This window comes from Eptesicus fuscus, chromosome 14, assembly GCF_027574615.1.
Source record: "Eptesicus fuscus isolate TK198812 chromosome 14, DD_ASM_mEF_20220401, whole genome shotgun sequence".
Lineage (NCBI taxonomy): Eukaryota > Metazoa > Chordata > Mammalia > Chiroptera > Vespertilionidae > Eptesicus > Eptesicus fuscus.
This window is the reverse complement of record NC_072486.1, coordinates 38624377-39153631: the sequence shown is the minus strand read 5'-3', so window position 1 is coordinate 39153631 and position 529255 is coordinate 38624377. Positions and strand designations below refer to the sequence as shown.

Here is a 529255-nt window from a genome sequence, read left to right as displayed (position 1 = left end):
GTGGGAGTTTGGCCTCTTCGGGTGGATGGGAGTTTGGCCTCTTCGGGTGGATGGGAGTTTGGTCTCTTCGGGTGGATGGGAGTTTGGCCTCTTCAGGGGGATGGGAGTTTGGCCTCTTCCTCTTCGGGGTGGATGGGAGTTTGGCCTCTTCAGGGGGAAGGGAGTTTGGCCTCTTCCTCTTCGGGGTGGGTGGGAGTTTGGCCTCTTCGGGTGGATGGGAGTTTGGCCTCTTCCTCTTCGGGGTGGGTGGGAGTTTGGCCTCTTCGGGTGGATGGGAGTTTGGCCTCTTCAGGTGGATGGGAGTTTGGTCTCTTCGGGTGGATGGGAGTTTGGCCTCTTCAGGAGGATGGGAGTTTGGTCTCTTCGGGTGGATGGGAGTTTGGCCTCTTCCTCTTCGGGGTGGGTGGGAGTTTGGCCTCTTCGGGTGGATGGGAGTTTGGCCTCTTCCTCTTCGGGGTGGGTGGGAGTTTGGCCTCTTCGGGTGGATGGGAGTTTGGCCTCTTCAGGTGGATGGGAGTTTGGCCTCTTCGGGTGGATGGGAGTTTGGCCTCTTCAGGTGGATGGGAGTTTGGTCTCTTCGGGTGGATGGGAGTTTGGCCTCTTCAGGGGGATGGGAGTTTGGCCTCTTCCTCTTCGGGGTGGGTGGGAGTTTGGCCTCTTCGGGTGGATGGGAGTTTGGCCTCTTCAGGGGGATGGGAGTTTGGTCTCTTCGGGTGGATGGGAGTTTGGCCTCTTCAGGGGGATGGGAGTTTGGTCTCTTCGGGTGGATGGGAGTTTGGCCTCTTCGGGTGGATGGGAGTTTGGCCTCTTCAGGTGGATGGGAGTTTGGTCTCTTCGGGTGGATGGGAGTTTGGCCTCTTCAGGGGGATGGGAGTTTGGTCTCTTCGGGTGGATGGGAGTTTGGCCTCTTCAGGGGGATGGGAGTTTGGTCTCTTCGGGTGGATGGGAGTTTGGCCTCTTCAGGGGGATGGGAGTTTGGTCTCTTCGGGTGGATGGGAGTTTGGCCTCTTCAGGGGGATGGGAGTTTGGTCTCTTCGGGTGGATGGGAGTTTGGCCTCTTCAGGGGGATGGGAGTTTGGTCTCTTCAGGTGGGTGGGAGTTTGGCCTCTTCAGGGGGATGGGAGTTTGGTCTCTTCGGGTGGATGGGAGTTTGGCCTCTTCAGGTGGATGGGAGTTTGGTCTCTTCGGGTGGATGGGAGTTTGGCCTCTTCAGGGGGATGGGAGTTTGGTCTCTTCGGGTGGATGGGAGTTTGGCCTCTTCAGGGGGATGGGAGTTTGGTCTCTTCGGGTGGATGGGAGTTTGGTCTCTTCGGGTGGATGGGAGTTTGGCCTCTTCGGGTGGATGGGAGTTTGGCCTCTTCAGGTGGATGGGAGTTTGGCCTCTTCAGGTGGATGGGAGTTTGGCCTCTTCAGGGGGATGGGAGTTTGGCCTCTTCCTCTTCGGGGTGGATGGGAGTTTGGTCTCTTCGGGTGGATGGGAGTTTGGCCTCTTCGGGTGGATGGGAGTTTGGCCTCTTCGGGTGGATGGGAGTTTGGTCTCTTCGGGTGGATGGGAGTTTGGTCTCTTCGGGGTGGATGGGAGTTTGGTCTCTTCGGGTGGATGGGAGTTTGGCCTCTTCGGGGTGGATGGGAGTTTGGCCTCTTCAGGGGGATGGGAGTTTGGCCTCTTCAGGGGGATGGGAGTTTGGCCTCTTCCTCTTCGGGGTGGGTGGGAGTTTGGCCTCTTCAGGTGGATGGGAGTTTGGCCTCTTCCTCTTCGGGGTGGGTGGGAGTTTGGCCTCTTCAGGGGGATGGGAGTTTGGCCTCTTCAGGGGGATGGGAGTTTGGTCTCTTCGGGTGGATGGGAGTTTGGCCTCTTCAGGGGGATGGGAGTTTGGTCTCTTCGGGTGGATGGGAGTTTGGCCTCTTCAGGGGGATGGGAGTTTGGTCTCTTCGGGTGGATGGGAGTTTGGCCTCTTCAGGGGGATGGGAGTTTGGTCTCTTCGGGTGGATGGGAGTTTGGCCTCTTCAGGGGGATTGGAGTTTGGTCTCTTCGGGTGGATGGGAGTTTGGCCTCTTCAGGGGGATGGGAGTTTGGTCTCTTCGGGTGGATGGGAGTTTGGCCTCTTCAGGGGGATGGGAGTTTGGTCTCTTCGGGTGGATGGGAGTTTGGCCTCTTCAGCTGGATGGGAGTTTGGTCTCTTCGGGTGGATGGGAGTTTGGCCTCTTCAGGGGGATGGGAGTTTGGTCTCTTCGGGTGGATGGGAGTTTGGACTCTTCAGGGGGATGGGAGTTTGGTCTCTTCGGGTGGATGGGAGTTTGGCCTCTTCAGGGGGATGGGAGTTTGGTCTCTTCGGGTGGATGGGAGTTTGGCCTCTTCGGGTGGATGGGAGTTTGGCCTCTTCAGGTGGATGGGAGTTTGGCCTCTTCAGGTGGATGGGAGTTTGGCCTCTTCAGGGGGATGGGAGTTTGGCCTCTTCCTCTTCGGGGTTGGTGGGAGTGTGGTCTCTTCGGGTGGATGGGAGTTTGGCCTCTTCAGGGGGATGGGAGTTTGGTCTCTTCGGGGTGGATGGGAGTTTGGCCTCTTCGGGTGGATGGGAGTTTGGTCTCTTCAGGTGGATGGGAGTTTGGTCTCTTCAGGTGGATGGGAGTTTGGCCTCTTCGGGTGGATGGGAGTTTGGTCTCTTCGGGTGGATGGGAGTTTGGCTTCTTCGGGTGGATGGGAGTTTGGTCTCTTCTGGTGGATGGGAGTTTGGTCTCTTCGGGGTGGATGGGAGTTTGGTCTCTTCGGGTGGATGGGAGTTTGGCCTCTTCGGGTGGATGGGAGTTTGGTCTCTTCGGGTGGATGGGAGTTTGGTCTCTTCGGGGTGGATGGGAGTTTGGTCTCTTCGGGTGGATGGGAGTTTGGCCTCTTCGGGGTGGATGGGAGTTTGGCCTCTTCAGGGGGATGGGAGTTTGGCCTCTTCCTCTTCGGGGTGGGTGGGAGTTTGGCCTCTTCAGGTGGATGGGAGTTTGGCCTCTTCAGGGGGATGGGAGTTTGGCCTCTTCCTCTTCGGGGTGGGTGGGAGTTTGGCCTCTTCAGGGGGATGGGAGTTTGGCCTCTTCAGGGGGATGGGAGTTTGGCCTCTTCCTCTTCGGGGTGGGTGGGAGTTTGGCCTCTTCGGGTGGATGGGAGTTTGGTCTCTTTAGGTGGATGGGAGTTTGGTCTCTTCGGGTGGATGGGAGTTTGGCCTCTTCAGGGGGATGGGAGTTTGGTCTGTTCGGGTGGATGGGAGTTTGGCCTTTCAGGGGGATGGGAGTTTGGTCTGTTCGGGTGGATGGGAGTTTGGCCTCTTCGGGTGGATGGGAGTTTGGCCTCTTCAGGGGGATGGGAGTTTGGTCTCTTCGGGGTGGGTGGGAGTTTGGTCTCTTCGGGGTGGGTGGGAGTTTGGTCTCTTCGGGGTGGATGGGAGTTTGGTCTCATTTGGTGGATGGGAGTTTGGCCTCTTCGGGTGGATGGGAGTTTGGTCTCTTCGGGTGGATGGGAGTTTGGTCTCTTCGGGGTGGATGGGAGTTTGGTCTCTTCGGGTGGATGGGAGTTTGGCCTCTTCGGGGTGGATGGGAGTTTGGTCTCTTCGGGGGAATGGGAGTTTGGTCTCTTCGGGTGGATGGGAGTTTGGCCTCTTCGGGTGGATGGGAGTTTGGCCTCTTCAGGGGGATGGGAGTTTGGCCTCTTCCTCTTCGGGGTGGATGGGAGTTTGGTCTCTTCGGGTGGATGGGAGTTTGGCCTCTTCGGGTGGATGGGAGTTTGGCCTCTTCGGGTGGATGGGAGTTTGGTCTCTTCGGGTGGATGGGAGTTTGGTCTCTTCGGGGTGGATGGGAGTTTGGTCTCTTCGGGTGGATGGGAGTTTGGCCTCTTTGGGGTGGATGGGAGTTTGGCCTCTTCAGGGGGATGGGAATTTGGCCTCTTCAGGGGGATGGGAGTTTGGCCTCTTCCTCTTCGGGGTGGGTGGGAGTTTGGCCTCTTCAGGTGGATGGGAGTTTGGCCTCTTCAGGTGGATGGGAGTTTGGCCTCTTCAGGGGGATGGGAGTTTGGCCTCTTCCTCTTCGGGGTGGGTGGGAGTTTGGCCTCTTCAGGGGGATGGGAGTTTGGCCTCTTCAGGGGGATGGGAGTTTGGCCTCTTCCTCTTCGGGGTGGGTGGGAGTTTGGCCTCTTCGGGTGGATGGGAGTTTGGCCTCTTCAGGTGGATGGGAGTTTGGTCTCTTCGGGTGGATGGGAGTTTGGCCTCTTCAGGGGGATGGGAGTTTGGTCTCTTCGGGTGGATGGGAGTTCGGCCTCTTCAGGGGGATGGGAGTTTGGTCTCTTCGGGGTGGATGGGAGTTTGGCCTCTTCGGGTGGATGGGAGTTTGGCCTCTTCAGGTGGATGGGAGTTTGGTCTCTTCAGGTGGGTGGGAGTTTGGTCTCTTCGGGGTGGATGGGAGTTTGGTCTCTTCGGGGTGGATGGGAGTTTGGTCTCTTCGGGTGGATGGGAGTTTGGCCTCTTCGGGTGGATGGGAGTTTGGTCTCTTCGGGTGGATGGGAGTTTGGTCTCTTCGGGGTGGATGGGAGTTTGGTCTCTTCGGGGGAATGGGAGTTTGGTCTCTTCGGGAGGATGGGAGTTTGGCCTCTTCGGGTGGATGGGAGTTTTGCCTCTTCAGGGGGATGGGAGTTTGGCCTCTTCCTCTTCGGGGTGGATGGGAGTTTGGTCTCTTCGGGTGGATGGGAGTTTGGCCTCTTCGGGTGGATGGGAGTTTGGCCTCTTCAGGTGGATGGGAGTTTGGCCTCTTTAGGTGGATGGGAGTTTGGCCTCTTCGGGTGGATGGGAGTTTGGTCTCTTCAGGTGGATGGGAGTTTGGTCTCTTCGGGTGGATGGGAGTTTGGCCTCTTCAGGGGGATGGGAGTTTGGCCTCTTCCTCTTCGGGGTGGGTGGGAGTTTGGCCTCTTCGGGTGGATGGGAGTTTGGCCTCTTCAGGGGGATGGGAGTTTGGTCTCTTCGGGTGGATGGGAGTTTGGTCTCTTCGGGTGGATGGGAGTTTGGCCTCTTCAGGGGTATGGGAGTTTGGTCTCTTCGGGTGGATGGGAGTTTGGCCTCTTCAGGGGGATGGGAGTTTGGTCTCTTCGGGTGGATGGGAGTTTGGCCTCTTCAGGGGGATGGGAGTTTGGTCTCTTCGGGTGGATGGGAGTTTGGCCTCTTCAGGGGATGGGAGTTTGGTCTCTTCGGGTGGGTGGGAGTTTGGCCTCTTCAGGGGGATGGGAGTTTGGTCTCTTCGGGTGGGTGGGAGTTTGGCCTCTTCATGGGGATGGGAGTTTGGTCTCTTCGGGTGGATGGGAGTTTGGCCTCTTCAGGTGGATGGGAGTTTGGTCTCTTCGGGTGGATGGGAGTTTGGCCTCTTCAGGGGGATGGGAGTTTGGTCTCTTCGGGTGGATGGGAGTTTGGCCTCTTCAGGGGGATGGGAGTTTGGTCTCTTCGGGTGGATGGGAGTTTGGCCTCTTCGGGTGGATGGGAGTTTGGCCTCTTCAGGTGGATGGGAGTTTGGCCTCTTCAGGTGGATGGGAGTTTGGCCTCTTCAGGGGGATGGGAGTTTGGCCTCTTCCTCTTCGGGGTGGGTGGGAGTTTGGTCTCTTCGGGGGGATGGGAGTTTGGCCTCTTCAGGGGGATGGGAGTTTGGTCTCTTCGGGGTGGATGGGAGTTTGGCCTCTTCGGGTGGATGGGAGTTTGGTCTCTTCAGGTGGATGGGAGTTTGGTCTCTTCGGGGTGGATGGGAGTTTGGTCTCTTCGGGTGGATGGGAGTTTGGTCTCTTCGGGTGGATGGGAGTTTGGCCTCTTCAGGGGGATGGGAGTTTGGTCTCTTCGGGGTGGATGGGAGTTTGGCCTCTTCGGGTGGATGGGAGTTTGGCCTCTTCAGGTGGATGGGAGTTTGGTCTCTTCGGGGTGGATGGGAGTTTGGTCTCTTCGGGTGGATGGGAGTTTGGCCTCTTCGGGTGGATGGGAGTTTGGTCTCTTCTGGTGGATGGGAGTTTGGTCTCTTCGGGGTGGATGGGAGTTTGGTCTCTTCGGGTGGATGGGAGTTTGGCCTCTTCGGGTGGATGGGAGTTTGGTCTCTTCGGGTGGATGGGAGTTTGGTCTCTTCGGGGTGGATGGGAGTTTGGTCTCTTCGGGTGGATGGGAGTTTGGCCTCTTCGGGGTGGATGGGAGTTTGGCCTCTTCAGGGGGATGGGAGTTTGGCCTCTTCCTCTTCGGGGAGGGTGGGAGTTTGGTCTCTTCAGGTGGATGGGAGTTTGGTCTCTTCGGGGTGGATGGGAGTTTGGTCTCTTCGGGTGGATGGGAGTTTGGCCTCTTCAGGTGGATGGGAGTTTGGTCTCTTCGGGTGGATGGGAGTTTGGTCTCTTCGGGGTGGGTGGGAGTTTGGTCTCTTCGGGGTGGATGGGAGTTTGGCCTCTTCGGGGTGGATGGGAGTTTGGTCTCTCGGGTGGAGGGGAGTTTGGCCTCTTCGGGTGGATGGGAGTTTGGTCTCTTCGGGTGGATGGGAGTTTGGTCTCTTCGGGGTGGATGGGAGTTTGGTCTCTTCGGGTGGATGGGAGTTTGGCCTCTTCGGGGTGGATGGGAGTTTGGTCTCTTCGGGGGAATGGGAGTTTGGTCTCTTCGGGTGGATGGGAGTTTGGCCTCTTCGGGTGGATGGGAGTTTGGCCTCTTCAGGGGGATGGGAGTTTGGCCTCTTCCTCTTCGGGGTGGATGGGAGTTTGGTCTCTTCGGGTGGATGGGAGTTTGGCCTCTTCGGGTGGATGGGAGTTTGGCCTCTTCGGGTGGATGGGAGTTTGGTCTCTTCGGGTGGATGGGAGTTTGGTCTCTTCGGGGTGGATGGGAGTTTGGTCTCTTCGGGTGGATGGGAGTTTGGCCTCTTCGGGGTGGATGGGAGTTTGGCCTCTTCAGGGGGATGGGAGTTTGGCCTCTTCAGGGGGATGGGAGTTTGGCCTCTTCCTCTTCGGGGTGGGTGGGAGTTTGGCCTCTTCAGGTGGATGGGAGTTTGGCCTCTTCAGGGGGATGGGAGTTTGGCCTCTTCCTCTTCGGGGTGGGTGGGAGTTTGGCCTCTTCAGGGGGATGGGAGTTTGGCCTCTTCAGGGGGATGGGAGTTTGGCCTCTTCCTCTTCGGGGTGGGTGGGAGTTTGGCCTCTTCGGGTGGATGGGAGTTTGGCCTCTTCAGGTGGATGGGAGTTTGGTCTCTTCGGGTGGATGGGAGTTTGGTCTCTTCGGGTGGATGGGAGTTTGGTCTCTTCGGGGTGGATGGGAGTTTGGTCTCTTCGGGTGGATGGGAGTTTGGCCTCTTCGGGGTGGATGGGAGTTTGGCCTCTTCAGGGGGATGGGAGTTTGGCCTCTTCAGGGGGATGGGAGTTTGGCCTCTTCCTCTTCGGGGTGGGTGGGAGTTTGGCCTCTTCAGGTGGATGGGAGTTTGGCCTCTTCAGGGGGATGGGAGTTTGGCCTCTTCCTCTTCGGGGTGGGTGGGAGTTTGGCCTCTTCAGGGGGATGGGAGTTTGGCCTCTTCAGGGGGATGGGAGTTTGGCCTCTTCCTCTTCGGGGTGGGTGGGAGTTTGGCCTCTTCGGGTGGATGGGAGTTTGGCCTCTTCAGGTGGATGGGAGTTTGGTCTCTTCGGGTGGATGGGAGTTTGGCCTCTTCAGGGGGATGGGAGTTTGGTCTCTTCGGGTGGATGGGAGTTTGGCCTCTTCAGGGGGATGGGAGTTTGGTCTCTTCGGGGTGGATGGGAGTTTGGCCTCTTCGGGTGGATGGGAGTTTGGTCTCTTCAGGTGGGTGGGAGTTTGGTCTCTTCGGGTGGATGGGAGTTTGGCCTCTTCGGGTGGATGGGAGTTTGGTCTCTTCGTGTGGATGGGAGTTTGGCCTCTTCAGGTGGATGGGAGTTTGGTCTCTTCAGGTGGGTGGGAGTTTGGTCTCTTCGGGGTGGATGGGAGTTTGGTCTCTTCGGGGTGGATGGGAGTTTGGTCTCTTCGGGTGGATGGGAGTTTGGCCTCTTCGGGTGGATGGGAGTTTGGTCTCTTCGGGTGGATGGGAGTTTGGTCTCTTCGGGGTGGATGGGAGTTTGGTCTCTTCGGGTGGATGGGAGTTTGGCCTCTTCGGGGTGGATGGGAGTTTGTTCTCTTCGGGGGAATGGGAGTTTGGTCTCTTCGGGTGGATGGGAGTTTGGCCTATTCGGGTGGATGGGAGTTTTGCCTCTTCAGGGGGATGGGAGTTTGGCCTCTTCCTCTTCGGGGTGGATGGGAGTTTGGTCTCTTCGGGTGGATGGGAGTTTGGCCTCTTCGGGTGGATGGGAGTTTGGCCTCTTCAGGTGGATGGGAGTTTGCTCTCTTCGGGTGGATGGGAGTTTGGCCTCTTCAGGGGGATGGGAGTTTGGTCTCTTCGGGTGGATGGGAGTTTGGCCTCTTCAGGGGGATGGGAGTTTGGTCTCTTCGGGTGGATGGGAGTTTGGCCTCTTCAGGGGGATGGGAGTTTGGTCTCTTCGGGTGGATGGGAGTTTGGCCTCTTCAGGGGGATGGGAGTTTGGTCTCTTCGGGTGGATGGGAGTTTGGTCTCTTCGGGTGGATGGGAGTTTGGTCTCTTCGGGGTGGATGGGAGTTTGGTCTCTTCGGGTGGATGGGAGTTTGGCCTCTTCGGGGTGGATGGGAGTTTGGTCTCTTCGGGGGAATGGGAGTTTGGCCTCTTCGGGTGGATGGGAGTGTGGCCTCTTCAGGGGGATGGGAGTTTGGTCTCTTCGGGGTGGGTGGGAGTTTGGCCTCTTCGGGGTGGATGGGAGTTTGGTCTCTTCGGGGTGGGTGGGAGTTTGGCCTCTTCGGGGTGGATGGGAGTTTGGTCTCTTCGGGGTGGGTGGGAGTTTGGTCTCTTCGGGGTGGGTGGGAGTTTGGCCTCTTCGGGGTGGGTGGGAGTTTGGTCTCTTCGGGTGGATGGGAGTTTGGCCTCTTCGGGGTGGGTGGGAGTTTGGTCTCTTCGGGGGAATGGGAGTTTGGTCTCTTCGGGTGGATGGGAGTTTGGCCTCTTCGGGGGGATGGGAGTGTGGCCTCTTCAGGGGGATGGGAGTTTGGCCTCTTCCTCTTCGGGGTGGATGGGAGTTTGGTCTCTTCGGGGTGGATGGGAGTTTGGCCTCTTCAGGTGGATGGGAGTTTTGCCTCTTCGTAGTCGGTGGGAGTTTGGCCTCTTCGGGGTGGGTGGGAGTTTGGGGTGGATGGGAGTTTGGTCTCTTCGGGTGGATGGGAGTTTGGCCTCTTCGGGGTGGGTGGGAGTTTGGTCTCTTCGGGGTGGATGGGAGTTTGGCCTCTTCGGGGTGGGTGGGAGTTTGGCCTCTTCGGGGTGGATGGGAGTTTGGTCTCTTCGGGGTGGGTGGGAGTTTGGTCTCTTCGGGTGGATGGGAGTTTGGCCTCTTCGGGGTGGGTGGGAGTTTGGCCTCTTCAGGTGGATGGGAGTTTGGCCTCTTCAGGTGGATGGGAGTTTGGCCTCTTCGGGGTGGATGGGAGTTTGGCCTCTTCGGGGTGGGTGGGAGTTTGGTCTCTTCAGGTGGATGGGAGTTTGGCCTCTTCGGGGTGGATGGGAGTTTGGCCTCTTCAGGTGGATGGGAGTTTGGCCTCTTCAGGGGGATGGGAGTTTGGCCTCTTCGGGGTGGGTGGGAGTTTGGTCTCTTCGGGGTGGGTGGGAGTTTGGCCTCTTCAGGGGGATGGGAGTGTGGCCTCTTCAGGTGGATGGGAGTTTGGCCTCTTCCTCTTCGGGGTGGGTGGGAGTTTGGTCTCTTCGGGGTGGGTGGGAGTTTGGTCTCTTCGGGGTGGGTGGGAGTTTGGTCTCTTCGGGGTGGGTGGGAGTTTGGCCTCTTCAGGGGGATGGGAGTTTGGCCTCTTCGGGGTGGATGGGAGTTTGGCCTCTTCAGGGGGATGGGAGTTTGGCCTCTTCGGGGTGGATGGGAGTTTGTCCTCTTCGGGGTGGATGGGAGTTTGGTCTCTTCGGGGTGGGTGGGAGTGTGGCCTCTTCGGGGTGGGTGGGAGTTTGGCCTCCTCAGGCAGATGGGAGAGGTTTTCTGGAGGAAATGCCCCTCCAGCTGAGAAAGGAGGAGCAGCATAATAGACAGTGATGCTGGCAGAGGGCATAGCAAAGGCTGTTGGGAGGGAGAGGGTACAGGAGGATAAGGCTCCCATGGAGCCAGTGCACGCAGCCGGAAGTGAGGCTCACAGGACCTGCTTTCCATACAACATGGATCATTGCACGCTAGAGTGGGTGCTGGGAGGCCAGTGAGGTAACCAGTATCCATGGAAGACTGATCCGTCCCTGAGAGGCTAATTTTAACCTGTGACATCAAAAGGATTGTCTCAGAGGCGTCCTCCACCCCAGCTTGTGTGGGCACTGCTCTTTTCCTGTCTTTATTTCCCTTTTCATCCATATTTTCTCCCTTAGTCACTGGTGCTGGGTGTAATAGATGGAATGCATTAAGGAAAAAATAAATGGACAAAAGCTTAGTTATTATGCCATCAGTCTGCTTGTGAGAATGTTAAACTTGGGAGAAGCACCATCTGCAAAGAACAGATGTTACTGACAGTGACACGTTGAGTACAATATCTCTTCTGTTCCTTAAATCACAAGATAGTGTATTTTCTGGTGAATTTTGAAATTAGTTTCTTGAAATGTAACATGTTAAAAGTGCTCCTCTAAGTCAAAGGATGGGGCGTAGGCTCTGTTTTCTTTATGTTGTGTGCTGGGTAAGAACAGGCATTCCAGGTCGCCTGCCTGGTTTGAATCTGCTTTTGTTTACCTCACAGGGCTGTTGGGAGAATTAAATAGTTTAATACATATTAAAGCACTTAGTTCAGAAGCCGGCACATAGTAAGTGCACATTGTTTCCAAGTGAGCACATATGATAGTCATTTTTATGGAGGAATGAACAGCATTTAGGAGTCAGTGCTTATCTCCAGATGCTGGGACGGATGGTGATTTTATCTCTTTCTTTATACCTCATTGTATTTTGCTAAGTTTCTAAAGTAGACATTCATTATTCTATAATATAAAATTTTCTTTTTAATTGTCTTTTTAAAACTGAGATTACTACCAAAGGCCGGTAGAAGAATTAGAAAAACAATTCTCCAGATGCCTCACCAGGTAGAAAGGGTGACCAAGCCCAGCGACTTGCTGGGTGTGGGCCCAGGGACAATGTTGATAAAACAGTACCAGCTATGCCTGCTCCTTACTTTTTAGCTCCCAAATATAGTCAATAACCAACTGACAGCTGTGTTTAAGAATTCAAAATATTACAACACTAACCTACCATCTAAACTGAAACTCCGTCTTCAGTGAACCATTAATGCTAAGAGCAGCTAACGTCTCCAGCTCTTGAATATATAAACACTTCAGATTAATTCAAAGCCCCATAGAAGGAAGCACTCTCCTGCAACCCCAGGGTACTGTAATCTTGATATTTTCAGGCTTCATTCTAATTCAGAAGGTCAAAAGGTCAAAGGCTGACCCTGCTTTTACACACCTCAGTGTGATCCTCACTTAAAGCCTTCGGTGGGACAGTTTTACTATCCGGATATGTCTACCAATACAAACAGGCAGGAGGAATGGACAGCATTTGGGAGTGAGAGCTGATAACTGGATTGGAATAGACATTTGGAGAACAGGTGCTGTTCACTAGCAAGACGATGAGACCTCAGTTCTTGTCTTCTGGAAGGAAAGATTTCAATCGAGACAAAGCGCAGCGAAGCAAGCAAGAATTTATTGGCCGCAGCAAAAACACACTTAGGACAGCGAAACAAGGGCGGGCATAGAAGCAACAGGAAAGCCTAGGTGCTTTGGCTTACCGGGAGGTCAGGGAAAAGGGGACCTTGGAGACAGGTTCAGGGGGTTAGCATGGGATCAGCTGCCATTGCCCACTGTTCCTTGGTTGCAAGTCTCATGGGGTCCCTTAGAGTTTCGGAGCTACATGCCTGTGGGGGAAGGAGAAGGGGAAAGGAATGACACAGGCAGGCCCCTCTCGGGGAGAGTGGGCTGGGTGCTTTGTGTTGAGGGTCTTTATCGCTATCTTTTTATTTTTATTTTATTTTATTGATTTTTTACAGAGAGGAAGGGAGAGGGATAGAGAGCTAGAAACATCAATGAAAGAGAAACATCGATCAGCTGCCTCCTGCACACTCCCTACTGGGGATGTGCCCGCAACCAAGGTACATGCCCTTGACCGGAATCGAACCTGGGACCCTTCAGTCCGCAGGCCGACGCTCTATCCATTGAGCCACACCGGTTTCGGCTCTTTATCTCTATCTTGCAGGTGGAAATCTTAGGGGAGGTCTCAGGAGAGGGTCACCATGTATCAAAATGAGATTTGTTCGCTTAACTTCATCTGTCCTTGGGGTGGTTGGCAAGTGGCACTAATTGAATTTCTCTGTCTCCCCCAGTCAGGTGATTAAGCTATTTATCTTCTGGTTGGGGAGGAGAAGTGCCAACTATTTATTCTTAAGTGTCCCTGATTCAGGGAAGATAGGTTTTACTAGAGGCCTGCAAACTGCTGTTTAACTATCTGCTCATTTTCCCTATTCCACTTGCGCTGGCTACTGGCCTGTCTCACTGGGAGAAAGGTGCAGTCCAGGAGGCAGGACATGCTTTCTGAGTCCAGTGATAGAAGATCTCGCTTCAAGTACCTGGAACATCCTAACTGGTGAGGGACAAGCCCTGGAAGTCCAGAACAGGTGGCACGTAGAAATCCAAGCAGTAGACTGAGGGAGGCTGTTAGCCTGTGGTAAGATCGCATTACTGGACTGGCTTCAAGAGCAGGAGTGTTGTCCTTGGTTCTCCTTATGGAAGGACTGTGGGGGTTGGGAGGTTTGACAAGAGGGTCCCAAAAAGAGACCTTGGTACTGGACACTCTTTCAATGGGGTGAGGGGAGAACATGGGGAGGAAAGTTGAGCAATTCCCTTAGTCATACAGCTGACCCACCTTCATTCTGTGATCTGGACCTTGGTTTTGTATCCTATGAATTATCATTGCTGGCTGTGGCCTTCAGCTGCTCTCTCTGAAGCAATGTTAATACTATAATCAGAATGAGAACATTGAAAGCATGCTTATCAAGTCATAAATGACAGAAAGATGGAGGGACAGAAATTTCTGAATGACTGACTGGACTATTTAACCAAACGCTAAGTGCTTGCTAGGGCCGAATACCTGGACTAAACCCTGCCCAGGCAGCACTTTCTGATGTTACCGTATTCTAACCTTTGTCTAAACCAGATCATTACCCCCAGCTGCGACACATCTCCTATAGTTCAAACTCCCCAGTGGTTTTCTAGTGCCACTTGCTGAATGATCTGGCCCCTGCTGCCTCTCCAATTTTACCTTCTGGTTTCTTCCCCTTACTCTCAATAGTTCCACCACCCTGGCCTTCTTTCTGTTCCAGGACACCTACCTCTGTCCTGTACCCAGGCCTTTGCTAGAATGCTCTGGAATGTGCTGGAATGCTCTTGCAGAGATTTTGACAAAAGTAACTCCTTCTCAACACTCAAGTCTCAACTTCAATTTTATGTTTTTCAGAGGTCTGCCCTGTCAACTCTAATTCTTGCCCCCAGCCCAGTATCTCTCAGTCTCATTACATTGTTTTTTATGTTACAGTACTTATCGCTAAATTAATTTTCCTTGACTTACTTATTGTATTTCTTTCACATTGTAATGAGTGCTCCCTGTGGGCAGGCACTTAGTGTATATCACTAGCAGCTATAACAACATCTGGCACATAGTTGGTGACTAATTCATATCTATTGAATGAATGAACACATTTTTTGTCAAGTGACCCCCTTGTGTTGGCCACAGCTGAGTGGACTAGGAATTGTTATTCTAGACAAAATCATCTGTTAGGCTAGTCATGGCAGAGCAGTCGCCTGGGAGTGATCTGCATGAGAAATCTGCCCAACAGTGTGCTCAGATCCCATTGGATTCGCATTAAGGACATTTTGCATCCCAGATATAGCAGGAAGGCAGTAGAAATAATCAGCAGCAGAAGAGGCAATAGAAGCAAAGTTAATAGAAAAGCAGATAGAGAAGGAAACAAAGGCACATTTGGGGTCTCAAAACTGGTGGAGGCACTAGCATTTGGATTACCAAAGATGTTTTGGGCCAAGAGAGCTACTGCTGTATTCTAAATGATAAACATTGTCCAGTCTTCTATGAGGCTTTTCCCCCCTATATCTTTCAGTAAAAGCCTATCACCTTAGTCATGTTTTTGTCACATAAAAGGATGTGACAGAGACCAAATCAGAACCTACTAGTAAAATGCCCTCAATAGGCTGGGGTTATTGCATAGGTATAAGCTCTCCATTTATGTTCAAAGAAGCAACTTACAGCCGAAACCGGTTTGACTCAGTGGATAGAGCGTCAGCCTGTGGACTCAAGGGTCCCAGGTTCGATTCCGGTCAGGGGCATGTGCCTTGGTTGCGGGCACATCCCCAGTGGGGGGTGTGCAAGAGGCAGCTGATCGACGTTTCTCTCTCATCGATGTTTCTAACTCTCTATCCCTCTCTCTTCCTCTCTGTAAAAAAATCAATAAAATATATTAAAAACAAAACAAAACAAAAAAACAAGCAACTTACAAATATGCGATTAGTGGAAGATATGACTAAACAGCAACCAAGTTAAGTGTAAATTAATAATGGATGACTGAAAAAAGTAATTTCATCTTAGGTAACAAATTTCTTGATTGACTGAGAGAGAGAGAGAGAGAGAGAGAGAGAGAGAGAGAGAGAGATTTGTTGTCCCACTCATTTATGTATTCACTGGTTGATTCTTGCATGTGCCCTGACTGGGGATTGAACCTGCAACCTTGATGTATTGGAACCATGCTCTAACCAACTGAGCTACCTGGCTGGGGCCACTTAGGCAACTCTTATAAAACTACAGTGTTCTACCCTGAAGGAGAGATCTTCCCTCTCCATTCTACACCTCCAACTCTACACTTGGTGAGAAATTTTATAGGAGCCCTCAGGCTGAATCTATCTGAATCCACCACTGGAATCCAGGTGGCATAGGTGTGTCTGGCCGGTTGATGGACAAATGAGCCTCTCAGGATAGAATAGAACCAAAAGGGAGAGTCAGGTGGCTAATCTTGGCCTGGTTACAAAGCCTTAAGTGTTGAAGGAAGAACTGGTCTGGGCATAAGTTTTGTTTGTTTGAAATTTTCTCCTGATTCAGGCGATCTCTCCCCCTCAAATTAATAACTGATTTCTGTGGAAAGGAGATGGGAGTAAAATAATTAAACAGTAGTCTCACTAAACCTCTTCAAAACTTTGGGAGTTTTGGGGTCTAAGGAACACATCTTTGGTACTTGTGGAAGATCATCAGCCACATGGGAGTAGGAGCATTCTTCCCACTGTGTCATGGAACTGTGACCTTTGTTGGGCTCGGGTGCATCAGTTTGGTGCCCATAGTGAGCGGCCTCTGGCACAAGCAGCAGAGCTGGTGACAGCAGAGTGAGCGGCACCGGGAAGGGCAGCTCAGAGAAATAACCGGAATACATCCCAAGGGAGGCTGGAGTTGTGATCGGTGAGTGATATATCTTGAAATATGAAAAAGGGTCTGGAAACAGTGACAAATGAGTAATAATTTAAAAAAAATTTAGCTTGGGAAAGAGACATGGAGGAATCTGATAGATGTCTTTCACTGTTTGGGAGCAACTGGGAAATGGGGGGAAAAAAGGAACATTCTTTGTAAAGTAAGTGCCTACTCTTCATCTCTTCAAAATAATGCCAAATGCTTCCATATTTCATTTCATTCTCTCAAAAGAAACATCTCATTGGATTTCCACAGTTGTCATTTCTTCCATTTTTACAAATGAAAAAAACTAAGGCTTGGAGAATTTAAAGAATGTACCTGAGGTAACGTAGCCAATTGTTGGTTGAGCCCGGACCATGCCATAAATCCAGCGGCATGCTGGCAAACGTTTAACCACCAGCTCTCTAGGGGAAAAGAAGCCCTCCTCTGTGGTGTCTGCTGACTCCTGTGGTGTCAAACTCCCATCAAGTTGGACTTCAAGCTACCAACAAACATCATCAAACACAGGGTTGGGAAGAGATGCACACAAATACTCTTCCAAGCCACATGAGACAACCCAGTATACCACCTTACTTACTCCCAAGTCAAGTTTCTTCCCAGGATCACATTTAGTCTCCATGGCACAGAGGATGCAATAGCTAATGACTAGAAACTTAAAAAATAAAATAGGCTGTCCTGAGGTGGTTGGTTCCCAACCCTAAGTCAGAGACAGCCAGGTATGAGGTTATAAGAGGGGATTCATACATCAGTTGACAGTTGTCAGGGTTTCCATGCTTTGCTGTCTAGCAGAGTCATCTGCAAAATTTGTTTAACATGCAAATTAGGGGAACCATAGCACAGAAGTTAAAAGTGCAGACTCTGAAGCCAGGCAGCTTATGTTAAAATCTGGCTCAATCTCTGATTGGCTGGGTGACCGTGGGCAAGTTCCTTAACCTCTATGTGCCTTAGTTTCATCACTGATAGTTGGTGATGATAATAACAACATTTACCTCACAAGGTAACGTAGCCAATTGTTGGGAAGAGATGCACACAAATACTCTTCCTGTTGAGCAGGTAAAATGAGTAAATGTAATGTGCTCAGAACAGTGCCTAGAGCATAGTAAATACTATATAAGTATTTGTTATTATTACTGAGTCTTCTCCTGGGTGAAGCCCATCTGTCTGTTAAACATACTTTTCAGTGATTTTTATGCAATCACCTGGAAAACCACTGAAGTCTGGTTCTTGCTCTTTGGGAGTTGAGTATCTTCTTAGAGGAACCAAGACCAACCCAAGAGTAAATCTCAGGCTGTCCTTGCAAATCTGGGACATTCTGTAAACCCTAAGTTCACTATAATTACATTGAAAATCACACACATTCTTATCTTTCCATAGAAGACCGAGGTTACAGGATACTGTATAAATCTTCTTGTCATTTTAAAAAGGAATAAGTAAAACCTAATAATCAAAATTTCATATTACTAATGGTACAGAACATGACAGAGGTTGTAGGTTAATCTGAATTTCTACAAAACATTGTAATTTCCACTAATGTACATTGACATATATATGATAGACCTATATTTCATGTTTGGCCTGGATCCATGTAGAGAGTCCTTAGGGCTATAGCTTTGCTCTCTCTAAGTTTAAGAATTGAAACAGAGAATAGTTTGTTTTATAAGAGGGTTAGCTATTAGTCCTTGATGCTGGGGAAACTCTGAGCACAGTAATACACAGCTTTACCCACCTAGCGGTAAATATATGTTACCTAATGGGATGCTTACTATAAATTGTGAAAATTTTGATTCTGGAAATAAGGATTACATTTCCCTCCACAAGCTATTGTTAATTGCTGAGTGGTATTTCTTAAGCAATATAATGTCACATTAGCATTATAAAAAGCAAGTAAGAAGCTCATCTCATTATTGAATCTCTCCATCTAGCAGACATGGGATTGAGGCTTACCTCTGCATCTCACTAGCCTTGCGCCCTCAGGAAAGTTAATTAGCTTCTCTAAATCTCAGCTTCCTCCTCTATAAAAAGGGGATAATAATGCTTAGTGCCCGAGTTTGTTATGGGAATTGTAAAGCATTTAGCATAGTGTCTGATACATGGAAAATGTACAATAAGTGGTACCTTAAAAAAGTAAGCTGAATCTCAAATGTAAAATTCTAAACTGATATAAGTATCTATATACACTGAGTGGCTAGATTATTATGCGTTCAGAGATCATAATAATCTGGCCACTCAGTGTATATAAAGAGCCAGGTTCATAACATCCAAAACGACCGAAGGCACGACCAAACGCCAGGCTGTGTGTGCAGCAGGCGAGCAGGCTGAACTGCTGACCTCTTGGAGAGAGAGAGAGGAGGGGCTGATCAGCAGTGGCAGTGACTCCTGGCGAGGCCCAGAGAGAGAAGCAGGGTGATCAGACCCTGCCAGAAGCCAAGCCTCTCTCTCTCTCCCAGAGGTCAGCAGTTCAGCCCGCTCTCCAGCAGCCTGGGGCAGCTGCTGATCAGCCTCGCCTCTATGATCAGGCCTGGAGATAGGCCCAGAGATGCTGACTGGCATATAAACTAACCAATCAGAACCAAATCTGGATGAACTGCGAGGAGCCAATGGCTGCCTAGTAGGTGGAGCTTTTGACCGGCATAGAAACCGACCAATCAGAACCTACTCTGGGTGAACTGTGAAGGCAGAACCTAAGGTGGGGCTGAGGAGGGGTTTTAAGGGCAACAGCTGTTTGGTGCAAGGTCTAAGAAAGTGATTCAATTTTTTAATGACCGGTTTGGCAGTATAGTGCATATGGCTGGCTATTAGTCCAGATATAGGGATTATGTGTTTTTGTCTGCCGAGAGCTTCTCCTCCTGCTGAAAAAGGCCCCACCCCCATTTAAGCAATCCTATCCTACATAATCTATCTATACTAATAAAAGGGTAATATGCTAATTAGACTGGGTCAACGCCATCTTCCAGACATCTGATTTCCTTCTGGACAAAGCCATGGTGGTGGGGGGCTGGGCAGAGGCAGTTAGGGGTGATTAGGCTGGCAGGGGAGGGCAGTTGGGGGCAAGATCAGGTAGGCAGGGGAGGGTAGTTGGGGGCAACCAGGCAGGCAGTGGAGGGCAGTTGAGGGTGAGATTAGGCCTGCAAGGGAGGGCAGCTGGGGGCAAGATCAGGCCAGCAGGGGGGCAAGGTAGGGGCAATCAGGCTGGCAGGGGGGCAAAGTAGGAGCGATCAGGCCAGCAGGCAGAGGGGTTAGAGGTGATCAGGCAGGCAGGCAAGTGGTTAGAAGCCAGTTGTACTGGATTGAGAGAAGAATGTCTCAGATTGGAGAGGGTGCAGGCTGGGCTGAGGAACCCCCCTCCGTGCATGAATTTTGTGCACCAGGCCTCTAGTATAGTATAAAACAGCAAAGGAACACACAGAGATGACTACATCATAAAAATTATGCATGATCAAAGACACACTGTAAATTAACATCAGTCTATATATTGTAAAAGTGTGATTTAGCAGGTTTTCTAGTGTGGAAATGATAGCCGCATTTCCACTTAAAGGAGGTTTCCTCAGTTGGTTTGTCCTTTGTATTTCGTATCAAGAAAATGGAAGATATATCTGGAGCACTCAAGGAGTGAGGGTGGGTGAGTAATTTTTATGTTTAAGAAGAAAAACTGAAGGGAGACAGTTTCATGAGTTGTTACTCAGAATGGTCTATGAGGACAGAGTTGTTAACTAGCTACCATAAAATCCTCAAGTTATAGCCTCTGCCTAGAGGCATGCAAGGATGCAGGGCTGACAAATTGTGTGTGGCTGCCTGCCATCCGCCTCAGTTAAGAGCTTCTAATCAGCAGATTACTGTGCAAGATAGCTCATACTGTTAACTCCACTTAGAAACTGACTTTGAAGCAAGGTCAAGAGAGATGCTAAATTGCATGTACAATAAGTATCTGTAGATAGCCTTGAATTAAATTATCACACAAACTGCCTCAACTTTTTCTCCAGCACTCTGGACATCTTGCTGAAACATGAATTTCCTGTCTTCTTGTACTTCACTTCCACCCCTTCCCATTCCCAACTCCTCCCCCACAACCTCAACTAGGTTCTCAGAGTTCAGGGATTAATTATTCATCTGTTTATTCAGTCTATAAACATAATATGAGTGTCTGCTATGGGTGCCAAACACAGAAGTAGGTGCTAGAGATATAAACACGAATCTGACAGAATATTGCTTATGAGTAGCCCACATTCGGATTTTGGGAAACAGAAATGGAAAAGAATATTCAACTATAATTTGATACTGCTTTAGTTCTCCGAAAGCACCAAGGCAGAGATGACCTCTCTGCTTTGGGAAGATGAGAGAGCTTCTCAGTCTGTGATTTGTGGTTTGAGTGTTGAGGATGAGTCTGAGTGCTCAGGCGAGGAAGGCAGGGAAGAAATTTACAAGCTAGAAGAAACAAGCTCCATGTGCTTGTGGTTAAAGTTACTGATGTATCAGTAGACTCCGTGGTGGGGAGGGAGGCTGGCTAGATAGGCTGGAGAGAGACTGTGATAGCAGTAACATGTGAATGTGAAATTGAAAGGTAAAATATGTTTTGCAACAGCTCAGAATTTTAGAATTGGAAGGGCTCTTAGTGATCATGTAGATCAACTTCAGAGGCTTAGGGCAGTTAATGACTTGTTCATGACAGGACCAGAAGCAATCTCTGTCAACACTAGGGCTTCTGCTCCTTCCTCAGAAGCCTCCAATCGCTACTGCTAATACCAACCAGGAAAACTGGTCCTATAACTCCTGAAAATTTGGTCTCTCAGAGCTCAGCCTAGAAGTCTAGTATGGAGTCTAGATCTACAGTCCTGTGTCCATTCATTAATGTTATGCTAACTTGACAAACACACACACACACACACACACACACACACACACACACACACACACATATACTTACATATATATCCTATATAATAAAAATCTAATACGCAAATCAACTGAACGGTGGAACAACCGGTTGCTATGATGTGCACTGACCACCAGAGGGCAGATGCTCAATGCAGGAGCTGCCCCCTGGTGGTCAGTGCGCTCCCACAGGGGGAGCACCGCTCAGCCAGAAGCTGGGCTCGCCAGCAGGCTCACAGCTAGCAGCACAGTGGTCCTGGCGGCAGCCTCTCCTGCCTCCGCAGCAGCGCTAAGGAGCAGCCAGCCGAGTGGTAAGGAGCAGCAAGCGGCAGGCAGTAAGGAGTGAGGGCTCCCGGACTGAGAGAGGGCGCAGGATGGGCTGAGGGACTCCCCCATCCCTCCCCCCCAGTGCACGATTTTGTGCACCGGGCCTCTAGTACATATATATTGTCATCAGACTTCAAAGACTGCTGAAAGGAGAGTTTATTTGTTCTCTATTGTTTCTGTAACAAATTACCATAAACTTGGTTGGTTAATACAACACATATTTGCTTTCTTACAGTTCTGGAGGCCTTAAGCCGAAATCAGTTTTACTGGGCTTAAGTCAAGGTGTGGGCAGGATTGGTTCCTTCTACAGGCTCCAGGGGAGAATCCATTCCTTGCCAGTTCTAGCTTCTAGACGTGGTCTGCATTCCTTGGCTGTGGTTGCATCACTTCAATCTCTGCTTGCTGTTACCATATTGCCTTTTTTCTTTGACTTCCTTGCCTCCCTCTTATAAGGACTATTGTGATTACAATTAGAGCCCACTTGGATAATCCAGACTAATCTCTCACCTCAAGGTCCTGATTTAATCATATCTGCAAAGTCTCTTTTGCCATATAAGGTAACATTTATAGATTCTGGGGCTTAGCAGATAGATATCTTAGGGGGAAGGAAGATTCTTCAGTTTACCACAGAGAGCAGTATTCTTTGTCCCCAAATTGGAAGCATGTAGACGACACATACTTGTTTGTAGCTGAGGACATGGGAATTCAAGGGTAGATGGGAAGGGTTAGGAGAAGTAATCCTCCTTAGTTACTCGGTCTATGGAGAAACAGATACTTGAGAATATTCAAGGTGGAATAGATATTAACAATGGCAGATTCATCTTAATCCCTCCACTTTTGAAGTTCTCCCCTGCATTTTTGCAGCTATTAGTCCACATGGAAAATACTAAGTCTAAGAAGTTAGAATTCCAGCTCAGCTGGTGTGGCTCAGTAGTTGAATGTCGAGCTATGAACCAGAAGGTCATGATTCGATTCCAGGTTAGGGCAGGTACCCAGATTGGCGGTTCGATCCCCAGTTGGGGGACATGTGGAAGACAAATAATCAATGTTTCTCTCTCTCTCACCCCTCTTTCTCTCTCTCTAAGCATGTCCCCACCAGACTTGAAACCAGAGCAGCAGCAGGCAGTGGCAGCTCATCCCAGGCTAACTCTCTGAATCTGTCTGTAAGTAAGGCCCCCTTTTATTTTACTTCTAGTGAGCTAACAACAGCTCCACCTTGTCTCACTTCTGTCACTGTGACTTTTACTTCTGAGTTCACTCAGCCCTGCGTGGCTCACTTCTTTCCTATAACGTTTCTAAGAATCCAAAGCAGCCCCTCCTAGGCTCTCCTGTTTCTTCTTCTACCTTAAGCTCTTTCTTTGTTTCACGGTTTCCAGCTTTAAATTTTTTTTATTAAGGTATTATATGTGTACATATCTTACCATTGCCCCCCCCCACCCCACTCCCATACATGCCCTCACCCCCCCGAGTTTTGCGTCCATTGGTTATGTTTATATGCATGCATACAAGTCCTTTGATTGATCTCTAATATGGTTTCCAGCTTTAATAAACATACTCTCAAAATCACCTGGACTCTTGTGAGATCTTTCCTGCACAAAGTCAAGAACCCACACACTACCAGCCAGCTCGAGGCAGACCTGCTCTGGGCCCAGTCCCCAGTCCAGTAACATAATCAGCACCCTCGCTTCACATATTTTCCCCTCAAAACTTTTATTTTATTTTTTTCCTTTATTGATTGAGGTATTACATATGTGTCCTTATCCCCTCATTGCCCCCCACCCCCCTTCCCCTCAAAACTTTTTCGTAGAGCCTCCAAATGTTACAGCTGCAAGTAGCCATAGACACTCAGTGTCATTTGGAGGATAGGTATGGGGGAACTAGGAGGTGAAAAGGGTATTTCCCAAGGTCAAAGAGAACCTAGTAGAGAATGATAGGGCACAGAGTACAATTTAACTTCCCAAGATTCTTCCTTTTGCTATATGAAGTTATCTAAAGATTCTTAATGGTCAGAAAAACAACATTTGATTAAATAGGAGGTGAACACAGTATTTAAGTGACTTCCACAGATGCTGCTATAAATACGAATTGAAAGTCCTCTAGTAACAAATCATGTAGTCCTTTAGACCTCTGTCCCTTTAGGCCTGGAGCTAGGAGAACAGTACTGATTACAGAACTCACTTTAAAGATGAGACCTACTATGCTAAAACTGTTTTAACTATGGTTCTCCAGAAGGAGCTTAAGTAGCACCTAATGTTTTGTGAAGTATGAAAATAATCTTATTTAATTCTAATCTCCAAAAACAGTTACATTGGCCACCAGTCACTTTTAAGGAATTGTGTAAATTTGCACCTTTTTTTTTTTATAGCATTAACTAACATTTAAAAATTAAATAACTTGAAAATAGTTACCATTATCTGCTGAGTTCCTGACTTCCTAGAGGGTGCATAAAAGGGAAGGACAAATAAAACCCAATTCAGCAGGTCAGGATCTAAAATTAAACCATGAGTAAAATGCAGAGGGTGCAATGTTCATTTCGTTCTGTACTGTGAAGCAGGGAAAGCTAGACGTTTTGTCTGGAGTGATATAAATTATTATATGGAACAGCTTCTTTTCATTGTTTAGGGGGAAAAAACAGTCGTTAAACTTTAGAAGTTAGGTTGAGTAGAGATTCCAACATAATCCATTAAGTTTATGTATTTCAGGAGTTAAGTATAAACATTACTATTTAATACAGCTTCAGTTATAGTCTCAATGTGGTGTTAAAAACTACTCTTTCCTCCTAGACTTTCCTGGTATGCAGAGATGTGCTTATCTAAAGCACCTGCTCTTGATGAAGAACGCCCTATGAACATCTGTCTCTTCAGAATATCCGTGAGTATGATGTGTAAAGAAAATAGTTCTTGCCCTGGCCGGTGTAGTTCAGTTGGTTCAGCACTGTCCGGTGCACCAAAAGGTTGCTGGTTCAATTGCTGGTCAGGGCACATGCCCAGGTTGCAGGTTTGATCCCCAGTCGCAGTTCATGTGGGAGGCGACCGATGGATGTTTCTCTCTCCTTCCCTTCCTCTCTCTCTCTAAAAATCAATAAAAACATTAAAAAAAGTTATTTTGTGAACATTTCAAATTGTTTCTTCAGCATCATAAGCAAATGCAATATATGGCCATAGACAGTATCCTAGTTAAAAAACAAACAAAAACCAAAAAAATAAAAAAACCCAACTCATAGATATAAAAGATATTCGTGTGACAATCATAGAATCTTGAATGTGTACTGAACATTAAATGATATCAGGAAATTGTTTTCATAGGTGTGATAATATTGTGATTCTGAAGCAAATGTCCTTACTCTTAGGAGAGGAAGGCTGAAGTATTTAGAGGTGAAGTATTTTGATGCCTGTAACTTATTCAAACGGTATACAAAAAGACATATTTATTTTCTGTATTTTTGACAATTTACATTAATAAAAAAATTGTGGTGAGGGCAACAAAGGGCATCTTCTTAAAGTTCCTTAGCCAAGTAACATCATACCCTTTGGGTTTGTAGCGCTGTTTTGTTTCGATCGCTGTTGCACCGCAGGTACCACTGAGCGAGAGCAGTCTCTGCTCCAGGCAGGCGCCAGCAGTTCCTAATCACACTTAAGTCCCCGGGATTCAGCAGCAACTGCTCGCTAGCCTGAGGGCGAGAGGCTCACACCAAGCACAGTCTTTTTTATATTTCTACAGCCTAACACACACGTGCACTTTCAAAATGCAAATTAGTTTGCTTGGCCTTTTCATAGCAGTCATATCTGCATTTGGGGACCTGTATTCCTTTTCTTTTTGCCAATTAGACCCGAGCCCCGGACAGAGGGCATTTCTTTCTTCCTCTTTTTTTTTCTTTTTCTCTTTTTAAAATTTAAATTAACATGTTATTCAGAGGGTATTTCTTTCTGGCCAGTGGCCACACTCTGGATGACTTTACAGAGGACTCTTTCTGCCCAGCCATCCATTGTTGAATTCTATTTCGGTTTGTTTGTACTTAAGTTACTTCTTGAAACAGCTCATCTCATCCTGCAGTTTGAGAAAGAAAATCCTGCGAGAAACTCAGAATCATAACTTTATGCTCTTATCATTATCCTGACTTTTTATAAAAAAAGTGAGTATCATTTTAAAGGTTAAGGAGCACACTGACAAGGCCGTGCTGCCGTTCCTATGCAATACCTACTGCAAACTTCACAGCCCCGGCCAGTTTCTTCGCTCCCCGGCTCGCGGCACCCCGGGTTCAGTCTGCCGCTCCCCAGCGCCCGTGCGCGGTGACTGCGCAGGCGGTGCGGGCCAGCACCATCTCCCCTGGTGTGAGCAATGACGGCAGGTGCCCAGGAGGGTATTCCTGGGGATGAGCGTTAGCTTCGGGTTTAGGGCTGGGGAACCATTCATTGCGGACTTAGGGCTCCCGCAGAGCGCGCCCGGGGCGCAGGCGGGGTCGGGAGTGGGCCAAGCGCACGCCCGAGGCGCCTCCTTACCCAAGATGGCCTCGGCGTGGGGGGCCGCGGGGGCCGCCATCTTGGTAAAGGCCGAACTGCGGCCAGCGGCCGGCGGACGCTGGCAGGGCTCCCAGGTCTGAAGGTCACAATGAGTGAGTGAGTGATCGGGCCACGTGGAGCGAACCCAGCTGGGGCCCATGCCCCGCGCGGCCCGGGGGCGCCGCGGGCCCGGCCAAGGCTCGCTCCCAGGATGGTGAGGCGGCGGGCGCTGAGGCGCTGCCTGCAGCTGCTGGCGCCCTCGCAGGAGCCGTCGCGACGGAGCCGGGGGCGGAGGCACCCGAGCACCTGCCGCCACGGCCACTCCCGCGGCGCGGGGGCGCTGTGGCTCCGGGCGGAGGAGCAGCCGAGGCAGCGGAGCCGGCGCGCGCGTCCTGCGGTCCCTCCCGGCGCCCGGTGAGCCCGCGACTGCGCCCCCGGCCGCTCGGCGCCGCGCCCTCCCCGCGGGGTCTCGCGCGTGGCGGCCGCCTTCCGCGCGCGGCTCCCTTGCGCCGCCCCGCCGCTCTCTCAGCCTCCGGGTGGGACCCCGGCCTGGGGCGCGGGCGGGCGGGCGGGCGGGGGGCGGGACTCGGCCCCGAGCCCTGCCTCCTAGCGGAGATGCCGCACTGGTGAGCGCCGGGCTTCGCTGGCATTTCCGCACCTCGGCGACGTGCGCCTGGAGCTGCCTGGGTGAAGAGCCACATTGATGACTATTTTCTCCCCTGGGAGAGACACCGTCCCTGGGAGGTGATCCCATCTTCTCTGCAAATCATAGGGTTGCATCCTCAACGGACCGAATACTCGTGGGCGAACCGTCTTGTGGTTGTATGTAAATGAATGGGTTTCTCGGAGCTGCTTTAATTCTGCTTCATCTGTAGCATTTATCTTCTAAAAAAATCCATTCCAACAGGTTTCTCCCCTTTTATCTTGAAAGTTAACCGAGGGATGGGAATGAAGAGCCCAAGGATGGAGCGAGGTGGGGCGGGGTGGGGGGAGCCGGCGCCGGCTGGAGCTGTGTGCACCGCGGCTGCTGGTGAGTTGTATTGGGCATTTTGGCAGGCTTTTCAGAGCAGGTGTTCGGGTGGGTGCCCCCCACCCCCACCCCCACCCCTTGCATAGAGCTCGCTGGGGTTCTGGTCCTTGAGATAAATTCGCTTCCCACAGGCTCCGGAGTCTGATGCATCAACACCTCAGTTGAACCTGGGAAATAGGCATCAAGGGAATGAGGAAAGTTACGCTTTAGAACCCCATTTAGTTCTTGGACTTGGCTTGACTGCAGGTTCTGTGTATGTTATCATAGGGCTCACCTGGCTTACGATAGCTTAACGTGAAGTGTTTTGCTATTGGATTAACTGATTCATTTATTGAGAAAGGTATTCCTGACATAATAGCTCTCTGGAAAGTAAGAATAATTTCTATTTTTGTTAAAAATGGATATCTAGCAGTTCCATTTCCGTTTGCAGTCGCATTGGTTTTGATTTCGCCTCAGACACCGACGTCTTTTAGAAGTTATGTAATCTTTAAAAAAAGAAAAGATTACCTATATCCCACAGTAGTCTGATTTTGTTGCAAGAAAATATTAGGTCTATTCGAGAAAATACAGGGCAAGTGTACTTGTTTAAAATAAGAATTTAAGAGAGAGATTGACTGCAGTTTAAACTGTTTTAAACAAATTAAAATATAGTCACAGTTTTCAAAGATTTTATTTCCATTACATTTGCAGGCATTCCTGCTGCAGGAATTTTGGTAAGTCTCCAAGAGACAAAAATATTTAGTGTATTTCTCATATCCTTATTTTCACTGACATTTCCAAATTATATTGTATAGATACTGTACTGCACAATTTAATTTTAAAATTGGTCCAGATATAAATGTGTGAAGGATATTTTAATATAAGCATTCCATCAAAGGGTTTAGGTCGTGCTTTATTTGACACAGTCATCCTCCTGCTTGAAAAGGGTATTTTTGTTGCCTTAGGCATTTGTGAGTTTAGGAAACTGAGGGGATTTTTAAGAACATTTTTTTCTGTGTTTGGAAAAGTACTATTTGCATTTAATTTTGTTGTTTCATTCTGCTTTTTCTTTGTGGTGGTAGATAGCTGTGGATAATGGTGTGTGTGTGTTTTCCATTTCATTTCACTCTTTTTAGGTCGATTAGAATAGATGGCTGTAGCTGGAGGGCTGTGTTGATCTCGCATTTTAGATGGAAATGCATACAAGTAAAAAGTGTTTTCATTGAAGTGTTGGGGAAATGAACTTGCACTTGCACCTAGTTAATGGTTAACAAGCCTTTGTCCTGAAGGGATGTAAGGGTCTATATAAACTTGGCATTAAAAGAATCACCTATGTGATTTCCAGCATGAGGTTCAAGTAATACACCATTCTAACTGCTGTAATCCTAAAGCATCCTACCTATCTATAATTTATAGTGCTTTGCATGACTTCTCTTTTTAATTTAAGAACTATTGTGTATTATAAGTATTTTATTAAAAGTTTTTGTGACATATATGTACTCATATATCCTCAGGGAATAGTTTTGTTATATCAGAGATATAGTCTTTTGCCAATTCAGCTGGTTAAGTGAGGTATTATAACTTTATAATTTACAGTTCTTTCATGTATTTTTAACTGTATTTATTTTTAGTTTTGATTTTATAAACATACAGTATGTGAGATTGTTGACCCCATTCCACAGATGAAGAAAACAGGAAACTGAGGGCCTGGGAGATTTCAGTATTTTATTCAAGGTCCCTTAGCACAGCAGTCCTGGCCTTTGACAGAATATACTGTATACACTTCTTAGAAAGGGGTACTAGTGTAGCCAAGATAGCGTGGTATGGATCAGCAGCCTTGGTCTGCAGTGGTCAGTACCATTGGTGATGGAGGCACAGTACCATGGGTTATGCTGGCATAGAGATGGATGAGCATAAATTCAAAATCATGATTGAAAAGCAACTCAGTATGTACCTGCTCCTTAGAATAATCCATCTTTTCCCTTGAAGGCAGCAATTTTTTGTTTATCTAATTTGGAGTCTTTCCCAGATTAAGGAAAACTAACATATTGTACAATAAATACCTTTAGACATCTTTTTATAATCTCTTTTAGTGATAGGAATAAAGTTGTCAAAATAAAGAAACACCAAGCTTCGTCATTGGCCCTCCTTAAACTATGGATTTGTTTGTTTTTCTTACAAGACCCAATTAGTTGTTTTTCTTACAACTACACAACAGCAATAATTCGTTATGAAACTTGTTTTCTGAATTTTGAAAGTCCTCCAAACTCCAAAGATGTTTGTCCTCTTTTTAAGTTACTGTGATCATTTCTTTGGCTTGTTTAGAGAGTTCATGAAAACAAATACTATATATATTAAGAATATTGTGCAATTTTATAGTTGAAGTACCTAATGACAGCTTAAAGAATTTGTAGATTCAATGTCCTTTTAAAAAAAAATATATATATATTTATTGATTGATTGATTTCAGAGAGGAAGGGAGAAGGAGAGAGAGGTAGAAACATCAATGATGAGAGAGAATCATGGATGGGCTGCCTCCTGCATGCCCCCAACTGGGGATGGAGCCCGAAACCCCGGCATGTGCCCTGACCGGGAATAGAGCCGTGACCTACTGGTTCATAGGTCAACGCTCAACCACTGAGCCACGCCGGCAGGACTCAAAGTCATTTTTTTTAAACTTGAGGCCAGTTTATCTGTTTAGGATATAAACTAAGTAAAATACCTCACATGAGGAGAAATGTGTCGTTTATCTTTCCATGCTGACCATATGCTCCTTTGGTTCTAAGTGCTTGTAAGTATACTTAAGATGAGAACATGGCTAATGAACAGTCCAGGCTCCATCGCCAGCCAGAACTGGACCCCTGGAACGGTGTAGCTTTGACTTGATTTCATCTGTGAAGGGGTCACACCGTCATGGAATGTTCAAGTTGGAAAGGACCTTTGAGAGTATGTGCCAGTCCAAGCTCTTTAAACTTACAGATTTCCTGTTTCTACTTGTACGAGAGTTTTTAACCTGTCATGATGTCACAAAACTGAAACATCAAAACTGGACTTTTCCACCATTTCACAGAGATGAGATACTTTAAAATTCTTGGATGAAATTTGATTCTTTTCTCATTCTTTCCTTCTATGGTGTCTCAATTTTATATGTAGATGAAATACCCAGTGTGTGTAAATGTGTGTGTGCTGTTTGGAGGCCCCCCCCCCCCCCCTTTTTTTAAACTGGCTGCGCATACTAAATATCATCACAATGAAGGATTTGACAAATTTAAAAAAAATTGTTTTATTTTTAATTTTATTGTTATTGTTGAAGTATTACAGATGTCCCCCCTCCCCCCATTGCCACCCTCCTCCCCTCTTCTCCCCATCCCAGGCCTTCACCACACTATTGGAACTGGACAAACTTTTGATATTCTCAGCAACATTCTGAGATATTGAGAATATCTATAAGTATGATTATATAGAGCTGTATAATTTATAGAGAATATCTATAAGTATGATTATATAGAGCTGTTAAGTATGATTATATAGAGCTGTATAATTTCTTTTTGCTAGCTGCTCAGATATCTTAAAATCATACTTTATAATATGCTCATCTCCAATTTTGAATACACTGCCCACATTTTCATACGTTTTGTTGAAGACATAACTATGCATTTATATGGTACCCTGAGGTCCAGGTTTTCCTGGGACTAAGGGGGTTCCCAGGATGCAGGACTCTCAGTGCTAAAACTGGGAAAGTCCTGGCCATACTAGATGTGTTGGTTCACCTACCTGAAGGTCTCACTTTGTGGGACTTGTTTAATAAGTTTTCCCTTTTGGGAGGACAAAATGCCAGGTGGTTATATGCTGGGTGAACGTAGACATCTTTTCAAGGCAGGGAAAATATCTTCAAAGCCCCATTTATTTTTTCTGTTTATTTGACTGAAATATAGAACTAACTTTTTAAAATCCTCACCTGAGGATATGTTCATGTTTCTAGAGAGAAGGAGTGGGGGGCGGGGGGAGAGAAACATTAATGTGAGAAACATGCATTGATTTGCCGCCTATATGTGCCACGATGAGGGATTGAACCGGCAACCTTTTGGTGTATGGGAGGACACTCCAACCAACAGAACCACACCGGCCAGGGCTAGAATTGATTTTTTCATTTGTTGTTGGTACTTTTCTATGTAACTAATTGAGAACAATTTACAATTAAATAGAATACAGCTTGTTCCCAAAAAAGTATACGCATTTTGAATGATTATAAAGTCAGTGTTTATTAAGTACAGTTCATTTTCAAAATTTAAAAGAATCTACAGAAATGAATAATTTTTTTATTTTTTTTTTGTCAATGCCTCTTTTCAAACTGATGACCATTCTGGTCCAGGCACTACTGATAACGTGAAGTAATGGGATCACAAACATCAAGAATCATTTCGTTCGGTATTTTTGTGCCCTCAATTTGTCGACTGTTGATGGTTTTGTACTGTAAACTTTATCTTTTATGTATCCCCATAAAAGTCTGGTGGCACTTTAGGATAAATTTTCTTTGTTCACAGCTTAGTCTGGCTTCACCCATTATTTCAAACCAGTTAAACCTGAAAAGGAGTGGACATTAAGTAAGTTATCAGCTTTTAAAGTGTATATACATTTTTGGGGACACCCTATAGTTATATCACCGCGGTCAATATGGCCATTTCTAGCTGGAAAGCTGGGAAGTGTCCTTTAGCTGGTGCAGAGCTACCCTAAGTAAAACAGGAGTTGTTACTAAGGAGAAAAGGGAAACTAGATTTTATGGTAGGCATCTTCCAGTCTTTACGACAGTGTCACCACTTTTACCAGCATAGAGTTCAACTAAAGTATTCCCCCCAATTTTTTTTTTTGATTTTTAAAAACATAAATCTTTATTGTTCAGATTATTACAGTTGTTCCCCTCCCCCCCCTCCATAGCTCCCCTCCACCCGATTCCCACCTCACCCTCTGCCCTTACCTCCCCCCCCCACTGTCTTCATCCATAGGTGTACAATTTTTGTCCAGTCTCTTCCCGCACCCCCACACCCTCTTCCCCCCGAGGATTGTCAGTCCACTCCCTTTCTATGCCCCTGATTCTATTATATTCACCAGTTCATTCTGTTCATCAGATTTTTTATTCACTTGATTTTTAGATTCACTTGTTGATAGATATGTATTTGTTGTTCATAATTTTTACCTTTACCTTTTTTTTCTTCTTCCTCTTCTTAAAGAATACCCTTCAGCATTTCATGTAATCCTGGTTTGGTGGTGATGAACTCCTTTAGCTTTTTCTTATCTGTGAAGCTCTTTATCTGCCCTTCAATTCTGAATGATAGCTTTGCTGGGTAGAGTAATCTTGGTTGTAGGTTCTTGCTATTCATCACTTTGAATATTTCTTGCCACTTCCATCTGGCCTGCATAGTTTCTGTTGAGAAATCAACTGACAATCGTACGGGTACTCCCTTGTAGGTAACTAACTGTTTTTCTCTTGCTGCTTTCAAGATTCTCTCTTTGTCTTTTGCTCTTCGCATTTTAATTATGATGTGTCTTGGTGTGGTCCTCTTTGGATTCCTTTTGTTTGGGGTTCTCTGTGCTTCCTGGACTTGTAAGTCTATTTCTTTTACCAGGTGGGGGAAGTTTTCTGTCATTATTTCTTCTACTAGGTTTTAAATATCTTGCTCTCTCTCTTCTTCTGGCACCCCCATAATTCTGATGTTGGTACGCTTGAAGCTGTCCCAGAGGCTTCTTACACTATCTTCATATTTTTGGATTCTTTTTTCTTTTTGCTTTTCCGGTTGCATGTTTTTTGCTTCTTTGTATTTCAAATCTTTGCCTTGATTCTTGTGATCCTCTAGTCTGCTGTTGGATCTCTGTATATTATTCTTTATTTCAGTCAGAGTATGCTTAATTTCTAGTTGGTCCTTTTTCATATCCTCGAGGGTCTCACTAAATTTATCGGCGGTTTCTAGAAAATTCTTGAAAAATCTTATAACTGTGGTTTTGAACTCTATATCCAGTAGTTTGCTTTCCTCCATTTCTTTCATATGTGACCTGTTTCTTTGTCTCCACATTTTGGCTGCTTCCCTGTGTTGATAGAGTGGCTTTGTGTGCTAGATGTCCTATAGGGCCCGATGGCTCAGCCTCCCCAGTTACCTGAGGTGGACACTCTTGGTGCACCCCTTTGTGGGCTGTGTGCACAGTCTTGTTGTAGTTAAGCCTTGCTTGTTGTTGGTATCACTGGGAGGAATTGACCTCCAGGCCAATTGGCTGTAAGGATCAGCTGTGTCTACGATGGGAGAACTTCTGTGCTGGAGACACTCTTATGAGGCCAGACTTACTTCAGTGGGGCTTTGGTGCTCACTGAGTCTGCCCCCAGAGTGTGTCCCTATGGATCTGAGGAGTTGTAATCTGGATGGTCCCACTCTGACCACTGGGTACACTGGCTCTTGTATCTCCAAGGAGGTGCTAATTTAGCCTCTGCCTGAGGCCACCCAGCAGGAGCTATGGAAAGATCTGCAGATTCCTCTTCTTTGTTTGGGGTTTGGAGGTGCCCAGATGAGGCCCAGCTGTGAAGCAGTGCAAACTGCTGTGGGGTGTTGGGCCTTCTTTTGGATGTTTTGGGTCTCTCTGACTCAGCTGCAGTTTGTTAGGTAATTTTAGATTTCAAAGGACCAGGCCATTCATATGTAAAAATCTCTGCGCACAGCTTGGGTGGGGCGGGGTCTCAGGGCAGAGCAGACAGCAATGGCTGACCGTCAGCCCTGCCCTAAGAGGCCCCAGGTCTCAGTGTCCCTTGGTAATCGCTGCAAGCACCTCTGAGGGAAAGCCACCCTCGAGTTCCGCCTGATGCCAGACAGTCCAGTTTCTCCCCGTATGAGTCTGAGTCCCCAGAGTCTCACCCGGAATTGGAGTTCAGAGCAGTCGGGAGCTTGTGTCTCCCTCCGGATTGAAAAAGACAGCCGTGTCCTCAGTTGCCAGCCCTTTCCATGCACGTGCCTCTGTACCTCTGCACTTACTTCCGCAGCTCCTCTGAGTCTCAGTGTGCTTTTCTCTTTCCTTCTAGTTGTAGAGTTTCCACTCAGCCAGCCTTCCTGTGGTTCTGGATGATGTTCGTTTTGTCTTTTAGTTGTAGTTTTGAAGTGGTTGTGCGAGGCAGCAATTTCAGGTGTTTACCTATGCCACCATCTTGGTTTCTCCCCCAAGATTTTTCAATTTTTATTTCTATAATTAGTAGAATTAGTGGGACTGTCCTTTGCTGAGTTTTGTCTCACTGCCCTTTGGTTACTTTTGCTTCTGTTATAATTCAATTCCCAAGAGAGCTTTTAAAAAACAATTACTTTATCCCAATAAAAAGTAATGAGTTTACATGGCTCCTATTTGTTATTTATTCACCCAATAAATATTTATTGAGTACTCCTCATGTACAGGCTGCTGTGGGTTATTATAGGCAATGTGAACCATCACTGATTGTGTTTCCTTTTTCCGGTTTGGCTTCCTGTGCACACAGAGTCAAATTTGTGACTCAGCCGGACTGTATACAAGTCTGTGACCTATAAAACGTTGTCCTTCGCAATGTAGTCTTCCCAATCCCGGACCTGTGAAACCATCTTTGGGTTATGCTGCCTCTGTAACTTGTAGCATGGGACAGGGAGGAGGAGTAGGTTTTATGATTGGCAGGTACCAGGCTGGCATACATTTGGGGTTACCAGGAAGTCCCTTTGCTCCTTCCTAAATGCCTGTCCTACCTTCGTGCCAATAACTAGTGATAGTTCTTAACCTTGCCTAGATAATCAGAGTCACCCACAGAACTTTTAAAAACTACTTGGGAGCTCCCACCTGACATTCTGATTTACATCCTCAGATGTAGTTTAAAAAACTCCACAGGTCCCCAATTTATAATGGTTCAGCTTATGATTTTTTTAACTTTACGTTGGTGCAAAAGCAATACACATTCAGTAAAAACTGTACTTCGAATTTTGAACTTTTCTCAGACTAGCAATATGTGGTAGGATGCTCTTTTTTGATACTGGGCAGCAAACATATCTCCCAGTCAGCCACCCAATCATGAGGGTAAACAACCGAGACTCTGCAGTGAACTGTGTTGTCAGCACTGTTGTTTGTTTAGTTCAGTGCCTCAAACATTCTTTAGGGCCAGTGTGCTTTCAGCTGTGTACATTAATGGTGAATACTCAACCAACCATTCTGTTTTTCACTTTCAGTACAGTATTCAATAAATTACATGAGATATTCAACACTTTATTATAAAATAGGCTTTGTGTTAGATGATTTTGCCCAACTGTAGAAAAATGTGTCTGAGCACGTTTAAGGTAGCCCAGGTTAAGCTATGATGTATTAAATAGGTGTATTAAATGCGTTTTTGACTTCTGATATTTTTAATCTACAATAGGGTTATCCTAATATATAAAAAGCCAGGGGCTGTCACGACCAAAACAACCAGACGCACGACCGAACAGCAGGCTGCATGGGGCAACAAGGCTGGCAGGGGGGTTACTGAGGGATGACCAAAGGACTGAACAGCAGGCTGCATGGGGCGACCAGGCCAGCAGGGGGGTTACTGAGGGATGACCAAAGGACTGAACAGCAGGCTGCATGGGGCGACCAGGCCAGCAGGGGGGTTACTGAGGGATGACCAAATGACTGAACAGTAGGCTGCATGGGGCCACCAGGCTGGCAAGGGGGCAGTTGGGGGAGACTAGGCCAGCGGGGGTAGGGGGGCAGTTGGGGGCGACCAGGCTGGTGGGGGGGGCAGTTGGGGACAACCAGGCCGGCAGAGGAAGCAGTTGGGGGCGACCAGGCCGGCAGGGGGGTTAGTGAGGGATGACCAAACAACTGAACAGCAGGCTGTGTGGGGCGACCAGGCCAGCAGGGGGGTTATTGAGGGACGACCAAATGACTGAACAGCAGGCTGTGTGGGGTGACCAGGCTGGCAGGGGGGTTATTGAGGGACGACCAAATGACTGAACAGCAGGCTGCATGGGGTGACCAGGCCGGCAGGGGGGTTAGTGAGGGAGAAGATTATTGTTTTCAGAACAAGCGACTGAACAGCAGACTGTGTGGGGCGACCAGGCCGACAGGGGGGAGCAGTTGGGGGCGACCTGGCCAGTAGGGGGGCAGTTGAGGGTGACCAGGCCAGCAGAGGGGGGCAGTTGGGGGCAAGCAGGGGGGCAGTTAGGGGTGACCAGGCCAGCAGAGGGGGGCAGTTGAGGGTGACCAGGCCAGTAGGGGGGAGGCACTAAGGGGCAACCAGGCCGGCAGAGGGGGGCAGTTGGCAGTGACCAGGATGGCAGGGGGACAGTAAGGGGCAACCAGGCCGGTGGGGGGGGGGAGTTGGTGGTGACCAGGCCAGCAGGGGGGCAGTTGGGGGTGACCAGGCTGGCAGGGGGGGCTGTTAGGGGCGATCAGGCAGGTAGGTGAGCAGTTAGGAGCCAGCAGTCCTGGATTGTGAGGGATGTCCGACTGCCAGTTTAGGCTTGATCCTTGGGATCGGGCCTAAACCGGCAGTCAGTCGGACATCCCCGAGGGGTCCTGGATTGGAGAGGATGCAGGCTGAGAAGCCCCCCACTCCCATTCATGAATTTCGTGCACCAGGCCTCTAGTTTGGACATAATCCTATTGTAAGTCCAGGAGCATCTGTAATTCTGATGTGCAGCCAGCATTGAGAATCACAGGTTTAAAGCTTTGCACCCAGCTGTCCTCCTCTAGGGAGGAGTCCCAGTTGGTCCGTATCAGTCATACTGGAGATCAGATCCTTCCTTGAAAATCTGTTTTGATGACTGAAAGGGAATTGGGAGAGTCAAGTCACTCGAGTAGGAGATGTGAAACACAAATGAGGAAACCTTTGGAGCAGCGGTCGCCAACCGTTGGCCCGTGGACCACTGGTGGCCCATGAGGTCCGAAAGGTTGGTGACCGCTGCTTTAGGGGACAGTTAGCTAGAACTGACCTTGCTTGCCTGTTTTGCCTGTTCCTGTTGTAGGGAATTTTTCCTTTGATGCAAAGAATCTTGGTAATGGGCTCAAGCTCTGGGGACAGTGCTGGTTGTAGATGTGGCTGCTGTTAGTATCCTGAGTTTGCACATTTTTGCTCTCCGTGGAGGCAGTAAGGGGAGAAGATTATTGTTTTCAGAACAGGACACTATCAAGCTTTATGAGGACCTCCTGGTGAATCCAGGGGAATTGGTGAGGCTGCAAGGACCTGTGGGGTTGTATAGGTTCCTGTGGGTTTCCTATTTGTTTTAAGAGTTGTGTGAGTTCCAGGAAGACCAGGGCTTCTCTTACTCAAATATAAGAACAAAAACACATTCCAGAGTTTATTCCATTTCAGTTTGTTCATGCTATTGCCCTTAAGGTAGAAATTTCAAAATGGAATATGCATCCCACTAACCTTACTAAACAGTGTTTAGAACATAATAGAACAGTGGCTTGCAGTCATTGAGGCTGTGTGTGTGCCACACACTGGGCTAAAGACTATGTACATTTTGTCCAATAACCCAGGAATAGGCACCAGACAAGGAAACAAAGACTTAAAAAGGATGACAGGGGTGCCAAGTTGAGAAGTACTTGTTTTCAAATGTTTTAAATCCTTTGTGCTTCTTTTCTTGGTAGTGAGATTTTAATTATATCCATTTTCGATGTGCTTTTATGATTTGCTACATCTTGGCATTCTCCCTCCCACTAGTTTTATTGAGAAATAATTGACATCACTGTATAAGTTTAAGACGGACAGCATGACGGTTTGATTTACATGTATGGTGAAATGATTACCACAGTATGTTCAGCTAACATTTATCTTATGGATATATTGGCATTGGCGAGAACGGCACCAAGTGTCTGACGGGTGGAGTCCGACCGGAACTGGGATCAGCAACGTTGGTACTTGAGTTCTGGCTAAAAAGGAATTTACAGCCAAGACTCAAACTATAGGAGAACACTTATTTAGAAAATCACCGAGGTAGAAGTAGTAATCTGTAGAAGAAATGGGCTTAGGAAACAAGTTATAGAGGCAAAGGAAGGGCCGTGGGAGCTTAGAAGTGAGGAAGACCAAGGCGAGGCGCTTTGGAAGACGGGGAGAGGGAGGCGGAGGGAAAGGCATGGGTGTGCTCCCAGGAGGGGGCAGGCTGGGTCCACACCTTAGGGCTTAAGGGTGGGGTTCTTCGGGGTGGTCCCAGAGGGGAGATCTCAATAGAACATTCAGCAGCTTTCCAGGTGTGTCCTTTCAGGGTCCTGATCTCCACCGATTGGTGCCAGGGCAGGGGGTCCTGAGGTCAGCCATGGCGTCACCTGTCTGTTTTTGCTGCTTTTCTGGGCCTGGAGCTGAAACGGAGGCCTAGATGTTATCTCTAGGAAGGAAAAGTCAATGGGTTGAAACCGAATGACTAGCAAATGACCAGCGATCTGAAGTCAGTGGCTCCAAACCACATGACTAGTGAAATGCTAGGGGAGGAAAGGTCACCCTGAGGATGTTGCTAGTCACCCAGGGCTTTCTGCCCTGGTGACCTTTAGTATCTAGCCCATGGTCCTTGCTCTGCTCGTGTCTGCCTACTAGATACAGTAAAAATAAAAGAGTTCCCAGGCTGGTGTGGCTCAGTGGGCTGCAGCATTATCCAGAAGGTTGCAGATTCAATCCCTGGTCAGTGTGTATGGGAGGCAACCTATCAATGTTTCTCTTTCTCTCCTCCTCCCTCTCTTTCTCTGTCCTTCTCTCTCTCTCTTCCCCTCCCTCCCTTCCCTCTAAACATGCCCTCAGGTGAGCATTAAAAAAAAAGTTTTAAAAAATAAAATAGAAAAAAACTTTCTTAGATACTCTCTTAACAAATTTCTTATTTATCATACAGCAGTGTTAACTATAGTCATCATGTTTTACATTATTACATCCCTACTTCTTATTTATCTTATAACTGGAAATTTGTACCTTTTATCCTCCAATTTCCCTCCCCCCTACTCCTTTTCTATGAGTGTGGGTTTTTTTAAAATTTCCACATATAAAGGAGATCATACAGTATTTGGCTTTCTCTGTCTGACTTATTTCATTTATCATAGTGCCTTCAGGTCCACTCATGTTATCACAAATGGTAGGATTTCTTCATTTTTTTATGGCTGAATAAATATTTCATTGTATGTACATGCCACAACTTCTTTATGCATTCATCCATCGAAGGACACTTAGGTGGTTTCCACGTCTTGGCTGTTGTAAATAATGCTGCCATGAACATGGGGGTGTGCAGGTATCTTTTCAAATTAAGGTGTGGTTTTTTGTTTGTTTCTTTGTTTTTAATCCTCACCAAAGATATTTTTCCCATTGATCTTTAGGGAGAGAGTGGAAGGGAGGGAGGAGAGGCAGAAAGAGAAAGAGAGAGACATCGAGGCATCCATGTGAAACAGACACAGAGACTGGTTGCCTTCCACGGGGACTGGGGATCAATGGAACCCAAGACCCTCTGGTCCAAAGGCTGAAGCTCTAATCACTGAGCAAAACCTGTTGGGGCTCAAATTAGTGTTTTTGTTTCCTTTGGTTATATTCTCAGAAGTAGAATTGCTGGATCGTATGGTAGTTCTATTTTTAATTTTTTGAGGATCCTCTCTACTGTTTTCGTAGTGGCTGCACCAATTTACATTCCCACCACAGTGTGCAAGGCTTCCCTTCTCTCCACATCCACACCAGGCTGAGTTATCCCTTGTATTTTGTTGATGGCCATTCCAACGTGTGAGATTATATCTCATTTGTGACTTTAATTTGCATTTCCCTAATGACTAGTGATTTTGAACATCTTATTAGCCTTTTGTATATCTTCTTTGAAGTGTCTACTCAGGTCCTTTGCCCATTTTTAATTGGGTTATTTGTTTTTTTGCTATTCAGTTGTGTGAGTTCTTTATTTAAAGTTTTTTTTAAAAAATTGTTTTTTTTAAAAAAAGAGAGAAAGGAGAGGGAGAGAGAAAAAACATCGATGTGAGAGCATTGATTGGCTGGCTCCTATAGAGCCCACAACCCTGGCATGTGCCCTGACCGGGAATGGAACTGGCAACCCCTCGGTGTCCCAACCAACTGAGCCACACTGGCGAGGGCATGAGTTCTTTATCTATTTTGGATATATCTGATAAGAGTAGTATCAGATATGTGGTTTACAATTACTTTTTCTCATTCCATAGGTTGTCTTATCACTTAGTTGATGGTTTTCTTTGCGGTACAGAAGCTTTTTAGTTTGATGGCAGTCCCACTTGTTTTATTTTTTATTTTGTTGTTTGTGCTTTAGGTGCCATAGGAAAAAAAAATTATTATCAAGACCCATGTCAAGGAACTTTACTCCTGTTTTCTTCTAGAAATTTTATGGTTTCAGCTCTTACATAAGTCTTTTAATCCATTTTGAGTGGCATAAGATATGGGTTTCAGTTCTTACATAAGTCTTTTAATCCATTTCCGTGAGTGGCAGAAGATATGGGTTCAGTTTCATTCTTTTACAAGTGAATATCCAACTGTTGCAGCACCATTTATTGAAAAGCTGTCTATTCCTCAAGTATTTCGTGGCTCCCTTGTCAAATATTAGTTGACTTCCTGGTATTCTTAATATATACTGAATTGAACTCAGAGATCTCAAAGTTTCTTCTCAAGATTCTGTTAGCTGACATTTTGGGGCTGTCTCAAGGCCTTCCCTCTGAACTGTTGTTACACTGTCAGGAGATGGGCTGCACAGGGTCAGGCCCCAGGGTTTTGCTTCCTTGTGAAAACCAACATTGTTGGTTTGTTTTTTGGCCATTTATCTTTTTCTCACAAAGGACTGGCAAGGCTGACATCCAGAGCCGAATAACGCCTGCCCTTCTGCCACATTCCTTCATAACTGAATCAGGGCTCAAGGAACCTCTCTAGTGACTTTCTTGCTTTCCATTACCTGCTCTGGTGATAGCAGGGCCTTTTAACTTGTTGGCCCAATTCATAAGGTTAGGAGCCTTTTCAGTGTCATTGACCTCTGTGGATCCCTTTAGTATTATGTAGTGACCTTCATTGTCTCTTGTTGTGGTCTTCATTTTGAAGTCTTTTGTCAGATACAAGTGTTGCTACCCCAACATTTTTTTCGTTTCCATTTGCTTGGAAAAATTTTTTTCCATCCCTTCACTTTCATTCTCTGTGAGTCTTTTGTTCTGAGGTGGGTCTCTTGTAGACAGTATATATATGAGTCATGTTTTCTTACCCATTGAGCTACCCTGTATCTTTTGATTGGAACATTTAAGCCACTTACATTTAACGTTATTATTGATAGATGCTTAATTTATTGCAATTTTTATTTTTTATGCCTGTCTTTCTCTCTCTCTCCCTATTTCTCCTTATTATCTAGTTAATAGCACCACACATCAAACCCACTCTTCCTCGTGTGGATATAAGAAATGTCCAAACCTGTAGAGAATTTTTATGAGTTTATTTGAGTCAAACTGACAATTGCCAGGAAGCAAAATCTTAACAGATTGAGAAAATGCTCAAGAGAATGGCAACAGTTTTGCAGCATATTTTAAAGTTTTGTTTTTAAAAATATATACCGTATTTTCCGGCGTATAAGATGACTGGGCGTACAGAAGATTTTCCTGGGTTAAAAAGTCGTCTTATATGCCGGAAAATACGGTATTTTTATTGATTTCAGAGAAGAAGCGAAAGAGAGAGAAACATCAATAATGAGAGAGAGTCATTGATCAGCTGCCTCCTGCACGTCCCCTACTGGGAATTGAGCTTCCAACCCAGCCATGTGCCCAGACTGGGAATCGAACCGTGACCTCCTGGTTCCTAGGTCAACACTCAACCATTGAGCCACACAGGCCGAGCTGCAGCTTATTCTATACTTTACAATCAAAGGAGGAGACCTAAGGGGGTATGTGAAATTCATTGGTGATAGATTAAGGAGGCAGAAGAAAGCAAAGTGGGGAAATCTCTGAGATTGGATCAAGAGTACAACAGACAGACAAAAACTTCTTTTACGTTGGTGGGGGTAGCATAGCTACTAGTAACATTTACAGCACGTAGAGATGGTATATGAGGAAAAGATAACAACGAGGGGCTCTGTGGTCTCCTGCTCTGGTGCTGTGGGTGTACCCTGAGGGGTCTGGAAAAAGGGGGTGACTTTGACATTCCAAGGGTATGTTATCTTAGATGCAGAAAGACAATGGATAGGCTTACTTACGGTAAAGATTGACCTTTGTCAAGGAAGCTACAGGCCTAGGATGTTGACTGCCAGCCATGACTCACTTTGTAGTTAGTAACCATGTGGCTACTTTCAGGTTCTGAGTTTGTAAGGCCCACCATGCCACTTCCCCTGAGCTTGTCAGGTTTAATAAGTATGTGATCCCTTTTTTGTCCACACTCATTTCTAGTTTTCCTGTCATTTAGGATGACTCTTGTGAGATTGTGGCTGTATCCACTACCGAGTGACCGGAAGGCTGATGTGACCCAGCCCTTGGGCAGGCTCCATACATCTCCCCAGCTGAGGCTTGCTTTGTCCCTGGAGTACCTTTTGCACACTCACCAAATGGACTTCCAGTACTTTTCCTCCAAAAGAACAAGTCCAGATGGTCACGGTTCATGTTTTTATGTCCTTCTCCTCCTTCCCAACATTTCACACTTAGTGCATAGTGTGAAATGGTGTGTCTGAATGCCAACGTTTTGTGTTGCTTGAACAACTTTCATAGTAATTCATAATCCTGTGAATATCTGTGTCCATACATTCCCTCCTCTCACCCCAAGGATATTTTAAACAATCATGTGCCAGGCTCTGTGATAGCAGTAGCGGCCCTGAGGAAATAGACCAAGGCCACTGTTCGGAGCAGAGGAAGTGAACGTGGGCTAGAAACACACCATCTTACTGAACTTTGCCCTCCTTCTGAGACCAAAGGGCTCTGGAGGTTTCCCCTTTTTGTTTGTTTTCCACCCAATTTTCCTTTAAAAAGATCGCTCCAGAAGAGTGGATTTTGTGTGTGTGATGGATGAGGGGGTATGTTAAGAGAGGATGGCTATTTTGATAAAGAGCCCTTTCCCCGCACCGCCCTCCCCGATTGATTTGGGGTGAGAACCTGAGTGGATGGGAGGTGAGAAAATGGGGATAGCATGAATAGACAACTTTGAAAAAGTCTATTGTTCAGGGAGAAAACAGAGCGCTGAAACCATTTCTCACTCTCATTTTACTCTCCAGGCTCCTGGAAACCTCTGTTATCTTACTCTCACTTTTATCACCCCCCGTAGCAACCTGGATCCCAGCATCATCTATTTCCTCTGCGTGTCAGTGAGCACTTCTGCTTGAATTCTTGCTTCCCCATGACCTCAAACCCCACTTCAGACGCTCTGGGTCGGAACCCACCTTCTCTGCCATACTCCAAATACTTGCTTTCCCCTCATTCTTTTCTTTGGTTAGTGGTGCTGCCACTTCTGATTCCTCCCACTTTTGTAACCCCCACCCCACCCCCACCTGCCTTACAAATTGCACAAAGTTTTGGACTATCCAGAGACTCTGAAGTCTCAGCGATTCGGCTTCGTTATTGCCTCTTGGGTTTATTCTGTTCTTTCTCTTCTCATTGTCACTGCCTCATCAGTGACTGCTGTCTACCTCTCAGAGCTTCAGTTAAAAACTGGGGATTACATTACCTACTTGAAATTTTGGTGGGAGCAGTAGTTTAAATGAAATGTGTAGACCATGTAGCATAGGGCTTCGCTATCAGTGATTGTTCTGCTTCCTACTCACTAATTTGTCTTCCTGGCTCCAGTTTTTATCTATACCCCTTTGTTTTTGTCCCGCTACTAGATTGTCTTCTGTAAACACACTCCTTTTTAAGCACCTTCAGTTTTTCTCCATGCCTACAGTGTGGCCAAACCTCCTTAATGTCTCAGTCCAGGCCCCCAATCCAGTCCCACTGTCTAATGATCCTTTACATCTTTACCATCTCGACTCTCACAAACCTTTCTTGCTTCTTATGTCCCGGGTGCATTAGACAAGTGGATGCTGTCTGAAAGCCCTATTTTGTGTTTTTTTGATTCCAAGTACCCTTTTCTCCTTTCTCCCTATCCTCTGATTGTTTAAAATAATGAGCCCAAAATTTATTGTATAGTTGGTAGAATTACAGGTGTGTTATATAGACAGTGTTTATTAAAATACATTTCATTTTGAAAGTTGAGCTGTCAGTTGTTAAAGTGTGTAGACATTTTTTGGAGGCACCCTGTATATGAATATATGTGTATATATGCAGACTTATGCACGCATCTCACAAACTGCTCTCCCATCTTTTAGACATATTACCTTGGGAATTACTTAGTCTCTAAACTTGTGTGTTTACCTCTGTTAAATGAAGTGGGGTTCAAATGGATGGTGGTCTTTGTTTCTGCCTTTTGGAAAGGCCTGGGCCTGAATTTAATAACCCGGGTGGAGCAATTCTATGAGAAGAATGGGCCTAACTCAGCCAGACCCTTTGTTTTCTAATAGAATTTAAAGAATTTAGATGAGTGGCCAGTTAGCTGGGAAAGGGGAAAAAAGAATTAACATTTGGTGAATGACAAGCACTTTATGTGTGTTATGTCATTTAATCATCTGAAACCCCTATGAGGTAAGTAGGGATTTAACAGGTGAGAAAATTGAGGGCTAGAAATGTTAAGTTATTTGCCCAAGATATAAAGCTCATTAGACTCTCTTAGCTTCTAGGTTCTCCCACAAACAGAGAAAGCTGAGCAGCAGCGAGTGCTTTTGTCAGCTCTGGTTTCTTTTCTGAACACTGATTATTCTCTAGACTGTAGACTATTTACTCCTAACAGTTTGGAAAAAAAAAAAGTTTGGTTCAGTGAAAGTTTTCATCCTAGGGTTTGTTCTTTCCCTTTCTCTCCTGGATAATATTTCTATTTAAACACTACTGAAGTCATAAAAATAATATTTGGCTTTCCGTTATTGTGCTTATTTCCTTAGGATTATAGTGTATTAAGTGTATGCATTGTATTCAAACTAGAAAGAAAGCAAATAATTTGTTTAGGAAATAGGAAAGAAATGAAATTCATGGCAGATGAATGCATATTCTTAGTACATTATTTATCATTTTGTGTTTGGAGTATATAGTTCAAAATCAAGGATTTCAGTGCCTTGCGTTAAGTGGTGGTGGTGGCAGCAGTAATAACAAGGTCAGCAGCAGCAGTTGTGATCATGTGCATACATGTGTGTTACATTTGTTGTATACACATTTCTAAGTATTTTACACATATTAGCTTTTCAAATCCTCTCAATAAACCCCACAAGTAGGAAGTGTTATTGTCTCCATTTTATACATGAGAGATCAGGAAATTTACCTAGGCTACGCATGGACTTTGCGGTTCTAAATCTGAATTAATTCAAATCTGTATTGTTCACCTCTTAACTACTTTATTAAAATGCCTCTGAATATGTTGTTTTTCTCCTCTCTTGTGATTTGGACTCATTGTGCTTTTCAGGGGGCATGGAAACAGATGATCTTCAAAATAAAAATGACTAGGCCTAGTGGGTCTTATGTAAATCACTTGAATTTCTGAGGTATCCTCAAGGAACTAAGGTATTCCTTACTAAGTTATTAACAATAATATTTTTAAAATTCAGGTATGAAAATATTACAGATTCATGAAGGTGCTTTAATTTATTCTACAAGATGTCATCGAAATGGAAAATTTCATGTTTAAATGCTGGCTGGTGGACTAGATTGTTTTTGATTACTGCTGATAAGGATTTTTAAAAGGTTTGGCAGGAATTGGTAAACATCTTTTCTATTTAGCATGCAGTAATACTGGATTCTAAACTTGCATTTTACAAGAAGAAAATGTGAGTTAATAGGGACATAATATTTTTATAAGTTTGAGGAAATTTTTATTGGCTAAGAAACACACTGTGTAATATGTTTTAATGCCTTTATATTAAACTCAGTATTTTTCCTCCTCTTTTTTAGTTCTCCAAAGGCCATGGATGAAAATGAAAGCAACCAGTCCCTGATGACAAGCAGCCAATATCCTAAAGAAGTAGTAAGAAAACGCCAGAATTCTGCACGGAATTCTGGAGGAAGTACTTCTGGGTTTTCCAGGAAAAGTTTCAAACTGGATTACAGACTAGAGGAAGATGTAACTAAATCAGAGAGAGGGAAGGATGGGAGATTTGTTAATCCTTGGCCAACATGGAAAAGTCTCTCTATCCCAAATATTCTCAGATGGCTGATAATGGAAAAAGATCACAGCAGCATTCCGAGTTCCAAAGAGGTAGCGTTTGGCCCTTTCGCGTGCTGTGTATTTACTCGCTATATACACACATATACATAACGTAACTTTGCGGTGAATTGTATTACGACACTCAAGTTCGTTAGGTGAGCCCCTTTTATGTGATAAAGCAGAGGGCAAGGTTCTGGGGAGATAAAGTAAATAAGATGCCCTCAAATCCATGGTTTAACAGGAGAGTACGTGTATGAATAACCAGCTTAGCACTGACCTAGTGGCAACTAGAGGTAGGAGCAGAGTACTTTAGAGGTACAAGAAAGGAAACAGTTCTCACTGGTGGGGCGGGAAATGGCTTCACGGAGGAAGTGATAGTTGACATGGGCCTAGAGAGATAAAAAGTATTTTGGCAGTGGTTTTCTAGGTGGCACGGAGAAGGTCACTAAGGTAAGAAAGTGCATGATGTGCTCCGGAAAGGAATAACCTGACCTGTGTCTGGAATATGTCTTATGAGGTTAGGGCGTGGCCCAAGAGCACTTGCTTTTCATCCTTGGATAAAGCTGCTAAAGCTATAAGAGAAATCCTCAGATAACCGTTTCCGATCTTTAAAATTGGCAATAAATGATTGGCCTTTGCATATGCTGGTTTTACTTCGACTAAAACTTACTAACATTTGGCATAAGGTTTATTAGCTGAATCAGATTATACTTTGGCAGGGGTGGGTGGCTCCCAGTTACAGTAGCACCTTTTTCTCTTTTCTCCTTTCTTAGATTCCTTTCCCTCTCCTATGTCCTATCTCCCCTGGCCACTCTTCCATCAGCCTCAGGCTTTATGAGGAGTTGAGAGAGAAAGAACTTGATGTTGGGAGTGGGGGATGGGTTGAAAAGAGTGGGGGCCCTGAAGGCCTGATCTGCAGTGGGGAGAGGCAGGAGGGGCAGTGGGTGGATGGATGGGTGTGGTGGTGGTAAATATTTTATCTGGGTATGTGTGTCTACTTTTCTTTAAAGGATATGGGATAAAAAACTGATATTGTCATTTTAATGCTAAGTAACATTCGCAGTATTAATCCTAGTAGACAGAATTGATTAACGGGAATATCTTACCAGCACTTTTTTAGAAATGAGTTAGGACATTAATAGATAAAACCTTGTTCTGTGTTTCAACTTTGAGGATGGGAGGAACAAGAAAAATCTTTTTCTGGAGAACCCCGTATGAAGAGAAATAAGAAGCATGGAGTTGAGCTGTGAAGAGAAGGGTTAGGGCAGGAGGCCAAGATGGGGTAGGCTGCATATTGGGGTAAATTTTTCCTGTTTTTGAGACACAGCTTGTAAACATACAGAAATAGCAGTGGTGTATTTAGTTTGATTTCATTTCAGAGAGGAAGGGAGTGACCCCATGAAGACAGATGGACATCCCTGCAGTCTAAAATTTGGAGACTCTAGAAACTGTATCGAATCTCTGAGAACTCGGCAGGACAGTGGTCCTTAGCCTTTATTTTTTTGGTGTGTGTGTGTGTGTGTTTAAGCTTTCCCAAACAATTTTATCTTTGGAGAACAGTTGAAAGATGTAAAATTAGGGATTAACAACAATCCTGCTCATGTGTTCTCTGAAGCAATTAAATTACTTTCTAGCTTCGTGGTCAGTTCACCCAAAGATTCTGGGGTGAAGGAAAAGTCTGAAATCACCCCTTTGATTTTCCTTGCTGCTCCAAGCACGCCAGTGCAGTGTTCTGTCCGGGGCTTTTCTTGTGGTCTCAGATGGCTGCCTCTTGGCACCTCCCTCCACAACACTGGCCTGTGGTGACACGGTGATGACAAAGCTGCGGCCTTTTACCAGAGATGGCTTTGCACAGGGCTGTTAGACCTTTGTCCATAATTCAAGGGAAGCTTTCTTCTCCCTTTTAGGTAAGAACATGTGAGAAAATGCCCAATTCCTTAACCTTTCCCCGGAAAGGAGACCGGAGGAGGGAGGAATAGCCTCTCCGGGTCTTCTCAGGTCATTCATCATTTCTCTCCTCACTAGCTCAGGTGTCCAGGCTCCCTCCCTTACGGTAATGAGAGGGAATATTTCTTCTCTCATTGACCCCGCCATATTACATTATGAGAGTAAGCCAAGAAGATCTCACATTCTCTGATTGGTATGGAAATATCCTGGCTATATTCCATGAACTGAGAACTGTACCCCATATAATTGATCCCCAATAGAAGACAAATTTAAGGTTTCCTAACATACCTAATCAGTCTCCTTGTCAGTTTCCACATGGTCCTCAGGGTGTCTTCGAATCTCACTCTTGCTTTCAAGCACATCAGCTCCACCAGAAAGCACCACTGTCATTTAGAAGTATTGCAGCTACTTAGCCAAGCAAGTGGCCGTTTCTGTAGTCTGAGTGCTTCTGGCTAGGACACCTAAGGCTCTTCTGGATACTGGCCCCTTTTGAAAATGTGATGAAAGCTGTGGATCCTCTTCTTAGAGAAATATACACATGCGCATAATCACATTGCCTTTTACTATAATTTTAGGGAGTTCCTGGACCCTTTCAAGCCAGTCCATTAACTCATTTACTCATTCATTCATTTAGTGAGTATGTATTGAGCCAGTGTTCAATAAGTAAAGAAATCTCTAGGTGCGAGAGGTAGAGCAGTGAACAAAGCAGAAACACACCCTTGGCTGCTTTGGACCTGAGGTTTAGTGCACGAGAGAGACAGTAAACGAGTGAGTAAATTCTGTGGAATATTAAAAATGATTAGATTCTGAGGAATAATAAAGCAGAGAAGGAAGGGTGATGGAGGTGGGAGTTACATTTAAAAATATATATATTTTTATTGATTTCAGAGAGGAAGGGAGAGGACTAGAGACATAGAAACATTAATGATGAGAGAGAATCATCGATTGGCTACCTCCTGCACACCCCACACTGGGGGTCGAGCCCGCATATGTCCCGACTGGGAATCGAACCGTGACCTCGCTCAACCACTGAGCCACGCCGGCCGGGCGAGTGTTACATACATTCTTTAATATAGTGTAAGTTTTTGTTTGTTTTTAAGTCAGAAGATTTTCTTTTTAAAGAAAATGTGAAAGTAGGTCTCAATCTGTACCACTTAAATATGCATCACGTAAAAGGAGAAAGAAGACACTTTTGCCCTATTCCAATTTATATTTTATTTCTTATCTCTTACCTATATTTTGTTCCAATAAAAGCCTAGAACCAGGTCAAATGCATGTTAACTTGTTATTTTCATAGATAACTGTAACTAATTCCATATTTAATCCCTTTAAATTGCCAAAATTTATTTTTACCAACTCCTAAATCTGATAGAGTCAGACATTTTCTGGAAAAACAAAACAAAACATATTAAGATCCATGTAAAGAACACCTGTTTCAGATTATTAGGTCAGTTTAGAATTTAATCACATCTCTGGGAGTTGTTTTTGTTAGGCATTGGGAGGCTAGAGTTTAATAAAACACAACTTCAAATTATTGTTTTTATAGAAACAGACTCTTAGATGCAGAGAACAAACTGATGGTTGCCAGATGGAAGGAGTGTGTGGGGACTGGGTGAAAAAGGTGAAGGGATTAAGGAGTACACATTGGTAGTTACAAAATAGTCACGGGTTTGTAAAGTGCAGCATGTAATCAGTCAGTAATATTGTATTATCTGTGTATGATGCCAGGTGGGTGCTTGAGTTTTCAGGGGGATTTTATGATATGTACCGGGTTATAATTACTATATATTATGCAATTCATATCATATTTATTTAGGTACATAAATATGAAAGTGTTTTGGAAGAAATATGATTGAAGTATAAAATAACTAATAGAACAAGTAAGTATAAATACAATGAAAAAGGGTCACTAGCAGAGCTGCACAATTTAGTAGCAGTCTCAGAGAATAGCATGTGTTTTTTTAACTTTGAAGATCAGATCTATTTGGAGAAGGAAGTCCCCATACCTCAAAAAATGGGACTCACATATCACGACATCTCCCAGGTATTAAGTCTACAGATTACAAATCATTTTCAAAGACAATATTTTTGTACAAATTTTACATGTTGAATGGGACATACATTTGTTTCTTTTTTTTTTTTTTTAAAATCAAAATATTTTATCAGAATATTTTTTCTATGAAATCTGTATACATATTTTTCATTTAGTTTTATTTATTTATTTTTAATATATTTTATTGATTTTTTTTACAGAGAGGAAGGGAGAGGGATAGAGATTAGAAACATCGATGAGAGAAACATTGATCAGCTGCCTCCTGCACACTCCCTACTGGGGATGTGCTCGCAACAAAGGTACATGCCCTTGACCGGAATCGAACCTGGGACCCTTTAGTCCGCAGGCCGACGCTCTATCCACTGAGCCAAACCGGTTAGGACATAGTTTTTTTTTTTATTGTTTAAAGTTTTACATATGTCTCCTTTTGTTTCTGTTTTAATAACATTTCTGTCCTGTTCCTGACATTGGCCTTTTCTGGGTCTTTAGAGCATTGTGCAGTACACAGGCGTGGCATTGTTCAGAGGCTGTCACTGCTGTGTGCGGTTGCAGGTGGCTCAGTGACTTGCCCGATTGTTATTGTCACCCGCAGTCAGGGAAAAAGGGACGGTTAGAGAATCTCAGAGAGGGCGGAGACAGGCACCTCCTGAGGTTCATGAGGCGCAGGAGGCTGTCCTTACCCGGTACTGCTACGGAAGTGAGCAGGGGACTGTCCGTCGGAGTGTGAGAGGCACAGAACTGAGGCTGCACAGCAGGGCCGGGTCGGAAAGTGGGACACCAGGGTTGGATTGCGGAAACCAGACTCCAGCCCAAGGTTTATCCAGTGTGGGACCTTGTTTCTATCACAGTCCCTCAAGGAGTTCCTTTTCTTATTTTGTCTATAAAGTTAGGATAAGACTGTGTAGGTCACTGTAATTGTTCTTTGTTCACCTGACACATGAAAGTTCTTTGAAAATATAATCTTTGGCTGTATGATATTGAAGAATAGGGTGCCCTTTGGGAAAATGAAACATACCAATTATTTTCTATTTATCCGATAGCATGTGTGAACAGGTTGCTTTTTTATTTTTATGAAGAGAATACGTACATGTATTCAGTTTTTTAAAAAGTTGTAGTACTGAAAGGCTTATTAGACAAATACTAGTCTCTTAACCAGTCCCTGCTACTCTGTCACTATCCCCAGAGGCAACACTGTCAATCCTTTCCTCCGGAGTTTGCCTTTATATTTCTTTTAATTTTGTTGTAGTAAGAACACTTGAGATCTAGCTTGAATTTTTAAGTGTCCCTTGTAGTCGACTATAGGTACAGTTCTGTACAGTCGTCTTTGGAGCTTCATTTTGCTTAACTGAGACTTCGTGCCCATTGATAGCAGCCCCACTTCCCTCTCCCTCCAGCCGCTGGCAACCATCACTCTGGTTCCGTGAATTTGACTATTTTTGATACCTCTAATATGTGGAAATGTGCAGCATTTTTCGTTCTGTGGTCCTTCACATTTTCTATTGTGCTTAACTCTCTCTCCTTCCCCATCTCTTTTCCATGGTTATACTTGAACTTGCCCTTTACTGTTTATATTGTTGTGACTATGCTATAACCACTGAACAACCACTGGTGTTGTTCAGTGGTTATAGCATTGGCCTGCACACTAAAGGGTCATGGGTTCGATTCCTGGTTAAGAGCACATCCCTGAGTTGCAGGTTCAATCCTGGCCCAGGTCGGGGCATGTGGGGGAGGCAGCCAATCGATGTGTCTCTCTCACATAGATGATTCTCTCTCTCTCTCTTCTCTCTCTCTCTCTCTCTCTCTCCCCCCTCCCTTCCACTCTAAAATAATCAATAGAAAATATTGAATGAGTGTTAACAACAACAATAGCAAATATATATATATATATATATATATATATATAAATATATATATATATATGTTGTTTTGAATATGTCAATATTTTTCAGTGATGAACTAACTGAATAGTGTACTATGGCCATGTATACTTTCCCCCCCTCGGTTTAATGATACTTCTTTTTTTTTCATCTGCCTAACTTTCTGACTGGTCATTTCCCTTCTTCTCAATACAGTTTTCTTTTTTTTTTTTTTAAACAGGAAAGTCGTTAATGTTTTTTTGTTTTTTTTTGTTGTTTTTTAAAAATATATTTTATTGATTTTTACAGAGAGGAAGGGAGAGGGATAGTTAGAAACATCGATGAGAGAGAAACATCGATCAGCTGCCTCCTGCACACCCCCTACTGGGGACGTGCCTGCAACCAAGGTACATGCCCTTGACCAGAATCGAACCTGGGACTCTTCACTCCGCAGGCCGACGCTCTATCCGCTGAGCCACACCGGTCAGGGCTCAATACAGTTTTCTTGAGGGAGCCCCTCAGGTGGTCTCTCAGCACTGGGCTATAATCTCAGGCTCCCTGCCAGCTTCGTTCTCGGGTCTCCCTTCACCATCATCTTGGCTCCGCAGCCTCTTCAGTGTTGGCTGTTTCCTGCATCCCACTTGTTCCTCTTTCTTGGATGTAGTCTCATTTTGGTGGAGAACATTCTTACTGAGAAAAAGGTACTTGGGAAGTCAGTTTGTGATACTTTGCTTGTCTGAAATGTCTTTATTTTTACTCTTTTTTTAAATCCTCACCTGAGTATATGTTGCTTTTTTTTTTTTTAATTGATTTGAGAAAGGGGGCGCGGGGCGGGCGGGGGGCGAGAGAGACAGAGAAAGACAGGGAAAAGCATCAATGTGAGAGAGAAACAATGATTGGTTACCCCAACAGGGGGTTGAATCCACAACCTAGGTATGTGTCCTGATTGTGAATCTAACCCGAAACCTTTTGGTGTACGGGATGACGCTCCAACCATCTGAGCCACGTGGCCAGGTTATTCTCAGTCCTAACTGATAGTGTGGGTATAGAAATTTAGTATGGAGACAGTTTTCTCTCAGAAATTGAAAGCGTTACCTCTGTGACCTTATTTTTAGTATTGCTGTGGAGAAACCTTTATTTCTGTAGAAACTTGAGAAAGATCATTTCTTTGGCATCAGTGTTCTGAAATTTTACCGTGATGTGTGGTTATTTATTCATTGTGCTTGATGCCCGGTGGGCCCTTTAGGTGTAAAAGTCTGTTTCCTTAACTTCTAGGAAATTTTCTTCTATATTTCTTTGAAAATTTCTTTCCATCTTTCCATTCAAAACCAACTACTAATTATTATATGGCTCTCCAGGATCAATCCTCTGTAGTTTTCTTTTTATTTCTCATGTATATCATCTTTTTTGTTGTTGTTTTATATCTGACAGATTTCCTCAAATTTTTATTAATTTCATTTTAAAATACTTTAGTATTTAACAGATTTTCATCAAATCTATCTCACTCATGCACACAAACACATACTCTTAAAATAATATCATCAAGAGTATGGATTTCATTGTTTTAAAGTTCATCATTTATGCCATGGAAAGAATTATGGCTTAATGAAAAGAGAGGTTCTGTAGTGTCAGGAACACCTTGATTCCACTCCTGATTGGACACTTGTTATTTGACCTTGATGAGTTTCTTAGTCAGTGGCCCCCCACCTGGCCTTGGTCTTGTTATCTGTAACATGCCAGTGACATCTGCTTCACATGGCTAGATGACATAATGCACCTCAAGCAACTGGCAAAGGTTAGTGGTTGAATGAATGTTAGGATTTTTCCCTTTCCCCAAGAAAAGTGAAATATTAACTGGTATACTGGTTAAATATGAGCCTAGGGATTTTCCCATTTGCAGCTTAAAAAAAGGAAGACCAGCAAGAAAAATCTCCATCCAGCAAAGAGAATGCCAAGTGAGTGCTTGGTTTTCTCAAATAAATAAGAATTTCCCAACCCCCATTATGCGTGCTTTTTCCAAGTCTGATGATTAAGTAAAAAAAATTATTTTTCTTTTTGGAATCTAATTGAGACTATTTCTTTGAGTCATATTTATGGGATAGTAGCTAGAGATCAACTTCTTTATAATAAGCTGCTCATTTGTGATGGTCTTAGCATGGAGAAAGGAACACGAGAAAAGTGTGGTTGCTTAATTCAGATGTCAGTACTTTGAATTTTTTAAAAAACAGCTTTGTTGAGATATAATTCACCTACTACAAAATTGACCTGCTTAAAGTGTACAATCAGTGGTTTCCAGTACACTCAGAGTTGTGCAGCCATTGCCACAATCTAATACATCTTCATTACCCTAAAAAGAAGCCCCATGTCCTTAGTCACCACCCTCCAGTTCCCCTGCCCTCTTCCAGCCCCTGGAAATTGCTAGTCTGTTTTCTGTCTGTATGGATTTGCCTATTTCTGATATTTCATAAAAATAAGGATCATAATATACTAGAGGCCCGGTGCATGAAAATTCATGCACTGGAGGGGGGGTCCCTCAGCCCGGCCTGCCCCCTCTCACAGTCCGGGAGCCCTCAGGGGCAGGAGGCGACCCAGTGATCAGGGGAAGGCGACGCCCCCATCACACCTCTGCTGCTGCCACTGCCGGCAGCGCAAGGCTTGGCTGGCCCTGGTTACCTGAGCCTTGGGCCAGCCCTAGGCAGCTGGGCAGCCGACATCCGAGGCTTTCTGTGCCGCGGGCCGGCCGGCCGGCCCTGGGTGGCTGGAGGTCCAGCCGCACCATGCGCCTGCCGCCCCCCCCCCCCCCCCCCGATTGGGCTGAAAGGACTGTGGGACTCCGGCAGCAAGCACAAGGAGCACCCTCAGGTGGGTCCAGCCGCACCATGTGCCTGCCACTCCCTCCCCGCCGGCGGGGCTGAGGGGACTGGGTGCCGCCATCTTTGTGATGGTGTGACGGTTAATTTGCACATTCCCTCTTTATTAGATAGGATGGCCTTTGTGACAGTTCTTTTAGGACCTTACCTGTTAATACTTTGTTTGGAGAACAAGTCGAGGCTGCCAGAGGTGCTCGATTCAGGTTTTGTTTCCATTCAAGAGTCTATGCATAATACCAGATACTAAACCTGAAATCATTTTTAAGCTCAGGAAAAAGAAAATGCAACAGTTTTCAGGGAATATTGTTATAGGTATTTTGATGTACTGTTTAAACATGATGCCACATAAACATATTTTAAAGTTTTATTAATATAATACAAGTTCCAAAGGGGGAAAAAATAAGAAAAAAACATATAATACAAGTTCTACATATTCAAAAAGTATAATTTGATGAGTTTTGACAATAAGTATATACCCATGAAATGATCACCACAATCAAGATAATGAACATATCCATCATTTCCAAAACTTCCTTGTGCCCTTATTCTCTCCCATCTGAGATAATATTTGGGAGTAGTATAATGGTAAGAGACAGTGTGTGTGAAAGCTAGCTGCTGGGTTACCTTGTATGAATATTGTGACTTCTCTAATTTTTGGTTTGCTCACCTGTAAATTGGAGATATTTAATGTATCTACGTCCAGTATTGTGGTTGGTATTAAACTAAAAATTTTTATGAAGCAATTAGTACAGTGTCCAGCACATAGTAAGCACTCCATAAATGGTAGCTATTGTTAATGTGATTTTATTTTGTGTTACACTAAATTACTTGATATACAAGATGGGGCAAAAGTACATTTATAGTTGTTCATATGAAAAATAATACAATAATTAATAAATAATACTACAACAATAAACTCAGTTTTGTGAACTCAAAACTGTAAACCTATTTTGCCCCACCCTGTATTAGATAATTCATCATCATTATTATGTGCCTAATATGAAACCTAACATATGGTAGGTACTCAATTTATATTCCTTGATTCTTTCTCAATTCTTTTTTTTTTTTTTTTTAAATATTGATTTTAGAGAGGAAGGGAGAGGGAGAGAGAGATAGAAACATCAGTGATGAGAGAGAATCATTGATCGGCTGCTTCCTGCATGCCCCCTACTGGGGATCGAATCCACAACCCGGAGCATGCCCTTGGCTGGAATTGTACCTGGGACCCTTCAGTCTGTAGGCTGATGCTCTATCCACTGAACCAAACCGGCTAGGGTTCTCCTTAATTCTTGATAAGTACACTATATGGCATTTATTATTATTCACTAACTCTGATTACTAACTTTGAGAACTGATTTGAAAAATTTACATTCATTCTATCATTCATCCAATTAATTTTGTTAACACACTAGAGGCCCAGTGCACAGAATTCGTGCGCGGGTACAGTCCCTAAGCCTGGCCTGCGGTCAGGGCCATCTTCCCCAGCTGCCTGCAGCTGGCCCCGCTCCCCGCTGCCACCCACCCCTGGTTCCCTGTTCACTATCGGGTGATCGGAGCTTGACGGACGGGGGAAGGGACCAAGAGGCTGGCTGTTCTCGCCCGCTCGCCGGCCCCACCCCCGCTGCGGGTGGCCATCGGGATCGTAGCCTGCCGGCCGGAAAAGTAACCAAGAAGTGGTCAGTACGCCTCATAGTGACTGGTCCAGTGGTTGTTCTGGTCATTCTGCCATTAGGGTCAATTTGGATATTACCCTTTTATTATATAGGATAGAGGCCTGGTGCATGGGTGGTGGCCAGCTGGCCTGCCCTGAAAGGGGCCCTGGATTGGAGTGGGGGGTCCCCGTTGGGGGTGGGGCCGGCCAGGGCTTGGAGCTACCCAGGGTTTGCAGGCCGGCTATGCCCCTGGCTTTGTCAGGAATGACGTGCGGAAGACGTTCAGTCTAATTAGCATATTACCCTTTTATTAGTGTAGATGTTGTATTTCATCACTGAATCAGGCACTGTGAGTGATTCTGAGTTGAATAGGACATAAGATACATCCTGTATACATTTAACCAGGGTATAAGACAGAATATTCATAGCTGATGCATGAGCTAAGTGGCATGAAGTTGAGAGGCAGGAGTGCTTGCTTCCAGCAGTGGACACCCAGGGACAGTCCCATGAAGGGTGTTCAGTTTGATTAAGGACTCATGGGCATGGAAGGGAAGACATTCAACCTGAGAAATGGGATCAATATTGTGCCGGGCTCTCCAGCTCAGTCTGGGAACAGAGAGCGGTCTCGGGGTAGTTGGAACACAGTGTAGAGTTGAATGAAATAGCTGGGAAAGGGGTTGGGGGAGTCCAAAGAGGCTTGCTGGGTGAGGAGGTGAGGCGTGTGCTGTCAAGCAGTAGAGAGCCAGTGAAGATTTATTCAGCAGGGGAGAGAGTTATACCATAAGTAGACAGCTTTTGAGGTGGCTGTTTATGGATTGAGTTGAAGGAAGACAGTTAAGCAATTAGGACTTTTAAGTGTTAGGCTGTTACTTAGGTAGGTTAGTTACTATGAGAACGGAAACAGGTACACGGTAAGAGATCCGTAGGGTTGGTGCCTGATTGGTTGTCAGGGGTGGGGCTTTCCTCTTCGGGAAATCTTGAGGAGTGCTTCCAGTGTGCCAGCCACCATAAGCCAGTCCCCACAGCCATGAAGTGTAGGTATAATTGTTATACCCCTTTTACTGATGAGGAAACCAAGACTCAGGGTGGCTAAGCGAAGTGTTTGCTGTCCTCCAGCTGTGCTGCTCCTCTTCTGTCCAGGTCCTTTTCCCAGTCAGACCCTCTCAGTGACTTCTCACTTTGCCCTCACCAGCTGCTTCTCCAGCTGCCCTCTCGTCTCTGCTCGTTGCTGTCTCCTTTGTTCAGGTCTTCATCACCCATGGCAGCTATTGTGACACAATCCAAGGTCATCGTTTTCACTCTGACAGTGTTTTCTCGAAACAGGAATTGGGTCACGTCTTTTTCTATTTTTAAGATGCTTTCTCTGCCCTAGCCAGTTTGACTCAGTGGATAGAGTGTCAGCCTGCGGACTGAAGGGTCCCAGGTTCGGTTCCGGTCAAGGGCACATGCCCGGGTTGCGGGCTCGACCCCCAGTGGGAAGCGTGCAGGAGGCAGCCAATCAGTGATCCTCTCTCATCATTGATGCTTCTATCTCTCTTCCATCTCCCTTCCTCTCTGAAATCAATAATAAAAAAAAAAAGATGCTTTCTCATTGTCTTTGGGTAGAGTATGGCATTCAGGGCTCTTACTGTATTCTGATCCTTTATGGATTTAATTTGTCCCCTTCCCCCAAAACGCCAGCTTCTGTTTGGCTCTGCCTTTGCTTAGGCACTTTCTCCACCTGAAACGCCCTTCCTCCTCTTCTCTGCAGCATGAACGTCTCATCATCCTTCAGGAACTCGCCCAGGTTACGGTGTCGGTAATACTGTGGCAACAGGGCTCTTCATTCCTTCCTGTTAGGCTGTATAGCATGTCTTGTAGTTAATTGTCCAGTGCCAGACCCTTTTCAAAATGGATTTGCAGCAGCTTATAACAATACATGTTGCAGTAAAAGCAGATGGATGAACATATAAGAGCAAGTGGACTATGAGGATAGGAAAATAAAGTCAAGAATAAAGTTAGGATAGAAATATGTTCCATCGCGGCCTGCACGATGCTGGAGGCAGCTTCAGCGTTTACTCTGAGCTTCCTCATCAAAGTGAAAAGGGAAGCAGGGACTCGGAGTTTTCCCAGCGACAGTCCAGTGCATAAAGCCAGTTGCTCCGGAGAAGAGCTTTCCCTGTCACTGAGAACTGAGGTGTTTCTGGGGTGAGTGGAAGGGAGGGGTGAAGTTGTTACACGAGGCCCTAAAACACAGCTGCTGCTTGGTCTAGCTTAACCCGATGACAAAATGCAGAATAACCAAAGGATTAACGTATCATATTCTGTTGTAGTTATTGTTTTACATCTGCTTCCTCCCCCCCCCTCCGAAATGATCATCTTCTCTCAGGCAGGGACCATGTTTTGCTTTGGTTTGATCAATGATAGAAAACCTTAGGAGAAAGATTGAGGAGAACGGTCTATGATTGTGATCCGCCCAGGAATCATCATCATGCTCTGATTTGAATTCTACTCAGAAAGTCAGATTCATGTCTCAGATCCAAGATCTGTAAATAAATGGTTGTAAGTTTTCTTTACTGTTTAGGGACTGACGTGTGTCTGAGGCGGTTTTCAAGCAGTAAATGCACTGGCCACCTGAAATGGCAGAAGTGACTGCAGCTGGGCCCGTCTGCCACTAGTACTTACGTAAGAGAGCCTTGAAAACATTTAGTACATTCAGCAGTGCTCCGTTTTAAATTTAATTTTTCCTTTGTTTACTGCATTTGGGGTTAAGAGTGTCTTACATTACTATATTGTCATGATTAGTGAGGCAGATCCAGAAAGAAGTATGGCTTTTCAAGAGCAAAGCAAAAACAGCAGATTTATTGAATGACTTCAGTTCTCCCCAAATAGCTCTTCTTTCTATTATTTATGTCAAATATGTCCTGTGATGACATAAGACCTTTTAATTTTTTTCTAAGGGCTGCTTTCCTTTTTTGTACACTTAGGAACTTGATAAGGAACTCCCTGTGCTTAAGCCATATTTTGTCAGTGACCCCGAAGCAGCTGGAGTGAGCGAAGCTGGCTTAAGAGTCACGTGGCTGGGACATGCCACGGTAATGGTGGAAATGGATGAGCTCACCTTTCTCACGGACCCCATGTTTAGCTCTCGTGCTTCACCCTCGCAGCACATGGGTCCAAAGCGTTTTCGGCACGCACCGTGCTCTGTCAGTGAGCTGCCCCACATAGACGCGGTCCTCATCAGTCACAACCACTACGACCACCTGGACTACAGTTCTGTCATCTCTCTGAATGAGCGATTTGGTAATGACTTGAGGTGGTTTGTGCCTTTGGGTCTCCTCGACTGGATGCAGAAATGTGGCTGTGAGAACGTGATCGAGCTGGACTGGTGGGAGGAGAATTGTGTCCCCGGACACGACAAGGTCACCTTTGTCTTTACGCCTTCCCAGCACTGGTGTAAAAGGACTCTACTGGATGACAACAAGGCTCTGTGGGGCAGCTGGTCTGTGTTGGGCCCTTGGAATCGTTTTTTTTTCGCAGGAGACACTGGTTATTGCCCTGCTTTTGAAGAGATAGGAAGAAGATTTGGACCTTTTGACCTTGCAGCTATTCCCATTGGAGCATATGCACCAAGGTACGTGTGCTTCCAAAAAAACAACATTCCGGCTATTGTTATACCAGAATAAGCTAACTGAACGTCAAAGTAAAGTAGTCATGATTTTGTGATACCATGTAATTTGTGATTTTATTGGTGGACTTTGTTATACGTTGGTTGGGGGTTAGTAGGTCAGATTCAGTTAAAATTTTTAAATAATCAGTTAAATTAGTTACATAATTATTCGAAACCAGAAATTATATTACCAACAAAAGAATTTCTGTACCTAGCCCAGAACTTACACACCATTTTGGCTGAAGTTAAACCCATCAGCCAGTATCAGACCTAACTCTTGTTCTTCCTGTCACTTGGAGGGTACTCTCCTTCTGTAACCACTCTTCGCTGCATGGAATGCACCCTCGCTCCAAAGCGTTTTGGAGCTCTCCTGTGTGTACCAGAGGAAATCCAGGAGTGGGCCCACAGCATGACTCGCTTGTTGGTCTCATTTCGGTCAGCACTGAATTCAGTCTGGTAATGACATTGTTGCATTGCTCGCCCCTTGCCTTCCAACCTACATACTCATCACCTGTCTTTGGAGTGGATAAAGGTCACACGAACTTTTGAGAACTAGGAGACCCACTGCCCGTGTTTTCCTTAATCCTGTCTATTTAAGGAAAAGAGAAGTTATTTCAAATAATTCAGTTAGATTGCAGTCAACTCCGGTTGATATGCACATGTTAAGAGAAAATAAAAACTAACAGTAACAAAGTCAACACTTAACACAGTGCATTGAGCAAACCTGATCATTGGTTTCCATCTGATTTTGTTTTACTTATTTAACTTTCTAAGTTCACTAAAACTGTCTTTATTAATGCTCATTTCTCCCATTTATGTTTCTTTCTAGTTTCTTCAAGTGGATAGATATTTTTACCTTATTTAAAAAATTTATTTTAAATTATTAATAGGCTTGAATTTCACTTTTCCACTTAATTCTTATTCTGAATTCTAATAAAACATCTCAAAACATCATCCAAGGCGTTTACAAATCAACTTCGTATGGTACTGATCTTTACTCAATATATGTCTTTAATATGTTAGAATATCTCATTTATAATTATGAAAATAAGTTTTCATATGTAGCAAAATGAAAACTTATATACAGGGTGTCCCAAAAAATGTATACACACTTAACAGCTAATAGCTCAATTGTTGTTTCTTTCTTTTCAGATTTAACCCTTTGGAATTAATAATTATTCAAAGTGTGTATACATTTTGGGGGGCCACCCTATACTAGTATATGCGACGATATAAATTCACTCATGTAATTCCCTCTTTCTGCTTGTATTGGAGCTGTCTCGTTACTGAGGTGGTAAAAGGCCAGGGGGGACATTATTTGCTCTAAGAAAAGTAAATTGTGGTAGCTTTTACTGTGTAATCACTGCTTAGTATTAACAGTTTTAGAAATTAGGTTATCTGTCAAAACTTTAGAGAACTCTATATATTTAAGGTGATTATACAAAAAATGACTTTCAGTAATAGGCTTGGGATGTCATCCTTACTTTGGGAATGTTTCTATCCAAGTCCGTTAGAAGTTTGAGTTTTTGTTTGACATCTGCACTGGAGTAAACCTTTATTTCAGATAGACATGAAGGTAGAAAGGAGTATGTTTCTTTGATTTGCAGTAGGAATTTTAAAAAATGGACGGAAGCACCAGTAACTGTTCTCATCTCGCCCTGCATCCTGAGTGTCAGGAGCTGTGGCAGAGCAGTGCCTCTCCTCTGCCGCTGAGAACAGTGTCTCTGTTTCTAGGGCTGGCAGCTCCTACAGTAACAACCTTCTGGCTGTAAGAGATGGATGAGCTGCTCCATGATGTGTTCCATAAAGTGTAGAAGCACCTGTGCTTGTCCCTGTCCATCCGACTTGACTGCAGCAGTAGTGGGCAGTAGCAGACCCAGGATATAAATAATGTGAAGACAATGTTTCTTTTCCTCTTCTAAACTAATGGCTAGGAAAGCAAAGGATTTGCCTGTAGATAGTACACTTTCCTTTTTATCAGAAATAATAATTCTTTCTCCTGAAAGTGTTCCCTGCCCTTTCCAAGGCATTAGGCAGCCTTTCAGTGTTCCTACGCTCTGATTATCCCCCCTCATGAACCCTGTCTTCTTGTCCAACCAAAACACCTCACTGTTCAGTTGTATGCTGTTTAAATAAAATCCTCAGGTAGTAATTGGGGTGTGTTTTTTGCTCCTGATCTTTAAATATTATACATAAATTTTTGTTGGCTTTTCAATTTAGCAAGTTTTTTTTCTGTTTAATTTTTTATTTTATTATTTAAATCTTTATTGTTGAAAGTATTACCTAAGTCCCCTTTTTAAAAATTTGTTTCAGCAAGTTCTTTTGCAAGTAGACTTTTAGTTTCTAATCCTTTCCCATTGTTTTGATTCATACCAGGATTGCGAACTATCTATCTACTTTTTAAAGTAACAGTAAGACATTTTCAGAATAAATCATCAATAAAATCAAAATACACATAGCACAAAATCTTACTCTTCAAAGGAGAGTTTTGCTTGAGACTTATCTATTGTATAGCAGTTTGTACATGAAACATTTTTGCTTCAGTTTTTCCTTAAGAAAAGTAGACTTAAAGGAGATGGTTTTGCCTACTGTGATTTTTTTTCCTGTGCAGAATCTTAAAGGTTGATTAGATGAAGCAGTCATTATATATTTCAAAGGATTGAATTAATTGCTGTGTTTCATCAGGTGGTTTATGAAATACCAGCATGTGGACCCAGAAGAAGCTGTAAGGATTCACATTGATGTTCAAACAAAGAAATCTGTGGCCATTCACTGGGGAACTTTTGCCTTAGCAAATGAGGTCAGTCTGTGATAAAAATAACTGGTGTGTTTGATCTATGATAAGATTCAGGCATTACCACTCCCTTTGGTGTGTTCAGAGATCAAACTAGAATCAGAACCTGTGTGATTCATAGTCATCACATGAAGTGGTAAATCATGAATTAGTAAAACAGTATTTATATAGTGAAAAAACCCTCATTGCATGCTGTTCTTTTGACTTATTTCTGTAATGAAGCGTGTGTTTATATAACAAAAAATGAGTGTAGTCTTGGGAAACAGAAAAATGAACCACCATGTCTTCTCTCTCTGGGAGCCTTTCGTTCTAGAAGAACATGTAAGACGTGTACATAATAACTCTGTTAAAACAGATGTTAAATGGGTAAGTGGCCTCAGAATCAGGGATAGTTATTGATTGGAGGGATCAGGGAGAGAGAGCTTCATGGAAGAGGTGACATTTGAACTTGGCTATGAGAAGGCATTTCAAGAGGAAAGGGCAGAGTGTAGGATCGGAAGCAGCACCTGGTGATAGTGAGGAATTCTGTTCAGCCAGCGTATGGATGTCATATGGAGGGCAATGGAGGAAGTAAGGCTGGACAACTTAGAACTTTTTAGAAATGTTAAACGATTCAGTGTCTGCTAGGTGCCAGGTGTTGGGAGAAATGGTACTTTTATTCATAGACTTATAGAAGACCTGATTTTTTAAAATTAACCCTTTGCACTCGCTTGCTTTTTTCTCGATTCCTTTATTCTAATGCTAACCGTGTCGAGTCACACTCGACATCGAGTGCAAAAGGTTAAAATTGATTTCAGAGAGGAAGAGAGGGAGAGCGAGATAGAAACATTAGTGATGAGAATCATCCATTGCATGCCCTACACTGGGGATCGAGCCTGAAACTGGGCATGTGCCTTGACTGGGAATCAAACCGTGACCTTCTGGCTCATAGGTAGATGCTCAACCACTGAGCCATGCAGGCTGGGTGAAGAACTGATTTTTTTGCTTAAGGTAGCAGAACCCTAGAACTTCGCTACTAGCCAGTTCTGGAATCAAGCAGGATAGAAAAAAGCTCTCTCACCTTCCCTGGATCCAGGACCTGCCCTAAGCAAAATTTAGAAATGGCTGGTTGGCTTCTACTTTGTTTTATGTGGCATCTTCCACATCCCAGGGCAGGAACCGTTTTCATGTTGTGTCAAGCACTCCCTTTCTCTCCTGTTTTTGGCCTGCCCTTTCCCTAGGTTACAGCTTGTTCCAAAATTACCTAATACACTGCCTGCCCACTGCCTATTCCCCCACTCAAAATTCCCGTATCGTGATGCAACAATCCTGAGCCACACTGTTGGGAGATGGAATGGAATGACCACAGGGATGGGGAGGATGAACGAGAATGTGTCTTTGTACCTGAAGAAAGGGAAGTTTGATATTGGTTTCCATTGGTACACCACTATATTTGGTGGCATTTCTTATTCCATATGTGTGTTCCATATAGATATATGCATATATATGGTCCACATGTAATATATGCCAGTGACTTAGAATTATTTTATTAAACCTGTGCAGAGGAATCTAGAATGACACCTAGATTTTTAACTTCAGTAATTGTTGTGCTCTTTACTGAGGAGTAGAAAACCCCAGTCTTCACGAGTTATTGTATTATTCAGCCTTCAAGAATTATTTCTGTTAAAAATCTAACTTCCATCTTTCTTAATGAAACATGTAATAAAAACTCACTTAGCAATTTGGAATTTGTTCACATTTTGACATTCCTTGCATAAACTTGACAACCATGAGTTTGTTAAATTATAAAATAGATAGCATTTTTGGGGAGGATGTTTTGCCTGATTTGTAAACACTTTAAAACGATTTGCATATAAGTAGATATATTAGCTGTTTACTATAATATAAGCAGATTAAGGACATTCTTAACTCGGCAACACTTTGAAATTATACATGTAACAACATCTAATTTATTTAGGAAATGAGTGAATTTCCTAGATGATGTATTTAAGCACTAAAACTTAAAACAACTCAGTTCTGGGGGAAACATATTTCAAGCATTACAAAACATGCTAACTTTTTAAATGACCAGGGTCTTTATCTTCTATTGGAGTAGATCATAAAACAGAACCCTTAAATGGGAATGTATGAGTCGTCTTGGGCGGTTCCTGGCCCTTATGGGCTTGAAGCTGGGAGATTCTGCTCCCACCACTTACTCTTATTCTCCTCGAATGGACTGTCTTGCTTTATACAGTTGGGCCCCAGGGCCGTGGGTATTTTTCTCTCTCTTGTAATTTTTAAGTTGGTAATTTTGTATGGGCCATGAATGATGTCATAAATATCCAAATGGCCCTTGGCAGAAAAGAGACTCCCCACCCCTCTTCTTCCAAGAATTGACCTGTGAAGAAACTCATATATTTTAGCATCAAAATCCATACCAAGTTACAGCTTACAACCAAAGTTATAACTTAGCAGTGAAATTAGTGTAGGATGATTGTGTAATTATATTGTTGGCTAAGACGTATAGGGAAAAGAATTGAACAAAACAAGGTTTTAAAAATATGTTTTTATTGATTTGAGAGAGAGAGGAAGGGAGAGGGATAGAGAAATAGAAACACTGATGAGAGAGAAACAATCAGCTGCCTTCTGCATGCCCTTACTGGGGAATGAGCCTGCAACCTGGGCAGGTGCCCTGACTGAGAATTGAACTGGTGATCTCTTGGTTCATGGGTCGACACTCAACCACTGAGCCATACTGATGGAGCTAAAACAAGTTGTTTTTTAGTGGGAAAGAATTTCATCATTTTGAAATCTCAAATGAAAATCCTTTTTCAAGGGCAATGCCTTGAAGGCGCTGATTTAAAGTTACATTTTATTGGTGATATGTTAAAACCTAAGTTATTCAGCACTTAGTGAAAAGGCATCCCTGACCCTCTAAACATAGCCATAAATCTGGAAGTGAGCAAGGGGGGAGAAAAAACCTGTGTGTCGTTAATAACTGTTTGCAAACCTGTGCATTTTTAAAAAACTGATTCTTAGAGAGAAGGGAGAAGGAGAGAGAGGAACCTCAATGTGAGAGTAAAACACCAATCAGCTGCCTCCTGCATGTCTCCTATCGGGGATTGAGCCCAAAACCTAGGCATGTGCCCTGATTGGGAATTGAACCTGTGGTCTCTTAGTTTATGGGATGATGCCCAACTAACCAAGTCACACCAGCCAGGGCCAAACCTGTGCATTTTAAGACAGAACACTTTCCTCATTTTTCTAGTACATCACCTGCTGTCCTTTCTTAGTCTCTGCTGCCAGTTCCTCGCTATGCTTCCTCTGAACAGTGAGTACCTTAGGACTCAGCCCAGGGACTTCCCTAGCTGGTTACTCCTGTGGGGATTTCATCAGTCTGATGGCTTTAAATCCACTTATCGACTGTCCCTCTGTAGCTCAGGTTTTTCCTGTAATCCACATTTATATTTCCAACTGCTTTCTTACCAATGGTACCAAAACCTAAGTCCAAAACCAAACTTTCTGAGCTTCTCTCAGATTTATTTCTCATACATCTCAGTAAATGGCAAATCCTCCTTCCAGTTGCTCAGGCCAAAACCTTGACTGCTCTTTCTCTCATATCTTCTCTCCACCCAGTTTTCCCCCACATGCAATCAGCTCACCTTTCCAATTATATTAGGACTTTGACCACTTCTCATCGCCTTCACTGCTACATGCTGTTCCTTACAGTCTGTTCTCAACACTGCAGAGGGCAGTGACCTTTACACACTGAATCAGACCATGACACTCCTCTGCCGAGTAGCTTCCCATCCTCCTCAGTCAGAGCCACAGCCCTCACAATCGCCCGCAAAGCCCTGTGCATTCTTTCCCAGCAGGTCTTTGTTCAAATATCGCCTTCTCAGAGAGAACTTGTTGGACTGCTGTATTTAAAATGAAACCTCCACATCCCACACTTGCCCACATTTTGTCCCCAGAATATATCAACCACTCAGATCAGGTACTGTTTTCCTATTTATTCATTTCTTCTCTGGCTCTGTATTGGACTGCAAGCCCCAGGGTGCTGCCAGGTCCCTTGGCCTGACTGCTGTGCGGTGCTCAAAGGATGCTCTGTGTGAAGGGTGGAGGCAGACCGCCCCCTGGTGATTAGATGAGACGTTTTGATTTTTTCCACATTTTACAAGCTTTTAAAATTGAAATAGGGGGAAATCCATTTGAAATAAAGGGGAAAAGTAGCAATTATACAATGTAAAGATTTAGACCAAAAGAGAAAAACTGGTGAGTTAATTTTTTAAAATATCTTTTTTTAAACATTTTTAATTGTTAATATCTTTTAAATCAGTAGATAGAATAACCCATACCCAGGTGGTTTCAGTTTATTTGGAAAACATTTGATAGGTTAAAACAGTGGTCGGAAAACTCATTAGTCAACAGAGCCAGATATCAACAGTACAACGATTGAAATTTCTTTTGAGAGCCAAATTTTTTAAACTTAAACTTCTTCTAACGCCACTTCTTCAAAATAGACTTGCCCAGGCCGTGGTATTTTGTGGAAGAGCCACACACTCAAGGGGCCAAAGAGCCACATGTGGCTCCTGAGCCACAGTTTGCCGACCATGGGGTTAAAACATTCTGCAGCAGTGTGCTGTCTTCACTTTTTTTTTTTTAGATTGAAAAGGTGAACACACAAAGGGACATTCCACCTGTCTTATTTCTGTCCCTCTTTCACCCTGTACACTACAGTATCAATATGTGGCTAGGGATTTGAGGATAACAACCCTTCTTCTGCCAGAAAGATTTCTCTAGCATTTGCTTACACACACAACACTCCTACAATGTAAATTTCTATATTAAAAGATATTGGTAATATTTAATTCTCTAATATTATCTTAGGCATTGATTCCGTTTAGATTGAAATTTCATGCAGTGAAATAGTGATCAGATTTCATACAATTAATGATATTCAGTCTAAGTTGGAACCAAATTTGACATACATGGCGTTTGGCTACATTGATAAGTATGATGTTTCCATTGACTTAACATTAATGACTCTGTTGTATTAGAAAATGTGATTAACTCATTTGCTAATGCTTCAATGAAAAGGGCATTATTTTAAGTAGAGTTGTTAGTCATTTTAGTTTGAATTCTTATTTGAAATATCCCCCAAATACATGTATGGTTAATCTTTTTGCACTTTTTCTTCTCTCTGTCCTTTGCCAGCATTACTTAGAGCCTCCAGTGAAACTGAATGAGGCTCTAGAAAGGTATGGACTTAAGAATGAAGACTTTTTTGTCTTGAAGCATGGGGAATCAAGATACCTCCATACCAATGAAGACAGCTTTGAATAAATAGGAGCACAGGAGCTTTAAGTGAAATAAATTTGATATAAATTTGAAAGACTACGAAATTCATGATTATGATTTTTTACATTTGGAAACTTCCTTTACATCTGCAAGTTTCTGTTTTATGTTTTATGTAATAACTTTACTAATACGATTGCCAGTTCACATAAACAAAGAGTTCAGGTATGGTTAAGTAATGAATTGGCTAAAACTGATTTTTTAAAAGACTCATTTTTGTTTGTTCTTAAGGGCCTTCTGCAAGGTTAGTCAAGCCTGTCTACATACCTAGATATGCTCACATAAACCTATTTCTTACATTCACACTAGAGTGATGATAAAATTGACTCTCACATGCTTATAGCACTTCTTACTCTGAGTAGCTTACATGCCAAATATTAAGTGATATATTTTTTAAGCATAAAAACCTAAAAGAAGTTAGGCTAAGTTACATTTGTAAAGACAATTTTTTAAAAAGAAAGGAACAGTATATTTCTATTGCATGCCTACAGTCCCTAAATCAAAAGCCCTGACAGAATAATGGTTATGAGAATGTGATTTATGAAATTTTCTATTTTTAATCTAAATGTCAGACCTGCTAAGTACAAATATAGCTGCAAGGAAATATTTTACAAAGATAAATGCAGATCTTAAGTGTTAATATACCATGCACTTTGAATTAAATTTTATTCTCTCTGTATACTCATATTTTTCTGGTTTCTTAGCTCTAACTCAATATATCAGTAAGATTTATATTTTATGTTTGACATTATTCAGATGTCATATTTTTATATTAAATGATTCCCTCAGCATGATTCTACTTTTAGTAAACCAGTGTAGAATACTAATATTATGTGTGTGTGTGTGTGTGAGAGAGAGAGAGAGAGGGGAATCAGCTGACCTGAGCCTCAGTCCTAAGGGCTCTGAAGTCACTTGATTACTCTGAACCATCTTAAGTGAGCCGATTAGATACATTTGGAGGTCCATTCTGTCTCATTCATAGTCTCGGTGAAATGAGCTTTATTAATAACAAATCATCAAAGTAGGTTTTTTACACCAAATGCTACCCAGGCGGTGCTGTAGCACACCTATATGCATGCTACAGTTAGCCACTTAATTTCACCAAGGATTTTTCTGTTACTGAAACAAGTCACCTATGCTCACTGTGCCTCAGTTTCCTCATGTGTAACAAGAGGAGAATTTTGAGCTACCTCCAAAAACTATGAATAAATAATTAAGTGATTTTTAAAAAATGCACTTTGAAAATATAAGGGAGAAAATGATTTTTTAGGATACCCTTACCTAATACATATAGGTAGAATTGAAAGATGAAAATAGGTTAATTTTTTTGATAATGTATTGTTCCGGTTACAGATTTCAGTATATATATCAGGACACTAAACACTGAGGATTGACAACTTTATCTCATTCATTTTGTAAAATTTGGAGAGCCAAAACCAAATGTAAATGATCTTAATCAAAATTTAGCATTTTTATCTACAAAGATGCAAATTGGTCAAAAGGAAATGTGTATGTAATGTTTGTGTATATACTGTATGTGAATGTATGTGATTTGGGGGCACTAAAGCACAAAAAATTTCCCCATAAAATGGACCTTCTGGAAAAAAACTGAATAAGCAAACTTTTTCACTTCAAAGGAGCATTTAGCAAGCAGCTGCAAATCAGGATGTTAGGTTTGTGGTAGATTAGTTTTGAGGTGTGTTACCCAAATACTAGCCAATGTTTTTGTGATCACCTTCCTTGTTGTTTCACGCTGAATGGAAAATTCATCTCTTACCTCTGCTCTATGAAACAAGCTAAGTACCTCTTGTTGATTTTTTCTTTGTCGAATGCCTTAACATTATTTTTGTATTCACATGTACCAACTGATGGTCTCTGAGCACTTTAAATTATGTGCTAGTTCCACTTAACTGGGCCTGCCTCATATTTCTAGGCTGCCTCACAAGCTTTAATTACCATTCACATTCTTTCTACTTTGATGTTTTATTACTCAGAAGTACATTAAGCTTCATCTCTCCTTATAGAATCTCACTGTTGAGTTAGTCCCATTTTATTTTTTACTTATATCTACATTTTGAAGGGTTTATCTGCAAAATGAAAAAAAAAATTGAAAAAGTATAAGACAAATATATCCTCTTCCCTTCATTCAGTCTAATGTACTTCATAATACTTTTTAATCTCCTTCCTCTAAGTCAATTTCATTTTCCTCTTTGATTAGCTGGCATCATTACCAATGTGAGACATTACTGAAGTTTCCCTTTTTCCTGTGGGAACTGAGGAACACTGACATTCCTCATTGCCTGAGAGATGGAACCACCAATTAGAAGTCTCACTTAATAGAAGCCAAGGTGTGCCACGATCTACAGAGATAAAGACCTGCTTGGGCATTTTCATTACGTAATTCTCTCTGGGTAGTTACAGTGACTCCCCCTCTTTCTCCAGCATTTTGACATTTCAGGGTCAATGCTCTGATTTCCAGGATATGTAATTATTTATTCAAACTAATAGAAGAAGAAAAGAGGCAGTTTCAGCACTCAATGCTGCTAAAGCACATTGAAACCAAAGCCCAGTTTTTAATGTGTGCATTCTGAATATTTATTTTCAGTAAATAACGAGGCAGGTTAAAAAATTATTATAAAGAAATGTATCTTTCAGGGAATTAATACTTATGTTTGCATCACTGATAAAGTATTATTCTTAGTCATCATATGCACATCACTACTGTAGCCACTTAGGAATTTACATGTTTTCATCTCAATATTGAATCCTTTTTCTACTGTAAAAATATTTTTTCCAAGTTTGAGTTCTGTACAGGATAACTGAAAACACATCTTTCTGTTTGAGGATTTTGACTTCCTGTGGAAATCCATGTATTTACCAATGGAATTTAAAGTACTATTAAAGCTTTGCCTTAAATACTTGAGTAGGAATGCTTCTGCTTGCATTTTTACTTACTTAATACTAAGCATGGTGGTGATGAACTTGAATATTATAAAACCTGACTGAATTTCAATATATCAATGATTTGTTATAGTAGGTTATGGAGCAAAAATATTATTAAAGATAATAGCTGAGAAATTTTCATATATTGTATGTAATTTTAGTCAAGTAAAATATGGATGAAAATTAATGAATAAAGTACTATCAATTAATAGGAGAAAACATAACCTTGTGAGTTACTTTTCCTTTTTATTTAAAAAATTATGATAAAATTAATGCCATAGTAAAAATTTCAAACAGTAGAACGTGAACATAGAAAAGTCATTTCCTCACTCCACAGTCCCATGCCCCGGAGTTTGAGTATCATTCTAGAAGTGGCTATCCATATATAAGCCTAAATATCTTTCATTTAAAAACATTCATATTTCATGGGTGTCTTTCCACATTAGCACATTCAGACCTACTTAGTTCTTTAAGACTAGATGATTGACTTAACCAATTGCCTATAGGTGGGCAGTTAGATGGATCCCAGTATTTTATAACAGCATCTTTACATGCTGGCACACTGAATGGGAGTGGGTGAGTAGTAGGAAACATTTCTGCGAAAAGTTTACCATTTTCATTGACTGGAATAGATTTTAATAATTAGAATAGACTTTTGACAGCAGTATGGCTAGGCTGGCAGGTGGACTCAAGAGCATAGGATCTCACTGCTACTAAAAGAAGGTCATTCCTACGGCAGTTCTGAACATAGAAAAGTCGATCACATACTAATGCTCTCTCAGGTGAGTAACTACTAATCACAGCAAACAGCAGAAGAGTAGCTTACATATAAAAAGGTCACTGTCACTTCATGTAGAAGAAATAATTAAAGTAGCTCAGCAAAGAGCAAAATAAAAGGAAATAAATGTTTCAGAATAAGCTGTTATATTTGTTTGGTATCAATAAAATGGTCCAAAATACATCAGAAGACCATGGCAAGTTCTAGCTGTGGAAATGATGAAATCTGACATTTACTGTTTAAATTCAGCAGCTGGAAGAATCCCTTTGTAAAGAAGATGAAGTTTACTTCCAGACTGCATTACTCTTTGGAAAGTATGACCTACCAGTTAGAATTTGGGTATTATTGTTACCTTTTCCTTCACGTCCGCATCATGATGATTAACTAATGCTCTCATTTTCTGGGCACATTCTTCTCCATATAACAGGAAAAACAATGAACCTTGAGTGAAAGTAGGCTGAATAGTTAAGTGGCCTTCCTTTTTGAGGCAGTTATTTATATTCTGAAATAGCGTAAGAGCTCGAAGAAGAATCTCCTTTGCCACGTGGCCATCATAAAGGGAAAGGAATGACGAATCCACCTGAAAAAGGAAACAAGTATTATTTTAACATATGAAAAAATTTTTCATATGTATTTTCACATTTTAAAACTGTTGAATACATTTAAAAAATCTTACCATTGAACATTATCCCTAAAATTGTATAATATAAATGCAAAATCTTATGTACCCCCACACTGTATACTAATGGAAAAAAGAGGTTTCATATTTTAGCTGAAAAAATACGATTTCCTTGGAATCCTAGAATATAATCATTTGGGAAAACACCCATTTCCTTTTTTAAGATCCATCATACAGTCTTCATGGGACCTCACCAATTCACCCGTCAAACATTTCCTGCACACATGCCTGCGGGGCACAGGATGAGCAGGTGAACAGAGCAAGGTCTCTTTCCACAGGAGCTGAGGTGGTTCTAACTGCACCACCTTGCTTCCTTCAGAATACTTATCTTTTAATTGTCTTGTTCTCCTGTTACATATTTTTGTCTCCTCCCTACATTGTAAGCTCCATGAGGACAAGCACCATGTCACCCTGTACTCACTTGGAGTATCGGCACTTGGCTCAGCATTGGGCGCGTACTGGGAACTCCTTTCATACTAGTGTTTCAGTGGATAAGAGATACATGTGAGCATAACCAAGTCAAGTGTAAAAGATGTGATGATATAAGTATATCCCAAATTGGGTGGAGACAGAAAAATTACTATTTATTTTTACTAGGGAGACCTTTTGAAAAACAAATTTTAAAAGTAAAATATGCTCCTTACAAAAATTTTGAGAAATTCATATAGGCAAAAAGAACCAAAGAGAAAACATAACACAATATTGCTCCTCAGAGATGATCCCTGTTAGCATTATAAAAGGGATAAATCCATCCAGATCTATCTGTCCAAATCTACACATTTGTATATTTACAAAACAAACGTAAGCTATTTACTTGGGCACCAAGTAGTCCTTCAGTCATGGCTGGATTTTCAGACAAATTCAACAGCAGTTTTAAAACTTGAACCTGAAATAAGAACAATATTGGTTTATTTGAGACTCAGATGGCATGAATTTTTCTCTCCCTGTCCTCGCCATGTCACATTTTAAAGCACGGCCTATGCTTCAAGGTCTGGTTCAAATTCTCTTACTCCATGGAGGCTCTCAATTCATCTTATGTAAAAGGGGTTGCTCCCTCCCTCCCCACACCCTCTCCTGCCCCCAACACTTGGCACAGGTCTCAGAGCACTTGTGTTATTTAAACCAAATTTTTCCAATTACCTTGTTAGGAAGATAGGGAGAAAATTGTGAAGACAATATTCACCCTCACCTACATGCATATCTAACACATGGTAGGTTTAACATGTGTTACATAAATTGTATTATGATTACTGTTAGGTGAAATATGATCTTTGGAACAAAAAGGAATCTTTCAAAGCTCAGTTTATTTCTATTTAAAGTATGAAAATTTAAAAACAATTTGGTTACCAAGACTAAATAAATAACAATATGGCCCTTTTCTTCTTAGTAGGTCACAATGAATCTTTGCATTTACTTTTTTAATGTGAAAAACGCTTTATAATCATTTAAATAGGCAGTGATAGAAATAATTAGCAAATAAATGTTAACTTATAGGCAAGTAGCTAAAGTATCAGTATTACTATCACTTATAACTGAAAACTTAGCAATAAAAAAATTAAAATAGAATTCCTACTTTAAAAACAAAGGTCAAGTAAAACTGTACTTTCTACAAGATACTTGAAATGACAAAGTGAGGAGCAGGGAGGGGGTTCTGAAGTCAGGAAACAGTGACAAATGTGCTCTCCACTAGACCCGAAAGGAACCGGATGTGTATTTTATAAAACTTGCTTTGATTACAAAGGCATTATGTGTTTACTAGAGAATATTAGCAAAGAAGATAGAAAAGCACAAAAAGGAAATTCACCCATATTCCCATGACCAGAAACGATCACTATTAAGTTTTGGTATTTTCTCCTTGGTCTTTATGTACCTACTAGAGGCCTGGTTCCTCGGCCTGGCCTGTGCCCTCTCACAATCCAGGACCCCTCAGGGGATGTCGGACTGCAGGTTTCGGCCAGATCCCCACAGGCCAGACGGAGGGACCCCACTGGTGCACAAATCCATGCACCAGGCCTCTAGTATGCATATAAGATCTTTGGTGAATCTCTTCCCTCCCTCCCCCTCTTCCCTTCCCTCTGAGATTCATAGTCTGTTCCATGTTTCCATGCCTGTGCATTGAGTGCCTGCCCCCTGGTGGTCAGTGCGTGTCATAGCTACCAGCTGAACAGTCAAACAGTCGCTTAGGCTTTTATATATATAGATATAGATCCTACATATTCACATATTCCTTTGAACATGTTGAACCTACAAATTTGTTAATTAAGGAGGAGAATATATGGCTTTGCTTAATTTTATTTTTTTAATCAACTATTAAAAATTATGCAGTAGAAAACTATGAAATATTGATATTAAACTTTCCTTTAAATTTTTAAAAATAAAATTAATAAATGATCATGATAGATTTCAAACAGTGCAGAAGAGAACAAGGTAAAAACAAAAGCCACCATCCTCTCTGCCTACTGCACTCCCACTGGAAACCACGGGTAAGTTTTTTCTATATGTGGAGATCATGTTTTCCAAACAGACATCCTTTGTAAAATTACAGCCTCTTAACCTTTTGCACTCGGATGTCAAGTGTGACTCGACACGGTTAGCATCGGTAGCAGCTCATATGTCGAATTGTATTGAATGTATCAATAATTTGAAATATAAAAAAAATCCAAAAAAATAAGTTTGTATGAAAAGAAACTCCAGTTTTTTATTCTACTGCCGCGCTTTGTAAAATCTGGGGTATTTAAAAAATTAAATCCCGAGTAGAATAAAGGAATCGAGAAAAAAGCAAGCGAGTGCAAAGGGTTAAAGTGAAAGAGCAAAGACGACTTCCGACCTTTTTCTTTAGTGCACTTCCTGGAGTCACTGTCAGGTCTGGGTGGCCCAACTGGCTACCAGCGACACTGACAGAAAGTGTCAGGAATAAACACTTGTCTCCAACTTCACTGAAGTTTTGATTAAGAAAACTGGGACAAGAGTTCTGAAATAGGGTGGCCCCAAAACTATGAAATAAGCCTGGATGAAGTCAACAGAATCTAAAAGGCCCTCTAGTTGTCAATGAGGGCAGATTTACAACCAGGAATAATAAATGCAGCAGCATACAGTATCCTGAACTAAAATTCCACATTGCTATGTTCTGTAGAAGACAGATGACACGGAAAACAGAAACAAACCACACCAAAGAACATATAGAGCATGTATTTCAGTTTGAAACCACATTAAGTCTCTGTCTCTTATCACATGTGCCATCTTGTAGGGGGCTCTGGGTAATTTCTTTTAAGCCATTAAGTTTTCTTTGCTCTCACTGGAGATGGAGCAGTTTATGTACATTAATCTTCCACTATTTGTATTTAGTTATGAATCAGTGTTATACCCAAAAGGTTATTATAGTACAGTGAGATCACTTATTAAAAATAAGATTTTAAAAAAGTCATTTTGGTGGTTACTAAGAATTTAAGATTTTAAAAAAGTCATTTTGGTGGTTACTAAAATGGATACAATTTCCCACTTACAAATGGATTACTATCCAAAAGTTAGTTTGCAAGTTGAAACTTTACTTTTTTTTTTTAAGGAGAAAAACAATGTTATAATTGGTGGTTAGATTTCCAGACAGACCAAAAAAGCCAATTTTCTATTCCAGAAATATTGTACTAAGCACAGTAATGGAAAAACAGAAATAGAACATACTATTGTGGTGTGTGTTACCTCTTTTTTTTTTTTTTAATAATCCTTACCCAAAGACATGTTTTATTGATTATTTAGAGAGAGAAACATGGATCGGTTGGTTGCCTCACATATGCGCTCTGACCAGGGGTTGAATCCGCAACCTAGGTATGTGCCCTGACCAGGAATCAAATCCACAGTCTTTTGGTGTATGGGACAATGCTCTAATCAAGTGAGCCACAGCAGCCAGGGCATGAGTCACCTTTTAAAAAGTCATAAAATATATTAAAACATAGACCAAGTCTGAGACAGATCTTTATAGCCTCAAGGTCAGACTAGCCTGGCTCTGAAAAATGTTCCTCTGGGGTTTTGGGTAAGGCAGCTGCACAGAGAGGCGGAGGGAAGATTTTTCCTACAGCTGCCAGGCCACGGGGGCGAGGGAAGGGAGTTTCTACAGGGCCCCAGGGGCTGGAAGTTACCTTGGTCTCCTGGAGAGAGAGAGATGGTGATGGATGCATGCATTTTGGAAATTGTCAATGGATGGAGCAATATTGTTAAAATATTACTAATATGATTATTACATTTAATTTTGAATGCCTTTAAAAGGATGATGATGAGGCTCTACTGTGATCACAATGTGATAACCTCAGAAATAACTGCAGTGACATTGAGTATTTGGAGTCTGGCTTCACATCCGGTTCTTGTAAAATGCTTGTGCATTTTGCCCAGCCGGTGAGGCTCCGTTGGCTGACCAATGTCCGTGCACCAGGAGGGTTTCAGGCTTGGTTCCAGGTCAGCGCACATACCTAAGCTTGATCCCCAGGAGGGGTAAGTAGGGAGGCAACCAATCAGAGTTTCTCTCGCACATCAATGTTTCACTCTCTTCCTTTTTCTATAAAGTCAGTGGAAATATCCTCAGGTGACAATTTAAAAACAATCAAACAAATAATAAAATGCTTGCGCATTTTTATGTCAACTGTGCCAGAGAACAGACACTAATACAGTAAAACACTGATGGATCAACCCAACAAATCAGAAACTCTGATTAATCTGCCTTCTGTTTTTATGCTATTTCTTGAAAAATGGCACTTGATAAGAATATTCACTAGTATGAGGGGTTACTCAAATAACTTTCATAGGGTGTGTCTTGAGATTCTACTTAATTCAGCTCAACCTATTGCTTCCTATGTCTACTTAACAGGTCAAAGTGAAGCACTGAAACATCCATTACTAAAACTTAAAAGTAGTATTAAAAAGACTTTTCAAGCAATAATGGCTGAATCAAAAATATGTTTTGTTAACTCCAAGGTAAGCAAAAATTCAATTAACGAGCACTATAACTCGAAGACGCCATTGGGGTGGAGGCGGGGGGAAGCTACCTACCTTCAGTAGAAGATAAACTGATGTGCAGAAAACCAAATAAATACCAATCTATTGATTAAGCAAAATATATTATTTTCACAAGTTAATTTTAAAATTCAATATTAGGGGATAAAAATAATTTACTTTCTTGGACCCATGTAAGGGTTTTTAATAAACTTTAACTTTCTCTTTTGAGGGACTTGAAAATTCAATTCCAATCTTATAAACTTAATGCGATAGCTCTTTGTACTTCAAGTAATCACCGTTTCCTTCGTACCTTGGTGGTTCCATTCCCTGAAAGCAACACTTGGAACAGGTCTGTAATGTAACTGGTAAACATATGCTGATGGTCATTGGTAACTGTCATGTTTGTTAGCAATCTCAGTCCCGCCAACTGCACAGGGGAGTTCAGGGGGCCAGAGAAGACATCCTCACAGACTTGATTGACGTATACCTGGAGGTGGGGGGGGGGGAAAAATGAGCATCTTAGAATCTCCAAAGTTTTTCTATTGAAGAGTAACTTTCTGCACAGTGAGTCAACTGCTCTGAGCACAACAGAATTAAGGAGGAACATGTGTGAAGTCTCTTTGTACCATGGTTAAGCACCTTCACAGTAGGGCCTAGGACAGTGGTCGGCAAACTCATTAGTCAACAGAGCCAAATATCAACAATACAACGATTGAAATTTCTTTTGAGAGCCAAATTTTTTAAACTTAAACTTCTTCTAACGCTACTTCTTCAAAATAGACTCACCCAGGCCGTGGTATTTTGTGGAAGAGCCACACTCAAGGGGCCAAAGAGCCGCATGTGGCTCGTGAGCCGCAGTTTGCCGACCACGGGTCTAGGAGGTACATTAAGAAGTAAAAAAGTAAAGAAGGTGGGGGGAGAGTAAAATAGAATTTTGCTTTATAGTTAGTCCTATCAAAATAAGCAAAACTATATATGGCCTAAGGTTCATATATGCCTAGGGGAACGTATATGAACTACTCCTCCATAACATTGTTAACCACCACTGGCAAAAAATAATGCAGTGCTGGCAGTACTCCTATTTCACACACAATAGAACTAAACCCAGTGTGATGGAAAGTTTTTTGAACTCTATTTTCTATGTCTGGCCATGGTCTTTCCACCTTGGAAAAATTATATCTCTCAGATAATTGGTATTCACCCAACTAAATCTGAACTCTACCAAACATTCTAACTGGTAACAAAAATTCCTAATATAAATGCTAAGATATTTAACATTTAAATAATACCCAGGTAGTATCCATGTTACCACAGAAACTAAAGCAATGGTAGTAAAGCAAAGAGAGATTAAATTTTTAATCTGGTTTCAAGATCTAAATGATGTTTACAAGTCAACTGGCTCTCTTGGGTCACAATTTCATCACACATCATTCCTTTAAAAAAAACACACCGCATTTCCTTAGCTCTTATGTCATATTTATGTAAGATAGTGATGTCTCTCAAAGCATTTCCTAAAATGTGTTGGGCATTTATATCCCTATGATCTCTGAACCTTTTGCCATTTCAGTTCTAGCAACGAGATTACCAAATGGGCAGCTCAGTTATTCCTGGACCTGTGCCCACCTTACCTCATTCCTTTCTCCTAGAATTCCCTCCTCCCCAACTCTACTTGTAGAAAACTTAGACTTTAAGAGCCAGGTTGTAATCTACCTTTTACAGAAACTTTGATGAGATCTCCCCTTTCTATGTACTCAACAACGTTTTTAGTTACATTTTTTCTTAAAGTACTTCATCATGTTCTGCCTTAATTACTTACATTATCTTTCCTTATAGCTTTCTTAAAAAAGATGTTAATCATGTTCATTTCTTAGCTCTGTACCACAGATCAGGAGCTCAATAAATGTTGAATTAACATAATTTCCTAATTTGTTGTATCTATCTTTTGATGTTATTTGACTCTGGCCTGGTTCCTTTACTACTTGGATTAAACTGAATCCCTAAATTCAAAAATTCATTGCACCTCTTACTGGCTGGTTTAGATCCCTCCCTCCTCTGCCTTATTCTACCCATTAAAAAATGGGCAGACATTATTCCAAAGGAGAGATACACATGGTCAATAAGTTCATGAAAAGATGTTCAACATCACTAATCATCAGGGAAATGCAAATCAAAACCACAATGAGATGTCCCCTCACACTTGTCAGAATGGCTATCATTAATAAATCAATAGCCCTGGCCAGTGGTTCCAAGGATAGAGCACTGTCTGTGCACAGAAGGGTCTCTGGTTTGATCCCCAGTCGGGTCGTATGTGTGAGGCAACCAATCGACATTTCTCTGTTTCCCTTTCCCTTCCTCTCTCTTTAGAATTGATGAAAAGGCATATTCTCAGGTGAGGATTAAAAATTTCTTTTTCTTTAAATCAACCAATTATCAATCAATCAACCAACAAACAAAAAAGTGGCAATAATGGAGAGAAACCATCCCTGTGCACTGGTGGTGGGAATGTAAACTGGTGCAGCCACTACAGAAAGAGTATGGAGGTTCCTCAAAAAATTAAAAATAGAACTACCATATGATCCAGCAGTTCCACTTCTGAGTGTTTATCTGAAGGAAATGAAATCACTATCGTGAAGAGAAAGCTATAACCCCATGCGCACTGGAGCATTAGTCACAATAACCAGGAATAGAAACAACCTAAGTGTCTGTTGACAAATAGATAAAGAAGATGTGATATATACAATGGAATATTATTCAGCCATTAAAGAGAAGGAAATACTGCCATTTGCCACATGGATGGAACCTGGGGACATTATATGAAGTGAAATAAATCAAACAGAGAAAGACAAATATTGAATGATCTCACTTATATACAGAATCTAAAAAAGCCTAACTCATAGATACAGAGTAGCAGGTGGTTGCCAGGGGCTGTGGGTGGGAGAAATGGGGAGATGTTGGTCAAAGGGTACAAACTTCTAGTTATAAGATGAATGAATTCTGGGGATCTAAGTACAGCAGGGTGACTATAGTTAGTAATACTGTAGTGCAAACAGTAGCCCGTGTATACTTGAAAGTTGCTAAAAGAATAGATTTTAGATGTTCTTACCACAGGAAAAAGAAGGTAACTATGTGAGATGATGGAGGTATTAGCTAACACTATGGTGGTCATCATTTTGCAATGTATATATGTATCCAATCATCACTCTCTACCCCTTAAACTCGCACAATGTTATATGTCAATTATATCTCAATAAAGCTGGGAAAAAAGGGTAATTCTTGGCCATAACATTATAAAGGCTAGTCTACTAAAATTTATTACTGACCTTTTTATTATTTTCGCTTTCATTTATAGATAACCTTACACATTTGTGATTTTAGATAGCTTACCTTTATCTTGATTTGATTTTCAACATTCACACTCAGGTTACTTAGTGCATTTAAAGCCTTCTCTTTAATACTGTGGTTGGGATCCTTGATTTTGCTTCCAACAATTGGAATACCACCCAATTCACGAATAATAACCTAAGGGGGGGAAAAACAGCACCATAAATTCAATATGTAGCCCCCTACATTGACTTCTTTGCATCTACAAACACAAATAAAAAATAAATGACTCTTTGGAAATATCTTTCCTATATATAACCCATAATTCCTATTTAAAAATTTTACCATCCATAATATAATAGGTAAAGAAAATCAATTGAAAATAAAAAACTAAGATGTAATTATTTAAACTATTGCATGGTGATATATAAAGATTTGCACAGTTACTATAATGATCTCAAAGCAATTTACAAACAAAATTATTTCAGTTTGAAATTAGTTATATCACTTCTCTATACAGGCAAATTTATAAAAATATGATTTAGAATACTAAAGCAGTGTTTTGTTAAAATATGTTCTTTGGAATACCAATCCCTCAAGATGTTAATGGATGTTCCATTTTAAAAAGGGGAGGTGTTATGGTTAAGCAAGTGTGAGAAACTCTGGGTATAATAAGAGTCATCATATTTCTTTGTTGTGATGCATTAATGTTCATGTGCATTGGGAGGCTCCAAGAGGGGCGTACTGAATATAGTACAGCTGAATTCTGAACAACACGGGTTTGAAATGCACGGGTCCACTTATACATGGAATTTTTTCAGTAAATTCTATAACTGTATTTTCTCTTCCTTATTATTAATATATATATAGGGCACAATGTCACAGGAAGGTCATGGTGTCCTGCCACCCGTGAGGAGTAAGCCCAAGTTGCTGTTGGATGTGTCATACACAGAGGAGCCATTCCTCAGGCACTCTGCTCTCTCCACATCCAATCTTCCTTATTATTTTAATGACATTTTCTCTACATTGCCTTATTCTAAGAATATAGTATACAATACATATAACAAAATATGTGTTAATTGACTGTTTATGTTATCAGTAAGGCTTTGGGCCAACAGTGGCTATTAGTAGTTAAGTCCTGGGGGTATCAAAAGTTATTTGCACATTTTCAACTGTACAGAGGTTGGTGCTCCTAACCCTCTTATTGTTCAAGAGTCGACTGTACTAGTATTTCTATGAACTGTACACAAAGAGGGCATTTCCCAGTGTGGAGGTGATGGGAGGGACACCTATTAACATCTTGCAGAACTGGAGTTCCACAGTTTGAAAAATGGTTCCCAAATTTTCAGAGGAAAATTAGCTTGGGAATTTCTCACAATCAATTGCAACACTATGATACTATGTGCCTTTGGCCCTGACGTTGAACTGTACAACTGCTTCAACTGTTACAAGAAACACAGGTTGAAAATGATTACTGTCATATTTACCCACAGCCCAATACCCTATTCTGTTGTTAAGGGTGGGCAAAGCATGGAGAGGAAAACAAACCTTCCCTCTGCAGTTCCAGGTTCAGGTTCTTCCCACAAAACTTGTGGTTACTGTTACTAGAAAACAGCACCCCCCCCCGCCCCCGCTCCCCACTGCTAAAGCAGATCAAGGCACTATAATCAACAATGAGGGGCACTAACTCTCATTACCCAAGAAAGTACTGATTTACCAGTGGCCATTGACCCACTTGATACAGTTTATTTCAGAGAGATATAAAACTAGAAGTAGCCCTGCGCACGAATCGGTGCGCGAGTAGCTCGCTGCCACTTGCCTCAGCTGGCCGCCCTGCCCACTGCCGCTCGTAGCTCTCCTGTAGCTCTCCGCTGCTTGTAGCTCACTGCCCTGCCTTCCTGCTGTACGATGTCCCTGACCAATTTGCATATTACCCTATTGTAAGTATAGATGGCATCAGAAATACCCCAATACAGGCATGCCAATAAATTAGTTATTCTCTGTTGTTTCTGATTGCCTGGCACCCCTCTTTCCCTGGGGGCAGACATGGCACCTCCTCTATCCCACACAGTCCCTGGTGGGACTGCTGGTCAGCTGTGTTCATACCCATCCCTGCAGTATGGCTGTAGGATGCTCCTGTGAGCCAGGCCTCGCTAATCATGGTTCATGGTGCCCTGACCCAGCAACTTGACCCTAGCACAGCAACTCCACCTTCTGACTATGAGCTATAGGGATGAAGGCTTCAGAGGCCAGTGGCTTTGTTTCCGTCCCTGTGAAGGAAACCACTTTGCAGCCAGAGACACAAAGACCAACACACAAAAAGAAGCAGGCGTAAGCAAAGACAGAAGAGAGAGAGAGAGAGAGAGAGCTCGGGTAACACTTTCCATAGCCTTGAACTGTGTTCACTTGTGCCTGAAACCAGTGCTATTCTTGGATGTCCAAGTTAAATGAGCTCAATATTTTCCCTTTCTGGTTAAAATAATTTAAGCTGGGTCCTGTCACTTGCAACTGAAAGAATGTGAGCAATACACAAATATTCTTTCTATTTCATTATAAATCTCTAGAGCTTTACAGTAAACCTTGCTACACTGGAGAAAACTGGATTGAAATAAAGTATAAAATTCAAATTAATTTTGCATTCATCACATGTTAACAAAGGGGCACTAGTTGAAAATAATAACAAAAAATGTTTCTACTCTTTCTTCATGGGGTCAGAGATGAAAGCATTCAAATTAAGCTCTTTAGTCTTATAAGCTGTTTACATTGCTTAGTGGTTGTTGGGAGTGATCCAGGGACAACCTGCACCAAAACCATCCTCATGAGAGTTTATTACAGTGTAAAGCATGCACTTAAATGTTAGATGCTGTCATTGTTCTACTGTTGAATTTTAAATAATTTAAAAGGCCATCCAACGTTATGTTAGATACACTTATTACAAATGTGATACCTGTGACCAACTTCATAGGGATCTAGAAACATATTAATAACCACCTCTCTTTAACCTGTGCTTTTCAGAAGTAAACAAACCTTATGCTATAGGTGTAAGTAGTCACATTATATAGGTGAGGGAATTGAGGCTTTAACTCCTCAGGGTCACCATTACTGCTGGTGTGTAAGAATGGGAGGAGCCTGTGTGTCGAGACGAGGGTACTTACCTGGTTAGCTGAAAAGGCTGCATTGTTACCCACAGTGACCAAAGCTCTTTCAATGATTGCAGGATCCTCAGTTAACTCAAGCAGATAAAGGAGTTTCTGAAGTTGTTCAGCATTTAGGACATCATCATATGAACCATTGGTTAAGTCTTCTGCATAAAAAGAAAACGAAATAAAGTTCACCTAAAATCAATAGGACATTAAAAAATTAAAACAGTAGTGAATGCTCTGATGCCAGGCATGGAGTTAAGCACTTTATGTGTTTTGTCTGATATAATCCTCAAGTAACCCTGGGAAGATACTAATGTAATCTACAGATGGTATTTTTTTTTAGTAAGACACTGCATGCAAATAATATATAACCCTAATGCCAACTGCATTTTCTGTTTCTTCAAAAAATCAGGTACACCCATCCAATGAAACATTTGCCTATAGGAATGTGATATGCATTAAGCAGACCTTTTCTGATCACAATTTTAAGAGCACCTCTGGCAGGAGAAAGTTACGGGAGGAACCCAATAGTGTTTCTGGTGTGGCTTTTTAAAAATATATATATTTTATTGCTTTTTTACAGAAAGGAAGGGAGAGGGATAGAGAATTAGAAACATTGATGAGAGAGAAACATCGATCACCTGCCTCCTACACACCTCCTACTGGAAATGTGCCCACAACCAAGGTACATGCCCTTGGCTGGAATTGAACCTGGGACCTTTCAGTCCATAGGCCGATGCTCTATCCACTGAGCCAAACCGGTTAGGGCTGGTGTGGCATTTTTGTTTGGTTTATATGAACAAGGCATTGCTGACTGGGAGGCTCCACAGCTGACCTGATCTGCTGTGGCGAAGACAAAGGAAAAGCTGTCATTCTGAGGAAATGCTAGAACAGTCAAATGTTGGATCTGCTCAGTGACTTTTAGAATTATAGCTTTTAACCTTAAAAAAAATCCTCTTTGCAGGAATAAAAAACCATTTTTATAACACTACTAGTGGCCTGGTGCACGGATTCATGCACATTGAAAGAAAATTAATTAGGAGAAATATTTTAATATCACTATTTGCCCTTTCTCTATAATAGAAGTGCCAGAGATGAAAGAAAATTAGTAAAATGTATGTGAAAATAATATATAGATTAATAAATAAACAATAACATGATGTAACAATAGAGATGGTATAGAAACATGATATAAAAATAATATTGATAAAAACAATGACTGATAAATTGATTAAACTTATTCTAATATCTCCCTGTATACCACTTTAAGAGTAAAAACACTTTCAGAGATCTTGACTAATTTTCCTTATGATGAAGTATTTACAACTTTAACGTCACATGCTCTTCGAACTTGAGAGAAAGCAACATATAACTGACCATGTCCAAAAATGGGTTCAGGTAGGAATATTCCTACTCTGTCTAGATTGGTGCCAGTGAGAGCTTTATATGTATTGCACATGCACGAGTCAATGCTTATTTTTAAATTGCCAGTGCATGTCATATGTACAGGTTGGCCGTATGTACAGTCACTTAGCCTTTTTTTTTTTTTTTTTTTAAATATATTCCATTGATTTTTTACAGAGAGGAAGGGAGAGGGACAGAGAGCTAGAAACGTCGATGATAGAGAAACATCGACCAGCTGCCTCCTGCACAACCCCCACCGGGGATGTGCCCGCAACCGATGTACATGCCCTTGACCGGAATCGAACCCGGGACCCTTCAGTCCGCAGGCCGACGCTCCATCCACTGAGCCAAACCGGTTTCGGCAAGCCTTTTATATATATAGACTAGAGGCCTGATGCACAAAAATTGGTGCAAGAGTAGGCCTTCCTTCCCCAGCTGCCGGCACTAGCTTCCCTCGGGCTGCCCGCAGGCACCTGGGTCCTGGGCCAGCTTCCCTCTGGCCCGGCTTCATCAGGAAGGACATCCGGAATGACGTCTGGTCTAATTAGCATATTACCCTTTTATTATTATAGATTACCCTATCTAGTAAAGAGGGAATATGCAAATTGACAGTCACACCGTCACAAAGATGGAGGCGCCCATAGTCACAAGATGGCGGTGCCCAGTCCCCTCAGCCCCGCCGGGGGGGTGGCAGGTGCGCAGTGCGACTGGACCCACCCTCAGTCCCCCAGGGCCAGCCCAAGGTGTGGGCAAGCCTCGGATGTTGGCTGCCCAGCTGCCTAGGGCCAGCCCGAGGCGCAGGCAAGCCTCGGATGTCGGCTGCCTAGCTGACGTCCAAGGTGCAGGTAAGCCTTGGATGGTGGCTGCCCAGACGCCCGGGGCTGCCCGAGGCTCAGGTAACCAGGGCCGGCAGAGGCTTGCGCTGCCAGCAGTGGCAGCAGCAGAGGAGTGATGTGGGTGTTGCCTTCCCCTGATCACCAGGTTGCCTCCCACCCCTGAGGGCTCCCAGACTGTGAGAGGGGGCAGGCTGGGCTGAGAGGACACGCTCCAGTGCATGAATTTTCATACACTGGGCCTCTAGTTGTGTTATAAACATAGAACAATTCCTTAAAAGTGAAACTAGGATTATAGGTCCACACTACACTATTGGAGGTGGGGGGAAGAGAAGGGTTATACAAAATAGGTACAATATTATGTAATATCTGTACTTTTTCTTTTTAAAAACATGTACCAAATTATTATAGGAGGTTATCTTTGGGTGTTGGGATTAAAAGTGACTTATTTTCAACCCTGTGCTAATGAGTATTTTCTGATTTTTTAAAAACAACAAACACGAGTTACTGCTGTAATTAAAATAATGAAGTAGCCATGGCTGGGTGGCCCAGTTCGTTGGAGCATCGACTTGTACACCAAAAGGTTGCAGGTTCGGTTCCCTGTCAGGGCACATACCTAATTAACAATACTCTATTATATACTTAAAATTGCTGAGAGAGTAAGTCTTAAAAGCTCTCACCCCAAGGAAAAAAAAACTAACTGTGTGGTGATGGGTGTCAATAAACTTATTGTGGTGATCATTTTGCAATATATACATATATCAAATTAATTTGATATATGTATATATTGATTTGATAAATACATATAAAGTCATACGCTAATTGTACCTCAATTAAAAAAATATCACCTTCTAAAAATTTAAGAATGATGCTGACAAAATGGGTATTTCTCAATGTTAGTCAAAGACAAAGGTGTAGCTTCAGGAAAAAGATACTGTGAGCAACTTATTTTGTAAGCTTCCTGACCTAAGGTAATGGTGATTTTGGGAAACGATAAAATTAAGTTTAAAAAGTAAGACTTTGGCACTAGCCAGTCTGGCTCAGTGGTCAGAGTGACCACCCATGGACTGCAGAATCGTGGGTTTGATTCTGGCCAAGGGTTCGATTCTGGGGGCATGTACCTTGGTTGCAGGCTCGATCTCCGCCCCAGTCTGGGCATGTTGGGGAGGCAACCAATCTATGTTTCTCTCTCCCCCTCTCTTCCACTTTCTCTAAAAATCAATGGAAAAGATATCCTCATATGAGGATTAACAAAACAAAACAATAGAAAAGTAAGACTGTCAGTCTTCATCAGTGTGAGAAGTAGGAGTCCAGGCCACTAGATCAATTACTTACTAGTATACAGAAACATCTCTGACACAAAGACAACATATTAGGCTTTGTACATAAGTATACTAGTAAATGCAAATCTTTAAAAAGATTTTTCCTTTGTGGAAAAGGGGAAAGAGACCTCCCCAACCACTCCCCTTTCTTACAGCATTTCCTTGAGCAAACTTGTAATTCCTTTCTGTCTCTTTGACATAAATATACATCTTTTTAAAAGATAAGCAAACCTCTTGCCACTTTACAATCCAATAAAATCTTTCTTAGGGGCTTTGGGATTATCTGTTTCACCCAAAGAGCTTGTATGCATATATGCATAACCCATGGACACAGACAATAGGTGGGTGAAGGCCTGGGATGGGGGTGGTGGGGTGGGCTAGAAGGGGTCAATGGGGGAAAAGGGGGACATATGTAATACTTTCAACAACAAAATTAAAATAAAAGAAAGAAAATGTAAACATCAAGGAACACCAGATGGAGCTGATCTTGCCTCTGAGTTCAGGCTTGGCATCTGGCTCCATGCTGCAACCACCTGCTTATCAAAAAGATACCGAGAAGTCTTATCTTCCCTCAGGAGAAAGGCTAACACAAAGAGCCACCCCAACTACCAGTGCACTTAGGATGAACCACAGGGAGGTGGGCTTCCCTGCACTTCCCTGGAGCAAATGCTGCGGTCAAGTCCTCCTGAGGACAAGTTGTTTATCTTGAGGACACACACGTCCTACGAAACAGGTTACATCTGGGTACACAAAGAGGCGAGAACTCTTTTGTCTTTGCAATCCTAGCAGCAGACTGCCTGTGATACGTGTGGCAATCTAGTGGAGTGCTTCCTCCATAATAAAGCTATTCAGTTCTTCATTTGTAGAGAGGAGTTTCTTGGTTGGCAGGTGATTTTCATGATTTCCCTAACAGCGGCCATTATCTGAAACACTCGGCAGATGGTTAGAATCCTGAATGCAGCCACCAGCTTCTGGACAGAAACCTAATCCTGTGCTTGCCCGCCCGCAGGCACCGGTTCCATTTTGAAAGAGCTGCAGGGACACCCGTCTCCAGCATCCCTCCCTCGGCTGCACACACATGGACCATGGAGACCAAGGTACCTCCCCTCTGGCAGGCTGGGCTGTGTCCAGGCAGAACTGCTCCCCCTCGGACGTCCTTTCTTCCAGGGTAACTGCACCAGCATTTCATCTGCAGCCCCAGGCCCCGCGGCACCCCGTCCACGGTGGGTCGGGGGAATCCCTTTGGTAACACAAAGGCCGGAAGCGAGCTTGAACGTGAGAAGGTTGCAACCAACGTGCGTTTGAGAAGCCGAATCCTCAGCTGTGACGCCGGACTCAGGCCCAGCGTCTGGCCATTTTTCACCCCAGGATTTCGAACAAAGAAGTGGAGGCAGGGAAGCGGCTCGGAACCGTACCCCAAACCAGTGGGCGACCCACCCTGTGCACCTGGGCCTCCCTCCCTCCCTCCCTCCGCGGCTGCTGTTTCCCCCGCGAGCACAGGGAAGCCATGGGCGCCTGCGGCATCTTCTTCAACGCCGACCCCCGGGGCAGCCCCGGCCCCCCTCCTCCCCATCCCCCGCCCCCCACCTGCCCGGTTCCCGGAGGCCTCACCTGCGGACCGGGAGGGGCGCAGCCGGAGCCCCTGGCCGCCTCGCCGCGGCCCCCGCGTCAGCCGGTAAATGCAGTAGCAGGCGCCGGCCCCGAGGAGCAGGCCGGCCGCCACCCAGCCCGCGTCCCGGGCGCCGCCCATGCTGCCGCTGGGGTCGGGGCGCAGCGCGGGGCCTGGCGCGGGGGGCTCGTGGGCGCCGGCGCTGGGGCCTGCGGAGCCAGCGGGTCGCCCAGCCGCCGGAGCTGCAGCCGAGCCGCCGGAGGAGAAAGGAAATGGGAGTCGGAGCCCCGCCTCTCGGAAACAGCCCTGCGGGAAGAGTGAAACCGCCCACTCCGGCCACGACACATCCCGGCGGCTCCCCCAAGACGGGGCGAGGGGCGGGTGGCGGAGGGCCGGTCTGCGTGGAGAACTGCCACACTGTGTGACCCGAGGGGGACGCAGGGGGACTGCCACGGCCCGGGATGGGCTCCCCAGGGCTTTCTCCCAGGCCCCGGCCGCCCGGCCCGAAGCCCGCCCCCCTCCCGCCTGCCCCCCCCCGGGTGGGGCGGCTTTGGTGCGCCCCGCCCACCCCGCCCTCGGCGCCCCGCCCACCCCGCCCCCCCGGCCGGCGGTTGCCAGGGCGACGCCGGGACGCGCTAGGCCCTGACCCCTGCTCGGCACCTGCCTGCCGCCCCAGGCGTGGAGAGGAGGCCGGGAGCGCAGTTTCAGGGGAGCCCCTGGCCATGGCCTCCCTCCGCAATGCCAGCCCCTGGCTGAGAAATTACTTCAAGGAGAACTATATCCCTCAGGTCTGCGAGGTACTGGAGCATCTGGGCGGCGGAGTTAGGAGGGGGAGGAATCGGAAGGGATTTCCCAGAGGAAGGCTAGGGGTTGGCGGGGGTGAGGGAGTGGAGAGGAGGAACGGAATGGAAGAGGAGGAAGTCAGCTTTGGTCAGGTCTGGGCTGAAGACAGAGATCTGAGAGAAGACAGAGGGGTGGTGATGGTGGTTGAAAGAGGGGAGTGGGTGACATCTCCCAGGGAGAAAGAGCACAGGGCCCCAGGACAGACACTCCAAACTCCGACTTCGAAGGTTTGGAGAAGAGCCTGAAGACAAGATCAGGAGTGAGAAAGAGGTACCTTAGAGACAAAGGAAGGGAACCAGGCGAGGGTGGCTTTATGGAGAGAGTGGGCAATAGTGTCACCTAAGGTAAGGACCTAGGTACGGCCCAAGGCCAGCCTGAGGTTTCAATGGAGCGAGAAAGGCAGAAGATAGATTGGGGTTAGCTAAGGAGAAAGCGGAAGGAGAGACCTTAGGAGGGAAAGTGGCCAGCTTTTTGTGAAGGGAAGGATCCCACCCCTAGTATTTTCTTAACCCGGTGGAAGGACTGCCCCCACTCCTCACCATCCTAACAGGAGGGGAGGACAGGATAGGAGTGGGCAGGTTTTGTAGGAAGTCAAGAAAGTTCTTCTCTGGTGGCTTTTTTTTTTTTAAACAAATATTTGGTGAGATACTTGCCAAGAATGTGTATGTTTGGGTAGGGATAAAGGGAACAGAGGTGAGTTATGGGGAGATGAGGCAGAGAGAAGTCTAGGGAAGGAAAGAGGAGGTGAGCAGTGTTGAGAGCCCGGCTGGGGTGGTGACTCTCCCAGGCAGTTGGGAGGGCAGTTTGGTACAGTTCGCCTCCCTTTCGGATGGTAATTTGGGAGTATTTAATAAAATGTTAAACACATCTGACCTTGACCAAGCATTTCCACTTCTAGGGACCCACTATGGAGCTATACCTGCATATAGGATTAGAAGGTTGTATAAGATATTCATCATAACATTTTTTAATAGTGAAAATAGTAAACAACCTAAATGTGAATACAGGAACAGGATATTATGTAGAATTCAGTATATCTGTACCTTTTGAGAAGAAAAGCTCCCCAAGACATATTAAATTTTAAAAAAGAAAATACAAGTTGCCCATCAAAGTGTCTACTGAAATCTAGCTACTTATCCGATTTCACATATGTATGTATGTATGTATAGCTGTGTATGTATACATACATGTGTATATGTATGTATAAATGTATAGGTATGTTTAAATGTATATATGTATCTATATTTAAGAATTATACATGCATAGAACATATGCCAAACTATTTACAGCAAATGTTTTGGGGGATGGTTTTAGAGGAGAACTCTAATTTTTCACTCTATATACATCTGTATTGTTTTAAATTTTGTGATGCATTTCATTTATGTTTTACCTTTATATAATTATGTTTGAAAAATATGTAGAGAGCATGTACTCACCTTCCCAATTGTGTGATTTTCTCCAGTAGCACTCAGTAAGCCACATGTAGGTACATAAATACAAGTGGACTTCATCTAGGATAGGAGTTTGCCAGGCATATAGAAGGGAAGGGCAACCATGAGGGCGCTAGGTTTTTGGAGTGCCTGAAGGGATGGGCCACAGACTCTAAGGACTAGGAAATGAGAATAAAACAAAATACTGATCTATTGATAGAAAGTGCAGGCTCCTAAGGGGTGAGTGAAGAGGGCGAGAGGGAGTAATCGAGTGAGGGAGCTGGAAAAGTAGGAGGTAGGCGTCAGAAAGTGGAATATTTGTATTAAGATTCAGGATACAGCCGTTCTGAGTGATGAGAGCCCAGGCTGGCCATGGAGCAGGCAGCAGAAGTGGATGTGAGCTGAGGGTCAGGGAGCATCAGGGGAGTGATAGCCGCTCTTCACCTTGCTCTCCTCTTGCTGTAACGTTACAAAGCTGCAGGAGGCTCCCCTGGTTCTTCCTCAGCGTGAGCACTTCCTCACCAGCCTACTGTATTGCTCTGCCCGTGGAGGAGGAGGCCCTCAGAAGTGCTCCCTCTTATTTAAGAGGATATTCTCTCGAGGAGTCCTTCACTCACCTCTGCTACCACATTACCAGCCAGTGCAAAGGAGCAGTCTCCTGGGGCCCCACATACCTATCTTAACCGGGTTACCGACTTCCCCTAAGAGGCTACCAGGATGAGTCCCATTGTGCCTCATATCCCTGTACATTTGTCCATTGGACCCAATTTGCCAGGCCTCACACGATTTCTAAAACCCATCTTCTGTAAGCTTTGGAATACCCAATCTTTTATCTAAGATTTCCCTGTATGTTGAACCTCTTCTAAACTTCATTCATCTATCTGTCCTAAATAAAACATGGTGTCTACTTAATGTATAATTCCCCTGCAAACCTCTTGAATAGAGGCTGATTAAAAAAAAAATCTGTTTAATTCACTGGACTTACTGAATCTGTTGATTAATATTTTTTTTATCAGTTTTAGAAAATTCTTGGTCATTTTCAACTACTTATTTTATCCAATTCTCTCTCTCTTCTTCTGGGACTCCAATAAAAAATATGTTAGATTTTTTTTTTTCTTTGTCCTACATGTCCCTTTTGCTCTGTTCCGTTTTCCCCATTCTTTTGCCCCTCTGTGTGCAGGTTTGGATATTTTTTACTCATTGTCTTCGAGCTTACTGAATCTGTTTTATGTTGTGTCCCGTCTACTGACACATACATCAAATGAGTTCTTCATTTCAGATAGAATGTTTTCCAGCTCTAGAATGTCCCTTTGGTTCTTTTTATACATTCCAATGAAAATTCTGCATCCTTTCATCCATTTGGTCTGTCATTTCCTGTTTTCTTTAACACGTTAACTCTTGTTCTTTTAAAATTGTTGTCAACGTAAATTTGAATTAAAATATTTATTAGAATTTAATTGTTAGAATAGAATAAATGTTCTTTATTTAAATCACTGGTTTGATTTCTGTCTCCTGACTGGACCTTGACTGATGCAGAAGACAGCTGGAAAGGGAAACAAGGGAGCTTTCTGGGGGTTTGGAAAATGACTATGAGGTGTGGGTGTATCCACTGTCAAAATTATGCAGCTAAGATCTGTGCATTTGAATTCATGTAAATTTTACCTAAAAAATGTAATTGAGAACAGGTAGGAAAATGGATGGATATAGAAATAATATAAGAATCAGAATGGTGATAATTGTCAAAACTGGGTGATGGTGTATAGGGGTTCATTGTTTATATACAGTATGTTTGATATTTTCCATAATAAAAAGTTAAAATAAAAGATAGCCATGTCTGGGTGTTTTTTTTCATAATGTATGTAGCTATGGAATTACAGGCTTGATTTGTCATTATAGCCATTTTCTGTGTTTGCTTGCTATATCAATTATCCATGGCTATGTAATTCAGCTGCAAAATTTACCAGTAGTGACTTAAAGAACAGGAATCATTTAGTTTGCCCAACAATCTGAAATTCTGGCAAGGTCTTTCAGGGAGAGCTTGTCTCTGCCCCATGTGGTACCATCTGGGCTGGATCAACAGGGGGTTAAAGATCCATTAAAAAAAAAAAAGAATAGTTTATTGATTTTGAGAGAGAGAGAAAGGGAGAAGAGCGAAACATCAAGTGAGAGAGTAACATCCATCAGCTGCCTCCTGCATGCCCCCTACCAGGGACCAGGCCTGCAACCCAGGTATGTGTCCTGGCCAGAATCAAACCAGCAACCTTTCGATTGACACCCAACTAACTGAGCCACACCAGCCAAGGCAAAGATCCATTTTTAAGATGTTTCACTCACATGCTTGGCAAGTTGGTGCTGGGTGTTGGCTGGGAGTTCAGCTAGGTCTGTGAACAAGTAGGCATGGTTCCTCCATAAGGGCCTCTCCGTGGGCTACTTGAACTTCCTCACAGTATGGTGGCTCAGTTTTAAGAGCAAGCATCCCCAGAGAGAACTATGTAGAAGTTCTATCACCATTTATGACCGAGGCTCAGAAGTTAATATAACATTATTTTCACCTTGATTCAAAAGGAGGGAACATTGCCCCTACTTTTTTTTTCATGTCATTCTTAAGAGATATATTTATTTGTGGGATTTGTATCACAAAGTGAGACTTGGTATTTTACATCATATTAGCTCAAATTTGTATGCTATAAATCGTCATAGATTGCAACCACACAGTATCATCATTTTAATTCTGGCACAGAGTCTCAAGATGGGCTAAGGTTGACTTGGCTATCTGTCAGCACTGTGCTGGTTTTCTTTCTTTTAAAATTGAATTTATTGGGGTACAGGTTTTAAGTGTACAACTAAAAAACAAAAACCATCATCTGCCTACGGTATCATGTGCCCATCATCATCCCAAGCAATTTCTTTCTGTCCCCATTTCCCCCGACTTTGCCCACCTCCACCTACCCCCACCCCCATTTCCCTCTGGCTATCACCACACTGTTGTCTGTGTCTATGTGCTATGTAAATATGTTTTTGTTAATTTTTGCTTAATCCCTTCACCTTCTTTCATCCAGTCCCCCAGTGTCCCTCCTCGTTAACAGCTGTCAATCTGTTCCATGCATCCATGCCTCTGTTTCTATGTTGTTGGTCAGTTTATTTTGTTCATTAGATTCCACATATAAGTGAGATCACATGGTATTTGTCTTTCTCTGTTTGACTTACTTCACTTAGCATAATAATCTCCAGGTCCATCCATGCTGTCACAAAAGGATTTCCTTTTTTTTTTTTTTTACAGCTGAGCAGTATTCCATTGTGTAAATGCACCACAGTTGTTTTTTTTCTCTAAATTTTTTATGTATATTTTTTGTTAATCCTCACCTGGCAATATTTTTCCCCCATTGATTTTTAGAAAGAATGGAAGGGAGGGAGGGAGGGAGGGAGGGAGGGAGGGAGGAAAGAGAGAGAGAGAGAGAGAGAGAGAGAGAGAGAGAGAAAGAGAGAGAGAAAGAGAGAGAGGAGAAACATCGATGTGAGAGAGACACATAGATTGGCTGCCTCCTGAACACGCTCCAACTGGAGGCCTCCAATGAAACCTGCAACCCAGGTACGTGCCCTTGAACCTGTGACACTTCACTGTTTGGGCCTATGGTCTATCCACTGAGCCCACCAGCCAGGGCACCACAGCTTTTTTATCCACTCATCTACCGATGGGCGTGTGGGCTGTTTCCAGATCTTGGCTATTGTAAATAATGCTGCAATGAACAGTGGATCACAACAGTATCACTCAGTAAGTGGGTCTGAGCCCTTCTATCTATAATGATCTCTCGTTTCTTCTTTCTTTTCTATGTTCTCCAGGAGCAGATATATACTGGACATTAACAAGTCACCTACACAACATCTACTTTCCCCTTCTCTCTTCCTAATATTCCTTACATTTTTGTTTTATAACCTACCCTTTCCCCTCATAGCTCATGTGCTTCAGGGAAACTGACTATTTGTATCTCTGGGGTTGGAGTCTGATTAACTTACACAACCAGTGCATTGAGTTTTCTAGGCCACAATGTTTGTGACCATGGCAGGTGGTGATGAGGATCATGGGATGGGCAAGATGTGACCTAAGCCAATTTAGGTCAGGTTGCTTGTTGTAATGTTGGGATAGAGATTTACCATCTCTGGATATTCATGGGGGAAACCTGTAGCCCTGGGAGCCATTGGCAATGATCCTGTGTCCACAAGGAGAGATGGTTTTAGGGTGAAGTGGATTTTGAGGAAGGCAGCATGGGGAAATGGAAAGAAATCAGGTTTCTAATGACATCAGTACGTCACTGGGTTAAACCTGCTACCACATGGGGTCTGGGCCCGAAGTGGATCTGCCTTGGGCTGGTCTGTAGTATGTGGGTTCTTGACTTCATGTAGGAAAGATTTCACCAACAAGTCCAGGTGATTTTGAGAGTACGCTTACTAAAGCTGGGGACAGTGACACAAAGGACAGGCTTACGGTAGAAGTAACAGAAGAGTCCAGGCAGGGCTACCCTGGCTCTCTAAAAATGTCATAGGAAAGAAGTGAGCCAAGGTGGGGCTGCTGTTAGCTCACTGGGAAGTCAGAGAAAAAGGGGGCTTTGGAGACAGGATCAGGGGGTAAATCCAAGATGAGCTGCCTGCTGCCCAATGTTCTCCTGGTTGCAAGTCTCATGGGGACTATTAATGTTTAGGAGAAAGAAAGCAGAGATATAAGACGTGAGCATGCTCTAGCGAGAGCACACCGTGGGTCCTTTTTCTTGAGACTTTTAAAAATCTTTTTTTGAATAGTGGGAATTCTAGGAAAGGTCTTAGGGGAAGGTCTTAACAGAATATTCATTAGCTTTCCAGACATGTTCTTCAATATGTTGATTCATCAAAATGTGAATATAGAGGGGTCAGAGTTTTTATCTGGTTAATTTTATTTTCAAAGAACATCATCTAAGAGGCACCAGGACCCAGGCCCTTCTGTCCCAGGACTGTCTGGAATGTGTAAAGCATTTGCTCCTTAGTGTCCTTAGTTAGGGAAAATAAAAACTTGTGATTCATTAGCTGGCTGTAAATTGCTCAAATTGTTTGGCCTCGTTTAATGATTTTTGTCTCAGTTTCTTCCCTTATTCCACATGTCAAGGAATTTCCCTAGCTTCTTACTATTCTGCCTCAAACCCAAGCTTGATCTTTTGAATTGGTAGTTGTAGGAGCCAATATATGTGGAGTTGAGGTTTATTACTTGGAACCTAAAGCATCTGAAGCAAGACAAGGGGATCATTTTTTACTATGAGATTGCCCAGCTTTGATTCTTGGCTTGCCAATTTCTAGTTGTGTGTTTTGAACAAGTTTCTCAATCTTTCTGCCTCAGTTTTCTTGTAGTAAGATTCCGGATGGATGAGAGACAAGCCTTTATTTTCTAGAGTGAGAGAAAGCAACTGTGAAAGGAAAAAATGGGAAAAGAAAATCACAAAATGTGTCCTCAGGAAAATCAATTTTAGGAATAAACAAGGACAGTACCGGAAGTAGAAAAGCATGGGAAAATGCTGGGAAATGCTGTTTCTCATCGTAGGTAGCCAGCTGTCTGGCTGGGTTGCAGGCCTGCTCTGGTCTCCCAGGGGCGAAAGCCCTTTTGCCTCTGTTTATATGGCTGAGGTCGCTGGACATCCTGTTTCCTTGATGGGCCTGGGCCGGCCTCTGTCACAGCTGGCACCTTCCTTAAAACCCTCTCTGGTTCAGCTTCCAGCTGAGCCTCTGTGCGGCTCACTGCATACAGTGCATACTGGTAGTTCTTTCTTTTTATTTTATTTTTTTTATTTTTTTTTAGCAGAATTCCAGGGATTTAAGGTAGAGGAGAGGCACGGGGAGGAAGAAAATTCCGCTTCTTCCATTTACACACCCATCTACACCCATCTTACAATATCCAAGAGCAACTCTGCTTTTAACTGTATTGTATTTGGGGATTCCCATGAGTTTCATTTTTTATTTTATTTTTATTGATTTCAGAGAGGAAGGGAGAGGGGAGAGAGATAAAACCAATGATGAGAGAGAATCATTGGTCGGCTGCCTCCTCTACGCCGTGACTTCCTGGTTCATAGGCCGATGCTCAATCAGTGAGCCACACCAGCCTGGTGACTTGCGGTTTTTAATTTTTTTTTTTTTTTCTGATTTAAAAAGTGAATTTCAAACCACTGTGATCAGTCATCCAGGCTCTGTCAGGACATAATTTCTTCCTTGATGGTTCATGTTTTCAGTGTTGCAGGAAGCTAGTCTTTTCCCTCATAGACCATCAGTATCTGGTATGGCTTTCCTACAACATGGATGTATTGTTTATACAAAAGATATAAACATAGAGATAGAGGATGGCCTTTTCTTTTTTAATCTTGGAGTTGAGTATTTTTGTAAACTTTAATTTTAGATTTGAAATAAATGAACTAAATGGTTAAATACTTGGGAATTTGAGCAATAAAATACTTTCTATGTGTTATTTTAAGATTTAGGAAAAATATATTTTAGAAATTCAGTGTTTGTTTGTTTTTTTGAAATGTCTGCCTGTAGACACTCAGCGCCTGCACCCGATAGAACTGTGGGAAAACTGAGGGTTACCTTCTGATTCCTCACTCTCACTGTGTTCATTTCTCTCTCAGAGCTCTAAGATACTCACCCCACCATTTTTATTCATAAAATAAAAATGAAACTCATGGGAATCCCAAAATACAATACAGATAAAAGCAGAGTTGCTCTTGGATATTGTAATTGGAATCACCTTCCTTGGAGATATTCCTTTCAAAAGACATTGAATTTTAAAAGATATAATTAATATAACAGCTCAAACAATGAAGCCCCGTTGGTAGAATTTCAGACAGTAGGTCATCAAAAATATTTAGAAATCTGTCTTCCTCTTTTTTTTACTGTGCAGAAATCAGCACACTGATTACAAACAAGGCCTGCCCCATAGGGACCCAAGATGGGCGAGACATTACGGTGTAGTGCTTACACAATGGTTAAGCAGCTATTCATGCAATTGTATCTGAGAGTAAAAAAGTAGCTCATCAAATTGTTGGCTCAGATTTTGGTTTAACATCTAGGGAAAAATAAAAGAGTTTGCAAAACTAGATCTGTCCAGCAGAGGGCATATTTAAATTACAAATCATGATTTTACACAAAGTTTTCTATTTTTAGAAATAAATACATTTTTTATTTTTATGATGTTATGCAGTTTTTATGCTCTATGTTTCTTTCATGATTACTTCTCCAATCTTTGTTTTAAAAATTTATTTATTTCTAAATCACGTAGACTCTATTATGGGTCTTTTCTTAAATTTAATTTATTTTATTTTTCTGTTAATCCTCATCTGCGGATATTTTTTCATTGATTTTTTAGAGAGAGTAGAAGGGAGAGGGAGATACACAGAGAGAGAGAAACATCCAGGTGAGAGAGACTCATCAACTGAGGTTGCCTCCCGCACTGGGGCTGAGGATGGAGCCTGCAACTGAGGTATGTGCCCTTGATTGGGAATTGAACCTGGGGCAAAGGCCGATGCTCTATTCACTGAGCCAAACCCATTAGGGCAGGTCTTTTTAGTTTCTTCTCTCCTCCCCCCCACCCCCCCACCTTAGGGACTAGTTGCTGCAAATATTTGCCAGATATGTAAGAATCAGGAATTACTGAATATATGAGCAAAGGACCACTAGCTAATGTAGGAGAGAAGGAACTGGTTATAGTAGCTAATTTTGCTGGACCTTGGGGCTAGAAGGTAGTCACTTCTCCTGAGGGCGGTATTTACTGAATTCTCTCAACCCAGCCAATCAAGTCATAGATGCAGTTCTAGAGGCAAACCTGCGGGGTATATGATTTATTATTTCTCCAGTAACAGTTCACTTATCTAGAGATTAGACAGCTGGTAACTGCCTCCCCTTTGGGTCAGGCGCAGTCCAGCTGCTATCAGACTCTGTTATCTTGTTCTCCTCACCCCACAGAGACTACAAACCCTCACCTGCCCAGTCTGCCTTAAAACCGGTTGGCCCCTTTCAATAATCTTCAGTATTCTTTCAGTTATAGAGTTTCTAAAATAAAAATCTGGTACCCTCTATTTAAATGTTGACAAGACACAGCAAGCCCTTTATTTTCAAATTTTTAACTTACTTCCATAGAAACAAATTAAGCTTTGCCCTAGAAAAACAGCATGCCGACTCCAACTTTTCCACAGATGAGGATTTCAAGCAGTTGTGAAATGTCACTTTGAACTTGTTTTGAGTGTTGGGGAGGGTGGGAAGATAGAAGGGACTTTGAATAAACCTGTTCCTAAGTAAAAGGATTTCTGTAACTGTGTGATTCTGACATTGAATTTCTAAATGCATCCTCACCTAAAAAAAGAAAAAACAAGGGGCAAACTATATGTTGATTATTCCACCACCTATTTAAAAGAATTTCCTGGGGTTGGGGGCGGGGTAGGGCTAGAAGGGGTTATGGGGGGGAAATGGGGACATATGTAATACTTTCAACAATAAAAGTTTAATGTTAATGGGAAAAAAAAAAAGAAGAATGTGTTTCTGGGTTTGCATATGAATAAAATATTTCCAGATAAATAGCATACAAAAAACCCCCTTGAACTTCTGGAGGGAGATACACATGCATACAACTTTGTGTGAGTACAGGGTAAGGGAGGAGCCCTGGGTTTGTAGTTTCAAAATCCCTGGCTCTGTGAATCACCGAGCCCTTCTTTGTCTCATCTATGAAGTCCAGAAGCAAGAATACAACCTCCAAAAGTCAAGGCCATGCTAGTTGGATCTTGGAAACAAACTGAACGGTGACTCTCTGAGGTACGGCGACCTGTGACCTTTGGCCTTGTGAATGATCTTGCTGGGGTTTGATCATGAGTGACCTGTTGGGTCTGAAGGAGGACCAGTCCCAGGTTCTGGCTTTTTCACAGTGTGGCTCTGCCTGCTCCTGTCTTACATTCATCCTTCACCCCAGTCAAATTGGTCTGAGCCCAAGGCTTTGCTCTTGCCAAGAGAAAGACCCGCCCTTCAAGCCCCCTGTCCTCTCCTTGCCAGTTGGAAGATTCTCCAACTGCTGAGGACCCCACAAGCATTTGGTAATCACTTTTATCTCTACTCTCACGGGGCAAGTATTTTCTGTATTGCTATTTAGGCCTTTAGCAGATTTCACTATGTTTATCTGAGTAGCTTCAAAGATAAGACTTGCTCTCTTAAGTGTTGTGTATCTACCCATAGTTCTGATAGACAGTTACTATCTTGTTATTTATATCTAAACTATCGTTCTATCAAGTTTTCTCTCCCAACCATTTCCTCCCAAATGCATTTGTCCTAATCTTTTCCATTAGAGTTGGTATAAAGTCCGTCTCTCTCTGTCTTCACATTGGCCTTTGAATGATACAAGGGAATGTTTTTAAATTTCTTTTCTCTTTGTCCAAGTCTTTTCCTCTAATGGTAGTGGTAATTAGTAGTGGAATGGTTAAAAATAATGATGATGGCTTGCTATCATTATTATCTATTGAGGACTTAGTTTGTGCTAGACACTCTTCAAAGTACTTTACATATATTAATTCATTCAATTCTCATTATAGTTATATGGAATGTGTACCTTCATTATCCCATATGTAGTTAAGGAAACAGAGGGACAGAGAAGTAACTTGTCAGAGGTTACACATTAGGAGATTGCAGATCCAGGATTCAAACCCAGTGGACTCTACCCACGGCATCATCTTGCTCCTTGAAAGATGGGTAGTAGTGGAAAGTAGACACAACTGTCCTGGATTAACCCACATTTGTCATCAGTACCTAGACAGCTTTCAGAATATTTGAAAAATATTGGGGACTGAGATTAGGGAGGCAGAGCCAAAAGAAAGTTGAGGATTGCACAATTGTTTTGTGAATTTACAAGCTTGATAAAGTCAATCTGGATAATTAAGTCATGGTCTTTTATTGTCCTTGATTGTGTAAGTTTTTACTAAGAAAATGGGCAATAATAAAGCCTTGATTAATATTTCTGAGAGTCGCCCTAGCTGTTTTGGCTCAGTGGATAGAGCATCGGCCTTCGGACTGAAAGGTCCCGGGTTCAATTTTGGTCAAGGGCACATGCCCAGGTTGTGGGCTCGATCCCCAGTGGAGGATGTGCAGGAGGCAGCCGATCAATGATCCTCTCTCATCATTAATGTTTCTCTCTCTCTCTCTCTCTCTCTCTCACTCTCTCTCTCTCTCACTTCAATAAAAATATATTAAAAATATTTCTGAGTGTCAAACATTCATCTTTTGGGAATTTTTGCATGTTTCACCTCGGCTTATGAAGACCAAGCTAATGGTTTTGTGATTTTTATTTTCCGTAAGCAGAAAAAAAGTTATTAAGTTACTAACTATATTTCTTATTGGCATGTAGCTAAGCACAGTTCACATAATCCTATCTAATAAAGAGGGAATATGCTAATTGACCATCACTTCGTCACAAAGATGGCTGCACCCACAGCTGAGGTCAAGTTCCCATAAGGAGCCTTAATGAACAATCAGCAGGGACCTGAGGCTATGCCCTCCCCCACCCCTGTGGGCCTTGACAGGGGACCTCAGGCCGCGTCCCCCACTGGCAGGGCTTGACAGGGGACCTCAGGCCATGCCTCCTGCCTTGGCACCAGACCAGGGGACCTGAGGCCACGCCCCCCACCCAGCGGGGCTTGATGGGGGACCTCAAGGTGCGCTTCCAGTCCTGGTTGTGGGCTAGGGGACCAAATCACTCCCCAGGTGATTCTGAGGTCCTCAAGGTGCCACAATAGGATGGAGGAGGGAGCGCGGAGCAGGGAGTACAGAAACTCAGTGCGAGGGGGACCCAGGCACACAAGTGCAAGAGGGCAGATGACCTTTCATCAGAGCTATTCAGGGGGCTGTCTGAAGTCTGGCCTCCATGTGATAGAAGACTTCATCCCTTTGGTAATAGAAGACTATTCAATATAGCTTGCAGCGGTGGTGAGAACCCCTGATCTCCTGTGCAAGTATATTCTCTAGGTTTGGGGGAGAAGTTAGTCTGCGAATGGCAAGGGCTCACTGTGAGCAGTGGTGGGGCTAGGTGAGGAGGCAGAGGGAGAGACATCCAGGTCTTACCATTTTGTCCATAATCTTAAGGGCTGATTTTAGCCTGTAGGCTGCACACTAAGAGGTTTCATGGAGCTAAGTGGGAAATGTGCAGGGTTCAGTCAGGATACACTACCCTTTTCTTTTTGGAGGAATACTGTGAGGACTTTTGGGAGCCTAAGGATCTGCTGACACTTATCCAGTGGAGGTGGGAAGAACTGTGCATGACTCAGGAAGTGAAATTATTTTGTTCATGAGAGAGAGAGGAGGAGTAAAAAAGCTAGCAAGAAGAGGCTATAGTTGGAAGAAGGGCCAAAGAAAGCCCCCCACCCCACCCCGCTGGAGACAGTAAAGGAAAAGCAAAGAGAATGTCTCAGGAGGATTACAGGTGATTTCCATGGGCAGTGTGCTGTAAACATTTTTCTCTGTCTCAAAAAATAATTTTGTATATCTCACCAAAGCTGCTGCTTTGGGAAGAACTTCAATAGGAAAATATTATGGCAGCAGCTTTCTTATGTGCTTTAAACATATCCTTAGATCCAGTAAGTCAACCATGCCACACGTTTTCAAATATATACTCCATAGCTCTGGCTGGTGTTGTTCAGTGGTTAGAGAGTCAGCCCAAGCACTCAGTCAAGGACACATACCTGGGTTGTAGGTTTGATCCCTGGCTTGGTCAGGGTGCATGCAGGAGGCAACCAGTCGATGTGTCTGTAGATGTTGTGAATGATAAAATACAAAAACATTTCAAAAAGACTTCTTGAATTCGCACATTTTAAAAAATATTTTGTTTTTCAATTATAGTTGACATATATTATATTAGTTTCAGGTATACCACCCCATGATTAGACATTTATATAACTTATGAAGTGATCATCCTGATAAATCTGGTATCCATCTGACACCATACATAGTTATTACAATACTGTTAACTGTATTGCCCATGCAGTTCTTTACCTTCTCATGTGGGCCCTTTAAGAGGAATGCCTGGGACTCCAGCAGGCCTCCTTTTCACTCAGCCACAATTCCCACTGGTTTTCACTGCCAGAAGGTACAGGGATTCTCTTCCCAGCACTGGAACTCTAGACTGGGGGAGCCTGGTGTGGGGCTGGGAGCCATCACTCCTCAGAGGGGACCTCTGCAGCTGAGATACCTTGCTCAGTTTTTAACCAACACACATTCCAGTCACTGCCCCTCCACCCTTCCTAACCAGTCTCCATGCGACTTTAAAAAAAATGTATTTACTAGTTTTGAGAGAGAGAGAGAGAGAGACAGACAGAAGACAGACATCAATTTTGTTGTTCCACTTCTTTATGCATTCATTGGTTGCTTCTTGTATGTAACCTAACCTGAGATCGAACTTGCAACCTTGGCGTATTGGGACGATGCTCTAACCAACTGAGCCACCTGGCCAGGGCCAGGCTGCGTCTTCTTTATCTCCTTAGTTATAGGATTTCTGTTCGGTTAGATTTCAGGCTGCTCTGAATGATGGTTGTTCTGTAGTTTAATTGTAATTTTGATGTCACTGTGGGAGTTTCCGACTATCGCATTTACCTGAGCCACCATCTTGACCAGACCCCACAGTAAATTTTGATGGTGGATTTTCTCAATCATTTTTGTGGTTGGCTCTGAGGAATTTTTTACTTTAAAAAGGACTTCCTCATACTTCAAAAGGGTGGAAACCACTGATCTGAAGAATCACAACGATGTCTTCAATTTGTCTATAAAGCACTCCTCACCTAATGAAAACACTGTGCAGGGACTCTATTGTGTCATTTATGATAGATTTTAAAAGAGAGTAAAGGTAAACTGCATTTTGGTCCGACTTTGCACAATATTAACGCTGAATGAATATGGAGGGGTATCTATAAAGCATGCATACTTACAACCGTCATATTACTTGACTTTGTAGTTGTCTGAGGGGTCTATCTGTTGCTCTGAGAACATGCAGATCCAGAAACACGGATTCCATTTCCTTTCCCCAGGTTCTGTTGTGTGGTCTGCTTATTACATGTCCTCAGGACCCGCTGAGGTTTTTAGAGGAAATGATCATCATTATAATGAAAAATGGCCTCGAAAGTCTTCTCTGGTGAGTCTTGCTTTGATTTGTGGTAGGGAGGCATTTTGAAGGTAAAATAAATGCTCATTGTAGAGTATCAAAAAGGGTCTTGCTAATGAATGCTTCCAATCTCAAGATTGTTAAAGAATCCCTCCACATGCGTTTAAGTCTGTAAGGACTTTGAAAGGAACCATTTGCCCACTGGTTCTCACCTTGAGAAATAGTGTTTTCATCAGTACTTTGTGCTCTAGGGCCGTTTATTTCAGGTTGGACACGAGGAAAGGGAGGCGTGCCATCCTGGGGAAGCCGCAAAATCTTGAGGGGGAGGTACTTTGAAAAAGCCCTCCTGGTGGTTCTGCTATGCTTCTCCCCAGGGACCTGTCTCTTCCTTCCCCTCCCATACACTCCATCTAAATAGCCAATGATTTAATTATGGAACTAACTACTATAAAATGAAATTAATTTTTGACTGTGTTTTATTATTAAAGGGATATGTGCATTGATCCATCAATGAAACCCAAAATTCGGAGATTATCTGAAACTTACTTGGAACAACTTTTTGGATTGGATGATCAGCTGGTAAGGATTAGTAATCAAGCATTCTAAAATATATTTTTTAAGTTTTGATAGAAATTTTCAAATACAATTTAGATTTTAAAAGTGGCGTGAGAGCAGACTGATTCTGCAATTGGGGGCACTCCCAAAAGTGATGGGGCAACACACACACACACACACACACACACACACACAGACACACACACACACGGAGACACATACACATACTCATAGTAACATCCCCTTCCCCCTCCGAATTTCCACGAAGCATTGAGACAGGCATTTCTTCTCCCTCTTTCTGATAAAACTTTTATATTAAATTTCCCCTTTACCACTTCTCTTTCCCCTCCTCTCTTGCATTTTTATAATGATAAAAAATAGTGTGGTGAAATGCTTTAAAGGAGGATATTTTCTTTCCTTCCTAATCTACTTCTTTCTGTATTCCACCCCCCTTCATTCTCCCTGCCATCTGCTCAGGAATTATGCTCATAAGGATATGGCCAACGAGATCTAAGTTAAAAGCCAGGCCAGTTGTTAATGAAAGGAACAACCAGCTCCAACAGCTGTTTTTGATCCTGTAAAGAGGGCAGGGAAGTAATTCAGGACACGGATGCTTTTAGAACAAAGACTGTGCATCTAAAAGAAGCTAAAATAGCAGAAGGCATGTGGGGAGAGAAATACTGACACAAACTCGATGTGTGCGGGACCACATGTGAGACCTCCAGATCCCAGGCTGATGTCTCAGTAAGCATAGGCAGGGCTGGGGAGTGGCTGGTGAAGTTGAGCATTGATAAGTGAAATGAAAGCCACAGTCAAGGTGGGTGGCAAGAGCCAGGAACAATCTGAAGCATCATTTAGAAGACTGGGTAGAGAGTAACACCAATCACTGATCCTAATCATTGGTCTGCAACAGAGGGACAGAAATGGAGGGGTGGGATATTTCTGCCAAGCCTGAGGTGATTCTGAGGCACCGACATACTGGGAAGAACCAATATGTCTGATTCTTATTGATCTGCATCATGGTGTGTGGTGTCTTAATGACTTGACTTTATCAAACACAGACCTCTGATCTACTGTGAGTGCAGACAACCGAAAACCAAGTTCCTGGAGATGCTCGGGGGCAACCTCAGGAGCTGAGGGGGAGACCCAGATGAGCCCCCATCCTCACCCCTTACCCACTAGAATAGTTCTGCTTTGAGTATAATGTCACTTGAAAAAAAGCTCGAGAACCATTGCTTATAAGATACTAAAAGTGTTAAAAATGACTGATCTCGAGGGGTAAACCTCATTGTCAGTATTTTGAAAGCAATCTTATAAAATGCAATTAGATTGTGTCCAATGTCTAGATAAAAACCTATAGAGAATTTTTAAATAACGCACAGAATTCCAACAGACACCAAAGCTACTTCGAACAAAGTTTTATTAAAAAGCAATTCTCAGAAGTGTTTCATGATGTTGAAAGCACAGAGGAAAAAATGTTGGAAGCTGATCCTGACTTAGAAAGGAGTATGACAGTTCACCAAGACATAGGAAAGATGCCCACTTCATATCCTAAGTTAGGAAAAATGGAAACTAGATGTGACTTTGCAAAATGTAAATCTCCAGATGCCTTGGATTGCTAGGTAGAAGGCTTACCCTAAGTTGGCTATAGATTAATTCATTTCTTCTTCACCCTCAGTGAAAATTGAAAAGTATTTTTTAAACAAAGAGATAAGACACTAATTTGCAATATTTTTAGTATTTTAAATTACATATAGTAAATATTAGCTTTCCTTTTTAATTTTCTCTTTTATACAGTAATAACTGCCAGTAATAGAATGTTTAATGTTTTGAAAAAACATTTTAAAGGCCACAATATTGGTTATTAATATTGCTTTGCATGCTTTCAGCAGGCAGTCATTTTTATGGTCTCACAATATACAACAAGGGCTGTCTGTATGTGCCTATTTATAAATATATATATTTGTTTCTGTTTATGAAAACAGAGAAGATTTACTACAGGAAACTGTAAGTCAAATAGTTATAGGAAAAGTAGGAAATGTTCTCATAACAGTAGATATATAGTTTAACTTTGTCCCAAGATGAAAGGATCAACCATTGTAAGAAGGAAACTAACTTCACAGACTTGATTCTCATTGCGTAGGAAATGACATCTCCAGATGGGCTTACTAATTATAAGGAGAAAAGGCATCTCTAACATTAAAAAATCTTTAACACAAAGCATAACACTAAAGTAGAGAGAATGCCATCATACAGCTTCACAATTATCAACATTTTGCCATTCTTGCTCATTATTTTCCCCTTACCCTTTTTTGCTGGAGCATTATAAAGCAAATCCGAAGAATTATATTATTTTACCAGTAAATACTTCAGTGTGCATCTCTTAACAGGAAATGAGATTTTTAGATTACGTACCACAGTGCCATTGTCTACCTAATTAAATTGGCAATCATTCCTGAATATAATCCAGTGCTGATTGTATTCTGATATATAAATTCTATATTCAGTCCATATTAGGGTGTCCCTAATTCTCAAAAGTGCCTTTTTACTTATCGCTCTAAGTCGAAATCCATACAGGGTCCACATATTGGGTTGGCTGTTATGCAGCTACAATCATTCGTTCTTATTTTTCCCCATGTCATTTATTGAATAAGGCAGATAATGTGTCATGTGAAATGTCCCACATTCTCATGGTTTCCTCCGGCGTCATTTCATTTGTTCTGTTTCTTGTATTTCCTGCAAGTTGTACTTAGACCTACACAATATTCACGTTCTTTCCCCCCTGTTTTTCCTCTTGGTGACAAGAAGGCTGCATTGGGGGTGTTGTGTTCTTCCTAATGCATCCCATCAGGAGGTAACCCTGGTCCGGCTGACCCACTTTTAATGAATCTTGATACTTACAAACATTAATATAATTCCTCATTTAGCTTTATTCTTCAATGTAATGTTTTTTATCCTTCAATGGAATATTTTTATTTCAAAATAATAATGCCACAAGGCCACTAACAATAAAACTACCTCAGTTTAAGAAAATTATGCAATTATTTTTGCCTTGAAGATGTATATTTCCTACCAGGTATTTTCAGTAAAAAATTAAATTTTTACCTAAATTAATTCTTTTTTTTTTTTTGGGTACTGAAGGTCACCTTTTCTTTTAATGATGTGTAACATTACATGGTGCAAAATCAAAACAATAAAATGCGGAGTATCCAGAGAAATATTGCTTGCATTTCTGCCTCTATCCTCCCCATTTCCTCCCTTTCTCTAGGTAACCAATTTTCTAAGTTTTTAGCTTATCTCCTTCCATTGCTTCTTTTTGAAAAATACTAGCAAATACATTGTATTCTCCGCCCCTCTGACTTCTTACATGTAAATAGCAGACAATAGCCTTCTGCTTCTTGCTTTTCTCACACATTAAAATGTTATCACATGGAGCATTGTGTAATGAAATCCTAAAGTCCAAATGAAAGATGTTGACTTAAAAGGTAAAAAAAAAAAAAAAAAAGGTCTTACTGATGTAACAAACATCGTTTAATTATGAAAGGAAACTGGGGTTTTAACCATTTGGGAGAGACAGACAGATCCCATGCCCCAAACAAGAATCAACTGGTTGATAACCACATCCACTCTTGCTGGTTTGTAAAAATATTCCTTTTTTTTGAGGTTGAGTAGATTATTATTTCCTGAGAAGGCATCAAAATAAGTATTACTGTAACCTAGAAGAAATAAAAATAAAGATGTGTAGAAATTATTAAGATATGAATTAGATTCATGTTGTTTGCTTTTAGGATAAATTTAAGTGTAAAGTAAGTAATAATAGTTAATGAATGATATGGCATTTATGTATGTTTATCTGCTGTGTATGGCATTTGAGAGTTCTAAATAACATTTTTGTAAGTTTTTAATTTACTTTAAATTGTTTCAGGGATTTTATTTAATAAAATTTGTTATAAACATTTACATGTTTAAGAAAATTTAGTTTTTCTAAGTTGTATTTATTTAAATCTGTTTATTAAATAGAGCACTAACATACTAATAGCAATGAGTGTTTCTCTCCATGCACAAAAGCCTGCTGGGCATTAAAGTCTCTTTAAAAAATTTGTAGAAGATCAAAAATTAAGAAACTTGCCTGGCCAGTGTGGCTCAATGGTTGAGCATCGACCCATGAACCAGATCACGGTTCAATTCCTGTTCAGGGCACATGCCCAGGTTGTGGGCTCGATCCCCAGTGGAGGGCATGCAGGAGGCAGCTGATCAATTATTCTCTCTCATCATTGATGTCTCTCTCTCTCTCTCTCTCTCTCTCCCTCTCCCTTGCTCTCCCTGAAATCAATAAAAACATATTTAAAAAAATTAAGAAATTATATGAAAGAAAATAAAATCTCACTAGTAAAGGCAAACATATAGTAAAGGTAGTAGACCAACCACTTATAAATCTAGCATGAAACAATTAAAATTACAAGAAGTACTTATTTATAGTTTTGACCTTTTCTTTTTCTCTTAATGAATTCCCTTTAACATTTCTTGTAATGCAGGTTTAGTGGTAATGAAAGACTTACATTTATTTTTCATTTTAGTCTTACCAGATTCCTCATATTATACTAGATACCTCAAATACTATAGAAGTAAACCTTTTCTATAGGTATTATTTAAATTATAGCCATTTTCTTATCCTATCTAATAAAAGAGTAATATGCAAATTGACCCACCTCTACTTCACCCACCAGCCACGCCCACCAGCCAATCAGGAGCAAGTATGCAAATTAACCCAACCAAGATGGCTGTGGCCACAGAGAGAGCAGGAGGGAGGCTTGGGTTTCCCCGGCGATGGAGGAAGCCAAGCTTTCTGCACACCCTGGCCAGCCCAGGCCTCCACTCCAGGCTACAAAGTTTCAATTATAGAAGGTAAATAAATCCCAACAAAAATGGTGGCAGCCACGGAGCTGGAGAGAGCAGGAGGCTAGGGTTGTCCCCAGCGATGGAGGAAGCCAAGCTTCTGCAGCCCTGGCCTGCCTTGGCCTCCACTTAAGGCTACAAAGTTTCAATTATAGAAGATATATAAGTCCCAACAGAAATGGCTGCCACCACAGAGCGAGCAGAAGGCTTGGCTCCGCTCCAGGCTACAAAGTTTCAATTGTAGAAGATAAATAAATTCCGGATACCAGGGCCTCCCCTTGGGTCACTGGGGGGCATGGCCAGCCTGCAAACCACCACAGGCCCCTCGCCCAGGCTGCCCAACACCCCAAGGGAACCCCCACCCTGATCCAGGACACCCTTCAGGGCAAACCAGCTGGCCCCCACCCATGCACCAGGCCTCTATCCCAGTGGTTGGCAAACTGTGGCTTGTGAGCCACATGCGGCTCTTTGGCCCCTTGAGTTTGTGGCTCACAAGCCGCAGTTTGCCAACCACTGCTCTAAGGTATCACCCAAATCATTGTCCTAAAGCAGTGGCCAGCAAACCGCGGCTCGTGAGCCACAAACTCAAGGGGCCAAAGAGCCACATGTGGCTTGTGAGCTGCAGTTTGCCGACCACTGCTCTATCCTATCTAATAAAAGAGTAATATGCAGATTGACCATCACTTCAACACACAAGATGGCTGCCCCAATGTGGTCAAAGATCCTGCCCCCATGTGGACACAAGATGGCCACCACAAGATGGCCAGCAGGGGAGGGCAATTGGGAGGGACTAGGCCTGCAAGGAATGGCAGTTGGGGGCGATCAAGCCTGCAGGGGAGGGCAGTTAGGGGTGACCAGGCCGGCAGAGGAGGGAAGTTGGGGGTGACTGGGCCTGCAGGGAAGGGCAGTTGTGGGGGACCCAGGCCTGCAGGGGAGGGCAGTTAGGGGTGACCAGGCCTAAACGGGCAGTCAGACATCCTTCGAGGGGTCCCAGATTGGAGAGGGTGCAGGCTGGGCTGAGGGACACACCCTCCCCCTGTGCACGAATTTCGTGCACTGGGCCTCTAGTATATAATAAATGTACAGTGTCTTACAAAGTTAAAAATTAATGGGACAAATTACTACTGACATTAAAGAGCCATAAATTCAGTGGTTGTAATTCATGATTTCTAATTGTATTTCATTATCTTTTCATTTATTACAAAGTTTCCTCTGGTTTCATCAGCCTGGGATACAAGTAGCATAGTGTTGATAGTAACATTCCAAACTTCACTTCCTCTTGTCTGTATCTTCAGGAGATTGGGTTCCTCTTAAAATTCCAACCAGTTGTTTCTGGAAATCCCAAAGCAGTCCCTCGTGAATTCAAGAATTCCCCATCAGTGTGTCTGTCCCGAACCCATGAAGCCACCTGAGGGTGGAGCCTTAGCTGCTGCTCTAGACTTCCTGGGAGCTTGGATGTGTGACCGAGGTGGCACTCCAGGCTCCTTCAACCACAAATCCTCAAGATGCCAAAATAGTGCCCCTTTCTCTGGGCTCTCTGCTCTGCTCAAACCATACCCAGTGATCGCTTTGACAAAGATACTTTTTTGAAGACTTCTAAGTCAAACTCGCACTTCAGGACTGAAGTCAAATTTGTTTATCTGTCAAAATAGTACCACTGTGTGGCAAGAACTTAAAACTTTCAATTCATTTTGCTACCAGCTGTGAAATGAAGTGCTTCTTGATAAAAATTTTAATTTAGTGGATTGTATTTCAAAATTTGTCACAATGTAAGGCTTTTTGTGATATTTTTATCACATTATTTAGAACTTTTAAAATTTAAAGTCATGTGATATTGATGGCTCTGTATTGTACGTGCTCTGCAGAAGTGGGGAAATACCTTTCCTTACTTGTGTTGCACAAATAGTGCCATGGGCCTCATGGGAACAGTTCTTTCAGATTTTTGTTTATAGTATCTTCTTCCTTAAGGCTCAGAACCCCAATCCAAGGGGCTAAGATGCCTTGTGGCTTCCCCCCCGCATCCTAGTCATTCTTTCAGATCATAGAAGAAAATTTCTTCATCTTGTCAAAACAAATTCAAAACAAAAATATCTAAATTGACTTCTAGACCTTTTCTTTAAAAATTAATTAGAAATGCTTAGATAACTGAATTCATCAGATTTAGGCTGGGACCATCCTTTCCTTGCCCCTAATATTCATTAAATGTTGAAAAATTCAGAAAAGGATAATAAAGAAAAAAAGGTGGTAAATTCCTTACATAAACTGAGTTGTCAATGCAAATATGTGTTCCTTGTTTAGATTCTAGTTTGAACATCCTATTTAATAAAGAGGGAATATGCTAATTGACCCTCATGCTATTGCAAAGATGGCGGCACCCACAGCCAATAAGGAGGGAAATATGCTAATTGACTGCCACGCCCTCAAAGATGGCGGCACCCACAGCCAATAAGGAGAGAATATGCTAATTGACTGCCATGCTCTCAAAGATGGCAGTGCCCACAGCCACAAGATGGCAGCGCCCAGTCCCCTCAGCCCTGCTGGGGTGGCAGGCACATGGCAAGGCCAGGCGCCTGCCTCTGGAGTCCCCCAGTCCTCTCAGCCCACCAGCCACTCAGGGCTGGCCCAAGGCACAGGCAAGCCTTGGATGGCGGCTGTCCAGCAGCCCAGGGCTACCTGAGGCTCAGGTAACCAGGGCCAGCCGAGGCTTGCACTGCCGGCAGTGGCAGCAGCAGAGGTGTGATGGGGCATTGCCTTCCCCTGATCACTGGGTCACCTCCCACCCCTGAGGGCTCCCGGACTGTGAGGGGGGCAGGCTGGGCTGAGGGACCCCCCGTCCAGTGCATGAATTTTCATGCACCAGGCCTCTAGTAAATGTATAAGACATTTTGGGAGAACCATTCCAAAGATTTGGACATGGAGTGGGTATTAGATGACATTAAACAATTATTAGTAACTAGAGGCCTGGTGCATGAAACTTCGTGCCCTCGGGGTTGTGAGGGTGGTCCCTCAGTCTGGCCTGCACTGTCTCACAGTCCAGGAGCCCTTGGGGGATGTTGGACTGCCTTGGAGGCGGGAGAGGCTCCTGTCAAGGCCGCTGCGCTCGCCAGCCGTGAGCCTGGCTTCTGGCTGAGTGGCACTCCCACTGACCACCAGGGGGCAGCTCCTGCGTTGAGCATCTGCCCCCTAGTGGTCAGTGTGCATCATCGCAACCGGTCATTCTGCCGTTCAGTCGATTTGCATATTAGCCTTTTATTATATAGGATCATCTAAGATAGAATACTAGAATTGTAGTTGTGAAGAAAATGTGTGTAGAGATAGATACTAAAAGACTTTAGGGATGAAATGTCATGATTTATATATTTTTATATACTTCAAAATAGAAAAAGCAAACGTAGGAGAATGTTGACAATGTTTTCAGGTGTTTATACTATTTTCTGTATTTTAAAAAATAAAACCCTTTTTAAGACCAAGTTGTAATTATGCTATGTCTAGTATCGTTTAAAAAAGAAATCATGTTGTATTTCACTTCTTTTTATTTTTCTTCCAGCTATAAAAAATGTTTCCTTGAAACTAAGGTGTTAAAAAAGAAAAGAAAAAAAAAAAAAAACTAGGGTGTTAAGTTGAATGTATTTTCATTGAATCATATTATTTCCTGTTGAAACTCAGCTTAATACAGTGGGCCTTCACATTTCCTGTCCCCAGTGTCCATGAGGGGTAAGACATCCTCATACTAGTAACAGTGATTCATCATAGTGGTCATTCCTAGAGAGGGTGGGAGTGAGGGAACCTTAAGGAAGGTGGGGGTGTGATCATGGGTACTTTAAAAAAAGTTTCATCGGTGATTCTAGTCAACCTCTGGAGAAGGGAACACAGGTCTAAAAGAAAAGACGACTGTCCAATTCTTACTAAATGCTGGAAAAGTTCTTTTACAACTAATTTATTACTTCAACATTGCCACCCTTTAACCTTAGAAACCATCTCCCATGGCAGAATTTTCTCTGGAGTTTCCAGACTCGAAAATAATCTTACAAAATAACTGGACTCTCAGAAATCGTACGGTGATACACCTTCCACCGCGTCGCCCTCTGTTCCGTTACAGCCAGCAGGTGCCTGTGTGCGGCAGCCCTTGTGGGAAGTGGGTGTGAGTGGTTTGTGAGGGCCCAGAAACGGCTCTCACTCTTAGGTCCTCTATACCAACACCAAGTTGCTCTTTTATTCAGCAACTTCTCCACATAGTTGTCCGAATCCTTTACCTTCCATTTGCAGTGGCCAGATGGCAGAGAACTGGCCTGCATCTAGGCAGCTGTCTAATTCAATCAATCTGTACTTATGTGTGGAGCTCCTACTCTGTGTAATGCACTGCCAGCTGGAATACAAACGTCAGGGAACATTTTCCGATCAGAAGCAATTAGCCAGTATACAACGGCTACGAAGAGTAGAAAGCATGGTACGGGAGTGTCAGTGGTGAAAACGAAGTTAAACCATGTGACCCAGTGTGCCTGCCTGTGACTGATGGTTCAACTGGCCAGAGGCACTGCTGAGCTGCAGTGGAGCTGATGCATGCCCAGCCCCAGGGACGGGCAGAGGGTGGGGGGGATAGGGTGGGGGTCGGGGGTGGGGTGGGGGAGAGGGGTCATGGTGGTGATCACAAACCTGGAGCTCCTGTTGCAGGCCAGTCCCTTGGAGTTGCTCTTTTAAAGCTATGCCTCCCTGTGGAGAAAACAAGAGGATGAGGAAAAATCATCTATTTTAATTCTATTAGTGTGTGTGTGTGTGTGTGTTTTAAACTGGGAGAACAATACATGTGAAATTAAAACAATAATTTAGGGAAAGAACTACTAAAAGGGAATATTACAACTACAAAGTCTTTCAACAATAGAAACAAAACAATACTTTTATGCTGCTTTAAAGTGTTGATCATTAGAAAAGTCAAGTTCAAGTGTTACTGGCTGAATTATAATTTTTCTTTTCAAAGTCATTATTACCATTATGACTATTCATTTGATTGTGTAATATATTTATATTTTATGAACTATGCCATTTATTGTAGATATTTATATAGCACTTTCCAGGTTGTATCTTCTAAAGAGAAGTTTAGGCTTAAGAAATTGAGGGATCAACAGCAGAGCTGAAAAATAGTAATGTAGATGAAATTGTCTTTGCTTCTGCCACCTCATTCCGTTTTTGGTTTTATCTTTCCTGCTATGATATCCCTAATACTCTTACTTTACTGATCTGGATTCCTCTCCCTACCTCATACCCCAAAATCAGAATTTAGCAGAATTTAGTAGATGACTTCAGTGGATTACATTCTCCCTCATCACAAGAGTAATTTGCAAGTCACTGATCATCAGAGAGATGCAAATTAAAACGACAATGAGGTATCACCTCACACTTGTCAAAATGGCTACTACCATCAGCAAGTGACAAGTGCCGTGAGGATGTGGAGAAAAGGGAACCCTGCTAGTGGGAATGCAGACTGGTGCGGCCATTATGGAAAACAGTATGGAGTTTCCTCAAAAAATTAAATATGGAATTGCTATTTGACCCAGTGATGCCACTTCTAGGAATATATCCTAAGAGACCCAAAAAATCAATCAGAAAGAATGTATGCACCCCTATGTTCATAGCAGCGCAATTTACAAATAGCTAAGATCTGGAAACAGCCCAAGTGCCCATCAGTAGATGAGTGGATAAAAAAGCTGTGGTACATTTACACCATGGAATACTAGACAGCAGTAAAAAAAGAAGGATCTCTTACCCTTTGAGACAGCATGGAGGGACCTGGAGAGTATCATGCTAAGTGAAATAAGTCAGTCAGAGAAAGACAAGTATCACATATCTCACTCATATGTGGAATCTAATGAAAAAAATAAACTGATGAACAAAATAGATCCAGAGATATAGAAGCATGGAACAGACTGAGGAATCTCAGAGGGAAGGTGGAGGTGGGTGGATGGGTGGGAAGAGATCAACCAAAGAACTTGTATGCATATATGCATAACCCATGGACACAGACAATAGGTTGTAAAGGCCTGGGGCAAGAAGGAGATGGGGGCGGGCTAGAAGGAGTCAATGGGGGAAAATGAGGACACATGTAATACTTTCAACAATAAAGATTTAATTTTAAGAAAAAGTAATTTGGCACTAGCTGGTTTGGCTCCATGCCTCAGTTTGGTACTGTGGACTGAAGGATCCCAGGTTTGATTCTGGTCAAGGGCACATGCCTGGGCTGTGGGCTCGATCCCCAGTGGAGAGCGTGCAGGAGGCAGCTGATCAGTGATTCTCTGCCATCAATGATGTTTCTCTCTCTTTCTCCAGCTCCCTTCCTCTCTGAAATCAATACAAACATATTTTAAAAAAAGAGTAATTTGTATATAATCCCTATCAAAAATGAGGATTTCCAAATGGCACTGAACATGAAGCAGACTATCAGGGGGCCCGAGGGTCTTCGTTGTATCCCTGAAATAAATTCATGAATAACATTTCTTTGTTGTATCTATTAACAAAGATTTATAGCAATGTGCAAAGGCGAAAAGAGGGTTGCCTTAGAGAAATAGAATTCAGAATTCTGGGAAGTTGGAATAGATGTGAACCAAACATCTCTACACCAAATAGATACGACCACATGTTTGTGTATTTGTATGATAAAGAGGGTGGCAATAACACCAGAGAAAACATACAGCATTAAGCACTTTACAGTAGCCATGTACATATAATAAATATGTCAATGTATTAAAGAATGGACAGGAGGTACAGATGATTTCAATAATCCTTAGCCTTACCCACATATTAATGTGTATTATTATGAATAGTTGCAAGTGATAAATTTGCATCTTTTTCAGTATTTCCTCAGTGTAGACTTTTAATATACATGGGTTTCTATTTCTGCTTGGGAATTGAGGAATTTCTGTATGCCTTTTTTTTAAAAAAAGAAAAATCTCATTTTATACTCCCGAGAAGGCAAAATCACCCAGTTTAATAGTGACAGAGTGACCAGCAGATTCACAGCTTTATAATCCTGACAATATAGCTGCTAATAATAATGCCATAGTGCTTACCTTAAATGCTTTAAAGTAAGTGCAATATAATGGGAAATTTCAAAGCTGTGACTTTATCTTTAAAAAAGTGGAAAGAGATCAACCAATGAACTTATATGCATCAATGCATAACCCGTTGACACAAAGGGGTGGTGAGGGCCTTGGGGTGGGGGTGGGAGCGGGTTGGAAGAGGTAAATGTGTGAAAAGGAGGACCTATGTAATACTTTCAAAAATAAAGTAAAAAATAAAAGGTAATAGGCATATACAATAAAATTCCAAAATATATAAATGGCAAATAGTTCTTCCAGTTGGTTCCTGTCTCCCTGCTGGGTTATGCTCCCCAGATGCAACCATTGGTCTCATTCTCCTGTGGACCTCCCAGAGGTGGCCTGCGTTTATTTCTAATGTTTGCTATTTATTTATTTACTTTAGATGACTCCAGACTTGATGATAAAAGCATGCACTTTTTACACTGGACATTTAGTAAAGAGCCACTTTAGGTACGAATGTGAGTTTTTATATGCTATTTATTCCTCTTGGTGTTCTTATTCTTGATAGTCTCCATATGGTGTGCTGATTTTATCTATAGTTATAGTTACTTAAAATATGTTCTTTATTTCTTCAAGGTATCACTTTGTCTTTTTTATCTAGAATAATAAAAGCATAATATGCTAATTAGACAGGACGTCCTTCTGGATGACCTTCCGGATGAAGCCGGGGCTGCGAGGGCCGAGGCAGAGGTGGCCGCTGTGGTGGCAGGGGCCTAGCCCCTTGTAAGAATTTCGTGCACCGGGCCTCTAGTTTTTAAGTAGAACTCCAAAATTGAAAATAGAGGTCCATAATTCTCTTATCTGGAACCCTTGGAGCCAGATGTGTTTTGGAATTTAGGTTCCTTTAAGAGAAAATTTAAAAAGGTAATCTCTGTATAGACCGTGTTTATTATGTAACATTTTAGTGGTATCTGGGGCAGCACATTGGAACAAAACATATTTGAATATATTAGTATTTCTACAGTCAGATAGATATATACTCTAATTATGTGAAAAGAAGGAAGACTTTGACCAGCCATGTGTCAGATGCAGAGAGATTTTGATGCAAAATTACCTTAGGCCAGGTCTAGTTTTGCCTCTATATAAGTTATGAAAAAAGCTTTTGAATTTAAGAATTTTCTGGGCTTCAGAAATATAGACAAGGAGAGTGCAAGCTCAAAGAAAATGCAAGGACTGCCTAGAAATAAAGCAATAAAAATAATTTATTTCTGTGCTGTGGTTTTTGAGGAGGTATTACTTTTTCTCCCTCTCAGTTTATTTAGTAATGTATTGCCATTAAAATATTATTTTATTTAGTAATGTATTGCCATTAAAATATTATTTTCTCTATTTTCTGCCTGTAGCAGTTGGAAAGACATAGCAATTCCTCAAATAAAGGAAGAAGACATTCTAGCTAAAAAAATGGAAATAGCAATTAAATATGACAATTTAAGACTTCAAAAATACACATTTTATCACTGGCACTCTTATGTGAAAAGTATAAAAGAACAACTTAAAGGTAAATCCTTACATGGTAGCAATTATTTTCTATATTCCTGTATTCGAAGAATAAAAAAAATAATAGTTAAGCATAATTTATACTAAGGAATTTATAATTATTATTACTTAAAAAATATATATTTTATTTTTTCCATCACCATTTATTCTCCCTGTACCCTCCTCTACCTCCTCCTACCCCGCCCCTCCACCCCAATCACCACACTGTTGTCCATGTCCACGAGTTATTTCTCTTTGTTTTTCTTTTTTGCTCAATCCCTCCACCCTGCAGCCCCCCAGAGCTGTCAGCCTGTTCTCTATCTAGGAGTCTGTCTTGATTGGTAATTTATTATTTTTATGTCTAGAGAATTGTCATGAAACACAAAGCCGATAATTTAAAGTATTTAATAAGATTAGACTCGGGCATATTGTAAATAAAATTCTGATGTATTTTTGTGATGTACACACAAATCTTATATAATAAAGAGGTAATATGCAAATTAACCCTCACATCCTCACAAGATGGCTGCCTATGACCAGCTCGGCAGGGGGGTTAGTGAGGGATGACCAAACGACTGAACAAGCAGGCTGCGTGGGGTGACCAGGCCGGCAGGGGGGTTAGTGAGGGACTACCAAATGACAGAACAGCAGGCTGCATGGGATGACCAGGCTTGTGGGGGTTGCACTTGGGGGTGACCAGGCCAGCAGGGGGGGCAGTAGGGGGCAACCAGGCTGGCAGGGGGGACAGTAAGAGGCAACCAGGCCAGTGGGGGGGGGCAGTTAGGGGCAACCAGACTGGCGGGGGGGGGCAGTTAGGAGTGACCAGGCAGGCAGGCAGGCAGGTGAGCGATTAGGAGCCAGCAGTCCAGGATTGTGAGAGGGATGTCCAACTGCCTGTTTAGGCCAGGCAGTCGGACATCCCCCGAGGGGTTCCGGATTGGAGAGGGTGAAGGCTGGGCTGAGGGGACCCCCCCACTCCCATGCATGAATTTCGTGCACAGGGCCTCTAGTATAAATATAAATAGGGACCTACTATGACCTTTCTTTACATAACAAAGAGCTGGTATATTACAGATAGGTTTCAAAATTGACTATTTTTTATAGAGAGCTCTGTATTCTTCATAGATATTGCATTTAATGGACACTTGAGGAAACCTAAAGAAAAATAATTTTCTTTTGCTTAAATCCTTTGATGGTTGTAATGAGTGGACAGTGCATGTATGTGATCTTAAGAGCAGGGATAGAGAACTATAGCCTCTTTTTAGGTTTTGTCCAGCTCTCCAGAGACTGCTTGTTTATGGCTGCTGCAAATCGCAAGAATCATTCCCTCTTGATGGCAGCTATCACAGTAGATCCTCTGAAGGTTTTAACACCAGGGGAATGGGCTCTAAAAAAGCCACTGCCCTCTGTGAGTGGTGTATTGACATTTTATTCACATCTATTACATCTTAATTTATATGGGAAAGGTGATATTTACAGTTTAATAAAGTCTCAGGAGTACTATATACTGCTGTAAAAAGTAATTAACTTCAGATGTAATTAAAACCAAACAAAAACTATTAGATACAACATTGATTCATATTATAAACATGATAGAATATTAAATATTTTTTTGGAAACAGTTTTAACTATATACAGTAATCTAATAAATTTTCTTTAGATATACTATGGCGGTTACAACAGATATTCCGCTATAACAAGTTAATAATAATGCTACATAAATGGAAAGATAGAGCAAGATATAAAAGTAAAAGGAGAGAAGAAGAGCTGGTATGGTATAGTAGAAACTTAAATTTTTTATAATCTAAATTTTGCTGTTATATTGATGTTGCCTTAGATAATAATGTTATGTGTGAAAAATACTAAAATCCTGACCATTATGTGCTTTTGATGTGGGTCTTTGTTCTTTTAACTTAATAATTTAAATTTCACTTCAGCTATCTAAAATATTTCCTAATAAATTCTGTTGTTTCATTTCAACTATAAACATCAAGAAAAATTTTTTTTAACTTTTTGTCTGAACTATTGGTAAAGATACTAAGAATTTTGTTTAAACATGTATTTAAATAGATATCTAACATGGAAGAGAAACTATTTGATATGATTATAACAGAGAAATAAATGATAAAAATGGAATAAATTAATTTTTTCTAGATAAGATTAGATTGCTACTTATACTTTTTCATCATTCAATTTAATAAATTATAATATTAAATTACTTTTAAATGGCTGAATTGCTAAGCTTAGATGATCATTCTTAACTGGACACCCATTAGCAACTAAGCAATTAAAATAGAGGACTCAAGCAAACTCCTCCAAATTTAAAAATATCTCTAGTTTGCTTAAGTTATTAATATATTATTATTTAATGTTTTAGAATATTCACAGTATTTCCTGGGGTTAGACAGAAACATGCTGGAAATGTTTGTAGTTACATTGTTTAGTAGGTAATGTTTTATTAATATTCTTTGAAATGAAAAGCAGAGAAAAAAAGAAAAGAAAAATAGGAAGGAATTAAACCTTCTGTTTTTGTGCTTGCCCCCGAGGAAGGCAGGATCAATGCCTCCCACCCCAAACTGGTTCAGATGTAGAGACTGATGATCCTGCACACTTACGGAGAGAGAGCATGAAAAGATTGAATACTCACATAACGGTGCTAGCATCTGTGGTGGGATGAGATGTCTGCAGCATAGTTCTTGCTCCCTAGAAGTTTATCACCTACTGGCATTGAATTAATTGCAGGATATCCTCTAGCATTTGCCGTTTGTGGACTACATTTTCAACCTTGCCAGTTAAAGAGTTACACCGTAGGTACCAATGTTTTAAGTATGCTCATTCAGTGTTTTCCACTACTTTGTGTCCTAAGATAGAGTTTGGACCCCAGGGCCCCTAGTCTGATCATTGCTTGTCTAACAGGGAAGTAGGTAACTGTACAAGACCAATCTGCCCCTGTCTACTCCCCTCAAACTGAACTTCCCTGAGAGCAGACAGTATTGTTCTCTTAAGCATCTCCATACACTGAGCACAATGTTTTGCACACAGTAGATATATATTACTATATAATAATGCCTATTATCCTATCTAATAAAGAGGTAATATGAAAATTGACTATCACTCCAACACACAAGATGGCTGCCCCCATGTGGTCAAAGATGGCTACCCTCATGGGGACACAAGATGGCCACCACAAGATGGCCAGCAGGGGAGGACAGTTTTGAGGGACAAGGCCTGCAAGGGAGGGCAGTTGGGGGGACCCAGGCCTGCAGGAGAAGGCAGTTTGGGGCGACCAGGCCTGCAGGGGAGGACAGCTAGGGGTTACCAGGCAGCAGGGGTGGGCAGTTAGGGGCAATCGGACCAGCAGGGGATCAGTTAGGCATGGATCAGACTGGCAGGGGAGTGGTTAGGGGTGATCAGGCAGGCAGGTAGGTGAGTGGTTGGGAGCCAGCAGTCCTCAAGGGATGTCCGACTGCCCATTTAGGCCCGATTCCACCTAAACGGGTAGTGGGATGTTTCACTACCCGTTTAGGTGGAATCGGGCCTAAATGGGCAGTCGGACATCCCTTGAGGGGTCCCAGATTGGAGAGGGTGCAGGCTGGGCTGAGTGACACTCCCCCAATGCACAAATTTCATGCACCCGGCCTCTACTATATAAAATAATAGTATTATCCTTAATGTAGATGTGGATTATAGTGTAGTTGATTCTGTGTCTAGATAAGACATTTTCTTTGAGCTGTGTGATTCCTTGCCCTCACAAGCATTCTGCATGCACCTAGGTGGAGTGAGGATGGCGGGTGAGTGCTGGGAGGAGAATAAGAAAACATTTCTGTGTGCTAGCTTTCCAACGCATGCTCTTACTTAGGCTCTGATATGTATATATATTAAAACAAAAGTGTGTGTATGTGTGTGTGAAGGGGTCAAACACTTACTTACCCTAAAGGCTTTTCTCTTTATTATCCAGTTTTCAGGACTGTTTGGAAAGTTAAAATTGGGACTTTCTGTAATGATAAGTCAGGCAAATCCCCAAATTCTTTATTTCTGACTCTCCTTTTTATTTCTGTGCTTCCTCCCTCCCCTTATGCCACAAATACAGGTCCTATTGTCATTAGAAACTTGACACTGTGGGCTTTAGCTTCCTTGTTTATAAAAGAGGATGTTGGGCCACATATTTTGGAAAAATTTTTTTTATTGATTTTAGAGAGAGAGAAAGGTAAAGGGAGAGATAGAAGCATAGATGAGAGAGAAACATCATTGATCCACTGCCTCCTGCACAGCCCCTACTGGGAGCAAGCCTGCAACCCAAGCATGTAGCCTGACCGGCAATAGAACCAGTAACCTTCTTGGTGCATGGGAGGATGCTCAACCACTGAACCACAAAGGCCGGCTGGACCACATTTTCAAGCTGGCTGTCTGTGCCAATGTTGTATGACAACTAATGGAAAAGACCTACAATTCTTTGGTGGTTCAGAGAATATTAAAAATGCTCTGGGTAATGATAATGTATGTATCTGCTGATGATAATGTTTAATAGGTCCTATCATTGTGTCAAGCTTTGTACTTTATATATATCATCTCATTTAACCCTTACAACAATTTCATGGAATTTCTAAATTGTTTTCATTGGCAGTTGTTAAAACATGAAATTCAATTGAGAAAATGGAGAAACAGGATTAAAAACAAAAGAGATGTTGAAGAAGATATCGTTTCTGTTGAAGAGAGTCAGTCTGAAGTCTCTTTTGTAGGTGAAATTACTGAATGTGACATTTCACTGTTACCAGAAAGAGTAATATTGCAGGTTTGTATGAATTTATGTCTTAACTAGTTATTTTCACAATGTTTGTTTAAAGAGTGGTTTTATGAACCTTACATGAATGATAGAAGCCATATTTTGAGGAAATATTTTTTTATAATTAGCTGTTGGCTATCTCATTTTATGGAGGCTATACATACATTTGGAAGCTATCAGATAACTATGACAATAAAAATGAAGAAATTAAAACTGTAGGAAATAAGAATGAAAGTAATGTTTTTCCTTTCTTCTTCAAACATATATTGTCATTTAAGGTGCAACAGATTTTAGATACATGGAAGTCAGCAGAGGAGGGAGCTGGGCGGCGGGGTGGTGGTGGTGGGGGGTGCATAACTGCCCACACCTCGTCTAACAGGCTTCCTCCAATCACGAGCCTTATTGTTACTGACATAGCTGATGCCACAATTGGAGGTGGAGGTGGAGAGTGTGCAGATGCAACAGGGATGGGAGCGTTCTGAGCCCATAAAGATATCAAAAAACATGATTGATTGTGGGGCTTAAAGAAATAAGGTCCTATTTGTTTTTTATAAACCAAAGTCCAGAGGAAGACAATGCAAGGCTGCCCCTCTACAATGTCAATAAAAAATGTAATTCTTCTATGTTTTTACCCCACAAACCTTAGCACCTTTTTGCTTATTGTCTCCTGGTTATAATATGGCTACTCCATTTTCAGCCTCATGTTCAGCTACCAGGTCAAAATAAGGGGAAAAGTCACAGTGGTAGAAAGCAAAAAGGTTGTCTATCTTTATTAGGAAAGTCTTCCCCAAGGCTCCACAGTCAAGACTTTCATTGATGTATTTTAGGCTGGAACTTTATCACCTGATCATGTCTAACTGCAAGATTGCTTGGCAGGAGGGTACTACGAGAGGGGTTGGATGAGTTAATCAACCAGTTGGCCTTGTTGCACCTGGATTGGAACTGCCAGTCATCAGCCAGTCTTTACTAGTAAAAGGGCATTCGTGCCCGGCTGGTGTGGTTCAGTGGTTGAGCATCGACCTATGAACCAGGAGGTCATGGTTTGATTCTTGGTCAGGGCACATGCCCAGGTTGCAGGCTCAATCTCCAGTGGGGGACGTGCAGGAGGCAGCCAATGGATGATACTCTTTCATCATTGATGTTTCTATTTCTCTCCCCCTCTCCCTTTCTCTCTGAAACTAATAAAAATATCTTAAAAAAATAAAAGGGCATTCCGCCTTGCCAGAAAAGATTTGTTGGTTGCAGTAAAAAAGCAAAAACAAAATAAACAACATCAGTAACAAAAAAATCCCACACACAACTGCAACAGATAAAAAGCAAGGAAGTATTTAAGAAGTCAGTACATAAAGGAACTTTGGTTTAATGCTCTTCCATCTCCCAATTCAAAGAGACCAAAAATGCCAACTAATAAAGATCGAAAACACTCAGAGTCAGCAAACCATCTCATAATTTGACCCAGGGTCTAACAGAGACTTGTACATAGAAACTTCAACAGTTATGACAGGCTATGAACTTGTATGTTTTCTCACAAAAGTTTTTTCAATTTGATAATATAGTGATTAAAAAACAGTCCGGACTCAGTTTCTCTGGAGCACTGGGTTCGTATCCTGCATCAGCCCTTTATTAGTAATATGACCTTGGGCAATTTCAGCCCTCTTAGCCCTTGCTTTTTTTTTTTTTTTTAAATATATTTTATTGACTTTTTACAGAGAGGAAGAGAGAGGGATAGAGAGTTAGAAACATCGATGAGAGAGAAACATCGATCAGCTGCCTCCTGCACATCCCCTACTGGGGATATGCCCGCAACCAAGGTACATGCCCTTGACCGGAATCGAACCTGGGACCCTTCAGTCCCCAGGCCGACGCTCTATCCACTGAGCCAAACCAGTTTCGGCAGCCCTTGCTTTTTAAAACATCCCCATCCTCATCTCCCTAACCAAACTCGAAACTTACGGGGAAGAGTTTACGTTGGAATAATTGAAGTTTTAGAATTCCTTTTGGAAAAACCCATTTCAGAATGTCAGAAACATATAGAATTATTGGGGATGTTGCTCGGGACAGTGAAAACCATGGCCGGTTTTTTCATTTCAAATGTTACTTTCTGATATTGTCACAGATGGGGACTAGGCCCGGAGTGGGTCTGCCCTGGGCCTGCCTGCTGTGTGTGGGTTCTTGCCTTCGTGCAGGAAAGATTTTGCAATACGAGTCCAGGTGATTCTGAGAGTATGTTTATTAAAGCTGGGGAAGGTCCTAGGGTAGAAGCAATAGGAGAGAGCCTAGGCGGTGCTCTGCTTTGGCTCCCTAGAAACATTACAGGAAAGAAGTGAGCCACACTGTTAGGTCACTGGAAACTCAGAGAAAAGGGGGGCTGTGGAGACAGGACCAGGGGGTCAGCCCAGGATGAGCTGCCACTGCCTGCTGCCCCCCTGGTTGCAAGTCTCGTGAGGATCTTTAGAGTTTAGAGGAGAGTAAAAATTTCATGCCCGACAGTTTCTAGAAGCTGGAAAAGGAAAAGAAATGGATTCTTTCTAGAGCTTCCAGAAGGAATGCAGCCCCGACATCTTGATTTTAGCCCACTGAGATCTGCTTCAGGCTTCTGACCTCCAGAACTGCAAGATCAATTTGTGTGTTTAGCTCCTAAATTTGTGGTAATTTGTTACAGCAGCGGTGAGAAAAACCGAATACAATAGGATATATTCTATATATTTCCATTTGTGACATTACTTGCCCAAACTGACATGTCGACTATGAAGTGCATTTAAAGCCTGGTTCATCTGACCCAAAAGTCTGTGCTCTTCTGTTCTGTTGCACAAGCTCTGCTCTTATTAAAGGATGACTCTGTGGCCTTTTCTCTTGGATGATTAAAAGAAAAAGGTCATGCCTGAGGTCAGGCATGGGTGTGCTCCAGAGAGAGCCTGCCCAGCATCATTTGTCTTGAGGATTTTTTCTCTCTCTTCTGGGGGCCAGAATCTTAGGGGAGGGTTTCAGCAGAACATTCATCAGCTTTCCAGGTGCATTTTAAATATGCTGTTGCATCAAAATGAGTGTATCGGGGAGTTTGGGATTATCCTCTGGTCAGCTTCACTGCTTTACTTTTATCTTGGGTCTGTCTATAATTGGTTTTTTTGGTATTTGTTCCCCTGACTTCATCCATCCTTGGGTTTAGCAGACACAAATGGCATGAATTGGGTCTCTGTTCTCTATTTCCCTGACCAGGGTGATTTAAGCTATTTAGTCTCTAGGCAGGGAGGAGAGGTATAAACCATTTGCTCTCAAGTGTCCTTGATTAGGGAAGCTAAGGCCTTGTGATTCACTAGCTGGCTGTAAACTGGTTAAATTGTTTGGCCTTAATTTTCTTGTTTCAGTTTTCTCATTCCACTTGCCCAGGAATTTTCCTAGCTTCTTATTATCCTGCTTCAATATCATGTCATGGGTTACGATCCAGCTTCCGGTCCCTTCTTCCAGCCTGGTTTCCCCCCTCCACTTCCATGTGTAATGATGTAGAGGCCCTTGGGGATAGAAGACTTGTAGAGTCTGCCAGAGTGCTCAAACAGGCGCTAGAAAAGACCCAGACTTTTGTGTTAAGTTTTTGCCTTTTTCAGGAGGGACAGCTGAGGATCTCAGAAATTAAATGACATCCCCAAAGTCACATAACCATAAAGCTGCAACCAGAACTTGGTTTCCTTACATCGTTGGCTAGAATTATAGCCTCTATATCATTTTGTTTTTCTTCTGGAGAATTCTAAGGAAATATTTCATATATATATATATATATATATATATATATACACACACACACACACACACACACACACATACATATATATTCATATACATACATATATATATTCATATACATATATACATATATATGTATATGAATATTTTGCCCTTGAGACAAAAACAATAATTAAAAAGCCATTATATATCTGTTTAATTTTACTACCCTTAAACAAATATGAGTAATTGTGTTTCTTTTTAAAATGACTAAATTTTGATATGACACTAAAGCACAGCATTATTTTTGGAGATATTCTTAAATTTTTCTCAATATAATAAATTGTTAATGTCCATTAAAAATGCATAGGTAGCTCAGCTGGTGTGGCTCAGCAGTTGAGTGTCAACCCATAAGCCAAGAAGTTGCTGGTTTGATTCCTGGTCAGGGCACATGCCTGTGTTGTGGGCTTGATTCATAGTGGGGGTGTTCAGGAGGCAGCCCATCTCTCTCTCTCTCTCTCTCTCTCTCTCTCTCTCTTCTCTCTCTCTCTCTCTCCTCCTCCTCCTTTCTCTCTGAAATAAATAAAAACATATTTTTAAAAAATGTATAGATAATAAAAGAGTGTATTTATAGAATAGTGTAAAACTAGAAATTAATGATTCTAATACTCATGTCTTGAATAGTTGACTTTGTTAAGCTTATTTATGCTATAGATTTGCAAAGTTAATTTTTAAATCAAAGTTTTAAAATGGCATTTAATGTGGTGATTTCTCTGGTCAACTGATTCTCAGGGAATTGAGAAACAAAGGTGTAAAAGCAGAAAAATAGAATGTGAGTTGGATCTAATTTTATTTAAAATTTTGGAAGTATTCATTTTGCAAATAAATGGAAATTTGTACATTTAGGTTGCCTGATGTTTTGAAGAAATAATTAAAAACAGCAATCTGGAATGGGATACAATTTGAACTTGGAAAACACATTTAAACTGTAGGCTTGCTTTTTGGTCCAGTTGCATCAACTCATGAAAACAAGTCAGGTTCTGTTTTATAATAATTTTTCTTAGTATCACTTAGTGATGAGGAAAGGCTGCTTAATTAGCAGATGGTAGGGCTCATACACTATCAGTCAAACTCAGAGCTCGTGGGAGGGTTGGCAAAGACCATTTTCCATAAAAATGCAAGTTTTGTTTTTTTTTTCGTATGTGTGTGTAATTTGGCAAGGAATACAGAGAAAAGCCTTATGTTGGTGAATTTGGAAAGTCTAAATAATGTTGTTAAGTAATGTAGGTGTCTTAAAATGTAAAATTGCTTGATTAGTTTAAAAATATAAGCAGCATCTTAGGGCTTTCATTTTAAACTACAACTTTTGTTTGTTTGTAAAAGATAGATAGCATGTGGACTTGCAAAAAGTTATAAAATCACCTTCGGATTTTATAGTGTTGATGACTCATCTTCCTTGGGAAAAAAAATTCAAAACCCTGGATAGCTATTAAAACTCAAACCATGTTGTAGGAGAAGAACCAGATGGTTCAGACCTTTTGGATTAAATTACTTAGAACCGCTAGACAAAAGAGCATTCTCAATGAGTTTTTGAATCCATGTTTTGATAACCTCAGGGGTCGGTCTGACCTCAATTCAACAAAGCAGAGAGCGGTTCCAGGTTCCACGGGTATGTACTGTGTGAGCTACAGATAGGGAAGGTTCCAAAACCACATTGCTCTATGAGGGAACTGTGTGTGTGTTGGCTTTGTCTGTGGAATGGGTGAAAAAGCAGATGAAGCAAAATATCTGAAAATTGCTTTAGTATCGGTTTATTTTTGGTAGAGGATTGCTCTGCCCATAGACCTTGCTTTCATCGTGTCAGTAATCAGGAATTCTATCTAAATTAAGTGGTTTATAAATGATCTCGCTGGAACATTTTAATGACATATAAATTGTACAAGATGCTACATTAATCTTAGCAAGAACCACCCTTGCGAAATGGTGCATCCATTTGTAGGATGAAAAACTGTATCCTAGAAAGAGGCACGTGGACATTAAGAGGGTGTCTGGGTGGCTGATTCTGTCACCAGCTGTGTGACTTCAGGCATGCTGCTTAATCTTTTTTTTTTTTTAATTTCTTTATTGATTAAGGTGTCACATATTGGTCCTCATCCCCCCATTCCCATCCCCACCCCTCCCCACGGATGCCCCCATCCCCCTATTGTCCTTAACCATTGGTTAGGCTCGTATGCATGCACACAAGTCCTTTGGTTGATCTCTCCCCACTACCCCCACCCTCCCCTACCCTCCCTCTGAGGCCCGACAGTCTGATCGATGCCTCCTTGTTTCTGGGTCTGTTCTTGTTCATCAGTCTATATTGTTCATCATTTCCCCTAGATGAGTGAGAGCATGTGTTACTAGAAATATACTTATAAGAACCGAACGTGAGACGAGCAATAATAGTTATGCTGACAGGCAAATGAATCAGTCTGTAGTAAGCTTCTTTCTGGACCAACAGTTCTTTTGAGACCCAATTTCAATGTCCACCAGTTCCTTATGTGTACATGTTAGCACTGACCCCTCAGCTCTGGATGGTGGACAAATGGTGGTAATGCAGGTCCGACTCCCTCTGGTTTGGTCTTGCCCAGATGCAGGGGCACGGCTTCACCCGGACTCAGGGGCGCGCGGCCTCACCTGGACCTGGGACCCAGCATCACCCAGGCCCCGGGGCACATGGCCTCACCCGGACCCAGGTGTGTGCGGCCTCAGCCGGTCCCGGGATCCAGCCTCACCTGGACCCAGGGGCGCGTGGCCTCTGCCGGACCCAGGACCCAGCCTCAGTGGATCCAGGGGCGCACGGCCTCACCCGGACCCGGGATCCAGCTTCACCTGGACCCAGGGGCGTGTGGCCTAACCCGGACCCGGGGCGCGTGGCCTCTCCTAGACCCAGGGGCGCACGGCCTCACCCAGACCCGGGATCCAGCTATACCTGGACCCAGGGGCGCACGGCCTCACCCGGACCTGGGAATGTTGCTTAATCTTGTTTCTAAACCATATGATTTGTAACGGGATAATGATAATATCTCTTGCATTTGCTATTGTGAGGATTAAATGAACTAATATATATGAAGCGCTTAGAACAATGCCCGGCATTTAGTAATTTCTCAGTAGAAATCACTATTGTTAGCATGTTGAATTAGATGACTGAATGATAAAGCCACTGGATGGGAAGTCATGAAGACTGGCTTTTGAATTTAGCCCTGCTGGTTTGCTGACTTCTCACAGGACATCTAACTTCTCTCAACCTCAGTTTAAAGACCTTGAAAATCCCTAGCAAAGAGAATGGACTTGTAGTTTCTTCTGTAAAATGAGAGGAGGGTGGGTTAGTTGGCCTCTATGATTACTTCTAGCTTTAAACATCTCTAAATCTTGGATGGAAACTAGTATCCCAGCAGAGGAAAATGTTAGAAGTGAATGAAAAAAATCCCAGAGGGCTTTGCTCCTATTCTTGTCCCTGCTTGTAACTCTTTTCCATCCCACCCTTTAGCTTGACTATGTCTTTCTCGTTCTTTACTGGTACATCTCAGCTTAAATGCCACCCATCAAAGTGACCTCTCTTAGCTACCCAACCTAAAATTAATACCTGCTATAATGCCTGGTTCTTTTCCTTCATAGCACTTCTCATTGTAAATAGCTATTGATTTTTAATAACACTTTTGTTTTTTTGTCTGCCCTCCTAAGTTATATGTTTTGAGATTTTAGGAATTATATTTGTTTTAATTACTTATTGATCCTTGGCATCTAAGAGATTGGCACAAGCAGGCACTCAATCAAGATTTTATTTAACCATTGTATTGGATGCCTATAATGTACAAAGCAATGTTTTAGGCATTGGGGAAATAGCAGTGGATTAGACAAATAGCCTTGTTCATATGTTAGTGTGAGAAATCAGATAGTAAATAAGTAAATAAACACACAAGAACATGTCATGCAGAATTAATGCTTTGAAGAAAATAAATCCGGTTAAAGGATGAACACCTTTACCAAAAGGAACAGCAAATACAAAGACAAAAAAAGCAAAAATAAGTGGTTCCTTGCTCAACAAAGAAATATTTTGTACTAATTAAACTTCTTGGCTATCCCACGGAAAATGTGCTTCTTATTTTTTCTTTTAATAAGATATTAATATGCTTAGTAAAAGTATTATGCAAATTAAAAGCAAACAAGTGGGACTAGATCAAACTAAAAAGTTTCTGCACAACAAAGGAAATCATAAAAAAATGAAGGGCTGCCGTAACCGGTTTGGCTCAGTGGATAGAGCATCGGCCTTCAGACTGAAAGGTCCCAGGTTTGATTCTGGTCAAGGGCATGTACCTGGGTTGCGGGCACATCCCCAGTGGGAGGTGTGCAGGAGGCAGCTGATTAATGTTTCTCTCCCATGAATGTTTCTGACTCTCTATCCCTCTCCCTTCCTCTCTGTAGAAAATCAATAAAATATATTTTAAAAAAATGAAGAGCTACCTACCAAATGGGATAAAATATTTTCAAATCATCCTACCTAATAAAATAGTAATATGCAAATTGACCACACTTTCGCTACGCCCAAGCCACACCCACCAGCCAAAGCCACACCCACTAGCCAATCAGGGCGAGTATGCAAATTACCCAACAAAGATGGCGGTTAATTTGCATACGCTGAGAGAGGGAGGAGTGAAGACTGAAGACACCTTAGAAGGAAGAGGGAGGAAAAGCGGAAAGCAAGGTGGCTGCCAGAGGGAAAGCCCGGGCGGGCGGGGCGGAGCAGGGTGGAACGGGGCGGAGCAGGGCGGGCGGCAGTGGCGAGCGGGTGCAGGCGCGGTGGCTGCAAAGGCGGCAGCAGCGGCAGCGCACGTGGCCGCAACAGCCGCTTGCAGAATTTTCCTGCAAATGGGCTACTAGTATATCTGATAAGGGGTTAATATCCAAAATATACAAAGAACTCTTACAACTCAATAGTAAAAAATCTATAACAAACCAACTTAAAAATGGGCAGAAGATCTCAATAGACATTTGTCCAAAGAAGACACACAGATCACCAACAGGCATATGAAAAGATGCTCAATACCAGTAATCAGCAGGGAAATGCAAATCAAAGCTACAATGAGATACCACCTCACACCTGTCGGAATGGATATCACCAAAAAGACAGCAAATAAGTGTTGGTGAGGATGTGAAAAAAGGGAGACCCTATGCATTATTGGTAAGAATGTAAATTGGTGTAGCCACTATGGAAAAAAGTATGGAAGTTCCTCAAAAAGTTAAAAATAGAACTATCATATGATGCAGCAATTCCACTTCTGGGTAGTCATCTGAAGGAAATTAAAACACTAACACAAAAAGATATATGCGCCCCGATGTCTACTGCAGCTACAATAGCCAAGATTTGGAAGCAACCTAAATGTCCACTGATGGATGAGATAAAGAGATGTGCTATATACACACAATGGAATATTATTCAGCCATATAAAGAATGAAATCTTGCCATTGGTGATAATATGAATGGATCTTGAGGGCATTATGTTAAATAAAATAAGTCAGACAGAGAAGGACAAATATTGTGTGATATAAACAAAAACAAAAACAAAAAACCCAACTCATAGATACACAGAGAACAGGTACGTAGTTGCTAGAGGCGGGGGTGGTTGAAATTGGTAAAGGGAGTCAAAAGTACAAACTTCTGGTTATAAAATAAATAAGTCATGGGGATGTCATATACAGCATGCTGACGATAGTTAATAATACCTTATTGTATATTGGAAAGTCGCTAAGAGAGTAGATCTTAAAAGTTCTCATCAAAAGAAAAAATACTTGCAACTATGTATGGCAATGGATGCTAACTAGACTTATTGTGGTGATCATTTTGCAATATATACAAAGATGGAATCACTATATTGTACACCATATTTAACTAATGTGATGTTAAATATCAATTATATCTCAATTTTAAAAAAGAGAGGTTGGATACAGAGGCAGTAAAGCACCGAACAGACTGTCAAATTACAGCAGGAAGGCTGGGGAGTGTTGGGGAGGGAGGGAAATAGATCAACCAAAGGACTTGTATGCATGCATATAAGCACAACCAATGGACACAAGACACTGGGAGGGGTGGGATGAGGGCATGCGACAGGGATAGGGGAGGCTGGAGGAAGGTCAATGGGGAAAAAAAGGAGATATATGTACTAATATATGTAATATTTTAAACAATAAAAAAAAAAAAAGGAGAGAGGTTGGGGTGTGCTAGACAGGGCTGTCAGGGAAGGCTTCTCTGCTGAATATTTGTTGAAAGAATTGAAAGAAAAATAAAGGCAAGAAAATGGAAGAAACATTCCAGGGCAGTTGAGCAGGTCAATTTGGCTAGAATGGGGAATTTATGTTGGGAGGACAAGATATAAAATTGGATGATGGGATGGGGCTAAATTGTTAAGGCTTTGAGTATCCACTCAGGAGTTGGGCTTCATCAAGTGGGCAGTGACATGATGGCTGACTTACAAAGATGTTTTCTTTACCCTTCACCTGTCTTCCCTCTCCTCGCCCTGCCTTGTTTGGGTTGGGGGAGGGGGGTGGAGAGGTTAGGTAAAGTCTGAAGGCAGAAGGAGTCTTTTCTAAGAAGGAGCACTTGATAACACCATGGGAATGAAAAGGAAGACTCGTGTGAGAACCAAAGCTGAATTCTGGAACCAGCAGTCTGTGGAGTGAAAGGGTGAAAGAAGAGGCCCATAGCATACATAGCATTAAGTCTGGGTGACTAGAGGGGTGGGAAACTCAGAACTAATAACGTCAGGAGCAGAGCCAGCTTCTTTATTGATCTTAAATGCATGACTCACACCACTCACCACTTACTCCTGACTCATGTGTCCTGTCTTGCCAAGTGTTTTTCTTTCCATACCATACAATGTTCCATGGAAATGGTTGGTTGAACCTCATTCAATTTAGCAGTTGACCATCTGTTCTAGATGGCTTGTGATCTGCATTGAAGCAATTTACCAATTAGCTCAAGAGTCTGTGTTTTATGTTCAGAAGACAACTCTCCTTTATCGCACTACAATATAAAATTAATTAGGAGAGCGCTGTTACCCCTACTCCTTCCCTGTGCCTTCCCTGGCCCCATCATCTCTAATTTCTTTCTTTCTATTGATTTATTCCCTCAGGTCTAGAAATGTATTCAACTCACCCTATTACTTTAAGACATTTCTCAACCCTCCTCCTCTCTTGAATTAATGCTCTATTTTTATCCCTATATGTGTTGTCAGACTTCTTGACTCTATCTCAAACTACTGAGACTCCCAGAAAATGCCTTAATCAGTCTCTACCTGAATGTTCCAAAGGCTCAAGCCAATCCATCGTTTCCAAAATAGAACTCATTTCCTCTCTCTCTCTCTCCCCTCTATCCTGCTACTAAATGAATAGCATTATCATCAACTTGACTGACCTACCTAGAAATAATCTTTGACTTTTTCCCTTTATCTTCCACTACATTTTTTTAAACTTGTAATTTCTCTTATTTTCTCTTCTACATTCCCTCTGGCACTCATTATCCATCAGTGACATTGTTATTAAAGCTAATTCATTGAGTCTTTCAACATCAACTCTTGACCTTGATTCATTTTTCATTTGCTTACCCAGAGCTATCTTTATCTTTCAAAAGTCACATTTATTCATGTCACTTTGCTCCCTAAAATCTTTCCTTCATCCCCATTGGCTTTAACATGCCCCATAGGGCCCCTTATGTTCTAATTCCTCACTACATCTCAGCTTCATTGTCTACCATTTCCCTTCAGGAATTCTTGGCTCTAGCCAGGCTGAGTTGCCTTTTATGCCTTAATGTAAGGCTCTGTCTCTAGCCATTATGCTCTCTCTATACAGGACCCCCTTTTCTCCTCTGACTGGCTCACTTATGCTTAGATGTTATTTTTTCCAGAAAGGCTACCTTTGATCGTCTATCCTCTCCCTTGGTCTTGGTTGTTACCCTCCCTGTGTTAGTTATCTCTGAAGCACTTTTTGTTGTCTGTTATAACTGTCTATTTTTTGTTTTTCTCTTAAACTATAAGTTCCTTGAAGACAGGGACAGTGTCTTACATGCTTTGAATTCATAATCCCTACATGCTCTCTAAATGTTGGATGAATGGCAAATTATTTTTTCCTTTTAGCCCCACCACTACAAACTTGGTCTAATTAAGGCCCCAGGAATTCCTTAATCATCAAATCCAATTGCCTATGCTCACCTCTCATCTTCCTTGTTCTTTCTGTAACATCTGACCATGATTCTTTCTTGAAATGCTCCTTTTTTTTTTTTGCTTCTATGGCATGACATTTCATGGTTATTTCCTTGGGGAATTATTTCCCTGTCCTCATGATAAGTTTCTCACTCTCCTCTCATTCCCAAGCTCTATGATATACCTCTGGATGTTGACCTTGGCCCTCTCCCTATTCTCTATGCTCTCATTAGATCTTGGCAAACACAGTCAAACTTTCAATCATCATTCTATGATGCTGGTATTAATGTGCAGGTACTTATACTAAAAATTTATCCATTGTTTATCTAAAATTCAAGTTGAATTAGGCATCCTGTATTGTATGCAGCAACCTGAATCCAGGTAGAATTGGAAAATGGTGTTGAGTTAGGACACTTCATATTTAAATTAGGATAATAATGGGAAAATAACAGGGTTATTATAAGAATTAAAATGAAATACCTAGCACAAAGGAAGTACACAATTAAGCATAAATCCCCTTTCTACTTCCTTCTTATTGATGGTACAGTGTTAAAATTTTTGAGTGTGTGGAAATCCAAGACGATAGCAGAGTAGGCAGAAGTTGTATTCACCTCCTCCCAGGTCCAAAGTGGAGTTACAACTAAATTATAGAACAAACAACCTTAATAACCAACTGAAGACCAGCTGAGCAGAAGTCTTATAACCAAGGATAAACAGAAGAAGCCACATTGAGACTGGTAGGGAAGGTGAAGATGTGAAAAGGGCTGGCCCCACACCAATGTCTGGCGGTTGAGAATCTGGAGGGATATCTCAGCTGCAAAGGTCCCCCCTGAGCAGTGTGGGTTCCCAACCTCATCCCGGGCTCCCCAGGTCAGAGCACTAGAGCCAGGAAGAGGAGCCCACATAACATCTGACCTTAAAAATAAGTGGAGATTCTGTCTGCCAGTGAGACAGCGATTCCACTTTGGGATACATATCTGAAGAAACCCAAAATACTAATTTGGAAGAATATATGCATCCCAATGTTCATTGTGGCATTATTTACAATAGCCAAGTTATGGAAGCAACCTAAGTGCCCATCAATAGACAAGTGAAGGAAAAAGTAGTGGTACATATATACAATTGAATATTACTTGGCCATAAAAAAGAATGAAATCTTACCATTTGTGACATTATGGATAGACCTAGAGGGTATTTTGCTAAGCAAAATAAATCAGTCAGAGGAAGGCAAATGCCATATGATTTCACTTATATATGGAATCTGAAGAACAATATAAACAAACAAACAAACAAAACAGAAACAAATTCATAGATACAGAGAACAGACAGATGCATGCCAGAGAGGAAGGGGCTTAGGGTATTGGGTAAAAATGGTGAAAGGATTACAAAATACAAATTGTTAGTTACAAAATAATCATGGGGAAGAAAGTACAGCATAGGGAATATATTAAAAAATATTGTGATTACTTTGCATGGTGCCAGGTGAGTACTGGAAATATCAGGGGGAACACTTTGTAAAGTATATGATTGTCTAACCACTGTGCTGTACACTTGAAACTAATACAAAATAATATTGAATATAAGCTATAATTGAAAAATAAAATTTAAAGTTCTTTTCAAAAAAATTTTTTTTGATTAAGTAGTTGTAACAAATAAAACATAGGCCCAAAGAATGAACAAACTCTTTGAGGGAGAGATTTTTAAAAATTTTGCTGGTGCCAAAGAGTGAGTCTTGGAAAATAACCATGATTTGAGGAAAGCAGAGTTGCCACTGGGGACCACAATGGTTAATTTTTATGTGTCAACTTGAATGGGCCATGGAGTGCCCAGATATTTGGTTAAACATTATTTTTGAGTGTCTTTATGATGATGTTTCTGGATGTGATTAACTTTTGAATTAGTAGACTGAGTAAGGCAGATGACCACCTTAATGGACAGGCATCATTCAGTCCACTGAAAAAGGCTGAGTAAGAAGGAATTCTCTCTATATCTGACTGCCTTTGAGCTGGGACATCTCATCATCTGCTGCCTTCTGATTCAGATGAGCCTGGAATTTATACCGTTGCCTTTTCCAGTTCTCAGGCCCTGGACTCACATTTGAACAATACAATTGGCTCTCCTGGGTCTCCAGCTGCAGAATTTGGACTTCTCAGCCTTTGTAATATGGGGAGCCAATTCTCCCATCCAAGTACTAACCAGGCCTGACCCTGCTTAGCTTCCGAGATCAGACGAGATCGGGCGCGTTCAGGGTGGTATGGCCGTAGACGGGAGCCAATTCTCTATAGTAAAAACACCCCAAAACCAAAAAGAACCCCAAACTATATATTACATATATATAGTAAATACATATAAATCTATAAATCTATGTCTGTATATCTCCTTTTGATTCTGTTTCTTTGGACTAATACAAGGACAAATGGAGGAAGAAGAGAACCAGAAATGGGTGATCTGGGAAACACCAGAATGGGTAATGTGGCATCTTAGAAGCTGGAAGAATGGAGGCTTTCCATTAAAAAAATACAGCCCTGGCTGGTTTGGCTAGGTAGATAGAGAGTTGGTCCTCAGACTAAAGGATCCTGGGTTTGATTCTGGTCGAGGACACATACCTCAGTTGCAGGCTTGATCCCAGACCCTGGTAGAGGTTCATGCAGGAGGCAACCAATCGATGTGTCTCTCTCACATCGATGTTTCTCTTCTCTCTCTCTCTCTGTCTCTCCCCCTCCCTTTCATTCTCTAAAATCAATGGAAAAATATCCTTGGGTGAAGATGAACAAAAACAATCAAACAAACACAAAACAATACAAATGCCAATACAAAAACTAGGTCTACAGTAAATGGTTAATGTCACTGTTTTCCTGGGGTTAAAAGAAGGCCCTAAAGAAGAGTTCTTAACTTTAGTTTCTAAAAGGATAATATTTGTTAAATTTGATTAATGGATATGTGTTTGTTATTAAATTCTTTCTCTAGATGCTTAAATGTTTTGTAATGTTTTACTTTGTTTTGATCAGGATTTCCCAAATCTATTTGACAACATAATCATTTTCTTTCTTACAAAATATTTTAAAATTGTTTAAATTCTAAGTAACACATAGAAAGATTGCTCTACATGTCACTGGAATTGGATGCTTGAATGCTTGATACATATGGAATTTATGTCTGAAACAGTATTTTGACCTTTAATGGCATTTGGAAACATACTACAAAGTTTTTTAGGATACTATATTATAGGTGGTATACACTGAGTGGCCAGATTATTATGACCACCTGATGTTTGTAGGCAAATTAGCTGTACGCTGTATTGTATGGGATATGGAAGCCAAAGGCCTGTTCAAACACCTTTGCTGTTTGCAGTTACCAAGATAAAATGTTTCCAATTCGCACAGGAACACAAGGATTGGACAGTCGAGCATTGGAAAAAAAGTCACGTGGTCCGATGAATCATGTTTCCAGTTGCATCATGCAGATGGCAGAGTGAGAATTTGGTGGAAACAGCATGAAAGCATGCACCCCACATGCATGAGTACAACCCTTCAAGCTGGTGGGGGCAGAGTTATGGTTTGGGGCATGTTTTCCTGGCATGATTTGGGCCCTTTAATTCGTCTGAATAGCACAACATACCTAAGTATCATTGCTGATCAAGTTCATCCTATCATGTTGATGGCGTATCCCAATGGAGATGGCTTCTTCCAACAAGACAATGTGCCATGCCACGGTGCTCGTATTGTGCAGGAGTGGTTTCAAGAACATGAGGGAGACTTTACCTTGCTTAGGTGGCCCCCACAATCACCAGATCTCAATCCAATTGAGCATTTGTGGGACGAAGTTAAAAGAGCCATCAGGCAGCTGGTTCCACAACCATCAGATCTCACAGAACTGGACAGTGCTATTCATCAGGCATGGTGTCAGATTCCTCGCATCACCTTTCAACATCTCGTGGAGTCAACGCCAAGATGAATCGCCGCAGTATTGAAGGCAAAAGGTGGCCCAACGAAGTACTGATGGGGTGGTCATGATAATCTGGCCACTCAGTGTATGTTTGCTTTGAGAATAAGTTTATTTTATTTTTAAAATTTTAATAATACATTTTATTTAACCCAATCTATCTAGATTATTATCATTTCTACATTTAACCAATACACAAAAATTGCCAATGAGATATTTTATATTCTTTATTTCACACTGTCTTTGACATCAAGTTTGTAATTTATGCTTTTACCACATTTTCAATTCTAACACTAAATATTCATTAGATATACTTAATCAGATACACAGATATATCAGATATACAAATATAAATACAGATTGAATTTAGATCTCATGTCACACCTGAAAAAGTATTCACATACCCAGGTTGCTCCATGTGTAATTAAATGTTTTCCAATAACCAAATCAAGCTTCAGATTTTAAATTAAAATTAAATTAAAATTTTGGTTCCTCAGTCATACCAGTCACATTTCAAGTGCTCAATAGCCACAGGAAGCTGGTAGCTGTTGTATCAGATAGTGAAGAACAAGTGTAAATTGGGAAAAGATAGAAGAAGAATACAGAGTGAAAAACTTGGACATTAATTGCTTTTTTTGCCTTAAAATTCTATATACATGAGAAAAAGCTCACATTAGGTAAATTTTAGAATATATATCATTGTAAGCATCAGAAATACCACATTAAAAATAAAATTAATGTCTATAGAATGCCCTACTTTAGCTAGGCAAAACAAGATAATTGCCAAGAATAGTCCAGGTATTGTATCAATATTTAAAACGTTGGTAGAACATGTAGGTTAGCCATGGACTCGGATTGTTCAGTTGTTAAGCGTTTTACTCTTGGGAATTCTATCCAAATGGGATGTGGTTAAAACTTTCCCTAACTGTTTGTAAGTGCAAGTGTTGTTATACTTTTTGACATGAGATGTTATATAAAAAGGAATGATTGGTTTAAACAAGGAACAGGAAACTTTTGACCGGTCAAGGTTTCATTTTGATTTTGGCTTCATTAAACAACTGAGGTTTACTTTTGAACACATTTAACCTTCAAGTATATGGGTGTTGGCAGAATTTTCATATGAATATTTCTTAGGAGGATTTGTCAGCAAAAGTGAAGGAAATCATGATCACTTGTCAAGTAGTTTATGATTGGAAAATGTCTAATAATTATGAGCATTTGGAAAAATGTTCAAAATGGTGTTTATATGCTGAGGACTGAATTTTATGCTGAAAGGTGTTTTATAAGTAAATAAACTCATTCTATTCTAGGCTGGAATAATCTATCATTCTAGAGTGGGGTAAAGTTTCTGTGGAAATTGTGTAGGGAAACAAATCCTAAATGTAGAAAACTAGAGTGTGAATCCCAGTTCTGCATAACTGTGTGTTATGGACCCAATGTTTGTGTCTACACCAAATTCATATGTTGAAACCCTAACCCTCAATGAGATGGCATTAGGAGGTGGGGTCTTTCGGAAATAGTTAGGATTAGATGAGGTCATAAGGGTGAAGCCCCCTTATGGGACTAGTGCCCTTAGAACAAGATGATGGCTAAGAATAGACAAAAGAGCTTCCTCTCTGCCTTGAGAGGAGACAGTAAGAAGGCAGCCATTTGCAAGCCAGGAAGAGAACCCTTACTAGAAGGAGTTCAAAGTTCATCTCTTCCAACAGGCTCCTCCACCCCGTCAGTATCCCCTCAGTAACACACTCGGTGCTCTATCATAGTCAGTGAACAGGAACCCTGCCCAGCCAGCCCACTCTATTTTAGCCTTTCCTTGATGCTTCTCCCTGTGTGGAGATCCTTCCCCATTTGCAAGACATGTGCTGATACCCCAATACCAATCTAACACCACAGGGAATTAAAGAATATATTTACTTCTCACCACAAACATTGTAAATTTGTTTCTTCTGGAACTTGTTTGTTTTAGAGAGCAGAGGGTTACAAGATCTTAAAATCATAGAGTCTTTATGTTAGAAGGGAGCAGCCTAGAGGTCTTTTCTTAGATAAAGCTGAAATCTGCTGATTTCCCCACTCAGAGATCCTAGTTCCATCACTTGAGGTCATATGAAAATGAAAATATCTGCTGTGCTCCTTGTGCTTCAGATTATTGTCAGCATTTCACAGTCTCCCCATCCTAAGAGCCACCCCTGGTCCCTCCCAGGAGTATCATTCATTTGCACCGGAGTCAGGAGGTGCAAGGAGTGGACAGGAGGCTCGACAAGTCTCAGACTCTAGGAAGACTCTTCTTGCAGCTGCCTCTATGTTCCTTAACTGGAATCCTATACTAGCAGGACTCATTCCAACAACTTAAAGGAGAGCAGGCTTCCTTGCACTTGTAATTCTTCTTCCTACTAGGGTGCAAGGTTCCTCTTCATCTTTTGTCCGCTTTGTTACATCCCTTCATTTCTTTTGTGACATGGGCTTTCAGTCCCCTTGCTCACCTCATTAGTTGTTCATGGACCCCTAGATGTTTTTCCTTTTTCCTTCCAAAGATTGAAATTCCCCCTGGCACCTAGCAGGTACTGATACACCTTGAATAAGAGCATCAAGTAGCCTCATACTTTATACTTATATTAGAGGCCTGGTGCACAAAAATTCATGCACTCGGGTGTGTGTGTGTGTGTGGGGGGGGGGGTGCCTCAGCCCGGCCTGACTCTCTTGCAGTCTGGGAGCCCTTAGGGGATGTCCAACAGAAGCAACCAGCAGGCTGATCAGGGGAGGTACAGTCGGCGAGCGACTGGCCCTGCCCCCTCCCTCCCCCCATTGCCCCTCAGCTGTTGCTGGTTGCCATGGGGGGCCCATCGCCATCCCCTCCTTCTGCCCACTGGCACGCACCTTGGCTGGCCTGGCGCCACTTGCTCGCCGGTCCCACCCCTCACCGACTGGTCCTTCTGCCATTTGGTTGATTTGCATATTATGCTTTTATTATATAGGATATAGTTTCACTGGCATATAGTTTTCTTAAAACTTCTTTTTTTTTCAGCATAAACAATGGACGCAAAACTCTGGGGGGTGAGGGCATGTATGGGTGTGGGGTGGGGGGGTAATGGTAAGATATGTACACATATAATACCTCAATAAAAAAAAAAAAGAAAAAAAAAAACTTCTTTTTTTTCTTCTGTGCTACATCTTTCCAGTTTGGGGGTTGGGATGTCTTGCCCATGAGAATAGCCATGCAGTGATTATCTATGAAATTGAATTAAAAATCCACACTCACCTGCCTGGTGTTTCCCCCAGGTTTCCATGTTGGCAACCGCCTGTGTTTCTTATGGAATTGTTTTCTAGTCTTTTCAAGTATAAATGCATTTAACATTTAAAAATTCTCAATATATATTACACTTACAATGGCCTGACTTCCTAGGAGAAAGTGAGGTTCATGGTAATTGCACTTAAATTCTTTACAAAGTTTATTCCACACTGAGATGGGGAACACTTGCCTTTAAAATATTTCTGGACATTATTCTATGGAATTAGTAAGGTATGATTGTCACCGAGTAGGTGCTTAACAATAAGTGTTAAATAAACTAGTAAATAAATAACTCCCCACATATTGGAAAAGGCATTATATGGCCTTTTTAAATAGCTCCTGTTTTCTCTACTATATAGACAAGAATGCAAGTATACCTTTCAGATTAAAGTCTGTCTCCACTCATGTAAGATTCTAGCATCTATATGATATGTAGGATCCAATTAGATAGAACTTTTAAAAAATTACAAGTAATATCCTGTTAGGATTTGTAGTTGAAAATAATTTAATCACGTTGATGTGGAAAAGTAAACCCTTTAAACTTAACACTAACAATTACACAATGGCAGTACAGTCAGGAGTCTAGTTTTAACCATTTGGTCATGAATCACAATAGTAATTTTAAGCTTTTAGGTATGGAGGAAGCCTTGAGAGATTATCTCATCATAGAGCCTCATTTTGCTGATGAAACAGACTCAGAGGAGTTAGGTCACTCAACTGGGTTGAATAATATCCTCCCCAAATTCATGTCTACTAGTAACCAGAACCTCAGAATGTGATTTTATTTGGAAATAGGATCTTTGCAGATGTAATTAGCTAAGATGGGGTCACCCTGGAAGAGGGTGGGTCCTAAGTCCAATGACCAGTGTTTTTATAAGAGGAAGGAGAGGGAGATTCAGACACACCTAGGAGGAAGAAGGCCACATGATGACAGAGGCAATGGTTGGAGCGAAGTAGCTACAAGCCAAGGAAAGCCAGCAACCACCAGAAGCCAGGAAGCAACAAGAGGACACTCTGCTGGTGCCTTCAGGAGGATGGCCCTGCCAGCGCTGTGATCTCACACTTCTAGACCTCAGAACTGCGAGAGAATGTGTTTCTGTTGTATTAAGCCACCCCGTTTGTGGTAATTTGTTACAGCAGCCTGAGGGAACTAAGTTAGTGACCTTCCGAGGAGCGGTGGTGATTCTGGAATAAAGGTTCAAGAAATAAAGGCTCGGCCCACCCAGAGCAGCTGTGCTCGTAGTTCTCCTGTCCACTTCGTGTGTTGGAGCTGACTAGGTCTTAGTGAGTTCTCTCACCATGCGCAGCCCTTAGGGCGTTGCTTCCTGCCTCCCTCTAAGGTGTTCTTAGGTAACACACACATTTTAGAATGTACATTTACCTTAATAAAGCCTAAAGTAAATGAATATCTATACTTTCTTCCTGAATAATTACCAGAATTTAAGACACTCTCTAGTTTTAGAACATTAGTATTATCTAGTGTTTTGTTCCATCTTTTTTTTTTTAATATATTTTTTCATTGATTTCAAAGAGGAAGGGGGAGGGAGAGAGATAGAAACATCAGTGATGAGAGAATCATTGATCAGCTGCCTCCTGCACGCCCCCTTCTGGGGATTAAGCCCACAACCCCTATCATGTGCCCTTGACCGGAATCGAATCCAGAACCCTTCAGTCCATAGGCCGGCGCTCTAGCCACTGAGCAAAACCAGCTAGGGCAAGTTATGATGCTTTAGATAAAATTCCTATCTTCAGATAAAGTTCCAGCACTTAAATCCCTGCTTCTGCAATATATGGATTACATTATCATTATTAATAGCAAAAAATGCTAAGTGGAAGAGTTACATCAAAATTCATATTTTTCAAAATTATATATTTCTTTTCTTTGTGTTTAGATTTTCTTCAACCTCAATTTATACGATGTGGTAATTTGTGGTCAAGTTTGTCACTCCTGGATGGCAATGACACAAAACAGCTCATTGTGGAATCATGTAAGTAGTCACTACCTGAAGCTGTGTTTTTACTGTCATGTGCTGCTTGACACATGGGGATATGTCCGAGAAATGTGGCGCTAGGTGATCTTGTCATTGTGTGAACATCCTCGAGTGCACTTACACAAACCTAGATGGTATAGGCTACTACACACCCAGGCTATATGGTATAACCTATTGCTCCTTGGCTACAAGCGTGTACAGCATGTTACTATACAAAACAACACGAGATTAAATCGAGCACAAGAGAAAATGATGCGATTAAAAGATGTGGCAAACACGAGATGTATGAGGCCGCTGCCTGGCATAACACAGCATCCTGTTTTACAGCGAACTTTTTGTGTATGTAAGTAGAAGGAGTACACACTAAAATAATGACTAATAGTATAATAAATACCTAAACCAGCAACATAGTCACTTATTATCAAGTATTATGTACTGTGTGCAATTGTATGTGCTTATACTTTTATATGACTGGCAGCACAGCTGGTCTGTTTACACCAGCATCACCATAAACACGTGAGCAATGTGTTACACCACGATGTGACGATGGCTACAATGTCACTAGGTGATAGGGATTTTTCAGCTCCATTATAATCTTACGCAACCACCTTCGTACGTGTGGTCCACCATTGGCTGAAATATCGTTATTCGGTGCATGGCCATATTTTAGTTCTCAAAAGAGAATGGACTGCTATAAGCCAAATGCAGTAGTGGCTACCTCCCTTCCTCTCCCCGCTATGTGGCCACCAAGAGTAGGTGCACTTATTTCTCTTTTGTGCAGGCACGAGCCTGAAAGATGAGAGAAAAAGGCAATGTTATTTTAAGAGGTACATTATTAGTTTTTTCCCAATTTGAATGGTAGGAATAAATTGACTATTATTTTTGGATTGATACAAAGTTCTGTTGTACCTGTTTAGACCTACCAGTGTGTAATTCAGGATGCCACAGAGATAAATGAAAACACTGCAAGTAAAGTTTTGAGTGTAGAGCCTGTAGGTAAAGAGCATGAAATAAATATCAGCTATATTATTCATTCAAAAATATAACAAAGCAGCCCTTAATATGGCGCAAAGGGAAAACAACTGAGCATGAAATAGGGCTAAAAGACACAACACGTACACAAAGCTTGTTTGCTATTCTCCGTGTGTTTGCATGCATACAGACACGCATTCACCCAGGCATTTTCTGATATGGACTTTCTAGGCCGGTACCTCAGTGCCCTTCTCATCGTACTATTTTTGTACTGTTCTTGTAACTTAGAACATGCCTGTGTTTCTCAGTCCAAAAAGACATTGGGGAGAGGTCTCAGCCAACAACAAAAATAAGCATGTATTATCCCCGATGACTTCTCTATTCTGTTTCATGGATGATGCTTTCATCTCAGCAACTATGATCATTGATGCCATCAATCAATTTTGCAGTGGCAACATTCCCTCTGTTGCCTAAAGTTCAATCAATAGCTGACTTTGCCACTGCATTTTGATTGCTGATGATTGGAGGACTAATGATATCTGTGCTTAGACTCGCCTATGAATAAACGGCCAGGGCCATTCTGCAGAAACTCTAAAACTTACACAAAGAAACTAAAAGGAGTTGACAACATGGCAAGGGCTCTAGTTTGATAAGTCATCTCAACATTTTTATATCCCATCAGAGCACCATTCCATTGCTTGGCTGTACTGTCGTGCTCTTATCTTGTGCAACAATGGCAAGAAGAAAATGAGCTTCTGTATTAGGTAACCCATAATGGCTAACAAATTGAATATTCCTGTCTTAAATTTATTTTTAGTTTAAGGCAGTTACTCTCAGACTTTAGCATGCATCAGGATCATCTGAAGGGATTGTTAAAACAAATTGCCCATGGCCACCCACAGAGTCTCAGCAGGTCTGGCGTGGGGCTTGACAATTTTCATTTTCAACAGGTTCCCGGATGCTGCTGATACTGTTGGTCCTAGAACTACACTCTGAGAATCAAAGTAAAATGGGGTTTAAAGTATGAAATCTCCCCCAGCCCATGTGGCTCAGTGTTTGAGCATCAACCTATGAACCAGGAGGTACCTTATGATTCTCTTCCTGCTCGGGACAGATGATCCCCAGTAGGGGGTGAGCAGGAGGCAGCCAATCAATGATTCTCTCTCATCATTGATGTTTCTATCTCTCTCTTCCTGTCTGAAATCAAAATATATATATTAATAAATCTCTTGCTTAGTGACAGATTGGGGTGTTACTTTTTTCCTTTGGAAAACCCTTAAAGAAGAAAAAAAATGAATTCAAATGGTCTGGAAGAGAAACAATGTGTACAATATTAAGATGAAGACAAATACTTCTGAAGCCTGGCAGAAAAAGCCAGCACTTCTGCTCAGAGACCTCACTGGGTAAAGATGGAGAATATATGAGCACATGGCCATGAGTAACAAAGCCAGGACAGGAAGTTAAGTTTCATCATGTTCAGAAAATTTCTCTTTCCACAATTCTATGTTGCCCTTCATCTTCAATTACTTTTTTGCCTTTGTGAATGCTCAAACGAGGCACAACTATAACAAGCATTTTAGCACTAAGAATTGCTTTGTTGAGAAGGCAAAAATTTGTATCTTCATAAACTTACCCTTTCAACTGAAAAATACTACTAATACTTTGATATCAATGTTATTGTTTATCAACTAGCCCTGGCCACTCAGAACTCACACAAACCTCTGTGCTCTTCAATTTTACGTACAATCAGCCAGGTCCATTCAGGTGATCCTTCCTTTTCTCTAGAATAACGTCCAAATTATGACTTATGAAAAGGTCATTATAACCGCACACTCTAAATTGTCTTTCCCATGGTCAAGGACTCAACATATAGTCTGTGCTCATAAAACAAAAGGCAGAAATATTTACCCAGATTGCATTGACATTGAAGTGGGGGAGGGCAGCCTTGGGGCTCACTTGAGATGATGGAGGTGTCCAGTCCACTCCCAGATAACTGATCTGGGTTGGGGTGGATGTGAGGCCGCCAACCCTCACAGCTGTTGACCTGGACTGGACATTTGGAATCTGTTTGTAATTAAACCTAGGAATGACCATGAAAAACAACAACAACAAAAGCCCCCCAAATGAGTGATGCTATAAAAAACATTTTAGTCCTTGATGCTTTAAAAATATTTAAAAATTTTACATGCCAAAGATCTTTTCATTTCTTGATATCTTCTGTTTATCCTTTTTAGATTGATTTTTCCTCAGTAAAAAATGTGGTCACGGATAAATATGTGCTGTATACTCTGCAAAGGTGGCGTCTCAACGTGCTGCGCCTGAATTTTCGTGGTTGTCCTCTCCGAGCAAAAACTTTGAGATCTGTCAGTAAGTATGTTAATTACAACTGTTTTGCTTTCTTGTATTTTAATTAAACAAATGTAAAGAAAAGTAAAAAGAAAATGGAAACTTCGGTTACAGTCTTAGGCCATAAGAATGCCAATTACAAGCATATAAAAAGCTTATAATGTAGTCAGCTCTTACTGGATTGTATACCCTGGGAGTTGATTCTTTCTCTATTCTAATTGATCACCTTTTCTGTGTATCTAGCATGTGTTTATGTATATATCATCAGTTTACCTCCTAAAATACAGTAGAAGAACATATTCTCATTTAAAAAATTCTAACAATATATAGTAAAAGCAGAATTTCCCTCAAACTCATACACTTACTGAAAGATACTCAATCTTATGTTTTCTGTTTTTAAAAATTATATTTACATATATGTGACTAAAAAGACAGTTAAAATTTTTAACATGAAAGAGGCTACATTAGTTTATATTTTCCTTTGTTTCTTAGAAATATTTTCATGCCAATACTTATAGGTCTACCAAATTATTTTTATTATCTTTTAATTTATTTTTATTGTTGAAAGTATTACAGAAGCCCCCTTTCCTGTTCTCCACCCCCAAACCACATTAACCCCCTTACACAATGGAATAATTACTCAGCCATAGAAAAGAATGAAATCTTACTATTTGTGACAACCTGGATGGACCTAGAGGATATTGTGCTAAGTGAAATAAGTCAGACAGAGAAAGACAAATGCCAGACAATTTCACTTATATGTGGAACCTAAAGAACAATATAAATGAACAAACAAAACAAAAACAGATTCATAGATACAGAGAACAGACTGATGGTTGCCAGAGGGGAGGGGGTTTGAGGGACTCAGTGAAAAAGGTGAAGGGATTAAGAAGTACAGATTGGTTATAACTGTATTTTACTTTCCAAAATAATTATTGGGAAGTAAAGCACAGCATAGGGAATATAGTCAATAATATATAATAATAAAAGCATAATATGCTAATTAGACCGTCGACCTTCTGGATGAAGCCGGAGCTGCAAGGGAAGCCCAGGTCCTGGGTGCTGGAGGGAAGCCAGTGCTTGCAGCTGGGGGAAGAAAGGCCTACTCTTGCATGAATTTCGTGCATTGGGCCTCTAGTCCTATTTAATAAAGAGGGAATATGCTAACTGACCCTCACACCATCACAAAGATGGCGGTGCCCACAGCCAATAAGGAGGAAATATGCTAATTGACTGCCCTGCCCTCAAAGATAGTGGCGCCCACAGCCAATAAGGAGGGAATATGCTAATTGACTGCCACTCCCGCAAAGATGGCAGCACCCACAGCCACAAGATGGAGGTGCCCAGTCCCCTCAGCCCCACTGGGGCAGCAGGCGTGCGGCAAGGCAGGCCCAGCCGCTCTATGCGCCTGCCTCTGGAGTCCCCCAGTCCCCTCAGCCCCCCAACCACCCATGGCTGCCCAGGGTTGCCCGAGGCTCAGGTAACCAGGGCCAGACGAGGCTTGTGCTGCCAGCAGTGGTGGCAGCAGAGGTGTGATGGGGGTGTCGCCTTCCCCTGATTGCTGGGTCGCCTCCCACCCCTGAGGGCTCCCGGACTGTGAGAAGTGGCAGGCCAGGCTGAGGGACCCCCCTTCCAGTGCATGAACTTTCATGCACCGAGACTCTAGTATTCTAATAACTATGCACTGTGCCACGTGGGTACTGGAAATATCAGGGGGAGCACTTTGTGAAGTTTATGACTGTCTGACCACTGTACTGTACACCTGAAACTAATACAAAATAATATTGGATTTCAACTATAATAAAAAAAATAATAAAGTGCACTCTGCAGCCCTGCACAGCAGAAAGGGCTTAGGTGGACCTGAATCCTGGCTCTGCCACCTGTCAGCACTGTGACTTTGTCCAAGTTACCTAAGCCTTGGGTTTCTCATTAGAAAAGGCAGGTAATATTACCTACCTCAGAGGACTCTCTTATGAATTAGAAATAGAATATGTGAAGCTCTTAATGTAGTGTCTGGCATCTAGCAGGTACTTAAGACATGCTCATTACTGTTTATCCTATCCCATTTCCTGCGTTTTGTGAATTTGTGCAAGTATCAAATGAGACCAGTTGATAAACATTTTAGGAGTATCTTGAGATGAGAAATAAAAATGTATTCAACTCCATGTGAGAAATCTGTATAAAAAGGAAAAAGTGGGACTTTTAGGGATATGTACATATTTCTCTCATTTTACTCTTTTTTCTAATAGTATAACTGACTATCGAAATGCAAACTGGCTTGGGGTGGGGGGGTGGCGGGGGGCTAGAAGAGGTCAATGGCAGGGGGGAAAGGAGAACACATGCAATACTTTCAACAATAACGATTTTTAAAAAATGCAAACTGATGGGGTCAGTTTCCAGGTATTGCCTCCTTTTTTTTTTTTTTTTTGGTGATTTGTTGCTCTCAGTGAGTTATTTTTAACCTGCAAACCCAAATGATAGGGCCTCTTAGGCACCAGCCCTCTCTCACTTCCTTTGATATAACTTTTTATTTTTTGTTTCTGCTTTATCCCAAATCCTGCCCTGAATCCTAATTTCATCCTTCGTTTTATGCTCCTTGAACTATCAGGTTAGTGGGAAGGGCTCAGCCCCTTCCCCCTTAACAGATGGCTTCCCAGTCTGAATGCTATTGAAACACCCATTCTGTCTTCATTTTCGCTGTATTGATACCTCTTCAGGGCTCATGACTCCCATCATCTACATCTCCTCCTCATTTTCTGACCAGCCTCCAGTATAATTCTCAGATCCTCTGCTGTTGCTTGTGGCAATTCTCCTTCAGGTCTAGCTTGACAGTTTTGCAAGAATCAAAGAAGAGTCGTTGAGAATTTGGAATGCACAAGAATCAGGAATGGAAATTTATTCAATGTATAAGCTGACTTGTTGAAAACAGGTGGGGGTGGGGACGGCGTTGAGGACGGAGGGAAGAGAAGGACATTTTATTATTACCAAGCATTTGTATCTTTTCATTTTGGTCGTGTTTAGGCATGTCCGTACAGCTATCAAAAGGCATGTAAAAATGAACATTTTAAAAATTATTTTTAAAAAGCAGTAAAAACATTTATACAGGACATTATGAAGTTGCAATGTCATTAGAAGCCATCTTCCGCAGGCTACCAGTTTGGAACCACCCCCAAAGGCTGTTCTGCAAATAGGCAGGCAAACAGGATGAGAGTACTCCCTTGATTACTCTAATAATAAAAATAAAGAAACCTTCCTTTAGTTGGATAACCCTGCATAAATAGGCAACACAGTTAATCAAAATGTAAACATGTGTGTGTTTGTTTTTTGACACCAGTATAGCAAATATATAACTAGTTGCAACTAGAAGAATTTCTAAATTATCCCACTATCGTGATTCTTACACTTTGCTTCTTGGCTGTGTGCTCCCTATGTATTTTTTCCCATTCATCCTCTTCTGTATCCTGGTCAAATGTTTCAGGGTATGCTGGTAATTTGTCTTTGGGACACTCTTCATAGTAACTCCGAACGTATTTCCCCACAAACCACCCCTTGTATTCTTCAGGCATTTTGCACTCCAGGCCATTATAGTGGACGTTGTAGTGGTGCTTTAGCCAGTAGTAGAGGTAGTGGATGTTGTAGTCACATCTCCAAGGGTTATCTCTGAGCCACAGGAGTTTCAAAAAATACAAGTCTTCTAATACTCCATAGTCAAAGTTTTGCAGACTGTTGTTTGATAAATCTAACTCTTCTAAATGTGTGAGTCCTAAAAAAGCAGCTAGAAACAGAAAACGTTTATTAAACCAGTGAGTAATTAATTGGGTTAAATGCAATCGTATGCTGTTTATAAGAACAAATACGTTAAAAACGAGAGACTTAATTTACCCTGTTGAAAAGAAAATGTTTTATCCCCTCCTTTTTTCTCAGAGCACATACTTCAGAAAACTTATAATTCTAAGTACTTTCTCCTCTCTTTGAAGTGTATACATATCCTTTAGAAAACTAAGGCCTTTTGTCACATTTATGAGTCAGAAATGTCTTTCTCAAGGACCTGGGAGCCCTCTCCTTGAAATGTAATCATGGAGAAAGATAGCACCCCGATCTCCCAGTTTCTGTGGGAGGGTAGAAGCCTTGCTCCAAGTTGGAAAACTACCTCTCATCATAAAGATAAAAGTTTGTTTTCCTCTTGATAAAGCCAATTCACTAACACAGTTGGTCACCTCAATCACCCGGTAAAGTTAGGATTGACTGTGTGTGACAAATGCTGCTGTCAAGTCCTCTTAACTCAAGGACTAGTTATCACTTATCCTGAAAACACGTATGCATTGGATTGTATCTGTTTGGCCATGTAAAATGTGAGAGTTTTTCTCTCTCTGCAATCTCTTAGCAGATTGCCTGTGATGTGCATCACCATCTGGTTTAATGCTTTTTTCTTTCTCTGCTATTTTTGTGGAGAGGATTTCTGTGTTGGGAGAACATTTTTGTGTGTGTTTTTTTCTCAATTGTTTATTTATTTTTAATCTTTATAAGTTGAAAGTATTACATATATCCCTTCCCCCCCCCCATTACCCCCCTCCAGGCTCCCCCTGCCCCCCTTCTGCCTCAGGCCCTCACCTCCCCATTGTCTGCATCCATAGGTTAGGCATAAATGCATACAAGGTCTTTGGTTGATTACCTCCCACCCACCCACTCTCCCCTGCCTTCCAATGAACAAAATAAACAGATGAACAGAGTGGATCCAGAGACGTGGAAGCATGAAACAGGGGCATTTTGGTTTTAATTGTATTTCCCTAACAGTACATGCATCTAAATGAGAAGTGCTAAAATATATTTTTACTCAAACAAAGCTTTCCCCTTGATTAAGCTAACTAGAACACAATATTTTATATGCTTAAAATCAGTTTTAAGTTAGCTTTCTAAAAGATGTATTTTGGGCTCACATGCATTTTTATGCTCACTGGAAAGATGCCACAAAACCGGCATGAATTAGGAAAATATTTCAAATATAAGATATAAATGCATGAAACATGAAATTGTGTCTGGTGATGATTTGAAAGCTCCCTGGGATATCAGTAAACTCTGAAAATGTAAAAAAAAACAAAAAAAAAAACAACTCCAGCCTTTTCCTGGGTTAGTGTGTGGGAATTATATTCCTTTAGATAGTCCTTAGAGTCTAAAAACAAAACAATTTTATCAACATTTTTTAAACATCTGGTTGTGTTTTGGCAAACTATGGTAGCTGTCAGCTTTGAATCATATGTATTTAATTCTGCTTGGGGGTGGATACTTACAACAAATATCAAAGACATAACACAAAATAAGACAACAAGAAGCTTTACTTTTTTTTTTAAAGTAAAGAAATCTAAACCTAGATTATCCCTATTTTAGTTGATGTGGACTGACCCTAAAATTTATAGTTCAATCCTAATTTCAAATATTTTGTTTCGATTTCAAACATTTTCTCATTGCTGTCTTAAAATACTCTTGTTACAGCATAAAGTGTTCTTATTTTGAATTTGGAAAACATGTCCTCATACTAATACCATCAAGCATTTTCATATCATTTTGTTCTCAGACAAAACCCATAATCCCCCCTCAAAAACAACTCTATTTTGGTGCAAAGCAAATAATTGGGGGTGTGGGTAGGGGAGAGCAGGAGGTAGAAAGGAGCAAAAGGTCAGCTCTTGTAATCTTTGTTCTGAAGATACTGCATTTTTTTTCTATTTGCTAACATTTGTGAGTCAATGATCTCAACAATTTACTTTTCTTAAAACAAGTCAGCCCTTCAGATTGAAAGCATGTGTAAACATTCCTAGATTTTATGTTGAAAGCACTACAGTTGTTACTTAAACCATCTGAATCCAGGCACGTTGAAAAGCTAGTTTTCATTTGTTTCTTAAGGGAGGTAAAACCCCTACTAGGGTGTCTTCTTTCCCCCTTTTTCTGCAATAATATCTGGAATTTCATGAGATTGTCATTCACACCTCCTAAAGACTGGCAGATCTTACTGCATTTGTGTATCTACCAGCATAAGTCGTTAAGTAAGCCTACTTTGGCAGGGTGTCATCTCAAAGGGCCCCAAAAATATAGAAGGACTTTTATTATAAAACTTCTTTAGGGCATTTTAAGTGCCGAGAGACTTTTTTGTTCCAGAAGATATAGTATACCAAGGAAAGTGGTTGGCATTTGGTAGGTGTTCAATACACGTTTGTTAACGTAGAACATACTTTCCTGGGACTGAATTGAACAAAGGAGAAAGAATACTACTGCTGCATTTTGCAGCTTGTGTGTCAGCAAGGAAAACACAGCGGGTAAACAACATTAAAGGCCTTCAGGAAAGGCGATCCCAGGGATGGAAAAGGAGTCCTCGAAATTACTAGTGTAAGAACTTCATAACTGATGAGGGGAAAAGACCCTTAGACGTACAACACACCCATTTTGTACTATTATCTATTTCTGTGTTGTCGTCTCTTATTTTTCTCCAGTTTTCTTTACATAACGTAGTTTTGTTATAATTAAAATATTGTTTGCCTTATTATTCACTACTTTAATTAATGTAACTTAAAGCCACTTTTACAGATAGCTCTAAAACTTGTTTGCATGGATACTTTTGTTGTTGTTGTGGTTAATCCTCACCCAAGGATATTTTTCCATTGATTTTTAGAGAGAGTGGAAGGGAAGGGGAGAGACAGAGAGAGAAACATCGATGTAAGAGACCCACATCAATGGGCTGCCTCCCACACTCGTCCCTACTAGGGCCGGGGATGGAGCCTTCAACCGAGGTGTGTGCCCTTGATGGGAATCAGTCCCAGGACCCTTCAGTTCACAGGCCACCACTCTATCCACTGAGCCAAACCGACTAGGGCTGTGTGGATACTTTTGATAGTTGGTTAGCCAAGACCAGAAGGAAATTAGACACCTGCCCAGGGACCTGGGACATGCCATGCTTGTCTTGAGGGTCTGTGGTTCTCCTGGAGCAAAAGAAGGTCCCCACCTCCAGGTCCTTCACCCTGTGGCCTGGCTGGACTGCACATGAGCATGATTATTACTTCATTTGGGAGGAGAGTTGTCTCTGGAGCAATCTTACTCACTGTGAAGTGAAAATTGCTTTGACCTCTCAATTTAAAGATACTCCCAAGTTTGCACTATCTGTACAGACTAGATATAAGTGTAGTGTATTGCTGTTCCCTTGAGAAATGTTTAAAAGTTATGGTTTCTTAATACTTTAAAACAATGTTATTAATACTAAAATATACCTGTGTAGTTCTAGGACATTCATTTTCTCCCATCCAAGTACTAACCAGGCCCGACCCTGCTTAGCTTCCAAGATCAGACGAGATCGGGCGTGTTCAGGGTGGTATGGCCGTAGACTAGGACATTCATTTTCAATTTTCGCTTCTATACTGTTAAAATCTTAATGTTCTATTAATGGCATTAAGTTGCCATTAAGAAAAGCAAAAAATTGTGCTCACAATGTTTATGACATTAACATTGCACTTTTAATAGTATTAATAACCATTTTTGATGGATAAGACTTTTCAAATTAAAATAGCACTGTAAGGGCATGTAGAATATTTATGTTACAAATCTAATATTGCAGCAATTCTCAGTTCTTTCTAAATCCATTGTGTAATTTACCACTCTTGTTTTTGCCAGAGGCTTGCTTAGAAAATGAAGAGATTTGAAAGATGGGAAGAACTGATCTTGATCTAGGATTAGATAAAATATGACTGGCTCTGGTTTGAGGACATTTTATCTTAATTTATGAACTTGGTGCTTAGCAGATTGTTTCAAATTTACTTTAAACAATTTTTTTTAAGTCCTACTTTAAACAAGTTGGAACTTAATGAATAGCAAAGAAAATGCCAAATCGGAATTTCCCTTTAAAAATCACATTTAGAATTTTACTAGCCATATATTCTTATTTTTTTGTATTCTATAAAACACTTTTATTTGAACTAATTAAATAACTGTTGCTTAGTAATATATAGTATTACATACATCATAAAACAACATTTTGGCAAATGTTTCTGAGTGCTAAGCAAGTTTTAATCTAATCTAACTAAACAAGTTCTAATTAAACAAATTCTAAACTAATCACATTTAATTTATTTTTTTATTATTTTATTTTTTTAATCACATTTAATTTAAAGTCAAACATTTTATTATTTAGTTTTTTAAAAACTAAATTGTATTTGCTATAAATGTTGCCATAGGGAGAAAAAATAGAGAACATCTGTCACCGGTTAAAAGGGCTCGTCTGTGGAACTTACCAGGATCGATGAATTCGATGCCATTGCTGCTAAGGTTTAATTTCTTTAGCTCATGAACATCTTCAAACTGCTTGGGCCGAAGTAGGTTGATTTTATTGTATGACAAGTCAAGTTTAACAATATCTGGAGGGATGTTGTTTGGAACTTTCTTCAACTCTGGAAACATTAATAATATTCAGGTTATCAAACCTCCTCTTGCTCCCTTTTGCTCTTACCATTCTTACACCTGTGTGATCGAAGCATCAGCTCTTACAGGGGAAAAGGATAGCTAAAGGCAAAGAACGCCCATAAGAACAAGCCTTAGCGTGTGCCAAATTCTACCGAAGCCCGGTGAGCCAAGTGCATGTCACTTAAGGAGCCACTCATTGCCGAGCTGTTCAGAGAAACTTCCTCAAGGCAGCGGTGAGAAATCAAGGGAACAAGAGGCAACACAGCTCAGTTGGCTCAGTCATCAGGGAGGCGGTGGGTTCACGCCTCCTGCCCTTAGAATCAGCTAGGAAGCTTTAAAAAAAAGGAAGCTAACATGAAATGAAGCATTTCAAACCTTCTATTTGTGTTTTCACTAGTAATTATTGCTTCTTTGATGCATCTTTATTTTATCCTTCTCCTCAGCCCCACAAATAAGCTCAGGTCTCTCCACACTAAAAAAATAAAATAAAAAGCTCTTGACCTTGGCGACCCTCAAGCTGTTATCTTATTTCTCCTTTCTTTGGATGCTAACATTCCAAGAGAGTCATCCTGACTCGTTGCCTGTGCGCCTCCTCTCACACTTACTCTCTGAATTCTTTGATTTAGTTTATGCTCCGTCACTCCGGGACTCTTCCCCGGGGACAGCAGTGCCTGGGCAATAGTACAGTAGGTACAACAGCACCACTGCTGCTGCTACCACAGGCACCGCCTCTGGAAGAGGAGGCCAGGTGAGAGGTGAATAGGAAACCAAGGCTCATCTAGTGTATCTCCTACTCTTTATGTCTGTCTGTAAACCATGCTTTTAAAAAATATATGCAGTGTGTTTATTTTATATTTTAGCATAATGCTTGCTCTTTCTCTTATCCCTTAGGAAAATATTCTGAAGAGATCTTATCCCAAATAAATAAAATCAGAAACAAAAGAGGTGAATTAAGTAGGGCAAGTAAAACCAGGTTAGTTTCTGTTCCCACAAAAGGAAACTAGAAGAAACAAGTAAAACGTCCAGATTCATTGATACTTGAGAAATAGCATGGCCTCAAAACTTCCTGAATAAGGAGAGATGCTTTGAACTGAGTAGAGTAAAATAAATTTATGAAAAGTGGTAGCCATTAATCCATAATGCCCCTTTTGGTACAGAATAATTTAGTTGTTGATAAATTCTCCCAAATATATGTAAAAAACCCTCTGTTATTTATGATTTCTTAACCCATAGTATAGTTACTTTAAAAAAGACTCAGGCTGGGAGAAACCAAGATGGCGGCATAGGTAAACACCTAAACTGCTGCCTCGCACAACAATTTCAAAACTACAACTAAAAGACAAAACAGACATCATCCAGAACCATAGGAAGGCTGGCTGAATGGAAATTCTACAACTAGAAGGAAAGAGAAAAGCACACTGAGACTCAGAGGAGCTGCAGGAGGCAGAGGTACTGAGACGCGTGCGCGGCTGGCAACTAAGTGCGTGGCTGGCTTTCTCAAGCGGGAGGGAGACAAAAACTCCCGACTGCTCTGAACTCCAGTTACGGGCGAGACTCTGGGGACCGAGACTCATACGGGATGAAACTGAACTGTCGGGAAAGAGAAAAGCATACTGAGACTCAGAGGAACTGCGGAAGGCAGAGGTACCGAGGTGCGCATGCGGAGAGGGTGGGCAACAGAGTACGCGGCTGCCTTTCTCAAGCAGGAGGGAGACAAAAGCTCCCGACTGCACTGAACTCCAGTTCTGGGCGAGACTCTGGGGACCCAGACTCATTCAGGGAGAAACTGGACTGTCTGGCAGTGAGTAGAACTTGAGGGTGGCTTTCTCTCAGAGGTGCTTGCAGCGATTACCACGGGACACTGAGATATGGGGGCCTATTAGGGCAGGGCTGACAGGAAACCAATGCTGTCTGCTCTGCCCTGAGACTCTGCCCCATCCAAGCTGAGCACAGAGGCTTTTGCAAGTCTTGTCTCACAAGGGTGTCTCCAGCACAGAAGTTCTCCCAGCGTAGGCACAGCTGATCCTCACAGCCAATTGGCCTGGAGGTCAATTCCTCCCAGTGATACCAACAACAAGCAAGGCTTAACTACAACAAGACTGTGCACACAGCCCACAAAGGGGTGCACCAAGAGTGTCCACCTCAGGTAACTGGGGAGGCTGAGCCACTGGGCCATATAGGACACCTAGCACACAAAGCCACTCTATCAACTCAGGGAAGCAGCCAAAATGTGGAGACAAAGAAACAGGTCACAAATGAAAGAAATGGAGGAAAGCAAACGATTGGATATAGAATTGAAAACCACAGTTATAACGTTTTTCAAGAATTTTCTAGAAAAGGCCAATAAATTTAGCGAGACCCTCGAGGATATGAAAAAGGACCAACTAGAAATTAAGCATACACTGACTGAAATAAAAAATATTATACAGAGATCTAACAGCAGACTAGAGGATCGCAAGAATCAAGTCAAAGATTTGAAATACAAAGAAGCAAAAAACACTCAACCTGAAAAGCAAAAAGAAAAAAGAATCCAAAAATATGAAGATAGTGTAAGGAGCCTCTGGGACAACTTCCAGCATACCAACATCTGAATTATGGGGGTGCCAGAAGAAGAGAAAGAGCAAGATACTGAAAACCTATTGGAAGAAATATTGACAGAAAACTTCCCCCACCTGGTGAAAGAAATAGACTTACAAGTCCAGGAAAGGAATGGAATCCAAACAAAAGGAATCCAAAGAGGACTACACCAAGACACATCATAATTAAAATGCCAAGAGCAAAAGACAAAGAGAGAATATTAAAAGCAGCAAGAGAAAAACAGTTAGTTACCTACAAGGGAGCACCCATATGACTGTCAGTGGATTTCTCAACAGAAACTATGCAGGCCAGATGGGAGTGGCAAGAAATATTCAAAGTGATGAATAGCAAGAACCTACAACCAAGATTACTCTACCCAGCAAAGCTATCATTCAGAATTGAAGGGCAGATAAAGAGCTTCACAGATAAGAAAAAGCTAAAGGAGTTCACCAACACCAAACCAGTATTATATGAAATGCTGAAAGGTATTCTTTAAGAAGAGGAAGAAGATGAAAAAGGTAAAGATAAAAATTATGAACAACAAATACATATCTATCAACAAGTGAATCTAAAAATCAAGTGAATAAAAAAATCTGATGAACAGAATAAACTGGTGAATATAATAGAATCAGGGGCATAGAAAGGGAGTGGACTGACAATTCTTGGGGGGAAAGGGGTGTGGAGGGTGCGGGAATAGACTGGACAAAAATCGTACACCTATGGACAAGGACAGTTGGGGAGTAAGGGCAGAAGGTGGGGTGGGAACTGGGTGGAGGGGAGCTATGGGGGGAAAAGAGGAACAATTGTAATAATCTGAACAATAAAGATTTATTAAATTAAAAAATATATAAACAATGCTTTTATGCTATAACAAGTAAACATACAAAAATATTAATTGTTGTCATTGAACTTCCACCAAGTTACTATTTTATTAATGGTATTTAATTTTATTTTGCAATAAATTTTCATTTAAGTGAAAAAAAAAAAGACTCAGGCTTATCCCTTCCTCCCCACCTCCCACTTTGTTGTTGTTAATCTTCACCTGAGGATATTTTTTTCTATTGCTTTTCAGAGAGAGTGGAAGAGGGAGGGAGGGGAAGGAAGAGAGAGAGAGAAAGAGAAACATCCATGTGAGGACACAGATGCACTGGTTCCCTTCCACCCCCACCCCACCTGGGGGGCAGAAACTGAACCCCAGCCCAGGTACCTGTCCTTGACTGGGAATCAAACCCATGACCCTTCAATGCACAGGGTCCAAGCTCAAACAACTGAGCACACCGGCCAGGGCTTTCTCCACCTTTAACAGCTCAGAATCCATGGTCTTTAATGGGATGATATTGGTAGTTCTTTCTCTAGTATCCTTTTTTTTCTGTTAAATTTGCTTTCTCTTCTTGATGGGATCTTAGTATCAATGTGCAGGAACTGTTCTAAGTTCTCTAGCAAGTATTAAATGAGAAGAACCCTACGAGCTAAGCAGCATTATTATAATTTTATTTTTTATTGTCTTTAAATATTTTTTATTGATTTTTTTTTTTAGAGAGAGAGAGAGAGAGAGAGAGGAAAGGGAGAGAGAGAGAGAGAGAGAGATAGAAACATCAATGAGAGAGAAACATCTATCGGCTGCCTCCTGTATGCACTCGACCAGTGATCAAACCTGCAACCTGGGCATATGCCCTGACTGGGAATTGAACTGGTGAACTTTTGGTGCATGGGATGACACTCAGCCAACTGAGCCACATCAGCCAGGGCATATTATCCTTTTATAGATGAAGAAACTCGCACAACTTGCCCACAGTCACATTCCTAGGAATTAAACATAAACATATTCACCCAGAATCTATGCTTCTAACCACTATGCTCTGCTGCCTATGCATGGCACCTTTCTGTTTCATTGATGTTGTTCCACCTGCTTAGAATCCTCAAGGTTGGCATGTAGGGTGAAATAGGGATAGGGGAGCAATTGGGGTCAGTCAATATATTGGGATGGCCATGAGACCTTTCTGGCTCTGTACATATTTAAAATAACATCTCCCTGCTTTCAAGTGGGTAATAATAATAATAATAATAATACCACCACTCCTTGCTTTTTCTCAACAGTAGTTATCAACTACCATAGTATATACATTTCAGTGATTTTTTTTCATTTCTCACCCCCTCCTCACAATGGAAGCTTCATGAGGAAGGCTTAGAACAATGCCTAATCCTATATAATAAACCCCTAATATGCAAATCAACTGAACAGCAGAATGACCGGAGGAATGACTGGTCGCTATGCTGTGCATTGACCATCAGGGGTCAGACACAGGAGCTGCAGGAGCTGCCCCCTGGTGGTCAGTGCACTCCCACAGGGGGAGCGCCACTCAGCCAGAAGCCGGGCTCACTAAGAGGCAGCAAACCCGGCTTCTGGAAGCTGGGCTCACGGCTGGTGAGCACAGCAGTGGTGGCAGGAGCCTCTCCCACCTCAACTGCAGGCGTGTGATAAGGGAGCGAGGGGTCCTGGACTGTGAGAGCCTTGGACTGTGAGAGGGATGTCTGACTGCTGGCTTAGGCTCTATCCCCGGGAGGATTGTGCCTAAGCTGGCAAGCAGATACCCCCCAAGGGGTCCCAGACTGCGAGAGGGTGTAGACTGGGCTGAGGAACTCCCCCCAGTGCACGAATTTCATGCACCAGATGTCTAGTATATCATAAATAAATAAGTGATATGTGGCAGACACCTTTTAAAATGGCACCTAATGATCCCCTTTACTGCTATTTATACCCTTGTGTAAAACCTTCCTCTTGAGTATGGGTTGAACCTAGTGATTTGCTTCTAACAATGCAGCAAATGTGATGGGATATCCCTTCCATAATTAGGTTATAAGAAATTGTGACTTTTGTTCTGCTAGCAGACTCTCTGTTGCTGGCTTTGATGATGCAAGTTGTTATGTTGGAGAGGCTCACATGGCAAGGAATTCAAGGTGGCCTCTGGCCAGTAGCTGGCAAGAAATCCAGGTCCTCAGTCCAACAGCTCTTAAGGAATCAAATTCTGCTAGCAGCCATATGAGCTTGGAAGGGAATCCTTTCCCAGTTCAGCCTTCAGATGAGATCATAGCCCTGAGCCCTGGTCAACACCTTGATTGCAACCCTGTGAGAGATTATGAAACAGAGGACGTAGCTGAACCATGTCTGGTTTCCTGGCCCACAGGAAACTGTGAGATAATCAAGTGTGTTGTTTTAAGCCTGGAAGTTTTGGGATAGTTAGGCAGCAATAGATAACTAGCCCTTGGTAAATAATAGGAGCTCATTAATGCTTGTTATGTTTAATGATTCAGGTTATATATTGAGGCCTCTTGTAATAAAAGTACTTTGAAAATTTGGAGTGATCTTATTTCTGTCCTCCAATAAGACATGGTTCCATTTGACCTAGAGCTGTATCTGTCAACATACTAAAAGGTGAAAGATTTTAAGAGTTAAACTTATTATAATGGTGCAACAGTGGGGTAATCCTGACCCTTTAGGATCAGCAAGACCCTAACTGGAGAGCTATGGTCTCTCTTGGGCACTACATGTAAACAAGGAGATGGAGATCCTGGTGATAATTGGAAACCACAGAGACAATTGAGAAGACATTAGAAATGATTTCTTGTGCTGTGTGCCCATCATGGTGTAATATACAGATCTTGTAACATAGAAATCCACACCTGAAACATGTATGTTCACGTTGACCAATGTCACCCCAATGAATGAGAAAAAAAATTCTTGGCATTTAGCATTTGGAATAGCTATTGAGAATGGCTATCACATCTTCTTAGAAGGTTTTTAAAAACAGAATAGAGCTTTAGTTTAAAATCTGGAATCCCACCTCTTCTCACTTCTTCCATTGCTACCACATTGGCCCATAGCACCATCACCTCTTATCTGGGTTATCCCAACAGTATCCTAAACCTAGGTGATCCTGTTAAAATGTTGTAAGTCAGATCATGTCAGTTTTGTCATCTTCCCAGATGACTTCCCACCCTCCAGGTGGCAGAATCCTGCAGTGGCTTTCCATCTCACTCTGAATAAAAGCCCAAGTCCTCACCAAGGCGCTATAAAGCCATTAAAGGCGGTAGGTCTTCCTTGACACCAGAGTCAGCATATCCTAGGTTCTGGACTTGTATCAAGACTTGCTTACTGAACCCACATCTGCTGGGCTGGATCTGAGACCACTGGAGGACAAGGGTTAACCACAAATAAATGGGTAGAAAAAAATGTTTATGAGAACACCCTGAAACCCCAGCTTAAGCAATGCGGCAGACCTGTGGATGCTGGAAAAGGAACATGAATTGCAGAAACAACCTTGGCGTTGTTAGCAGCAGCCCTGAGTAAAAAGAGGATCCATAAGTAATACCAGGAATTGCAAACCAAAGCCTTTACTAGTATGGCTTGGAAAATCATAGAAAAATTTTATTATATTGATGAATATAAACAGTTCTTTAGTTCTTTTACTTTAAACTTGAATGAGAATTGAAAATATTGGTGTAAAGCATGTTTGTTTTGATAAAGATGACATAAATACAAATTTCCCCAGGCCAGAGGTCAAATTTGACCAGTGTTCCATTTCTAGACCAGACACCACATGGTTAATTGTTGCCACCCGAAATCCTTCGTAAACCCTCAACAAATACCATATTTACTTGATTATCACCCCTGACAAGCCTTGCCTCTTCCCCAACCAAGTCTTGCTGATTTTGAGGAGGAAACTGGGAAGTTTTCTCCATGTAATTTCCCATTTAATAGTCTATCTTGGTTGCCAGCAATGTCAGAACTACTCTGAAGGCTTAGTAGTAGAGGGTAAAGAGACATAAATGGGCCTGTTTATTGCAAATAAAAAAATCTTAATTATTGTTCAAGCCAGTGGTGAAATTAACTTCAGAGGCTACTGGGAACAATTGGTGGGCATAATTCTCCCCAGTCCTAATCTTAGAGGTAAAATGAATCCTTAAAACTGGTAAATTATTCTGGTAAATGTGAAGCTAAAAGGCAGTTTTAAAACTGCTACTTTCATGTATTTTTGGCAAATCAATTTACCTCAATATGGCATAAACATGCCTTTCAACTAATCTTACATTTATTCTCTTTGAAAGACTAAGTTTTGTTGGCAAAGTGCCTGTCTCCCAGTGAATAAAGCTATTATTTATTTTTCTTACTGTCAGATGTTTAAGGCAAAAATAGTGATCTTTGAGGTCTATGTGGTCATATTGTGGTCAAACTGGCTCATATTACGGTACCCTGCACATACCATCTGACTCATCATCTGTCAGCGGGGAGAGGCACAGCTCCTGAGCTAGGGGATCTGGATTCGGGTCCTTGTGTGGCACCATGTCATTGGTACACTGCATAGAGCCTAAGGAGGAGGGTTCAAATTCTCATAAATGTTCCTGGGTTAACAGAAGTACCCAGAATATTGAAGAGAGAGACGACATTGCGTAGTGCTCCATGGCGTGGGAACTGCTTGGGGACTGCCTGTGTGGCCTTAGGAAGACAACGTAACTTCTCCACACCTCAGTTTCCGCATTTATAAAATGAGGATAACAGTATTTCTTTTAAGGTTGTGAGCAGTACATGAAGTAATGCATGAAGCCGCTGACTTAGGCACACCAAGCATTGAGGAGACAGCTCTGATTCATTATTAATGCCAGCTTCACTCTTGATGGCATGTTTCAGGCTTCTTCAGAGCCTGCATAGTGTCCGACATGTGGTGCAATCAAGACTATTACCACATCCTGGCAGGGAGCTCAAGATGAACATCGCAGGACAATTATTCCTAGCATTTGACATTTATTACCTATTTATAGAACGGGATACGGAAAATTACAGTGAATTATATTCAGATTGTCATACTTGAAGTCTAGACATGATTTTTAACTCCTATGTATTTTGATTTGTAAAGGTTACTTAAATTACTGCTTTACAAGCACAAAGAAAGCAGCTTAGTTATTATCATCCATCTGAAGCACATGCCCCGGGCCAGGCAGCACCAAAGGGCATTTAATAGACTTACAGACATCAACAATATACCAAAAAATTAAAAATAATCAATAGATTTATATTGATTATATTAAAAGACAAGACTACTATTCATTTTATCTAAATTTTTTCTACATTTTAAATCTAAAAAGTACAGCCTCTGATTTATGTATTCTTCAACACGTGGAGGAACTTGAGTTGTCTTTTAGTGCAATGACCTATGTTATATATGCTGTTTATGTCATTAAATTTTATTTATATTGTTTCCCAGTAAAATAGTATGTGTATTTTTAAAGCAGAGGGAATGAATTTATGAGCATATATGGAAGGTTGTATTTAGACAATAAGTGGAAGAAATAAAGCAATAAATATATATTTGTATTTTTGTAAGTTTATTTTTGCCAAGAGAAAGACAAAAATATCATGGAAAAAAGACAAGGCAGAAATAGGCTCATGGGAGAGGGAAAGGCCCAAGAATAGAAAAGCAGTAAAAAACAAATTTCCTAACAAGTTATCTCTTCTTAAATGACAGTGTAGTCTAGCTACAGAAGTCTTCAACTTTGTGTTGTTGGCATTTTTTTCTCAGACAGTTAATAAACTTAATCATACCTACTTACTCTCTACCACCTGATGCACCAAGTGCAAATTAACTTTATCTTGAAGATAGAACCTCAGCAATATCAAGAAATTTTTCTAACCCAAGTCTAGAATTAGTAGCTTTGAATTAGTTTTTATTTTATTTTATTAAAAATATTTTTATTGATTTCAGAGAGGAAGGGAGAGGGAGAGAGAGATAGAACATCAATGATGAGAGAGAATCATTGGCTGCTTCCTGCATGCCCCCCACTGGGGATCAAGCCTGAAACCTGGCATGTGCCCTAACCGGGAATTGGTGACCTCCTGGTTCATGTGTCAATGCTCAACGACTAAGCCACACTCACCTGGCTAGTTTTTAAATATATAGTTCAAGTTTTTAAGCACTACAAAGGAAACCCTAGTAAAACACACTCCTCAGAATGAAGCACTACTCACCGTAACAATATTTGGGAAATTCCACCCAATCTGGCCACAGAGGCACTACATATGCTGACTTTCTGGAATTCTCTAATGCTTCTGTTGTTAAGACAGCTGCTTGCCTGAATATAGTTAATGTTAGAAGACAGCAGGGTCAAGTAGACCAAGGTTCAAATTTTGGCTTTGCTGTTTACCTATGAGACCTCGCTTGGCCAAGTGACTTGACCTCCCTGAGGCTCATTTCCTCAACTGTAAACGGGTAGTCATGGTGTACAGGACCGAGTGTGGAATACCTGGAACATAGTAGGCTCTCAATGAGCACTCTCTTACATTCAGGGGACCCCAGAATGGCATCTCCCGGGTGACGATGCTGTCATGGCTCTGCTATAGCATCAAATCGTATACAATTCACAGGGTATCACAAGTAAGCAAACCTTTCCAAGCCACATGGCTGTGATGTGACCCAACCAGGTGCCACCTTCCAGAGTCCAACAGAGTGGGGCAAGGCTTGAGCACGACCTCGCTGAGAAATGAACAAACTTCCTGCTGGCTCAGGTTGCCTGTTTCTTCAATGTCAACAAATTCCTGGAGCCTATGGTTCCCTGGAGAGGAGCCAGAGTGTCTCTGTTCTGCGTCTTCCCGTTCAGTTCTTAAAGAAACAAAACCTCCCCCCAAGTAAGTGGAATGACACCATGCCCCACAAGGCCCTAATCCAATGACATGTGGCTTTAATGACTATTACAAATAAGTTATTAATCCATATGCATGAGTGAAACAGACACTGTCCTATGGCTTGTTAGCCTAGGGTAGATTAGCGGTTCCAAGACCACACTTTGAGCACGTCTTCACAAACATGTCGGCAGCGTTACTAAAACCTCCCTTCTGTTTTATTCCATGAATGTATCCTTAATGTGCAAACCCTGCACAGGACTAGCCTAAGATTGTGTGGGATAAAAAAACCCGGTAATGATTTTCAGGAAGCAGGTCATATTCTGGAAAGATTCCCTTAGTCTCATAGTTCTTTGATTAAATACTTTTAACTTAGTTTTTCCCGCCATATTTGTGTGTGTTTTACTTTGGGTAACCTGGGGCAATTAAGATACAGGATGTTAGCCAGTGCTTATTAACCCTTTGCACTCGCTCGCTTTTTTCTCGATTCCTTTATTTTAATGCTAACCGTGTCGAGTCACACTCGACATCCGAGTGCAAAAGGTTAAAACCTGAAGACCCAACTATGAGCGACACCATCGCCGCCTCCCCCCTGGCCTCCCTCTGACAGCGCTCTCGCCAGCCCTGCTCGGCACATGGTTCTCCCTGAGGTCACCATTTCCCCACACAGGCACACCACGTTCTGGCTTCACTTGGGGTAAGTCAGGTTATGTAAACAGCCTTCTGCACTTGCTTTCATGCCCGCTGGTTTTCCTACATCAATTAAATTACGTTAGATTTCAGATGAAAAGAATTCCTTACAGCCACAGCTCGCCAACAAGCGAACCAAAGTAGGACCCGAATTGCTGTCCCTCCCACCCTCCTGAAATGTCCCCTAAGTCACCAACCATCTTGAGTTTGGACTCCAGCACTGTCATCGGAGAAAGACTTCCGGGGGGAAGTTACACCAGAAGTTCCAAGGCATGGCTTGGTGCAGGAATGAGTTGTAAGATTCAAAGAACATTTGAAATTGCCCATGAGAAAGAAAGAGCAAGAAACGTGACACACTGGCCGGTGTTGGCTCCTCTGGTTGGAGCTTCATCCCTTGAACCAAAAAGGCGGCAGGTTCTGATTCCCCATCAGGACGCATACCCAGGTTGCAGGTTCAACCCCCAGTGGGGGTGTGTGTGGGAGGGAACCAAGTGATGTTCCTCTCTCACACTGGTATTTCTCTCTCTCTCTCTCTCTCTGTCTCTCTCTCTCTCCCCCTCCCTCCCTCCCCTCCTCTTTCTGAAATGAATGTAACGAAAAAGAAACGTACACACCTTTTCTTTTGCAGTCCAGTGTTTGTATGGGAAACACGTAGATGTGGCAAAGAGAAGAGTCCACCTCAGGCTTGATGACCGGGGGTCTCCCTGACACTTGGGGTTTCGGGTCCAGCGGTTCCTTTTCTTCTTCATTACACAACTCTTCTGATTTTATCTGCCGCAGCTTTTTATTTTTTAGTTCTTGTGGGCTTGCGCACTTGGCATAGTTCCCCAAATTTCGGTTCTTTGGGATCTGCAGCATTGAAACTAGCGTCTCGATGTCGCAGGTACAGTGCCAGGGGTTGTCGTAAAGGCGCAGGTAGCTCAGGAGAGGTGTGTAAATGAACACTTCTTCGGTCAAGACTTTGATCTGGTTATGCTGCAGTAGGAGAGTGGTGAGTTTGTTTAAACCAAAGAAAGCCTCGCTCTCAATTTTGGAGATCTCGTTCTGTTGCAGATCCAAGCTTTTCAGCTTTTTGAACTTGGAAAACATGCTGTTCTTTAATATGCGGATCTTGTTTCTTGCTAACAGCATGTGCAGCAAATCGTGAGGCCAGCCGGGCAGCACATAGACCAGTTTTCTTTCTTGGCAATCTAAGTATTTCTCATGAAGATACGTGTACACTTCGCAGGGGAGGCCCGGTGCGTAGCGTTTGACCGGGTTGGAGCCTCTCCGGCCCCCTCCCACCCGGCCAGGATTCGCTCGGCTTCTCACACCCCCAGGGTTTGCCTTGCGGAGCTCAGCGGCTTTACAAAAGAAAAGCAGGATTATGATGGTAACCACGCGCATCCTGACATCCAGCTGGCCCCAATTACTTGGTATGACAGATGGAACAATGAAAGTATTCCTTTGAAATCCAAGTTGGGATAATCTTAACTAATGCAGATCAGGAACAATGAGATCCAACTGAGGTATGGTAGAGTCCCTAGGTTGCAGGGAAAGAAAAAATTAGTTAAGGACATTGTAAGCACCGTTATTGACAGATAATTGCAGCTTTTTTTTTTTTTTTAAGCAAGACATTCCAGATAATCAAGGCATATGCCGAGCAGTGCTGTATAAAGGCTCTGCACCCTCCAATTGCCTTGTTTAGTGGCTAAATGTTGGAGCCCTGAGTGTGAATCAAGGCTCTCCTAGTTGCTAATCTGTGCAACCTGAGGCTAATTACTTCACCTCACCTTCTGCCTCTGTAAAATGGGACCGAAGATGCCTCTAGTGTTGTTGAGAGGATGAACCGGGCTCCTGTGTGTGACACACTTCACAGTGCCTGACCCAGGGGAAGCACTCCACAGCGTTAGGCTTAGCACTGTGAAAACCGAAACCTGTAGTTTATCAGCACATTGGATTCAAGAATTAAAGGGTTTCCCCCTTGCAGCCTAGAGATGTGCAAAAAAAAAAAAAAAAAAGAGGACTCAATGGCTGTCATCCTGAGCTCATTCTTTTCTTTCATTTACTGTCTCCCAATCGCCAGTCATGTTGCATGTGGACGCCAGAAATGCTCAGGGTAAACTGAACTGTCCTCGGCATCTCCTGGCTCAAGGTCACCTTTCTCAGCGATCTCGGCTCTGCTGTATTGGAGGTCACACCCCTTCCCACTCCTGGCTGCTCTCCACCTCTTTCTTGTTTTATTTTCCTCCAGAGCACTTATCACCATCTGTCAAAGCAGATATTTCTTTTGTTTATCATCGTCCGGCCCCCTCCCCCCGAAACAAGGATGTAAACTTCAGCAGGGCAGAGATTTTTGTCTCTTTTGTTCACTGTTGTATTTCTGGCACCTGTAGAGTTTCTCGCACGAAGCAGATTCTTGGCAAAAACTTGTTGAATGCATGAACTACTCTCAAGTTAACTATTCTATAAAAATCTTAATCTCATAAACTTAGTTATTATATTTGGGAGGCAATCTATTTTTTCCTTAGCCAGCAAGTATTATTGATGACTTCCAAGATCTGCACATATGAAAGAATTGTTTCCATTTTTATATGAAGGAATTGTTTCCATTTTTTTTTAAATCCTGAAAGTGGTTTTGGTTTGCATTTATTACTTAGGACATAGTCCATTCTTGGCAGATGAAGAAATGCTCAAAATGGATTTATAATTAATAACATTTCTGTTGTTATTACCGTGGGGCTATGTGGTTATGAATGGCAGATGTGTTTTCTAGTCATTGGCCGTGTGAATGCCAGGATCACTCCCTAGCCTAGAGTTTTCCTCCTCGACGGGTCTCCTCCACCTAGAATGCCTCCCCCTGCTTAGCCTCCTGGGAACTGTTTGTGTTCCTGCTCCTCACTGCTCCTCTTCTGTCTCAGATTTGGAGTTTTATTTCCTGTCAGTCTAAACCCAGAGTGTGGGCTGGGTGTCACTGTCCCCTCTAGCTCTGTGTGCATGTCTTGTCTTCCTTGCAAGACCATAAGCTGCACAGTTGCCTCTGGTCCCAGGGCTAATCAGGCACTTGGCCTTTCTAAGACTCCACTTCTCTAACTGTAATTCATTGTAAATTGCATGTCACTCTAACCTAAAAAAAAATCATAAATGTTTTAGTTAATTATTATACTTGCTGAATTATTTATGATATGCATGCTGGAGTATTGGGAGGAAAGTATGCTGATGTCTGCAACTTACATTAAAATGCATAAAACCTAAGATGGATTGAGGGCTAGAGAGATGGATGTACAAGTGGATATGTGGTAAAGCAAATGCAATAAGATGTAAATCGTAGCATTTGGTGGTGGGTATACTTATTGTATAATTCTTCAGTTCTCTCAATGTCTTTGTATGCTTGAAATTTTTCATAATAAAATGTTAAAAGGAAACAGAAAACAACAACAAAAAATGAACAAAAAGTCATGCCACAAAAAAGCAGGTTGGTTTTCTTCAGTGCTTTGAAGCCAAAAGCTCTAAATATATGCTGTTTTCCACAAAGTAGTATTTTTCTCTTTTCTGCTTCCTTCTGTAATCCTCAAACAATAATAAACATGTGTATATATTTTAATTTTAAAGCCAAAAGAAACCATTTTTCTGGGAAAAGAAACCAGTACTTAGAATAAGACTTGCCAAGGTTTTTGTGTTCTAATGAATACATCGCATTGAATGTAGGATGGAAAAACTTTAAGTTTAAACATTTGTAATATGTTGTTTAGTGACATGTCACTTGTTTAATTTAGGCCTCTGTAAAAATTTGCAAGAGCTGAATGTCTCTGACTGCTCAACACTCACGGTGCGTATAAGAAGCTTATTTTACTGTTGTTTGCATAGCTTTGGGCTTGCTCTGTTGGAGTGCTAATACCCAGAGGCGTTGCCAAAATATATGCCTGTGTGCTCATTTAGGATTAAACATGGAAAAAAGCAAACTATGTTAAACATTGGCAAGAAATGTTATCCTACTTACATAATGCTATTATTAACCCTGTAGATCTATGGCCAACGTTGGAGTCTTTGGAAAGTGGAAACAATTCAACAACTACACAAACATGAACTATATTTACATTTAAGGCCATGTGTATATGAGACAGAAAAATTGGGACCCCCAGAAACAATAGGCTCATTTTCATGGTCTCCACGCTGGCAGTGCCAAAGAAGATGGGAGTGAACATGTGAACCTAGCCACCTCTCTCCCGGTCCGTCTCCAGGCTCCCCTCTCCCTGCAGTCTGTCTCCCACCCTGTGAGCACACTGATCCTCTCTCTAAGAGGCAGATCTGACTATTTCATTTCCAGTTTCCATCATTTGTACACATATTCACCATTTACGTTATTGGATCAAGTCAAAGCTCTTTAAAATTACTGTACCTTGGAGACCCTCTGAGGTCTTGCCTCTGCCTCCCTTTCCAGCCTCACCTTGCTCCAGACCCTGCACACACATTGTTTCAGCGACCACAAGCTGCTTTGCTTTCTTTGCTGGCTCGCCAGGCTGCTTCTCACTGCTTCACCTTTGCTCAGGCTGTGCGCTTCGATTGGAATGCTCTGTCCCTCAGTCCCCAGGTGCTGCTTTCCTCCTTGGCAGGCTTAAAGGCTTCCTTTAGACCCCACCGCCTTTCCCAAGACACCACTGACTCCCAGGGAGGAGTTTGCTGCTGCTCCTCTGGGTTCCTGTCCTATGCAACCCTAATCACAGTGGTTCTGCCTCCTCCACTAGCCCAACAGGCCCAAAGGGCAGGAGATGTGTCTCATTTTTTGGGGGTAGTCATAGCACAGAGCACAGGCCTTGCATAGGAATACTCCATAATACACAGTGGGGCAGAAGTAGTTTAGAGCTGTGAGTATGTGAAGCATAGAGTTTATTCTTGTATTATTATTTATTAATTATATTACTTTCCACACAAACAACTGTAAACCTACTGTGGCTCCACCCTGAATACGTTTAATGAATGAAACTATATGGAGATTCTAGTAGGTGATGGACAAAATTGACTAGAACTTGAGCTTTCATCTTGGGTTGACATTGATATATGTCATAACTAACATTTCAAAAATAAATAAGATCAACCTAAAGAGAGGGAGAAGGAGAGGGAGAGGGAGAGGGAGAGGGAGAGGATAGAGGAAGAGGGAGAGGGAGAGGGAGAGGGAGAGGGAGAAGGAGAGGGAGAGGGAGAGTGAGAGGGAGAGGGAGAGGGAGAGGGAGAGGGAGAGGGAGAGGGAGAGAGCGCATGGACGAGAAGAGGACTTAGAATTGAACCATGGGGAATGTTTATTTTTAGGAGCAGACAGAGAAGAAACAGTGAAGGCTCTTAAGAAGGAATAGAAGAGAAGTAGGTTGAGAATAGAGAGGTATCACAAAAGGCAAGAGAGTGAAGTTTCAGAAGGAAGTTACCAAGTGAGCAGGGCCTCCTAGATTTGAAAACAGAGAGTGACTGGTGGCTTTTGCTAGAACAGTGTCCATGGAATAGTGGGGCAGAAATAGAATTGTAGTGAACTGAAAAGTGGACAAGAGGTGAGAAAATGAGCATTAGGTATAAACCTGTTGTTCCAGAAAAGGGACTAAGGGAGTGGCAGAAGAACAGAGAGGCAGGGAAACCTGTTTTAGGTTTATAGAAGCTGGAGGAGACTCACTTGAAGCAACAAATGGAGCAAGTTCCTGAGGCGACAGGAGGAACTAGAATGAGGGGCTTGATTGTGTGGTGCCCTCATTAAGCACCAGCTCCAGGATGGATCCACGCCCCTTGGCAGAGGGGAAGAGACGTCATGAATTGGCTCCTCCTTGCTGCCTCCCCAGTCTCATCATCATCATTCTTTCTGTTAACTTTCTATTCTACTTCATTCTTTCTGTTGGTATATTTTTACTTATCTTTATTGTTGAAAGTATTACAGATGTCCCCCCCGCATTGACCCCTTCTCGCCTGTAACTGACCCCTGCCCCAGGCCTTCACTACACTATTGTCTGTGTCCATAGGTTATGCATATATGCATACAAGTTCTTTGGTTGATCACCTCCCACCCAACACCACTCACCCCTGCCTTCCCTCTGAGCTTTCTGTGGATATTTTTAGTATCCACTATGTTAGCAATATATAGGGTGTCCCAAAATATGGATACATACACTTTGAATAATTATAAAGGCAGAGTTTATTAAAATAAATTTCATCTTAAAAATTGAGCTATCAGCTGTTAAAGTTTGTATACATTTTTCTGGAAAACCCTGTATTTATCTCTATTTATATAAAGACATATAGGGAATTTGTTATTTATTATTGGTGTTACAGGGATTTAAAAATGAATCAAGTTTTAGTTCTTGCCTTCAGGGACATTCAGTTCTGCACTTAACAGATCATAGTCTTTAAACTTGGCTTTCTAATAGGAAAGTCAAAACAATGCCACCTGCATTGAATTTGTGAACATCAAAATATGTTCCAATTTTGGAGTCTAATAATATACAGGGAGGACCATTTTATCCAGTTACATTTCATTATTGTTTTTCCCTTTGAGACAGAATGGGAGAACAAGTTTACATTTAAGGAGTTGAGTACCATTCATTCAAAAAGCTTTCATTTCTAAGGAGCTTGCCTTAAGAATATATTACCTTCAGAAATGTTTGAGTGCATTGTGGACAAATTCATAAGCCATTCTGCAATGCAGACACTCAAACAGTTCTTACATTTATGTGTTCTAACATTTGGGGTTTGAACTTAAACTTATTTTAAATATTGAGACTAGGATTCATTTGCGTTTTTTCCAAACAGAAAAATGCAGAGATGGTTTGCCTCCTCATATCACAGGGAAAAGCAGAGTCCTCTGATACATACAGCATACTCCATCTTCTTTTTCCTGGTCCCCAAATTTTCATCTTCTCTGTTGCTGCCTCCCTAACGGTGCATAAACCAGCTTTCTAACCTCCTCTTGCCCCAGTTGCATTGTTGCCAGAGTCTTCCAAAAGGTCCACAATCACTTTGATATTTGATTGGCATCATGAATATTTTTGAAGATAGATTTTGTTTGTATAAACTACAAACAATGCCACACAGTATGGTTGTTCTCTCATTGCTTCTGGGAAAACTATACTGTAATTTCCACATAACTCCAAATCCTACATTTTGGTGGTGGGGTGTCCAGAAAACTGCTGACAGCTCGAAAGCAGTGGCAAGAGTCTAATGCTTATGGAAAGCTCTGCCCTTGCATGCCTGTGGCGTTGGCACACAGAACCTTTCCTATAGCAGAACCACAGTTTTACAACCGGGGTCCTCTTTAAAGTGTGGTTTGCTGCCCCTGTAAATCAACCAGTTCCTGTCCCATGTGATAGAAGCCCAACCTGCAGGATTTTATTACTTTAATATCCATGACTCCAGGAAATAACTAGGAATAATAGAATGTTAAACATTGATGATCCAACTGAAAATAAACTTTTGCAACCCTTAGTGATGTTCGGGGTGACCGTGTTGGCCATGCAGAACTCTTCCCCAAACCACATCCCCTAGCCAAGTGACAATTTACCTCTTCCTGCAATGGCCTATTCTTTCTAGAACCAATGTACTATAAATATTTAAAACTAGCTGACCATTTCTGTGTTCCTGGGGAGACTCACCAACCATCATTAAATAAATAAAAACCTGCTGCTACTCGTTCTAGAGTGTTTATAAGTAGTTACCCTATAAGAAACAGCTCCATTGCAATCAAGCTTGCAGTTCATCTGGTCTTGTAAATGTCCATTTAGGGCTCATGCTCGAAATCACTGTTGGTTTTCTGTCTCTCTCAGGTCACAGTCACCCCACTGTCTTGTACTTCAGGTTTAGCTCTCTGGGGAAGAGTTGCTTGAATCTTTGAGATCTTCTCTGACAGTACTCCCAACCCTGAACTTCATGTAGCCTATATTTTACTTTAGGCCACCTCAAACTTGCCATACATTTGGTGAAAATCTGTTTAGCTGTTTTAATATATTCAGGAACAGAACCATAGAAACTTAATTACACACACACGCGCATACACATACATCTATAAATAAATATAGATGTGTAAGCATGGACTCACTTTTAATGAAGTCCAGTTAAGAGCATTTACTATTCCTGCATAATAATTTCAGTAAGTTTAAAGATTGATATTTTTTAATAACTTTCATGCATTCAAAGAGTCAGGAGTGTTTGACCTTTGAACAGTTGAGGTCAAATTACTTGTCAGAGAGTTGAACTTGTGAGAATTCACATTTTAATGTAATGTCATTGTGACGAAATGGAACTTTATTTCCAGAAAAAGGAGGAGTAGTGGAGCTTCAAGGAAAATCAATACTTCCATTTAATTTGATTTACTACTAATATCAAAGAATATGAAGAGACCACACGCATATACTTTTTGGAGCAGGGAGAGAGAGGATAGAGAGAATAGCAAAGCCTACGAGGCTTTGATAAGGTTCTTCTCTCCGTGTTCATGCAGGACGAAACAATGAAACACATCTCTGAGTGTTGTCCTGGGATCCTGTATCTCAACCTGTCTAACACACATATCACCAACCGGACGATGCGGCTCCTACCCAGGTAATGCTTCTTTTATTTGTATTGCACTGAAAAGAAGGACGCTCCTCTAGGCTTGGGCTTGCTCTTGCATTCTCCAAAGGCAGTGCTCCTTTTACCAACACCCCAATACTGTGGCACCCCTGTTCTGATAGCAGGACTGCTGCTTTCAAGTCCCCGAGCTGGTGTCTATCTTCTCCTTGCTTGGTGGGCCCAGGTCCTCTGCCTTAGTTTGAGTTAGGTCCTGCTGTCTCTTTCTGGTCCCACTTCCTGGCATTGAAGCTGGGCCCCTAAATTCCAGTCCAGGGTCTGGGACTGCTCTACAATAGAATACCTCATGCTTTCAGCTCTGCGTCCCAGACTCCCTGTTGCCATGCTCTGGTTACCTCTTGGAACATCTACCACCTCCAGGAAGTACTATTTACATTAATGAGTTTGGCAAAAGTCAATGAAAGCCTTGTGTGAGAATTGATTAGTTATGAGGAATTTACAATAGGGAGTATTGTGTATTTTACTATTATTTGTAAGTTGTGTGCTACACATCCTTTATATCTGCAAAATGTTGTTCCGTAATCTTGATATTTCTGGTTACAGAGAAGTCCAAAGCCAGCTTGATTTTTTGGTTCATTTGTTGGTAACCTATTTTTTTTTTTTCCTGCTAAGATGCAAAAAATTCCTTTTCTCTGAGATATTCAAAGTATTTTCCAAGTTTAATTGTGTTCTTTCAATTAATTTTCCTGAAACATAGTCAACCTGAACATTAAAACTTAGCTCTTTTCTCAGCCAAGGAAGGTATTTTTCTTTTTAATGCTTCTATTCGATTTATTCCAGTTTTATCTTAAGAATCCCCTTTTATATTAAGATCAATTTTTTAAAAAAATGTATTTTTATTTATTTCAGAGAAGAAGGGAGAGGGAGAGAGAGATAGAAACATCAATGATGAGAGAGAATCATTGATCAGCTGCCTCCTGCATGCCCCACATTGGGGATCGAACCCACAACCTGGGCATATGCCCTGACCAGGAATCGAACCATGACCTCCTGGTTCATAGGTCGATGCTCAACCATTGAGCCACACTGGCTGGGCTAGATCAAATTTTTATTCTTGTCCTTCAAAGCTGTCATCTTCTCTCCCATTTTTATCTCTGACTACATTTCCTATACAGAGAGCATGGAGAGCATACTGCATTCTCCATGTCTCTCAAAGTGTGTTGCAAGGATAGCAGTATTTTGGTAAATGTTTAATAACTGTCCAGGGTATAGGGAAAGGGGATGTTCTGATTTGTGGAAGTTATTGATTTCTGTGGTGCAAATACTTCCACCATGGCCAGTCACTGAACGTGGAGTTGGGATCGATGCTCAACAGGCTCTTGTGAGCTGGAGTTCTATAAGTTTCTCTAATCTTATAAAACATCACTCGCTACTTTTCTTTAGACATTCCATATTAAGATATATATTGTATGCATATATGGGCAGGTATGAATGTGTGTGTGGCAACAGATAGAAAAATAGGCCCCCAAATGAAAATTTTGTTGTGATTTTAACTTTCAGTTTTTGCTATTTAGAGAAAATTTAGCATAAATGCTACTCAATACTGATGTGTGCTTTTTGTCATCTGAAAAAAATGTACACTGACTTTCTTATCTATTATGAAAATATATTTCATAATGATTCTCTATTTTTGCTTTGTTTTCTATTGTTTCAAACATGCTTGGGTATGCAAACGTGTTCTTTAAACTATAAATAACCAGAGAAATGTTGTTTGTTGCTGCTGTCATTCTCTCTTCAGTGCCTTTAGCATTTTTTCCCCAAAGAAATCCTTTGCCAGAAGAAAGATGTAATTTGTTTGCCCTTCTTGGTAACATTGATTTGCCAGGTTTTTAATTGAATATTTTTCCTCTCTTGGTTGGGGACTTGTTCAGTTTTCTAAAGTTGAAAATGAGGGCTAGCCACAACTCATGCCCATTCCAGGTCATTTTTTGCTTCTAAATATTTCCTGAACGAAACCCTTTTCTTTTATTCCCATTGCCACAACCTAGGTGGCACTCTCAGCACCTCACCTGGCACAGCATCCTGAGGGTTCAGCCTCTGGTCTCCTTTCCCTTCTTCAGTCGGCTTTGCCTTATGCTGCAAGAAGTATCACCTGGAACAACAGTCTGATCAGGTCTTTGACCTGCTTGAAGTCTTGTCTCTTCCCTGTTCCTTTAACATTATCTGATCAAACTTATCTGCCCAGGGTTCCCAAGGCAAGTGCTTAACTCTGGTCATCTGATTGCTACTTGCTTTTCTTTCTCTACAGCTGGAACGCCTTTCTTCTTATCTATGCTAATCCACAGCCTTTGTACCTCAAGTCACATCATCCACCAGAAGTTCCGTGGTTTCTCCTTTCCCTGAATTCTAATAGCAACATTCATTCGTGTATTCATCATATATGGATGAACTACTATGTGTGAGGCATTCTAGGCAAAGAGTGGTCATTAAAGTATTATGGAGCATTATATGTGACAGTGGTGTGGTATCTCATTCATCTATTTTTCATATAGATGAATTGATCCTTCGGTTGGCTTGGAGGCTTCTTATTGGCAGACATTCTCATGCTGTATAGTCTCACCAGTGCCCGTCAGAGTGGGGCAGAGAGAGGAAGCTGTTGCCTGGACTGGATGTCCTCAAGACCTAGCCTGTAAACAGGAGGTCAGATCACTGCATTTGGCTTTTCTGTAGGGATTCTATCATGCGAAATGGCCTCTGGGAAACTAAAGAGCCCACACACTCAACTCAAAAGAATCCACATGTGAATTTTACAGACTGGGCCTTGTCTTGGTGATTTTTTAAGAGAAAAAATTTGGTAAAATACATAGTAATTTTATATTCTTTCCAATAGTAACTGCCTCAAGTATTGGAGATCTAACACAGAAAGCCTCAATTCTTTGATGTAAAAAAGCCAGAAGAATGGAGAAAAAATTATCGCTGTAGTTTCTATAAGAATTGTGGTTTCCTAAAGACTATCATAACAGTAGAAAAATAAATAACAAAACCTCCCCTTACATTGGAAACTTGTAGTTATCAAATAATTAGGAAAATATAAACACTGACTGCAAGCATTGCCTCAAGCATAATTAGAATAATAAAGTTGTTTCTGGGTTGAGAAAATGATGAACCAGATCTTCCTCATGTAAGGGGCACATTTCTTTGCCAAAATTCAAAATAAAAAGTAGCAGTATTGCATAAAATTTGCCAAATGTAATTTCATTGTCAACTGATACTTTTCCTCAGCAGTTTCAAATCTGTGGCCCTATAAATCCCTAGAAAGGCCTACAGGGCCACTCAAGATTCCTGTATTTTGCTTTCAAACCAATGGTCCCATGAGGTTGAAGAGAGCCAGCTAGCGACTTTCAATCTGGGAGTCATTTCCTCTAATGAAAACCTCTTTTGCCAGTGGATCCCCCATGGGGACCAGGGATAGAATTCAGAAGTTCCATGAATTTTGATGTGGGGAAAAAAACCCCTCTATTTTCAATAATCTCTAATGGAAATGTAGGTAAAATGTGGGACTCTTTCAACCATATGCACCACAAATATTTTATTATTTTTATTCTTGTTACAAATATTTCAAAATAACATTGACACTTGCCACTACTTCAAAATCATGGTAGACCTCTTTTAGATCATATAAAAATATTTTGATAATGACTATTAATATGATTGGCTGCTTTTGTAATCTTAAGTATTTTATTTTATGCATCAGTAACATTATGCTGATGAAGGATCCAAAGATCTGTATGATATCTGACACACAAAAAGTTAAGAACTCCTAGCTCAATTCCCATTTTTTTTTATTTGATAATTGATCACATGGACTTTAAGAAATTAAACAATAGGCTTGGACCAGATTTAAATACATTTGAATACTCATGATTTTGTAAGAAACAGTTTTACTACTATAGTTTAAAAAGAGACTAACTGATATACACAGCTGAAAAATGGGATGAGAAGAATAATCTGTAAATGAGTGGACAGCACATAAGAGGAATAAAAACGAAATCAGAGATTGCCAATCTCACTGGAGTTGAAAATGACTAAATATGGCATTACCACCATGACCAAAATGAGGGTGTAGATGCAATGTGAATCAGTTTTATGCATCACTTTTGTCAACTGAGTATCTATTCCATTAAATGGAAGAAGATAGTACAAGCCTCACAAGAACAATTAATGTGCTATTATTTGAGGTAGTAGCAATAATAGCAATATATATATTTTAAAGTCTCTATCATATATCCCTGCTGGTTTATATATATTTAAAATATTTGAATTGATTTCAGAGAGGAAGGGAGAGGGAGAGAGATAGAAACATCAATGATGAGAGAAAATCATTGATTGGCTGCCTCCCACATGCCCACACTGGGGATTGAACTCACAACCGGGCATATGCTCTGACCAGGAATCGAACCATGACCTCCTGGTTCATTGCTCCACACTCAACCACTGAGCCAGGCCGGCCAGGCTTCCTGCTGCTTATAATCATCAAAAATCACCCTCAGTATAATACTATTACACTTATGTCCTCATGTAATTGTCACGCCTCTAAGAGGAAAAGCAGGTAGGATTACATCCATGTTGAAGATGGGAAAACTGAGCTTCAGGAAAGCTGGAGGCACACAGCTAGGGTTAAAAAAAAAAGTTAATATAATCTCCACTTAACAAATGCAGAAACAATCTGAGTGGTTAGGGAAGTTGCAATAAGTGTCAAAGCTGAGATTTGAATCCAATTTGGTCAGATTCCAAAACCTTGTGTATTTCCCATTGTGTCCTGCTGTCTGCTCACTACTCCTTTCTCTGAATTGGAGAGCTGAAGGGTTGTTAGAAATGATGTCCATCCCCCCATCCCCAGAAAAATTGTACTTCACTCAGTTGAATCACAAGGGTATACTCCAGGGAGAGGAAAATAAAGCATTTCCCAAACTTTGGCATAGCTCTTAGTTAACTGAAGGGACCCAGGAGAGGGGACGTGTCTTCGGGACACTAGTGCAGCTTTTTCCTTCACAGCCCTGCCCACCCAGCCACTGGGGATCCAGAAGGCATCCCTGTCTGTTCTGTTGAATCTCATAGACACAGCAATTACCAGAGAGAATCTGTGTTCTGCACCAAATGATTCTCTATGGAATGGAAATCATTGTATCAGATACATGTGTTTTTCAAATTTTCGGAATAAATCTGATTAACGGCCAGTGCTCGCAGATCTTATTTCCCACTTATGTGAAGGTAAACTCTATTATTCATTTGTGGGCTTTTGCTGGACACAGAGGCGTCTTCTTTCACGCTGGTTCTTTGTGCTTTCCCATTTGCTGTTAAACTGTTGCAGACCACAAATCAAGAGCATGTTGTTAATTTCATTACAAGAGCAGGCAGTAGTGGGAGTTCTTGTACTTTTAAAAAAATGCCAGGATAAAGAGGATCTGGAAAGCTGTCCACAGTGTGTCCTCAAACTGGGAGCCCTTGCATAGCTTGTCCTAATTACCTCCCTTTTTTCTGGAAGCTCTCATTTTGGTCATGGTGGGAATGCCATATTTAATCGGTTTCCACTCCGGTGAGATTGACAGTCTCTGATGTACTTTTTATTCCTTTCATGCGCTGCCCACTCATTTGTAGACTCTTCTTAGTCCATGTTTAAGCTCTGTATATCAACTAGTCTTTTTAAAATTATAGTTAGGAAAGTGTTACAAAATCATGCATATTCAAGTCTAATTTCTCAAAGCATTTGCTGATCATGTCCATTTTAAGAGCCTGTTGTGTTCAACTTTGCCTCCTTTCTGTCCAAATCCTCACTCTCATGTAACAGTTCATCGCCATTTAAATGTTTACAAAGGGTTTGTATTTCTAGACATTTTGCTCATCACTTCGGTGCCTCAACGATAAAACCTAAATGCAACAATAATGCAAACTCTGTAACTTTGCTTTCAAACACAAGCTAACTTCCAAACAATATGAATGCACAAACCTCCCTGCCCCCACAATTCCAGGCTTTATCTCAAAAATTTTCTTACAAATCTAGGCACATCTTCCTTTTCACTTGAAATGTAGTTAGGCATTATCCAGTTACTGCAGTCTCCTTTACTTAACAGGAAGAGCATTAACAAGAAGGTTCAACTGTTGAACATTTGCCAGGAGAAAAGATTCACTTAACAGTTTTACTTCTCTTTGTCACAGTGGCTTAAGAAAGACGTGAGAAAACAGCTACATTCACTCTCCTCCCTCTCTCCCCTCACCCTGTCTTTTCAGGCACTTCCACAACCTACAGAATCTCAGTTTGGCTTATTGCAGAAAATTCACAGACAAAGGTTTACGGTACCTGAATTTAGGGGATGGATGCCACAAGCTCATCTATCTGGACCTTTCCGGCTGCACCCAGGTTTGTCTGTTCAGTCTTCCCTTTCCTGCAGCAGGCGGGGAAGTCCGCCGGAGAGCGGGCTGCATCCAGTCCCCATGTTACACGAACGAACGCTGTGCACAGGCTGCAGCACACTTCTCAGAGGTTTTAAGTTACACGGCCACAGCTGCTTACATCTTCCCCAGGATCGCTGCTATAGGCTCTTGGCTTCCTTCCACTGGGGTGTCACATCCCCGACCAGGCAGAGCTCATTGGATGATGAAACAGACCACTGCTGGTAGATACGCTGAACAGTTAGTGTGCCAGAGTCCAAATCTCGAAATTTTAAAAGATTGCTACCAAGATGCAAACAAAGGAAAACTCTTTTGAGGGAGAATTTGCAAGGAACTTTCTGAAAAGTCGATTGGCTCCCACATGGGCTTTCAAAGAGTAAACATGCTTCACATGTTAAGTGTAAGAAAGAAAATGCAACACAGATTGTACATTTTAAAAATTGCATTATATCCTTAGGCTAAATAGCATGCGGATTTGAGATCTATGTGGGGAAATATTTAACTATGAAAAAACAGATGAAAGAAATTTGGGCAGAAAATAGGGTGGAGTTGTGGAGGGTAGGACATGGAACTTTGGCAATAGGTGCTGCGTCATTGATAGTTTCTTCTGCTCTATTTTGATCGATGTAAGTCGTAATTCTTTTAACTTCTTTTCTGTGTATTGTATTAGTATTAGTATCATAGTATGTTCATTGTATGATACCACAATAGCACAGATGAGAACTGGCTGAAATATTGATAGTTACCATTTATTGAGTTGTTACTATATGCCAGGCACCACGTTGAGTGCTTCACACATATCAGATTTAGTCCTTGCACAAATGCTGTGGAGTATGTATTTATGATGCCCATTTAGAAATGAAAAGACCCAGGTTGCACTCTGATAGACATCTGTTGGTAGATACCTCAGTTTCATGGTTACTAGGCAGTGGCGAGGACATAGGGGAAAGGAGAGGAGGACTCTAAGCTAGGTCTGAAACATCTAGAACTTACATTTTTAATGATCCAATGATGTGCAACTTGCTGATTAACATCTACCCATCACTCTTATGACCCGGATGGTCTTGCCTCCAGCTTGACTAAGCTTTAGAAAGGCTTCTCTCTGAGTGTTGACCCCTAACCTCCTTTTTCTGAGAGCATTTATTTACTTTAGAAAACTTGCAGTTGTACATTCTTTTTCTGTTCCCTTTGAGATGTAAATCTCTTTAAAAGCTTTTTGCCAGTGTTGCAACCCAGGACAGTCTTTTTCGAGTACCTGGGAGCCATGCTTTGAAATGTAATCACCAAGGGAGATTACACCAGTATCTCCCAGTCTCCTTGGAAAGATAGAAGCCTAACTTTGATATGGGTGTCCATTAGCAAACACAGATAGCCTAATCATGGAGAAAAATATTTGCAAATTCAGGAATACCCATATGTGCTTGACATAGCCCATTGATCACTCTTTTCCCTAGATATACATCCTCTGATACTTTCTACTAGCTCACCGCATGCTTAAAAATCCCCCACCTAAGTGTGACTTACCTCCTTGTTCTTCTCAGTTTTCATGAGGTAATTACTAGGCAGTGGGGAGAACATAGGGGAAAGGAGAGGAGGGGAAACAACACACAACTCATACAAAACACAAGTACACATAACACAAGTCCTAAGCATGAACATTCTTAGACATAGAAAAGTAGATACTCTACCCAGCAAAGCTATCATTTAGAATTGAAGGACAGATAGCTTCCTAGGCAAGAAAAAGCTGAAGGAATTCATCACCACAAGAAATATTAAAGTGTCTTTTTAAGAAGAAATTTTAAAAAGATAAAAAATGAGTGGTAAAAATACATATCTATCAACAATTACTTTAAATGCAAATGGGATTAAATACTCCAATCAAAAGACATGTGGAGGCTGAATGGATAGCAAAACAAGATCCTTGCATATTCTGTCAACAAGAGACTCACTTTGGATTGAAAGACACACACAGACTGATAATAAAGGGATGGGAAAAGATATTTCACAAAAATGGAAACAAACAAAAAAAGCTGGGATAGCAATACTTATACAAGACAAAGTAGACTTTAAAACAAAATCTATAACAAGAGACAAGGATCCAGCAATTCCACTTTGGGTATTTATCCGAAGAAACCCAAAACACTAATTGAAAAGACATATATACTCATATGTTCATTGCAGCATTTTTTACAATAGCCAAGGTATATAAATGACCTAAGTGTTCACCAATAGATAAGTGGATATAAAGAAGAAATGGTGCATCTATACAATGGGATATAATTCAGCCATAAAAAAGGATGCAATCTTGCCATCTGCAACAAGATGGATAGACCTAGAGTCTATTGTGCTGAGTGAAATAAGTCAAAGAAAGACATATACCTTATGATTTTACTTATATGTGGAATATAGAAAACAAAATAAACAGAATAGAAAAAAATCCAAATGCTCAATAAGAATAAATTGTCTCTATAATCATGTATACTGGTATAAAATGTAGTTATATACATATTACTGCACAAGGAAACTTAACATGACCTGAAATCTTAGAGTTCATATATAAGAAGCTTTATACAGGTATTCCCAAATTGAACATGATAAAGTTTTACGTGACGTTACTGATAATAAAGAGTGAAGATGAAAGAAGCTTTCAATACTATCAATTTTAAAGTTTTGATTACTTTTCCCTGATGGAAGACAATTATCTTTTTATTTCATATGTAGAAAATATTACAGAATATCAAATTGTTATATAAAGAGGCCATTAAAGGGTGTGTAGCTAAAAATGTGGGCAAAAGTATTACAAAAGTGTGTTAATAAGTTAATTAATAAACTATAATATCCTAAAAAAAGAAAGAAAAGTTGAAATGAGAAGTTTCAAAATCAGTGACTATCTGGCTAGGTATGCATGTAAAACACACAGACATTGTCTCTCTGTCTTTAAATTTTGAGCCAACATTTATAATGTGAACATAAAAATCTAGACTTCAAGCTTCTCTTAAAACACTGGAAGAACTGGCAAAATTGGGCCTGCATTCCCACATGGCATCCATGGCTGGAGCTGAGTCAGCCTCACCCCCTTGAGGTGGTGCATGCTCCCGTTTGACACCCTCTCCACTCGGTAATGTGTACACATGCACTTATACCTAGACTACCACTTAATTGCATCGCCTACCTGTCCTCAACAGCTTTTGAGCTTGGTCTGAATGTATAAAGAACAGATTTATTTTCCTAATTGTTCCTTAATTCGTGAGTCTCAAACCACAGAGAAGTTAGCATTTCACGTCATTATGCAAAACAATGGTTGGTTTATTTTGTTCATTCTTCTTCCATTTCCATTTGTTCATTTAATAGTTCAACAGAGATTTAACTCTAAGCATCAGACACTGTTTCGGACACTGGAAAATCGTACCATTTAAAATGAGCCGAAATGGGCTCCTTCTTATCCATGGCTATCTTTCAAATGGCTACTGCTCTAGCTTCAGAAAGAAGAGGTGAAATTGGATGTTACTGCTTTCCGAGGGACTTCAGCCCTTTGAGGACACTCTGCCTACCTCCTCAGCTCTGGGTGTGAGAATCGTTTATTCTTTCAGGCCGAGCTGCACTGATATGGCAGCACGAAAATGGTTTCAGAGATGGAAAACTGACAATTCACGTATTTTTCAGGTTCTCCACTTGGAAACTGAAATCTATTTTTTTTTTAATGCTGGAAATTTTGCACTATGAAGTCATGTATTAATATATCTGACCAAGAGAAGAAGGTCCTAATAAAACAAAAAGACTTGAGAGTAGAGGCTAACAGCTAAATGCTTTTCGCTGGTGTGTGAACGCCTGCTGCGCACTGGACACTGGAACTTGGGGTTAGGATACATGAAATATGTCAAGGGCAAAGCTTTAATGTAGTCACAGCTGCGCCAGAAAGGAAAGATGTCTTTATACAATATTGTGAAAGAATTTTCACCATACTTGTTAGAAAAAGTAAATAAATGGATGATGGGGAATTGCAAAGAAAAGTTAAAATCAATTACCTATATTTTAGAAATGTGTTGCATTCTTTTGGGACTGGATAAACGCTGTAGATGCATTAAGTAATGGGACCGATTGCCTCACAAATACCAGCACTTGCACCTGCACCTGCTTGTCATCATCTTTTTTTTTCCTTTTTTTTCCATAATATTACAAGCTGTGGTTGAGGTGATGTCTCTGCTCAGTTTCTCCTCCTCAAAGAGGCCTCTGCTGACCTTCAGCCCTAAGTCAGGGCAGGGCCGCTCCAGCCTCCTCTTTCGCTACCCATTGCAGACCTCTAGCCATATACTTGTCACTTTGAATTTTGTAGTATTATTTACTTTAAAAAAATCTTTGTTTTTTTTTCTTATTCCAGGTTAAACACAAGAGGGAGAGGGAGAGAGAGAGAGAGAGAGAGGAGAAAAAAATTAAGTAACCTAAAAATTAATCACCTAGAAATAATAAACAGTATTAGTAAAAAAGCCTTTTGGTCTTTTTTCTATGCAGGTGTATAATCTTTTAAACTAAAATGGATTATATAGTACACATATCTTTCACTTACTATTCTATAAAGTAAATATTTCATGAAATATTTTCCTGTAACTTACTCTTAATAGCTACATAGTATTCCATTATACCAAAACACCAATATATATTTCACTATTCATTTTTGGCCTACCATATTTTGCTATCAATGATAACCTGTGAGGAAAATTCTTGTAGCCATATCTTTGCATATGCCTATGCAATTTGGGGGTACACATTTTTAGAAGCGACACAGAGGACAGAGTTATTTTTAAGGCCATCCATATTTTACCAAGGTTGTCCATTTACACTTACCATAAATGTAAAATAATGTTTGGTATCTTTATAAATATGTTTAAAAATATTTCGCCAATTTGGCATTGAACATGATATTTTGTATTTTTAATGTGTATTTCTTTGGTCATGAAAGTTTTAACCATACCCAGGTACTTCATACATATTCATTGAATGATAGCATTCTCATTCCAGGAGGCCGACATTGTTAAAATAGCTTTGAAATTAATTTAAAATTTTCCTTTAGAGTCTGATTGCCATGTTTTCTTCATGCTGTTTTCAGAAGGAACAATAAATCTACGTTCACTAAGCAGATTCAAAAATTCTGCTTGAATCAGTTGAACAAATTTAATTCATTTGCTTTTATACTTACCATTTACTCAAAGTTATAAAATCTAAGCTTATGCCATAAAATAGTTTTTTAAAACCCATGCCTAAAGACAATTTGGGAAGACTTTATGGAGACAAAATAATTTCACCATGTAAAGAAAGTACCCTTTCCTGTACTCCTTGGTTATCCATCGTGTGGGAGACATTGGCGACAGTGAATGGAGTCCATCTTGTTCTAGGCTCTAGGAAATGCCGTGTGACCTAATTCATGGCAGATATTCATCAGATGTTTATTGAATATTTGGATTAATGGTTAAATACGTGAGACTAATGAACTATTGTATGAAATGTTGGTAGTTTTCCTTTACACCTCATGCTTTTTTCAGGGACTGATCCTCTCCCCTGTGGTTTTGTGGAGCTGTCACTCATGGCACCTTGAGAGAATATACCATGGTATTGGGAGCATGAGTTCTGGGGTACTTTTAATCCTGAGTTTGCCATTTACTAGTTTTGGGTCTAGGGCAAGTTGCCTAAACTTTCTGTAAATGTCAGTATCTTTATCTATGAAATGGGGAAAATACTAGTATCTACCTCATAAATGTGTTGTGTGAGTGAAATGAATTGATGCACATAAGAAGGTTAGAACAGTGGCTGCAAAATAATGCTTAGTCATCATTAGCTCTTATTATTCTTATTCTTATTCTTATAGTATTGGTATTAGTATTTTCCTGGCCACTGGTCATTTGGCCCAGGCCTAGACAATACTAAATTTCATAAGCAGTGGCTATGATTTTTCTAGGCAGAGTATGATCCTAGCAGAACAATTCAACATTGAGAAAAATAAAATTCTGTTTTCTCTGAGGTTGCAGGGTCTGGAGTGTTTAAGTCCAGGCTGATTTGTGATTCTCTTGCCCAGGAATACAGAAGAAATTTGTCTGCAGTGGGAAAGAATGAAACCATCACAAAGAGGCCAACTTTTGAGAGGGAGTGATGATGTGTTAAGAAGGAGAGATGACATATTGTTTAGTTGGACTTTTAGTTAGACACACCATTAACTCCCTTTCTACCTAAGCTAGTTTATATTGAGTTTCCAGTTTCCATCATTGCAACCGAAAGAAACTGACAACTGGTGAGGGTGTGATTCCTATTTAGCCTTTAGTTGGGGGAGCAAAGAATGCTTCTGATTGGGCTTGAAAAAGAAAAAAAACACTAAAACCCAGAAAAAGTTGTGAGGTTTCTCATGGCTTTTTACATGTACCCAAATTTGTTGCTTTGAGCATGCTCTGTGAATGACCACAAAGCAATCCCAAACACTCAAGAAGCCAGATTAAATTTGCTTCCTGTTTTGCTGGCACTGAGAGTTGGGACCTAATGAATAGAGGCATTCCCTAAAGACTTTTTTTGGGGGGGTGGGCGGGGGGGTGGGGGAGGGTGCAGGCCGGTAATGACTTTTATCAAAGTACTAGGAGCCCAGTGTGCAATTTGAAATCGCGCGGTGCCACCCACCCTCGAGTCGCCGTCCAGCCCTGCCTCCCTCCCCAGGCCCTGCAGCAACTGGCCCTGCCTTCCTCTCTGGCCCTTGAATCAGCCACAGCCGCTGCCTAACAGCCCTCCCCCAGCGCAGGCGCGTGGAGGCCCCAGCCGCCCGACCCCAATGCTGCATGCGCAACTTCCCCCTGTCCAGTTGATCTGTTATGGCGTCCCGGGTTATTAGCATATTTCCCTATTATATATATAGATAATATCCATACAGAAAATGCACATGCTGTGAACATTAATGTACACTACTTTATTTCTGTTAGGTATACACATGGGAGTCCAATGGCTGGGTCATAAAGTATGTGCATGTTTGGCTTTTGTTGAGATGGTTAATTTCCTACATTGCTTGCATCAATCCTGATGACATTTTTTATGACTTAGAAAACTTGTAGATTTGATTTCTGTGAGAAAGCCAATGCTGTGGCTCTCCAACCCCTTAATCAAAGAGGGCCCCAGGGTTCAGTTCCTGGTTCACTTTTCTTCTCAGCCTATACCTACTCCTTTGGTTATCAGACCTAGAGGATGGCTTTAAATATCACCTAAAATCATGAGCATATATATGTATATACACATTATATATATACATACACATACAACATCATTACATGTACATGTACATGTATATGTATATGTATATGTGTACACACATATATATGTATACACTATGTGTAACATATATAGAGGTGTGTTTATATATACATATACATGCTTAAAGAAGCTTATATGTATATGAGTTTATATGTAATATATGTTTATAGAAGAAATGTATGTATATATGTATAAATGCACACACACATATGATATATAATATATATCACCAACCCAGACTTCACTCTTAAATTTTACTCTTATATCTTAAAAATATTTTTTAAACCGCTGCTCTAAAAAATAACTCCTTGCCCCACCTTTGGTTTTCCCCAGCTCCATATTTATAGTTGCATAGGCCAAAAATCTCGGAGTCATTTGTTTTGGATTAAATTGTATCTCCCCAAAATTCATATGTTGAAGTTCTAACCCCTAGTACCTCATAATGTGACCTTATTTGGAAATAAGGTTGTGGCAGAAGTAATTAGCTAAAATGAGATCATTAGGTTAGGCCTTAATCCAATATGACTGATGTCCTTATAAATAGGGGAAATTTGGACACAGAAACACGCATATGGGAGAGTGCCACATGAACATAGAGAGAGCCATCTAGAAGCCAAGGAGAGAGGCCTGGACCATGTTCTCTTCTCGCATTGAAGGGAGAAACCTCAGAAGGACAAACCGTGCTGGCACCTTGATCTTGGACCTTTAGCCTCCAGGACTGTTGGTACAACACATTTCTGTTGTTTAAGCCACACAGTTTGTGGTACGTTGTTACAGAAGACCTAGCAAACTAATGCAATACCCTTGACTGTTTCCTCTCACTCTCCACATCCACTCCATTGGGAAGTCCCATTGACTATTACTTCAGAATGCATCCAGAATCTGACCACTTCTCACCACCTCCACAGCTGCCATCCCACTCAAAGCCACCATCATCTTTTGCCTGGATCGTTGTGATAGCCTCCCAATTAGTCTCTCTGCTTTCACTTCTGCCTCCTACAAGTCTGCTCTCAACACAGCATCTGGAACGATCTTTAAAAAACCCACATTAATGTCCTTCTTCTGCTCAAATACTTGGTAAGGCTTCCTATTCACTGGATAAAAGAAAAACCTTGAAAGGACCTCCAAGACCCATGTAATATGCCTCCTCCCCCAATTGCCTCTCCAACATCATTTCCTACTACTCTCCTTACCCACTCTGCTCGGTAGCACTGGCTTCCTTACTGTTCTTCAATCACAAAAGGTCTTGACTTATGGTTTCTTTGCATTGGTGGTTTTCTTTGCCTGGAATACTCTTTCTGCAGTTATCTGTTTGGCTACCTTCTTCATCTCCTTTAAGTCTTTCCTCGCATATCCCCATAATGAATGAATAAATAAATAAAAAGGCATCAGCTAAAATGCTCCAAAGAGATCCACATTAGTTCCCTATTCATTTTAGAGCGCTTTAAAACATGTTCAATTTCTTTCAAAATACAAAAATAGAAAATATGGGTAGCATTAAGAGTTTTAATGGAGAGGACAAAGATACCCTACTTGTACATGAGAAATTGACAGTTAGGAGGGCAGTGATTCCTGATTATATTTTCCCTTTATCCTCTGCTCTGTGTGTAACTCCAAGGGTTCTCCCGTTGATATTATCTTTAGATAGCCATTTTCCGTACAGATTCATGTATCTCTCACTGTGTGTAGCAGTCAGTAGTTTATAGCACTGTGTAGAAAGCCAGGCATGGAATGACCACAGCTCTGCTGGGAAGGAAGGCATTCCAGCTGAAACCTAAATGCTCAGAAACCAACAACTCTGAACATGGAGGACAATAGGAACCAGAACCAGATGAAGAGTGGGGAGTTTGGAACAAGACGCAGATGTTTTTGTTTAGATTTAAGGTAAGTAAACCAGAGAGTAAGAGAACTTGCAATCAGTGTTTCTCTCTCTGTCCCTCCCTAGTTCTCCATTTCCAGCCTCAGTTGTTTCGCTAGGCTCACCTTTCCCTTCTGCGTAGACACCCGGAATACTGCGTAGTCCCTTTCTCCCACTCACCAGGTTAACTTTCACACATACTTTGAGGAACTGCTCAATCACAACCTTCTCCAGGAAGCCCTTACTGCCCCGTCTTTCCCCAAACCCAAGCTGGGTTATGTTCCTCCTGTGTACACTTCCAGCATTGCACTTTCACTAAGCATTCTCTATGTATGTACCAGTCTGCTTATTTGTCTGCTCTCCTCCACATGGTGAGCTCCTTGAAGGCCAGCATGATGCCTTACTTACTGGTATATCCGATTCCTTAGCACAGTGGTCGGCAAACCCATTAGTCAACAGAGCTAAATATCAACAGTACAATGATTGAAATTTATTTTGAGAGCCGAAAACCGACTTCTGCGCATGGGCCACGAAGTTTCAATCACACTGTATGTGCACGCCCGCATGTGGTATTTTGTGGAAGAGCCACACTCAAGGGGCCAAAGAGCCGCATGTGGCTCGCGAGCCGTGGTTTGCCGACCACTGCCTTAGCACATTATAGTACCTGACACATAGTTGGGCTTTGATCAATGTTTTGATGACTGAATGAATAAATAATGAATGAAAATGCAACCAATTTTAAGTAATGGCTAGCCAGGTTCTTAGGTGAAAGTTCAGGAAGCCTGTTGGGTGGCTGAGAAGTTGGCAACTTACTAGACCGAGGTCTGATGATCTTTTCTTGGCAAGGGTTTGACATTTACAAGGGGAAAAGAGCCTAGGAAACTATGAGATAACTAAAGTGAAAGCATTTTTCATCAATTATTTTTTAGTCATTACACACAAATCAAGAAAATGAAAAGGGACAGCATCCCAGAAATGTTCAAATGATTGGAATACTTGATGCAATAATACTGGTTTATCAGTAGTTCTTGTACTGTTAAATCTCTCTGGGAGCCATGAATCTTAAAGGTAGGCCATCAAACTGCACATTGGAAGATTCCAAGGTCATTTCAGTTATCTCCAAGCTACATAATTCCAAATCCCCCTTTCAGAGAGGCAAAGATCATGGAAGGTCTTACTTGTTCATCCCTGGGGTTTGTGGTGGAGGTGGGAGAAAGCCACATCCAGAGATGAATGTACTAGCCAAATGGAATGAGATTGCATAAGCAAAGCATGAGTAAACAGGGATTTCTCTCTCTCTCTCTCTCTCTCTCTGTCTCTCTCACACACACACACACACACACACACACACACACACACACACACACACACACAGCAGAAGTCAGTGGATGGTAAAAGGAGCCCCAAACTGGAGTTAGGAGACCTGGGATTTAGTCCTTGCATGCCACTGACCAATTGTGTAACCCTGGACACTTGGTTGTTCTGCCCCAGCATCCTCTTCTGTAGAATGGCTGGGTTGAGCTAAATGATCTTTTTCAGCTTTAGGATTTTGTGCTTTTGTATGAAGACTAACCAAGATAATTAAAGAAGGAGAAATTGGGGGAAAAGAATAATGGATTTTATTTTGGAAATCAAATTTATTTGAGATTCTTGTGATACATCTGGATGTCAATGATAAGAACTACTTGAAAGTGGAAGTCTGGCCCTGGGCGCAGAGCTGGGAGTGGAGATACAGATTTGGCAGTTTATCGATAAGGGGTAATTAGAACAGTAAGAGTGGTGTGACCAGCTAAACCAGTTGTAAACAAACAGATTACATACCCAAATGAACTGGTAACAAATTCAAATTCACTTATGTTTGTTTGATTCTATTTTCCTTTACTCTTTATTTTAATGGATAGTAATAATAATTGCACCATTTGTTGGGTCTTGACTATATACTAGGTATTCAGTTAAGTGCTTTACATTTTTTATCTCATTTAATCTTTACAAATAATTACATGAGATAGGTAAAATTATTTCCATTTTTATTTTATTTTATTGATTTTAGAGAGGAAGGGAGAGGGAGAGAGAGATAGAAACATCAATGATAAGAGAGAATCATTGATTGGCTGCCTCCTGCATGCCCCCTACTGGGGACTGAGCCCACAACCCAGGCATGTGCCCTTGGCTGGAATCGAACCTGGAACCCTTCAGTCCATAGGCCGATGCTCTATCCATTGAGCCAAACCAACTAGGGCTATTCCCATTTTAGAGATGTGGAAATTGAACAATGGTGTGCTAGTAAACATATAACAATTGTCTAGAAGCAGGGAAAGCCTTACTTTGCAGTGGTTGCTGATACCCATGGTGTAAATACTCTCACCATGGCCTATTTCAAGCTACCAATGAGGTCATTGAACAGGGAGTAGGGAAAGTATGTGCAATAGTGCACTATTATGTGCTATTTTCACCAGACAGATACAATAAACATAAGTATCCTCAAGAGCAGAGATAATGGTAACATGCAATAAAAAAATTAGGAAGTGATGATTTTGAGTACTCATTACCTTTAGTATAATTTATTTAATTTTAAATTTACGTGATGTAATTTAAACTGTTTGAATTTAATAACTGGCTTGCAGAATTCCTAAAAATTTAACTGTCTGCTCTCATAGGCCAGTAAGCTGGCTTCACACACCAGTGAAAATGATGCTACGACAGGGTAAATAACTTGCCTAAGGTCATGCACAAAATTCCTGGGCCAAGATTAGAACCTTGATCCATCTAATTCTGAAGACCTGGCCCTTAACCACTAGACCAAGCATGTCAAACTCATGGCCTGCAGGCCGCATGCGGCCCACAACTAATATTTTTGTGGCCCAGCCAATATAACAATATGTAAGAAACATTCTAATATAAATTTTGTAACTTAATTTTTACAATATCCTGTTATACATAATTATTAATAACGAACTACAACGCTCACTAATGACGGATTACTATAATCATGTTGCATTCATTTCCTTTATGCGCCTTACGCACAAGTGCACAATTTCTCTCCACTGATACTAGCATCGAATATTTTAGCAGCTGATTGCCACGTCATTATTCTAGGACTGACTTGTTTGGTGTGTGCAACAGGAAATATTTCACTTTTGGAGAACAAGAAAAATAGGTTTATTTGCGTTACACTTATTAATTTGTGCAGTTATTCAGTGTCTGGCAAGTTAATGTTCAAGAAAAAATTAATTTTTATTAAAATGTTCTGTTAATTTATGTTAACGATTACTCATCTATTTCAGCCCTTTGTATTCAGCCTGTCTCCATCGAAATAAACCTATGTTTCCATGAAAACTGAAGCTTTTGTTTTCTTGTGGCCCACACACACTTAAACCTTTTTTATTTGGCCTGTGTTAGCCTTTGAGTTTGACAGGCTTGCACTAGGCTGTCATTTGTAAAACTGTAAAGTGCTATGTATTGTATATTGTAAAAAAGAAAAAAATATTGTTGCGTTTTCTATTTAAAGAAAATACCTGCTCTTAAGTGTCATCAATAAGAAGTTCTAGTCAAACGAAGGACTTGTATGCATGCATATAAGCATAAACAATGGACGCAAAACTCTGGGGGGTGAGGGCATGTATGGGTGTGGGGTCGGGGGGGGCAATGGTAAGATATGTACACATATAATACCTCAATAAAAAAAAGTCAAAAAAAAAAAAAAAGAAGTTCTAGTGGAAAAGCAGTAATGAGTCAGAAAAATCACTGCAACTTCTGCTTCTCTGTATCGGCTCTTGTGCCTCAGTTCCCCTGTTTTAGAAAAGGAATGCTTTGTGTCCACGCTGTTGTTGGAAATAAAAGAATTCATAAAAATCTTTTTATATTGCTTATAGGTAGGACTCAGAAATATACGTGGCTTAAATAACTATTAGTTTGAATTTAACTTTATGCTAGCCATTACTGAAAGTAAAAAATAAATACAACAAACACCTATTATTTAGCATCCATATCTTAATGTAATCTCTTTGTAGGCAAAATGTATAAAGATGTTTATTGTATTAAGTAGTAAAAATATGGAACATCTGGCAGCAATTTTTAGATCTTGAAGAATCAAACGACAAAATGATGAGTGTCAGGGGAGTAAGATCATGTTTCCCACTCCTGAAAAATGGTTTGAACGATTTTTTAATGTTTTCTGAAAAACCATACTTAATGCTGTTTCTTCGCCCTTCCCTATCTTAGGAAGTGACTTACGCACAGAATTTCATAAACTGTTCACAAAATGCTACGTAGTGTTTTGGAGCTGGGTGAAGCCTGTGGTTAGACCTGCACCTTTAAAGCCACCAGCCAGCTCAGTAAATCTGGACAAACCAAATAGCGCTCCGGATCTTGTGCTGTAAGAAGAAAGTATCATGATTGTGATTGCCTCGTTGAAAAAGGAGACAAAGCTCCATGAGAATGCAGGGAAAGCTGTGAGCAGTTTGGCCACTGGCTGAGGAAAAGGACAGGACAGAGCACTCTAGTCAGGAATGATGAAGCTTGGGAAGGGGTCAGCTTGCTTCTGCAGATCTCAGCTCTGAGTCACCGAGCAGCGAGTGCACACAGAGCTGGCACGCACGCTTGCCTTCCTGGCATCTGTAGGCTTCACTAATCTTGTGTTCTAATTCCTCACTCATGTTGGAAAATGAAGCTTTTTATTCATGTTTGGCTTTCCAATGTTTTTAGATAAATATGCTCATCTTTAACACGTGACTATATTGCCTACCCCCTCCCTTTTTGGAACTACTAATTCTAATTTACATTCTACAAATAATTTATTCAGTAGCTACCTGGTCCATTGACAAACCTTTGTGGCCTCATACTCTGTGCCAGGCGCCGTGTTGCACTGTGAAGGACAAGAGGGTGAAGATGCGGTCTGTGTTCCTCAGCAGGGAGGTTAGACGTGCAGTTAGTGATGGTACAAGGCAGGAGACCCTCCGGCTGAGGTCTCTGGTGCTCTGAGATGTAAAAGGAAGAAACAGCTCTGCCTGAAGTGATCAGGGAGGGCTCCCTGGGAGAAGTGCACTAGGGAACATAGACGGGGGGCTGGCCATGAAGAATATACAGGCTAGAAAGTACAGGGTCATCCAGAGAAAGAGAATGGCGGGACCTCAAAAGGGACACAATATTTAAAAGCTTTTCAAGACCTTGGGAAGTGTTGCTATTGAAGATACTTGTGGTAAATTTGAATGCAATAAAACAGAATGTTACATAATGTTTTGGGAGAAATCTTTGATTTTTCTCCCAACAACTCATTCTCCTTGCTAATCCAGGCTTCTTTGGGGTCACTAAGAGGTTGTGAAGGATATATGGATATGACTAAAGTCATCACATTACCCATTAGTCATTGGTTACAGCACTGCAGAATGAGAGAAACAGCTGGAAATGGTATAGGAACACCACCTGGGCCGTGTTTGCCTAAGATGGATATTTCTAACCGCCAAGGAGGGTCTTGCCTTTATGTACATCTCTTTTCTGTGTTGCTGAGCTAATTGGTTCAGAGACCATGTTGTGTGAAAGGAGTAGAAAATGGAAGCTTGGTGAGTTGTTACCCTCACTGAGGTAAGTGCCTTCCTTCTTTTCTCTACCTTTGAGTGGCAAAGAGGGATCTGAGACACCCCTGGGTGCTCATTGTATGGATCACTTACAACTCATTTTTTTGTGCTGTCGTGCTGATGGGTTGAGACCCACCAGAGGGAAATGGGGAGAATTTTCCTGTGATCACCAAAGCTGCTCTGCCCCCATCAGGAGCCGTAGCTGTCTGCGGGGACCTGACATTGGAACACCACTGATGTGGCCAATTTTCCCAACTTCTTAACCAATGGGAGCTTAACCAGCACAGAGCAGAGTGGCAGGGCTCCAGTTGGTGTCAAAATTAAAGCCAAAAAATCACCTCACAATGAAACAAAGGGAGATCACATCCAAGTTTTGTCAGAATTCTACACAGATATCAACTGTGGCAAGGCCTGCTATTTTAACATGGTGAAATATTTTTTTTTTCCCTTAGAGAGGAATTTTTAATTTCAGGCTTATACCCTATTATTTCAGTGAAGAGTAAGGACAACTAATAGTTGGTTGGCTAGAAGATTCTGGCAGGAATATTTGAGTCATAAAATATCAGCCAAGCATCTTTTTGGATATCCTCAAATAAACTGTAGAAAACTAGACATCTTATGCCAGGACAAAACTAAAAACCTGTTTCTCAGAGGTCTCCCTGACCCCCTTTTCTGGATACAATCTTATTGGTTGATGGCACCAAATTTTTGGCTGCATTGCAAGGAATCGCTATGCTGTGGCTGATTACTGCTATCATCACTCTCCCTGCCTTGTTCAGGAAATCTTGTGAGGAACATGCTTCTAAGATAGCAAGAGAGACAAAGTTGTTTGTTTGTTTAGGAGAAGCTATTATTGGAGATACTAGTGCTAGGGTGGTGGACTAGGCTCTGAGATAAAGGGGAGGAACGTAGAAGTTTTGTGAAAAATGACTGTTCCCATCCCTGGAGTTGTGTGTCTTAATGGGGAGAGGTGGCCTCTAGCCCTGGCTCTGCCACCAGCAGTGTGACTCAAGACCATTCGTTCATTCATTCAGCACTTATAGAGCACACACTTGTTTGACACTATGTCCAACACTGGGGACCACATGGTGATGAATAGATAAGGAACATGTTCTCAAACCTCTGAAAACCATCCTATATAATAAAAGGCTAATATGCAAATTGTTCCCTCAACCAGGAGTTTGACCGGGAGTTCAACCGGGGGCAGGTCCCCCACTGGGATCAGGGGTGGGGCTGGCTGGCCAACCACCCATGGCCCCTCCCCCGGGCTGGCCCCTACCCCAATCGGCCCCTCAATCCCGATTGGGGGTGTGGCCAGCCCACCAACCTCCCACATCCCCTCCCCCTGGCCAGCCTGGCCCAATTGGACCCAATCGGGGTGGGCCGGCTGGACCCCACCTGTGCACGAATTCATGCACTGGGCCTCTAGTTTCTTTTCTTTCTTTTTTTAAAATATATTTTATTGATTTTTCACAGAGAGGAAGGGAGAGAGATAGAGAGTCAGAAACCTCAATGAGAAAGAAACATCAATCAGCTGCCTCCTGCACCCCCCACCTCCCCACTGGGGATGTGCCTGAAATGAAGGCACATGCCCCTGACTGAATCGAACCTGGGACCCTTCAGTCTGAAGGCTGATGCTCTATCCACTGAGTCAAACCGGTTTGGGCTCTAGTTTCTTTATATATGCAATGTGAGGGATGTGTTAGAATGATCTCTCAAGGCCCTCTATTTCTAGTTCTCAAATCTTTATTTTTCTGTAGAAGCACAATGCACCCAGAACAGTAACAGGAAAACTGGTACAGAACGTGCATGCCAGACACTGTGCTAACTAATCATTTTTATATAGAATCGCCTAAAATAGGTATTATCATACCCATTTTATAAATGAGAAAACTAAGCATAAGGAGAGGTTGAGTTTCCTTTTGTGATAAATGAGAAAGAGGCAAAGCCAATCTCAAACTCAACTCTGCTGACAGACTCCAAACCCAGCATTTTCCCCTCCTCCTCTGTTCTCCAGGTTTTTAACATTCATTAATTTCCCCTGGACTTCTTTCTGGGAGTACTTATGGAAAATTTATTCAAGAATTCATGGCAGGCCCTAGCTAGTTTGGCTCAGTGGATAGAGCATCAACTCATGGACTGAAGGGTCCCAGGTTCCATTCTAGTCAAGGGCACGTTCCTTGGTTGCAGGCTCAATCCCTGGCCCTGGTTGGGTGCATTGGGAGGCAACCAATCGATATGTCTCTTTCACATAGATGTTTCTCTAAAGGTCAATGGAAAAATATCCTTGGGTGAGGATAAACAACAACAACAAAAAACATACCCCCCCCCCCAAAAAAAAAAGAATCCATGGCAGTATAATACAAAATACCTCATTCTTGCCTTGATGGGTCTTGCATTAGTTTTTCTTCCTCCTTACCTACTAAGCTTTTCCTATTCATCCCAAGGGTGATCTTGCCACTTCAGTCAAGCCAGTGCTACTACTGTTTTGCCTTTGCTTGTACTTTACCTTTAACTTGGAATAATTTTCACTCTGGTCTATTGCCAAATTCTGTACTCTTTCCCAGACTTTATTTGTCATTGTTTTGTTTTATTTTTAGAGAGAGGAAGGGTGAGTGAGAGAGAGAGAAAGAGAGAAACATCAATGTGAGAGCAATCCAGGTATGCTCCCTTGACTGGGAATCAAACCCTGATCCTTGGGTGCTTGGGCCACCGCTCTAACCACTGAGAACACTGGCCAGGGCAAGGAGTTGCTTCTTATAGATAATAAGCAAAGGAAGTGGTTTCTTCAGATGGAATCTACTCCCAGTGAAAATACTGTGAAGATTGTTGACATGACAACAATCAAAGATTTAGAATATTGCATAAACCTCGTTGATAAAGCAGTGGCAGGGTTTGAGAAGATTGACTCCAGTTTTGAAAGATGTTTTACTGTGGGTAAAATGCTATCAAACAACATTTCATGCTACAAAGAAATCACTAATAAAAGGGAGTCAATCAATGAAGCTAACTTTATTGTCCTGTTTTAAGAAATTGCCAAAGCCACCTCAAACTTTGGTAACTACCACCCTGATCAGTCCCCAGCCATCAATATTGAGGCAAGACCCGCCACCAGTAAAAAATATGACACCTCACTGAATATTCAGATGATGATCAACATTTTTTTAGAAATAAAGTTTTTAAAAATTAAGGTATGTAATTTTTTGAGACACAATGCTATTGTATATTTAATAGACTACAGTATAGTGTAAACATAATTTTTATATCCTGGGAAACCAAAAATTTGTGTGACTTGCTTTATTGTGATATTCACTCTATTTTGGTGCTCTGGAACTGAACCTACAACATTTAATATTTTCCTGTAAGGAGAAGTCCACAGTAAGAGGTGATTTAAAAACTTCATAAGGGCTTTCTTATGCTATCTTTCCCAAACGATGTCATTCTCTTTCTTTTTCTCCTTCTAATATTACAGGGTTAATGTAGAAAGTTTGAAAAACACAGAAACTATCCACACTTTAGAGGTAATCATTGTTAACATTATGATGCATTTCCTACTATGATGTTTAATTTTACGTGTCAACTCGGCTAGGCTATGTTGCCCAGTTGTTTGGTCAAACACCTGTGTAGATATTGCCACAAAAGTATTTTTTTTCAGGTGTGATAAGCATTTAAGTAAAAAGACTTTGAGTAAAGCAGACTACCATCCATAATGTGGGTGGGCCTCATCTAATAAGTTTAAAACCTTAAGAACAAAACTGAGGTTTCCCAAAGAAGAAGCAATTCTATTTCGAGACTGAAACAAACCTGCCTGAGTTCCAGGCTGCAGATTTCAGACTCAAGACTTCATCAACTCTTCCCTGAATTTCCAGCCTGTCATCTGCTCTACAGAGTTTGGACTTGCCAGCCCCCATGATAACGAGTTGACTTCTTAAAATGAATCTTCCTTCCTTCCTTCCTCCTCCCCTTCCTCCTTCCCTCCCTCCCTCTTTTCCCTCCCTCCCTCTTTCCCTCCCTCCCTCTTTCCCTCCCTCCTTCCTTCCTTCCTTCCTTCCTTCCTTCCTTCCTTCCTTCCTTCCTTCCTTCCTTCCTTCCTTCCTTCCTTCCTTCCTTCCTTCCTATTTTCTACCTATCTATCTATTTGATTGTTTCTGTTTGTCTGGAGAACCCAACTCATACACTAATTGCCCCCATTCTTTTGCTCACTTATTTCCTCTGGATTAGCACCTGTCAAACTATACTGTGCATGTAAAACACCTGGAAATCTTGTTCAAGTGCAGCCTCTGGAGCAGTAGGCGTTGGATTGAGATTCAGCGTTTCTAGTTAATGCCCATACTGCTGGTCAGTAGCCCACACTTTGAGTAGCATGGATTTATATAACCAACTTTTTCTTTTAAACTACATCACAATCTCAGTTATTCTCCTAAAAAATAATTTGTAGCAACTGTAATACATTCCATCATAGGAGTTGACACAGTTTAGGTTAACCCACTTCTAATTATTGGAATTTTAATTTGGTATTATTTTTTCAGTATTATGGAACTTTGCAATGAACATCCTTGTATACAGATCTCTGTGTGTAGCATTATATCCTTAGGACAATTTTGCCAAAGAAATTCCAGGGCCAAATAGATACATTGTTCAGCCTTTAAAAACATATTTCCCAAAAGCTGTTTAGAAAAAAATTATCTAAGTATTTTGGTCCATTCAGGCTGTTATAACAAAATATAGATTGCGTAGCTTATAAACAACAGACATTTATTTCTCACAGTTCTGGAGGCTGGAAAGTGCAAGATCATGGTGCTGGCAGATTCAGTGTCCGGTGAGGATCCACTCTTTGGTTCCTAGACAGCACCTTACCTCTGTAACCTTATATAGTGGGTTACAGTGAGGGATCTCATTGGGCCTCTTTTATAAGGACACTATTCCCATCCATGAGGGTAGAGCCCAAAATTACCTCCCAAAGCTGTCCTGACTGTGCTGTCCTGATTGTTGCTGCTGGTGTTGGTGAATTAGAAGCAGGTATTTCCAAGAATAGGCAGACCCATGAACATGACTTTCTGGCTTATACACTGGGTGTGAAACAGCTGATTGTTGGTGTTAACAAAATGGATTCCACTGAGCTACCATATAGCCAGAAAAGACACGAGAAGATTGTTAAAGAAGTCAGCACCTACATTAAGAAAATTAACTACAACTCTGACACAGTAGCATTTGTGCCAATTTCTGGTTGAAATGGTGATAACATGCTTGAGCCAAATGCTAATATGCCTTGGTTCAAGGGATGGAAGTCACCCTTAAAGATGGCAATGCCAGTGGATCCACTCTGCTTGAAGCTCTGGATTATATCCTGCCACCAACTCGTCCAACTGACAAGACCCTGCATCTGCCCCTCCATGATGTCTACAAAATTGGTGGTATTGGTACTGTACCTGTGGGCTGAGTGGAGACTGGTGTTCTTAAACCTGGCATGGTGGTCACCTTTGCTCCAGTCAATGTTACAACTGAAGTAAAGACTGTTGGAATGCACCATGAAGTTTTGAATGAAGCTCTTCCTGGGGACGATGTGGACTTCAATGTCAAGAACATGTCTGTCAAAGATGTTCATTGTGGCAATGTGGCTGGTAACAGCAAAAATGGCCACCAATGGAAGCAGCTGGCTTCACAGCTCAGGTGATTATCCTGAACCACCCAGGCAAGATCAGTGCTGGATATGCACCTGTGCTGGATTGTCACACAGCTCACATTGCTTGCAAATTTGCTGAGTTGAAGAAGATTTATCGCTATTCTGGGAAATAGCTGGAAGATGGCCTTAAATTTTTGAAATCTGGTGATGCTGCCATCGTTGATATGGTTCCTGGCAAACCCATGTATGTTGAGTGCTTCTCTGACTATCCTCCTCTGAGCTGTTTTGCTGTTTGTGACATGAGACAGACAGTTGCTGTGAGTGTCATCAAAGGAATGGACAGGAAGGCAGCTGGAGCTGGCAAAGTCACCAAGTCTGTCCAGAAAGCTCAGGCTAAATGAATATTATCCCTAATACCTGCCACCCCGTCTTACTCAGTGGTGGAAGAATGATCTCAGAACCCTTTATCTCAATTGGCCATTTAAGTTTAATATAAAAGACTGGTTAATGATTACAATGCATCCTAAAACCTTCAGGAGGAAAGGAGAATGTTTTGTGGACCATTTGTGTGTGTGTGTGTGTGTGTGTGTGTGTGTGTGTGTGTTGCAGTTTTTAAGTTACGTTTTTAAAATCAGTACTTTTTAATGAAAACAACCAAAAATCGGTCACAAAACTTTGAGACCCATTAAAACAAAGTTTAATGAGAGAAAATAAAAAGGAATAATGACCTAAATAGAAGAGCTAAAATGATAAAACTTAGAACAAAACACTGGGGGTAAATCTTCAATGGCTTCTTAGCTAGAACACCAAAAGCACAAGCAGCAACAACAAAAATAGATAAATTGAACTTCATCAAAATTAAAAACTTGTATGTCAAAGGTTATTATTTAAAAAGTGAACAATGGAAAATATTTGCAAGTTATATATCTAAGTGTCAAGTATCCAGAATATATATAGAACTCTTACAACTCAACAACAAAAAGACAAATAATCCAATTTCAAATAGGCAAATGATTTGAATTAGACATTCCCCCAAAGAAGATATACAAATTATGAAAAGATGCTCAATATCATCAGTAATTAGGGAGTTGAAAATAAAAATAACAATGAGGTACTACTTCAAACCCACCAGGAAATTAAAAAGATAAAGGAAAATACGTGTTGGCAAAGATGGAGAGAAATTGGAACCCCTATAGATTGCTGGTGGGAATGTAAAATGGTGCAGGCACTGTGGAAAACATCTTGATGGTTCTTTAAGAAGTTAAACATAGAATTATCATGGAACCCAGTAATTCTACTCCTAGATATATAACTAAAAGAATTCAAAACTGGTACTCAAACCAATAGATGTACATGCATATTCATTGTGGCACCATTTAAAATATCCAAAAGATTGAAACAACCTAAATACCCATCAACAGATGAATGGATAAACAAAATGTGGTATATTCATACAATCTATATATATGAAAGTCTAAGCAACCGTTCAATCATTCGACCAGTAGCTATGCCATGCACTGACCACCAGGGGGCAGACACTCAATGCACAGGCATGGAAACATGGAACAGACTGATGAATCTCAGAGGGAAGGAGGAAGGGAGGAGGATGAGAAGAGATTAGCCAAAGATCTTATATGAATACTAGAGGCCCGGTGCACGAATTTGTGCACCAGTGGGGTCCTTCAGCCTCGCCTGTGGGGATCAGGCTGAAACCAGCAGTCCAACATCCCCTGAGGGGTCCTGGATTGAAAGAGGGCAGAGACCAGGCCGAGGGAACCCACCGGTGCACAAATCCATGCACCAGGCCTCTACTGTTATATAAACTCACTTATAGAAAAAATTTAGAATAGGTAAATTCATAGAGACAGAACACAAGTTAGTGATTACCAGGGTCTGGGAGAAGGCAAGCATGGGAAGCAACTGCTTAATATGTACAGGATTTCCTTTTAGGACAGTGATTTTCAACTAATGAGTTGCAAGAATTTCTAAAATATGCAGTACCTGACTAGTTAGGGGCACTGACCTCTTTTCCCTTAGATTGTCAAATAAAAAAAATGACAATAGCCAATACAACAATAACAGTCCAGTGTGAATGAATCAAAATTATATCTAATTTTTTCATCAGGTCAGCAAAAATATATTTTTTGGTGTGCTGCCGAATTTTAGTAATTAATTTATGTATACCATGAGATGAAAAAGGTTGAAAATATCTTGCTTTAGGGTGCTAATATATTCTGGAACTAGTTAGAGGTTGTGGTTCCACAAAATGATTAATGGTTAAATGGCTTATTTAAGTGATTAATTTTATGTTATGTGAATTTTACCTCAAATAATGAATATGTTAGCTAGACTTGTGATGATCATTTCATAATATATGCATGTAAAATATTAAATAACAAAGAGAAAAATCAAGATTAGATTCTTTACCTGTATGCCTGCCACATTTTATGGCTACCATTAAAAAAAATTTTTTTTAAAATTGATTTTTAGAGAGAGAGAGAGAGAAAGGGAGAGGGGGAGAGAGAGAAACATAGATGTGAGAGCAAAACATCAATCTGCTGCTCCTATATGCCCCCACCAGGGATTGAGCGCCCAACCCAGGCCTGTGCCCTGGCTGGGAACTGAACTGGCAACCATTTGCAGGGGGCCACGCCTAACCAACTGAGCTACATCGGCTCGCGCTGGTTTCCATTTTAAAACACAATAGCAAAATCATGACATATCTTTGTTTATTACTACCAAAGGGTTTTATTAGATTTCATTCTAATGGGTTCTCCCATTATTTCCACCTACTCTGTAAAATTCAGATTTCAGTCCAAGGCTTCAGGAACATTGCAAACAGCTGCACTGGAATCATGCATCTGACCATCAATGACATGCCAACTCTAACAGACAACTGTTTAAAAGTAAGTAGTTGGCAAGTACATTTTCTTCTCAGTCCCATTAGATGGGCACACTTTTCAGTGACTTGAATTACTATGAATGGGCTTTTCATATTCTTTTTTTTAATAGTAAGAAAATCATTTAAAATTTATGCACACACATATTTGGACATTTGAATCCTTAAATGTCCTAAGAAACTTTGTTTCACAGGATATTTTTGTTTCGGTGATATAGCCTAAGCATAAATTTTAAGTTTAGCTCTACATGTGAAGCTTCTAAATGTAGTGATTTTTTTCAGCATTCTATTTTTTCATATTTTCCCATACTTTCATAACATAATTTAATTCTGATTCCTCTGCATTATTCTAATGTATGTATACTAAAATATATTGAAAAAAGTCCTGTTTTCTTTGAAAAAATGAAAATTTAATGGTTAATGTGTTTCTGAAAATATTTAGGAAAAAAATGACCTCATTAAACTTGTGCTGTGGCTAATTTAATAATCTTTTTTCTTCTAAAGGCTTTAGTAGAGCATTGTCATCGTATTACATCAGTGGTTTTCATTGGTTCACCACATATCTCCGATCTTGCTTTCAATGCCCTCTCTAATTGCAACCTCAGAAAGATCCGATTTGAAGGTCTGTAATATTAAAAATGTGGTTCAGCACTAACTTTTACTCTTGTGGCAATTTAAATTCAGTACTTATCTTTTCTTCTGTGTTTTTTTTAAAACAGGAAATAAAAGAATTACTGATTCATGCTTCAAATATATAGACAAGCATTATCCAAACATTAGTCACATTTACATGGCGAATTGCAAGGGAATAACGGATAGTAGCCTCAAGTCACTCTCACCTTTGAAGCAACTTAGTGTGTTGAATTTGGCAAATTGTATAAGGTAATGAGTCATTTAGTCATATATTCAAGAAACACTGAAACTCTGTATTGTGCCAGGTTTCCTTAAAAAGCTCATTGGTAGTAAACATGAAAGTCAGGAGTCTAAGTGGAGGTAAGCATAGAGACTGTGGTAACACAAAGGAGGGGTACCCAACCCGGACTGATTATAAGGGGGTGCTGGGAGATTCTCAGGGAAAGCTCAGGGTATGTGGAATCACAGGACCTTCTAAAACTAAATGAATTCATAGAAAGACTTATGGATTATCTTTCCTAGTGAGTGTTCTCACAGCTGGTTCAGTTAACAGGTTTTTCCCAAATGGACTTTCAAACTTGCTTATGAGGAACCAATCTTGGGTACTGGTTAGATTTCTCCTGTGTGAATATTCTGACAGATGGATAGATGCTAAGTTCTTACTAAAACCCTGTTTTCAGCGAGGTTACTATTGGGCTTCTATCCTGGTATTCTCAGGTGGGCAAGGATGAAATTCTTGCTAAAACCTCTTCACCAATGAACATGTCAGCTTCTTGCCTATGTAAGTTTTTTTGTAATATTATTGGGCCAGAAGATAAGAAAATAGCATTTGATCCTATGACGTTGGCTAATATCTGGGAAAACATAAGACGAGTCTGAATAATAAGCTAAGCTACATAAAATATTAAGCCAGGTTGTCTATTAAGATGGAGAAGCACCATGTGTCTGGGAGGGGGTGGGTAACATAGAATTTGAAATGGGGATTAGGAAATGAGGCCCCCAATCAATGGGCAGCAAAGAACTTAGGCCTCCTGCCAATAGCCACAGAGTGAGCTAGCTTGGCAGCAGACCCTCCAGCCTCAGTCAAGCCTTCATATGAATGAAGCCCCAGCTGGTATTTTGACTGCAAGCTCATGAGCAAGCAGGCATCATGATACCAGCACAATGTGTATGTGTACATACGTGCATGTGTGTGTGCATAACAGTTCATCTTATCTGTATTAATATGTGAAATATTAATTATTGATCTTTATTCTTCTATTTCACTCAGGCTTCTGCAGGTTAACTAATTTTAAAATAAATGGAGGTTTTCTGCTTCAGGCAGTATAGCTGATAAAACCCTTCAAAGGACTCAGGCTTCTGGAAGAAGTTAGCTCAAAGCTTTTTCTCTATCAGAAAGCATCTCTATTTAGTGTTTTAGGGTTACCATAGGTTAAGATCAAATAAATCGGTGTTCACAATTATAGATTATCAAATGTACAAAAATAGGAGTCACCATGAAAAGGAGTCACCAGAAATGGCAAAATATATTTGATCTTCAAGTAATTCATATATTAGAATTATCAGATTTATAATATTAAGTAACTATGTATGTTATGTTTGAAGAAATAAATAATGGAATCAGAAACATGAGCAGGCAACAAAATGTAAAAATAACTAGATTTATTTGAAAATAAAAACCAACTTTAGAAATAAAAATATAATATAGTTATTGAAATAAAGAAACTCAATGGATTGCTAATCAGCAGATTAGAACTCACTGAAGAGAGAAGAACAGAGCTGGAAGATAACCACTTCCATGACATCAGAGTAAAAAACAAAAAAGATAAATTTATAAAAGACTATAACATAGGGTGAAAAGACAGAGAAGGTTTATTGTCAGAGTTTCAGGTTCGATTTTTAAAATCCATCTATGAAAGATACACCTAAAACAATAAGTGGGTGAGTCAAAGAATACACATTTTCTTAACCACACACCAATCCTTTAAAAATGGACTGTGTATGAAGTTTTAAAGCAAGTTCCCACAACTTTTAAATTATTGGAATCAACAAACCTGTATTAATTTTATTTAAGTTTGCTAATACATCTTTGCAATTTCTTTTTTTTGTTATTTTATTTTAAATATGTTTCTTATAGACTACTTATGACTAGATTTTATTAAACAAATTTGAGGATTTCTGTCTTAATAGGGAATATTTTCAACTTTTTAATATATATCATTATTATAAAATTGATATATTTGGTTTTCTTTTGCTTCTAAGCATTCTACTATTTATACTTTTTATCTTGTTTTTTTATTTTTAATGTATAGGTTATGTTTTGTTATTTTATTTTATTTACTTTAATTTTTTTTATTTTTCAATTACAGCTTACATTCAATATTCTTTTGTATTAGTTTCAGGTGTATAGCATAGTAGTTAGGCAATAATATACTTTATAAAGTGTTCCCCCTGATATTTCCAGTACTCAACGGGCAACATACATAGTTATTACAATATTAGAGGCCTGGTGCATGAATTCATGCACCAATGAGGTCCCTTGGCCTGGCCTTCAGGATTGGGCCAAAACTGGCTCTCCAACATTCCCTGAGGGGTCCCGGATTGCAAGAGGGCACAGGCCAGGCTGAGGGACCCCACCGGTGCATGATCAGGGCCTTGGAGGGGCCGTGAGAGGGCTCCAGGGCATGTCCAGCCCATCTTGCTTAGTCCTGATCAGCTGGACCCCAGCAGCAATTTAAACTATTGGTCAGAGCATCTTCCCCCTGGTGGTCAGTGCACACCATAGCGAGTGGTTTAGCACTCTTAGCATATCATTAGCATAATATGCTTTGATTGGTTGAACGAATGACCAGATGACTGGACACTTAGCATATTAAGCTTTTATTATATAGGATGATTGACTATATTCCCTATGCTGTATTTTACATCCCTGTAACTGTTTTGTAACTACCAATTTGTACTTCTTACATATTTTACTATTTAAAAAGGTTTTATATATCTAGATCTTCTCTGCTTCAAAAGGAAAGGATCCATAGGTCACTTATTGGGTTTCCAGTCAACTAAATTGACCTTGTATTTAGTGGAAATTCCTCCAAGATTCTAGCAGTAATGTGACTGTTAGTCTCCTAAGTTTTGGTCTTCTTCTTTTGAGGATATTGCATCAGGGACTGCTTAGCTTGATCACATTTTAATCCAAGAGAAAGACACCTTAAGGATCATCTGTTTTCTTAATAGTTATAATGATTATGACACTTACGTGAAGAGGAGTAGCATTTTTATTAAAACTTCTATTACTATCATTTATACTTTTAAAACAAATTAAACTAAAAGCTATATAATCAAATTTGGCTTTAAAAATGTTGACAAAATACCAGTAGAAAGATATTATCTTGTTATTTTGGAATATATGGGTGTAGTAACTGCTATTTAAATAGTATTCTATATACTTACATATCAAATCACATGTAAAGCTGTTTTTACTCTTTCCTACAGAATTGGTGATATGGGACTAAAGCAATTTCTTGATGGTCCTTCAAGCACAAAGATAAGAGAGCTAAATTTAAGTAACTGTATCCAAGTGGGTGATGCCACTATTCAGAGACTATCAGAGCGGTATGATAAAACAATATTTTACATCATATTAGTAATTGTATACTTACTAATAAAGAGAGATCAGAGATAGAACTTCAAAGCCATTTGAAAAACATCAGGACCAGCCCAAAAGCTGGTCCAATATTCAATGAAATAAAATAAAAGACATTGGAGTCATAGATTAAACTAATCTTTTAATTGTATCTGAGATGTTTCTGATTAATTTCACCTTAGAGAAAGTTTGAAATGAATCATTCATGAAGTTATGAATATCTAGGCATGAGTGACTTTGCAGTACTTTTCAAGGATATTATCTCCATGTAAACCTTTACTCAAGCATTTCCTAAGGGATATTCTAGCTGGTGAATTTATTCTTGATTCTCCTTACTCGTCGGAGGTCATGTGTACACTAAGGGTCAAGCCCAATTCCCGTTGCAAACTCGTAAGGGATAAGTAAGAAATTTAACTTTGCATTTTAGTGATCATTTATTGTGTTACTTACATGATATGTATGTGATATATTTTTTTCTTATTAGAAATTGCAATATGAAATGAAATCACAGAAAGAATGCCTTATATAATAGCCCATCTCCTTTTCATCCACCTTTGTAATTCCAAATTATTTTCCACTTTTAAGCTTACTTTTATGTTGAGAAAAGTAAAATCCTTGCTTCAATACCATTCGCTTTCCCAGATAGGTTTTATGTGAAGAAATGGTTACTGATAGTAATTAAAAGCTAAAATTATTTTTTTATGATGCTTTCTTTCAGCTGCCAAAACTTAAACTATTTGAGTTTACGAAATTGTGAACAGCTGACTGACTCAGGAGTTGAATATATCTTAAACATCTATTCCTTGATATCACTAGATCTCTCTGGAACAAATATTTCTAATGAGGTAAAAAAACAACAACCACACGTATTCAAAACAGTTCAATAATGTTTGTTTTCTGTAATGTAATCATTTTCCATTTTGTAAACAATGAAAAGAACAACAATTACTTTTAGTTCTTAAAATATTAGATTATAAAAGGCAAGTTTAGGAATATTGTCTCTGGAATAGTGATAGATGAGTTACTTGTAAGTCCTGGTCTTGCTTCTCTGTTTAAAAAAATGGCAAAATACAATATTGAGAGGAGAGTCCTGACAGATCGAAGTGCTACATGATAGATCTGAAATTTGCTTCATAATAGAAGTTGGTCAATGTGGAAATAATATATTTTAGATGGCTTAAGTAGATTTTTCTTGTGGCTTGCATATTCTGCAAGACTACCTGAGTGCCTTGAGATCTCAGGCTAGTTCAAAACCGAAGTCTAGAAATGGCCTCATCAAATGTACAAAAGAATACATTTACAGAATCTCATTTCCTGCAAGCTGCTGGTGCTACCCATTAGAGTTGAAACTCGGGTCACATGCATCCTGTCACTTCAGCACTGCCTCATTTACTAATCAAATGCATGATAAACCCGGAGAGATTTGCCATGCTGCTGAAAGACTTAGATGGGCTGTAGTTAGATAAGCAATGGACTGGCTTCTCTTGAAGTGCATTAGGGGGCGGGGGGAGATATAGGAAGACAACAAAGGGGAGGCTCTCCCCTCCATCTGCTTAATTAATCCCTATTAAATCCCTATTAATCCCTTAAACTCAACAAATACCACATGTCTGTGATGCCTTCTCTGAGAAGCCCCACCTCACAGACAAGTACAGGAACTTCTCCATGTGCATCTCCAGCCCCAGTGCATCCTTCAGCATGACCTGTTTCTGTTTCTCACTGTATTACTGGCATCTGGGTTATGTGTCTACCCTTCCCCTTCATTCAGTGGGCTCTTTTAGATGAAGGACTATGTCTGTTTATTGGCTTTTCTTTCTTTGTCTAATAGAGAATTTCGATTCACCCTCTATTCTGCTAGATGGTCTCCTCCCCCTTCCTTGGAGTATCACTAAGTGGTATGAGAGTGGGGGTGGGGAGCAGTTATACATAGCTAATTCATTATGGCGGGGTCAAGTCTTATCTTCTCAATGTTGTCTTCTGCTGGAATCCACTGAGATCTCTGAGGGCCCATTTGGTCTTTGGTTTCCTGTCTAGGTAGATCCTTATGTGTCTTCTGTGTCCCAGCATCAAGGCCCTTTCAATTCTTCAGGCACCCTTGTCATAGGTGCCTTGCTCTGTCCTCCTCTGGGTCATGCTAGGCCATGGGGACTCTGTGAGGCTGTCTTAGGTCCATAGTCCTAGACATCTCCTGAAGACATTTTCCTGCTCTCAGGGTATATTTGCCCTCAGACCATTCCTCACCCATCTCTCACTCTGCCACAGAGTGGCTGATTCATGTTAACTAGAGTCTAGTTGGGTTTGGTGCGTGTGAGGCACCTGGGAAGGGTCAGAAGAAAGAAGAGGCCAGGATTTTCTTCCGCCTTTATTTGCATCATCATTAGCAGCTGCATTTCATTGATGATCAACTGTCTAGTCAGGCCTCCTGTGATAACCTTTCCTGGGTAACCTTTGCCCCTGGGCTCCAATAATACCACCTTTTCCCATTGTCCTTCCAACATAGAGTTAGTAGTGGCTTCCTGCTGCTGCTAATCTTTAGACTCTGTCATTATCCCTTCGACTTTTCAGGTTCTCTACCACCTATGTAGCCAATTCCCTGTCACAATTACTTTTCCTCAATTTGAAAGAGTTATTTCTGTTTTCCTCATTAGATCTTGGCTGATACGTGATGAGCACATGAAAACTCAGATGCCTTGTTGCTTTTCACAGCCTTACCAGGAAAGGTGACATTGGTTCTCATTTATTTAGAACCCCAATTCTAGCAGAAGATTCCTACTTTCTGTCCAGCTGAATAGAGTCCAGGGAGGCCCAGAACAGATCTAGGGAGGATCTTCCAGCATTTCATTCTGTTGCTTCCCTGTGATTCTCCCTTCCCCACTCTTTACCCCTCTCTTTACCTTTCCTCTCCTTTCTTCTTCTCCTCCCTTCTCTTCTCCTTCCCCCTCTGCTCTTTTCCTCTCCTCTCTTCTTTGTTCCTCTTCTTTTCTCTTGGCATTGATTCCATATCTATTCTGGGGGTGGAAAAAAAATGTTCAAACTGATTGCATGGTTTTAAAAAATGTTATTCCCCAAGTGTTTCAGGGTTTAAGGATTTGAAGCTTAAAGGTCGTAAAAGTTTAAAGAGGAAGGATTTTTTTTCTCTCTCCTGTGTTCTTCTGTAAAAACCCTTCCCTGACACATACAAATAGAATGCCCAGCTGTTGTCTGAAGAGTCACAGGGTAAAAGAAATAGAGGGTCAGAGCACATTATAAAATACATTAGAATATAATGCCACAACAGAACTCATCACAAGCCTGCAGGGCCTGGTGAACATTTGTTGAATGAAGGGAGTGAACTTTAAACACTCTTAGTTTTTAGCTTTTTGGGAAAACTCAGTTTTATTTTCAAAGATGATATATTAAAAAATTACTTAATAAGGACAATTTAAAACTGAAAATGATAGCCTCATTTGCTGTTTTCATTTTCTTATAAAGAATATTCACCATCTGACAGAGCAGTAAATGCATATCTATGGGGAAGTGTGCTAATTGTTTTCTGCTAAAAGATCGAAAAAGAAGTCTTCTGAAGGTTGCTGTTTTTCCCCCTCCAAATCAGTAAAACTCTGATCTACCAGGCAAATGATTGACAATGCAGTACCACAACAGCTGTGGAAGCTAACCTCTGACAGTTCAATTAAAATAAACCAGCCCAGTTGTCAACTTGGGCAGCTGAACACTAAGTCTGGATTGTAGGTCTGATGAAATGCAAATTGGACTACAGATTTAACAATTGCTTTAATCTCTGAAAGTTACAGATATTTATGAGAGATCAAATGTGACCAGTTGTGCATTTTTTGGGGGAAAAAAACCGTTTCTTATGTTTTCTAATAATTATGTTCACTCTCAGTTCTTTTCAATAATGACTTTTAAGTTAGAATCACAGTACTCAGTTAACAAATATTTGCTTTGTGCTCAGTTCTGGGGATGCCAGAATGAACTAAACATGACCCCTCTTCTGAGCACTTCCTTTCTAGTGGAAGACAGGCACAGAGCAAATGGTTACAAAGTGTGACAGATGTGGGAACCAAAGAGAAGGGAAACAACCTGGCTCAGACAAAAGTAAGACCTGATTTTTAAAAATATATATATTTATTGATTGATTTCAGAGAGGAAGGGAGAGGGAGAGATAGAAACATCAATGATGAGAGAGAATCATTGATTGGCTGCCTCCTGCACGCCACACACTGGGGATCGAGCCCACAACTCGGGCACGTGCCTTGACTGGGAATCACACTGTGACCTCCTGGTTCATAGTCCAACGCTCAACCACTGATCCATGCCAGCCGGGCGAACCTGACCTTTTCCAAGGAGAATGGGTATGGGCTGAACCAACAAAATAGTCTGAACCAAGATACAGGGGTTTAAAAGTATGGTGGCATCCAGGAAATCTGCAGAATTAGGTGTGGCTTGATTGTGAGGAGAGTGGTGAGAGATGATGTTTGAGAGATGGGTAGGGGCCAGGTTGTGAGTGGCCGAGAAGCCACATTGAGGCATTTGTTCTCTGTCCTTTTGGCAATAAAAGGACATTCAGTACTGTCAATTAGACATGGTCAGATGGACATTTAAAAAAGACCACTCTGTTTGCAGGAGGGGCATGGGAATAATAAGTGAACTGGTGACCGATTATGAAGCTGAAATCCAGGTGAAAAGCTATGAGGGTCTGCTTTAGGGCTAAAGCCAGGGAGATGGCTGGAGCAAAGTCTGAAGATTTGAGAGACATTTAGAAGGAAGAATCAACAGGAGATAGAAATAGACTGAGTACAGGGGTATAGATGAGCGGGAGGGGAGCAAGGATGATGCCAGATTTTTGGCTTAAGCATCTGTCTAAATGGTAGTGTCCCTTACTAACCTGTGTGCCTTCCACAGCGGGAGGAGCAGGTTTGCTGCAGGTTGGGAAAATGGCCATGTTTAGTTTGAGTCACCTATAAGATAGTGTTATAGAGAGGTAGAGAGCTCAGGAAATAAGCAGGAAAATCATTGTAATTCACTCCTCAGAAGCACAAGAACTTTATAGGTTTGCAGAGGGTGAAGGGGAGTTGTATTCTGAAGCTCATGGAAACTCATGAGGTTAATTAGCAAAGGCAAAAATACATATTTAGAAATCTAGAAAGATTTTATTTGAGAGAGCTCATTTAAATGAGGAAAGCAAAGGGAACACAGTTATTTCAAACTGTATACACTTCTTATAATAATTTTATTGTCTTTAGCCATTCCTTTGTAGAAAATAGTGATTAATGTATTGTATCATCCATGAACAAAAGTTAAAAAGTTATCTAATATGCATAACCCATGGACACAGACAATAAGGTGGTGAAGGCCTGGGGCAGGGAGTGGGGGGTAGGGATGGGCTAGAAGGAGTTGATGTGGAAAAAACAGGGACATACGTAATACTTTCAACAATAAAGATTTTTTTAAAAAGAATTTATCTAATAAGTACTGTAGGGAAAGAGGAAATATGTCAATTTTTGTCTTTAATATAAAGAGGACAGGGCTCATAAGTGCGGGGAAATAGATCACTAATGTAATAGTTTTTAAAGTATCTTAAAAATCTTTAATCTTCTATAGGTTTTTTTTAATGTCTTATTAAATGGGATGTCATTTATTCCCTTCCTACTCCAGAGGATTGGTTGAAAATGATGTTATAGCACCATTTATATGGAAAAATGTTTCACACCAGTCAGGAGACTTATCATTTACTAAAGACCACAGAATCCACAAACAGGGCAGTTCAATTTGTAGCTTAAGTTGCCTTAGTCACCACCATATTCATAAGAGAAAATGAGTCAGAGCAATGTTCCAGACGGTGTGCTTAGACAGTGGTTTAAGAAGATTTTCATTTGTCCAATTTTCAAAACATTTTCACTATGAGTACTAGATCTGGAGTGCCCATTATTTAGGCAATCTCCTGGAGTCCCCTCCCTAGGATGTGAGATCCAGGAAGACTGAGACTTAGTTTTGCTCACTGATGCTTTCCCAGAACTCTGGGGAGCAGTAGATAAATATTAATTGAATGAAAGAACAAATGCTGAGCTGTAGAGTTATCAAGTGTGAATAAGACCTATTCTCTACAGCCCAACTTGGGAAGGTAAGTAAGTATGGATAATTTAAATATGTTGTGGCAGGTGTAATGATAGAGGAAGCAGAGGAAAGGATATCTTAATTCAGCCAGCACAACACACAAGCATGGAAATGCATGCTTGTTCAAGGAACTTTATGTAGCTTAGTGTACTACTAGAATACACCATGAAAAGAAGATGTGACTGAGGGAATTTCATGCTGTGCCAGGAGCTTGGACTTGAACCAATGAAGGTGAAGCAACAATTGGTAAGGTAGTCACAGTGCTAGTCAGCCTCCTATTTTATATAGATTATTTGGTTGTTCTCTAGGGGATAGATTAGAGGGGAAAAACACTAGAGGAAGGGAGACGAGTGGAGATCATTTTAGTATATATATAAAAATAAGATGGTGAGTTCTTGAATTAAGTCGGAGGCCAGAACTAGCATGGGAAAAACATATTCAAGAATATATAGGAGGTAAAACTGAAATAATTTGGTGATTGTTTGTTGTAGAAGATGAGGACATAGGGGAGGGGGAGATTGAAGAATAAGAATGATTTCAAAAATATGACTTTGGGTGGATTGCGGTCCTACCTCAAAAAAGATAATGTAAGAAAAATAATAGGTTTTGAGAGAAAAGTTACTTCATTTTATCAGACTGAGTGAGAGTGTATGGAATATTCAGGCCAAAGGCTTGGGCGAGAGACCCTGAAGGGAGATTTAGATATGGCAGTCATGAGCATGGACATGTGAATATGACCAAGATCCTAAGAGATAGTGTGGGGACTGAGAAGAAATGTGCACCCAGGAAGAACACAACAGAATATCAATATTTAAGGATCGAGAAGAAGATGATGAATCTACGAAGGACACTAAAGAAAGAAGGTGAAAAAGGTTGTAAGAGAACCAGGTGAATGTAGTCATGTGTGAAGTGAGTGTTGAGGGAATAACCAACAGTGTCTAACAGAACAGAGAAATTAAATCAGGGAAAGACCAAAATTTGAAACAACATTTACCATTAATTGAACAGATCCCTGCCTTACCCCTCTGATAACATTTCATGCATCTGTTCACTTCATTCCCTTTCCTCTAGCTCCACTGCCATCCTCTAGTTCCTCAAACAAGCCAATTCTTTTCTACTGCAGGACCGTTAAACACATTGTACCTTCTGTCTGAGATACTTGTCCTTTCAACTTTCTTTTTACTTTATTTTTATTGTTGACACTATTACAAATGTCCCTATTCTCCCCACCCACTTAGTCCACCTCCACTCAGCTCCCACTTCCTCTCCCCCCCGGCCATCACCACACTGCTGTCTGTGTCTACTGTTTATGCATGTTTTCTTTGACTAATCCCTTCACCTTCTTTCATCCAGTTCCCCCACGCCCCTCCACTCTGACAGCTGTCAGTTGATTCCATGCATCCATGCTTCTGTTTCTATTTTGTTTGTCAGTTTATTTTTGTTATTTAGATTCCACATTTATGTGAGATCATATGGTATCTGTCTTTCTCTGACTGACTTATTTCACGTAGCATAATAATCTCCAGATCCATCCATGCTGTTGCAAAATGTAAAATTTCCTTAGCTTTTTTTTTTTCTTTTCACCGCTACATAGCATTCTATAGTGTGAATGTGCCACAGCTTTTTTATTCAGTCATCTACTGATGGGCACTTGGGCTGTTTCCAGATCTTGGCAATTGTAAATAATGCTGCTATGAACATAGGGGTGCATATATTCTTTATGATTGGTGTTTTGGGATTTTAGGATATATTCCTAGAAGGGGAATCACTGGGTGAAAAGGTTCACCAATTTCTTTCTTCAGTGTCCTATAGTTTTTCAAGTACAGGTCTTTTATCTCCTTGGTTAAATATATTCCTAGGTACCTTATTAATTTTTTTCACAATAGTAAATGGGATTGTTTTCTTATAGTTCATTACTTTTTCTGATAGTTCATTATTGATGTATAGAAATGCCACCTGTTTCTAAATATTAATTTTGTATCCTGATACTTTACTGAATTTGTTTATTAGATCTAGTGCTTTTCAGTAGAGTCTTTAATGTTTTCTATCCTATCTAATAAAAGAGTAACACGCATATTGACTGTCACTCTAACACATAAGATGGCCACCCCCATGTGGTCAAAGATGGCTGCCCCCATGTAGACACAAGATGGCCACCACAAGATGGACTGCAGGGGAGGGCAGTGGGGGTGACCAGGCCTGCAGGGGAGGGCAGTTAGGGGCAATTGGGCCGGCAGGGGAGCAGTTAGGCATTGATCAGGCTGGCAGGGGAGTGGTTAGGGTATGATCAGGCAGGCAGGCAGGCAGGCGAGCAATTGGAAGCCAGTAGTCCTGGATTGTGAGAGGGGTCCCGGATTGGAGAGGGTGCAGGCTGGGCTGAGGGACCTATCCCCCCCGTGCACGAATTTCATGCATCGGGCCTCTAGTATATAATACCATGTCATCTGTAAATAATGACAGTTTTATTTCCTCCTGCCCAATTTGGATGCCTTTTATTTCTTCTTCTTGTTTAATTATTGTGGCTACTTGTCCTTCCATTTTTCATGTTCCTAGGTAGGTAGATGCTGAACAAGTAATTACTGATGATTATGACATAAAGCATCTTGACATAAGCTAATAGTTAAGATTTTAAGATACTTTGACTTAATTTTATCTATAATAAATATTTTTCATGCTGTCATAATTATCAGAAAATCATACTTCTCAATCAATATCATTTCAAGGCAATATCAATAGGTTTTACTTTATTGATGCATTTTTTTTTCTTTATGAAAACATAAATCACATGGTGACATCAATGTCTCTATGTGTTTTTCTGAATAAGTAAGCATTCTTTAGTTCCCAGGGTACTGTAGTCTTACGTCTGCCACATTACAGCACAGTTCCCTAGAAGGGTGTTTCCTACTTAGACGACTCAGAGTAATAATGACTCTTGAATTATGAATCGCACACAAATTATTTTCAAATTAAATTGCAAAAAAAATCCTAATTAAATATTGGCATGTGATATCCATGTTAATTTTAATTGTATATGTTATAAGGTCATCCAGTTTCAGATATTTCTAGCCAAAAACAATCTATGACTAAATAATATCCTTGAACAGAACAAAGCCAATGTGAGAACTTTAACAATCTTTGTAGTCTAAATATCTTTTATATCTCTTCCCCTTCTCCTCTCCATCCTTGCTGTCACTACCATAGTTCAAGCACTATTTCTTGTTACTAACCCCTCTTGCTTAAAATATCACTGTCCTCAAATGTACTCTGCTGCAGTGTGACCTTCTAGCATGCAAATCTGAACCTTTGACTTCCTTGCTCAGAATTCTTCAGGAGCCCCACAGTATAAAGTCTAAATAATCCAGTGTGAAGGACCAAGCTCTTCCTGGGGTGGCCCCTGCCTACCTTTACTCTCTTATATGGCTCCCCAAGTGCAGCTCTCCTTGCCTCCCCATTTCTGCAAGTTATTCCCTCTGTCTGAAATGTCCTCTCCCTTTATCTTTCAAGTTTAAGCGGTGTGAAGCTCTGCTGGAATTCCTGGGCAGGCTTAGGATTTCCCTGTCTTGTGTTTCCACCGTACTTTATAATGCCTTCACTAAAGCAATCAGCTCATATTTTAATATTTGTTCAAAGCCTGTCTCCCTATATCACTATGCGCTTCTTGAGGGCAGAGGCGGGATCAATGCCTAGAATATAAGAGCCATGTAAAATATTTGACCAGTGCGTCAGTGAGTGAATGAATCTGGTACCATTTCCCCCCTCTCTACCAAACACGGCTTCTTTAAATTCCACATTCTCTCAGCAAAGCTCTGCGCTGGAGAGGGAGTGCTTACAGCTGCATGTCTTAATCTGATGATACTCTTTCAAGAGACCACCCATCTGCAGGGAACACACACACAAAGCCTGAGGTTCAGTGAAGCAAAACCTCTGAGGCAGGAAACATATGAAATCACTTGGGATTCAAGAAATAGAAAGAATGGGAGTTAAAAGGAAGCAGGCTAACTCAGAGACAAATGGATTTGCACATAACAAGAAGTCTGCCCTTGTGTTTTTTCGTATAAAACTGGACCTCTCCTTAGTCCTTTCCAGGCCCCTCTCTCCAGCCACTGGCCTTATACGTATACGTCTGCTGGTTCCATAACTAGCAATAGTGGTTTTCCTTGCAGAGGTTACAGGCAGTTGTCACGTTTCCAGCAAAACGCCGACCAAAAACATTGCAAAAAGCAGTGGCCAACTTAAGCTTGTCACTTCCTTCAAGGAAATTCTTTGGAGGCATAACCCTCCTCTCTGCCTCCGTCAGGTAAGAGGCAAACAGTCTCAGGGCAAGTTGCTCTATTTTTAGGTAACAGAGATGCTGATTTTCCTTCCCTCTATAAATACATAAAGGACCTATTTCTGTGTGTTGACCAAAGCCTACTTTCCTTCTGTAGGTCAATAAATTAGGTCAGGGAGGCTGATACCTTTAAAAAAGAATTCATACTAACAAAATTCATACTAACAGTCAAATAAATAGAAACAAACAAAAATAACTGAGAAGGAAGGGTAAGTTATTTTTACAAAATTGTAATCACTAACCAGAGTATAAAAGGGAAAATCACTTGGGAGGTTAAGATGCATTTTCAAGGACATTGTACAAGACAGTGTTATCAGTGATTCTGGAAAGGGAATGTGTTAATTGAGATAAAACATATTTCCAAGTAGAAGTTTTGTCCTTTATTCATAAAATAATGTGGAAAGCAGAACCAAATAGAGCAAATCTCTCAGAAAGAAACATATGAAATATAAACAGTGATTCACAAAGGGAAATAGATTCCAAACAAGAATTCTGAGAGTATGCCAGCAAGATAAGAGAAAACTGGGTCTACTAAAAACAGCTAATTTTATAGACTATTCATTCACAAGTAGTTTATTCATTGTCAACTGTGTCAAACACTGTGCTAAGTTCTGGGAGTACTCAATTTAAAGCCATAGTACTGGTCTCAAGGAACAGTCTAGTGTCGAAACAGCAACAATAGTAACAGCACTACATGGTTACAGATTATGAAAAGCACCAGTTCAGAGTGTGGGTTCACATCCTGGCTGGTGCCCGCACACTGTGAGACCTTGGGCAAGTTACTTAACCTCTCTGTGCCTCCATTTCCCTCTCTTTGGAAAAGTGATTATAATATTACCTTTCCTTGGTGTTGTGATGATTAAATAAGATAACGAATGCAAACTGCTTAACATAATGCCTGGCACATGGTAAGCATTCAATGCATCTCAGCAATAATTAACTTGATTTATGAAATAATGAGGCACATTTGTTGTAAGACACACTTGTGCTCAGATCCTGCATCTTGGCCGAGTGGAGGCGTTGGAACGTGGGTGCTATGTCTCTGTGAAGAAGTCAGGCGAGGCTTTTCAGCTTTTGAGGTGCTGCTGGAAGCTTTGGTAGGTTGTCAGGCAAAGAAGAGAAGGACATTCTCAGTGGGGGAAGTAGCAGGTCAAAAGGCATGGAGTCATGAGAGAAAGTTATCTGTTGGAAGGTGACTTCATCTTGTCAGAGTATGGCCCAAGAAGACAAGGGATGTGGCGGGAGATGAAGCTGGAAAAGGAGGTGGAGGGAAGAATGTGAGTGGTCTTGGATGCCCGCAAAGCGATTCAGACAACATGCTATACGCCATGGGAAACACTGAAGAACTCTGCATAGAAGGACTCAGACAGATCTGGGCACAGAAATGACAGTAAGGAAGATCTATGTAAGAAAGGGCGAACTACTCCAATGACAGCCAGAAATAAAGAGGTTTGGATTGTAGTGGCAGAAGGAACATGTATGAGAGATGTTTAGGAGGTAGTACAGATAGGGCTTGGTGATTGATTGGCTAGATATGGGGAGCAAAGGGGAGAGGAGGAGACATAGACAATGCCCAGAGTTTTAATTGGTCAACATGGTGGTATCATTAATTAGGAAAAGAATCTAAGAGAGAGGTTAGGACTTGGAGAAAAGATGCTGAATTCCATTTTAGATATGTTTAATTCCAGCACCAGGACACATCTCTTTATAGTATGGGCCCCTTTGGACCTGGGTGACAAAAAGAAGACAAATAGGCATCTGACTTTCAGAATTTTCATTTTTGTTTTGTTTTGTTCCTCAGTGTGTTTGGCAAGGAATCATAGAACTTGGGAATATTCCCATTCAAGCATTACTGAAAGCAGACCATTTACACAAGCATTTAACAGCCCCCTCCTTTACCCCTGCCCAATTCTACCTTCTGCATCACAACTCATGTCCCATTGTATCCTCAAAAAAAAAAAAAAAAGCAGGAAGAAAGGAGGCTGCTTATGTTTGCTGATTGTCAAGGGTCTTTCGCTTTTTAGATTTCCCATGATCTAACCCCCAATAATTACATCAGAGTTTTCAGTCATCCTAGACTCCTGGGTACTCCATTCCATCTTATTTCATAGAATGGGTTTTCTAATATCCTGTATTAAAATATCAAATATCCTAAAAGTTGTATAGATTACATTTTTAAAAAATTTCCCAGCAAGGACCCTTTATGAGGGTCATAAAAGTTGCAAAATGCAGAGGAAGAAGCAATGTACTTAAATCAATGACAATTCCATTGTGAGCCATTCAGTTTTAACTAGACTCCTTGCTGAAACAGAAAGACCAGAAAGAACCCATTAAACCTTCGTGGTGTCCAGTTTGAATGCCAGTCCTCTGAAAGTCACGGTGCTGAGTTTGGGGTGCTTATGGCACATTCAGGTGTCTAATTTTCAATTGGGAAACAAGACCTGGAGTTCAGGAGAGAGATTTTCGCTAGATTCAGAGGTGGATGATGTGGATGAAGCCAAGGATGAGAGACAGGAGGAGACGAGAGGTCAAGTTCAAAGCTCCAGGGAACGCTAGCACTTACTGGGCAAAGCTGGAACATGAACACAGAAAGAAACCTGAAATGGACATGCAAAGAAGTAGGGGAGGAGAGGATTCAGAGTGATGTCATGGGAACCGAGGGAGGTGGCGTTTCAAAGAGCTGGAGATTGTGTCAGCAGGGTCAGACGTCACAGATGGATCAAGTAACCTGAAGATGGAGATGTTTCTAGCAATTTCTGTAAAATAAAGTTGTTCATCTATATATGTACCTGTCATGTTAACATTCACAGCTTAGTATTTTGCTTCAATATTCCTGTTTTTGTGCTACTATAGTTGTTTGAAACAGACTGTAAACTGCCCAGAATTGTTTGGAGTCTGTGTAAAGAAATTAAGCATGGTGTTAATATTTTATATAATTCTTTGTTGACATAAAGAAACACTTAATGAACTCGAGTATTGGGTTTTTGCAAGTTATTTAAAGTTATTTTTTACAAACATTGAAAAATTTCATTCATTATTCATTCTTTTTTTAACTTTACTTTTATTGTTGACACTATTACAGATGTCCCCATTTCCATCCCCCCCCTTTGTGTGCCTCCACCCAGCCCCGCCCCCACTTCCCTCTGGCCATCACCACACTGTTGTGTGTGTCTGTTGGTTATGCGTATATTTTCTTTGGCTCATCTCTTCACCTTCTTTCATCCTGTCTACCCACCCCCCTCCCCCGTCTTCCACTCTGACAGCTGTCAGTTAGTTCCAAGTATTCATGCCTCTATTTTTATTTTTTTCATCAGTTTATTTTGTTCATTAGATTCACCTACAATGTCTTTCTCTGACTGACAGGCTTATTTCACTTAGCATAGTAATACCCAGGTCCATCAGTGCTGTATAAAAGGTAAAATTTTCTTTCTTGCTTCCTCTCTCTCTCTCTCTCTCTCTCTCTCTCTCTCTCTCTCTCTCTCTCTTTTTTACGGCCACCTAACCTTCCATTGTGTAAATGTACCACAGCTTTTTTTATCCACTTATCTACTGATGGGCAGTTGGATTGTTTCCAGATCTTGGCTATTGTAAATAATGCTGTTCTGAATATAGGGGTGCATATACACTTTCTGGTTGGTGTTTCAGGATTCTTAGAGGATATATTCCCAGAAGTGGGATCACTGGGTCAAAACGTAGTTCCATTTTTAATTCTTTGAGGAAACTGCATATTGTTTTCCACAGTGGCTGCACCAGTCTGCATTCCCAGCAACAATGCACTCGGATTCCCTTTTCTCCACGTCCTTGCCAGCAGTTGTTATTTGTTGATTTATTGATGGTAGCCATTCTGAGAGATGTGAGGTGATATCTAATTGTGGTTTTAATTTACATCTCTTTAAAAATATATTTTTTTATTCATTTTTAGAGAGAGAGAGAGGAAGAGGGATAGAGAGATAGAAACACTGGCTGCCTCCTGCATGCCCTCACACTGGGGAGTGAACCTGCATCTCAGGTTGAACCAGTGACCTCTTGGTTCATGGGTTGATGTTCAACCACTGAGCCACACCAGCTGGGCAAGCATATTTTCATATGTCTATTGGCCATCTGTATGTCTGTTTTGGATAAGTGTCTATTCACACCTGGGATCTTTAAAAGTCAATGTCTTGAAAGACAAAATTTAAAGAAAAAAAGACTAAAGAGATATGACAAAATGCAATGATAAACTGACTGAGTCCTGGATAAAAAAATATTAGAATATTGACTTTATATTAGTACTACAGGCCCGGTGCACAGATTCGTGCACAGGTGGGGTCCCTCGAGGATTGGGCTGAAACTGGCAGTCCTATGCGGCCTGCTGCTCCTGCCTGCCACTCCTGCTCATCCTGGTCCCGCTGTGCCTGCCATGGGCTTGTACCCAGTCAGTCCCGATCAGGAGAGGATGGTGCCCCCCTGGCAGTGCTTGCCAGCCCTGAGCCTTGTGTCTCGCACCCGTCGGTCAGCTGAGCAGTGCTCCTGCTGTGGGAGTGCACTGACCACCAGGGGGCAGCTCCTGCATTGAGCATCTGCCCCCTGGTAGTCAGTGCGCATCATAGCATCCAGTCAATCAGTTGATCGGTTGTTTGGTCGCTTAGTCTTTTATATATATAGATGGTATTACTATTAATTTTAGGTATACTAGTAGATACACTAGAGGCCCGGTGCATGAAATTCATGCACGGGAAAGGGGGGGTCCCTAAGCCCAGCCTGCACTTTCTTGCAATCTGGGACACCTTGGGGGATGTCCAACTGCCTGTTTAGGCCCGATGTGGGATTGGGCCTGAACCGTCAGTCAGATATCCCTCTCGCAATCTGGGACCTCTGGCTTCTAACCACTTGCCTGCCTGCCTGATCGCCCCTAACCACTCGCCTTCCTGCCTGATTGCCCCTAACCACCTCTGCCTTGGACCCTGTGGCTTCGTCTGGAAGGACGTCTGGAATAATGTACAGAAGGTCGTTCGGCTGTTGGTCTAATTAGCATATTATGCTTTTATTATTATAGGTAATACATAGGAAAATGTTCTTATTCCTAATTAGATGAAGAGAGAATATTTAGAGGAAAGCATCATGATATCTGAAACTTATTCTCAAATGCTCAGAGAAATGTATATATATATATATATATTTATATGTATATATGTATATACTATATGTAGTATATGTATAAATATAAAACTATATTCATACATGTATATTAATAAAACCATGTATGTTCATACACACAACTCATAGTGATTAAGCAAACATGGCAAAATGTTTATAATTGGTGAATTTAGGTAAAGGGTATATAGGTGTTCATTGTACCATTCTTTGAACCTTTCTATGGATATTTTAAAATTAAGGGGATGAATGTTTATGTTGGTGATATTCATTAGCTAAACAATTCCAGATGTAATATTGGGAGGGAGGGAAGAATAGTTTTCAAGGATTTGTCTGCTTCTAAATGTCTGTGTCCATGTATCTGTTCCTGGCAGTGTCCGATGTCCCTCTCACTACTGCTAGTGACCCCAAACTGAATAACTTCTCAAAAACTCACACTTTCCAAATGCAGTCTTTGTTCATGCTGTTTTCTCAGCCTGAAACACTGTTCCCATTATTTTGCTTGTCAAAATCTTAGTCTTTAAGCCCTAATGTAAATTTTCCTTTTCCCATGAAAGACCCTTCTAAACCGCCAACTGGAAGCAATGACTTTTTGCTCTATGGCCCCTCGAATCTCTCTTGAAACACGTCCTTGTTTTTTTTTTTTTTTTTGCATTATGGTCACTTATGTGGCAGCTCATATTCCCTACCAAGGGAAAGCTTTGTTTACCTCTGCTACATGGGATGAAATCCAAATTCCTCAGAATAATGTACAAGGTTCTCGTGACTTGCTGCCTACTTCCTTTTGGGTCTTATGTATTGACATTCCCTCCAGTGACCCTCATACCAGAGCTATAATATAAATCAACTACTAGGGGCTCCTGGGCCCTCCGATTCAGGTTCCTGAATTCCAAGGCCTACGAAGGAGCAAAGTGCTCACTAAGATTCTTACGAATTTCTGGGGCCTCACATTCTCGTCCAACTTGCAATCCCGATTCTTCCAGCCTGCCACACCAGCTGCTTTCCTCTGTGCTTCACCGGATTAGCTTTTGCTCCTTCTTACACTTTAGGAAAACAAAACCAAAACCTTTCCTACAAAGCATTCATGAGTGTAGCTAACTTTTGAAGGAAATGAAGGAAGCTTTAAATTTTCATGATGTTACAACTTTCCTGGAAAGTAAGCATCCATCTGCTTTTGCCCCACTGAGGCACAATTACTCCACCTTGTTGGTTCTTCATTCCTCTTTATTTTTTCTTGTCTTCCAACTCTCCTCTTTCCATCCCTCCCAGAAGTAAAAGCAGGGCACCAGCCAACCCCCAGGACTTTTATCCCAAGCACTTAACAGGGTATTAAAACAAAACCAAAATAAAGCCCCACAGTTTTCTCCTTAAGAGAAATTCTTGAGTCAGCTCTTCAGATGTTTTAAAAAATTTTGTTATTGCCCTGGCTGGCATGCTCCATGGTTAGAGCACCAGCCCATGCACCAAAGGATCATGGGCTTGATTCCTGGACAAGGGCATGTATCTTGGTTGCAGGTTTGATCTCCTGCCCCGGTTGGGGTGCTAGTGGGAGGCAATCAATCAATGTGTCTCTCTCACTTCGATGTTTCTCTCTTCTCTCTCTCTCTCTCTCTCTCTCTCTCTCTCTCTCTCTCCCCCCCTTGTCCCTTCCACTCTCTCTAAAAAAATCAATGGAAAAAATATCCTCAGGTGAGGATTAACAACAAAAAATGTATTATAAATCTATTCATGCCATGCTGTATAGTTCCCTATACATGCCATATTGTTTTAAATCTTAATGCTTTTGCAGTTCTGTTCCTTCTGCCTAGAATGCCTTCCCCTCTATAGTTTTCTTGGCAACTTATGATTCTCCTCCATGGAGTCTTCTCTAATCCACAATGGCTGGCCTCATCATCCGTCTGTGGTACCACCACTGTGCACAGTATTTACCTTTTACTGGGTTGTAATAATCTGTTGTATATTCCTGTTTTCCATGCCAGACTGTGGGCTCCATGAGAGCAAATACTGTACCTCATTGACCTTTATACTCCCAGTTTCTACCCCAGAGCCTGATCAGTATAATAAAAACATGCTAAATATACAGTATATCTATCAGATGAATATGAATTAAGAATGAGTGCATTTTGCCCAGACCTGAGATTTAAGACTTTGTAAAAGTATAAAGAAAGTCTGTAAAATGTTGGAACCATTACTTGTTTCAGAGAACACCTCCTAATTTGGAGCTTTTATGAGCCTCATGGTGCCAAGTAGAACATTTTACCTAGCTTGTTCTGATTTCTTTAGGTCATTAATCTGAAAAGCTTCTGAGTCAGAAAGCCATGAATAAAATGAACCCTGCACACACCCGACAGAGGACTGAACATACAAGCCGGGTTTGTGCCCAGACTGGGACTCAAACCTGTGTCCCATTGGTGCACAGGACTACGCTCCAACCAACCGAGCCACACTGGCAGGGGCTGGGTCTGACTTCTTTTACTGAGCATAAGGTTTTAAATGTTCATCTATAGTAGTATGCATCAGTACATTTTTTATTGCCAAATATTCCATCGTATGACTATAACACATTTATCTTTCATCATTTGAACATTTTGCTGGTTTTACTTTTTTTTTTCTCTAAATGAATAATGCTGCTAGGAATATTTGTGTACAAGTTTTTGTGTTGACATATACTTTCATTCCTCTTGGATATATAGCTAGGAGGGAAATTGCTGGGGCATATGGTAACTCTATGTTTAACATTTTGAAGAACTGCCAGACTATTTTCTAAAGTGACTGGAGCATTCCACATTCTCATCAACAGTTAATGAGTTTTAATTTCTTCGCATCCTCACCAAGACATTTTATTATCAGTCTTGTTAAGAACAGCTATTCTAGTATGTATGTAGTGGCATTTCATTGTGGTTTTGATTTGCTTTTACCTAATGGCTAATTATGTTAAATAATAAAATTTTGAGGTCATATATTTTAATGAGAAATTATAGTGATAAAACAAGGAATTCTATTTTAATATTAGTGAATATTAATTTTTAGTGATTTTTCAATCAAGTGGTAAAAAGAATGCAGACTGTTAAATGTCACAGTTAGCAAGTGTACTTAATTTCCAATTCATCTTAAAAAATTCTAACTTGGCTACATAATAAATATAGTAAAACATATTTAGCTACTATCAAGTACAGGGCAAAGAGACAAACCTTGCATCTTTTACTTAATATTTTTGTTCAAACAATATGGTTTCTGTTGGGGGAATACCTAAATCCAGTTCTTTTAACATGAATAAAATAGCATCCACATCTGGAACACAGGCCACATGTGAATGGCTCCACAGGGTTTGGTCATTCTTTGTTTTGAAACAAGGAGGCAGAAAACATAATGTGTTCTTAACAAAATAAGTCACATTTGTAATAAAATAATTAAAAGAATAAACAACATGCTTTTATTTTGGGGTGGTGTACAAAAATGTTAAATGAAATTAGATATTGCAATTTAAAGTGGCTTTGTTTAATAAGAATTCTAAGCACTTTCCCCTTTGACCTGGATTTTTTTATGTGCATCATTTAAAAAAAGAAATATAATATTTTCATAGTTATTATAAATTATGGTCCAAATGTTGTTTAAAAACAATAAAATATAAATCAATCCTATAAATAAAATTTTAAAGGAGAAATTCATATACTATTTTTGGGATTTTCCCTGCCAGCCAGTTCTGGGACAATAGAATGAGAAGAAACTCTCCTTGTCCACCTAATCTAGGAAACATATCTTATGGAATTATAAAAGTAATGTGATCCCAATTGCAAACCGGAGGATGGCATATATAAGGCACATTAATCAGTTCATTATCTGAGAGCTATTCCAGTTTATGGGGGAAGTACTGAGAAGTGGGAAAGCAAAACCACTCATAAAAGTTTAAGGGCTGTCTTCAAAGAACTGCAAATAAAAACCACAGTGAAACATCACATCACACCAGTCAGAAAGGCTATCATCTAAAAGTCAACAAATAACGTATTGTTGAAGATGTGGAGAAAAGGGAACCCTCGTGCACTGTTAATGGAATGCAAATTGGTGCAGATACTATGGAAAAGAGTATGGCGCTGCCTCAAAAAACTAAAAATAGAACTACCATATGAGCCAGCAATTCCACTTCTGGGTATTTATCTGAAGAAAATGGAAACTAATTTGAAAACATATACACACTCCTATGTTCATTGCACTGTAGCCAAGAATTGGAAGCAACCTAAGTGTTTATTGATACACACACACACACACACACACACACACACACACACAATGGAATATTACACAGCAATAAAAAAATAAAATCTTGCTATTTGCAAGAACATAATGGACCAAGTAGGTATTATGCTAAGTGAAATAAGTCAGAGAAAGACAAATACCATATGGTTTCACTTAAACATGGAATCTTAAACAAACATAAAATGAACAAACAAAACAAAAACAGAATCATAGAAACAGAAATTAAAACTGATGATTGCCAAAGTGATGTGGGTGTGGGGATGGGTGAAAAAGGTGAAGGGGAATATAAATAGTCAATAATGTTGTGGTAAGTTTGCACAGTTAATAGATGATTACGACTTAGAGTGGTGATCACATTGTAAGGTATATGAAGGTTGAATCATTAAATTTACACAAGAAACTAATATACACTAATAAAAGAGAAAGATGCAAATAGATCGTACCTTTGTGACACCCACCAGCCAATCAGGAGTGAGTATGCAAATTAATCCAACAAAGATTGTGGGTTAATTTGCATACAGAGACTTGGAGCAGCTAGGAGCAGGGCGGGACACTTGCATCGTCGCCATGGTGATGATGCAGGGGTTCTGCACCACCCCAGCAGCTCCGCGCCTCTGGGCAGCATGGGAAGGCGAAAAGGCAGCTCCGGCTGGACAGCCAGGGGAAGGAAGGCCCATTCTTGCACAAGTCTTCGTGCATCGGGCCTCTAGTATTATATATAAACTATAATTAAATTTAAACTGAAAAGGGCAATCTGTTTTTTTTTTTAAATAAGAAGAAAGAAAGCTTTTGAACTGAAAAAGAAGTGGGCTATTGATGAATGTTTATCTGTCCACAGACCTTTATATAAAGATCTGTTCCCTCTTTGCAAGCAATTAAACATAATAAAATCAGCTAAAGATTTTTAGGTGAGACATAAATAAGAATTTATTGAAAAACAGATTCATTAGCCACATTAAATATCTTCAAAATAAAGGTTTAAGTTTAGGGGTCTTTAAGATTTGTTTGTATTGATTTAGATAACATTTACTTGGAAACAGGTAACAAGATAAGGAGTTTTCTGGCCCTGGGGTACTGTGACACTTTTGGCAAAAACATTAGATAGAGACAACCTGAAATTTTTATTTAATTATGTTTCCTAACCAAAGTTATTTTATGATTTGCTAAGTGTAAAGAAATATAAGACAGAAGCTAAATCTTTTTGTATGAATGGCTATCTTATTGGAAATATATCTTCTATCTAAGCTATAACCACAAAATAATCTCTACATTAAACATTTTTAGGGTTTGTCGACACTTTCCAGACATAAAAAATTAAAGGAACTTTCTCTATCTGAGTGTTATCAATTCAACAATTATGGAATTCAGGTAAGATAATTAAGTCATTTTGATAAAGAATTAAAATGGAAAAGTAAGCACAAATTAAATAAACTTTGTAGGTCATAGTGGGAAAAATGGTTTGGAAATATAACTACATGTATGTGATCTTGGTTGAGACAAGGTCAATTCCTAGGATAAATAGGTATAGGTTGACATTTTACTTGGAGAAAGATGAAATGCAATATGGTAAAAGTGTAAACCTATAAATGTGTTCTGCATATAGAAATGTTATATAGTCTAACCATGAAAATTGGGAGAGTTTGAAAAATTATACGAGGTACTTAACAATTAGGAACTTAAGTTACTCAAATACAGTGGGTAGCATATTTTACCAGAATGGAAAACATGAGGTAAGTAACTGGATATTATAAACAATTATGTATTCGATTAGTACTTTAAAAACTCACGAGAAAGGTAAATTTCCTAGACCTGGCCTTGAGGTATACCTAGGAAGTCATAAAGTAGCTACTATGAGCAAGGTACAACATTAAGCATGTCAATGTACTGTTACAGTAGAAAAAACAGAATCACATGTTATACCTGCATTGAACTAGGGTAAAATCTGGTTAACTATTAGTAAATCATGGAAGGTAACATTTTAAAAGGGAACCAATAAACTAGGAATGGGTAGATGTTAAACACTGGAAGCTCCATATAAAGTTTCCTGAGAGTTCAAAATCCCTGAGACTTATGAAAACCTGGGGCTACACTAGGAAAAAAATCTTAAAGAAAGAAACTTATTGAGGTAAAAGGATTTATCCCACCAGTGGAAGATAGCTCAAGTGATAGCTGACAAGTCCACAGAGCATGGCAAACTTGAAGCTGTCTCCCATGAGTCTGTAAGCTTCTTTATAAGAAGTTCTAACATGACTAATAGGAGAGTGTTAAAGTATTATATAAACTGGTGAGTGCTATAGAGGGTGCCAGATCAAACAGTGCTATAGACTTTAGCATATAATTCTAGTTTTACAAAAACAGAGAATAGAAATGGAGGACTGCTGCTTTAAATGGTTGACTGACAATATGACTTAGTGAGGAAAAATTGTTTTCAAATTATTTTGACTATATTTCATTTTGTCTGGACAATGTAATGGTACTTAAGGGAAAAAATGTAAGAAATCTTCTTTAGGGGCATTAGTGTCAAGCAATGTCAATTTCTCCCAATTCCAGACCCTGGGTATCAAGGTTCTAAGAAGTTCCTAAGAAATGTGCTTACTGCTATATTCAATTGTATAAAGAATTAAAAAGAACAACCATGCCCTAACTGGTTTGGCTCAGTGGATAGAGCATCGGCCTGCAGACTGAAAGGTCCCAGGTTCGATTCCAGTCAAGGGCATGTACCTTGGTTGCGGGCACATCCCCAGTAGGGGGTGTGCAGGAGGCAGCTGATCGGTGTTTCTCACTCATCGATGTTTCTAACTCTCTATCTCTCTCCCTTCCTCTCTGTAAAGATCAATAAAAATATTTAAAAAATAAAAAGAACAAACACTATCCTTCAAAACAAAGATAACAGAGAGGTCAGCAAACTCCATTTAGGACAAGGTTGTAACTCTACAGTAACAAAAAGGGTTACAAAACACTTAGTCCTAGCTGGCTTGGCTCAGTGGATAGAGCGTCAGCCTGCTGACTGAAGGGTCCCAGGTTTGATTCTGGCTAAGGGCACATGCCTGGGTTTCGGGCTTGATCTCCAGTAGGGGGCACTGGGATGTGCAGGAGGCAGCCGATCAATGATTCTCTCTCATCATTGATATTTCTATCACTCTCTCCTTCTCCCTTCCTCTCTAAAATCAATAAATATGTATATATTTTTAAAAAACCACAAAAAACATTTAGACACATGTAACCTACTAGGAGAAAAAGCCAAAAGGTTCCTCTAAGAATAAAACATGATTTACTAGTAAGTATTGCAGCTCATTTAAGGATTAAACATGCATTTACACAAAACTTTATCCATGAATATGATTTAGTCAGGCTTTCAAAGGGTCTTTGACAAGGTGATAGAGCAAAGGCTATTAAAATAAAAGTTAAATATTAATATTTTTAATACTGAATTATATTACATTTGCCCAATAACTATGAATCATTCAGAAGAATTGAAATAATTCAGAAGTGTTGAAATGGCTTCTTCATATGCATCACTTATTAATTTTTAAAATGTTCCTTTGGGTGAGAGAGTGCTGATCAAACGCTGAGGCTAAGTACCAGGAAGCCAGTATTTTCTGCCATTTCTCTTTTGGTCTATGGGTTCCAGTCATTTTTATTTTCACTCTTTAGAGCCTGAAAATTAACCTATTTTTAGGTACTCTGAGATATTTTAGATGAAAGCATTTACCCATCTGCTAACTATGTAGTCACACAGCTGAGTTTAGCATAGCTTTAAAAAATGTAATCTTTTGCCCTGGCTGGTGTGGCTCAGTGGCCCACACACGCGAAGGGCTGCAGGTTTGATTCCTGGTGAAGGGCATATTGCAGTTTCAATCCTTGGCCCCCATCAGGGTGCGTGTGGGAGGCAACCAATTGATGTGTCTCTCTCACATGGATGTCTCTCTCTCTCTCTCTCTCTCTCTCTCTCTCTCTCCAACCTCCCTCTCTTTCACTCTCTGGAAAACTTATCTTCAGGCAAGGATTAACAAAATAAATTAAATAAATAAAATCTTTTAAAATAGGTGTATATTCATTTTCAGTGCACTAAAAGAAAAAAATGGGTGAATACAGGAGCATAGAAATATAGAATTATTTAATTATTAGTTGCACAAGATCAGCTGTTCTATTCAAGTTTACAAAAAATTTTTTTCTCTTATTATCCCCTTTTCCTGCCTTTGGTGTGTGTGTGTGTGTGTGTGTGTGGTGGCTTTTATCCAGTTTTACTCTTTCCAAGGTTCACACTTCCAGGCATGTGGTAATCTTTCTCCGCTGTGCCTCCTCCAGCCCAATTATTAAGTTTCAAAATAAGCAAGACAAAGGAGGTGGGGAGGAGAAAGTGATGCACAAAGTAAATTCCATAATTCCTTATCTAGATTTACAAGAGAGAGAGGAATGGGGTGACATAAGGTGATTAAATTGAGATGTTCGAATTATCTACAATTTGTCAGGAATTTTTTTCTTGTTATTTATAAAAGGTAACTATAGGAGATTCTCTTTTTATTATAAGACATTGAAGACTTTTATTTTACATAATGATTTAGTGAGAAAAACGCGGAATCAAACATTTTTTACACTGGTTAGGTTTTGCAAGAGTCATGAACTACCTCATTTTAGTGTTTTACTGAAAACCACAACACATGCTGATGGAGTGTGTGTAGTCCCAGTATCGACTTTTTAGGGTCTGGTTTTCATTACTTTCTTCAACTTGAGTTTTTTTCTTAGAACATTAGACATCCAATGATTATGTTAAATTAAAATTATTTGGTGCTCTTGAAGACACACATTTTGGCATGTTTATGGATTGGTAGAATTAACATCATTAAAATGGCCGTAATACCCAAAGCAATCTACAGATTCAATGCAATCCCTATTAAAAATACCAATGGCATATTTCACAGATCTAGAACAAACAATCCAAAATGTGTATGGAACCCAAAAAGACCCCAAGTAACTGCAGCATTCTCAAGAAAGAACAAAGTTGGAGGGATCACAATACCAGATATTAAGTTATACTACAAAGCTACTGTAATTGAAACAGTATGGTATACCCTAGCCAGTTTGGCTCAGTGGATAGAGCGTAGGCCTGCAGACTGAAGGGTCCCAGGTTTGATTCCGGTCAAGGGCACATACCTGGTCAGGGCTCATTCAGGAGGCAACCAATCAATGTGTTTCTCTAACATCAATGTTTCACTCTGTCTTTTCCTCTCTCTTCCACTCTCTCTAAAAATCAATGGGAAAAAATATCCTTGGGTGAGGATTAAAAAAAACACACCAAGAAAACAAACAAAAAAACCCTGACAGCCTGGTACTGGCACAAGAACAGGCATATAGATCAATGGGACAGAACAGAAACCCCACAAAGTGACCCAAGCCATTATAGTCAATTAATATTTGACAAAGGAGGCAAGAACATACAATGGAGTCAAAACAATCTCTTCAATAAATGGTGTTGGGAAAATTGGACAGATACATGCAAAAAAATTGAAACTAGCCCACCAACTTAAACCATATACAAGATTGAACTCAAAATGGATAAAAGACTTAAATGTAAGTCGTGAAACCATAAAAATCCTAGAAGAAATCATAGGCAGCAAAATTTCAGACATCTATTGTAGCAATATGTTTACTGATACATTTTCTAGGGCAAAGGAAACTAAGGAGAAAGTAAACAAATGGAACTACATCAAAATAAAAAGCTTCTGCCCAGCAAAAGAAACCATTAACAAAATGAAAAGGGAGCCCACTGTATGGGAGAGCATATTTGGCAATGATACATCTGATAAAGGGTTAATATCTAAATATATAAGGAACTCATACAACTTAACAAAAGGAAGAGAAATAATCCAATTTAAAAATGGGCAATAGACACTTCTCCAAAGCAGACATACAGAGGGCCAAGAGAAATATGAAAAAAATGCTCAAAGTCACTGGTCATCAGAGAGATGCAAATTAAAATGACAATGAGGTACCACCTCACACCTGTCAGAATGGCTACCATCAACAAATCAACAAATGACACGTGCTGGCGAGGATGTGGAGAAATGGAAACACTAGTACACTGCTGGTGGGAATGCAGACTGATGTAGCCATTATGAAAAATAGTATGGAGTTTCCTCAAAAAATTAAAATTGGAACTCCCATTTGACCCAGTGATCTCACTTCTAGAAATATATCCTAAGAGACCCAAAACACCAATCAGAAAGAATGTATGCACCCCTATGTTCATAGCAACACAATTTACAATAACTAAGATCTGGAAACAGCCCAAGTGCCCATCAGTAGATGAGTGGATAAAAAAAGCTGTGGTACATTTACACCATGGAATACTATGAAGCAGTAAAAAAGAAGGATCTCTTACCCTTTGAGACAGCATGGAGGGACCTGGAGAGTATCATGCTAAGTGAAATAAGCCAGTGAGAGAAAGACAAGTATCACATGATCTCACTCATATGTGAATCTAATGAACAAAATAAAGTGATGAACAAAATAGATCCAAAGACATAGAAGCATGGAACAGACTGTGGAATCTCAGAGGGAAGGTGGGGGTGGGTGGGTAGGAAGAGATCAACCAAAGAACTTGTGTGTATATATGCATAACCCATGGACACAGACAATAGGGTGGTAAAGGCCAGGGGCAGGCTAGAAGGGGTCCATGGGGAGCAGGGGTGGGGGAGAAGGGGACACATGTAATACTTTCAACAATAAAGATTTTTAAAAATATATGAGAGTTAGATATAAGGGCAGAGGGAGAGTGTACAGCTATTTAGATTAAAGGTAATATAAGTTGAGAGGTCTTTGTTATCGTCCACAGGAGAGAGGATGGTGGCTTGAACAAGGGCAGTAACAGTGAGGTTGGAGAGAAGGGAATGCAATGGAGAACTTTTAGGTGGCAAAACCCATGAGACTTGACAATTTGGATGCGGACAGGGGTGAAGACATGGTTAAGGATGATCTACTGACATCTGACTTGCCTGCCTGGGAGTTTGTGGAACCCTCATTTTCAAGCCCTTTCCACAGCCAGGTCACGTAGCCAGGGCTATGAACTACCAAGTCCTATTCAGCATTTTGGCATTTATTGTGGCACTTTCTCTTCTTGTGAGTGATTTTCCCTGTGCTTCCTCTAAGCTCTCTGTACCCCTCTACTTGTGTAAGTCTTTTAAGCATTCCCTCTCCCACTCTCTCCAAAGGCGTGTGGTGGCTGCAGGCAAGCTAAGGGAGCTCTGTTGGAATTTGTTCCTGTTTTTTCTCTATTTATAGGTAATTTCAAGAATGTCATTGTTCTTCAAACTCTAACATGGCCTCCTCTTATCTTTTATTATGAAAAAGTATCTCTAACAGATAAGGATATCTGTTTTTTAAAGCCCCGCAACCAGAATGCAGTGGGTATATTTATAATTACGTGAGAAATAAGAGGTATGTGGTGGAAGTTTAGCCTCTTCTACTCTTCTGTGTTTTCTGTCTAGTTTGTATTCTTCACAAACTGGTTTACTGATACCTTGCAAATAGCATCAGTGAGGAATTTTAAGAGCCTAGTTGTAGCCTGGGTTAATGTCATGTTCTCTGATGATCACAAAGGTATCTAAAAACTTTATTTATCGGGTATAAGCAGCAGCAGAGATGCTAGAACCTCTGCTTCCCTCATTGTTCTTTCAGAGTCCCCTCTTTTTTGAGACCCTCAATCTTGCCTTAACTGCTTGGACAGGAGATAACAAGTTCCTCTTCTCCTTTAATCTTCACTGTGTTTTAACTTCTTTTATTCATTCTCGGGTTGCAAACTTTTATTTTTGCTTTTTATTTGACCCTTAATTTAATAACAGATTTATCTTGATTTACAAATATAAGGGGAAGTAGAGAAGATGGATCAAGGAATAAGGGAGGGTGGCCGTGTGGGGCAAATCATGAGTCACTTCATAGTTGGGAGAACAGCAGAGCAAGATCTATTGCTATTTATTTGGCTTTCAGCCTGACCCAGTACTGCTCAGTAAGTCAAGCAGTTCTATAGATGTGGGTCTGCTCCACACTGAGTCCGAATGGGAACTAAGGGTTCAGGGATCTCAGTTCTGTATCCTGGACTACCTGCACTATAAAATTGAGACCCTTATAATTACTGTGGGGAATCTACATGGACATTCAGGTCAGAAGGTCTAGGAGTACCCACCTCACTCAGCAACAGTCCTGAGTCCTCCCCAACAACGGCCTAGGGCCAGTCTGTTCTGGACATTTCTCTCTAGAGTGTAAGAAGAGTTGGATTTATGTCTTGCCCTAACATTCATGTTGAATTCATTCTTGTCCAAACAGCAAAAACTGGATTACTCTCCAGGGATTCTTTTCTGATTTTAAACTCTTATTTTGAATCACTAATTTTTCTGACTATTTATAAAATGTTTACGCAAGATTCTGAACAATTAATTTCATAAGTTGATAGACTTCACCCCCTAGTGCTTAACCACAATTGACTTTAGAGGCCTTTGACACATACTGACTTATAATGCCAAGGATGATGTGTTGACTCAACATAGCAACACTTTTTAAAAAGCCAACATGAATTTCTATTTGGTTTCTAAGATTAAATCATTCAAGAATTGTCAAAGCATGAGATTTCAATAACTCCACCTCTTCTCCAGGGAGAGTTAAAGCAACACACGTAGGATTCCTTTCCAAAAATGGCCTTAATCCTTGGCCTTTGGGGTGGTGGATGCTCTGAAATCTCCTGTATGGAGAGATGGGACATCTGGAGGTCTGGATACTTTATCTCTTGGCCACACTGCTCAGGAAAATTCTTTACCTTTTCCAATACTCCAGGTTACTATTAGGAATTAATTGACTAAACTGTCTGTGATGAGGATCCCAGAAGGTCCCAGGTACAGAATAATTTTATAGTCTTGGTTGAGGAAAATAAGGAATCCCTCTGGTAGACTTAAGAAATGGGTATCTGGTGTCTTAAGGAAAAAGCAACTCCCACAAAACCTGAAATAAGTAAGAGCTTTGTTACAGAAATCTGTGCTATCCATGCCAAGAATGGTCTCCTAGAATTCATAATAGAACAATATACACTTAAGAGTACCCGGAATCAACTGAGAATCACAGACAAACTCCTACCCAGATACCTACACATTATTTTCCCTTCAAAGGCTGTGAACAAAGGAAATAAGCTTGCTATCCTCTGTTGCTTTTCAGAGTAGTGTGTTTCCAATTGCAGAGACAATTCAGTAGGATTAGAAATTTGCTAAACTTCAAAGGATGTGGGATTTGATGGCTTGTCATTTTTCCCACAGTCTGTAAGGTTCTGAGGGATACTGAAGTCATGGGTACCATGTTTTCTTGGCTGATAAATAGCTGACTCTTAAGAAAACCCCACACCAGTCCTGGCTTCTTGCCCACTCCCACTGGGGAAAACCATTCTCAGACAACTGAAGCACTGATGGACTCACTGAAAGAATGTGCACATCTGTTATTTTCACGAAAAGAGCTCCAAAGAGAACGTGTTAAAAGGGAGATAATCCTTGGGAAGCCTTTCCTAACCTTGAAGCTGCCCCTGGGACATTAGTTTATCCTATGTAAGACAAAACTTGCCAAGAGATCAATAAAACCGGTCAGATAGTCTGAAGGCAAAAATAAAAAGGCAGGAAAAATAAACACCAGAATCCTACTTTTACCCACATAAGAGTATGGGGTAAATGGGCTCATAATAAGTCTGGGAAAAGGAACCTCTCAGGCAATCTGATCATAAATTCTTTTGCTTCTTAAACCCAAATGGCCAATCTGTTTTTGATATTTCATGCTTTGCTCATTGTGCCTCACCTGATATGAACTGAGTTACTGTGGCATGTCTCACAGGAGCTGTGATTTCTCCATGTTATGATTTCTAATAACCTTCTCTTATCAGATTCCACTTAAATTCTGCGTATGGTATTGCCTCATCCCAATGTCTTCAGTGTGTTGAAGGTGATGAGGTGGTATTCTCAGGTTTTTAAACTATAGATGAGATTGTTCCAGGGTTTGTCTGGTTCCACTGCTGACAAAAGCCGGCATGTGTATAGGTTGTATGTCTGCCAAGTGCTTTTCGAGTACACACATTTTCCTTTCAACTTCCAAGAAGCCTGTGAGATGGGTAGACAGTTGTTTTCATTCTCTTCAGATGAGGAAACTCAAGGTTAAGTAAACTGCTCAGGGTCACAGACACAACTTCTGTTTCCAGGCCCTCCCTTGACCAGGAGGCTCCCTTGATATCATCTCGTATTTTACATGTCCCCAAATGAAAGATCAAGGCAGCAGCACCAGTGGTTCATGAACTCATTATTTCCTAGAGATTCTTAAACGGAAGAGGTCACGAAAGGATGGTGTGACTTTGTCCTTAGGGTAAAAGTTCTGAGTTGCCATTTTCTTGGTAAAGAATGAGAAATATAAAATGTAGGGTGGCTGGCTGTGCAGTTAGAAACCCGTCAGCTCTTTCAGGCTGGTTAATATAGCTTAAGTAATTTCCATGCCCTTCTTGTCCCACAGAGGCTTTTGGAGGAGTACCAGGTAACTGGGCCACTGGACAGCTTTTTGTTTCACTTATCTTAGAAAAATGGAAAATGTGGATTATGCCACAGGCCACAAGAAAAATATTTGATTGGCTTTTGGATAGTCCATCCCTGGCTCATTTTTATTTTGGAGATAAAGTCTAAAACCTTAAATGGTTGTGGATTTTTTTTCAACAAATCCTAATTATAAAATATCATTTAAATATATTTTGTTGCATTCTTTTCCTAGTCTTCTTTCCAATACACATTCTCTTTCACTGCTTACCCTTTCTGTTCTTTAATTTCCCCACATTTGATGTCTTTTTATGCATTTGTCACATTTCATATTTTAAAAGTAATCCACTTGTTTTCATCACATACTCAGGGTCGGTGCAGCTAGTAATTGTCAAAGTTTACTGACAACCAAAGGTGTACTGTTGAGTAGGTATCTCCAGAGAAAACATTTACTTTGGCAAATGAGTAAGAAAATCTATTTCAGTGTGACAAGAAAATATGAGAACTTCTATTTAGATTTATTTTTATCTCAGACATTTTATTTGTTCTTATATGTATGGTTGAAAAATGGGCTCATAATAAGTCTGGGCAAAAGTAACCTCACAGGCAATCTGATCATAAATTCTGAGCTGGGCAGGTCATGCTGGGTAGTCACATCCTAGGCCTATAACTTCTTTAGTAAAAGGTTTTTAAGCAAGCACTATCCATTTTTCTTGTGCATCTAGGTTAACACAGTTTTGAAATGCCAGAAGAAATAATCCTCTTTTCCAGACCCCTTAAAGGCATAGCCACCCTCAAGGGAGCACATAATCTCATTATCTATCCTGTACCTTGCTTAATTCTAAATTTATACATAAACTGCAAAACTGTCCTTCTCTGGAGCATTTGCTTCCTGGCCTGTGGTCAGTTTGACTCAAATAACTCTTACAAAAATTCTCTATAGGTTTGGGCATTTCTGACATCAACATATGATTTATAAGATATAATACATATTTAAATAGTTGTATGTCTATATAATTTACAAGTAAACTAATATACGTTTATTGAAAGTATGTGCTCAAAATATTTTTACTACGGTGTGCATGATTTTAGAAATTTGGCAATCATAGCCACTGAGAAGCAGCGAATAAAAATAATAGTACTAGCTACCACTTATTGACTGCTTACTGTGAGCTAGGTACTGTTCAATTGCTTTATTCATATTAACTCATTCAATCCTCCCAACAACCCTACTCTGTGCTCCAGACTCTCTGCTCTTAACCATCCATCCTCCTACTCTGCCTCCGACAATTATTAAACAGAGTGCAAGGAAGGACCAGGCTTGGTGTTCTGAGAGTGATCTGTGGGAGCTCGTTCTCCCTCCTGAGCTAAGAGGCATTTCTCATTCCTTTGGACACTTTCCCACATTGAACTTCTTCTGCATCATAGATATTGGGGTCACAAAGTTAAATTAGATATAGATTTTGCTCTCAAGAAGCTATAGTCAATGTAGAAGGTAAGACAATGATACAGCTACAGTACAAGTAGAAAGTGAGGAAGCCAAAAAAAAAAAAAAAAAAAAGAAGAAGAAGAAGAAGAAGAAGAAGAAGAAGAAGAAGAAGAAGAAGAAGAAGAAGAAGAAGAAGAAAGAAAAGAAATAAAAGCTATAGGAATTTGGAAGAGGCATTTCTTCCAGAGGAATTGGGGAAAACTTCATGAAATAAGTCACTTTTGAGCTGGCTTAAAGCTAATGTTCATTTCCCGAATCACCACTTGGTAACAAATTTCATCATGAAAGTATCTGGAAATATTTGTTTGGGGCCTTGGCCTTGCCCTTTCCCCCTTTCAGAGACCTCTCCATAGTTAAAAGCAGCATGGTCCTCCAAGGTTGGGCCTTAGCTAAGCCTTTCTCAGCCTGAATTCTCTGGAGGGTGAGAATGCAACTCACCAAGAGAAGAGGCTCTGCATCGTTTGGTTTTGGTGGGAAGGCCCGTATTTCCCAACTCAGTATGCTCAGGCCACCACTCCCTCCTGCTCTGATGAGTAGTGGGAACAAGGCTGTCTTTGGTGAAGTGGAGCACTACACCTTGAGGAATATAGGAGGCCCAAGAAATTATAGTTTTGAATTTAGTTTATTACTTAAAATTGTGGAAGTTGTGTTTTAGCCTTTGAGGCAGCCTATAATAGTCTTAATTATAGAAAATGTTTCTTGACAGTACAAGATTTTCCCATAATTATCAATAATGAAACACCTCCCCCCCCCCCACACACACACACACAAAACTTGGTACTGTGGTAGAATTAATCAGACCTAATGAGACAAATAGTCAAGAGATGGTGTCACGAAGTATGCAACATTAGGTGAGCTTTTGTAAGGCTGGGAACTGCCACCTGTTGTGATGATTTAAATCAGGATTTTGGCAAAAGCACATTATTGTGACAGTCAGTAAATGTGAGTGAAACTCAGACTCCACTACATACCCAATTTAGGAATGCAGTTATTAACCCCCCCCCACACACACACACACACTGACTCAGCCCAGAAGGTACAGAGAAAAAACGATTTAACTCACTAAGAGATTTGGAAGTTTTCTTCAAGGTTGTTAACCCACAGCAAAATTGAGTGATATGTGTGATGGGAGCCAAACTTGATAATTTTTAAAAATATATGTTTTTATTGATTTGAGAGAGAGAGGAAGAGAGAAGGATAGAGAGACAGAAACATGGATGTGAAAGAAACATTGATCGGCTGCCTCCTGCACACCCACTACTGGAGATTGAGTCTGCAATCCAGGCATGTGCCCTGACCAGGAATCTAAATGGCAACCTCTTGGTTCATGGGTCAATACTCAACCATTGAGCCTCAACAGCTGGTCTACACTTGATAATTTTTGCCTTTTCTCTCCATCTTCATTATAAAGGATTTTGATTTGGAAGAAGCTTAGCCTACCACTTTCCAAGAAAATAATACCAACAGTACTGGTACATGTACGATTCTGCACCACTGGAGCCAGAAAAGTATATAATAATCTTATCTGTAGGGGAGAAATGGAATTTAATGAGTGATTATGTTGAAACATGCCTGTAGACTTAAGTACTTAATATGACTTACATGTCTCTAAAGGAAAATATGAATATGAGAGAGAAAGTTCTCACTTATTTCTCGGATCTGCACTGATTTATGCCACGCATAAAGCCTTACACCAATCTTTTTGTCTCAGATTTTTCCATGGATGAGAATGCTACCATGAAAGCATCAAAGACTTTTTAATCATTTTTGCATTATTGCTTAATTTAAAACTCTGAGAAAGTTCAGCTTCAAAGAATATTAGAGCTTTAACCCTTTGCACTCGCTTGCTTTTTTCTTGATTCCTGCTACCAATGCTAACCGTGTCGAGTCACACTCGACATCCGAGTGCAAAAGGTTAAAAAAAAAAAAGGCTTAATGCATAACTGATTCAAGCAGCCCAAGACATTGGGAGATGCCACCAAAGAGGATTTTCAGACACTGAGTCTTGAATCTCCCTTTAAAGCTTGTTTCATGTCTTCATAAATTATTCTTATTGTTTAAATATTCCTTTTTGTTTTAAATTTTCTCTGGTTCATTGAAGACTATCAATTCTCTAAGTAGAAAGCAATGTTATCCTACTCCTTGAAACATAAGAATTCCTGTATTATTAAAACAGAACTCTTTATATCTTTGAAGACACATCAAGATTGATCAACCAACTAGTATTTATTGAGAATCTACTGTATCCTATCCTATATAATAAAAGGCCAGCGACCATAATGGTGTAACGACCAGAACAACCGATCGACCAGTCGCTATGAGGTGCACTGACCACCTCTCGGCCCCTCCCCCCAGCCCATAGGCTCCAATTGCTGGATGGCCAATGGGGAGCCACGGGGGACCTGGGGTGGGTGGTGGTGGGGCAGGACTGGGGACTGGCAAGTGGGCAGAAGGCAGACCTCTTGGTTCCTCCCCCCAGCCTGCAGGCTCCCATTGCCGGATGGCAAACAGGGAACTACAGGGAACCGGGGTGGGTGGCAGTGGCAGGCGGGACTGGGGACTGGCAAGCAGATGGAATGGCCAACCTCTTGGTCCCTCCCTCCTGCCTGCATGCTCCGATCGCTGGATGGTGAACGGGGAACCATGGGGAACCAGGGTGGGCGGTGGTGGGGCGGGACTGGGGACTGGTGAGTGGGCGGAAGATGGCCCTGATTGCAGGCTAGGCCTAGGGACCCTACCCGCGCACAATTTCATGCGCTGGGCCACTAGTTGTAAATATGATGCTTATGAAAATGGTATTAAAAAACCAGCAGAGTTTCAGGTAGTACTTTTGAGAGACTTATTGCATTCTCATTGAAAAATGTTAGTCTCCAAGTTGAGATTGGAGACCACTAATCTCAATCCTTCAAAGCTAGACTCCCTTCTGCACCACTGTGGGTGTGGCCTCTCTACTTGATTGTCTCTAATAACAGAGAACTCACTATTTCCTGACAAGGTGCTCCTTCCAATTTTTGATGTCACTTAGTTGCTAAAGACAGATCTCCATACAAAGCTACAAAACAGGAATCAATCAAGTACTATAAGTACCAAATGAGTTGAAAAAATTCTGCATGAGGTCAGAGAAAGAAGGAGTCATTGTTGGTTGTTGTGGTCAGGCAAAGATAATGATTTAGGGTTAAATAAGTAATATCATTGAGTTTTCCTAAAAGTACAATACAAATATGCACTTTTATTATTATTGGTGTCATATGCAAATCCCAACAATAGTTAACATTTCCTGAGTGCTTACTATGTGTCAAGCACTAACAGTATGCTATATTGCCTCTCAAATAACAGTGTACATAAAATTTTATAGGTAGCTGGATGAGAATCTACTTTGTGCTAGGAACCATATCAGGTCTTATTTCATATAATCTGCACAATTGTGCTTTGATATAGGTGTTATCATGATTATTTTACCAAAGGACACTGTGGCTCAAAGAGTTTCAGTAAACCCACATACCAGCAGAATTAGGCTTCTAGCCCCACTCTACCAGATGCCATAATTCTAGCTTTATCTACTATGCTTAACTGACTCTCCTGGAAAATTTCCCTCTATTAACTTCAGTCCGCAGACCAACACTCTATCCACTGAGCCAAACCGGTTTCGGCTCCCTCTATTAACTTGATAAAGAAAATAATTGACTAATTCTTTCCAATCTCCCCTAGGGTTAAAACGAGGGGAAACTGGCATACTCAGTAAGAGGGAAGCCCCCACTGGTGGCTGTACCTCTGGAGTTAGGTCCTTCTCTTAGTTCTGAGAGGAAATGACATGAAGCCCCAGGACATCCATTTTTACATATAAAACAAGGAATGCATTACAAATAACCCATTAGGGTTATTAAAACCCAATAAAGCTAAAATTAATGGTAACCATTTACTGAGGTCTCCAACTTAGTACTCTAAGAATCTGAGCTGCTTCACAATGAGGCAAACATCTCTAGAGTGATGAGCACATGTTGTTAGTTGTAATTTTTACAAATTGGGGGAGGGGATCTATATATATAAAACCCTAATATGCAAATAGACCAAACAGCGGAATAACCAAACATCTGGTCACTAGGACATGTGCTGACCACTGGGGGGTGAGTGTGGAACGTGGCGAGCTTTGGCCGCTTCGGGAAGGTGGAGCAGGTGAGCAGGGGCACCAGACCAAGGCAGGGTGCCAGTTGCTATCATTGGGGCGAGCCTCTGGTGGTTATTGAAAATTCTTTGCTCCCGCGTGCTATGGTCCTGCCCGGTGCTTGCACCCACTGCTGGCACCTGGCTCCGGTCCCAGTCACTCAGCTCCATCAGTGGGTGCGAGCGGTGGCTGCTGGCCTTGATTGCCCCTGAGGGCTTCTCCACCTCCCCCTGTTCCTGAGGGGCGATTGGGGTAGCAGCCACCACTCCCACGTGCTGACAGCGCCAGCCCCACTCACACCCGCTGCAGGTGCTGGCCCCATTCACTCTGTGCCATCAGCAGGTGTGAGTGGAGCCAGCGCCATCAGCATGTGGGAGTGGTGGCAGTAGGAGCTGGGCTGCCAGGAGATAGGGGACTGGGGGCTGTGGTGGGAGGGGCCGGGCGGGGGCACGAAGGATGGACCGAGACCAACCCCTGTGCCCACCGCAGCCTTGAGGCACAGTTCCTTTCAAGGTGCATGAATTCATGCACTGGGCCCCTAGTTTTCTTATAAATACAGTTTAAGTATCTTGAATTAGAAACTTGGTTTCCAATTTCTACTCATCTTGACCTACTCAGATATTTTTACAATTACTGCCAGGTTTATTTTGTGGGTCATTTTTTTCTTGTATAACTGCTGAGTTGTAAACTTTTGACTGTTATTTCCTTGTGGATGCTAATTATCACTCAGTTCTATTGTGTGTTTTTCTTTCTTTTTTTCACTGAAGAGAGAGAATGAAAATTAAGAACCACTGACATAAAGGGAAGAAATGCCAATGATTTCCAGGCCTTTACTAGCCCTAGAAATTTCAGATGAATATTTTGGCATTACAGAACAGTTCTAGAAGGGTTGATGTTAAAATTGGCAGATTCAGAACCACAGATACAGAGGGTCAACTAAGGGATTGGAGCACCCCCGGATTTGGAAATACACTGGGGTCCTGGAACTAATCTCCTGTGGATACTGGAGGACAACTGTGTTTTCCCTAATCCCATGTAATAAAAGCCTAACATGCAAATTGACGGAATGGCGGAATGACTGGTCGCTATGATGCACACTGACCATCAGGGAGCAGACACTTAATGCAGGAGCTGCCCCCAGCCTGTAGGCCCCAGGCCAGCCAAGGCGGGTGCCAGCAGCCCCCTCCCCGATTGCCCCACCAGTCGCCCCGCAGAGGCAGGCGACTGGTGGCGGCAGGGCGATCGGGGGATGGGGCCAGCCAGTGAGTGGGCTGGGGCTGCCCCCACCCCCAATCACCCCACCAGTTGCCCCGCAGAGGCAGGCGACTGGCTGTGGCAGCAGCAGGAAGAGGGGCTGGTGAGCAGGCGGCACCAGGCCAGCCAAGGTGGGTGCCAGCGGGGGTCCCCTGAACCCCCACCAGTCACCCCACAGATCGTCCCTGATCACTGGCCAGGCTTGGGACCCTACCCATGCATGAATTTTGTGCACTGGGCCTCTAGTTTTAAGAGAAAAATGAGGCTCAGAAAGATCTATACTAATGGGTAGTGGAAATGGAATTACAATTCAGGTCTGCCTAATACCAAAGACTGTGTTCTTTCCATTATATTATACTATCAGCCCTAGAGTGTTTGCCATCTAATTCCCACCTCCAGATTTCTGTTCATCCACTCACTTGGCTGAATATAACGCTAATAATTGCTGACTATGCAGGTAAAATATCATTAGCGCTAACTTCAAGAAAACCAAAATCTATTATCAGGAATTTGAATACTACTAAGATATTAAGCTACTGTGTGAATATCTTTTGTTGTAAATAATTTTTGGATGTAATGGCTTTTTTCTTCTCTCTCCCCCCGCCCCACCCCAACAAGATGTAACACATCTGTATTTCAGGGACTGAAATGCATACTAGGTAAACTGCTATGGGTAAGAAGGCTGTATATGTATATAACATTTGAATAAAGACTAAGGAAAAGAAAAAAACCTTTGACTTTGGAATCTCTTGCAGGTATTCTGCAAAGTCTCACAAATCTTGGAACACTTGGATGTTTCTTATTGTACCCAACTAACAGATGAGTTTATTACAACACTGTCCATTTATTGCCTTAAACTCACATTTCTCAGCATTGCTGGCTGTACAAAGGTATGTGCAGAAGTCAGAGCTCAGAAATATCAAACTGAAGCGCTATTAAAAAACTCAGGCAGGGTAGAAGTGAGAGGTGGACTCACCACAGGACTTATTTTTCTTAGCCATGTCTGAGGTATTCATTAGATTCTCCCCCCCCCCGCCCTAAATTGGAAATAGCTTTATGATTTCATTTGTGTTACAATAGAATTTTCATAAAGTTAAAAACAATCCTCACACAAATATTAAAAATGTGTCAAAGATTTATTTAATTAATAAGAGAACCAACAAAATGGTAAAGCCAGTTCCTAGAGCATTGGTTGAACTGAGCACTTATCGGAACTGAAGAAAGAATGTTGAGATCTGATTATTGAGTGAAGATTTGAAATTGGTTAATGAGTATAAGATAATCAATCCATAACCTTGGAATTATAGTTTCTACCAGACAAAAATAATTTGCATCTCTTCTGAACAAAAATATAAAAATTTATACCATGTAACTTCACTGAATATGGGCCCTGAAAGTAAATAGTATGTCAAACAAAGGCATAATTCCATATAGAATTCCTCAGGTGGGCCTGTTAATGTTCCAATATAACTTCAAGTGTTTGACATTTTTTCTTTACATCTGTTTATAAAAGAAATATATACTCATTGTAAAATATTTGGATAACATATAAAAGCATAAAGGAGAGAGTAAAAATTCATTGTTGTACCACCATCCAGACATAACCATTGTTGGTATTTTATACTTATTCTTGTATATTTTTTCTATGTACAAAGAAATTAGAAAAAGTTATAGGTTTGTGTTATGTATATTTTTAAAGAACACAATCATATTTTCCAAAATACATTGTAACCTACTTTTTTCTCTTAATATACTATGTCAAGAAATAGAGATTTGTGCTTCTGGATTAATATGGCAGATTGAGTATACAGATATAGTTCTGTGTCCTCTTGAAACGTTACTAAAACTGCAAAAGAAGGGTGAGGGCCCACGTTGATAGGGGAAACAGGAGAAGAGACAAGAGCAACACAATTTGGGAGCCTGAAAATAGCTGGACTAATTTAGCAGACCAGAGATAGCTTTGAATACTAAATCAACAGTCCACCATCAACATAAGCAGGTCTGGAGTCTGCAGTGTACTCCACCTGTCACCGGTGTCTCAAAGGCTCAGGCCTGCGGGGAGCAGCCCAAACTCCACTGTCCTGCAGCCTAGAAACTAAGAAGGATGTTACACAAATAACATATTATGAAATGAATCACTCTACCTCAAAGATCTAGGGTGAGAAAAAGGGGAGTTGATTATTTCAGAACCTCAGTGTAAGGGAGAAGGGTTTAGCTTTACCAATTATGCAGGTCAAATGACTATCCTGATTCAGAAAATGTGGTGACCATAATTTGGGCCAATCTAAATATTCCTCACCCCAAACCATAGGGCTATGGTCTAGTCTAATATATTCCACGGTCTAGTCTAATATATTCCACCGATATTTCTTTTGATGGGCCATAAAACACTTCAGTGTCTGGCTCATCATTCTAAACTAGGTTTCCCAAAGGCCCAAAAGTTAATCTTGAATGGTCACCTTATCCATCTCCTGGAAGGCCAGCTTTTCCTTGCAGCTAGCTTACTTCTTAGATCAGTAAGTAGTCCTGTGACCTTGTCCTACCCAGCACTGAAATCGGAATAACCTCTGTTCAACAGGACTCAGAGTAGGACCTTGTATTTGGGAGTTAAGAATGTAGCCAGTCATCTCTGCCTCTAGTTCCCAGCCCCCATAAGTCTGGACATCACCTCAGTTATTGGATGTCTTGAGTTTCTGGTCTACAGGAAGTGATGGACTCCTTTTCAGTTCCCCCAGTATCAATAAAACCTAGCACTCTTAACTCCACCTGTTCTGGACTTTTCTATGAGCTCTTTTTCTTTCCTTTCCACGACATTTCTGAGGGCTCCCCCGCCAACCCCCACCCTCCCCCAACACACACACTAACATCAGACCATCAGAGACCCACATAGTATGATAGGAATGTCTGAAGGCGTTTTTGTGAGAATCAGTTGCAATGGTAAACCTTGGTCCTGAGCTTGTTCTGGAAAAAGGGCAGGCTTAGACAATGACATCTATTTTTCCGAACTTAAAAAGTGTACATTTCAATTGAATGGTTTTTCCGCATAATTCTCTCAACTTTATGTTAAAAACAAAAGTCAAGCCTTATGTATGTTTTAGAATGTTCAAACATTTAAAGTAAGAAATTAAATCCAGTTGGACCAAACATTCCTTTGGAGAGTAATCTAGTTGATTCTGCAGCAAGTCTCAGTTCAATTACAAATTCAAAAGCTAGATCCTAAGTGAAATAATCTAAGAAGTGGAGTTGAATTATTTCTGCAAAACATCTGGGCAAACTTTCCAGATGTTGGAGCCCTCAGCAGAATTTATCTGAGATTCATGTAGTGTCTGTGGCTTCTGCTCTTCTTTCTCCGGCTCCCTGCAAACGTCTGTCTCACTTACTTGTCCTTTTTCAGAACCATGCTACTTCCCATGCAAACCATCAGCAGTGTCCAGACCCCTTCTCATAGCAATCTGACCGTCTACAGGTTAACTTTTAGAGTTCTGTTAATTTTAGAGTTCTGTAACATGTGCTGTTATAAAACTCACTGCTGCAGCATTAATAACTTACATATATTGATGTAACAGGTATTATTACTAAGGAAATTTTGTTGAAGTTTCCCATCCAAACAAGAGATCTCTAAAAAGAATAGCAAGATCACAAATTCTGTTGGTGCCACTTGAAATATATATTTTATTGGTCTGAAAACAGTTAAATCACTAACATGAGAGTTATAGACCTACCATGTGGCAAGCTGATTAAAGAGAATCTACAAGTGTCCTGTTGGTTAGGGACTAAAAATTTGTGTCCTTCCCCCCAAATATTTGTGTTCTCTCAAAATTCATGTTGAAATCCTCATCCCCAATGTGATGGTATGAGGAAGTTAGGCTTTGGGAAGTAATTAAAAAGGGTGAAGCCACCATGAAGAATTATCGGAAGAGGAAGAAATGGGAGCTGTCTGCCATGTGAGGATACAAGAAGGTAGCTATCTGCAAACCGAGAAGAGGGCCCTCACTACACACCGAATCTGTGGGCACCTTGATCTTAGACTTCTCAGCCTCCAGAACTGTGCGAGATAAATGTCTATTGTTAAATTTACCCAGTTTATGGTATTTTGTTATAGCAGCCCAAACTGACTAGTACACTATTCTTCCCTGGGATGAAGTTCATCACAATAATCTGTACTTATTTGGCTGTGTGTTCAGATTACTGACTTAGCAATGGAGATGTTATCAGCAAAATGCCATTACCTGCACATTTTGGATATTTCTGGCTGTGACCTGCTTACTGACGAAATATTTCAGTTTCTTCAGATAGGCTGCCAACAGCTCCGGATCCTTAAGATGCAAAACTGCAGACTTATTTCCAGGTAAATATTCACCTGACTATGAGAAGCTTCGAGAACTACTTTCCGAGAAAACAGAATATGTGACTACGGCATTTGTGATACATAGTACCTTTCAGACTTAGAAAGTTTCATTTTATTTTTTGCCTAATTGAAGCCAACATTTTGAACTGCATCAAGGGAAGCTCCCTTATAAAATGGTCTTTGTGGTTTTATATCCCTGTCCCAGTAGATCATCTACTTTTAAGCACTTCTCCGTCCTTGACCTTGCAGATATCCAAATGATGATCCCTAGCTCTCCCTCTACTCATCTCTCAAAAAATTTCCATTCAGTTACTTTCCCCTAGGGGTTAAGAAAATAATCGGCTTAAACCAGCTCCCAGTTAAATATAAATTGCTAACAGGTATCCTAAGCTCCATAATTCCCAAAGTAATTTGCTTGACAGTTGCCATTCATTTAACTAGGGGCTTCCTATAATACAAGTGCAGAGTATTCTGACTTGACTATTATTGGCCAAATGCCTGTTCCCTCAATTTGCAAAATGTTTCCAATGAAATAACAGTGGGGTAAATAAGCAATTTTTTTTTTGTTTTGTTTCCAAATCTTACTATTGTAAGTTGTGCAGATGTCCTTTCTGACTGGTATTTCTGATTTCTTGGGATATATTCCTAGACGTGGGGTTACTGGGTAAAATGGGAGTTCCATTTTTAATTTTCTAAGGAAACTCCATACTGTTCTTCACAGTGGCTGCACCAGTCTGCATTTCCACCAGCAGTGCATGAGGGTTCCCTTTTCTCCACATCCTCACCAGCACTTGTCATTTGTTGATGATAGCCATTCTGATGGGTGTGAGATGGTATCTCATTGTTGTTTTGATTTGCATCTCTTGGATGATCAGTGACTTTGAGCATGTTTTCATGTGTCTCTTGGCCTTCTGTATGTCCACTTTTAAAGAGTTCTATTTAAGTCCTTTGCCCATTTTTTTATTGGACTATTTATCTTCATTTGTTAAGATGTATGAGTTCCCTATAAATTTTGGGATTAGGCCCTCATCGGATATAACATTGGCAAATATGTTCTCCGATGCAGTAGGCTTTCTTGTTGTTTTGTTGATGGTTTCTTTTGTTGTGCAGAAGCTTTTTATTTTGATGTAGTCCCACTTGTTTATTTTCTCCTTAGTTTCCATTGCCCTAGGAGCTGTATCAGTAAAGATATTGCTACGACATATGTCTGATATTTTGCTCTCTATGGAGTCTTCTAAGATTTTTTATAGTTTCCTGTCTTATGTTTAAGTCCCTTACCCATTTTGAGTTTATTTTTGTGTATGGTGTAAGTTGGTGGTCTAGTTTCTTTTTCCTTTTTTGCATGTATCTGTCCAATTTTCCCAACACCATTTATTGAAGACACTGTCTTGACTCCATTGTATGCTCTTGCCTCCTATTGTCAAATATTAATTGAGCATAGTGGCTTGGGTCTATTTCTGGGTTCGCTGTTCGGTTTCATTGGTCTATATGGCTGTTCTTGAGAACAGTGGCTTTGTAATATAGCTTGATATCTGGTATTGCTATCCTTCCAACTTCATTCTTCTTCCTTAAGATTGCTGCAGCTATTCAGGGTCTTTTTTTATTCCATATGAATTTTTGGAGTTAGTTCTAGGTCTGTGAAATATGCCATTGGTATTTTAATGGGGATTGCATTAAATCTATAGATTGCTTTGAGTAGTATGGAATTTTAATGATGGTGATTCTGTACTAATCCATGAACACAGTATGTTCTTCCATTTGTTTATGTCTTCCTCTATCTCTTTTTTCAATGTCCTGTAGTTTTCCGAGTACAGGTCTTTTACCTCCTTAAATTTATTCCTAGATATCTTAATTTTTTTGATGCAATGGTAAGTGGGATTTTTGTTTGTTTGTTTCTCTTTCTGTGAGTTCTTTATTGGTGTATAAAAAAGCCATAGATTTCTGGGTGTTAATTTTGTATCCTGCTACATTGCCAAATTCATTTATTAAATCTAGTAGTTTTTTGATGGTGTCTTCAGGGTTTTTTATGTACAATATCATGTCATCTGTGAATAATGACAGTTTTACTTCTTTTCCAATTTGGATGCCTTTTATTTCTACTTCTTGTCTGCACTTCCAGTACTATGTCAAACAGGAGTGGTGAGAGTGGGCATCCTTGTCTTGTTCCTATTATTAGGGGAAATGGTTTTAGTTTTTGCCCATGGAGTATGATGTTGGCTGTAGATTTGTCATACAAGGCTTTTATTATGTTGAGGTATGAACCCTCTATTCCCACTTTGCTGAGAGTTTTTAACAAGAAAGAGTGTTGGAATTTGTTAAATGCCTTTTCTGCATCAATTGATATGATTATATGGTTTTTATCTCTCAATTTGTTTGTGATGTATCACGTTTATTGATTTGTGGATATTTGTACCATCCTTGCATCCCTGAGATAAATCCCACTTGGTCATGGTGTATGATCTTTCTAATGTATTGCTGGATCTGATTTGCCAGGATTTTGTTGAGGATTTTAGCATCTATGTTCATGAGGGGTATTGGCCTGTAATTCTCTTTCTTTGTATTGTCTTTATCTGGTTTTGGGATTAGAGTGATGCTGGCTTCATAGAAAGAGCTTGGAAGTGTTCCTTTCTCTTTTGAGGAATAGTCTGAGGATTGGTTTTAGTTCTTCCTTGAATGTTTGGTAAAACTCCCCTGTGAAGCCATCTGGCCCAGGGCTTTTATTTGCTGCAAGTTTTTTGATTACTGCTTCAATTTCCTTCATAGTTATCGGCCTATTCATATTTTTTTTATTTTTCCTGATTGAGTTTTGGAAGGTTGTATTTTTCTAGGAATAGGTCCATTTCTTCAAGGTAGTTGGAATGGAGTTGTTCATAGTATTTTTTTTTTTTTTTACAATCCTTTGTATTTCTGTGGGGTCTGTTGTTATTTGGCCTCTTTCATTTCTGATTTTGTTTTAAATAAGCAATTTTTAAAGGTAGAAGGCCTAGGGTGTCTACCCTGTAAGTTTTTAAACAGAAAGAAGTTATCTGCTCCATCGTTCAGTTTTTCCTATTGACTGAGAGTAAACATGTGCAATTATTTTAACTGACCTGAAGAAGTAACCTTTTGGAGTGTTCAAAATGAGAATTCTTGACTAATCCCTGAAGATGAGATTCTTTTCTGCAAGCTAGAAAAATAAATAATATTATCAAAGTATAGAGTGCATAATGTGTTCTATGCATGTAGATTTATCTCAGAGAACTTTTTTTTTTTTTAAATCCTCACCCAAGGATATGTTTTTCATTGATTCTAGAGTGAGGAAGGGAAAAACAGTGGTCTGAGAAACATCGACTGGTTGCCTCCAGCACATGCCCCAACCAGGTATCAAACCTGAAACGTGGGTATGTGTCCTGACCAGAATTGAACCCAGAACCCTTCAGTGCACAGGACAGTGCTCCAACTGAGCCAAAACCAGCCAGGGCTCAGAGAACTTCCTTAATTAAGCAAGCCTGGCATGAAAATTGGTCACTTGAGGTCTAAGGAAGAAAATGGTTTCTGATCCAAGGCTGTGTGTATTAAAATGAAATTAAAACAAAAACTTGTAAAATAGGTACTCCCTCTGGGCCCAGGACTACAGGGAGGGAGTGGGTCAGACAGCCAACTGAAGCTGGGTCAGATTAAAGAGGGCAGGTCCTTGAAAAATTTTGAAGAGGAATGGTGACTCAATCCTTCCCGATAGGTCTGGAGAAGACTGCTATGGATATTAGGTCCTAGGAGTCTCTGCCAACTCTGTCATACAATTAAACAACCAAATTTGGGCAGGTGGTAGTGAATAACATATTACACAAAGGAGTTAGCTTCTAATCTTTTGATTTTATTTTTCCAATCACTCTTTGAGAACATTTTGAACTTCTAATAATTGGGATTTTAACTAGATGAATGGAGACTTTCTGGCAAGGGCCTTGCTGAATCTAATCTGGTATGGAATGTTCAAGTGTATTAAATATAGTGTTTAATCAAGAAGACCCAAGATATCTATTAATATCCAAACCCTGCTTTTGATTCCTCACCCCTCTTGCCAGGTCACTAGATAAAAAAATATGCAAAGAAAACTGTTGGCCCCAAAACCTTATGCAAAATTCTAGTATATGGAAAACTCCTTTCTCTGGGCCAGGATAGCCAAAAGACCACTTTTGTTTTCTACCACCAAACCCAGCTGTCCCTATCAACAAGAAGTAGAGACTCACCCCTATTATGGCCTCAATTCCTGAAATTATTTCAGTCATAAAGGTGAAATGGGTATCTTGTTATTCATAACAAGCCTATTCCCACCACAATTGGGTTTATGTTAATAAGGTGACTTTTGGAAAGTACCTAAATGCCTGGGGAACCAACATTTAAAGAGAGGGGTGGGACTGATTTAACAGGAGGGAAGAGGGGCTGGAGGCTGAATCAATCACCAATGGCTACAGATTTAGTAAATCATAGCTAGATCATTGAAGTTTTCATAAAAAACAGAGTTCAGAAAGCTTCGGAGTTGGTGAATGCATGGAGATTTGGGCATAACTGACGAGGGCATGGGTACTCTTTGGCCTTTCCTCCCATACCTTGCCTTATGTATCTCTTACATTTGGCTGTTCCTGAGTTATATCCTCTATAATAAACTGGTGATCAGGTAAGTAAAGTATCTCTGAGTTCTGTGAGCAGCTATGGCAAATCAATCCAACCCAATGAGGAGGTCACTGGAACCTTTGCTCTATATAGCCAGTTGGTCGGAAGCCCAGGTGACAACCTGGACTTGCAATTAGTGTCTGAAGTGAAGGGTGGTCTTGTGGGACTGAGCCCTTAACCTGTGGAATCTGATGCTAACTCTGGGTAGATAGTATCATAATTGAGTTGAATTGCAGGACACCTAGGTTGGTATCCAATAATTGCTTGGTGGTATGGGGGAACCTCCCAACAACATACACACCCTCATATTGGAATTGCGAGTCCAGAACAATTTTTACATGTCCTCTTTGCTTCCTTCCTTTCTGCCTCCTAAGAAAGATAGTACTAGTATTTTTAATCATTTTGGTCATAGACACCTTTGAGAATTTGAGGAAAGTCACAAACTCTCTCCTCAGAAAAAAAGGTTTATTAAGATACAAACTGCATAAATTTTCCAAGAGTTCATGGACCTCCTTGAAACTCATCCATGTATCCAACAGAGATCTGCAGACTTTGGGTTAGGAGTTCCTGTTCAGCCTTCACAGATTGGCTGGAAAGGGTTCTGCTAATCTAAGACTGGAAATGGCAGGCAGAGAGCTCACTAAGAGCACTATAGAGTGCTCTCAGTATTCCTACTCCATGGCCATGCAATTTCATGACCCATTCACTGTGCTCTTAATCTTTGAACTGGCTAACCTAGAGTGCCACTGAGCTATTTAAGCTTTGGGATCCTGATTATTAGCACAATTATCCATACCCTCCCCCTCAGGAAGGCAAGAAAGCTGTGAAAAGTGAATTCAACTCCTGATGGTGAGTTTTTTAACTCCAACTTTGATTTAGTTTGAAAAATCTGCACTGGCAATTTCTGCCAACTAGCTAATGCTAATCACTGTTATTGCAGGGAGGCAGCTATGAAAATGTCATCTATAGTTCAGCAGGAATACAGCCCAACTGAAACTCCAGTTTGGTCTAGCTATGATGATGAAGGCAAGCATGTAACAGAAAGCAGCAGCGACGGGATGTAACACCACTTAAAGATAGAGAATTGACAGTGAAAGAGTCAACATACAATAGTGAAGAGGAAATAGTATAACCTTCAACTCAAACAGAAGAACAAAAAAATCTAGAATTTGGTGATTTCATTTGATGCAAATATTTTTATTAGCTGGATCTCAATTGTATAAACAGCAGCAAATCATCTCCTGATTCTTACTCCAACTATAAATGTTTTTAAATACATCATTAAATCTTCTGTCTAATAATCATGATTTTTAAAAAGTCAAATCAAGTATTGCTACTATATAAATTTTCCATGTAAATTTACCTTAATCAAACTAACAGTTTGATGAGATTATTAAATCTGAGGTTACAGTTATATGAAACAACACTGAGATATGTAATATTTTTTGACAAGAAATTTAGAAGCTTTTCTTTAGAAAAGGAAGCAGAGGTGACCTTATAAATCAGAGAAAGAGATGGAGCCAGGGCAAATGACTTTAAGGATCTGTGCAGCTTTATTGTAAAAAACATAAACATACACTTTTAAAAAAATACATTTTTATTTCAGAGAGGAAAGGAGAGGGAGAGAAACATCAATCATGAGAATCATCATTGATCCGCTGCCTCCCACACACCCCACACTGGGGATCGAGCCTGCAACCCAGGTATGTGCCCTGACCAGGAACCAAACCATGACACCTCCTGGTTCATAGGTTGAGGCTCAACCACTGAGCCATGGCAGGTGGGCAACATAAATTTTTAGAGGAAACAAGTCTTTCTTATGGTTTCCAGATACTTAACAACAAGACAGAACTAAATGCCAATTGACCGACTCATCTCAACATCTGACTTAACTGCTAGGAGCAAATTAAATTGAAGCAGGAACTATCTGTGAATAGAAAGAATGTCCCTGCAATGTCTCAGATAAATCTCTTTTTAATCAGATTTGCACAATTGGGATATTTTAAAACTATGCTATCCGAAAAAGGGTGCTCTCCCAATTTTATGCTAAGAAATAATATTTATAATGTTATAATATTTATAACATTATTTAATGTGATGTGGACTGATATTCAGAGTCCAGGGGAGAGCATACTGTTCTGATCTCCCCAAAGAAGTTGTGTCGGTAATATTAGATCAGTATTTTAACCCTATTTCCTCTCTTACTTATGTGTTAAATGGGGTTCATCACTATCCTTTTGTATCCCACTAATTTGAAGGATAACATTTAAGGAAAAGGATATGAAAGTTATTCTGAAAAGTTTTTAAAAGGGCTCAACTGGTATTATTGTAGGGTAATCTATATTAGCTAAATCCTTTTAATAATTTTCCCTTTTAGTTTGATTTTGAAAGTTTTTGAAATTAAGAAATATCACTTAGCTGTAGAAATGGTTCCTGAAAGTGGACAGCAGGGGAATAAGCTGAATAGGAAGTTTTAAGACCTGAGCCAAAAGATTTAAGATTGTTCTGATGGTGATTTTTAAACTACATTTGGAGATTTCTGAGGGTGTTTAACTCCAAAACTCTTTGACTAAGATCCTCTTTTAAATAACAAGAGTCCTAGCCATGTGGCTCAGTTGACTAGGTGTCCTCCCATAAACCGAAAGGTTGCTGGTTCAATTCCTTGTAAGGCACATGCCCGGTTTGCCGGCTTGATCCCCAGTAGGGGATGTGCAGCAGGCAGCAAATCCATATTCTGCTGTAATATCTGTTTTTCTTTCTCCCTCTTTCTTCCTCTTTCTCTAAAAAAAAAATCAGTAAAAAGAACAGGAGATACATTTGTTCTTCATGGGGAGACAAATTTTATAGCTACAGAAATGAAAGAAAAGGTGTGTTAGAAAAAAGTCGATTATGAAAGAAAAGATGTGTTAGAAAAAAGTCAATTATGAAAAGGGAATCAAGAAGTAGAGTGAAGCCAAAACCAGTTTGGCTCAGTGGATAGAGCATCGGCCTGCGGACTGGAGGGTCCCAGGTTCGATTCCGGTCAGGGGCATGTACCTTGGTTGCGGGCACATCCCCAGTAGGGGGTGTGCAGGAGGCAGCTGATCGGTGTTTCTCTCTCATCGATGTTTCTAACTCTCTATCCCTCTCTCTTCCTCTCTGTAAAAAATCAATAAAATATATTAAAAAAAAAAAAAAGAAGAAGTAGAGTGAAGAGGGGGTGAAATCTTCAAGTTCTCAGTGCAAGGTCCTCAAATCATTTCTTAGGTCTCAGCTCTTAAGCATTTGATATATATCAGTCTGTGTTTAAGAGAGCAAAATATGGAAGCTTTCCCTTTTTGTTTAGACTTGATTATGTGATCCAAATTATATATAATTCTTTTAATAATTTAAAATACAGTTGACTAATGTTATGCTCATGACCTTTTTGGCAATTGTTGACTAAGTTCATAAACTTTATTTTTAGTCATGAAAATGTTTATATAATTGCATGAGAGTGAAAAAGGGATAAAAATTGTCTGCCTCTCAGTTTCCTCTACTTATTACACACACACACACACACACACACACACACAACAACAACAACAACAATAACCACATCAAATATACTAATGTGTATCATCCAAACTTACACTAATTTTGATTTCACAAAGGGTAAACTAAAAGGAGACTTGGAGATATTCCACAAAGCTGACTTTTTGTTTCACAAATAAGTTAAAAACAGACAACTATAAATAAGTGAAATATTAACAAAAAGAGACTATTATAAATTACACTATTTGGAAAGGTATATCAAAAATTAGTGTTTAAGAACTGATGTATCCTAATCATAAAAAATCTAATCTACTAGGTAGTCTTTCACTGTTAATTTAAATGCTTTAGGAGTAGACAAATAAGGTTTGAAAGAACGAGAATTCATAAAATAACTTTATATAATACACCATTATAAAAGTGAAAATCTATCTTCAAACATCAGGCTACAAAATAGCTGAATATTTCTCTCCCACTAACAAGTATGTCTTAAATTATGCAAAATAAATGAAAAATCAGTAGCAATTACATCATATTTATGATGTGTTTTATTCACAACTTAAATTTACTGTCATAATAAATACAAGTAGAAAACATTACATAAAAGCTATGGTACAAAAAATTCTGAAATAACTCCCCATCCCTCTCCCCCTATTACCTATGTCTTTGTATAATCTCTTGAGTATGAGTAGAAACTGAATATGTTGAGACATCACTCCCATAATTATGTTATATGACAAAACTAAGATTATCCTGGGTAGGCCTGACCTAATCAAGTGAGCCCTTTAATAGCAGTTCTCTCCACGTGGCTTCGGAAGAGGTCAGAAGTATTAGAAGGACTGAATGCATCATTGCTGCCTAGAAGATGATCAGGGCCACACAAGAAGGGATATAGTTGGCCTCTAGAAGCTTAGAGCAAATGCCGACTGACAGCAAGAAAACGGAGGCCTCATACAGTCACAAGAAACAAGATTTTGCCACCAATAAGAATGAGCTTGGAAGATTTGTTTTATTTTATTTTACCAGAGCAGCTAGATGAGAACTAAGTCCAGCCAGCATCTTGAGTTCAGCCTGATGGGTATCCTGAATGGAGAATCTAGCCAGGCTCTTGATCTAGCTGATAAATGGGTGTTATTTTAAGTTGATAAGTTTGTAGTAATATGTTACAGACCAATAAGAAAACTGAAACAATAGGTAAGTACAAATTCTGACACCCCCCCCCCCCCAAAAAAAAACACAATTCAGTACTCATCCAATTTGTTATTTTCAATATTTATATGAACAGTGGTATTTGCATTTTTGTAGCCGTTGATCTACTAATTATTACAATTATAAATACAACTCAAACCATTCCTTTTTTTAAAAAGAGAGGGAGAGATAGAAACATCAATGATGAGAGGGAAACATTGACTGGCTGCCTCCTGCACGCCCCCTACTGGGGATCGAGCCCAGAACCTGTACATGTGTCCTAACCAGAAATCAAACTGTGACCTTCTGGTTCATAGGCCGATGCTCAACCACTGAACCATACCGGCCAGGCTCAAACCATTCAGTCCTGCAGTTTCAGGGACTGAAACCAGCTTTGATTTCTAAAACTTACAGTGCCTTTTGGGGCATCAGCCTTAATCCATTTTTCAAGATTGCTTCCTTGATTCATGAGCCCTGAAACACAAAATGCATGAAGTTATATCTTGAGTGACAATAGCAATATTTGACTAAACAAATCCTAACAATATGTCTTTAAAATCAAAATGCTTTGGAACAGCAAAAAATCTTAGTTGTGATAAGAGTTGGGAAAGGGTTACAAAGGTTACCTGGGCTTAATCCCTCCTTTCATTTTCTCAGAACAACTCTAAAAGGCAAGCTACTATATTTTATTTGTATTTTTTTGCACGCAAGTTTAAAAAAGAGCTTTACATGAGCACAATTGACCAAATAAATGACATGTATATAAAGTATGAAATGTATTTTAGAATATGTAAAAAACCTGTGAAACCATTTCTTCAATCAAGATAATGAACATATCTATCATACCTACAAGTTTTCTTGTGCCCCTTAGTAACTTTTCCCTCCTGTGCCTCCCTTGCCTGTTACCTCCAGATCCCTCTACCTCTATCCCTCAGCAATCACAACAGATTAGTTCATTTTCTTAAATTTTAATAAATGGAATCATACAGTATGCACACTTTATTAAAATCTGGGTTCTTTTACTCAGCATAATTATTTTGAAGTTCATTCCCATTGTAGGAAGTGTTAGGTAGTTTCCTCACACACAGGGCGATCAGTACTTTGCTGAATGGGCCCCCCTTACAGCTGCCTACTCTCTGGAACTCTCCTGTGAACTCCAGCAGCCCTGGTCACCTTAGATCAAGCATATCCAACTCTCGGCCCCCGGGCCACATGCCTCGTTTATTTGGCCCACGTTAGCCTTTGAGTTTGGCATGCTTGCCCTACATGCTCAGCTCAGTCCCCTCCTCTGGGGAGTCTGTTGGCTCTGCCTCTTACCCCTCTGTGCCCTGCAGCCTGGAAATTCTCTCAAGGTTATAGGCTGTGGCAATCATAGAGCTCACTGGTTCCTTTCCCATCTCAATTCTTGTAGTTCTATGGTTGTTTTTTTTCTCACCATCAAGGTAATTAAGTTGTTACACCACCTCTGGCACTCCATTACAATTCTGTCCTTAAGAACCCAGTCAAATCTGAACTGAGGAGCTGTAAATATACTATTTCAATTCATCATATAAATGTTCTTTGTTAAATCCAAGCACACAAATCAGGCAATCCTTTTCTTTAGTATAGTTTTTTTCCTTTGTTGGTACCATATAATGTTCTCAGCTGATGAAAAGGTGCTTTGTACTATTCAATCTTTGTGTTAAGTGCTTCTTTGATACAAATTCTTCTCTGAATTATTGCATCTCCTATTTAATCTGAGCCATAATCTTATTTATGTCTTAGAGGTCACTGTATCTGTCCCAGAACACAGCTGAGTATTCAATGACTTCCTCTAGAGTTTTTCCTTCTACTTCTCTTGCTATATTTTCAATACCATTATGACTCCCGTTAGTAAATCCTTGTGTTAGAAGCTACTCTTTCCCCCTAACTTCATCATTAAGGGGTTCAGCTCTGTCAATTTGAATTTGTTCTTTTTATGCCTGTGCTGCATTCAGCAGGTCAGGATTTTGAGGTACCTGCACCCAGTAGTCTTTCTATAATACCAAATTTCTTTTTCCTAGTGATTCAAATAAACATAGAGGGAAGAACAGAAAATCTTGAACATTGGTTCTCTATATTATTTTTTTACACTATTTAGCATCAATAGGTAAAGCATAAAAAATAGTAAGGTTTTCCCAAATATCTATGATTTTTTCCCTTATATATTATTTGTCACCTTCCTAATAATGCATTTTCTTGCTTATGGAGAGAGAAGCCAATCTGCCTATTTCCTTCTGCAGCAGCAGAGGCCACGCATGGTGCTGCTGCTACAACAAAATGAGCACACAAGCGATTTTAGTTTAGAGACAATACTAAAAAAAATAAGGTGATTTACAAAATTCCACGTAGGTTCCTTAAAATAGCTTTCTCTAACTTGCCAAACAGTAATTTACTAAAAGCCTTTCATACTTTGACCTGAATCTGTGGAGACTCTACTCTAATTTGTAAAGTTTATAAATCCCTTCCTTAAAAAATCTTATAACACATATTGGAACTTGGGGTTGCAAAAACCTTGTTCTTTATTTAAATGCCTTTGCCAATGAAAATCAGACAATGTTTATTTGACCAAGAAATGGAAAATGCCCACCCTATCCCCACATGGTCTGGCTTCCATTAAATGGGGAGAAAAGTTTCTCCTTAGGACATTTTTAAACTCTAGCATTTGCACTCTAAATTTGCTCTGTCCAAATCTACCCAAATATATAAATCTCCAAATTTATTTATTTCCTCAAATGCCTAGTTGAGAAGCATTAGCCATGAAGCCTGAATGTGCCTGATCTAATCAGCACTGGCTGTGGATAAAGATAGGGCTCTGAGGAATAATTTGCATAATTTAGTTCTCTGGTTTAAAATAAGTTTGAAAAGCTTCTTGACTGAGATGAGCTTTTGCACCCTCTTCCCCAAATCCTATAACAGACTTTGTTTATTTACATCTTTTTGGTTCAGAGGGATAATTCTGGTGCTGCCTTATTAGCCCCAGAATAAACTTCAGTGCATCATAGTTGGAGGATTCCCTCTTTTACAGTATCAACTCTACTGACCACCCACAATGGGAAGCCCCATGCTAAGTATTTCAGGGAGGGTCAAAAGATGTAAAAAGACATGTTAGCACCCTTAAAAAGCTTACCAGCTGGCTAGAAAAATAAATCATGCACTTCTAAAACAACATGAAAATAATTATGCTGAAATTTAATTATTTTAATGCATGTATTTCACAAACAAAACCTCTAATACCACACACAGTTCCATAACCAGTATCTTAATGTTGTAAACATTGTTTAACTGTTTACAGTTCTCTCGACAGAAATGCAAACCAAGATACCTTGACAACAAATCTTTACTGGCAAAATATTTTTGAGCTAGTTTTAATGGTGCCTATCATTGTATTTTTCTCTCAATTACTTGAAATAATAACAAAGATAATCATACTCTAGGTTTTGAGCAAGTATACAATTAACCAATTTTGCCCAAGAAATATTCTTGGAGAGATGTTTTCTTCCTCAAATCTTCTATGTCTAATCCCAGCTGCTGAATTTTTCATTTCATACATTATAGTTTTCAGTTCTATTTCTAGAAATTCAATTTTGGTCTTTTTTATATTTTCCATGTCTTAACTTTATTCCAACATGTGGAATATAGTTATAACTTTTATTTTCCTTCTCTGCTAATGCTAACATCTGTGTCTATTCTGGGTGGGTTTCAATTGATATTCTATTCATTATGGGTCATGTTTTCTTGCCTCTGCGTGTCTGATAACCTTTGATTGGATGCCAGACCTTGTGAATTTTATTTTGTTGGGCGCTAAATATTTTTGTATTCCTGTAAATCTTTAGCTTTGTTCAAGGATGCAGTTAAGTTACTTGGTAATAGTTTAAGCCTTTCATCTCTTGCTTTTATAATTTGTTAGGCAGTGGAGGGGTGCTCAGTCTAGGGTTGTTTCCTCTCTCTAATGCTCCATGAGTTATAATTTTTTTTTCCAGTCTGGCAAGTACAGCAGGCATTATTCCGGACCTGTGTAAGCACCAGGTTCTATTCCCTCTGGTATTCTGTCCTGTGAACTATAGCTTTCTTAGTCTCTGTGGACTCTTCGCAATTCAGGGAGTCTGCTGAGTTCCATAATAGATGCCTTTTCCCTCTGTACTCACCATAGCCTGGAGATTCTCGAGGCAGTTAGGAGGCGCTTATTTTGTTTCCTATCTCTCAGTGATCACTCTCTTTCATTTACTAATATCTAGTGTCTTGAAAACTGTTTTTCATGTATTTTGTCTATTTAAAAAATTGTGGTGTTGTTTTAGATAGAAGGGTAAATAAGTCCTTTTTATTCCGCTTCTTGCCTGGAAGACTTCATTTTTTTCTCTCTCTCTCTCTTCCCCTCCCTCCCTTCCTCCATCATGCTCTACTTGTTCTTACTCTAACGCCCTTAAAAAAAATTTTTTTTATTGACTGATTTTAGGCAGAGAGGGGAAGGGAGAGAGAGAGAGAGAAAAAAAAAGAGAAACATCAACTTGTTGTTCCACTTATTTATGCATTCATTGGTTGATTCTTATGCCTTAACCAGTATCGAACCTGTAACCTTGACGTGTACAGACAACGTTCCAACTAACTGAGCTACCCAGCAAGGGCTCTCTTTAACTTTTTATTTTGAAATAATTAAAGACTCCTAAGAAGTTTCAAAAAGAGTATAAAGAGGTGCACTCATTAGCCAGTTCTCCCAATGGTGACATCCTATCTAATAATAGACAAATATGCAAATTGACCATACCTCCAACACACCCACAAGCCACGCCCATCATCCAATCAGAGCGAGTATGCAAATTAATCCAAACCAAGATGGCTACAGCCACAGAGAGCAAGGTTTCCTAGGTAATAGAAGAAGCCAAGCTTTCCGCCTGCCCTTGCCAGGCCTAAGCCTCCACTCAAGCTACAAAGTTTCAATAATAGAAGGTAAACAAATTCAAACAAATGGCGGCAGAATGGAGCTTGAGAGAGCAGGCCAGGGTTGCCGGCAGCAACAGGGGAAGCAAAGCTTTCCGCACACCCTGGCGGGGCCCACCCACTTAAGGCAACAAAGTTTCAATTATAACCCCAACACAAATGGCTGCCGGCCTCAGAGGGAGCCCCAGGCTTGGCTTGGCTCCACTCCAGGCTGCAAAGTTTCAATTGTAGAAGGAAAATAAATTCCAGATACCAGGGCCTCCGCTTGGGTTACCAGGGGGCGTGGCCGGCCTCCAAACCACCACAGGCCCCTCGCTCAGGCCGCCCCACACCCCAAGGGAAACCCCACCTGATCCGGGACGCCCTTCAGGGCAAACCAGCTGGCCCCCACCCCTGTACCAGGCCTCTATCCTATCTAATAAAAGAGTAATATGCAGACTGATCATCACTGCAACACACAATATAGCTGCCCCCATGTGGTCAAAGATCCTGCCCCCATGTGGACACAAGATGGCCACCACAGATGGCCAGCAGGAGAGGGCAGTTGGGAGGCACCCGGCCTGCAAGGGAGGGCAGTTGAGAAGGACCAGGCCTGCAAGGGAGGGCAGTTGAGAGGGACCAGGCCTGCAAGGGAGGGCAGTTGGAGGTGATCAACCATTCAGGAGAGGGCAGTTAGGAATGACCAGGCTGGCAGAGGAGGGAAGTTGGGGGCAAACAGGCTGGCAGCGGAGTGGTTAGGGGGTGATCAGGCTGGCAGCAGAAGTGGTTAGGGGCAATCAGGAAGGCGGTTAGGGGCAATCAGGAAGGCAGGCAGGCAAGCAGTTGGGAGCCAGCAGTCCTGGATTGTGAGAGGGATGTCCGACTGCCCATTCAGTGGGATCGGGCCTAAACGGGCAGTCGGACATCCCTCAAGGGGTCCCAGATTGGAGAGGGTACAGGCTGGGCTGAGGGACAACCCCCCTCCGTGCACGAATTTCATGCACCAGGCCTCTAGTCCTATCTAATAAAAGAGTAACATGCAAATTGACCATCACTCCAAGACACAAGATGGCCGCCCCCATGTGGTTAATGATTGCTGCCCCCATGTGGACACAAGATGGCTGCCACAAGATGGCCGGCAGGGGAGGGCAGCTGTGGGCAATCAGGCCAGCAGGGGAGGGAAGTTAGGGGTGGCCGGGCCAGCAGAAGAGGGCAGTTGGGGGAGACCAGACCAGCAGAGGAGGGCAGTTGGGAGGGACCAGGCCTGCAAGGGAGGGCAGTTAGGGGGACCAGACCTATAGGGGAGGGCAGTTGGGGAGACCACGCCTGAAGGGTAGGACAGTTGGGGGGACCCAGGCCTGCAGTGGAGGGTAGTTGGGGGGGACCAGGCCAGCAGTGGAGGGCAGTTGGGGGGGACCAGGCCTGCAGGGGAGGGCACTTGGGGGGAGGACCAGGCCTGCAGGGGAGGACAGTTGGGGGCAATCAGGCTGGCAGGGGAGTGGTTAGGGGGTGATCAGGCTGGCAGGCAGAAGCGGTTAGGGGCAATCAGGCAGGCAGGCGAGCAGTTGGGAGCCAGAAGTCCTGGATTGTGAGAGGGATGTCCAACTGCCTGGGCATCCCTCGAGAGGTTCCAGATTGGAGAGGGTACAGGCTGGGCTGAGGGATACACACACCCCCATGCACAAATTTCGTGCACTGGGCCTCTCGTTTTATATAACCATAGTAATTATCAAAACCAGGTAATTGGTTGGCAAAATATAATTAATTGGACTACAGACCTTACTCCAATTTCAGCATTTTTTGCATACTCACTTTTTTGTATGTTTTAGGTATACCTTATGACATTTTATCACATGTATAGATTCATATAACCATCATTATAATCAAAATACTATCACCACTAAGAAAGTCCCTTATGACATGTCTTTATAGTCTTATCCTCCCTCTTCTTCCCTAATCTTTGGCAACTACTTATCTGTTCTCCATTTTTATAGTTTTTTCATTTCAAGAATCTCTATGTATAAAAGCCTAATATGCAAACTGTCCCCTTGGGAGTTTGACCAACAAGGAGTTCAATCTCTCACTATGATGCACACTGACCACCAGAGGGCAGACACTCAATGCAGGAGCTGCCGGGACGCACCTTGGTCATTTACAGAGAAATGGCACCACGGACCTGGCAGACACAAAGCAACACTCGGCTTCCCACAAGTGGGACACAGGCCCTACCACCACCCTCAAGCTATAGCCCACTAAATGACATCTGATGCTGCCGAGACCCCATGGTGCAAAATGCAGCCCACAGCCCAGCCCGAAATGGTGGCTGTGGGCACAGGGTAATGATGTCACATAGCAACGTCCAGCTTCCTCTCCCTAGTGACTAGCCGCCTTGCAGTTTCTTCAGCCCAGGAACACGACTTGCATTATAGCCAGGTGCAAACATTTCACACTTTAACCAAATGTCTGTGAAGCATTTTCCTGTGCCTCATCTCATTTGATCCTCACAGAAGTCCTGGAGTAGGTAGATAGGAGACTCAGTGGAATCCTATTTTCTTTTCATTAGCTGGAAAACGGAGATTTAGAAAGCTTAGAAATTTGACCCGACTGAAAAGAAGAAATGGTGGACTTTGAAAATGACTTCAGGTTTTCTCACTGTGCAGAATATAGTCAAACACTGCTGCAGTTAAATATTTTACCCTTTGTTCTCTCTGCGTGATCTACAGTAATAATCTGCTTCATGTGATATTTACTTCTGAGTTGCTAATAATTACCTGAAAGAGAATTGGGCTGGAAAAAGTTTAGCTAAATCAGAAAGCAGGTCTAATTAAGCAAGTTTATCTATATACACTGAGTGGCCAGATTATTATGATCGCTGAACGCATAATAATCTGGCCACTCAGTGTGTGTGTGTGTGTGTGTGTGTGTGTGTGTGTGTGTGTGTGTGTGTATTAGAGGCCCGGTGCATGAATTCGTGCATGGGTGGGGTCTGACCAGCCTGGCCAAGGAGAGTGGACATGGGCAGTTGGCCGGCCTGCCTGCTGGTCGAACTCCTGATCAAGGGGACAATTTGCATATTAGCCTTTTATTATATAGGATATACACTGAGTGGCCAGATTATTATGCGTTCAGAGATCATAAAAATCTGGCCACTCAGTGTATATAAAGCTCTCGCTGGCGCCAATCGCACGCATGTGTTTCCATCTGCCATTGTTGATCCTGAATTTGGTTGACACTTCTATTATAGAGAAAGGGCGAATAGCGATATTAAAATATTCCTTCTAATTAATTTCCTCTCAATGTGCATGAATTCGTGCACTGGGCCTCTAGTGTTATATAAATGAAATCATTCAGTATGTAACATTTTGAGATTGACTTTTTCACTCAGCGTCATTCCCTTAAATTTCATCCAAGTTGTATATATCAATAAATTATTCCTTTTTATTGTTGAACAGTTGTCCATTATATAAACATACCACTGTTTGTTTAACCATTTACTGGTAGAAGCATATTTCAATCATTTTTAGCTTTGGCTATTACAAATAAAGCTATGAATATTTGTGTAAAGGTTTTTATGCAAACATTGTTTCATTCCTCCAAGATAAATGCCCAGGATTGTAATCGCTAGGTCATATGATAGTTTCACGTTTAGTTTTTTAACAAACTGACAAACTGAATGCTAGAGTGGCTATATCTCTTTACATTCCCAATGACAATGCAGGAGAGACCCAATCTCTTCACATCCTTGCCAGCATTTGGTATTATTTGTATTTTTCATTTTAGCCATTCTACTATGTAGGTAGTAGTATCGCATTCTGTTTTTAATTAGCACTTCACTAATGGCTAGTGTGTTGAACATGTTTTTATTTGCCATCATATATCGTCTGTTGCTGTGTTGTTTATTAAATTTTACACAATTACACTTTTATGTGCACAAATCATTTTTAGTTCACAACTGGGAAGAGTTCATTCAGGGTATGATTTGGCTGTGGTTCAGTATTTCATGAATGACCAAAATAAATACAAAACCAAAACCAAACAAACAAAACTCCAGGCATTACAAACAGAATTGAAATGCTCTATGTTTGGTGCATGTTCTTTGGTCTCTTGTCTAGTGGTCAGCAAACCATAGCCAAATTTGGCCTGAGGTCTGTTTTTTTATGGTCAAAGAGGTAAGACTGACTTTTACATTTTTAAATGGCTATAAAAAAAACAAAAGAATATGTAACAGAAACCATATGTAGCCTTCAAAATGTAACATATTTACTATCTGGCCTTACATATAAAGTCTGCAGATGAGTAGAAGCAAAACCTGTCCTTTTTTTGGGTAAATGTTAACAAAGTTGATGTTTAATTATCTATGATACTCCCAGGATCTTATACTTTACAAAATGCTGGGGAAACAAAAACACCATAAAAGCATGAATGACTGAAAACAGTTCCTACATTAACTCTCTGTCGAAGTATTTTTAAGCAGCCATGAGTCGACAGCATTCTTCATTCTATTACTAAATTCCATCTAAGTCATCCTGAAGTACATCTATCTACATGACTGACAAATCCATGTTCTATAAGCTTAGAGAAAACCAAACTTCAGAATATTCTTTAAAATATATATATTTCTACAAGTCGTATCAAAAGACTGGATTATTTTCCCACTTGGAGAGAAAAAAGTTTCTCTAGATCTTGTAAGTGCCATCCTCTGGGCATAATCCCATTTCAACCTCTTTTCTAACCCACAAACCAGTTTTCCATCATAAATCATGATGCCATAAATGTATAACTATTCCAACTAAAAACTAGCTGAATGAGAAATCTCTTCTAATTTGATTTTGATCCTAAATGAATTTATTTTTATATGGTTTACATTTAGTTTGACTAAAATAAAGTAAAACCAGTAGTACCACCTTCTCTATTATGTCTATGACAAATAACAATCATTTGGCTGGCAATACGCTTTCTAATAATCTCTAAACACCTAAATTGGGAGCTTAAAGAGAAAAGAACTTTGGACTTCTAGTCAAGATAGGTAAACACGGTACTTGCCTCTTTCCACAACCACATCAAAATTACAACTAAACTACAAAACAACCATTATTCAGAACGCCTGTAATCAAGCTGAATTGAAGTCCTACAACTACGGAATTAAAGAAGCAGCTATATTGAGACTGGTAAGAGGGGCAGAGACAAAGATGGGCTGGTCCCACACCCACGTGTGGCAGATAAAAATCAGGAGGGATATCTAGGCTGTGACCACGTTGAAGCACCACCACCCAACCAACTCCAAAAGCAACACACTCAAGGGATGGACTCAGGGGGCACCAGAGCCATGCTGATGTAAGCCCTATTCTGTGTGGTGTGCCCCAGCATAGCTGATCCACTACGGTGGTAGGAGGTCAGTGGTCAGAGCCAGTCCTTACAGCTGATTGGCCTGGATAAATACCTTCCACTGACATGTCAACAGCAATCAAGGCTCATCTACAACAGGAGGTACACCTCAAGTACCCAGCCTGGGTGATCGGGGAGGCTGTGCCACTGGATCCTACAAGACACCTACTACATTAGGCCACTCTATCACGCGTAGGAGACATAGCAGCTCTATCTAACACACAGAAACAAACACAGGGAGGCTGCTAAAATGAGGAAATGAAGAAGCATGGCCCAAATGAAAGAATAGAACAAACTCCAGAAAAGAGAACTAAACAAAATGGAGACAAGCAATCGACTAGATGAAGAGATCAAAACACTGGTTATAAGGACACTCAGTTAATTGAGAATCTCAATAGCATAAATAAGAATCAGTCAGAAATGAAGAATACACTAACTGAAATAAAGAGTAATTTATAGGGAATCAACAGTAAAGTAGATGAAGCTGAGAATCAAACCAGCAATTTGGAATATAAGGAAGCAAACAATACCCACTCAGAACAGCAAAAAGAAAAAAGGATTAAAAAAGTGAGGATAGTGTAAGGAGCCTCTAGGACAACTTTAAACATACCAACATTCACATCATGGGGGTGCCAGAAGAAGAGATAGAGCAAAACATTGAAAACCTATTTGAAAAAATAATGACTGAAAACTTCCCAAACTTGGTGAAGGAAATAGACATACAAGTCAAGAAAGCAAAGACAGTTCCAAACAAGATGAATCCAAAGAGGCCTATACCAAGACACATCATAATTAAAAAGCAAAAGGTTAAAACAGAGAGAGAATCTTTAAAGCAGCAAGAGAAAACCTACAAGGGAGCTCCCATAAGATCTTAAACCAGACTGTAAGCTGATTTCTCAAAAGAAACTTTGCAGGTCAGAAGGGACTGGCAAGAAATATTCCAAGTGATGAAAAACAAGGATCTACAACCAAGATTACTCTACCCTGCAAAGCTATCATTTAGAATCCAAGAGCAGATAAAGAACTTCCCAGAAAAGAAAAAGCTAAAGGAGTTCATCATCACCAAACCAGCATTATACGAAACTAGAGGCACGATGCACGAAAATTTGTGCAAGAGTAGGCCTTCCTTCCCCCCAGCTGCCGGCACTGGCTTCCCTCCTGCACCCAGGACCCGGGCTTCCCTCTCCGGCTGCCAGAAGGCACCCAAGACCCTCGGGCCACCCGCAGGCACCCAGGACCTGGCTGGCTTCCCTCCAGCCTTGGCTTCGTCAGGAAAGATGTCCGGAATGACATCTGAAAGACGTCTGGTCTGATTAGATTATTATCCTTTTATGATTATAGATGTTAAAGGGTCTTTTTTAAGAAGATAAAAAATACAACAATAAAATGGTAATAAATACATATCTATCAACAAGTGAACCTAAAAACAAAATAAACAAGCAAAACAGAAACAGACCACAGATACAGAGAACATTTTGACGGTTGCCAGATGGAATTGGCAAAAAAAGGTGAAAGGATTAAGAAGTAAAAGTTGGTTGTTACAGAATAGTCATGGGAATGTAAAGTACAGCATAGGGAATATAGTCAATAATATTCGAATACTATAGTATATGGTGTCAGGTGCAAGATTTATTGGGATGATCACTTAAGTTAAGTAATGCCTAATCACTGGGATATACACCTGAAATTAATATAATAATGTATGGCAACTGTAATTGAAAATAAAAAATGATTTAAAAGACTTTGTACCACAGGCATTTTTTGGGGCTTGGAATTTCACAGTGAGATTTCATATCTAAGTTGATGAACAAAGTTTAAAACCTAACAGAGATGTCAGCTTCCTAGATATATCTTACCTACCAGTAAACCTACCTACCTACCATGCACCATCAGTTGAATTTGCCATATATGGATAGAGAAGAAAGTTAGAACCAAGAACTTATAAGAATTAGAGAATGCATCCCAAAGAATACACACGTACATCTTTTTAGTAGGAAAATATTTTAGCCTGAGAGTCCCAGGCTTTCTTTTGAATCAAAATAGCATATAATACTTGTAAATCATACGATGTATCTTATTTACCAGTGACAGCAGCAGCAAGAGAAACCAGGAAGCAGGAAATCAAATAAAACTACAGGGCTGAACATCAAACCCTGTGGGAAGCCTGAGCCCTCAGGATAAACTTTATGGCATGGCTTCTTGCAGAAGTCATGCTACAGATACAAATCCAGACCTCTTAGCAGAGAGGGTATTTCCATTGCTATGCTTCATAGGCTCTGTAAGAAAGACCCAGATGAGATAAGTTCAGCTGCCTATAATAATTCACATGTAAAGCTTCCATTATTTCCAAAATTGGGTTTCAGATTGAAAATACCCACAGAAAAAGCAATCAGCCCTAATTTTCTAGGCCTCTTAAAACATTCCATTCACTTGATAAGTAAGGTCTGTGGCCTTTTGGGCACCAAACAGTTTTAGAATCAAAATGAATTATGAAAGTTTCTCTAAATCCAATCACTTGTTCATACAGCTCTCTCCAAAACAAGACTGCTCTGTATTTATCTGAGGTCCTTCTGTACTATCACTCTAACGGATTGAATCTAATATCCGTGACAACCTACAGATCCATCTGAGGCCCAACTGCATAGTATATCATTTGCTACTCTAAAAAAGAAGTCTGCTGATCAGTACCTAGAATCTTGCACTATGAACAGGAAATAAAATTTATTCTGCAATTTGAACCTTCCTGGTTTAAGAAGTAGGGCTAGAGTGTAAGGCATAATAACAAATAACACACAAAAAGAACTAAATAGGCTGAGAAGCTTCATGATAACCAATGAGATAAGCATGCATTTTCCTCATAGCATCCATTTATCTATTTCTTCAGCCAAAATTTGTTGAAGGTTAATTTACATGTTGAATTTAACAGATCATTGTGGAGTCCAGGCCACTGAATCTTTCTCCTGAATTACTGCAGTAACCTGCTGCTAATTAGCTTTTTGTTCATTCCACCATTGTCTTCTCTTAGCTTTCTCCACTCAACATTCTTTCTAATATACAGATCTGACTATGTGAACCCCAGATTAAAACCTTTCACTGTCTTGGCAATGCATTTTGCATAAAATTCAAATCAGCCCTATGTGATCTGACCCCCTTCCCAACTCCCCAGCCTCCTTTTATGCCACTCTTCCACTTACTGTCTGTACTCTAGCTACATTGGGCTGCTCTCATTTTCTTAAACTCACAGTGCTAGTCTAATTTAGATGTGTCACCTACATGCTCTTACAGTACCCTGTACATAACTCTATTGCAATATTTTCCCACTTTATTGTATTCACTGATTTGTTTTGCCTCTCTAGAATATAAGTTCCTCTGATGGCAGACAGACCATACCTTGTCAGCTTTGCACTCCTAGTTTCTCATAGTGCCTGACTCAATAAATGCTTGTTGCATGATTGACTAACCAAGCGAAGGAAAATACAGAAGACAACAGGAGGAAGAGCTAGACTAGGGAAAGATACCGTTTATTTTTAAATATATTAAGTTGTTGGTTTAGCAGAGTAGAAATGGGCAAGAAGTTAATAAAAATATCAGATCTGCAGATACCAATTTTATCCAATGACAGAACTAATAAGTGTTCTTAAATGATTTAATGGCTGAAGTGATGAGAATGGGACTTTAAAATGGAATTAAAATGAAATCTAAATTACTCATGATTTATAAGTAACAGAATAAAAAAATGACAAACTAACTTTAATTTACAATTCAAACATTCTTAACATATATAAAATAATTGATTACACTGACATTTGGAACACTGTTAAACAAATTTGTATTATCTTTAGATTATGGGGCCAAAAAATGATAATTCTGTTGGCTCCTTATCAAACTTGAGATTAGAACACAAGAAGTTGATTCTTATCACATTTAATACACTTAAATTTTCATCATCTAACTAAGAGTTGCCCATTTATATGCAATGATTTAGATCTGAGAGTGTATGGGTATTATTTTTATTACTAATATGACTTTTGTTAATATTCTATGACTTCTAACAGACAGCTTTCTTAACATACAAAAAAATATTTAAAACTGAAGCTTGATCTTATGAAGACACCCCACAGCCAGTGCCACCACACACTTTCTTTTTTTTTTTTTCATGCTGCTAAGATTTAAAGGAAAACCTCACCAGCATTAGTTTTTTTTAAGTATGTATATGTATTATCTATACAATAAATAATTTTAAAAGTAGTATCAGTGATCAATACAGCCAGAGGTAATTAGGAAAAATGTGTAAAGCTATTCACATTTCTAGGACTGAGAATTTGTTATACTAAAAGAACAAGTTTTCGAAGTGCATAATACCAAACCAAATTCCTATTTATTCTAATCATACAAAGTTAACTTTAAATCTTGCATTATATGTATTTAGTTGATTTTTAAGTCCAAGAATTAGAAAGCAGTAGTGCCAGAAAAAAATGTTTTTAATGATTTTTAAAATTTTAAATTGAGGTAAAAACACGTAACATAAAATGTAACATCTTAACCATTTTTATGTTTACAGTTCAGTAGTGGTAAGTATATTTACAGTGTTGTGCAACAGAACTCCAGAACTTTTTCATCTTGCAAAACTGAAACTCTATACTCATTGTATAGCTCCCCATTCTCCCTCTCCCCTTCTTTCATGTTTCTATGAATCTGACTCCTTTAGATATCTCATATAGTGAAATCATACAGTAGTTGCCTTTTCATGACTGGCTGAATTCACTGAGCATGTCTTCAAGGTTTATTCATGTTGTAACATATGACAGGACTTTCTTCCTTTTTAATTCCACTATATGTAGTATATACCACATTTCATTTACCCATTCGTCCATCAATAGACATATGGGTTGCTCCTACCTCTCGACTACAGTGAACAATGCTGCTATAAACATGGTTTGCAAATATCTATTCAAGATAAAAAAAATTTTAATCAATTTTAACCAATAATAGGACTGGTGAATATCCCAAACAAAATGTCTGCATTATGTCACCGATAAGCAGGGGGGAAAAGTGTCAAAACACCAAAATGTGACAATGGAGAAGAATAAAAGACTAAAACTGAAATTAAGCATGCCATATTTCTATTTATGTATGGACAATGACTACTCATCTTACACAGTAAAATGTAGCCTCCTTACCAGTAATTATTACAACATCATCTTTATGAGTTTCGGCCATCTCTTGTACATGGACTTCTGAGCTCACATTGACCTCTTTTCCTGATAACTGTAAATAAACTTGAAGAGAAGATGGGACCTTGACAAGAACAGAGCCTGTAATAAGTTTATAAGAAAGCTTGTTAATGCAAAGAAATCAAAAGTACTAGAGCCTATTACAAAAATTAATGAATGGGTAGCACTGCTCCTGGTACACTGTCTTCTTACTCATGGAGGTCGGGGGGTGTCAACGTTTTCTTACTCCCAAGGCATTAACAGTAACTTCTGTCAAAAGTATGAGTTACTAGAACAGTGTGAACTATTTCTTTTGCCAAAAGCTCTCATCACAGAAAAGTGAGTGGTTTATTACACATGAAGCTTGTAGAAAGGATTTATCATTAATTGAGTATTTACTAAGGTATAATGTAATTATACCTTCATCACATTATTTCTTTAAATCTCCATACCAACATTATGAGGTATTATTATAATCCTCATTTTACAGATGAGAACTAAAGTTCCCATTAGAGCCAGTGTTAGAATCCAGATCCAGTTCAGTGACAACAAAGCCCATGCTCTTAACCACTGTGGGATTTCACACACTGCTGCTATGCGACCTCATCGTATTACAAAACTTGTGACCGCAATGACCATTGTAACACAACTAGAACCTTGAGGTCTTATGCTTTCAGTTATACCGTGTAGGGGCCAGGGGGATAACAATAAAAAAAAGAGAATATTTGAATTTTAACTGTTTCTTTTCAATGGATTACAGTCTTTGGGTACCTAGGGCAAGACACTCAACTTTATTCCCATTATAATCTTGTAGTAATTCAAGCATCTAAAGGAAGAAATAAGAAAAAGTATTTTGTAGGCTAAGGAATCATTTTTGAAACAATGACGTGGGTTGCAGTGCAAACTCATCCACACAGTCCTCTTTCAGAACTTTTTCTTTCTCTGTTTCTCATATATCAAAAGAGAGGCCCCTGCCATAAAACATTAACCTCAGCTCTGTGAACAAGACAGTCAGAATGACATCCACTGTGAATATTTTAAAGATTCTTTCTAGAATGCATTTATTTATGGGTCATTGTTTGCCTCCTAGTTTGGTTAACATCAGCTTAAGTTTCCGTAAGTAATTTCATATCCTGTTAGCCTTCCTAACTAGAGCTGAAAGTTTGGGATAAGACTGATGAACTCTAATATATACTCCTGCAAAAAAGGGGGTAACAAAGCATATCACTAAAACTGGTTTATTTTATTTAAAAAACAAATTGCTTTTCAAAGTTTAAATGTAAACTACTGACAGGAGATTCCCCAGAACAACAAATATGAGAACTTTAGAAAAAAAAAACCCTGAAAATTTTCCAGATGAATGGAAAAGACATGTTTATCTATCAAACATACTTTAAAAAGAAAATAACAAACTTTAAAAACCTTCTGGGTACTTTGTGTCTCTAAATACATCAAATGTGATAATTTTTTTCTGTTCTTAAATGAATAAAGGGATCGTGAATCTGTGAGCTTTAAAAATGTTAAGCAATGCAAACAGCATTACCCCCATCTCGATACACCCTTTAAAAACAAAACCATCACTACCAATACTCCATGACTGTTTGCAAATGAAGAAATCTCATGACTTGAAAACTCCCAAATGTCCCCTCTTTAACACGATCTGGGGTTTTTTGTTTTTTTGTGGTTTTTTTTAGAAAGGAAAGTTGTTATATCTTCAACCTCTTTTCACTTCATTAACTGCTTCATGGTTATCAACATCAATACCGTTCTTTGAAAAATTCAAAAGTTAGTATTAAAACTAATACTAACAGCATCATTTATTGAAGGCATACTATATTGAGATTAGTGGTTTTGTCAAGGACAAATTTTAAGTATAAAAGTCAGTATTCAGATGCAGGCCTGACTCTCAAGCGTAAACTCAGCCTTTCTGAATGAATTAGTAAGTTCCCATGTTGATATTCATAGGGAGAGAGAAAACAAGCATTATAACATTCTTTTTCATATGACAAATGTTGAAAAACTAGGAGACTCAAGTGGCTCTTGAACCCTACAGCAAGACAGTGGTAGAGTTGGAAAGGATTCCAGATGTCTTTACTAACCATTAAGCAACAGAATCCCAATTAAGTTTCCATTACTCTGAAAAGTCACTGTTGCCAAATTAGTGAGAATTAAAGAGACCTAAAATAAGCTTCTGCCAGTAACATGGTTTCAGTCGGAGAAAACACAAAACTGTAATCCTAATCAACATTCTAAATAACACTGAAAATATTTCAAGTGGATGAAGATTAACAATGTTTTTACCTTTCTGCCCATCCATACACAACAGGAAAAAACTTTCGTGTAAGAGCTTTTACTCTGTTACTAGTTACATTAAATGCAGTCATTGTAGGTTTTCTTCTCCTTTTCAAATGCAATTATATGACTTTTATGGCACTCACAAAATACACTAAATAGCATTAATGAAGCTCTTAGAAATTTAGCTAGAACATGGTATGATTTAAAGGGGAAAAATTGATCTTGAGAAATCAAATCACACCTATCTGTCAGCAATAACTTCAGTTTCAGATCTCTGCAATTGTAGTTTTATTTTGACACTCTGACAAGTGAGCCTCATTGACAAAAAAAAAAGTATTAAACCAATGTGGGAAAGAAATTACCAACAGGAGGAACAACTGGTCTCTGTAAGGAAGTATTTTCCTTGTTATACACATAGCCCTGTTCTGGCCAATATACAAGAGCTTCTAGACTTTATTTTTAAAAGTTTTTTATACAGAGCTATGGTTCTTAACTTCCTGCACAGGCCACTTCAGCCCTATGGCCAAGTTACTCCAAGTACCCAAGCCACTTGCCAGCATGCATGTGTGCATGTTCATGTACAGTCTTCAGATGACTAAAAAGTGTACCACTTTTAATGAAAGACCTGGACGCTTAGAATAAGTTATTTGAAATAAGATTATAGAAGGAAAAACAAAATAAGCTTTTAATTAATTAATTCATTAATTTTAGAGAGAGAAAGGAATGGGGAGAGAGGGAGAGAGAAAGAGAGAGACTGGGGGAGGGGGAGAAAGAGAGAGAGAGAGAAATTGACTTGTTATTTCTCTTATTTATGCATTCACTAGTTGCTTCTTATATGTGCCCTGGCTGGAGATGGAATCTACAACCTGGGCCTATTAGAGCTACTAGGCCAGGGCCACATAGTAAGTCTTGATACTTCAAGAGACTAAGTCAATAATCACTTTAGAAGACCCTCCTGGTGATACCTTTATTTCAGGTTCACATTTTGAAAATAATTACTCTAGAGTGATGGCCTCAGAAGGTCCACGTACAGACTCATAGAAAAGCTTCCAAAGAGAGCATTTTCCAAAGAATATTATATTTCAGACATAAAGCTAAATTGAAAAACACTAACACTACAACTTTTTATAATAATAGTGAATCACTATATTATAACATTTTTGTTGGAACTACAAAGGGAAAGTCAAGTCTTCATAGCCATCTGTCCCCAATGTTTCTAAGATCATTGGTCTACAGAGTAGTATTCCAGTCTTTAAATCAATTTCTATCAGAAGATATGTTCTTGAAATCATTATGTCAGTACCATAGATAAGATAAATTGACCATCTGTTTCCTGAATGTTATGTAAAATCTTCCTTACACCACATGTCAAAATAAAATATTCCATTTGGCTAACCTTTATGGGATTTCAATTCCACCTTCCCCAGTTGGCTGACATAAACATCTAAGGCACCCTGATGAGTTGAGGCTTTTAGACATCCAGAGGATGAATCTAGGAGGAAGGAAAAAAGCTATAAGCATAATAATTCTTATTTGAATAACTGGAATTATAAACTTGAAATAAAAAGTTCTGCTTCAGTATTAGGATAATGAGCTAAGAATCTTGCAAGGTTTTATAAAATGTTCTTATAACTATGCCATCTTCTGCTTTAAAATGAAAGTAGGAACAGAAATCTAGAATTATATGCCCAGACAATAAAAAAATCCCTATGTCTACAGTAACCTGCATAACTTATCTCTAAACATCTAAGGCACCCTGTCTAAACATGTTACTGTAAAACCTAATGTGTAGGAAGGACAGTACACAAGCAATGAATCCTTGACAGCCAAGATCATTAAACATCATTGATATATTTAGTTTATTATCAACTTTCAATCTTTACTAAAGAATTGTATCTCGTGTACAGTCAACATATAAGTAGTAGCAAAGTTAACAAAAATTAAAACCTCATATTTTCTCCTCTTATCAAATTTGCTAGTACTAGAAAGTGCTGGTCAGAGTAAAAGATTACTCTATATAAGGTTTTGTTGCATTTCTGAGAGAGACAGAAACGGGGGGTGGGGAATCACTTGAAGAGTGAGTGAAGCTCGTTTATGTCTAAATATTTTTTTTTTCAAGTTTCTGGAATTGAACAGATACCTTAAGTCAGGGAAAGAAAATCATAATTAAGATGGTCCTAATTTGACACACAAATTTCTTTATGTCATCAATGACTTCCATTTTCAATCAGGCAACATATCAAGTTCAAGACAGTCAGAGATAAAGAAGTAAGAGCATGATGTTGAAGAGTCGGTGCTAAGTAGCTTCTCCTTCTTTCTCCTCTCCATGGCAACTGAACCTTTAATTGAATATTCTGACTGCCCTGATAAAGCCAAAGCATATTTTTTTAGAGAGGCCTCTTAAAAGTATATTTTATCTGGAGCTTTTATGACTTCAAAGTGGAAACAAAGTAAGTAGGGAGTGTGATGAAACTAATGCCAAAGATGATACTATTATACTTTTTATAAAATATGGAGAAAAAAACATTTGTATACTTATAAAGGAAGCAACATTTTTCTTTAAATTTTAGATGACTCAAAGACAACAACTGGGGAATAAACTCTTTAAAATCTGACTCTAAGATAATTTATAATAATTTACCTCTAATCTATACTGGAAAATGGCCTTTATTAGAACAAACTTATTCAATTTTTAAAATCTAAGTATAGTTGGCATACAATATTATATTAGTTTCAGATGTACAATATAGTGATTCAACATTTATTTAATTTTTTAAGTGTCAAAAGATATTAAAATACTGGGAAATTAAGCCACGAAAGATAAATAATATAGGATAGCTGGATAAAGATGAGTGTTTCTCTCCTGAGGTACCAACAGAAACTCCTTTTCAAGCCCCTTACTGCATCCTAAAAGAAGCCAAGTAAAAATATATAACGATAAAAAATGTGGACTACACAATGTGTGCATTATCCCAAGATGAGCAAAATAAGATATTTGAAATATTAGTTTGATTTCTTGCTTTCTCTAGGGGGGAAATATACAAAATTTTTACGTGGTTTATAAATAATACTTTTCACTTCTCTCCTCCTCCCCATGCAAATGGGAAATAAACACAGATAAATAATTATATCATAAGCCACTAAGTAATTACACTTTCATGTTATCAGTGTTGAGTTCTGATAATGTCCCATCCCTTGGAGGCTATCAAATTTTTTTTTAATTCAATATATACTTTCAAAAGAGAAATCAAAGGTCAATTGAAAAAGCTATGTAGCAAAAACATACACTAACTTCTTTTCTATAATACAAGTGATTGGAACTAAAAATTAACGATCAGGAGTCAAATTAAGGCTTCATTCACAGAATTTCTTATTTTTGGGCTTTCATGTAATAGAGAAATGCTATAGCTCTTGGAGGAGACCGTAAGGGAAATAAGCTTTAGAGGGTGAAAGAAGTGAACAGAAATTGTTAGTCCAGACAGTGTTGTAATAAGTAGACTCTATAGTTTTGTATCATCACAATTTGGGACAAAGGTCTTATTGGTCTGACGGAGACCACTGAATTTTCCTGAAAAATACACACACAACAGGAAAAAACTGATGCCAACTACCAGCTAACACTGTATGCAGCCAGAGAAATAGATATTTGTAATATGTGCCTTGCTAATAGCAGAGAATAACAAATAAGTTTAAAAGGCTAAAATTCCAAACTTTGCTATTTTCCTTCAGATAAAGGAGAATTCTCTAAAAATTGGTCAAACATCTTCAGAAAGTTCTGAATTTTTATAATTCTACCTCCAGTTTCAACATGTAAATACTAAGAAACAGCAATACCAAAGATATTTCTTAATTTTTGCAACTTGATTCTTATACTTCCAAACCTGCACTAATTATAAGAGTAAGGAACAAATTTTATATATAGGACTAAATATATAAACCTTAATTTGACTCTTAATAATTTTTCATTGCAGTCATTTATATTATAGTAAAGGATTTGCAAAGGCAGAATTTTAAGGTCCCTTCAAGTAAAGTTTTCTAAATTAATGTCCTACTCAGGTATTTTGTATTTGGGGAGGAGCATAGAGAAGGCTGGGGTTATGAAAAACACACAAGGCAACCCCTCCCCCAAATGAAGATGTTCTTTTTTTAAAGATATAATTACCAGCAATGCTTTCCAAAAGAGACCACATAGTGCAGAGAAAGTAAAGTGAGGTGAGCAACTCTATTAATACCCCTATCCCACCATTACAAGATCTATTATGAAGCTCTGCTCTTCCTTTTTAAAATAGAACACGACCTGGCATTCCAGAAGAAAGTTATTATTTGTAAAATTATGAGTTCAGTCCTGGCCAGGTAGCTCAGTTGGTTAGAGCGTTGTCCTGATACACCAAGGTCCCAGGTTCAAGAAACAACCAATGAATGCATAAGTAAGTGGAACAACAAATCAATGTTTCTCTCTCTAAAATCAATGTTAAAAAATGATTTCAAGGAAAATCAGGGTGTTATAATAAAATCTTTTATAGTACTTCAGCTTCTGAGAGAACCCTGTATTATGGAAATTAGGAAGAACAGGGTTTGGGGAGGTAGATTAGAATGCACATACAAAATCCAAATGACTGATGAGATTACTTGAGAAGCTGATCAATTATATTATCTAAACTAGAAATAAAGAACCATTTCTTAATGAAGAAATCCTGGAGAGGACACAATCTATTTTCCTGAAATCAGACAGAATAATACCTAATTAATCTCATCTCTTAATATTCCAATTGGATAATATTATATAACCTTTTCTCAACACCCATTCCAATATTTTGAAGCTCTTGCTATTCTAACATATTTCCCTCTCAGGTTCCCACAAATCACTTTTTGTTCCTTTGTAACTGTTTTGCTTCCATTCATCTCAATTTCTCAAAATCCAAGTTACTCAGTAGACTTTATCTTTTTAATCCTCACCAGAGAATATGTTTTCATTTATTTTTAGAAAGAGAGGAAGGGAGGGACAGAGGGACAGGTGGGAGTTGGGGGCGGGTGAGAGAAAGAGAGGAATATGGATTGGTTGCCTTCCATATAAGCATGCCTACCAGGGATTGAACCTGTAACCTAGGTATGTTCCCTGACCAGGAATCAAACCTGCAACCCCTTTGGTGTATGGGATGACATTCCAACCAACTCAGCCACCCAGCCAGAGCCTCAGTAGGCTTTAATTAGGTTGTCATGAGTTATAAAAGCTGCCTTCAACTTTCTGAAGTAAATTTTTCAAGGAAAATACAAATCAACCAATCAAGGATTTCAAATAAACATTATCCACTTGTCACATTTGGTATTAAGACATAAAACACCCCACGCACCCCCTCCCCCCCCCTCCAAAAAAAAAAAAAAAAAAAAGAGAAGACATAAAACTCAAAATTTCTCCAGAATCACACCAACAAACAGTTTTAGGCTCTAAAGAGGGCGACCAAACTAAAGCCACCTCTTGTTTTGATTAACAGTTTTATTGGAACACAAACACATCCATTTACTTGTGTACTATCAATGGCTGCCTCTGTTAAAATGATAAGAGTTTTATAGTACAGATAGGCTATGTGGCCAGAAAGCCAAAAATATTTACTATGTGGTCCTTACACACAAAGTGTGCCAATACCTAGAGCAAACCATTTTGTTTAGAGGAAATGAGCTTTTCTGCCAAAAAACCCAAAAAATATAAAATTTGATTCCATTTAAGACAGAGATTTACCAATTTACAACCAGCTCTTTTTCTAAGGGCCAAGTAATATACACTTAGTTATAAAATTATTGCTTGTAGAAATGAAAAAACTTGTCTCAAGGCAGTTCTAACTTCTCATTGTCCCTGACTGCTTACCATTAAAAAAATAAACAGGCAAGGCACAGACTGAGAGAAAATACAGGAATACAATGTCTGATAAATGATTTGTTCCCATGATATATAAAGAACTCCTACAGCTCCATAATAAAGACAAATAAATGGGCAAAAGATATGAACAAAATTTCACAAAGGAAGGTATACTAATGAATAATAAGCGCATAAAAAAGTACTGACCACCATCAGTTCATATCTTTTGCCCCACGAAGATCCCAGTTTCCCATCCCAAACCCCCTACCCTCTAGGGACTAAAAAACAACCACCACTCAGAGAGCTCAGAGTGTGCCTTCACCTTATAGGCAAGCAGATGATACTTGGATAGAGAAAGTTTTATATAAACTATCTTGACATCTGAACTTTTTCTTCCAGCAGGCACAGCATCACATGCAGTGATTTAGTGATTTGGTCTAATATACTATTAACTACTACTAGTTTTGGCCTATGATTAGGACAATAACAATAATAAAAATGGCTATTATTTATTAAACTAGAGGCCCATACACAAAATTCATGCAAGGGGCTCGGCCCTCGCAGCCCTGGCTTCGTCGGGAAGGTCGTCCAGAAGGTCGTTCAGCTGTCCGGTCCAATTAGCATATTACGCTTTTATTATTATAGATTTTTCCCATGTCAGACACTGTGTTAAACTACTACACACACACACACACACACACACACACACACACACACACACACAAATTATGTTTAATCCTTACAACAACCCTATATAATAGGTACTATTATTTCTACTTATTCAGATGTGGAAACTGAGGCACAGAGAATTTAGGTAATTTGCCCATGTATAGAAAGCGGTGAAATCAGAATTCTAACCCTATTCTGATTGGTGCCAAACCAATAATTATACAATATTTATAGGATAATAAACCAATAAATTTCCGGAAATAATTTCAGTATTCATACATTGGGTCTGCCTATATTTAACTTGCACACCAGGATCCTATCAAGTCATCAGCTAAACTGTAGACTTTATTTACCCTAAGAAAATACCACAAATACAGTCATTTTAAAAAGCATGTAAAATTTACCAATTAGCATCTTAGCACATACCTACTGTGATGTTACCCATCTTGCTTTGTAATGTTATATTACCTGTAAAAGAGAGAAAAAGAAAGAATTTCATATATTAGGACTAATCTAGAAAGGAACTGTGTATACTAAAACATGGCTGGATACCCACAATGTTATTTAATAACAGTTTTTGTCATTGGCAATTTTTCTCAGTATCACACAATAATCAGAGATTTAGTTGCAACTCTGAAATAAAAAGTTTTAGGCATCTATACACACTCTTCCTCCACTCCATTTTAAGTTTTTTAGCATAACTACAAAATATACTACCATACATTCTGGTAAACATAAAAGAAACAAAAATCCATAAATGAAAAAATTAATTAGGTGAAAGAAGGTGAAGGGATTAGCCAAAGAACATACATGCATAATCTACAGACACAGAACACAGTTTGGTGCTGGACAGAGGGAAGGGGAGGAGGGCAGAGAGAAATGGGATATCAATAATAATGTAAACAATAAAAAAGAAAATATTACTTAAATACACTGACTATGCATTTTCAACCTAAATATCACTGTATTTATCAGACCACACAAAGTCAAGTTTTGAACCAAATAATGCTAAAATAATCTATGAGAAAAAAATAACAATTATTTTTCAGGCCAGTATGCCATGCTTATATGTTAAAATGGTTTCTGTGCCAAGAGTTAAAGAGGTTTGGGGAAGGAATAATGAATCCATTGAACTATGACTAACAAAGAAAAAAGCTTCAAAGGTTTCCATCTTTAAATGAAATTATATTTTCCAGGACAGGTATAGGATATTGCAACCATTCTTCCCAGTCCCCCTCCTCCAATACCAAAAATAGTAGGCTATTTCTTCATGTGTATGTTTGTATTATAATTACTTTGGAACCATACTACCCATATTTACTATACTGAAGGTATAAACAATATTACCTCTTCTACCATGATTCAAAAACAACACTTAAAAGAATATTATTACCTTAAAATTAATCTAGGGTAAGTAAATTCATTTATTTCATTTCAAGGGCACATAACTAATTTTCCCAATAGTCAGATGTGCTTTGATAACAAAAATCTCTTAAAAGTCTTATTTTCCATCATAATTCATGGGAGTATATGAACAACAGTTACATTTGTGTGGGAACAAAAGGTGGTTTGTGTGAAGTTAAGCTCATAAAATTATTTTCAAGTCTCAGTAGGTTATAAGGTTGTAAAGAAACTGTTAAATGTGTAATGTAAATATTATTTCACTGGTGTGTTCTAGATACTCTTCTAATTTCAAATCCAGGAAATATAGATTCGCCATCACATGCAAATAGTGGCCAAAGATCATACAGCTGCTTAGATGGCTTACAATAATCCCTGCCTCTCAAGTCCTTGTATAATTTCCTCCCCTCATGTGTAAACTGGACCTAATGATTTGTTACTGACAAAGAAAATAGGGCAAAAATGATGGGATGTTACTTCCAAGATTAGGTTACAAAAAGATTCTGGTTTCTCTCTTGCTAGCCATCTTTTGCTGTGATGGAAGCCAGCTAGACATGTTGTCAACTGCCCTATGAAAGAGGCTCACAGCAAAGAATTCAAAGATGCCTCCATCTAACACAAGCATGTTCAATTCACGGCCGATGGGCCGCATGCCTTGTTTAAATAAATGAGGCATGTGGCCTGCTGGCCGTGAGTTTGACATGCTTGATCTAACAGGATCTGAACTGAATCCTGCCAACAACCACACCTAGTAAGCCAGGAAGTAGATTCTCCTTTAGTGAATCTTCAAATGAGCCCACAATTACAATTCCCTGAGCGATCTTGAGGCAGAGGGCTCAGTTAAGCCGCACCCAGATTTCTGACCCATCCAGACTGTAAAGACAATAAATGTTGCTTTCAGCTGCTAAGTTTTGGGGTAATTTGGAACAATGGAAGAGGTAACTAGAGCAAATTTGGAAGCTGAAAGTGGGATGCTGCCCTAATAAATACCTAATGATGTGGGAGTAGCTTTAGAACTTGGCATTGGGTAGAGGTTGGAAGGATTTTGAGGAGCATGTTAGAGAAGGCCTAAATTGCCCTGAACAGACTGTTAGTATGCTTCCCATGAGGGCTCAAAGGGAAGTGAGGAAAAATGTTTTTGGAAATTGGAGGAAGGAGGACCCTTGTTAAGTAGTAGTAGAAACTTAGCAACACTATCACCTTCAGTAATATGGAAAGTAGGAAATATACTTAATGATATGAATGACCTAGCTAAGATTTCTAAGGAGACAGTGTTGTAGGTGATGCCTATTGTTTCTTTCTTTTTGCTCACAGTAAAATGCAAGAGAAGAGAGAGAATCTAAAGAATTGTTAAAACAAAAAAAGAACCAGTCTCAGTCTCTTAAGATGGCAAAAGATGCTGAAGTGAAGAATGGCTTCCAGGACACTGACACACATGGCCTAAAAATACAGCCAAGGGGTAACTGTAAAACCTTCTATTAAGACCCCAGAAAGATGGAGGGTGGTACCTCACAGTATTAATGTTACACAAAAAGTCCTTTAAAAAGATTAAAAAGATCACAGATGCTCTCAAACAAACAGGCCCTCTAGAAAGCTGGAGGGCATTGTACCTCAATACCTCTGAAGAAGCCCATATTTTCAAAGATTCTTGGATATGGCTTTTATCTAGTGGAATAAACCCCAATGTGATTCACAGGAGGCTGACAAAATTTTTGACAGGAATACGTCAGCAAACACACTGCAAAGTGTACTAACAGGAGCAGCGACTGTAAAAAATGAAAAGAGCCCATTGGACCCACAAAATTCTACTGGCAGGAAGCAGTCTAAGAAAACTACTCAGCTGCAAACACATGCCACATAACATGAAAAAAGAAGGACTCAGAGGCAGGAACCCAGAGCTCAGAGAGCAAAGCCTGGAACCCTAAAGAATTATTCCCAGAACTTGAGGTTTAATCAAAATCACCAAGGTTTGCCCATTTACATTTCAAAATCACTACAGACCAACGACTCCTTTGTGCTTCTCATTTCCCCCCTTGGAACAGGAAAGTCTAGAGCAATTATCCTATTCCTGTTTCATCATTATATTTTGGGTGAGTAAGTGATGTGTGTGTGGATTGAGGTGTGGAGACTAGGCAATTTGTTCCTTTAGTTTACAGGTCTTCAGATTCAGAGGCATGCCTTAGAGATATTGTAGGTTTGGTTCCAGACCACCACAATAAAGCAAATCTTCCTATCTAATAAAAGAGTAATATACAGATTGACCATCACTCCAACACACAAGATGGCTGCCCCATGTGGTCAAAGATGGCTGCCCCCCTGTGGACACAAATGGCCACCACAAGATGGCCAGCAGGGGAGGGCAGTTGGGGATGATCAGGCCAGCAGGGGAGGGCAGTTGGGAGGGACCAGGCCTGCAAGGGAGGGCAGCTGTGGGCGATCAGGCCAGCAGGGGAGGGCAGTTGGGAGGGACCAGGCCTGCAAGGGAGGGCAGTTGGGGGCGATCAAGCCTGCAGGGGAGGGCAGTTAGGGGTGACCAGGCTGGCAGAGGAGTGGAGTTGGGGGCAAACAGGCTGGCAGGGGAGCAGTTAGGCATCCATCAGGCTGGCAGGGGAGTGGTTAGGGGGTGATCAGGTTGGTAGGCAGAAGCGGTTAGGGGCAATCAGGAAGGCAGGCAGGCGAGCAGTTGGCAGCAAGCAGTCCTGGATATGCAAATTAACCCAACCAAGATGGCTGCAACCACGGAGAGAACAGGAGGCTTGGGTTTCCCAGGCAACGGAGAAAGCCAAACTTTCCGCACACCCTGGCAGGCCCAGGCCTCCACTCAAGGCTACAAAGTTTCAATTATAGAAGATAAATAAATCCCAACAAAAATGGCGGCAGCCACAGAGCTGGAGAGAACAGGAGGCTTGAGTTGCCCCCAGCGATGGAGGAAGCCAAGCTCCTGCAGCCCTGGCCTGCCTTGGCCTCCTCCGCTCAAGGATACAAAGTTTCAATTATAGAAGATAAATAAATCCCAACAAAAATGGCTGTGGCCACGAAGCAAGCAGGAGGCTTGGCTCCGCTCAAGGCTACAAAGTTTTAATTATAGAAGATAAATAAATCCCAGATACCAGGGCGTCCGCTTGGGTCACCGGGGGGCATGGCTGGCCTGCAAACCACCACAGGCCCTTCACCCAGGCCACCCCACGCCCCAAGGAAACCCCCACCCTGATCTGGAACACCCTTCCGGGCAAACCAGCTGGCCCCCACTCGTGCCACCAGGCCTCTATCCTATCTAATAAAAGAGTAATATGCAAATTGACCATCACTCCAACACACAAGATGGCTACCCCCATGTGGTCAAAGATGGCTGCCCCCATGTGGACACAAGATGGCCACCACAAGATGGCCAGCAGGTGAGGGTAGTTGGGAGGGACCAGGCCTGAAAGGGAGGGCAGTTGGAGGCAATCAAGACTGCAGGGGAGCCGAAACCGGTTTGGCTCAGTGGATAGAGCGTCGGTCTGCGGACTGAAAGGTCCCAGGTTCGATTCCGGTCAGGGGCATGTACCTTGGTTGTAGGCACATCCCCAGTAGGAGGGGTGCAGGAGGCAGCTGATCGATGTTTCTCTCTCATCGATGCTTCTAACTCTCTATCCCTCTCTCTTCCTCTCTGTAAAAAATCAATAAAATGTATAAAAAAAAAAAAAAAAAAGACTGCAGGGGAGGGCAAGTAGGGGTGACCAGGCCGGCAGAAGAGGGAAGTTGGAGGCAACCAGGCCTGCAGGGAAGGGAAGTTGGGGGGGGGGACCCAGGCCTGCAGGGGAGAGCAGTTTGGGGGGGCCAGGCCTGCAGGGGAGGGCAGTTAGGTGTGATCAGGCCTGCAGGGGCGGGCAGTAAGGGGTGACCAGGCCTGTAGGGGAGGGCAGTAAGGAGTGACAAGGCCTACAGGGGAGGGCAGTTAGGGGCAAACAGGCTGGCAGGGGAGCAGTTAGGCATTCATCAGGCTGGCAGGGGAGTGGTTAGGGGTTGATCAGGCTGGCAGGCAGAAGCGGTTAGGGGCAATCAGGAAGGCAGGCAGGCAACCAGTTGGGAGCCAGCAGTCCTGGATTGTGAGAGGGATGTCCAACTGCCCTTTTAGGCCCGATCCTGGCCTAAAAGGGCAGTCGGACATCCCTCGAGGGGTCCCAGATTGGAGAGGGTGCAGGCTGGGCTGAGGGACACACACTCGCCGTGCATGAATTTCATGCACCGGGCCTCTATTATTGCAATAAAGTGAGTTGCAATCATTTTGCTGGCGGAGGGTTTGACCTTCAATTTAGAAAACAGGCAACATTTTACGAAGCACAATAAAGCAAATCACAATAAAACAAGGTATTCCTGTACTGGAGGATTTGTACTTACTAGTAAGTAACTATACCTGAGTAGCCTCATCTACACTGGATCTGATTTTGATGCAGAGATTCTGGACCCTGAGGTGATGTATAATGAAATGTGACTTTTGGGATCCCTGGAAGGAAAGGAGTGTATTTTGCACAGGGGAAGGACATGAATCATGGAGGATGGAGGTGAGGGCAGAGGACATACTAGCCATCCAAAACCTTATAGGATATCTGGGGGGATGCACACATTAAAAGTTAAAAATTAGTATTTATTAATAATTATAAATTAACCTCATAAATGAACAGTATGAATTAGGTGACAGAGCCATTCAGAGAAAAGAGACTAAAATGACCTAACATACACAGGGACAATAGTCATATTGGAGAGTATTACCAGAGTTAAGATTTGAAAGGGATAAAATTTGAATATGCTGAAGGGGAAGGATTCTCTGGGAAAAAGAATTACATAAGCAAAGATAAAAAGGCAAAACTATACATGTTATGTTTAAATCATGCGGGTCAGTTAGGCTGGAGCAATTAGGCAAGTCTATGAGAACAGGGATCACATCTTACTTAGCATTATATTTCGAGAGCTTAGCACAGTGCCCAATATGTACACAGTAAACATGATTATTTTTTTGAACAAATGTTCAAATTTAGTTTGGAAAAAGAAGTAAAGATCAATCTGCAGCAGAATCATGGAATGCTAGTCTACTGACTTTATCCTACACTGAAGGAGTTGGCAAAGAATTTCGAAATGGCAACCACTAGATGAAAACTATGCTTTGGACAATTAACCTATTGTGAGACACTGGATGTTTCCACTCAGAATTCTCTTTACTGCTTCCAACTCCTGAACACTTCAAGAATAAGATGAAGCAGACACCTAATATTTGTGATTTTAAGTAAGTATTCGTAAAGAACAATGACATAGTTTTATAGTTAGTCATTTAGTTAGTGAGTCGAGTCACATACTCAACAAGGCAAAGGAGCTTTACTATCTTCAATGAATGCAGTAAAAACTTACTGTTTTTTAATGAAAATACGGTCTTTCTTAAAGAGTATATCATTAGTACTCATGATGAAAGTAAAGCAATCTCAAGAAAATAATGGTTCTCAGAACTATAACATAGTATATGACAGGAGTAATGTATGCACTTCTAGGCCTGGTTTCTGAATCTTCTGACACGACACTCTACAATCTCTCCTCCTTTCAAGGAAGATTGGAAGTCGCACACTGAAGATGGCAGCATCACCTTTATAGAAGGAGTGAGACCCTCCAAGCAGCTAAGCTGAGTCCAAACAGGGCATGGAATAGCAACATTTAGTATCACATGTCTAAATCTTGAAAAAATATTTATGCTGTCTATACCACAAGGGAAGCGTAATTCCTTTCTAGTATTTCCTATAAAAGTGTTTTAAGTCCAGATTCAACATTAACATAACATTATCATAGGTCAAAATGATAAACCAAAATTTTACAATGGACTTAATACTAAAATTTAAATGAAACATTTTCATAAACTTCATGAATAGTTGTTTAAAAACTTCCAATAAAAAGCTTCTTTCTTTTAAAATTTTATATTATTTCTGACTTTCTAAATTTACAAGGCAGATTTATAAATTCACCAGTGACTACATGTCCTTCTTAAGGCAAACTGGGACATTTCTTTATGAAATTATCAGTACTATCAAAGTTATCAACTGGCCCTAGCTAGTTTAGGTCAGTGGATAGAGCGTTGGCCTGCAGACTGGAGGGTCCCAGGTTCGATTCCAGTCAAGGGCACATGCTCAGGTTGCAGGCTCAATCCCCAGTAGGGGGCATGCAGGAGGCAAGCCAATCAATGATTCTCTCTTATCACTGATGTTTCTATCTCTCTCTCCCTCTCTCTTCCTCTCTGAAATCAATAAAAATATATATTTTTTAAAAGATTAAAAATAAATAAATTAAAAGTTATCAACTGGGTGTGTATAGTTAATATAACTTCTCTGTGCAAGTTTCTAAAAGGCACAGTAGTTATTTAAGAAAAGAGTTTAAGCATGTACAAACTGCTAAATCTTTGGTGAAACAAAGGAATTTTGAAGTACTGAGAAAATGAGAGAACTAATACTCAACAATTTACTTATCAAGGTATGTTCCCCCAAAAACTAAAATAAGATCCTAAGTTATAGATGTAATCTAAGTATTTAATATGAAATTTTATTAATTAATCACTTATTCCAAACAGTAATTTAAATATAAAACACTAAAATAGCTGTCATGAGTATTCCTACATATTAAACCTAATCAATATGTTTAAATTATGTTATAAGTAAAACCAATCTCAACAAGGTATTTCAAGGAAGCTTTTCTTTCTCTCTCAAAGAGTCAGAAAACTATATATATATTTATATTTTAAAAATATATTTAAAATACATGTGAATATATTTCACATCCTACCTAATAATCCTACCTAATAATAGACAAATATGCAAACTGACCATACCTCCGACACGCCCACAAGCCACGCCCACAAGCCACACCCACCATCCAATCAGAGTGCGTATGCAAATTAACCCAACCAAGATGGCTACAGCCACAGAGAGCAAGGTTTCCTAGGTAACAGAGGAAGCCAAGCTTTCCGCCTGCCCTTGCCAGGCCTAAGCCTTCACTCAAGCTACAAAGTTTCAATTATAGAAGGTAAAGAAATTCAAACAGAAATGGCATCAGAATGGAGCTTGAGAGAGCAGGCCAGGGTTGCCAGCGGCAACAGGGGAAGCAAAGCTTTCCGCACACCCTGGCCGGGCTCACCTGCTTAAGGCAACAAAGTTTCAATTATAACCCCAACACAAATGGCTGCCGCCGCGGAGGGAGCCCCAGGCTTGGCTCCGCTCCAGGCTACAAAGTTTCAATTGTAGAAGGAAAATAAATTCCAGATACCAGGGCCTCCGCTTGGGTTGCCAGGAAGCGTGGCCAGCCTGCAAACCACCACAGGCCCCTCACTCAGGCCACCCCATGCCCCAAGGGAACCCCATCCTGATCAGGGACACCCTTCAGGGCAAACCAGTTGGCCCCCACCCCTGTACCAGGCCTCTATCCTACCTAATAAAATGGTAATATATAAATTACCATCACTCCGCTACGCCCAGGATTGGGCCAGAGGGAGGCGCAGGGGGCAGGACTCGGGGTGGCCGGGATAGCTGATTGGGCCGGCGGGACGCTGAGCTCGCATCGCCAGTGGCGGCTCGAGCTCAGCGTCTGCGCCATGGCTGTGCTGTGGAACAGAAGGGGCCTCTGGGGCAGCGAGCTCACGTCCCGCTGCGGACTATCAAAAGCGGGGGAGCTGGGTGCCTGTCCGCTCCGGCACCAGGCCTTTCGGAAGCCTCCGCCCCGCCGGAGGCTTCCGAAAGGCCTGGTGCACCATCGGACAGGCACCCAGCTCCACTGCAATCGAAAGCGAAATCGTGTAGGGGACCCTACACGTGCATGATTCAATCATGCACTGGGCCTCTAGTATATGTATAAAATTCTTTAAAATCATAAATATTCAAATAGCAAAATAGAATATACTTACAATCTAATTTTGGTAACTTAGAAGGAAATCAAAATTGTATACTATAACAAAATCTTTTATCTAAAAACAAACTACCTAAGTACCTATTCTCTCACTAGATCTCCTCCAGTGCCAGAACAGTGGGGAATATTTGTTGAATCAATGAATAAACTAGTTTCTTTTTTATTAGAAGGCATAAATACTTAATAATTGTGATTCAAGCAACTTTAATAATAGTATATACTACTCATTAATTACCTTACACTCATTACTCACTACTAGAAAATACTGGGTGGGATAAAAGTAAGTTTAACAGTCATAGTATGGGAAATAATACAATAATTAATAATAAAAAAAAAAACACCAAGAATAAACTGTGCTTCGTGTAGTCACAACTGTAAACCTCCTTTTGCCCCACACTGTGTGTTGAATAAATCAATAAATATAATTGTAGTGGATGCTGTGACTCATCATCCCGAACCCCTTTGTAACCAAAGAGCTTATTTTCTTAACTGTTAGGAGTAATGCTGGCAGACAGCCCTCAGCTGTCAGCCTTCTTAGGGGCTCAAATAGCCTTTTTGGCCCAAGATTACACTCATTTCTGAGGCAGCTTGCATCTAATTGAGGCAGGATAATAAGCAGCTAGGAAAATTCCTGGGCAAGTAGAATGTGGAAACTGAGACAAGATCACTAAATAAGGCCAAACAAATTAACCAATTTATAGCCAGCTAGTGAATCAACAAGACCTTATTTTCCCTAACCAAGGGCACTTGAGAACAAATGGTTGATACCTCTCCTCTCTGACCAGAGAATAAATAGCTTATATCACCCTGATCAGGGAGATAGAACACAGAGACCCAAATTAATGCTATTTGTCCCACCCAAACCCAAGGATGGATGAAGTCAGAGAAACAAATATCAAAAACTCGATTACAGCCGAAACCAGTTTGGCTCAGTGGATAGAGCATCGGCCTGCGGACTCAAGGGTCCCAGGTTAGATTCCGGTCAAGGGCATGTACCTTGGTTGCGGGCACATCCCCAGGGGGGGTTGTGCAAGAGGCAGCCGATCGATGTTTCTCTCTCATCGATGTTTCTAACTCTCTATCCCTCTCTCTTCCCCTCTGTAAAAAAAAAAAAATCAATAAAATATATTTAAAAAAATGTAAACATTACAAAAATATGTATAACCATCCCCCCAGAGATAGTCTCTGATAATCTTTGATACATATTCCTCCAGATGTTCTTCTATGAATATGTAAACATTAAAAACATTTTAAAAAACACACACACACAAAAAAACTCGATTACAGGCAGTCAGACCCAAGATAAAAGTAAAGGAGTGAAGCTGATCAGAAAATAATCCCAAACTCCACTATACACTCATTTTGATGTATCAGCATATTTAAAACGCACCTGGAAAGCTAATGAATATTCTGCTGAAACCCTTCCCTAAGATTTTGGCCCCCAGAAGAGAAATAAAAATCCTCAAGAGAAAGGATGCTGGGCAGGCACTCTTTGGAGCACATCCATGCCCCTTCTCAGGCATGAATTTTTTACTTCTTTTCTCCTAAACTCTAAGGGTCCCCACGAGACTTGCAACCATGGGAGCAGCAGGTAGCAGAAGCTCGTCCTAAGCTTACCACCTGAACCTGTCTCTAAGCCCCCTTTTTCTCTGATTTTCCAGTGAACTAATGGCAGCTCTGTCTTATCTCACTTCTGTCACTGTGCCTTTTACTTCCCAGTGAGCTATTAGTAGCCCTGTCTTGGGGCTCACTTTCTAGGGAGCCAAAGCAGAGCATCACGTAGGCTCTCTCCTGTTGCTTCTTCTACCCTTAAGTCCTTCCCTTTGTTCCACTGTCCCCAGCTTCAATAAATGTACTCTCAAAATCACCTGGATTCATATGTGAAATCTTTCCTGCAGGTAGTCAATAACCCACACACTATAGGCCCGCCTGAGGTAGACCTGCTCTGGGTTCAGTCCCCATCCGGTCACATAATAATTGGGGATATAAAGGTCCAGCTCTCCTTACCCCAACTTGAGACATTTATGAGGATCACCCCAGCTTCAGAGCTCATTCCTGGCGTTTTTGAGACTGCATCACAGTCCAACTTCCATGGAAATTGGGCTTCCTTCATGGCATTGAAGGCCTCCCTAGTAAATTGCTATACTCTAATTTTCATCTGAGAGTCTGCTTTCAAGAAACCCCATCTAAGACAAAAGATGATCTAGGTCTGATCCAGATTTAAATCTCCCAAGGAAAGGTACTTAACTTCATAGTAAAGTCAGTAGATATAAAAGGCTTTACAAAGACTAAGGAATAATAAACTCTTTTATCCCTACAATTGTTTCCTTATTTCAGCTACTTTAAGTAATCAAAAGACCTAGAATATTTTGAGGACTGCCTTTGTGCATCTGTTTTAGTATCATGTAAACTATCAATGACAAACTGTACCAAGTGCAATTATTATATAACTTAAAAGAAAGCAAAATTTAAAAATTAATGAATTTAGTATAAACATGGTATAAACACGGCACTGCAGAGATCCGTGTTCTTATCATGGGTGTTAATTAAATCTGACTTGATAAAGAATTGCTTTACCATTAAAAGCTACTCAATACATTAAGTACAATACTTTTTAAAAAATCTTCATCTGAGGATATGCTTATTGATTTTAGAAGGAAGGAAGGAAGGAAGGGAAGGAGGGAGGGAGGGAGGGAGGGAGGGAGGGAGGGAGGGAGGGAGGGAGGGAGGGGGGGAGGGAGGGGGGGACGAAGGAAGATAGATTAATGTGAGAGAGAAACATCAATGGTTCCCTCCCATATGCACCCCATCCAGGGATGGAATCCACAGTCTAGGTATGTGCCCTGACCAGGAATCAAACCCCCAACTTTTTTGGTGCATGGGATGATGCTCCAACCAACTGACAGACCCAGGCAGGGCTTAAGTACAATACTTATGCAATGCTTATGAAAAAGTCATTGTTAAATTATGAAAAGTTACAAATTATCAGAACTATTCAAGGCACAGCTGAGTAAAAAATAAATGAATAAGTAACAAAACTATTTGCTTTATATGGATATAGCTCTATTGGACTTAAGCTATTTTGGGTTTAAGTAATACCTTAACTTTGTAATAATGGTTGATGAAGTACAACTATTAAATTGAGGCTCAATAATTATTTCAAGAATGTAAGCACTCATTTCCTAAGATTTAAAAAAACATGTTTTTATTAATTTTAGAGAGAGAGGAAGGGAGAGGAGAGAGAGAAACAGCTATCAGTTGCCATTCATACAGGATAGAACCTGCAACTTGGGCATGTGTCCTGACTGCACAGGATGATACTCAACTAACTGAGCCACATGGCTAGGGCAAGATTTTTTAAACTGTAAGACTATTTGTCAATCTGCTACACAGGTTGGCTATCACTAGCCATGCTTTTCTAGTATCACCTAATAATTCATGCTCACTACTAAAATCTGGAAGTTTTGCCAAAGTGTACAGATCCCAATACTCAGCTTTCCTATAAAAGTTAAATGATTTGTCTATATATGGAAAATGTTTCAGCCTACACTCCCTGGAAAATGGCCCAAAAGGCATTTAATTCTATCTATATATATTTTAGAAAACATGCCTAAACTTGAATCATCTGTTATGTGGAAATTTAAGAGGCATGCTGAGTGACAAATTACCATCACGACCTTTGCCATATTTCTTCAACATATTCTCTTCTTTCAACAAAATGAATCAACTAAGTAATATTATTTGTCCACAGAGACATGTTTTGAGAGTCACGAGATGATATTTAATCAAAGAAAACTGAAAATAGCAGGGTACTGAAAGGACCTGGTGCCAATACTAACACACATAAAATATTTTAGTCAGAATTAGTAACTTATTACTAAGTTACTATAATTAGATTCCACACAAATATTTCATTAACTTATTTAATCCTTATCTTTCCCTATCATAACATAAAAGCAACCACTCACAACCCATCTTTATCTTTAACACTGCTTTTATTTATTTGTGCTTTCCTCTAAATATCTCCTGCACATATTTCCTTACTGCTGGTTTCTTTTTATAAGAAAATTCATTAAAAATCAGAATCATTATTACCTTCATGTATAACAGCATAATATTCAATTTCTTGCCCAAATTAAATAGCTTATAAGTCATTTTATTTTATGGTTTTAAAAGATGGTTACTCTGTAATTAATCATTTAGAGGGCCAGCTTCCTAATGGCAGATCCTTTAATGACAGAGAAACATAGTCATCTCTTAAAATTTACATTATGTGGAAAGTCTGAGAAGTATTAGGACGTTGTCATCTTACCATGAATACTTCCTAATGTAATATCCCCAGCAGCAGAAGATAGAAATGATGATTCTGTGTAAAGATACTTGGCTTTCAGCAAACCATCTTCAGTAGATATATTAACAGAACTTCCCTGCAGTTTATCTATGGTCACAGTCTAGTAAGAGAAAGACTCAAATCAGTTCATTATAAAACAAATACCAGTAAAAAGCCAAAATGGTATCTACAGAAGTAGTAGGTAACTACATAAAAAGTTAGTACCCAATCACTTTATTGGCTTTGATTTCCTAACTCTATCAGTTACAAGATTAAGAGTGACAGTGTACTCTTTGTAGAATGTGAAATAGACCCATTATATTCATTTATTTAGATCTTCTTTAATTTATCTTAATGTTTTACATTTTCTATGTAGTTTTTCATATTTGGTTATATTTATTCCTATTTGATATTTCTAAGTTCTACTATAAAAGATATTTTAAATTTCATTTGACCTTATTTGGCTTTTTTATTTGACCTTAAACCCAACAACGTCACTAAACTAATTTTAATAATCTATCTGAATTAAAAACATGTTTTTACATGCATAATTATATTATCTACAAGTGACAGTTTAATTCAGTGGTGAATAGACGTCATGGGATAGCAAGAATTCTCATCTTATTCCTGTTCTCAGAGGGAAAGCTTTCAACATTGCATCAAGTAGAATGTTTGCTATAGATACCTTTTTGATCTCTTTTATCAGATTAAATAAGTCCTCTTATACTTCAGATTTGTTTTGTTGCTATTGAAATCATAATGGATTTTGAATTTTAGCACATACTTTATCTGATTTTATTAGACTATCATGATTTTTCTCATTTTGTTGTTTAATGCAGTGAATGCACTATTATTTTTAGAATTTTTCCACTTTACATCTAATAAGGCAGTGGCTTTCCACTGAACAAAATGGAAGGAATTTTGTATTTATCCCTAAGTTTCCCTAGCAAAATGTGGTATGCATTTATGTCTCACATATTGTGAACAATATAAAATGAAGATAGCTAGTATGGAATTACAAATCATCTTTGTAGTATTTTAAACAAATATTTTTAAGCATAAAATGAATGTTAATATAAAATTGTTAATATAGAAACTGAGATCACCAGGAAGGCTTGCCAGTTTTGCCCAGGGTCAAATTAAAGTATACATTGGGTTGTTTAAAGAAAGAACATCATTGTTTTTCAACACATGGGCATCAGTGTAACCTGCTCCTAATATATCCTTCAAAAACTGTTAAGCATTCAAAATATTTTTAATAAGAATTGAGTTTCAAGAATACTAAAATTTGAGAAGACAAATACAAATATGAAAGGAGAAAGAAAAGTACCCTGCGGTTCTTATCGGAAATAAATTAGAATCACTTGGCCCTCTGGATTTGAAATACACAGCTTTCTTTTTCTTTCTTTCTTTTATTGTTTAAAGTATTACAAATAATAGTACATATGTCTCCTTTGTTTTCCCAATTGACCTTCCCCCAACTTCCCCTACCCCCTAACTCGCCCCCCTCCCCCCGCACATGTCCTCACCGCCCTCCCAGTGTCTTGCGTCTACTGGTTAGGTTTATATGCATGCATACAAGTCCTTTGGTTGAACTCTTACCTCCCCACCCCAACCCAGCCATCCAGCTGTAGTTTGACTGTGTTCGATGCTTCTCTGCCTCTGTATCTATTTTTGTTCATCAGTTTATAATTTTTTTATTATCCATAAATAAATAAGATCGTGTGGTATTTTTCTTTCACTGACTGGTTTATTTCACTTAGCATAATGCTCTCCAGTTCCATCCATTCTGCTGCAAATGGTAAGAATTCCTTCTTTTTTATAGCAGCATAGTATTCCATTGTGTAGATGTACCACAGTTTTCTAATCCACTCATCTGCTGATGGGCATTTAGGCTGTTTCCAAATCTTAGCTATTGTAAATTGTGCTGCTATGAACATAGGGGTGCATATATCCTTTCTGATTGGTGTTTCTGTTTTCTTGGGATATATTCCTAGAAGTGGTATTACTGGGTCAAATGGCAGTTCCATTTTTAATTTTTTTGAGGAAATGCCATACTGTTCTCCACAGTGGCTGCACCAGTCTGCATTCCCACCAGCAGCGCACGAGGGTTCCTTTTTCTCCACATCCTCTTCAGCACTTGTCGGTCGTTGATTTGTTGATGATAGCCATTCTGACAGGTGTGAGATGGTACCTCATTGTTGTTTTGATTTGCATCTCTTGGATGATTAGTGACTGTGAGCATGTTTTCATATGTCTCTTGGCCTTCTGTATGTCCTCTTACAAAAAGTGTCTATTTAGGTCCTTTGCCCATTTTTTGATTGGGTTATCTTCCTTTTGTTAAGTTGTATGAGTTCCCTGTAAATGTTGGAGATTAAACCCTTATCGGAGATAACATTGCAAATATATTCTCCCATGCAGTGGACTTTCTTGTTGTTTTGCTGATGGTTTCTTTTGCTGTGCAGAAGCTTTTTATTTTTTTGTAGTCCCATGTGTTTATTTTCTCCTTGGTTTCCATTGCCCTAGGAGCTGTATCGTTAAATACATTGCTATGACAAATGTCTGCTATTTTGCTGCCTATGGCTTCTTCTAAGATTTTTATGGTTTCCCATTCTATGTTTAAGTCCTTTATCCATTTTGAGTTTATTTTTATTTATGGTGTAAGTTGGTGGTCTAGTTTCCTTTTTTTGCAAGTATCTGTCCAGTTTTCCCAACACCATTTATTGAAGAGACTGTCTTGATTCCATTGTATGGTCTTGCCTCCTTTGTCAAATATTAATTGAGCATAATGGCTTGTGTCAGCTTCTGGGTTCTCTGTTCTGTTCCATTGGTCTATATGTCTGTTCTTGTGCCAGTGCACGCAGTTTTGAGAACAATGGCTTTGTAGTATAGCTTGATATCTGGTATTATGATCCCTCCAACATTGTTCTTCTTTTTCTATAGCTTTTTTTTTAATGGACTTTTATACTAGAGGCCTGGTGCATAAAATTTGTGTACTCGGGAGGGTCTCTTAGCCCGGCCTGTACCCTCTCGCAGTCTGGAAGCCCTTAGGGGATGTCTGACAGTCAGACATCCTTAGTGCTGCCACAGAGGCGGAAGAGGCTCCCGCCACAGCTGCTGTGCTCACCAGCCGTGAGCCCAGCTCAGGGCTTCTGGCTGAGCAGCACTTCCCCTGTGGGAGCACACTGACCACCAGGGGGCAGCTCCTGAATTGAGTGCCTGGCCCCTGGTGGTCAGTTCACGTCATAGCGACCAGTTATTCCGCCATTCGGTCTATTTGCATATTAGCCTTTTATTATATAGGATAATACACACCCAACTGCTTTTTACCTACTACAGTTTGTTCTAAGCTAATTTTGATTTCACAGAAATTTTTACTTTAAATTTAGTTTCAATAATTCTATCAACCAAAGATAGATATATTCAAATTTGTGAGAATACAATGTTTGGCATTCTTCAGTGTTATAGTAAAGGTATACAATTCCTGAAAAATTTATCTTTTACCTACAAAGTTTCTTCATGAAACGTTGCCTTATGCATGGTTTTAAATTTTCCAAGTTTCCACAAAGTAGATAGCAAGTAGGAATACTCCAGCTTTTTACAGATACAGAAGCTGTTTTAGGGAACACCAAAAGATAAATAGATAAACATTGAGAGAATATTTGAAGCTTAATTGAACTGGCAAAGAGGCACTTTTGATTAGATTCTCTCCACAACCAAATAGCCTTTAAGAGACTCTATGAATATTTGGAAAATGCCAAGGATTTACTTTGTTCATTAAACAGGAACTAGAAATATATCCTCCACTGCCCCACCAAAGCAAATGAAAGCAAATGAAAGTACACTTCCCCCACCAGAATATAGTAATTTTAACTGATTATTCTATACAATTAATTTCAAACAAATTCAAAATTCACTAATATAATGCACTATATCAGGTAATAACTAGAACAATTAAACTTAGGACACCACCGTTTACAGCAAAATATTGAGGCTCTGATTTACAGTTATTGATGGTAATGAAACAAATCATAAGTTGACTCTTTGAATTAAACTATATAGCTTGCTTGTTAATAGAAAATACCTATTTAAAGAGAAAAAATAGATCCCAAAATCAATACCTTCCTGACAGAGATATTACTATAATTAATTTTCTTTTCTAAGAAAATGAGGAAAACTTTTCATAAGTTTAGTTATCATAGATCAACATTACATGTAATGAAAACCAAGTTTTAAAGAAGCACTGTAGCTTTGTAGTCCAATCTACAAAGAGAGGTCAACTAACAACCATGTCATTAATTTATCCACCAATCATATGAATTTCTATCTTCTCTGTACCAAAATTAGGGTACTGAAATTAATGATATAATTTAAAAACAGCAACTCCATATAAAATAACATGTAAAGAATGCTGTTAAGTATTTTTAGAGCTCATTTGATTCTCATAATCTTGTTGACTGGGAAAACAAATAATAACATCTCTGTTTTACGAATAATGAAGTCTCAATAAAGTTAACTGGTAGATCCAGGACTGGTCAAGTTGTCTTTGTTAAATGTGTTTCATTTACCTTTATCACCATCATTATAATAAACACTATTTTATCATTAGCTACCTGCCAGACATCATTTTAAGTACTTTATCTGTATTAACTCATTTAATCCTCATAACAACCCTCAGAATGAAGTACATTACTATTATTCCATTTTCCAGAAAAAGTGGATATGTAGAGATAAGTAATTTATCTGAAGTTAAAGAGCTTAGTAAGTAGCTGAACCAGAATTGAAACCCAAGTAGTTTTGTTCTTAATTCTGTGCTCTTAACCAATTCACAATGCCGCTTCTCAAATATGCAAAGTACATGTCTGTGAAAGTAGTATATTAAAAGTTAACATCTTACCTTATAATAGAGAAACATGCAAATTGACCGCACCTCCGCTATGCCCATGATTGGGCCTGCGAGAGGCTGGGGGCGGGACTCCAGGTGGCCTTTCCGGCTGTTGAGAAGACCAAGATGGCGGCGCCCAATCCTCTTATTCCCGGGGGTCCCGAGTGGCGATCGCCACCTGGGGGGGCGTGGCCGGGCCCAGCCAGCAGCCTCCCGGGGTGATCCAGGCGGCGATCGCCACCCGGGGGGGCATGGCCGGGCCCAGCCAGCAGCCTCCCGGGGGTCCCCGGTATGGATCGCCATTCGGGGGGCGTGGCCGGGCCCAGCCAGCAGCCTCCCGGGGTGATCCAGGCGGCGATCGCCACCCGGGGGGGCGTGGCCGGGCATAGCCAGCAGCCTCCCGGGGGTCCCCGGCTGGATCGCGACCCGGGGGGGCGTGGCCGGGCACAGCCAGCAGCCTCCCGGGGGTCCCTGGTGCGGATCGCCACCGGGGGGGCGTGGCCGGGCACAGCCAGCAGCCTCCCGGGGGTCCCCAGTGCGGATCGCCACCCGGGGGGCGTGGCCGGGCACAGCCAGCAGCCTCCCGGGGGTCCCCGGCTGGAGCGCGACCCGGGGGGGCGTGGCCGGGCACAGCCAGCAGCCTCCCGGGGGGGCGTGGCCGGGCACAGCCAGCAGCCTCCCGGGGGGGGCGTGGCCGGGCACAGCCAGCAGCCTCCCGGGGGTCCCCGGTGCGGATCGCGACCCGGGGGGGCGTGGCCGGGCACAGCCAGCAGCCTCCCGGGGGTCCCCGGCTGGATCGCGACCTGGGGGGGCGTGGCCGGGCACAGCCAGCAGCCTCCCGGGGGGGGCGTGGCCGGGCACAGCCAGCAGCCTCCCGGGGGGGCGTGGCCGGGCACAGCCAGCAGCCTCCCGGGGGGGCGTGGCCGGGCACAGCCAGCAGCCTCCCGGGGGGGCGTGGCCGGGCACAGCCAGCAGCCTCCCGGGAGGGCGTGGCCGGGCACAGCCAGCAGCCTCCCGGGGGTCCCCGGCTGGATCGCGACCTGGGGGGGCGTGGCCGGGCACAAACAGCAGCCTCCCCGGGGACCCGGTGAAGATCGTGACGGGGGGGCGTGGCCGGGCATAGCCAGAAGCCTCCCGGGGGTCCCGGGGCGGATCGTGATCTGGGGGGGCGTGGCCGGGCACAGCCAGGCGCCTCCGGGGCGGGGGTCCCCGGGTGATCGCCACCCTGGCCTAAATGGCTGGTGCTGAGAGGGATCAATGGGGCCAGTGGAAGGAGCAGGTGGTAGTTGACCACCGAGGCCATCTGCAGCAGCCGGATGCAGAGCTGGGGTCCACGTTCTCCAGGTTGGCCTCCGTGGGGCCTGTGTCGCACCCATAGTAGCCGAGTGGGCATGCTGGCATAGTAGCCCCAGCATGAGGCCAGCTTCCCAAGCCAGGCTGCGGAGGGAGGGAGGGCCTCTGGGCTGGGAGCACTCCCCCACCCCAGTGGACAGGGCACAGAGAGCGAGCAGCAGAGAGCTACTAGGGGTGGTGGGTGTGGTGGCCTGGCTTCCAAGAGGCTGGCTTCAGCTGCTGTGGCCTGCGCTGAGGTGGCTGGTGGTGGGGGCAACTGCGTGGGCGCATCCGAGGCTGGGGCACTGGGAGACGTGGGACTGCAGCCCAGAAAGCGAGGCTCCGGAGGACCTGGTCACCGACCCCCGGCATTGAAGCCGCCTCCTACAAGATGTATCCTAGCCTAGGTGTGTGGGAAGCAGGTTCAGGAACCTCTCCCTTTGCGGCGCCAGAGCCCAGGCCTGCCAGCGCCCCAGAGGAGACCCCCACCAGGATCGGGGGCTTGACCAGTCTCTAAACCAGGGTGGCCATTAGCCCAGGCCTGCCAGCACCCCAGAGGAGACCCCCACCAGGATCGGGGACGTGACCGGCCTCCAAACCTCCAAACCGCCAGTGACCCTAACCCAGGCCTGCCAGCGCCCCAGAGGAGATCCCCACCAGGATCGGGGGCGTGACCAGCCTCTAAACTGCCCGCAGCCCTAGCCCAGGCATGCCAGCACCCCAGAGGAGACCCCTGCCAGGATTGGGGTCATGGCCAGCCTTCCAACTGTGGCGGCCCCTAGCCCAAGGAGGCCTCCTGGCCGAGGACGCCTGAGTCTGTTCTTGACCTAGGGCCGGGCTCTCCCCGCAAGGGACTCAGAAGCCGCCAGAGTCTAACTGCCAGTCTCTGGGAGTGCATCCACTGTCCACTAAAAAGTAGGGCCATCAAACCATTCAGTCTCGGTGCAGGCACAGGTCCATGGCCGACGGGGTGGAGGCCAGACCAAAACAAAACAGCAGAAACACCCTGCCCACCTGGGCGGGTACTGCTGTAGTCCACGTGGCCTGGGCAGTGTAGAAAGCGCTACCTTCTCCCAGGTCCTGTGCTGGCACCGCCGCCTTGCTCACCCTCAAGCCCCCCTGAGTCCTGACAGCAAAGTGTGTGGGGCATTCTGCAGGAGTTGTGCCGTTCTGGGTGCTTTTGCCCAAAGACACACTTTGGGATGAATTCAGAGCCACATCTCATTTCCCATGAGACTGGAAGAACCATGTAAAAGGATTTTGACAAAAGCTTTCCACATCTCTGTTTATTCTTTTGAATCCATAAAACGACCTTAAAAAAAGCATCCGGGCCACCTAAGAAAGAATGCACTTTCTGGCCAGAGCACGCAGGATTCTTTTGCCCAACAGGTTAAAGGGAGCAGAGCTGGCACAGTGGGAATGGCCCTGGTGCCCTATGAGGAGACCGGGGGAATGGGGTTGCCGAAATTCCATAAGCCTCTTGCCACCTTCTCCTTTGCAAACCACACCATCCAGATCCACCAGGACTGGAGGCAACTGGGAATCACAGCCGTGATTTGGGACATGGTGAGCAAATCTTGAGGGGCCTATGAAAACATCTGCAATTGATTATAAGACTGGTCTTTATTTAAAAAGAAATAAAAGAACAGCTTTGTTGAGATATAACCCATATACTGTACATGTCACCTAAAGTGTACAATGAACTGGTTTTTTAAAGTAAATTCAGAGTGGTACAACCATCACCATGCTCAATTTTTAAATATCTTCATGACCCATCCCCTCCAGTGATTCTACCCATTGGAATCACTTTCCTGATCATCTTCCCCAAAATAGATTGCACTTTAAAGGTGGGTAAAGGAAAGTTGAGGGAAGTTAAAACACTGCACAAAGGATATTGTAAGATGACAAAGCCCAAAGTGAAGATCATGTCTTTTCTTTAAAAAATATATATTTTTAAAATTTCAGAAAGGGAAAGGGAGAGAGAGATAGAAACATCAATGATAAGAATCACTGATCAGCCGAAACCGGTTTGGCTCAGTGGATAGAGCGTCGGTCTGCGGACTGGAAGGTCCCAGGTTCGATTCCGGTTAAGGGCATGTACATTGGTTGCTAGCACATATCCCGGTGGGGGGTGTGCAGGAAGCAGCTGGTCGATGTTTCTCTCTCATCCATGTTTCTAGCTCTCTATCCCTCTCCCTTCCTCTCTGTGAAAAATCAATAAAATATATTTAAAAAAAAAAAAAGAATCACTGATCAGCTGCCGCCCACAGGCCCCCTACTGGGGATTGAGCCTGAAACCCAGGCATGTGTGCCCCTGATCAGAATCAAACCTGGACTCTTCAGTCCACAGGCCGATGCTCTCTCCATTAAGCCAAACTGACAAGGGCCATGTGTTTTCTTCAAGTTCTGCGTGGTTGTAATGGTCCCCAAATCTATACTAATAAAAGGGTAATATGCTAATTAGAGTGGTTGTCTTCTGGACATCTTTCCAGACAAAGCCGCAGTGGCTACAAAGGCCAAGGCTCAGGCAGCCATAACCAGCTGCAGTGGCAGCAGCATTGGGGTTATGGGGGTGGTGCCTCCAGAGGGAGGCCAGACTGGGGGCCAAGGCACAGGCAGTTTGGGGTGATCAGGCTGATAGGGGAGGGCAAGGTAGGGGCAATCAGGCTGGCAGGAGATCAAGGTAGGGGCGAACAGGCAGGCAGGCAGTGGGGTTAGGGACAATCAGGCAGGCAGGCAGGTGAGTGGTTAGGAGCCAGCGGTTCCGGATTGTGAGAGGGATGTCCGACTGCTGGAAGTTGGACATCCCCTGAGGGGTCCCAGATTGAAGAGGGTGCAGATTGGGCTGAGGGGCACACCCCCCCCACGCCCCCCAGTGCACGAATTTCGTGCACTGGGCCTCTAGTATTTCATAAGCATTTATTTTATATAAAACTCCTTAAACTTAGAAATATGCTTTAAAATGAACACTATAAGTCAAAAAGAAATATCTAGACTGATTCAACACAAAACTCAAGCTAGAAAACAAAATAGTATAATAGAAAGTAGGACTAAATGAATATGCAATAAACCATGCAAGTTGAAAGAAAGAAATAATGAGTGGAAACAGTAGCCAAAATATTCAAAATAGCAAATAATTAAGAGATAATTTAAATTCTTCTTTGAGCCGAAATAGGTTTGGCTCAGTGGATAGAGCGTCGGTCTGCGGACTAAAGGGTCCCAGGTTCGATTCTGGTCAAGGGCATGTACCTTGGTTGTGGGCACATCCCCGGTGGGGGGTGTACAGGAGGCAGCTGGTCGATGTTTCTCTCTCATTGATGTTTCTAGCTCTCTATCCCTCTCCCTTCCTCTCTGTAAAAAATCAATAAAATATATTTTTAAAAAAACACACACAAAAAACACTGCTTTAAAAAAATAAATAAATAAATAAATTCTTCTTTGATACTTATATTTGAATGTCAGTATGTAATATTCTGGTAATTTAGATCATTTCAGATAGCATGAGCTTTCATTTAAAGGACAGAGTCTGAAGGAACTATAAAGTTGTACAATTTCCCTTTTGTACCTGTAAGACCACAGCAATTTGAGAGATGAAACTAAATGCCATCTCAAAAGAGCTGCTACGTAAGGCAAGGCAGTGTCTTTCAATACTAGTTTACTTTAAAGAATAAATGTAAATGTTTGGGTTTAAAGTCTCTCACAGGTTAAAGACAGAAATTAAAAGTGACAACAGTAGAAACAGTGTTATAATCTACCATGCTTAATTATGCTAACAGTAATCTACGTATAAGATATATTCACAACTCCTCCCTACCAATTATCCTATATAAAAGGCTAATATGCAAATTGTCCCCTCAGGAGTTCGACCAACTGTGAGTTTGACCACTTACTATGACGTGCATTGACCACCAGGGGACGGCGCGAAACGAAGGAAGGCCCTGGCCAGCAGCCAGCAGCTGGGGGAAGGAAGGCCCTGGCCAGCAGCCGGCAGCTGGGGGAAGGAAGGCCCTGGCCAGCAGCCGGCAGCTGGGGGAAGGAAGGCCCTGGCCAGCAGCCGGCAGCTGGGGGAAGGAAGGCCCTGGCCAGCAGCCGGCAGCTGGGGGAAGGAAGGCCCCGATCGGCCCTGATCACTGGCCAGGCCTAGAGACCCTACCCGTGCATGAATTTCGTGCATCGGGCCTCTAGTCTGAGAATAAAACTGAGTATGGATTTTAACAATTGTATAACAAAAGAGCCTTGCAAACTGTGTAAGTGCAGAACAAAAGGTGATTTATATGTTTCTCAAAGATTTAAAACTTTATCATGTTTATAAATTTTATGACAATTCATACTTCAAAATTATACCTTTACTCTTAATACTATGTTAAATCACAGAAAGCAACAAAAGTTGATTAAAAAATAACAACCAAAATCCATATGGCTAATAAAAATTTTTGAGAACAGTAATGCTATGCTATCTAGTGGTGCCATCTTGTGGAAAATACTGAAGAAAGTTGAATTTTGAAAATCATCCTTCAATTGCCTAAAAGCAAAGTAAACAGGTTTTGGAAAAATACTCAAATAAACCTAACACATAAGAATTTAATCCCAGTTATGGTGGTATTATTTAATAATCCATTTTAATCCATGATCATAAAAATCTCTTCAGAACTAGAATAAAATATGAGTATTTAAAGATATTATTGATTCTAAATAAGGAACTAAATAACTGTCAAAAAATTAAATCACAAACTAAAATTTAAATTTCATAACATTTAATCACCTTAATTTGAAATTTGAATTTACTAATGAATTAAAATACAGTAAAAGAGAATGTTATGCCACAAATTTGGTAGAACCTACCCACTGTTTGAGCCAACTTGATGTAAAGCTGAAATTACTTTAAAAAAAAGTGTCAATCTTACACTTTTATCTGATGCATGAATATCTATATTTCCATAAATTGTTCCCAGACAGATCACTTTGCCTCCTTTAGTTTGAACACGTAATTTTTGACTCTGAAAGACAAATACAAAAATACATAGAGAAAAAGAGAGAATAAATTTGACTTATACTAATAAGATTTCTATCATGTTACACATTTCTTTTTAAATAATAAAGCAGAAAAGAGGAACCAGGAATTAAATAGAAATGCACTGTTTGGAATAATAACATCAAGTAAAAAGGAATGTCAACTGCTTTAAGGAGATTAAATAAGCCATGTGGATTCAAAGGGGAAAAAGAGCTACCTGGGCATTCCAGTAGCTTCACTGAAAAAGAACTTGGGAATCAAAGACCACTCACGGGCTAACAACACATAAATGATGAGGAGGATGACAACAATAACCACTGCTACTCTTCATTGTTATTAATATTCGTCATTATTAATAAGAACATTTAGCACTTATCTGGCAATTCTTTGCATCAAAATACAATGTTCACTACTTTACATTAATTATCATTTAATCCTCACAACAACTCAGAGAAATAGGTACCATATTTTCCCCATTTTACAGGAGAAATCCAAGAATCAGAAAAGTTAAATAATTGTATCAGGTGACATGGTTAGAAAAAAATAAAACCTTAACAGAATTAAGTTCTATATAATTTCAAAACTCACACTCTTATGGCTGGGTTCATCTGAAGGTTATACTGTATTTACACTTAGTATAACAGCCCACTGACTGTTAAACTTTATAGCATAGCACTCAGAAACTGGAATTAAGTGAAAATTCCTCTAAGCACAAATAAAACAGCAGTCACAAATTGCCTCCTCTGCCAGATTAAAAACAAAAAACAAAAAGAGTGAGAGAGAGTGTGTGTAATTTGATGTCACATTTGTCAACTGTGGCAGAAACTACTACTGGTCCACAAAAATCCACTTTCCTCCCCAAAGTAATAGAGGAGTATAGCTGGGCTCATGAAGAGATTGTCGCTTACGTGTTGCTAAATTCTTGATAAGAGAATATAAGTGCAATTTCCAGGCTTGTGCTTTTAGAAGAGTTGATGTGTTTTCTCCATGCTCTGCCCCTTCCACCAGATGAGTGTGGGTTATAAGAAGGCTCTAAGAGATGGTAGAGCCAGAAGATGGAAGGAACCTAGAATCACTGAATACAAAAAAGCCACCCACGCTTTTGGACACAAGTGAGAAATAAATTATAGTTGTATATGAACCAGTAGATGTTTGGTCTATTTATTAGAGTAGCTTCTTTACCTTAATCATTTACATATGTCTTCATTTCTGCCACAATTATAAAGAGAAATATATAGGTAAATATGCCCTAGCCAGCATGGCTCAGTGGTTGCAGCATCTGTCTGCACACCTAGGGGTCCTGGGTTCAATTCTGACCCAGGGCGCATACCTGAGTTGCAGGTTTGATTCCCTGGCCCCATTGGGGCACATGCGCAAGGCAACCAATTGATGTGTCTTAGCACATCAATGTTTCTATCTGTCTCTCTCCCAGTCCTTTATACTCTCTCTAAAAATCAACAGAAAAAATATCCTCTGGTGAGGATTAACAACAAAAAAGAATAGGTAAATAGTAGAGAAAAAAAAATAGCAAAAGCAAACTCACCAATATGACCAGCAATAGAGTGCCTAAAACATAGGGAGTAAAAAAAATGCAAAACCACCACTTACCTTGTGGTTGCTTTATTCAGGCGGGGGGGGGGGGGGGGGGGGGGGGGGGGGGGGGGGAATTGTAAAACCTTAGACCAGAAATTATTATTTTTTTTAAATTTAGTGAAAAGGGCAAAATGAATCATTCTTACAAGTTTTTCTATATTATAGCATAATAGACTACTTCATGTCCATATGAGTCTGAAGTCAAGTGGCATATAATATAGTCTTTATCAAGCAGATAATTTATGAACATTAGAAAATAGTATCTCCAAAACAACTAATATTTTAAATCAAGAGTTTTTAACCAAGCCTACACTGAATTTCTAGAGTCAGTGAAACTTATGAAATTGTAAGCAAAATTTCATATATATGTGTATTTTTTTTTCTGAGACAATCATCACATTTTCAAAGAGGTGAAGGCTCAAAAACGTTGGGCTAGTCTTATAATTTAAAGCTTATTTAATTCCCCTCCAAAAATGTGAAGCAGATTATAAAAATTTTAAAAATATTTAAAACAAAATAGGTAAAATAAATGTTTATATCATTAACTATTTAGTATAAGATCAATATTATACTGCACTTAAACAATGCAAATGTGTGGCATTCAATGAGTTAAGGGTCTACTGCCTAAAATATTTTCTTAGTTATACTCTAAGAATGCTGAATAAATGTAGTATTGCCATACATTTTGCTTGGACAATAAAGAAAAGTGGAAATATTATGAGCTTGGAAATCAGAAAGACCCAAGTTCAAATCTCAGCTCAATTTATCAGCTATGTAAACCTAAATGAGTTCCTCAATCTCTTAGTGCCTCATAATTTCTTCCTTGATGAAAAGGAGATAACTCAAGGATTAACCTAATATTCTTTAAATGTACTATTAGTTTCATTGTAGAATTCAAAATGAAATCTAAAAGGAATATGAGGAAAAAACCTTCAAAGCTGCTACAACCTCTATACTTTCAGAACAGAACTGACTTCAATGGAAATTTTTTGCAAGTAATTTGAGTGATAAATAAATTATACTTAATATTCATAATAAATGATATTCAGAATAGCAGCTTTAGTCTGATACTGCAGTGCATAGTTTAAGGTGTGTGTTTTTTAAATAATGATGACACAAAATTATAAATATGCTTATACCTTAACAGACTGTAAGATGCTAGTCCCCTGCTCAGTTTCAATTTTGCAATTATCACACTCAATATTTTGGACTTTTATACAGCCAGACCCTGAAGACTTGATATTCAAATCTAGAAATGAAAAAAGAAAATACAAGTTAGTACGATGGTTAATGGGCTCCAAAGCGTTTTAATACCCCCTAGAAATCCAGGTCCTCAGTTAAGTTCACAATATTACTGAACCCTGGAGAGAGCACAGTTGTCAGCAGTCTCTCTCTCTAAAGGTAAGGGGCCTCCACCATGGCAACAGGACCAAATGTAATACCTTTTTCTGCCAGTTCTTATTAAAAGAGCAGTTATTTCTGTTAGCCAATGTCATCTAAAGAGAGAAAGTAATGTGGAAGGGAAGTGAAGGAGGCCTTAAACTCCAAATCTTAAAGGAACTCCTGGGAAAGATCATAGAAGCTTCTTTCCCAATGAGAAAACACACACACACAGTTCTAGTAAGAATACAGCAAGTTAACAAGTCATTATGATAAACTAGATAAGTCAGTTAGCCTACTCTTCCTTATATTCATGAAATTTCAAAAATTTGTTCCCAAATTAAAAGCATTTTTCAGTAGTGTGGATTAGCATATATGATCATGACTTACTATTTCAAAATCTTATCTCTAATCTTTTGTATCTAAAAGAGAGGATATTAGCATGCAGCTACATTACCAGGTATTTTCAGTAATAAAAAAATGGGAACAACTTGGAAAAACCTAGTAATATGCTGTATTAAAATCTCAAAATTGTGGATAAATAACAGTATTATCCAAAGAAAATTGGAAAATAAAAAGTCACAGGTGCCACTCTTGGCTATTAATTTAAGATGTAATCGTGGTTATCTCTGTACAAAAAATAAACACTGATATTTAATACCTAATTCAAAAAAATATTGATGATTTCCCTTAAACTAGATTAGCGAAATAAGCACTATGTTGCCCCAAACACAAAATACTGGGGTTATGATACCACAATTTCAATAGTTATAGCATAAAAAATCAATTTCTACAGTTGTGTATATTGCAGTCTTTACTCTTTAAAGGCTTAAAATAACAGCAATATTTTGGTTGGGATTAATCTAAAATATATAATAAGACAATTTTACCTCCTACTTCCATGGATGCAAACATAACTGCAAATTTTTTACTCAGTTGTGTTACAACCTAAGGCTTGATCTAAGGCAGCGGTTGATAGGGAAAAAAGGAAACAGTTTTCACTTCACTAGGTAGGTAGAGTTCGGGCTAGACACTGAACGGCAGTAATGCTACTCTTACCCATTCTAGACCAAATGGGTCTAGACAAATTGGAGGAACAAGTATGAAAAAAATTGAATCATGTTGATTTAAGGGGCCCATGCAATCGACATATGGAAACAGTCCATTGGAAATGGGGTTCTCGCTCTAAAAAGAGGAATCAACAAATCATGAGGTTTGGGATCACCAACACAGGTAAGTTCCATTTTTATCTGTGCTGACATAAAATTTTGTGTGTCTCTATTTCAATACCCAAGTCTATTTTGTACTACGATCTGCCCCACCCCAGACTGTTACATTTTGAGGTCAAGGGTCTCTTATTCATCTAAGCTAGTTAGAAGAAGGTGAGAAGTAATAAAGCATAGTGGTTCAGCAGACGCCCACCAGTTAAAATCCGCATTCCACCACTTTTGTATCCGAGAGCGGACAGGCATATTTCTTGATCTGACCCCACTAGAATATAATACATTTCATGAAGGCATGCAATTTTTCCTATTTGTTCACCCACAATAAGTACATACTTTATGAACCTTGCTATCTCTCAACTTCCTTATGTGAAATGGTGACAATAACAGTTATCTACTTTTATAAATTCAATTGTAAAGCTTAGATTATTTTTTAAGTGTTCGCCGCTAGTTTGATCATCAACAGTATCCCTCCGTCTCAGGAAGGAGAACCCCGGGGAGACTTTCCTGGGAAAGTGTTGGCTTGCATTTGAGAAATAACGTGCAATCCAAACACTTAGGAAACAAATCTTGCAGGCATGACCAACTGAAGTTTCCCAGGCTGTCTTCCTATGTGTTTTTCTTCAAAACCTGCTACTCACGGAACATGCACTGAAGCCAAAATGATTGGAGGTGTTATCAGTAAGAAGCTGGGTGCCTATCTGAAACCAAACACTTGGTCCAGGTTAGCGATGGAGCATCCAATATCCGGGGGCTGCTTGGGGACAGACCCAAAAGCAAGGGGAAATGTGGATGGACTGCCATACCACTGAAGGGGTTATCAAGAAACATGAACCTTGAAAAGTAAACCCTTTTTCTCTACTGACAAGGTGCAGTGACAGAGATAGGAACGAAGTGCCAAAGAAGAACGTAAGGGGCTCCGTAAGTGTCATCTGACTTAGATGAATCCAAATCATGTTTCCATTCGATTTTTTAAAACTTCTATGGCTGGGAAACGAATTTGTAACTAGCACTGGAATACTCAGAGTAGAACAGGAAAAAAAAAAAAAGGAAGGTTGTGAAGGGGACAGCCGTAAATTAGGTTAGAAAGTCAGACCCAAAGGGACCCACTAAAAGGGCACGTCGGCCTGGGACCCAAACCCGCTTTCACTTCACTTCACTTGCCAAACTTCAGGGGCGCGTTCACCTCCACGGACGCCTGGGGGTCAATGGTGTCAGACACCACGGCCACCTCCTTCAACTCCTCGTCGTACTGAACGCGCAGGCCGGCCAGGTCCTGCGCCCCGCCCTCCAGTCCACTCACGGCGACCAGCACGCGGTCGGCGTCCGGGTAGGCGAGGGGGTCCAGGGGCCGCACGGCCAGGTGGCACGGCAGCCGCGCCCGCAGCCGACCGAACGGGCTCACCGGCAGCGCCCACTCCTTCAGCGTTCGGCGCGCGGGGCCCGGCGGCGAGACCTCCGGCTCGGACCCCGGCCGGCGCTCGCCGCCACCCGAGCCGTGCAGCCGGGCCTGACACGCCCCGCATGCCCAGCGCCCAGCAGCCTCGCCCGCCCGCACTCGGAGGTGACCGAGCCGGAGGCAGCCGAGCCCCCGGCCCAAGCGGGGGGCGAACATGGCGCGCCCCTCTCACGCTCTCAGATCACTTCAGCCACAGGCCCGGTCTCACCACCACCAGGCGACTTGGTACGGCGCCGGCTCAGGTCAAAAGAGAGACGTTTGCGGGGATCTGCTGAAGCAGAGCAAGACGGCTCAGTGTCTCTAGGAATTGACACCTCCACCGCACACGCCTCAGCGGCGAAGTTGCAATTTCAAGTGTGTATCCTCACGGACCCGGACTTCTCGCCTACCACCGCCCCTTTCGCAAAGGCAGACGGGATAGGTAGTTCTAAAGGGAGCCAGCAGCGAGGGTTCAGGGAGGCTCAGAAACTACATATCCCAGGAGGCAATGTGCAGGGTGGGAAGCGAGTTAGAGCAGGTGTTAGATAGATTGTGCTCGGAGGCGGGAGTACTTTGCCTCAAAACCACTAGCCATTGGAGGGAAGGAAAGATGGATTACGTGGAAGTTCAGCTGGCCAATGGAAAGCGCGGAAGGGGCCAGGTGGGAAAGGCTGGGTGGTTTCCTTGGATACCGAGGACGCGACTTCTTTGGAGAGGGTGGAGCTTTAGAGAGAGACTTGAAGGCCATAACCCACAGAGACACAGGAGCTTAAATAAAGATCAGTACCAAGGGAAGGAGTGAGAAACTGCGAGTTTAAAGGTGAGAACTAGATGCAAACTAGGAGTACCCTCAGTGTGTGGTTATGTCCAAACTTCACTAAACTGGAACGGGGTACCTTGGGATGGAGAACCCCTTCAAGAGGATAAAAAGCCAGATTGGGGCACTTTGAGGGAACTTGCTCTTTGGCAGAATAAATTGGAATAGAGTTAGAGTCCTACCTCATTCTGACTCTAAATGACCTTGGGCCAGTCATGGGACCTCTCTGTGTTTTAATTGCTCGCTTTTAAAATGAGGTTAATAATACCTTCCTTGACTTGCCTCAAAAGGTTTTTGTAAGGATCAAATGACAAAAATGGACAGGCCATTTCTGTCCTGTATTTTTATTTTAGGGATAGCATTGACTCTTAAGTTACCAAGAAAAATCTGAGAGTTCAGGACTTGTGTTGACAGCAGCATTGATCTCATGTCTGCAAATAATCTTTGGTTTTAGGACTAAAATAAGATACAAAAAAAAGAGAGTCAACTTAGTGCAATGGGAAGAACATGGGACTGATTGTTTTCCTGGCTCTGACACTGGTTTATCTGTGTCACTTGGATCTGTTCCTTCAACCTTAAGATGATGAGGGATTTGTACTGAGTGACTCTGTGAGGTCTCTTTTACCTTTTATTATTCCGTGGGTAATTTCAAAGATGAAAAAGACTTTTTTTTTTTCTCCTTTTCTGTTTATTTTTACCTTTCAGTGCCACTTCCTCCTCCTACAAATTATTCTCTAAGTTCTCAGCAAAGACACGCTGCAAACAATAATGTTTAATATAATGCAAATGCAGAAGCTGGATGCCTTAAAGAAATTGAAGCCCTTGAAGTGCAATAACCAGAATTACTGGGGGCTACAGTGATAGAGATGGGCTAAATTCCTCATGTTGTGGGCTAAAGTCTTTACAGGCCCAAGTCATAGGGTTCTTTGCTACCCATTACCTTTTTTAAGTTTTAGTATTTTCTTAAGTTATTCTTTCCCCCTTTCTATGCTAGTCCTTCTTCCCTCCTATTCTTCCTCTTAGTGAAGGCTCACAATAATATTAGCCTTTAAGTTCACCAAGTTCCCACTGGAAATCATTCTTGGCTTTTGTGTCATTTGGTCATAATTATTCAGACTGATCTTCAAACTGTCTTTTTAAAGAAAACCCATGGGGAAAACTTTGAAAAAGAACTCGAAAAAGGTGTTGGTTTAAACAAGTTGAGAATGCATTCAAATGTGTTATACACGTGCCATATATTTTTAGATTAAATAAGAATTTCTAATAGATCATTTTGTTTCTATGGTAATTTCTGAGACAAACCAAGTAGATGAAATTGGCAATTGACCCTTAATTGCCTATATGGGAAAATGATTATTTTATTATTTTGTTGTAAATACAATAAAACTAAAGATAATTGAAAAATTACTTTTCTGATCACATGAGTTTGAAAATGGAGAAAATTATTGATAATTAAGATTAATGCAAGATATTAAAAAGTGATTGATACCTGGCCGGTGTGGCTTAGTTGGTTGGAATGTCATCCTGTGCACCAGAGAGTGAGAGGTTTGATTCCCAGTCAAGGCACATAACTAGGTTGAGGGTTCGGATCCCCATTTGGGGAGCATACGGAAGGCAGCCAATTGTTTCTCTCTCACATCGATGTTTCTCTCTCTCTCTCTCTCTCACACTCTCTCTCTCTCTCTCTCTCTCTCTCTCCATTCCTCTCTCTAAAAATCAATGGAAAAACATATCCTCAGGTGAGGATTTAAAAACAAGTTATTGATACTTTTAAAAATCTAATGATTTATATATCAAATCTGGCCGCATGTTAATAATGAATAATAAAAATACTACCTTCCATCTGTATGACATTATGGTTTTCAGAGCATGTTCACATGTATCATCTCAGGGTAACCTCACAAAACACTGTTTAGCAGGGCAAGTATTATTATCCTCACATTAGAGATGAGGAAACAAATTAAGAAAGTTTAAGATTAAACAGTTAAAAAGTCTGGCCCTTTTGCCACTTTATCAAAAGTTCTTATCTTCTTGACACCTTTGGGAAAAAATATTCATCAAATAAGTGGAGAGTCATATATAAATGTTCCCCCTTATTTTGAATTTACTTGTAAGATATTTTTACATCTTCAGTTTTTTAAAAAGCTGTTCTTGTGGTCATGAACATATACCACTGGTGGGAATGTAAGTTATTACAACATTTCTAGGGGCCAGTTTAGCAATATACATAAAGCACCTTAAAATATGCATATCTGTGACCTAGATATTGGGCTTTTTGGAATTTAATGTAAGCATAAATTTAGGGATGTTAAAAAAAATACTTATGTTCAAGGAATTTTGTTTTGCTGGGTTATTTATGGGTAGTAAAGAGTTGAAGCAACTTAAATGTTAAAAAATAGGAGGGTGTTACAGAAATTAGTATATATCTGGAATACTATGCAATAATTTAAAATTATATTTTGAAGACTATTCAAAGATATGGGAATTTTTCCATAATATAATTGTAAAGGGAAAATCTACAGTTTTCCTTCTGTGTGTGTCCCCTTTACCCTCACACTACCACCACACTCACAACACTTCACTTCTGACACTCTGGTCACCAAATGTGTGAGGCTTCTCCCATAACAAGCAATTCTCTGTGACACCAGCTGGGTGTCCTACAATTAACTCAACGGTGAGACTACCTACCTGGAGATAATATCAAATCGCACAGGTTAAGGGCTCAGTCCCACAAGACTGCTTGCACCCACTTCAGATGCCAATCACAAATCGTAGGTCCCTTGGTTACCCACAACCTCTGTCTGATTTGGCTACAAATTGGAGATTCCCATGACCCTCTCCTCAAGTTAGATTAATTTGCTAGAATGGCTCACAGAGCTCAGGGAAACATTCTACTTACATTTACCAGTTGATTAGGGGATATGATAAAGGATACAAATAAACAGCCAATAATTAACAGATATTTAGTGCTAGGTCTAGGAGGGTCCCGAGAGCAGGGGCTTCTATTCCTGTGGAAATGGGGTGCATTAACCTCTTGGTGAGAATATGATCCCTGTGGAGATGGGGCACATTACCCTCTTGGTATGGATTGGTATGGAACACCAAGACGGTGACTCACCCCAGCCCCACAGGGATAGAAGAAGCTCCTGCTCTCAGTAATACGAAGTGAAAGGGGTAGAACACCAAATTGTATGTCTAATATCCCAATTTTGTAATAATAATAATGATGGTATTTTAACATAAAATCATATTTAAAAATATATTCCATAGAAACAATTCCAAAGGAAAATACACAACTTGATAACAAGTGTTATCTCTTAAGTAGTGAGATTATGAATTATTTCTTCATTTTGTGTGTGTGTGTTTTCAGTAGGAAACATATTACATTTTTAATTTAAAACATTAACTAATTTCTTAGTATATATTGCTTCCTAACAGTGACTCAATATGTAAATGCCCATGAATATTTCACTTTATTTAATAATTTATATTCAGTAAGTGAACAGCAGAGGGCATGAGAGAATTTTCAGAAAAATGTAACCTAAACAAGGATTATGGAATTCAGCTTCAAGTGAGGGAAGCCCTAGGAATTTGCTAACTTTCTTAATTATAAACTTTAAAAATAAATATATCTTATGACTTTTTATGAAATCTTAATAAACTCAATAATCTGAACTACTACCTAACAGTACTAAAAAGTATTTAATGAATAGGTAGGTAGTCCCCATTTGAAATTTGCATGTTATTTGTATCCATGCAGAGATGTACAGGAAAAACTTTGTTATTTAATGTAGTCAAATTTCCCCACTTTATATACCTTGAAAAGTTACCTAGGTTATAAATATCTCAGGAAGATTCTTGAGGTAAAAGGATGTAGTACTTTATACATTAAAGCAATGTGTGTGTGTGTGTGTGTGTGTGTGTGTGTGTGTGTGTAAGATAGTATTGATTGCACCCTGGCCAAGTGACTCAGTTGGTTGGAATGTCTTCCATACACCAAAAGATTGTGAGTTCGATTCACAGTCAGGGCACATACCTAGGTTTCAGGTTTGATCTTTGGTTGAGGCAACCAATGGATGTTTGTCTCTATTTCTCTGTCTCTCGCTCTCTCCCCCTTCCTCTGCTTCTTAAAAAAAAAAAAAAATCAATAAAATAAAAAATCATCCAGTGATGATTAAAAAAATAAAAAAGATAGTATTTATTGCAACCACATTGTTGCAATAGATTTAAAAGCTTCCTTCAGATTAGAGTTCTTGTAGTGCTAATGTTCCATTCAATTTCTACAAGGTAGCAATAGTGTTTCAACCAATCACAGTAGTAGCATTGATATATCCTTCAAGTAGAAATTGCATTTACATTCTATATATTTTGAGGCTATGTTGTTAGGTATGTATAGATTCATGATTATTATTGTTTCCTGATAACATTTTTTGTCATTAAATAATGACCTTCTTTATTTCTAGTATTGTGTTCTGTCTTGATGTATATTATTACCTAATAATATTCTCATTCTTTTATTTCAAATCTGTGACCTTATATTTGGAACTTGTCTCCTATAAACAGAATAAAGCTCGATATTTTAAATCCAATTTGAGAATTTGTCTCAGCAGGTAAATTTAATCCGTTTACATTTTTGTAATTACTTTTACATTTATTTTTATTTTCAGACATCATGATCATATAAGTAGAAAATTCTAAGGAATATTATACAAGCTACTGAATTAATAAAAAGGTTTCACAATGTTACAAGATAAAAGGTCAATAACAAAAGTCAACTTTATTTTGAAGGACTTATAATGGTATTTGGAAATTGAAATTTAAAAACAATACCATTTACAATAACATATAAAATGTGAGTACACAGGGATAAATTGGGAAAAAAATATATACAAGACCCATTTTCTGAAAATCATAAAACATTGCTGACAGAAATTGAAGAAGACCTAAGTTAGTGGGGAGAAATACCCTATGCAAGGAAAATAAGACTCAATATTAAGATGGCATAGCACCCCACACTGATATATTAATTCATTGCTCAGTCATATGAATTAATATATCTAGGAGTCCGCTAGAGACACAGGGCCAAAATACAAAATTTCATCTGCAGCCACTCACCCTGGGCTCTGGCGGAGGGAGGGCAAAGTGGACTAGAGTCACATGAAGAGACACTGGGGTGTGTGGCTCTGGAGACAGAGCTGAAGGGACAGCTGCCAAGACTCCAGTGCTGAGTCCCTCTCCCACACCACAGACACTGTCTCTTTGGATGGAGCACTCCCCTCCTTATGGCATCAGCCTGGGGGAATGAAATAGCCCCACTCTCTGGACTCCCTGTCACCCCACCCTGTGGAGCTTGTGCCCTTTTGAGGAATTAGCTGCCTGTGCCAGGATGTAGAGGTCCGGGCAGACTCAGGGGTGTCAGCGACTGAGCTGTGTGGCTTTGGGACAGGGGTCATTACTCCCATTTTCCCTTGAACCTGACTTGTGCCACCCCTCCCTGGAGCTATGTTAGCCCCACTTAACAGAGTCCCGGCAGCTCCATCCTACCGAGTCCTGGTGGCTCCGCCCTGTCAAGGTCTGGGCAGAAGCCAAGACAGGCTGAGTTGTGTGGATGGGGGGGAGGGGAGGCGCGAAGGCCACTCCCCCCACCTTTCCCCAAGCCAGACCAGCACCCTCTCTCACAGAATATCCACTAGCCCCGTGGTCGGCAAACTGCGGCTCATGAGCCACATGCGGCTCTTTGGCCCCTTGAGTGTGGCTCTTGCACAAAATACCACGCCTGGGCGAGTCTATTTTGAAGAAGTGGCGTTAGAAGAAGTTTAAGTTTAAAAAATTTGGCTCTCAAAAGAAATTTCAGTCGTTGCACTGTTGATATTTGGCTCTGTTGACTAATGAGTTTGCCGACCTCTGCACTAGCCCCTCCACCCAAATCCCAGAAGTCTGCCTGCTGAGATCAGGCTCTGGGCAGAATCTGGCAGAGACTGAGTTGTGTGGCTCTATGATGGGGGCTATTTTTCCCTGGCACGCCTGACCAGTGCAAAGCCTTCCCTTCACACTGCCAAGTCTTGGTCAGTTTGGGCCTGATAAACTCTGCTGGCCTCACTCTGAGATCCTGCTCCACCACCAAGGTGTGTGAGTACCCAGCAGGTGGCAACTAAACTTGGTACAACCTGGGTCATTTGCTGAGTAGCCTCAGACTCAGCAGTGGCACCAAGTTTGAGCCTGTATTAATCTGGTAAACACCACTCCCCTCTTCCTGGTGACTCACCCAGAACCTACCTCATGCAACTCAAGTACCACCAGAGGCTCGTTCGTTGACTGAGCCTAACAGGCAGCTTCCAGGTGCAGGCAGGTGGAGGCGGATCTCCGGGTGCCTTGGGACGCTGGGCTGAGTGCTGGTAAAAGCCAGCCTTGGTGTGTAGCTTGGTCCGAACACTGCAGAGCCAGGCCCAACAGAGGCAGCCACAAACTGGATCTCTTTATAGATCTAAACAGGTTGTCCAGGGCCAGTCACATACAGTGTCTGACATTGGCCTACAGCAGAGTCCCTCCCATGAAGCCCCAGAACCAACACATCCAGAGGCCAGCTTCCTGACAACATCAGAGCAGGATCCAATTAGCTTCATGGGCAACAAATCCAAAGGGAGAGCTCAGCAGGCATCGGAACCTGCTCAGGCCAAGTCTAACTCGTGTTGTCAGCCACTCACCCTGCAACCTACATAATTTATTAACCGATGTCACCCCAATAATGTCAATTTTAAAAAATAAAGTTACTTTCTGCCTGTCCGGCATAGCTCAGTGATTGAGCATTGACCTATGAATCAGGAGGTCAGGATTCCATTCCTGGTCAGGGCACATGTGTAGGTTGCAGGCTCGATCCCCAGTAGGGGGCTGCTGGAGGCAACCAATCAGTGATTCTCTCTCATCATTAACATTTCTATCTCTCCCTCTCCCTTCCTCTCTGAAATCAATAAAAATATATTTTAAAAAAATAAATAAATAAAGCTACTTTTTGAAAACTAAAACTTAATGTATGTTTCCCTTTTTCTGCCTTCTCATGGGCATGAGTCCCAAGTTCAGGGTTATTAGGTAGCATTAATGCTTCAGGAGGGTTGTCTGGTCAGTGTTTGCTATCTGACCATGTTGACTCTCCTGAATTATACATCCCACTTGGTCTCAGACATGGGCCTCCCTGCTCGCATCTGAGAATTCTGATCCCCGTCTCGTTCCCAGCTGTATGGTCCACAAAACTTTATGAAGCAGTGTCTTTTCATCACAATGTCAAGGGTTCTTGGGCTATAGTACTCCCAACCAGCCCGGACACCTCTCCCACGCCATTCTGTGAACTCCCTTGGGCCCTTTCTGCCTCGATAGTCCTCTCCTCTTCATCACAGGAAGGGGTAACGTTGATGATGGCTCTGGAACTTTGCAACTTTCCCAAGTCCCCATTGGGAAAGGAGGCACATCATCCCGCTGGTGTTCTTGTATATCCCAGTCCCACTATTTCACTTTCTGAGCCTGGTCCTGGGTGGACAGGTAACCTCAGGGCTCATGTCAACTTGTTTTCTCGCCAATACTCCTTGTTCCCCAACTCAGAGAAAGGTCTTTTACTTATTTTTATTTATTATTTCATCTTCCAGTGTAAAATGGGTAGTTTGGCTTGGTAAATATTCTTGTAACCTTATAATTAATGTAAGAATCTTTGCCTTTAGAGGAAGGAAAGAAATTGAGTAAGGGAAGCTGCCCAGGCGGAGGAAGACCAAAGTGGAGATCTGCCTAGGGCCAGGGGGAGCCTGGGAACAGGAAATCCTTATGCAATGAGAAGAGAAGACGATGAAATTTCTAGACATGAGAGAGGGAACTTTGCCTGCTTTACTTCATTATCTAAAGCTGGCTCTGCCCATCCTTGGATTTGACACATGTTATTCTAAGGACTTTTAAAAGTAATGTGTTTCTTCCTTTCTCCCTCTCTAGTACCCTGTGCCCTAGAGTCTTTCTTATCCTAGATTTATACATCTCACAGTGGGATTTGAAGATTGAGTTTACCAGGACGCTCACACCAAATCCTAAGGAGTGCTCTGGGACAAATTCCTGCTGAAGAGAACTCAGGTCACCTTTTCCAGATTCCCAAACTGACCTCTACGTCTTTGTTCCCTATCAAAATAAAGAATTTTAGGCATATTATACGTGAAAGCAAGAGAACCAGGCAGTGTTGTTAGGGAGCTAGCATTTATTGAGGACCACAGGCTGGGCTCTGGCCGGAGACTTCACATGCATTGTCCCATTTAATCTTCACAACTTTTCCATCATCTTGTATTTAAGGAAACAGCCGCTTGGAGGTTGTATATCTTGCCCAAGGTCACACAGGAAAGAGAGGAATGAAATTGAAGCCAGAATTGATGAACTTCAAAATAGTTATTTCCTTTACCTCACGCTGTCATCCTAGTCGACTAAGTTAAAACCTCTAATAACTGTCTTAGATGAAGTAACCTGAGAAGGAGGAGGACGAGGAGAGAGAGGGAAGGAAAGAAGGAACTTGGGCTGTTGCAGATTAAAGCAGTGATAACCCATATTTCACGAAAATTCTTTGCTAAGAAAACAAACCCATCTAGACCCACAGTTTTTACTAACCAGGGTATGAAAGAGCAGGTCTGCAAGGCTCTATGTATCCTAATTAGGTAGGATACATAAGCCTATTATGGAAATTTTATAAATGTGCTTTCCAGTATAATTTTTTAAAGATTCAAGCAAAGACAGTGGAATTTGAAAAACATGCACATTTTTGTAACAGCAGTAAGGAATGGTCTGTCATGTGAGGATTCTAGATTACATGCAAACAAGATGTAGAGTCTCTCCTTTATAGACCTCTGGAAGACTGTCAGCTTCAGAGCTGCTTGGGCATTCCAAGCCTCCCACAGGATTTGGAACTCAATTTCTGCTCACTACTGAATTATTTGGAAACTATTAAAGGAACTGATAGGGCCTCTTATGCTTCCTTTGAATTTCTGAAGCCTGCATGGACTTGCAGAATGACTATAAATTATTGCAGATATGAAACCAGTGTTTCTTGCCGTGGTTTTGCGAGGGCTTTCCTTTGGTTTGTAACTATAGCAACAAGTTCTGTAGCCCATTGTTTTTGCACAGCTCAGTCTTATCACCTCATGTACTGCCTAATTACTGTTCTACAATAATTACTTTGTCTTTCACTGGTTTACACAGCGTTGACCTGCTCTTTGCTAAAGTGGTCCTAGTTTTTATATCTTTGCGGAGACAGAAGTTAAATTCCATCAGCCTGCCTGTATTCTTGACTCTGCTTTCCATTACTGAAGACCAAGAGGAAAGGGCTTTGCTAAGGCCCTGGTAAGAGTCCTGTTCGGTGTGATAGAAAAGGGTAAGGAATTTGGAGCCAGTGGATGGGAGTTTGAGTAAATACTGCCATTTATAGTAGTGAGATCTTGGGCACGTTATTTATATTCTCTGACCTTCAATTTTTTCCTCTATAAAATCAACATAATTCATTCTTATGGAACATGGTGTTGTAAGGATTGAGTGAAATAATGTGAGGGAAAGCGTTGTTTAAGTTGTGAAGAGCTATGTACATGTCATTATCAGGTGCACAGGTGAGTGACCACTAGACAGGAGTTTCTGCATGCTAATCAGGAGGCTATGTTAAAGACAAAAATCATGTCTGTTTCTATGGTAGTTCTTTCACATGAACAATGTTTCCCATCATGACCCTATGTGTTATACCCACTCAAAAATGAATGATATAGAGCTCCTTTGGGCTGTGTAGATTTCTGAGAAGAAAGGGCGGGGGAACACAAGAAGGTCTATGTTTGGGGTGGGGTGAGAGTAGGCAAAGGGATGCAGAGGGAGAGAGAAATGAGTTGAGAAGAGGCCTAACTCTTTCAGCATCCTTCCATCCCAGACAGAGAGCTTATTGCTTCATCTAAGACAGTTATTAGAGTTCTCCGTGATCATGGGCAGTTATATAATTTAATTGCCTAATACTGTGAACATTTACTTTAAAGCATAGATATGGAGCTTACTTGCAAGAGTTTTGTTTTCTTTAATGTGTATGTATATATTTTTAATTAAAGGTAGTCCAGCCCTAACTGGTTTGGCTCAGCGGATAGAGCATTGGCCTGCGGACCAAAGGGTCCCGGGTTCGATTCTGGTTAAGGGCACATGCCTGGGTTGTGGGCTTGATCCCTAGTAGGGGGCGTGCAAGAGGCAGCCGATCCATAGATGTTACTATCTCTCTCTCCCTTCCTATCTGAAATCAATAAAAATATATTTAAAAAATAAAATAAAGGTAGTCCAAACCACATGGTTACTTTAACACTTCAATCATGAGGCAAATTTATTTGCACATACTTACTGCAATAGTGTTGTTTTTTTTTCTGTGCCAGAATGGTTTTTTTGTGGGGATTTTTTTTTTTTTTTCGGAGAGGGGTTTTTCTTTTTCCTTTTTTAAACAGAAGGAAGTTGTGGTTTGATTTGTTGAGTCTTTGAATAAAGGTTTCTACCTACTTTCTTTTTTCCTAAATATTTATTTTTTCAATTACAGTTGAAATATTATATTATATTATATTAGCTTTAGGTATACAGCATAGTGGTTAGACATTTATGTAGCTTACGAAGTGATCCTCCTCTAAGTCTTGCACCCACTTAACCCCATGTATAGTTATTAAAATAGTATTGGCTATCTTCTCTTATCTGTACTTTATATCCTGGTGGCTATTTTGTAACTGCTAATTTATAATTCTTAATCCCTTCACCTTTTTCATCCAGGTCCCTGACCCCCTTCCTATCTGGCAACAATCAGTTTGTTCTATCTATCTGTGAGTTTGTTTCTGTCTTATTTGTTCATTTGTTTTTTAGATTCTACATATAAGTGAAATCACATGGTATTTGTCTTTATCTGTCCAATCTACTTCACTTAGCTCAATATCCTCTTGGTCCAACTATGTTGTCACAAATAGTAATACTCTATTCTTTTTTATGGCTGAGTAATATTCCTTTGCATATATGTACCACTTCTTTATCCATTTATCTTTTGACAGGAGCATTTAATCCATTTACATTTTAAAGTAATTATTAATAGGTATGTAGTCATTGCCATTTTATTAATTGTTTTTTGCTTGTTTATGTAGTTCTTCTCCATTCCCTTTTTATTCTCTTGTTCTCTTATATGTTGATGACTTTCCCTAGTGTTGTGTTTAGATTTCTTTCTCTTCATTTTTTGTATATCTCTTGTAGATTTTCAGATTGTGCTGCATATATACCAAGCTATGTTTATAGCAGTCTATTTTAAGTTGAGGGTCACTTAAATTCAAACACATTCTACAATCACTACCATTTTTACTCACACACACACACCCACACACACACACACATTTATGTTTTTTGTCATTATTTTTTACTTTTGTGTGTGTGTGTAGCCCTTAATTTACTATTGTAATTACACATGATATTCCTACTTTTGCCTTTTAATCTTTGTAATAGTGTTAGTGCTGGTTGATTTACTCACTGCTTTTATTATGTTTGCATTTGTCAATGAGAATTTCTTTGCAATATTTTCTTATTCATATTTTTTTATTTTTCCCTTTCTTCTTAAAGAAGTGCCTTTATTATTTCTTGTGATACTGGTTTGGTGGTAATGAACTCCTTTAGCTTTTTCTTGTCTGGGAAACTCTTTACTTTTCTCCTTTAATTTTAAATGATAGCCTTGCTGGGTAGAGTAATCTTGGTTATATAGGTCCTTGCTTTTCATCACTTTGAATATTTTTGTGCCAATCCCTCTGGCCTGCAAAGTTTCTGGTAAGAAATAAGCTGATAGTCTTATGGGAGCTCCCTTGTAAATAACTGCTTTTCTCATGCTGTTTGTAAAATTATTTTTGTCTTTAACCTTTGGCATTTTAGTTATGATGTGTCTTGGTGTGGGCCTCTTTGGGTTCATCTTATTTGGGACTCTCTGAGCTTCCTGGACTTGTATAACTATTTCCTTCACCAAGTTAGGGAAGTATTCAGTTATTATTTCTTCAAATAGGTTCTCAATCCCTTGCTCTCTTCTCTTTCTGCTACCCCTATGTTGTTACACTTGCTGTTGTCCCAGAGGTCCCTTACACTATCCTCCTTTTTTTTTTTTCTTTTTCCTGTTTTGGTTGAGTGTTTTCCACGATCTCGTCTACCAAATCATCTATTCAATCCTCTGCTTCATCTCATCAACTATTGAGCCTATCTAATGTGTTCTTCATTTCAGTTATTGTATTCTTCATTTCTGACTGGTTCTTTTTTGTGGTTTCTATCTCCTTTTTTATTTTTTTCTATCTCTTTGTTGAAGTTCTCACTGATATTATCTATGCTTCCCCTAAGTTCATTGAGCGTCATTACAACCAGTGTTTTCAACTGCATCTAGTAGATTGTTTGCTTTAATTTTGTTTAGTCTTTTTTTTTTAATCCTGTTTTTTTCATTTGGAATATGTTTCTTCCTTTCATCACTTTGGCTGCCTCCTTGTGTTTGTTTCTATGTATTAGATCTGCTGCTTCTCCCCGTCTTGTCAGAGTGGAATTACGTAGTAAGTCCTGTGGGGCCCAGTGGCTCAATCTCCCTGTTCACTTGAGCCGGATGCTCCAGGGCTGTCCCCTTGTGTGGATTGTGTGTGCTCTGCTATTGATTGCTGTGGCACATCCGGCTAATTGACTGGGAGGGCTGTCTGTGACTACAGTAGGCAAGCTGTTATGTGGGAGCTGACCCCATGGAGTAGGATTTGCTTTAGGGGGGCTCTGGTGCCTGCTGAGTTGGGTGTGTCATTTGTGGTCCTAATTGGGTCGTGCTCTGGTATGGTTTGAAGCCATCTCCCAGATGTGTTGGACTGGGCTTCTTGGGAGGGGCTCTAGCGCAGGCCAAGCTCAGCCACTGCTCATGTCTGGCCTGAGGCCACCTGGTAGGAGCAAGCTACAAAGTGATCTTGGGTTGGTAGCTGATTATGCTGGGCTTAGAGGCATCTGGGAGTGGTTATGCTGAGAACCAAGGCTGGCTGCCATTAGTGCCAGGCTTAGGATGCTTAGCAAGAGGTACAGGGCACGCTGAGGCCAGCCACTGCTTATTTGGGGTTTGTGGACCGTGGAGAGATTTTAGGAAAGCCCGCAGTGTGGGCCTTGGAAGGCAGCTTGTGTGCATTAGCCTCTGAAAGAGGTTCCTGCCGGGCAGCGTCTCAGAGAATCAGCAGGGTGGGGCAAGAGCTGTGTTAGCCTGGCTGTCAGAAACTCAGACGGTGTGCCCACCTGTGCCTTCTGGCTGTGTGGGGGGAAGGCTCAACCGAAGAACAGTGGCACCTGCAAGCACTTTGATTCTTCCAGCCCTTACCTGGAAGCCAGTCAATTCAGTTTTTTCCCATGTGTCCCTGCTGTCCCTTTGCTGGAGCTCAGTGGGAGTGTTTGTGAGTGCATGAGTCTGTGTGTGGACACTTGAAGAGGATTCCTGGGTCTCCAGCAGCTCTCTGTCTCACCCAGACAGAATCCCAACTGATTTTCAGAGCCAGATGTTGTGGGAAATCCTCTTCCTGGCACTGGTGGTCCAGGCTGGGGAGCCTCATGTGGAATTGGAACCCCTCACTCCAGTTCCACAGCTGAGATATCCCTTCCTATTCTTAACTGCTACACACAATCTGGGGCCATCTCCTTCCGTGTTTCCACCCCTCCTACCAGTCTCAATGTGGCTTCTTATATCCTTAGTTATATAAGTTTTGTTCCAAAAGTTTTCAGGTGGTTCTTTGGGATGGTTGTTCTATAATTTAGTTGTAATTTTGAGGTGGTCATGGGAGGAGGTGAACACAACATTTACCTACTTTGTCATCTTGAGCAGAAATCTCTCCCCCAGATTTTAAAAAACATGATGTGAAACTGTATTTATACCTTTTAAAAAAAAGGTTTCAGTCTAATCTTGTCTAGATATAGTAATAATGGTATTACATAATAGGACATAGAATAGAAGATCTAGACAGGAATAAGTGCAATAATTATATATGTTACATTTAGGACTGCCAAGTTGGTAGTATCTAATGATTTTGTTGTTGTTGGATTAAGTGGATCTCAAGTAACTATAGTCTGTGTATCTAATTGGCTACCAAATATTGTAATCTTCTCATATCATGGACCAGAGGCCTTTCAGAAAAGGCCTTTAATGTATATTTTAACATTATTTCCAAAAATGAATATATATATTCATTTATATAAATATATATATATATATTCACAGATATACAGTGACAGGATTGAGAGGAACTTGTCACACAAATTTAAATATACCACAATTTTTGTAGCCCTCTTTTGATCTATCTATGTTGTTTTTTTAATCATCACCTGAGGATATGTTTTTATTGATTTCAGAGAGAGAGAAAATAGATGTGAGAGAGAAAAACACCAATCGGTTGCCTTCCACATGCCCAGACCAGGGATTGAACCCACAATCAAGTAAGTATGAATGAAACCTACAACCTTTCTTCATATATGGGACAATGCTCCAACCAACTGAGCCACCCAGCCAGGGCAACATATCTATGCTTTTTAAACAAAAATAGGGAACTGAAACAACAACAAAATATCAGTGTCCCAGACTTCTCCCTTCCTCCAAGAGGTCTGGCTTTGAATTACATAGAAACGGTCATATAACCAACCTATAGCAATGGGCAGCTGGGAAAGGAGAATGTGATCATGTTTCCAGGGCAGTTAGAAGAGCTAAATTATGAGAAAGAATGCTCAGGCTCTATGTGAGACTAGTCAGGTCCATGTTTGACTTTACATTTTATCTTGCTTTTCTAAAATGAGCAAAGCTTGTGCTTGTTTCGTGACAAGTAATATCGAAAGATAGAGTGGTTTCCTGCTACATCTTTCTTGAAGCAAGCATTGCCATTTTACCTTAAAAAAGGCCACATCATTTGTGTACCCTGCCCCATGCCCTGATGCATGGGTATTTGGTTTTTGCATGTGCTCCTTGTAACTATCAAGAAAAATTTCCTTAAGAGTTCAAAATCAAAACAAAATGATGAATTTCCTCTTTAGATTTAGAGAAGAGGAAGTAGTGGTGTCTTTTACAAAACAAGGCATACCCTGCAATGTTCATTGCTTAATATTTCTTTGTGAAGCTTCCTATTTGGCTTTACAGTATTTTTTAACCCCGAGATGAAGTTTGAGTAATAGAGGGTTCAATGTTCTTCTGTAATAGGACTAAATTTTTATTTTACCTTCCTTTCTCCTTCACTGGCCTTTTGCTTTTCTCTGTCAATGCTCACTCTTCCTTTTAGAAAGCCTCATAGAACCATATCCTCTCTTCTTTGAACTCCTTTAGCACACACAGACTACCTTTGCTTGGACTTTCATCATCTAACCTTCCTATCAGGGCTGCTTCACTGCAGAACTTGATATGCAAATGGTACCCACTGGAGGTGTGCAGTACACAGCAACCCTGCTTCTCTGGTCCAAGGTTTTATAGCACCTATTTCAGTTATACTAATATATATATATATATTCCCCAAAAATGTATACACACACTTTGAATAAGTATAAAGGCAGTGTTTATTAAAATACATTTCATTTTTAAAATTGAACTATCATCTGTTAAAGTGTATGTACACCCTGTATATGTATACATATCTTTGCAATTCCTTGATTAATTTCTGTCTTGCCCACCAGTCTATGAGCCCCCTTGAGGTCAGGGACCTTGTCTGGTTTTGCTCACCACTGAATCTGTCTCCTACCCATAGTACAGTGGCTAGTACATAGCCTCTAAATTGTCCTCTTGCCTCCAAATTCATATCCTTTTCAAACCATTCTTCTCACTGTCACCAACATCTTTACAAACTCAGATAACTCCTTTCTAAAAAAAAAATGTATTGCTTCCAATACCTATAGATTAAAATCTAAATTCCAGGCTACAAGCATAACCTAGGTATAGGTTTTTAAGCCTTGTCTACCTTTCTGAGAATGTTGCTTTTTATTCAGGCTTATTTTACACTAGAGTCTTAGTGTACAAATTCATGCACAGGTGGGGCCAACCGGGGAGGAGGGGCCTAGGGAGGTTGCGGGGGGGGGGGGGCTCATTGGGGGTGGGGCTAGCCAGGGGGAGGGGCCACAAGCGGTTGGCGGGCTGCCCCCACCCCCTGGTGGAACTCCCGGTCAAACTCCCAGTTGAGGGGACAATGTGCATATTAGCCTTTTATTATATAGGATTACCTTGTCTGATACAGAGCTAGTTATTTCCCTACCTTGTTTCCTCTTTAGATTGTAAATCGCTTGCATCTTTGTAAACTCTTGGTCCTCATAAAATTCAATTATTAGTTGTTTAATTGACTTGTTATGGAGCTATCTCTAGAATTACCATACTTGATAGCTATGTAGTTCTTCCTACACAAATTTAAGATGTTTTATAAATAGTCTCTTGTTTATATCACTGTAGACTAAGAATATATTTTATCCTATTGTTTCATTTACAGCTTGTCAATCATATTGCCTACAGCATGGTAATAGTAATACAATGGGCTTTGCAATCCTATATTAGTGAAACCTTGAATATGTGTTTTATCTATTAAACGTTGGTATCTACTTCAGCCCTTTCCATCCTATATTTAATTAGATTAATTAGTGTTTTAGGTTTTAAGCCAATTATACTTTATATTTGCTTCTTGTATTTCTTTTCTAAGGGTTAGTTTGATAATGTCTATCAGAACTCTGTCATAGTGTCTTTTAGTTGCTTCCCTATGTAAAATAAAAGTTTTACCTATTTTAAAATATTTAGAATGTTTTTGAGATAATAGAAAATTAAAATTTCAGCAGAATGAGGATTTGCACAAATTCAATATAATATCTGTCTTTTGTTGCCTGGGTAAGTTGTATCGTATTTAAAGATGCAGTGCTTTAAGAAGGTTGCCTTAACTTCAGTTTTCAAAGTTAATGCCATTTGATTACAAAGATTTTAAGAGCCTTTTAAAAATATTTAAAAATAAATAGATGAACTATACTTTGCAAAACTATAATAGCAGAAAACTGGAAACATCCCATGTGGTTATAAATTGGGAGTTGTTTAAATAACTTGTGGTGCCTCTCTGTGAAGGAGTGCTATGCAATGGTGACACAGAATGAGAACTATCTCTGAATATTATTATGGAGTTCTTCAGGATATATTATATCTATGTACCTAGGTTTTGCTTCAAAATAATGAGAGTAGGGAGGAGAAGTAGAAGGGTTTAGATAAAACAAAATTGCTTATGAATTGTTATTTGTTGAAGCTGGTTGATGAGTACGTGAAGATTCATTATACTATTCTGCAGCTTTTGTTTATATTTGAAATATTTCTTAAAGAAAAAGCTAAACATAACTGGTATGGTCTAACATTCTGAAGGAAATATATTTCTGGGATAGTTATGTAATTGAACGTACAAATTTTAGCATATTAAACACAAACAAATCTAGATATATAACCAAACAGTTTTCCTCTCCCTGAAGATTTAAACAATAAACTGTGATTACTTATGAAATGTAAATTGTTGTGATGCCTTAATAATAATAGGTTCTTTTAAAAAACTGCTTTATGTCATTGAAAAAAATATGTGTGTGTTAAAGGAGGGAACATCCAAGTGATATCAATATCTATTAATATCACATTAAGACAACCTGACATTTAGTGCCTTCTGATAGAAGTATTTGCTACCACCTATGACGTATTTTTATAGTGGGAAGAGGTAAACAAGGGCATGTGTAAGTTATAGCTATGGAAGAAAATTAGAAATAGAGAATGGAAGCTAGCAGTCCAGAGGCATTATCACATTTAATCTGCACATGTCAGTGATTTTCAACTGGTGTGTCACAAGAATTTTTAAAACATGCAGTATCTGACTATTTAGTCAGGGGCACTGATCTCTTTTCCCTTCGACTGTCAAATTTTTAAAAATGGCAACAGTCAACATAACAATAGCCATCCGGTGTGAATGAATCAAAAGTATACCTTTTTTGTTGTTTGTTAGATCGGCAAAAAATATAATATACTTTCTGATGTGCTGCAGAATTTTAGTAATTTGTTTATGTGTGCCATGAGATGAAAGAGGTTGAAAATCGCTGGCATATATTCTTTATGAAGCAGAAAAATTAGTTACTGTTACTCCCATTTTAGAAAGAAAGAAAGAGACATAATGAATAAATGACATGCCTGTGGCCACCTGATAAATAAATTAAGGAACCAGAGCCTACCTGGCATTCTCAATTCATATTAGAGAATATGCTTTCCATATTAAAAGAATGGAGATCCCTATGACCAAGGAGCAGCTAATCTGATAAGATGGCCATGAGAGATGACATGTGTTCAACAGAAGATCCAGACCTTAAAGATATGACAGTTGGTTAAATATATGGTGACAGATGGAGACTACTAGACTTTGGACGGTGAGCATTCAATGCAATAGACAGATGATATAGTATTGTACACTTGAAACTTACATAATGTTATTAACCAATGTCAGCCCCCAAATTTAATTTTTTTAAAAGAAAAAATTCTGACAGTTGGAATTATCTTCTTTAGCAAGAGAAGATTGCAGGTATCCTCTTCTTTTGCATGTAAAATCATATATTTCAGAGATGAAAAGAGCAGATGATTAACTTGACATTCTCTTGTGCAATGGAGGCCTCTTCCCAGCTCTCTCTTGGAAGGGCAGCCATCCCAATGCCACCAAAGTGGGCCAATAAAGACCTTGCAGACCAAGACAGGGGCCCTTTTAGAAACTGCTCTGAGTCCACCTGAATACATGAGCAAATCAATGGCCAGTACACAGAGCTGGCTTCACAGGTGTGTGACCTGTGCAGTCATGTATGGCCTGCTCTTAGAAGGGTCTTGCATTTACTTTAATGCTCTGGTGCCATCATCTTTATATTTTAATGATTTTATTTTTGAGCTTATGCTTTGTAAGTGAAGTCTGATAGGACAATTGAACATACACATAAGCAGCAGAGGTAGGCCAGGAGGCAGTGCACACAAGCATAGACTCGAGCTATGGGTGCTGGCCAGGTGTTCAGGTGCATGCCTTAGGCAGTATAGGGCATCCCAGGGTGTTGGTTTTACTTTTCCATAAACTTTGAATAAACTTTGTGTTGTATTTTAAGGATGAAGGCTTATTTATTTACCCAATCAATGAATAGTAACTGAATGCCTATGACAATGCTCAGTAAAAAAAATTAGGTTTCTGCCCTCATGAAGCTTACATTGTAGTTATATGTATTTTTCCAATTAATGCAACAATAATCTACTTTTCAAAATTAGAATTATTAATTTGAGTGTAACAATGAAGAGTATCTTCATAACAAACAGACTTTTATAATAACATGATTATAATAGCTAACTTTCCTGATCTACATAGTTCCATTGGAGAATAGCTTAAACCAGTTGAGTTTTGCTTGCTTTTATTATTTTCCATTAATTTTACTTTATAAGTGAAGGCATCCCTAAATAGCTGAATATGAAATGATTTTGTTTTAGAATTGTGAAAATGGGAGACAGTACCACAGACACAGAACAAGAAAAGGAAGAGGAAAAAGATAAAAAGGATGAAAATGTTCCTATTCATGCCATTGTGCCCACAATTAACATCCGAGATGAGAGGATTGTTGATTTATCTACAACTCCAGCTTTCATTTGTCTGCATGAGGTATATTTATTTCTCTTTATATATTACTATAGTAAGACCTGAATCATCTTCCTCAAAAGTCAGAGGAAGCTAATATCATTATCAAAATAATATATTACAAACAACCTGTAGGAAATATGTACAGTTTGAAGCACTTTAGAATAATAAAATAGTTTCTACCTTCTCTTCCAAGAGCTTGTCATGTAATCTTGTATAATGCAGTAGTGTAGGTTCTGATACTTTTATAACATAATAAATATTTGCATATATGCAGCCAGTTAAGTACATTCCAAAGGTTGGTAAATGAAGTAAATGAGATTTATTTCATTATTGATATACTTCATTTACTTCCATAAAATGAAGATAAAAGACCTATAATAGTACAAAGAATACATGTTTACCTAACTAAGTGTAGTTACGGTAACAGAGTACTGAAACCTAATGTTTCCTTGAGCAGAGAAGCAAAAAGCAGAATACGATATATATTCTCATTGTCTGACTTTTAAAAAAAGGGATGAACATTTAGGAAATATCCATACAGGAGGATTTTAAAAAAGATATTGACCATATATGCCACTGTTACCATGTTATGCTTGAGAACTATACTTTAGAATATGATTTAATACTGGACTATGTGAATATAACTGAATAAAACATCTAAGAAATTTAATAAACAGTCATAATAAAAATAAGCTAAAAAGCCTTAAAGCAAAAAAAGTTTATTCAAAACCAAGAAGCAAAACTAAATTTGCCCCCCAAATATTTTATTGATGAAAATACTTTAAACAATCATCACAATGACTGTTGAGCATATGTGTGTTTGTGTATGTGTGTATGTATTATCACATACATAATATTTATGTTATATATATAATAAATATCAAGAGTACATGATACCGTATTGATGTATCCCATTACTGGTGTTGTTAACTTAGATCACATAGTTAAGGTGATGACTTCTAGATTTCTCCTCTGTAAAGTTATTATTTTTCTGTTTGAAATTAATAATCACCTTGGGGAGATACTCTGAGACTATTTATATATCCTAAAATTTTTACCTATTAGTTTTATATCTCTTGATGATTCTTGCCCAAGTCAATTATCACTATTATGGTTGCCAATGGGAGATTTTCTAATTCCATCATTGCTTCTACATTTATTAGTTGGCTTCCTAATTGAAAGAAAGTTCTTTCTCTTATCTATCATTTATCTATCTATCTATCTATCTATCTATCTATCTATCTAATCTATATATGTGGACTATGAATGCTTATTCTATTCACTGTCATTAATCATTTTGATGCTTCAGTTGTTCCAGATTTGATTCTTTGTGCACTTTTTTATGTCATAAGAATATGTTCCAGGCTCATCTTGCATTTTCTTTGCTCCAACCCTGGGATCAGCCATTTCTCAAAGGACCCCTTGTTCCTTTTAGTGGAGAATGATATTTGAAAACTAAGACCTAATGTTGGGTATGTTCATTGCCACTAGTTTGTCATTGCTTCAAAGTCCTCTCAGTAGACAGAGCTACGAAAGAGATGCATGATTATATTTATTCACACAAATTTATACCTATTTCTATGTTAAATCTTTATATATTTAAAACTATTCATATCTCAAATCTTAATATTTTTAAGTGAGCAGGGTTCTCTATTTCTGCTAACATTCATCACATGCCCAACTTTGCAATAGGATTTCTAATTTTATACCATACCCTTATAATTCTATCAAACAAAAAATAAGGCTAAACTAAAGTTTATTTCTACCAAAGGTTATGCTAACAATAAAAATTATAGTCCAGTTTTTTAAGCTACAGATAAAGGAGCATGAAAGGTTTGTTTTGCAAAGTCAAAAGAGAACTTACGATATCTCCTTCATATTGATCTTCGATGTAACAACTTATTAAATATATCAAGAGTCAATCTCTCAATACACATGTATCATAAATTATAGTTATTAATTCTTAGGTATGACCAGCCCTTGAGGAAGTAGATACCTTAGATTATAGCATCAAAGAACTATCTTACCTACCCTTTTGAGAATTGTAAAACTACTGCGTAAAATCACATCAATAATTACATCAGTAATTTTACTGCATGTGAACTGTTCCTCAAGTCAGCAAAATCTTACAGAATGAATTATTGGCTTTAAACAACTTTATTTTCATAATAAATACCATTGAGATTGTTCCCATTGGCATCTATACCTTTATTTTCTAATTCTTTTCACATTCCTCTAAGATTTATGAATCTTACAAAAAATTTTAACCTACTTTGTACAAGCTATCCCCCTTCAGTTATATAAACAGAAGCTGAGTCTGCAGAATAGCAAGAGTTCAGATGGCAATTGAAAGGAAACAGTCAGATTCCACTTCCAAAGGTCCAGATGCTTGACATCACATTGCAAGAACCAGAAGCCGCTTACAGCATTTATTGTTATTAATGTCAGTTGCACAACTGGCCCAGTGCTACTGAATTGCAAAACATGGATGTCATGCTCTCATCTAATAGTGCCTACAGAATGTGTTCAGTATGGCATTCATGGCACTCTGCAATTTGTTCCCAGACTATTTTTGCAACTAATAAGTCACTTAGACCCTCATGATCCTCTGCTTATGTTGCTCTCTTAGCAAGTCTCTCACATTCAGATGCCTAGGAAACTGGCACATTTTCACAAAGCAAAATAAATGCAAGGTCATGGATATCCACAAATCCTCCAGTCTTATCACCTCTTGAAAAACTGTGCCATTCAAACTAAAAAAATCAAATAAAATACATGCATAGGCCACACTTTACAAACCCTGGATCTGGTCTAATCTTTTAGAGTCTGGCTCAATTTCCAAGTCCTCTGAGAAACTTTGCCTGAGCGGTCAGCTCACTGTGGTTTCTCCAACCCCTCAACTATTACAGCATTTGTAGACTTTACCTGATACTAAAGTCATTAACAAATATTTATTCAATATTATCTCATCATAAAATATAGAAAATTTAGAATTCTCCTCTGACATTATGATCACATTAAGCAGCAAGACCTAACAGGGCAGCCCTGGCCGGGTGGCTCAGTCGGTTGGGAGTCGACCCATACACCAAAAGGTTGCAGGTTCCATTCCTGGTCAGAGGACATACCTAGGTTGTGGGTTCAATCCCCAGTTGGGGCACATGCATGCAGCAACTGATCTGTGTTTCTCTTTCACATTGATGTTTGTCTTTCCTTCTCTCAAAAAATAAAAATCAATGAAGTCCTAACAGGGCAGAACTACACTGTGTTTAATTCACGCTTTGGGATGAATGTTCAAAGTAATGCTTTGGAATTAAGCCACACAATTCCCATCAGTGGACTCTGTGGGTCAATGCTGGACACCCGCTCCCCAACTCTGCCACCGCTGCCTAACGATAGGCCTGGCCCTCCACGGGCTTTTCTGGTCCCACTGGAAATTGGATCCTGCTCTATTTTGCTTTTTTTTAATTTAATTTTATGATATAATGTATCCCGCAAAGCTCACAAATATTCAGTGTACAGGTTGGTGACTTTTTACATACGACTGTATCCAATAAGTTCAGAACAGAATTCATCATTCTTCTCTCAATCCTTATTTTCCTCTTGGGTTCTCTTTGTGAGAGTTAAGTATCTCTTTTAATTATCTCTTTTAAATATCTCTTGAATGTATCTGTTCACTGTAAAATGAGCTGATGTGGAAAAAGCTTTTTGGAGGCAATAGGACATGAGAGGGGATAGTTCATCCCTCTCCATGGCATCCACTGTGAACCTAGTTTTTATCCTTTAGCTTTGCCCACACCCATATATGCACATACTTAGAATATCTTCACCTGGATGACTCCCAAGTTACTAAACATACTCAGAACTAAACTCATTATTTTCCTCCCAAGCCCAGTTCTCCTCATGTATTCAGTCAGTTGGTTCTCTCTTAGATATTTATTAAATTTATCTCATTTCATTCCTGCCATACCACCAATTAGAATACCATTTCTGTGATTGAGATAAGATATGAGAGAGACCAAATCAAGGGTTGGCAGTGGGAAAAAAGCTAGAATACACATAGGAGAGATATTACAGAAGTATAAAATGCTGGATGGATGGGGCAGGGTGGAGGTGAGGGAGATGAAAGAGTCTAAATTGATGCTTGGATTTCTGATTTCAGAAAGTGGCTGAATATCCTATATAATAAAACCCTAATATGCAAATCTACCAAACAGCAGAATGACTGGTCGCTATGATGCGCACTTACCACCAGGGGGCAGATGCTCAACACAGGAGCAGCCCCGTGGTGATCAGCCTGCTCCCACAGGGGGAAGGCCGCTCAGCCAGAAGCCAGGCTCATGGCTGGCAAGCGCAGTGGTGGTGGTGGGAACCTCTCCCGCTTCTGTGGCAGCGTTAAGGACCTAAGCTGGCAGGCAGACATCCCCCGAGGGGTCCCGGATTGCGAGAGAGCACAGGCCAGGCTGAGGGATCCCCCCCGCCCCCCGAGTGCATGAATGTCATGCACTGGGCCTCTAGTGGTACTATAAGTGACAGAGAATTCAGAAGAAGCAACAGGTCTGAGGGAAATGTTGAATATGTGGATCTCAAGTTTCCTGGGAAGTCCCTGGGCTGGAGATTTAGTCATTACAGGTTCTTGATAGTATTCATATTGCTCTCTGAAAAGATTGCATATTGTTTCTTATGTATATTTAATATCACAGTCTACTGCTATGTATTTAAGATGCTGCCATCCTTTACTAATTCCCTACTTTTAAAGTTATCTCTTTTACTGGGATGTTCACATGTTCAAAAGATATTTTCTTACTTTTTATACATTTTGTTCTTTTAAGGCTGAAAATGGATTAAATACATTTGGGGATTTTTAATAACTATTTTAGGTTAATTACTAAAAATACTGATTTTCTGAGGCTATTAAAGCTTCCTGTATTTTCTAGGTTGGACCTTCTATAGAGTTATTGATGAGTTTCTTGAGATAATCCATAGTGAAATTTAAAATGCTTTTCAAATAATTAAAAAGTTTTCTATTTCTTTCATACATGAATTAATTAACTGGTAAGAAAGTTGAAAATATAAGATCCCTATCCTTAAGGAGCTTACAGTCAGTGTAGTATCAAGTATATAACTTAAATTTCACAATGATTCCTTAAGGAATAGGGGTTTGAGATTTCATTGTTTTCATCTTAAAGGTTCTGAAAGATTGAGGCTTACCACAGGTTGTACAGACGGGTGGATGCAGAGCCAGGCATGGAACCCAGGCTCCTGCCTTTTGTTTTAGCTCACATTTCACCTGACAGTCTTCACTTTGACATTCACACATCCAAACACTGCTATTTTAGGATTTTACAAATTGACTTTTTAAGTAAACTGTATATTAAAAAGAAAAAAAATAATTATAAATATTTAATGCTCTATTTAAATATTTCTCCTTAGTCTCCTAAGGTGTCCTCTTAGTTATCACACCTCACTAATAGCTGCACTTAGAGGATATGCATTAAAAAACTACTAAACTTCTTCTTTTTAAAGTCTTTCTACAAATCTTGCTATTGTTGCATGCTCTTGCTTTTCCTTCACACATCCAGGCAGACTTGCAAGAATTTTGTTTGACTGTCGAAAAGCTTTAAACAGACTGATCATTTATTAAACAATACAGATAGGTTCCATTTTCTCATAAAGGTTTTCTGCTTTGCTTTGTTTTTTTAACTCTGACAGTTAGGTGGAAATATAAAAATCTATCCAGTATGGAAGAAAACCCTGGCACATGCCTGGAATGCACTTAAACCTTTGGAGTATTGACATGGTTCATATCTACTTACAAAGATTAAAGATGTGTTTTAGAATTACAGGAATATAAATCATATTGCACTTAGCAAAGTAGATTAACACCCCTAAATTCAATCAGTAAAATTGTACAATGGAAACGTATTCAGGGTAAGAGAAAAGAAGGTCCCATGTTAGGGCATCCTTACAGTGTCATATTCAAAATGGACAAAAACAAACAAACATGAAGATTGATTCTGGCCAGAACTCTGGGGTCTTGTCAGAAAAGCTATGCTGTCTGAACAGGCTATGAGTAGCAAGTAGGAGTCAGAAGAGTGTTAACAATCAGGAACAGAGAAGCATGGACAGTTCCTCTGCCTCCTGTCTGGGGATTACCTTCCCTTACTCATTCTGAAAATCTATACTGAGCATCGACCACATGCCAGACTCGGGGCCAGTTACCAGAGGAAAATGCAGCCGCACGCAGCCCTCAGCTCGACTGTCCCTGTCTGTGGTTATTTTTCTTTGATTTCCCTTTCTCTTTTCAAGTCCTTTACTGACTTTACTAACATAATGTGGACCTAGTTTGTGTGTGTCTGAGTGCACTCTGGGGTGTTTATTTTTAATTATATATTTAACAAAGTTTAATTGCCTCTAGTTTTTATTGCTTCTTTAGCTAATGTTGTAGCAAGTTGGTTAAATATAGTTTAAAAATAATAATCTAAACTTTGATGCTGTCACTGAACAGATGTTGCTTTTAAAATAAGGATTAGGAAAAATAATGTTATTTTTGTTCTCTTGAGAAAGCACTTGGAGAGAAAGTAAATTGACTTTTTTTTAAAATTTTTTTTATTGATTAAGGTATTTCAGCATGGGGAAGCACTGGGTCAGTCAGGAGACAGGGAGAGGGGAGAATTGTGGGCCAGCGCCTTTATTGTGTTTTCCTGGGGAAGGAATGGGTGAAGCAGGGTAGGCAGGCTCAGGATTGGCTAGTTTGAGTAATTTCAGCCGGCTCTGGGGCATAGGAGATGTCCCTAGTTATTGGGTACCTGGCACTGGGTGATCAGGTCAGGTGTATAGTGGCCTGAGTGTGAGAACCCTATGAAGGAGGTGGTTGAGGAGTGTGGACTCTGGATTGGTTGGTTTGTATTTGAAAAGCATAGCCCCGGAGGAGAACTCAAGTCAATGGTGGGGTGGGGGTGGGGACCAATGAGGAAGGCAGGAAGCAAGACAAGGTGACTCAGGCATATTATCAGACTGTCTAGAACAAAGTGTATCCAGCATAAGCATGTAGGACAGACGTTAAAGCACCAGCTTTACAGAAGCTGAAAGCTCGGTTAATACAAAGATCTACTTGTACTTCCTTTTTTGTGAATTCTAGTCACATCTTTTTTTTCCATTTTTTTATTGTGTAGTTTTTTACTTATAGATTCATAGAAACTCTTTACACATTTAGAAAATGGGCCTTTGTACATTTAGAAAATGGGTCATGTATAATATGCATGGCAAAAATCTTTCAGTTTGTTGGACTTCATTTGAGGGGTTTTTCCTCAATGAAGTGAAAATGTATTTTTATGTGATTTTTTTTTTTTTTTACAGCTTCAGGATTTTGTGTCACACTTAAGAAGACCTTTGTTACTACTCTGAGATGATAAATTTGTTTCCTGTTTTCTCCTAGTATGTCGATAGTTTGAGTCATCATATTTTAACCTTTGTTCTATCGGCATGTCTGTTGGTGTAAGCGGAAATAGGAAGGAGGTGCCAGCAACAAGCTTAGACCATAATGCCAATCTGTTATCTTCTGAGGCAAAATTTCTTTCCATATTCCCAGCCCATACATATCTGGCTGGAGGTCAACAGGTGTACCTGGGCGGCATCAGAGGTATGAAGTGAGGGTGTTCAAACCTCAAATGAAGAAGGCAGGAATATTGCTGTCTGTAAAGATCATGTCTGAGAATAGACAGGCTCAAACTGTCTTAAACCTCAATAGTTTGAAAAGAAAAATCTCTGATTGGCTGGCAGGGCGGGGGGGAGTGGGTCAGTAAAATTGAGTCTTAGTTCTAGCTCTGCATGTACTAGCCATGCAGCCTTCAGCAAGTCATTTAAGTTCTCGGAACCTAACTTCACTCTAATAGTACATTTCTCAGCTTATGATCCTTCAGGGGTACCCCCCTGCCTACCATAGTGGGTTTCGCCCTCTTTTTACACTACATTTATCACATTTTCCAGTGGAAATCTCACACAGAAGCACAAAACGTAAAACAGATTTGGATGTGCTGGATGTAGAGGTAAAGGATGTAGAGATGATAGTCCTCCGTTCTCTCCCTTCACATCTCCTGTCCCCACCAGCACCACTGCCCCAAGGCCCTGAGCCCACTGGTGGAAACCCACGCTCTCTACAGACAGTTTTGTGACTGAGTAAAACTGAGCCCTCTCTCCCACCTTCGAACCCATCTCAGCACAGCCAAAACACATCTGCCTCCAGAAAGCCTTGACAAGCAATTAGACTATATTGAGGTTTCTTTCAGGAATCAGAGAGGGGGTTCCACAGCACATCATATAGCAACACTTCCGAAAACTCCTCATCACAAAAGACGCCTTTCCCACATCCCTTAAGTCCCCCTTTTAAAAACTTCCCCAGGAAGTTGTTTTGTTGTCCTCATGCTGGTTTCCCACCTCTGTATTGCCATCCATCTTCTGCTTGATACCTTTGACGATTTCATTGTTTTGTAAAACAGTCTTCAGAGTTCCTTCCAGTGTTTTTTCCCCACCACCCAGCATCGTATCATCACCTCACAGGCCCAGGCCCAGAACTGAGCAATCAGTAGGTGGCACGGGAGACTGCAGATACTTAGATTTGAATTTTCCTTGCCCTGTCATAAGGATTAAATGTCGCCTCCCTGACTTTACAGTCAAATCCCTCTAGTCTATTCTGATCCACCATTCCTTTCTTCTTTTGGTCTCTGTCCCCTGCCACATACCCCATGCTCCAGCTGTTTTTCTAACTGGCTCCTATTTTCCAACCTGCTGAAGCCTTTGCTCATGCTGTGCCCTGGGCAGGAGTACCCTCCCCCACGTTTCTGTGCTTCAGAATTCCACCCTCTTCAAGCATTCCACTTCTTGACAGTGTGATCACTTCTGTTTCTGTAACTTTGCATGGTGCTTGTATATACCCCACTCCATTTATTATTTTCTTTCCTGTTTTTTAAGATAACTGATAGTAGCTTTAGGAACATTGAAAGCAGGAAGCCTCTGGTATTCTTCTTGATGCTCCTTGTGAATTCTTAGCTACCTGTTGCACACGTAACCATGCTATTTTCAAAGGAATGATGTGCACAGTAATTAGTAAGGCCCTTCACCACAATAATCACACTGCTGGATGACTATTTTGCAAGGCAAACTTCAAAAGGAGAAATTTCTTCTGAATTTCGGAATGTATTTTCTACATCAAGTCCACCTAAACTTTCAGATATTTACATGTTTAGTGTTAGAAATAACATACCACATTAGAGTCTTCATGTGTCTATTCCAGTTTTTATTTTTGCTGGCTGAGCTCCTAAAGGAATATGCAATGGGGAAACAATGATTTTAAAATATTTTTTAAAACAAAACAAAACCTTTTCTGTAAGTGAAATTGAGGTGGAGCCCCAAGATGTAAAACAGAAGCAGAACTACTCTAGGTGAACGGTCTTTCATGCATCATATATTGTCCTGGCTTTTTTTCATATTCGTGAAATATGTCTGCAGAGCTGAAGGGTCTCTGGGGACACAATTTGGCATGTTAAATACCATTACTGTATTCAACAGAAGAGTATCAGTCTTCCAGCCCAACTTCCAGACCTATCCGTGATATCAGAGCCTCTCTAGATTTCTAATCATTGGTTTGATCAGATAAAGCAAAACTTTTGTTATAGAATAGAAATAAAAAAGTCTTCACTAACACCCTTCATTTGTAAATTATATTCACATTTTTAAATACTTATTTTATGTAACAAATTAAGAACTTTGGTGTTTGCCGGAGAAATCTTTCAGCTTCCAAGGAACTTATAAAGTGCTTTGAACTTAAGCAGGATACTCTCATCAGTGAATTCTGCCACGTAACCATGGAAGTGAAATAGTGTTTGGAGAGCATAGAAACTTGTTTGCCTTTTCTGTCAGAGTTGTTATAAATTCTGACTTAACTGCAGGAAGAAAATAATGTTTAACCACTAGGTTAAGTAGGGACATTAACATACTTGGAAAACATATTAAATTTTGAAATATCTCCTGTCAACAGAATATTATGTAATTGTTTTTGAAAAGATACAAAAAGAGGTGTTTCATCCTAAGCTGAGATTTAATTGGAATCATTTCCCACTTTATAGATTTACATAAAAAGTCAGAGCAGGGGTGATACTGAGATTTGCTCTATGTGGATGCTTCACCATGGAATCCCCACGGGTTATTTATCACGGAAAATTAGCCCACGTCATGTGAAATGCACCAAGAAAGGCAGGACAGCTGAGAATGGATAATGGTCCACACATGATAAACAGTTTGTAGATAATAGAAGTTTGTTGATTTTTTTCAGGGAAAACTTCAGTGGTGTAAAACATTACCTCCTTATTGCGGCATTAATCACAGCAAACAGAGATAACATTGCAGATGCTCCTAGGAAAGTTGGCACTCAGTAAGTGACAGCTGCTTGTCATTATTAGTATGTAGCAGCATGAATCTCTAAACAAAAATTAAAACAGGTCACTGAGATTTACTGAAAAGAATTATGATGCTATCATTGCTGAATGGGAAATAAATGGAAGCAACTAGTTTTGTGGACCCTTTGTTTATAAACCCTCACAACTAAGCACAAATTATTTGCTTCTTGTGGGAGATGAGAAAAGCCAACTTACAGAGATAGAAGCTCAACAAACTTTCAGATTCAGATGCTGCACCTTTGTATGAGGCCTTTGTAATAGAGAGGCAGTCTATCTTAAACAGCATCATCCTTAACAACTCAGAGGAAATCTTGAATGCTAGAGATTAAACCCAGATTTTGAGAGTTTAGAAATTTTTTATTTGGAAAAAATATCATATTCAAAATACTTTGATAAACATATAACACCATGTTATACACATGACAGGCAGGTGATAAATATTTATTAGATTAAAATAATAAATATAAATGTAATATTAGTTATTTTAAGGGGCTGTCTACCATATGGTATACATTCAATAAATACTTTTTTAGTGAATTACAGATAAATTCACTCCAACATTTCTATTTCTGTAAGTCTTAGTCTCAAGACATTTCTGGCTTCTTGGCTTTAATTAGTATAGCTGCTGTTGAATCTAGGTTTGTGTTAATCAAGCAAGCCATTAGAACCAACCACATCTGCTCACACCAGCCCATTGAATTAAGGATTCCTGGTAAATCTATCTACCATATTTTCCGGCGTATAAGATGACTTTTTAACCCAGGAAAATCTTCTATACGCCCAGTCGTCTTATACGCCGGAAAATACGGTATGTCAACTAATTCAATCACATCTGAAATTCTGTTTTTTCTTCTTTAGTCAAACAACCTTAAAATCTGTCTCCACATGTGTTTCCCCAGTTTTCTGCTGATATAAAGTAGTATAAAGGCTTCTTCTCCAATTTGACTATAATTGACATTAGGGCACGCCCTGCTCACAGGTCTGGAGATGCCAAAAGAGAACTAAGGTTGCTTCCTCGTGAGAAAAAGTAACAGTGTCTTTCAGCAAGAAGAGCCTTAGGGACCACTTCAAGGAGCAAGGGAGGCTCAGTCACTCTTGGGAATTAGCAGACTCTGAGCTCTTCAAGTTTAGCCAACTTCTCTCATTTCTGTTCTCACTCCCAGCTCTTCCCAATTGATAAAAGAAACCTGGCAAAGCTATGACTCAGCAGACGTTGCAACTTGGTAACACACGGAATGAAGTTACAGTTTGGATTCAGCCACCTCTGCTTGTTATCTGAGGGGAGATTTGGAATTGAAGATGGTTTCCAAAGGGGTCTTTAGTCTAAGCTGTAATTTTTAAAAATTAAAGTATTCATGAATCTTGTGAGATTAAAATTAATTTCAAGATTACAATATAGTATAAGAAGTGTGAAAATACTTTTTTCTTTAGAAACTCAGGTAGGACAATCACTGTCCAGTCCAGTACAGCCATGTACCCATGACATGTACCCAGAGGCTGTAACCTGTTACCAGACTGGGAGCCGGCTCTGCTCCAGCAGGATCTGGGACCGGTAGAGTGTCAGGCAACCTCCAGGTTCTTGACTAGCACAGGAAATTTTTAAGACAGGAGTCCAGATGAAATTGAAAGTAAGTTTATTAAATCTTGGCGAGTGAAGCAAAGGAAGGGCCCTGGAGACAGGATCAAGGCATAAGTAATCCTGGCATGAGCTGCCGCTGCCCATTGCTCCCCTGGGTGCAGGTCTCATCGGGACCCTTAGAGTTTAGGATAGAAGCAAAGTACTCACCTGAGGAAAGAGAGGGAAGGTAGAGGCCGAGCATGCTCAGTGCTCAAAGAAGAGCATATGCTGGCGTCCTTTGTCCTGAGGGTTTTATGTATTTTCTATAGGAGGGAATTTTAAGGGAGGTCCCAGGGGAGGATCTCACAGAATATTCTTTAGCTCTCCAGGTGTGTCATCTAGAATGCTGATGTAGCAAAATGAGCATATAGTTGGTTCAGGGGTCATTCTCTGGTTAGTTTCACCTCTATCTTGGATTAGTCTGGCTCTGATTGGTTTTTTGTTATCTTTCTCCTTAAGGTGATTTAAACCATTGGCTTTTAGGTATCTTTGGTTAGGAAGAATAGGGTCTTGTGATTTATTTATTAGCTGGCTATTAATTGCTCAGCTATTCTGGCCATTTGTTCAACCATTTGTCTCAATTTTCTCCATCTGCTCTTAGTATCTTTGGTTAGGGAGGGTTAGCTGGCTGTTAGTTGCTCAGCTACTCCAACCATTTGTTCAGCCATTTGTGTCAGTTTCCTCATTCCACTTGCCAGGGAATTTTATTAGATTCTTACTAGCCTTCCTCAGTTCCAGAACCCCTTCTAAATAGTTTGCCATTGTTCCGTACCCAATCCTGTAGTTTATATTCGATCTCTTTTGTCATATTTTCCCCTGGCTTCAATCACTTCTCACCTGTATGTACCATCTCCCAAATCCTCTGATTTGAAAGTCCCCACTCCTTCCCCAACTATAACTCTGGCTTCTTTAGACTATATCCCTTCCTCTATGCTAAAGCATTCATGAACCACTTTGAGTAACAACATTCCTGTCTCAAATTTCCTTTACATCCTAGACAAACAGATTGATTTCAGGGTAAAACCTACATAACTGTTAAATAATGTGATATATAAGAAAGAATACAGTTGAACCTCAGTTCTCGAACTTAATTTGTTCTGGAAGGCTGTTTGAGAAGGAATTTGTTCAAAAACCAAATCATTTTTTCCCATTAGAAATAATGTAAATTGAATTATTCCATTCCAGACCCCCAAATGATTCTGTTTTAACCTCTCTTATATACAGTACATGTTTAATGTACTGTTTAATCTATAAATAAACACTTCTTTTCTTAAATTTATCAAACCACTGGCCTTAAAGGAATCACTTTCAGCACTCGTTCCAGGGGTGTCTTTCAGGTCAGCATGTAGCATCTTCACTTGTTCATATATCACTGCTTTCGAAATGCTGTCACCAGCTAACTGCTTTATGTTTATCCGAATCAATAACAGTTTTTCTACCTCATTAATTGCATGTGATCATTGTTTCTTTCATGCCCTTAGCAACATTAGCACTCTTGATGGCCTCCATATTTTAAAATTTTGCTAATCATTGATTTTGGCCAGCAACTATAGCATTCTCTCCTTTGTTCTGTTGCCTGAGAGAGGCTTTTTGTCATGCTAAGGCAGTGGTCGGCAAACCGCGGCTCGTGAGCCACATGCGGCTCTTTGGCCCCTTGAGTGTGGCTCTTTCACAAAATACCATGTGCGGGCGCGCACCTACAGTGCAATTGAAACTTCATGGCCCATGCGCAGAGGTTGGTTTTCGGCCTGGGCGAGTCTATTTTGAAGAAGTGGCCGTTAGAAGAAGTGGGGGTATTGGTGGTATCATGTGGCTCACGAGCTGCGGTTTGCCGACCACTGTGCTAAGGTATCAGCATGAAAGGATTGTCAGGTCCCATCTTGAAGTTTGGCTAGACAACTGAGACATTTTTTGTGTGAACAAACTTGGTTGAGAACCGAATTGTTCGAGATGGGAGACATTCGAGAAGTGAGATTTGACTGTATTACAATGGTAGAGAGCAAAAGAGGAGAGTACCAAAGTCCTTCTAATGTCTTCAGAGGAGAATACCCAGAAGAGATAACTATTTAGGTTGATGATGATGATGATAATACATATGTACATTCTGAGTGCTTTACATATGTTATCTCATTTAATCCTCTCAATAATTCTAACAGGAAAATTCTCTTGTGATCCCTATTTAATCATTAAAGAGACCAAAGAACAGTGAGATTGACTTTGCCATATTTTCCCCTACTTCAATCACTTCTCACCTGTATGATTACACAGCTTGCAAAAGGTAGTGCTAAAATTCAAACATAGCAAGTCTGGCTCCTGGGTCCCTGCTCTTAAATCATAGGTGAGAAGATAAAACTCAGCCGAGGTTGAGGACGGCATTCTACCTAAACCAAGGCAATAGTTTGCACAGTCATGAAAATATGAGAGAACATGGTTTGTTCCAGAACACAGCATTGAGTGTGGCAGGAGTGTGAGGTGGAAAAGGTCACTGAAAAGGTAGGGAGAAACCAGTTCAGGAAGGGGCTTATTTGCTGGGTTTTATTGTGTAGGAAATGAGTTGTTGAAAGGTTTTAAGCAGGACAATAACATGATCAGAACTGCATTTTTGCACAATCCCTCTGGCAGGGATATGGAGGATAGATTGGAATAGATTGAAACTGGAGGCACAGGTTACTATTCAGAAGCATTTGCATTATCCTGAGGATATGATGAGGGCTGAACCAGAGCAACAACATCAATGATGGAAAAAGTGGAGATGGAGTTGAATGCCTCAAAATGAAACTGAAACTTTTGTATTTCAACTGTGTCAACAGTATTCTAATTGAGGAAAATAAGATAATGGTGTTCCTGTAATTGCCTCTGTCTTCCTGTTAGTAAAATAGCACTCGTTAAAGCCTTGAGTCAAAGATATTGTTCAGTTAGGTAAACATTATGCAACTTTTCAGACAAGAGTAAATATATAAATATTATTTCACAGACAATAATGTTTAATATTTTCACATTGAAGAAATAAATAGATATGAAGATTAACTCGTATATTTTACAGAATTTTTGAAAGACATGAAACAAATTTATTTATACATAAAGAAAAATAAGAATTATAAACAAGAGCTCATTGTGATGACATTACCCATAAGGACCAGCAAATATTCTTGCTAGAATATCTTCTATGCTTTGCATATTTAAGCTATCTATTAAATGGATGTGTCATTACTTCCTTGGAGCATTACTGCTTATCAGAATAATTTGATTTTTCCCCCCAGCGATGAGTGAATCCATTCCACTTGGAATGTCTAGTTTTAGTCTCTATTTTCAAAGAGTGATAAAGCTCAGAAATAGTCTTAATTAAGATAACAAATATTGGCCATTAAAATGGAACTAAGACAAGACTTTAACATAATATATTGTTAATAGTAAATCTACATTTATGAACATTAGTGAATATTAGTAAATAGTTATCTTTCTTTTTAAGTAAATAGTTAAGTCAAAAGACTCTTGTAGATATCAACATGTTAAAGATTATAAAAATCTAAAATATATTTAATAATACATGGCATGAAATGATTTTAAAAAGGAATTTCTATGTTACAGAATTTTTATTAGAAAAGTACCATCAAGTATAATGGAAAATAATATTTTGATCCTTTGAAATAAGAGTGGAAAGATAGAAGGATAGCTTTTGATATTTACATGCACTAATGAATTATATGCCAGATTTTCATGAAATGATACCTAGTTCCCATTAAATCAGTGCACACTCACTATGTGTGCTATTTTTCTTTAGAACTCTATCTGTGAGGAGTCCATTTTTGATCATAGAAATTCAAAATTATTTAAACGTATACATATATTAATAATTGTATATGGTGAATCAAAATGCCCTTATCTGTAATAAATAACTTTTATGATATTAAAATGTTTATTAAAAAAAAAACGAAAGCGAAAGATAAAGAGTAAATCAGTTACAACATTTGCATTTGGTATCCTATTGGGTAGATACGCAGCCTTTGAAATAGACAATTACCGATTTTGGTCTACTATACAGTGATACATTTTGGTCACAACTTAATTCTATTTGTATTTCTCTTTAACATTTTAATTGTATTCATAATAACTTAATTTTCATCATGTTTACCTAAAAACTCCATATGTTACATATTATTAAAAGGATGTTTGCTTCTTTTTGATTAAAAGTTTCTGTAAAGGGTAATACTTGAAAAGTTAACTTGTTACCTAATCATTTTCAAATAATGAGTAAAGATGCATCTTTGTGAATATATTTTAAAATCTTGGTTACTATAGTAGAGACAGACACTAGCAATGAAAGCTTGCATGTATTTCTGACTCACATATAATGAGTATTTCAAATTTTATTCTAGAGTATTTTTAAATATGCAGCAGAATACTACTGTTCTCTCTGACATGATCCCTTTTTACAATGATGAAACTTAACACATTATTTTTTATAATCTTTTGAGCATGATATTTGCATTCCAGAATTAATTAATGAATTATAAAAGATCCAAATACTTTTGATTGGTTAAAAAAATAAACATCTTTATTTGAATCCTTCTGATAGTAAAATAACCAATACATCAGTTAGGATTAAAATATATACTATTTGAACTACTGTTCTATATATATCAAAATTCATATGCTTTTTATAAATAGGCTTATCTATTTATCCTATAAAACTTAGCTTTAAAACTATTACTGCTTTGGATATAAAACTGGCCTTCAGACCATTATAGACTATACATAAATGCTTCATTCTTCACCAACACCAACCTCTTCTAAAGAAAGCTTACCAGTAGTCTTTCACAGTAGTGAGCAATTTTAAAAACTATTAGGCATAGAGAGTAAAGGAAGATAATATTTATGTTAGAACAATTTTCACCATAAAACATCTAAAAAGTAAAAAACTGTGAATGAATTACCTTTAAACCATGGTCCTAATGTTAAAATTAATTTTCTGAATGCCACATTTTTTAATATTTTAAATGACAAATATTTTACATTTCGTGAAGTACATGAACGGCATTAATTTGCCCGGGAACTAAAATGCTATAAGGTCTTTCTGACCAAAAGTAAATGCCATAAATTAAAGAAGTTTATCTCAGAATGAGGGTTAGGGTATTTACATATAAATAAATACCCAAATAACTCTTTATAGCTGAAAAAGAATGATATGCCCTCAGAAGTGTTTGTCATAGCCAAAATACAAATTACTTGTGTGTACAATCTAGCCTGCTGAGTAAACAATTATTTTTAAATTATAGCAAGTAATACAATTAATAGAAAACTTTTTAATTAATAGAAATTAAGATAATTATAAATCTAATGTGTAATTCTCAATATTCCCTGGTGCTTGCAAGTGTTCTTTAGCATAACAGCAACAAAGGACTCCTTTAAATTGTATATATTTTTTAGCTTTATTTCAGATGCTGTGTAGCACAAGAACCCAATGTTCAGAGATAAGTGTGTAACCATGGAAAAGGAATACAAAAAGGAATTAATTGCCCTATTAGGTAATGAATACTCAGAGGAATGAGCATTAGTGACTTATGGCTTGAAGTGCTTGGGTCTGATCATCATTTTGGCCTTTTTGAAGGAGGACTTATAGCCACCAGGCTGTGCCTCACTCATACCAGGCCAGGTGCCCCAGAAAATCCCATTACGGACACCTCTGTATTTTTGGTGATAATATTTGCCATTTAAGTTTGCAGAAAGACATGCATCAAACCACCAGCCTGAACTGTAGTAGAGCCCACAGTTCCCAGAAGGATATCGATCATTGTCTCTATCTGGGGTGGTAAAAAACTTCATGTCATGATTGTAGTGTTTGCTGAAACGTAAGGCATCTCCAGCTGTGCCATTATAGTTACCAACGTGTAAACGGTATTTGAGAAACTCATTGGCCACATAAAACTGATCATACAAGGCATAGAGTTTGACACCATTAAAGTCTTCAAGATCTATTCTTAGAATCATCTCCTTACTCTTGGTCAGAAGGTGAATTTTATCATTCCCCAACCAAAACTCTTTTCTGAGGTTTCCGAAGCCTACTTTGTAGTCTTGCCATGTTTTGTTGAAGCTGGTGCTTCCATCGAGACGTGCCTGCAGCACTGTCCAGCCTCCTCCCATGGTCTCCATGTCACAGAAAACTTCGAAGCTACTATTTTTGGGATCCGGTGTAACTCTGTAGGTCTCACTGCTTCTTTTGCCTATAGTGTAGTATTCGGAGCAATCTTTATATATTAGATGTTGAACTGAAGGGGGAAGAAGAGAAAGACATTGGATTTTGTTAAAAAATTATGCATCTGAAGAATTCTTTGTATGTATAAAAGCAGTTTGACAGCTCCATCCATGGTGATAATGGAACCTTGCTTTGCTAAACTTACTTGAAACTGTTTAGCAAATGCTTGTTAAGGCCCCAGAAAAAGAATCTGGTGCTACAAAGCAGACAACATACTCTTGGCTGGTAATAATATTGACATCGACAACAATCAACAACAATAAGAAGAAATAAAAATAGTAGTTTTAAGAATTTAGTCATTTTTGGCGAGGGCTACCCTCAATAGGCATTCTGCCAAAGGCTTGATAACATTTTTACACTTAATCTGCACATGATCCTTATGATGTAGATATTATTGCAAATCTGCTGGTGACAATATTTATATTCAGAGAGGATCAGTGGCTTGCCCAAGTTCACAGAAGCATTAAGTGGCAGCGTCAGGACTGAGTTCTAGCGGGCTGCATAGCTTGTTCTTGTAACCACTGCACTAATTGGTCCTGAAAGTCAGATGATTCCAGCTGCCCGATTCCGCGCTTACAGAGGAACCATAGGCTTCTCTTTCCTTCACCCAAAGGGGCTGGTAGCCTCTGCTGTTAAAAAGTGTTATGGGATATGTTCCCAATGACGTGTTAAAATTTTAACGTGCAGCACTGGTCATACATTCACATTTATTTTACTTGCTTGACCGCTAAATAAAGAAGCTCAAAAAAAAAAAAAAAAAGGGAAGTTCAAGTTAAAAGAAAATTTTTTCAATAATATTCCAATATACTTATTTTGAATTTATTACCCAAGGAAAGTATTTAGCCAGGTTTCATATATTTGGTTTCTAGAAAGAAATGACAGGCGATTATGTTTAGAATAAAAATAATAATTAGATAGCATGGTTCTGTAGGAATCCAATACAGATATTTACTCCCAGATAATTTTTATAAAAGTCCATGCCAGATAAGTTTAATATAGGCTGTCCCGCCCCCCAAAAAATTATATACACTTTGAATAATTATAATAATTCCAATGGGTTAAATCTGAAAAGACAGAAACATCAACTGAGCTATCAGCTGTTAACGTGTATATACATTTGGGGGGTAGGGGGCACCCTGTATAAACCATCCTGTGGCATAATAAATCTATTCATGTATATTTAGAATTCAAAATATTCTGATATTTTCCCAAAACTTTTAGTAAAAATAAAAAATAGACAAGAGAATCTAATGTGTGCCCAAGGATGTCATCTACCTCTCCGCCTTGCAACGTGTAAGGTAGCTTCAGATGGGAGCTGCCTAGCGCATTAGCAGCCGAGGTCCTGAAAACCCCGCCTGTCTTCACTGGCAGATTCCCCGGGGATGGAGCACGCACGAGGTACTGGTTCCAAATGAGCGTGATCCTGCCCTAAGGCACCAGATCCCTTCAACCTCACGCTCATGGTAAGTCCCAGACCGAAGGCACAGATGGCTTTCCAAAGTGTAACAAGACCACCAGCAGCTGTGGCCCCAGGAACTCAGATGCCGAGCCAGGGTCTGGAGGAGCCAGTGCCACAGCTGGCTCATGGGCAGAGTGGGCAGTTAGGTTTGTTATCTTCGACATGTATTTATTACAGTTAATTCAGGTAACGGGGATGGTGAGGATGGGTTCTGTTGTTACACGCTTGAATTCTAGTTTAAGGTAAAAGAGGGAAAGAAACGAGAATGGATTCCTTCCTAAGTGGCATTCCAAATCTCCCCCTTACCATGTTTTTGTGTCACCAGGTCTCAAAGCAAAAAAAGTTTTACCCACACATGAAACCATATGACTGCTTTCACTCCATCTATAAAGTCTCCCATTGTCACTAGGTATTGGGGTTATCTACTTGCAGATTACTTGCTAAGATCTTTCAAAGATCTCCTATTGCTGCATGAGAAGAAGCAGTCAGCAGACCTGATTTTCAATGAACAGAGTACAACCGCAAATACTGCCTTGTCTCTGTGTTTTCAAGCACTTCAGTAAAGAGATAAGTTAAAAGCACTAAAATGTTAAAAAAAAAAATCCTATTTCTCTACAAAGTTTATATGTAACTTTGACATCAGCAAAGTGCTTTGAAATTCAAAGTGCTTTCTAATGGCTACAGAACTAATCATGATTTTTGTAACTACCATTTCTATGGTCACACATTTGCAAAGATATTCTTTTTTTTTTTTTTTCCGCACTACCTGGATGAATAAGAGGCTTAATTTATTTAATCGGTCACTTTCTTTAACGTATTTGCTCGGGTTCATGTTTATAAATGTTGTCTAGCTGCATAACCTTCATGAATGCATGATAAGAAAACGGTCACTATACATACCCGGACGTGACTGTATCTGTTCTTGACTGGGACACTTGGAACATTTCCCATCCAAACTGTTGACAACAAAGGTCAGATTTGCCACTTTGCTGTCAACGTAGTTTTCTACATTGTTCATGTTGACGAGGTTCAGCCTCTCCAGGCGACCCTGAAGCACGTCGATCTCCTTCTTGGCGTTCCGGAGGTCCGAGGACAGCTTGGTCACCTCGCCCTCCAGCTCTGTAACTCTGTTGTCATCCGCCTCCCCCGGGCCGCCCGTGCCCGGCGGCAACAGCCCGCTCCTGCCGGGCTCTCGGTTGTCATCCGCCTGCAGTTTGCTGTCTTGGCAGCATTTCTTCAGGCTGCTGACGATCTCCTTGAGGCTCTGGACTTCTTTGAACACCTCCTCCATCCTGCCCAACTGCTTCGGCAGCTGAATCGTCAGCGGGGGCAGGTTCACCTGGTAGGGGCACTCGCCTCCATCCTCGCACTTCCCTCTGCGCTCGAGCCTCACGGGGCAGGCGTCCTTGGCCGGTTCGTCTTTAATTTCTTCTGTGTCATTGTTTGCCGCAACCAAACAACTGCAAGCAGCGAGGACAGCGGCCGAGCTCAGGCAGCACCAGGTGGCCAGCTTCATCTCGGCGGCGGCGGCGGCGGGGCGCTCACCCAGCAGGGAAGTGAGGCAGCGTGCTGGGCCGGAGCTGTTTTAACGGCGGCCGCGGCCCGCCTGACTCAGGCTTTCTGTTGTCAGAAAAGGGCGGGAGCGCTTGCATCACAAGTTTCAGAAACCCAGAAACGGGGAGAGTTGCCCTCGGCCACCTCCGTGTGCCAGAAACTGTTCCTTATTCCCAATCGAAGGGAGCTGGTTGGATGCACATACTGAACAAATTTTGCTCTCCTCGTTTATTTGATAAAGCGCAGGGAAAATCTCGTATTTCGGAGTAATTATGCTCGAAGTGAATCATGTAATTGTACTTAACTCCACTAGGAAAAGTAAATTATTTTTAAGATACAAATTAAGTCCTAGTGATTCACACTATCTGAAGAACAGAAATATTTACAGAAAACAGAAATAGTCTTTTTTTTTTCCTTTTTAGTGCATGGTATTGAGGACCCTGCATTTTCCTCATGTTGGACATGCAGGTGAAATCTTAAATTTTTTTTTTTTTTAATATAACGAAGTGCATCCTTCTGACTTGTGCCCTGGACTATTTGAAAAAGGGAAGAAAACTGGTAGAGAGGAGGGGGGTTGGGGAAGCTGCTTTGTATTACTTTGACCCTAACATAGTGTAGTAAAAATGACTACAACACAGTTAAAAGTACATCATTGTCTTTCAACGAAACCAGCGGCCTCCTCCTTTGCCCCTTCCCCTCTGTGAGGTTGTGTTGTCATCTCCCAGAGCTGCCCAAGTGTGCGTCTTTGAACTGTGCCCGCCTCTGCTCGGATTCTTCTGTCTCCGGGAATCCTTGCATCCCCTTGCCACCAGCAGCCCCGCTCTGTGAATCCTGCCTCTATCGCGGGCCCCATTCACCTGCTCTCTACGCCTCTTGGTGTAACCCGTCAGCACTCATGACTTTTCAGACTTCTCAGTTTCATATTTTTTAAACTCTTCTCCTCAGAGGCCAAGGGCAAGAAGGAGGAATGGCTTCAACTGGAGAAACCACTTTCTTTTCATTTGTTTTGCATATTGGCATCTCACATAAGATTTCTTTTTTTTTTAAAGACTTTTATTGCTTTAAAAATAATTTCAAAATGACTGATGTGGATAAAAATCCAAATTCTTTATTATGTTACTTAAGGTACTCTGTAATCTATCTCATATTTATTTCTTGAATTGACTTTCCTACGTACCCTCTTCATTCCAGCCAAACTACCCTACTCGTGTTCTCTAACTGTGTCAGGCTCACTTTACATTCCACAGCTGTATTTACTCCTGAATACTTAGGAGGCCTGGATCCCTCCCCTGGATCTACCTCTTATCAGATATATAGATTATTAACTTTACTCAGCCTGGGGTCTTGTAACTGTGAAGGAGGAATTTGGCTATTCTTCCCTCATACAGGAATGAGAGTTATAAAAACCTTTGAGTGGAGTGCTTCAGGGGGAAGAAAAAAAAAGTGTGTATAAAAGTAACATTCTTTCCAAATAAGTTTGTCAAACATGTTCTGCACACCCTATGCCTCATTTTTCCTCCATCTTCGTCCAGTCTTTTAAAAAATTAAGTTGTTTTCTCTTCATTGTATTCAATATGTTTACATCAGTTTTATACAATTTTTATGATTAAAAATATCTATTTAGTCTCCTAATTTTATTTCTCTCCCCTTACCCACTTTCAAGCTGTGACACTCCCCTGTTGTGAGCAGAGAAATAAATAAATGATTAGAGAAATTTTAAAAGAAAGAGAATGATGATAATATAGATGATATAAAAATCCTATATAATAAAAGGCTAATATGCAAATTGTCCCCTCGACTGGGAGTTCAACCAGGAGTTAGACCAGGGGGCAGCTCCTTCCCCCGCCCAACCCTGCCAGCCTGGCCTGATTGACCCCGATTGGGGCAGGCCAGCCAGACCCCACCTGTGCACAAATTCATGCACTGGGCCTCTAGTATTTTATAAAGTAGAAGCATAAAACAAAGTAATATTTTAAAAGAAAAAAATATATAGAGAATAAGATATTATGTAATAATATTGTATAAAGTAGAAATATATTGGAATAATGTTTAGTTTAAGGTACATTACTAAATGCCCTTGACTGACTAGGGTATATACAAATCCATATATTTAGCCAGTCAAGTATTTATTAAGGATTTTCTGTGTACTCAGACCTATGCTAGAACATATAGAAGGTGTAAGCCATGGCCTCTTCCATTTGTTCATTCATTCGTTTACCCATCCATCCAGACATCATATTAACTGAGCACCATCTACATGCAAGACTACACAGACACTGAGGCTACACTAGAGAACAAATCATACAAAAAATCCCTTTCCCTTCTTAGGAAGGTGTATTGAGGACCTAGTAGTTTCTTGTGGGACAATCAAATAAATTAGAAACACTTTTTAAACATTTCTAAATAATGAAAGAGCAGCTTTCTGGCTCTTGTAATGGGCTTTTGTTTCATGTGCTTGAATCCAGGATTTGCTTTCCTAGCACTACTGCTAATTCTTGGGCCCTGAACACCCCCACTTAACCAAGGGGCAAATGGCATAGTCTCACCTGAAAAGGTTGAATATGATGTGGAACTGGCTCCTGTTCCCTCAGGACCCATAAAAAATTCCCCAAGTAAAGGCAGAGAACTGCTTTATTAATCAGTTTTTGTTGTGACACTGATAGATGATCCTCTGGGCTCTCCATTTAGAAAATCACTTACTCCAGGCAGACACTAAGTGACTACCAAATGAAAGAGGCTCAGTCTGCCTAGTGATTTATAACCCGTGGGGCCAGAGAATGTTGTGCTATAATTAGTGCAAGAAGCTTTCAGAAAAACAATCTCACTATATCCTCCCATCTCTACAAGTACTCGCAGATGAGAAAAACAAAACAACAAAAAAAGTCAAAGCAATCAATGACTTGCCCCTGGTTTTACAGTATTTAAGATACAGAGTTGGAGCTTGAACCTGGGTCTGATTCCAAAGTTCATGTCTTTTCTCCTATGCCACATAGCCAGGCATATTGGTAGCATGTTATGGAGAGCCTGGTGCTTAATCACCACTTAGATCCGTGGGAAACCACAGAAGGTTTCTGAGCAAAGGAATAATATAATCAGTTAGGCACTTCAGAGAAATTAATTCATCAGTGAAATACTAGATGCATTGGCAAAGGGAAAGATTAGGCAAAGAGAGCAGTATAGAGGCCACTTAAATACTCCAAGCCATTGTTTCCTAACATGTGTTTCTTTAACATGAGTGACTACATGCTGATGAAGGTTATATGAATACAGAGTTCCAGGACAAGCACCTCTGAAAAATATCAGTCTTATGCTAATGTGTATATGGATGGTCAAGAGGAAAGTGATGTATGCTGCAATTTTCAAACATTAATTAACAATAGAAACCTTTTATTTTCTAGGACAATTTTTTAGGAATGAATCTTCTGCTAGCAACCAGCAGGAAATAATGAGAGGTATTAGTGTGGTGGCAGGTGAACCAATGTAGTGGCAGGAGGAGTGGTAAAGGGGTTGCAGACATTATTGTAAAGAGTGATAGAAGCCATAGGATCTGATAAGTGATGAGAAATGGAAGAAAAGGAGCGAGAGTTGAGGGAGAACTGTGAAATATGACTCTGGTTGAAGTAATGTCATGGCAATGAGCATAGAGAGGGAGTAGTAGGTTGGTGAGTATAGATTTCTTACCCTCTGGCCTTGACCTTTGCCTCCTTCCTCTTGCAGGAAAACTTTCTGCATTTTCTTATGTGCAATCTCCCCTGACTCCTAATATCATCCACTGATCTGCCCCAACACAGAACTGACACATTATGCCCATTTACAGATTTGTTTTTCAGACCTAACTATGCCCATTTACAGATTTGTTTTCAAGAAATATATGGTGGGATTTCAAAGTAACAAGAATTTGTTTCTATAAGTCTGATGATAAAATTACTTTCAGCCATCTATATTCACATTCACAACATATTCAGACTTCTTTAATTTTTTTTCTTATACAAAGTATATTCAAAGGAGGATCTGTATTTACTGTTTTTGGAAGAGATTCCAAAAGTAAATTTTAATTGTTTACTTTAATATTCCTTAGACATCTTAGTTGCTGTTCATTACAAATTTCATGAAAATAATCTTAAACAAAATGCTGAACTTTAAACAAAAATACAACACAGAGAGAGATTTAAGAATTGCTTAATTTTGGTTGAAACTAGAATGGTTGTCAGTTTCTTTTACATGTCTTACCAGTACCTCACCAAGCCCACCCAAGCCATTTCCAGTGGCTTTTCCATACAAATGACCTCTCTTGGCTCATGCTTCAGACTTTCCTAAAAGCTCTCAAACAAGCAGCATCTGACCTCTGTGTACCTTGTACCACTTGTTAAGTGGCACTAGCAGCAGCCAGCATTGGTTCACAGCTTGGCCTCACTGTGGGAACCTCCAAGCCCAACACAAGTAGCAGCCTTTTGCAGATCAGTTCATGCCAGGTGGCCCAGGCAGGACACAGGCAGTGTCTGACCTTGCACCTCCCTGGACAGCTTCAGACCACCAGACCACGGCCAATTACAACCAACCACCTTCACCAGTGACATTCTCAAGGAGCGGACTCAGTGGGAACCAAAGCCCCACTGAAGCAAGTCCTGTTCCACAGGGTCAGTCCCTGCACAGCAGCTCCTCTGCTGTAGTCTCAGTTGGTCCTTGCAGCCAATTGGTATCTGGGGGCCAATCCCTCCCAGTGACATGACAACAAAGTCAAGGCTCAAAAGGACAGTTCGCACAGCCCACACAGGGACCACACCTAGGGCACTCCGCTTGGGTGACTGAGGAGTCTGTGCCACTAGGCCTAACAGGACACCTACTCATAAGGGAAACAAACACAGGGAAGCAGCCAAAATGATGTGACAAAGAAGCAGGTCCCAAATGAAAGAACACAAGAAATCTCAGAAAAAAACAAACAAACAAAAACTAAATGAAATGGAGGCAAGCAAACTCCCAGATACAAAGTTCAAAACAACGGTTATAAGGAAGCTCAAGAAATTTAGTCAGAACTTCAACAGCATAAAAAAAAGGTTATGGAAACCGTAAAAAAAAACAGTCAGAAATAAAGAATACACTAATTAAAATGCATAATACATTACAGGAAGTCAATAGTTGGGAAGATGAAGCAGAGAATCAAATCAGCAATTTAGAAGATAAGGAGGCAGACAACACCCAATTAGAACAGGAAAAAGAAAAAAAGAATTTTAAAAAAATGAGGATACTGTAAGGAGCTTCTGGGACAACTTCAAGAGTACCAACATTTGTATCATGGGGGTGCCAAAAAGGAGAAGGAAGAGGAAGAAATTGAAAACCTACTTGAAGAAATAATGACAGAAAATGTCCCTAACTTGGTAAAGGAAATAGACATACAAGTTCAGGAAGTTCAGAGAGTCCCAAACAAGATGAACCCAAAGACACATCATAATTAAAATGCCAAGGGTTAAAGACAAAGAGAGAAACTTAAGAGAATCAAGGAAAAAGCAGTTAGTTACCTACAAGAGAGCTTCCATAAGACTGTCAATGGATTTCTCAAAAGAAACTTTGCAGTCTAGAAGGGATTGGCATGAAATATTCAAAGTGATGAAAAGCAAGGACCTACAATCAAGATAACTTTACCCAGCAAAGCTATTATTTAGAATTGAAGGACATATAAAGAACTTCTCAGACAAGAAAAAACTAAAGGAGTTCATCACCACCAAATCAGTATTATAAGAAACATTAAAGAATCTTCTTTAATAATAAGAAAAAAAAGATAAAAAAGTGGCAATAAGTACATATCTATCAACAATTACTTTAAATACAAATGTATTAAATGCTCCCATCAAAAAACAGAGTGACAATGGATTTTTTTAAAAAGATCCTTATATATGCTGTTTACAAGAAACTCACTTCCGATGGAAAGACACAGACAGTAAAGGGAAGGAAAACGATATTTCATGAAAATGGAAACAAAGCTGGGATAGCAATGCTTATAAGTGACAAAATAGACTTCAAAACAAAGGCTATAACAAGAGACAAAGAAGGACCCAAAAATTCCATTTCTGAGTGTTTATTCAAAGAAACCCAAAACACTAAATTGAAAAGAAATAGGCAACCCTATGTTCATTGCAGCATTATTTATAATAGCCAAGATATGGAAGCAACCTAAGTGTCCATCAATAGATAAATGGGTAAAGAAGTGATGCATATATACAACGGAGTATGATTCGGCCATAAAAAGAATGAAATCTTGCCATCTGCAACAACATGAATGGACCTAGAAGGCATTATGCTAAGTGAAATAAGTCAGACAGAGAAAGACAAATGCCAGATGATTTCACTTATATGTGGAATCTAAAAACAAATTTTTTTTAAAAAGCAGAACAGAAACAGACTCATAGATACAGAGAACATTTTGACAATTGCCAGATGAGAGAGGAGTTAGGGGGATAGGCGAAAAAGGTGATGGGATTCAGAAATACAAATTAGTAGTTACAGAATAGTCAGGGGGATGTAAAGCAGAGCATAGGGAATATAGTCAATTGTACTGTAATAACTACATATGGTATCAGATGGGTACCAGATTTATTGGAGTGATCACTTTGTAAGTTATATAAATGTCTAATCACATGGTTGTACACCTGAAACTAATATAATATTACTAGAGGTCCAGTGCACGAAAATTTGTGCACTCGGGGTGGGGGGAGGGGGTCTCTCACCCAGGCCTGCGCCCTCTGGCAGTCCGGAAGCCCTCAGGGGATGTCAGGCTGACGGCTTAAGCCCACTCCCTGCCATAGCCGCTGCGCTGGCCAGCCATGAGCAGGCTTCTGGCTGAGCAGTGCTTCCCCTGTGGAAGCACACTGACAACCAGGGGGCAGCTCCTGCATTGAGTATCTGCCCCCTGGTGGTCAGTGGGCATCATAGGGACCAGCCATTCAGCTGTTAGGGTCAATTTTCATATTACCCTTTTATTATATAGTATATGTCAACTGTAATTTAAAAAAAAAAAAAAGTGTAAAAAAAATATTGTTGATTTTTTGTTTTGGTTTGTTTTTTGTTAATCCTCACCCGAGGGTATTTTTTCCATTGAGAGAGAATGGAAAGTAGGGAGGGAGGATGGGGGAGAGGAGAGAGTGAGAGAGAGAGAAACATCAATGTAAGAGAGATACATTGATTGGTTGCCTCCTGCAGGCACCCAGACTGAGGCTGGGGAATGAACCTGCAACCCAGGTACATGCCCTTAACCAGGAATCAAACCCATGACACTTCGTTACACAGGCCGATGCTCTAAACACTGAACAACATCTGCCAGGGCTATTTTTGATTTATTAACATGGAACTCATAACCAACAGAGCTATAACTCATGCCTGAAGGAAAAGGAAGCTTATCTATTATGTGTTTTCTCCATAAGGCACATTGCAACCTTCTTGTATTTATCAACACTAGACAGCACTTTATTGCTAAGCTCAGGAGCCATTTTAAACAGTGAAATCACCAACAAACAGCACAAAAATAAAAAAAAGTTATACTTATGACACTTCTTTATAGTATGAGAGCTAAAACAAGACAGCAGAGTGTTGCCTTTTTTGAGCTTAGCTGGAAATGTGCGTTGGGCTACCAAATTTTCAGCCACCCTACACATGTCTACAAATTATCTCAAAAGCCCACAAGTATTATCTTGGGATTACAAACAAATTTTAATGAGTAGATGAATTGATAAATACAGAATTCATAAATAATGAGGATCAACTCTATATTATTACAAATTCCATAGCTTGGAATTCTTTAATATATCAGTATGAATTTATATACTATATAACATATTACATTTATAGACATTATATGTTATATAATATATATGTGCTGTAATTATATAAGTATAAATTTTTAAACAATATTTACCTTAAGAATTTATTTTAATATTTCCCTTCATAAGAATAGTGTGCATCTTAAATTATTATGGAAAAGTGAAAATATTCAACTAACTCCATGCTAGTTGAATAATTTCATGATGAATGCATGTCTTTTAAATGCCTGTCCTTGCTCTCTTTGAAACATGTTTTTAAAAGACTTGAGTTTATCTTATGAAACATATATGTCAGTATGTGAACTCTCAATAAATGTTAATTTAAAGGTGATTTCCATTGTGTTGGTAACTAAAGAAAATTTATGAAATGGGTAAACTTTACAGTGTTAATAGCAAACATTGCAATACACTGATAGGTCATCATCCAAGTTCTTTTAAGGAAATCTTTCTACATGATTTAAGTATAGCATTCTAAAGTATAATATTATTTTGTTTATTTCTTTTTCTGCTTTTAGTTTGATAATATCTATGATTTGAGTAATTTCCTGTTCTTTTCAGTGAAAACTTCAGAGCAGAAGAAACCACTTCATGATCATTATCAACAGATGTTAAGTTGTTTGGTCCTTATTTTAAAGTATCTATGATTATTTATCACAGCTTTCCTGGGCTTATGTATTTAACACAAAATTATTTTTGATCAGGTTTATATGTACAAATGACATGGCAGGTGTTTTTACAAGTGATACAAAGTTTAGCTTCAACAACTGCTGTTGCAGAAAAAGATGACAAAATAGACACACAAGCTGCATAGTTACATAGAAACATAAATTTAAAATAAATCTCCATTCATTACTGTGACCGTCTCAAAAAGAGCCGTAGGATGGTAGTCATGGAACCCATGTTTTCAGTGAGGAATCTTGCACTATCTTGCCATTTAACTAGGCCTTAGTTTTCTCATCTATAATATGAGAAGGTCAGATTAGAGGTCTTTAAGATCCTTTGCAGGTGTTTATGACTCTAAATATTATTAATTAAAGCCATATACTGTAATAGCAAAGCAAATCATTAAAATGTAAACATAAGTATAGACTGTCCTTTAATTAAATAATTAATTCCAGTGGAAGATTCTAAAGATCTACCCCATTTTAGGTATTCATTCATTCAGTGTGTACTTATTTTGCATTTATTGAACCATGCTCTGTACCTACCCCTGGGAAGGGCAAGGGTGAAAAAACAGACATATCCCTCACTTAGCGGAGCGTTAAGTTGCAGAGCAAAGTGTTTCAAGCCAGATCCAACCTTGGGCAGAGGCAAAGTCTTTGGCCTTATAGGGGGTTCAGTATGCACACCAAGGCCTTTTCTGAACCCCTCCTTCCCTCCCAGTTTGCCAAAGCCTCTCCTTTTGCTAACTCTGAAATGGCAACTTTTATAGTTTTGTGTGCTTTTTTCCAACTTAGACCACAAAGTCGTCCATAAACAACCACTGCTATATTGGATATATGCTGCCTAGGCAGAGATGAAAGCTTCCTGTTTCTCTCCTTGATTAGTTTTATTTCTCTCCTTGATTAGTTTCTCTCCTTTATTAGTTTATTTCTCTCCTTGATTAGTTTTATTTCTTGATTAGTTTTATTTCTCCCCTTAACCCACCTTTCTAACTACCATCACTCCAAAATCTCCCACTTACAAAGCAAAAAAAGGAAGTGTTTAGAATGAAAGGAACTCTTAAAAATAAATCTAATCTCATAAAAATGACACGCGTAACTTCCCTCAATCTAAAATGTATTTAATGAGTGTAGGGTTTATCAATTCAATAAACTGCAGATTCTGCAGAATAAAGACAAAAGCTGTAACAATTGAAAATATTAGAATCCATGAGGTAAATACAGGGTGGGCAAAAGTAAGTTTACAGTTGTTTGTATGGAAAACAATACAGTAATTAATAAATAATACAATAATAAACTCTGTTTCGCATATCACAACTATAAACCTACTTTGCCCCACCTTGTATATTAAAGCTTTTTTTTTAACCGTTGCTGATATTTCTGTTCTCCCCTCCTTTTTATATCTTTGCTTCTGCAGTGTGAAGCAGTGAGGGGAAGGAGGAGGAAGAAGTTGCTTTTTAGCAACTTAAAAGCATATGGACCTGGGGATTTTACCTTCTCTTTTCTAAGACAGGAGAGGAGGAGTCTGGCCTGACTTGGAGAATCGAGGCCAAGTTTAAGCTGTTCTTCCTCACCACGCCACAAATAGCCAACATCTGCTGCTTATTATGTGGCCCATCTTCTCTAATCTTTCTAATTCCCACCCAAACACAGAAGGCAGGAATATAGTGTAGACTGAGGAATGAAAGGGAGCTCAGAGACATGAAAGTGGTGGGATAAAGATGACAAAGAAACAGAGAAAAGAGACTCGGGGGAAAAGGAGGGAGAGAAATTGAATGATGACAGGAGCTGCACCCCCAGCCATTATTTAACAGAGACATTAAGGCCGTACGTAAAGCTAATTTTATAGGACGTTTGTGTTCCAGAGTGGATATGGAAAGAACAAAGTTAGAGTGCATTATAAGTATCAGAGCATTAGGCCATCAAAGATAAACGCCTCCTCCATCGTTTTGACAATGGCCAGTCATGCTTCAGATTACATTCTTATATTGCCCATCAATAAAGTGAAATACTTTTTAGGACATACAAGTTCCTAACAGCTTAACTTTATAAACAGTGTGAGTTTTTAGCCAACATACCCAATTTCCAAATGTTTGAAGGAGTTTTGTTGTGCAACTATCTGCTTTCTAAATTTATTGTAATTTTTTTAGTTTCTTATATTTTAAAACACCAGTACTACAACAAATAGCAAAATAGCATTGTCAGTTGGAAGTTGACTATACTAGATATATATTTCAGTAATTAATATAACATATTTGGAACAAAGAGAATTTAGAGTTTACTAAAACAATTTTATTTATTTTTATTTTTTTATCAGGTCTATGAAAATGAACTTTTTATTTTTATTTTTTTATTAAGGTATTATATGTGTACATATCTTACCATTGCCCCCCCCCCACCCGACTCCAATACATGCCCTCACCCTCCAGCATTTTGCGTCCATTGGTTATGCTTATATGCATGCATACAAGTCCTTCGGTTGATCTCTTATCTTCCCCACCTCTCCCTAACCTTCCCGCTGTAATTTGACAGTCTGTTTGATGCTTTACTGTCTCTGTATCTATCGTTTTGCTCATCGGTTTATAATGTTCTTTATTATCCACAAATGAGTGAGATCATGTGGTATTTTTCTTTCATTGACTGGCTTATTTCACTTAGCATAATGTTCTCCAATTCCATCCAGGTTGCTGCAAATGTAAGAATTCCTTCTTTTTATGGCAGCATAGTATTCCATTGTGTAGATGTACCATAGTTTTCTGATCCAGTCATCTGCTGACCGACACCTAGGCTGTTTCCAAATCTTAGCTACTGTAAATTGTGCTGCTATGAACATAGGGGTGCATATATCCTTTCTGATTGGTGTTTCTAGTTTCTTAGGATATATTCCTAGGAGTGGGATTACTGGGTCAAATAAGACAATTTTAATGTTAAACAGCGATTTCAAGCTTATCCTTCATGGTGCCATAAAAGCTCAGGAAATGACGCTCCATGTTATCGAGACCAGCCCCTTCATTTTACAGCTGAGTAAACAGATCTGAGGAAAGCCTAGAAGACCTGTCCAAGCCCGACCAAGTTTGCTCAGATTCCAAGTTCCAGCCCATCCACTCTAGATTGACCTCTATGGTACCCGTAATTTGTCGCTGACTATAGAAAACAAGCCACAAAAGTACAGTTTACCCATGTTAAAGCTTTTCTAGCACAATGTGCCTGGGATTTTAGAAATTAATACAGTTTCTTCAGGTCTTTCAAAATAATTGGGAGTTCCCTCATATTATTCACATACCTTGCAGTACATGAAGATGATTCAGACAATTTCTCCAATATATGCTACTATGTCTCTATAAATTTTTTCGATTTGCCCTTTGATATTTATGCTTATATGAGCTGTCTGGCTTAGGGTAAAAATTCTTGGAATAATAATTTAAAAAAAAAATCCTGTGCCCCACCCTGCCCAGAGTTGCATTCTAGAAAGCCTGTGACACATTTTAAAAACATATTTTTTCTGAAAAAAATTATTTTCTAATACAAATAAAATTCTTGCTCATTGTAAAAAAAAAAGATTAGAAATGCATATGATAACTGTAATCCTACTACTTTTTTACTGTTGTTAAATATCAATAAAGTCTCCATTTTAAAGTAAACAGTTCGGTGGCATTAAGTACATTCACATTGCTATGCAACCATCAGTGCTATTTATCTCCAGAACTCTTTTATCAGCCTGTACTTAAAGTCTGCAGCCATTAAACATGAGCTTCCTATGTCCCATCTCCTGATAACCACTGCCCTACTTTTTGTCTCTATGGATTTGATTATTCTAGGTACCTCATATGAGTGAAATCAGACAATATTTGTCCTTTACTTTCATAGAGGCTTAATCTTAGTCACATTGAAATATGTGTGTATATGGTGGGGTGGGAGAAGTTAGGCAAGACTACTTTCTAAATGGTGCCATCTAGTTTCATTCAGAGGCACATAGTACTGGTTTTCTCTCTTTTGTTGAGGTCACAAGCCATTGATGATCCTTGTCTGGATCCATTCATTAGGGATTGCAAAATGATAATTTTGTAATACTGTCATTGCCTCTTTGTTTATTAATTAGAATTCTTCTAAAAAGAGAAACTTCCTTTCACCAATTATTTGGCTACCCTGAGGTACAGTTCATGAAGGAGAGTCATGACAAATACTTGATTTACTCCCTTGATATACCAGTTTTCAAAATGCTTAATTGATACTATCCTCCAAAGGTGAGAGGTTTATTTATTTTTAATTATGGACTCATACATCTTAACAAAAGGAAGATAAACAACCCAATCAAAAAATGGGCAAAGGACTTAAATAGACACTTTTCGAAAGTGGACATACAGAAGGCCAAGAGACATGAAAACATGCTCAAAGTCAGTAATCATCTGAGAGATGCAAATCAAAACAACGAGATACTATCTCACACCTGTCAGAATGGCTATCATCAACAAATCAACAAATGACAAGTGCTGGCGAGGATGTGGAAAAAAAGGAACCCTTATGCACCACTGGTGGGAATGCAGACTGGTGTAGCCACTGTGGAAAACAGTATGGAGTTTCCTAAAACAAATTAAAAATGGAACTCCCATTTGACCCAGCAATCCCACGTCTGGGAATATATCCCAAGAAATCAGAAACACCAATCAGAAAGGACATCTGCACCCCTATGTTCATAGCAGCACAATTTACAATAGCTAAGATTTGGAAACAACCTAAGTGCCCATCAGCAGATAAGTGGATTAGAAAACTGTGATACATCTACACAATGGAATACCATGCTGCTGTAGAAAAGAAAGAACTCTTACCATTCGCAACAGCATGGATGGACACGAAGAACATTATGCTAAGAGAAATAAGCCAGTCGGAGAAAGATAAATATCACATGATCTCACTCATTTGTGGAATATAATGAACAACATAAACTGATGAACATAAATAGATCCAGAGATAGAGAAGCATCGAGCAGACTGTCAAACTTCAGAGGAAAGGCAGGGGATGATGTAAGGGAGGTTTAACAGATCAACCAAAGGACTTGTATGCATGCATCTAAGCATAACCAATGGACACAGACACTAGGAGGGTGAGGGCATGTGCCAGGGAAGGGGGTGTGTGTCCAGGGAGAGGTCAATGTGGGCAAAGGGGACTTATGTAATACTATGTGTAATACTTTAAACAATAAAGAATTTTTTTAAAAAGAAATATTGGGAATAAATATTGGGGGAATATGAGAAACAGGATAGGATCATAGTCAAATTCCTACAAAGCCTCTCCCCAGCTTTATGACATTGCTCAAGTTACTCAACAGTTTTTTGTTTTATTTTAAATTTTGTAGTGTAATGCTTATTTCACAGGGTTATTGTGAGAACTAAATAACAACATACAAAAGTACTTAACACAATAAATATCAATCATTCAATGAATAAATAAATGTCAATCATTACTTTCAATAATATATAAGAGAAGAATTAATTTGTACTTTTGTGTATTCATTTGATAAGTGTGTATTGAATAACTTTATTTCATGAATTATTTGGTAAATATTTATTGAATGACTTATTCTTCCTTTCACTTATTCAACAAGTTCTTAGGAGTGGCACATGGGCTAGACTTTGGCAATGTAATAACGGGAAAGATGGACGTGGTCCCCACTTTAATAAAACTTCCAGTCTTCCATTTTACCAGAAGTCATAAATTATGCTATTTCTGAATAAGTTATTTTTATATTGACAACGCCCCTCTTAGAATCTCTAGTGCGCTAGTGATTAATTTGCCTGGAAATGATTTACTTATTGGACTATATTACTGGATGTTCACTTCCTGTTTAGCTCAAACCTCTACTAAAATGATAACTGCTGGGGCAAGTTGTCCAGAATTTATTTGCACTTCCCTTACAAATTACAATTTTGCTTTTTTTGTCAGAGCTCATAAAGTACAGAGCCAAAGGGAACATTAGTTCCTAGGGAAGAAAAAGTTCTTTATGTTAACTGAGTATTTCCTGTTTTCAAGCCCCAACAAAATTTAGCTGACTGACACATTTTTTCAGTGTCTTCATAGTCTTTTCAGGTTATATTTTGTCTCATGGTGGGTTTTTTTTTTTAATTGAAAATACATTTGAATACCCAAGTAACAAAATATTTAAATTTAAATAACTTTTAAATATTTCAGTTAGTCAAAAAAGTATTAGACTCTTGTTTATTTGATCTTTTCATAAAATTATCTAAAGCTAAAGTGGAAAAACAGTAAGAAAATCTCAGAAACTTTAAAACATTGCGGGTGCAGTCGTATACCCTTATGCTAAGGAAGGTACAGAGATAGGCAAGAGACATACAACACTGAAGAATATGGCATTCCAAAAAGTCTGTGCAAGAATTTTATACGTGGAGCCATTCTCTCAATCAACTGAATATTTTCTACCTTTACATATACATGATATATATCAGGGTCCCAATCTCAAATGCCTACAAGGTCCATAAAAGTAACATAAATGAGGGAAACAGCCTGGGTGTTATGTTAGTATATGGCATTTACGCTGAATGGGTGGGGTAGACTATGCTCCTTTTAAAAGGGGCAGGCCTTGTAAAGTACCTCTAGAGTCAGTCTCAGCTAAATGCCAATTAATTGCTGTAAAGTTAGAATGTGAATCCAGTGTTATATAAAATCTAATAATTTTTCAAGAGAGGCTGACAAGTCAGATTTTTAATGGCAAATACACCAATTTTTGTTGTTCATACTAAAAATATCTGCAGATCCCGGGTCCGGGTGAGGCCGTGTGCCCCTGGATCCAGGTGAAGCTGGATCCCGGGTCCGGGTGAGGCCGTGTACCCCTGGATCCGGGTGAGGCTGGGTCCAGGGTCCGGGTGAGGCCGCGCGCACCTGAGTCCGGGTGAAGCCGTGCCCCTGGGTCCGGCCGAGACCAAACCCGAGGGAGTCAGACCTGCATTACCACCATTTGTCCACCATCCAGAGCTGAGGGGTCAGTGCCGACATGTACACATAAGGAACTGGTGGACATTGATATTGGGTCTCAAGAGAACTGTTGGTCCAGAAAGAAACTCACTACAGACTGATTCATTTGCCTGTCAGCATAACTATTATTGCTCGTCTCACATTCAGTTCTTATAAGTATGTCTCTAGTGACACATGGTCTCGCTCATCTAGGGGAAATGATGAACAACATAGACTGATGAACAAGAACAGAACCAGAAACAAGGAGGCATCGATCGGACTATCGGGCCTCGGAGGGAGGATAGGGGAGGGTGGGGGGAGGGGGGAGAGATCAACCAAAGGACTTGTGTGCATGCATATGAGCCTAACCAATGGTTAAGTTCAACAGGGGGTTGGGGCATCCGTGGGGAGGGGTGTGGGATGGGAATGGGGGGATGAGGACAAATATGTGACACCTTAATCAATAAAGAAATTTTAAAAAATAAATAAATAAATAATAAAAAATAAAAATAAATAAATAAATAAATAAAAATATCTGCAGAATGGCTGCTAGTTTATAGTCTCTGGCATGAAATACACCCTTATAGCATGGATTAAAGTCTATCTTACATATTTTAAGAGATTTAGGTAGTATCTTTCCTCCTTTTTCTGATATAGAAATCTGTAGAAATAGTTACATATCCCTAAACTGTCACAACCTATTATGAATAACTGGAAATGAGGTATTTCCATGAAATTAGGCTATTTATGTTTGCCAGAAAGCACATTAAAATATTTTGTAATAGTTAACTTAGTGAACTAGAAACAGCTGTGTTTGGTGAAATGTTTGTTAGAATCTATTTTTAAGCCTTTTAAAATTTTTATTTTACTTTGCTTGAGTATTAAAGTTGGTATCAAGTAAAAAAAAGTTAAAATTATACGTTGATATTATATAGTTTTCTCCGCTTTCTCAAAAACTAAGACAAGCTAAAGAACTATGTCTCCAAATATCATAAAAACCAGATTTCTTGGAAAATTGTTAATTTCTGAATATTCCACCCTTTTCTGAGGAAATTCCAGAATAATCTGTTATATAATTGCCATGGGTAATAGCCATCCATCTGTTACCATTCATTATGGTAATTCAAGAAATTTATAACGTGAGTAATTGGTTCATATTAGTTCATAAATTAAAAGATTCTGAGGATCTAATTTTAGGTTTAAATGTAACTTTTATAATACACATTTAGTTATTTAAAAATTATCTTGCCCTTGGAAGAGTTTTTGTTGGGATTCAAATATTTAGATACTAGATTTTCTGGTTTATTGATGGATCTGCATCTCTCTGAATCTGAAATTTGGCCCAACCACCTGTGGCAGTTATTTATGTTGTGGAACTATGGGCCGAGTTAAGTGTCCTTGGAAGCAGATCATGTTAAGTACCTTCCCTGGGTGGCAAGCTGTCAAGAGAAAATGTCTGACAAGTTTTCCATTCAGATGCTCTTCATAGTCCATTCCAACATGTATAGGGAATGTGTATTCCACATACAATAAACCAATCCCCAAATCTCCCACACCCAGCATCAGGTTTATGTCCTCCTAGGTTTCACATGTGTGTGCACCTGCACACACACACACACACACACACACACACACACACACACACACACACACCCTTCAGGCTGCAGGTGTTCCTTCTAGACTGATTTCTTTATATTCTTTCAGCGATGTCCTCAATGATCATTTTGGCCCAGGTCACATGTGCCTGAGGAAATGGGAAGCCGTACTTTGAGATTGCCTTCTGTGATATGCTCAACCCTTCATGTCACACCCCACTTTGCTAGATACTGATAGATTCTTCAGACATGTGCTAAGCACCTACTATATGCCATGTACTGTGAAAGCTTCTTGGACACTAGAATGACCCCTGCCTTCAGAGAGCTTCTTATATGGTGGACAGATATGTGAGCATGATTTCAACACAATTGAGGAATGGGTGACATATTCCTCATTCATTAAATATTTTTAGTACCTTAATGTCATGCAGTCTTCTAGATACTTAGGATACATCAAGTGAACAAGAGATTCAAAGATATTCTGCCCTAACTGAAACATCTGAAGACAGGGATTATGAGGATTAGCCTTTATTTTCAGGGTTAATAATTTTAGTTAACAAAATGGAATGGCTTCTACGCGCTAGCAATAAACAATCCAAAAATGAAATTTCAAAAAAACCCCACCAATTTAATTTATAATAGAATAAAAAAGAATAAACTACTTAGAAATAAACTTAATAAAAATTTAACGGCTTGTCTAAATATGCTGCCAGGATTTAAAACCCCCTTACCAGCGAATTAGCAAGAATGGAACTCGAACATCCCCATATGCTGGTCCCAAGTTTCCATTTTATGGTATCAGTGGGGAAGTCCAAGCTGAAGCCTTGAGTTTTTGTTCTTTTTTAAAGAACGCTTCTGTGACTAGCCGTGAAAGGCTTCGTTGTCCACACAATCTGCCTGCTACAAGGGGAAGTGGAGGGTAGTGCTGCCGCACCACACTGCTCGGAAGCATAGCTTCCCGGACGCTTCTATGCTAAGTAAATAGTTATTCACGAATACTGGAAATAGTACTGTGGGCAGAAGCATCCTCAAAACAGGAAGGTGGGCACCAGAGGCCCCAGGTTTCTCTGGTGTGGGTAGTGGCTATGTCCCTTTCCTGAAACCTCAGAGCCTAGAGCTGGGAGACACTGGCCTGCAGCCGGATAAGAGGGGCAGTTCCCTCAGCACCCAGGAGGAGGTCTGAAAGGCGGGCACCCACACCTACTCAGCCCATAGGAAGCAGCCAGTCCCAGGGATCCAGCCCCCTGCTCTCCGGGGTCAGCCAGAGACAGACCCGTAGGACAGGGTCAGGGCAGGACAGTGAGATGAACAATTTACCAGCATCTTCAGACGTTAATAATCCTTGTGCCGGAGAGGCTGTGGTCTCTAAGGGTCCCAGCTCCATTTAGTTTCTCACTGCCTAAGCCCTCTCCAGCACTTTAAAGATGCCCTAGGGGCGTGCCTTCTGCGTGTGAAGGACTGCAAGCTAAACGGTCAGAGTCAACGGGCAGCACAATTATTCTGCAAATCCTGCCCCCACGCCTATTCTTCTGGTTCCTGTCTTGTGACTTTAGTGAATCACTGGCTTTAACCTGGCTCTGTTTCCTGACTCTGATAATCTCCTGACGCTTGTTTCAACAGCCCTCGTGGCTTTGGTCCGGTGAGGTTCACCCTTTCAAGTTCTTGAAGAGGCAACTGGGTTTCCATCTGGCTTGTTTCCTGCCTTCCAGGCTTACAGCCGCTCCAAGCCACTACCAACGCTCCCCAGGATCTCTGGAAGTAGGGGGAAATAATGTTAAACAGGGTTCAATAATTGTTAAAGTTTCAAGCAATTGCAGTTTTACTGGGACAAATAGGAATTTTCAAAGCAATACCACTCACTAGCATGTATGTGCTTAGACATGCTTTTTACCTAGTTGGCTGTACATGTTATCTTAAAATTATTGTGACTTAACTTCGAAGTCTTACATATAGCTAAGCACCTGCGTTCCTCTTCCACCACATCCATTACATCTGATGCCTTCCCTCTTGGGAGGCCCTGCTGTCACTTGCGGCCTCCTGGTCACATTCCTGTGGTTGGCCACCAAAGGAGGAACAGACAGCTGTGCGACAACAGCCCGGATCTCTCCCCGCGGCTGTGAGCCTTGCCAACCACACGGAAGGGAGAAGAGAAGCTGTGGGTGAGGCAGCCAGTTTTGTGTGGCAGATTCTCTGTTCTTTCAAGTCGATGTACAGGCCAAGTTACTTTTCACTCTTCCTCCTTTTCCATTGCCTTCTCGGACAGGTAAAGTAGAATGGAAGTGAATGAGTAAATAAGACTTCTCCCAACTAGATCACTGGTTTTTATTTAAGTTTAAATAATAAATTAAAAAAAAAACAGTTTAAGATGGCCAAGAGACATTTGAAAAGATGCTCAGCATCACAGTTCATCAGAGAAATGCAAATTAAACTGCAATGAGATATCACCTCACACCTGTCAGAATGGCTCTCATCAATAAATCAACAAACAACAAATGCTGGTGAGGATGTGGAGAAAAGGGAACCCTCAAGGCACTGTTGGTGGGAATGCAGGTTGGTGCAGCCACTGTGGAAAACAGTATGGAGTTTCCTCAAAAAATTAAAAATGGAACTTCCTTATGACCCAGCAATTCCACTTCTGGGAATATATCCTAAGAATCCTGAAACACCAAGTTGAAAGAATATATGCACTCCTATGTTCATTGCACTGTTATTTACAATAGCCAAGATTTGGAAGCAGCCCAAGTGCTTATCAGTAGATGAGTGGATAAAAAAAAGCAATGGTACATTTACACAATGGAATATTACTCAGCTGTTAAAAAAAAAAGAAAGAAAGAAAATCTTGCCTTTGCAATAGCCTGGATGGACCTGGAGAGTATTATGCTAAGTGAAATAAACCATTCATAGAAAGACAAGTACCATATGATTTCACTTATATGTGAAATATAATAAACAAACTAACAAACAAAATAGAAACAGACATATAGATACAGAGGACAAAATAACAGCTGTCAGAGGAGAGAGGGTTGAGAGGCTAGCTGAAAAAGGTGAAGGGATTAAGCAAAAAAAAAAAAACAAACAAAAAACAAAAACCCTCATAGACACAGACAATAGGATAGGGAGGTAGAAGAGGGTAAAGGGGGGATAAATGATAATGGAAGAAGTCTTGACTTGGGGTAGTGAACACACAATACAATATATAGATGATATATTGTAGAATTGTACACCTGAAATCTATATAATTTTATTGACCAAGTCACCCCAATAAATTCAGAGATCTGCAGAAGACTCCTGATCTGTGCCCACTTTCTGGATACTGCCGAGGCTGGCAAAAGAACTCCCAGAAAGGAGGTGTGGAACAATCCACAGGGCCAAGAATAGTTCATGTTCCCATCAACCAGAATAGAAAGACCTCTTAATACATGGACTCTGAATAGAAGGGTATTGACCCAGTAGTGGGACCAAATTAGCCTTAGACAACAGATAATATATTTGAAAGAAGAGTTTATATTTGAGAGCACTGGTGGATGAGTTAAAAGCAAGTGATGAAAGAACCAAACCGTTTCCAACAGTCTGTTAAGTTAACAGTATTTTAACTGAGACACATTGAACACAAAAATACTTAAGGGAATGCCAAAAATTTTTTTGTCTCCCAACAGTGTAAAATTCACAATGTCTGGCAGTCAATCAAAAATTACTAGGCATGCAAAGAAGCAGAAACATATGACATATAATGAGGAGAAGAAGCAATTAATAGAGTATACACAAATAGAATTAGTAGACATGCTATTACACATATTTTGAATGTTGGAAAAGGGTGGGGGAAAGCATGAGCATAATGAGAGAAGTAGAAGTTATAAAAAGACCCAGATCAAATTTCTAAAGATGAAAAGTACAGTAGCTGAAACAAAAAAATTTACTGGATGGGATGAACAGCAGATCAGACACTAAAGAAAAAGAGATTAGTGGGCTTTATGATATAACTGTAGAAACTATCCAAAATAAAACAAAGAAAAAAAGAGTAGAAGATAAAAATGAACAGAACATCAGTGTTCTGTGAACATCATGTGGCCAAACATATGAGCAATCAGAATCATAGAAGGAGAGGAGAGGGAGACAGAAAAAATATTTAAAGAAATAACACAAGAAAATTTCCCAAGTTTGATGAAAACTATAAACCCCACAAATACAAAACTTTGAGCAAATCTAAAGCCGAATAAAACCACATCGAGACATAACATAAACAAATGTGATGAAGAAAAATATGTCAAAATTAGCCAGAGATATGAGAAATTCATTGGTCAGTTTACCGATTTGGTGATGTACTGGTAGTTTGGTCACTATGGAGAGAAAGAGCAGAGACTACTCTTTCTGAGAAAAACTTAAATGAAAGTGAAAGAAAGGGATGACTAGCATTTAAGATGGATTTTGTCTTTTTTTTTTAATGAGGAAAACTTGAGCAAATTTGTAGGTTGAGAATAATGTTAATGATAGTAAAATAAATGACATTGCTTAAGTCCTTACTTGTGTACCAGATACTATACTAAATAACTTTCATATACTGAGTCATTTAGTCTTCACCACAGTCTAATGAAATGGGGCCATTTTTGTCTTTTACAGTGGAAGAAGCTAAGGCACAGATTGACTCAATATTACTCCCAGTTACATAGTTAAAAAGTAGCAGAGCTAGAATTCAAACCAAATCCACCTGTGATATACCTGACTACTATATGCTGAGCCAGCAAAAGGACAGAAGTAGAGGAGAGAAGGGATAGCTGATGAGTTCATGTCTAGGAAGAGGTAGAGGAGAATATATTTGAGAGCATGGGTGGATGACTTGGTCTTCATCACAAGGACAGGAAGACTTTGTTTTTGAGATGTGGTGAAAGAAGTAAAGGGTGGATGTGGGTAAATGGATCTGTTGACGTGGGGAATGCGTTTTAGGTGGCCTAAATTTATCTGATGAACGAGTTAGGTATATAGGAAAGCTAAAGCTTCATATAACTGTTAAGGGGAAAAGTCAAACAAAAGGAGTGATGAATTATTGTTGAGAGTTTGGTTGTATTTGGCACCTACTTCAAATGGCTATGTTGTATATTTCCAGCAGTGAAAGGGAGAGGGAGAGGGAGAGGGAGAGGGAGAGGGAGAGGAAGAAGGAGAGGGAGATGTGCATGGTAAGGATTTCAAGTTTATGCTACCTCGCAAAGCATGGCAACTGTTTCTCAAAATCAGACCAAACTAGTAGGTAATGTCAAAGGAGCCACAAGAATAGAGTAGGTTAATAACCGTGGCCACCTTGGTTTCCCTGCAGACACTCACACAAACACCTAATTGTTTCCTTATGCTGACCCCCTTCCAGATAAGTTCACTTGGTATAGGCTCTTACTGAGCTATTACTTTCCTTGGAATGTCCTAGAATTTCAATTTTTGACATTTTTTCCATGTTGTTACATGTCATCTATGAATCATGAACTCTTGTTAAACTTTTAGCTCTAGAGTAAATGTTTCCTTCCACTCTCAATTACCAACAAGCCAATTCAGTAAAACACAAGTATCTATTGTGAAATCATATTTATGAACTTGTGACATTATATCTAACCTTTCGTTGAAAATACTAGTTGACAACTTAAGATTGGTCTTTGTACTCTTTCATTTCTTAGATTCTGCATTTTTAAAACATGACAAACTTGGTATCCATTTGCCTTATGCAGTGTGAAAATGCAACTATTTTTCCCAGGTTATGTTTATGCGTGAAGCGTTTCATCTACTAGAACTGAGTCTGAAGTTTCTAACCTGAGCTGGATCTGCTGAAAAGGACAACTTACCATTTTATGGAAATGTCAAGTTTTTATGAATATTAACTTCCAGATTATGATTTTTATTTTTAAGGAGGGTAAAATCCATTCTTCACAGCTTGGTCTTCCTTTTTTGTTTTTTAGTGGAGTACACCATATGAAAAATAGCTTATCGGTCCTCTTTCTGAACATCTATGACTTAATCCTTTCCAATTTTGTGTAGAAACTACAAAGACATATCAGATGTTCACCCTGTCAGGCTTTCTTCAGTTTCTTAGGCACCAAAGGCAGTGGAGTGATGGAAACAGCAACTAGGAAAGGAAACCTCTCCATCCTCCTGCTTTTCCTGTGGTCATAAAACTTGCCAAAATGCATCCTTGGCCTACCTCCCAACAGCCTTCCATCTACTGCTATGTGAGAGAGAACTCAACAAGGGGAAATATAGCTGAGTTTTCACTAAGTCTGAGCTAGGATCTGGCTGCCCTTGCCACTAGGATCTGATCATAGTACTCTCCAGTTTGAAATTCTGCTGTGAATCCTTACTGTGTTCAAGCCCAGTGGTTTTCAAGCTTATTTCAATCACCTTTTATTGTTAAAAAGCATTAACTATGTGTCAGGGGAAGTTAGAAAATACAGATAAGCAAAAATAAAAAATATGAAAGCCATACATTTTTACTCTCCAAAGAACATCCTTTTGATGCCTTATTCTTATCCTCCCAGATCAGTACCTCATTAATAGTCTCTATTTGATGAATTGTCCTCATACTCTTTTAATTCTTTAAATATGGTTTCCTTTCACACTTGGAACATATTTATAATAGTTGCGTGAAGTCTTTATTAGATCCAACATCTGCACCCCCAAGGCAGTTTCTGCCTTTCCCCCCTCTATTTCTTCACATGTCTCATGCTTTTGAAAATAGGACCTTTTAGATGATATATTGCAGCAATTCTGGATCCTCCCCAGGCTGTTTGTTTTGCTGTTTGTTTTGTTATGGTTGTTCATAAGTCTATTTGTTTAGTGACTTGGCTGCACTAAGTCTATGAAGTATATTTCCCCCATAGTGTTCAGCCTCTGACGTCTCTGCTTAGATATTCCTTCCTTGTTTTTACTTTTAAGTTTGGCTTCCTGGTGATTGCCCCTGTGTCAACATAGCTCAGTGGTCAGCCACCGATGCATCAGAGATAGTGTTTAAGCCTCCTGAGCTGAGTCTGCCTGTGGCTTGGGGACCACTTTTAGAGCTCAGAGAATTTACCTATCTGCCCGGCCTTTAGCTCAGGGGCTGATAGTTTGGAAGTTCCCTCGGAGGTAGTTCCTGTACCAACAGTGACTTCGGCAGGACCCTCTTTGGCTGTCTCAGACATCAATTTCTCTGTTAAATGCTTGCCTGCCTCTACGGGTATCACTAAGCTATGAGCCACCACTTGCTGTTAACCTTTGTGATAGCTATTGTTTCTGACAGTGCCCTGGGGCATGGATTCTACACTCTCTTCCAAAAAGTGAGCATCCTCAGGTAGAGCAGCAAGTCTTCACAGCTTACTCAGCCCCACCTTGATCAGCAGGAGCTGGGGGACAGGGGACTCTGACCTCCTTGGGCTGCCCTCCCCGCAGTCTCCCTATAGAGCAGGAGCCTGGGTGTGGGGGTGGATGCTATTGAACGGTTGCAGCTATCCATCCGGTAAAGCTCTTTCACAACAGAGCTGGGCGTGGGGGAGGATGAATGCAGCAGCTTTCCGGGCCTGCCCCGCCCACCTGACCAGATCTTCTGCAGTGAGAAGGTAGGTTCTTCACTGGCTGCCAAACCTGCCCTCCACAGCAGGGAGCTGGGGTGATAGACACGCTTGGTTCAAATGCCACCGTCTCTACTGTTCTCATGCAATCTCAGTGTATTTTGTTGAATAAATGCTGCTCAGTTTTTTGCACGCCCTTAGGTCCCTTTCCAGGGCGTGCAAATGGTTGTCTTAGACAATTTTGACCAGTTTAATGAGTGTTTTCCTGAGGGAGAAGATTCATCAAGCTCTTCACACCACCATTCTGGAAGTTCCACCCCTGGCAGTGGACTGTCATTTATAATGTTACTTATTTGCTTTAACTTACAATATGAAGAAAATTGTAAAATGCCAGCTAGAGCTGTTGACTGACAATGAAACTACTGAGTGTAGTTTAAGTGTTCTGTAATTTCTATTTGTGTGTATCTCCTCAACCTGTGAGCTACCTGGGGGCAGGGCCTGTGTCACATTCACTTCTGTTTCCATTGTGCAGGGCAGTAGATAGGAGATAATGGATTGTCATCTTAAAAACAAAACTAAATACTATGTGTGTTTTTAAACAGATGAGTCCATAATTACCTTACCCAATCGCTTACCTTCTAGAGCTAACTCGTTGGCTAATTCCAAGGCTGGCAGCTGGCTCTCACATGGCCTTCACAGTACACACATGCATATGTGAACACATACTCTTTCACTGACCTTTGCATAGCCTTTTCCCAGTAACAATTCTTCTGAAAAGTGCCCATATGCAAAGCTTTTTTTTTCTTTTTAACCTATTAAACTTTAAAGGCATGGTGCCTATGTCCTACCCCCTGTTTCAGGAACCAATGAAAATATTTGAGACCTGAAATAAATTATATGTTGGCTCAAAAATACAAAAAGAAAACTGCAGAACCAAAATAAGTGTGTTTAATTAAATATCTATAAAATATCACATTAGGTCAACCTATACCAGCAGCAAATCAACCTCTAAAAGGTTACATATAAATTATATTTAAGGTGACATAGGAATACATTTAAAGAGATTTCATACAGCGAGTAGTGGAAACTCCTCAAAGGTCTTAAAAATCTGTTCACAATATTTCATCCACGTTTTAAAAATAAGGGTTGTGGGGATTGGAGCTCAAGCCTGGCACCAGCTGGTAGGGACCTCGTGAAAGACCCCCAACACTTCCACACAAAAGGTAATGGTTTTATAGCGCACTTAGCAATGTTTTCTATTCTGACTTGGATGGAGACACCACGAAACCCCTCTGTGTAGACATTTTGTCATTGACAGTCATTCATTTGCTCCCTTGGCAAACATTTGCCAAAACACCTACGCTGCGCCTGTGGTTCCACTGGCTGGTGTGAGAGTGAAGAGCAAGGTCACCCGGGCCCTTTCCTCCTGGTGTCTGTTTACTAGTAGACACCACATACGTTTATTGCTGCCTACTTAAAATGAAAAACAGAGTTCTTTGGGGATGGGTGGTGTATGTGGATCTCTAAGATTTAGAAGTCAGAGAAGATTGGATATTGAAGCTGAGGTATGAAGAAAGATTTGGAATGAAGTCAGGGTCAGGTGAGAGATGGCCAGTACAGCAGCCCTGGGGAAGGAAAGAGACGCGTGCGTTTGCGGAAATGCAGGGCAGTTGGAATGGCTGGAGTGCTGTGAGAATGAGGACGGTGTGTGAAGGAGGCCGGGAGGGTGGCAGGGTCACACACGACTGTAAGGATCATTTCAAGGATCTTGAGTTCTATTCCACTTGAAGAGTTTTGGTCACCCAGCAAAATAAGACGTGGTTTGAATGTTAAAAAGATCTCCATGGAAAGCAGATGAGCAGGGGCCCTACGTGGAAGCAGTGATGGGAGGGGGAGCACAGCGGAGGCTTCATAGTCCTCCACTGGCCGGGGGTGTGACTTAGACCAGCGGGATCAGGGAAGGGAGAGGAAAGTGACAGAATCGAGAAAATAAGTTGGAGGTAAGGACAACGGGCATTGAAAAACACAAATCGTTTCTTTAGTTCTATTTGTCGATACCATGTTAGTTCAGCTAAAAGTCAAACCTAATACAAAATACTCATTGCATTGTGGTAAAACTTGAGGGCTTGGTGCTGTGTTATGATGTCTGTTAACTACTTACCACCTAACCCAGAGAGTAAATCAAAAGTTCGTTTATCAGAAATGCGAAAGGAATAAATCATGTTGCCTCAGGTACCAGATAGCCTTCCGTGTTTCTGTGATTGTGGTGGCAGAGGCCTTGTGTACACGAGAGTGAACGTGGATTTTTGGAGCTGAACCACTTCGGTTTCAATCCTGATTCTGCCTTTAACTAACTCTATAACTTTGAACCACTTACTTAACTATTCAAACGTTAGTTTAAAATGGAGATAATACCTACCTCATAAACCATTTTTGTGAATAAAAAAAAAAAAAGTACAACACTTTCTCATAATAGATGCTCAATAACTACTAGTTCTCTCAACATAAAAAATAGCCATCCTAGTAATCTATACTATTCAGGTTGTTTGCTAGACCTAGAAATATGCTTTTTTAGAACTGGAGGAATTTGACTCAATTCATTTCCTCAATTTACAGATGAAGAAATTGCAGTCTTCATCTAGAGAGGAAAAGGACTTGCCCAGGGATGCAGGGCTTACTGGAGGCAGTATCGAACTAGAAATATTTTCTCCAAACATCCAGTTTCTCTCCAGTGTTTAACTGAAAGATTTTATAAGATGCCCATATATTCTTGTTATTCCTGCTTACAGCACAAAGAGGGTGATGGCTAATCATGATCCTGTGTTCTCTTTGCTAGCTGCATGCCATGGGAAAACTTGCTGGAACCAGAGTGGCAGAATTAAAAGCCAAGTACACCTTCCTGCATGACACTCTTATAAGGTATGCTACTTACTTAGTAAAAGATGTGGGGACAGCGTCAATCATATTTATATTTTTATTTGTGATGGGACCTATCTTATTTTGCATTCCCCTCAAAAGCGGATCCTGAGGCAAGAAATTGAGCTCAAGTACTTTGAGAAGTGATACCAGAAATGATCGTGAGAGAGTGGGGAAGTGAAATGGGGATGGGAGGCATCCAGCTGGCGATGTGTTAATCTTCGGGTTAACACATCTGGGGCTCTGTCTCGCTGAGGACGCTGTGTGTGACTGTGTGGAACACCCGTCAGTACTCTCCACCGATGGGCAAGGGCATTTGTCCACCCTGCTTTGGTTAGGGATTGCTGCTGTGACGATGAGCTCCTGGCGCATCTAGCTTGCCCTTCTCTGGCCAGAGAAGTTTCGCAGACAGAAGCACAGAGGTGCTGCTGATATATGTGAGAGTGCGCCAGGGGATTTGGGTGGGACACTGACATTCTTCCTTTCCCCCACCTCCTGCTGCATAGCCTTGCATGATGTCTCCACCAAAAGCCAAGGAGAGGCAGCAACGGACAGAAACTCCATTCTGCCATTCCCCAGCCATCCTCTCCCCGAGTCTCCAACCGTTGCCCCTTCTTCTTTTCTTGGTCAGTCATTTTTCCACCCTCAGGATGAGAGCAAGAGTGAACGACTAGGAGAGCAGAGCTGCATCCCTATGCACCCTCATTTTCACCCTGCCCCATGCTTCTCAGCTCCAGGAGGCCCCTAAGCACGCTCCAGAGCCCTCAGCTTTGTTTCCCCCTCCTCCTCTTCCCCATCCCCAAGCTAAATCCTCGCCCTCATCCCTAAATGGAGACTCCATTTCCCACAATTAGTCCTGCCTGCCAGTGTGCACGTGTAGTTCTCAAGACTCAGGAACTTAGAGGATGTCGATGGGAAGTCTGGGGTCATCTTCCCCAACACCCTGAACATTGCTTAACTGGGAGAAAACTCCGTGCAGTTCCGTGGCATCTCTCTGAACCTCTCTTTGCAGATGCAAGGACTATTGCCACACCCTCACCTCTTAATAGCTCTAATGCAGAGCCCTGCAGAGCTTTGCTGGTGCTGGCGTGGCTTCCTCATCGCCTGGCCCACAGCTCAGTTCCCTGGGCCCCAGTGACAGATAGCAAGTCGGGACCAAGGCTATGGTGTTATTTCTTCCTACTTCCCCATTGTATTGCAATCACTCTCCTTCTGCCACCCACATGTTAACTCCTCTTGACCCGTCAGTTCTGTTTTCCTTTTTGTCATTATGAACACCCAGCGCTCTCTCCCACTCCCACTGCCTGGTGGGCGGGGAAGGCGTGATGGAGTAGACTGTCCACTTTGCTGCTGGGGCTGCAGCAGGGCAGACAGAGGCTGGAAATGCTGAACTGAAACTGATGGGTTTTCCCTAGAAGCTACGTTATAAGAGCTATTAAAGCCTCTTCTGCTGACACTCTCAAGTCCATGTGGCTAAATGGCCATTTGCATTCTGGCTGGGACCCTAACCGCCTAGTCCACCCCCTTTCTGGGAGAAAGCAGGCCCTGTGTGTCCTCATGATGTGACTCTGTTCTTGTGGGACGCAGCACACAGGACTCAGAGGTCCACCTGCTCCAGAACGCCAAGCGGTTCTCGGAGCGGATCCAGCAGCAGCGGTTCCACCTGCAGCAAGCTGACAAGTTCCCGGAGGCCTTCTCCACGGAGGTCTCCAAGATGAGAGAGCAGCTCCTCAAGTACCAAAACGAATACAACGCCGTGAAGGAAAGAGAGTACCATAACCAGTACAGGTTGAACAGGTAAGTGCTCGGTTCTCCCAAGCACGCTGAAGACAGATGCCAGCCAAGCAGTTTCCACACAACCAAAATTTGACCAAGTTAGGAATTTTAGGTACAATGCGTATGAGATAGCAATGCTTACATGATCACAAGCCTATCTCTTTCCTTGATTCCCTAGAACAGTCAGTCCCTGAATAATACGGTTACACAACTTCTAGAAAAAGCTGAGGTGACAGGGAGACGCTCTCAGGAAAAGGAGTTCCCTGCTGTGTTTCCCGTGTGTCAGGGAAGCCACCAGCTTTGGCAGCTGCAGCCAAAGAACACACTCCTGAGAGCCAGGACTGGTGCTCGCTGGCCCTCCGCGGCCCTGGCCGGGGCCCCTGAGTCTGTTTGCAGCACCAGATCATGTGTCTGCATGGCGAGTGCCCCCCACACACCTTCCAGACAAGCCTACGTGAGCTGAGAGTCTTATCTGGCCAGTCTTCTAATATCAGAACTCAGAACACACATTCAACCTCATTCCCCCATTACCAAACTATTCCTTAGGATCAAGGAAGAAAGTTGCTTCCTTTTCGAAGACACATTTACTTATCCAAATCGACGTCATTCAGTGAACTAAAGCCAAAATGTATTGCGAGAAGGGCCGATGTTATTTCCAAAATCTTTGCTAACATTCTGTTTGTGAGTAGCAAGTCAGCGGGAGAGTTTGTTCAGCAAATCCCACTATTTAAATTGAATTTCAAAAGGAGTGTAATCCAGGTTTCTGTGCCTGGGTACTGGAGAGAAAGCCAGACTATCTCTCCTAGAATTGGTTACCATGTAAGGTGGCACAACGTTCTCTGGCTATTTTTAAGAGGTAAATTTCTGCCCAAGGGAATGTAATTCGGTCCTGCTGATGGATAAGCAAATGACTTGAGTGACCTCCTGGGGACCTTGCAAGTCCTGGGTTTTGAATCCCCTCTTTGGGGCCTATTTTTTCCAGCTGGGGGGTGAAGAAGGCTAGCTTAATCAGGAGAATTATATTCAAGAGGAAAACATCTGAGTTCTTTTTTTCTCTTTCAGTCTAACCAGTTTCAGACTCAGTGCAATCTATAAAAAGAAAGCCTAGCTATTTCTGTGCTCTGTAAGCACTCTTTCAGTTGAAAAAATAATGAAATTAAAACAATTGGTGGTTGTTCATTAGTATTGAAAATATGAATGCTTGACATTTCCATGAAAGGGTAAGAAGAACATAAGTCACTTGATATTTAAGTTGTTTAAAATTTCCGAGTATTCCTGCCAAGGGGGAAAAAATCAACACAAAACAACCAGAACTCTTGCCTTTTAGGTATAGACAGGCAAATTGTTCATTGAGCTCCTTGGGACAGGGAGGGACCTTGCACACTGACCAACAGTGAACAAGAACATTCAAAACGCACATTTGCAAAACTGCTTAGTGTGTATTCTTTTTGGGTTTGTAATGCATGATACATTAGCTTCAGCAGACTCCTTTGCATTCTCAAATGTTAACAGCTCCAAGAAATAACAAATGCATTTTCATAAAAATAACAGTGATACCGAAAGAACTATCAGGAAAGAATAACAGGCTGCGTACTTCATTGGCTTCACATATTTAGTATTACATGGTACCGAAACAAATTCAGTCAACACTCTTTCCCTGGGAAAAAAGGTAGATATTTCCATCCCCACAGAAAAATAAGCCAGTTAGAGACTATTCACCCAAATACACTGATGGTATTTTTCACATCGGTACAACAAACCCTCATTTTATTCAGGGTCTAAATAATAGAAACCCAAATAACTAGCACTTCTCAACCCCAACATCTGTAGGAATTTCTGAATCGCTGGCTACAACTAAGAATAATATACTGTTCAAATACGCTATCGAGAAAGGATTTAACACTATATTTTGGTTTATTTTCTCATGTTTCACGTAATGTAAATTAATAAATGCTAATGGTAAGTTATGTGGTCAGTTAATAATTAAATCTGTTTTAATGCATAGTTTTGGTTTGGAGATTAGTACTTATTGATGACCTCTTGATAAATATACAGTTCAGGACATAATGTGTAACCTACTTAAATAAGTTAAATGAATACGTTATAAATAAATAATGAAGTAATTAAATAAACACTGTTCATAATTTATTTTGAAACAAAATAGAACTCATTCTATTTCTAGAAACTTTCTCTGAAAAGGTTTTCCAATATTCTTTTCAACATTTTCCTTGCCTTCACTTTACTTTTTTTTTTTTTTTTTTACTTCTCTGCTTTCTAATAATTCCTAAGATTTGGAAAGCAAATAAATTGAGTCTCTCGTGCTAAATCTGATGCATTCTGGAAAGTGCCCATCAGCTGGGGAAACAAGGCATGGCCCGCGCTGTCTGCCTCGGGAGAGGACGTGGAGAGCGGGGACACTGCACTGCGCATGTGCCAGACCCTCCCCACGTGGTCCTGGCTTTCGTGACTATTTACTGCCCCATAGCTGGTCCCCGTGGTCCCTGTGGGTGCTCCCCCAGAGTGCAGTAACTATTTTCCATTCTTACTCCAGTAGTGACAGCAACGTGGGAACCGAAAGAAACAGATCCCGTAAGGAGGGAACAGGAATTATTTTAGCACTGCATGGGGATCCCAGCAACTTAGGATAGCACAGAGAGGCATACAGGTCATCAGGATTTAGCCGCAAGGAAAACTCACAGCTGATTTCACCTTCTGAACTTAAAAAATCTTTCCTGGCTCGATCCCCAGTGCAGAGTGCACTGGAGGCAATCAATGATTCTCTCTCATCATTGATGTTTCTATCTCTCTCTCTCTCCCTTCCTCTCTGAAATCAATTAAAAATATATATATATATTTCTTTAATCTTTCCTGCCTGCCTGCTCTGCGGCAACCAAGAACAGAACCAGCTTAGCACAGGTTTTGCAGTTTAGTCCTCACAACCAAAGGAGAGACACCTGAGATCCAACCCTAATGATCCTGGTTCCTTGCTAAGCCTTCCCACCGAAGGTGACATTTGAATTTTTTACAAGCTTTCTATGTGGTGCCATTTCACGTCAGAGCTTGAGAACTGTTGGTCCCAAAAGTGGTTCTCAGCCCTGACTACACGTGAGAATCACCGAGTCTTCTATCAGTGGCCACTCTGTCTCTGCTTCAGCACCTCGGTGCCAGGGCCACACCTCCACAGCAGCCAGCCCGGCTCTGCACAGCCTGCCTCTCAGGTGGTGATGGCTTGTACTGGTTTAGAAATCTACCTTCTTGCAACCTCCACCCATTGGGCTGGTTATGCTCCTGGTGGTGAATAATGCCTCTTGCACTTGGCAGCATACAGGGTTCCCGCATTGTCCATTCACCCACAAGTCCTTCAAACGAAAAACCTTTGATGACATGGTTTTAGTTAGGACTTTCTTGCTGCAGAAAAGAAATCCTGAGGAGCTTTGACATTGAAGCACCCCTTAGTCGGGAGGACTGAAAATGTCAGACAGGTTTCCATTTTCATATCAGTTTAAAAGGTTAAGAGTTAACATATATCAAGAGGCACACAAAAATTTGTTAATCCCCACAATGCCATGCAAAAATGAGGGTCCAAAAGGAGGGAAAAAAAAAGACATTCTGCATAAATATGTTTATTACACTATAATAATAAAAGAGTAATATGCTAATTAAACCAGACGTCCTTCTGGACGTCATTCCAAACGTCCTTCCGGACAAAGCCAGGGCCGGAGCGAAGCCCGGGTCCCAGGTGCCGGAGGGAAGTTAGTGCTGGCAGCCAGGGGAAGGAAGGCCTACTCTTGCACAGATTTTTGTACATTGGGCCTCTAGTTATTTATAAAAGTGAAAAGTTGAAAGCAATCTGAATTCTAAAAAATAATGGAATGCTAAAATAATAATGTATTCCAGAGGCAGCTTGGACTGAAAAGCCCACTGAAGTCAGATAGGAATAGGTTTGAATGTCAGTTCAGCCTGGACTGTGTGACTTTGCCAAGGTGCCTACCTCCTCAGTTTCTTCATTTTACAATGAAGATAATAATACTTATTAGCAAGGTTCTGAAGTTTAGAAATGATGCATGTACCTGCATATAATGGGTTCCGTAAAAGATAGATAACATTTAGGATTATTTTATTATGGTATATTCACCCACTAGAAAACCTTGAAACTATAGCTTTTAAATTATTAATTATGAAGTCTGCTTTGCAATTGGGAAACTATTTTAATTACATGTTGGGTCAAAATGGATTCAATCATATATCAGATTTAATACAATTTTAGAAAAGGTACTAAAAGGAAGACACTGGGGGGGGTGGGATGAGGGTATGCGACAGGGAGTAGGGGACGCTGGGGGAAGGTCGATGGGAAAAAAAAGGAGATATATGTACTAATATGTGTAATACTTTAAACAATAAAATAAAATTTTAAAAAAGGAACTAAAAGGAACATAATATGAATATGTTAACTAAATATATTAAAATCTTTAATATTTAGATATGAAAGATCTAAATATTAGATCTTTATTAGATTTATTTGAAAGATATTAATGTAATATTAAAGATGATAAAAGGAAAATAAAAATGATCAACTGGTGCGATGGGGTGGGATTATGAATGATATACAGTTGACCCCTGATCGATGTGACAGGTAGCTGGGGCATTGATCTGCACTCCCCCACCCCCGCCAGTCAAAATCTTTATATAACTTTTGACTCCCCCAAAAACTAACTACTAATAGCCTACTGTTGACCAGAAGCTTTACCAATAAATAACATACCGTCAATGAACACATATTTTGTACATTATATGCTATATTCTTACAATAAAGTAAGCTAAAGAAAAGAAAATGTTATTAAGAAAATCATATGGAAGAGAAAATGTATTTACAATATTTATTGGAAAAAAATCTGCATATAAGTGGACCTGCCCAATTCAAACTTGTGTTGTTCAACAGTTAACTGTATTTCTCTATAAATACAAAAACATACATTTTTTCAAAGGACAAAAGTCAATCATTGTTTCTTAATAAAAAAAAGAAAAATTAATAATAGAAATAGAATTAGTTAAAACTTCCCTAAAGAATTAGCCATGTTATGTTTGTTTAAAGAAAAGATTATAAATTGACTTGTGAGGGAGCTTCTTTGTCACCATTTTGAAACTCAAGCACACTAAGGTTGCCTTTACAACCAAAAGCTAGCAGCACACTACTGCCCCCACGTGGCAGAATGGGTGAGGTGTAGGATCAATAGCTTGGAAGTAAAATATCAATTTATATGCAAGCTCTAAAAGCAAAGGTATAAGTATTCAAAGGTCTGAAAATTTCAGCTTTAGCTTGTGGCCAAGACAGCTAACCTATATTAAATTCCATGTGGCACATATTTATTACACCAACCTTAGTTTACATTATTGTAAATAAAATTTCATAAAAATAAAACTTGGTGTGCATGCATCTTTAGCTTCATGTTCCCAGACCTACTGTGATGAAACCAGTATAAGCTGGTGCAGTAATCCAGAAAGACATTAGTTTATTGCAAATAATATCAGAAGAAATGGCCCAGAGCATGCCTGGAAGGAGCCAGGGTCTAGGGAGGGGGTCATGTTCCCAAGTACCTACATGTGATGAGGTAACTGCCCCAAGAGGTGTTTGCACAGTGTTGTGGGAGGCCTGGAGGGAAGCACCTACATGGCCTGTGGGACTCACTGGAGCCATCATAAAGAATGAGCACTGGGCCTGGCAAACAAGCATTGGGAGTACACTGGGAGAAGGGAAGAAAACGTTATTACCGCAGCAATAGCTAACTCCTTTGTACTTTGTCAAACCTCCTTTTTAATTTTTTTGCAGCTTACTGGAAGAAAAAGCCCTCATAATCAAGGAATTTGAGAAGATCCCTAAGCCAGGAGTAAGTTTTATATAGATGGTCTAGAGTTTGTTAAAATAGCTGGATTCAAACATCATTTTTTATAAGTATTAATGTATTGCCACAACCATACCCAAACATTGGAAAGATCCAAAAGTCTTAACCATGGGCGATACCGAAAGGAATATCTGTATAGCTTCTGGAGTAAACATAGGTGGTGCCTATGACAGGCTTTAGCTGTATAGCGCCTAATTTAGGCTGTGTTTTGTTAGACAATATTTGCTTTGTTTCTAGAAGAAGAGGAAAGGATTCTGTGGCTGGCATTTTAAAACATTATTTTTGCTATAGCTATTACCCTTATAGTTTCCCAAACAGCTTATTACAAGAAATCTTTATCAAGAAGATGTATCACTTATCTATTCCTGCATAACAAAACAACCCAGAACTTAATGGCTTAAAACAATGAATAAGTCACATGGCCAAGTCACATGGCCAAGTCTAAAATCAAGAGGTAGAGACATAGGCCCTACCTCCTAATGACAAAGATTTGCAGAATAGGAGGAATATGTCTCTAATTTTTGAAATCTATCATACAGAGTAAATAGACAGATCATCACACTTTGTAATGCTTTCACCCTTTGAGTGGTTATATTTCAAAAGCATGTTGTTGGTGTTTTAATTCCAAGGCACAAAAACCTGTTTAGCATACAGCAAAATACAATTTTATATATATGAATATATATTATATACAGGGTGTCCCCAAAATGTATACACACTTCAACAGCTGATAGCTTAATTTTGAAAATGAAATATAAACACTGCCTTTATAATTATTCAAAGTGTGTGTATACATTTTTTGGAACACCCTATATGTATATATTCAATTGGGAAACAAAGATTTATTATGAGTCTGGAGTGGAGGGTATTTGAGGAGAATGTGCATGAAATGGGAGAAGTAATATCAATAAGAAAGTGGGAGATTAGGAGTGCAAGAGTGTTCGAAATTCCAAATACTAGTACATACTCCCGAATCTCATGTGGGACACAGGTTAACCAGAAGCCAGATATTCAAAGATTATTTGCATCTAATTTTGTCAAAACACAAAGCTACTAAAAAATAGCCTGGAAGTTTTCACTAATACTTTTTGGTATAAGATAAAAATTAACGCAGAAAAAAGGAAACCTTTGAAATACAGGAGGCCCTGGACAGTGTGTCTCAGTGGATAGAGTGTTGGCCCGTGCATCAAAGGGTAGAGGGTTCAATTCCTGGTCAAGGGCACCTACGTGGGTTACAGGTTCAATACCCGCCCCCATCAGGTCATAAGGAGAATCTGGGGATGTGGGAGGCAACCATTCAATGTGCCTCTCTCACATCAATGTTTCTCCCTCTCTAAATATATGTGTGTGTGTGTGTGTGTGTGTGTGTGTGTGTGTGTGTGTGTGTGTGTGTATCCCTCCCTTCTTTATCTCCCTTCCTCCCTTCCACTCTCTCTTAAAAAAAAAAAAAAAGGAAAAAAAGAAAGAATATGCTCAGGTGAGGATTAACAAAAAATAAATAAATGAAATATAAGAGGATAGAAAGAGCAGTAGTAAAAAAAAGTATGAATCTAATGTAAAATGTTTAGTACATTCAGTACAATTGTCATGTCTTTATTGAAAATGTCAGAAATCATAAATTGTATTTAACTTGGTAAGAAGTCATTCATGAAGCTCAAAACAAATATAATCAAAATGGCGAGTAAAATTATTTTTAATTTAAGTAGACAAATGTTTGCTCAGACTCTAAATAACCTAATAATTTTCATGACTTTTAAAGGAAATGGAGAAGAAGATGAGAATACTGAAAGAAAGCACTGAAGAATTACGTAAAGAAGTAATGCAGAAGAAATTAGAAATTAAAAATTTACGGGAAGATTTAACATTTAAGCAGAAGCAAATGCTAAAGGAGCAGAAGGAACTAGAAGAATTGTTGGAATGTCAGGTCACCCTAAAGGTGTGCTACTTACTGTTCATAAATATTCAGACATTGTGCCTGTGTGGACATAAAAATGCATGGATGTCAAGTTTGACTGCATAGGTTTGACAAAGAGGTGTATCATCGCACAAAAACATTCAGCATTGTGAGTAAGCCAATCAAACTAAAGCTGGACTCTAGGAATTCACAAAAGTCTGTAGTGTCCGGTAGGATCATTGTAATTTGGAGTCCCAACCCAGGAATGGGCTTCTCTAGACGGCCAAGCATTTTTCGATACTAGAATTGTCACAAACACAATCTCTCCCTTGAACAGGAACCAAATTTTCTAACCTCTTATGTATATTTTTATCACCTAATTCTTGTCTGGTTCTACTCTACTTCCCTCTTATCATGCAACTGATGAGGGGCCTGTATTTATTTTTAAGAGATCATTGGCATTCATTTTATTTTGAAAAACGTGTAATAACTCTCAAAACAATTTAAGTAACCTAGAATTATTTTTAAAATAACATCTGACACTCTTTGCTTAGTGTGATACACTTTGACCTCTTTTTGCTTATGAGTCTTATGAGCCAAGACGTACCCAGCTGCTATCTGGAACTTAGGAACTCAGCAGAGATGGATTTATGAGGAACTCAATGAAGCTAAAGCTTCAGGCCCCTCACTTGCATGAGTCTCTTCCAAAGCCCTGTACCTAATTCAGCGTTTGTAATTTTCTACTCTTTTTCTAAAAGAGCACACTCCCCCCCCCCCCCAAAAAAATTGTACAAGTTTCAGCCTCACAAAACTTGGATCTGCCCCAGGACTGAGCAAGATCCCAGGGAGAAATGCACACACTGCAGTGATGTGTTCATCCTCTATGCACGTGTTACCCCAGGCCCCAAAGCCCGCTGTGATCCTCAGGCAAGAGGGGCTCTTCCATCACCCATGCCATGTACATAAGATTCTTGAGGCTGAAACTGAACGTTCCATGAACTCTCGGAGCATTGTGGAAAGTGGTGTTAGCCAAACTTAGCTTCTGACCTTGGCCTTGACGTTTACTAGCTGTGCGACTTTGGGAAATTTTTTACCTTCTCTGAGCATTAGTCTCAGGAAGGTTCCTAGAAAGAGAGCTTAAGACAAGCATTCGTGGAGGGAGGGCTCTAAGGAAAATCTGATAAGGGCGTGAGGGAAGCAGGATAGAGCTGGGGAAGAAACTGGGCCACAAGGTGGTTTCAGGAGAACCTTAGTATCAACCTGATCCCATGGGGAACTCTTGACCATGAATTGCACCGCAGAGGTTGTTCCAGCCAAAGGCAGAGGGCAGGGGCTGTTATATCACCACATCAGTTAGTCATTTCACAGACTGCTCCCCCCTTCTCTGCGTCCCCTGTTCCCCAACAAATCAGCTCAGCTCAGTTTTGGAGAAGAGAACAAACATGAACTGTTAGCAACTAACTCCCGCAACCTCTGATGGATGGGTGTCCTCCTAAAGGGAATCTGGGCTGTGCACCCACCATATTTCTTAGACTCAGTTATCTTCTCTTTAAAAGGATAACAGCCATAACTACAGTGTAAGCTTACTGTGAGTATTACATAGAATAATGAAAGCACCCTGCATAGTACAGAACAGATAGTGAAAGTTCTACATGTTGTAGTTCTTTTCTCTCCTATTTAATTTGCTTACCTGACATAATTTAATATGGTTCCATTTCTTTACTAGGATGAAGTGGTCCACCACCAAGCCGTTCCTGTACAAATTGGAAAAGAAATAGAAAAAACAACACGCAAAAAAGTGTATGATTTAATATTTTTATTTTTAACTAGAAGCCCTCTGCCTGGCCTGCAGGGATCAGGCCTAAACTGGCTCCACGATATCCCTCAAGGGATCCTGGATTGTGAGAGGGCAGTTCTCAGGTGACACACCCCAGAACTGGGCTCCCTCCTCTCCAGTTCCAGGTGCATCACCCAAGAACCACAGCTGCCAAGTCACCGCAGCTCAGCAGCTCCTGTGTTGAGCGCCTGCCCCCTCGTGGTCAGTGAGTGTCATAGCTATTGGTCAGACCGTCTGCTCCCTGGTGGTCATTGTGCATCATAGCTACCGGCCGGTCGGCTGGTCAGTTCGTCACTTAGGCTTTTATATATATACTAGAGGCCCATTGCAGGAAGATTCCTGCAAGAATAGGGCTTCCTGTGGCTGTCTCCGCCGCCCTGCCTGCTTCCCTCCCTTCTCCACTGCCCCACTTGCTTCTCCACAGCTTCGCTCCCTTCTGCAGTGCTTGGCTTCCTTCTATGCTGTCTTCAGTCTTTGCTCTGTGCCTGAATATGCAAATTATCCACCATCTTGGTTGGGTTAATTTGCATACCCACTCCTGATTGGCTGGTGGGTGTGGCTTGAGGGCATAGCGGAGGTATGGTCAATTTGCATGTTTCTCTTTTATTAGTGTAGATAGATCTCTCCCAACCTACTTTCCCCCAAATTATATGTGCACATTAAAACAGAAATATTAACCATTGAAAACATCAATTACTGTTATAATCTTAGAATATTTGCATTTGTTCCTGTCTAGGTTGTGTACTAGTATATTAAGCTTATTAAAAGAAAGTAGTACAGCATAATACTATCATTCATAACATTCTTTTATGTCTTAATTTGGGGACAATAGTCTCTTTCCAACTTATAAATCATATCTTTATGGATAACTCCAATTAACTTTAAAGAGATGTTCAAGGGATAAATTATTTAAACTGTGTAGAATTTCATGGTTCAGAAGTATGTCAGCCAGCCAGAAACCTAAAGCCCAAACAATAGGAACTATTTGCCACCAATTCACCTATGTAACACCCACCACCACCCCACCCACACACATACAACATTCAGGATTGGTTCAGAGGCAGAAGTCACTGAGGAAATGTTCAAGGTTTAGAGCTGTGGTAGGCAAACTGTGGCTCGCAAACCACGTGCGGCTCTTTGGCCCCTTGAGTGTGGCTCTTCCACAAAATACCACGGATTGGGCGAGGCTATTTTGAAGAAGTGGCATTAGAAGAAGTTTAGGTTTAAAAAATTTGGCTCTCAAAATAAATTTCAATCGTTGTACTGTTGATATTTGGCTCTGTTGACTAATGAGTTTGCCGACCACTAGTTTAGAGGAACCAAAAAGATAAAGATAAGTGAAGACACAAAAATTCTGGAGAAATAATATGATTACTCTGGTGACTGATCTTAAAACAAGAGAAAAAAGTAGGCTCTAGTAACGGTTCTCAAAGCCAAGCCCTCCAGCACCAAAGTTGAGAAATTCACGATAGTTCTGGGAGGCTGGGAAGGATGAGGGTAGAACCCCAGGATCTGGGGAGAAAGTGGGTAGGCTGGACAAATCCCTGCCCTCAGTGGCACTCAGTGGAGATACCCTCTGAGTCCCACTCATGTATGGTCTTCACCCCACTTCTGAGATCACTGAATTTATGAGCAGCTCTTCTGTTTCCTAGTGAGGAATTAAAAATAGGTAAAGGCAGCCTGGGATCAAAATAAAGCAAATGTGTATGTATGTGTGTCCACGTGTATATCATATGTATGTGTCTGTAGGTATACATGTATATGTAGGTATACATGTATGTATGTATCCCTCACAGAGAAATGGAAAAGAAAAAGATTATCTTGGAACAGGAACTCAAAGAACTAAATGACTCCCTAAAGAAAGTTGAAACCAAAATTAATGCTGTAATTGAAGAGAAGGAGGATGTAATAAAGGAAGTTGAAGGCAAGCGAGCCTTACTTGAAATCAAAGAACGAGAATATAACCAATTGGTCAAGCTATTGGAATTAACCAGAGAGAATGAAGCAACTTCACTATCTGAGAGGTTAGTTATATGTCATCTAAATTTTTCTTCAATTTATGTATGAGGGTTCAAAACATTCTCAAACAAATGTGTTTCTTACAGAACTTTTCAATAAACATTTTATAGAATATTAAATCAAATTTTACCATTGATAAAACATATATTATTAAATAAAGCACTTTAGAAGTATTTTTTCCATAATTTACTCATTGTCTTCAATTTCCTGTGACCAAATCTTAAGGACACAATCTATTGTATTTCATAAGTTTCTGAAATGTGCCTCTGGAAAACCCTATCACTGGAGAGTGCTATAGTTGAGGGATTTTTTTTTTTTAATCACATGAGTGGTATTTCTGAGGAAATTAAGACTTTTTCCTAATGGGAGCAATTTAGTGATGTGATTTCCAGAGAGTATTACTTCTTATTTTAAGTAAAATTGCCGGGAAATACTCTGCCAACCTAGTATTCCATACGGGGTTTTTATAAGACTGTGGTGTTAAATGATACCAGCTTGCAAACAAAGTTGCTTTGGGCATTATTTACAACTTGATTCTAACATGAGAACAGTTCTGTATGTACACACTGATCGTGCTGTCTTCAAAACCACCAAGGGCAGCTGATGACTAATCACTTTCATTTGTCTCTTTACCTGGAACAGAGGGATCTTGGATCTCAATTTGCGAAACTGTATCATCGACAAACAGAACTACCACGATGAATTTTCTCGGAAGCAACGAGAGAAAGAACGAGATGTTCGCAATCTGAAAAAAATGGAGCTACTCTTGAAAGTGTCCTGGGATGCCCTCACTCAAACCCAAGCCCTGCATCAGAGGCTGCTAATAGAGGTGGGTGCTGTACACCGCTGTTTGACTTTCAAGCTCAGTGCTGTCTTTTTTTAAGTAAAAAATGTTGTAAGAAGTTGTGTTTGGTATCAATAGGAAATGGAAAAGAACAGAGAAAAGATCATGTTAAAATGCATCAAACTGATGATAGAGCCTCTAGTCCTATAATGTTTTTCAGTCTCTATTTGCTATCCCAAGTTCAGAGAAAAGTCTTGTTTGGATCTGGCGTCAGCCTGATCAGGGGAAGCAGTTGGGCCATCCAGTCATTACAGGGTAGGACCAAGATTACTACACTCATCCTTGACTTATTAGAGTTCAGTATAAACTAAGAATTTTCCTATGTCCCAAACAATGCTAGAAACTTTGAAGACTTTAACTCTCCTACCTTTGCAATTCTTATGCCTTCAAAGATATATTTTAATCCAATTTTTCAAGTTATTCTTGTTGGAAGCATTGGTTTTCTATAAGCTTCTCTGTTTTAGCCCAAACCCTACCCTGTGGCACTCCATCTTAGTCAGAGTGAAATTTACAGTAAATAGCAGGTATAATACTTGTTTCAAGTATTGATGGAAACCTAACTATGATCAGCAGGAGGCTCCTAAAACCAGCACGTGTTGCTTGTATTGATAAAACAGTAATAGGATAACAATTGTATTAGAACACTTCTAACTATTAAGTTCACAAAATAGCACTCATAGGCTATAAAACTAACAGAAATTGCCAAAACCGCTTTGGCTTAGTGGATAGAGCGTCGGTCTGCGGACTGAAAGGTACATTGGTTGCGGGCACATCCCCAGTAGGGGTTGTGCAGGAGGCAGCTGGTCGATGTTTCTCTCTCATCGATGTTTCTAGCTCTCTATCCCTCTTCCTTCCTCTCTGTAAAAAATCAATAAAATATATTTTAAAAAATAAAACTAACAGAAATAAAATGTATTAAAATCCTCTTTCCTCATTGATTTTAAGAAAAATGTAATTTTACTATCTCTACCATCACCTGGTTTAGTCATCCAACAAGAAGAAATTAGCTGGGCCAGTGTTGCTCAGTGGTTGAGTGTCGACCTATGAACCTGAAGGTCTCGGTTTCATTCCCTGTCAGGGCACGTGCCCAGGTTGCAGCTCAATCCCCAGTGGGAGGGGTGGGGCTCAGGGAGGGTGTGCCGTGCAGGAGGCAGCCGATTAATCATTGTCTCTAATCATTGATGTTTCTATTCTCTTTCCCTCTCCCTTCCTCTCTGAAATCAATAAAAATATTTTTAAATGTTTTTAAAATAAGAAGAAATGAATACAAAATTCCAGCAATAAGAAATGAACAAAAGATTGAAGCTGAAGACTGTTGACCAGATAACTAGAACTATCTGCATTATCTATGCAGCATGAGGTTTTTATTATTTTTATCTAAAGACGTCTCTTTTTGGAAATGACAAATGTTTATTTTTTTTTAAAGCCTGGTTTTTCTCAATACACCTTTAAAGTTTTTAAAATTGTTTCCTATCTGGTCAACTTGAGATTTTTAAGAACCTCATTTTTAATTTGTAATAAAAGATTACAAGTTGATTTTTTTAAAGTCAACAAACTGTAAGCACCTGTTAATAAAGGTCTTAAATAATTGTGTTTGGAGAGAGAGAGAGAGAGAGAGAGAGAGAGAGAGAGAGAGAGAGAGAGAAGAGAGAGAGAGAGATCAGTGTTTTTGTCCTAGAAAAGTTTCAGTGAGAGACCAACTGCCTCTGCCTTGTGACTTATAATTGTCCCAGCCACAGTCCTCCAGTGGGTTGGAAGTACTTGAAAATAGGAGTGGGTCAGGCCAGTTACTCCCATCCTGAATGAACATTTCAGACTTGCAAACAATCCAAAAAGGAAAGAGATAAAAGGTAAGTGTGAAGGGCTCTGGCTATTTTTCAGAATTTGTTTTCCCCTAGAGACAGCTGTTTGATTCTCCCATGGCCTTTGATCGTAGAGACTGTCCCAGAAATTCAAGCCACAAACCTCATGAACATTTGAAATATTTTAGAAAAATATCAAAGCCTTAAAGAAACTGAAGTTCACTGATATCAAGTAACTGGGATGTTTACAGCAGCAGAATAATGTCTAATTTCTTCACTTTTATGAAAGTTACTGATATTTGTTCATGCATTGAAAATGTCTGGAAGAATAGACTCCAAACTATGAATAGTGACTCCTGGGGAGTAGAATTTGAAGTAGGGGTGGGAAGCAGAGATGTTTAATTTCTTACTCTACATATTTTTTAATGGTTATAATAAACACTTTTTTTCTAAGTATGAAATGTTACTCCATAAAAACAAAGAACTGAAATAAATAAGCTTACCAAACCTGCTGATACATGCAATTTGGAGCTCAGATGTAATGCTACATATCTCATCACTCCAGTATGATAACATAGCTGGAACATAACTAGAATCTATTAGGTTTGCAATTTGGCTGCAAGGAGTAATAGAAACTCAATTACAGTGGCTTACCTACATGGAGGGTGGTTTTATTCACACAATAAACATATTAGATAATCAGAGGTAGGCACAGCAGGTAATTTCATATTCCAGGATCCTCTTAGCTTCTTCGTGTGTCACCCTTAACATGTACATGTTTTCTCCAAGATCACAAGATGGCCATTTCACCTTCAGGCATAAGATCATCCTGAAGTGGGGTAGGGCAGAGAGCAAAAGGCGTATGGTGGCTGAGTTTCCCAGGAGCCCCGTCCAGCAGGCTTTCACTTGCACTTCATTGGCCTGTGCTGGCTCATTGGTCACCCTCGGCTGCATAGGAGTCCGAGGATGCCTGGATACATTGCAGCACTGAACAAAACAGAGGTTCCATTAGCAAGGTCAAAGTGGAGGGTGGATATTGTTGTCTGGGCAACCAGCAGGCTCTGCTGTCAATGGCTTACCTTGTTACCTCTTCCACAAAGCACAGACACTTAATTCCTGCCTGAAACCGGGGGGTTGTGTTTATGGAGAATTGAGAAAGGGGTCCGGGAAGCAGCTAGCCCAGGTTCAAAAATGAATATATTTTATTGAAGTATTATTTGTCATTCAAAACATTGGAAATAGCTAAATGTCTGAAACCCAAAATTAGGAAAATTAGTCGACAGCCTTTAGTTGGCAAGGAGTAGCTGGTGAGTGTGCTCTCATCATATTGTCAATAGAAGCCTTCTAAGCATCCCTGGTTCCAGTTATCGTGAAAGTACAGATTTGCCCACACGTGGGAGCAAAGCATTTGGAGCAGCCCACTCTTGGGCACCTGTGGCGGAGAATCAGGCGGGCACCAGGATGTCTGCTGGGCTTCCTCTGTCCCAGAAGAATTCACTCCACTTTCCAGCAGGAGAAATCAAACTCTTCCCTGCTGATTTCTTCACCTCTGCATGGGATCCTCCCTGATTATTCAAGTCCATGCTGGGCTGTCCCTTTTGACCTGCTCTAGCTATTAGCTGACAAAACTACAAATTCTGTCTATTGTTATATGGACTTCTCAAGACTATGTCTTATCTCCCTAAGTCTAGTGTGTGCTTCTCAACAGCTAGCTGTCCATGATAGGAGAGGCCCTGGAAGGCAGGACGTCCTTGGGTATCTGAGGGTAGAGAAGGTGCTACTGATGATGCACAGGTTCATGGATGTTGGGGCCTCTAAAGATACCATTTAGCTAGTTTAAGGAGTAGCATGAACCTCAGAAAGATCCTGTTAGATGACCTTTAAATCACTAAACAGTATGATCTTCCCTTCTTGGGACAAGTTTTAGCCAATATCCTACCTTGGTGCCTGGAATTATGTGCTTTCCCAGTAGAAGATAAACCACATCAGATTGGAGTCATGTGCTTTTAGTATAAAGGTCCAACCCTAAACCTGCCCTAAGTCAAGAATGCTGTCAGCCCCCCACATGCTGGCCCTTCCTGTATCCTTGGTAGGCATGTCCCAGCAGCTGCCATGTGTCTTATTCCTCTCTTCTCTGTCCTCCATCATAAAGAATCTGGCAAGTTCATTCCCAATAAGGCAGCAAAGACTGATGGAATGAGATGTTGCCTTCTCCTCAAAGTACTGTCACAAGGGACACAAGCACAAGCTAATACAATAAAAAGGTAATAGGAGAAATTCTGGAATAAAGAAGAAAGGTTAAGAGGCTTTTCTTTTGTGTAAGAACTTTCCAGCTGCTCATCAAACCATCACATAAAAGTAGCCAACTACTCTCACTGTGCAATAGGCCTTCCTTCCCCTGGCTGCCAGCACCAGTTTTCCGCTGGCACCTGGGACCCAGGTCTTCACTCTGGCCATCGCCTTCCATCTTCGCTCCAGCCTGAGTCTTTGCTCCAGCCAGAGCCATCAGTGTTTGCTCCCGCCAGAGCCTTCAGTCTTCTCCGCTCCAGCCAGAGTGCAACTCCTGTAGCTCCCTCTGCCCCCGCAACCTCCCCCTCATAGTAGGCATCCGCCCTGCCCAGCCGCTCTGTGCCTACGTATGCAAATTAACCCACCATCTTTGTTGGGTTAATTTGCATAGTCACTCTTGATTGGCTGGCGGGTATTGCGGAGGTATGGTCAATTTGCATATTTCTCTTTTATTAGTGTAGATAGCTCCATTTTTCTTTAATCTATAGGATTTAAATTCACACTTTATAAGTATAATAAATATCATTAGAATATACATGTTTCTGAAGTGCTGAGTGATGAGTTAGAGAGGCGGTAACATACAATATTACAATCATGGGTTCTTAGTCTAACTCCCTGGGTTTGAACCTATACCATTGAGGCAAGTTACCTAAATGTCTTCATTACTCATTCTCCTAATCTGTATGATTGGAGATAATAATATTACCTACCTCATGGAGTTATTGTGTGGATTAAATAAGACCACACATATAAACATTTAGAACTTTCCCTGACACATAGTTAATGCTTTATAAATGTTAGCAGCTATTATTATTAAGATATTTTATTTCCAAATGAGTGAGAAATAGTATATTTGCAACTAGGGAATTATAGGGTTTTTTTTGCAGGTCTTTATATTTCAGTTTTCAATGACTTCATGAAGAATATTCAGCAAAATCAGTGTTCCTATATGACTCAGAATCATCATTTCCCCACCATTTTCAAAAGGTACGTGATTGGCTCACTACATGACCTTAAATATTTCTTTCTTGTATAAATGCCTGTTTTAAATTTTGACTTCCAGATTGAAGCTATCCCTAAAGATGATTCTACTGCTGAGAGGAGGAGAGAACTCCACAAAGAAGTTGAAGTAGCTAAAAGGAATTTGGCCCAACAGGTTCATATCATCTCTCATTTAAGCTTCTATCTAAAAATGGTTAAGATGAAGTTAGGTTTTTAAGACTGTTCCATGAAACCTCATTAATAAGAGAGTCAGTAAAGAGAGTATGATCCTACTTAACCTGGGTCCACTCCAACCCTACATTGCGGGGGAGGGGGGGGGGAAGGGGAGAAGATATACTTGAAGCAGCAAAAATTATACAAATTCATATTTTAAAATAGAAGCTATTTATTATATTAAAGCAAACAATAAATGCTTTATTTCACCAATGTTTAATTTAAATTTTTCAAATTTTATTTAGTCAAGCCACTGCCAAAGTATTTTTAAACATGCTTTTATGTCTCTTCTTTTTCTTAAATTTACTTTAAAATACAGTTTGAATAAGAAAAAGTTCTGTCCTTTAAATATGTTATTATATTTTCTCATTCTTTTATAAGATAAAAAATATTTGGAGCTAAGGCAGTAGAATTACTTTGTTTTATGTTTTAATAAAAGAAATTCTACATAGGAGTTTAAAAATAGTCTAAGATAATGGCCTTAGTGTGTTCTTTCAAAGAAATAAATCATGGTATCTTGTGTTCTTCAAAAGAAAATCCTATCAGAAGCTGAGTCTAAGTTAGTAGAACAGCAACTTGCAGAAGAAAACAAGCTTTTAAAGGATCAAGAAAACATTCAAGAGCTGGTATTCAGCCTTATCCGTATGACTCAAATCAAAATTGATGAGAAAGAGCAAAAATCCAAGGATTTCCGGAAAGTTCAGGTAACTGCATTTTTGTAACCATCCGTAAATCACTACAAGAGTTCAGGTTAGCTTTGTTTGAACACAGTGTTCATTAGAAAGCTGTAATTGTTAAGTCTCCAAATTCCAGTGATGATACAGCTTCCCAAAGTAATAGTCCCAGGATCCAATTAGCTGTAGTCAACAATCTATAGAAAGAGCCAGATCAACCAAAGGAGCAGAGGATTTGAACAGATGAAAAATCAGTAAGAATAACATGGTGGACATGGCTGACAGCTGCACAGGCCACAGACATCTCACAGCCAACTGTGCTTTGCCTGGGAATGATAGCATGAGACCGTCCTCCCTCCCAAGTTCATCAGGCCATCATCATTTAAACCCTTAGTCACTGATTCACCCAGTGCCACTTGGTGACATTCCCGGGCTCCCAGCAAATTACCAGAGCTGACCCAGTGCAACATCCCCAAACCAAAACAACAATAAAACCAATGGCAAAAACAACCCTCCTGTCATGCCGGCTAAACTCTAATATTAGAACCACTTATTCCACTTGAGGATTATGTCCAGAGGTTCCCTGTTAAAAAATGAAGATGATATGACATATCACTAAACTGGAAAACCTGAATTTACCATGTGGCCCAGATGTTGGCCATTTCTAAGTGCAACCTTTGTTCTAATTCTGAGTGAGTATTTGCACAGAGTAGCCTTTCTTCTTATTACCAAGAAAGAACTCACATCAAAGCATAGTGAGCAATGAGGTTAAATAAAGATTTTGCAAAGAAGACTGAGGAAAAGATCACCCCACAATCCACAGCGAACTCTTCAGATTCCCCTTTAACTGTTTATGTTTTCCACCTTAGAACATTGGAGAAACTGCAGGAAGTGTAGCATGGTTGGCGCAGTAGAGTTCATAGGCTAGCTGGATTTCACGGAATAAAGAAAGGAAAGGCAGCAGCAGGGGAGGAATGGGGGAAAGAAGGCGGCTGGAGAGAACAGGGTGGCTAAGGGAGGACGAGCAGGAGCAAAACGAGGGAAGGAGAGAGCAGGGGGATACTTGTTGCAAGGGACAGTGACCTGTTTTACGAATTAGATAAATTAAATTAATCTAATTTTTTAAATTAATCTCAAAAATTGAGCCCAACCGGTGTGACTCAGTGGTTGAGCATCAACCCGTGAAACAGGAGGTCACGGTTCAATTCCTGGTCAGGGTACGTGCCTGGGTTTCGGGCTCTATCCCCAGTGGTGGGCGTGTGGGAGGCAGCAGATCAATGATTCTCTCTCAACATTAATCTCTCTCTCTCTCTCTCTCTCTCTCTCTCTCTAGCTTCCTCTCTGAAAGCAATAAAAAGATATTTTTAAAAAATTGATACATATGCTATCTATGTATCAAACCAAACTTCATTATTAAATGAGCTCATTCTTATAAAAGCACACAGTTCTTTCTCTTAAAATAGGGAAATCAAGAAAGGAAAGATATTGTTTTCTTTAGAATTGGGAATTGGTTTGTTAAACATTAGCCTTAATAAACTATAGTTTTCATAAGACAACAGTCAGTTTCATCATTTTATTTTGTGTCATCTACATCCCCAAAAAAGATAAAGGGTGAAGGAGAAAAACAATGTTGCTATTATCCCCAAGATGGAGTTGATGATACTAAATTTTTATATTTGTATAATTCTTCACACATAGTGTTACTTAAATAATATTAGTCTCTTCCTGAATCCTATTCTCACTGAGAACAACATAAAATTGCTACATGTCAATCTTGGCTCGGATGTCTAATTTTTCTTTAACCACTCATGCCAAATGGGTTTTGCTTTCACAGTCCTCAAATGATGACCAACAGAGGATTCAGTAAGTAACATTTATCAAAGCTTACTACAAATCCCCTCCCCTCATCTATGTTCCACAAACTCCTCACTCACCTAGCCCACTCGTTGGCTCCCTCAAACGTTCCCCACATTTTTCCTCAAACTCATCCTGTACAGGCTCTTCCTTCTCCGCCTCTCTATTCTTTCGCTTCCTTGATTAACCCTCTGTCCTAGCTAGTGTGGTTTAGTTCAGCTGATTAGGCAATTTTCAGATCTCACCGAATCAGCACAAAGGATTTTTCATAATGCATAGGGATGAGATGGGGTGAGGCTGGGAGTATTCATATGTTGTTGGTGGAGGGCTTTATGATTATTACTATTTCACACATAACTTTTTATATTTCAGCAAAAATATATCAACATTATGAAGGAGATCAAAGCAAAGGATATTGAAATCAGGATACACAAGAAGAAAACACGTGAAATTCAACGGAGGTAAAAGAATTACATAATGATTTATCTAGTTGGGTGGGGGGGAGGGGGAACATCCTAATTTCACAAGTTTCAAAAACACTGGTATCTTCACAGGCTCAAAGAGTTTGCTCAATTATATGACACTATTCGAAATGAAAGAAACAAATTTATTAACTTACTTCACAAAGCTCACCAGCAAGTAACTGAAATAAAAGAAAGGCATAAAATGTCATTAAATGAACTGGAAATTTTAAGAAATAGTGCAGTTTCTCAAGAAAGGTAAGTGTTATAATAACTCTTATCCTTTCAAACTTTTCTGATTTACTAACCTCTAAAATACTCTGGAGATAATAAAATAGAAAATAATAGTATTTTACGAAGCTAGAAAAGCCCTTACTCAAACACCTTGCTTTACAGATGATAATCAAAACATCTGAATGTGATTCCTTATGCTTCTACTGCTTGAGAGCCATCTATTTTTTAAGTGAATGAAAAACTATAGTATATAACTATGCTTACTATGTTTATTTTCATTTATCCAATTAGGAAAAAAAGCACCAATTTGATCATTTGCATTTAAAATTAAAAGACAATCAAATGTTTATTAACCAGCATTCCCGGTTATAGATTTGAAGCTCTAATGTGCTTGTAAGAGGTAGTATAGTGGTTAAAAGAGGTGGCTTTCTAGATTCAAATCCCAGCCATGATACTTACTAGCTGTGTGACCTTGGGCAAAATACCTTACCTCTCTGGGCTCCCTTTTTTTACCCATTAAAAAATATATATCCTTATTTCATAGGACTTTTTATTATTAAACTAGATGCCCAGTGCATGAAATTCGTGCACTGGGGAGGTGTCCCTCAGCCCAGCCTGCACCCTCTCCAATCTGGGAAACCTCGGGGGTTGTTCGGGAACCCTCTCGAGATCGGGCCTAAACTGGCAGTAGGACATTCTTCTCACAATCCAGGATCACTGGCTCCTAACCACTCACCTCCCTGCCTGCCTGATTGCCCCTAACCGATTCTGTCTGCCAGCCTGATCACCCCCTAACTGCTCCCCTGCTAGCCTGATTGACACCTAACTGCTCTCCTGCCAGCCTGATCGCCCCCAACTGCCCTCCCCTGCCAGCCTGATTGCCCACAACAGCCCTCCTCTGCTGTGATCCGCCTCCTCTGCTGGGACCAGCCTCCTCCATGACGCTCAGAGCCGAGGGACCCTCAGGCCTCAACGCTCTGAGCGGCTGCTGGGCCCCGCCTCCACTGTGTGCACGGCAGCCATCTTGTGGCAGCCATCTTGTGAGGACATTGCACGTGAGGGGGCGAGGACCACCTAGGCTTTTATTAGTATAGAGGAGTTAAACCATGTAAAAATACTAAAAAATGCCTGCCAAATGGTGTTTTATAAAATGTATTACTTACCATGTGCAAGATCTGTTTGACTCTTTCACTTATGTTTAGTCCCTGATCTACTGAGTCTATATTACCTGAAATTTTTCTGATGACCATTATTGTCCAGTTTGCTTTTATGAAGATATTACAAAATGGGCCCTTGTGTGTGGATAGTGGGTGGGGTAGGGGTGGAGGAAGTAAGGGATTTGTATGAAAAGGAAAATTTCATCTAATTTTCTAATCAGGTTCTAATCCTACATAAAGATAATATCTCATTTATAGGAGCCATGCATTCATCCAGCATTTATTGTGATGCTTTATTGAGTCAGAGACCACCTTAGGTCCAATGGACATTATCAGATATAACCCTCTCTGCCCTTAGAGAGCACAGTCTTCTGGGGACAGCAGAGCAGTAAATAAATTACTGTAGTCTCTTGCTTTGATAAAGTGGGGGGAGGGTATAGGAGAGTCTTGGGGCACAAAAGAAAGATGTCCTAATCCAGATGGAGGGGGGATCTGAGATCTGAAAAGAATACAGAAATTCCTGAAGAGTATCGTTTGATGAATATCATTATTACTATTGTCATTGCAAGGGATGTATTAAGTCAAGAGTTATTTTGATACAGTTGGTGTTTTGAGGTTTTCATTATTTTTAAAGAAACTAAAGAAAATTATAATCTTATCTATTTCCCATTATTTTTAAAGAAAGCTACAAAATTCCATGCTGAAACATGCCAACAACGTTACCATCAGAGAAAGCATGCAAAACGATGTATGCAAAATTATAGTAAAACTTCAAGAAATGAAAGAGAAGAAGGAAGTCCATTTAAATAACATTGACAGACTTGCCCATATGATCACAATGATTGAAGAGGAGATGGTGAAGCTTCGCAAAAAATATGAAAGAGCTATTCAGTCTCGAAATGAAAGGTAAAAATCAGGAACCTTCTGTGAGAACAAAGCACCCAGAGATTCTATTTAGAAATGTTTCCCCTTTTTCTGTCTACACGTGACAGTGGGTAGTGAGGGACATTTGATATTCAGGTTTTATTAGTTTTGGAGGGGAGGGGTAGCTGCATGTTTTGCCTGAAAATAAGAAACTCTGACCCTGGCTGGGTAGCTAAGTTGGTTAGAACATCTTCTGACACTGAGGTTGCAGGTTCGATCCTGGTCAGGGCACATACAAGAATCAACCAATGTGCAGGAGGTAGCTGGTCGATGTTTCTCTCTCATTGATGTTTCTAGCTCTCTATCCCTCTCCCTTCCTCTCTGTAAAAAATCAATAAAATATATATTTTTAAAAAGAATCAACCAATGAATGCATAAATAAGTGGAACAACAAAATTGTTGTGTCTCTGTCTCTCTGTCTCTCTCTCTCTCTCTCAAATAAAAATTTAAATAAAAAGGAAAGAAGGAAGGAAGGAAGGAAGGAAGGAAGGAAGGAAGGAAAGAAAGAATCAGTCCTTGTAAGAGAAACAAGTGACAGTTGAGTTTGGGGAGCTGCTTACTTGAAGATAAAAGTCCTTTCCCAGATTACCTTTCAGGATGCCTCTGATACCATCAAATTATTACAGACAATGGACATAAGTCTTTGGATCATGTATCCACTTTTGTGACAGGCCTGTTCATATTATGATATTTATTCAGCCTTCCTCCCAGTTCGTTTTCTCAGCAAGTAAGTAAGAACTAGGAGTAGCATCGTTTCTTCCAGGCCACAATTATATCATTACTCAAGTACTACTTTAGCAGTTTTCCCAAGTTTCTTGTGCTTTGAGAAATCTGGCATGTGAGATTGTAGAGCCTTATAGTAATTGCAGCTGGTATCAGAGTGTTTATCATCAACCCTTGGTTGTGTTCTGTGTAAGTGCAGGACCCTGACAATGCAAAAAGATGGTCAAACATTGCTCCTGCTTTCTATTTTAAAGAGGACTGAGATCATGCAAAGAACCAATAATTGTCAAATGAGACAAAATATAGAGCTAAGATTAGTCAAATACAACTACATAAACACGTGTTTTGAGGAGAAGAGAGAGAAGCAATTAAAGATAAACTCTGGGGCAATGGATATACAGTGTGTGGGAAGAACTTCAGGGTAGTGAGGAATACCATTTTTCCAAGGATTGGCAGGTGTGTTCTCTGGGGGATGGGGGAACCTTCTTATTTAACTCCTGGCACAAACCAAGGCATTTAGGCAGTGTACTCGCAGGCCCTGGTCAGATCCGTGGGGCTGGAATTAGAAATGTCTTACTCTGTTTCTTCCCCATATTCTCCTCACAAGGAGGGGTCTTTCCCTGGCATTATTATAAATGACGGAATTTGCCTGTTCATTAGGAAATCTGCATCAGAAATAGTCAGCTTTAAAAGGACCTAATGGGCTTGGCACATTACATAGAACAGAATCCCTGCAGAAATACATTCCCTGGCCCTCTGCCTGGGTGCATCTGGCCAGAACTTGGTTGGCAAGCCTGGTCCAGGAAAGGATCTGCAGAAAATCAGACTGTGGGGTCACTTTGTTCATGCGTGGGGAATGGCATTCTTTCCCACCCCAGGAAACCTTGGGGACTTGCAGCGATACTGTGCCAGCCAACCACGTGGTCAGCTCAGAGTCAGGAGGCTAAACAACCATCCCTTTCCAATCTCCCAAAATTCAAAGTGTAGAGTTTAACTAGAAAGCCACTGGAAAATATCTTTTGTCTTCCTAGAATTACACAATGTTGATGTGCGTTCTGCACCCAAATCCAGAGGAAACCACAATAGCTGGTAAAACTGTGGCCTCAACATCCTCTTACCCTCTGCCTCTCCATTTGACCCTAGTGGCGTTCAGCTGATAGAGCGGGAAGAAGAAGTGTGCATCTTTTATGAAAAAATAAATATCCAAGAGAAGATGAAACTAAATGCAGAAATTGAAATACATGTCTTGGATGAAAAAATCCGATTCCTGAAACTGAAGATTGCCGAGAAGCAAAGGCAGATTTATGTGACCCAGAAATTGCTGCCGGTCAAGAGGTCCCTGGATGCCGACGTCGCAGTGCTCCAGATTCAGGTGGGAACGAGCTCGTGAGACGCTGCCTGGGACCATCTGCTCTCCCCCTCTCCATTATTGGTCTGTAGGTTGTATGTTCTTACATGTACACCAAACCATGCTACTCCTGGAACCCAGGAGTCATGTGGCTTGGTTGAAAATGCCGTGGAACATGGCTGCAGGGCCGAGCTCCAGCGGTCTTTTCCCCATGAAGCATCTTCTGCCTTTCTGGGAACACACACCCTCCCAAATCTCAACTCTAGCTCAGCTTTCTCACAGCTCAAAACGTACGTAATTTCACTTCCACCAGCATAATTATGTTTTTGACACTTGCCGGAAAGATCTAGCTCTCTTGTTTTTAGTACCCTTGCCCTCTGGAGCTGAGATTGCTGTTCGTTATTAATTGGCAAGCACATATAACTTGACTCCTTGTGAAGCCCTGCAGTTCCCCTGTAATTTAGTAACCTGGCCTCTGACATGGCCTTTTAAAAAGTGTAATAAAGCCCACAAAATTAAACATGAAGTAGCACTAGAAAGAAATGAAAGAAAGCTGCTTTCTTCGCATGTAATAATTGCAATTTTTTATGAAAATATAAGAAAAAATTAAACTAAAAAAAAAAAACTGTGGCTTGAACTTTTTTCCATCGACTTAGTGTAGGAACAAATTTTAACCTATAACAAGTTTCTAAAATGTCAGGTGGCTTTCAGATTTTTTTTCTGATTATAAAATTAAGACACATTAATCAAGTTTTGAAAAAAAATACAAAGTTTTTAAAGAAGAAAATAAAATTTTATCCCCAAGATATAACCACTATTAAAATTATCAAAAATCTGGAAGAGATCCTTCTAGTCTTTTTCTAGGTGTACAAGTAAAAGGTTTTTATTAGCTTGTGTTGTAAACACAGTTTGGGGTCCTGCTTTTTAATTTAACCACATCAAGGGGATTCACAGATCCCCTCATCACATAGTGCCTGGTCCACCCCTTCACCATCCAGCATCTTCAGCCTGCATCTACACAGGACCATTCATGCAAGGCCTTTGTCTGTGAACTGACTTTCTTGAAGATTTGGGGCAACAGTGTGAGAGGTCACGGTACAGAAATGCAAAGAATTTCAAGTTAAGTATCAGGCAGCCATGCCCTTCCAAGCTCCGTAGGGCCACTCTATCACTGGGAACAGTCCCCGCCTGCATTACCCCAGGTAGCACCCTCCTCTAGCTCCATTCCACTGGCTTGTCTTTCCATCTTTCATCCCCCATCTGCCCTCCACAGCCTCACCATCCCAGGTTGTCCCCCAGGCACTTCATACTTGTCTCACTCCATTTTACAGACTCATTTGGCTCTCTCTAGCTCTTTCCCAAAATATAGTTTCAGGGCCATCTTTGCCCATATTAAACTGTCAAGATGCCCAGCAGAACAAAGGAACTAAATTCAAAGCAATGAAAGAAAAATACCACCTGAAAGCACTCATTTATGGAAAATAAAGAACATTATAACCTGATGAACAAAAAGATAGATACAGAGGCAGTAAAGCACCGAACAGACTGTCAAATTACAGCAGGAAGGCTGGGGAGTGTTGGGGAGGGGGGGAAAGAGATCAACCAAAGAACTTGTATGCATGCATATAAGCACAACCAATGGACACAAGACACTGGGGGCGTGGGATGAGGACATGCGGCAGGGGGTAGGGGAGGCTGGGGGAAGGTCAATGCGGGGGAAAAAAGGAGATATATGTGCTACTATATGTAATACTTTAAACAATAAAATAAAATTTAAAAAATAAACACAAAAGAAAGCAGTAAAATAAATAAATAAATAATAAATAAATAAATAAATAAATAAATAAATTCAATAAGGCCCACAAGAGAAAAATTCACTCTCCATTATGTAAGCATTTTAACTCTGTTCATTGTAAATCAATAATTCTATTCAGTGGATAAAATGAGTTTTTCTTAAAACATATATACTTGGCATTTCATTATATGAAATCACTTATCCAGTATGAACTATGAATTCAGATTACCCGAGAGGGAATATTATGCATTGAGTGATAGTATGCCCTGCCTAATGGGATCCTTTACCATTCTGGCTGCGGGTGAATTGAGACATATGGATTTGTGTTATATCCGCTACCTGTTCTACCAGAGTTAGTTCTAACAAGCATAAGAACAGTTAAATAGAAAGTTTCCCATTAGTCTCCACACTTCACTTAATCATTTAATTGTCTACCCAGCACTAACTATGTGGGCCCTTTGAAGGACTGTGTGTGAAATTTTGAGCTTCAGGCAAGCCATTTTGTACCCTGCCTGACAGTGCCGGATCCCTGCCATAGCCTGTTATTTGATAAAGCTTCTGCGTTTTTGTTTTTCAAAGTCTTCCCATTTTTGGAATTCTCTTAAGGTTTGCGTTTTTTCAGCTGTTTGGAATAGTTTTTAATCATTCAACAGTTTAATCCAAGGATAATCATGAGTCATATATTCCTGGATGTTGCAATTAGAGGTCCTTTTTAGGGATCTTGGAAATCACATGAACTACTGTAGGATACAGGAACACCATTTTATATAGAAAAAGTAAACCATTTTTCCTCAATGGCCCATGGGGAAATAAGATCCATCGAGGCACCGCTGGATAAGCAAGCACCATATTTTGCTTCCTATTTAATTTCCTAATTAAGAGAAGGAAATGTTGTGCTGAGCAAATGCTTAATGACATATGGGTGTATACTTTAAAATTCCATATTGATGGCAATTAAGAAGTGTGGAAAGAGAGGGGGGAAAAAAGAAAAAAATCAAATTATTTATGTCCCCAGTTAAAATTATTTTTGTCAGGAGCATAAATTAAAAATTTTAAATTCTATCATCTTGGACACATGAAGTTTCTTAAATATATTATCTCATTTACTAGATCAACACTATTAGATTAAGCCTTATCTTCCAATTTGACATTTGAAGAAACTGGCTTAGAGAAGATAAATGGTTTCCTTGAAATTATGCAGGTTTTCAGTAGAAAAGCTAAAAATGCTAACTCTTGGTTTTCATCATGTTCCACATCTCCCTATAAAACAAAAACTCAGGGTGGCTGCCACTTCTACTTGGAGTGGCCATATTTCTACATCTACCTCCAAAGTCTCATTAATTCAACAAATATAGTTGATATATAAGATATTATTTTGGGTATTTAGCAAAAAAATATATAAATAGTTCAGTCTATTTCTCATAGACTGTACATTGTACTGACCTAGTAATGAAGAACTTCATTCTCCTGTGGGACGCCACTAAGCCTATTGCCAGCAAAGGGTTTTAAACTGGAGTCTATTATGTCCCATACCTTGTATGTTGTCTGCCTTGGCCTCTGTAACAACCGTCAGTAAAGATGGCAAGTCTGAGCTCTGCAACCACACAACATCCCATGAAATGGAAAGTAACAAAGGACTGGCTGTAAAATCAGCCTTTTCTTTGATGACTCAGAAGTCACTGCCTTCTCTGCAGGGTCAATTACAGACATCCTCCTCATGGCACCAAAGTGAGCAGAAGCATTGCTTAACCTCAAGTTCCAGCTGATTGGGTGTTAAGAATTGTCTTCCACCTTTGTCTGTGTCAGTCCTTCTCAAAGATGCTAAAAACCCTTGGCTATGTGATTTTAAGATTTACGAGCAGGAGACTTAGTTTTAAAGTTAATGTTTCTTTTTAAATAGTTTTCACAGTGTACAGACAGAATAAAAGACCTGGAGAAAGAGTTTGTAAATCCTGAGGGTAAGAACAGAATCCGCTTCCTTCCAGGGAAAGATATGACTACAGAAGAAATGATCAAAAAATTGGATTCGGTAAATATTCTTTCTTTCTTATTTTTTATTTTTTATTTATTTATTAAATTTATTGTGTTGACATTGGCTAATAAAATAATATATGGCCTGGCCAGTGTTGCTCAGTGGTTGAGCATTGACCCATGAACAAAAAGGTCACCGGTTCAATTCCCAGTCAGGGCACATTCCCAGGGTTGCAGGCTCATTCCCCAATAGGGGACATACAGGAGGCAGCTGATGGATGATGTTTCTCATCAATGCTTCTATCTCTCTATCCCTCTCCCTTCTTCTCTCTCTAAAAATCAATTTTAAAAACATATTTAAAAGAAAGAAAAAAATTAATTAGGTTTCAGGAATACAATTCTATAATGCATCATCTATATGTTGTATTGCGTGTTCGCCATCCCAAGTCAAGTCCCCTTCCATTACCTTGTATCTCCCAGCTGCTTCTGATCTGAAGGGAAATGCTTGTAGTTTTTGCCCATTAAGTATAATGTTGGCTGTAGGTTTGTCCTATATGGCCTTTGTCAGTTGAGGTATGTTTCCTCTATTACCACTTTGCTGAGAGTTTTTATCATAAATGGGTCAGGATTTTACCAAATGCTTTTTCTCCATTTATTATATAACTATGTGTTTTTTATCCCTCATTTTGTTGATGTGGTGTGTCACGTTTATAGATTTGCGGTAATGTACCAACCCCGGAATAAATCCCACTTGATCATGGTGTATGATCTTTTTAATGTCTTGCTGAATCTATTGCACAACTATTTTGTTGAGAATTTTAGCATCTACGTTCATCAGGGATATTGGCCTGTAATTTTCTTTCTTTGTAGTGTCTTTATCTAGTTTTGGGATTAGGCTAATGCAGGAGGGAGACCAGAGAGTGGGGCTATTGCATTCCACCAGGCTGATGCCATGAGGAGGGGAGTGCTCCACCCAAGAAAGATGGCCTCTACAGTGTGGGCGACTCAGCTCAGGAGCCCTGGGGGTTGTCCCTTAAGCTCTCTCCCCAGAGCTACAAACTCCAGTTTCTCTTCACATGACTCTAGTCCACTCCACCTTCCCTCCACTGGAGCCCAGGGTGAGTGGCTATGAATGAGATTTTGTGTGTTGGCCCTTTAAGGGAGTTTGTGGATTTCTAGGAGACTCCTGTCTTTCCCTAGTGGTCAGAATCCCTGATGATTTTCATTTTCACAGCCAGATTTTATGTGAGTGCCTCTTCCCACCTCTGTGCTCTGGGCTGGGGAGCCTGGTGTGGGGTTGAGACCCCACACTTCTCAGGGGAACCCCAACAGATGAGATAACCCTCCAGTATCTCAGCTGCTGCCCATGGGAGTGGGGCCAGCCCTTTTCCTGTCTCCGCCCTTCCTACCAGCCTCAATGTGGCTTCTTCTGTAAATCCTTGGTTATGAGACTTCTCTTATGTCTTCAGTTGGTTATTCAAGTTGATCATTCTATAATTTAGTTTATAATATCAATTTGGTCCTGGGAGAAAGTGAATGTACCTTCCACCTACTCCACCGCCATCTTGGATACCCAAATATTATTTCTTAAAATAGCATCTATTTGCCCCTTGTTGTTCAGTGTCACAGATATCTGTACTAGTTTTCAGGTTATGGGGATAGATTTATCCTTCATTATTCTAGCCACTAATATAGTAGACCTTGATTGTAATCTAGTAACAAAACCTAAACTTGACTTTAAACATTGCCAAAAGAAGTAAAAATTGAGTGGTTTCAAGATGCCCACCTTTGTATCATAGTCCCCCCCAAAAATTTTTTTGGCATCTTGAAGGGATTAACATGCCTTCCTAATGGGAGTATGTCAGAGGAAGGGCAATGGAAGGTAGATTGAGGTGAGAGGGCCATTCTCTGCCATGTCGAGGAAGAATTTTCAGAGCTATCTGCAGGAGTGGGGGGTGGCAGGGGAAGCCATGCCTTAGCCCAGCTCTAAAGACTTTCTAAAGGAATCTTAGCAACTACAAAAACAATGTGTCTTCACTAAGGGAGGGGGAGCGGGCGGGGGGAGAAGTTTTTACTTGTATGACCTTTCTCCCCCTTTCAATTGCAATTGTTTTTTACTGTAGCTGGAACTACAACTGGCCAAGAAGGAGGAGCAGTTACTGGAAAAGGATTTCATCTATGAACAGGTCTCCCGGCTCACGGACAGGATCTGTAGCAAAACTGAGGCCAGCAAAGAGGACACACTGCTCTTGGCCAAGAAGGTCTGTCCAAGACCCTGCCTTTTCTCTTCTGCCCTTACTGCTTTATTGCGGTTCATTTCCCACCGAATGCTTTGCTTACTGAGCAGAGCGCTGGAGAGATTAGGCTATATGACAGAGAAGCAGAATGGATGTAGAATTTAAAATGTAAATAGGATGCTTAGATAATAGTTCAAAGTAAGTTCGCATCTTGTTCCTTGAATGAAGTCACTTTAAAGTAGGAAAACCTAAGCTTTTAAATGGCAGTATACAAGTTTCACTTAACTGGGCACTTACTCAAATATGACAATCGTTAACTTTATACTAGAGGCCTGGTGCACAAAATTTGTGCATGGGGGAGTGTCCCTCAGCCCAGCCTGCACCCTCTCCAATCTGGGACTCCTCGAGGGATGTCCAACTGCCCGTTTAGGCCCAATCGGATGTCCGACTGCCCGTTTAGGCTTGATCCTGGTAGGATCGGGCCTAAATGGGCAGTCAGACATCCCTCTCACAATCCAGGACTGCTGGCTCCCAACTGCTCGCCTTCCTGCCTTCCTGATTGCCCCTAACCACTTCTGCCTGCTAGCCTGATCACCCCCTAACTGCTCCCCTGCCAGCCTGTTTGCCCCTAACTGCCTTCCCCTGCAGACCTGGTCACCCCCAACTTCCCTCCTCTGCCGGCCTGGTCACCCCTAACTGCCCTCCCCTGCAGGCTTGATCGCCCCCAACTGCCCTCCCTTGCAGGCCTGGTCCCTCCCAACTGCCCTCCCCTGCTGGCCATCTTGTGGTGGCCATCTTGTGTCCACATGGGGGCAGCCATCTTGTGTGTTGGAGTGATGGTCAATTTGCATATTACTCTTTTATTAGATAGGATTCCATGTGCCAAGTTAAATCCTTTTGAGCTCCTTGTGAATGGAAGGCTTCACTTAAACAACAGTTGGACTGCATGGGAACTCAGCCAGAACCCAGAAATGGAAGGGAACCATTGAAGACAACAGTCACTCAAACATGGGCCTGTTACACCATGGGGTGGAGTCGCCACTGGGCCCCACTAGTGAGGAGAGGCCAGTGACACAGAGCTTCCTGATTTCATAAACTTAAAATACTGTAACAGGACCGCGATTCAACACCATAGGGTCCGACTGGGACTGCTAGAAGGTACCTGGAAAGGAGCAGACAGCAGGAGGGGTTGGTGATTGTGTCTCAGAGGGGCCTTGCACCACAGCCTGGCCTCCAGGGCCCCTTGGAGCATCCCACTGTGGCTGCACAGGGAGTTTAGCTAGCCAGCAATACTGAGCTACTACGAGCTCCCGTCATGCGAGGTCTGGGGGCAGGAGCAGAGAGGAAGGGGCACACCGTTCACAGTGTCGAGTTTGGGGAGGCAGACGGGAAAACAGATCATGGTAACATTCATGCCTAACTGTGGGCTCCACAGGGCAATGACTGTTCCTCCTTCTTCTTAGTTTCCCCAAATGCCTCGGGTGCACTAAACTCTAGGACAACGTTTATTTAAAAAGTAAACAGTCAGTCCTGTTCTAAACACATTTCTGGCCCACCAACTCAAGCAGAAATTATTGTAAATCTCAAGCCTCCTGTGCCATTTATCTGGCTTTCACACTTTGTTCTGATGACTTACACAGGTGGATGGTCATCGCAGCTCGTGCAATTCACAACTTCACCTCATAAAATAAGAATGTTAAGCCCTAGCCTGTTTGGCTCAGTGGATAGAGCCTCAGCCTGGGGACTGAAGGGTCCCAGGTTCAATTCTGGCCAAGGGCACATGCCCAGGTTGCGGGCTCAATCCCCAGTAAGGGGCATGCAGGAGGCAGGCGATCAATGATTCTCTCATCATTGATGTTTCTCTCTCTCTCCTTATTCCTTCCTCTCTGCAATTAAAAAAAAAAAAAAAAAAGGTTAAGGCTCCTAAACTTTGCCTGAATTAGCAAGTCTGATGTTTCTTTAAATGTTGCCTTCCTTCCTTTTGCAAAATGAATTTCCCTTTCTTTGGAGAAAGTCAGTGTTTACTGAGGGCTGCTTGTCAAAGCTGATGGCAGTGTCTCCCAAAATCAACAGTAATCCTGGAGAAATGCTGGAAGTGTAGGGAAGGTCCTACTGTAACTGAGTTCTGGCCCAGTGGTTTATCTACCCTCTCCTTCCCCACCTTCCACGTTCTCTGTCTGGTTTTTCTTCTCCATTTAAAATTATAATGTCCTCATAGTAACCATAACTTGAAGATAGAAATACGTTCAGATCTCAGACTAGCAAATGACCTGAAGAAAGATACATAAATGACCTTAAAACTGAGTTTCCTGATCCGTGAAATGGGTGTGATATCAGCTGAAGTCGTTGCAGGCATTACATAGTCAGCAGAAGTAGCCTAGCTTTTTGTGGGTGCCCAACAAGAATGCGTGTCACCTCAAGCCTCTCATCTTCCCCAGGTAGCTTATGGCTCATCTTCCAAGTTTCCCAAATGAATGGAAAATCTCAGCAAAAACTCAGACCAACCCAGGATCTAACATCATCCTTTTTTTTATATAGAGAAGAAGGAGGTTGGCTGGTTACACATACACACAACACTCCAGCGTGCAGTGACTGATTAATTAATGAAATTGGATAAAGATAATGAATCACCCCTGATCCTTTAAATGGCGGTCTTTGATTCAGTGTGTGCTCCCTCAAAATTACGACAGTGTAGAAGAGTTTACAAATTTATATTCCCTTAAGAAGACAAAGTGTGCACATAATAACCAGTCATTACATTTTCAGAGGCAGGTACATCACTGGCAGCAACAATCTTCTAAGCAAATGCACAGATAGACCGGTGTGTGCTCTATTAGAAGAAGAAAAGTCTTTCAAGGTCAGGTGCAGTTGTTTGGAAGTTCACATTCATGTCTCCAAGTACCCTGGTTCAAGAGCCTGAAGGATTGAAATAGACTAAGAATTTACTCATGCCTTCATTTAACAAACATTCTACTATAATTTTGCTTGGTGCCTCCTATGTTCCAAGCACATCCTGGATAGTGGGAATGTGATGAATAAAACAAGCAGGCCTTGTCCTCATGAAGAGTAGTACCTTCTTGTGGGACGACCGACTGTAACCCAATAGCTAATGCATACATATATAACACAATGTCGGTGGTGAGACAGGTTATAAATTAGAAATACAGCAAGGTGATATGGCAGTGTTGGCAGGTGGGGGAGTCACCACTCAGTGCCCCGCCATGGCCACGGCCACCCTGAAAGGTTGTGCTATGGGCCAGAAAGCTTAGAGGAACCACCAATTCCAACTTCACTTCTTTCCCGTCTTTTAAAATCAATTATTCCACTGAGCCCTGTCCTTTAATTCTTTGATGATAAATAGCTGATGTGAAATGGTCAAGACACACATACAATCAGAACGTTTCACTTCAAATTAGTGGCCAGATTTTCCCCAGTTCGGCACATGATTGTTTATGACTTAATAATTATGCACCCCAGAAATTATGATCAATAATACAAACATGTTGAGGTGTGACTGTTTCCATTAAAAATTATTTCAGATGCAGAGCCTCTGCTGATTACCTTATATAAGTAAAGAATAACTTTTAAATATAGTTTTTGTTCTACCAGATTTCCCCCCCCCCCCACTGGATACGTGACAAATTAATAACGTGGCCTAAGTAAGCCAGAATTTAGACATCAAGAATACTCTATTTCCCTCTCCTTATCACTTCTTTAAAATAAAGAGAAGACTCTATTTCCCTCTCTTTATCACCTCTTTAAAATAGAGAGACTTCACTATTCCCCTCACTACTACCCGCCTGGACAGCTAGTAACTTGATGAACGTCTTTCTTTTCCCCTCCTCATCATTATTTACGCAGCTAGGGTGTCTGAGGTCTCATCCAATTCTTATTTGTCCCCCACATTATAGACAGCCCGCAGCCTGCCATTTTCTTAAATTCTTCACGGAACATGTACATAAGTTAAGCCTTGGGTTCTTTCATTCTAGATGAATGGCTACCAGAAAAAGATTAAAAATGCTACTGAAAAACTGATGGCTCTTGTTGCTGAGCTGTCCATGAAGCAAGCTCTGACCATTGAACTCCAGAAGGAAGTCAAGGAGAAAGAAGACTTCATCTTCTCTTGCAATTCCAGGATAGAAAAGGGTCTGCCCCTCAATAAAGAGATTGAGAGAGAATGGTTGAAAGTACTTCGAGATGAAGAAATGTATGCCATGGCCATCGCCGAAAAGTCTCAGGTACCTTTAGGCTCTTACATTGCATTTGTAAAATGGCTGGGAAGGGATGTTTTCAAGGGTTTAAATCTTCCCAAAATATATGAAAAATTCCCCACTCTACCATACATAGTCCAAACAATCAGAAGAAATTTGGGGTTTTTTTTTTAATTTAATAAATCTTTATTGTTCAGATTATTACAATTGTTCCTCTTCCCCCCCCCCATAGTTCCCCTCCACCCAGTTCCCACCCCATCCTCTGCCCTTCCCCCCTCCACCCACTGTTCTCATCCATAAGTATATGGTTTTTGTCCAGTCTCTTCCCACACCCCCCACACCCCTTTCCCCCTGAGAATTGTCAGTCCACTCCCTTTCTATGCCCCTGATTCTATTATATTCACCAGTTTATTCTGTTCATCAGATTTTTAATTCACTTGATTTTTAGATTCACTTGTTGATAGATATGAATTTGTTGTTCATAATTTTTATCTTTACCTTTTTCTTCTTCTTCCTCTTCTTAAAGAGTACCTTTTAGCATTTCCTATAATACTGGTTTGGTGGTGATGAACTCCTTTAGCTTTTTCTTATCTGTGAAGCTCTTTATCTGCTCTTCAATTCTGAATGATAGCTTTGCTGGGTAGAGTAATCTTGGTTGTAGGTTCTGCTATTCATCACTTTGAATATTTCTTGCCACTCCCGTCTGCCCTGCATAGTTTCTGTTGAGAAATCAGCTGGCAGGGTGTTTTTTTAATTAATATTATTATTATGTAAAGCCCTAGGTTTTTCGCAGTGGTTAGAATTTCAGCCCGCAGACTGAAAGGTCGCAAGTTTGAGTCTGGTCAAGGGCATGTACCTCAGTTGCAGGCTTGATCCCTTGCCCTGGTTGGGGCGCATGGAGGAAGCAACCAATCGATGTGTCTCTCTCACTTGATGTTTCTCTCTCTCTGTTTTTACCCTCCCCCCCAATGCCACTTTGAAAACTCAATGGAAAAATATCCTCTAGGGAGGATTAACAACAAAAAAAGATATTGTGTAGACAAATCAAAGTACAATAGTTCAAAGCACCATAGTATTCTCTGGAGAACATCTGGCAAACACCAAGTTCCACTCCACAATCTTACTTCGTGGCTAGTGTGGCTGAACACCACAGACTCCCACTGACACGGCAATGACCAGGCGAGGCTGGCTTTGGTTTTACTAGTATCCATAGGTCTCCAGTCTCTGTCCTTGCACCCCTGCTCAAACCACACCTTACTCTTCCATGTCCACCTGCTACAGCCATAACAGCCTATTGTGAGGCCTCCAGCACACCAAGGTTGTCACAGCCTTTGCAGACTCTGCAGTTGGTGTGCACCCTTGGCCTCAATGCCATCCCTTTTTTCTCCTGCCACTGGCCTACGTCTAGGTCCATCACTGGTTCCACCTGCACATTGGGTACCCAGTTCTTCTGCCTAAACCCATGACCTTTCAATATTTGTAGAATGGAATTGGGCATCTCTTTCTAAGGAGACTGTGTCTTGGGGACCTACAACTCACTCTCAGACTGCCAAGTAGATTCTTCAAAAAGATAATTGTTCACTAACTAGCCCAAGGAAAAGGCACATTCCAAACATAAGTTAGGAATATCTGAAAACAGGGCCTGGTTTGTAATTCCTACACTGCCCGGAACTGTATTTACTAGCACCTTCAGGTTTTACCGAGGATGTCACAGCATCATTTACCTGTCTCCATTATTTAGAGTTATTTTTCATGCTGTAAGAGAGTTGTCTGTTTTCCAGAAGCACAGGCAGAAACTTGAGGCCCTTGAAGGTCAAGGAAAACTACTGACCACATCTTCCCTCTGGTTCCACCTATCTTCTTATCTCTTCCTTTCTAACACTTGTTCACCAATGACTTACCAAAGAAAATAGATTGTCCTACCTCTGTCAACAATAAAACCATGATGAAAGATACTGAGTTTGGAACACACTGGAAGTTAGAACCCACCAACCAGTTTATGATAAACCATAAGCCCCATGAACAGCGTGATGCTTGAGAAACATGGGTCATTCCCGCGAGGTGCAACATGTGCATGAGTTTGTGAGTGTGTGAGTGTGAGTGTGTGTGTGTGTGTGTGTGTGTGTGTGTGTGTGTGTGTGTGGTGACTTCACCCTCATACCCTCCTATCCTTTGGGGGAATGCCAACTAGCACAGCCTACAACTCAGACCCAACTGTGTCTGACAAGCCCTGGGGTGAAGTGGCTTCCCCAGAGTTTGCAGAAAACTGAAAAGGAAACTTCATTCTTTGCAGCAGTTCTTGGACACACAACGCCAGCTGCCCAATGGTGTTCTCACGACTGCAGAGCTGCGTCCGACTGCCTACATCCCAGAGGCAGAAGCCACTCTTCCCTTGCCGAAACCATATGGTGCTTTGGCTCCGTTTAAGCCCAGTGAACCAGGGGCCAATATGAGGCACATCAAGAAGCCTGTTATAAAGCCAATTAAAATCTGAATATGTAAACCAATTCAGGCTCCTCAAGGAGACACTTCAGCCAAGCTTCGTCATATCCACAGCTGGAAAATGTCAGCACAATAGCGTGAAATTACAGGCAAATACAACAGCCACAATTAACCAACAGTTTCCTTTTATACTCACCAACTATTATATTTTACATGATGTTGAGTAGGACATAGAATTGTTCTACAATTATGTCAAAGCATATATTTGCATTGTTCATTTCTTTCTTTTTCACTCTATATATTGAAGCCTTTCAGATATATATAGTAGGCCAGGTGCTATAAAAATTCAATAAAAATAATTTTCAATGAAGCACAGAAATTAGCTGAGTGGTCCTTATTTATTAAAGACAAAAAGGAAATACCGTTTGATATACTGACTTTAAAGAAAAAGATAGAATGATAAAGTAGCACAGAGACTTAACTGACTTTGTTAAGTAAATGGTTGCATTTAAAGTTAATGTTGTTAAATCTAAATTGAGTAAAAAGCAGGAGGGAAGCTTATTATTTTCAAAATAATGTTATGATGATTCTTTTTACAAGTGAATACTCCTTTCACTACAAAAATAATTGTGCCCTAATTTATCTTTCTTATACATTGAGATTTATCAAAATGTTGGATGCAAATAAACTCATGATTATTTTATGTTTTGATACCAGATTTTTCAAAATTTCAATGGAAATATTTATAACTTGGCATGTGAAAGAGTTGAAAATGAGACCAGTTCCCCTGATTTTATTAATCTAATTTCATTGCATTTCAGCCAAGTATATTCCTAATTGTTTTTATATGTTCGTATGTATGAATATACACAAGATTTCAAACCTGTGATTTTATATTCATTTATATGCTCAGTCTATCTTTATTTCATACTGATATCAGTTATGAATTTTAGTTCACAACTCTGGGCGTGAGAAATACCACATTCCTTTATTGTGCTAAATCAAACAAAATCTGTTCCAAGCCCTGATCCTGCCAGATTGGAGGGAAATTTAATGTCATTCTCAGTCTCTCTGAATCTAACCCAATTGCTTTGTAAGTTATTGAAAGGCAATTCCTTGGGAGTACCCATAAGTAACCATATAAATTGTGTGTTTAACACAAAGAAATGCATAAACACAGGTCCTGTATTGTAGGAATTAGCAATTGCATTGGGGATTCAAAAAAATACGCATTGGAAGCTTAACAACATAGGAATGGGGAAAAAATTTAAATCGCAAAGGAATGGATACTTAAATATTACAATGTGTGTTACCGGTTGAGAGGGGAACGGTGGCACTGTGTGCTGGAATGACCAGAGGCCACAGTCAGAGGGAACTTCTTACAGAGAAGATTTTAGTAGGTGAAGAGGGGATCCCAGGTGGGGGAAATAGCCTGAGCAAGGCTTTGAAGTAAAAAGACAAAAGTTGTGCTCCAGGCCCAGGGAACGGGGCTGGCTGGAACAGAATGTGCATATTGGGGAACTGCATAAGTGGATTAGGGAGAGTTAAACATATTAAACACAGTTCCATTTTACCCTGTGATTTTAAATGTGAATTGTATCCTATAATGAATGGCAAGTTACTGAAGGAGTATGATAGGATCGAGCTAATGTTTATCTCAAATATAAGTCAGTTGAATTAGACCTTAGAAAGCGACCGACACAAGCCCAGTGTGAAAAGAAAAGGGTAAGGAATGAAAAATAATGACCTTACAAAGAGAAAAAGATCAGCACTGCCTGGCTCATACGGCTCCAAGATTTTGAGCCTCAGTGTCCAAAAAGGGGAATTCTGTAGACAGGACAATTTTTAAAATACAATGATCATTTTAGAAAAGATCTTGAATTATTATACCAGCTAGTGATATTTATGATGATTAACCCTTTGCACTCGCTTGCTTTTTCTCCATTCCTGCTACCGATGCTAACCGTGTCGAGTCACAGTTGACATCCAAGTGCAAAAGGTTAAAATTTCACAAGTTCCCTGAGGGAAATAATGTGAAAAGAAATAAGCAAAGGGTCATGGGCTGACCCCAGGCAGCAACTGTATATATGGGTCAGAATTAAGTCACTGTAGACGGGGTCAGGGAGGGGGGAAGGGTGGTGGGGTCAGGGGAAAGTGGGAGAACTAGTTAGATGTCATGGGGGACTTTCGGGGAACATGTTCATAGACTCATGATTCCTGGCTGGACTATAAAGTCTTTGTAGAAATGACAAGAGTCAGGCCAAAACTTTCAGTGTTTTTTGGTTTCATTTTTTAATGGTAAGTTATTTCTAAATCAAACTTTTATAAATATAAAAAAGCTTAAACATATTAAACACAGTTCCATCTGAACCATCACAAAAAGATAAATCTTACTCTGAATAGATTATATGTACAAATTGCTGTATGTTACAAATTTTTCTATACTGGAAATAGCAGATTTGACTTAGTCCAAATTCAGGTGTTTTTTAAAAATCTATCCTCTTTACAAATACAGTTTTTATGCAACATTTAATTTTTCCACTTGCCATACGTTATTTTCAACGACACTTCAGTCCCTACATTTTTAAAGCATCTTCCATTTCAGAGCGCGGCAGAAACCAGCTTCTGGCCTAGGTAGCCACTAGGAAGAGCACCCTCCAGGCCACTGCCTGCCTCCGGGGCTGGCTGTCATTTCCCCACACGTGGCTGCATCCGCTGTCCAAAACTGGGGTGAGGGACAGCAGTTGACTTCATTCTGAACAAGTACCAAACTGAAATTCAGATGGCTCAACAATGCATTCTGATTTGGGTAACCAATTTCAAATATTGCTACAGAATTCTCCATAGAAGTCGAGCTAATGAGCAAGAGTAAAACTTGGAAGCTGACACCATTACATTTTCTTTCTTATAAGCCTAAAAGCATTGTGGTGTGTTTCAGAGCTGCTTCCTCCACAAATTTTGCATCCACGTTGTCATGTCCTATAAAAGCATCCAGATCTGGAAAGAGAGAGAAAGAGGGAAGAGTTACTATGAAACCATATGGCATTTATAATGCTGTGCCCACGGCTCTTTGAAATCACAATTATTTTATATTTTGGTAAAACGCATTGTTGTGAGAATGGGTTGTTAAAACTTATTAAACCTCAGAACCAGGAAAGGCCATGTGCATCAACCCAATGGGTTTTTAACATCTTAAACCCTTTTAAAACTTCAGAGGTAATCATTCCTTTGGTAATTTACTCCAGGTGAGTTGTGTATTGCTCGTTAAAACCAACAGCAATAAGGACTTACTTATAAGTAAGGGGTATTTTGGAAAGAAAAAGGTACAGGGGAGTAAACAGGGACTGAGTGATGTGTCAAGGGAAAACGCTCAGACCAGAGGAGTGAATTACCTTGATTGGAGGACTCTATCTCTGTCAGTGTTTCAATGAGATAGTTCAGAGGCAGAAATTCCACACTGAATGACGACTTGTCAATCATAGAACGCTGAGGCTGAAAAGGAAACCACTTCTGGTGTTAGTTGATTATCCAAAACCAGCACAGACTTTAAAAAAAAAAAAAAAAAGTGGTAATAACTACAATTGCAGTCCGTGTAGGTAGGCGGAAATGGGCAAACAGGACCCAAAAAACATTGAGTGGGGCGTGTTCTCACACTGGCTCACCTGCTTCTTATGGTTCTGAAGCAACCGCTTGACATGGTTCCGGGAAATAATGTTAGAACTCATAGGATGGTCCCAAAGTCGGCAGATCTTCTGACCAATAAGCTATGATGCAAATTGAAAAACAGGTCAAGGAGGATTTTTAGGGCAGTGAAAGTATGACACTATAACGATGGCCAAATTCATAGAACGAACGCCACCAAGAGTGAACCCTAATGCTGACTGTGGACTTCGGATGGTTGTGATGTACGTTCAGTAATTGTAACAAATGGGCATTCTGTGGGGATGTTGATGAGTGGGGGCAGGCCATGCATGTGTGGGGGTGGGGAGAGTATGGAAAATCTCTATACCTTCCACCCAATTTTGCTGTGAACCCTAAACTACTCTAAAGAAAATAAAGTCAATTATAAAAATAAAAGGATGGAAAAACATATAGAGGAGACTATAGCTCACACTATCTTAAGTAAATGTACCTTATATCTATTCATAATTTTAAAAATATTATTCCAAAATAACCAGTTAGTCTAAAAGCCCCTTTATGCTTAACGACCTTTGGAAAAAGGCCATTTCCTTGGAGATATGCTTCTGAATTTTTAGTAAATACTCCCTTAAATGCAACCCTGAGAAAGCAGTTTATACACTGATGATGCCAAACTCTTTTTTCTGAAATGGAGTTCAAAGCTGGGGTCCTGCACGCAAACTCCAAGCGATGTTTTGATAGGAAACGAAAGGTTATAGGCATATTCTCTGCCAATGTCTTGCCCAGAAAATTTAATTCCCTGAGAGTATGAGGCCCCGCCCCGAAAAAAAAAAAATCTAATTTAGAGACCAAAATAAATGTTCGGAGAAATCCCCTGAGACATCCAGCCATGGAAAACATGCTTTGTTTTCTATTCTCGCCTTCGCTTCAGTAAGCCTGCAAGGGAGAGGGTGTTACAAAGCAAGCCGATTAGGTCCAGAAAGGCAACGACACCCCTTCGTGGGAGGATCGTGCCAGAGATGCAAGTGCTCAAGGTATGTAAACAGCACGCAGGGCTGGCCCTGGCGCTCAGGGTCAGGAGTTCTCAGAGTCGAGGCTCTGAAGACCTTGCTGTGGAATTTCATATTTTCAGAGTATTTTTAAATCCAAGAGCTACTATTCCCCCACAAAAACAAGGAGTGTCTATATAACGCTTTCCCTCATGTTTCTCGTTCTTCCTTCCACCCAGGAATGTTTTCCAGCCCTGGTGGAAAACGCAGTAAGAGGAAATTCAGTTCCAGGACCTCCTGACCTCACCTGTATTTAAATTTCTTATCAGTTAAAAAGCCAAAAGCACATGTTTCCCCTCTCCCTCCCCTGACTCCCAGATGTAAATATTAGAGCGGTTTCCTAAGAGAAGAGAGTGGCTACGTGTGTTCGGTGGGCCGTGCCAAGGCAGAGCAGAGCCAGAGGCGCGAGGGCCTCCAGGCCCCGAGGACAGCGGCCGAGGGTGGGGATGGATGGGATTTCTTGGAAAGAGCTGAAAAGCGAGACAATGCAATTGACTTCAGCCCAGATCAAGTAAATGCTCCTTTGGCATGAAGGACTTAAAAGAGGTTCAAGCCAAGGCTCAGGGAGAACATAAAACAGAACTCAGGGTTACCGGAGGAAGCCGCACGATGATGCTGAACTTCAGTTTCTCATTTTTCTCTGTGTTGTCCAGATCTACGAGAAAGTCAGAGTGGCAAACAAACCAGAACTCCCCACTTAAATATCTGAACGGGCTACTAGTACTTCAACGGTTCAGCCTGATAACGCATCTCCCAACCTTGAGTTAAGCTAAGTCTAACCGTGCTTTGAAAATGTTAGGTTGTGTCTGTCTGAACAAAAGGGTTGTTTAAAGGAGACTGTTTCTATATATCACGGGACATGGTTCTGCAGCAGGCTGCTAGTCAGAAAACCATTTTATTGACTAACTGAAAACAGAAGGTACCTTGAGGAATGGGAAATACTTCAACACGTATTAACAAAGCCCATCTATAAAATACCACGACTGAATCAGTTGAGTGAGAGCGATTATACTATAGACCATATTTCAAGTTCAAAATCATACAAGCACTGCATTTCTCATTGATTTTTCTTGCATGTCAAGCCCAGCTTTGCAATGACAGTGTTAATCGGCTGAAAGGAAGCCATTTCGTGACTTCTTAAGAAACACGCCCTCACAGGCTCCTGTCCTCAAGTGCCCTCGTGTCCAGTAAAGGAGTCGAATAGCTGTGTGTGGACTGAGAAGTCATGTGGGGTCTCCTGAAGGGCGAAGACACTTTAAATTAGCCCAAAGGATGGTTCCAGGAAATGAACTGCACTCAGAAGGGCCAGCTGCATAATTTATGGTGCCCAATGCAAAAAAATAAAAAGTGAGGAGCCCCTTGTTCAATATCAAGAATTTCAAGATTGAATGCAAAGCATTAATGTAAACGGGGGGCCCTTCCGATTGCTGCTGGGCCCTGGCCACACAGGTGGCACAACCTGGGCGCCAGGCCTGGAGGTGCTCGGACAGGAACCAGCGCTCCGGGAAACGCAGAGCCTCGGGGCCTCTTACCTTGCATGAGCCTTGTGACAGCCGTTTCTGTGAGAAGCAGCACCCCGCTATCAATGTAATGCAGCAGGTTATGCAAAGGGAGACAGTGGACGCCGAGGATCGTGTGCAGAGTGTGAAAACCTAGGGTGAGAGATGCGGGAGGGCAAAACGGTCAGCCAGCATCTCAGACAGAATGAAAACAACGGTGTTCAGAAAGCACTTAGCTCAGTGCTTGGCGCCTCGAGTCCACTAAATGCTGCTTGAAGACAAGGCTACGCACTACCAAGACTAAGCTTTGTGCTGGGCATATATGTTCCCAACAAGTCTGTATTACCTTCACCTGTGTCCATTCCTAAGCAAAAAAAGAGGAAAAGTGTGCAAGACTGCTCGATGAGAAATGGTTTTACAGTTTAGCAGTTGGCAATGCTACGGTAAGATAGCACAAGAGAACAGTTAACAGGAGACCTTCAGACTCCACATGCCCAGCTAAAGGCTGACGGATAGGGAGCATTTTGCTAAAGAGGAAAAGAACCTGACCCAGAAGGAGCCAGCTTATATGCTTGATCTCCAGGTATGCCTTTGGGATCTACTTGGACTAAATTATTTATGATAAAAGAAGAATTAAAACAATATGGTCAGATAGTAAATCTATAGGAAGCCAATAGAGAGGAAGGCTCTCCAAAACCTGAGTCTCATGGGGAAGGCTCCCCAAACTTGCAGAAACCTAGAGCGCTAAGTGCACTATTCACAATAAATGATAAAAATAGCACCCCTGGGAGAAGAAGACATCAGACCAGGAAAGAATCAGACAAGCCCTCTTGGAAAAGTGGCGGATGAGGGGAGCTGTGAAGGGTCAATGTGATTCCTGGGGGTGGAAATGAGGCAGGAGGACACAGGGTGGAGACAGCAGAAAAAGCCATGTTTGTGTGAGCAGACTGAGGCTGCCAAGCTGCTTACTAGCCCCTATGAGTCTCCGTTTCTGCGTCCTTCCCATGGAACCACCACGACCTTTCTCGCAGGGCTGCCCTGAGAGCCAGAGCTGGTCTAAGGAGCACCAATGGGATAACAACAGTGGCTAATACCAAACGTGTAGTGAGGCCTTCCACCTACCCACTGGCTTACTTGGTCCTCACGCAGCCCCATGGAGTGGGAACAGCTTTACGTGGAGAAGCCGAGATTCACGGGAGCTGGGAAACTTGCCCCGGATCATGTAAATAGTAAGTGGCGGAGTTGAAATTTGCACACAGGCTGTGGGACATTGACCTAGGCTTTTACTGTAACATAATCCAGCCCCCATCATTGGTAGCTGTGTTAATAGAACAATAAGAACAGGAGCCCAAAGGTAAGAAAGTATGGGGCATGTTCAGAAAACATTAAGTGATCCGGCTGAGTTGGAATCAGGTGGAGGACAGGAATGACAGGAGGTGAGGTTGGAAAGGTTGACTTAACAAATCCCTTCCGTATACCAGGCAAGGGGCTGAGTGTACACCAATGAGCAAAACTGCTCCCCTCCACCTTCCAGTCTGAGGGGGAGAGAGAAAATCAAATAATTACCAAAAAAATCAATATCTATTGTTTAACGTGACCAGGTCTATGAAAGAAAAGTGCAGGGTGCTCTGAGTAAATGTGACGGGTTGAATGCTGCATGGCAGGAAGGAATTTAATATTTAGTAGACTTGGGGGAGACACTGAAAGTTTTTAAGCAGCATGGCAAGAGGATTGAGCTTTACTTTTGGAATATTAAAATGGCAAAAAGGAGGTAGAGTAAGAGTTTGCTACAAGGGGTATGAAGACCTGTCTGGAGGCAATTGCATGAACCTGGGCAGGAGGTAATGAGGGCAAGGATGGGAGAGGCTTGGAAACTGATTGGAAGTGAGCAGCAAATGACAAAGAATCCTCACCTAGTCCTGGGAGCTGACATGACAAAGAAATGATACCCAAAGCGCAGGGACTTGGATTCAGATAAATCATGGAATTCTCTCTCTCTCTCTCTCTCTCTCTCTCTCTCTCTCTCTCTCTCTCTCTCTCTCTCTCTCTCAGCACATGAATCATGAGCAGTAAGGAACTCAAGTCCCGAGTCCTGGCAACATCAAGGGTCAGATAAAATGCAGGCTCTGCCCACAAACAGATGTTACTGGGCTAGCAATGGATGAGTCCACTAGCTCCCCTGAATCCAAAAGAGAAAATCATAATTTTACTAGCTAATTAACAACATGAGATTCTTCTAATCAGTTTGGACATTCTTCCCAAGATTGAAAAAAAAGTTATGAAATTATTTCTGAATAAAAGTTTATAAGTTCTATAGGTTTTCTGGACTTAAAATTCCTCTCCAGCCCTGTGTCCATGTCCTAAATATCCCTGATGACCCTTCATCCTCTATCCCTATGGCACAGGCCCAAGTTCAACAGTCCATTCTTGGCCTCCTCTCTGCATGTCAGCTCTGGCGACAGGAAAAACTGGCTAAAAGCAGGCATTGGTTCCAAAAAAGAGCTTTTCCAGCCAGCTCTTGTCCTCATCCTCCAGGGGTCCTGGCCTCCTCTGGCCAGCAAGGGGAACGAACACAGGTCCCCTTTAAACAGCAAATGCTCCAGCTCTAAACCATGACTTCCTTTTTGTGGACCTCATTCTTTTTCTTCTTTAACCAATTCAGGTTACATGTTTCTGACACATAAAACTCAGTTTCCTCTACTCTAGGAGGCCTGGAAAGCATGCACACTGACACATACCCTGTATTTACACACATGTCTGTACACACACATGATTCAGTGTCACTTCACTTCCATTTCTATGTCACATGAGGGAAAAAAAACATTTAAGAGAGAAAGGATATGCCTGGCCGATGTGGCTCAGTGGCTGAGCATTGACCTATTAACCAGGAGGTCATAGTTCAATTCCCAATCTGGGCACATGCCCAGGTTGTGGGCTCGATCCCCAGTAGGGGGCATGCAGGAGGCAGCCCATCAATGATTCTCTCCCATCATTGATGTTTCTATCTCTCCCTCTCCCTTCCTGTCAGAAATCAATAAAAAATATATTTTTAAAAGATAGAAAAAGGGCCGAAACTGGTTTGGCTCAGTGGATAGAGCGTCGGCCTGCGGACTGAAAGGTCCCAGGTTCGATTCCGGTCAAGGGCATGTACCTTGGTTGCGGGCACATCCCCAGTAGGGGGTGTGTAAGAGGCAGCTGATCGATGTTTCTCTCTCATTGATGTTTCTAACTCTCTATCCCCTCCCTCTTCCTCTCTGTAAAAAATCAATAAAATATATTAAAAAAAAAATAAAAGATAGAAAAAGGATAGAAACTGCTCTTCCTTACTTGACCCATGGGCACACGCTGTTAAGTCTACTCAAAATAATTCTCAGTCACTACGAATAACATTTTCCTGTTTTCCCTCCTTATCCATCCCTGTGAAAGAATGCAATGTTCTGCAGAAAGTGGATTTTTACGATCTCCCAGGAATAATATTGCCCCCAGGAAGTCAAGTTCATTTATTTACAAAAGGAGCTTGAACACCAGGGTGAACAAATGTGAAAGTGTCCATTCATCCCTCTACCAAGTCTTTTGTGTTAATCATAATAATTAAGAATTTAAGCCAGGAAGCCATGAAATCCCTTCACTCTTTCTAGAGGGCTCCTCACAATTCATATTCCATTGGAATAATTTAAAACCATCCCTTCTCCTCATACAAGGCCATTTTCAGATTCCTACAAACTCAAAAGAAACCCGCTTAGTACCTCCACTCCATGCAGACCTAATAAGATAAGGTGTATGGATAGAGAAAGCATAAAGGATTCCACACCATATCAGATATATCACAGATCCAGGTAAGTTCAGACCTGCTATAGGGATTTTCTGGGCCCATAAATAGCCAAAGTTTGAGCATCAACTAATTCAACTGGAATATAAAATTCAAAAGGTAGCAACAGAACAGTCATTAAAAGCCCAGAATTTGGAGCCAGATTGCCTGGATTTCAATACTTGCTCTGTTGCCTAATAGCTGTGTGACTTCAGGCAAGTTGCTCTTAAATTTTCTGTGCCTCAACGTCACCATCTTTAAATGGGAATAATATTAAGTGAAACCATATGAAAGTGCCATTTGTGTTGGTCAAATATTTAATGTGGTTCAATTTAAGCTCCTACTACTCAGGATTGTTATGAAAATTAAATGTGCTAATTTATGTAAAGTACTTGGAACAAAGTACTATAGGCACTATATACATGTTGGCTGAAGATGAATGAATAAAGGAATTAATTAATGATGGGTGAATGGATAGCTGTATATGAATAAATTAAACTGGCTGACATATTATCAATAAACCAACAAACAACAAGTGTTGGCGAGAATGTGGAGAAAAGGAAACCCTTGTGCACTGTTGGTGGGATTATAAATTTGTGCAGCCACTGTGGAAACCAGTATGGAGGTTCCTCAAAAAATTTAAAAATAGATCTAACATATGACCCAGAAATTCCACTTCTGGGTATTTATTTGAAGAAACCCAAAACACTAATTTGAAAAGACATATGTGGCCCCATGTTCATTGCAGCATTATTTACAATAGCCATGATATAGAAGCAGCCTAAGTGTCCATCAATAGAGGAATGGATAAAAAAGATAATAGGAATGGATAAAGAAGATAAAAACAATGGGATATTACTCAGCCATAAAAAGGAATGAATTTTTGCCATTTGCAGCAACGTGGATAGAACTAGAATGTATTATGCTAAGTGAAATTAGTCAGGCAGAGAAAGACAAATGATTTCACTTATATGTGGAATCTGAAAAACAAAATAAGCAAACAAACAAAACAGAAATAAGCTCATAGATACAGAGAGCAAACTGATGGCTGCCAGATGGGACGGGGGTCAATGGGATAGGTGGAAAAGGTTAAGGGATTAAGAAGTAAAAATTGCCAGTTATTAAAAAAATAGCCATGGAAATGTAAAGTACAGCCTCCAAGCACATAAGAATCAGTTCAATTTTGACACCCAGCCAGACCCACTTCCTTCTGTGTTAACTTTCTTGATCAGATAAACTAGGCTACGGACATCAGAGAAAGATCTCCCTGAATCAGCTCCACTGGTTCAAAGTATCCTAGAAAGTTACATGGGGACCCAGTGATGCTCCCTAAAGTTAGTGACAAACTACAGCATAGTTTAATAATTGGGGGAGATCTGGTGAGCAGAGACCAACCTCAGGCCCATCTCTCACAGTGACACCAGACACACAATTTCTCAGACACAGCAGGTCTCATCCTTACACTCATAATGTGCCCTCATCTAGGGACCATGTGAAGAAGAAAGAACAAATCTATTATAAAAAGGATAAAAGAGCCAAGACTTACCAGGAGGCAGAGGTAAAAACAAACTGTTAGTAGCTTCCAAAATCCTGGTCATGATGTGGAAGACTGCAGATTCAGCAGCACTAGCCCGCCTATTGCTGGGGGAAAGACCAAAGCAGCATGTCAGCCAAGAAGCTCATCTCTGAAACTCCATTTGTCTAAGCAGCAGCTCTGAGTACCTAGACAGATGGGATCCATACAAATCGGGAAAGGCTCCCCTGTAGAAAGCTTCAAAAAGATGGTGGTGACCACCAGCCTAATGCCTAGAATCTAACCAAGGAGTTGGCACATAATTAATTATGTTAACTTCAATTCCCCTTCTTGGTAGTACTTAACTCATGTGTGCACGCCCTCCGCGCCCCCCCCCCCCCCCGCCACCACCACCGCATCAACCATATGCCAAGAAAGGGGATGAGTGAAATAACAGGGGCATAACTTTAAACGCTGAGCACAGAACTAAGATAGATAGATGGTGTCAGGACTGGTGAGGATTGCTTTCAACTGGTAAGTTCCAAAAAGGCTTTGCTGAAACAGGCAGCGATCAGAGTTGTCTTGGCTCTTTGCACACCATGACAAAAGAATGAGAAATACTTGCGTACAAGTGGAGAACCCAGCGATGAAGATTATGTTTCCTCCAACTGGTTTCCAGTATTTGGCAAATGAGGTCCAGCTGGAGGGGAAAGACCATCTGTCAACCTCAGCTCATCCCACCCATGCCCAGGGGCCCCACAGCTATGCTTCCCAGCTCTGACAGGCACGTTCGGGGCAGCTGGCACTCCGGCTGTTCCCAGACACAGAACCAGCCTTTCTGAGGTCAGCTCTGAGGCACTGGAATCCCAAATGGAAAGACTGAAAATGCACCCCAGAGTCCAACAGAGCACCCTCTGTCTGTGCGGGCCGTGCCCCAGCTGAGCTCCCCCAGCCTGGCCAACAGGCCCTCAATTACAGGCCCTGTCCATCAGTGAAGGTCAAGTGCAACTGGGTCTGCTCTAGGCCTCAGCCAACCACTGGCAGTGAGGAGAAAGGCGATACTGAATAGCATGGGCTGTGGAGTAAGACTGGTTTCAAGTCCCCAGGTTCCAACATTTTACTAGTGTGTCAACACTAGTATAGCTTCCACTAAGCAGTTATCAGCCATGAATCCAAGCATTGCAGGTGTGGGCAAAGGATAGGGTCTCCCTACAGGCACAGACACCATTTATGCTCAATGATATAGATTCTCAAGTTTCTCTTGGGCTGAAATCAGGTAAGATAATGCATGTAATATATCCAGGTTCGGCAGAAACTTCTGGAATTTGTTTGAGAAAGGCTATTGAGCCACCCTCCTGAGAGGGGCCTGGGAGATGTGGCTGTTGGCCAATAGGCCGGGGCAGGCAGATTTGGCTTCAATCGGTAACTGCTGAGGCGGGAAGTCAGGGGCACTGACTTTTCTGAGGCTACATCTGTACCATTTCGGGTCCGATTGTGTTCTAGGAGTGGTTCACACAAACTAGTGTTAGAACTTTGATGAGGTTAACGATGGGGAAGAATGACATTTAAACAAAAACTCTTAATACTTTGGAAGGTGAAATCTAAAGTCAACAGAAGTAAAGGTGATAGGCAGATGTTTAAATAGTCGAATGGCATTAGTTAAAAGACTAAGAAAGCAAGTTAATATCAACATGGGGAAGATCACTAACACATCGATAAAAGCCAGCCCCTCAGTATAGTTCCACTTCAAGGGTGAGCTATTTAAGAACGTTTCAATGCTCTGATTATAAATATCAGTATACGAGAATACCAACCTTCCCTAATATACTAAAAACTATTAAATTCAAAGATATTCTTTTTAAAACAGACACTCATGATTACAATAAAGGCAGAAACTTTAAAAATAAAACATGAAATTAAACGAGGGTCCTAGCTAATAAATTTCATCTTCCAGAGTTCAATGCAAAAGTACATATTTGCACACTGGCTCATTTGCATCATGGTCTTACCCAAACTTGGAAAAATAGAGTGTTCTTTCTCTTTCCATGTACTTTAAAATTTTTTCTGGCATGTTATTTCTAGGTTCTAAACAGGGTCAGGCTTCAACTCCATATGCTTTATAAAAGGACCCACTACAGCTTTAGAATTCAGTCTTACAACATCACTTCTATTTACACATGAACTGGCATTCGTTTGGATTACACAGTTTCAGTAAGCGGCTATCTGGTAGATGAGCTGCCAATCTCCTCAGCAGATTCGAATGTGGTAGTGTTTCTACAACTAACTGGAATCTGGCCTAATTGGGCTGTTGGAGCTAATTAAGAATTGAACTTCAAGTTCTCTCATGTTTGCATAAACAGAAATCATTACCTACTGTTTAATAAAATGCCAAGATGAGATATGGACATTAGGCAACCATGCTAAACTCATCACCGGTTTAGGCTTTCTGAGCATACAATCACTATTTGAAGGGCGTGCAATAAACCAAGTTCTCTTTGTTTTGACGGTTTTTTTTCCCCTTCCTCAATCTATAGCACCAAATATACTGGTTTGCGAATGGGAGACCTCCAAAAACCTAATTTTCAAATCATACTAGGAATTATATACCTGGGCTTTGAGGGATGGAAAACAGAAAGCAAAACCAACCAGTTTTGAACTGTAGTCCAGAACCATCTGTTCAATTTTCTTCTTTTCCACACCCTGTAGGTGTCTCAAAAGATGGTCTTTTAGTTCAGACACCATCTGAAAACAGGATATAAATTAGATAAATCACAACCCACCCACTCACACCGGCAACTGGTTTGAGTTGGATCCATTTATTAATATTCCTTATCAATATGAAAATATTGGGTCTGAAGATCCCACCAGCAGAAATGCATAATCCTCAATCTTCCCCTGATGAGCACAAATCCAGGGCACCAATGTTTTCAAGAGGAACTATTTCTGATTCACCCAAAGCCCAGGGAGAGGCTGAGAGTCAAGCTCCAGGCCCTGGTGAGAATTCTCCAATGAATTCTCAAACAAAAGTTGTTTATCATGTTATTTTGTCAGACTAAATTCCTAGAAATGGAATTTATTGGGTCACACACTTAAGGTTTGTGGAGAAATCACCAAAATGCCTTCCATTGTGGTTACACTAATTCTCAACTGCATTGGATGAGGCTGTCCAACTCCCTGTACCCTGAGCTTTGCTGGTATGGTTTTTAAATTGTTGTTAATTTGATAGGCAATAAAAAACAAGCAAGCAAACACACTTATTCTATTTGTCATTTGAATATAGCAATGGTAAACAATTCTTTTTTTTCCCTTCACGTGACTTGAGATTTTTGGCCTAAATTTACTTTTGAAAAATCATTCATCACAGCCTTTATTCATTTCCCTTCTCATGTGTTGCTCTTTTTTTTTTAAATATATTTTTATTGATTTCAGAGAGTAAGGGAGAGAGAATCATTGATTGACTGCCTCCTGCATGCCCACACTGGGGATCAAGCCTGCAACCCAGGCATGTGCCCTGACCGTGACCTCCTGATTCATAGGTCGTCGCTCAACCACTGAGCTACACTGGCTGGGCTGATGTATTGTTCTTGTATTGACCTATAAACTTTACTTATACACCAAATGTTAATCATTTATCACAAATATCACAAACATTTTTTCCAAATTTATCATTTGCCTTTTGTTTTTCTGTTTAAATTTTCGATCTATCTTTTCCTATATGTCTATATTCAATAACACACTAAAGGGCCTTCTTTATTTCAAAACTATTCAACTATCCACTTATTTTATTCAAATTCTTTCATATAGTTAAATAATGTATATTCTACTCCTTTATCTATCTGATATTTCTATTGGTTTATGGCAGTGATTTTCAACTGGTGTGCCACAACCAATTTTAAAACATGTAATACCTGAATTTTCCCTTCGATTATCAAATAAAAAATGACAACAGCCAACACAATAGACTCCAGTGTGAATGAATCAAAATTATACTATCTTTTTGCAGAATTTTAGTAATTAGTTTATGTGTGCCCTGAGATGAAAAAGGTTGAAAATTGCTGTTTTATGGTATAAAGTGGTGGTATTTGGGATAGGATGAATCTGACTTAATTTTCTTTTACAAATAGATAACCATTTACTAATTTTTTAAAAATTATTTCTTTCGCCGAAACCGGTTTGGCTCAGTGGATAGAGCGTCGGCCTGCGGACTGAAGGGTCCCGGGTTCGATTCCGGTCAAGGGCATGTACCTTGGTTGCGGGCACATCCCCAGTAGGGGTTGTGCAGGAGGCAGCTAATCGATGTTTCTCTATCATCGATGTTTCTAACTCTCTATCCCTCTCTCTTCCTCTCTGTAAAAAATCAATAAAATATATTTAAAAAAAATTATTTCTTTCCACATTGACTTTTATACATATCATACACTAAAGATTCTAATCACATATTATACTAAAGATTCTAATTAGAGTGTATTCTAATATTTTGTACAAGCACCATATTGTTGCTGTCCATGTAGACCAACAACACAGTCAGATATCTAGTAATGACAGTCGTACACCTCTTTACTGTATCGACTGAGTCATTTAGTCACTGGCAGGGAAATCTTATTGGCTTTTTGCTTTTATGTTATTAATCTAGATGCTAATAAGTATTAACCTAGATGCTAATAACTTGTAAATGGGATATTGTTTTTCATTATTATTTCTAACTAGTTAATCCTGATTTTTTAAAAATAAGTATAGAATCACCAGCCTACTAACTTGTTCCTTATTTTTCATTTTCCCAGTTGTTTATTTTATTTGTTTGTAGTATTAGACAGTCTTAGCATCTTCTTTTACTTTTGTTTCTTATTGCATTGGCTCGAATTTCCAGAACCATGTAAAATTTTAGTGAAAATTGCAATGATCCTTAACTTATTTCTGATTTTAATAGAAATGCCCCAACATTCCATTAAGAAGGATGTTGACTATTAGTATTAGATTATTCATTGTCAGTTTTGGTTTTAAGGTTATGCTGGCTTTTTAAAGTGATTAAGACGCTTCCCATCTTTTTTCGAAAATAATTTACATACCATGAGAATTACCTGATCCTCAAAAGTTTGAAAGAACAAGCTGATTAAATAACTGTGCAGCCTTTTAGGAGATAATCTTTGGCATGTTTTTCTAATTATTTTACAGTTATTGTGCTTTCAGGTCTTCTATTTCTTCTGGGCTATTTGTCAAGGATACTTTGTTTAACTAGAATTTTGAAGTGTGTGAACATGTATTTATACATACTGTTCTCATATGTTTTAACTTGCCATTTCTAGAAGTAGATTATCCCATTCCTAAGCTTGCACAGTATTAAAAACATTTTATTAGACTTTCCTGATGTCTCTAATCAGTCTTTTAAAGATTTTGGAGTTATTTACCAATTCTGATCTTTAGTTAATTTATTTTGCGTTATATTTGTTTGGTCTTCCTAGTAGTAGGATTTCTTGAGAAAGAATACTTTAGTCTGTTTTATTTTAAACCAGAAATACAAATGCCACAGAGATACTGCTTTTTCCTCATTTTAAAAAACCCTTCATGTACATTTCCTTATGATGTTTTGTAATTATATATTTATTGGGATAATTGACTAATTGTGTGTCTCCCCCACTAGACTATAATTCCAAGAGGACAGAAATCATATATGTGTTCCTTACCACTGAACACACAGGGCGTACAGTGGCTGGACACAATTCTGTGTTGAAAGAATGAAAAACAACTTCAGGATGAGACGTACAATCTAGCGCTTTCCTCCCTTCTTGGAGCCCATGGTTTGCTGCCCCCTCAGGGTCCCACAGACCACTCACCAGCCCCACAAGCAGCCTCTGGTGGCTGTCTTCCTCCTGCAAGAGGGGGGTCACTCTTGGCTCTGAAATGAAACAGAGCAATTGTCAAGCAGGAAATGGGCTGGGAAAAATGGAATCCGCCTGGGTTTCCCCTCTCTTAGTCATTGGGAAAACATGACAGGTCCCTGATAAAATAAAAAATGTTCACTAGGTTAGTGTGACCTACACCTGCAAGCTGAACTTCTCACTCAGGTGACTGCAAGAGAGCTCTGAGCAGCAGATTCAGGTCGAGACCCAGGAGAGAACAAAGGAGGGGAGGAAGGAAGGATCTCCCAACAGCAACAGGTGCTGGCTTTGATTTCTCTTCAACACAAAACCTCACCACTGTCTAAGAACTGCTTTATGGGAGACCGAGTAACCTCTCTAAACCCTAAGGGGGACACAAACACAGGGACAGGGACTTGTTGGAAGGATCACATGACTCCCTTCTTTCTGGCCTCCCATAGTTCAGTGTCTTCGGGAATTACTAAGCTGAGGGGACCAATTACTGTGGCAGTAATACTAATGGGTATAAGTTATCAGACTGAAAGCAACTAGATCAAGATGGAAAAGTGATATGGGAAGGTCAAATCCAATGGCACTTTCTCCACCGTGACTAGCACTTCACCAGCAAGACTGAGAGGGGGAGCAGGCGAGCAGTCTCATTGGAAGATCTGCCCTAATACTCCTCTGAGGGCACCTGGGCACCTCTGCCCTGCTCTTCCTGACCCAGAGCCTGAGGCACAGCGCCCGTCAGGAGGACTGAATGCTGCTGATCCCTGGGCTGAAGACTCCCTGCGGGAGGCATGAATGCTTCTTGACATCTCAGGAGAAATCCTACATGGATCCCACATGACCTTCATGATTAAGATGAAACAATGCAGGACTTGAGCCCAGCTGCCCTGGATTTCACACGAGTGTTCCCTTTCTGGCAGTGATGTCATCCTTCCTAGGAAACTGACACACGCAAAGCAGTGAGAGGAAGGGGCAAGTTCCCAAAAAGGTGTCAAGAGATGATGACTCGTCACAGGACGCCAGCAGGCCTGAAGGACAGGAGCAGAAGGGGCTCCTCTGGGGGGAGTGGGGGGGGAGGCAGGGGGTACAACAGAAACAGACCACAGCAACATTTCCCATATTGCAACCCCCTGAATCCCACAAGTTCACACCCCGCACACTGGCAGGACCCTGCCGACGGCTGCTGCCAGGTGCTGGTGATGCAACCCCTGGCTTCACATGGGTGGCCTGGTGACAGGCAGAGGCTGGGCTCTGGGGCCATGCAGTGGGCCCAGGCTCCGTCTGCCTGGGCTGGCTGACAAGTTCACCGTCACGGTGCATGAGGGTGGAGTCCACAGCTGCGGCTGTGCAGCAATACACTGTATAAAACAATTTCCGCTAGGGTCACCCAACATATACCTAACAACAAGCCCATAAACATAAGTGAGATATAAAAAACAACTTTTTAAATAAAGACCGACTTGTATGAACCCTGAGAGTTCTACTGACAAGACCACAAAAGGGCTCCTACCTGGATATGCTTAGCATTCTCCTCCCCCAGTTTTCCCAGCTAAGTCCCCTTGGGTGTCAAGACTCTTCCCCAACCATCCCTACGCCTGGCCTCACCCCTCGCCCCTTGTCCCTCACACCTGCACCCTGAGGTTACATAACACCTGTAACCCGGTTTAGAAATTATGTGTTAGCATTTCTTCCTCATATACCAATGATATACCAGCCACCCCAGGTATCCCACATGGGCCAAGAGCTATAGCATTTACTCTCCTTTTCGCCTCACCCTTGCCCTGAGGAGGACCACACAAAATGGTTAAATGGTTTGCCTAAAAGGACACGAGGTTAGCATGAGGCCCAGCTGGAGTTTAAGCCCAGCCCTGTCCGGCTCCAAGCCCAGGATCTTCCCCCACATCACTGGGATTACTTAGGGGCTCCACATCTTTGCGCCCCTATGACCTCACCCAGTGAGTGCCCAAGTGTCAACCAAGCTGGAGGGAGTGGCGCCCTGAGCCAAGGGAATTTCCAAAGTGCATCCTGTGGGTACAGCCGGCGGGCATGTTAACTAGATCAACTCCATGCGGGAAAATAATAAAAACCAGAGGCCAGCACTCAGGGACCGTCCAGCAAAATCACACTCAGCAGCTGTCCCTGAAGGTCCTGGTGCCAAGACAGACACGGATGGAGCTCGGACAGGAAGATGTTAAAGGAGCTGCCTCCACTGCACTGTTGGAAGTGGGTTTCTTGCCAACCCCCAGGGGAAGGACGAAGGGTGTTACAAACAAAACACTGACTGGGATCCAAGGCTTGATTACAGGTCTTTTCTTACCCGAACTTCTTGCTTCTAGGTTAGAAATCACCCTACAAAGAAATTAGCCAATGTTATTCACACAGGAAACATTCTTTTTTTAAATGAAAGCCACAATACCGTATAATGATACCCTCCTTTAACAACCCCTGCAGAAACTGTTCCCAGGCGGGTGAAAACCTCAAAAACTTTAATCAACTTGGCAAAAGCCACATTAGGCAATTACAAAACTCAAAGCCCTTTAGTGCAAACAATCACAATAATTTAGAACAATTGCAGCTCTCGGTTATTGGAAATAATGGGAACAGAAAATAGAACAGAGGTTGGAATGGGGCCTGTACTTGTAGCATTCTGAGATGACTCACTCTCCAGAAAATCTGCTTTCAAAATAAGAGCAAGCTCACAGGCCAACATCACTTTTTAAACCAGCCTACTGTCTGTAGCCCCCTAAAGTGTCAATTAATAAGAGCTTTCTTTACCACTTTCCTTAAACCATCCATCCATAGGGTACAAACCTGTAAGGCTTAACAGATACACTTTTCCACCAGAAACTCTGGCATCAAATTCCAGAATAGGGCCCCGCTGGCTGCATTTGGTAAGCTGACAGCATCATGATACACAAAGAAAGTAAGCTACTTCCAAGAAAAGTAGCCAAAAAAAAAAAAAAAAAATGCAAATGATAACCATCTTACCAATACAAGAATCCCCAGTTTCACTTACTTTACTGCATTATCAAGAATATTCCTCACATATGCCTTGGACCTTCTTTTTTCCGTTTTCTAGGAGTGAGAATATGTCAGAGGTATAAAAGCTGAAGGTGTTATGGGCAACATTTTTCACATCAAGGACATAATGTAATACAATTAAGAGTTTCAGGAAAAAGAAATATACCTTACAGGTAAACAGGTAAAATACCTAGATTATTAAAACTTTGTTTCTTTAAAACTATTATAAATTTACCAGAGGCCCGGTGCACAGATTTGTGCACCAGTGGGATCCCTCAGCCTGGCCTGCGGGTATCGGGCTGAAACCAGCTCTCCGACATCCCCCGAGGGGTCCCAGATTGCAAGAGGGTGGTTCTCAGGTGACGCACCCCAGAATCGGGCTCTCTCCTCTCTGGTTCCAGGTGCATCACCCGAGAACTGCAGCTGCCAAGTCACCGCAGCTGCCAAGTCACTGCAGCTCGGCAGTTCCTAGGTTGAGCATCTGCCCCCTGGTGGTCAGTGCGCATCATAGCTACTGTTCGGACAGTCAGACGGTTGCTCAGGCTTTTATATATACAGATAGGACATTGCAAGTCAACTATACATTATATACAATAACACTACAGCTATATACAACATTCCTCAGGTACTCTTCACCCGCAATCTCCCCAATGTTTACATCTTATATAAATGACTATACGTGGCACACTATCCAAATCAGACACTGATACTGGTATAGTGCGTGTACAGTGCTGCCATTTTATCACACGCGTAGATTCATGTACCACCACAGCCGAGAGACAGAAGGGCTCTATCACCCAAAGAAGCATCAGAGGAGCACCTCTGACTGCCTATTGGGAGACTGGTAGCAACAACGTAAAAGTGCCTGGCAAATGTAAGGCAGCCTTATGATTTGCGGGCATCCCCCGGATCCAACATGCATGCTTTTGCTTCTTGCTTTGTTCTCATGAACCCACACGTACCTCTTCCGAGATCAGGCTGTGCCACTCTCTCCTGACCACGCTGTTGTGATAGTGTAAGTGTGGCTTGGAGCACTTCACATATTCCAGGTTGGCGTTCAGTTTTTCCCAGTAGTTCTTAACGCTATGCACCTGTAGGGGACAAAGACATCCGTGAGCTTGAGCAGCGGGCCCTGTTGGCCAAACTACCCAGAAGGGCCACACGTGCCTGCTGCAAACCTGGGATCCCTAACTTCCTCAGCTCGTATGGGGCAGCATTTCCGAGTGAATACTTCCCACGAAGGATGGCATTCTCATCCCAATAGGGATTCTAAAGTAGAAAGGTTCAAAGAGTCTTTACTTCCCCACTTCCTTCCCTTACCCCCTTTTACACAGAGAGCCGCTGCTCACTTCCCCAAACGGATATGACTCCCCTGGGTTAAGGCTAAGTGGGTCAGCCTATGTTAAACACACAGTGTGGTACCAACAATGCCATGTTCAGCCAAAGAATGTTCATGAGATTTGGAGCACATGGAATAGGCTCACTTTCCCACCAAGCGTATTCGCTTCCAAAGAATTTACTTTTCAAAACGTAGGAATCAGAAAGGCAAAGTGAACTAGTTTCACATCCAGTTGTCAAATACTCCAGAACAGAATAGTTGTCATCCTATCTAGGTCTTTGACTTGTGGATACAATTGTACTACCCTGAAGCAAGAATGTACCCATTAGGTTCATTTTTAAATTAAATGAAATATTAAGCCTCTTCAATGTTGAAGGCTATAGTGACACAAATTGTTTGTTTGTTTTTTAATATATTTTTTATTGATTTTTCACAGAGAGGAAGGGAGAGGGATAGATAGTTAGAAACATCGATGAGAGAGAAACATTGATCAGCTGCCTCCTGCACACCTCCTACTGGGGATGTGCCCGCAACCAAGGTACATGCCCTTGACCAGAATCGAACCTGGGACCTTTTAGTCCGCAGGCTGACGCTCTGTCCACTGAGCCAAACCAGTTAGGGCAAAAAAAATTTTTTTTAATCAATGAAGATAAATTTATGATACACATGTTCTTGCCAATGTGTGTATCATATAAAATATGCAATTATAAAAGATTTTAATGGGGCCAAGGTTGCAATGTGAGGCCATAAACCGAAGTGAGATGATGCTTACTGTGGTAACAGACTTGGCTGTATTGCAAGAGAAAAAAATAAGAAATAAAATATGCCTCAGTCAAGAAACATGCCACCCTATCCAGTTTGGCTCAGTGGATAGAGCACTGGCCTGGGGACTGAGAGTCCTGGGTTTAATTCCAGTCAAGGGCACATGCTGGGGCTGTGGGCTCAATGCCTGGTAGAGGGTGTGCAGCAGGCAGCTGATCAATGATTCTCTCTCATTATTGATGTTTCTATCTCTCTCTCCCTCTCCCTTCCTCTCTGAAATCAATAAAAATATATTTAAGTAAAGGAAAGAAAAGAAGAGAAGAAGAGAGAAGAGGAGAGAAGAGAAGAGAAGAGAAGAGAAGAGAAGAGAAGAGAAGAGAAGAGAAGAGAAGAGAAGAGAAGAGAAGAGAAGAGAAAGGAAAAAAGAAAAGAAAAGGAACATGCCCTTATGTTAAACAAGAGCACATTGTCCAAATTCTTACTGAACGGACGGTCATAATTGGTTCAAAATGAGTTTTAGAGTATCTGTGAAGTGAGTTACATAATAATAACTGCCGTTTTAGGAGCCTGAAAGCCCAGTCCAGCCAACAATCATTCTCACAAAGACAAAAAATATTTCCAAGACAGTGTCATTTCTAGGGGAAATCGTAACTCTGGAGTCAGGTCATACTCCCCACTTGACCTATCTCGTTCACCTTTTCTTTTGTTTTCCGTTTATTTATACTGAATGTATCTTTATTCATCCTTTGGACTTCCTTGTACTGAAAAATAATAATAATGAAAGTAAATCCTGCTACTATTAGATCCCTGATGGTTAAGTCACTGCAACTTTCTTGCTATTTCACCTCTGGGCCCAGGCACACTGCACCAAAAGCCAGAAACTTATTGGTGTTGTGGTGACATCTAGTGGTCAATTAAGCTATCAGCTTTGCCTGCACTGGACAGGAGTTCCACCATGCGGCCCGCAGGTATGTCAGGGGAGGAATGCGGGTGTCCTTCTACCCGTCATGGGGCCTCTTCTCCTCAGACCAAATGCCACCCTCCCATCAGAAGACCCCACCTCCCACACCCACACTGTGGGTCCTAAGAAAATATCTCTCCCAAACTGTCTTCCTCCTCCTCACTCCCCCACTTAAAAAATCCCTTTTCTCAGCTGAGAAAAAAACAGGTAAAGCAAGTCCATGGACAGGCTTCACAGGGGCTCATGAACCCACTGATGGTATATAAAATGGAGTATGTGTTTGTATGAGCACTTTTCTGGGAAGGTCTATAGTTTGCACCAGATTTTCAAAGGAATCCATGGCCTAAAATAGTTCAAAACCACTGAGTTTGAAGGAAAAGAATCTACGTTTAAAACAATGACAGCAGCTTACATTTAAATAAGAAACACTGTTAGCCAAAAATCTCCAAAATATCTATACTAATAAAAGGGTAATATGCTAATTAGACCAGACGTCTTCCGGACATCCTTCTGGATGTCCTTCCAGACAAAGCCATGGTGGCAGGGGCCAAGGCAGAGGCAGTTAGGAGCAATCAGGCCAGCAGCGGAGAGCGATTAGGAGCGATCAGGCCAGCAGAGGAGAGCAGTTAGGAGCGATCAGGCCAGCAGGGGAGAGCAGTTGAGGCGAACAGTCAGGCAGACAGGTGAGCAGTTAGGAGCCAGCAGTCCCAGATTGTGAGAGGGATGTCCCAGATTAGAGAGGGTGCAGGCTGGGCTGAGGGACACCCCCCCCCCTGCCCCCATGCATGGATTTCATGCACCAAGCCTCTAGTTTTTATATAAACTTACAGGTCTTTCAAGGAGGCCACTGGGCTGCATGTTATACTATAGCTATTGAGGGAGTACAGAGAAAAACAATGTGCAGCATATGTCACTATGTGGTATCTACTAGATAAATGATGCAACTTTTTGAGCTATAGAAATTCATGGAGATCATTGTAAATTGGGAGAAACATTTGGAAGTCTGGTTAATAGATGAGACCCAAAGGATGAAAAGAGATTTGAGTAAGTGAAGGATAGAAGAGGATGTCCCAAGGGGGGCTCTGAGGAAGTGAGTGAAGACTGAGACACCCCAATGTGGATTCTGGGTTTAGATCAGAGGCAGAGCCTTAGAGAAAGCAGAGAAAACAACCAACAACACTGCATTCTCGGTGGTGAAGATACCTGCCTCTGGAGTTGATTCCAAACGTCAGCAGCCACCTGCATCCCACCCCCTGGAGATGTAACTGTTTGGGGCGTGAGCTGAGCCTCCTGAGTTTTACAGGTTCCCCAGGCAATCCTACTGTTCAGCCAGCACTGAGAACACCACTTGAGCATGTCCAGGTAATCCCAGTCCCGACTCCCACCCTCAAACATTTTCCTCAATCTGCACCCCTGGTTAAAGGTGGAGGACGGCTGAGATTGTGTGGTTAAGTGACAGGAGACAGCATTAAAGAGGAGGTTAGGGCCAATCTGTGAAGGATCTCAACTGCCAGTTAGTACCAGCATGCTCATTAATCCAGAGAATATACGAAGATCTGGGGGAGCTGCACAACCACATCCTAACGGCCAACCGGGAGCACAGGCAGCCACTCCTCTCACTCACCCAGCACTTACAGAACCGCTTGTTTACTAAGCACTGCATTCATCAGAAACAACTGAGCAAAGTGGAAGCCCTAGAAGCGCATGCCAGCTACTTCAAAAGAACTCAGAAAACTTTAAAATACACACACAAAAGCTTTATAAGAAAGATACCCATGAATTTAGCTGCTTCTGGGAGACGTGGTGTTAGAAGCCATTAGACACTCCAGGAACAATCCAGAAGCATTTTCCTACTCAAGGGGGAGTTTTAAACTTTGATTTTGAAAGAAGTTTCTTCTTGAGAAATAATCTATTTTTGTCTCCTGGGATGACATGGAATAATGAACAAATGTAGACCATGACAACTATTAAGTGAACAAAAGAACGAAAGAGTTACATTAAGGGACTGTTTCCCATTTATGATTTGGGTTGCCAGTTGATTTTTTTTTTTTTTGAAGCCCTGTGGTACAGGCTCATCTGCAAATTGCTGTCAGGAGAAAGCATCTGCCCTTCATTTCCAAACAGCCCTCTGGCTCTGGTCCCAAGTCTTCCGATTAACCAGCGTCTTCTCACTGGAGAGGATGCCAACTCAGAGAGAACCTTCACTCTCCAGGCCGGGGCTCAACCAGCAGGGCTAAAGGTCCATGCACTCTGGCCCTTCAGCGGATCCCACCTCAGTATCAGCTTTTACTTGCAGCCCACAGAAACACAATGACCCACCACCTCCAGCACAGACAGGATAAAATAGAGACGTCTGTGTGTCCTTGAAGCTAGCGAGGCACCACACTAAGCCAAGATGCTCTGGTGACTGGACTCCTGATGTGACAGGGTGAAAGGCTCAGCCTCTCTGGCTGCATCTTGTTCAAGTCTGTGTTGTTCCCATGGCCTTCCGGCTAACAGCTTCTGCGTGGTGTTGCCTATAGACATGCTAATCATTAGCGGTATGCCACTTGCACCTTGCGTTTTACAAAACAGTCCCTTCCCAAAAAATGCCTTTCCTGAGGAGATAAGGGAACTACGTACAAAAATAATAATTGCTTATAGAGGATTTGCAGGAACCTCATGACTGAACTCACATCAACTAGAGTGAACAGGCTAAGAACAAAGAAGTTTCGCCACCTTCCTCAGACCCCTGCTGGTGCCCAGATGTCTGCCATCCTCAATCACCTCTTGCCCCTCCCTTTCCCCCTCCCTTGATATAAAAGAAGCCTGGATTCTGTACTTTCTCAGGATGGTTCTTTAGAATGCTAGTCCGCCATATTCTCGGCTTGCTGGCTTTCTGAATAAAGTCACCCTTTTCTTGCCTCAACACCTTGTCACTCAACTAATTGGCTGCTGTGCAGAGAGTGGTACGAGCTTAGATTCAGTTTCACTGAGGCTTCCTGTTAAGGGGATTGCATGTTGCAAGTGCAAGTTCTCCTATTTATAAATGGACTTCCTCCTTTTCCTAACATCTAGTAACAAAGAGATCTCTTCTTAGCTGGGTGAAGTTCTCTTAGCCATTTTTCATAGGTTTTATTTTAATGTAATCACTAAATATGGCTCTAAATGATTCCATCTCAAAAATCAGCATGTACCCTGAGAAAGCCAATACTAAGGTATTTCCCTCCTGTCAGCCTTAAGAATGAAACATTATGTCTCCAACCTAAATTCTGAATAAGAGCAGCAGCATAGCCTAGTGACTAGTAGGAGAGAAACAAAAACAAGAATCCTTGGTCCTGGGTGTGTTCCTCCATTGCATCATCGGGGAAGTAACCTGGAGCTACCCCCATCTCTACAGCTATGACTGTAGTGGACTTACCAGCCTGGTGCTCTGTTTCTAATAAGTAGTGTTTCATAAAATTGTTTCACGATATTAATTTTACTTGCCATAACTCACTGTCCAGAAATGTTGTATAGGAAAAATTCTTTTTTTTTTTTCCCTCTACCACAGTCTACTAACAGAATACTTCACTTCTGGTCACCAATATGTGAGGGTTTTTCTCCACATCCATCAGTTCTCTAACATCAGTTGGGTGTCCGACCATTGAACTTAATTTTGACACTATCTACCTAGAGACAGTGTTAGATCCCACAGGTTAAGGGCTCCGTCCTATAAAAATGTCCCCTTCTTCAGGTGCCAATCGCAAGTCCAGGTTGTCACCTGTGCTTCTAACTGCTGGTCTATAAGTCGAAGGTTTCCAGAACCTCCTCCTTGGGTTTGATAATTTGCAACAGTTCTTCACAGAATTCAGGAAAACAGGTTACTTATGATAAAAGACACAACTCAGGAACGGCCAGATGGAAGAGATGCAGAGGGCAAGGCATGTGGAAAGGGGCTATGAGCTTCCATGCTCCCTCCAGGCACACCACCCTCCCTGCACCTCCACATGTTCATCCAGCCCAGAAGCTCTCCAAATCCGTTCGTTAGGACTCTTCGAGGAGGCTCCCCTACAAAGGCATGGCTGATTGAATCGTTCACCATTGGTGATTGAACTCAATCTCTAGCCACCCTCACCTCAGGAGGTGGGGAGTGGGGGTTGGGGCTGAAAGTTCCAACCCTCTAATCACCTGGTTGCTTCTCAGGGCCACAGTCCCATCCTTAGGTGCTTTTCAAAAGCACCTCAATAAGGTAATCTCAGGTGTGGTTGAAAGGGGCTGGTTATAAATAACAAAAGACATTCGGCTCACCTTCCTGCTGTGGTGCCATTTCAGAAACTGGGAACAAACATTAACTATTATAACAGAAGATGTCCCTGTAACGCTTATCACTTAGGAATGATAAGGATTTTAGGAGCTCTGTGCCAGGAACTATGGATATGTCTGGAAGACCAAATATATATTTGTAGTTATAACACAATGTCACATATGTATAAACTGAACTTGGAAAAATCAATTAACATTTTCAACATAACCAATGGACATTTCTGATAAAGCTACATTCTTATCAAAGCAACAATTCTCATTTTTAAAAACTGTCAGCTGTGGGGCATGGTGGTCCATGATGGAGCGAGATGTCCCAGGGCCGCAGGGCCACAGGGCTGGACGGTGGCTGTGGCTGCTGGTGCATGAGCGCCAGGCAAAGTCTATTAAATGTTGAGGAAAGGGAGAAGGAGAGAGAGAGAGAGAGAGAGAGAGAGAGAGAGAGAGAGAGAGAGAAAGAGAGAGAGAGAGAGAAACGTCGATGTGAGAGAGACACGTGGATCTGCCACCTCCCGCAAGCACCCTGATCAGGGATGGAACCCAGCTTTAAAGTTGTCTTTCCACTGATAATCACTGTGACGTGTGACAAGCTCCATGGGGACTCTGGACACATGTGTCAGAATCACAAATCATGGCAATCCTTCTTTAAGACTTGGCCCTGTTGGTAATCTCACACATGTGTGCTAAGAACCTTTATCACCAAGGCTCATGGAAATATTGTGTGTTTGTAAAAGGGCAGAAACAACTTAAGTACTATCAATAGTAATATTAATTAAATAAAGTATGGCACAGCCCTAGTATTACATTTTTTTAAAATAAAATAAAGTGACACTTCATTGTGGCTCTGGTTTAAAAAAGATTGTCAGCTGTTACACTGTGACTGCATCAGTAGTTTGGATCTCTAACAAACCTTTCATTTAAGCGATGGTGGTTGTCGGTATTGGGAAGGTCAAGGAAAAGGTGTCATGTTTCACTAAGCAATTCATTATACTCATGCTCTGCCCAGTTAAAACAGTATTTTTTAAACTTTTTGAGAAAGAGGCATAATTAAATAAAAATGCCTAAATGGAGAACAGTCGACTACTCTTCTCCCAATTGCTCAGCGGCCTTTAGACACCTGATAGACACTTACAGCCACACCCTCGCTGCTGAGCGGCCGTAGGTGGGAAGGGGCCTTCGGTCTTTCTGGGCTTCCCAGTCTCTGGTCAGGTAGTTAGTAACCTCTAAACTAGGCGTCCTCAAACTACGGCCCGTGGGCCACATGCGGGTGTTTTTGCCGTTTTGTTTTTTTACTTCAAAATAAGATATGTGCAGTGTGCATAGGAATTTGTTCATAGTTTTTTTTAAACTATAGTCCGGCCCTCCAATGGTCTGAGGGACAGTGAACTGGTCCTCTGTTTAAAAAGTTTGAGGATCCCTGCTCTAAACAAATGACTAAATAAAAGGCTTCCATTTTTTATAAAATGAAACTAAAGATGTCTGGCTTAAAAAATACTTGGGTAAAAATACCACATTTCTCCATCTTGGGGATGCTCCTTCAACTTTCATCTTTATTTTCAAGTTACTCTTTCTTTTTTAAATCTGTACATACTTCCTGTGGTAGGACAGTTTTACTAGTTTCACTTGTCATTATAAAATCAAGGCTAATTTTTAACCTTTTTCAAATGTTGCCACTTCCCTAGAGAAAACCATGCTTTAAGAAGGGATAAAATCATCCTAGGAAATTGCTCTTGATGACATTCCTTTTAGGATGAGACTTGTTTCAATATACTCCTTTTTTTTCATCTTTAAAGTTCTTTTGAAAGTTATTTTATAAAGTAAGGAAGCCTTTTGTCTTTCGGGTGACAATCCTCTAATTCAACTGGTTTATATGTTCTAACATGTTCATAGGGGCAAAAGTATGTTTACAGTTTGAATACGTGAAACAGTTTATTCTTGTATTATTATTTATTAATTATTGTATTATTTATTTGTATTATAACTGTAAACCTACTTTTACCCACCCCTGTATATTGAACGTCTGTAAAGTGCTCCACTTCAAACTATAATTATCTGCAGAGAAAGTAGGAGGAAAGCGCGTATCTAGTTTCATTTTTCCTTCCCTCTCCCGACTCCTTATCAGGGCAGTCCTACAAGGAGAACAGAAGCAAGTGTGGGTCAGAGTAAACAGGGGTTCCTTGGGCCTCACGGAAAGCCTGGCAGCCAGCACGCTTTCAAAGGTGGCTTATGATTCAGTCATAGGTGCTCAGAGCCAACTGCTGTCAGGTGAGCGTGGCAAGAACAGTCATAACTGGGGCTGGGAGGGAGGCACAGAGGGTGGGATGTGTCGCCGCAACAAGGTCCGTCACAATATAATTAAGCTGGGACTTGGGGTAGAAAAAGTAGGTCAAAGACAGCAGCATTCAGTGACGAGTATCATTCAAGCAGAGATGGAGAAACAAATGAGAGGTATCGGGGCCAGGTGTCCTGTGAACCGGAAGGTACTGATTAGTGATTGGGGTGGGGGTGAGGGAACTGGCCACGCCAAACCCAGGACCATCTTCCCCTGAGCCCAAGGCCAGTCCCAGCAGTAGACATCTGCCTTCCCCAACTGGTCGTGTAGATCGTGAAGAGATGTACAGGTCAAGCTTGTCCCAGATAACACTTTCTACTAGCCTATGGGCACATGCGGGGTCGCCAAAGAGCTCGCAAGCATGTTTGGGAATGGTTAACGGGAAACAACTGTTTGCAGGGCCAAATGCTAAAGATAGTTAAGGGAGAGTAGAAAAAGTGACGAGGCAGAATGAATAGCCAAGGAGAAAAATAAGCATGAACAACATAAAAACACATCATTGTAAACACACACACCAAAAAATAAAAATAAAAAACAGAGTATAAAAATAAGCTACTTTTTTTCCTAAGCAAAGCCAAATCATATTCTTAAAATAAAAATTTTAAGAGAACCTTTCATCAATCTTTTTTTTCTAATTTTTATTTTATTTTTTAATTTTGTAAATATATATTTTTTTATTGACTTCAGAGAGGAAGGGAGAGGGAGAGAGAGAGAGAAACATCAGTGATGAGAGAGAATCATTGATTAGCTGCCTCCTGCACTCCCACACTGGGGATTGAGCCCGAAACCTGGGCATATGCCCTTGACCAGAATCGAACCCAGGACCCTTCAGTCCACAGGCTGACACTCTATCCTCTGAGCCAAACTGGCTAGGGCTTCCATCAATCTTTATACTTAATTTTTAAATGAAAATATACAATGTTGATAAGATTATAATAAAGTTATAAACTCATAAATCCCATGTAACAGTGTAAATTATCACAATTTTTTGAATATCAATTTGGCAATAAGAATCAAAGGCTATAAAAATTGTCATAGCTATTTGCCCAATAATACTCCTGGGTATTTAACCTTAAGGAAGTAATTCCAAAGAAAAGCTGTCTGTATAAAAATACTCAGTGCAAGGGTCATTGTAGTAGTCATTTTTTTAAGTGTGGCTGTAGACAAACTACCTGTCCCAAAACAGAATGATTAAGTAATTAAGACACAGCAACCCAGCAGAATCCATGATGTCATTAGTAATCATAATTATGAAGTTTATGTGGTGACATGAAAAATGAAGATATATTATAATTAGTAATCTCCATTGAATATCTCTAGATTGCCATTACTTCTAAGTAAAAATGCATACCTATGACAAAGACCAAGGTAAAAGGATATGGACAGGAGCTGTGGAATGATGGGTAGCATTTGTTTCTTTTTAAAATTCTCTTCACTAGTTTGTGGTTTGTCCATTAAACAACGTATGGGGTTGGTGGGATGAGTTGTGGAAGCAGAAACAATAAAATGAAAGGATGGAGCCTGCTCATAAGAGCCTTTTAAACTATTAATTGGACCTTTCTTTTCCTTTCATCTTCCTATCTTTGTAAAACATCCCTTGTAAGTCTCTCTTTAAAGCACCCTCTTAGGACCAAGGCAGAACCACTAAGCAGAGACGGAGAAACAAATGAGAGGTAATGGGGCCAGGTGTCCCGTGAACCGGAAGGTACTGATTAGTCTCCCGGGCTGAGTGACTGGGGTGGGGGTGAGGGAACGGGCCACGCCAAACCCAGGACCATCTTCTCCTGAGCCCAAGGCCAGTCCCAGCAGTAGACCACTAAGCACCCCCACCCCAACCCCCCGCCCCCACCCCTCACTCCCCACCACCCCCGCCCCCACCCCCAGCCCTCTCTCATCCCCAGGGCATCACTGTGACCTCAACCGCCCACGGCTTTCCCCCAGCTGCCCAGGCCTGGCAGGCCCTTCATGGATCCAAAAGAATCAAACGTAAAGAAAAGGCAGTTGCACACTGAGCTGCCTGCTGCCAAGAGTTGAGAGTTCCCAGTGCACACCAGTCTATAATTAACAGGAGGCCGTGCCAAAACCAACAAAGGAGCTTCAAGGAAACTGCGCTAAAATACTCCCCAGTTCTTAACTACATATGCATTCGCTGCTGCTCCCCCACCCACCCCATTCTCTCTATTGTAGTCAGACACTCTTCCGAAACCACCAGACGGCACAGACACTAACAGCTACCGCTCAGGGGGCGGGAAGGAGGGGTGCAGCAGCTTGAGCGAGGCCACAGACAGCCACTGCAGAAGCAGAAAAGCTGTTCTTAGAAGCAGAAGGAAATGAAATCATCCCAGCCAGGTTACTTAATGGTTTTAAGGTCCTGCCTGTGTGTGTGTGTTTGTGCGCATGTGTGTGTGATAGGAGGGGGTGACAGCACAAATGAAGTAAAAAACAGCTACCAGGCCCTATAAGATAATTTGCAAAAGCTGATGGGCTTAAGGCGCAGTATAAAGCACTAGTTTTATATGGTTTACATTGAGCCCTGTAATTCTCTATCCAGAAAACGTCCCTGTTCGAAAGGCATTCCTAAGAATGCCATAGTATCACTCTTCGTGGCTACTCAACCACTTAGGAAGGATAAAGGCTCTAGCCTTTATCCCCTCCTCCTCCTGACAGTTCACAACCCCTTTGGAACTGCCATTGTACTCGGGCCGTTGAGGCAGCAAGGAAGCCAGGCACGTCTGCGCCCGAAAGGCTCTGACGGTGTGGACTCACCTTCATCAGAGGCAACGTGATCTCTTCCGTCACAAGGCTTATTCCAGGAATTTCCTGCAGTGAGGGCAAAACAGACACACATGTCAACAGCCAGGAGCTCAAGCCCTCAGGAAAAGTCTCCTGCACGGACAGAAGCCTAGGGCAGCTTCCAGTTTGCTAATCTCTACTTTAAATAAACCTCGGAGTTTATAAATAACAGTGAACACAGTCTATCTCTTGCCTCAGGAAGAAAAAGACTCCTTAAAGTTGTGATTATAATAGTTGACAGTGTCTCTAAAGGAAAGAAGACGAATAAGGAACAGAGCAAACAGTGTATTGTTTGCACGGTTCCATTTGCACTACCAGGGTGATAATAAGGGGGGCATGTTCCAGGTTTTATAATCCTTCCTCCCTCTCCTCCTCTTTCATTTAAATGCACTGCAGTTGGTTCCAACTCGCTAGAGGGAACCAAGATTAATTGGGTCCTTGTAGGACTGTCATAGGAAAGTTTTCTGCGCCCCACCCTCCACCGTAATTTCAGAGCTAAGAGGCCCCCATAAAGTTGGCGCAACCCTCTCACCATGGCAGGTGTGAAGGATGTGCCCTTCATCTCGGGAAGTCCCAATTATAGCCTCCTGCTGACAAGTGAGCATGAAAACAGACACTGACATCAGAGGATAAACTTCCAAAATTGCCCTCTATTCACTGTTGTTGTTTTTTTCAAAATGTGTTTCTGTGTGAATTATGTTTATCAGCCTCTCGATTAGTCAACTCATCTTTCCTTTCCCCCCAAAAAAAGTACATAATACATGAGAATATCATTGAGAAGGTGCTAAGTAGAAATAAAGCCTGATAGTTGGATAGGACTTAAATGTCCTGGGTTTTACTGGGTTTAGAAAGGGATTGCAGTGACAGAGAAATAAATTTCTAGAACAGTCAGGCAGCTGAGTTCTCCACTGCGAGAATAAAAAGCCTGTGAAAAGAATCTTCTGTGTGCTTCACAACATAGGACACTTCAGAAAAAGCACTGAAGTGTCGCTACAGCTTTAGGTTAATAAATAACACCTTAAAATAGGTATAACAAGGCTAATTGTTTGCATAGCATAATTTAGGGTTATCGATGGGTAAGAGCACCCTATTATTTCGTATCTTTAAAAAAAAATCCAATTCAGTTACTTCACAAAAATAATCTGCCTCCATACAGAAGTGTAAAATTAATGTTTTCTATTGTGCCAAGTGTTTATTAAGGGTGCAGCAATGAGAGCATTTGCAGGTTAGAGAAAGAAAAAAATTATTTGCATCATTGCTAAGGAGAAACATAGATTTTTAAAATTTCAGAATAGAAGAGACCTTCAAGGTAACCTACTCTAACCACAAGAACCTTAAAGCAACGTGGTAAACCCTAAAATAAGCTTAGTAGACAGGGGGTTATAATGTTGGTGTTTTTTTTTTTACATTGTACTTCTTGTAGGATGTCACTTTATATGGCCACAGCAGCTCCTCTGCCGCACAAAGCCATGAGAAATGCAAAGGTGAAGACTCGCCTGTCAGGATGATGTGCTCCATCTTAAAACACAACCCTGAGAACTACAGGTCCTGTCCCTGCCTCCAACACTGAACCTGACAGGGCAGGACAGCAAGAGAGAGCGATGGGTGCTGAGCGGAAGAAGCTGAGATGTGCATTTCCTGACCGGGTGGTATACCCTGCAAACTTCCTGCCACATTACCACAGCGTCTGCACGTATATTCACAAGGGCTCTTGACGAAAACAGGGAGGACCTGTTATAAGCTCAGGTCTTCCCCCTCATAATTCTACAGTGAGGAATGGACATCTAATAACTCTAACAGTGAAAGACACGAACAGAGGGCCTTGAGGAAAACACTACCGTTGTGCATACCAAAAATTGAGATCTTAATCAAACACACCTAATGTGTCTTTCTTCAGGACTATATTTAAATAGTCTCAGTACAAAATGGGAAGGGTCGCAGGTTATCCTGGGGCATCTTTTCCTAGGTCTAGTTTCAGAATTGAATTTCTTTTTCTAAATCTGAACTCTCTTCCTCAAGAGTAAGCATGCAGGCTGGCATCTGAATAGGAAAGGAGAGAGAGCAGAACCAGAACCTTTTCCAGGGGAAGCCTGTGCATGCTCTGCTCTTTCCCACCCAGCAAAGTGCAGTTCATTGCACCTTGTTCAAGAGAAAGTGAACGGTGCCTTAGCTCAGCGCTTCCTAATTAAAAAGGAGGCCGACTGCACCAACAGGAAGAAAAGGTTCAAGCAGTGGATTTGCTTAAGGTTACCAACTTACTGATTGTCAAGCTCTAGAGTGATCACACATTTTCCTTGCAAGGTGAGGATGGTGCTAATCTACTAAGTAAAGAGAACCACTCAGATTAACAGCAGCGGTCCAATGTTCCTTGTTTATGAAACCCCAAGAAATGTTTTCATCCACTCTAGGGGCTAATAAAATTAAAATACCTTTTGAAGATGATAAAGGTTTAGGTCTGTTTGGTAGTGGAAAGAACAACAAATATCCTATGCCTTCTCCTCAATCCTCCTGTTTTATAAACACCTTTGGCCAACAGCAAGTATTATTTTTCTGCCAGAAAATGCCAATTCAGTTCCTTATCAGTCAAAATCAAAATGAAATCACAGCCTTAGTCACTGTGACAGGAATGCCCTGCAACTGACCCACAACTGTGAGTTCATTTCAATTACACAAGGAACACAAAAACTGTAACTTACTGTATTCCAAGTGAGCACTGAGGAATATGGCAAAAGTTTATCCATGTTACTTGTCTCTGGGTATATGCTCCAATATGAAGAAGCTGAGCAGGTTTTTGAAAGGAAAAAAAATAGACATGGCTTAATAATCAGGCAGTAGACACTGCAATTTTCCAAAATAAGCAAACCAACAACAGTTTTCATCCTCTACACATTAACCATTATAATTTTATCTACTGATTAGAATGTTCAGATTCTGCTTTTGACAATGACAATAAATTTTTTAACAATTATTTGACATCCTGGCTGGTGTGGCTTTGGTGGGTGGAGCATAGGCCTGTGTACCGAAGAGTGTCTCTCTCTCTCTCTCTCTCTCTCTCTCTCTCTCTCTCTCTCTCTCTCCCTCTCCTCCTCCTCCTCCTCCTCCTCCTCCTCCTCCTCCTCCTCCTCCTCCTTCTCCTCCTCCTTCTTCTTCTTCTTCTTCTCTAAATCAATTTTTAAAAATAAATAAAAGTAGGAATTGCTTTAAAAAATTAGGCACTTATATCTATCCAAATGTCATTATACCACTTAATATCAAACCAGCCAACACAAAATGAACGCTACATTTTATTGGAAAAAAATCACTGATGTGGTTATAGAATCAAAATCATATCTTATATCTCATCAGTCTCTGAACAGCCCAGCTTCTCACAAAACCACAAAAGAATGAAATTTAATTAGCTGCTGACTACAATAGAGGGGATGGGGAAGCTACTAACCAGCATTTTGACAGGTTGAGGCATTATCAGTGTAGTATTTTCCCTCAGGCAAAAGGGTCAAGGATTCAACTTAAAATGTGAGCAACACCTACCAATTATAAATTCCTGAATGGGGTCAAATGAATAGTAGGCAGAAATGTTCTCAGAAATCCATTGAATAATCTTTAAAAAGCAAGAAGACAATTCTGTTAATATTTAAATCTGCACCCTGCCCCCACCACCAAAGAAGTATAAAATATATATGAATCTTATATCTATTTTGGAATTGCCTAAGAATATACTTATTTCTATACTAGACTAGACTAGACAGATAATGGAAGCCTGTGTGGGTAAAACAATATTATAAATGAGATCCTTTTTACATGTCTTTTTAATAAGTGCCCTTGGCTGGAATCCAAATAAACCTTCCTGCACCCAATGTTTGTTTTTGCTAGAGGAGGTCATATTCTAGCAAGGAACCAGTGGGAAGAGCTGTCGGACAAAGGAGTAAACAAACCCAACTGAGCTAGAAGCAGCAGAGCTGGGTCTGACTTCCAGCTCAGTAATCAGTACAAACATTGCCACACGATTTAACAGCACTGTGCTGTCCTCTGAGGGGAGGGATGAGGGATATCCTGAGGTCAACAGCTCTCCATAGTCTCCAAAACCATCCTTATCTGCTAGACTAGAGGAATAAAGCCCCTCATTCTCTACCTTAGAATTTACTCTCATGGTTCTATTCCTACCAATAATTTGTTTTTTCCCAAACCTATTCCTGTTAATTGTATTTATTTTCACAACTATGTAATTAAACAATTACCACAGACAATCAAACCATGGATGTAAAGAGTGTTGTTGGGTTAACAAAAGTTGGATGCTTTGGAAAGACTCTAAAACACTTCTAAAAAACTAAGTATAGATGAGACGACTATAAAAGACTGAGGGGGGAAAATGCCCTATATAAACACATTGCTTTGAAATTATTGCTCTCCTTAGGAAAAGAAAAAAAAAAAAAAAGAACTAACGGGAATAAGAGACAACACATTACTAGTGTGTGTAATGTAAGAAAAATGATTTTGAACTTCAATTAGCTGACAGTCAAATAAAGGGCTTTCATTTGCATCAGAAGATAGGTGAATAAATGTACATTTATTTGTTTTAGGTTAAAATAAAATGTTTAAGATATCTGCTTTTCAATTAACCAACTACCCATTGGTCCCAATTAAGTCTCTGACTTCACAGGAACAGTAAAATTAAATGACAGAATGTGTAAAGGTGCTTTGTAAACTATTATGTGAAATGTAAATGTAATTTTCAATAAAAATGTGCCACCACAGTTTAGTCCATTTGGCAATATACCCCAAATATAGAACAGGTGAAAAAGTACATATTTGAGAAATTCATTATTTACTGAGCACTTCCTTAGAATGTTACTGATGGAGCTAAACATTTATTCACAATATCAAAAAAAAAAAAAAAAAAAAAAAAGAGGAGTCAAAAGAACAGACGCACCCTCACAGTCTGAAGTCTGGTTGGGATCCATTAAAAAGAAGCACAAGAGAAAAATATATTCAAGTCAGGATGGAGACATAAACCTTGATCAATTGCTAACAAATAAAAAATAGCTTCTGTTCATATTCAACCACTGAATGAATACATCTGATGTTGTCTATTGGCCAATTTTTAAACTTAAGCTATGTCCCCACCTGGGCTTCCAGGAACTCTGGGTCTTGGCCACAGGAGAGCACACAGTGCAACAGGGCCATCTTCTCACAGTCCAGCCGCGTGTCCCACAGGAGCCGTAATAAATAGGACTGGTTGAGGGACGCTCTGTAGAGCTTCCCAGAACACCAATTCAGCACCAGGGACCCCGACAGCGACTGCAGAGGTCCATGGGGTAGCACACCCATCACTTCATTGTTTCCTGGCCAAAAACAAAAAGATCAGCAAATAAAAGGAACCCTTCTTACCCAAACATAAACATTAAAGTCAACAAATTCAAACGGACCATGTTCTTGAGGGGAAATCATCAGCCGTACCTGTCAAAAACAGACTGTGGCAGATCAGGTCTGGATGCTGAATGTTAAGCAGATGAAAGAAATGACCAGGTAAGTAAACAGCCACGTAATAGTCTGTAGAAGAGAAAGACTGAAGTCATCTACATGTGGAGCTGTACAGGTACAGATAAAGCCCAGGACGTCACAGTATTCCTTTTTTTTTTTTTTTTTTTTTTTAATCTCTTAAAACAAAAGCTTTGGTCAATGTGGTAATAAGCTGTCTGCTATCAGCACATCCCATCTTACAGCCAGCTCTCATTTATTTCTACCTGAGGCTAATTTTCCTCAGACCTTTAGCTATGGTTACCTTAATTTAATCGATAGTTTTGTTTCTAAGTGAATTATGGCTGTATACAGTATAATTCTAAATGATCTTTGGGAGCAAATTAGAATAGAAAATACTTTTTAAAATAAAAGAAAAAAATATTAAGCAAGATGAATTATTCCTTAATCTGAGAAATAGGGAATAGCTTATAATGGGAATTTCCTTTAAAGTTTCTGCCAGTTTGGGGAAGCTCTAAGATTTCGTTTCCCATGTTTACCCACTCATCGTCATCATCATAGTCATGCTTACCACTGCCATCATCATCAGCATCATTTTGTTTAGAGAATCTTTAAGTTGATATTCATCAAAACAATCTCTGCAGGCATTCTGACACATTATGAAGTACTAATTTATTTCATTGCATAGCTCGCTGCCTCTATAGAATTCACACCTTCATGGTCCCTGCACTAGATATTTTTGTACCAAGAACATTTGTATGCAGATTGAGTCAAAGTGTAAAAGTACATTTCTGGAGAATGGGAGGGTAGAAATACCAATATTTTCTCTAGGATCTTAGGAAAACAGAAATTCACATGATTGTAGTGAATTTTATACAGATGAAACATTTAAATTATAAGTGAGCCAGCTGGAATCTTATTTCCCAAAGAAGCAAATAAATATGTGCTAATCATTTGCATAGAAGGCATTCTATGCAAAGGAAAGGAAAGAGGATGTAAAACGCTAACCAGTCACCATGGATCAAGCGATGCTAAAATGCTTAGCACAAATGGTTGCAATAATATAATTATGGCAAACCTTAAGTAGAAAAACATAAATAATAATATAGTAGGGTACAGTGGTAAGGGTTTAGGCATCAAATGACCTAGGCCAGTGGTCGGCAAACTCATTAGTCAACAGAGCCAAATATCAACAGTACAACAATTGAAATTTCTTTTGAGAGCCAAATTTTTTAAACTTGAACTTCTTCTAACACCACTTCTTCAAAATAGACTCGCCCAGGCCGTGGTATTTTGTGGAAGAGCCACACTCAAGGGGCCAAAGAGCCGCATGTGGCTCGCGAGCCACAGTTTGCCGACCACGGACCTAGGCTAACCGGTCCATTGGGATGGCACTATGTCCCTGGGAGAGGGGGCATTTGGAAATACTGTATATGAAGGTGTTTAGGATTGTCACAATCAGTGGGGTGCAGGGGGATTCCTACTGCCATTTGGTGAGTGGGCTCCAAGGATGGTAAGTCCCTCAATGTGCAGGACACTCTCACACACAAAGAATTACTGTCTCACCAAAAATAACAATAGTATCTGTGGTAAGCTGGCCTCCAAATGTTCACGTGCTAACCACCAGAGCCTACAAATATGTTACTTTAAGAGATAAAAGGGACCCTGTAGATGTGATTAAGGATCTTGAGATGGGGACAGTATCCTGGATTACCCAGTGGACCCAATGTAATCACAAATGTTTCTATAAGAGAAAGATTTGACTACAGGAGATCATGGTGATGAAAGAGATTGAAATGATGTGGTCACTAGCCAAGAAATGCTAGCCTCTAGCTGCTATAGGGGGCAAAGAACCCTTTCTTCCCTGGCATCTCCAGAAAGAGCCATTTTTGTCCACATGTTGATTTTAGCTCCTTAAGACTCATTTCAGAATCCTGACCTTCAGAACCATAACAGAATGTTTTGTTTTGTTTAAGCCCTAAATTTATGGTGACTGTTTTTAAAAGAAATAAAAAACTATAATAATGCCCCTGATAAGAGATACAAAAAGAAGCCTGGGCAGTCCAGCCGGTATAGCTCAGTTGGTTGAGCACCGTCCCATGCACCAGGAGGTCACTGGTTCCATTCCAGGTCAGGGCGCATGCCCGAGTGACAGGCTCAGTCCCTGGTACAAAGCCTGCAGGAGGCAACTGATCAATGTTCCTATCTCTCTCTCCCTCTCTCTGAAATCATTAAAAACATTTAAAAAAGAAGAAGCAGACTGGGTATAAATCTCAGCCTTTCTGAGCCTCAATTTGATTATCATCACCAAGCAAAATTATTATAATAGTCAAGATAACTTAAGTAAAACAGCATATAATATTAATTTTTAAATGTAAGTTTTTTATTTATAAACATATTTCTTATATAGTGGTGCTTAGGAGTTCATTGAAAATTTCCCCAAACTCTATTTTTTAAAATTTCCATCAATATAAGCCATTTTAACAGGGTGGCAATGTAGGGAAATTGCATGCAATTGATAGCAAAAAAGCAATATTGCTGTCATCAAAATTATCTCTAGAACAGTTTTAATCAGGTACAATTTTAAGCATATAAGATGTGTTTAAAAAGGAAAGATAATCTATGTAAGACAGCCTATTTTCACTAAGCTCTAGTATTTCTGCCTTCTCCACATTCTGAAGACCATAGATTAAATCATGCCTGCCCTTTTCAAGAGTCATTCCCAGGGTAAAAAAAGGGGGGGCAGAGGGAAAGGATACCTTTGACCTCACAAAATGCTAAGTTGGGGTTTGTTTTGATTTTTTTTTTTTAGTGGAAAGTTTTCCAAATCACTCTTTAGATGAGATGCTGATAAGAATCAAGTCCTAGCCCCAAGAAATCTTACATTTATCTCTCTTACCACAGGAAGTAGTAGCAGCAGGCCTAAGATCATTTCCCACAGGTTCGGAGCTCATAAAATCTGCCACATACTGGCCAACATAGCATAAGATATCTTACCTCACCAATAGTATCATTCAAAATAAAAATCATTTTATGAACATTCTTATCATTTTGGTTCTCACTTTGCCCAGTTCCCTCACATCACACCTTCTTAAACCTTTGTCATGGCAGTAGCTTTTCCTGTTTGTTTGTTTTTTTTGTTTTGTTAATTCTCACCCAAGGATATTTTTCCGTTGATTTTGAAAGAGAGTGGAAGGGAGGGGGAGAAACAGAGAGAGAGAAACAGCTATGTGAGACACATCAATCGGTTGCCTTCTGCACACACCCGGTTAGATCAAGCATGCAGCCGAGGTACGAGGTGCCTTTGACCTGAATCAAACCTGGGACCCTTCAGTCCACGGGCTGACTCTACCCACTGAACTGAAAGGGCAACTCTTCCTTTTTAAATATCATGCCATGTCCCATTTTTAGGCAAGGAACAGTTCTGTGCTAATCTTTTTGTGCCCCATATCCCAATTAGCATGGAAAAGCCACTTTCCCAGTAGAAACAATAACTCCCTTCTTTATTTTCTTCTTCATAGATTCCCTTAATAGAACTCAAGTTCCATTTACCATATTTACTCAATGAAAAACAACTCACTTAAGCTGATCCATTAATCATTTGTGGGACTTGGAAGCTTTTAGCAATTAGCAACGGGGAATGGACAATTTCCCAAATGCCTTTGTCCTCTCTAGAATCAAGGGCCAACATGATGTATTATTGCTCATAGGCTTTTAGGGAACAGCTCACTCACTGTCATCATTTTTACACTAACAAAATGGCTCTCATGATTGCTACTGCAAACATGAGCAAGCTCACAGTGTGGGTTCCCTAAAAAGAGAAATGCATCCTCACCTCAGACCCCCATAAAGGCTGATGGAGTTGGGGGTGGGTGCTTCCCTAGAAAACCTTCTCCTATCAGATTTCAAAAAGGACAGTGATTGTCATTGCAATCTAAGCCCCAAAGAGGCATGAGAAGAAGGGATGGACAGAGAAGAAAATGAGATGTAGAGGTTGGGGCATAACATGTAGTGGAAGGATGGATCAGAGCAGAGAGGTGCCCCCCTCTCTCTCACTCACCAAGATTAAGGAAAGTAATGCCCTTTGTCACCTGTGAGTGAGCACTCCCAAGAGCAGCAGTGAAGGTCTTGCTGTACCCTGTGGAGAGAGAACATGTTAAGAAACAAAGAGCTGGAATTCCACCTAAGGCAGTGACTCTTGGTAATACTCTCAACATTAGTGCCTGTGACACTGATAAAGCAAGCAGCTTTGACTTCTAGACTTCATGGTTCCCATCCTTCTCCCAAAGGCAACATTAAGGGTAGATGACCTGGGTGCAGTCACATTCCAGTAGTTGTTCTGGGCTTATTACAACCTCAGACCTTAAACAGGTAGGTTGTGCTGGGAGGGAATGATCCAAAGGAATCTACTTAAGGATCCAAGGGATGGAGGAGACCAGTGGCTTGCTGGCCCTGGTGCCTCCAGGCTCACTCCACACTCCTGAAGTCATTAAGACCCTCTGAGACTTCTCTGAGTCATTTCGGAATACCACTTCGAGGTAGATTGGGTTAGGGCCTAACCGTTAGGCTATCTACTAAACTTAGGCTTCACTCTCCACTTTTCTAACTCTTCTTAATCTCAGAAAAGTTTTATTTACTGGGGGTTTTTTTTGTCTTAATATATTTTTATTGATTTCAGAGAGGCAGGGAGAGAAGGAGAGATAGAAACATCAATGATATTTGTTTGATCATTGATCAGCTGCCTCCTGTATGCCCTGTACGAGGGCTCAAGCCCGCAACCCAGGCATGTTCCCTTGACCAGAATCAAACCTGGGACCTTTCAGTCCGCAGGCCGACATCTATCCATTGAGCCAAACTGGCTGGGGCATATTTACTGGTCTTAATCATTAATCGTTTGAAAAATGTGTGAAAACTTCCGACAACATACCAACCTTAAACTAGTAAAGCATGTATATATGTCTAGTTCTGAAGGTACTTTTATTTCCTTCATCATCAAGTAAGTTATTAAACTTTTTTGCCTTGATCTCTAACTTCTGAAAGAAATATTAGGCCCACTTGCAAAATAATAAACTGGTGTGGCCTGGCATAATATTTTTTCAATTTTGGGGAAAAAATCCATCTTTAAAATTTCTTAACTTCACCTACAGTATGTACTACATAAAAACCAATGTTTAAGGAACTAAATAAGCAAAATAAATACTCCTTAGCATGGTTCAGACTAAAACTATTAAAGGACACACTGTGAGCAATGACAGAACTGGAAAAGGTTGCACATTTTAACTCCTGCTCCCTAGGCTGGCTGTTGACATATCAATTTTTGGGATAACAGATATGTGAAATGAAATATCTTAGGTTTTAGACCTATTAAGGTCTGAGATCATGGAAGCTTTTAACTAAAACCTTAGGTATGTTTGTAAAGTTAAATCTACCAACATTTTCCAACTAGTAATAACAGAAAAGCAAACAAACACACTTTGGGAAAATATGTCCATTAGGATTGACCTACAGACCTAGAAAAAGATATAGGGCAGGACGAAAAGTATATAATATATAAAAATATTTAGCTAACTTAATATTCATCAGTGAATTTCTTCAGGAAACGTATTATATAGGTATATTGGTATAGAATGTATTCAATAATACTAAAATCTATCCAATTTGCTACTATTTGGAAAAAGTGATTATGTGAAAGTAAAACACAAAGTAAATGAAAAGTACCTTTATGAAAGTAAAACACTGAATATGTAATTTGTTCCCAAGAGTCAAACTTCGGGCTGTAGCACACGCATAAACTTCCTAGAAATTAGAAGGTATTTAGTAGAATCATAAACAAAAAGATTCCTAAACCACTTAACCTTACTTATATTCCTTTTGATGTCTTGTCTCAATTTACCTCCTAGATGATTCCCAAACTCTAGAAATGATCTATAACAAGTTGCTAAGAAATTTCAATTCAACCATTACTCAGCACACACTATAAGCAGTGTATGAATAGAGACACACTCCTGTGTATAAAATTATGGGAGACTAGAGAAGTTTGCAAAGTTTCATGAGATTCTCCTAATATACATGTACAGCCCTGCCCTCTAATCCAGCTTGCCTTCCAGACATTGCTAATAGCTAAATACCCTACTATATCAAAACTGTATCTCCTCTTCACAGCAAGTTTCCAGTCTTCTTAGTTACCTAGAATAAGAGGTGAACTTGGCAATCTTATGGAGCAATAAGAGCAAATGTAGTATGAGACACCCCCCGCCCCACCCATATTTGTGTCACTGAGGGCCTTGGCCCAAGGGCGGCGAGCCCTGTACACCTACATTGTCCACCACTCCAGAACACCCTTGGTCTTCCCACCTGTTTCAATGTGTGTGAAACTGTACATCGTCTCTAACAACCGTTGCTATGTGGACAACTAGATAAAGTCCATCGATGACCTACAAATGAGGGAATTATGCTTAAACTGATAGTTCATTCTGATGCTAATGTTTATGTGGTTAACTGAAACAGGAGATTTTCCAGGTGGAAAGCAACTTGACAAAGAGTCTGGAAAGTTCTAGTCCCCAAGCTAATGTTTAACTAGATGTGTGAATTCAATCATTACTCTACCACAATGAACCACCCACCGTTTCCTCCATGAACTCCACTAATTCCTCTATGAAAGAATCACAGTAGAAAAAAAAAGTCCATTTCCCATAAGGTTATTTAAGGATTCTGTTATAATACTTATCATTTGTGACTATATTCAAAGACATTTAAGACTATTGTTACATTTTATTGCAATAACTTAAATAAAAAAAGAATAACTTTACCAGATTAAAATAATAACAATTCTGTTAGATATAAAATTACTGTTATGGTTACTGAGTAAACAAAGATATAACTTTTCTTCAAAATTACAACAGATTCAGTAAGAATAAAAGTAATGCTATACTAAAGCATAAGCAAAAATAATAATTATGAGAGTTACAAAAGTCCCATGTAGCACTCTGCCCAGGCTTCACCTTAGATCCACTAAATCAGAATCTCTAGGAGTGAGACCCAGACATCAGTATTTTTTAAAATTTGCCTGAGGCAAATTAACTAAATTCTCTGAGCCTCAATTTCCTCATCTGTAAATAAAATATAGAACCTACTTCATATGTGAGAATTAAGTGAGATAAAGATTAGCTGCTATCATTATTATTATTATTATTATTATTATTATTCCAGAATAATTTTGCTTCTATTTACAAGTTGGAGAAAGTCACAGTTTGAAAAAACAAAGCATGCTCTTAATGGTGTCTGCAGAGATGTTTAATAAATATTCATCAATGATGAAGATAACATCTCCAAGTTGGCTAGCCTTCGGGAAGCCATTTGGACAATGAAAGCTATTATGGACAAAGTTTTCCAAGGGAAATTATCTCACTGTAAAAGGCTGTACAAAATGCTAAAACACAGGCCTAGTTCTGGGAACTTGTGAAGGGCAACTCTTACAGGAAGGAGAATTTACACTTTTCGCCCCTCACTATCTCCCAGTAGGTGGTACACAAAAAAGAACCACAGCCACTGACTTAGAACACACAAGAGTGCACTCAGTCGAGCTTCAAAGTTGACTATCAGCTAGGAAAGGAATGAGAATATTTTCTTTCCTCTGATTTGCCCTCCCACTATAGAAGATTTATTAGAAAAATCTATATGAACTCAGAATCTTAGAACATACGTGGCCTGACCACAGCAGCAGCACTTTTGCCCACCATCAACTCTCTGAAGCATCCCCCGTTATCCAGGTTTTAATCTCTAATTCCTTGGAAGTTCTCGAATTTCATTCCTCAGGGCAGTAGATTCAGCATAAAGGTTTTCCAAAATGTAAGAAGTAATGCTGAAAGGGCAAAGGAGCTCCCAATGACAAATATGTGACAATTGAACATCAAATATTATAGTATCATCATTGATGTAAATAGTTAAAAATAAGACCCTGAGGCTATTGGCATTCCTTTCATGAACCATGTTTTCTGGAAAATGAAGCTATTATAGAGGAAGCCATGTAGAAATTAGACTAGTTGCTCCCTTCTCCAATCCTACTTCACTGAAATGGGTTTTCATTTGTTTCTTGTTTAAGCACAAAGGTAAAAAGCAAAGTCATTTTTGAAAAGTAATTTGAGAAATCCATGAACTGACAACCTGTTAGTCAAAAACCAAAAAGTTGCTTCTCTGTCATGTTTCAGATTAAATCTGGAAGCATTGCATTGGAAACAGGCTTATTTTTTTCTATTTCAAAGCTGACTCTGAAGAGCAAGGCTCATTTTCTACTCTCCCAGACACCGTTGAGAAAGGAAAAACAGATTCACATCTCATGCCAGATGAACCTAACATTTTATTAAATAACATATGTCATAGATAGCCCATTAAAAATTATAGCTGCTACTATTCATGAGACACTCCTGTGGGAATAAAACCAAAAGGAATAAAATCTTCATAGAATAAAAGCCTAAAATGATTGTTTATGTCAGTAAATGGCACCACTGTTCACCTATTTGCTTATGCCAGAAATCTAAAAACAATTCCTCTCTATCTAATTTATAGCAAGTCTTCTCAATTCCATCTCCAAAGTGCATTTCAAACCCATTCAGTTCTCTACCTCTAGTGCCCATCCTAATTTAAGCAGTTTCAACTCAAATGTACAACTACAACCTCATCCTAACTGCTCATCTCCCCATTCTTTCTCTTGCCTCCTCTAACTCATTCTTCACACAGCAGCCACGGTGATCTTTTAAAACTACATATCCAATCATATCTCTGCCCACTTAAAACACTTCAGTGAACGAACATCAATGAATCCTAAAACCAACAGGTGAGAAGTTGTTAAGGAGTAGGATAGTCACATGATGCCAAAGTATCACCTCACAGATTACTAACGCAAAGATTAAGTGTAGCTTTACAAGGAAGACAGACAGTGGTTACCACTTAACCAAATGACCAAACATAGCATCATTAGCATTAGGACATCCTGACATTATATCCACCCTGACCTGGTACAAATAAAGTTCACAATGTCACCTATGAAGTATTCTAAATGTTTAACCTAAATCTAACAATGCCTTTAGGATTAAATTCTAATTTACAGGAAATGTAGAGGATAGAGGGGAAAGTTCAATAATTCCACAAGAAAACAGTTAGACAAATACAGAATGTGGGACATTCCACAAGGCAAATGGCCTGGACTCTTCAAAATGTTAATGTTGTGAAAAGAAAAACAGGGCAGAGGATAGGAGGTAGGAATTGGTCTACATCAAATGAGACAAAAAGACAAAACTGAAGATAATGCATGAATCTTGATGGGATCCTCACTTTAAAAGTCATACACATATATACATTATATTTACATATTTATATGCATATACATATACACATATTTTGAAATATTTATGGAAATCTGAAAATGAAATAGTTTACTAATTAATTTCTTCAAGTGATAATGGAACTGAAGTTATATCAAAGAGTATCCTTAACCTAAGGAGATACATGCTGAATTATTTAGTGACAAATTGCCATGATGTCTACAACTTACTTTTAAAAGGTTTAGTCAAGAGGAAGGAAATGGTACCTATTTGTGGAGAGAATGATAAATACTGTAAATGATTCAACTGTTTAAGTAAAAGGCACATGGATATTCATTTATAATCTTGAATTTTTCTGTATGCCTCAGCATTCTCAAAATAAAATATAATAAGAAAAAAAACCCTTTAATGACTTCTCCTGACTCTTAGGATGGAATCTAAAATCTTTGCATGGTCTGTAAGGCCTTCCACCATCTGGTCCCTGCCTACCTCTTCAGCTTACTCTCCTCTTTCTCTCTCTAATTCGGTCACATTGTTCTTGGTTCATATATATTCTTCAAGTCCTAAGTGAAATGTCACTTCCTTCCCTAAACTCCCCAAGACTGGTTTATGGAGGGACTCATGCAACTGAGGGAGATGGGATGGACAGAAAAAAATGTGATGAATTATGAAGGAGTGAGATGGGAAAGGGAGCAATTTTCAGGACTAAGACAGAACAGGATGAATGAATGTCTAGGAGAGAGGAAGAAACAAAGATGGACTGGTCCAACTGGAACATATCTGAAGATACTAATATATTCCATTAAACCTCCATTATATGCTCTCACAGCTTCTTATAATTCTCCTTCATAATATTTACCATGATTCTATTTTTAAAATTATGTGTGCACTTATTCAATGTCAAAAATCTACACCAAATAGTATTCTCCATATTAATAAAGACTAGGTCAGTTTTACTAATCATTGTATCCCCAATACCTAGCATAGAGAAAGTGCTTGTTGGCTTAAAGAATACCACATAATTTGGCTTTAAAGGAAAACTATTTTAGTCCAAGTGATACCATTGTAGTTAGCTAGTTATTAACAGTAGGAAAGGAGCAAAGGGAAGGCCAGACATTGTAGGCGTGTCATTTGGGCAGCTTCACAGAAAGCTGCAACTTTGCACTCCCCAGGGAAACACCAGCCTACTCCCTGCAGATCACTGGGGGAAGGGGACTGGACAAAGGAAAGATAGACTCATGCCCAGTAAAGCTGGGATGACATACAGTGGAGATACTTGCCTTTAAGTCACACCAGGGAACAAAATTGTTGGCCAGAATGGGTGTGGCCACTACAAGCAATGCAAAAATGTGGGAATACATAATCTCCTAAACAAAAGAGTTCAGTCTCTTGGCTCGTATTGCTCTTGGCATGCTTGGCTTGTGACTCTTGGTTCTCCTGCATTTGCCTGTGGGGTCCACAGCCATGCGGACCCCCACATGCCATGGACTGATGGACTGCAGTGGGGAACACAAGCTCAGCTAGCCTGATGCTGTATAGGACCTGGCTCCAACATGGAAAGGAAACTCTGAACACGGGCTCTGATTTTAGCTCTGCTGAAACCCCAGCTACACTTCTTCTATGACTGGGCAAAGGGAAATGGAACTTTGGAAACCCAGGGATGTACGTCCACGCAAATAGAAATCATTCGTTCTCCCGTGCTAGTTTCAGAAAATTCCTTTTCTCTGGTTATCACAAGAAATCCACCCCTAACAGCAATCGGGGGAGATGAGGCCCACTTCTATCTGTAATATAAGCACTACTTAAATCACATGGTAAATTTCCACTCAAGTTGGAATATTAAAAATGGCTATTAGATTTAGTTATTAGAGTTGATCATTTAGATGATTGTTGGGATTGATGAGCATTTTTTCCACCAGATTTGTTCATGTAATCATACTCCCCTCCTCTCATTTTCAGGTATACTTTCCCCCCTTTTTATTTTCTCCATCTGCAATACACAGGTGTTAAGAGACCGAAGATGTACACTAACAACTGTATGCCAAGCTTTATTATTAGCTCAGCAGGTGATAGCATGGCACTTAAAGAAGCTAAGTTCATAGGTTTAGAACCCAAACACATCAGTAAGTCCGATGCAAGAAGCATCTCCATCACTGTGCCATTTGTTAAAAGATGAAGCAGGAGAGGAAATCTAGGCTGATTAAATGTGAATCCATCTCCTCTGTTAGAACAATATACAAAAATAACGATTAGAACAATAACCCTGTTGAGTATAGCTTATTTTATATAGCTAGCAGATTTATAAAATTACAGTGGAGAAAATAATCTGTTATACAAAAATCCAAATGATCACTTGTAGAAAAATGTGGCCGTTATATTTCATTTTCAAGATCCATACAACTAAACCATGACTACGTTTTGTATAGAACTCAAGTATAGTTGAACCAATGGGTAAATGCAACGTTGGTTCTACCTGTACGGTTGGTAAAAACGCACAGAGTCAGGTATTTGGATAACTTCTCTTGATCTTGAAGATAACCACATCCAAAGTTGACAAGTCTGAGAACATAAAAGACAAAAAATTTTGAATGCATTTAAAAATAACTTCCCTTGCAAAGGATAGTAACCACTAAAATATACCTATAGAAGTAGAGACATGTCCGTGAAAATTTTAAGTATATACATTCCATTGTTTAAAAATTCCATAAAACAGTTTTGGTTTTTAAATATATATATATATGTGGTACATAAATGATGTGGTCTGGGAAACAGAAAAAAAATTATTTTCAACTTCCATTTTTTTCTGATTTACAGGACTGTATATGTTTCAAAATAGGCACAACTGTACATTTATATATGATGAAATAAAGCTAGTAAAACACTGAATAGTTTGGGATTATCGTTGGTCTAATTCAAGAAGACTTTACTTTTTCTGTGCACTGATGGTGTTGTGTCTAGTTTTTCAAAAGTGTTTCATGTTTTTACTAAAATAGTCTGGGGCGGTGGGGGAATCATCGTTTGTCTAAAAAGGAAAAGAAATAACGCAATAGATTCAGTTGAGTTACAAGTGGATTGACCTGTGATTTCCTCTTTGATGGCTACAGAAAAGGGATTTTACGTTTGATTTAAAGGTGGCTGTCTCTGACTCACTGACTCCTTTTATTGAATCACAGGGAGAAGCGTACTTCCGTAGACCAAAATAGGCAGAGACAGCCTGTAGAAATAAATGGCTACAAAAATCAGCACAATTGGCTTTACATGGAAACACCCTGTGTTCATGCTTGATAACGCTGTTTCTATTCCCGATAGAAAACAGAAGGATAAAAGAAGACATGGAATATCTGATTATCCTTTTGTCTGCATACCATAGATTAGGCATGAATATAGCCATTCTGCCCACAAGTGTCTATGAAAATTAAGAGAAATCTTTGACAACTTACTTAAATCCTGAGTCACTTAATGATATGTCCAAAGGTGCTTCAAACTGTCAAAAAGTCAGGAGAAAACAAACAAAAAATGGCATTCAGTGACAACAGTGCTGAAGCCGGACACGGCTGTGCTCGCCTAATGATGAAGAGCCCATTTAACCATCATTGTCTTCAGAGGTTATTCTGAAGTTACACAGCACAGGAAGCCCATCGGGAATATTTTGGAGCTTACTACAATCACAAGATTCACCTGTGTTTATTTCTCAAAGGGCTAATATTTGGCAAACTTTGTTTCAGATGTGAGTATCATAAACGGATTATATAATAAGCCAATTAAAGGGAGTAAACTTTTACAAGACATGGATGGCCACATAAGGAAAGAAGGAATGCATGTCTTTAGCAGGAGCGTGGATGAGTCAAAAAGGGGGAGGGGGGAGGGATGCAGGAGGAATATATGAATTCTTATAATGGTATGATACCAATCTAGACCAATATTAGTCCTCATCAGGAAGAATAATACTGTACTGCCCATTACAGATAAAAATATTTATGACTCCTCACCCCAAGGCTAGCATTCCAAATAGCTTTTTCAGGAGTCATGCTAGATTTTTACTAATTAAACTATGCCCTCTCACTGACCTTATTCTCAAATCCTCCGACTTCATAAATCCTTTGGCATCAATGACTTGTAACTACTTAAAGCTATTTACTATAGACCACACCTATTACCTTCTACTAATCCTCACTCTTACTACACCTGTTTCTTTCATGGGAAGCATTCAGTTATCAGAAATTTCCTGTGTATATTAATTGCAATTGTTATAGTGTTGAAGCCTTGAGATGGCAAAAAGTATTTTACTTGTTCACACAACTGACAAATAGCACATCAAGAGTGCTAAAATGCTGTTAATGATAACAATTCTCTTTAAAAAGGGGCAGCAACATGTTAAAAAATTTCCTCTAGCCCAGTCATTATCTGGACTTACCATTAGGTTAAAGTTCTCATCAGCACAAAACTGGATACATTTTAAGGTACTCCTTGATCTCTAAAAGAGAAAACCAAATAAATGACAATTTATCCCACTAAAACCAACAAAAATACAAGTTAAAAAACAAAAGAGCATCAGAGAGAAAGAAGCAGCCAAGAAGCAAACAGTAATGAAAAGCTTTTCCTTCTTTTTAATAAACCATCAATGAAAACGCAGTCACTAGTAAATTACAATAGCGATAAAGTAAAAATTCAATTGTACCTAAAAAAAGGAGGGCCACCGGACTAGCTTTTACCTTCAGGTCAATGTAGTATAATCTCTGCTCTGCCATATCCCACTGAGCCCAAACAAAATCCTCTGCTATTCTCTCTCTTGGGACATGGCCAGAATTTTTAATCACCTAAAGAGGCAAAAAGATTTTATAAATAAGTATTTTAAAAGAAAAAAGATCTGGAATTCATTCTTAATTTGCATATTTTATCTGACTAATACATGTAAATATTTCCACAGTTTATTTTTAGCAGCCCACCCCCCAAAAAAAAAACACATACTAGTACATATGGCAAGTTCTTTTAGAAAAGATGTAAGACATCATTTCATTACTTGCTCTTCCCAAACACTTTATAATATACTATTTTACTCTATTCCTAGTTTAACAGACAGGTGGGTGGTGCTGAAGGCAAGGCCACACCTACCACAAGTCAATAGCCAGGTTAATAGAGGAGAGCCAGAGCTTTCTGTTCTGGACATAACCCACTCAGGTCTCGATGACGAGGCCTTCACAGAGGCTGGGCTGCCAAGGGAAAACTCAGGCCCAAGACCAAGGCAAAGCTTCCCACCTCTGTATTTCTATGGCACTTGGGCATGCTCCTGTCACAGTTACGGTTTAATGAATTCCCCTCGTCTCCCCCGTGAGAATGCACTCTTCTATGCCACCTTCCAATTCTCAATGCCTTGTTTCTAGCACATAACAGTTCTCAAGCAATGCTTATTCAAAAGAAGAAAAATGAGATAAGGTGTGTAAATTGCCAAGGATATTAGAAGTTTAATGCAAGGAATTAAGTATTCACGTCCCTCAAAATGCTTTATGTAGCAAAAGTAATCTATATCGGACAGATGAGGAAAGAATGTAGACAGATAGAGGTAGAAGCGAGAAAAAAAAAAAAGGGAACATCAGAATGATCCATTTTCTTTTTCTTTTCTTTTCTTTTTTTTATGTAATAATTTGTTCTATTTATTTATTTTTTTAATTTAAGTTCTTTATTGTTTAAAGTATTACTTATGTCTCCTTTTTCCCCCATTGACCTCTCCCTGGCTGCTCCCACCCCCTAGCACATTCCCTCACCCGCTACTGTCTATGTCCATTGGTTATGCTTATATGCATGCATACAAATCCTTTGGTTGATCTCTTACCTCTCCCCACCCTCCTCTGCCTTCCCTCTGAGGATGGACAGTCTGTTCGATGCTTCTATATCCATTTTCATGCCTAAACCCTCTCTAACCCTAACAGGGACTTTGCGATTGAGGCTAACTTGGAACTAGGGGAAGGCACAGGGCATGCAGAATCATGCTCCTCCGATTCTGGCTTGCCGATGTCCAGAGGCTAGAGGAAAGTGTCCCTGGAGAAAAGATCCAAGAGGGCCTGTTTGTCTCTAAACCTTGGAAAGCCATCTTGTTTCCATTTTCCTGAAAGGTGTTAGGTTCAGGTAGATGTGGGAACTCTTTCAGATAAGGGTGTATACTGACAAGCTCTGGCTGGTTTGGCTCAGTGGATAGAGTGTGGGGGGACTGAAGGGTCCCAGTCAAGGGCACATGTGCAGGTTGCAGGGCTCCATCCCCAGTAGGGGGTGTGTAGGAGGCAGCTGATCAATGATTATCTCTCTCTCCTCTCCCTTCCTCTCTGAAATCAATAAAAATACGGTTTAAAAAATAAAAGGTAGCCCTAACCGGTTTGGCTCAGTGGATAGAGCATCGGCCTGTGGACTCACGGGTCCCAGGTTCGATTCCAGTCAAGGGCATGTACCTTGGTTGCGGGCACATCACCAGTAGGGAGTGTGCAGGAGGCAGCTGATCGATGTTTCTCTCTCATCGATGTTTCTAACTCTCTATCCCTCTCCCTTCCTCTCTGTAAAAAATCAATAAAATATATATTTTTTAAAAAATAAAATAAAATAAATAAATAAAAATAAAAGGTATATACTGACAGAGTGTGGCAACCCAGGTTCACATCTCTAGAGCTATGTCATCTCTGAGTCTTGGTTTTGTTATTTGCAGTAAAAACGGGATGAGTATAATACCACCTCCCTCACGCAGGAATGTTGTGAGAAATTCGTGGAGCCGCAACCGCCTCAAGAAGCTGTGCTCTAAGCCTTTCAGAATGAGGGCAAAAGTGCCTCTCACAGTAGGGCACACGTGGACCGAGGGATGCTGAGGCTGCACCCTCTCGGCAGGGAGAGGCAGTCTTTCTGGGCTGCTGACAGGTGCCCGCCGCCCTCGCTGTCTCTACAGTGTCTTCTTGGCTCCCAAGCCCCCTTCCAACCAGCCAGTCCTTTGTCTGTGCCCATCCCCAGCTTCTGACCCCTGCTTGTTTAGTTACATCTCTCCCCTAAGTTCTCATCACAGGCTTTGGGATCTTGCCTGGTTCTTTCCTCTCTGACCACTGGCCCTGATCTTGCCCTCCCATCCACTTAGTCACTGGTGGCCCAGAGCTCTAGCCACACATGTTTTTCTAACCACAGATGGTCATGTTCTAGCCTGGCCTCTTTTTTTTTTTTTTTTAAATATATTTTATTGATTTTTTACAGAGAGGAAGAGAGAGAGGGATAGAGAGTCAGAAACATCAATGAGAGAGAAACATCGATCAGCCGCCTCCTGCACACCCACTACTGGGGATGTGCCTGCAACCAAGGTACATGCCCTTGACTGGAATCGAACCCGGGACCTTTCAGTCCGCAGGCCGACGCTCTATCCACTGAGCCAAACCGGTTTCGGCTAGCCTGGCCTCTTGATATAAGGCAATAAATAGTAGATACATGTTAATAAATGTGATTTTCCATTTCAATTTTCTTCACATAACTTTAAAATTAAAATCTTCAAACAAACACTATTTTGATGCTTATTTAAATATTGAAGGACATTTTAAATAACAATATATTAATATCGCATAAAATTGTCAAGAAAAAGACAACCCAGTACAAAAATAGACAAAGAAAAAACAACTAAGCAATGTTTTAAAAATTCAAATAGCCAATAAGCATAGTAGATGTTCAAACTCACTAATACCAAGGGAAATGCAGACTAAAATAATATCAACTTACACCCACCGAATTGGAATTATTTTTAAAAAGACAAATACTAGTACACCTATTAATGGTATGGATAGAGAAAAGGGTTTTGTTATACTTTGCTTGTAAAGTTGTAAATTGTTACAATTTTTTTGAAAATCAATCTGGCAAAATCTATTGAAATTTATTAAGACATCAACCCAATTATCCATACCTGAGGATTTAACCCCGAAATCAAGTACCAAATATGGAAAGCTATAGACACAAAAATGTTTGAGACAATTTCTAATGCAAACAAATAAAATAAGTTGGTAACCAAGTAAATGTACATCTGTGAGAAATGGTTGAAAACTGTGTACATTAAGTACTTCTAAAGACAATAAGTTGGAACTAGTATTCTAGGTGACCCACAGGTCATTCCACAAAGGTGAGTGAGGAAGGAGTGAACAATAAACAAACCCCTAGGTGTGTGAGGGGTGAGGATGAGAGACAACAGATGTATAGAGAAAAGTATGATAGGACACATACCAGGTTGTGAACAAAAATAAAGGTGAAAAGGTGAGGGGAAAGTGGAAAACAAGCAAAAAAAATAAAAGTAAATTAAATTATATAAAACCCCAGCATATATGTTATGATCCCATTTATTATATATGTATGTATATGTATCTATATATAAAAATTAGAAAAAAATTATATATTTATTTAGTAGCTGTAGAGATACCCATGATATATTACGTAAAAAGCAAAAACAAAAGCAGCAAATTAATATATATGTTACAATTCTATTTTGCTTAAAACAATTGAATCCTTGTATACATGCACCTGAGCAAGGCAAAAGGTGTGGAAAGAGTCACACAAGGCTGTCATTGTAAGTTATCTCAGGAAACCAAGATTGGAGGCTGAGATAGAGGTAAAGAAAACATTTAATCCATATATATATATATTCTAGGTTTTGTTGTTGTTGTTGTTAATCCTCACCGGAGGATATTTTTCCTTTTTTTTTTTTTTTTTTTTCTTTTTTTTTTTTTTTTTCTTTCTTTTTTTTTTTTTCTTTTTAGGGAGAGTGGAAGTGAGAGGGAAAGATAGAAACATTCATGTGAAAGAAACGCATCGACTGGTTGCCTCCTGCAGGAGCCCTGACCAGTGGCGGGGCTGGAAAATAGCCCACAACCAAGATACATGCCCTTGGCCAGAACTGAACCTGGGACCCTTTGGTCGGCAGGCTGACGCTCTCTCCACTGAGCCAAACCAGTTAGGGCCCCTTTATATATCTTGTATTAGTTCGCACTTTACAATAGCAACATTGTAAGTTGGAAGACAGCAAATAAAGAAAATGCTGTTTCCATAATGTTAGCCTATTTTTCAATGTTTTTTATTGATTTTAGGGAGAAGAAGGGAGAGGGAGAAAGAGTGAAACATCGATTATATGGGGGATGGAACCCGCAACCTGGGTATGTGCCCTGAGCAGCAACCTTTCGGTGCACAGGTCGACACTCAGCCAACTGAGCCACACTGGCCAGGGCACATTAACCTATCTTTAACAGTCTAGAAATGTCGTTCTTGGGAGGTAGCGGGGGCAGGTTCTGAAGCAAAAGGGATTTCAAATACTTACCACTCTATTTCCATCTTCTTGGATGACTTGAATATGAAATTGTTCAATATCTTTAAAGAAAAAAGCAATAGAAAGATCATTTAATCTTCATGAAAAACATGAGTACTACTTTTTCACCTAACCATTGTGAATAATTTTTTTATAAAAAAGGGAAATTAAACAACTGACTGAAAAATATTATCACAGACAGTAATCTCACAATAAAGGTTCAAAACACAACCTCCCTTTACAGTCTGTTTCAAGTCCAATGTTTACCCTGCTCCTCAATATCAACAATGCACACATAAACCTTTCTGCTCCCCTGAGTTCCCTCAACAAGCATTTGCCTCCCCTATACCATCGGTCTTATGTGCAACTAATAAGGGCTCATTTGTTAGGGTTTACTTGCAGTTTCCAAATACCAAACACCTGTTTGTATGAAAATATCAAATAGAAAACTCATAGAAGATATCCGGGGAGGCTTTTTTATAGGGAGCAACTTCACATGAACAAAACACTAAGCATTTCGGGTCAAGGTGGAGATGATCCCTTTCTCTCAGTAAGCAATTTAGATTCATTCATCAGACTTACCTTCTGCCAGTTCTAGTTACAAAAGTATGAGACAGACAGTTGGGCAACAGCCCCTCTACAGGAGTCCCAGGTCTCAAATGGACATTAAGGGTCCGCAGAGCCTCAACACTGGTGAGGGGACCTCTAGAAGATTCAGTCGTGGCCTATACTTCAATAGGAGAGTCCACTCATGAAGTCCCATACACCACCTAAGGATGCACTTACATTTCTCTTCTGAAATCAGTAACAGATGGTTCTCTGGAAAGGGATGACTGTCAACATGTGGATAGAGGAACTGCAAAAAGAAAATCAATCAAAACCATGAGCAACTACCTTGCTTACACAACTATTTCAAAAGCTGTATTTGATCACTATATTGCTACAGACCAGAGAAGGGGCTGGGAACCACAGAACAGGGTAGGTGAGTCTCATATTTAGGCACGCACACATTACAGATGGAAGCCAGCAGGAAAGTGGAACACTTTCAGGAGCTCCGTTTTCCAGGGGAAAATGGACTGCAGGTCTAACATAATTCATTTAAGTGGTAAGGCTAAAGTGTAAGCTATCTCTAGAGATGGGGCTTCCTATTTGGAAACTGTGATTCTGAAGTCAATCAGAAACAATGTGACATTTGTACAGAAAGCTCTATCTCACATGGCACAAAATAAGAGCGATCAATACATTGGTTGTGCAACCAAACCCTACTATTTCATTAGAGAGCTAAGTAAACGTACTCTCCATTACAACCTCAAGTCCCACATCCAACAGACAAAGCACAACACAGCCAGGGACTTTCCAAGAAAGGACAGTGAGTCACCGTGTGGCATGTGGTGGAGGACTTGCAAGCCTCAAAGAATGACTGCCCCTGAAAGGAAAGGGGGGTCCACCCCACTCCTCCCCCTCAGTGCTCTCCCGTATGTGACAAGCAGGCAGCCAGAAACCCATGGCCTGACGCTGTCGACTGTGATATGAGGGAGCACTGGTCACGGGATGACACTCCACTGACTTAATTCTTTCATTATCAAAAGGTTCACTATAAATCAGCAGGCTTGTCTTGTATCATGAAAGCTTACTAGAGAAGATCCACCAGTGAATTTCACTTTTTCCCTCCAAACTGGAAAGCATTTGAAAGAACACAACCTTTAACGTCCCTATCGTATAGTTGGCAGCCTCTCTACAGACTAGGAACATTTTCGTCAAAATATGTTACCTGGTGTCCTAACTTTTCACAATGACAAATTGGAAATAGAAATGGTCCATTTTTAAAATTATCTGTAGTCCGGTTTCCCTTTTAGAATTGAAAAACAAAACATTAACTATATACCATTCTTCATAGCAATAACTTCAAAATTATAAAACAGATAGCAAGTGCAGAATTCAGCTACAAAAATAATACAGAACTTAAGTATCTCCTGATGTGTGAAATGGGGCACATGGAGCAAGGTACTTTGAGTCCTGGGGAGAGGAGAGGCACAGATGAGTGACACCACACGAATAACAGAAGAGTAGATGCTCAGTGTCTCAACACATGGAGGTGCTCCCACCGAAGATGACATGGCCGCCCCTGGGGCCACAGAGGTGGCCGGGGCATGCTCACTTAGGACTGCGACCCAGACAAAGGTGCTGTGGAGTTCTAAACCTCTGCCTGGTCCTTGTGTGGCAATCGGTGAGAACATGATTTTGAAAGTCCCACTTAGGTGTTGGTTGTTTTTCTTTCTTTTATGAAGCAACCCTAGAGCAAGGCCTAGAAGTCAGAATATAAATCAACAGGCTTCAGACACAGCTCTACAAAAGCCCGCAAGGTTTGGGGTATTTTTTATTTATTTATTTTTTGGCATTGTGAGTAAGAAGCCATAGAGACGTTAAGGAAATATTTATCTTCCCAAATATGGAGCTTTGATTGTTCATATTCATCAATGGGAAGTTCGCACGATAGGGGTGTAGATGGGGGCCTAATTATCCACTGGAACTATCTGGAAGATGCACCTCATGCTGCAGGGAAATGCTCAAAGGGCAGCAGGTTAGGGTCCAAACCTCAGCACTAGAAATGTGTGCACTGAGTAACAAATCTTTCACCATTTTGAACAAATGACTGTGAAAAGACCATAAGTACTGATTTGGGGTTACAAATAAATTTTAGCAGAATTTTTAAATTCAGAATGAGCAAGCAAACAAGGAGGGCTGCCTCTATCTAGTCCCCTGCATTGTTCACACAGTGCTTCTACGTCCACTTCACAGAGTTGATCAATTACGGGGTTAAGTCATTTAATCGTGGATATTTGACCTGTCAACCCTATGAATACATTAAATAAACTATTTTAAAAAAAAATTTACCTTAAGTATGTTTTTATATTTAATATTTTATTACATAAAACATTACCTTACTATCAGACAAAACATGATCTAATAGAGACAAGGGAACCAGAGTTTTAAAGATTTCCATGTTTGCAAAGGGAAGAGCTGATAATTCCTGCCATACCATTTCTCAGAGTGCTTTGAGGATAAAATGTAATAATGTATGTGAAAGCACTTGGTAAACACCATTGCCTCTAGGTTCAGGCCTTTTGATTAATGAGATAAGTGTTAAATGACAAGCTCACTCACCTGAACCCAAACATAGCTATCCACTGCTTTTAGAACCTTCACATTGTTAACGGGGTGGATTTCAACCAACAGAGTTAAGCACTTTGATCCTACAAAGTAAAGGAGGCTTTTAGAAATGAAGACCAGAAAATCACACATTATTTTCTCCACATAGGTCTGAACTTGGAAAATGTACATGTGTTGCCTATTATATTACACAAAGAAAAATAATTTTCTTAAAGTTTACTGTGACATTTCTTAGAACCCCAAACAGATCCAGAAAACTTCATAAAGGAGAAGTCGATGCACGTGGAGTGAGGAACCAGTTCCTCCCATTCCTCGGCCACTTTTAGCACAGCTTCACAGGCCCCCGCAGCTTCTAAGTCTAAATAAGACAGTTTGCTTCAGGGTCACTCCAGTTCTGCAGCATGGTGGCAGATGTGGTTTGTATGTGGAAATATGAAGATACTCCTGATGCATGAATATGTTTCAGTTGACAGCACCCATCAGTAGGACAGGGACTTGGCTTCCCCTCAGGAATGGGCAGAGCTGCTCTGATAAACACCCACTTATTTCCTCAGTGTCACATTCAAGCAAATGCCAACAAAGATAGCAGCTAGGAGGAAGTCCTTGGATACAGGCTATAATGGGATTATCACAAATATCCAAATATAGGCCAAAAGCTCCCCTCCCTCAAGATTAAACTTCAAAAGGAGTTGCCTTATATTTGAGTTCTTATAAAGACTACTGTTCTCTGGTACTTTTCAATGACTTCATTTTGAATGACAATGTACAATTTGGGGATAGCACAAGAAAATCAAATGTTGTTTGGTCAATGGGTACTTGTAGCTTCGAATAAAAATCCAGGATCATACACCTATTAAAAAGGACTGTAGCCGAAACCAGTTTGGCTCAGTGGATATAGCGTCGGTCTGCGGACTGAAGGGTTCCAGGTTCGATTCCGGTCAAGGGCATGTGCATTGGTTGCGGACACATCTCCTGTGGGGGGTGTGCGGGAGGCAGCTGGTCGATGTTTCTGTCTCTCATCGATGTTTCTAGCTCTCTATCCCTCTCCCTTCCTCTCTGTGGAAAATCAATAAAATATAATTTAAAAAAAAAAAAAGGACTGTATTTCTAATAAATGGGATAGAAACAAAGGTGAGGTGCTTTAGGAATTTGCCTGGTAACTCAAAAAAATGGTTCTAGGAATAAGAAAGACCGTGGTGTCAAAGATACTTGTGATGAAAACAGAATAGAAATGTTCTGTGAAATGTGAGAATGAAGACAATTATAATTGAAAAGTAAAAAAATATTTTTTAAATGTGAACATTAGAAGAAAAAGCAATTTTCCTTATTGAAATAGGAATTTTTAGGGGTGAAATAGGCAGGTTTAGGGAATTTTTATAATTAAGGGGGTCCATGGAAGAAACAAAGGGCTACAGAGCTACAAAGGTTACATTTCCATAAGACAAGGGAATTGGGAGAGGCAGCAGTTACATTTTCATAAGACAAGGAAGTTGGAAGCAACAGAAGTTACATTTCCATAAGATTGGGGAACTGGGAGTAGCCAAAGGTCTATATTTACAAAATAAAGAAGAAGGGTTTGACCTTTGTGAGGTTTGACCATGTGAGGTTTGACCTTTGAGCTCAGGAGTTGCTATAGTGACCAAATCAAAGGGGAATAGTGGCCAATCAGAGGGGATATTGAGACACAAAAACTGCAGCCTTTATAAACTGGGGGAAAAGGAACTCGGTGGGACTCTTTGCCCCTCCCCACATGGGAGTCTGTACTTGTTCTTCAGTAAATTTCCACCTTTACTATACCATCTTCCATCAGTGGTTTCATTCTTTGACTCCAATGGACAAAGAATCTGGGGAAGCCATTCTGCCCAGGGGAAAACCACATGTTCCGGTCCAAAATTCCCGTATTGTTATTATTTTACTAGAGGCCTGTTGCATGAAAATCCATGCACTCGGGGGGTCCCTCAGCCCACCTGCACCCTCTCGCAGCCCGGGAGCCCTCAGGGGATGTCCATCTGCCAGCTTAGGCCTGCTCTGACTGCGCTGCTGAGGAGGCAGGAGAGGCTTCTGCCACCACCGCTGCGCTCGCAGCCGTCAGCCTGGCTTGTGGCTGAGCAGAGCTCCCCCTGTGGGAGTGCACTGACCACCAGGGGGCAGCTCCTACATTGAACATCTGCCTCCTGGTGGTCAGTGCGCGTCATAGCGACTGGTCATTCCTGGTCATTCCGCCGTTGGGGTCAATTTGCATATTACCCTTTTATTATATAGGATGTTCTTTTAATTTGGTATAACTACATTAACATATTAAGTAGTACAGCTGGCATCTGACTATTTTATTTCTTGCCCTAAAAGCTTATATATTTTTATTGGGGGGGGAGTGCTTTTGGGGGGCAGGCAGGGGTATCTTCTCAGTGGAAAAAAGGAATCACTTTATGTTTGCCCTTTTTGGCAGTGAATTGTACCCAAATGAGATAACCAGCTATCAACTAAATTAACTTTCCTGAAAAGTGGGAGGATTTTCAAGGACAGAAGCCATTTTCCTATATTAATATTTCCCTTCTTTAGAGCAGCAGAGAGACACCTAACTAATATAATTAGCATAATGATAAGAATAATTGTGCCAAAGGGAATTTCTCTCAATAACATATCATGTGTTTTCACAGTGTACCAGGGAGCACTCTGAATTAAGATTCTGGAGACATCAGTTCTAGTGTAAGCTCTGCCACTAACCTAATATACACTTGTCAGCAAGTCACAAAGATTTCTAGGCGTCCCTACCTTATTATTTAAAAAATTAAATGAAGAACTACAGAACCAAGTTATTTCTACAATACTTTCAACCATAAAAATCCCATGGTTCCATGCAATGTCTAAAATTGTCTTAAGAATGTAGAGAATCCAGCTATCAGTGGAGACTGGGAGCACATCGCTGAAGGGAAAGACAGGGCCGCAGGATATGGGCATACAGGAAGTAGAAACAGCAGAATCAAAAGCTGCAATAGGGATGAACTTCGAGGGCATTATGCTAAGTAAAAAGTCAGACAGTCCTGGCCAGTTTTTCTCAGTGTTAGAGCTCAGCCACAGATGGAAGGTTTGTAGGTTCCATTCCCAGTCAAGGGCACATACCTGGGTTTTGGGTTTGTTCCTAGCTCCAGTTGGGGTGCATGCAGGAGGCAACCAATCGATGTGTCTCTCTCTCATCAATGTTTCTCTCTCTCTCTCTCTCTCTCTCTCTCTCTCTCTCTCTCTCTCTCTCCCCCTCTTTCTTCCCCCTCCTCCTCCCTTACTTCCACTCTCTCTAAAAATCAATGGAAAAAATATTCTCACAAAATAGAAAATAACTAGGAGGTGCAGGGACCTACCTCTGAAGTGAGCATTGCACCTGATTCTAAGAAGAGCAGAGAATGCTAAGAGCAGGACAGGGCACAGGAGAGGGAAGAGGACTGCTGTGGTTCTCAGTGTAACATGGCAGGAGGGAAGATTGGGTGAGTAATATACATGAGATTTCAGAAATTGCATCCTGCTCACCAACATCTCCCAGAAACTCTTCTGCTGAGGTCCCTGAGACGGTCCTACCCAGACTTGACTCTCTCTAAGCTCACTCTGTGGGAGCCCAGGAGTGCCTCATAAGCCTCCTGTGGAAAGTATGAAAAAGGGATTTTCCCATCATATGCAACTGCAGGTGAATACCTCCGAGTGGGAACTATGCTAACAAAAGAAGGAGTTTAAGTGCCGAATAGACAGAACAGATGGAACAAACACACTGCAGGATTGGAATAGCAAAAGATCGAAATGAGATCCACTAGGCCAGAGGTTGAAAAACAGGAGTCCATAGGCTAGATTCAGCCACAGGTGGTTATCATTGGCCAAGGAGAATTTTTAAAAAATATTTGAGCCAACTTTTAAAAATAAAAGTTTTGCATCAATGTCCTTACTTCTCTTTTTTAAAAAGAAAATCCTCACCTGAGGATATGTTTTAATTGACTTTTAGAGAGAAAGGAAGAGAGAGAGAGAAACATCAATCGGTTGCCTCCACACATGCCCCAACCAGGGATCGAACCCAAAACCCAGGTATGTGCCCTGACCAGGAATCGAACCCACAGCCTTTTGGTGTACGGGACGATGCTTCAAACAACTGAGCCACCCAGCCAGGACCATACTTCTCTTGATAAACTGAAAAGCTGATCCCACTGGGCTTCCTTCAAAGATGGGGCACATGCTCAATGGGCATCCCTATAACTCACCTTCAGGGCAATTGCCACACCTCTTTGCAAACCACTGTATCCCTAGCAGAATGCATAGTGCCTGACCCACTGCAGGCATTCAATATTTATTAGGTTCTGAGCAGAGAGATGGATATTATAAAATGTTAAAAGGATGGGAGGGGGGCATCACATAGATAATAAACTATGAAGTAGGCCTTGGCAAATAAGTAGAATTGATTTTATATTTAGAATTGATGGACTACTCATATTGCATTATGTATTGGTCAATAGTTAACCAGATATTCTTTAAAAATGGTATTGTTAAAGAAATACCAAACTTTTACCAATCCTTTACATCAGCTTCTGACCATGGGGTTCTAGTATGTTCTCAATGTTTACTTTGCAGGTGCTAATTGCCTTTTTATACTTCTGCCGTTCACTGTTATAATATTTTCTGTACTTACTTGTTAACTTGAAAAAAATTTAAACTCTTTTACATGCTTGACATAACCTTTACCTTTTCATTGTGAGATAAAGCTATTTATAAAGATGCCTGAAATTTGACTAAGTCATTCAATAAATCTTCATCTATCAGTAAGCACTAAAAAGTATAATTTCATTACCTGGTTGAAGCTCATTCTTTCTTCCTTCTTTAGTAGATTGAACTAAACTTGCAGCTAATGGAAAAAGAAAAATAAGTCATTAGCAAATGATTCATGCAGTGGCTTGTTAAAGTTTACTATTTGCTATGTGAATTAAGTGAGGGCTCAAAGCATCTGTCAGGGATGATTAAGGAGGAATACCAAGTAATCTTTTTTTGTAGGTAGACTCAATAGATTCTTTATTTCACATCTAATCCACTAAGAGCTTCTCTTCACAGAAAATCATTATAATACACTAATCAAATATTGTAAACATTCAATACTTTGAAACTAAAAAAAAAAATGTAATTTAGTTTTTGACACATAGCATTAAAAGAGTTCAACTTACCAAGCAAAGTTCTCTCACTGTTGACAGAGCAACTGACAACTTGCAAGTCTTTCTCGAACGTATAGAGATGCTATTAAAATAAAGCATTTTTTAATTGGGGGTTTCATATACAGATTCCCATTTAGCTGTCTACCAAGTATCATTGTGGCAAACGTTTTACTAAAGAACCCTCAATGAGCCAGTTTATTCACACTGAGGAATTTCTGATTATTTTTTAAGAAAAAAAAAAGTGTGCCATTGCGGGCCATGTTTGGCACTGAAACTTAGCAGTTAGGAGCACAGACCTTGGAGCCAAACTAGACCCAGGTTTTAATCCTGGCTCTGCCACTTGCTAGCTGTGTGGCTTTGGACAAGTTACTCAACCTTCCTATCCGCCCATCAGTAAAATAGGAATCATAATACCTATCTTAATTAAATTGTTAGAAGGATCAAGGGAGATAATCCATATGAAGCACTTAATACAATGTTTGCCATACATAAGCACTCAAATATTAGTTATTAAAATTATTGAGGCAAGTAAAGTTTTAATCAAATTATATAACATGACATAACTAGCCATGTCTAAGAGACTGTCACAAGTACATCTCTTATAGGACTCTTGTATTTAGTGCATTGACAAAGTAATCTACCTTTATTTAATCTTTATTTTTATTGTCTTGCTGCTGTTTGAAATTTTGCAAACATTTGTTCCATTTCCTTGAATATTAAAGAAAATGAAAATGGTCCCTCAGAAGGAGGATGTGAGGCACAGATTGAGGAACTGGAGACAATTACTTATATTGGGCAAACTTATAAAGTACACTCAGAGGATAAAGAAGATAAAAAGTCTTAGATGTCAGGAGAATGGGTTAAGAGAAACAATAAATAGTAGAAGTATTAAGAAGGTAATTAGTACCTGCAGGCAAAAAAAATCCCTGAGAACACACTAGAATCCTATGGCCAGAAGTTGGTAAAAAAAAAATTGGGGGAAGTCAGAACACACTAAATTACAGAAAATGAACTTTGAATAAGAACTAATAAGAAGGCTCTGAATTCATGTGAGAATGTTTGGCTTCCTTTGACTCTTGCTCTAATTGAGGAATTCTAATTTGCAAATAAGAAGAATCATGGATGTATACACTTAATGTTTAGTGTTTTATCCTTTTAATTATAAAACAGCATGAGCATAATCTCCATATTTAAAACATGCAAACACTACCAAATAAAAAGTCAAAGCTCTCCATTATGCTCACTCAGTCCTAACTCTCTTCTAAAATGAAACATGATGATAATTTGCTCTTTTTGACTCCGACATATATTTATGCGCATGTGTAGCGTAGTTTTCTTGCAATTTTTTAAAACGTAAGTGGAATGTATTACCCTGGCAACTTGTTTTGTTCATGAAGCAATGTTTTGGGGAAGCTTTTGTGCCAGTGTACATTTTTAGACTTCTTAATCCCTTAACAGTTGTAAATTGTTTTTATATAGGCAAAAAATGACTTCCTCCCATTTGCCCCCAAAATTAGACAAGCCTATCACATTATCTAATGCCTTATGTGGGTGGCTTGGGGAAATTTTTAGAAAAGCAGACTAGGTTCTATACCTGGATCTTTGAAAAGCGAGATAAGTGAAGGTTAAGCAGAAGCAGAACTCAGAGCTAGAGGTCATTGTGAGATCCTGAGCTTTTAAGGGCACACAAATCTTGGGGAGGGCACTGGACTCCCTACATTCCTACAGAATATTGGATAATTGGCTTAAGCCAATTTAGCTTAAATCTCAAAGGACCAAGAGACTTCAGCTGATGTTTTGGTCCAAAAGACTTTGCACTTAGAGAGAAAGAGAGAGAGAGAGAGAGAGAGAGAGAGAGAGAGAGAGAGAGAGAGAGAGAGAGAGAGAGAGATGCGCTATGAGAGGATAAAAGGGAGAAGAGAAGAAAGGCAAAGAGATAAAAACTAAAATTTTAGAAAATAAAATGAGAATGTGAATCTAGAAAAAGGAGGCAGAAAGAAGGAAAACTCTAAAAGCAGTAAAGTAACCAATGAGTAATTCATAATCAACGGTGATTTTTACCTCATTTTGTCTGGTTTGGCAATCATATAATCCAAAGACGACATTTCCCTTATCATCCTAAAAAAATGTAACTAGGTGTTTAGTAAATGTCATTGTTTAGAAAGTTAGGATGTTACAAGTTTTAAAACAAACCTACAATAAGGCAATCAACATTGGCAACTAGCACTCTAAAGGCAGCATTCTGTGCCCGTCAGAAAGGGACAGAACCTATTTCAGCTCCTCGTCTGGGCTCAAAGGGTAAAACTGATTGAGAGTGTACAGCTCAGTGCATTTGGGGCATACTGTCTAGTAGGACTGAGCATGGTGAAGGGGTGAATCTCTTTGTACTTCTATTTATTTAAGAGAATATATGTAATGAATATTGGGAGTTGCTATATCAAGGCTATGATATTCTTATAAGTAAAACATTTTTAATCATACAGCTTCTTAAATGCTGCATACTTACAGATACAACTTAAAATAGTAACTTTTTAAGCAAAAAAATGTACAGTGATACAACTGTGCAAAGCAACTGGCCACTGAAATTATTCTTTCATGTTTCTCTACTATAATAAAGTTAAATTTTCTTTCCTTAACCTAGCTGGGGGTGGCTCAGTGGTTGAATGTCAACCCAGGAACCAAGAGGTCACAGGTTTGATTCCCAGTTAGGGCACATGCCTGGGTTGTGGGCTAGATCCCCAGTGTGGGGCATGCAGGAGGCAGCCAATCAATGATTCTCTCAGCATTGATGTTTCTGTCTCTCTCACCTTCTTCCTTCCTCTCTGAAATCAATAAAAATATATTTATTTTTTAATTTTTTTCTTTCCTTAGAACACTTAACATTGAAAATGCATTGTTGCCCAGCAGGAGTGGTTCAGTTGGTTGAGCAATGTCCTATACACCAAAAGGTTGCCTGTTTGATTCCCGGTCAGGGCACATATCTGGGTTGCAGGTTCAATCCCTGGTTGGGACATGTACAGAAGTCAACTGATCGATGTTTCTCTCCCCGCTCCTCTCTTTTTCTCTCTCTATCCCTTACTCTCTCTAAGTATGTCCTCAAGTGAGGATTTAAAAAAAGAAAGACAGCCCTAACCGGTTTGGCTCAGTGGATAGAGCATTGGCCTGCGGACTCAAGGGTCCCAGGTTCGATTCTGGTGAAGGGCATGTACCTTGGTTGCGGGCACATACCCAGTAGGGAGTGTGCAGGAGGCAGCTGGTCGATGTTTTTCTCTCATCGATGTTTCTAACTCTCTATCCCTCTCCCTTCCTCTCTGTAAAAAATCAATAAAATATATATTTTTTTAAAAAGACAGAAAATACATTGTTAAATAATAATGCCTCAAAAGTCTGAGCATATCTAAGTCTGAACAGATGATGTAGAATAATCATATTTTATATCTCCTCAAAGATAAAAATTTTACTGGGCACTTTTTCTCTAGAAAGTGGAACTTTTCATTTATTTTTAAAAAACTGAGTACTATATCAGACATTATGCACAGTTTTATTTTATTTAAAAAAGAGAAGACTGAATTTAAATCACCCAATTGAATCTCCAAAAATAAAAAAGTGATATATTAAAGATTAAATGTCAATAAGAAATATTTGTTACCCCTCAATAAAATAGAGCATAAAATTTTAAAAAGAGAGTACAAATGGTTAATATAATACTAAATTTTATGCTATGTATATTTTATCACAATGAAAAAGAGAGATAGAGACATACCTTATAGGTATAGATTATATTTCCATTTCTTTCAACATTTAATACACGTAAGCTCTCATAATTATTTTCTAAAACACCTGAAAGATAATAATAAGTTAATAATTAGCAGGAGATCTTTAAGAACATATCTAACAAATCCATACTAATAAAAGGGTAATATGCTAATTAGACCGGATTGATCGGATGTTTTCCGAACGTCCGACATCCTTCCAGACAAAGCCACAGTGGTGGGGGCCAAGGCAGAGGAGGTTAGGGGCCATCAGGCAGAGGAGAGCAGTTAGGGGTGAGATCAGGCCAGCATGGGGGAGCAAGCAGTTAGGGGCAAGATCAGGCCAGCATGGGGGAGCAAGCAGTTAGGGGCAAGATCAGGCCAGCACAGGGAGCAAGCAGTTAGGGACGAGATCAGGCAGGCCAGCAGAGGTGGGTAGGGGTGATCAGGCAGGGAGGCAGAAGCGGTTAGGGGCGATCAGGCAAGCAGGCAGGCAAGCAGTTACGAGCCAGCAGTCCCAGATTGCAAGAGGAATGTCCGACTGCCAGTTTAGGCCCAATCCAGGCAGTTGGACATCCCCCGAGGGGTCCTGAATTGGAGAGGGTACAGGCCGGGCTGAGAGACCCCCCCCCACCCCGTGCATGAATTTTGTTCACCAGGCCTCTAGTATCCTATCTAATAAAAGAGTAATATGCAAATTGACTGTCACTCCAACACAAGATGGCTGCCCCATGTGGTCAAAGACAGCTGCCCCCATGTGGACACAAGATGGCCACCACAAGATGGCTGGCAGTGGAGGGCAGCTGAGGGAGACGAGGCCAACAGAGGAGGGCAGTTGGGAGAGACCAGGCCTGCAAGGGAGGGTAGTTAGGGGTGACCGGGCCGGCAGAGGAAGGCAGTTGGGAGTGACCAGGCTTGCAGGGGAGGACATTTGGGGGACCCAGGCCTGCAGAGGAGGGCAGTTGGGGGTGACCAGGCCTGCAGGGGAGGGCAGTTGTGGGGGACCAGGCCTGCAGGGCAGGGCAGTTGTGGGGGACCAGGCCAGCAGGGGAGAGCAATTAGGAGTGACCAGGCCAGCAGGGAACGACAGTTAGGGGTGACCGGGCCAGCAGGGGAGGGCAGTTGAGGGCAACCTGGCCAGCAGGAGAGGGCAGCTGGTGATGACCAGGTTGGCAGGGGAGGGCAGTGGGGGCAACCTGGCCAGCAGGAGAGGGCAGTTGGGGGAAATCAGGCCAGCAGGGGAGTGGTTAGGAGGTGATCAGGCTGGCAGGCAGAAGCAGTTAGGGGCAATCAGGCAGGCAGGCAGGCGAGTGGTTTGGAGCCAGCAGTCCTGGATTGTGAAAGGGATGTCCGACTGGGATTGGGCCTAAACAGGCAGTCAGACATCCTTCGAGGGGTCCCAGATTGGAGTGGGTGCAGGCTGGGCTGAGGGACACACACACACATATCGCCACATGTACGTTTTTCGTGCACCGGGCCTCTAGTATATACATATATATATATATTAGTGTAAAGCCAAGTACAAAGAATACATACTGATGACCCCATTATATACAGTTTAAAAACAGGCAAAGCTAATCTATTGAATGAGAGGTCAGAATAGTAGTGACCTTTAGGGAAGAAGAAAGGAGTAATGATTGGGAGGTATATCAGGAGCCCTCTGAGGTGCTGGCATGTTGTATACGTTGGGTATACTGATTTGCTCACTTTGTAATAGCTCACTGATCTGTACACTCTTGTCCTGTATATCTTTCTGCATGTATGTTATACAATCAATTTTAAGCACTATTAGCTTTTGCTTTATGTATGTTATTCATTAGGGGTATGGAAATGTAGAACTGTTATAGCTTCCTGGTGGATTAACCTGTCAGAAGCTCAGCAGAGCTGTCACAGTAGCAGATTACATCAAAAAGCTAATAAAATCAGGTAACAGTCAAGCCTTTTAACACTTACTGTGATAGTAAAGAAAAAGGTTAAACCAGAGAAAACACCACTTCCCAGTCCGTTTGCCCCATGAAGATGGAGAGTCAGGCAGATCAGCAGAGATGTGGGGACCTCTCACTGCTCAGGGGGCCTCCAACAAAAGGCTCCTGCGGCATTGCAGACCCAAGGGCTCAGGGAAGGAGGAGGGAGAAGAGCTAAGCATGGAAAAGTACTGAGTACTGAGTCAAAGGGGAGAAAAAGTACCTTCAAGGTTCCCCTCCTTTTCCTGCTGAGGCGGTTTCCGCAGAGGCACCTAAGGAAGATCTCTACTTCAGGTTCCTGATAAAAACCCTCTGGGCTGGGAATTATGTATAATTTTATGGTCAGTCAGGGGGGCCTGGACTGCAGCTCCCTTTAGGGCCTGAAGGGCACTGGCTAGGCACCAAGTCTGGTTTGGGGAAGGCAGCTTTCCCCCATGAGGCCTGCCAAGGAAAGCTTTTGTAATTGCATATGGTTGAGCTTGAAAAAAAATCACACCAAGTTTTCTAACCAGGAGCTGGACTAGTCAACCCTTTCGTTCATTATAAAATATCCTTTAACTTTAAAAAGTCTTTTTACTGTAAAGGCTACTTTTTCTGATATCAGTATAGCTACATCAGCTTTTGTGTGTGTGTGTGTGTATTTTTTTTGTTAGTGCTGACATATAACTTTTTCTATCCTTTTATTATTACTCTTCTTGTATCCTTATATTTAAGCTGTGTCTTAAGGTAGTATCCTTTAAATATGTAATCTATTTACACTTAATGTAATCACTGATATATCGGGTTTATATCCGTCATTACTATCTATTTTCTATGTAACTCAATAATTTTACTCTGTCCTTCCCTTCTGGTTTAATTGCAGTTTTATTATTTTAGTCTCTGATCTATTAACTTGTCAATTATATACGTAGTCTGTTGCTATTCTTTTTTCTTAAATTTATATTTATTTTTTAAATTTATCTTTATTGTTGAAAGTATTACAGATGTCCCCCTTTCTCCCCCATTGACCCTCTCCCCCCCGGCCCTGCCCCCTCCCCAGGCCTTCACCACACTATTGTCTGTCCATGGGTTATACATATATGCATATAAATTCTTTGCTTAATCTCTTCCCTCTCCCACTCCTTCCCTCAGTCTGTTACATGTTTCAATGTCTCTGGATCTATTTTGTTCATCAGTTCATCACATATAAGTGAGATCATAGGATACTTGTCTTTCTCTGACTAGCTTATTTAGCTTATTCTCCAGGTCTCTCTATGCTGTCTCAAAGGGTAAGAGATCCTTCTTTTTTTTATAGCTGCATAGTATTCCATTGTGTAAATGTACCACAGCTTTTTTATCCACTCATCTACTGCTGGGCATTATGGCTGTTTTAAGATCTTAGCTGTTGTAAATTGTGCTGCTATGAACATAGGGGTGCATATATTCTTTCTGATTGGTGTTTTGGAATTCTTAGGATATATTCCTAGAAGTGGCATCACTGGGTCAATGGGAGTTCCATTTTTAATTTTTTGAGGAAACTCTATTCTGTTTTCCACAGTGGCTGCACCAGTCTGCATTCCCACCAAGCAGTGTTCTAGGGTTCTCTTTTCCCCACATCCTCCTCAGCACTTGTTTGTTGATTTGTTGATAGTAGCCATTCTGGCAGGTGTGAGGTGATACCTCATTGTCATTTTAATTTGCATCTCTCTGATTATTAGTGACTTTGAGCATTTTTTCATGTGTCTCTTGGCCCTCTGTATGTCCTCTTTGGAACCAAGAAAGACCCCAATAGCCGCAACAATCTTGAGAAAGAAAAACGAAGTAGGAGGGATCACAATACCAGATATCAAATTACACTGCAAATTCATTGCAATCAAAACAGCCTGGTACTAAAGCAAGAATAGGCTGGTACTGAAGCAATGGAACAGAACAGAGAGACCAGAAACTGACCCAGGCCATTATGCTATTCTTTTATTAGTTACCCTAAAGGAGATAACATGAACCCTTAACTTATTATGCTTTAATATTATGTGGTGCCATGAAATTTGAATAATTGAAACTTTCACACACTGCTAATGGGACTATAAATTGGAAAACTGGCAGTATACGCTGAAATTGAACATAGATGGCTCAGCAACTGCAATTGTACATATAGCCCAACAGAAATATATGCATATTTTGGAAAATAACACATCCTGTGGATAGCCAAACAATGGAATATTATGCAACAATAAGAATTAATTTGCTATAACATACAACATAAATAACTGAGCAAAAGAAGCCCAGATCCTATCCTCTCCCAAAAAATATCATAAACTGTATGATTTAATTTATACACAAGTTTCAAAAAAAGGCAAGATGACTCTATGGTGCTAGATGAGTGATCGCGTAAAAGGAGCATGAGTGGGACCTTGGGAGTTTATTAGTGTTCGCTTTCCTGCTCGGAGTATGAGGTGCATGGGTGTTTCACTTACAATATGTGTAAGTGAAAGCCATATTTTAATGAAGGATATAAAGATTCTTAACACAATACATTTAACATGTACATTAACCGAGTACCATGTTTCTTCTAAAATTTTAGGTTATTCCTTCCAACTCTAATGTTAGAGGACTTAAACAATGGTAGATAAAACATTGATAATTATCATTATTGATTAAGGAGAAATATCTATTTCCCCAATTTCCTCAAAATTAATTGCTTTAACTTGACTCATTTTCCTCACACATGAATATTATTTTAGACGCTAAATATTATGTTATGAAAAGATCCAATATTTAGACAAAACATATGCAAAATACCCTATAACTCATAGCAAATTTCAGTTTGTATTTCTGGTCAAAAAGGAAAAAAGTAAAGTTAAAAAAATAATGATAATTGGTGAGCTGGACCCCTGCACTAGAGCTGGAGGTAGGCAACATTTAGAGAGACAAAGCTAGGTTTCATTGAGAATTTAGGTTTCTACTGAGAACTCTCTTCCCTCCTGACAGGAAGAAGTTGCATGGATCTTCTGGGGGCAGGACAAAGAAAGGGAAGAAGTGTGTTTTTTATATATGCTATACATACTTTTGAATGTATATCACACATTTCCCACTGATTAAAAAAATAAGCTTCCTGCCCTGGCTGGGTTGCTCAGTGGTTAGAGCATCCGCCCACCACAGGGTCACAGATTGGATTCTGGGTCAAGGGCACATACCATAGGTGCAGGTTCAATCCCCCGTGACCAGACCAGGGCCACAAGGGAGAGGCCACCAATCCATGTCTCTCTTTCACATTGATGTTTCTCTCTCTCTCTCTCTCTCTCTCTCTCTCTCTCTCTCTCTCTCTCTCTCTCCCTACCCCGCTCCTCCCTCCCTTCCACTCTCTCTAAAAATCAATGGGAAAAATATCCTGGGGTGAGGATTAGAAAAAAAAATAAGCATAATCACTTGGTCTCTTAGAAGAATAACATGATTCAATCAGATTGCTACTCAATAGCACTTCACAATTTTCGGAGTTCTTATTTCTATTTCATCCACACTATGCAAGGTATTATAGGTCCATTGTAATAATAAAACAATTGAGTTTAAACAAGGTTAACATACTTGGCCAGTATCATACATGGAAAAAAGTGGCACAGACTAAACTCAAACCTTAGAAAATGGTAAAGAGAATGAATTAAGTTTCCTGTTCCACGCTTACAATGGGAAAATGGATAATTACTGAAAAACCCTTTTACAGTAGATTTTCTAGACATCTAAGGAGAATTTCAGTGAGTTTCTTTTCACACTCCACATGACTCAAAACTTCTGGAATGCAATGTCTCAATACTTTGAGAAGTGTTTTTTTTTTTTCTTTCAAGATTTTAAAGATAATGAGAGACTTTTTCCAAAGTACACTTAAAAGGTTTCAGCTAAGATAAGAAACTCCTTGACAAGAAATCTTGCTAAGAAAATCCAATTTCCTTGCAAAAGCACATCTACTTTCAAATCACTAAAAAATTAAGAGAAAAATATTCTCCAAAAAGTACAGATCACAACAAATGGTATATGCTTATTCCTTTAAACCACTAGTTCTCAACTCTGGCTGTGCACTAGAATCATCATGAGAGCTTTTAAAACAACATTAATCCCCAAGCTCTACTCCAAAATCCTCTGATTTTATTGGGCTGGTGAGGGGCCTCGTCTCTTGTGTATGTGTTTTTAAGTTCCCCAGGTGATTCTAAAGTGCATCCAGAGTTGAGAACCACTAAACTACATACAGGGTGTCCCCCCAAAAAATGTATTCACACTTGGAATAATTATAAAGGCAATGTTTATTAAAATACATTTCATTTTCAAAATGTAATAGAATCAGCTGTTAAAGTATACATTTTGGGGGGCACCCTGTATCCTATCTAATAAAAGAGTAATATGCAAAATAACCACCACTCCGCTACACCCACAAGCCACGCCCACCAGCCAATCAGGAGCGAGTATGCAAATTAACCCAACCAAAATGGCTGCGGCCACAGAGCAAGCAGGAGGTTTGGGTTTCCCCAGCAATGGAGGAAGCCAAGCTTTTCGCACACCCTGGCCAGCCCAGGCCTCTGCTCAAGGCTACAAAGTTTCAATTATAGAAGATACATAAATTCCAAAAAAAATGTCTGCAGCCATGGAGCAAGCAGGAGGCTTGGCTCCTCTCAAGGCTATAAAGTTTCAATTATAGAAGATAAATAAATCCCAGATACCAGGGCCTCCACTTGGGTCGCTGGGGGGCATGGCCAGCCTGCAAACCACCACAGGCCCCTGGTCCAGGCCGCCCCATGCCCCAAGGGAACCCCCACCCTGATCCCGGACACCCTTCAGGGCAAACCAGCTGGCCCCCACCTGTGCACCAGGCCTCTATCCTATCTAATCCTATCTAATAAAAGAGTAATATACAGATTGACCATCACTCCAACACACAAGATGGCTGCCCCCATGTGGACACAAGATGGCCACCACAAGATGGCCAGCAGGGGAGGGCAGTTGGGAGGGACCAGGCCTGCAAGAGAGGGCAGTTGGGGGCAATCAAGCCTGCAGGGGAGGGCAGTTAGGGTGACCAGGCTGGCAGAAGAGGGAAGTTGGGGGCGACCAGGCCTGCAGGGAAGGGCAGTTGGGGGGGACCCAGGCCTACAGGGGAGAGCAGTTGGGGGGGACCAGGCCTACAGGAGAGGGCAGTTAGGGGTGATCAGGCCTGCAGGGGAGGGCAGTTAGGGGTGAACAGGCCTGCAGGGGAAGGTAGTTAGGGGCAAACAGGCTGGCAGGGGAGCATTTAGGCATCAATCAGGCTGGCAGGGGAGTGGTTAGGGGGTGATCAGGCTGGCAGGCAGAAATGGTTAGGGGCAATCAGGAAGGCAGGCAGGCGAGCAGTTGGGAGCCAGCAGTCCTGGATTGTGAGAGGGATGTCTGACTGCCCATTTAGGCCTGATCCTACCGAGATTGGGCCTAAACAGGCAGTCAGACATCCCTCAAGGGGTCCCAGATTGGAGAGGGTGCAAGCTGGACTGAGGGACACCCACCCCCCCTCCCCCCGTGCATGAATTTCGTGCACCGGGCCTCTAGTTTATAATATATAGGAGTGGGCAAAAGTAGGTTTACACTTGTGAGTACATGAAATAGAGTTTATTCTTGTATTATTATTATTGTATTGTTTTCCATATGAACAACTGTAAGTGTACTTTTGCCCACCCTTATATATTAAATAATATTCATTATATAGCATAACTAGGACCAGCTTATAATGTAACCATGTTAGACAGTTGAAAGAAATAATAAAAAGAATACCTTCAAGGGTCTGTTAGGTAGCAATAACTGCAGTTTAAATAATCCTGCAGTGATGTACAAGGTTCTCATCTCAAAAACATTTGAATTAGACAAACTGGGCATTGTGGAAATTCGGAGACCAATGTCTCAACACACACCATTAAGCCATCGGAGCCCTCCTTCCCTGGATTAGTTGCTCATGTTTTAGGCGCAGCCTTGTAAAAGAACCATGTAATAACCTCTTTGCTCATTCACCCTGGCTCTTCTCCCAGTCGTTCATCACCGGAAAGTCCAGAGGAGGAAGTTTAGCAATTTCAAATGAGGAAATGAGGTTTAACCTTACATGAATACTCAGTGCTCATGAAGAAAAAAAAAATGTAGCATTTTGATAGCTAAGACACTTGCATAAGTAAACATACTAAAGAAAAAGAGAGTACCTAGATATTAAAAGTGTTGGCAAGTCATAACTCATGGAAAATTGAAGCTGGTTTGCTTAATTCACATAAATCCTCAGGCTCAACATGACCAGATATTATAATTCCTAAACTTATGAGGTAAACACCATTATATGATTTAAAAGTCATATTATGAATAAAATGAGACAAGGCAAGGATAGGGTTGATTGTTAAGAAGCAATAAAAAGATATGAAAATGAGAAAAGGAGACTAGGAAGGTAAAAGAAGGACAGTAAAACAAAGAATGATTAAGAAGCCAGAAAAGGAGGCACATGTCTATGTGGAAACGTGATGTGTGACAGAAGTGGCGTTGCTGTCACTGAGAAGTGGCAGGGCTATTTGGTTAGTGATTCTACAACAATTAGCTACTAACATGGAAAAACAATAAAACTGGATTTCTACATCATAAATTTCCATATGGATTAAAACAAAATATAAAGAGAAAAGCTCTAGTAGAAGTTAATGTAAAAAATGTCTTCATGCCTACTGAATAGGGAAGGATTTCTTTTAAAGATTCCCAAAAAGCATAAACCACAAACCATAAATTCAACTCAGAAATTAATTGTTTATCAAAGGCACCATCATGAACTTAAAAAAAAAGTAACATGAGAGAAAATATTTGCAACATACATGATGAATAAAAGACTAGAATCCAGAATACATTTTTTAAAAACCCTTAAAAATATGAAGACAAACACTGCACAATAAGAAAGTGGACATAAGAATGACAGACATCTCATGGAAGGGGAAACTCAAATGGCCAATAAATATACAGATACTTAACCTCAGACAACAATTAAATAATATGTAGACCCACCCATTTGACCAAAAGAAAATCTGAAATATGAAAGTATTAAGAGCTTGTGAGGATACAGAATACCAAAAACATTTCTATACTACAAATGGGGTTATTAATAAGTTCAACTACTTTGGAAAGTAATTTGGCACTATCCAGGGAGAAAAAAGATGTGCAGAGCCTATGACTCAGCAACTCCGCTGTTAGACATCCAGCCTAGAGAAACTTGCACACCCAGCACCAGGCAGCATCCACAAGGTTAGTAAAAGCACTCACTGTGGCAGCATATCCCAGAAACCTCCCAGATGTCACCGACAAGAAAAAGGGTAAGTGCAGATGGGTTCTCGAGGAAGCACTCTGAGACAGTTTAGTATCCGGGATGTTCATTAGGGAGTGCTTAGTAAAGTGGGATTAAAGCCGTGGTCGGCAAACTTCGGCTCGCGAGCCACATGCGGCTCTTTGGCCCCTTGAGTGTGGCTCTTCCACAAAATACCACGGCCTGGGCGAGTCTATTTTGAAGCAGTGGCGTTAGAAGAAGTTTAAGTTTAAAAATTTTGGCTCTCAAAAGAAATTCCAATCGTTGTACTGTTGATATTTGGCTCTGTTGACTGATGAGTTTGCCGACCACTGGATTAAAGCATTCAGGAGGAAGGAGAAGTCAAGATGCAATGGAGGCACACTAGCTTTAGGCGACCTCAGGATCCTCCACCGGGGAACCTGTAGAACTGAAACGGATGGTCAAAGTTGTCCTATTTTAGGTCAAAATGGCCAGGCCTTTATACCCCACCTCAAACCCTAATTAGAAGGGGTCCACACCCAAAAGGCCAGTCAGCCCTCTGTCAGAGCTAACCCTGAAGGTCTGACAGCTGAAGACTATCTGCTGACCACACTCAGCACCTGGGACAAGTCTTTCCTTGAAAGGAGGATCTAAGCAGTATACTCCATGTTCACCATATTGTTGTATATTCACACAATGAAATACTATATAGCAGTGAACATTAATGACCTAAAGCTACAGCAGTCAACATGGGTAAACCTCACAATACTGAGAAGACAAAGCAAAAAAGAATACATATTGTATGCTTTCATTTATTTAAAATTCACAAACAAGCAAAATGAAATTATATTTTCCTTAGGGAAAATTACATATGCGTTAAAACCATAAATGAGATCAAAGGGATGCTAAAATATAAACGTTTAAATGGTCATTACCTCTGGGAGATGAGGGTTAGAGAGAGAAAGGAGCAGATAGGGCGCACAAGAGCCTCTCAAAGTCTTGATATTTTTCTGTTTTTAAGGTGGACGTATGGTTTTGTTTTGTTATTGTTACTACTTATAGCTTACGTGTATTAAAATGTTCCTTTGGATAATTGTTTTAATTTTTAAAAGAACAAATATTTTCTTCATTTATTTCAGGAGAACCCATTTTCCCAAAGTTCAACCCAGAACCAGGAGATGCAGTAACCAAATCTGGTCTCCTTACTCCTCGACTCCTGATTGATTAAAAGAGGGAATTTCCATGGTTAACCCTGGCTGTTTTGCCAGGAATATGTTATACTTCACCAGTGCTACCAAGCACCACTATGAAATCTTCAATTGTATTTGTTGATGTAGAAATCTTAAGGCTTCAAATTTAGATAGCAAGTGCGCAGGCAGGAGACATTACAATGGTATAATTATTCACAATTTACATTTGAAAAGCTGAGACTTTGAAAGGGAAGTAATTTGCACAATGTGTGAAGTAATAGCTGTGCTAGAAATAAAATGGAATCCCAGACTCTCCTGCCAGTGCTACAAATTACAGCAGACAAGAAATTAACTCGGGGGAAGGGGGGAGGGGGGGAGGTTGAGCTACCACCCACTGGTAATTATCAGTAGTAACCATTTCTGTCAGTTTAACACTAGTATCTCGCTAAGGTGCTCTGCAACAGCAAAAAATTACCAATATTTTTTTAAAACTGGTATTTTTAGTAAGTTTACTTTCTGAGGACCCAGCTTTCTGTTGTTTAGTGGGATGTCAATACACAAATTTCTATTTCTTCACAGATGAGTACGAGACACAAGGAAGCCAACATCTAACTGGCTCACACAGAGATTTTCAATCACAACACACATTACGGAAACAGATGACTGTGGCATTTCACACTTCATCTAACTTCTCCTTTGCAGACATCTGCCATTTAGCTATGTAAGGTGGAGGTTCAGAGAAAGGACCACTTTGGGGGGTGGGGGGGGGGGGGGAGCAGACTTGGAGCTGCCTACTGTGTTTTTAAAAGTTAAACCAACAAAGGCTCTTTAGATATTCAGGTGACTTTTTAAAGTTTCCCCCAAAGTGAGGAGTTTTGCTAATAATGACACTAGTCATTAGTCAAACTCAAGCCTTGAGCTACAAAAACATGACTCCTTATTTGGAACTAACAGCCAGTAGGCCAAGACAAGGAACCCTGCAAATGTTCCACTGAGGCCTCAGGACAGTGTGAAGACATAAGGTAAGGATAGACACCTCCCACCAGAATTGGGGAGAAAGGAGTTGTAAATATGGGTAATGTGAGAGTCCTTCCCCCCAAAAAATGTCCTCCAGCCGTCTACAGTATCTAAGGAAAAACAGGGGAGACTGAGAAACAAGCACAAGGTGGGATCCAGGGGTCTCCTTTCTTTGAAGCTGAATGTGAGCCCTGACGATGCACCATTGTATACAGCATGCTACACACACACACACACACACACACACACACACACACCACCTGGGAAATCACAGAGTTCCCCTTTAAAGTTTTGATTGATCCATGCTGGGAAGGTTCAAACGTCACGTTTCACTCTCTGATCGAAATCAAAACAAAGGGTTTTTTTGGTGAAGGAAGCCTCAACTGCCAGGGCTGTATTCCGATTCCCCCTGAGGAAGCTGCCAGGAGACCTGAGCATCCACCCGAGCATCCATCCGCCTGTCTCCGCCGCCCTGGCTGCAGGTGGCGGGCTTGGTGCAGCTTTGGAGAAGAGCGCGCTGTCAGCCCAGGCTCACGGCCTGGGGGCGGACCCCCGCCCTCTGGCACTTCCCACCCAAAGCGGCACGACCCCTAAATCACAGTCGCTGCTCACACTGATGCAGGAGCGCGTCTCACACACGTGGGGACACACCGTGCGACTGTTCAGTATGTATCCAAGTTTCTGGGCGTGCGTGATTCTTTTCTTCCGCACAACGCAAGCACTTCCAGGAGCCTCTAGTCTGGCCAGAGCCCCGAGGTGATGAACCTTCCTCCCCGGGCAGGGGAGATGCGCGTGGAGCGTAAGGAGCCACCCTGCCCCGCGCCCCGCAGCCTGGGGCCGGGGAGCGGAGACTCGCCCCGGCTCCTGCACGCCTGCCTTCCGCGGATGAGATGGACCATGCGGAGGGACTCCCAGTGGCCCCGGCCCGGCTGCTGAAGGTGAATTACTGTGGGCAACGAGCTAGCCAGAGGCCGGAGGACTCGCTAGAAAAAGAAATGCAGCCCAAGGCCGGCCCCTCCTCCCTTCTCCCAGTGGCCCGGGGTGAGGGGGGCGCAGCCGGACTCCAACGAGGGACGCTCATGCCGTGGGCGCTAACCTTCCCAGGTTGGCAGGGGCCACGGGCTGCCCACCCCCTTCCGGTCTGGTCGGGGTCCCCCACCCCGCCTGGGAGCCCCCTAGGATGAACGGCTGGCTCCCCGCCTCGCCCGCCCCGGCTCGCCGCCACCCCGGACGCGCGCCGCCAGCACCTGCGCCGCCGCCTCGGCCCCCAGCGCCCGCCGCCGCCGCCCGCTGCGCTCGCAGCCACGGGAGCACGTCCTTCCCGAGGTCGAAGTCGGTGACCAGACGGAGGGCCATGGCCCGGACGCGGCCACGGGGCAGCTCTGGGGCCCCGCACCGCGGGCATTCCCGGCCCTGGGTTCGCCACCCGGTCCCTCTCCCCACGCGCCCGCCCCTCCTTCCTCTCCCCGCCTCCCTCGCCGGCAGCTTTCGGTTCTGCCGGGTCCCGGCCGAGGAGCCCGAGCACCGCCTCCTCCCGGCCCAGGCCGAGCGCCCGAGCTGCGCGCTGGACACGCTGGGCAGCGGGAAAGGGGGCCGAGGCGCCGGGCCCAGGCTCACCGGCCGGGGAACCTCAAGGTGCACCCTCCGGGCCACGCACAGAAAGGGCTGAGGATCTGGGGTTTTTTAAGGGCTTTGGAGGAGATGTGGCTAAACCAATGGTTTACAAACGGTTGCACATCAGGTGTGGGCGCCAGGAATCTGTTTCTCTTTCCCTTTCGTTCTCTCTCTCTCTCTCTCTCTCTCGCTCTCTCTCTCTCTCTCTCTCTCTCTCTCTCGCTCTCTCGCTCTCTCGCTCTCTCTCTCTCTCCCCCTCCCTCCCTCCCTCCCTCTCCCTCCCTCCCTCTCTCCTCTCCTCTCCTCTCCTCTCCTCTCCTCTCCTCTCCTCTCCTCTCTCCTTTCTCCCCTCCCTCCTCTCTCTCTCTCTCTCTCTCTCTCTCTCTCTCTCTCTCTCTCTCTCACTCTCAGCCCCTGGTGATTCCACTTTGCAGTGAAGTTTGGAACCCGCTAGGCTACAAGTGTTAGTAGCTGGGTCTCCTGAAAAGATTCAAGTTCGGGGCAGGGGCAGAAGGGGGCCGCATTTGGGGCCGCTTGGACCCAGTTTCAGGGTAGTAATGTCTTATGAGTAGTATGTAGATAGTAAGTAGCAGCAGGAATCGTGTGAATGCGATGCTTCTATTTAAGAGAGATAATGGAGACACCAGAAAGGGTGCGTCAGCTTAACATAGACGACAGGTCCTCTGTCTGTGTATGGGTTTCCCACCAGTGGCTTCCGTGGAGCTGAATTGTTCAGGATTCTCTCTGCAATTGGCCTTTCAAGAGGTGCTCTCATTCTTGTGGAGGCCCCTCCTCATCCCCATCATCACAACTCCATCATTTCTGAATCTCCTCACAGCTCTCTTTTCATTCCTGCCCACAGCACCCTAAGTTTCCTGCCAGCTCCAAACCCTCCTGAGCCAGGTTATTACTCACCCTAAAACAAAGCTGTCCTCACGTCCCTATACAGAGACCGTGAGTCGCAGCTGTCCACCGCAGAATAAAGTGCCTGCGCTTTACTGAAACCTTCCAGCCTTTCACCCAGAACTTCAGCTCCAGGCTAACCTGACTTACAGAGCCCCTCTGATTCGTCCTCGGAGAGAAATCACCAGGCCCTTCCAACCTGGATCCACAAAGCCTCCCCAGCCCTGATCTCCTAGAGAGGTATTTCTAGTACACCACATATACGTCTTGAGACACCTATTGCCTCCTACCAGGGACTAACAGAGCACCTTGAAGGTGCTCCACAGTTATTGAAGAATAAGTACAGTAATCGGAAGAAACCCTTTGTCACCTGTTCCTTAAAGCTAGGGTCTGAAAACTACCTGCATTGCAGTCACCTGGGGAGCTGTTTTATAATGCAGACTCCTGGGCTCACGTCTAGACCTGGGCAAGTTCCCAACATGTTCCTTTTTGCCAGAGCCTCAGCTGATTCTTGAGCTGGCTGTGGTTTAAAAACTACTCCAAATAAAGGTTAAAGAGGGGTTTCAAGATGGTGATGGTATAAGTGGATCTTTTTTTGCACCTCCTCCCAGAACCAAAACTGGAAATAAAACTAAATTGGGGAACATTCACCCTGAATTACCAATTGAAGACTACTTGAAGAGACTTTTAACAAGGAAGAGCAGAAAACACCTCAAGGCTGGTAAGAAGGGTGGGGTTGCAAGAGCAGCCCAGAGCCCAGACTGGGCTCCCCATCAGCCCACATAGCCCTGAAAGCCAGCAGGGCTTCTATCCTCCAGGGAGCCTGCCAGATGCAAAGCCACTTTTAAAAAAGACAAAACAACAACAAAACAGAGCACAGATTTTTCGTTTGAAGCCACTCACCGAGGCTTAATAGAGGGAAGGCAATGAGGAGAGTCAGGGGTGGGAAACATTGCAGGGAGACGTGAAAGAGGGCCAGCTGTGATATCAGTGCTCAGTGATCAGTGCATAAAGCAGCCATTTTCCTGAAAGGCACAGCCCCTCCCAACAGCAACAGCAGGGGGAAAGGCAATTACCCCACCCTCAAGGATATAGCTTGCCCCACTCCCAGGAATTCCACTCGCCCCACCCTTGGGAATCCAATGGTGCTCCACCATGCCTCTTGACCCCTGTTGAGGAGGCAGCAGAAGAGGCCCAGCCTATGTGTCTGGCCAGTCTCAGAGGGCATCAGTGACTGGCTTTGAGGTCGGGCCATTTCCCCCACTTTCCCAGGAACCTGACTGGTGCTTCCTCCTCATGGGAGAGCTGATAGAAACAAGGAAACAGCCACCTTAAATGACACACTAGACCTGATGGATTTGATACTTACAGAACATTTCATCCCAAAGCTGCAGAATATACTTTCTTTTCAAGTGCACATGGCACATTATCAAAGATAGACCACATGGTTGGACACAAAGTAAGTCTTCACAAATTCAAGAAGATTTAAATCATATCAAGCATATCCTCAGATCACAATGGCATGAAACTAGAAATCAACTACAAAAACATTCAAACACAGGGAGGCTAAATAGCATTTTATCAAACAATGACTGGATTACCGATGAGATCAAGGAGGAAATTAAAACCTTCCTGGAAACAAATGAAAATGAACATACATCAACTCAAAATCTATGGGACGCAGTGAAAGTGGTCATGAGAGGGGAGTTCATAGCACTACAGGCCTACCTCAAGAAACAAGAAAAAGGCCCTACTTGGTTTGGCCCAGTGGATAGAGCTTCGGCCTGCAGATTCCAGTCAAAAGCAAGGACACATACCTTGTTTGCAGGCTCCTCCCTGGCCCGGGGCCTTAGTCCAGGCTTGTGCAGGAGGCAACCAATTAATGTGTTTCTCTCCCATTGGTGTTTCTCTCTGTCTCTCCCTCTCTCTTCTACTCTCCCTAAAAATCAATGGAAAAACATCCTCAGGTGAGGATTAAAGAAAAACTCAAATAAACAATCTAACCCTACAACTAAAAGAATTAGTAAGAGAACAAGAAAAGCAGAAGGAAGGAAATAATAAAGATCAAATTGAAAATAAATAACATAGAGACTAAATAACAAAAGATCAACAAAACCAAGAGCTGGTTCTTCAAAAATATAAACAAGATTGATGAACTTCTAGCCAGACTTATCAAGAAACAAAGAGAAAGGACCCAAATAAATAAAACCAGAAATGAAAGAGGCGAAGCAACAAATGACATCACAGAAATACAAAGGATTGTAAGAAAATACTATGCCAACAAATTGGACAATCTGGAAGAAATGGGTAAATGCCTAGAAATTGAAGAAAATTCCTAGAAACAATCTTCCAAAACTCAATCAGAAAGAATCTCAAACCTGAATAGGCCAATAACAACTAATGAAATTGAAACAGTAATAAAAATAATTCCCAGCAAACAAAAGTTCTGGACTGGATGGCTTCACAGGTGACTTTTACCAAACATTTAAAGAACTAACACCTATCCTCCTCAAATGATTTAAAAAAATTTAAGATGAGAGAAGCCTTCCAAGCTCTTTTTACAAGGCCAGCATTATTCCAAAATCAGAAAAAGACACTACAAATAAAGAAAATTTCATGCCAATATCCTTGATGAATATAGATGCTAAAATCCTCAATAAAACATTAGCAATGTATATGTACATTAAAAAGATCATATACAGTGACCAAGTGAGATTTATTCCAGGGATACAAGGCTGGTAAAAATTTACAGATCAATAAACATAATGCATCACATAAACAAAATGAAGGGTAAAAATCACATGTTCGTAACAATAGGTGCGAAAAAAGCATTTGACAAAATCCATTACCCATTTATGATAAAAACTCTCAGCAAAGTGGGAATAAAGGAATGATACCGCAACATATTAAATGCCATATATGACAACCAGCCAATATCATATTCAATGGGCAAAAACTAAAAGCATTTCCCTTAAGATCAGGAACAAGACAGGGATTTCTGCTTTCGCCACTCTTATTCAACACTAGAGGCCCAGTGCACGAAATTCGTGCATAGGGGTTGGGGGGCGTCCCTCAGCCCAGCCTGCATCCTCTCGAAATCCAGAAATGTCGGGCCTAAACCAACAGTTGGACATCCCTCTCGCAATCCGGGAACGCTGCGTGCACAGTGACCATACTTTCCATATAGGTGAAAGGCATCTTGCTATTGTATGGGCAGCTACATGTTTTTGCCCTGATTATAAAAAGTAGTACATAACATGATCCTTCTGAGGCAGTAGTACCATTTTCCCCATCTAATGGGTGAAAAAACTGAAGTAGAGACAAGTTAAGTAATTGGCTTTGTCACACAGTCGTGTCAGAACCAGGGCTGACCACAAAATGTGTAAGCCAGAGTCCATGCATGTCATCGCTGCATCATCCTGTTTTTTCAGTGTTAGAGTAGCCTTACCAGGTTTTAATTTTTAAATCTAAGAGACTCTTCCCAATATATAGGGTAGGGTCCCTAGGCCTGGCCAGCAATCAGGGCCATCTGTGGGGCAACCGGTGGGCAGGGTGATCAGGGGGCTCTCTGGTGCCACTCACTGGTCGGCCCCTCAATCGCTATTGCGGTCGCCTCCTTCTTGGAGAGCAGACACGTGTCATAGTGACCGGTTGTTCCACCATTTGGTCGGTTTGCATATTAGGGTTTTGTTATATAGGATAGTACTAGAAATCCTAGCCACAGAGAGTCTCTTGTAGATAGCATATACATGGGTCTTGCTTCCTCATCTATTTAGCTACCCTATGTCTTCTGATTGGAGCACTTAAGCCATTTACATTTACAGTGATTATTGATAGGTATGTATTTATTGCCATTTTATTCTTTTAACTCTCTTTTCTTCTTCTTATTCTTCAAGAAGGCCCATTAACAGGTTATACCTGCTTGGTGGTAAACTCATTTAGCTTTTTCTTGTCTGGGAAGCTCTTTATTTCTCCTTCAATTTTAAATGGTAGGCTGGTTTTTAGGTCCTTACTCTTCATTACTTTGAATATTTCACTTCAATCCCTTCTGTCCTGAAATAATTCCATTGAGAGATCAGCTGACAGTTTTATGGGAGCTTCCTTGTAGGTAATTAACAGCTTTTCTCTTGCTGCATTTAACATTCTCTTTTTGTCTTTAACATTTGCCATTTTAATTAAGATGTGTCTCCTCCTGACTGGTTGCTCAGTGGTTAGGGCATTCGCCCTCAGACCAAAGGCACGTACCTCAGTTGCAGACTCAATCCCTGGCTCTAGTCAGGGTGCAAATGAGAGACAATCAATCAACGTTTCTCTAACCTCCCCGCCCCACCCACCCACCTTCCTCCCTCCACTCTCTCTAAAAAAAAGTCAATGGAAAAAAATACCCTTGGGTGAGGATTTTAAAAATTATGATGTGAGTTGGTGTGGGCTTCTTTGGGTTCATCTTGTTTGGGCCCCCATGTGTCTTTTTCCTTCACTAGGTTAGGGAAATTTTCAGGCATTATTTCTTCAAATAGGTTCTTGATCCCTTGCTCTCTCTCTTCTCCTTCAGGTATCCCTATGATACAGATGTTGCTATGCTTCATGTTGTCCCAAGGTTTCTTTAAATTATGATCATTCTTTTTCATTCAGCAGGCAGGGTCTACACCTTAACAAGCTACTAAGTGATGCTGATGCTGCTAGTCCACTGATGATATTTTGAATAGCAAAGTTCTGCTATTAATGCCTGCATCTTTCCACCTGTGCAATGCTACCTTACTTTAACCATAGAGGGCCAGGTGTGGCTAGGCTTGGATGGGATAGCTGTGGAGATACCCCAGAGCTGAAGGTCTAGGTTCAGAGAGAAATATAAAATGGGGGTGAGTACTAATTCCATAAGTGAGAACCAGGCCATAGGCAGCAAGTTCTAGGAGCAGACTACAGAAAAACAGGAACTAAAGAGGAAATTTTAGAAAAAGGAAAAAAAACTCTTATCCCAGCACTTCTAGAAAGCAGAGCCTGGGCAAAGATTAAAGTACTGATACTTTTAGGAGAGATGCAAACGCAAGGCAAGAAAAAGGTGAATCAAGGCAGTGAACCAGAATCTGCATTTTAATAAGCTCTCTGGATGATTCATGTGCACACTGAAGTTTGAGAAGCACTGTTCTAGCTACCAGATGTTTTAAATAGAGTTGTTTTCTTTCTTTTGTGACTGAGTTAATTGAGTTTCAGGCCTTTGTTGATTTGGTGCAGAGCAGAGACTTCACTCCAAGATGCAAAAGGCAAAGAGGTAGGAGTACAAGAGTCCTCCAAAATATACCTACTCTGTGAGAATTACAACACAGTATCTCAATAAAATAAATGGGCATCCTAAATCAAGATCTTCTTTGCTTATGTTCAGACTTTTCAGTATTTTACTTAACATGATTCCAGTAACAGTATTAGGGATCTATCCTATCTAATAAAAGAGTAATATGCAAGTTGACCATACCTCTGCTACACCCACAAGCCACACCCACCAGCCAATCAGGAGTGAGTATACAAATTAACCCCACCAAGATGGCTGTGGCCACGGAGCGAACAGGAGGCTTGGGTTTCCCCGGCAATGGAGGAAGCCAAGCTTTCTGGCCAGCCCAGGCCTCTGCTCAAGGCTACAAAGTTTCAATTACAGAAGATAAATTAATCCCAGATACCAGGGCCTCTGCTTGGGTCGCCATGGGGCATGGCCAGCCTGCAAATCACCACAGGCCTCTTTTCCAGGCTGCCCCACACCCCAAGGGAACCCCCACCCTAATCCAGGACACCCTTCAGGGCAAACCAGCCAGCCCCCACCCATGCACCAGGCCTCTATCCTATCTAATAAAATAGTAATATGCAAATTGACCATCACACCAACACACAAGATGGCTGCCCCCATGTGGACACAAGATAGCCACCACAAGATGGCCAGCAGGGTAGGGCAGTTGGGAAGGATCAGGCCAGCAGGGAAGGGCAGTTGTGGGCAATCAGGCCAGCAGGGAAGGGCAGTTGTGGGCAATCAGGCCAGCAGGGGAGGCAGTTGGGAGGGACCAGGCCTGCAAGGGAGGGCAGTTGGGGGTGATCAAGCCTGCAGAGGAGGGCAGTTAGGGGTGACCAGGCTGGCAGAGGAGGGAAGTTGGGGGCAACCGGGCCTGCAGGGGAGGGCAGTTGGGGGTGACCAGGCCTGCAGGGGAGGGCAGTTAGGGACAATCAGGCTGGCAGGAGATCAGTTAGGCATCAATCAGGCTGGCAGGGGAGTGGTTAGGGGGTGATCAGGCTGGCAGGCAGAAGTGGTTAGGGGCAATCAGGTAGGCAGGCAGGCGAGCAGTTGGGAGCCAGCAGTCCTGGATTATGAGAGGGATGTCCCAGATTGGAGAGGGTGCAGGCTGAGCTGAGGGACACACACCCCTGTGCACGAATTTTGTGCACCGGGCCTCTAGTACAATAGAAGATGAAAAAGAAGATGTGGCCTTTCTAGAGAATTTTTTTAAATCTATAAGATGTTCAAGGTAGACAATCTATATGCCCCTAAACCACCAATTCCAATTTCTGTTACACCAGGATGTTTTTGCAGTTATTTCTTAGTATTTTTAAATTCTGTCCTAGAAATGAAAATGAAGCATATTGACATCTTACACATTTTCTTCATATAAGAAAGGAATCTTATTTAGATATGTTTAAAAATAAAATATAGAGTCCTATTTCTTACCAGTTACACATGTAATTCCAAAGACTATCTCAACTGTTAACAATAGTTATATCTGGGAAATGTGAACTATGTGACATTTATTTATTAAAACTTAGGCACATGATTTTTTTTAATTTTAAAAAATTAGCTTTAATTTTTTAAAAATTTGTCCTCACTCTGATTTTGGTAAAAAAAAAAAATATATATATAATATATATATATATATATTGTTCAGCCTTGGCTAATGTGGCTCAGTAGGTTGTCCTATACACTAAAAGATGATGGGTTCAAGTCCTAGTCAGAGCATCAGGGCATGTGCGGGAGGCAATGGGTCAATGTCTCTCTCTCTCTCTCCCCCTATTCCTCTCCTTCCCTCCTTTCCTCTCTGTAAAACCAATAATAAAAAAGTAAATAAATAAAATAAGAGGTTTTTTAAATTATTGTTTAGGCTTTAATGTACCCTCTTCCTGACAATTTGTGCCAATTTTTGTCCTCTGCAGTTGCAGAGATGGCTGAATGGAAGAGACATAATATGTTGTTTTTGTTTTTCTTAGAGAGATGACACTGTTTAGCATTGATTGATAGAATAACTGTTTAAATCTGCTTGCTTATCTTTTATTTTAATGGGAGAGCACTCTCCCTGCAATTTGTTGAAAAGATGACTGACACAGATTTTTTAAAGGAAATGTTCTAAAGAATAATAGCCCTATGATTTGGAGAGAGATAAAGGGTTGCCATTTAACAGGATGGAGTAGATAATAGTTTGAATCCATTCTAAAGGAATTATGCCTGATTTAATCAGGGAATAAGAGAGAATTGGAATAAATAGTTAGAAAGGGTGCTAAATATCTCTCACAGCAAGAATGCTTCACCAACTTCCTTTAAAAATTTGGCTGATGCCGAAACCGGTTTGGCTCAGTGGATAGAGTGTCGGCCTGCGGACTGAGGGGTCCCAGGTTCGATTCCGGTCAAGGGCATGTATCTTGGTTGCAGGCACATCCCCAGTGGGGGGTGTGCAGGAGGCAGCTGATTGATGTTTCTCTCTCATCGATGTTTCTAACTCTCTATCTCTCTCCCTTCCTCTCTGTAAAAAATCAATAAAATATATTTTTTTAAAAATTTGGCTGATGAATTAATAGTATTAAACTGTGTAGAATTACTATATCTCAAATAGAAAGAACAATGGAATGTACAAAGTATAAAAAGATTATCCAAAAATCATGTGAAAAATGGGCTGTCATCTGTAACACATGGATTTTGGTATTATCCTATCTAATAAAAGAGTAATATGCAAATTGACCATCACTCCAACACAAAGATGGCCACCCCCATGTGGTCAAAGATGGCCGTACCCATGTGGGCACAAGATGGCCTCCACAAGATGGCCAGCAGGGGAGGGCAGTTGGGAGGGACCAGGCCTGCAAGGGAGGACAGTTGGGGGTGACCAGGCTGGCAGGGGAGTGGTTAGGGAGTGATCAGGCTGGCAGGCAGAAGCATTTAGGGGCAATCAGGCAGGCAGACAGGCAAGCGGTTGGGAGCCAGCAGTCCTGGATTGTGAGAGGGATGTCCCAGATTAAAGAGGGTACAGGCTGAGCTGAGGGACACCCCTCCCCCCCCCGAATTTCATGCACTGGGCCTCTAGTTTATAATAACCAGGGTTGCTAAGGTTATATCCTATCTCAGTCAGAAAATACTCCATTTCTAAGTGGCTTTTTAGATTCCTCTTTTCTTTAAACTTAATATGCTTACTTGTGATTTATTTAAATATAAATTGGTCCTTTTCCCTTTCTTCTTCTTCCTCCTCTTTTTCACCCCTGTTCCCTTCCTCCTTCAATCTCTGTCCCTTCTATTCCTAAGCAGTTCCATCCTAAAACCATTAGGTGGGCAAAGAAAAGTAAACATCTGTACAGATGGGTGAGGGCAGGGTTTTGGCCAAAATTCAGATTTCAGAGCCCAAGGAGGGTAAAGAGGGTACTCAAGGGGGCAGGGTCATCACCCAGGGTAAGGTGTCAGTGTCCAATCAGGGTGAGTGGGGCATCTATGTGGGTAGGTAGGTGGCAGTAGTTTTGTCCAGCATAGGGTATCAGAGTTTAAGTGGCTTGGAGAGGGCATCTGCACAGGGTTGGGAATGGCAGTTGAGATGGGAGATTGATTGTCTACTTACATGTGTATTGATCAAGTAGGCAAATATATTAAGAACTAGTGGCCCAGTGCACGAAATTTGTGCATGGGGGCGGGGGTGTCTCTCAGCCCGGCCTGCATCCTCTCCAATCTGAGACCCCTGTGGGATCAGGTTTAAACTGGCAGGCGGACAACCCCCTCGCAATCCGGGACTGCTGGCTCCTAACCGCTCACCTGCTTGCCTGCTTGATCACCCCTAACCACTCTGCCTGCTGGCCTGATTGCCCCCAACTGCACCCCCCTGCCAGCCTGATCACTCCCAACTGCCCTTCCCTCCTGGCCTGATCACCCCCAACCTCCTTCCCCTCCTGGCCTGATCACCCCTAACCACCTCTGCCTTGGCCCCGCCACCATGGCTTTGTCTGGAAGGACTTCTGGAAGGTCTCATGGTCCAATTAGCATATTACCCTTTTATTAATATAGATAGGATATGACATACTGCCATAACTATAACATATGTACCAGTATTACTCTATGAGAATACATACTTCATGCGATAGGAAGGCATCTAATACATTACATTGTATATGTTGTAAGTAGTAGGAAATACTGTATTCATAGCAATAATATACACTCTGTGACTTCCCTTCCTGATTTGGGAATGGTTCCCCAGTTCTTTAAACGTTTCCTGGTCCCTAATGTATTTTTTTTTTCATTCAGTGTAACTTTATTTACTGTTTATTGCACATGACTTGAGGTCTTTAATTTCTAACCACCAAAGATTCAAAGGACTATTTTTTCCATGAAGTTTAACATTAACATCAGTGAATGCATGTATTCATGTGTTTTTATTGTAAACATCTGAATTATTTACATTGTCATAGATCCTGAACTCATAAGCATGGACCATGCACAGGCTGGCAGCAAGCCAGGAAGCCACTCTGCAAGCAAACAGATACTCTGCAGAAGGAGAAAAGTCATAGCACAACATTTAATGTCCAACCTGAGTCACCTCAGAATGTTTTATATATTGACTTCTTAATTCATATAGTATCGGGAACTCAACTGCGTGGTTGGTGACGGGGTTGACCTGGTTTCAGGAGGATTATTCCTGAAATAATTAAGGAAAGGGGCTCAATCTTTTCTTGGTTGCTTGCTCCTCCCCAGCACCTTCATCTTTCTTCTCATCCTCAGCTTCTTGGGCATCTTCTCCTTCACCCTCACCTTCTTCTTCTTCCTCCTTTGCATCCTCAAATTCTTCCTTGGCACCTTCTTCCTCTTCCTCTCCTTCCTCTTCGTCAGCCACTTCCTTCTCCTTCTCCTCCTCTTCAGCTTCTCCTTCAGAGGGCGGGGGGTTCATCCTTAGCTTCCTCGGCTTTTGCAGCCTCACTGGTCTCCTCCACCTCGATCTGCTCCTCCTGGACGTGGCTGGTGTATTAAGAAGGGAAGGAATGAGCAGACATCAAGTAGGAGCTAGTCTATAAACCACCATAGGCAGATCGACCAAAGACCTGGGAACTCTGTGAGTAGCCGCTGGCTATCCTTCCCACGGTGGTGAAACTGAGCTGGGTCTCCTCACCTTCCAAGAGTTTCCTGTAAGCTGCAATGTCAATGTCCAAAGCCATCTTCACATTGAGGAGGTCCTGGTATTCTTTTAAATATCGTGCCATTTCACTCTTTGTAGTTCTCAACTCATTTTCTAATTTGTTGATTGTGTCCTGCATAGCACTAACATCGGAGTTCTGCTTATCCTCCAGATCTCGCAGCTACTTTCCCAGAGCTTAGTTCATGCCCCGGCATGCTTTGATCTCCAGGGTTTTGGCCTTGAGCAGGCTGCGGCTTTCAGACACCTCCTCCTTGGTGGCGTGCACCCTGTAGGTGTTCTTGGCAGTGCTTTCAGTCAGCATGGTGAAGCAGCTCTTGTACCATTCTTCTGCATTCTGCATGTTCTTGGCAGCCAGCTTCTCGTACTGGGCGCGGATGTCCTTGAGCGTGGCAGAGAGGTCTGACTTGGAGAACATGTCTATCTCCATGGAGATCTGAGCATATTGGATCTGCGCCTGCAGCTCAGCATCTCTTCATGCACCTTCTTCAGAAAGGTGATTTAGTCCATCAGGCTGTCGATGCACTTTCCAAGCTCAGCGCCAGCGAGAGCTGCCTCATCTGCACCTTTGCGCACCTCCATCAGCCAGCCCTCTGCGTCATCATGGTTCAGCACCTCTTCCTGGTAGCATGCCCGCAGGTTGCTCCCAGTCCCTTCCAAGCCTTGGTGCCTGCGAACTGCCCACTGCCCTCTCCTCGCCAGGGACGGGGCTCAGTGGGCTGGGGCACAGGCATCGCATTTTCATTAAAATGTTCAACCCCTGCCTGTTCCACCGGTGTCCACAGGCGGCCCGGGGGAAGACAGTGATCCCAGAGACCCTGGCCACCCCCGGGCCTAAACAGGCAGTCAGACATCCCTCAAGGGGTCCCAGATTGCAAGAGGGTGCAGGCCAGACTGAGGGACCTCCCCCACCACCACCACCAGTGCATGCACCGGGCCTCTAGTATTAAAACAGAAAACCATAGGAATGTACATACAGAAAGTTTGATACAGGACAATATATCCATCTAAACAGTTTCCAAATATGTCCCCACAAAATACTTATTAAGCCTGGTGTGCACTACCTAAATCAGGGGATCAAAGCAACTATCATCAATCAATAAGGGGACCAACAGAAATTACAGGATACAATCACTTCCAAAAACGATAACCTTAACCCCGTGGTCGGCAAACTGCGGCTCGCAAGACACATGCGGCTCTTTGGCCCCTTGAGTGTGGCTCTTCCACAAAATACCACGGCCTGAGCGAGTCTATTTTGAAGAAGTGGCGTTAGAAAAAGTTTCAGTTTAAAAAATTTGTCTCTCAAAAGAAATTTCAATCGTTGTACTGTTGATATTTGGCTCTGTTGACTAATGAGTTTGCCGACCACTGCCTTAACCTAATCATGGGGAAACATCAGACAAACACAATTAAAGGATATTGTACAAAATAACTGGATTGTTACCTTTTTAGGTGTCGAGGTCATGAAAGCCATTGAAAGACTGCGAAACTGTTCCAGACAGAAGGAGACTAAAGAAATGTGACAGGGAAATGCTGCATGTGATTGTGACCTGGATATTTTTGCTATAAAATTCATTATTGGGCCCAGCCGGTGTGGCTCAGTGGTTGAGCGTTGGCCTATTAACAAGGAGGTCACAGTTCAATTCCCAGTCAGGGCACATGCCCGGGTTGCAGGGCTTGATCCCCAGTGTGGGGTGTGCCAGAGGCAGCCAATCAATGATTGTCTCTCATCATTGATGTTTCTATCTCTCTTTCCCCCTCTCCCTTCCTCTCTGAAATCAATAAAAATAGATTTTTTAAAATTCATTATTGGTTCAACTGAATTAACTTGAATGGATCTGAGGATTAGGTGGCAGTGATGTATGAAGGTTCATTTCCTGATTTTGATTGTTGTCCTGTGGTTATACAGGAGAATGCTCTTATTAATAGAAAATACATACTGAAGTATTAGAGGATAATGAGACATGAGATAAGCAATTACTCTCAAATGGTTCCAAAAAAAAAATAGTTATTTGTAAGGTACTCCAACTTTTCTATAAGTTTGTGATTGTTTCAAGATGAAAAATATTTTTAAAAACATAATTGTTATCCGAATGACTGGTGTTTCAGAAGCCTCATAAACTTTTTCCCCATAAAAGGAACTATCATCTCCTATCCTGCTAAGAATGAACTTTAAATAGTGACATGGGTGGATTTTATTTAAAACACTGAATGACCAGAAGATGCAAGCTCTTTAAATTAGATTGTATTTTCCTCCTCTACTTATAGTTACTGAACTTATTAACCTTAAGCTCTGAAGTAAATTCTCCAATATTGACTGAAAATAAAAGGAGAAACATGATGGAAAAATTACATTTTCAACTGTTAAATGACTATCTTTTTACCTTAACAGGAATCTTCCATTAACTGGCCTTAGCGGGGGAAAATTACTAAAACATTTTTTTCCCAAGCTATCACATGACTTTAGTTCATAGGGAAATTGATGGCAAGGAATAAACAATATCTATTACAGAAATATTTTCATTAAACATGCACACATGGACTTCATGAAATTCTTTGTGAATTTTATGAAGAGTACCTAGCCATTTAAAAAGAAACCTAAAACAGATATTTGTGTGTGTGGCAGATTTTTAATGTCCAGTCGCCATGTGTTCTGCACATCGATGATTTTTTTTTTCCTTTCAGATTTCTAAACACAGTGGAAGCCATGAGAGAGAATATCTGAAGCAATTCATTAAAATCTTGGCAGCTGGGCCCTCAGCTCCCGCTCTCCCTGAGAGCTGCCTATACTAAATGCCGACCGCTCTCCCAGCATCTCCCTCCACAGAAGACCTATTGTCACGGCCTCTGGAGGGGCCATTCCTGGAGGGGCTGCCTCGGCCGATCTAGGGCTTTGAATAAACAAAAACCATGCAAATAAATTACCATCTCGGAAGCACTGGGTTAGTGTGCTCTTTCGAATGCTCCCAGGAAAACACATTAGGTTAACATGAAATATTTTGTTGTATGATGTAATGTCCCAATTCAGGGGATTCTGGTGTCCCTCTGGCAAGGGTCACTTGTGGGAGGAAGGGAAATGATAGGCTGTCCTTCAGCTGTTGAATCAGAGAACCCTCTTTTCTTGGACAAGATTGTACATGGAGAGTGTGTTGTAGGTGATTTAAAATGAAAGGTATTATTCCTTGCTAAGAACATTGCCTTTTCCTGCCTTTTTCACCTGTTTTGGTTCTAATTTTTTTTTTTTTTCAGCTGCTTTCCCTCCCCCCCGTCTTGGCTTTGGTAATTATGGCTGGGAATTTCCTGGTTCCAGTGTTCCATGGTAGCCTGCCCACCCGCTTCCCCCCACCTCCCAGTTTCCTCCCAGTGGCCCTATCTCTTTGGTGTCTTTGTTCTCACATAAAATAGTCCCTGCAAGCATTGATCAAAGTTCTATGAATACACACTGACTCATTAGCTACTTAAGATGTTCTTCTTCGTTAAGTGGCTTCTTTTTAAATTTCGGTGGTGGTTGTTTATTTATTTTTTTATCTTACCATGAATCACAATATATAAAGGGAACATGATTTGACCTGAGGGATTAAAAAAATATATCCATATAATAGAAAATCTTATTGAAAAAGAGTTTACTGTGCCAAAAAAAAAAAAAAGCAAGCCTCTGAACCTTTCTCTGTGTGCATTCTAATAATATAGACTACTTTAGAGAAATAGAAACCAGCCCAGCACATTCAAAACAGGATCTAAGAGCACTTACAGAATATTTATGGGGATATCCTACCTAATAAAATAGTAATATGCAAATTGACCGCACCTTCGCTACACCCAAGCCACTCCCACCAGCCAAAGCCACGCCCAGCAGCCAATCAGGGCGAGTATGCAAATTACCCAACAAAGATGGCGGTTAATTTGCATATGCTGAGGGAGGGAGGAGTGAAGACTGAAGACAATTTGGAAGAGGGAAGAAAAGTGGAAAGCAAAGTGGCTGCCAGAGGGAAAGCCCCGGCAGGGCGGGGCGGGGCGGGGTGGGGCGGGGCCGAGCAGGGCAGAGCGGGCAGGCGGTAGCAGCACTGCTGCAATGGAGGCGGCAGCGGCAGTGGCAGCACACGCGGCCGCAGTGGCTGCTTGCAGGATTCTTCCTGCAAATGGGCTACTAGTAAAGTACATAATAGGGAATATAATAAATAATATTGTAATAACTATGTATGGTGCCAGGTGGGTACTAGACTTATGGGGGTAGGAGGGGGGAGAGATCGCTTTGTAAGTTATATAAATGTCTAACCACTCTGCTATCCACTTGAAACTAATATTGAATGACAACTGTAACTGAAAAAAATGTTTTAAAACAAAAGAGGATATGCCCGGCCGGTGTGACTCAGTGGTTGATCATCAACCCATGAACCAGTTCGATTCCGGGTCAGGGCACATGCCCAAGTTGTGGGCTCGATCCCCAGTGGGGGGCATGCAGGAGGCAGCTAATCAGTGATTCTCTCTCATCATTGATGTTTCTAATCTCTCCCTCTCCCTTCCTCTCTGAAATCAATAATTTTATATATATTGTTTTTTTAAAAGATCTAAGCAGTTAATCACCAAAATGGCTATACATCAGTCCTCTTAAAACCTATTGTTTTCTAGAAATAACTTAAATTGTGGAAGTATTGAGATTTGTAGGTGATTTTTAAAAATTATTATTGAGGGTTCCATGAGTGTTCTCCCTCATGTTCATTTAATTTTGGAAGTATTTAATTTAAACTTTCTTCATTCTCAAAAATACAAACCTTTTCCAAATTTTGAGCTTATCACCTCCATCCCAGAATTTTTCTTTAAAAAGATGACCTGGCCCTAACTGGTTTGGCTCAGTGGCTAGAGCGTCGGCCTGTGGACTCAAGGGTCCCAGGTTCAATTCCAGTCAAGGGCATGTACCTTGGTTGCGGGCACATAATCAGTAGGGAGTGTGCAGAAGGCAGCTGATTGATGTTTCTCTCTCATCGATGTTTCTAACTCTCTATCCCTCTCCCTTCCTCTCTGTAAAAAATCAATAAAATGTACAAAAAAAAAAAACCGGTTTGGCTCAGTGGATAGAGTCAGCCTGCGGACTCAAGGGTCCCGGGTTCGATCAAGGGCATGTACCTTGGTGCGGGCACATCCCCAGTAGGGAGTGTGCAGAAGGCAGCTGATTGATGTTTCTCTCTCATCGATGTTTCTAACTCTCTATCCCTCTCCCTTCCTCTCTGTAAAAAATCAATAAAATGTACAAAAAAAAAAAGATGACCTTTATCTATGTCATTTTAGTCAAGACTGGTCTCGGATCTGCTGAAAGAGGGACTACGGAGACAAATTAGAGCCAGTGGGAAAGAGATCTCTCCTGCATGGAATCAGAATACTATCAGAATACTTAGTAGTAATGTCAGCCTGGATCCTGTAATGTGTCACCTTTCCCTACAAGGCCTCCAGCTTTCCAAATGCCCATCTAATCTGTGTCCACCCCTGGGACTAGATAGTACAGTTCCCTGCCTGGCTGCTCGTTGATAATATCAAAACCTCATCGCTTAAGAAAAAGCCTGATACCGACACCAGGTTGGCCAACCGCTCAGCTCAGCCTCAAGAGGGTAAAGAATTTCAAGTATTAAAAAAAAAGAAAAGAAAAGAAAAAAGAAAACCAGCAAGGCAAAAGGGTGATATATTCAGTACTTGACTGAGAGTTAAAAAGCCTGAATTCTTGTCACAACCCTTTCATCAAGTTGCTCTGTGACCTTGGGCAAGGCACTCGAACTTTCTGGACTTGGGTACTTGTTTATAAAATAAAAGAAGTTGCACTATGGCCCCCAAAGTCCTTTCTAGTTATAACCAGTTCTAGGATTCTTACCTATAGTAGCAATAAGATCATCTAAAAAAGGTATCCAGCCCGAACCAGTTTGGCTCAGTGGACAGAGTGTCAGCCTGCGGACTGAAGGGTCCCAGGTTCGACTCCAGTCAAGGGCATGTACCTTGGTTGCGGGCACATCCCCAGTATGGAGTGTGCAGGAGGCAGCTGATCAATGTTTCTAACTCTCTATCCCTCTCCCCTCCTCTCTGTAAAAAAAATCAATAAAATATATATATTTTTAAAATAAATAAATAAGGTATCCACTCATCAACCCCTGTCACCATGTCCATCTGTGAAGAGAGGCTTAGGGGGAATATTGCAAATCTAGTGTCCATGGAAACAAAAATGCTAACAGTGAAAGATACCCCATATAGCAGGATAAGACACGTTCTACAAAGCAACCCAGGAAAATGGAATTGAGGATTAAGGAATATTAGGGAGTTTTTAAAAATAGCAGTTCAGTTCTACTTTCTAATTTCTCCTCAAAAAGCAAATGGTAGATGTATCCACAGACCACTAGATAAATGCCTGAGGGGTCTTGGGGGTAGTTAAGACCTTCTGCGATTCAAGCAATGTTGCTAATTTTTGCTTTAAAATGCTTTAGTCATGGTTTCTTTCAGTGTTAGAAAAATCCTAACTTCCCTGCTTCCTGATTATATGGACTCTCATTAAACCAACACTGCGCTTCAGTCAGAAGTCTCTTGCAGTGTGTGCACTGAATAATTAGCTCATAAAAAATTTAATATTAGAATAAATAAAGACCCAGATATCTCAGGTGGTTGAGTCCACTCAGTTTTCTCTCTTTCATATATTTTACATATTAATTTTAAACCATAGGTGGAAATTAATGCCTGCTCTCTCTGTCTCTCTTTGATGTTGCAAAGATCAAAAACTTCCTAAGGGAAGGTTTCTTGCAGGGAATACTGATTCCACGTATAACTAGTCCCCAGATCTGACTGCTAAGGTGTGTGAGCAGGACTGAAATGCTCTGTGGGCCTTAGGATGTGGGCCACATTGTTAGCCACTCTCCAACAAGGACTGGGGTGTGGATCTGGGGTCCATTTGGAAACTAGGTCACCAACAATTGAAATTGGGATATACATCATAGTAACATCTGTTTAAGTGAAAGACCACTTCCATTTCCAGGAATTGCTTTTTGTCTGAGAGGGAGGGGGGAGTGGGGCTGGATACTGAATAGTCATGGTTAGCTCAGATGCAATTAGAATTCTGACTGGCATCAGAATCTTGCAGGCTAATGGGTGAGGTTGGGGACTAGCCCGGGTATCCTCTCTCGGAGCCATCTCTAGCACGTATGTCACCTTCATTCTGTCACCTCTCCCAGTGTTCACTGGAGAGCATGCTGGACACAGGGAGGTCAGGAGGAAAAGGAGAAAAGAATAGTGGGAGCGGGTAGCAGAGAAGAGAAATGGTAATGGTGGGGATAAAACCTATTTCAGGCCCTCTTGTCTCTTTTCTCTCCATCTTAGGCCCCTCCTCCAGCTCTGCAAAGGGATGTTATAAGAGCAATAGAGGAAATTGTATTAACCACAAGTCAAAATATCTCCCAGTAGAGCATTCATCTGAAATGAAATCTGAATCCCAGGGGAGAATAATTCCCCGCCCAAAATACAAGTACTGAGCTGGCTCAGACAGAGGAGCACCCCCTAATGAGTCAGAGTGATGAGCTCAGCCACGGCTCATACTGCCCACAAGGTGCCCAGCCCAGTCCCCACCACCCTACGGAATTCCAGTTGTAAGAGGCACCCTTTAGTACATATGGGAACCTCCTGGAGGGCTTGTTAAAACTGGCTCCACCCCATGAGTTTCTGATTTACGCAACTAACAAATTCTCTAGTGATGCTGATGCTGCTGTTCTGGGGAACCATACTTGAGAACCATTAATCCAGGACATCTTACAAACATTTGTTGTTCATTTTCATAATGGGAGGTCAGAAATGCATGCTGTGGAACAGCAGAAAATAGGAGTCATTTCAGTCTGGATTTCTGGGTTTCTATGTATTGGGTGTACTTTTACTCCCTCTGTTCCCCATGTTGTTGATGCAATTTTAGCACTGTTAACGAGATTTTAAGCATTTTCAGGAAAACCACTTTGCTTTCCTCTTTGAAAGACAATGGAGGTTGAATAACAGGGAAAATGATATTTTGGAAGAAATTAGTGTTTCTGATGTATCCGGGATAGCCTTGCTTCTTCCATAACTGACAGTAGACATTATAGGGGGCATGTCAATTGCCCTTTGATTTTCTTTCAGATCTTCAGGAAAACTTGTCAATTAAAAAGGTCCAGGAGATTTGTCAAGATTTACACAGGAACTATTTTTTAAAAAACAGAAACAAGCAGGTCTGATCGGGAGAAATGTTTTCTAACTCCAGTGATCACTTTTGATCATAAGCCCAACAAATAAAGAGTCTGCACAGGGAAGCTCAGGATTGCTGTTACTGCATGCCGTTCCTGAATCTCATCTTCTTTAGCTTCAAGCCTGAATGCAAGTGAGTTAAAAGAAAATGGACGATTTAAAACCTACATTTGTGGTTGCTTATCCATTGTCCAAACTCCCTTCTCTTTGACATACACATGTTGGGAAAAACTCACAGAGCATGAAGAGCTAATAAAATGAAATAATGCATATTCATCAATATATTGATAACTGGAATTACTTAAGATTTGCAAGGACCACTGCAGTGACAATATATTTTCTTGTAATTTTACTTTTCCGTGCTCAAAAAACTTTATAAACTTTTTAAATGAATCTCTATAAACATCCCTCTGAGGCAAATAAAGAGCAGTTGTAATTATCCCCTTTCCACAGATGGATGGGTAGATACACAAAGGAGGGGACTGAATCAGCCAGGAAGGAAACCCCACTAAGGGCCCAAATAATTCGAATACTATCTGCCTCTATGATCAATGCCATTTTCCTTCGATTCATAAAAACGTGTTGTGCAAAACTCTGAAGGCACTGTTATCATTCTTTAGTGATGTACCAAGCTCTGTGGAGACATCTAAAGAGAGGACGTGATGATGAGACTTGGTAAATATAGGCAGCAGCAGTGCATGTCTATGGAAACTCAAATTCAATTTCCTGTGTGGATAATATGATCAAGGTCCATCAGTGCCGAATCCCATCAGCACCTGATCAGCTGGCATCATGCTGTTATTTTCATAAGAGCACACAGAAAGAGGGTAATGTTTAACTAATAAATATAATTGCAAGGCTGCAAACTTCCAAAAGTACCCAACATTTGGGAATTTTTCTGCGTGACAATAGTTTTCAGTGCAACCAGCTTAGAAAATGGGCTGTCCCTGGCCAGAAGCCAGATGGCTAACGCAAAAAAGCAGAACACAGACTCAAAACCTGCACTGCAGACCCTTTTTCATATCATGTCATGCTTTACTAAGAAGAGATTCATACTATGAAACTACTGCGTTCTTTAGGAATTATTAGTTTTAATAATCGCAACTTTTTAAAAAATATATTTTATTGATTTTTTTTACAGAGAGGAAGGGAGAGGGATAGAAAGTCAGAAACATAGATGAGAGAGAAACATTGATCAGCTGCCTCCTGCACACCCCCTACTAGGGATGTGTCTGCAACCAAGGTACATGCCCTTGACCAGAATGGAACCTGGGACCCTTCAGTCCACAGGCCGACGTTCTATCCACTGAGCCAAACCAGTTAGGGCTAATAATCTCAACTTTTAAGCAATGGACAGTGACAGGTCCATAAACCAGAAGGCCTGGAAGGCTCCAGTCTGCCGACTTCCTTGAGGTTCCTCCATACCCCCCATCAGGGGTCTTCAGCAGCAGCAGGCGCCCCAGCTCTCCAGGGCCCTTGTGGTTCCTGCCCCTCACACATGCGCCCAGATGCCTCCATCCAGTGATCCTGAGACCGCAGGGATTGAAAGGCCACTAAGCCCTCAGAGTGGGGAAACCTCAAAGTACAAAGGTTTGGGGTTTTCCTTTTCTGTAAGTACTGTTCTTTACTAAGTGCAGTAAGTTTTGAAGTATGGAATTCCCCTGTTCAAGAGGGATGGGGCAGAAACAAAGTTTCAAAAGAGGCAGAAATTACAAAACGGGTAACTGCTATTCTAAAAGGTGTTTGCCTTAAATTTCAAAAAAATAAAAATAAAGGGCCATATCTGTGCAGTGTTCCTTCTAATACTTTAAAATTGAGAGGGTAACATGCTACATATACAACATGCCTGGCTGGTGTGGCTCAGTGGTTGACCGTCAACCTAGGAACCAGGAGGTCATGGTTTACTAGTAACTCCCCTTCAGGACACATGCCCATGTTGCAGGCTCAATCCCCAGTAGGGGGAGTGCAGGAGGCAGCTGATCGATGAGTCTCTCTCATCATTGATGTTTCTATCTCTCTTTCCCTTTCCCTTCCTCTCTGAAATCAATAAAAAATATATTTTATAAAAAGCGGGGGGGGGGGGGGGGGGAGAAAGAGAGGAACATGAGAACAGATAAGATCCCAGGCTGGGAGGGAAGAGGAGAGAAAGTGTTAGAATTCAGTAAGGGACCAGGACTATGTTGGTGGTGGGGCAACCTCTGCTGACTATTTAACATCTTTCAACTGCAACTATGACTACTGCTGTACCCACAATACCCTCTGGATACAAAATAAGGTCAGAGAAGACAAATATCACCTTCAGTTTCTTAAGTAGCTCCCGTAAACACAACCAAAGCAGATTTACCTTCAGAGCCATCCAAGACAGAAGTGGCTTTCAATAGCAAGACAGGCAGTGCCCAAAGAAATACATATTCCTCTAGGACCGTGGTCGGCAAACTGCGGCTCACAAGCCACATGCAGCTCTTTGGCCCCTTGAGTGTGGCTCTTCCACAAAATACCACGGCCTGGGCGAGTCTGTTTTGAAGAAGTGGCATTAGAAGAAGTTTAAGTTTAAAAAATGTGGCTCTCAAAAGAAATTTCAATCGTTGTACTGTTGATATTTGGCTCTATTGACGAATGAGTTTGCCGACCACTGCTCTAGGAAGAAAGAGAAAAGACCATGAAGTACTTTCTCTCTATCAAGCACTTTGTATGGAAGGAGCTTTCATATGTGGGTGTAAGATTCATTCAATAAATTCTTCTTCAGAATGGTGCAAGGCACTGAGTTAGGTACTAAAAATGTAAAAGGGATGGTCTATGCCCTTGTGAATCTTACACTATAATAAAGGTAGATGTTTAAAAGTAAACATAAGTGTGAGTTATGTAGTAGGTTGAAAATTTATCATCACAGCCAGATGTGCTGAAGGTGCCTTTGTCTTTTCTAATGGAAACTTCGTTCTTTAGTCCCCTTTTTGCTGATGGAAGGAAAATTAACTCAGTCTTGCCTCTTGAGGGAAACAGATTTTTTACCTGTAGCTTTCCCCACAGCCTGGGTTTGGCTGCTTATGTGCCTGTGATATAGTTACAAGGCAGCTTTAACATTAAGGAAAATGTTCCTGCATATTATTAGTCAAAAAAGTCAGGAGTGCATGAATGTAACTTTGTGTATAACTGAATTCTACATAGCACACAAACCATAGTTCCCAGCTCAGAATGGAAAAACATAAACTTGACAATTCTTGGTAATCGTTTCCGCACTGGAACTTTTCCTCTTGTGACTAAGCACCAAGTCAAATTCAATTCTTCCTTCCTCTTGTCTTCTCTGTAGGGAGAAAGAACTAAGCTCCTGGGCCAGGGTCATCCTATACATCTGCTGTTCTTTACGCAGTCCTCTTCTTTTAACTGAGGTTGAGTCTATTTCTTCATTCTGCGTTTGTCCTGATTTCATAGGCTTGTTGTAAAAACTCTATGGTCAGTCCTCCAAATAGAGAAGGGGAGACTCAGAGGAGACGAGAGTAGATTGTAGATGCTAATGGGAGCTGAGAAGTTGTCCCTGATCAACTACACCTCAGGTGATGCAACTACACCTCAGGTGATGCATATACGTGGCCCACCGAAGACCATGTGCAACTGCATTATAGAAGCCAAGGTCACAGAGCCATTTTACCACTAAGGTGTTTTGAGAGGATCAGATAACATTTGGG

General features: G+C 40.9%; 9 protein-coding genes and 1 non-coding gene across 15 annotated transcripts; 3 read left to right on the top strand and 7 right to left on the bottom strand.

Moving 5' to 3' along the window:
- The first annotated feature begins 23571 nt into the window (after positions 1-23571).
- On the top strand, positions 23572-67782 carry NAPEPLD (N-acyl phosphatidylethanolamine phospholipase D). 5 transcript variants are annotated; one of them, XM_054725957.1, is made up of 6 exons: positions 23572-23638; positions 45212-45515; positions 58809-59455; positions 62177-62291; positions 65533-65595; positions 67482-67538. In XM_054725957.1, the coding sequence occupies exons 2-5, from the start codon at positions 45225-45227 to the stop codon at positions 65590-65592; spliced, it is 1113 nt and encodes a 370-aa protein (XP_054581932.1). In that variant the 5' UTR covers positions 23572-23638; positions 45212-45224; the 3' UTR covers positions 65593-65595; positions 67482-67538. The 5 variants fall into 5 exon arrangements, with proteins under 5 accessions (XP_054581932.1, XP_054581934.1, XP_054581933.1 ...); XM_054725959.1 differs by lacking the exon at positions 67482-67538 and adding an exon at positions 66140-66166; XM_054725958.1 differs by lacking the exon at positions 67482-67538 and adding an exon at positions 66137-66149.
- On the bottom strand, positions 24184-26020 carry LOC129151512 (proline-rich protein HaeIII subfamily 1). Its single transcript, XM_054726622.1, has 2 exons — positions 25267-26020; positions 24184-24836 (listed from the first exon to the last, which is right to left on the bottom strand). Exons 1-2 carry the CDS (start codon positions 26018-26020, stop codon positions 24805-24807), a joined length of 786 nt encoding a protein of 261 aa, XP_054582597.1. The 3' UTR covers positions 24184-24804.
- A 3009-nt stretch (positions 67783-70791) lies between the features above and the next one.
- On the bottom strand, positions 70792-89100 carry ARMC10 (armadillo repeat containing 10). The gene is made up of 6 exons (XM_054725960.1): positions 88640-89100; positions 83482-83630; positions 80390-80524; positions 77316-77492; positions 72837-72908; positions 70792-71923 (listed from the first exon to the last, which is right to left on the bottom strand). The coding sequence occupies exons 1-6, from the start codon at positions 88776-88778 to the stop codon at positions 71672-71674; spliced, it is 924 nt and encodes a 307-aa protein (XP_054581935.1). The 5' UTR covers positions 88779-89100; the 3' UTR covers positions 70792-71671.
- LOC114235051 (small nucleolar RNA SNORA11) lies at positions 81189-81317 on the bottom strand. The gene has a single exon (XR_003621235.2). It is a non-coding gene; the product is annotated as a small nucleolar RNA SNORA11 (small nucleolar RNA).
- Positions 89101-103977: 14877 nt separating the features above from the next.
- On the top strand, positions 103978-256780 carry FBXL13 (F-box and leucine rich repeat protein 13). The gene is given in 21 exon segments (XM_008151323.3): positions 103978-104072; positions 104531-104621; positions 116967-117034; positions 117928-118082; positions 119721-119830; positions 122685-122852; positions 143915-144010; positions 147220-147352; positions 170465-170517; positions 175156-175256; positions 181512-181641; positions 204813-204911; positions 205409-205526; positions 205624-205786; positions 209030-209149; positions 209899-210025; positions 230296-230379; positions 247216-247350; positions 250645-250808; positions 256399-256513; positions 256516-256780. Coding segments are annotated over 21 exon segments (2349 nt in total). The 5' UTR covers positions 103978-104028; the 3' UTR covers positions 256591-256780.
- LRRC17 (leucine rich repeat containing 17) lies at positions 150709-168095 on the bottom strand. The gene is made up of 3 exons (XM_008149754.3): positions 167324-168095; positions 155602-155757; positions 150709-151106 (listed from the first exon to the last, which is right to left on the bottom strand). The coding sequence occupies exons 1-3, from the start codon at positions 168093-168095 to the stop codon at positions 150709-150711; spliced, it is 1326 nt and encodes a 441-aa protein (XP_008147976.2).
- A 3422-nt stretch (positions 256781-260202) lies between the features above and the next one.
- FAM185A (family with sequence similarity 185 member A) lies at positions 260203-315319 on the bottom strand. Of its 2 annotated transcripts, XM_008151317.3 has the most exons (8): positions 314741-315319; positions 312113-312222; positions 309274-309366; positions 298135-298273; positions 284934-284975; positions 279381-279476; positions 275657-275791; positions 260203-260630 (listed from the first exon to the last, which is right to left on the bottom strand). In XM_008151317.3, exons 1-8 carry the CDS (start codon positions 315189-315191, stop codon positions 260518-260520), a joined length of 1179 nt encoding a protein of 392 aa, XP_008149539.2. In that variant the 5' UTR covers positions 315192-315319; the 3' UTR covers positions 260203-260517. The 2 variants fall into 2 exon arrangements, with proteins under 2 accessions (XP_008149539.2, XP_054582362.1); XM_054726387.1 differs by lacking the exon at positions 284934-284975.
- Positions 315320-315745: 426 nt separating this feature from the next.
- On the top strand, positions 315746-424283 carry CCDC146 (coiled-coil domain containing 146). Its single transcript, XM_028158445.2, has 19 exons — positions 315746-315834; positions 335354-335522; positions 384227-384309; positions 385894-386103; positions 391910-391967; positions 393742-393918; positions 395603-395676; positions 397510-397737; positions 398375-398561; positions 403731-403823; positions 404416-404586; positions 406783-406871; positions 406965-407129; positions 408944-409168; positions 411053-411281; positions 414953-415081; positions 417147-417284; positions 421250-421498; positions 423765-424283. The coding sequence occupies exons 2-19, from the start codon at positions 335364-335366 to the stop codon at positions 423963-423965; spliced, it is 2865 nt and encodes a 954-aa protein (XP_028014246.1). The 5' UTR covers positions 315746-315834; positions 335354-335363; the 3' UTR covers positions 423966-424283.
- On the bottom strand, positions 351494-356852 carry FGL2 (fibrinogen like 2). The gene is made up of 2 exons (XM_008149737.3): positions 356183-356852; positions 351494-353836 (listed from the first exon to the last, which is right to left on the bottom strand). Exons 1-2 carry the CDS (start codon positions 356796-356798, stop codon positions 353130-353132), a joined length of 1323 nt encoding a protein of 440 aa, XP_008147959.3. The 5' UTR covers positions 356799-356852; the 3' UTR covers positions 351494-353129.
- A 1921-nt stretch (positions 424284-426204) lies between the features above and the next one.
- Positions 426205-505834, bottom strand: GSAP (gamma-secretase activating protein). The gene is made up of 31 exons (XM_008149728.3): positions 505659-505834; positions 492982-493058; positions 491280-491336; positions 489231-489300; positions 488864-488917; positions 484036-484124; positions 481657-481726; positions 480883-480932; positions 476282-476386; positions 475984-476043; positions 475010-475053; positions 474043-474128; positions 467968-468045; positions 466310-466387; positions 462229-462321; positions 461896-462113; positions 460303-460372; positions 459471-459553; positions 456748-456801; positions 445269-445397; positions 444302-444360; positions 443603-443634; positions 441253-441314; positions 438068-438163; positions 436051-436121; positions 435455-435549; positions 430134-430253; positions 429195-429256; positions 427576-427677; positions 427306-427405; positions 426205-426910 (listed from the first exon to the last, which is right to left on the bottom strand). Exons 1-31 carry the CDS (start codon positions 505765-505767, stop codon positions 426819-426821), a joined length of 2565 nt encoding a protein of 854 aa, XP_008147950.2. The 5' UTR covers positions 505768-505834; the 3' UTR covers positions 426205-426818.
- Positions 505835-529255: the final 23421 nt, after the last annotated feature.

Excerpts from the sequence above, each read along its gene's own strand:
- NAPEPLD (XM_054725956.1), top strand. The coding sequence starts at position 45,225 with ATGGATGAAAATGAAAGCAACCAGTCCCTGATGACAAGCAGCCAATAT. Across the intron at positions 59,456-62,176 it reads ATTGGAGCATATGCACCAAG|GTGGTTTATGAAATACCAGC; the intron begins GTACGTGTGCTT and ends GTGTTTCATCAG. Across the intron at positions 62,292-67,481 it reads CTTTTGCCTTAGCAAATGAG|CATTACTTAGAGCCTCCAGT; the intron begins GTCAGTCTGTGA and ends GTCCTTTGCCAG.
- FAM185A (XM_008151317.3), bottom strand. The coding sequence starts at position 315,191 with ATGTTCGCCCCCCGCTTGGGCCGGGGGCTCGGCTGCCTCCGGCTCGGT. Across the intron at positions 284,976-298,134 it reads TACATTAGGAAGTATTCATG|GTAATATAACATTACAAAGC; the intron begins GTAAGATGACAA and ends TCTCTTTTACAG. Across the intron at positions 260,631-275,656 it reads TGATGTTGTAATAATTACTG|GGCTCATGAATCAAGGAAGC; the intron begins GTAAGGAGGCTA and ends TTTGTGTTTCAG.
- CCDC146 (XM_028158445.2), top strand. The coding sequence starts at position 335,364 with ATGGGAGACAGTACCACAGACACAGAACAAGAAAAGGAAGAGGAAAAA. Across the intron at positions 397,738-398,374 it reads GCAACTTCACTATCTGAGAG|AGGGATCTTGGATCTCAATT; the intron begins GTTAGTTATATG and ends TACCTGGAACAG. Across the intron at positions 409,169-411,052 it reads ATTCAGTCTCGAAATGAAAG|TGGCGTTCAGCTGATAGAGC; the intron begins GTAAAAATCAGG and ends ATTTGACCCTAG.
- FGL2 (XM_008149737.3), bottom strand. The coding sequence starts at position 356,798 with ATGAAGCTGGCCACCTGGTGCTGCCTGAGCTCGGCCGCTGTCCTCGCT. Across the intron at positions 353,837-356,182 it reads ACAGATACAGTCACGTCCGG|TTCAACATCTAATATATAAA; the intron begins GTATGTATAGTG and ends TTCCCCCTTCAG.
- LOC129151512 (XM_054726622.1), bottom strand. The coding sequence starts at position 26,020 with ATGGGATCACCTCCCAGGGACGGTGTCTCTCCCAGGGGAGAAAATAGT. Across the intron at positions 24,837-25,266 it reads CCACGCCGAGGCCATCTTGG|GATTTTCTTTCTCAAACTGC; the intron begins GTAAGGAGGCGC and ends AGTTTCTCGCAG.
- ARMC10 (XM_054725960.1), bottom strand. The coding sequence starts at position 88,778 with ATGGGCGGCGCCCGGGACGCGGGCTGGGTGGCGGCCGGCCTGCTCCTC. Across the intron at positions 77,493-80,389 it reads AAAATCAAATCAAGATAAAG|GTATACGTCAATCAAGTCTG; the intron begins GTAAGCTATCTA and ends CCCCACCTCCAG. Across the intron at positions 71,924-72,836 it reads AAGGACTACTTGGTGCCCAA|GTGGATTCGTCATTCCTTTC; the intron begins GTAAATAGCTTA and ends TTCCTTTTTCAG.
- LRRC17 (XM_008149754.3), bottom strand. The coding sequence starts at position 168,095 with ATGCGCGTGGTTACCATCATAATCCTGCTTTTCTTTTGTAAAGCCGCT. Across the intron at positions 155,758-167,323 it reads ACTGGACTGCAAAAGAAAAG|AGTTGAAGAAAGTTCCAAAC; the intron begins GTGTGTACGTTT and ends TAATGTTTCCAG. Across the intron at positions 151,107-155,601 it reads CATCGAATTCATCGATCCTG|CTGCTTTTTTAGGACTCACA; the intron begins GTAAGTTCCACA and ends TTCTGTTTCTAG.
- GSAP (XM_008149728.3), bottom strand. The coding sequence starts at position 505,767 with ATGGCCCTCCGTCTGGTCACCGACTTCGACCTCGGGAAGGACGTGCTC. Across the intron at positions 460,373-461,895 it reads CAGAGTTCCTGGAAGCCCAG|ATTATTCAATGGATTTCTGA; the intron begins GTGGGGACATAG and ends TGCTTTTTAAAG. Across the intron at positions 443,635-444,301 it reads ATTCTTGATAATGCAGTAAA|GGTGATTTCTAACCTAGAAG; the intron begins GTAAGTGAAACT and ends ATTTCTTTGTAG.